The sequence below is a fragment of the Rousettus aegyptiacus genome, unplaced genomic scaffold (assembly GCF_014176215.1).
Source record: "Rousettus aegyptiacus isolate mRouAeg1 unplaced genomic scaffold, mRouAeg1.p scaffold_m13_p_6, whole genome shotgun sequence".
Classification (NCBI taxonomy): domain Eukaryota; kingdom Metazoa; phylum Chordata; class Mammalia; order Chiroptera; family Pteropodidae; genus Rousettus; species Rousettus aegyptiacus.
In genome coordinates this window covers 8840374-9414798 of record NW_023416309.1, presented here as the reverse complement: position 1 = coordinate 9414798, position 574425 = coordinate 8840374, and the positions used below count along the sequence as shown (strand labels likewise).

Here is a 574425-nt window from a genome sequence, read left to right as displayed (position 1 = left end):
TCTTGAACAAAGCCCTAAACCTATCTGTACCTCAGTTTCCTCAAGAAACTAGAGGAGTAGATGGTCTCTAGGTGGCCTCCCAGCTCCAATAATCTGCAAGTCAAATATATGTACCTTTAAAAAAATCATTAAGAGTTAGCAAGAAAGGCCATTTGTGAGATAGAAGAGCCATCCTAACAGGACTCAGAGAAGAAATAGCCCTGTGCAGAGGATGCAAAATGAAAGAACATGCCAGGCAGACCCAGAAGATATTTTTACTGATATGACCAATTTCTATCCTAAGGAGGATGTTTGTGATCCACTCAAATTACCAGGCCTTTAAATGAATAAAAAGCCCTGGGTTGATGAGCACAGCTCTCAGTGTGGAGGCTGTCAGGATGTCATGAGAAGGAACATGACTGCCATTGTGTCATGAAGCCAAGGACTGATGGCCTCTTAACTAAACACATGGTACTGATTGTGACCAACACTTCTGAACCCAGAGGCATAGAAAAGGAAACCTATTTGATCATTCAAAATGGCTTTTTGTCCAGTAAATTGTTGTTATTGAGTAATAATTCCAAATAAGTATTTTGTTATTCTAAATACTAAGAATCTGTCCTGAAATTTAGAAGTGGCTTAGATTCCAGGCCCTTCAAGGGCACAGGAGTGTCCCCGCTCTGCACTGCTCTCCAGGGAGGCCTCCAAAGCAGCCAGCTCCTTCCTGTCACTCCCTGCAGGCTGGACAGCGATGTGTAATTAAAACTTTGGTGGGTTTCCTGCAATATTTACTGCTAACTCATGGAGGGGTTTGTTGAGACAGATTCTTAGGGTTGTATTAGGAGAATCATGTGTTCCTATTTCTCTGTGGGGAAAAATAGAGGGAAAAAAAAAGAAAGAAATCCTAACAACAGCACAAGCTTCCAGAAAAAATGCCAGCTATTCCTGACATGAGTTGCCACATCCCTTAGACTCAGTTGCCTGGTGCCTGGCCACAGGCCAGGTGCTGTGGGTGGCAGAAAAGACAGGACAGCCACCAAGACCTGCTCAGGGAACACTGCAGGTTTCCCCCATACATTCTTGCCTGAGCCACGCTCGGATTGCTATTTCAGCAAAGAACAGCTGAAAGTTGATGGTACCAGGAAAGACACACATCCTGTAAAGGACCACACAATTCAAAGGTGTTAACTGCGTAGTGGCAAAACCTTGGGCAAAGTGTTTGATATCGCTGATCCTCTGCACATGGGTACAAGTTACACATTGTTTCAGGTCTGTCGATTACTCGACCAGTACCATAGAGGTCATAAACCCACTTTTGGTGGATAAATAATATATTGAGCACCCATTCTGTTCTAGGCACTGTTGTTGGAGTTAGGGACACGCCAGTAAATCAGTTAATACAACAGTCAGTAACTCTTGCCCTCATGGAGCTTTTCATTCTAACAGAGTGAGGGTGGAAAGTGACAAGGCCATCTGCAGAATTTATAGTATCGTTGTGAAGACGTTGCCTCCAATTTATAATGTGAGTTATAATGTCGTTGTCCTTCTTCTGGGCTTCAGTCGGTTTGTCTGTATATTGAGGCAAAGAGGTCAGCATTCTCTTGAGAAGACAGTGGTGCTTTCCCATCTAGGCTTCATTCTTCAACTACTTTTGTGACTTATGGCAAGTCATTTAACCTCTTGGTGTTAGGGAGACAGTGGAGTTAGTGACACTTAGCAAGTGTTATTATCATCCGAAGAACAGAGAACAAAGTGAGCATCACTCCTCCCTCCACTGTCTCATCCTAGAGACGCTTTCTTCTCCCCAGAGAGAAGAGGTGCTAAGGGTAAAGGCCAAGCCCTGGAGACCTCTCTCTCACTTCCCTTGGCTTGACCTCAGTTATTTGTCCCTCCACACAGCTCTTGATACTCCCTGCAGCAGGAAGCACCCAGCCTTGGGAATCGCCTTCTGGAGGAGGCACTATAAATATCTTGTTCTGGGGTCAATATAAACAGGCATGAATCCAGGCTCTGTCACCCAATAGATCTGTAACCTCAGGCCACTTACATAGCCATTCTATAAGGCTAATGTGAGAATTAAGTGAGAGAATGAGTTAGAGTGCTTAGGAGGGTGGCACAGAGGAAAAGACCAATCAGTGTTGGCAGTGGTAATAACATGCTCCTAAAAAGACCTTCAACACAGAAAAGATAGATGTGTTGTCTTCTGACATGACTGAGCTCTCTGTGCCACTCCAGGAAAGAGATAACCAACTCCTGGGAAGGCTTAAAGCAGCCTGGTGAGCATTTTCATTAACGGCCTGAATAAAGACATGGAAGGCCAGCCAGCTTATCAAATTTGAGTTTGACATGAATTTGAAAGGAAAGATAAATGAGTCATATGAAAGTCTGATCCAAAAATCTTTCAACAGGTAGAAATGGTAAGTGTTAGGCAACCATATGGAACTAAACAGAAGAATCTAAGTCCTTTGCTTTATCCCTCAAAAGCCGATGGCGCAGGTTTGATAAGGGACACAAGACTTAACAGCAGCAAATCTTTAAAAAGATGTGGCGTTTTAACCAAGAGTGAGTTTAGAAAAATCAGCAGTGTAGCAAGTCTGCAAAAGAGTTGTTGCTAACATTAATTAAGAGTTGTTGTCACATTAACAAATATATAGTGTCTACGGCAAGGGAGGTGAGAGTTTTCTACTCTACCCTGAAAAATCAGAGCTCTATTTCTGTCTTAGAAACCATTTGTCAGGAAGGAAACTGATATCCTAGAACATAACTGTAAAACAGACAACAAAAATCTCAAAAACATTCATTTGTAGAATAGGTTCATCAGAACACAAATGGAGATTTCTGTATAGGAAGATTATCAGGACCCATGTCTACGGAGGTGATGTCTGCAGTTTGTCTCACTAACCTTCCTCTTATAAGTTAAAAGAAGCAAGTTTGGGCAGAGAGAGAAGTAAAATTGTATTGCAGTTGCAATGAGGGCTTCAACAAGCTTATGGGAAGCTCTGATGCTGGGATGTCCCTTCAGAGTTGTCCTGAATTGAGGATGGACCTTAGTACCCCACTTAATACCCCCACATCAACCAAGTATTGGTTGTGGGCCACTCCCAGAGAGGAAACATGCCCCTGGGCATGGTAGCACCTTTTGGCCAAGGGCCAAATGGTTGGGCACAAGGTCCTGGCTGGAAACCATCAGTAAACAACACTCCTGGCAACTGTGGAAATGAGTACTCAGCCCTGGAAGAAGCTCTAGGCAGTCCAACTCAGAGTCCACTACAGTCCATTCCTTGCATTGCACACTGTTTAATGTAATAAGTTCTTGGAGCAGCTTATTCTGTCTCTAGGATTCTGGTTGTCTCTTTTCCTGGAGAAACTTATAAGAGGAAGGTTAGTGAGACAAACTGCAGACATCACTGCTGCGACTGATACTTGTAATCCCTTCCTCTACTGCCTATTCTGGATTTCCTTCACTAGCACTTAGCAGCTATGCTGGCCCCTGTGGCTCATCTGGTGTCACAACCCAGACCCTTCAGGGATTCCAAGTTGCCGTACTCTTCTCAGGCCCCTCAGTGTCACAGGTACTTACTTCACAGGTTACTGTGCTTCTCAATTTACCTTTGAAACTGGGCGGGAAAAAACCCAGAGACTCCCCAGGGTATCACTGTAGTACCACACATATTCTTCCCTGCTCTTTTTCATTTAGCAACATCTTTACTTTTTTCAAAAATCAAGGTCCATTAACTCTGCCAGGGTAGTGACTTTTCCCTTGTCTACTGGTCTCTCAACCTAAATAAGCAGCCCAAAGAGACTGGGTGACACCATAGCCTGAAGTTTAATGCAATTCTTCCTGAATGCCCTGTTGGAAACATGTTCTCTCTGGAAACCAGGATTTCTAGACCCGCAGCACCTAGCGGTGCAGAGACAGGAAGCACAGGTTCCCCAAGAAGGTCCCTGGAAATGATGATAAACAGAGATATTCCTACTTCTACTTCTCATGCCCCCACCCATTCATTTTATCTACTGGGGATATAACACCATAAAATGGTCACAGATTTAGAGTAAAAACTGCATCCTGGAGGATGATGTTCTATGCTCACAGATATCACCTCCAAACCGGTTCCAAAGGCTATTTCATCACTCTATCAGGTGGCAATGTCTGGATGGAGGGAAGTACATCATAGACCCAGTGGTCCTATGGTCTTATGCCCACTACCACACCTCCTTTGCTATAAAGTGACTCTCTTGAATCATGTGATTCAATGTTATATGGGATACTGTTTTAATGGATCACTAACTCCATAAGCCATCAGGCATGGTGCAGGCTGAGGCTCTGCAGAGGGGAAGTTGAACGTATACCCAGAATTTCTGTCAATTCCAATCAAAAGGATTCGATTCCTTTTTCAGAATGAAAGAGGTTCAATGTAAGGAACTTACCATCAAATGGTCAGTTGATCTCCTTGAAGGATGGTGCCATATTGGTGCATCAGCATTAGTCTCTGTAATTACCAGGGTAGACATTGGACAATGGTAATATCTAGTTTGGCTTTAGGGACCCATGTTGTTAGGACCATGTGTAGCTTCCATCCTTGTCCTATAACTTCCCTGTTCATAAGTCCATGAGGATGGCCAATGACAGAGGATGACTGACATCGTAACATCAGCTATCTGAGTCATCTGTCTGCTTGGTGCCCCTTCAATGGTGGATACTCTCTAATGGGTTGTAACATGTGATACAAAAATCTTCATACTCCATGATCACTACCATAGTTTAATACACATGCCTCTTCTCTGGACCTTCTTATCACTTTCCATCATTCTCTTTCCAGGACTGTGACCAAAAGTTCAGTTTTTCGTTGTTTCCCACAAATCCAGACATGTTCTACCTCAAAACATTTCTCTTTCTATGTAAAATCAATGACCAGGTGCACTGTCTAGGGCTCTGCCCAGTGGCAAATTTCCCCTCTCTGCTTGTTTTCAGGGCTGTCTGCAATTGGTTCTGTAGTGTAGCAGGAGTTCCTTTTCAGCTTGTATCTATATACCAAGGCAACATACCTATAAACAAGGCTTGAGTTTTTTTCTTTTTAATCATCTCCTGTTAAGAGACCTCACCTATGGAACACAGGTGGGAGCTGAGCAACAGTGGTGGATGACATGGGATAACTAGTGGGCAGCTTACTAGTGTCATCTGGTTCTGTCACGCCTGATCCCAGATGTACTATTTCGAAGTTACACCAGTTTATGACTTGGTGGCTTTGTATGAACCCACCTCATGCTTTATGGTCATCTGATGTCACACAGTTAGGGGCTCCACCTGTGCCAGTGCCCAGTAGCATGATAAGAGCTTTTCTTTTTTTCTTTCTTTTTTTTTTTTTTTGAGTAGTGTATAATTCTTCACTGTAGATAGAATGGTCTTTTTCCAGAACCCTAGAGGGCTAAACAGTAATTTTCCTTTTGAAGCTTACCATAAACTTCACATAGCTTCTTCTCCCATCACAGATACCTAAAATACCATAGAGTTTGCCCAGTCATGTGGCTCACGCAGTGGGGCTACTCACACAGCAAACTGGACCAGCTGTGGAGCTCTTTCTCACAAAGTTAAGAGTCTTCCATGTCTTTCAATAAATGGGTTGGAACAGTTTACCTAAGTGTAGGGTATACAGACTCCAGGAGTCAAAGGGACACACTAGGGACACACTAGGTGGTGTGCTTTCTTCTAAGTGGTAGAAGGTTTGAGATGTGATAATTTGTTCTTTACTTTAGAGGGTATGTGTTGGCATCCTCAGAACACCCGGCCCCTGAAAACTTCACTGACAAAGTGGTTCTCTAATCTCTGCAGGTTCACCTTCCACTTCCTGGAGCACATGTGTCTTATCAAGGCCTCCGACATACTTGCCACTTCTCACTCCTTCAGTCTTACCGAAATGATTTCATCAATTCCACAAACCAATACAATGCTCTACAAATTGTCTAGACAGTTCTAGACTTTGGGACTATCTTATGATAGGAGACAGGAACATTAACCAACCCTGATGAAAGATCTTAAATGTATATGATTTTCCACCCCAATGACAATGTTAACTGCTTGGCTCTCTTTCTGATAAGAGATCAGAGAGCATCATGTACTCAGAGCTGTCTTTATCTGCTCTAGCAAAATTCCATCAGCTACAATTGAGGCTGCTACTCGGTCAGATTGTGGTAGTCCACTCTCATCCATCTCATTTTTTTTTTATCCATCTCATTTTTATGGGTTCCAGCTGGTGAATTAAATGGTAAAATGATGGGATCACTATCCTTCCAGTCTTTAGGACTTTAGGACTTTAAAGAGGATTTCACTTGGCCTTTTCCACTAAAATACCTTGAACTCCACAGTCCGAGGAACCAATGCAGAGGGTCTGCCAACCATAGGGTATTTCCATTATATTTGACATTCAGAGATGGGGGAAATGTCCTGGGGTAGCTGTGTGGATGCTGTGGACTCACGTGAGTCAGATCTGAGCCAGGAATGTATTTGTAACCTAACTCCATATGCATCTTCTCTTCTCTAACAATGGCCATGGAGACTTCAGGTCTCTGTTTATCAATGTCAGCTCTAGGTATTTCCCATTCTTTGGTATATAAGCCCCAAAAGGACTGGGGTAGTCATCACTGAACCCTGTTGCCATGGTGATTCAGGCTCCTTCCTTATGGAGACCTAATGTCTCCTTTAGTCAGTGGGTCTGAGCCTGAAAATTGGCTCAGATCCAGAAACTAGACAAGGAATCGTGAATTTCTGTGTTTGGTTTTTGTTTTTTTGGTTTTCGTTTTTTGCTTTGATTAAACTGGGACAGATGTTTTTAGTTCCCTGGTCATCCATCTTTGATTTCTCTTGATTTTGTATATTGAACAATACCCTTGTTAGCTGCCCCTAGTCCAGGGTGAGCAACCCAACCCAATCTGAACAGGACTTTCTTGATTTTAGCACTGAGGGTCACCTGTCCCAGGAACCCCCTCAGTCTCAAATAAACAACACTGTTGATCATCCCACTTTAAGGATGTCATGTTCTCCAGTCTTACCCATAAACCTGAAGGTCAGGGCTGGTTGCCACTCTGACCTTACTTCTCATTGCAATCACTGTGCCTATGTTCCTCCTGACAGATAAGCACTGCCATCTGGCCTTTGTTCTTTCCTAAGAAACCAATTGTTAACAGGAAGCTCAAGTCTGTAAGGACATCTCTTATAGCCATGTTTGGCCTACAGACAACACCCCTGCTGAGCTCCTCCCTGATGCTGGTACTTCCTCACCGGCACATCTCTCATTGCCTTGCTAAATGGAGTGTTGTTGGGGCCCTTCTGTGGGATATAGTTAGTTGGTAGGTTTTCTAGCCTTACATAGATTATCTTCTCTAACATGCTCACTCCTCTGAGTGTTTTGATTCCTTCTCCTGCCATCTGCCATGGTAATTCTGGCATTTCTACTTCATATAACATGGGCCAAGCTTCCAAGAGCCACTTGAGCAGCATGCTAGCATCATCTCCCCAGGTGGCTTGCCAGGGTGTAAAATCCTATATCAAGGGAGAGTTTCCCATAATAATAAACTCACTCATTCAGCTTCAAATTCAATCCCTCTAATTCAGCACCCTCATTTTGTTACACATACACCCCTGGGTCCTGCCAGTACATGTGGTGGGTCCTACACCTCTTCTGGCGTCAACTTCCTTTTCTCTGCCTGGTTTTTGTGGTGACTTGGCCCCAGTTCCTGGCCTATAGTGGGATGCGTTAGCTCCTGATTAGAAAAGATGTTGCCTTCAAGCAAGAATTGGATACTGGGAATACCAAGGGCTCAGCAGATCTAGGGTTAAAAAGTTCTCAAGTTCACCGACCCAGATATCCTCATCCCAAATCTCACCATCCCACTCCTTCCTAACCAGGGCTGTGGCCTTGGCATAGCTGACTTACGCAGAGTGAGAATTCAAAATGCAGTCTTCTCCGAGCTCCACCCTTAGAATTAAGTCTGTGTCCTGCACCTCAGCTTTCTCTTCTCTCCAGCTGCTGGAGAAGTGAATCTCTTTATATGTGGCCAAGGAAGCCCAATGACTTTCACATGTTGCCTTAAAATGATAATTAATCACCTTCAGCCTTTTATAGTTTTTTTTTCAGATCCATCGATTGCACTCAGCAAGACCCATCCAATTCCATTGTCCTTATAATTACTAATTTCCTCAATCCTCTCAACCTCCTGAAATATGCAACCTGCCCTGCATTCCCTTCCAGTGGGATCCCATCCCAGTTTCTCCAGCAGGAAAAAGTCTTAACAATTGCACCATCATCACTGCAGGCCAGGAGATGTCAGTGCATCCACCACCAGTAATGACGCCTCATTGCTTGAGGACCAGCGGGAATCCAGTTCCACAATCTCACTTGGCGTCTGCTTTCTCAGCCAAGATACACTCCTAGCTCTGATCATCTTGGATCAGGTTTTCTGAGACTCTGCTATGAAGACTCACATGCGGAATGTTTATAGGGGTGTATCCTGAATCAGAGCCTACGGGGACCAATAAATGCAGGGTAGGGCAAAAGGGGAGGGTGAACTGCACTGCAATTGCAACAGAACCTCAGCACACCACATGAGGGTTCTAGAGAAAAACATGGCTTTTCAGAGGTGCATCTTCCAGTCATTGACTGAAGCTGCTCCCTGGGGAAGACAGAGCCTTGGGTGAGCCAGTCTGCAGCCCAGGGCAGTTCCTGATGGGGGACTCGGCCTAAATATATCAGCAGGGAACATTCTTGGCTATAAGAAAACCCACTCTTTTGTCCTGGGAAGAGTCTAGGCAGTACACCTCTGCATCCACCACACAAGCCAGGGGAGGAAAAGCCAAAGGAACAAAAGCCTGGAAAGAGAATATTCCAGGAACAGCATGATAGGCTCAGAGCTCTGAAGGATTCTCCCATGCTCCAGGAAGCAAATTTGTCTTGTGGAACCTCATGGGCCACCCAAGCAACAGTGGATGATAATGGTGAGAAGGCAAATTTCACCTCAATCAGGGAAAAAATAAGCAGTCTGACTCTTAGGAGGCAGTTTGAGGCAAACTCTTGAATTACTGAGCTCCCCATCTCTAAGGTATGCAAGCAGTTGTTGAGGAGATTTAAGCATTGGAGTGAGTCAAAATTCAACAATCTTTATAAATGCTTCATTCCAATCTTGACCTCTGGAGACTCAGGGACAATTTTTGCCTGAACAGTACAACAGATAACCTTTGAGTAGCTGTGCTCTTAAGCATCCATGGCAATGCCCCTACTCTGGGTCTTAATTTATTTTAGGGTTCCAAGTGAGTTGTTGGATGAGTCTGGAGAGGGAGAGGACAGGGTGGGTGGATTTAATGGCTGTGCAGCGAGCTGTGGAGTCCATGGTGACGTGGCTGTCCTCCAGAAGAAACCCTGTGCATTCTCTGCACCAAGCCTCCCTGCTGTCACTGCGTGCCCCTCCAGCTGGAACGTGCATCCACTGATTCTGTGCCCAAATGGGTGCGTGTCCCTCTGTGTGTACACAGACATGCACACAAGCTCTTCCCAACACAAATATATATTTAAGATTTACTGTTCTGGAAAACCTAGTGAATAATGTAAATGATGAAAGCCCACGTCTGGCAGAAAATATTGTTCGGGCTGCCTCATTGAAATTCAGCCTCTCATGCACACTTGGTAATACACACGCTGTATGAATTATGGATTCCGGGCTTTATCTCTCACACGACACATGAATGTTTGATAAAGATTGTTTCCAATATTATATTTTGTCAAAATGCTCATCTAAAATTCAGTCAAAAATGCTTTCCGGTAATTATGCACTGACTTCACAGGGAGCAAAGAAGGGGAGGTAGAAAGTGCCCCTCAGTGGGGTCATTGCTCTGTGTGTATGTGTGTGCAGCTTTTCTTTTCTTTTCTGTTTTTTTTTTTTTTTTTTTTTTTTTTTTTTTTGCTAACGGGGAGAGAGAGACTGACAGTGTTTGCACTGAAATTTTTATTCCTCCTGCACACTCTCATTACAGAAGCAGTTACAATAAGGTCTACCCTTCCCCTTGCAGACACTTGGTAGTTCATTTGTTCCTCAGATATTTTTAAACTCACTGCTGGCTCATTGGAAACTTGGCCTTAGTCTGGCCTCCCAGCAAATCATGCTCCCCAGAGCTTCCAGCTGATCTTCTTCACATACATTCTGAGCCCCTACTCTTCAGTCCTCACCTTCCTTCAATAGATCTTCATCTCTTACAGCAGAGATGGCAAATTCTTAGTGTCCAGTTTGTCAGCTCTACTCCTGCAGCCACAGCAGGTATCACTAGTGATCCTATCATTCTTCCCCACAACTCTACCTCAGAACCCTTCTTAACACATGTTCCAGGAAACTGCAATCAATCAGATGACAAAGACAGAGCAAAGGGGCCATATTTATACTACGAGGTAAAATGCAACCTCTGGAACATGGCCCTGTAGGCCCTTTATGAGCTTACCACATCCTCTCTTCCAGTTTCATCTCCAGCAATTCCCTTTCCACCCTCTCCAAGTTCTCTAGTTCCCACTCCATGCCTTTGTTTCTACTTTTCTATCTGGAATGCTCTTCATCCCCCTATCTCCTTGGCAAACTCCCACTCATACATGAAAACCTCTGTAAGCTTTCCTCCCCTCCCCCAGGCCTGGATACTCTGTGCCCTGTGATTTCGGAACACTCGCTCTCTGTAGAACTGTCCACGTATTACAGGGTGTGATATCCCCAGGGAAATTTACTAATGTGGTGAGTGAGAGTAACATTGCTGCACAACTCAGTCAGCTACTCAGGAGGTGCCTAGTAAGTCACAGTGCAAAGGACATTTAGGTTCTGTGCTCACAACTAGCCCTGGCCTTCATGGAAATACAGCATAGAAGAGGGGACATTTATAACACAGATATCGAAAATGTTTTCCTTTCACCTCCCTTGGTATTGAGGACAATCACGATGTGCTTGGTAGCTATGGCTTTAAGAAAAGCAAGGTAGGAAAGCATTAGTAGAGGTGACCAGATTTGACACCTTCATCTTCACCAAAGTGCTCCTTTCCTTCGTGGGGGCCAAGAACCCTCACCCCTACTCCAGTGTCAGCCTCGATGCCTCTCTCTCTCTCTCTCTCTCTCTCTCTCTCTCTCTCTCTCTCTCTCTGCATTCATTACCCACCAGGAATGGGAAATCCACATCCCAAATACTCTATGAGTCCATCCATTTCTCCCCTTCCCTGCAGCCCCACTGCGTTGCAGGCCACCAACATCTGTGCTCAAGAAGACTAGAACAGCCTCCCATGGCCTCTCTGCCTCCTTCACACCTCCTTCAACCCATTCTCTAACTGCAGCCTATATGATCTTTCTAAACCCAAATCAAATCATCACTTTAATGTTTCTCCATTTCTCATAGGCTAAAGACCAAATTTCTTCTGTGGCTTCAAGCAGAGTATTCATAACACTGAGTGATCAATAAGGCCTGGGCATCTGCCCATCAGAAGAGATGCGGGGAGTGGGGGGGGTGGAAATACAAGGTTCCAAGGGTTGAGGATTAGCTAAAGGTCAGCAGGAGTCATCAGCCTGGGATCGAGGTCCTGTCCTGACCACTTCCTGCAGCCACTTCTCCCTTTCTCCATCCACCCTTCTATTTTGTCCTCCAACCCACTCACTCTTTTACCTCAATGCCTGTGCTTTGCTGTCTAGTTTTCTGTTGTCCCCTCACCAGAGAGGACCCCATTTAACAGCAGAGAGCTGGGCACAAAATAGGTGTTTTAAAAACATGTATTGGATTTAACAGAAGGCCAAGAAATGCAGCAGCACCAGGGGTCCATCAGGAAAGGCTGTGGCAGCAGCAAGCCAGACTTCCCACGTATCAGCCAGGCATGTGAGCTGGGTCTGACAAATGCAGCACTAGAAATGTGGTAGCATGTGAGGAAGGGTGCTGACAGCAACTAAACCAAGTGCCGAACAAACGTTGTTCTACAGCCATTGAATATTTCAATATAACTCTGCTGTAAGAATTACAGCCCCAGATTTCAGCTATTCCCAGGAGGGCTGGGAGCGGAATATGCCAATAGGAAAAATCCCTGTGAGAACTCTGGGTATGTTTGTTGTGTAGTTTATGTGTATCTACAGCCTTCCTGTCTTTCTTCCACAAACGCTGCCTGCCTGCCAACTCTGTATCAGGCACCACGCTGAGAACTGGGGGTACAAGATGAAGACAACAGTCACAGCTTTCAAAGCTCTCTCATTCCAGTGGGTAAGTCAGTCTGTCTATCAGACAGGTGCTGAGGGGTCAGAAGAGGTTGGCCAGGCTGGGACAAGAACCTACACATAGATGAAGGACCCAGCCGAGGCGGCATTGTTAATTCAAGTTTCTAGGCGGGAAGCGGCATCAGGGCTAAGGCCTTAAGGATAAGAGTTTGCTGAGTGAGGGGGGAGGGAAAGGACAGAGAGGCATTTCAGGCATCAAAAGAAGTATATCCAAAGGTCCAGAGGCTGGAGTGAGCACTGAGGTGCTGAAAAATCTGCAGAGAGTTCAACAAGGCCAAAGCCAAGAGCCAGATGAAAGGCTCTATGTGTCGAGATCAGGAATTTGGACATTGCCCTGAGGTTTTAAGAGGGCAGTGTGCACACAGGTCAAAGCCAGAACTGGACCTTGAACTTACACTTCTCTTTCGCAACTATTTCTTGTCTTGTCTTCAACTCCTCCCTTCCCTATATGTGCATGTCATTCCCCTAAAGAGAGGTAGAAGTCCTCCACCTATTGAATCTAGGTGGCCTGTGGCTTCTCTGACCAATGGAATTAAGTGGAAGTGAAGCTATGCAAGGTCTAGTCCAAACCTTCAAGAGAACTGGAAGTTTTCACTTCCCTTCTGGGTACATTTGCTCAGAGGGACACTAACCACTAGGTAAAATGTCTGACTTCCCCTATGAGGATGCCCATGGTTGCCATGCAAAGAGGCCTCATGGAAGGAGAATAATGCCAGACAGAGCCACAGCTGTCCCAGCCTAAACACCAAACATGTAAGTGAAAGAACCATCTTGGACATTCCAACTCCAGCAAATCTCACAGAGATCAGAGACCCTAAACAGTTGTCTTTAGTTAATTTGTCACAGCCATCTCCAGGTGAAGCACCAGACATAGAGAAGAGACAAGGCATTCCTGCTGTGCTCAAGAAGAATTCTTATCCCAAAAGATCATGAGCATAATAAAATGGATGTGGTTTTATGCTCAGAGTTTTAGAGTGGTTTGTTATCTGCAGCAGATAACTGAATTATTAACCCATTTATAACAGTGAGAATGTGTTCGGCTGCATGTAACAGAAAACCTATCTGCAGTGGTTTAAATTTAAGGAAAAATAGGGAACATTTTCTTAGGGGGGGAAGGAAAAACAGATGAAGGTGGCTACTCAAAGTCTTTAGGAAGTCAAAGCTAGCATCTTTCAAATACTCTCAGCTTTTCCTGCAAGCTGACAAGATAGGTGCTACAGTCCAAGACATCATATTCTAATTCCAAGTAGGAGGAAGGTGGAGGGGGAAAGGGCTATACCAGTCAGCTCAGCTCCTTTTTATTAAGAGAACCAAAGCCTCCCCAGAACCACCACCAGCAAACTTCTTTGGACTTGGATCATGTGATCTTTCACAAATACAAAAGAGGCAGAGAGAGTGGGTAGTGAAATTATCATGAGTGGCTTAGGCTATGATTCATTTACACTGCCACCCCAAACAAAATCGGGGCTCCATTAAACTAAAGAAAGAACAAATATTGAATAGGCAGACAGCCAAGTTTGTCTTATAAGTGAAATCTTCTTTTTTAACTGTTTTATTGAGGTTTAATTGACACAAAATAAACTATATGCCATATTTAAAGTGTATGATTTGATCATCTTTGATATATGTTTAATCCATGAAACCATCACCACAATTAAGGTAGCAAACATATCTATCAACCCAAAGGTCTCTGGTGTCCCTTTTAATTCCTCCCTCCTGTCCCTCAATCCTGTCCAGGAAATCAATAATATGGTTTTTGGGTTTTGTTTTGTTTTTTTTTTTTTTTTTACTATAGATCAGCAGACACTTTCTACAGTTTACATAAATGGGTTACACAGCATGTACCTTTTTTCCTGGTTTCTTTTGCTTAGCATAATTATCTGGAGATTCAGCCATGTTCTCCTTTTCCTTCTGTGGCTTGGGCCCTCTCTGTCTGCAGAGATGACTTCCTTCTGGAAGGCAAAAAGAAGGTGGTTTTCAGTACATGGCAGTAGAAGGATTTGGGATAGGATGCTCTCACAATATAGACATTAAAATCAGACCAAGGTGGAGGTCAGTAATGACTTCCCAAAGGGGGTCTATCTTAAGCCAATTTTCCAAGAAGCAGGAAAAAAAGTGAGAAAACAAATCCAAGTAGAAACCACACAGCAAATCACCAGAGACAACATAGCATATTAAAAGAAACTCAGGTATTTTGGTGACTAGAGCAAAGGTATATGCAGGCTGGCCAAGAGAAGAAGCTTGAAGAGGCTGGCATGAGGGTCATGGGAAAAAGTCAGGATGGATGACCTTGATCCTAAAAGCTAGAAGAAATATTGAAGATGTTGAGCAGAGGAATGAAATGGCAGTCCTGTGATTTAGAACATTCCCTGGAGAGGATAGAGTGGAAGGGGCTCTCTTAGAGCAGGCGGGACAGGGAAGGGGTCATTTTAAACTTCAAAGGTTGAAGGGAGAATGATACAGTCCTGAACTAAGGTGTCTGTGGGACACCCAAGAGAACATGTCTATAAAGAGAGAATGGAGTTCTGATCTGAGGTGCAGGTCGAGTGAGGGGAGTCCTCTGCATATAAGTAGTTATTTAAGCCACGTGTGTAGATGAGGTCACCAAGAACCTTGTATAGAGTTGACTTAAGATGTCAGCAGAGGACGATGGGAAGAAACAGAGAAATAAGAGCCAACGTAGGAAAGAAGATGTCAAAGAAAGAGAGGGCAGAGTGAGTTTCAGGAAGGAAAGAATGGTCAACATTAGCCAAGGTCACAGGGAGTCCCATTGCCTTGGCTCTGAGGCAAATCGTAGAGTGACAGCAGTTTAAGTGGTATCTGAAGATGAAAGTCAGGTGTGGTCACTGAGGAGTAATTCTATGGTACAGACACCAGGAATGCACTCCCAGAAAGCCTTAGAAAATGAAGATATCAGTCATTTGCTAGAGGGAGATCTTAAGCAAAAAGACTTCAAGATGAAGAAACTAGAATATGTTTATAAGCTGTTAGGAAAAACACAAACAAGAGAAAGGGGCTGAACAATCAGGACACCAAGGAGATGTAGCATGGAACAAGTTTCTGGAGAAAAAGGAGGTGGCAAAACTCAAAGCAGAGGTTCTGGGATGAGCCATTAGAAGGGAAGAGAGATGAATGAAAGGAAGAAAGCAGAAAGCGGATTTTGATGGAAGTAAATTGGTATGAGGTGGGGCAAAAATTTAAGGAATAAAATAGACCAACCACTAGCTAAAGTAATCAATAAAAAAGCACAAATACACATAATTAGAAATGAGAATGGGAAAATAACCACATATGGAGGAAATCAAAAGAATTATAATGGAAATAACCACATACAGAGGAAATTAAAAGAATTGTTAATGCTTTGAAAATAAATTTGAACACATGGACAAATGGGTGCTTTCCTAGGAAACATAAATGATGAAAACTAACCCACAAAGATAAGAAATCTAAACAGTCCAATCGCCAGAGAAGAAATGGAGAGTGTTGTCAAAAGCCACTATCCAATTAAAGTACGAGACCTAGACAGTTTCACGGGTGAAATTTATCACAATTTCAATAAGGAGGTAACTGAAAAGCTATTTAAACCACTACTAAACATTGCAGAGAGGGGCAGAAGGGCTTTAAAATCCATCTAAGAATCCTGTGTAATGGTGAAAACAAAATCTTAAAAAGGACAAAAAAAAGTAATATAGTCCTATCTTTAAGATATTGTAAATTTAAAAAACTAAATAAAATATTAGCAAATAGAACACATGTATTTTAAAAGGATAATATGCCACCACTAAATGGAGATTATTCTAGCAATGCAAGGATGGTTTTCTATGAAAGAATCAGTTAATGTAATTCATAATATCAAAACATCAAGAAGGTAGTTGATAAAAATTCAGCTTTGATTCCTCATTAAACAAACACTCTTAATGAAATAATATGAAACTTCCTTGATATAAATATATATTCATATTCTTATAGCAAACCACTAGAAATTTTCCATTAGAGTCAGGAACAGGCAAAGAATGCCCACTGCTGTGAATTGCAATACTGTGCAAGTCTTCACCCCTCTCCATATCTAGTCATTAGCCATGTAATTTTGCAATTTTTCTAATAAAGACAGATCTTTCTCATCCCAATGTTGAGCTGGGCCACATGTCTTGTTTAGGCTTGTGAATAGAGGGCCAATCCCGAGCACTGATTTAAGAAGCATCACGTGTTTCTGCTCAACATTTTTTCCATCATCTCCACAGAACAGGAGGCCATAGTTTGTTACTTGGTCAGGGAGGATGAGAGACACATGAAGCAGACCTAGACCCAACCCGCAGCCTGCAGCCAAGCCAAGTCAAGCTCAGTCTGAATCAACTCACCATCAGTCCACCTGCAGACACATGAACAAGGATAAATGCTTGTTTTTAACCACTGAACTCTGAGTAGCTTGCTATACAGCTTTAGTTTGACAATATACCCACTGTATGAGACATTCACTGTCATGACTGTTATGAAACATTGTTTCTAACCTACTAGCCGATAAAACCAAATAAGAGAAAGAAATAGGAGATATAGCATTGAAAGGAGGATGCAAATTATTATATTTGTTGATCATCTGATTGTATACTTTTAAAATACAGGAGAAAACCCCAATTTAAAAACAAAAGTTGCTGAAAACACTGGAAGACTTTACTAAGAATTAATATATACAAAAATTAATTGCTTTTCTATATAAAACAACCAATGAGAAAATAAAATGGAGAAAATATCCCATACTTTCCCAAATACTCTGAAATATACTTAACACAAACAGGGCCTTATCTATAAAGGAAAAATTTCAAACTCTGCTGAAGGATATAAAATAAGACCAATAAATGCAAATGCACCCTGTTCTTGGATTAGAAGAATCATGTTGTAAAGGTTCCAATTCTCTCTAAATTAATCTATATTAGTGTGATCCAAAAATATCAAAAGCTAGCACAGGCATGTGACCGAGGCTCTGCCAACCAGATGCCTCTACGCGAGACCTGGATTAGGGGAAAGTAACAGGTGAAGAGGACACTGCACATGATCCGAGTTTAATGGGGGAGGTGGTAGAGGCACCACTCCCCAGTGCCATCGGAGAAGGCTTTGTATTTGTGCCTATGCTGCGGTGGCAGCAGCTGTGGCTTCTTCTCCAGAACAGCCCACCAGGGAGGTGAGTGCAGGCTTCCTGGATGCCCAGCCACCACGTCCACATCTCTGGCCTTCCTGGGGACACTGTGAACCATTCAACAGTCCTTAATAAATTATTTTTTTCCCCAACTGGCAGAGTAGTTTTCTTTATTTGTAACCTTAGAACCTGACTAAATGAATAGAATCTAAGGGCCAGAAATAGATTATACACATCTGGAAAAAATATTAATGACTATTAGCATTTATTGAGCACCTACTCTGGGCCAGGCACTGTTCTATATGCTTTAATTATTTCATCAGCCGTTACAAGCACCCTATGTTGTAATTCTCATTTTACATCTCTAGTACCCAAGGTACAGAGAAGTTTCTGCAACTCATATATAACAAAGTTGACATTTTGGTTCATTAGGAGAAAGAAGCATCACTCAATAAATAATCTGAGGCTAGCTACCCATCTGGAAAAATAATGTGGTTCTCTCCATTGCTCCTTTTATTAAAATTAATTCCACATAGATCAAATTGGAAAGGAAAAAATAAACAATAAACACAAACATGAGGATGTTTTTAAAATATTAGCGTAGAGGAGGCTTTTCTAAAATAAACGAAAAATTCAGAAGCCACTAGAATATTGACAAAGTCAATCACATTAACACGAAACAATTCATCAGGGCAAGGGAGAGGAGTAGAGACAAACCTACATTACAATAATTGCAACCTACATTACAATGGGTTAATACATGTAAAGAGATCTCGTCAATCAATAAGAAAACAAGAATCCAATGTAAAGAAAGGGCAAGGGCATTAACTAACAATTCACTGAAAATATACATACAAATGACTTATAATACTTCATACTTTTAGTAAAAAGTAAAATAAAGCAGCACCGTAGTATAGGTAATACTTGTTTCACCTACACCCAGAATGATAGGTGAAACTATCACACTGATAAAGACTGAAAAGCTTGATAATGTGTATTAGTGAAGAGGACATGAGGAAATAGGTGTGTTCCACTGTTAGGGAGTAATTATCATGTGAGGAAATCTCTCTAGTAAATATTTAAAAATTCACATACCTGCAATTCTAATTACTATCAATCTAAATTTAAATAGTCTACGGTGTTGGATAAGGCAGGCTAGAAAATGCTCACATGGTATTGGATAAGGCAAGCTAGAAAATGTTCACATTTGCACTTATGTACAAGCAGCATTTCTGAAAAACCTGTAGTAGCTGTCACTGCTCCTGCCAAGGTGAATTGGAATGTCAGGTGTCTGTGGGGAGAAGAAGAGTTAGTTATGTGTCCATTTATATTTTTAATATTTGAATTATTGACCATGAGTGTAATGACATATTCAATATTAAACTAAGTAATGAAAGCTCAAACAGGGAAGTAGAGGAAGTTCTTGAGTGAGCCTTAGTTTTTTCCCATGAAATAGAAGTCATAGTTGCCTGTGAGAGTACAGGGAAGGTTCATGGGCAATGGGATTCCTGGGGAGACTCAGTTGCTCGGGTCAGAGATCGAAGGGAAGAGAAGGGGCTGACTAATCACAAATGAAGGAATCCTAAGCTATGGGGAGCATCCTGTTGCAGTTGGAGGCTATCTTTCATGAGGGATAAAAGCCACAAGGTTAAATGATTTTTGACAGCAGCCCAAGTGTAGAAACTAAGTCAAACAATTGGATTATTTCCAAAGAGACATGTAAATAGAAAAATTGAAGAGAAAGTGATGGATTGGATTTGGAGAGACAAAAAAGTAAGAATCTATAGAATCTGACAGCCGATTTGATGTGGGGACTGAGTGACAGAAACCAGCTTAAGATGACTCTCAACTCTTGACCTGTATAAGTAAATTGATATTGGGGCTATTGGGAAATAAGGTTTATAGGAGGAGCAGATTTTAGAGGAAAAGATCATAAGTTCAGTGTTGGCATGTTGATGCAGGTGCAAATTCTAGAAGCCTCTAGATATAAAGCTCAGAAAAGGAAACTAAGCTAGAGCGATCCATCTGGGAGATAGCAGGAGATGGGCGATCACTGAAGCCAAGAAAATTGTCAGACTCACCCACAGAGGAAGTGTGGCCAGGGACAGAGACTCTGAGAGTACTAGTACTAAAGCAAAGTGCTGAGGAAGAGGAGCCAGGAAAAGACACTGCAAATGGGCATGGAGGAAACACGTCAGGAGGGAGAACTGGAGGAAATGGTCTACAAGGTGAGATGCCACAGAGACGTCAGGTAAGATGGGGCACTGAAAAGCCCATTGCACTTGGCAATTAGGAAGTCATTTGGTGACCTCAGTGAGAGAAATTTCAGGGAAGTCCTGAGAGGAAAGACATGATTTCAGCAGGTTGAAGGATTAATGGGAGATGAGAGACTGGAGAGCATGAGGGGAGGTTTTTGCTATGCCTGGACAACTGGCTATGAAAGGAAGGAGACAAAAGGAACAGAATCTAGAGGGCAGGCTGAATAGAAGGCTCTTACTTTTTTTGTTTGTTTTGTGGCTTTTCTGAGGGTTTAGTGGAGACTGGGGCCATCAACATAAAGGGGTCCAGGTGCCCTGGTAGAAGTCTAGCTTTCTCCAGCAGTCACAGCAGCATAGGACTACTACTGATTCTGAGTCTCATCTGGTAGGAAAAGCCAACCAGCAAGGGAGGGAGCAAGAGAGAGTGGCTAATGGTATGAGTTTGGAATCACAGACACATCCAGTCCACTCACTACTGTGCAAATTTGAACAAGTTATTCTACCTCTCTGAGCCTCATCAGCAAATGGTGTTAATCTTTACCACCTCATAGGTAAAGCACTTAACCTAGAGTTTGATACCCAGAATGTTTGCATTAAAGTTCAGCTATATTATAATTTATAAACAATATGGGCATAAAGATGCTAAAGAGCCTGGAGAGAAGGGTAGAAGTAATATTCCATGGAGTTTAGATGAGATAGCAAAGTGAAGGCAGAAGGAAGTGATGAATAAGCATTAGAAAACTATGGCCCGCGGCCAAATCCAATCTACTCCCTGCTATTGTAAATAAAGTTTTGTTAAGCTCAAGGATACCCATTTTTTACGCACTATCTTTGGAGGCCTTTGTGTTACAAGAGCAGAGTTGAGTACTTTCAACAAAGATTGTTTATCCCTCAAAGCCTAAAACCTTTACCATCCAACTCTTTAAGAAAAAGTTTGCAACTCCAGGCCAGAGGATAGGAGGGTTGGATGGATAAAAAACAGATAACAACCCAAAACAGAAGTAGATGCTGAAAAGATCTGGAAAGATAGAAGGTTGAAGTTAGAGAGAATAAGATTAGAAATGTGGGTGTCTGAGGTGAACCCCTGCTGAGTGATGGGCAAGGGGGAGTGTGTGCCTATAGCAAGGGCTGGATAAAAACTGTTGGAACTCAGGAGACTGATCCAGGAATTATTAGGTTCTCATGATAGAATTGATGACTCAATGGATCGGTAGATCAGTAGATAGAATTACCCACATGGATGTAGGTAAGAGCAAGAATAGAGAGACTTTCAGTCACATAACATGGTATCTAGGAAGTCACCATAAACACCTCCCCCAAAGCCATTCTTCTTTTTTGCCATCAAAACTTTGATTTTGTTCAGAGTGACAATGTGCACGCACTATTACTAGGGATAAGTCATGATTGGTCTAGGCCGATTGACTAATCATATTCCCTTTGGGCTGATGTTTACTGTCCCAGTCTGTCTTGCAGCTAGTAGTGGTCACATGATGAGTTCTGGCTAAAGAGACATCTTGGAAAGTGAGTTCGGGGCTTCTGGAAAAGATTTTGCTATTCTGATGAGAGATTTGTTGGTGCTGCCCTCCTCCCTTTCTTGCTTGGACAAAAGAGCTGAAGTTTGGGGCTGTGGCAGCTGTTTTGTGACCATGAAGCAACCCATCTGTGGACATGCATGCAGGGCAACATGCTGAGGCTGTTGGTGCAGAAAGAAAGACCCTAGACTTTGACAGCATTGTTGAACTCCTGCCTACCTCGAGACTTCTTAAGTGAGATAAAAAAATGACTTTATTGCTGAAAATATTTTTTTTTTATTTCATTCAAAGACACTCAGTTGAAAGAGGGAAGAAACAGAAGTTCAGAGGTGGTAGTTTGGAGCTGGGAGAATTGTATGCCATTGGGTGCAACAGGGAGGAAGCAGACAGAGAGGGCTTTTGTGAACAGAAGGATTCAAAGAGGAATTTGCGAGTACAGTTGGAAAATGGGTGGTTAAGAACAGACATGAAGAAGTTTTGGATGCTGGCTTATGGAGTTAGGGTTTATTTTGCAGGTGATAGGGAAAAGTTACTAAAGATTTTTTAAAATCATATAGATCATAAGTTTGATGTAATTGAATTTGCTAAGCTTTGTCTTTGAAACATTTGCTTTTCTTTGAAAGAAAAAAATGACAATGAATTAGTATGACTCTAATCGTTTTATCTTTTTGATAATTATAAAAGTGAAATATATGTAGATAATTTAGAAAGCACAGGTAAAACAAAAAGAAGAAAACATTTTGGGTGTTTGATCTGAGGGCTGGTATTTCAGAGAATTAAGCAGAAGCAGAATGGGTTGACAGAGATTGGGACAAGAAACAAGAAGACTCATTATAACTCACCTTCCCTAGGCCTCAGTTTTCTCATCTGTAAAATGAGCAGGTGGGACCGCAGCTAGGGAAGAAGTCTCCATCCAGCCTGATAGCTCAGAGGTACTCCAGGAGGGATGCCTCTCTGAGTTATTAACATGCACCCTACAAATGCCCTGGCTCAAGATGAGAGCCGTGGTTCACAAGCATAAAACTCCATCTTCTCAAGTTCATACAGGGTGCCCGTTGATTCCCCACTTTACAGATGTGAATAAAGGGCTTGGAGGAGATTGGAGGAGATAAAGTGATGACCACAGCCCTAGAGCTGTCATATCTCAGAGGTCAAAATCTACATCCAGTGCTCGCTTCTCCTCCCCACTCCTTGAAGCCAGCACCCTCTCTCCTCCTTCTGGCCCTCATTTCCTTCAACTGTTCAGCCATCTGTCCCCAGACTTGGAATGAGGGCTTGTCTGGAGGGCAGCACCACAGTCTCCAGGCTCAGTGCAGAGAATTCAAAGGTTCCTCCTCGGAAAGAGGTCTCCACATACTGGACAGTGGTGAGGTCATTACCACCTGTTTTGGTGGCGTGTATGTCTGAAAACTGAAAAGTCTGGCTTTCCCCACCATGCCACAGTGGGAAGCTAAGAATTCAGGGACTAGCTTAGAGTTTATGTGTCTGGTGTTAAAAATCAATGGTTTCCCTCCTCAGGAGACACCCTCAGGGGTAAAACAGAGCAAATTGCTGATTAGCTTCTGTGTGTGCCCTGGCAGTTGATGAAGCAGGCCAGAACGAGTCATACATAGTAATAAAGTGCCCGTCATCTGCTGTCCCTGCACCAGAGAGCTGCACCCTACCCCAGCAGGGCCAGACACCATTAACCCCCACGGTGCCGGGCTGTCACTCGCCCCAATCACTGAGAGGGACTTAGGCATGGAGACTGCCTCGAGTTCTGCTAAGAGGGAGGAATTTGGAGATATAAGATGGAGAAGTTGCTTAGGGGCTCTGTCTGGCTGAGGGGAGTCTGTTAATTAATGCTGAGTCAACAAACTACTGCAGATTACCCACCACTGTCCCACTCCCCTGGACACAGTGCCCCAGCTCATCAACTCCATGTCACTTTACTCCTCCTATAAAACGTTCCAACTCTACTCATAAAACCAGAGCATGTCACAAAGAAAAAAGTCAGTGTCAGGGACAAAATCGCTCAAATGTTTAGTACTCACTGCTGGAAATGTCCTCAGCACTTTTTATGAATTGACTCATTAGGTATTCACAGCGACCTCATGAGACAGGTGCTCTTACTGTGCCATTGTAAAGGTAAGGAAACTGAGGCACAGGGAGGCAGGAGGAGGAGGTTAAGTAATTTGCATATTTCGTAAGTGGCAACACTGAGATTTGAACTCAAGCCTTAGCTCAGATCTGGAGCTCTTAACTATGTTACTGCTCCCCCCAACCCCATGGTCCCCCTACCTTTGCCCCATTTTAGAGATGAGGACACTGAGAACAGAGAATCAGCAGAGACTATCCCGAGTTTACCTAGCTAGGAAGCCCTGCTGAGGCCCAGAGCTCAGGCACTCATTCAAGCTTCCTTTGATCACTCCGTGATTCACTCGCTCTCTTCTTAGAACAGCAAAACCATGCAAATTGAAGTTAAAAATCCAAGACTTCTCAGAGCTCTAGGACCTTTAAATCCCCAGGAGTCTGGTAGGAACTAACATCCTGGGACCTCCAACTCCACAAAATGTCAGTAACAACAGATGAGCAAGCACTTTCACAGTTTACAAGCCCTCTTATCATCGTGTAGCACCTGATTCTTGTGACAACATGGGAAAGTAAGTCCAGCCTTGGTTTCCACTTTACAGCCAAGGAAACAGAGATCTTCTCTGTAGGACAAGAACTAGCGTGTCCCCAGCACAACCCAAAGGCAGGCCATCTATTATCCCATGGACCTTCTGCTGAAAAAACTGTCCCTGATCCATCTGGAGGAATTGCCAATGTCTTCCTTACAAACTTACCAGGCCTTCTTATAGCTCAGGCACTCCACAGCTTCAAGCAAGTGGATGATAAGACACGAGCCATTGTTCTAAACCAGCAGAGCTTGCTCTGCTCACCGTTTTCAAATGCTAGGAGTCCTTTGATAACTCCCTGAACAGAGTTGAGGTCTCCTACATATTTGTATCCCCCAGAATATGCATCGTAGAGCTTTTTCATTAACATAAAGAGAAAGGAAGGAATGGAGGAAAAGAGGAAAAGGCCTTTCACTCAATATTCTCTGATTCAGACCAGCCACTCCAAAGTGGAATACACTGATGGAATTTCTATTTATAGCTGTAATACCGCTAAGCAGCTGTGTAACCTTCTGTAGGTGTGTGACCCTCTCTGGGCCCCAACGTCGCCAACCATAAAAGAAAGTGGTGAGATAGGATCTCAGATGGAAACTACATGGCATGTGTGTCCATCTCCCCATACAAGATTTCAGATACTGTGACTCAATCAATCCCAGAATGTTTCCCACATGTGAGGTGGGGGTGGGGGGGAACAGCATGTGTCTTAAGAATCTGGACTGGACAAATGTACTTTCTCTTTTTGATTCACAGCATCCAAACACGCTTTTTATTTGTGAGACTACCAAACTATGCAGGGTACAGGGTTTCAAATACCTCATATTGTCCAGAGGGTAGAAGTTTCTTTTTTCAGCTGCCAGGGCAGAACGGGATTTAGAATTGGCCAAAAGGATGTTCCCACTCAGGAGTCTGAGCATGAAGCAGGTGACACAGAGACACAGACAGAGTTGGAGTTTTCTCAAGGTGGCTACAGCAGAGCTGTACAGAAATAGTATGGTGACAAGTGTCTAGCAGTGGCCAGGCCGGTGGCAGCACTCCAAAGACACTTCCTGCAGTGTTAGCTGACTGCTTCAACCTGCCATCCTGGTTCCTGTCAATTTTGCAACAATCAAAGGGAGGCAGTGTAGCCTGATGGTTAAAACTATACCTTTGAAGTCAGATGGATGTGGGCCTGAATTCTATTTATGACCCTTAAGAGTAATGTCACTTTAGTAACTTATATACCCTCATGGAATACTATTCTCTCCTCCATAAAATACAATAAACCAGATACAACTTTGCAATAGTTGTTGCAGGGCTCAAAGAAGATAATGAGTAGAATTTCTAGCCTGGCTCAATGAATGGAGGAGGAAGAAAATTTGGGAGGAGGAGTTTCTGAAATGTTTGGCTGAACTCAAAGCTGATGCATCCAGCTGTAAACAGCCAGAACAGGTTTCCTGAAGCACAGCAGCTGAGGAGGGCCCATCATGATGGGTGCTCCATTAAAGGAACCAACCTTCTCAGAGAGAACCTATCTTTCTCTCTGCGACGCTACATCAGCATGAATCATGGAGTGTTTGCTCTTGTAGGAACTCAGAGAAGCTGTAGACTTATGCCTGCAAGAAAACAAGCCCCAAGAGGAGTCAGGTGTGTCTGCAGCCTTCAGTGAGTTAGACAACTGGCCTCAGCTTACACTTTTCCCAGACAGACCACAGCGCTAGCTTCTGGTCCCAGGATGTACCAGTCTGGAAGAGCAGCATGCCAAGAGTCTGCTCTTCTGAGGTGCGTGCCAGTGCCAGAGGCCAGATGCTCTCTCCCAGACCTTCCATCAGCAATGGCATCTGCTGTTCTCCCAGGCTGGTCCAGCTGCAAGGCAGGTGTGAGGCTCATTTCCAGCTCAGACCCTTCTTTCTGCCATCACCTCTACCCCCAAGTGTCTCCTTGGGGTCACAGATTGTTGTTCATCCTCCAGTCTGCATGGCTTTAGCTGCAGTGTCCACCTTCTGCCTGCCTCTGGTTCTGTGATTTAATTGGGAGCTTGAAAACCCTTGATTGTTTGATAATTATAAGGCAGAGAAATTAGCAGGGCATCAAAGTTGCTCTCGAGTGCTGTATTAATTATCCTTCGTTATCTCTCCATATAAAAGACCACTCAATAGAGGAAGAAAGCCAGCCAGCTTTTATTTCATGTCTCCCTGACAAGAGGATGAGGAGCCATCATTGGTTCCCATTCATTTCTTCCCAGATACAAACTTTTGTTGCTTCTTGCCCAGCACGGCCACAACAAGCCATACCCCAGCCCAAGACCAAGAGCGAGGCACAGCACCACCCAGGCATAACTGCCCAGATCTTGGTTGTCTCCTGACCCAGTGGCTCACAGAGGGAAAAAGCCCACATTCTTAGCTATGTGTTTAGATGTGCTTTTCCTTGATGCTGGTTTGTGAGTGTATATGGGGACACTGTGGGATGAACAGCCAGCATTTATTGAGGACTTTCTATGTGCCACGTGACATGTCAAGTGCTTTACATGCTTCTTCTCTTTGCAACAGTAATTATGCATGGTAGCGTTCTACCCATTTTGCAGGTGGGGCTCAAAAGGGTTAGGTAACCTGCCCAAGGTTACACAGCAATGATGGGCTAGAGCCATAACAGACCCAGGTGCTGAATGGAGCTTACTCACCTGCAGTACTGACCTCTGAGTATGTACACATGCAGGTATGTGTGTGAGTCAGGCTGCAAACATGTACATAAGTGTCCATGAGTTTGTTGGGGGGTACAGATAAAGACAGCAGTTCCTAAGAGCAGTGAGTCTAGTAGAAAAGAGAACTAAGCCGAAGGCATGAATGTGACAATGTCAAAGTGCATTCATACATGTTTTATTTATTTTTTATTAAAGTATAAGTGACATACAATATTGTATTAGTTTCGAGTGTACAATCTAGTGATTCTACATTTATGTACCTTACGATGTGACCACCACAATAAGTCTAGTAACCATCTGCCATCATGCAAATACAATATTATTGACTATATTCCCTGTGCCATATATTACGTCCCCATGACTTATTTATTTTATAACTGGAAATTTGTACCCTTTATTTCCCTTTACCTTTAAAGAACCCAGCCATGCCTTGATTAAAACCACTGAGGTCTAGCGGTTAATGAACTCATTCAACTCCCTTGAGCACCTACTTGTGCAAAGCCCTATGTCTCTGCTATGAGTGTCCTGGAGTGGCATGAACCACAGCATCTGCTTCATGGGCCCCCTGTCCAGTTTCATACAGGAAAAGGCTGAAGTCTCCAGTCATCCTCATAATCTCCCTGCATTTGAAATCTCTGCTCACCTGGCAGGACCTGGGAAGGCTGTCTAGAGCTTCCTTAAAGCCATTACTTTTTTAAAACCATTCCCCAGCATGCTTGAACATCACCCACCTGCCCAAGATCTAGACTTAATCAACAGTTGATTATCGCTGAAGCCAACAAGGCAGTATATCATTAATTCATAATTTGGCTGTTGTCCCGCAACCGTGACTATATTTATTAATAAGAAGAAAAACCATGTGTGGAGCCCTTCTATGGCCAGGTCTTCTGGGGCATTATCTTTGATTTCACAACAGCCCTTCAGAAAGAGATCTTGATCTCAAGTTGCAGATAAGGAAACTGTGGCCCAAGAAGCGAATGTCTTTTGCCTCAGATCACACAACTTGTAAAGGGCAAACCACAGTAGGAGTCAGGCTACTCCCAATGGTGACTCTAGAACTCCATCTGATGTACTGTCTTTACAACAACACACATGGATTATTTGCAAGTTGTGTGTTTCAAATGGTAAAATCCAAAGGGAGCCAGGGCCTAGAGCCAGGTTCAGTTCAGCAACTCAGAATGTTACCTGCCCCCTTGTCCTGACCAGGGCATTAACTGTAGAAGATAAAGCTGAGGGCAGCAGCTAACTAGCAGGTATTACAAAACTATAGGTAAAACTTCAGTTTATGACAAAGCCAGGAGTCACTGATTTCCCCCAAGCCTGAGTCCTATATCCATCTGCCAGGGTCTATTCTAAACCAGCCAGTGGCCAGGAATAATCAGGATGTCTCGGGGGTATCAGAATGATGAGGAAAATAAAGGACAGTGCATCCAAGCTTTCTGTGGTAAATGCCTTTCTAAGTTAGAGCTAGGAAAATGGCCTTCCTTATTGAGCTAGGTGATTCATACTACTAGGCAACCTATTGTGTTTTAACCCTGGCTTCCTGGAAACTAAAAAAGAAGAGCTACCTTCAGCTGTTATCATTCATCTCATATTTCACCATGTAGTTTTATACTTTTACTCTCCTCACTCATTATCCAGCCTGTGAAGCAAGTATTATTACCTTTGTTTCATAAATGAGAAAACTGAGGTTTAGAAAAGTAAGATGACTTGCCCTGGTTGTATCCAACCACGCTCTCTCACGTCACCAACCCTCCATGTATTTTCCTTCCCACTGGAATAAAATCTGAACCTCTCAGCCTGGTCCACAAGGCTCTGTGTGGTCTGCCTCCACCTACCCCTCTCTGGCATCTCCCATCTTGTCCTGTTCCCTCTCATTCATCATGCTCCAGCCACATGGACCCTCATTCTGATCCTCAAATCTACCATTCTTATCCTCTTCACTGCTGCCTTCTCTTCTTGGAATTCTCTCCTCTGTAGTGTTGCATGGTTGCCTCTTGCTCATCATTTAAGCCTCAGTTTAAATGTCACTTCCTCAAAGAATGTTTTGACAACTCCTCCTGTATGACCTCTAGTAGCTCCTTATCATATTTTTATCCTAGCTTTGATATTTCCTGTCCAGACATAAACATTGTTTGTTTATTTGTGTAACGTGGTATACCCTCCAATAAAGAATGAGCTTCATGAGGGAAGATGGGTAAGACTTGTTCATCACTGTATGCCCTAATGGGAGCTCAACGAAGGGTTGGTAAGTGAATGAGTCAATGAATACACAACTCACTAGGACCCAAATAACCCTGCTGTGGACCTCTCCACCCCTCAACCAAAGAGACTCAAAGGCAGGGAATATGTTCCTTTTAACTTCACAAGGAGAATGCAGGGATCTGAGACTCAGGGTTAGTAACTGAGGCCAAACCACTCAGCTCTGACCCAACAGCAGATAATGAAGGTGACCAGCATATCCACTAGGGGTCCCAGGACAGCTCATAGCCTCAAGCTCAGGCATGTCCACCTCTGAGGAGGCAGCACTCAGCACTCTGAAATTCTGCCAGTAGAAATAGTTCAGCCTGGTACAGAATTCCCCAGTGTTGGCTTGGTTAGGAGACCTTGTGAGCAGCTACGATGGCTGCATCAAAACATGCACAAAGGAAACTCACCCTTAGCAACTCTGAAAATACCATGGAAGGGAAATTTGCAAGGCCCTGAAATTCCCCAGGCAGCAAATGGACTCAGAGCAGGTGAGACACAGGTGCTTATGCTGGGTGAGAACCCTGCCTGAACACTAGGCCACTCAGAGTCAGGCCCTAGAGGAATGCTCCTGTGGACACATATGGATGGGGTTACCAGGAGCTGTCGGGTGGCCGAGATGGGAGTTCCAAAGCTCAAAGGGAGCCAAACCAGCTTGCGCAGTTACCAGAACCTGAAAGGGGACTCCAGGCCAGGCCAAAACCTGATGCCAGGTCCAAGTCAGAGGAAACAGCAAATCAACAGGAGAGCCAGCTCAGGAATCAGGGTCATAGGCAAATCTAAATGCATCAGAGAAAGAGGCCAAGGGCCTAAGGGCAAGCCAAGGCTGCCAGACAGTCGGGGCTGCTACTCGATGGTCAGAGCTTCTTCAGAAGCTCAGCCTCCGGGGGCCATGGCCTTCACCGGGCCTCCATGGCCGGCATCTGACAGGCCAATGGGGACAGCAGGCATGGGCGGAAGCCCATTTGAGGAGGGAATTAAACCATTCTGTTCTACTAGGGCGTTTCATTGACTTCTGGCAAAACACAATGTCCTGCTTCAAAGGAAAGGAAACACACAGGCTTAGGAGGCTGGTTGGACATCAAAGAGCTATTAGAGAACAGCATCCTGATGAGCTAATTGCAAATGCAGCCCAGGCAGACACTGCACATTTGCCCAGGAACATATGGGCTCACACATCCAGGGAGAGGGTGCTGGGGACAAAAAGTATATGAAGCTTTGGTGAACCCAACATGTTTGCAAAATAATTAAAGACGGCCTCAGCCTGGGCTGCTCTTCCTTTCCACATTCCACCAAGCCAGCGGGGGCAAAGAGCAGGATTCTTGGTGCCTCTGAAAAAGAAGTAGGAAAGAGAGTAGGAAAGAGCACTAGGCCCAAACCAGAACATTCCCCCTAGAGCCAGAGGTACATATGATGGAAAGAGCTTTCTCTCGACTCCCAGAGGCTCTTCCAGACTGTATGTCCCAGATTGACAGCAGTTTGCCAGTGGCAGTGGGCAGGCCATTCCCCTCTCTGGCCCTCCCTAACCTTCCCATCTAGTCTGGGGTGGAGCCTCATCATTTTCAGCCTTGAAACAATTACGGGAATCTCTTCCAGTACCAGCATTACAACACGCCTAGGAACCTGGAGACCATCCAGCCCAGGACACCTACCACAAAGCTCCCTGGGGCCAGACCAATAGAGTGGGCAATACTCCAGACCTTCACCCATCACAAAAAACGGAGTGAATCTAGATGAGAAATGCAAGACTAGGGGGTCGGGGGTGGGGGTGGCACCCAAGGTTCCCAGCAAGGCAGCGGCTGAGTCCTGCCCTGATTAAAGCAGTCCAAATGATTTGGGCACCTGGGATAAAACCTGAACTCTTCTGCATGGTCAAGTTGGTACAGCCTGGGTTTCCAGCCTCCTCTCTACCCCTTCCTCCTCATTCCCAGCTCTTAGTCACAGCACCCTGACCTCTCCCTGCACTGCTCTTATCACAGTCTTAAGTGATAAACTTATTTGTGTGATTCTTCCATTAATTCTTATCTCCCTCTGCCCCAAACCATAAGTTCTACAAGGGCAGGAGCTGGTATGCTTTGCTCATTGCTGAGTCCTCAGTGCTCGGTGGGTATTTGATGAATGAATAAATGAATGAGTATATCATGGCTCTTTCTAACCTCAAAACCTGCCATCAACCCTCCTGACCCCCATGATTTCACTGGTAAGCCCCTCAACTGGTATTGATGCCATTCGTCATCTGATCCACGTCCCCTCTGGTCTCATCCTCCACCATGATTCTCTCCATTCTCATCACTACCCTATACACTACAAGTGTTTTAAAGCCCATCAGTACTCCAGAAGACCCTGCTTTTACATGCCCTAATAGCTTGAGGCCTAAAATATTCACCTCCTTCCATAAATCTTTATCTAGATGATATCATCCTATTGATTCCTCTACACCCAGCTCAGATGTTCCTTCTTTCACCCTGGTGAGCCATCTCAGCCCAGACCCTAGACAGCATAGATGGCTTCTTCCTTGGTAGGCAGCCCTTGAATACTATGTGCCAAATTCTAATATACACAGGTAGTTTAGAATTTGTTCCCATGTCTAATTCTACCACGAGAGACTAGGACAGGAAGTATGGCTCACCTACTTCTGTGTCCCAAAACTTGGAGTTTAACCAATGGGAGGGCTCAGGATCAGTGCACTTTACACCATATGTGGATCAACTTCACATCATTCCAGTCCATTTCAATATCTCTCTCTCCCCCCCACCCCCCATTCCTCAGCAAGAATGGCCCAGGAAGAGAGCTCAGGGAATGCCCAAAGTGGCATGCTGGTGTCTCTGGGCTCGGGCCAGTTATTCTCAGAACCCCCTATGCCCAGTGGCCTGTTGGCTCTCACCTAGAGAAGCAGTCTCTAACTGGTGGCCCACAGCCTAGACCTACACGAAAACGTTAAAAGCACTGCACAATTCTATTTGGTGTGTGCAATGTTTTTGAAATTAGTATCTTTTATAAATGAATACAGATTGCCAGCTTTTCCTGAAAAAATAAAAAGATCAAGCCTTTCTTGAGGTACCTTCTCATAAAGCATCAATTGGGAGAAATTAGTGATAACTTTGTCTTTAGACAGAGCTCATGATTTCTAGTTTGCTACAGACCCCACTACTCTTTATTGCCCATCATAGCCTCCTGCTTCACTAATTGTTCAACCCTGCATGGCCCTTTTAGTCATTTGGGTTTGTGGCCTACAAAAATTCTTGGGAGACTTTCTTTGCTCCTAAATCAGATCACTACTCCAGCCTGTTTTCTTCCCTCTCATTTGCAACCCCCCAGACAACACACACACACACACACACACACACGCACGCACGCACGCACACACACACACACGCACACACACACAATGATTCTGAAGAAGGGTGCAATAGAGCCCATCAGCTGAGCCTGTGGACAAGTACCTCACCAGGGGATATGGGGGAGGGAAGACCCAGGAAAGGGAGAGAAAGCATAAATATGGGTGTGGAGACAGGAACATGCCTGTGCAAAGGAAGCCAAGAACGCAGTGGGAGATGAGGTTCATGTTCCAGCTGATCTTGAATGGCAAGCCAGTCCACTTGGACCCACCCTCCAAACCATCTTTGAAGACAAGGACTAAACAATTTCAGTCTTATAGTGCCAGGAACACAGTCATACTGACCATTCCTGGTGTGTTTTACCATCATGTAAAATGCTAACATGACCATTATTATGGTGATCATTGCTGCTATGACCACCATAGCAGAGGGTTTTCTATCTATCAGGTACTGAGTGAAATTTGGTTTGCAAACGTTATTCCATTTAATCCTCACTGCTATAACGGGGAACATCATTACAGGAGGAAAGTCACAGGTCAGATGAGCAAATCAGCCTGTCCAAGGTCCCACAGATGGTAAATGGCCAGACCTTAACTGCCTGGGTCCAGGTCTGTATCATTCCCCAGAAGTGGGCACATCAATGGTGTGTTCCCCTGAAGGGCGCTCAGCCTCACCAAGAAACAAAACCCTCTGACTTTCTCCCCCAAATAGATGGACTTGAAAACAAACTCTTCCCTGCCCACTCCAGCCTCTGAACTCACAAGACGGTCAGAACTGAGTTTCAAAAGTTTTAATAAAAATCCTAAATTTGTACAGCAGTTAAGAATGTGGAGTCTAGATCTGAACTCTGCCACTTTCTAGAAGACTAACCAACCATGGGCAAGTTGCATAACTATTCTGCCTCTCTATTTCCTATCCTATAAAATGAGAATAATAAAAATAATGAGAACAGCAGCAATCATAATAATACTTTTTTGGTGAGGTTAGAGCAGTGGGGGAGAGTGCTTAAAACACTGGCCGGCACATAGTAAGAGAGTTTCTTACCGAGTAGCTGTCCTGTCCTCCTTTCCACTCACCCATAACCTAGATTTTCATTCTCCTTTGAAACATGTGGGGGGCTGCCTTTCCATATCCCTTTCCCCATGTGTTACGTCTCTGTTACCTCTCTGCTCTGCTCCAAAAAGCCACAGCTGGCTACTCCAATGGCTTCACAACTGTATATCTTCTTGTGATGAGGCCTGACCCGGGGAGCTGGGCTAGCCTGGTCCTATGGCCAGAAAGAAACTGGTTGGCTCCCAAGCAGTGTTCTGCTCTGAGTATGCTCCTGGCCAAAATGGGGTAGAGCCCTCAGAAGGCCATGCAGTCACCAAGCTGGCTTCTCAAGCATGTGACCTGCATACTGTTCCCCAATCCCAGACCCCTCCAAAGCCCATGGAGACTGTCAGTTAGACGAAAGGGTTAGAAGAGGTAATAAAGGCCAGAGCTCTCAGATTCGAAGATCTTTTGAAGGTCAGGAATACAGGAGCTCTGAGTGATAGTTAAGTCCAAATCCCTCCCTGTACCTATGGGGAAACAGGGGTTCACAGAGGAGAAAGGTTCAAGGTTACATAGCAGATGAATAGCAGCAAGAAAGAGTATTCCTAAAAGGAAAGAAAGTGACATCCTATGGGTCTTTGGGAAAGAGGACCAAGAAGTGTCCTCTAAAAACCTCTGGTCCCAGGTTTATAAACTCAAATGCCAGTGAGGACCAGGCAGGTTAACTTAAATGGGTGAGAGCCAGATGGGAACTAAAGGAGACTCCACTCCTCAGTTCCAGACATTTTTTAAAAAATCACTTTGCTGAGGGATAATTCCATAGAACTCAATATAATTTCATAGCACTTCATAGAATTTACTCATTTTAAGTGTCCAAGTCAACATTTTTTTAGGATATTCACAGACTTGTGTAACAATCACCATGGTCAGTTTTTAGAACATTTTTTTTTTGTACCAAAAGGAAATCCCATGCCCATTAGCTGTCACTCTCCATTTCTTTCACCATTGCCACCAACCCTAGGTAAACACTAATCTATTTTATGTCTCTATAGATTTGCCCATTCTGGTCATTTTATATAAATGAAATTATGCAATATATAATGACTGGCTTTTTTGGCTTACTATGTTTTCAAGGTTCATCCTCGTAGTAGCATGTATCAGAACTTCATTTTTTTTTATTTTCAAATAATATTCTATTCTACATTTTATTCATTCATTCCTCAGTTGATGATCATCTGTATTGTTTCTCCTTTTGTGGCTATTGTGACTGACGCTGCTTTATCCATTTTTGCACAAGATTTTGTGTGGACATGTTTTCAATTCCCTTACATACGTACCTAGGAGTAAAATTGCTAGAATATATAGTAACTCTATATTTAGCATTTCGATAATTTGCCAAATATTTTCCAAAGCGGCTGCCCCATTTTATATTCCCACTAGCAATGTATGAAGTTTATAAGTTCTCCATATTCTCGGTACTTGTTCTTTTTTATTATAGTCATCCTAGTGATTGTGTAGTGGTATCTCATTATGACTTTGATTTGCACTTTTCTAATGACTAAAGACATTGAACACATTTTCATGTGTTCATTGGCCATTTATATATCTTCTTTAGAGAAATTTCCATTTAGATCTTTTGCCCATCATTAATTGTGTTATTTTTACTATTGAACTGTAAGATTTGTTCATATAGTCTGAATACAAGTCCTTTACTGGACATAAAATTTGCAAATATTTTCCCATTCTTTTCACTTTCTTGATGGTACCATTTGCAGCACAAAAGTTTTAAGTTTTAATGAAGTCCAGTTTACCTAATGGGGACACTTGTGCTTTTGGTGTCATATCTAAAGAAAAAACCATTGGCAAGTCCAAGATCATGAAGGTTTACACCCTTTCCCCACCTATCTTTTCTTCTAAGAGTTTTACAGTTTTAGCTCTTATATTTAGGTCTTTGATCTATTTGAACTAATTTTGGTGTATGATAGGGATCGAAATTCATTTTTTTGCATGTGGATACGCAGTTGTCCCCTCACCATTTGCTGAGTAAGCTATTCTTTTCCCCATTTTATTCTTTTGGCACCCTGGTTGAAAATGGCACCCTTGACTCTGAACATGAAGGTTTATTTCTGTACTCTCAGATTTATTCCACTGATCTATGCATCTATCCTTAGGCCAATACCACATTGTTTTGATTATTGCAGTTTCATAGTAACATTTGAAATCCAGAAGTGTGCATCCTGTGACTTTGTTCTCCTTCAAGATTGCTTTGGCTGTTTTGGGTCTCTAGACCCAGATGAATTTTCACATCAGCTTATCAATTTATTGGTCTGGTCACTTTTTGCCACATGAGAACATGAACTTTCTTTTTCTGTCTTCTGCTTTTATAAGAGAAGTTAAAATTTTGGATTTATTCTAAATACGAAATTTCCTAGTTTAAAAGGCCAATTCAGGCCAAACAAAACAATTTCTGCAGGCTAAATCAAATCCAAAGTCCCAATTGTACGAAGAAGGATCTGAGACCCAGAAAAGAAAGATAAATTTCTCCAGGCCATAGGACAAGTAAGTTGTGGGCTAGGATGTAGAAGTCTGGTTTCAAAGACCAGGGCTACCAGATGTACTCCTCTCTGCAGTTCTTCTCCAAGCAATGTCTCAGAAAGCATCCACCATACCCAGCACATGTGCCCAGTACTTCTCCATCTCTTCTAGTCCAAGGACGGTGGGCTCCCAAAATGCTCCTAAGATGTTCCCTTGGTCTCAAAGCTGAGGTCCAAATCCTGGTGTTGCCTATGATCCCCAAAGACTAAGACACCATTAAGTTTTTCACTAGCTCGTGGCACAGAAAGACAGGGTCCGATCTCCAACTGTCTCCTGCCACCTCAGGAGGACACTGAGGAAAATGAGTTGTCCTACTCCCTCCTTCCAATTCTTTGGGCTTCCACAACCCCATTTGAGGAAAGAATAAAAAAAGAAAAATTAATCAGGAGTAGCCAGGAAGCCTGCAGCCTGCACAAAGTAATTTGGAACAGGTACAGTGGGAGAAAAGAATCTGTCAGATTGAGAGCCAGGCACGTCATGTGGCCAGAGCACGGGGGGCTCAGGGGAGCCCGCTGGCTGCAGCCCTGCTCCTGCAATTAAGATGATAGCATCGAGACCGCCATAATCCTCAGGGTCGTAAACTGTGTCACAAGGCATCTCCTCGGCAGGGTGAATCCAGCAGGCAGCTAGTCATAATTTTTCTGAGGCTGCCTTTTTGCTTTTTCTTTACCTTCTCTCTCTCTCTCTCTCTCTCTCTCTCTCTCTCTCTCTCTCTCTCTCTCTCTCTCTCTCTCTCTCTCTCTCTTTTAGTACAGCAATGCCAGCTCTAATTTTACTGCAAGGTGGTAGATTTTCCTTTCATACTCTCTGCAAAGATTGATTCACTCGAGTGGGGAAAAAAAGAACACACACCCACCACCTTGAAGCATCCCGCATTCTCCATTCCTGATCATTTCTGAGAAATCTAATCTTATAGCATAGTGATTTTCAGGGGTCTTTCTTTAAATAGTCACTGGTATTAGGATTCATAGAATCAGAAAAAAAAGAAGAGTGAGAAGAGTCCTTGAAGCTTATTGCACCCAATCACCCACCCACCCACCCGCCGCAGACTTTAGAGTTGAGGACACTAAAAGCAAGAGAAGGGACTTTCCTGACATATCACAGTTGGTGGCTGAGCTGAGCTGAAAATGCAAATTTTACTGTGTGTGGAACGCATTAAACACATATACCAGTTTAGATATCAGCTACCACAGAACATTTCATTTTACAACATGGGGCTGAGGCCCAGAGAGGGGAGGAGACATGCCAGGTCCACAGGGGAGCAAGGTGGCAGCTCTCACTGTAACAGGGGTCAGATGCCTAATCCACAGATTGCCCCACTTAGACTGCAGGAGTCTAAGCCTTCAGGTGAGGAAGAGGGTGGATGGGACAAAGAGGAGGCCAGTTGGGGGTGTGCAGAAGGAATAGTGTGAGAAGCGGACAGACCAGAAGAGCCCGGGACTCTCCTTCTCTATGCTCTCCCTTTGTTCCCTCTCCCAGATGCACCCCTGGGAATGAGCCAGGGTATCTGTCCCAAGGCCAATATGTACCCAGTCTCCACAGAGGTGGGAGGCACATGTGATCATCTCCAGCGGAGCCCCACACTGGAACACATGGAAGGTAGGATGTGTCTCTGGGGGAGAAGAAAAAATAAACGGGACCAAAGATTTTCTGAAAGGCATGGTCATTTCCCCCACACTTTTTTCTAGAGAGGGTAGAAAGACATGCACTCTAGGGTCACATGGTTGGGCATAATCTATTATCTGATAACCTGCAAAACTCCTGAACTCTGCTGAACATGGGTTCATAGTGACCTAGAAGAAAGTACCTAGTGGAGTTCTATTCTCTACCCTTGGTTGCTGACAGCTTTTGTTAGGTTCATAAATGGGCTAATAGGTCTATGCTGATCCAATCAGATGAATAGGAAAGCAAATGTGAGGGATGGCAGCTTCAGGATTCCAAAAAGGATTTCAACAAACATTCATTAAATGCATACAATGTACAAAATTTTTCTGTCTGCTGGGCTCATGAAGACTCTTTTCCCTGAGGAGGCTGTGGAGAGAATGCAGTGGGACCACTGAGGCAAGGCCAGCCCCCAGGCACTGCAGCTGGAGTCCAAGAGATGACAGGATAGAGAAGCTTGATAGGACCCCTATGGCTCCACACTGCCTCCATGGCCCCTGGGGTGGGAGTCCAGTGCAGGAGAAGGGCGGCAAAAAGGCTGGGAGCAGCAGACTGTCAGCACTAAGCCAGGGACAGCATGCCATGCCTGTCTTGAGAGCACCCTGCTACCCCAGCCTGACAATGGAGCCACTTCAGGTGCCAGTTCCTAAGAGATAATCCTGGAATCAGAGCCAGCGCTGCCACCAGCCTAGAGGGTGAGAAGAAAGAGGTAAGGAGGAGCAGCTGCCCCTCACTTTGCAGAGTATGTGGGCCCTGTCACCCTATGGAACAAGGGCACTCGGATGATATCCTCATGGTGGCCAATTCCAGGCCCACTAGCTCCTATTTAACCTAGTCAGTGCCAAAACTCTCTCTCCAACTTACCAGTCTGTCCAGAATACCACTGTTCTCCCTCAGCATTCAGCTCAAAATGCATCATCCCGGAAGCCTTCGGGAACCCAACTCTCTCCTCTCCCTAGACTCAGGTGGCCCTGATTCATTCAGCATGGGTCTTTGCTGTGCCTGGCAACCATGCTCAGGAGTCCCGTACAAGCCTAGTGGTGTCTGCCTTATCTGAGTGCAATACTCATCACTCCCTTTCTTTAAGCCTCTGGGTTACACTGTCTCTGTCCACAGCCATAATATGAGCCATAATCTCTTTGCCAAGATTGGATGCTCTGTGATTTCTTTATTCCATGATAAGCTGTATGCCAGACCTTGAGCTAGGAACCGAGGGTGCCCCAATGAATAAGACACCATCCCTGACCTTAGAAACTTATTGTCTAATAGGGGATAGAGACCAGCAAATGAACAGTGACAATCTAGAGACCATGCAATGAAAAAGCAAACCTGGACCTGTGATAGCACCTGCGTTGTCAGGACTCTTGACTCACATCAGGGGCATCTGAGGGGGCTTCCTGGAGGGGGCAACATGAGACCTAAAGGATTAGCAGGAATTCGCTAAGGTGAAGAAAGCGATACATTATGCTTTGTCAATATGCAACACCTATTTTTTGAATGTCTACTTTGCACCACACACTAGGGATCAGTAGCAAAGAAGACAACACATAGTACTTGCCATGATGGAGCTTAGAGTTTTATGTGGAGACCAATGTGACATGCATGATCAAAACACACAATTAAAGCAATGGAAGAAGGAAATGTTCAGGATGTGTAGAATGTAGAACAGGAAAATTTAGGCTGGGCTGCAGATAGAGAGAGAAGCCCCTGAAAAGGTGAGTTTAGGCTGAAACTTGAAAGAAGAAGTGGGCAAATGGGGTTCAGGGAGAAGAAATAGAATTTCAGGCAGAACGACCCATGCAAACCCACTGAGGCAGCAAGAAATTCACTACTTTAATAAACCTGAATATAATCAGTGAGACAGAGGGTGCATTATTTTGTGCACAGCAACAATGCTTTACCCTTCTCTGTTATTAACATCCTACAAGGATTTTAAAGGTACTCAGGCTATCACTTTTCTTTCCAAACATAGTCATTACAGGTTATGGTGGAACATTCACCCCACTTTGTAGATGAGAAAATTGAGGCTTAGAGAGGTGAAGCATGTACCCAAGTTCATGGAAGTGGATATCTGGATTCAAATCTAGACCCAAGGGAGCCTCTTTGATTCCCATGGCCCCAATATGTGGCCAGCAACACTTCCTGGCTTGTAGGCATAGGGTTGTAGGTTGAGAACCAAGGCTTAGGCCTGCAGCCTCCCCCATCCCAGGAGGTGTCCTGGCCCCCCACAGCGCCAGCCATGCCCGGGAGCATTCTTGCTGTGCCTCAGACTTAAACACTAATTGCCCATGACGTTTTTCATTTCAACAGATACCAGCTGTGACTTGGAGGAAAGAGGGCTTAGGAGAGGAGGTTGTTAAAATGTGGAATTTGGAAATAGCCATCTCCTTCAAAAACAAAAGTGTGTTTTCACTGCAGGCATCTCAAGGGCCTCTTGTCTCCTTGGTCACTCACCAGAGTACGTGTTGCATGTCAAGTGATTCCATCTTAATCGACAATTCAATTGGCCCAAATTACATTATGTATGTAAATTTCCATCTGTAAATCAGCACAACTTAGCCATCACTCCCCTCAGTCTGCTGCTCTGTTCTCTGGCTTCTGGGGCCCACCCCCTTTCCATTGAGGGAGGGGCCTGAGGGACATAAAACAGAGGGCTGGATGTTGCATGCCACAAAGTAGAACTGTACACAGACAGAGGTTAAGGGGATAAGATGGGTTCTAGGTGCTCTAAGTGGGATTTCCACCATCAATTTCCAGCAAGAGCAAATTGAGAAAGCACCTGCAGTGCAGCCATGAGCCTCTGTCTGTAAACCCGGGCACAATCTGTTGACACCTGACAATGACATCATCTACCAGGGAGGCAGTTGTATAAAGTAAATAAGAACATGAACTCTAGAGCCAGACTTCCTGGGTTCAAATCCAAGCTCTGTGATCCATCTACTGTGTGATCTTGGGCAGGGTGCCTAACTTTTCTCAGCCTCACTCTTCTTTTCTGTAAAATGAAGATAAATGGCATCTTCCCTATAGGTTAGTCATGAGACACTAGGTAAATATTGGCTGTCATCATCATCATCATTATCATGACTAGTACTACCACTACTTTGCTGGTAGAGTCTTTACGTGCTAGAGTCTTTACACTTGTTAAGGGTCAAAGTGAATCCACTAAACTCAGTAGGGTGCAAGCTGGAAATGAGTATAATTTTCTTCTCCACCAGGACTGGGAGCAGAGTGAGGCAAGAGAGGCATTGGCCTTGGGAGCAAAATCTAAGAAGGTACCAAGAATCCCAGTAATCAACATAAATCATATTTTAATAAAATTTTTAAATTGAAATTAATGCAAAAAAAAGTCCATTATACACAAAATATTGAAATTTAAATACACTTGGTGAGTGTGATTCTTTCCCTGAGTTGAATGAAATCTCAACAGGTCAGTTCCATATCTTTTTCCTATTGCTCTTGGCTAATAAAATGTCATCTGGTCACTTGAGTAACCAAAGAGTCTTCATTTCACTAAGTATGCCAAGTCCAGTTAAGACCTTACTCTCATCCCATTACCAGACTGTTTCTTCTACCAGTTGGGACTGGAATGCCTCTGGTGTTGAGAGAGACAGGCAGCCTAACTCCTCTCTCCCCTGACCTCTGCCTTCCTCTTTCAATGTATGACCTTGGATTCTGATCCCTTGGTGAGGTGCAAGGGAGAAGGCTTCAAGGACAGGATGGCCAGCCTTCCACAATGAGGTAGCTGGGACCTGGCATTGACTCCACTGGGACTGGTGGACGAAATCTGGATCTTTCTCATGTGAGGTTGTCATGGGTTTTCAGATGAGTCCCTTGCTGGGAACTCCATCATCTTAGCTCCAGCTGATCACCTCCAGATACTTTCTTAGCCCCTGAGCATCTGTGGGTCTTGAGGCTACACTGCTCACCTGGGCCTGCTTCACAGGAAAAGCTCCGCAGCCAGCCCCTAGAATACAGGAGCTCACCCACACCCTTACAAGCAAGAGAAGGCCCCTCACCCTCCGTGTATGCCTCATTGTCCCTTCTACTGCTTCAGACTCTTTTAAACCCGGTTGCTTCTTTTCAGACTTCTTAGGGCATGGAGCAGATGCTTATGACTACGTTTTCCAAATTTTGGGGAACCCTAATCAAGTCCCCTGTGATGGTCAATTTTATATGACAACTTGACTGGGTTAAGGGACACCCCAATCTCTGGTAAAACATTATTTCTGCATGTGTCTGTGAAGGTGTTTCCAGAAAAGATTAGCATTTGAAATCAATAGATTGGGTAAAGATCCATCCTCACCAATGTGCGCAGGCATTCATCAATTCCTAGAGGGATGTAATAGAATGAAAAGGCAAAGGTAGGGTGAATTCTCTCTCTTCTTGAACTGGAACATTCATCTTCTCCTTCCCTTAGACATCAGAGCTACTGGTTCTTGGGCCTTCAGACTCCAGGACTTAACTAGCACCCTCTTACTCCAATTCTCAGGCCTTTGACCTCAGACTGAGAATTGCACATAGGTTCCCCTGGTTCTCAGGCCTTCAGATTCTAACTGAATTATACCACTGTTTTCCTGGTTCCTCAGTGTGCCAACAACATATCACAGTATATCACAACCCCCATAATCATGTAAGCCAATTTCCATAATAAATCTCCTTTCATATCTCTTTCTATATATAGGTAGATAGATGGTAGATTAGATAGATAGATGATGACGAAGAAGAAGAAGAAGAAGAAGAAGAAGAAGAAGAAGAAGAAGAAGAAGAAGAAGAAGAAGAAGAAGAAGAAGAAGAAGAAGAAGAAGAAGAAGAAGAAGAAGAAGAAAGATAGATAGATAGAGCTTTATATATCTCTTATTGGTGAAATTTCTCTGGAGAACCTTAACTAACTCACCCTGCCTGAAATCCTCTCACTAGGCCAAAGGTTATAGGGGGAAGACAAATGCCCCAGCACCCCCAGGCTTCCCTCTAAGGGAACCTCTGTTGGCCTCTTCTTTATTCCTTCTGGAAGTGAGTGTTGAACTAAGGTCACAACACCTGCTGTCATCATCTCCCTGGAAACCCAGTGGCTGGTCTAGAACCTCTTTTCAATCAAAGGTCCTTGGCATTACTCCCAGAGTTCCCAGCCTTGGGCAGCTTAGCCAAAACTGAGACAAAAAGTCACACTTACATTTCCTGGAGCCCTCACCATACCATGAAGGACACATCTGATTATTTCCATTCTTAGAGCTAGAGGCATCTGAGGACCCCAAGGCCAAGCCTTTTCGCCAGAGAGTGGCAGTGCTAAGACATAAGTCCTTCGCCTTTTGTCTTACCCACTGGCCAGGCCAACTTTAGGAAGGACACTGTTAGAATGGATAATGGGTAAACCATTAGCCTTAAAGAGGAAAATGTGTGTGGCTGTGTGTGGAGATTGACAACCTCCAAAAGGACATGACCAAGCCACATGACTTTAGTAAGCACATGCTGTGTGCTTAGGATCAATCTCTGAGCACAGATCAATCTCTGAGTGTAGGTTCGATGACCAAGATGAGCCACACACAGGCCAAGAGGGGAGAGCAGCATAAATCAGAGACTCCACCTTGACTCAGTCCTCAAGCACCAAAGAAGCTACAGCAGATGGAATGGCTAGGAAGGTCCCTGTGGGAGTTACACCAGGGCCCAGGGGACTCTTCTAGCATTTGGAATGTGATTTGGGAGACAGGGTCTTCTGTCTTCTTCAGCCAGGCACAGGTCCCTTCTTAACCAAATGCACAGCTAAACTGTTTATCTTAGGACAATGGCAGGGCTGAATGACCTTTGGCCCATATCTTGTCCTTTCTAAGCACTGAGCTTCCACTTTCACATGTTTGTATAGTAAGGATAATAATGGCACCTCCTATAGGGAGACTAAAGTGAGGCAATGCATACATGGGCTAAGCAGTGTCAGTTGCACATTCAAGAGTACTTTTGTTAGTGAAGCAGTGCTTCCTGCTGTGTACCAGGGCCATGTGCCATCAGAGGGCAGGGGTAGGGACCACTGAGCAGGGCCAAGTCTTTTATGTCCCATCCACAGTTTCCAGAAAGGAGAACAAAATGTAGTCCCAAGTGCTGACAGGTCAGACATTCACTCAACAAACATCTGCCCAAGCACATAGCCTTGGACCCTATAGATACTCCGTAAGTTCAGAGCCCCTCGTACAGTTGATAAGAACACAGCTGATCCAGGGGAGAGAGAGAGACCAATGGGAAAGCGGATAAAGCAGGATGCCCTAGAGAAGGTGCTGTTTGACCAGGCCATGGAGAGGGAATAGGAGCTGACAGGAAAACAAGGGGAAGAAGGAGCAACTTACCCAGGGTTGGGTTCAGAAAGCTCCCCAGCGAGCCCCAATGAGAGGTTCACTGCCAGGAACCAGGGCAGCTGCAGGCTCTCTGGTTACAAGGGAGCATAGGGGCTTGCCTCCCTTCTCTGTCCGCCACCCACATTGTACTGTGACACCCCAAGGCAGGACCAGATCCACCTGGGTCCTCAGGGTGGCCCTGGCCCCCAGCCTACTGCTGCCTCAGGTGCTCAGGAAGTATTTGTCTAATTACTCTTAGGCCTCTGGAGAACTGCGCATGGGCTCTCCCTGGGCTCAAAACCATCTCATTTGTTCAGCAGTATTTGTGGAGCACCTACTAGGTGCTGCAGGTGTTAAGATACAGTGAGCGGCAGGGCATGCACTAAGAGTCTCCAAAAGGCTAATTGTGGCCCTGGGAACTGGGGGGCGGGGAGCGGGGCGGGCGGGGTTGGTGGGGGTGCTGCTCTTCCCTCCCAAGCCCCCTCTAGTGGTCGGGGACACCTCAGGCTTGGTGGGGCCTGGCAGTGGGGAGTGTTAACCCTCAGAGAAGAGGAAAATCAGGTCTGCAGGAAAGAGCGGTAGGGGAACCTGAAGCACACTACCTCGACTTTGGGTGCCCTTCCAGTTCTGAGACCTTCTGAATTCTTGACCCCTGAACACTTGGGAATTAAAGAGAGTTCTAACACAATTAAGGCCTGCAAGATTCCAAGTCTAAGGACATGTGAGACCCTGAGCAAGTCCTTTTCTTTCTCTGGACCAGCAAAACGAAAGGCCTGGGAAACATAGTTGCCAGGACCCTCTCAGCAAAGACACCTCCCAGGATCCTTGGCTCTCCTTGGGGCATGGAACCTCTTTCTAATGATGCCCACTTCACAGTGTCCATAGTCAGTCCCCCTAAAGGCCCAAGTAAGAACCAGGCAGTCACCCAGATGGGGAAGAGGATAGCCCTGTATCCAGACCCAAGTGAGTGACAGGGCCTCTGTGTTTGGTTGTGAGTAGTGCTAAGGTGTTGATGAGAATTCCAACTTAACCCTTTGTCTCAGGCCCATGGAAGTCATCTTGAAGCTGCCTTCTATCCAGCCTTGTTTCAGATGCTATTTCTGCTCTAGCCAGGTCTCAGGTAATCAAGCTGCTGGGGAAATTTTGGGCCACTTCCCCACTGGGAGTGTCTACTCTCTGCTACTATTCTCTCTTAGAAGCTCTGGCTCTGGCTCTTCCAGAGTGGCCACCCCCATCACTCTAAGTGCCCTGGTCCCTCCAGCTGCATAAACACTTCTCCACTCAGTCAGGGGCATTACCTGCTTCATCAGATCCTTCTTCTGGTGAGACATTTCAGATCTCCTGTAAAACTGCCTGCTACAGTCTACCTCTTTCCACAGGGAGCTTAGCTTCATCCTTGGAACAAAAGCCCTCCTCATGGACCCAGGGCTTTAGTATTTACAGAGCCCTGAGCATCTATCAATTTCGACCAGCCTGACAGGCAGGAGAGCAGGTAAACAATCAGATGAGCAAAGCTAGGAGCAGAGAGAGGACAAGTTTTGACCAAGGCCTCATGGCATGCGAGGGACCAAGCCAGGAATTGCTCTTGCTTCTCCAGAAATCCAAGGCAGGACTTTTCCCACAGTTCCACATAACTCTCTGTATAGTACTTAGTGGGAATGAGGGTTTTGCAAACCTCTGACCCAAGAATTCAAAGATTTTGTTTGGCTAATAGCATATCTTTAATGTTGTATTTGAGTGCTGTTGGTAGGTCAGGTACTTCTCACTTCTTCATGGGTCACACTGCTCTCTCTGGTCTCCCTACTGCATCCTTCATTCATTTATCTTATTTGCCTTGCTCCTGAAGGCATCAGAGTTTGCCACCTCAAGTGCGACCCCTGGAAGCTGTTCTTCGTGTCTCTGCTCCTCCATTCCCCTGGTGCTCGCTATACTTCCTTCCAACTCTGCTCTCCCAGCTCTCGGCTCTAATATTAAACCTCAGCCCTGCATCCTTCCATCTATCCATACTGCATCTCCTGGCATGCCTTCTCCACCTTCCTTACCTGGAAAATGCTCGTTTGTTCATTTATCCAGTGAACATGTACTGAACATATTATTCCATGGGTGTGGCACTGATCTAAATGATGAGAGTGCGAGAGTAGCTAAAACAGGCTACTTTCTCCGAAGGTACCCCCAGCCTCCCTGGGAACATGAACATATATGAGAATAAACTTAGAACAACTTTTAAGTGCTCAAATATCACCTCCTCCAGGATGCTTTCCTAGTACCAGATGGTCAGGACCCACCCACTCTGTTTGTCCCCATGACACCTTAAATAGGCCTCTAGTAGGGCTCTTGTCACACTGTTTTATGGATATGTTTAAGCTGGGATTATAAACAAAGATAAACTTATTTCGATATCCCTAAAACTTAACACAAGTCCTAGTGCCTTTCAGGACTGGGCGAATGAATGAATGAATGAATGAATGCCATTATCAGCTTGTTTCCTGTGGATATGTCTATTTATACTTGCCCTAGTGTGTATGTGTTTCTGTTAAGCTAACCATCCTTATGGATACTTACTACCTGCCTGTTCAGTGTGGGGCCTCATGGAGAGTCATGAGGCCAGTGGATAAATGGGATGTGATTCCTGGCTGCAGACTACTCAGGCAGCAGGGCAGACAGATCCGTAAACACACAGCCATGGCCAGTGGTATGTGCTCCTAACCCTGTGTGGATATGTGCATTTTCACTTGAGCTGTGCCATTTCACTCTTATCCCCCGAATGATCATTGGAAACATGCCTGTGTCCATCAGACCTAGACAACTGGGAGTCATCTGGGAGTGATTTCAATGATATGACAACCTGGCCTTGAGCAAAAAAAAAAAAAAAGGAGAGAAAAAAGAGAACTTCTGTCTGTGGAGCTGGAAGCTTGAGTGTGGCTCAGGAAGTAGGGACAGTGGCTAGGAAAGGGGTAGGGACAGAAGAGAGAAAACAGAACAGCCCAAACCGTGCCCGGGACAGGGGAAGGGAGTGGATAGTGATTGTGAAATTAGAGGAATTTGGAAAATAAGAGGTGCCTAAGAAGGGTGAGAGAACCATCTAAGAGGCAGCGCCAGCAGTGGTCCTGAGCTCTGTGCCCATTCAGGCGGCTCTCCACATTCTCTTCCCTCCTCCTTCCTCCTCCACTTTGTGTCACCTCCCAGAGGTGCAGAGACTAAAGGTCTTGCTCACCCAGCAGGCAGCACGTGGATGGGAAGTGGCATTTGGTGGAGCCCTGATCAGGGGCAAGAACACCACCGCTTCCCCAAATTGGTTTTCCGACAGTAAATTATAATTGCTCTAAGTGTTCTAGAACTCGGGGACTGAGATTAATTACGGCTCCGTATCCTATGGCGCGTTGAACTTTAAGCACAGCGTGGTGTACAGGTTGTTAATAAGAAGGAGGATCTGGGAGGACTTTTCAGATGAGCAAATAAAAAAAGAAAAACAATTTGAATTGGCTTCTGCACCTGCCAAGGGGGCCCTTTGAGCCTGAAAGGATTTTTCCTGCCTTTCTAACCTTGCCACATAACTGTTTATGATGATCAGAAGCACAAAGTGGCTCCCAGGGCATGGGGACCTGTGTCAGGTCTCCATCAACCTGGCCCAGAATGAATTCAACCAGTAGTCAAAAACTCAGATGTCGGTAAAGTCAGGAAAGCAGAGTCAGCAAGTGGGGCTTGTAAGAAGGGGACACAATAGGGAATGGTGGAATCTGGGGAGCTGGGAAGCCCATTCTCTCAGGAGCAACCCCAGCCTTGGTCCATCCAATCATCATTGTACAGGAACGCAGCTCCGAGTGCTGGGTCTTCAGAGCAGAATTTCAGATTTCTATACAAAATCTGTTTTTACAGTTGGAAGCTTATTATTCCTTTAACATAATTTATGGGGCAAAATAAAATATATCCAGGCTGGAATCTGGTCCAGAGACCACCATTTTGAAATCTCTGCATTGAACCAGTGTCTTCCATCAGGTGAATGATAGGTTTGTACCTCTCACCTCCCAGGGAGAGGAGAGCTCTTTGACCATCTGCCTTCTGACTTCTTTCCTCCCACTACGTTTCTCTCTGCAACCCTTACCCCAGGCACTGTTCTTATTTGTTCATCTCTCTCCCTATAAAACTTTGAGCCCCTTGACAGGCGTGTATTACACACCTTTATACTCAGAGCAACTAACAATAGGCCCCACAAAGGAGAGGCTCGGTGTTTGTTGAAGGAATTAATGAAGATCGTGCACTTTTAAACCTCTCTGCTTTTTCTCATTCTCTTCCTTTTACCTGTAAGGTCCTAATTCAAAAAACCTGACGCATGCATCCAGTCCAAGCCAATGTATCCTCTGATTGTGGCAGCTGTGATTCAGATGAGGAAAGTGAAGTCTGGCAAGAAGAAATGATCTGCACAAAGCCACTTCATAACCTGGCAACCAAGCCATGTCTCAAGTAGCCATGTGTGAGGTGGGCCCCTGACATCCCCTCTCTGGGCCCTCTCTCCCTCTGTCTCAATCAGATAACTGCCTGTGCTCTGGGGGTCAATCCTCCTGCCCACCCCCATACTAGGAAAAGGGCTACAGTTTCACAAGTTCCCAAAAACCCACTTCCCCAGAGGAAGGCCCGGGAGCCACCATCACCCCCACATGCACTCCATTCAAAATGTAATGGGAAAGCCATTCATGAAATAGAAGACACAAATTGCTATTTAGAATGTAAAATTAATTTATTTTATTAAAATGTGCTATGGGGCCAGGCCCCATGGCTGCTCTATCTCTGCTGCTGCATTCTGAGGGTGAGGTCCACTCTGGGGGCATGGATCCTCATAGCCCAGTGCCTGGCTAAGGTTATGGCCATGACCCACACACCCCAGGGCAGCTGCTTGCCAAGACTGTGAACTCAGGCTGTTAAAAAAGAGATCGGAGGCAATAGCACCTTTGTGCAAGGGGGCTGCCTAGGTTCCTTTCCTTTCTCTTCTCCCAGGTGGAAACTCTGAGAAGGAACCAACCAGTGGGAAATGGAGGCAGGCGAGTGTACAGGTCAGGAATATGGTCTTAGGAGTAAGACAGACCTAGGTTTGAATTTAAGCTCCAGTGTTTACTAATGAGTGACTTTGTTCCAGCCCTTTTATCTCTTCTTCTGCTTCCATCTCTACAAAATGAAGATATTAAAAAGGCTGTAAACCACTGTATGTTTAGGTAGAAAAGAATGCTAAACACCTTATATACTTTAGATTGTTGAATTCTAACAATTCTATGAGATATATGTCATTATTATAGATTTCATTTTATAGATATGAAAACTGAGGCGCAGGGAGTCAAACTAGGTTGTACAAAGTAACACAGCCAGTAAATACTGGAACTTACTTAAACATAGCTACACATAACTCTAAAACCCATATTCATCTTTTCTTATTTTTAAGAAACTTAAGAAAACATAAACATGATTCAAAACCCAGATAGTATCAAAGATATCCAGCAAAAAGCCTCCTTCTCATCGTTATCCTGCATTTTCAACCACCCTTCTCTCAATAGCTATTTTTCTACATCTCTTATTTTAACGTCCAGTTTCTTTAGACATGTACAAGCAAATGCCAGCACAGATTTTATCCCCACCGTTTTACTTTTTTTAACTTTTTTTTATTGGTTTCAAGTATACAGTACATTGGTTAGACATTTATATAGTTTGTAAAATGATCCCCCTAATTGCTCCTCCTCTCCTCTGGTTCTCCACCTAGCCAAATACATCAATGCTGACTGCACTTCTTATGTCGTGCTCCCCATGCCTGTGACCCTCTATCAACTACTAATTTGTACTTCTTTAACCATCCACCCCGTTCTTCCAGCCCCTTAAATCCACATCCTTCTGTCTATCCCTAAATTGTCTTCGATATTTGTGAGTCAGTTTTTGATTAGTTTGTTCTTTTTGTTTTTTAGATTTTACATATAAGTGAAATCATATGGTATTTATCTTTCTCTGTCTGACTTATTTCTCTCAGCGTAATAGCCTCTAGGTCCATCCATGTCATTGCAAATGATAGGATTTCATGTTTTTTAACAGCTGAGTAATAGTCCATTGTATATATGAACCATAACTTCTTTATCCAGTCATCTGTTGATGTAAATTTATGTGGCTTCCATATCTTGGCTATTGTAAATTGTGCTGCCATGAATATTGGGGTGCATTGATCTATCCCTGCACTTTTGTATAAAAGGTAGGATATTGTAAATGTTGTTCTGCACCTTGTTTTTTTTAATTTTTAAATAATCGTAGAGTCACATAGAAGCTACAAAAATACCACAAAGAATTCCTCTTTATCCTTCAGCCAATGACATCTTAAATAACCACAGTACAACTAGAAAACCAGGAAATTAACTGTGGTTCAAAACAATTAAACTGCAAGTTTGCTGGGTTTGGCACACTAATTTATTAACTTTTTGGTAAAAAGCTCTATGAAGTTTTATCACATCTGTAGATTTGTGTAACCACCACCCCAATTAGGCTCCAAACTATTCCATCACCACAAAAAAAAAATTCCATGTTTTTCCCTTTTATAGTTACAATCTTCTCTCAAGCCTAACTGCTGGAAACCACTGGGCAATTCCCCATCACCATATTTTGTCACTTCGAGGATAATAAATAATAAATAAAATCACATAGTATGTAACCTTCGAGGTTGGCTTATTTTACTCAGCATAATGGCCATGAGATCTATTCAACATGTTGCATATATCAATAGGTCATTTCTCTTCCTTGTTGAGTAGTAAGTATTCCATTGTATGAATATAGCACAGTTTATCCATTCACTTGTTGGATGACTCTTGGGTTTTTCCCATTTTTCAGCCATTACAAATAAAACTATTATAAACACTAATGTACAGGTTTTTGTATGAACATAAGTTTCCAGTTTTCTTGGGTAAATACCCAAGAGTAGACTATCTGGGTCATATAGTTCATGAACATTTAACGACGTGAAAAACTGACAACCTGTTCCTAAGCAGCTATTCCATTTTGCCTTCCCACTGGCAAAGCATGATGGTTTCTGTTGTTCTGCATCCTCATCAGCACTTGATGTTGTCGGTAATTTTTTTAGCCATTCTCATAATTATGTAATGGTATCTCATCAAGCACCTCATTTTTTTGACTTAAAACAGCTTGGAGCTTTTTCTATATCAGAATAGAAAGCTACTCTTTTTTGTGCAGCTGCATCATATTTCCTTGTATAGATATACACCAAAATGTGTTTAACTGATCTCTTTTTGCTTGCCATTTGGGTATGTCCAATCTTTGCTATTTAGATATATGACCCAACTCTCAACCACCAGATTTAAATGCTTTTGCGAATATCAAAGAAGCTGAGCAGACTCCTTTTTCAGCAAAGGAGTCTATTAAAAATTTTTTCTTCTGAGTGAAAGAAACATAACTTGAACCAGCTTAATTAAAAGGAATGCGGTGATTGCGTCATAGATTGCAAAGCTGAACAATCAAACTACAGGAATGACGGGGTCAGGAGACTCAGAACTGGTGCCCCAGAGGGCATCAGGCCTTACTCCACCTCCCTCATCTCTCCTTTTTTGTATCTAGATCTTTACTCCTAAACTTGTCTCCACTGGACAACGAGTGTGACCACCAACAGCTCCCAAGTGTTACATCTGACAGCTCTGTGCATTGTGAGGGAATGGCCTCTCTTTGCCAGATCTAAGTCAAAGGTGTCAAAGAAGGGTTCCAGCCACATTGTGGGTGGGGAGAGGGGGCCATTCTAATGCAGTCCTGGACACCTCAGGTTAAGTAGTTCCTGAGATGACTGTGTGCAGAAGAGGGGTTAGAAAATGAACCCAAAGGCAAAGATTCCTCCTCTCTTGGAACTGACCACAGATTCATTCCCACATCTCCCAACACAAATAGCCATACTCAGCCCACATTAGATGCTAAAGGCATGCAGCTGGTCCTGAACAAGACATGTGTCAATCAAGCATTCTAGTAAATTGCCTCTTATTTCTTTACATGCTGGGAGAACCCACCGTTTAAAATAATGCCAGTTAAATTCCTCTGTAAAGCAGACTTTCTTCCCCTAAATGTTCACAGCAGGATTTGCTTAAAGTGGGGCATGCCTGTAGTCTCAGTTCCTGGGGGAAACCTTTGATTTCCCTGACAACCCACTGAGATAGGCGAGGATGTTACCAGGGCAAATGGTTAATGGATGTGAAAGCTTTCTGTGACCTATAAGTGGTACATGAATGTAGGACCTCACCATGACCATTATGATTATCCTTATTTCATCTCTTCTTTGAAGAGCTTTACACTGTAATTTTAGAAGTGGAATTGGAGACATCTCTCTAACAGTTCAACCTCATACTTCTCCTCCAAGGCACAGTCTTGGGTCTCAGAACATCATTTCCCACTGGCCTATTGCTTCTGCTAAATGCAACATAAAGAGATTTCCACAATCAGAAGCCTTCTTGGGTGGGAATAAAGGGAGGTACTGACTCAGGGGCTTCCCAAGGTACATTGAACCACTTCTAAACTTCTTTATGCCAGAACAACCCTTTACACCTCAAATTCAGGGATTCAATTTAACAGCCTTCCCAAAACACCTAATTCTATGTCCAGCCCTGTGATAGACGCTGGACTCTCAGGAGGCCTCCAGTGTCAGGAGGCAGTGCATCCAGCTACCTGTATTCCCAGGCAGTGAAGGGAGATCCAGACGTGCCAAGATCAGAGATTGAGAAGGTGAAATGAAAAGGGCCCCAGATCTGACCCTGACAGAGAGGTAATGTGCATTTGAATGGCATCGCTGACCCTAGCAACCTCAAGCCTTCTGCCACTGCCCCTCAAATCCTAAGACCCTCTTAGCTTTTCTTCAAAATTCTCTCTCTCCTTCTATATATTCTTCTTTTTTTTCTCCAGCTTTCTTCTCCTTATTTCCTTTCCCTCCCTTTCAAGTCCACCTCCATTCTCACCACTCTCCCATGCTTGATCCTGCAGAGAATTTCACCACCCTCCCCTTCCCTTACTTGCTCTGCTGGGCCACAATTAGATGTATTTAGCTCTTAGAGTCTTCGTCATAAATCAGTCTCTCTGGAGGCTTAATCATTTTTATTGCTCTTCTGTGAACATCCTGTCATTCTCTCCTTGTTTCAGATATTGGCAAGCTTGGAACTCACGGCACTTTTCCCAGCTATGTCTCATTAGAGACCTGCAATGGCTTTCTGCCTTTAAACTGTGAGGCCTCCCCAGCCAATTATCTTGATTCTATCATGACTTTTGGCAGATACCCCAAAAAAACAGTTAGGGTCAAATCTACATTACTAACTGGAGTCTCCTAGGACCTCATGAAGTCTGTTCTTCTTCATTCCCATGAGACGGCATATGTCTAGGAGTCCCAGGAACCATAGCTGAAACTGGACAATGATGCTGGTGACCACCCTCAGCCCTTCACCCAAGAAAGAGGCTAAGTGTCTCTAAAATGTTAGAGCAAACACTGAGCTAAGGTCAAGAGTATTTGTGTAGAATATTTATGGAATATAGAAATGTTGGTAAGTAGGCAATAGTTATCAAAAGAAAATGAATTATATTGAGGGTAGTATAGCGTAATAGTTAATAAACACAGGCTACCTGAAGTTAATGGAAAACATTCAAGTCACTAGGACCTCAGGGATGTATAGACAAAACCAGGAGGGGAATTGTTGCAAACGTTTTACATTCTTGCCACCTCAAGAGTAAGATGAGCTGAGAACTTGTTGGAGTTTGACCAAATGAAGGAAGGATTCTAATAGATGTTGGTCTGTGCATGAGCCCTCCTTATCTTATAATAGAATCCCAGAATGAGAAAAATGACACCTAAGTGCAGTTATTGAAACTTTAATGTGGACAAACACAGGGTCTAATTAGTTCTACCTAGGAGCTTGGGAAAGGTCTGTGCTATGGACAAAGAAGGAAACCAAAGATGGAACATTTAAGAGCCATGGTTTCTCCCACTGACTGGAGTTGAAATCAGCCTAGATGATGTCAGGTGGCCACACGTCCACATGGTCCTACCCATTCTATTCCTTGGCATAGCAGCCTGAAAGAACGTTGGTCCAGAAGACCCTTGTAAGTCGACTTAGTTGCAGAGCCCTTGTATCACTTTGACGCTTAGATATTCTACCTACCCTATTTCCCAAGAGAGTTGAACCCTCCTGGAAGAGGGTAGTTGGAATAAAACAGAAAGTCAGTAAGTATAATTTACTTATTTTTTCAAACCTTAATTATTGAAAATCTACCATGTGTCAGGTCCTGAACAACAACAATTCTTTGCCTTCCTTTTGTTTATATCCTAGTTGTCTGAATATTTTCTAAAAATTAGATGACTCGTGGGTAAAATTAAAAGTTCATTTCTTCTTAAATCTGTCCTCCTCCTCTTCCACTCCAAACTACAGAATGGTTAATACAATAAAATACATAAGCCTTAAAATGTAGTTCAGAGAGAAAGATAAATACGTTTCAGTTAAAGTAGGAACATTGTTAAGCAAATCCACTCACTATTTCATAGTCAAGAATTAAACAGCAGTCTCTATGTTGGTATAAACAAGATTAAAATAATCAGCATGGCAACCATGCAAACATTTTACTAGCAGTAAAAAAATAAAAAAGTGAGAACCAGATAAGGAACCTAGTCTGGAAAAAAATAATTCCAAATAACAGAAGAACATTTCTCCATTAAAATAACACAATTAAAAAAATAAATAAATGTGTCAAAATAAGAACCTAAAGAAAGAACATATGATAAAACAATAGAACAACTTCCACTTGCAGCCAAAATATATATATATAAAAACAGTCACCAGATTTATTCTATCACCTGAAACAACCAAGAAAACAGACAAAATATATGAAACACAGTTTCAAGACATAAGACAGGCAACAAATAACAGCAATCCCTGAAAAATAGGAAACAAATGAGATGAGTTTTACAATTGCCCCAGAGTACTGCCTGGAGAGTCCTCAGGCATCAACACATGCTTGTGCTCCTAGAGCACTGGGAATAGTTCCTATCCCCATCAGCCAGATTCCCCAGGCATTAAATAGAATACTTAAAAGGGTTTTGCTTCAGGTAGTGGGGTAAAATTGCAGCTCATAAATGTTGCTCTGGTCATGCCTAATAAAGCTTATAGACAAGACATAAAAGGATGGATTTTTTAAAAAACCTAACTGCATCCCAGAACAAGGCTTAATTTATATATATATATATATATATATATATATATATATATATATATAAATTAAGCCTTGTATATATATATATATCCATATATATATATGGATAGTTATATATATATGTATATAAATTAAGCCTTGTGTGTATATATATATATATATATATATATATATAACTATCCAGCACTCATAAGATAAAATTCTGAATGTTTGACATCTAATACAAAATTATCAAAGAAGCAGAAAAAGATAAGGAGAAAATTTGATCAAACTGACCTAGAAACAAATACAATTACTACATAGTAATTAGAACTGCAGTCCATATTTTTAAGAAACTGAAGGAAAATGATATGCAGACTGGTGATAGAAAGAACAAAATCAACATCCTAGAGATGAATACTATAACGTGTAAGATGAAAAGTATATTAAGTGGGATTAACAACAGATAAACCATCACAGAAAAATAATATTCATAAATTTTAAATACAGCAACAGAAGCTATCTAAAATTAAACCTGAAGAAATAAAATTTTTAAATAAATAAACAAAGCATGACTAAGCTGTGGGAAAACTCAAGTAATCTAATAGATGTATAATTGGAGTCTGATGAGGAAATAAGAGGAAGATTTTTGAAAAAATAAAAGTTAAAACTTTTCCGAATTTGATAAAAACTACAAATACAAAGATCCAAGAAGCTCAACACCCAAACATGAGAAACATGAGAAAAGTACACCAGCCACTAATAATAAAGTTGCTTAATATTAGTGACAAAGAGAAATAAGAGCAGCTAGAGGTAGACAAGAATGCATTATACAGCCATGCGCTGCATAAGGATGTTTTAGTCAATGACTGACCTCACGTACAACAATAGTATACCAAACAGCCTAGGTGTGTAACAGGCTATACCTCCTAGATTTGTGTAAGTGCATTTCATGATGTTCACACAATAACAAAATTGCCTAACAACACATTTCTCAGAAGTACCTTCATCTGTCATTAGCGGCACATAAATAAATGTATATAGATGAATAAGGATCACAACAAATTCCTTGGCAGAATCAGTGAGAGCTAGAAGACATGGAACAGCATCTTTAAAGTACAGAAAGAAAAGACCTGCCATCCTGCAATTCTACACCTGCAAAATTATTCTTCCAAAATGAAGGTAAAGACTTTGAATGAAAACATCACGACTAGGCCTATTATACAAGAAATGGGAAAGAAAACCAGAAAGAAATTGAGATCTACACAAAGAAATAGAGTACTGGAAATGATAACTATATGACTAAGCATGAAAGATATTATCTAATTATTTAAATCATTTAGATAATTGACTGTTTAAAACAAAAATAACCACAACATATTGTAGGGCTTTATAACATGTTTAGAAGTAAAATGTATTACAACAATAGCTCCAAAGTTGGGGAGGAGAAAGGAAGTACAATTTCATAAGGTTCTTGTACCATACATGAACTGACATAATATTAAGTGAAGGCAGATTGTGATAATTTAAAGATGTATACTACAAACCCTAATAGCAACACTAGATAATGAAATAGGTAAATAAAAAGATATAATTAGTAAGCCAATAAAGAGATAAAGAGATTACCAAGGGTACAAGGAAACATTTGGGGGTGCTGTATATGTTCATTATGTTGATTGTGTTATTGGTTTCATAGTATATTCGTATGTTAAAATGTAGCAAACTATCACTTTAAATATGTACAGCTCTTTGTATGTCACTATATCTCTGTAAAACTGTTTTGAAAAAGCAATAGAACAATATGAAAAGGGAGTTACAGAGCCAATGAAACACAATGAGAGCCATTAGAATAATATTATAGAACTAATAAACAAATCTTAAAAAATTGGGAACAGAAAAAAGGCAGATGACAAATTAATTTCTGCTATCAAGTAGAATAGAGAATGTCCAAGAGACAATGAAGAAATATATTCAAATTTCTAATGAAAAGAAAATGTAAGCCAAGATTATTATATTCAGCCAAAATATTGTTTAAGAATAAAGGACACAGGAAGACAGTTCTACCTAGGAAAGAATTGAAGAAATTATAGTACTCATGATCCCTTATTGAAAAGCTATTTGATGATAAGATATAGCTAGTAGTGTTAGAATCCAATGGTAGAGACTTATTCTTACCTTCCAATATCTACTTTTTCTCCTCCTTTTTGTCATAATAATCTTGATGTTTTCTTAGGCACATTGTTACGTACCTATAAGACTCTATTCCCTAGCCTGCCTTATAGCTAGTTATGGTCGAGGCAAGTTTTATACTAATCCAAAAAGATATATGCACCCCTATGCTCATTCCAGCATTTGTAATAGCCAAGATATGTAAGCAACCTAAGTTGCACGGATAAAGTAGATGTGATTCATATATAGAATGGAATATTGCTGAGCCATAAAGAAGAATGAAATCTCATCATTTGCAAAAAAACATGAATGAATCTAGAGGGTTTTATGCTAAGTAAAATAAGCCAGATGGAGAAAGACAAATGCCATATGATTTCACTTACATGTGGAATCTAAAAAGTAAAATAAACAAACAAAATAGAAACAAACTCATTGATACAGAGAACAAACTGATAGTCACCAGATGGGAGAAATTTGGGGAGGAAATGGGTGAAAGGGTTAAAGGGATTAAGAAGTACAAACTTCCAGTTATAAAAATACTTATAGGAATGTAAAGTACGGCAAAGGGAATATAGTCAATGATATTGTAATAATTATCTATGATGTCAGATGTGTCCTAGATTTATCAGGATGATCACTTCATAAATTATATAAATGCGTAACCACTATATTGTACACCTAAGACTAATATAATATTGTATGTCAACTGTAATTAGAAAATAAATTAATTTTAAACATAAATATTTCTTTTAAAAAGTCATCAAGTCTTAGCCAACAGTATATAAGAAGAAGTGATGTGTACGACTTCCCAGAAGTCTAATTAAAGGGAAGGAAGATACCCATCCTCGGCCATCATCCATTCTGCTCCCCAGAAGGTAAATGTGATGGATGGAATTCCAGCAGCCATTTTAAACCATGAGGACAAAGGCTAAACCTTAATGATGACAGAGAAGCTTGGCTACCTAATAAATTTGCGAATCTGTCAAAGCTTCTCCAGACTGCTGCTTCAGGTTTATTTTATATTAAAAACTTTTATTTTTTTAAGTTATTATTTTTTGTTGTTTTGTTTACATTGGAACAAAATTCTGACCTGTATATCAGTCAGCTAACAGATATATCTTAACAAAGAACTTAGGTACAGAGGAACTGTATACAAAAAAGAAACTTTGTATACACAAAGTTCATTAAATTTTTTTCTAAGACTTAAAAACTGACATGATTATGCTACAGAATAGAATAAAAATGTTATAAAGTTTAAAATGTAAAAATAATAATATAACTGACAACATCAGACAGTGAGAAGAGGGAGATGCGAGAAGTGGAAGAATGCTGATTGCCTCATCTTTCCCAGCAGGAAGTTAATCGATACCGCGTAAATTTAAAATATGTCATTTTATAACTGACTCCAACCCCCTAATGTTTTCTATAATCCCTTAGAGGGAATCTGTTAGAAAAGAATGCCTCTTGTGCTGAAGAAATATTTATCTAAATGGAGCAATTCTTTCCATTTCACTTAAGTTTCTCTTTCTTCTTTTAAACAAAAATAAAATTAAATTGAATACTTTTTTATTAAAAAGTAGCTTGTGTGACATGATCCTACCTTTACATTCCTGCCTATATGGGCTTCTCTTGAGATACCTACATGTTGATTTCTGGAATTTTTGTGGGGATTATTTACTTTTTTCTTGGTAGTTTTCTTAATTTCTTGAATGCTTTATAATAAGCAAGTATTGCTTATTTTTTAACATCAGTGAGTTCATAGTTTACAGTCTGCTATATTCACCAAATAATTACCAAGGGCATCTCTCCAAGCCACTGATTAATATTCCATAGCATGGATGTACTTTAACTTATTTAAACACTTTTTTATACCTGAATATACAGGTTTTTTAAAAAACATCTCACCTCATCTTCCTACATTATAATTTTTTTGTAGCCTAGATTTCCAAAATGGGATTTCTAATTAAAAAAAAAAAATGCACACTTTAAACCTTAATAGTTAAAAGATTGTGCCCTAATTATATGCCCACCCATTAGTATCAGAGTGTCCATTTTCCCTTTCCAGTAATGGATACTACAAACATTTTTAAATTATGCCAATTTATTTAACTGATATTTTATTGTTATTTTAACTTTCATTTCCTTGATTCTTTGTTAAGGCAAGACTTTTTTTCTGTTATTGATTATTTGTGGCTTTTCTCCATCCATTTATCTATCATGTTATTTGTCTTTTTCTTATCAATTTGTAAAAAGCTCCTTTTAGATAAAGGATATCAATTTTTTATAATACATGTTATAAATCTTCTTTTCTAATATTTATCATATATCTTTTGATTTTGTCTATGGCATCTATTTCAAGACATAAATGCTTAATTTTTATGTGACATATATTATTTTTTCTGTAACAGTGAGGTCATTTATTTTTTAAACTCTAAACAAACAACAGGAAAAGCAATGCTCCTGTCCCATTGCATCTCGCCCCACCTCCATATCAGTACAGCCTCCTTTGAAGTCTAAGCTCCCCAGTGCAGCTTACAAAGCCCTCCATGAGCCTGCTCCCTCCTCCTCTGCAGACTGGATTCTCTATAAGGGAAAATTACTTATAGTTACTGTCTCATACATGCCAAAGAGCCTGCTATCTGAGCTGTACCTTGGCTCTTCCCTTAGCCGAAGCCCACTTTCATCCAAGATTCTTTCCTCTAGGGAGGCTTTCTTGAGTCCCACCTTCCTTCATACCAGCTAAAGGGCTCTCTTCTGGGGACCCATCATGCCTTGAGCTCAGCTAGATTCCTTCCTTGTATCAACCATACTGATAGGGCCTGTGTGTTATGCTGTTTTCAATATTGCCCCTGACCTGAGCACCTCTCTACCGCCCTTACTAGAATATACCTTAATTATCTATTTATTATAATTAAATTGTGATAATTTCCAGCTTCCTGAAAGCAGAGTTATGTCTGCTCATCTTTGTGTCCCTGACTCCTGCATGGTAAGATAAATAAATGACTGGATAGAGGAGAGTTTCCCAGAGATTTGTCAACACAAGTGTCTGGATAGGCCCAACAGGCTAGGACAAGGTGGCTTCTAAAAATTAGTGACATGTACACCTGATATTAAATAAAAGCTTTACTTTCCCTCCTCAGCACTCCTTCTCTAAACATTCCATCACAAAAATAAATGAAATTGAACAAAATAAAACACACTCAGGCCATTGGTTTTCTTCTTTCTATTACCATGTATGTTCTCAGCTATTTCTATCTTTCAAATCACTCTCATATCCATCACATCCTTGGAGTCCCTGAGGACCACCATGAGAGAATAATATAACTATTTTACAGAAGACAAGACTGAGCCCAGGAGAGGCCAAATAAGTGGCTTGAATCTTGAGATCTGGGATAATCAATTATAGGCTTAAGCTATGGAAATGACTCTGAGATATTGTCTTGTCCAACACTATGCTTTCAGATAGATAAGGTACTATATCTCGAAGGACCATTCCGGGATAACTTACCCATTTTCTGGTTTAATATTTCAAGTACCTTGGGATATGAGATACCAGCAATCAGGTATGCTCAGGTAATCAGCAGGAAATAGTTCTATCTGTGAACTTTTAGCAGTTTGCCAAATGCCTCCTGCTCTGGTCACCTTAATTTAAATTACTCGAAAATATTATTTTATGAATATATGGTATCCAATAACAAATAATATCTTTTTGTGAAATTAATTTCAATTTAGCCTTAACTAATACTAAATTGCTATGGAATTACATATTACATACACATTACAACAGAAAGAAGTTCATCATGATTAATGTTATTACAGTGAACACCAAAGGAATTAATAATGATTTGCAGTTATTATAAAGTGGTGCTGGTGTAGGAAAAAAGGTTAAGTCTAATTAAATTCTGGCAACCACTTTAGGGCTCTGCCACAACGAGGACGCTGGGTTTTATGTTAATTAATTCTATATGAAAGGTTGCTGAAGTGTTTTAATATTGTTCAAAGAGCCACGTTTTTACTACCAGTGTGTGTTTTGATTTTCCCCCCACAGTGACCTGTTGGCGTAGGTGAGGTGTTAAATTCTAGTAATCACCAGGAGGCTGGGGGTCTCTTATTCTGATCTCAGTGTAGTCATGCTTGGTGGTGAGACCAGGGTCTCTAGCTCTCTGCAATGGCTCATGCTAGAAAATGGATCTTGGGTTTTCTGAGTTGCTTTCTGCTTAGACTCAGCTCCAAGATTGACCCTTTCACATGGGTAGAGTGGGCAGCTTGGACATCCCAGAAGGGCCTTATCTTGCCCAAAACAAGATTCGTATAACACAGTCGCTAATCTTCTGCTGTATTATGAATGGAGGTCAGCATGCGTGAGCTTAGGACTTCAGAGAATCTGAAGATTCAGGTTTTGTCATAGTTTTGAAGCTCATATCCTTTGTAACTTGGGGCAAGTCATTTAAATTCTGAGTCTGAATTTCCTCAGACTTCACAGTATTGTTGTCAGAATTAAATCAGAAAATTGATAAGAAGGAGAGGTGAGAAGCTCTGAGAGTTAAACAAATTAATGTGGTTATTCATGACCATCTCTTGAGTGAAGTTCCACTCTTACCACATCTAATTCCTACACTCGGCCTTACAAGCTCCTCAAAGACTGGACCAGACCTTTAATTTAATAATTGCTCCTGCTGCCTGCCATACAAATATGTAATCTAATATTTCAGATAGTGATGTTTGGTGGAAAGTTGTTTCAATTAAAGCAGTTTTCAATCCTTTGACTTTTTAAGTTAATCAAAGCACACACATTAGTATCTCTGCAAGCCAAGGACATAACTTAAGGCTGGCACAGAGTTAAGGCTCAATAGATTTTGGTTGAAAGAAGGTATGGATGGATAGATGGATAGATGGATAGAGATGGATGGATGGATGGATGAGCATCCTGATTTCTGTGACCCAATATAGACATAGCATTTGTAATAACCTAGTCAAGGTCAAATCTGAATTCTAACCCTGGCCTCAGTGGTTGCTCTTCTAGCCTGTGGGCATTGGTGGGAGCAGATCAGGCTTTGGTAGATCTGCCTTCAACATTTTCATTTCTGAGCACTGTTCCTGGCATCCAAATGCCTCCCAGCATCCAGCAACTGCTTGCTCTTCAATGTCCATTTCTAATGTTTTTAACCCTGGAAGTCTTCCTTGAGCACATATTCCCATCCAAGATGGTTTTTCACTCCTCTGGGCCCATAAAAATAGAATGTCTAGCCCAGAGGGTCTCAAACTGAGGGGGCATAAGAATTGCCTGGAGGCCTTGTTAAAATACAGATTGTTGGGCTCCACGTTCAGAATTTCTGATTCAATGGATGGAGGATGGGGTTGAGAACTTACATTTTAACAAGCGAGGACTGCATTTTGAGAAGCTCAGGTCTCAGTACATGTAAAATTTACTAGAAGTGGTAGCTTTTTCCTTAGAAGAGGGTTATTTTGAGTAAGGAGTTTGTTGAACACCAACCTGGCCCCTCCTTTCTACCTTCCAAAGATGGTCCATTCCCACCCTTAGCTTTCAGAAGAGGAAGCCGGTTTTCGGAGATGAGAAACAGTTAAGGTCCTGGGCATCCAGATCTTCTTCCATTACCCTGGGTTGACAGCCTGGCTAGAAAAACAATTGCCACATGAAAACAAGTAGCTGTTACAATGAAATACACCATCTGTGAGCTCCACAGTCTCTCATGAGTGATGGATAGGCAATGACAGCAGATTATTGATTAAAGGTCAAGTGTGGCAAGGACTCTGGAAAGAAGAGTCTAGCCCAGCTCACCTGACCAGTTATGTGACTTCTGGCAGGTCAATTAACCTCTCTTGGCATCCCAGGTTACCTTGCCTAAAGTTCTCACTCACCCTCTTTCCACTTCTGACTTTTCTGAATGTGTAGGTCTGTACCTGCAGTGCCAAGAGCATCTGAGAGCTGCGTGGAATGGACTTTCCTCTAGGACTTTGTGCCCTCCAAACCACCCAGAACAGCTGGGAGAGAGGCCAAGACCTCCTATTTAGGCCCTATTTCTCTCTCACCACCAGGGGCATCTAATTGATCCTCCTGTGGCATTTGTAGGGCCAGGGAGAAAGTTACTATAAGCTAGAAATGCAGACGACCAGTTCCTGCCTGATTAAAAGGAAACCTATTGTGTGGAAGTTATTAAAGGAAAAAAAGCACCATGGCTCCTCAGTGAACTCCACATTTCAGGGCCGTGTCATCAGCCCCGAATCCATTCTGAGTCCATTTGCAGCATGAGTGCTGGCGCTGAGGCCCCCAGACTCCTTGGAACCTTGAGAGTAAATCTCCAGGGAGCTGACTCAGCCCTTTGTCCTCTCAGAGGTAGAGAAATTGGATTCCAAGCCACAGAGGATGGCAGGTCTGCATCAGAAGGCTGGAGAGATAAAGGACTGCTGCCAAAGAGGGGAACAGCCCAAAGTCCCTATTTAGAGCAAAGGCGAAGCCAAGTACAGAAGGGAGGAAGGAGGATTGGTTTACTGCCCACAATTCCATGGCAGGTGCATGCCACCTCCTTAATCCCAACAACAACAAGCTTTTAAGAGATATTATTATCCCCACTGTAAATTATCATAACTGAGGCTCAGATCATGGAATGACTTATATAGCTCAGTGAATGTGGGCAAGTGATTCAGCATAAATTCAGCTTCAAATGTGTCTAATTTCAAAGGTCATGCACATTTAGTTGTCCCATGCAGTACCTCAGGCTTGGATGCCAAGGAAGCTCTATAACAAGACAGGAGAGAAGGGTGCCACGGTGAGTGGCCCTGGACTGTTACCTAGTCTCATCTGGGTGGTTCATTCAAGATACCAGGTAGGTCTTGCCAGATCCTGAAAAATGTAAACCATAGACCTTAAAAAAAAAGGCTTCTGTGGTTTCTGGGAGTGGGAAACAAATATGCTGTGTGTCCATTAGTGCTGACTGCTAATCCATAGGCAGTAATGTTCCCCTAAGCTCAGAGGTGAGGACTCCACAGCTCACGGGCACTGTGGGCCAGTCTCATCTGTAAAACAAGCACAAATGCGAACAGGTCCCTGCTCACTGGGAATCGTTGCTCACCATCTCCAGCTTGCCAGGCTGACTCACCAGGCTAAATCCCACCCTCCAGGCAGCTCCAGGTGTCTAGTACCTGGACCCATCTTCAACTAGCTATAACAGATGTGATGTCTCTCCCACCTGACTGTGAGCATCTCGGGCAGAGTTTTCTCTTGCTCAGCTCCACATTCTCCTCATTCCCATGCCAATTAACAGAGGATGTAACAGAAAGAGACTAGACCACTACTCTCCAATGGAACTTTCTGTGCTGTCCAAGATAGTAACCACCAGCCATGTGCATTCGCAGTGTGGCTAGTGCAAATGAGGAACTGACTTTTTTATTTATTTTACCACAATTAATTTAAATTTAAATAATTTCAGGACTAGTCTATAAATATCTGTTGGATAAAAGAGAAAAGAATAAGAAAAAGAAAAAGAAGGGGAAAAAAAGACAATGAGCATTTAAAAGATACATTTATAACAAAAAGGAAGGAAAGGAAAGAAGGCTGGAGGAGGGAAGAGGAAGTATCGATAATGGCTCCTATCATCATACAACATCGAGGAAAGCTGAAGGCTGGTGTCTGGCTGACTTTAAAGCACTTTGCTGTTTGCCTTAGAGTGATGGAGACAGCCCCACAGGCCAACTGGAGCCCACCCCAAGCCTGCTTAACCCTGAGTGAGCCTAAATTCAAGGACCTGAGCAAACTCCAAGTGCGTACTGCCCTCCAAACTCTCAAAATTTAGGACCAGAAACTCAAAGTGGCACACAGAAAGGGCCCTCCCAACTTGCCCACCCTCCTGTTGTGCAAACAGGAAGTGATCCCGAAGGTGTGAGATGGAGTTGAGCAGGTAAGGTGCCCTGCACACTCCTGCCCTACCCTCTCACCCCTCTCTCCCTTCTCCCTCCCTCCCTCTGCCTCCATCTCCACTTTAGCAATATATTTCCAGGACACTCTAATGAAGTACATCTTGAGTCTCCTTTTCACGGCTAATGAGGAGACAACAAGAATTTGACTAATACCAGTACAATTACTGGAGCAGTGAAGCGAGGGCCTCTGATTAGACGTGATAATTTGCGAGGCTGGGCTCTTCACATTACGTTTGCAAACAGTTTAAAAATCACTTCCTCTATTTATGCAGCTAATCCCTGTTTAATGACTCCAGACCTGAGGAAAGAAAGGGGAAATGTCTCTTTTAAAATTAATAAATAAATAAATTAAAATACTGATGACCGTAACCTTATTTGTCCAGACAGGAGAGATGGCAGAAGTGAAACCTGATTGTCATATTTTCAGGCAGGCTCGTTTACGATTGCAGAGCTCCGAAAGAGTTTGCCATCCCCAAACCGTGATCCTGCGTTTGTTCTGGCCGCTAACCCAGTCCAGCCGCTCCTTTCCCTAACAGAACTGCTTTTTCAGCATGGAAAGACAAGGTCACCTCCCTGTTGATGGGTCTAATGGTGTGATTCAGGAACAGCTGTAGGTGGTCACCGGTCTCCAAATGCTGTGGAAAGGACGGACACAGGTGAAATTCCATTCTAGCAGAGGGGTTTTTATAATCTCGCCTCTCAACGCGAGGTTCCGAACTGGCAGCACAGGTGTCACCTATCACCTGGCCCAGCAGTATGGGTGTCACCTGGGAGCTTGTTATAAATTCAGAACCTCAGGCCCCATCCAGACCTGCTGATTTGGAATCTGAATTTTCACAAGCTCCCAAGCGACATGCATGTGCTGACATATCAGGAACACTGCTTTATGACATATCATTTACCTCGCTCAGAGGGTGACCCCAAGACACATGGTTTTGCTGATTTCCATACTATTGATTCTGTGGATCTGTGCTTGTCTGACAGTACATTCCACAAAGATTGACAGTGGGCATTATATAAAATAAAAGTGCGCTTGGGAAATGCTGGGTTAAACCAAATTACAATTATTTGCTGCGGATTTTACAGAGTCTTTATAATATCAATAAACATTTTGTCATACATGATGGAGATATTGTCTAAGGTATTTCCCAAACTCACTTCAAGTAGGAACCCCTCTTATTGAGTGTGGAGTATTGCAGGTTCCCAGCCACCCACTGGCAACAGTTCAGGAAGAGCTATTACAGACAGTGGACAAATCTATAAGACATGTGCAGTTTTCTGCTCTCAGCAATGGTGCAGTCTCTTCTACAACAAAGATACATCTTGGAAAGGAAAGCTGGGAGCTCCGTGGGTCTATCCAAAAGCTTCCCTCACCCATCACCATCCTTCAGCCCTCTCCAGCAGAAAAGCCCAACTCAAGTATCAAGTACATAACTAAGACCATTAGATCCAGGCATTTGGAAAAGGAAAGGGATCAAGAGGTGGGAGGTGGGGGATACCCCCTTCTTCCTCATAATGTTTTGTCTCGGAAGTGGTGGCGCTCATGCTATTTCTCCTCCAGTTCTTGTTGAATTACGAACTGCTCATGTGTGATATGCGAGGTGCACACTGTGCCAGACGCTTTCTGGGCTTAATTCATCAAATCTCCATGTGAGCCTGGAGGTAGCCATTCTCATTGGCCCATTTTGTAGACGAAAAAAATAAGCCCACTGAGTCTATATGGGTTTTCAAGTTGACCCAGCTAAGCAAATCGTGACACTAGGACTCAAACGCAAGAAACTCACTAGGCCCTGCTCTGCTCCATGCAAGGTGTGAAGCCAAGTGATTATAATTTAATCCTAATTACCACACTTAAGTACCCACATGCTCAAATATATGACCCTAGTTTAAAACCACTCATACAGAATTTAATTCATGTTTGCATGCCTACATATACAGGGCAATATATAGTAACATTTCTTTTGCTTGCAAAACTTGAAAATCAAAAAATTGGGAAGAGTTTAGAACAATTTCCAAAGAATACAGCTTATTTCATCCTCAAAATGACGTTGAGGGTAAAACAAAATAATCATTCTTACCCTGCATTTTATGGGAAGGAAAACTGAGACTAGAGTGGGGAAGTGATTTGTTCAAGATCTCACACTCAACAAAGGGCCCAACATTAATTTTGTGTGGATTTTATGTCCCCTGGAACCTGAGCCCACAATCAGAATATCTACAAAGGTAGCTGCCCAACTCAGGTGTTCCCTGCCTTTATGCACCGAAGGCATCTAAAGGCCAGCCAGGACACACAGAACTTTAAGACTCTATCTCTGGGAGAACACTAAGAGATTATGGAGTGAAGGCTGTGGGTCTATGTGTTTAGGTCTCAACTACCACACACGTGCACATATACGCACATACATTCAATACACCCACACACGTACGCACACAATACATACATGCATGCATTCACTCACACACATGCGGTAGCACGCATGCGCGCGCGCACACACACACACACACACACACACACACACACATACAGACCTTGTAGTTTACGCTGACCATGGTGTTATTTTACCTGCTGACTTTGCCAGGATTTCACGCTTAAGCCACCCGCTCCCCCATGCTAGTGGAGGCCAGACTTAGCCAATGAATGCTAATGGAAATGGGGGTTCTGGCCCATTGGCAAGGGCTGAAAGAAGCCAAGAAAAGGTCATCTTGAAAGAAGACAGGAGGAAGCTCAGGAGGGAGGCACAAAATGAGGATGTGGGAAAAGACTGGGTACTGCCAGGGAAGGAGGGTGTTGGATGGGGGCGAACTGGGCCTGAACAGATGCTCAGACTCCAGACAGGGCCCTGGACTCCACCCCAGTTCTGCTACAGGAGCTACAGTGTGTGACCTTTCCTTTTCTTTTTCCTGCCTCGGTGTGTCCAATTATATAAAGAATCAATAAATTGTTTAGTGGTGAGCTTCTTCTGTGAGTCTAACTTTAAGTCTGACATGTGGGCAGGGGAGCCACCATGAGCTTGAAGCCCTCTGCTCAGTTCAGGAAAAGAGAATAGTCCTTCTGGAGAGTCTCTACTCACCTATGAGAGAGCTCAGGTATCTGGCCTGGTAGAGAAGTGAGGCTTACCTTCAGGGAGCCACTGTTGTACAGCTATGTGACCTTAACCAAGTCACTGTCCCTCTCTGGGCTCAGGAGTTCCTTCTGGCTCCTGAAGATGTAGGACTAGGTATTCTATAATCCCCAGTAGTGTGACATTGTGAAGAGGAAGGATTCTAGACTCAGCTTGATTTGGGTTCAAATCTCAGACTTCATCAATTATTAGTTATCCCGTTAGGTATGTTACTTGATTTCTCATTTCCTCCATTTCCTCCCCTGCAATATGTGACCAGGAATGATGCCCATGTGGGAGGAAGGGAGCGAGCATGGGAGGCCACGGAAAGCAATGGGCATTACCAGGGCTGTACAAAAGGAGGGAAGACTCTCACACTTTTGAGCGGGGCTCCTGGGAAACGAATACAAAGAAACCTGGCTGAAAATCAGCACAGTACTCAGAGGCATCTGGATTTAAAAACTCAAAAGCCTAAAATAACTATGGCATGACCCCTCCCGAAAGGCACCATGCAGACCTTGATGTTACCAGTTTGGAGTGATCTTCAGGTAATATTGTTCAATGGAAAAAAACAAGGTGCAAAGCAATGCATACAAAATGCTTCTTGTGAGGTAGGTAAGAAATTAGAGAGATCCAAATGTAGATATGTAGCTACTTATTTTTACAAAAAGAAATACTGGATGGATCAACAAAAAACATGGAAAAGATTTACTGACAGGGGCAAGGAAACATGGTGGAAGAAGCAGGGTGAGAGGTGAGTATATCTTTCCATTTAGTAATCACTTTTGAGTCATATTCAAAAAAAAAGATAAAACGAAGCTCCAGGTGCCTTATAATGGGCAGACAGTAGAGGGACTAGCGTTAGCCAGCCAATTTCTCTAGTCCAGATGAACAACCTTACAGACAGATAAACAGCCAAGAGGCTGAAGTCCCTGAGGGCTAAGGAATGGGCAGCCAGGAAGCCAGCACCACGCCCACCCCACCCTACCCCAGCAGGCAGCCTTTAGCCCTCTCACCCACACCCCTGCTGGCAAGGAGCATTCCACTCCTCAATTCTTCCCGGAATGAATGCTTTCTCTAAGCTCATTGCAAAACATCCTGGCTGGAGCTGCAAATGGGAATCCAGAAGCACCCCCTGGAGAGAGGTAGCCCGCTTCCTCAGGACATTCCGGCCCAGTTCGAGGGCCTGTAGCAGGAGAGGGCAGAACAGGCCAGGCTGACATTTCCAGCAGGGCCCAGAAACCCTAAGGGCAGCCATGCACCGACTTAGTGCCACATCTGGGCAGTACCAGCCACCCAGGTTCAGACAATGTTGAGCATTGAGTGAGTTCCCCATACCCTACTCCAAACTCACTCCTTGGGGCTTGGCCACCTGAGACCCCACTCCAAACAGTCTCGAGGGCTGTGCAGAGCTTGCTGAGGGAGAGGAGAGAAGGAGCCCCTGTGGTAAGCTCTGTCAGCCGCCACTCATATATCCACTGAAGAGTATGGGGAGTAGCATGTCACATGGCAGAGCATTGTGCTGATGTCAGGGGGCCTGAATCTGCCACCACAATGGATCACTTAGGTATGTCCCTTCTCTCTGGACCTCAGTTTTCCTGTCAGTATCGGGAAGGAATTTTTTAACATAGAACTCTATTTTTAAATGTCATCTTACTTAAAACCTGGCATGTAGACAGATTTCTGCTGATTCTTCTGGGGGGTGGGGAGCTGAAGCCTCACCTCAGCATCCAAACCCAGCCCCTGAGCAACATTTGGCACCTCCTTGGATCCCCAGCTTTCTTTTCAATTCCAATCCCCAGTTTTGCCTCTTCTGCACACCTCTCAAACGCCAGGTAGTATTAAGCACCCTGACTCTTGTACTTGTTCCTCTGTACACTCTCTTAGGGAGCTCATGCATGCCCTTACAGCACACAGACCCACTCTTTGCCAATGACTTTCAAACAATTGTCTTGCTGAGCTTCACACTTGAGTGCTCACTGCCCACTAGACACCATCCCTAGAGGCCCCAGGCATCTCACACATGACTTGCCCAAGAGGAAAGCCATCTTCTCTCCCAGGTGGGAATCCAACTCCTACTTGGATTCCCATCTCAGGATAACAGTCTCTAGCATCCAGCCCAGAAACTCTGGCCATCTCTCTCTCTCATACCTACCCTATTTAAATCTATCCCATCATCAAATACTCTTAAATCAAGTCTTTCTCTTCACCACTACCATTATCATCTGCCAATCATCATAATCACCATTGTCATCGCCATCACTGCCACTATCACCATCATCATCTCACCGTTATCACCATCACTCTCATTATTCACCACTATTACCACCATCACCATCATCATAATCACCACCATCATCAACATCACCTCACCATCACCATCATTATCACCATCATTACCACCATCTCATCATAGCCACCATTATTATCATTATCACCACCACCATCATAATAATTATCACCACTCTCACCACCTCAACATCATCATAATCACCACCACCCACCATTTTCACCACTATCATCATTATTATCATCAATATCATCATTATCCTCACCCCTTCCCAGGTCTCCCATCCTCTGGATATGCCTTTGCTGACCAACACTACCTGGCACATATATTCTTTCTGAATCACGGATATGATTGTGACCATCATGGTTTATAACTTCCCACTTTGTCCCTCAGAACAAAGTTCAAATGCCTCAGTGTTTGACTATTCACAATGGGACTCCAACCTAGTGTTTCATCCCTATCTCCCACCAAGCCCGACCTGTGCCCCAACAACACAACACTCAGTCCCACCACTTTTGTGAGCAAATCACTTCTTTCCACCTGTATATGCTGTTTCCTCAACCTGACATTCCCATCCCCTTCTCTGTCTCCTGAATCCTACTAATCCTTCAAGGTCCAGATGCAATTTCCTGCCTCTGGAAAAGAAGGATCAGTTTTTCCACCTGGGTTCTGAGCCCTCACTCTAACTCCCATCCAAGTATCCAGCCATGTCGACAGCACCTGACGACTCTATTATTGTGGTCACTCCCGACAACCCAGTAAGCTCCTGTGACCCATGGACTGCATTCCTCTCCTTGGTATCAGCCTTGCCACCATTCAATCCCAGCACTTGTCTGGCACAGGACAGGGGCCTGAAGAAAGTTTAATAAGGAGGGAATGGGTAAGAAAGTTGGAAAGTATTGAGGCAGAAGAAATAAGGAAGGAATTCTTCCCTAACTGTGCCTATAACAAACCCAATATCCTTTATCCAGAGCTCAGCCTAGGTTTGAATCAGCTGCTTTCTTAGTGCTAAACTCCAGAGGATAGGAGAGTCCGTGGAGGCTACTCCATGGAAAAAAGAAGGTTTTTTACATCCCTGGTTCCTCCTCAAACACAGCTATCCTTCCGTCCTCCCAAGTCATGCCTGGGTAGGAGGCTACAGAAGGTAACAGAGAGTTCACAGCACCCAGAAGCCTAAGCCATGGTGCTGGCTCCATCTTGTTTAAAAGACCCTTGGAACAGGCTACCGTCCCCAACATTCTCAAGTTCGAAGACCAGCATTTCCGCCCTTGTTCTAGAAAAGACCACTTATTAGCATGAGCTTGGGCAGGAGATGTGACCTCTGTGCCTTCTGTTAGAAAGGATGTCCTCCTTCCCCCAAAACCAATGGGTAGCTTGACTCCTAACTCCAGGAGGTCCCAGTCACTTCTGGGAAACCAGGAGCCTGAACAGAGATAGGTGAGAAAGAGCGGCACATCTCTCCAGCCCTGCCCACAGGAATCCAGCCACAACCCTGGGCAGAGGGAAGCTCCAGCTGAGGAAAGAGAGGGAACTGTGATCTTCACCCCACTCTATTGACCTTTGCATAGAGCCGTAGCCCAGTGTGGATTCTTGAGGTGGATTCCTCACTAAGCAGGGACCTCCACTTTAAAAGCAAAGGCTGTGTGTATGTCTCCTGGCTCCCCGAGTTCTTCTCTCAGGAGTCTTGTGGCCCAGACAACAGCTATTTGACAGTCTTCGAGCCTGGTCCAGCTCTTTACAGCATGATACTGCCCCTTGGAGATCACCAAAGCTCCTAGCCTTTCCTGGGCCAAATATGAAGAGGAGACACCAAGTCAAGGGGTTGGAGAGACTGGTGGACAAAGACCCTAAACACAGTAAACAGGGACTAGAAAGACAGGTAAACTCAGCTTTCAAATAATCATCACAAAGTGCATGAAGGTCATGACTGGCCTCATTCAAGGGGACAGAGCATAAAACCAGGCTGCCTGCATCTCTGAACTCACTGTCAGAGCTGTTGAACTCACTGAAATGGCACCCATTTTGTAGAGGGAAAACTGAGGCCTACAAAGGAGAACTTCACTTAAGGCCGCTGAACAGACATGGATGCAGGGCCAAGCCAAAGCCCAGACACTTGCTGTCACACTCACTCCTAAGAAGAGTCCACAAATGCTGGGCAGCCTGTCGCTTCACTTCAAAACTCAAGGCTCCTTATTGGGCCTCTCTGGGGGGGCAGGATTTGGGTGTGTCCACTGGCTATGGCAGCTTTAGGGGCATGGCAAGACTTCCTCACCTGTAGATAGCCTTTGGACACCCAGCTCTGTGTTCTGATCAGGCCAATCAGGAGAGAATTCAGGTTCAGAAGCTGCAGCACCTCACTCAGAAGCAAGGGCTAGCCATGCTTTAGGTCCAAATCCCTTTTCTACCTCCTGCCCCTTCTATGTATTCCCATCAGCCCTTCTGCCCTTCTGTCCCCAGCCCCTATCTTTCTCCACCACTTTTTCTGCTCACTCACTTACTCTTCTGCCCTCTTGTTCATCACCTCTTGGTTTCCACAGTTCTCCTTGCCTCTTTCTTCCTTGTCCAAAATCTCCTCTCTCTCTCTCTCTCTCTCTCTCTCTCTCTCTCTCTCTCTCTCTCTCTCCCCTCCCTCCCCACCACGTGTGTGTGTGTGTGTGTGTGTGTGTGTGTGTACACACACATGCACGTGCTCACATGCTCACAGGGGACAGGTTTGTTTATGTCTCACACAGCATTGCGCTACAGTTGAGAACACATTTTCACCATTATTACTTCATTTGCTCTTGACAATGACTCTGTGAAGAAGGTGGGGCGGGGGGGGGGGGGAAGCAGGAGAGATGACTGCTTCTCGCTGTGACCAGGAGGAAGGCAGAGGTTCAGAGAGCTTGAGAGACTGTCTAAGGTCACATAGCTGTTGGGGTGACCTCCCAAAAGAGCATCAGCCAATATTGATCACAGCGTCTGTGTGTGATGCGTTCTTGCCTCACAAGGCACCTAGCACTGCTCAGCCCCCTCCTACACAACTACAATAAGCTGTCTGAGCCCTGAACTTCTTTGGGCTTGTTCTGACCCAGATTTTTCCAGATCAGCCAGCCTGACTCAGAAGGTCAGCTCCGTGTTCCCAGATGTCCCAGATGTGTCGGTAACTGGCAGAGCAGTGATTCCTGGAAAAGAGTCTCTGGGGACTGTGGCCTGGCCCTGTGGAGTGGTGAGAGGCAGCTGGCCCCAGGTGGGGGCCAGCAGCCCCTGGGCTGTGCTGGCAAGCAACCCCGCACAGAGCAGCTCTGAGCCAGAATGGACGGGTGCTTTGTCCTGGGCCTGGAGTGAAGCCAGCTGCAGAGTGGCCCAGGAGGGACCTGCACTCAGAGTCACTGGGGAGGCAGGAATGACAGTGGTGTTCCCCAGCACAGAGCAGCTGCCTGCTGGGCCACTCCACGAGGGTTCCACAGGCAACCCCCATACCTCCTGTCATATACAGACTCAACATCTCCTTCTTCCACCACTTCTGACCCACTCCCCCTGGACACCCCTTCAGGGAACAAAGAATATTCCTTATCCATAGTACCCCAGCCAGCAACCTGGGGTCATCGATGGCTCCTCAAAACCCCTCACTCCCAAGCCACACCCCACGACAGCCACCTCTAGTCAGACCTTCTCCCAGGCTCTCCCTCTCCTTGCTCTGGCCACGTGGCTCTGTTTTGTATTTCTGCACTTGCCTCCTGCCTGAGCTCCCACCCCTCATCCTGCCCCTCCCTGTCCATCGCCACACAGGAACAAGACGGGAGCAAGGGCTTGGGCTTGGTTCTGCAGCCAGAAAAACCTATTATTGAGTTCTTGTGCCACTTTGATTAGTGAATGACTTTGGGAAAATTACTTACTTTCTGAGCATCTTGACATCAGTGACTTAACTCCCTGGAATTTGTTCTCATGCTTACCAGGTGACCTTCTAATTATAATTTCACTTTCTCCTAGAATCATCTACCAGAAGAGAGTGTGCTGAGTAAGGTGATGAGGCTATTCTACTCAATACAAAAGGTATAGCTCTCTTTGTAAACTCATTATTTGGTATTCTTGTTTGCCAAAACATAAAATAAAATAGAATAGAATAAGATGTACAAATCAGATGGAGAAATCTGAGGACATTCACATAGCAATAAAAAATGATAAAGACAGAAAAAAGGAGAGTTCATGTGACTATACTGACTTCAAACACCGGAAGATTATTATAGAACAGACTCATTTTAATTTTTGCAGCCTTAATATCCACATGTAGATAGATTTAAACTGAAGTAATTAAGTAAGTGCTACCTTGCTAAATAACTAGGTAATGAACTGCCTGTTACTGGAAGTATACAAGTAGAAGCTATACAAAGTTTGGAAGGAATGTTGTAGAGAGCTGCCATTCTTGAGCTTTCCCTCTTCCTTTCAGTTGCTAACACATTCACTCAATCACAAAGCACTAAATGACTGTTCTGTCCCCTTTCTTCCCCATGGCCACTACCCTGGGCCAAGCCACCATCCCCTCCTGCCTGGATAACAACAGCAGCTCTGGTATGCTCACCTGCATCCAAGATTGCCTCTTCCCCTTCATCATTTCCCACACAGAAGCCAGAGCCATCTTCCTCAAGCAGAAATAAGCTATTCTTTTCGCCTACAACAACCCTTCCCCCTGCCCAAAAGCCTTCTTTGCCTTCAGTGTAAAGTTTAAACTCCATGGTGTTGTTACCAAGGCCTCTTCTTACCTGGTCCAAACTTCCTCTCCAGTGTACTCACACCCCACATAGGATGCCCAGCCAGACAGAACTGCCGCCTCCTCCTCTCCTCCTCCTCCTCCTCTTTCTCCCCTCCCCTCCTTCTCTCTCTCTCTCTCTCTCTCTCTCTCTCTCTCTCTCTCTCTCTCTCTCTCTCTCTCTCTCTCTCTCTCTCTCTCTCAACACTTCCTATTTTGCTCCTCCCCGCCGGATTGATTCCTATCTGTCCATCATGTCTTAGCCTCCACCTCTCTCCAATAAAGTCCCCTTAGGTTCCCCATATATATACCCAGCCTGGGCTAGCTCCTATAGAAGCCTGTATTTCCTGCCAACAGCCCATATCACTCTGTATCCTACATGGTTAGTGCTTTCTTCCAAAGAGCGAATGTGCTGGCTTCACCACAGTGGCCCTACCTGTGCCTGTCGTGCTTCATAGTTTCAGGAATGGCTGGTTAAAGGCAAGCAGGGAGGGGAGCACAGCAGGCTCATGGAGGAGGTGAGGCAAGCCAGGCAGAAGGCTGCCCCTGAGGTCCTCCTCAACCTGCTTTCCTAGAGTTCAGTTTTGCCACTTGGACCACTGATTGCCCAGGAGTATAATGTCACCTCCTGCTATGCAAGAGGAGGGAAGAGAGCTCTGTGGGCCTCCACCCATTTCCTGGATGTCTCAGGTCATGTTTCACATTGACTTGAGCAACAGTCCCCAGGCCCCAGGCAGGGCCATAGATGCTCCTTCTCCTCCTAAACATTGAAGCCTCTGTGCACCATTTGGAATCCATGACAGCTGGGGCTGTATTGAGCACCAGATCTGGCTAACATTACCTTGGAATTTCAGGGCCTCCCTGAATTTCCCAGCTGGTTCTTGGGAACCAATGATACAGAAATGGTCCTACTCACTTTCCATGTACCCACCAGGGCAACTAGCTATGCAGAGCCAAGAGATAGGAAAGGATGAAAAAGGCAGAATATCCAGGCCACAGCTCCCCATTCTGGGCCTCAGGCCCTGGGCCTTGTAGCAAGAAAACACACACACACACACACACACACACACACACACACCCAGAGTAATCGTCCATTCCCCTCCTCAGACCCAAAGCACTCCGTTACTACTAGTACTGCCATTAATAAATGTTTACAGTGTACCAGCACCAGTTCTATACATTTTATACATATAAATGTATTTAATCCTCACAAGAACCCCATAGAGTAGGTGCTGTTATTAACCTTGTCAGACAGATAGGGAAACTGAGGCGCAGAGAGTATAACTTGCCCAGTCCCACAGTTATGCGTGAAGGGCCAGGATTTAAATTCAAATAGGCAAGCAGGCTAGACTCAGGCTGTACTGTTACCAGAATATTCTGTGAGCACTAAAGCCAGAATTAAAGGCCACAACCAATGTCTGGATCTTCAAACTCAGGCACTGATTAGCACTTGTGTTGTACCAATGAACACTGTTTTTAGTAATTTCTCTATGGCATCAACACGTTCCTAGGTGTTAAGAACTAAGAAGACATACTTCAGACACAAAGGTTGAAAAGAAGTTTATAGTCCACCAGACACCAGTGGAAGCCATGTTGAGGCCCTCTGTTTTTAGCATGGTAAAATTGAACAAAAGTGTTATGAGAAAATTATAAGAATAACAAGGAAAGAAGGCAGCAGATCTGGTCCCAGACTCAGCTCCGTCTCACAGCAGTTCACAGCCCCAAGCTGTTCATTTCATCACACTGAACTTCAGCATCTGCCCTTATAAAGTGTGACTATGAAACCAACCTCATGGTGAAAAGAGAGGGAGAGAGATTTTTAAAAAGAGAGAGAGGGAAAGTGTAAGGAGGGCTTGGCCCAGGTCCTGGCGCATAGTAGGTGCTTGATAACTATGCCTAAGTCTGGGAGTGAAAGCAAAGTGAACACAGCCTGAGCCCTTCGGCCCCAGGAGAGCTGGTGGCTAAGAAGAAATGAAGAGAGCTAACTGGACGTCCATGGGGAAGGAGAGCAGTGAGGCTCTTGGAAAACGTGTAAGCCGTGAAAGAGGAGGGGGCACCGCTCGAGGGATAAAAGCCCACAGGTCCCCTCTTGGCGTTAGGCCACCTTTGAAGAGTCGTCGTCCGAGAGCTCATTCAGCTGGGTGATTTTATCCTTTGACAGCAGAGGGAAGGGAGCTCAAGCTCCATTATCCTCCAACCCACTCTTGATTCACAAAGAAAATACAGTTATCTGGATTGTAAATCAGGGGCTGGTGACTGGGGAAGGGGAACACCTGAATCGCGACTCCCAAGGAAACTTTCACAAAGCCCACAGAGAAGTCATGCAGCCATGGATGGACAGCACACAGGAAGAGGTGACCAGAGCTGAAAGTGACTGTTGAAAATTTAGAGCAGCTCCACCACCAACATTGAGCACATGGGAAAACTGGGACCACAAGAGGGAGAAGGAGATGCCCAGGGTCCCCAGGTGATATGGTCACAGAGCTGGGCCTAGTTCTGGACTGCCTAGTCCAAAGTTATCTCCTCTCGCCGAGGCCAGGTAGAAATAAACCCTACGGGGATCCCACAGTGGAGCTTCAGAAGCAAATGTGTGAGCTGAGGGGATTCCAGGACTCCCCTTCTGAAAGCTAGGAGCTGTGCGGACAGACAAGAAGCAGACTGTGCTCAGACTGTGCTTAGACTGTGCTCAGGGAGTCAGGCTGCCTAATTCAAACCCTGCTTCCTCCCTACACTGGGAGGGAAACACCAGAGCGTAATGCCTTTGCCCTCGGCTTCTTCATCTGGCAAAGGGGAGGAAGGTACCTTATTTCTGAAAGTTGCTGGGAAGATTCACTGGGTTAACCTACACCAAAGTGTATCCCATGCTGGCACCCAGTGGGTTCTCAGCTGTACCTATAAAGTAGAATCGATCCTGAGTGCATGGTTCCTAAATGCATCCTACTGAGTGCTCGCCAGTCGGGGATCTGGGCAGGGTGTCTACAGAGGCATCATGGGACCCTTTCTCCTGATGGTCAGAAGCCCAAGCCTGCCAACGATCTCAGCCATCCTGGAGAAAGGGACAGTGCAGTGGAATAGGCACTGAACCAGGAGTCAGGACACAGTTTCTATCATGTGAGCCTGAGAAAGTGGCTTCCCATCTGTTTAACTCTGTTCCCCCATCTGCAAAAGTAAATCTTTGTCTTTCACCTTCTTAAAATGTCATTGCTATTCTGATATCACGGTATATAAATCAGGAAACATCACTACTCCTTCCTGAGCCTCAGTTTCCTCCTCTGTGAAGTGAGGGCAGAATCACCTCCCTCTCCGGGCGGTTCTGTTCCTAGCCTGCTGTTGATGCACTGGGGCGGAGGGGAGTGGCGCTGGCAGCATGAGTGTTGTGAGGGACCCCTTTTCTTCTACACGCTGCTCTCAGACATCTCCTCAAAGATACAGGCGGAGAGACGTGGGTCACACAGATGAGGCTACAAAGGCATCAAGGCCTCTGCAAGCCAATAGATCCCAGTAATCCAAAAACCGGGGCTTTCCACTTGTGCTTCCCTGGTGCTCCTCTTACCAGTAGCGCTAGCCGAGCAAGACACAGCATGCTCAGGGCTATGAGGCGGGAGAGGATGGGAACCCAAATACAGAGCAGACACTGCTATGATGCATGTCTGGGAGAACAGGAGAGTCTGCCCAAGATCCCACTGCCACCCCAGTACTTGAATCCAGCAGTCACTCTCAGCCCAGTCCCTCCCTAAAGACCAGGCCCCTCATCCAGCTCCCAGTGGGCATCCCTTTCTGCCTGTGCCTCAATGCAAACAGTTCAGCCAAAACCCAACTCACCATCTCCACAACTGATCCCCAGCCTGCCTCTCTCTCTCCACTCTCCTCCTCAGGGGTAATTCTACCATCCACGCCTCTGGAAAAGACGCGGTGTCTCCTAGTTTGTCCCCTCCTTTATATCCTTCCTAAGTGAACTGCAGATAGTCCCAATTTATAATGGTTTTACATAACAATTTTTCAACTTTACAATGGTGTGAAAATGATAGTCATAGATAGATTATATGAGATATTCGACTCTTTATTATAAAATAGGCTTGTGCAAGATGATTTTGCCCAACTGTAGGCTAATGGAAGTGTTCTGAGTATGTGAAAGGTAGGCTAGCCTAAGCTGTGGTGTTTGGTAGATTAGGTGTATCAAGCACATTTTCAGTTTAGGATTGTTTCAATTTACTGTGGGTTTTTTGGGACATGATCTCCTTGTAAGTCGAGGAGCATTTGTAGTCACCGATTAGGTTCCACTTAAATTTCTGTAGCCCTCCTTCCCTCATCCCGTAGTGATCCGTTTCTTCCACTAGACTGAGAATTCTATGAGAGGTGGGCAATTTTTCACTCAATGCCTGACCTCCAAAGTCCAGAACATTGGAATCCAGTAGATACTTAATAACTGTTTCTTTAATAGAAGACTAGATTAGGAAGCCCTCCCAATGGGGGAAACATTTGAGGAGAGTTTGTAGGCATGAGTAGAAGTTCATCCGATGTGCCCAAAAGGAAAGAGCCTTAAAATGCTCTCGTGCCCCAGACAGAGGGACTCACCTGGCAGAGCCTTGGAGAGGTGACAGAATGACAAAGTGGTGAGGCAGAACAGGAGCAGGCTGGAGAGGCAGTGGGGCCAGATCCTAAAGGGCCTTGAATGCCACAGTAAGGAACGTGGCTTGAGAAGAGCCGACTTTATTTACTTTTCTTTTAGATTTGTCTTTTAGGCAAAGAGCACTCTGACAGCACTTGAGGAAGACAAATTGCGAGGCTAGACCAACACTTGGCACTGAAAACCTTGCCCTGGCCTCTCATGAGATCAGATTTCCCTGCTTTGGGCCAAACTCTTTAAAGCACTTTGGCATCGGGTGAAAAATTGTCAAGGCCAAAGGGTTGGTGGGGGGCAGCTTGGATGGTGCCCAGGGTCATGCTGGTGCTTTGCCCTTCTCCTGCTTTATTCTCTATCCTGGTGGCTCTTCTGAAGCAAGGAAATAGGCTAGAAGTGACCAGGCTGGGCACAGGGGTGGGATGAGGACCAAGGGTTCTACCCGACCACAGACATCTGCTACTGCAGCTGCAGGCTGGTGGCCCCACAGTGGTTGGAAAGCTCCCTTTCTGACTCCTTTACAAAGTGCCCCCAGCTGGAGCAGCTTCACCTGCTCTGACACCCATCTCACCCATCACCACCCACACCACCTCCTGGAATATGGGCTTCCTCCTAGACACAAGTAGCTGTTAACCATATGGAATGAGAGCTCCTGGAAACAGTAACAACTATGCCACTCGAGTGACCTCAACATCACTTCTCCTCCTCACTCCATCGCCACCCCAGCTGGACCATGCCTACAGCACAGCACATATAGCAGGAGCCTTCCCTGACGTCTTGGACAGCTCTCCTTCCTCACCCCTCCACTACCACCACTGATCTCTACCAAAAACGCTAGCACACTCCTTTGAAATAACTGAATGACACACTGTGCCCTCACCAGACTGAGTTTCTGAATGGTGTGCTTCATGCATTAGGGTGCTCTGAGCCTGGAACCAGGCAGGTGCTCAGTAATGTTCCCTAAGCCCAACAGCAGGAGTCTAGAAGGAAAGGTGGGAATCTTGGTCCAGAGAGGAGGGGCCAAGCTGAGGGAGAGGAAACAGTGTGAAGCCAAGCCCGGATAGAGAGGGAGTGGAAATAATGGTCTGGCTCTGTGGTCCCCAGACTTGCCCATGCACTAGAACACCTGGAGGCTTGATAAAATACAGGCCCACCCCAGAGCTTCTGTTTTAGCAGGTTTGGGCTGTAGCCCAGGGACTGGTATTTCTAACAGGTTCCAGGTGATGTTGATGCCGGTATCATACATACTCTGAGAACCCGTCTGGGAGAGTGAAGGTGAAGCCAAGGGTATAGAATAGAATGAAGAAATCAAAAAGAGGAGGTGAGCTGGAGTCATGCTGTGCAGGGCTCTCCATGGTGGGCCAGGATGCCACAGCCCTGAGCAAGGACAGGTAGGCAAGAGGAAGTAGACCAGTGAAGCTTCATGCCCAAAGGCCAGGAGGCAGACACTGACAGCCCTGGGGCTGAGTTCCTATGCCCCCTGACTCTTGGTGCAGCATCAGCCAGCTCCCCGCATGGACCTATGTCCTTTCCTGTGTGAAGTACACACAAGCCCCCTGCCCTGCCCACCTCTTCAAGGGGCAGGTGTGCCTTGCAGGGAGAACGGCCATGGGAGGGTTTTGCACACTGGAAGGCCCTCAGCAGATGTGAGAGTGATTATTATAATCCCCCCTGCCCCAGATGGCATGGTTGCCCCCTCCTCCGCCTGCCAGGAGGCCCCTCTCAGCAGTCCTCGGAGACACGAAGGGCCCCTTGGGCCCCTGGCTGCCTCTGGGGCCTCCAGCCTGAGCACAGCATGGGCCAGCTTGCAGCTCACAGGGTCTTTCTTCAGGTGCAAGGACCCAAGTAGCTGTCAGCAGTAGACTCCTCAGCGGGGCACCTCAGGCCTGGGGGGGAGGGGCTGGGGGAGGTGGCTCAGCGCATCCAGGGAACAAAGGCCGGCTGGGAGCTGGCAGGGCGCCATCAGGGTTCAATGCACAATGGCCCTGGGGGCTGGCGGCTTCGCTCCTGGCCAGCATTTGCATAATGTCTGGGGCAGGAACAGGTGCCCGGTCAATAGGCAATTGTGAGGCTGTTCTGTCAAAAGAGAAGAAGCCTGTATTGAAGGCTAGGCTCGCCTATTGCAATGCAAATAGCATTCAAAGCAGACCAGCCCTGCTCAGGCTCCCGGGAGCTCCTGCTTCTTGAAAGCCACCGAGTCTGCCTGGCTGCTGCCGCTGCTGGTGCCCGCTTTGTCTGAGGCTAAAGGGTGGCATCGGCAGCGGGGGCTGGGAGCCCACAGCAGGGAGCAAGAGCAGACCAGCCGGCCCATCCGGGAGAGCTTCCTGGAGGAGGAGCTGATGTCCCTGAACTTTGGCCAAATATTAGCTCTATGGCTTCTTTGAAGAGCACCCCAGCGTATCCAAGCTGGGTTTGCCATGGTAAGACTTGCAAGGGTCCCTAGCCAAGTCACCCCTCTCTTCCTTCTGCACACATCCAAACCCTTAGAATCTGAGTGCTTTCTGTCATACCTAACACTTTACTGAGTGCTTATTGTGGGGGTGTAAAAAAATAATTTTCATCCCACCTTCTAAATTCTTCTAGCTTGGCCAATGATCTAACAGAGACAGATTAACAGGAGAAAATCAAATTTTAATACGTGTCCATACGGAATTCACATAAGCATAAAAATCCCAAAGACAGTGAGGCAAAATGAGGTATATGTGTCATTTTGGAAAAAGGAGAAAAGGAGGGAAGGGATCTGGGAAAATAGACAATTCACAGGTAGCCAAGAATGTGGCAAACAAATTCTTGCTAAGCAACTCAAAAACAAAGAAAGGGCCAGAGGGAATCTAGTGAACAGATTTTTGCATGGGTCCTTCCTAGCTACCATACTTAATATGCTAAGGTCATCATGCTGAAGTTCTCTTCCTGAAGCTGGTTTTTCTATATGAATCACTTTAAGAAGGAAAGAGGGTGGGAAAACAAACAAACAAACAAAAACAAAAACAAACAAATAAACAAAAAACACTCTTCCTGAGTTTGTTGGGCTTTGATTTCAGCTGGAAATAATCTGCATGCCAGGGGAGCACATTCTGCGAAGATTGCTCCAAAAGCACATACTACTCTAGACCGGCATTGTTATAGTTGCCTCATGTGGATTAACTCATTCGATGCTTAGAGCAGCACTCTGAGGTAGGGGATATTATTCTCATTTAACAGATAAGAAAACTGAGGCATAGAGGTTTACGGTTGCACAGCTAATACGTGGCAAAACAGAGGAATCGAATCCAGGCAGGCTGGCTCCAGGAGCATACCCTTAACTGCTATGCTAGGGCTGCCAGTAGGGTCCCCTTACTGTTTTGTTTGACAAAGGGACTTAAGTGCAGAGGGGAGCAGGAATCTACTTTTCTGGCTCCTTGAACTGCCTGGTTCTTCTTGCTCTACAGCTTCAAGCATGTCAGAAAGGGAAAGGGCTTTCGGCAACGAATGCTTACATGGTTGGTGGTAGTGGAGGATAAAGCCAAGATGGTATTGCTCCCAACTCTGACAATAAAGAAACACTTCCCTTTTACTTCACAGAAATATTCTAAATTGTGGATGCTTTCGTTTAGCAGGTTGTGTGGTTTCCCTGGCAAAGTGGAGGCCTCGGAAGCTGGGTTCAGTTCCCTGCTTTACAAACCAGATGACCTTGAACAACTTTCTTTTCTGTTCTCTAGGTCTCAGTTTCCTCGTTTGTAAAAATGAGGGAGTATGATAATTCACATTCCAGGTATGTGAGAAATAGATGATAATGCCTGCACAGAGGAGATCACTACCAGTGTCAGTTCCTGTCCCTACACTGTCTGTTCTTTGGAAAATAGAGCTTCAGAAATATTCCACCCCACCCAGTTTCGTGTTGAGATGAAGAAGGAGCACAAGCATTTGTGTGGGTGTGAAGTTATTAAGTCACTCGCTTGCATTCCATTGACTTTGCAAGGTTTATTCCTTTTTTTTTTTTTTTTTTTTAATTTCTTGAAAATCTTCAGGGAACTCCCCCCACTGGAAGCCTAAAGTATCTTCTGCACAATACTTGAGATGCTTGGGCCAGATAAAAGGAAACTCCCTATTGCACTGGGACAGACTGAGGGACTCTCCAAGTTCCCCTCCAGGACCCGACCTCTGGGCCTCTCTCCTCCAAGATGTCAGGGAACATCACAGCTCAGCTGGTCATCGATAGGCAATAGATTTCTTCTCCCAGCCTCTCTGATAGATTAGAGGCTGTGTTGAGAAGGATTCTGAAGCAGCATCCAGGTACAGCAGGAAAGAATGCTGTGATCCACTAGTGAGGCCTGCCACAAGCACTTGGATGGAAGAGGGGCAGTGTCCATTTTATATGTATGCATTTCTCATCTTTGGTGTAGCGACTATGTGGGGAAACCAAACCCAGAGAAAATAAATGGCATCCCAAAAATCATATGGTGATAATGCAAGGGTGGAAATCTTGATTTAAAAAAATATATATTTTCTGAATATTTTACAGTGAACCTGTACTACTTTTAGATTTAGAAAAATAATAAAGTATTGTCAATTGAAAACTTAAATCAAATCAAGAAGATCCTATAATTACCATAAAAAAGGAAAGCATTTGGTGGTCAGGCTAAAGCCGAGGTATGGAAGATAGTATTGATGACAGGGATGGTTATCTTATCATCGGTATTGTTAAATACACTTGTATAGCACTTTACGATTTCCAAACTGCATCTCATCCACTTAACTAGTTGTTCCTCCCCCGAAACGTTGTGGAGGTAGGAAAGCAAGCACAATTTACTCCCATTCTGCATATGAAAAAAATTAGGTCTCAGACACTGGATGGGACTTACCCAAGGTCACAGAGTGAGCTTGTGGTAGAACTGTGATGTGAACCCTGGGGTTGGGCTCTGGGAAAAGCCAGGAGGAAGCCCCAGTGACCTTTGAGGGAGCCTGGAGACCTTCCATTCCTGCCAGGGAGGGTCACAGTACCAGAGGAGGCAACAGACCTAGAAGCTCATTCACTAGAACACGGTGCCACCAGCATCCTGCACAAACAGGCTTGTGCTGGGAATCTGGGCCTTCCCCAGAGGTGGACTGAGCATCCTCTAGTTCCCAGGCCCCTCCCAGCCTCCCCGGCTGACCTCACCAGCTCCCTGGACACAATGCACCCTTCTTCTCCTCGGTGAACCCCTCCCCCAGCTCTTAATTAAACTAGTCAGTGGTAGTCTTCCCAGCAGAGGCCTAGGCAGAGCCTTGTTCCTGAGCTCCTCATTGTCTGGGTCCAGCCTCCAGCAGGCACCCATTTCGCCCCAGGGCCCAGAGTCAATAGGCCTGACACCTGGACAAACAGTGACAATACCAGCATCACAGCAAGGAAAACCTGGATTTCTCTTTATTGAAGATCTGTGAAAGAAATCACAAGCCATTCATGGGTTTGTTTCAGGAAAAATCAAACTCACATTAATAGCAAGGAAAGGAAGCATACTGAGGTAGAAAGATCTGGACTCCAAAGGCAAAGGTCGAAACCTGATTCTACCATTGACAAACCAGGTGACCTTAGGTGAATTGTTGCCTTTATGAGTCTCAGTTTTCACATTTATAAAATGGGAGTCATAGAAAAATGCATGCAAAGAAATGACGGGAAAATGCAAACCAAATGACCAGGAAATTTAGAAAGCTCAGCTTAATTAGAGCCAAATGCATCTCTCCCAATCCCCATATGGGCAAAACTTCCTTCTAACCTCTCCTGTTACAGTCTGTGGGATGTCTGCCTCTGACCTTTGCTGTGTCCTTAGAAGAGAAAAACAGGTCATAAAGAAACTTGCTGCTTCTCTTCCAATGGATAAGATCAAGAACTTACGCAGTCTATGACCATAGCTGGGTGGGAGATAGACCAGTGAGGTGGTGGAAGCTCAATGAGATACTGCTGTTGCATCCAATGACCTAATTAGCCAAATACGTAAAGGGACCTGATGTTGGGCCGCTGGACTCATGACTCTCATAGACGTTAGGCACACACAAAGCACACAGAGCTCTATTCAGAACTCAGGCTCCAGAGACACACAGACCTGAGTTTGAATGCTGACTCTAAGCTGTAAAAACAAACCAGTTACTCAACTGTCCTGAGCCTCATTTTTCCCATGTATAATAGCGTTAATACACCTACCTTTGGTCATTGAAAGAGTAATGAGATAAGATCAGAGAGGCAGGGCAGAAAATCAGGCCATTCACTCTGATCAGACCACTGTCCCCAGGAGATTTTTCCTAAAATATGAGGTATGTCCTGCCCCTGCTTAAAACTCTAAAATAGCCCCACGTCACAATAAAATCCAAATTGTTAACATGACACATAAATCTATTTCATACATTTCTTGTGTTTCTCACCAGCCATGGTTTTACCAAAACTATACTATCACCACACCCAACTGCATGGTCCCGAGATTCTGGACCATGAAACTGGATGCGGTTAGACTATAGTATGTGCCATGATTTTTCTGGGTACTGGCAGACCTCTCTTCCATTCCTCACTTGACCTGTTCCCTGACCTCAGCCTCAGCTAAGATTCAAGGACAACTTCTTCACGTCTGTCTTTTTTAACATGTTAGTAATAGTTATTTTGTTCGAATATATAATTCATTCACAAGAGTCAAAATCCAAAAGGCACAATGACCCCATTGTGAAAAGTCTTCCTCCTCCCATGCCCCACAGCCCCCCAGAAGTAGCGTTCATTATTCACAAGTCTTTGTCCTCCCTTAGGTAAACGTATAGAAGCATATATACATATATGTACATATGAATATATAATACACATGCTACATATTTTGTATTGCACATAATACAAATCACGTTACTATTTGTATAAAAATAAAGAAAATAAATGTACATATATATTACTTTTCTTCATTTTTATATGAATAGTAGTATAATTTGCATTTAATGCCATTGCACATCTTGTCCTTTTCACTTAAAAATGTATCTTGGAGCTCTATGTATGTCGTGTATGTCGAGTGCATACAGGTGCATACTGGCACTCCCTATTACCTTTTTTTTTTTCTTTTTTATGAATGCATAGTGTTTAATCATACAAATCCACCATAAATTATTTAGCCAGTCCCCTAATGATGGATATTAAAACTATTTCTAATCCTTGGTGATACAGAAAACGTTTCAGTGAACAAACTTATACGTGCAGAATAATTTTGTGCATGCTCAGGTGGGATAAACTTCTAGAGGCAGATTTGCTGAGTAGAGGTAGTGCTGAGACACTGCCAAATTATCCTCCAGAGGAGCTGCATCAGATTGATCCCCATGGTTCTTATACCACTGCACACTCTGCCCCCGCATCTCATGTATGTGCCTGTCCCACACCTTTACCAACACGGGCTTGAGCAGTCTGGGGTGGGGAGGTGGATGGCATCTCAGTGAAATTTCCATGGATGCTTCTGTCTTCGTGAGTGGAGAGTCAGCCTTTTTTACCTGTCCTTGGTCTTAGAGCACTTTGTACTCTTTTTGTGAGCTGTTTGTTCATATCTTTTGCCCAGATTCTTATTAGGTTGTTTATTTTTATTAACGATTTGTAAGAGCTCTTTATTTACCAGGGAAATCAATCCTTTGCTATGACTTGAATTGCAGGTATTTTTGGTCCTTCATGAGAAGGCTTCTTAAAGAAGGTGATAATGCTCCAGGGGAAATAGATACCTCTCATCCATGCTAAGGGACTACTGAATAAATGAATGAACTGGAGAATAAATGAGTGAATTAAATGAGGCTTGTTCTGCCCAACTTAGCCAAACTTGTCAGTTAGCCAAGTAGACAAACCAGAAGACCTGCCTTAGCCATGAGCAAATTGATATATGACAGAGATCTCACCTGGGCTGAGTAGCTGCTCACCTGAACTAAGTCTCCTAAGCTGAGCTCCAGAGCCTCCTGGAGCTTCCTTTCCTTTATCCTCCCACATAGTCCTCTCTTCCCAGGACAGATCTTAACATCAGCCAAAATGCCACAGAGCAGGAGATCAGGGCTGCATCTCCCATTATATAATTTATCTCTCTTGTTGGCCTGTCAGAAACAGAGAATTTATTGCCTCATTCACTTTGAACAAAACCTGTTTCTGGAGATTTTTATGATGGAGGAGTAAAAAAAAGGAGTAAAGTGAGCAAAGAAGTGTCGATGGGAGGGATGTGGCCCAGAATATATAATCTCACAGAGAAAAGCCTTTCGGCAAGAGGTCAGATGTGGACTCTGGGCACCTCCAGTTCCTTTAGCTGCCTTGCTCTCAGATGGGCAGAGAGTCACTTGTCAACATTTGCAAGGGAAAGAATGGTCTTCATCGCATAGAAAACAAGGGGGGCTTGGTCTCTCCCCCACCACTCAAGCTCCAGTGCTCTGGATCTTCCCTCTGACCCTGTCACACTGGTCTCCTCTCCTTTCAACTTAGCTCCAGTCAGCCCAGTTTCCTCCCTTCTAGCAGCATTCACTCATCAGCCACTACGGGGCTCCTCCATGTATATGTCAGGCAGAAACAAGGCCTAGAAGGCCCTTTGCCTCATAGAAGGCCACCCTAGAGGGAAAACAACAACATGACCATGAGCGCTTACTATGTGCCCGGCTCTGGGTTGACATTCTGTATGTGTTGGTTACTGAAGCTTTACCAATTAACCACGACATCAGGGCAAAGATTACCCCAAACTTACAGAGGAATGACAGAGAAATGACAGATAAAACAACCAACTTGCCCAAGGTCACGGCTAGGATTCAAACATGGGCAGTCTGATCCAAAATCATCAAGTCAGCCACCGTTCCCTATTTCTCACCAGACATCAGAGCTGTAAGAAGAATTACAGGAAGAAGAGCTGGGCCCTTTGAGCATGTGTCCAGGACAAGCTACCCAAACCAGGCTACTGGGAGAGGCCTCCCTGAAGACGCCTAGCTCTAAGAAGATGAGGAAAGAGAGGCAAGGACAAGAGCCTTCAAGGCAGTAGGAAAAGCAAGTCCAGTGTGATTAGAGGACAAGAAGTAGTACAAGATGGTAACATGAGAGGTGGCAGGCGTGGGCAGGCAGGTGCAGGTATGAACAGGTTTGGGCACATGTGGGCACATGTGGGAAAGTATGGGCAGGTATAGGAAGTTATAGGCAGGCGCAGACAGGTGTAGACTGGCTGGGTAGGAGGCTCCCGTCTCTCCCTTAGGTGATCTCCCCCATCCTCAAGATTTGCTTCCATTGACCCTCTCCATAAAGTCCCCACCTTTTCTGATTCTCCACTCCCTGAAGCTTCTGTTCAGCATTTCTTACTTCCTTCATTCACTCATCAAGCCTGTCATGAATCTTGCTACATACCAGGCCCTGCACCAGCCACTGGGAATAGGACTGTTAATAAGACATATGAATAAATCACGTCTTCTAAAGAGAATAGCAGTTCTAAGTGCTATAATAAAGTGGTGTGTGAGTGCAGAGGTGGGAGCAATTAAAACTGTCTGGGAGAAGGAGGGCAAGTTTCAGGAAGGCACTCTGAGGTGCTGACACTCCAGCTGGACCTGGGGGCTTGCAGACAAAGGCATGAGGGCAGTTTCATTAAGGGCCCTGGCAAACAGAGCAGGCTGTGCTCTGGGAGCCATGGGCCTGACAGAGGACAGAGGTGGAAAGATAGAGGTGGCGGAGACAGAGTGGAACATGAAAGACCTTGAGTACCCAGGAAGGAGCTGGGGTTCTTCCTTATGACTGGGAGTTTCGATGCAAAAGAAGGTGTGTATGGCCAAACAAGCATGCTAGAAAGCCACCTTTCACAGCAATAGAGAAAAAGCAACACCTTCTAACCCTGGACTCCCTAACCCACCCCTGCGGCTTTATCTTTCTCCGTAGTACTTACCACCAGCTATATATTTTATTTATTAGTTTAAATTGTATGAAATGGCCATTTTTATAGGTCAAAAGGGTAGAATATTAGCAAGCTTAGATAATTCAACGTATCATTTTATTTATTGTTCATTCCTCTACCTCCATCCCTAGCCCCCATTAAAATTTGAGTTCCATGAAGAGAAGGATTTTGATCATTCTTTAGTTCATTGTTATATACTCAGTGCCTAGAACCATGTCTGGCATAGAGTAGTTGCTCATCAAGTATTTACAGGATGAATGAATAAGTGAATGAATGAACAAACAAACAAATGAACAGAGAAATTAGGGAGCGAGGAGTCCTGTTTAATCTCCCATTTTAACCATGGAAGTTTCCATCGCGCAGAGGAAGCAATAGAACTTGTTCTGTTCTTCTTACTTTCTGAGGAACTGTGGGCAAGTAACTGACCTTTTTTAAGTTTTGGTTTCTTCATCAGTACAAAGGAACAAGAACAGATGTCTCAAGTGATTATTATTAAGATCATATCAGAAATCATGAGAAATGCCCCCATATAGTCCCAGAAATGTATTGGTCACATCGCAAATGCTATTTCCCTTTCCTCCTTTATACGCTGAGCTCTGTTTTGCCCTGTTCATATATAAAGACCCACAGAAACAAGGTTTTTTTAAATGCGAAAATTGATATATTTTGAGTTTGGCAAGAGAGAAAACTCTCCCCGCAGCTAGTGGGAGTGTACTGCGGTGCGAAACAGTGGACACCAAGCCAGGAGAGCTGGGTTCCATCTGCCTCAACTTCTCACTGGCTCTGTGGCTCTGAGGAGGTCACTCAGCCTCTCTCTTAGAAAACCATTGCCAACCTCTTGCATCCTTCTCTTTTCTGAAGCCTTCAGCCCCACTCTTAGGGTGAGGACCATCTAGCAAAGGTGAGAGAAGTGGGGATAAGATAAGAAAAATAAGGAAGGGTCAGGGATGCTCAAGAACCAAAGAGGGGTCAAGAAAGTCTATTGGGCACATTACTTGGAAATAAACAGTGACGACTTTCATTGTGACATGGGGACTTTGATACAGCCAAATCAAAACCTTCCTCTTATCATCACACCTTTCTTTGTGCCTTCTGGGAGATTCACCCTCTAAATTTCAGACAAAGCTTCAGCCTAGTAGCTCAAGCAGGAAGATAACAGGCAGTGGCCAGGCCTGGTTGAGGGAAACAGAACAAGCCAGCCCCAATATTGCTAAGCAAAAGCTCTTAGAAAGCCCTCCTCAAAGTATGAATCACAAAACACCCACACACCACCCATTTCTGTTGGTCTCCATCAAAGATGGAGAAACTTATACCAAAAAGGAAAGCAACAAAAGTGAAAATAAACAAGTGATACTACACTAGACTAAAAAGTTTCTGCACAGCAAAGACAATCATCAATGAAATGAAAAGGCAACCTTTCGAATGGGAAAAAATATTTGCAAATTATATATCTGATAAGGGGTTAATATCCAAAATATATAAAGAACTCATATATCTCAATAGCAAAAAAAAAAAAAAAAAAAAAGATCAATTCAATTTAAAAATGAGCCAACAATCCAAGTAGACATTTTTCCAAAGAAGATATACAGATACCTAACAGGTGCATGAAAAGGTGCTTAACAACATTAATTATCAGGGAAATGTAAATTAAAACTACGATGAGATATCACCTCACATCCGTTGAAATGGCTGCTATCAAGAAGATGAGAAACAACGAGTGCTGGAGAGGATGTGGAGAAAAGGGAACCATTGCGGACTTCTGGGAATGTGAATTGGTGCAGCCACTATAGAAAACAATATGGAGTTTCCTCAAAAGTTAAAAATAGAACTACACTATGACCCAGCAATGCCACTTCTGGGCATTTACCAAAACAAAAACAAAAACAAAAACAAAACGAAAACACTAACTGAAAGAGACATCTTCACCCTCATGTTCATTGAAGTATTATTCATATTTATAATAGCTAAGATATGGAAACAACCTGAGTGTCCATTGATGGATGAATAGATAAAGAAATTGTGATACATGTACATGTATACACACACACACACACATGCACGCACCACACACGCACAAAGTGGAATATTATTCAGCCATAAAATAAAATGAACTCTTGCCATTTTCAACAACATGGGTGGAGCTTGAGGGTATTATGCTAATGAAATAAGTCAGACAGAAAAAGACAAATACCATATGATCTCACTTATATAGGAAATCTAAAAAACAGAAAACGAAAACAAGCCCATAGGTACAGAGACCATAATGTTAATTGCCAGAGGCAGAGGGGTAAGAAAGAGATTTCAGTAATGAGTAAACTGGATATTTTTTTAGTTTAGTTTAAATAAATTGAAAAAAATAATTGTTTTAAAGATAGAGAAAGTGAGGCTAGGAGAACATTCCCAGTATCCCTGAACTAAGCCATATCCTAAATTCTTTTGATCCTCTTGAAATCTTGATAATTCTAGAAGGTAGGTTATTCTAGTGTTACTCCATTTTTACAGTTTAGAAAATTGAGGCTCAGAGAATAGACAAAATCAGCTCAAGGTGGATGGGCCACTTTGCTGGCGGTGGCAGAGATCCGATCCTGAGTCTTTGGATGCCTGGTCCAGGACACTAGAAGATGTTCTTGTCTGGTGTCCTGGACCAGAGGTGGTGGTGGTATGCGGGAAATGCTGAGGAGTAGACATAGGTGGTAACAAAGAATGCAGAGAGCCAGGGAGAGTGAAGGAGGCAATCTCTGATGCACTCAAAGACTGCTGGGTAATGTGCCAGATCACCTCCCCCAGCAGGCAGAGCCTTTAGTGAAAGTGGACAGCCCCCATCTGATCAAGTCAGCATGTACTGGTGACAGCAGAGGCTACTGTGGAATCCCAAATACACCCAAAACTATGCATTAAACCACCAGCCCATCTAATCGTCCATCCGCCCAGGTACTCGTGTTCCTTCTGCCCAACAGACAGATTTATTAGGAGCAGCAGGGGGGCCCGTGGGAGCCCAGTCGCAGCACCACCACTACCCCATCAATCCCAGCACGGGGGCAGGCAAGAGACAGAATATATGTAAGGTCATTTGGAGATGGAAAAAATCATTCACTCCCGAAATAGCCGATCTCCGCTTTGCAGCGATTGCCACCTTCTTGGCCCTAAATCAAATTCTGCTGCGAGAAGCAAACTCAATCTTCTCTCTCCCAAGTTTTGCTTTTTATGAGATCGGCAATAAATTGGGGCGCAGACAGAGAAAAGGCACCGAAGGTCACAGGAATCAGGACATGCCTATGTGGCCTAAAGGAGATAGAGAAACGAGAAGAGGTTAGAGGACAACGTCAGGGTTGAAAGGGCAGGTCAGGGTGGCCCAGTGGTCTGTACGCTGAGTCAGAACACAAAGAATGAATGAAAGGAGGCATACTTCCTGATGTGGTGAGTCTTTTATTCCGGTTAAACAGAAAGTGTCTGTGGCTGCCTTGTTAAAATACAAACAGTAAGAGCTGTAATACCAGCTTGTGGGGTTGCAATTATCACAGCCTGGGGGGCAACTAACTCCTCCAGGGTATTAGAGAAGCTCCCTGAAATGAAGAGACATTCATGCTCCCTGCGCCCCATAGATGTGGGTATTTCTCTGGCTTCCATTTTTGGCGCCCTTCCCTTTTCATTCCACATCAGAACCTGGGCACTACTGACATTGGGGACTGGATCAGTGTTGTGAGAGCTGCCCTGTATACTGTAGGATGTTTATTTTAGCAGCATCCCTGGCCCCTACCTGCTAGATGCCAGAAGCACCCACCACTCATAATAATCAGCAACGTCGCTAGACATTGTTAAATGTCCCCCAAGAAGCAAAATTCCTCCCAGTTGAGACTGCATACATGCTCTCCTGGGATCTAAAATACCAGAGGATGGCCCATCTCTCTCTCCAGCCCCAGGCCTTTCTGTTAAGTTCCCTCCTCATCCATGGGGCCATCTACCTGCCGGATATTGATCCCTGGATGGCTGCTCAAACATGTAACTGGGGGCACGGTCCTCCCCCAGGCCACCTCACCAACCCCCTAACGCCCCAGATACCCACCCACCCACCAAAATGCTCATCCTCCTCCTCCATGAGTGGACAGCCCCCAGGTCCGAGACACTGTTGTTCTAATAGAAAGCAGGTGGCCTGTACTCATCTCTGCTCACATTCTGCATCCGATCAGAGGTCAAGACCAGTGAGCTATACCCCGGGGCTACTCCCAAAACTAGTCCACCTCCCCAGTCTCCCTGCCCCAGGCTTGGTGAGGACCCACCTCCCACTGTCTTCTCACCTGTAGACGTGCCCCCTTCAGGCCCACCACCCAGAACTTCAACACAGGGAACTTTCTAAAGCACAACATGATTGGGTCTATCCCTTGCTGATGAAGAGTCCATGGCCTCTCAATGTCTCGGAATTAAATCCAAACTGTAGGGGTCCATAGGGACAGGCCTCACCTTCCACCATGAGTATGTACACAAGCACACATGCGCACACATGTGAGCGCATACATATACTTGCATTCTCGTGCACACAAACACACATGCACATGTCACGCACATATCATGTGACCTGACTTCCAGCCTTGTTGATAATAAGACTCATAACACTTAACATTTGTTAAGACCCTTTGGTACCCTGGGCACTTTTCCCATACTTTTAGATAGTCCTTTGTTTAAACCTCACAACTACTCTATCAGCAGATACTCCTATTATCTTCATTTTACCATAAAAAACTGAGGCACAAAGAGGCTGAGTCAGAAAGTGAGAGGGAGATCAGCCACTATGCAACACTGTTTCTCAAGCTTCAATGTGTAAGGGCCTCAGTCTACCTGGAAAGTCCTCCCCAACCAGTACCCTTCCCCTGGAATATCCCGCCTCCTTTCAGATTCACCTTAGTTCAAGCTTCCCCTGTCAGAGAAGGCTTCACACAAGGCTAGGGCCTATTCTTCAGAGGGTGAGGTCTCCCACTGACCGAGCCCCGGGTACTGGGCCTAACTGTCCCAAAACAGGACTTGATCCAGAGAGTGCTCAGGCAATGCGATCAGATCTGGTCTACCATGTACACAGGCAGGACCCAGAGTTGGTGGTCCCACTCCAGAGCCCAGGCTCTCTGCCGCTGCTCCACCAACACCAGCCCTTCTCGGTCCAGGACACCTCCTCCTGGACTGTGACCTGGCCAGTCCCACGTAAGACGTTCAATATGGGCTATTCAATGAGCCAGTGAGCCTAGCTTCTGCGCCTGGACTCTCCACCAAAGTCACGTTCTGTTGTTTGCAACAAAGAGCCATGACAGACACTCTTCTTGCCTGTGTTTGCAAGTCTCCCTTCTCTCCCTTCTGGAAGGCTCCATCCTCTTTTCTCTACTTTTCCAGATCCTACCAGGTCCAATTCAAAAGCTACTCACCTTCAAGACACCTTCTCTGACCACACAACACGGTGTCTTTCACAGTGAGTTGTATCTCTGTCATTTCTTGCCTGTGTAACCTGAAGCCAAATACATGCAGGTATCTTATCTGAAAAATGGCAATTAGGATTATAACCATCTCCTATGGCTGTGGTTAGAACAAAATGATATTATATAGGAAAAAGTACCTATGGGATAATTTGTTTGCTATATGACAGTTTAATAGATTTGTAAATAAAAATCTTAAAATAATTAAGCAATACATATAAACATTATAAAGTATGGCCCTTATGACATAAGCAAATAAAACAGTGCATTTCACTGTAAGAGATATCACTGTTTGATAAATTAGTAGCTTGGTAAAATAATTAATAAATGGATAAATGAATGATAAGAGTCATTCCTGGATTTCCAGGGAATTATGACATTTGTCAGTGAGTGCCTACAGTGTGCTGAGCCCATGCTGTCCTCCTTGGCATTCCTTCTGTTGTCGACCCAGGCGAGCTTGTACACGGCAGGTGTTCGGTGAGTCTTGTTGGTTAAACACCAACGGAGTATGATAATTCCTCCCAACGTCTATCTGAGAAGGAAGAAGGAGAAAGAAGGGCTGTTTTGAGGGGTTAAATGGGAACAGACCTCCAAAAGAACCAAACTCCAGGGAATCACAGTCGTCTACCTGGCAAGGGTGTTAAACCAGAAGAGACCCTGGACATGGAGACACAGTAGTACGGGGCAGTTGTAATCCATGTATTTTGCCAACCCCAAGTAATTAGATGGGTGGAATAGAATCCAGCCTATCTAAAAACCGATTTTATGGATGTGCCTAGCTCCTTCTATGAAACAAAAATTCTGGTATAGCCAAAGATGTCTAAAGTGGATTTTCTTGGCTAAGATTAGGATCTTACAGAAAACAGCACAGTCCTTTAGAGGTCATGACCTGGAAGAAACATATTGCTGTGAGGTAATCTTCTGGTTGTATGCACCTTAGAATAAAATTAGCCATTGTGAGTTCAAGTCCCCTGATGGCCTGTCCTTTGCTGAGTAATTGTAGGCAAGTCCTTTCTCCATTCCGGGCTACCATTAGTGTCCTTGTCTATAACGTGAGAGGTTACCTTAATTTATTTCAAAATCCTTTCCAGCAATAAAATCCTGGAGGTCAAATCATTAGTGTGATGTTTAGTTCTGAGCAGTGAAGTACAGACGTGTGTGCACATGTATGCAGTATGGATGAATGCATGCATGTGTGAACATGTGTGTGCCTGTGTGCATGCTCAGGGAACATGGTACATGTTTTCAGTGTCCTTTCACTTGATTGATAATACCTCACATCAAATGCCAATAAACACAGACTGTAGAGACTTCACTTCTAGCATCCACTGCCTTTGAAATAAATAAGGGTTCTGGGAAAAGCCTGACACCTCTAACATGCATAAATATGCCTGGCAAGGTTTTGAGCCTCTAAGGTCTTTTTTTTCCTAAAAGGTATGCTAAACGTGTCCGCGTAATTGTGTGACAAATAATGTATATAACTTTGCTTAACAAAAATCAGGTGTCTCATTTGCCCAGGACAGCTGATGTGCCATCTGATAAACAAGACTAGGAAACTAACGTTTTGCTTTGTTTTGTTTTTCTGAATAATTATATTCTGATGGCTGCATGGACAAACCACAAGAAAATCAAATTATTTTTATACAGCAAAAAGAAAAGTTGAATTAAATACACACAAGTATTGCCACTAGAATTACAAGTGAGTCCTTCTGGGAAAGTAGCCTCTTTGATTCTATGTAAATAACAGAATAATTTGAAAATCCATTTTCTCCCCATCACAACGTATTTTTAGGTTAGCTAGTCCCTTATCGCTACTTGGAACTTCATTAAATGTATATTTTAAAAGAGACTATCACAAGAGCTTTCTAAATATTCTTTATTCTTTCCCCCTTGGGTTCACATTCTATCTACACCCACAGTAACTGACCTCAAAAATAAATAAATAAAATGGTGTTATTTCCTTTCTCAAAAATCGTCACTGACCTCTATCAGGCTGAAGTCCAGATCCCTGAGGGTCCTGCAAGACTCACTCACCTCCTTCTTCCTTTACTGTCAGGCTCCAGCGGCTTTGCCACCAAGATGTGCTCTTCCCACCTTTGGACACATGGAACCCTCATCATGCCCCCAGTACCCAAGCTCTTTCTCTCACATGCCCAAACCTTCGTTCATGCCGTACCCTTGACCAGAAGGGCCTTTCCAGTCCTTTAGTCACCTGGGAACCTCCTACCCCTCTTTATGGCCCTCCTCAAATGTTCCTTCTTTAAGGGAGCCTTTCCCACATGTCCTCATTCATTGGTTAACAAATATTTGTGGTAGATCCTGAGTCACAGGTGTTAATGATACAGAAACCAATAGTGACGGTGACACTCAGAGACACACAGAAAGGTCATTTGGAAACCAGAAATCGTTACCAAGGAAGCAAAGCTGAAGTCCCTGACATAGCTGCCCCTGAATGCAGTACCCAGCCATTCCTAAGTGCTGATAGAGTGAAGGACTGCCCAGGACTGAGTGAGTAATTCACTGGGGACAGAGAGGCTGTGGAGCCCTCCTGGGAGCTAGTGAAAGCAGTCACGGGCGGATCTCATGTGGTGCCACTAGGAATGTTACCCCAACCTGGGTAACTGGTCTAGTTGCTGACGCTGCCAAGGCCCAGGGAAACATGGGGCCCTGGACTGAAACTAAACCAGGTCAGGAGCTGACCAAGCAGGTAGAGGCAAAAAGAGCGAGTGCCCGTGAATGCCTGAAGGAGGCCTACTGAGCCTGACCCTCAGGAGATAAGAGAGGACCCCAGCAGAGTCACAGGAAGGGTGGCCAGTCTCCTCAATAATCAGGGAACAAATGGAGGACTTGAAGGCCCACATGGTCAGAGACTCCTCTGCCTGGTCCGCCATGGGTCTGCAGTAGCTCCAGGATGCTGCCTGGCAAAGAGTGAGCACTCAGCACATACCTGCTGAATAAGTGAGTTCATGAGTAAGTGAGCAAATAAACAATGAAGGGACACTGTGCAAGAACTCCTGGGGTGTGAAGATATCTGCCTTTAATACCTTTAAAAAAGAAGTCTTCCTCGGCTTACTGCTAACGACAGTGAGACAGGGGACAAATGAGAAGGGGAAATGGAACCACTCGAAGAAGCAAACCAGGAGTTGTTTCCTTTGTGTCCTCTTAGACCAACAAAGAAAAAGAACGGGACTCTCAAGATGCGTCTTAGGACCTCAGAAGGCACTTAGTAAAGAATGTGCTCAGTGGAGGCCTTCACCTCTTCGGTTGTTTTAAGAGTATGACCTCCTCCCCAACCACACCCCGCCCTGCCACAGGTCACACTGCATTTATCTGATCGTGACTCCACTAAAAAGCTTCTGGCTGAGGAAGTTACCTTGGTTTATGAGTGTTTCTCCTGATAGGAAAATGACATTTTTAGGGAGATGGAAATTGGTAAGATATAGTCAGGAGCTAAGGTCCTGCTTAGACTCTCTGAGGAAGCCCAGAGAGCTCCATCTCCCAGGGTTGGGCAACCCCATTCCTCTTTCTCATCCAAGCATCTTAGGAAAGGCCTGCAGGGCTGTCAAGGAAAGAATGGGTCCCGGACTCCAACAAAGGTTCAAGCAGAGATCAGGGAGACGTAAAGACCAGCCCAGACCCCAGGCCCTGGAAAGATTCAGGTCCATCAGCCCCACTGAGCAGAGAGAGACCCACGCAGTCACACAACATGCAGGGCATCCAGGCCACAGGAGGAAGGAGTGGGAGACAGGATGGGGAAGGCCACATGGTAAGTTTAGGAGAACTGGGACACTGTGTCGAGGACTCCAGCTGAAGTCAAAAGGCACTAGGGAGCTATGGAAGCCTCTGGAACAGAGGAAGTGCCAACCCAAGGTCAGCCAGAATTCAAGGAAGAAATGGGAGCAGAAAATCAGTGGGATGCCTTGGGACCACCCAGAGTTTAGACTGCACTGGAGACAAGAGGGTCAGGACCTTCCCTAGCTGAGTGTCCAGTATTCTGGCAGGACCATCGAGAGACATGGGACTTCATCATATATTCAGAATGGAATCAGGAAGCAGCCCTCTTAGGTCTTTGCCTCATCTCAGGGAAAGCTTGTCCAAAAGAGCAAGCAAACAATGAAAGAGTGGGGATAGACATTTAGTTTGGTTGCAGAGTCTGAGGTTGGAGCATCATTGGTGTACCATCATGACTACCATCCTGTGTAGGTGAGGGTGGGGTTGGTCCAAAACCCCACTCACTGTCAATCAAACATAACTAAATGCCCATGGCAGAGGCTTTACAAATGTTTGTTAAATGGAGAGTCTCTGAGCCTTGTCCCTACTTCCATAAGATCCCTCACTTTGGATGTTTGTAATGTACTTGGAATATGATAGAAGTTCCACAAATGGTTTCATTATTAACTATCCTTTATGGGTAAAGAAACAATCAGTAGAACTCAAATTATGAGTAGGAATTACCACCTGGCTGAATGTCTGAATCACAGAGTTCTGTAATTTTTATAGCACTTTACTTTCCAAAATGTGTTTGATAACTTCTGGTGGATCCCGACCACCTGTGATCAGTGTTGAGACTGCCCCCAGTAGAGGATTTATTTGCCTAGAGTCACATGGAAGGTCAGTGATGGGCCAAACTAAGGACCAGATGTTCTGCCTCCCAACCCAGGACCTATCCAGGTCTTTATCCTGCTGCCCTTAAGAGCTCAGAAACAGCAGAATAACATGGGCTAGAGGCTGTCTTCTCAGCAGGCCATTCCTCTGTGGAGCACTGGAGCTGGAGGAGGGCAAGTTCGGGAGAGTGGTAAGCAGGTGAGTCCCAAGGGAAATTCATGCAGAATGCATTCATCTTCATCTTGGTTGAGATTAGTTCCCATTCCTAAGACGGCCAGGTGGCCCCTGGTGACTCTAGGACCCTCCAGGCAATGATGCTGCACTTTTGGTATTCTCTGGAGCATGTCTGGGATTTGGAATGGGGGCAGGGGACCAGGAATGTCCCTCCAAAGTGTGACTTGTATAAGAGACAGAAGGTGGCACAGCTCAACCAGGCAAGTTGGGGGCCAGCCTCAGCTAGAACCTGGAGTGCTAAGAAGGGAAACTGAGGCAGGATTTCTATCATGCAGTTTGAGTCAACAAAACTCACCCCAGCACTGCAGATTCTGAGCCAAAAGCTACCCAACTAGTCGCAGGCCTGCTTACTGACGGCCAGACTCTCTCAAGGTTTATTGTCCTGTCTGACTTGTCTAGACCCTCCATCTCCAGGGAAGAAACACCATGCCTAGAGCAGGCCAGTGCTTCAGAGACAACACCATTCATACTACGTGAGCCCAAACACCCACAAGCTCTCCAGGCAGGGGATGAATAGGCTTGAAGGTCGAACAGCATTGGTCACTTTTGATATCATATTATAATTCTGCAAGATGTAACCACTGGGGCAGGCTGGGTGAAGACACCACTCTGAACTATTTTGCAACTTTCTGTGGATCCAAAATTATTTCAAAATAGAAAGATAAAAAAACAGGAAATCATGACTTTAGTCTTCAGCACCTGATGCCATAAATCTGATGATCCTTTGATAATTCCACCCAGCATCTAAGCAAAGACCTTCATTCAGTCAGGACCTTTTCAAAAGTAAACGGTCCCTGGACTCTGCTCCACCTCCTCAGACTTTCATTTCCTTTCACCTTGTTTCTAGTCCCTTCCTACTAGGCCCTTATCACCACTCTCTCCCTGTACTGCCCATCCCCTGCACTACCACCAGAAAGGCATCTCTAAATCTCTACTCTCCTTCTAACCCTCTGGGGGCCCCAGATCCTCTAGGGATAAAATCAAGCTCCTTAGCAAATCCTTCAAACCCCATCATAACGTGGTCTCAATCACATATTTTCCAGCCTCATCTCCCCTTCCATCAAACTCCAATCCCTATGCGCCAGCCACAACAGACTACCATACAGTCCTCAAAAACACTATCAACTTGTCCAGCCTCTTCTCCTTTGCCCAAGCTATTCCATCCACCTGGTAAGCCCCTCCTTAATTATTTTAATCTATCAATTCTCCTCCTCAATAATTAGCTCAAAATCTCCCACTACCTTGGCCCCAACAAATGGAAGCACGCTTCCATCATGGTCCCCATGGCTCCAAGGGGATGGCGCCTAATACAGGCACAAACAGCCCCCTTGTCCTCCATCAGGCAGTTGGGTTCTTACTAGTAATCCGGGAGCAAGGCTCAAGCCTGGTTCATCTTTGACCCTCTTGGCTATCTTGCCCAGAGATACTGGATGGATATTTCTGGAATGTATTTGTTGTTGAAAGAGACCCATTCCTCAGTGCAGAGAATCAACATTTGGGTCCCAGAAGAACTATGTAGTTGTTTTGAAAAGAAGTGGAAATAACTGACCTTCAAAGCAAATTTGAGCTGAGGGTGTGCCTGAAACAAAACACAAAAGGGAGGTGGAAGCAGGGAGGGGACCCAAAGCCCTTCCAGCTTTGGTGGTGCACCCAGGAGAACATTTTCCAGAGCCAAGAGGAGGTGGATTTCAGGAGAGGTGTGGGCAAAAACTCTTTCCCTCCTCCTGGTGGTCTTCAGGATGTTTCTGGGTGTTTAATTACGTTTTTCTTGGGATGAGGATAGAAACTGGCTTCCTCTAAGTAGGTTCTCCGGCAAAGGGGGCTCTGGGTCCCTGGAGAAGGCAGAATGTGAGCAGGCCTCGATCAAGCTAGGCCAGCAAAATGGTGCACGGCTGGACAGCAGTATCGATTCACAGTGGGTGGGAGGAGGGCTAGCAGGGCTGGGCCTGCTGTGCTCAGCAGGTATCTCATCTGCTCTCTCCTCGGCCACAAAGCCTTAAGAGTCTGTTTGCAATTACAGCCTGTTTTGATTATTAGATCAAAATATTCATCTCCATGGGCTTATGATAAAAAGCCAGAGCAAGATAGCATTTCTCATTTCGGATTAGGTCTCCCTTTCTGTGTGTGTGTGTCAAAGTGTGTGTGTGCGTGTGCATGTGTGTGTAGTTTTTGCCTTTTCCTTGTTTAACCAATTTATTCAGTTCTTGACTCTAGGAGGGTGGTAGCTGTAAGAGGCCCCCCAGAGGCAGTGAATTCAGTGGCCCTGTACAGCAAGAGTGGGAGGCTTTGGCGGCTCCCAGGGAGCCCCACCCAGCGAGGAGGCCAGAGCTGGGCAGGCTTTTGACTCATCCAGAATGCAGCTGGCTGCCGAAAGCAGAGGTTAGTGTTGGGAGAGTCCTAGAAGGCCAGGCCTGAGAGGGACCTTGAAAGTCAACTAACTGTTTTACCCTCAGCACATGCTTTGTTGCTTTTGCACATCTCCACCAAGTAGTTAGGCAAACTCTGTTCCCATTCCTTCAGGGATGGGGAACTCACTACCTCCTTGGGTCACCTGGCTCATTGGATATCAACTCCAGAAAGAAAAACGTATCCTTTCTTAAAAGAGCAGTGAGTCCTTGGCTTCTAAATCTTCTCTAGGCCAAATATCCCTGTTTCTTCAACACACTGAATTTGATATGGATTTGAGTCTCGTTACCATCGCAAGTGAATGCAACATCCCCCACATGGTCTGAATACTCAGAGCAAACAAGACTTTCATGTCCTTTATTCCAGGCATTCTACTTCTCTGTTTATGGAGCCTATCCTGCTTCTTGATAGACCTAGTTTTAGACCTTCTTCTAGACCTGAAGGAGGAAATGCTCTCACAGGACACAAATGCTCTCACAGGACACCCTTCATCTGTCCTCATAGCTCAGGCCACTTAAAATGAGTTTGTGTCCCGTTTATCTTCACTCTGTGGCTCTTGAGAGCCTCGGGAATCTTCAGGACAAAGGGGAAAGGGGGCAGAAGAGAGAAAGAGAAGTCCCTATGCTCTCTCTTGGTCCCAGAGTAGTCAGCACACTTTCCCTGCCTCAAAGATGTGGTGGCCTGATTTCTGGAGGGAAGAGGTGGGAGCAAAACTTCTTTCCCTCCTTGTGGTCTTCAGGTTGTTGCTGAGTGTTTAATCATGTTTTTCTTAGGATGGGGGTAGGAGCTGTCTTCCTCTGAGCAGGGAACAGAGACAGAGAGACACGTAGACAGAGATAGAAACAGAGACAGAGGTCATGTTCTCCTGCAGAGCTGTTGAGAGCTTACAACAATTTTCCTCCTCCATGTCAGTGTCACAACCACTCTGGGAAACAGAAACTTGTGTTGTTTACATGAAGACCATTTTGCAAAACTGAGGTTCATAAAGGCAGAGGTCATCAAGCTAATAAAGACTGGCACTAGGAGAAGAGACAGAGAGGTTCTCTGAGTCAAGTCTTGGTTGCCAGTCAGATGGGCAGGCCCACAGAGAGCTGAACTTGTTTAGATGGTGTGATGATATAAAAAATATCATTTATCATCCAAACTGGGTCCTTGGGGCTGAAAGGGAGCACTATTAATGTTTACACAGGACACAGACAAAAACCAGGACCATCCTTGGAAAACCAGGGTGTGCGGTCCTCCTGTCACAGAGGTCGTCAGTGTCAGATCCCCCGAGCCAACCTCTCTGCACTACCATGCCCACCTCAGAGAACAACCCAGAGGCACCACTTATGCACAGGCATCTCTGAAGATGATTCAAATTTCCTTCTCATGAGCTCAGATCTTCCTAGGATGCAGGTTGCTCCATCCAGTTACTCCCTGGACACCTCCTCCTGAATGACCCACAGACCTCATGGATGAGCCTCCTCAAATGTAGTTCTGTGTGGGTCCCAGTTGTTTATGGGCATCTGGTCTGCCCCACAACATGCACAAAGAGCCATGGTAAAGGCCAGCTCTCAGCATAAACTCACAGCCTTGAGCTCAACCTCACTCCTTGACGCAGATCACCCAATGATTCTGGCTACTCTCATCATCACCCCTGCCAGAACCTTTGGGTTTATTCTCCAATTGAAGATGGACTCTCGTCTCCCATTTTCTTCTCATCTTTAGCCTGATTCTGGCTTTAGGTCTCAGTTTTCCTGCCCCTGACTTCTCTGAGGAACCAAACCCCTACCCACTTCCTGTCTGACTCATGTCTCAGTTTACCTTATGCTAGTTCCCACATTCACTCTCACATTCACAGCAAGCCAAACATAAACATGCCCAAGTGGATCCACAACCTCTCCCCAAAACTCAATCCTCTTCCTGTATTCCTGATGTTAGTGAAAGATACCACCAAGGACTCAGTCCCCGAGGGGAGCCCTGTTGATCCCTAGAACAACAGCCATGTTACTGTGATTCACAACCCTGTCCTCCTATTCCCTATGAGAATGATCATACCAGGTGTCGCCCACCTCATGCCTTAGCGTCTCTCCTTCCCCACACACAGTGCCTAACACAGGGCTGGACTGTAGTCAGTGCTCAGCCATCATCTGCTGAAACAAAAGGTTGACTGAATAAATGACAATCCTGAAGCCAATAGAGGCCCAATAAGGAAATGTGGCTTCATTTTATTCCAGTTGTTCCGAAAGATTGGATTGATTTAATAGGAATGCTTCCTAACGCGTGAACAATTATTATTGTTTTAAATTAGCAAGAATAAAATTCCACCATCTTTCTCCCCGAAGCTACTTGCTGAGATGCCGAGCTGTAAATTCACAGCGCCCATGAGGAGCTAGACAAACAGCCATTGGAGCTGCAAGGAAATGCTGCAACTAAAAACATCTCCAATCCATATTTTTCCCTTAAGGGAAGGGGAAAGAACTAGAGAGCAGAGAGGAATTTTTTTCTTTTTATTTTAAAAGAGAATCTTATAACTCTTTCCTGCCCTTCTTTCTAGCTTCACAAGAGATGCCTGAGGTTGAGCATGTTTAGCTGACTGAAAGAGGAAAACACGAAATAAATTTAACTAAGTGAAGTAGTTAGTGGCTTCCACTGCAAAAGCAGACAGCATTATGTGGCCTCGCAGCCACTTCACCCCCATTCCTTTCCCAACTGCATGGCATCAACACACTCATTCTTCTGACTTTGATTCTACCTATAATATTGGGCTTAGGGTCCAGGTGACAAGTAATCTGAGGTTGAGGCTGAGGCATAGTCCCAGCCTTGTCCACTGTACAAACCTGTTCCCTCTCTGGATCTCAGTTTCCTCCATCTTCCCATCAGTCCTAACTGTGAGGGTCTTGGCCAATAGTAGCATTGATTGATTTTTCTTTGTCTCTTGTAAATCCAAATCATATAGAAACTCCTCTCACTCCTTGGGAAAGGCAGAACATGGCACGGGTAGTGGTCCCCAAGCCGGGCTGGGGTCATAAGCACCTAGGGGGCTCATTTGCATGAGCATTCCAGGTCCCATGGCAGGCCCAGCAAGTGGGAATACGCAGGCGATTCTGATGGGCAGCCCAGTTAGGAACGGTGAAGCATGCTGCGATCAGGTTGTGCTCCAATTTAACCATCTGGTCACTGCAGCAAGTCCCATCCCGACAGAGCACCCTCTTCTGCTCTGGGGGTGACTGGACATGGTCAATCTCTTACTTATCCACCAGACTTTATTGACTCTTTCCCACATTTCAGCACCCCTGAGTATGAGGAGCCAGGGCAGACATGAGAACATGGCCAGGCCCCTCGAAGGCAGTATGATAAATACTACATTGAGGCAGGCTGAGGTGTGAGCACAGAGAAAGAATCACCATTTGAATCTGGACAAAAAGCTCCCGGATGTGGAGCCATTTTACCTGAGGCTTAGAAGGGGGTCTCTGAGCTCCCAAATGGAGAAGGAACACCCAGCAAGAATGAAGGGTCGGAAAGTATAATGAGCTTTCCCTACCATGATAAGAAAGGAGCCCTATTCTATAGGTCTCAGAACCACAAAAGGGTGTTAAGTAGAGAGATGTCCAGCAGTGGCATATTGGGCAAGGTAATTAATCTCTGATGCCTCACTTTCTTCATCTACAAAATAGGAATAAAAAGAGTATGCAACTCTCAGAGTGACTGAGGAAAAGGTCCCTTGAACAAAGGATGTAAATGTGCCTGGCACGGTCTCTGGTACATGACTGTCTTGGGAACACAGGTATTGAATCTAAATGTGTTCACTTACTCCACTATCCAAAACTCACTGAGCATGCTTGTACGCATGCGTGCACACGCACACACACAAACACACACACACACACACACCCCTCTTCGCCACAGTTCCAGCTTCACCAGGGTCACTCCTGATAAAGACTTTCCTCTGCAAATGCTCTCAGCTCATTGACCTTTCTCAGCGCTGTTCTCCTGGCCCCAGCCCCCACCACACCCTTCCTCCCTGGCGGTCCTCTTGGAAAGTCTTGCTCGGCCTGGGGTGTCGGCCACATGTGCATATGGGTTTAAATAAGCAGGCCAGTGTTGTTTGTGGTTTCATAATTGAGTTTCCTCAGGAATGGAGAGATGTAGGAGCTGAGCTCCCAGAGCTAAGGGGAGAGAAAAGGGTGGGAGCAGGGAAAGGGGGATCGCCGAGGGGAGAAGGGTCCTGAGGACTAGCCAGTTCAAGGGTGTGCCCCAGGCCTCTGTCGAACTCATGTATGGGAAGTGGGGAGAGGTACAGTCTTTCCTGAAGCAAGGGAGAATCCTTCCAGGGGCTGCAAAAGCATTCTGCAGGTGGGAGAGAGGTGGGACCCCGCCTCCAGTGGCCTCCACCGATTCCCCTCCTGCCCTGAATGCCCAGGAGCAGACCTCAAATGCCCTTTCCTGCTGGCATGGTCCCCGTCCAACTGTGGGACTGACTGAATCCTGCTGTCCTGTTACCTGGCTCCAAAACCCCCTGCAGCCACAGCTGCTTCCATCCTCTTGCCTGGTCAGGCTCACCATCTTCCATGGCTCCAAAAGCCACAAACAGCAAATTATTGTGTATAATAGAATTTTTCTGAACATTGGGAAGTTATGGGGAGCATTTACAGCACAGAGTACAATGGGAAACAACTTCAAATAGATGATTTAACAGGTAGCGGAAGACTGACTCCTTGCTCCTCCCTCAGGTCTCTCCTACAGCTGGGTTTCTTCATGCCAAGAGATGCTCTCTCCATCCTCCCTTTTCTCTGAATTCCTGCAGCCCCCATCCCTCTTTCTACTTGAGCTTCCAGGGGAAAACTCTTAACTACTACAGAGAAGAAAGAAGGAGGAAAGGAGGGAAGAAGGGAGGGAAGGGGAGTATTCTGATAGTCCATCATCTGTGTCTTTTACTTCACCAAAACTTCCCCCAGAAATAGGGGGAGTAAATATTATCTCTGCTTTATAGGTGATTAGCATGAGGATCAGAGAGGTAAAAGGAATTGTCCAAATGTCCAGATTTAGGAAATGAAGTCTACTCTTTTTCCATCCAACTATTCATTCACTCATTCATTTGACAAACATTATTGTTATCCTGCTCAAAAGCAAGGGCTCCTGGACTCCTGGCTCTGAGTCATTTTACAGCCAAGCTGGGGAAGCCTGGGAGTAGGAGAGCCTCTGAAAGCAGCCAGCAGGGGCCTGAGCCCTGTGTCTTTACCTTCCCAGCTGGTACTGACTGGCCGAGACATCTTGTGGAGCAGCGAGCCATGGGCACAGTAAGCTCAGGGAGTTTAACAAATGTTTAGAAAACCTTTTCATACACAGTTAATGATCCTTATTAAGACCTAAAAAAGCAGTCACTCATGCCACGTCCCAGCTTTAAGGAGCGTTTTATTATTACACGCCACTCCACAAATTAATGAGAGAAGTCGTGGCCCATTTGTCAGTGGGGCTGACACTCGGGGATGCTGGCAGAGAGGCCTTTGTCTTGGAGCTGACTGGGCCAGATTTGCTGCTCCACCTGCCTTGCCCGCGCCCCCAGACACCCACTCTCGAGCTGCCAGCCCACCAGCTGCCACCCCAAAAGGGCCCACCTTCAGGCTTCTGGGCCCCAGATCCTTGTGCCTCAGGCCTGAGCCAGATCAGCTCCCACCCGTCTCTTCCCTGAGGCTCTGGGGTGAGGTATTCCCATATCCTAAAGGTGGGGGTGGGGGGAGTTATGTGAAACACAGATGCCTAAGCCCCAGCCCCGAATCTGAATTCTTAACCAGCTGCCCAGCTGGTCTAAAGACTAACATTTGGGAAGCATCAGGGCCTGAGACATGAGCCTCAGATGCTTAAATGCCAGTCCTGGCTCTGCCCCAGGCTATGCGACCTCGGGCAAGTTTCTTCAGTTTCCCTCAGTGTCCCCATTTGTAAAATGGGGATGTCATGTCTACCTGTGAATGGTTTTTGTAAATATGACATTCTGTGTGACCAAAATGCGTTTTGTCATGAAACTGCCAAGCCTGACTCTGCTGTTTGAATGATGGAATCACAGCATTTGGAGCAAGAAACCACCAAGGTCAGTGTGAAAACGGCTGATGGAACTAGACAGAGGAGATAGTTGCATAACATTGTAGATGTATCAAATGCCGCTGAATTGGTTAATTTTCTGTTATATGATTTTTCACTTCAAAACAAATGGTTAATTTATGTAATGGGAATTCTACCTCAATAAAAAACCAGTCAAGTTCTTTTCCATCTCAAATGCGACATGCTTACCAGCCTCTGAGCCCTCACCCAGGCTGTTCTCTCCGATTGGTTAGCTCCTACTCACAGCTTAAGCTTTTTCTTGGAAATCCTTTCCTCTAGGGTTCCTCTGCTAAGCCCCAAGGAGGTGCCCAAAATGCTGTGTCTGCCTGCCCCCCTGAGGGGACATTATCACAGACCGTTCAGTGTCCGCTTATCAGCATGGCACTAAAAAATGGGCTTTGGGGTGGGAGAAGAGCAGGTTCCAGTTACAGCAGCCCCTCATCTGGCACGTAGTAGGAGCTCAGCATTTACTTGTTGGATGCAAGATCTGACTCTAACCCAGCTCTGGTTGTAGAGAAAGCTGGTACGGCCCAAAGGAGAGCCAGACCCTGGCCGGGTCACACAGTCACTTAGTCCATGGAGGAGCTCCAGGCCAGGTCCACCCCATCCCTGGAAGAGGCCTTTTGCTGTCCTTTCCCTGTCAGCAGCATCCCTGGGGTGGAAAGCACAGCCCACATGCATCACCATCTTTTTCTCGGTCCTCAGTTAATCTGGACATGCCAAGAGTGCCAGGTCTTTCTGTTTGACCTCCCTGTGTTCCCAGTCACAGCTCTTAATGTTGTCAAGGACTTATAGAAAATAAGCATTCAGAGATCGGTGTCCTAGGGAATCTCGTCCCCATAACTGCCTACAACACAGGGCCTTGGCCACTGGAATCGTCAGCTTTTGTGCTCCTGCTGGAAATTGCCCACGCACAGGGCCTCAGTTTCCCCACCTCTAATATAACAGATGAACAACCACTGACTAATTTAACACTACTGTCAAGCAAGTGGCTAAGGGCTGGGCCTCACAATCTGACAATGCGAGTCTGAATTCCAGTTCTGCTCCTTCTCCAGGACAGTGATGATGGCACAAAGGCATGTTTTGTTCCCTTTCTATAAAATGGGTATCATTCTAGGACTCACTTTCCAGGTGCATAATACTCTGTAGTACTTAGAACCATGCCTTGAGCACTGTAAACACTTATGAGTGCGAGCTATGATTTTTGTAAGTCCTCTCCCTGCTCTCCATGAGCTTAGACCTAGGTTGCCCTTCCTCACAAAGTGGAGGGTAGTAGCATGTCATGGTGCTCGCTATTGGGTGATCAGCAGCCCCTGGCCGGCATTAGTCACCGGGACAGCCAGAATACACAGAGCACACACAGGGAAGGCCTGGTGTGAGCCTTCTCTCTCTCTGGCATCTTTTTAGCCACTTCGACTTTGGGTGCATCATGAAAACAAAAGAGGGAGTTTACAGAGGAAGAACCAGAGATCCAGAAAAGGCTGAAGCTGCCCTCAGTCACTCAGCTATGCAAAGGTGGCCTTCAGGACACAATGGGAAGAATACAGGCTTGGGGCGAGAGGATGGGGTCCTGGCTTTGCCTGGGTAGTCTGACCAATCACTGTCCTCACTGGGCCTCCGCCTCTTCAGATATAAAATGGGTACATTAATCCCTACCCTGCCCAACCCTCAGAAAAAAAACACAGTGAAAGTGAGGCAGAGATTGTAAGCTGTACCTTCTGACAGGTGGGCAGAACAAGGTACCTACCAGTTACCAGATGACATCCCTACTTGAAGGACGGATCCCCAAAGTGTGATATCTCCAGCGCTGGCCTCTCCCTGGGCTCCAGTATGAATCGCCTGATTGGCAGCTCCACCAGGCTGTCTCAAAGGCATTTCAAAGTCAATGGGGACAAAGCAGAACTCTTCATTCTTGCCTCAACCTCCAAATCTGCTCCAAATCTGCTATTCTCACCACTTACCCAGAGACTCAAGGTCACAAATTTGCCCTTGCCCTCTTCTCTTACATCCATCCTTTCAGCATAGCCTAACAACCCTGACTTGAAAACAACCCCAAAGCCTCTTCTCTCTATCTTGGCCACCAACAACCAGGGCCAAGCTGCAGCCATCTTAACCAGAAAAGTACAAGGGCCTCCTGACTTACCTTCTGACTCCAGTTCTCAAGTCCAACCTTTAATTCATTTTATAAGTAATCAGATCCCATCATTTCTCTGTTTAAACCCCTCTTAAGTCTCCTTGTCTGGTTAGAATAAAACACAAGCCCCTTACCTGCCCCATACACAATCTGACAACTGCCTATGATCCTATTGCTCTCTCTCTCTGGTCCTGTCCCGGACACACAGGCCTTTCTCCCTCCCTTGAACAAGTTCAGTTCTCTCCCTTCTGTGTGCTTTCCCCTGCTCTTCCCATTGCTGCCTCCTTCTTATTATTGAGATCTCAAGATAAAGTGTCCCTTCCTCATAGAGGCCATCCTCACTTCCCAGTAAATACCTTATCTGTGACTCAAAAATCCTTAAAACGTTTTAAGAACTCTGCACAGAGAATACTCACCATCTAACGTCTTTTTTATTTGTTTGCTTCATTGTCCAGCAAGATCAAGGGCGAAGACCACCCCTATGGATCACTGTTGTGCTCTACCATGAGCACAGGGCCTGACACATAGTAGGTGCTATTTCTGTTCTACTCCCTCCTCACCTGACTGTGATATTTGTATTTATCTTTCACTGCCTCACTCCTTTCACCCTGTAACAAGCTTTCCCTGACCCCCTCCTTCAGCCCATTAAATCTGTGCTTTGTGTTTCTACAGATACCTCCTCATTCCTCTAACCTGTTTTTCATCTGTACTGTCTTTTAGGATATAGAGCTGAGGCTGAGCCACATCTGGGTGGCTTCAGAGCACAGTGCTTGGTATAGCATTGGAATTCAGTAAAGGTTTGCCCATTATCCATGCAGTCAACCAATAAGACTATGTCAGGCTCTAAGAAAATGGTGACATAAAGATGAGCCCTCTGCCTCCAGGAGCTTGCTTACAACCCACATGGAGAGAGACAAAGTTGATCATATGACAAGCTGTTTTAATGGAGGTAGACATAAAGAGTGCAATGGGATCATAAGAATAAACAAAAATAAATTAAATTATAAAATGATACATACAGTGGAACATAATTTAGTAAAACTTTTAAAACCTGGAAAACTAACCTATGCATTGTTTATGAACTCATAAATACATAGTAAAAAAATAATTAAAACATGGGTGAGAATGAGAAATGACATCTCTGCGGAGGAAAGAAGAAGGGTATAATTGTGAAGGTTCACATATGGTGCTTCAACCATATCTATAGTGTTTTGATTCTTAAAATGAAAAATCTGAAGTACATATGGCATAATACTAAGATAAGAGAAAGTTGGGCGGGTGGTCCATGGTTGTTCATTATAATATGCTAGTAGAGTCTAAGAGTTTGAAAAATTCCAAAGTCATTTTATAATAAATGAAATATGATTAAAAAGAAAACATTCACTCTGTTGAATGAGTGCCCAATGGGTGGTGGGTGAATGGACGTATACATAAATGGGTAGTGGGTAGTTGGATAGGAAAAGCGATAAGTGGATTAATGGGTGGATGGATTGAATGAATGGATGGCAAAAATAGTGCTAGAGATTCTCAAAGTTTATCCTGTTCTCCACATTTGTTGAGTACTTGGCCACATGTCAAGCCCCACATTAGTCTCTGACTGTGTTGTGTACAGGATTTTGACAAGTCACTTCTCCACAGGAGCTCAAAGCTGGGGCCCAGATTCAGGCCCCATGAGGAGATGACAGGCAGTGTTGCAGACAGTGTGGTCACAGATGTGAAGGGCCACTCCCATAGGGGCTTCTCCACAGGGAAAGCAGAATTTCTGCTGTGTTTTTGAGAGATGTATTTTCCTCCTGGAGAAGAAAAAGCCTGAGTCCTAGGCAGAGGGACGGGACCAAGTGAAGAGGAATGGAGCCATAGAGAATATGGAAGGGCTATTAGCAAAGGACATGTGGTGGACAGAGAAGAAAGATAAAACCAGCAAGGGGAGTTGAGACCTACTGTGAGGGGTCTGGATTATCATACCGGGAGATGGGACTTCACCCATAAGCCGGAGAAGCCCAAATCTGGCCAATTGTCAGAATCATCTGACTAAATGAGGGGTTAAGGCCAGAACTCTGTGTGGATCAAAAATCTGCCCTCACCATTAGCCAAGTCTTTTCACTCTATTCCACTCTGGTTCATGGAAGAGACCGGCAGTAAATGGCTCAGCCATTGCCTGGTTCTTAAGTGCAGGACTGGAGGGAATGGTAGGAGGCCCCTCCAGGATCCCTGAAGGTGTCCATTTCACACTGGGTTTGGTGGCCCCAGTACCTGAGTGTGGGTTCACCAGGGCCCAGTAGGGGAGAAGGGTGGGGAGTCCATGTGGATGTCTGCATATTGACCCTGATGTAGCCTCTTTTTATCTCACCAAACAGTTCTGCAACGAGAATCTTTATTGCTCGGCACAATCTCCCAGCTAACTGGGAGAGCATTTTTCTAATTACATTTCCCTTGAAATACACCCGGGTTTGAGTTAACACCTCTTCAGTCTGCCAAAACCTAAGTCATTTTAAAATTAGTTCTGGAGGTTTTGCAAAAACCCCACCGGGATACAGCGTTCCTTTCCCACCAAGTTGTGTGCTGAAAACTCTCCCCAGACGCCAAGGGCGATTTTCCTCAGAGAGGACGAGGAGATCACCCAGGGAAAGGCCCACATCCTGGCCTTCCAGCCTCTCCCCTCACTCAGATCTGTTGAACAACCCTCACAATGCTGCAAGATCGATAGAATCATAAGTGCATTTTGCCCTAAGCAGTCTCACTGATACTTTTAAAAAACCATACGGATGGGAGGGAAATGTGATCCATATGGTTTTGAATCATTAACACTTAAATCGTCAAAACAGAGATTTTTTTTTTTCCTGGAGAAATTGCATAGCCAAGGTGCCTTTAGCGGCTCTTTAATAAATTGTTTAAAACTCTGTTGTTCCTCCTAAAACACGCAAGCTTATCCCCACATATGCAGCACATGTACACACACCTCACTAAGTCTGAGGGGGCATTATTAAGAGACACAGCCCATTAGACACCATCCATCCCCCAAACAGAGTGGGTTAAAAGGCCCTTGAGATACCTTTTGAGCACTGATGGTCAATGAAATCTACTTCGTTTAATTATTCGGGCTGAAGAGTTCTATAGAGCTTTGGAGCTCATCTGGACAAGCACCTTAATGGTATAGATGAGAGAAATAAGACCCAAAGAAGGCTCAGATTCTTTAAGAGCTGGTAGAAGTTACAGAGGAGTATTTCAGAGTGAGGAAACTTCATAACCAAAGTGCCTCCTGCTGTTGCCCCATGTGACTAAATGGTAGGGTGTGAGGTAGGAATACGGATGGGTGGGAGAGACTAGGGACTGACTAAAGAGCCCATTTAATGGCTCCCCACAGTCTGAATACAGTGGCCTCCTCCTCTCGCCTGTAAGTCAAGGTCGTGGGAAAGGGAAACATCTTCATAAAATGCATGCCAGAGTCTAACTCTTGAAGCAATGAAAGGGGTGGCTTAGAAAGATAGAGTGATCAGTTAAGAGATCATTGCAGGAACTCTTGGGAGAAATGATGATGGCATGAGCCTAACAACAAAAAAGAGGAAGGAAACCTGAAAGATATTTTGGAGAGAAATTTGATAGGATTTGGGACCTAATGAATGTCGCCGGTGATAGGGAAGCAGCATTAGGATTCTATCAGTTTCCCCTAGCATGTAGCCACAAACTCACTTGCTTAAAATATAAAAATATATTCAAATTCACAGTTTTGGAGGCCAGACGTCCAAAATGGGACTTACAGAGCTAAAATCAAGGTGTCAGCAGGGTTATTTCTTCTGGGGTCTCTAGAGGAGAAACTAGTCGTTGCCTCCACCAGCTTCTAGTGACCGTCAGTAATCCTTGATCTGTGGCTGCATCACTCCAACCTCTTGCATCCATTTTCACATCTCCTACCAATCACTCGGACCCTCCAATCCCTCTTAAGGACCTCATCTTAACTCTTGAGCTTAATCACATCTGCAAAGGGATTAAAATGTCAATATCTTGGGGTGAAGAGAGGCACTGTTGAGACTATCGCAAGAATAAAATCCAGATTTCTTACTTTGGCAAGTAAGTGACGCTTACAACCAAGAATGGAGTAGACTGGTGGAAAAGATGATATGCTTGAGGTAGGAAATGCTGATTCTAATTGAATCTTGGGAGATGTCCAGGAGGGGGGTCTCAAAAGGCAATTGTCCAAGGGGGTTCAGAGCAGAGGTCGGAGGAGTGCTCAGAGAGTGCCAATTTCAGGTCTTCAGCAATATAGACATAGCTGTATCAATAAGAAAAAAAAATTCCCTTTTTTCACACTCATTTCCTAGGCAAAAGGGGTCAAGACTTGAAAACAGGAGAAGAACCAGTTTTGGACATCAGTCAGAGGAGCATGCATTGATGGAGACTGAGGAAGGATCAGACAGTTGATCTAAAAAGGAGAGTGTGACAGATGGCAAGGCAGGACTGGGTGGGGGTCACAGTGAGTGTCAGTTACAGGACAGAGATCAAACGGGACAGAGTAATGTTTGACAACTCAGTGATGACCTCAAAGCCATTGGAGCACAGTGGAAACAAGGACGGGATTTGCAGAGGTTTGAAGCATGGCTTGCCACAAATTTCTTGGAGATGTGGAAACAGAGAGAGAGAAAGCAGAGGTGGCAGCCTCAGTATTAAGCTGGTCTGTATGCAGAGCACCGGTGTGGGGAGAGGTTGGTGTTGAAGAAGAAAGAGATACAAATGTCTGGAGCCAGTGTCAGAGGGGTCAGGACGGCACGGGAGGAAGGAAAGGAGAATGCTGTCCCTCCTTCTTTGCCATCATGAGAGAGAAGGGAAAGAAGAGGGTGGACACCGATGATGAGAAGCTTGAAGATGGAAAGAAGAGAAGCTGGTCTCAACTTTGTACAGGGACAGGAGGCAAGGGCATCAGATAAGAATTTGACCAGGAGAGGCTAGAGGCATCTGTGGGGCTGTGGGAGAGAAAAGTGCCCAGGTGACTCCTTGTAGAACCCGGGCCATTTCAGGCTTCTAGTCTCTCATTCCTTCATACCTTTCAAGGTGTAAGGCTGAGAAACTGGAGCTTCTGTAGGTCAGCTCAGAGGCCTAGTTTCCTCTGCCTTCACTTCTTTGTTTGTCCAGTGACCGTGACTTCGGATTAAAAACCAGCAGCTGATTAAACATGAGGAGAGAAGGGGACAGAGGCTAAGAGCAGCCACTGATGAACCTGAATGAGCCCCCACCTCTTCTCCAACCAGGAACCTCTCAGCCTTGGCCTCCCTTCTGTGTTCCCCGAACCAGATCTCAGAATTCTGCACACGCTTAGCCAACTTGCTCCCTGTCTCTGGGCCTCATGATGAAATGAGAGACTTGGAGGCAGTGACCGCCAAGGGCCTTTCAGCCCTCGCTGCCTCCCAAGCGCAGCCTTGGACGTGGAAGGGCTGTCTGAGTTGCCCCTGGAGCCCCAGCCTCTTTGGACCTGGGCCCAGGCCTCTGTCATTGCGTAAACATGATGCAGGCCTGTTTGGTGCCGCATAGCTGTGGTTTTCTGTTTTCCCCACCAGTAGCTACAATGCTGGGGCTGCAGTCGAGATGGCCCAGCAGAAAGGAAGAGGCCGGGAAGGAGGGCAGGGGCGAGAGTGCTTCTCTGTGCTGCCTCCTCTGCTTGGCTCGGAAAGTCTGCAAAAGGAAAAAAAACATGCATGCCTCTTAGACCCTTACTCCTCCTTCCCCCGTCAATCCCATAGAAACTGGGTACTTTCTAGCTCCTTTTAAACAGAAAACACTCTCTCCAGGTTGTCCTGCCTCCACTGTGGAACAGACACCTTCGCAGAGGGCAGCCATGATGGTCTTGGCCCTGGGCAGGTCTTGGAGCAAAGAAGCACCACTGAGGGATCAGACATGCGTGACTGTGGAAGCCCTTGGCAGAAGCAACAGCAGATCCTGCCAGACAAGCCTGTTATTTGTGGACACTTCAGCAAGCCTAGAGCCTCACCGGGCATAGCACACTATAGATCCAGATAATTTGGTGTTTATTAAGCCAGGCAGAATTGAATCTAGGAAGAACCCAAGATCATCCTTGAAGAGAAGGGCCATGGCGGGTGTGGCAGACTGGTGCCCCACTCAGATCCCCTTACCAATGGATCCATCTCCCAGCTGCTGAGAGGGTGCATTGCTAACCACATACATAGCACCCTTCTCCCCAGAATTGCCCTTGGCTGATGGGAGCTCCCAGAGGATTCCAGAGAATTAGCCCATCCATCCAAGGGACAGCCCTCTACCCATAACATACAGATGCTCAGGTTTAAATCTCAGTCCCCTTGCTTTAAGATGACATAAATCTTTGGTGTAATTCATACTCCAGAACTCCCCATGGGATCAGGCTAAGTGAATATCTTATCCCTGCTTAGGTTCTTCCTCTCCCCTCCCCTGCCTCCCTCACTGCCTTACCATTTCTCCTGAGAACTCCCTCGACACTTGTCCAGGAATTCCTGTTTCAGCCTCTATTTCTACTGAACCAAGCCTGAGACAACGGGAACAGCTTTCCAGATGGGACCTAGCTTGGGAGCAACCTTTCCTATCTAAAGCCAAGGCAGTTGTCAAGCTGCAACAGGAGAGAGCAGAGGGCGTTGGACAGCTGGCATTTTGCAGGGTCAGAGCTTATTAATGCATCTTTGCATGCCCAGGGGGGCTGACGTGCAGTAACAGGTAGAACCAAAGCACAGCCCACCTGGTAGAAGCCCCAGAGGTCACCCAATGCTGACTCGTTTGGCTTGGTCAACTGAGGACCAGCACAGACAGAAAATGGGGGCCTGCAAACAACCCAGATGAGAGCATCACAAAGCAAAGCAGCTGGGGTCCAGAGCAAGGCCAGAGGAGCTGAGCCCCTCCTGGCCAAGGACTTCACTAATACTACAAAGCCCTGACTTGGGCGGCACCTGAGCTACCAAACTGTGCATATGCTCACAACAAAGGCAAGAGCAATATAATACTAACTACAATATATATAATGTAACAGGTAACAACAATATATATAATGTATATATATATATAATACATAATGTATCGATATATATAATGTATCAAGTGGGCAAGCCCACCGCTGGTCTGTTGCATAGAATTATTTCATGTCGTCCTCCCACCATTTTAGGTGGTATTATAATGTCTATTTTAGATTAAATGGTGTACATGTGCACTGGTGTTGCGCATGTAATCAAGAAAATGTATAGGTACACACAACATACTGTCCCACATGTCACTGTTTTTGATTAGCTGTTGAAGAATGAAAGTGCGCAGAACAGTTTATTAAGGCTGCTGCATTTAAGACAGCAGCAGGAACTCCTCACTGCTCTTACAGTTCTGGCTCACAGGCCCATGCCCTCCCCCAGCACTCCAACAGCCACTGCCCTGCAGCTCAGAGCGGGCAGAGCCTGCAACCAGAACACAGCTACCTCCTGCCCAGCTCCCTCAGGGTTCCAAAGCTGGGGGTTCCCCCTTTTCCCAGGAGGGCGCTGAGCAGGATTCTAGAGCCCTGTCAGGGAAAGTGGGATGACAGAGGGTTGTGTCAATTAACTGCCTCAGCCACAAGGGCACATCCAGGTTTTGTGGGCCTGAAATTTATACAATTAGAAGCTCTCCCTAAGAAAAGTTATATAAAATTATACATGTAAAATGCCCACAGCTGCTCCAATGCCACTGTACACAGGAATTACAAAAACAAAATACTCATGGCTCCTCAGAGAGAGGGGCCAGGGCAAGTGACAGCCCTGGAGCCCACAGTCCGTTAGCTTCTGGATAAATTGGCATTTGCCGGGCTTGGAAGTGACACATCCCTATTGCTCATAGTTCATTGGCCGGAACAACTACCTGGGCCTGGTCTCAGCTCAAGAGGCCAGGAAGCATGCTCCTGGCCCTTTGTGAGAACTAACCATCTCTAACAGCATGCTGTGCTCAGAGCAGCTGGGTGATAGAAGGTCAGAGTCGGAGAGCAGGAGAGTGGAGGTGGAAGCCATATGCAACACGGAGTCCCAGAATATTCCATGTTTCTGCCAACTTGCCTCCTAAGGATGGCATAACAGAAGGTGGAGCTCTGCCCAACCCAGAGTCAGAGGGCTGGGCTCTAGTCCCAGAGCTGTCTTCAATGGTGAGAACCCAAGTGACTCATTCAACCCTGTGGAGCCTTGCTGGCCCCGTTGTCCAGGTACGTAAATTGACCCTGACCTCTCAAAACAGTTGTGAAGAGAAAACAAAAATGCTCTGCAAACAGCCCCGTGTTGTGTAAAAATGAGCCACACTACAATTCTCTTTAACAGGACAGCTCTGTCATTCTTCTTTTCCATCACCCAAAACCTAGCGATTCCTTGTCCCAACAGCTCTGCTTACAGGCCCTTGGGGCCACCTCAGTTATGGAGGCAAAACTAGGCTCCCCATTCTCCTTTTCTCCAGGCTGTCCTGCCTCGCCCCATCTGCGTCCCCACCCCGGGGTAGGCAGGCCAGGGCAAGCAGAGCATAATCAGCTGCTGCATGCGCTTACTGGATTGTCCAAGAGGATTCTAGAATATTAGAGCTTAGACAGCTCTCTAGAGGTTAACTTATCCATTTATAGGTGTTGGAAATGCTCAACTTCTGGAGGAGGTCGCAAGCAGGCATCGGCAAGACAGTCAGAAAGTCGCAGCCCAGCTATTATGGGCAGCACCCCCACCCCACAGCACCCCAACAGAGCTGTTTTTAAGTTTTCATAAGCACCCTCCTGCAATCCTCTCTCACTCTGGAATGTCATACCACATCAGAATAAACACATCAGAATGCATCTACATCCCACTTCAAATATCATTTACAGGTAACTTCATACGAGCTGAGATGAGTTGAATTTAACACGTTGGCATGATGTTACGTTTTGCACATGTTCAATTAAACAATTAATTTTGATTTTGCAGTCGTTTTCTGAAGTCAATAGTTTTTTTCGGGTATCTTAAGTATTTTTGGAAAGATCATAATCTGTAGGCACCGGACTTGGGGTGCCCATGGATAATCCAGTCTTTGGATACCACTCTTCCTAGTGTGGACAGCCAGGCTTTTCTGCCTTTCAGAGGACGCAGCTGTCAAGGGGCCTGCCCACCCATGTCATTCCCAGCACAGGCTGTTTGTACCTCCCAAGTCAGGAGCTTTGCCTCTGCTCTGCCCCAGGTGAGGCGAAGAGAAGCCAGTGGTAGTGGTAGAGTAGGTGACTCTGGGGGCTGCCAGATCCTGTGGCCAGAGCAGAAAAGGGAGGAGGAGAGTCACGGCTGCCAGGGGTCTGTCTACGACCGCAATGAGAACCCTGTCTTGGCCAAGATCACAGAGCTAGCTAGCTGTGGCATGGCCCCTGCCCCTCTGCTTCCTAGTTTCTGGTTCCCCAGGACTCTTTCTTTCCTTCTGGAAAGTGTCCTCACTGCAGCCATCAATCTCGCCTGTCTATGTTCCCAAGTAGGGCATTATTGTTCTTGAGAACAAGGCCAAGAACTCGGTGACTCTGCCCTTGGGCACCAAATGCATGTGAGTTACTTAACAAAGATCCTTCCTTCCCCTGTTTTTTCTTGACCCCCAGATGAGTTAACTAAGGCTCTCCCAGAGGCCAAGTGATGTGTGAGAGAAGACTTGGATACAAGATCTTCCCACTCCACCTTCCTAGTCCCCAGAGAAGGGCAGGCAGGGTGGGCCCTATGGGCATGGCTCTTCCCTTAGACACATCTTTCTCTGACTTCTTCCTTGGGCCATCACGATGCAGGGTCAGGCAGGAGCTAAGGCCAGTGTGGAGTACCGAGCAGCCCCAGCCCTAAAGCTGGGGGGTGACACAGAGCCACAGTGCTAGGTAAACCAGGCTGCCAAGCACCACAGACATGTCAGGTCTCGCCTCAGCCTGCTGCTCCCTGGGATTAGCAGCTGCAGTCATGGAGCCAGGGAGCCATCTCCACAGAGCAGCTGGGCAGGGCAGGACAGGGCAGTGAGGAGGGAGCTACTCTTGGGTGGGAAGTTTTGGGTGGCCCTGTGCCAGAGCACTTGAGGTCACTGATCCAGTCCCCAAATCCCAAGCTGAAGCACCGCTAGTCCTCTGAGTCTGATTTCTGCACTGTGCCTGCAGCCCAGATGGCTTGCCAGGCACACTCAACACTTGTCCACCCTCATGTGAATCCTACAAGGAGGCTATTGGATTTGTGCCCATTATATGGATTAAAAAAACTGGGGCCCATGGAAATTAAGTGACTGGCTCAAACACATACACCATGAGTTAAAATCAGTAACAGAAGACGCAAGCTCCCAGCCAGGTGTCAGCAGAGCCCAGAATAAGGTGACCATTGCACATCTACTATATGTCAGGAACTGTGGAAGGCACTTCTCAGATAAGATCTCACTTATACCTCACAGCAACTCAGGTAGAGTGCACCATGTCCATTTTGGAGAAGAGGAAACAGACACAGAGTGGTTAATTTGCCTGTCCAAGGTCACAAAATTAGAAGGGAGCAGAGTTGGATCCAAATCCAAATATGGCTGACTGAAAAACACCTAAGACGGCCTGGATGTTCTTCCTAAAACACGTCTGACCAGGCCTAGCCTCCACTTGCCACTGCTCCCTGGTGCTTCAACAACCACTAGGAAAGTCCAAGAGCCTTAATCCAGCATTCAAGGCCCTCCACAACCTAGCCCTGAGCACTGCTCCTCTCCTCTAGCCCAGCCCCACCCTGCAGCCACAGGGCTTCATTTCCATGAACATGCTATATATTTGCAGAGATCTGGCCCTAGCATAGCCTCGTCCATCTGCCAAAAATATTTTTCACCCTTTCTGTCTACCTGTCAAATTCCCATGCTACGTGGTAAATTAAAGGACGTGTCTTAAGGACGTATCATTTGAGTTTGGATCAGTTAATCCTCTGGATTCATGGAACAACTTTCACATTAATTGTAACATGATATTGCTGAAGAGTCACTAGTGTTTATTTGAATATCTGGTCACTAGATTGAAAACACTTTCAGGGCTTTCAGGACAGAGATGGTAAACTCTTTATCTCTGTGTCCTAGCAACTGGCACAGGGCCTGGTCCAGTGCAAATTCTCAACTAGTTTGTAGATGGATAGATGGATGGATGGATGGATGGATGGATGGATGGATGGATGGATGGATGGAAGAATAGACAGATGGATGTTTGGATGGAGAGATAGGTGAGAAATAATATAATGAATGGGTAGATGGATGAATAGATAGATGATCTGATTGGAAGGTGGATAAATTAATGGAGTAACGGATGGAGCTTGGAAGGATGGAAGAAGGAATGGGTGGATTTCTCACATCAACAAGCTCAAAACTATTCAACACGAGGAGTATACTGAGTGCCCTTTCTACTCTCTACACATACTGCACTCAGCCAATAACTCGAGAAGGCTCTTCTGCTTACATCCTTTACAGTCTTTGTTACAAGTTGAAAAAGACCTGGCAGGCCCCACTGAGCAAAGAACAGGAAAGTGTCTGAGATGAGGTGGGAAAAGGACTCCCACCCTTTTAGTTGAGCTCACATCCTGGAAACCTATGGCTGCACTCTAGGAAGAGGCAGGGCCTGCCCTGTCCCCTGAGATGAGCTAAGCAGGGAGTATTCCACAGTTCCATCTTTCCATTAGCTAAGAACTCGTCCAAGCCTGGCCTCTCCCAGCTCCAAATTCCACTGCCCAGGATAATTGGAGCTGGGGCCTGAGCCTAATATTACTTTAATTCCAAAACCAAAACCACACTGGCCAGAGGAAGAGGGGCCTTAGGGTCAGTATTCAGGAGGCACAGGGACAGGAAGAAACTGGACCAACATCTGGAGACAGCTGGAGGCAGCAAAGCCACCCTCAGGGGCCTGATTCTGAAAGCAACAAAATAGTTCTGAACACAGGGTAATGGGCAGGAGTCCTCTCTGGGAGCAGTGGGGCCAAAGCATTGGCTCCTCCTAAAGAGGGGCAATGGCGCTGGCTTCTCTCTGGGTTCCACCCCACTCTTTAGCCTCCCCACCCACCCCGGCAGTCTCACATCTGCAGGCAAGGCCCCGCCAAGTAAACAGCTGCAGCCCACGCTCCAAGGCTCCCCAAACCCCAGTTCTACCCACAACGGCCAAAGCCACATCCCATCCGTCCCCCAGCTTGGGCCCTAGGGAGGGGAAGTGCTCGTTAATCACAGGGAGACGGCTTCCGGGCAGCCTTGAAGACAGGCTGAGGAGACCAGAGCTGAAAGGGAGCTCCCCACAAGGCCCAAGGGAAGTCAAGGCTCCCGTTCTGACCCAGCACAGACTCCATCAGCCAGTGGCTTGCCATCCATGATGCCTGGGCAATCCTTGAGAGCTAGCCAGCTGTGGTTGTGGCTTGGAAATCAGGAAAGAAGGGCTGGTGTGTCCCTCTGCCATCACACCTTCCTGCCTCCATCCAGTAAAGCATCGGGGAAAGCCTCTGTGGTCAGAAGGTTGAAGTCTTAGTTCTTTTCCTGGCCTTTGGCTGGTTATGTGACCTTGAGCCAGTGATTTTTCCTCTTAGGGCCTTAGTTTCTACAAACTTGGGAAAGAACTCTGGTCCTACCTGTGTGCATATCTTAGAATTCATCTCCACACTATAGAAGGGTCCTCTACTGATGCCCATACCCTCCATCCCTAGAGCCATAGGAGAGAGTCTGCTGTGGCCTTTGGCCTGATCTGAGTCACTGGCAGATAGGCATGATTGGGCCAACTTGGTGTTTTCAAAAACTATGCATTTGAAAGTCTTTGGGTAGAACATGCAGTTTACAGTCAGACACACTGCACATTGCCTGAAACCTACGCCTTTTCATACTTAACTTGCCTATATGGCCCCTGGACTTCATCAGGATGGGCTAGGTTTTGCTGCAGGAACAGCCAGCCCCCAAATCTCAGTGGCTGAATAAAACAAAGTCAATTTTTCACTCCTGGTACATGTAGGACCTGGGATGTCAGAGTCTCTGTATCACACACGCTGACAGAGGCTCCATCTTGCCACATACTTCCATAGTCATCGAGTCAAAAGAAGGAAAGTATGGCAAGTGACACTCCTGCCTTCTGTGGCTTCCACTCAGAACAGCATACTTTGATTCTGCTTCTATCCCATTGACCAAAGCAAGTCACATGGTTTCACCTTCTCTCAGAGGAAGATGAGGAGGGCAGTCTTACTACGTGGCCAGAAGGAGGAGAGAACCAACTGAAACGTCACAGCAGACCTAATGACGACCATACCCAGGAGGCAATGACTTGCAGCCTCTGGTAGACTGAGTGAAGCCCTGTCCTGCAAAGTACAAAAGCACAAAAAGGGCATCAGATCCAGCGCAGCTCTTGACCCTCATGAAAACACCCTTGAGCAGCTGCCCCCAGGCCCAGCACTGCACCCCTGGGATACTGGGATGCCAGGTACCAGGAGGATGCAGTGAGAAGAGTCTCTGCCCGAGAACACACAGTCTAGTTGGGATGTGCATCACAACATATGATACTTGGTTGAGTTCTGAGTGGCTATCACATGATGGGACAGGGAAAGCAATAATCTCAGCCATGCTTTCCTTGGTCTCCCCAGGCAGAGGCAATGGAATTTAGGATGAGTTTTGAAGGAAATGTAGGTGTCTGTCAAGTGAGCGAATCAGAGAACAGCAGCAATAAAGGCACCAGGAGTCAGAGAAGGATTCATGATTGGGAGTAGCCAGAGTGGAGTAGACAATGGGGAAACAGAGAGAGATGAGCTGAAAGGGAAGGCTGGGCCTTGAACATCATGCTAAGGAGCCAGCTCTTCTTGGGATGTGTCCTGGGGAAATCTTATGAGCATCTCGAGTGGGAATTCCAAACTTTAGAGAGAGAAGAAGGAACTTTGGCACACTTTGACCTTCCCCAGCACTTATTCTGTGCTGGATCCACACGCAGAAGAATATATTGGGCATCATATTGAACTCCTACAACAGCCTTATGGCATAGGGCTTATTATTGCCCTATTTTCAGTGGGGAAGCTGAGGCACATAGGGTTGACAACTGCCCAAAATTACAATGATGGAAAGTGGCAAAACCAGGATTGCAACCTGGGTCTGACTGACCTGTGAGGACATGCACCAGAACTGAGGCACTGGATGCCTCACAGGTTCTTCATCATATTTTCACCCATACCACCCATGGCATATATTACCATCCCTATGTTACAGATAAAAACACTAAAACCTAGAGAGGTCACCCAAGACCAAGTGGTTAACAAGCTGGCAAAGCTTGGCAAGCTGGGATTGGGACCACGGTCTGCCTGTCTGCAGAGCAGGCTTGGCAGTGAGTCAGCTTATGCAGCCTCAAGGGGAAGGGCTCTTTGAGAAGCCATGGCAGAGAACAGGAAGCCAGAGCAGTGGTAGGAGTAAAAACAGACATCTGCCAGTAGCTGATTTTCATTCACTCTGCTCACACCAAGCCCATCTCCCCATCCTTCCCCTGTCTTTGGTGTCAAAGTCTGTGGCCTCCCCTTGGAGCACATGAGCTTCCATGTCCCACGGGAATGCACCTCGGTGTGAAAACCAGAAACTTGTAAGCCAATGAAGTTGAAGATAGGCCAGTTGACTCCTAACCTCACCATGTGACAAATTTCTGATCCCTTCTGAAACCTATGAGGACACCTGGGGAAGGAGAACCTAGAGATTTTCAGTGCTTCTTCCCCAAGTTCATTAGCATTCCTGATTTGGCCAGCTGTGAGGTGGGCTGGGCTGAGCTAGCCATCTGGGGACCCAGCAAGAGGCAACAAGAGGCAGGCAGCCCAAGATAATTGGGCAGGGCTGGTGGGCAGAGCATAGGGCACTTGGGGGTTGCAACAGGAGTCAGACCCCTCCACGGGCAAGGGGGAGGGGATAGAGCAAGTGATTTTTCAAACAAATCTGTACTGTGCACTTCCCGTGTATGGGGCATCACACTGAGCCAACTGGCAACATCTTTACTGTACCATGAGGAACCAGGTATCACCATGTCTACTCCACTGGGGAGGGCACTGAGGGTCAGAGGGGATAGGAGGCATGTTCAAGGTCACAAAACTTAAGTGGATGTGCTAGGTCTAGAATCCAAATTTCTATTTCCCTAGGGGTCAGGGGCAGGACCCTAAGGACAGGCAGGTAATAGAATGGGACCCAAGCATACAGGATAATCCCATCTCCTGACTCTGGAATTAGAGAGCAAGGCAGGGACTTTGACTCTTGGATCAAGGCTGGCCACATCTCCAAGTTCCACCCAGGCCTGGGACTCCTTAAATTCCTCATCCTGTGGTCAGCTCAGGGCACAAAGGATAGCCAATCGGGGCTCACTCTCAAAGAGAATTCCCCAATCTTTGGGGAGCTACATCTTCAGAGAGCCCTCCCATGCTGCCTGCACACTGTGAGTGATGGAGAACTCATGTCCTCTGAGCAGATTCCACTTCTATTCTTGATTTTGAGAGAAATGCACCAGGGATGAGGTGGAGGAATTATGCTCCCAGGGGAAGTTGGGCGACATGGTGTCCAAAGCTACTTTCCTCTCCAGCTCTCTCCCCTCAGCCTCCAGATTACCAAGCAGAGCTCACAGGCTGAAAACCATGACTTACTAAGGATATAGGCTCCTAGCAAGTGCTAGATCCCAGGGCTGTCTTTTGATTCCTTGCTCATGTTGAAAAATCTTCTGACTTCTCGGCCCTCACTTCCCCCAGCATGGGCTATTGTAGGGTTCCATTCTAATTTTCCCCAAGAAGTTTGACACAGCCTGTGACCTTGGACAATCCCCTCCCACCTCCAGGCCTCAGCGTCCACATCTATCACGTGGAGGCATGAACTCCAAATATGTTACCTTCTAACTGGCAAAAATTCCTGGACTATCATCTTCCAGATGGGTGGAGGGATGTGGTCAAGGCCAGCTGTGCCCCTGGCTGAGGCAGGGAAGGGAAGACCAGATCCTGGGCTCACCTTGGTGCCCATTTCATCAATGCCTGCTTTTGTCTGAAGTACTCAGCAAGCAGCTGAGTTCATTTTCCATTAAGGACAATTATCTCTTCATTTGCATATGCTAAATGTGACATTTAAGGGAGCAGTTCCTCCCTACCCCAAACAGGATAAAAGTCCAATGACAGCCAGGCAACCTGCAGTTTGGGGCAGAGGTGTAATTGGCTCTTATTAAGGGAAGATGTGGGGAGATACAGGTTTTGAAATGCAAATAACAGCATCACTCCTACTGGGGCTGAATGGGGAATGATGAGGGCCAGGCTGGGTGCTTCCCAGTACCCATCTGTCCACATCTGGGCAGGACAGGCCTCCTGACCCACAGAATTAAGAAAGTTGGAAGCCTGGCATAGAGGGAAGGCCCATTCTATTGGGAGGAGCAGAACAGACCAGGCCACCACCCTCCCAGGAGCCCCTCCCAGCCCCATCAGAGTCAAGCAGATTTTGCAGCCTAAAGTTGGGTCTGTTAGCATGTTGGGCCTTGGCTCAAAGTCATCTGTGATGAAATTCATGAAATTTTGGCTATAACAATACCTCACACACCACTGGGCCTTGGTCAGTCCCTGCCCAACTCCCTGCAAACTCTCACTTTTATCTCAAACTAGCTCAAAGGGCACCTCCTCTATGAAATCTGCCCCAGTGGCCTAGGTTCCACCCATAACTCTGGCTTCCCCTCTGGGGCTGAGAACCCCAGGAAGCATGTATAATTCTGACTCATCTCTGTGTAAATATCTGCTCAGAGCTAGCTCCCCAAAGGAGCTCATGAGATTTGGTGGATGCATTGAAAGAAGCACAGAAGAATGAAGGCTTTTGTGTACTCTCATTATAAGGCTTTACCCTGCACCTGCCCTAACAATATGTATGACATTTCTCATTGTACAGATGAGGAAAAGTGAGGCTGAGTAAGATAGAGACTCTACCCTCAACTCAGTTAGGGAAGTTGGATAAGCAGAGCCTAGAGCACCATTCCTGACTTCACACTCAAGTAGGCTTATGGTAGTTTGACATTGAAGACCTCTACCATGGTGGAAGTTTTCCATCTGACCTTATGTGGTACTCACTGGTTCTGACATGGCCCTGACCTCCTGGGCCCCTTCAGATCCAGCCACTGAGAATGAAGCTGATCTTGAGAATGTCATACCCTCTCTCACAGATCCCTATCTCCTGTCTGATTACTCCATTAGTGAGGAAAGTAAACTCGGTGGCCTTTCTCCAGCCTGGCACTGCAGGATGAAAACTACAGACCCTAGAAGAGTAAATACCTCTTCACAACCCTTCTGTGCCGCACACATCCAGAGCTGTCCTCCACTTTGGGGAAATTAGGAGGGGGTGAATGGGGAGGAGCAGAGAGAGAGCAATGGGTACCCTGGACCCACTCTGTACCTCAAACCCTGACCCTAACTCTGCCTGACTCTACTGAATTGCAGCTCCCTGCCATCACCATTTGCCTTCTCCCTGCCACAGCATGGGCTTAGCAGACAGACTCAGGGCTTAACTCCCAGTTTGCTGTCTGTGATCCGTGAGACTTTGGGCAAGTTTGGAATCTGTCAGAGCCTTGGCTTGCTCTTCTCTCAGTGGGGATGCCAAGGCCTTTCCCACAGAATGATCTATGTGAGGGTGCATGGTAGGTGCTCAGTGATGCTCTTTTCCTCCCCTTCACCTATAATGAGCCCTAAGTGGGAGTATGAAGGGCAGGCTCCAAGCCCAAGCCCAAGCCCAAACCCAAGCCCAAGCTCAAATGTCTTCTCTGTAGTTCCCAACACAGAGTCAACATATAGGAGATCAGCAAAAATCATGGGCCCTTCTCCTCCCCGGACATCTGTCAGAAGTGCATTCCATAAAAAGCAGGTATTTAGAAATCAGAACTTTCAGTGGGAGACATTAGGACAGATCTAGAGCAGGGGTCTCCAAGCCCTGGGCCATGGAACAGTACCAGTCCATGGCCTGTTAGGAACCAGGCTGCACAGCAGGAAGTGAGCAGCAGCCAAGCGAGCAAAGCTTTGGCTATATTTGCAGCCACTCCCCAGTGCTAAGCATCACTGCCTCGGCTCCACCTCAGATCATCAGGCATTAGATTCTCATAGAAGCATCCATCCCTGGTGCCTAAAAGGTTGGGGATCACTGATCTAGAGAACAGAACAAGCACCCCAGAGAAAAATCCAGGGCTCCTATTGACTCTGAGTTCCCTTGTTGCAGGACAGCCAGTGAGATGGCCAGGCTTCCTGGCAGTTTCCTCTATTGGCCACACATTCAAATTACCTGGGAGCTCTTACATCTCCCAGAACTCAGTGGCATCCCAGACCAACTACATCAGCATGCCTGCAGAGAGAGCCAGGCATTGGTATGTTTTAAGATCCCTACATGACTCCAGCATGACTTAAACCTTGGAAACCACTGGGCTAGACGACAGGTAGTAATTGTGGGCAGCTGGCCAGACTTGACCCTGTTCAAAGTGCTTTCTTATCTATCGCCCCATCTGTTTGTCATCTGCCGGCTGAGGAGCCACATTATTATACCCATTATACAGAGGAGGAAAGGGAAGTCGAGGATATTGCCATGTCTCCTGAGACAGTCATTGTTAGGACTGGGCTCTTCCTACATCAACACAGCTACAGTGTGCCCTCAGGGATAGTCACGAAGAGACAGGACCCTAATTTCTAAGGGCTCTCAGGTTCTGAGAGGATATCCTAATTCTTCCTGAAAGGACTTTGTGATGGTGGTGGGCAGAGGCAAAGCAGGAGGATCCCTGAGGCAGACAGGCAGGGCTTTGCATGCTGGATGCAGGCCAGAACGTAGAGTCGACTCACGCCTTGGCCCCAAGTAGGTCCTGGCCCCAACCCAAGAACTTCTCCCATCAGACTTCATCCTGTGGTGTGTGGGGATCTGTTCTGGGATGATGGGGCCCAGACATCGCCTCTTTATTTGAATCTTTCCTGACACCCCTCTGATAACAAAGAAGGCAGCTTAACAGGGAGCGGAAGGTTTACTGGGGATTTCAGCCTCTTCCTCTAGGTCTGTGTTGGAAACACGGCTGTTCACGCAAAGCCAAAGGCACCATTGGCAGAGAAATCAGACAGGCCCATGGCCACTCTGGAGCTGTCTTAGCTCCCGCCACCCTCCCTGTCTTCGAAAACTGTCAACAGCCACCTGTCCAGCCCACCAACCCACCAACCCCTCCATTTCAGGGTACCAGGAATGGGGAGAAGACAAGAAGACCAGCTGATAGGCATAGCACAAGACGATACACTGCCTCAAATCCCTTCTCTGCTGTATCCTCTTGAGTGTGCCGGGCATAGTGATGCGCACCTGTAGTCTCAGCTACTCGGGAGGCTGAGTAGGAGGATCTCTTGAGCCTAGGAGCTCTGAGCTATAAGTGTGCTATGCTGATCGGGTGTCCACACTAAGTTCGGCATCAATATGGTGACCTCTGGGGAGCAAGGGACCACCAGGTTGCCTAACGAAGGGGTGAACAGGCCCAGGTTGGAAACGGAGCAGGTCTTGCTGAGTGATCTTGGACAAGTTGCTTAACTGCTCCAATCCTTGGTGCTCTCATCTATAAAATGGTGGAGATAATAATCCTCACATCCAGGTGAGACTGAGATTAAAGGCCATTCATTCTGGCTGTAAAATCCTAAATATGTTATTTTACCTCTCTTGGCCTCAGCTAACCCATCTTTAAAATGGGAACAGTAATGCCTACTCGTAGAGATTGACTGAGGATTAAATCCATTCAATGAGTTAATCCACATAAAGTACTTAGAACAATATCTGACCTATCCCAAGCATGCAATAATTGTTCCCTATTACAAGACCCTTAGCAGGCCACACAGTAGTTCCTAAAGAAACATCTGCTTCCTTCCTCCCCTTCCATGCACTTTTGGGATGTGGCCGAGTATAGTCAGCTGCCTTCCTCTGATGCCTAGTGACTGGCTCTGAGCCAGCTCCTTAAAAAATTGGAAACGGTGCCCACTTTCTCTTCTCCCTTTTCATAAAGCGATTGCAGAACAGAGGCACTGACCTTGGGCAACCTTGCGCTGCAATGTTTTCCAAAAGGCAAAACACTATAAATCACTGCGGGAGAGCTTGGCGCACCACCCACACCCCACCTCCCTCCCTCGGCCAGGGCCCTCTCCAGCAGGGATGGTTTGTTGGTCTCTGTTTTTTTCTCATGTAGGAGATACCCCTCAGGGCAGAGGGGACAATGAGGCCCTAGATGCTCTGGAGTAGTGAAGAATCAGGAGATTTTTTTCTAAACTTGAACAACACTTATTAAGCACCAGCCCTGTGCCAGGCACCAGGCTGGGCATGCTGGCAGCATTTCCTCTGGGGGACCCGATTTCCAACAGTTCAGGAGGGGATACCAGGGGTCAGAGACTTCAGGGATTTCCTACTAGGACGAAACTCAAACCCACGACCTGTATGCTGTGTCCCTCATTCTGTCCTCATCATGCCACACTCTTCAAATACCTAATAGAAGTTCCTATAGAAGATAGCTCTGGCTGGGTTCTGGGGCACAGGATGGGCAAGATGGCAAATGGCCTTGCATTTTGGAGCCTACTTTCTAGTTGGGGCAGTGAGGAAGACAACAAAACAAGTAAGACTCCCTAAAAAACATGATAATGTGATGGGATAGAGAGTGTGGGGGATGGGAGGGCAATATCAGACCTCGTGGTCAGGGAGGGCCTCTTTGAGAAATGCTGCTTGAGCCTAGGTGAAAAGGATAAGCCACACAGAGACTTGGGAAGAGAATTCCAGGCAGCAGGAACACTATACAAAGGCCAGCAGGTAAGACAAGCCAGAAAGTCAGCGAGGAGAGAGAGCAGGCGAGGCGAGACTCAGTGGGCCAGGAGAGTGTGGGAGGTGAGCAGAGCCAGGTCACACAGGACACACGTGTTAGGTCCACAGTGCAGGTCCCACAGGGGATGCCATGCTCTGAGTTTGCTCATAAATCTTCTGGCAACTGTGTGTAGAAGTGAGCAAAGGGCACAGGAACAGACTCACGAAGCCCAATTAGGAAGCCAGCCTAGTCATCTGGTGGACAGAAAATGAGGTTATGGACAGGAATGGTGACAACGGAAGTGGCGAGATGTGGAGAGATTTGGGCTCTAGGTAGAGTCAATAGAATTTGTTGTCATGAGGAAAAAAAAGGGAGTGATCAAGAGTGACTCCAAGTGAAGTATGGATATTCAGAGACCAGCATAGAGAGAAATCAAGAGTCTAGTTTAAGCCATGATCATTTTGGATGGGTTACCACTGAGAGTCTGCCCAGCCATCTGAGTTAGTAAATGTCCTCCCTCAGTTCAGGAGATGTAGGGCCTAAAGCCAGCTCCCCACAGCAAAGAGCTAGAGGAGGGAGCCCCCAACCCTATTTTCTGAGCTTTCTCAGAGCAGATAGGTTTGACCAGAACTGTCTGTGGGGGCGGGACCAGCGTTTTGCCCAACCCCTCCTAGTGAATCTATCCCAGAGGAAGAAACCAAGGAGCCAAGTTGACAATGCCCAATGGCTGAGCCCAGTGGGGTGGATGTCCCCAGTAAACCAGGACTGAAACTCCTGGCTCCCAGCTGGCTATGTCACCTCCCCCACCCCAGGCAGCCAAGGTGTGACTACTGTTCTCAGACAGAGATGCAGAGTCCTGCCTGGCTCTATCCTAAACTCTTTCATAAGTTAGAGGCATAGGCCAACCAGTGACCTTGGACAGTGAGAGGAAAGAAAGGACATCCAAGATATCTGTCCTCCACCATCCACTCCCCAACTTTAGTCAGAGGAGGCGGTACCCTCCTGCTCAGGACATCTACCCCAGGGGTCCCCAACTTCTTGGCCAAGGAACCAGTACTGTTTCCTGTTAGGAATCAGGCTGCACAGCAGGAGGTGAGCAGTGAGAGAGCGAGCATCTGTATTTGTAGCCACTCCTCAGCGCTAGCATCACTGTCCCAGCTCCGCCTCACATCATCAGGCATTAGATTCTCAGAGGAGCACTGGTCCCCGGTACTAAAAAGTTTGAGGGCCACTGATCTACCCAACTCCAGCCTCACCAGAGAGGGCACACGGCTAGCAGGAACCCGGAGAATGTAGAAGACTGGTGGAATTTGGAGTCAGACAGACAGGGATTCAAATGCTAGCTCTGCCACTTACTTGCAGTGTGACCACAGAAAAGCTGCTCATGTGCTTTGTTGCTGAGCATTACTTTCCTCATCTGTAAAGTGGGGGGAATAGCCAACTATATCATAAGGTTCCTATGGAGAGTAAACACCCTGGCTCACTTGAACTTGTCTTTCAGTCCTTGTGTCTCAGAAGTTTTCCTGGCTTCCTGAACTGTAGTGAATTCCCTGCTAAGTTGTCCCATTCTAGAGTTTGTCACACTGTATGTTAACTGACAGGTCACAACGTATCTCCTACTCCATTGTGTACACCATCATACCCCAGAGCCTGACACAGTGTCCAATATGATGTAATGTTCAATAAACTGCCAGCAGATGGATAAATGGATGGATGGATGGATGGATGGATGGATGGATGGATGGATAGATGGATAGATGGATGAATAAGTAAATGAATTGATAAATGAAAGAGTGGGTGAATGAGTGAGTAAGGGTATGAAAAGCTTCCTCCTCAGGTCTAGCCAGCCTCCAACTCTCTGAAGAAATATCTCACAGGGTCTTGTCACCCCACACACACCATGTAAGGCACTGGGGCTGGGCTGGGGCTGAGTAAGAACCCCAGGTTAAACCTGACCTGCACCTAATCATTTAGGACTTGATGTAATTCCTCAGTGGCAAGGAAGTGGATCCCCCAGGGTCTGAGCTGGGAGAAAAGGTCACAGCTGGGAAAACTTCCCTTGCCCCAAGTTTTTCCCCCAGTCAGACCTTGGGCCTCGAGTCAGCATTAATTGGACAAAAGTCTGGGGCACCAGAGCCCAGCCTGCCCATTGTAGATGGAAACCCTGAAACCAAGGAGGTGGAGGCTTCCCCGAGGTCACACAGCAGTTCTGGTGGTAGCTAGTCCTACTGACAAGCTTAGTTTCCTTTCTCCTGGGCCTTGTGTAGTATGTGCAGGGAGAATTAGGGCAGGAAGCTGTGGGGACCCAGACTCCCCATAGCAGCTTGGGGCCTGAAAGCCTGCCCAAGCCAAAGAACCGCCTCTAACGACTCCTCCAGCAGCCCCAGCTCCCACAGGCGCCCCACTGCCTTTCGGAAGCAGCCAGCTCCAAGCAGGCAGATGGCTGGCGGGGCCCTCACCCAACCCTCAGGCCCAGATGGCAGTCCCGGGTACTAGGTGAGATGTCGCAACAGTAGCAACAGGAAGCCTGCTGCTTGCCAAAGCCACCAGAGGCCCATCAGAGAGGAAGGAGCACCAACTCCAGCCTCATGGCCACCCTGCCATGCCTCCTGGGGCCTGGCGATGTTCAGAGGCCCAGGATGACACCACGTAAACAGTCAAGGGTCAGCTGCACTATGGGGACCTTATGTGGCGCTATCTTTCAGGGTGGCTCCACTCAGTGGGGCACAGCCAGAAATGGGCACCTCCTCCCCACCCCCTCACTGCCTGTTTATCTATGACCAAAGGAACTGGGCCTCTCACACTGCCCAGAAGCTGAGGGGTCCCCTTCAGGCCTTTGCATCTCTAACAGGAACTCTTGGGGTCAAGGAGAATAGCTATAGCAGTAACAATAATTACTAATATTTCTTGAAGGCTTAATATTTCTTGAGGGCTTACTACACATTGCATACTATTCTAAGAGCTTTTCAAGTACAAACTCAATCCCTGCAACAACTCTGTGAGGCGAGGCTATTACTATCCTATTTTATAGATGAGAAAATGGAAGTTCAGAGAAGAGAGGTAATTTGCCCAAGTCACACAGCTAGGAAATGGCAAAGCCAGGATTCAAACCCAGACAGCCTGGCTTTGGGGCTCATGTTCCTAAGTGTTCCATAGTCTGGCTGGGCCCATACTTATGAGTCCTACACAGCACAGTGCAGGGGACAGAGGGACCCCTACCTCAGGTTCGAGGTGGGAGGCTAAGTTCCAGGTAATGAGCTATCTACCACAGATGCTCACCCACCATGGCTAGAATTCTTTAAGGAGGGGCTTCATGTGAGGAGGACCAGGACAAGCCCAGGAAAGCCCTACGAGGCAGTTGGAAAGGGCAGTACTGTTGAGGACAGACCGCAAGTGTCACTGGGAGAAGGCGCAGAGAGGACCCTAAAACAGCCATACATTGACACACTGACACACAAAGTTATACTCCAATGGTGGCACCCTGGAATACTCATGAGCACGAACTCACAGACATATGTGATCATGTGTGAACATGCACATGAGCACACAGACACACTCAGGCCATTCTGGAGAGAAGTGGAATACTATGATGATCACATGACAAGCCTAAGTGCCCATGGACTGATGTTGGGGGTGCCTTGTCTTAATGGTTATCCCCAGGAAAGCATGAGGCAGCCTCTTCCAATCTCTGAGCCTCAGTTTCCCCACAAGAACAAGGAAGGTGTTACCTGAGGTTATCTCCAAGGTCTTGGGCTCTGTGTTGCCTGGCCAATCACCTGCGACTCTCTGTCCCCAGAGCCTGTCAGGAAGCTGTGACTCAGCAGCAAGAAGTAGTACAGAAGCCCCCTCCCCCACTCAGCACACACAAAGGGCATCTTGTTACCACAGCCTGCCAGAGAGGGCTGGGGAGGTGAGAGACCAGGAGGAGCCTGTGTCAGCAGGACTAGGGGGAGAGTCAGGGAGGACTGTCTAGGCAGGGCTGCTGGTCCGCTGCATACTGGCCCACAGTGCGACAAGGTCCTCTGGGTGGGCAGCCCTGAGTGGGTGGTCGCTGGGAGAGGCTATTCCCAGGACATGTGCACGACACTCTGCTTATTAAGTTCCCTTTTTTATTTTTAAGTTACAGTCTGAATGAGCTTTACTCGTCAAGCAGCGGCTGCAGACCTGGAATTTCCCAGAGGTATGGGCAAACCCCACACCCAGGGCTTCATCTCAGAGCCTATAAGTCTCCATTCTGCACCATCTGGAGTATGAGGACCCTTTGAAGGAGAACACAGCTGACTCAGTTTCCCCTGTCTGTAAAATGAGATGCTGAGCTGGGGAGAGTTGGCTGTCATCACACTCCCTGCAGGGGAGCTTTCACCTCACTAGGAAGCCCCAACACAGATATAAACTCAGTCCCTAAGCCGTGTAACCCCTGAGTGATAGCTCCTGCCCTTGGCTTTGCCATTACCCTACTGTGGACCCTGGGCAAACTACTTGTCCTCTCTGGCTTTGGTGTCCCAGTTTGTAAAATAGTGAGATCGAGAGATGCAAGAGGGAAGCGGATGGAATAGTTTGCCTAGAAGTTACTTAAGAATCATTTTCCCACATGTCCTGCATAGAAAAAGACCAGAGACACTCAAGTGAATGTCTATGCAAGTGAGGGGGTTCAGTTTGGAGCACTGTGTACCTGTGCATGCACATGTATGTGCACACCTGTGTGTGTGCATGTGTGAAACATGGACAGGCAGGTGTGTTCCCACCAAGAGCGTGTCCATCCTTCAAGGCCTCCAAGCTATGGCCCAGGCAGAGCAGAGTCCAGGGCAAGAGATTCCCAAGGCCGCTATCCTTGGTGCTCAGGAACCCTCTGAACACTAGTGACTGATTTGAGAAGTTCAGGTAAGCCGTGGCCTTGCAGAGCAGACTGGCCGCTCCAGACACGTCTCCTCTAAGCACTGGGCAGAATCCCCTATCAGTTGTCTGTCTGCCCCAGGCCACAGCATGGACACCTCACTCTACTGTCAGGGGCTCGTACATTGTATCCACATGAATGGTGCCCCCAGAGTTGCACCCACATCATGGTGCCCTGAACCTTCACGTGTGGGTATCTCATCTCCCCAGCATTCATTCATCTCCGCTGTCCCCAGAGAAAGGACTCTGCAATCTGTCGAGACTTACATGAGAAACAATTACAAACTGTACGGTGCTGTGCTGGTTATTCCATTGGATCCTCAAAATGCCACACATCTCATTAGGTTCTTGTTCCCATTTGACAGATGAGAAAACTGAGGCCAAGAGAAGTGAAAAAGAAGATCCAGGACCTGGCGGCTAGCTAAGGAGACTTTAGCACCAGGCTTGTTGTCAGAGTGAATTCAAGAGCCAGTCACAGTTTGGAAAGGTATGTACAGTGGCTCCAGAAGTTCAGGCTGAGTGCATGAGCACACAGCCTCCCTCTTAGCTGTGGGCAGATGCCATCTGTGCCCAGTATAGATCCTGGGAGGCCCTGGCACACTGGGTTTTCTTTCAGGCAACGACCGACAGTGGAGTCTCAGGCCTCAGGTACACCTCACATGGCGCTCCCCTGCCCTCACTGACTGCATCAGGGCCTGGGAGGACAGCAACCCCCCGATGCGCAGGTGGTTCCCCAGGGAAGGGAGGCTGGTCCAGAGCTTTCTGCCAGTAGAACATCCCGCAGGCCGCCTAAAGTGAGGAGCAGTTACATGGCCTCTTGAGACAACATAAGAAAAGCTGCAATTTTTGGGTTCTTACTATGTACAAGGCACTTCAAATTTGTTATTTACTTAGCAAATATTCACTGAGTGGCTTTGAAGTGTCAGGCCCTGGCTGGGCACCAGGCATACAAGCTCCTGCCCTCATGGAGCTCACAGTCTAATGGAGAAGGCCAACCTTAAACAGAGACTCACACAAAAAAGAGCCACAGGATTCCACAGTAGGGGAACATGACAGAAATCAGTGACCAGGGAGGGCTTCCTGGAGGAGGTGATATCGAGCCCCAACCTCCTGAAGGATGTAGGAACTAGCCAGGCAAAGAGGAATGTAAAAACACTTCAGGCAGAGACAACCTGAGGCAGGAGAGAGCGGGCATATTGGCACCTATAATTTCCATAATAACTTTATGGTATGGGAACCAGTGCCCCATTTTATAATTGAGGAAACTGAAACTTCAAGAGACTGAGTCACCACAGACCCCACACTTCCAGCCGGGGCACATGACCCAGACACTACACCCCATGCCATGCATTTCTGATCCTCAAGGCCTAGTACCTTAGCCCAGAAGTTAATAAGCAAAGGTTGTGGAGGGAGAGGCCCATATGCACAGAGGTGTGTTAGGGTTCACTCTCTTTGCAAGAATAACATCCAGATGTATTTTCTTGCCAAAGCAGGGTGGGGGCCTGAGCGACAGGGCCAGGTGTCTCCCCAGACAGCTTTGGAGCTGCTCACAAGGTCTGGCGAAGCCTTGTCCCAGAGCCACTGGTGGCCCACCACCACCCTCACAGCCCACATAAAGCACAGTGGCCTCAGTTTCTCATAGACACCATTATGAGGATGGCAGATCCTATGAGGACAACAGTGGGGAGAGCCCAGGAAGAGGTCTTCTCCACACAAGACTTCTTGGAGGAGGTAGCCCTGGAGTTGAGCCTTAAGGACTGAACTGAAAGGATTTCAAAAGAGTTCAAGTGAAACAGAGAAGGGAACTCTAGTCATGGAAAATGGGAAACAGAAGCATGGCTATGGAATGGTCAGTAGCAACTGGGGAGCAGTGGCCAATACCCGAAGTGTCCAGTACCCTAGTACGACCACTGGGGCCCCAGCTCCAGAACTGCCCAAGGCCCCTTGTGTCCCACACCTAGACTCGGCCGAGCCCAAAGGGCATGGTGGGAAAATGTGGACCTTCCTCTACTTCCTGTAATTCCACTATCTGCAGGGCCCTGGTGCGGGGCTTTCCAGCTTCAGCCCCTGCCCTCGTGAAGCCTACAGTGGTGCAGCAGAGACAACGGATGTTACACAGGCATAAAAGCATGACCACCTTACAGGAACAGAAATGTCATTCCTTCCACCCGTCAGTCATTCCATCATTCAGGGACTAGGCACCAGCCATAGAATGGTGAATAAGCAGATGATGTGGTGGGGGCCATCCTCATGGAACTCAGAGTCTACAGAGTAGCATACACACTCTGCCCCATCCCGGAGGTGGGGGACTGGGCCATAAGAAGAGAATAGGCAAGCGAAGGGTCATGGGAGCTTTGAACAAATATCAGCATCTCTGTGCGTTCTCCTTATGATCACAGCCCTGTTAAATATATTAATGATCCTGGACAGCAACATCCATACTTAATTTCTATAAAAAGTTCTTTTGCTTACAAAGGTACCCTCACTGCCTCTGCTTGTAACTTGGAGAAGAAGAAGTTGTCCTCATCCTTTCGGGAGGGTGACACTTCAGCCTGGGTGGGACAGGAGGGGAGGTCTCAGGTGGCTCTTCTCCCTCATGCCCTCACTCTCAAGAAGGCCAAGAAGCCCTGTGAGAGCCTTCGGGGATCCCCATCAGGACCCATTGACCCTTCTTTATTCCCGGAACCCAGCTGTATCTGGGTCCTCCCTTCTACCCCATTGCCTCACACCCTGTGCTCCCTTCTTCAGTGGACACCCAGCAAGAATCTGAGCTAACTTGAGTCCAACTCCACCTCAGCCCACTGTCTATCAGCTTCCTATGGCTTTTTTCAATAGCTAACAGATCAGTCCAGCCCCTACCTCCATACCCAGCTCAGGTGCCTAAAATTCTAAGTCCACGTCCCACATTTCTCCTTATTTGGGAGGCCACATGAGACCCATGTGATATTAGACTTGTTCCTAAAACAGGAGTGGTTAATAAATATCATCCCACAAGCCAACTCCAATTCACTGGCCTCGATTTCTTGGAGGACTGTGTTGAGAAGGATTCTGATCCCATGTGTGGACTCAATGGGAAATAGTGTCATAATTGATTAGTGATGTGTGCTGTGAGCACAATATAGGAAGAATGTGCCACTGGTTTGCAATACCAAGCAAGATTCTTAACCTATTTAAAGAGATGTAAATGTGGGACTTATCAATTCCCAGTTTTGTGCCCTAGCATATATGGAACCCTTGCTCTGTGCTCACCCTTGGGTGGGACACTGTGAAGAAAGCCAAGAGAAAGGGAAAGTTCTGCCCTTTGACACAAGTTATTGATAGAGTGACTGGGAGGTGAGGGTTGGCACTCAAAGCACTGGACTGGGTGCTCTTGAAGCACTCAAAAGTGGTCTTGAAGGTTCCGAGGTCCAGAGAGACAAAGTAACTTGCCAGGGAGAAGTACAACCTCCTGAACACTGTGGAGCTTCGTGAAGCTGCTAAGTAACAACCCAAGGCTCTGTGTGCGTAGACACCTGGGAGGAAGGCGGCAGCAGTCACAGCTTCTGTCAGGGGACTGAAGCACACAGAGCAAGGGCTGAAAAGTCAGGAATTCTCCCTGGATCTGCTGGAAGGGGGCTGGGCTTTGAAGAGGATTAAAGTGATAGAAGTAGGGGAGCGTAAGAGGAGGGACTCAGGGCCGGGAATAGAGTCCTGATCTCCTGCCCTACAGTCTGGGCTCCTGTCTTTCAGGGCAGAGATTCAGGCTGACTTAGTCCAGAATCCCATTTGCACCCTAACCTTCTCTCCCTAGACACATAGGATGGGGACCTCAGAGATGCTTCTCCAACCACTCAGACTAAAGGAGGTCCCTATATACCCTATTATTCTCCATCCCAGCACCCTATTGTTATTATAATTTGTAATTCCTTCTTTCAAGTATTTGTTCAGTTTGTTTTGTCTGTCTGTCCCAGTGTCATTCTGTCAACAACTTTGGTCAAAGGGCAGAACTTTCCCTTGCTCTTGGTTTGCCTCACAGAGTCCAGCCCAAGGCTGAGCATAGAGCAAGGGTTCCATTCTAGGGCATAAAACTGAGAATTGATAAGTCCCAATTTGTATCTCCTTAAATGGCTAAAAAATCTTGTGTTTATTTGACACATATATCCAAAATTGTTTACATGTAAACACAAGGGAATAGTCTTTGTGTGCCCAAAGACATATGTGCTTCTCCATTTTGCTAGAAGAGAAATGATAATCTCTGTTCTCAATTTTCCTATTTTTTCTGGAGTTGTGAGTACAGAGAAATATTTCCCTTTCATGAGAAATGATAGGCCAAGTGTGATGATATATGGTAACTGACACTTGGCCTCAATATCAGGCAAGGCAAGAGTACTTAAAATGGGTCCCAGACTAGCAGCATTAGCATCATCTGGGAACTTGTCAGAAATGCAAATTCTCAGGCCCACCCTCAACCCATTGAAACAGAAACTCTGGGGTGGGGCCCATCAATCTGTATTTTAACAAGCAGGTGATCCTCTTGCACACTTAAGTCTGAGAACCAGAGCAATAGGGAGTGGTGGGGACTGCAGTAAACTAGGGAGCACATGTCCTGCCTGAAGGGACCCCCACTTCTTATCTCCAGCCCACGGTTGCTACATAGATGTGAGCACAGTGTGGCCAAATCTCCCAATTATTCAAGGAAGTTGAAGAGCCACATTTTCATGTGAAATGTCTTCATTCCTAAAAATTGACTGTTTCTTGTTTTTTTTTTTTTAAATCCCATGTAGACCAAACAACTTTTCTACAAGTTAAGGTCGGACGGCAACAGACAAAGTATGCCCTGAGGGGTGGAGACTTCTCCCCACAGGGAGAGCCCCAGACAGATGCTGTGGGTCCCAGCTGTCCTTCCTAGATGGTCCTGGCTTAGGCGGCCAGGCCCAGACTCTGTACCAGGCATCTCCAACCCCTTTGGCACCAGGTACTCAGTGCCCCTATGAGATTCTAATGCCTGATGATCTGAGGTGGATCCAAGGTAGTGATGCTAGGGGTGTTAGTGCTGAGGAGGGACTGCAAAATACAGCTGAAGCTTTGCTCGCTTGGCCACAGCTCACCTTCTGCTGTGAGGCCCCATTCCTAACAGGGATTGGGGTCCCTGCACTACATTGCTCCCAACAACTGTGTGGGACTGTTTCTGAGTCCTCAAACTCCAGACAAGGTCCACAGGGCCCAGCATGTCTCTGGGTCAGAGGATGAACCAGATTAAACAGGTAAAATTCACACCCCTGATGATCTAGGTTCAAGGAAAGACTGGGAGTGGACAAAGAGCGAACTCTCCTTTTCTGAGGTGCTATTACATGCCAAGTCCAGTGTTCAGGGATCATAGGCTTTTTCTCCTTAATATTTGCAACACCTCATGATAATAGGGCTCAGCATGTACCTTTTAAAAATGAGCGAAGAGAGGTTCAGAGAGGTTAAGTGACTTGCCCTAGATCACACAGAAAGTGAAGAAAGCCAGGCTATGAACCTACCTCCCAACTTATGTTGATCCAAACTGCCTGCCAGCGGAAGGAAGGGAAGGAGGCTGGAAAATGACCCGGGTAGGCCTGGTGCTACCTTCCCTGTCAGGGCCACAGCCAACCCACAATTCTAGTGCCAGGAAACCAAATCTAGCAAGTAGATACTGGCAGTGGGACCGCACGAGAGGATGATAATGGGAGGAGGGCAGCAAACCCAAACCCTGCTTCAGCTTCAGGGGGATCTGTCCCTGCATGCACATCTCTAACCTGGAGCTAGAGAACTTTCAGAAATGGAGCTACCCCATGAAGAGCTAACAGGGTTCTGACCTCAGCAAAGCAATAGGAGCCTCGGCTGTAGCTTGAGCCATAGCCTTGCCTCTGTCTCACCAACCTTCTTCTTGAAGGTCTGTCATCATTGACCCTGAAGTGGACCTCTGTGAAGGTGCGTGGTTGCCAAAGAAGCCAGAAGAAATGTCCAACTCCCGCCCCTGCCTCTGACCCCATGGGGCAGGCCCCACTCTGTGCCAGAAGCCCTCAGAATGTCTAGGCTAGCCCAGGCCCTCTCCCCAAGCTCAAGAGCCCAAAGGTCTCATATAGACTAGGCCCAAAATGCCGTCCCTATAGCAGGGCTCACCCAGCCTAGGCCTTAGTCAGACTCAGCCCTGCTCTCGCCAGGCATGAGTCAGCGCTGAGTCTGCGTGTGGCCACAGCTGGCTGGACGCTGGGGCCAGCCAGGCCAGGCCCTGGAGGTCTGCTGGGGCCCTGGGGCCTCACTAATGGGGAGAGATGGCCCCAAATGACCCACAGGATCACACAAGGGAAAGGAAAAAGAACCAAGTACAGAACTAAGCACAGAGCAAGAACCTCAAAACTTAAAGTGGCAGAAGCAAATTCAGAGTCAGAAAAATGGTCACATACAACATACACACACACACACACACACACAAACACACAGGCCACCTGCTCTGATGTGGACACAACTCTTGTGTATTCCACACTACAGATATACACCATGTGCACACACATACCATATAAACATGTCCTCCCAGTGTCCCTGAGTCTGCAGTACAAACCAGACACATATATGTAGAAGAAACCACACCAACAAAACTCAACACATACAAATGCACATTCCCAGGGGGTGAGCCCACGCAGGGAAAGCAACCCCACACAGCAGATACTCGCATACATTGCCTAGCTGTGGTATATGGCTTTTGTCAAACCTAGGAAATCAGACACAACCTTCAGCAACCGTGTAGATAGGTTTGGTGACATCAGGTCACGCTCAGTAGCTTTAATGACATGATACTTGTGAGGGTTGTGGTCCAGTCCTGGTAATTAGGGTCCTGGGCAACTCCTCCCCACCTCCTGCCACCGCACTGGCCGCCCAGACTCCCCGTGCCCACCCCAGCCAGCCTGGCTTCCGTGCCCCGCCAGGAGGTCGCGGAGCTGAGCACGGCCAGGAAGTCAGCTCGGAGTGACAGCTCCCCCACGCTGTTTGTTTATTCATGACTCATTCGTCTCCACAGACTGGCTCTTCTTTTCTTTCAGGAGGAGGGGAGAAAGGAGCGGGAGGGAGGGCGGGAGCGAGGGAGGGGACGGGAAGGGGGAGCGCAGACTCCACAATAAACAATGGGGCAGCTGAGCCGGCGGGGCGGAGGAGCTTGCGTGGAGCGCAGAGCCGCGGCGCGGAGCCGGGGCCGCCCGAGGGACAGACGCCCCCCGACCGAGCGGCCGGCCCGGACTTCTGCACACACGATCCCCGCTCCGACCGCCCCGCCCGGCGCGGCCGGCCCGGCCCGCCCGCCGCCACCTCCCGGCGACCGGGCTGGAGCAGCCGTAATTGGATCCGCGCCGCCTCCTCCGCGCTCCCCGCCCCCAATCGGGAAGCCGGATAAATGCCGGGTACCTTGGCACAACAGTCAGATCCAAACCTATTATTTGGCTAATGGGCTTCCCTCGGGCGGCTCGGCTACACCCTGTAGACTCCCCCAACCCCCACTGCCGGAGCTGGTCCCTGCGCCCTCCGAGCCTGTCCAGGAGGGGCTCGGCGAGGGCTCCGGATAACTGGAGGGAGCGCGGTTCCGAGGCTTCAAGGGCCTCATTGTTCTGCCTCGAGGGGCACATTGAAAATGCTCCAGGATTTGCTTCCTGTGAAAACAGCCCGAGAGGGAGGGGGCGATTCACGGTAGAAAGACATTATCCTCCTGGAAGCTGCCCAGATTACACAGGGAGAAAAGGGCTGTTTTGATTGTTGCTGCCTATTTCTTTCTTTCTTCCTTTTTCTTTCTTTTTCCTTCCCCGCCCCCCCCTTCCCCTCCTTTGCTGCTCTCTCCGGGCCAAAGATGAATCTTTACGGCTGTTGAGCAAGTTGGAAATGAGGGGCTGTTTTCTGCATAAATAAGGCTGGTGAATGGCAGAGCCAGATATAAAGTCTGATTCAGAGAAATTCAAAAGAACGCAGGGGCGATGAGGTGGGCAAATCCAAGAAACTCATTTCCCCAGCATGGCCCTCTGAGTCACATCTTGCACCATGAGGGGAAAACACATCACGCCACAATATGTCACATGCCTGCAGCAAAGGAACAGGCCTGGTGCCGGATGTACAGCTCCTTCCTCAGCCTAGGTCAGAACATCCAGTCCCACTCAGAACCAAGGTCAGCTGGGAGGAGGCAGGGGTCAGTCCTGCCCAAGTTCAGTCCAAAACCGTGTTCTTACCCTTCCTACCTGAATGACCTTGACCAATAATACAGTAACAGTGAACACTCACTCACAAATAGTAATGTAGAACCTACTACGTGCTGTGCCCTGGTCTGTGTGTTTTACATATATTGTCTCATTTAATCCTCATCACACCCTTATAAGGCAATGCTTTTTATTATCCCTATTTTCAGATGAGGAAGCTAAGGCCAGAAAGGTTAGGGCACTGCCCCGCCAGCTGGCTTTAGAGTCCATGATCTTGGCCACAGTGCTGACACTTCTGAACCTTACACTCCTCATCAGGAAATGGAGATAATGACACTGACCTCATTAGGGGATGGGAGGATACATTAAGAAAATCCAGGCAGTGTTCAGGGCAGCACAGAGCATTAGCTCCTTTTGCTACTGCCATTGTTTTCATGTAAACCAGCCACAAATAAGGATAGTTCCTTACTAACTTGGACGCTTGTTTTTGGAGCTAGCAGAGACTGACTAAAGGGGCTGTCCCTAGCATAGTGCCTGGCCCTTAACAGGTGCCAATGGATATTTGTTTTCTTCTCCTTCCTGGTCCCATCACTTCTCACCCAACCTGGAAGATTCTTCTTGTCTAAAAATCCTCCTGTGTACCATCCATCAGGGTAACCATACAGGTGTCTCTCCCCATATCCTCACCCCTCCCGCCCATTCATGACAAACTCTGTAGAATTTTCTGCAGACCCAGAGCACTGGCCTAACCTGGGTCTTACTCTGACCACTGTACTTTCAGCTTCAACTCACGCCCCTCAGTCCCTTGCCCTGGTCCATCTGCACGACTCCTGAAACATCTTATACTGCTCTGCTGCTTCTTTTTTCCATAGCCTCGGAACCCTCTTGCATACTCTAAAATTTAATTCTTATCATGTTTTTTCTGCCCCCCACCTTTATTCACCTACTTATCCTGCAAGTCCCTGCCTCTCTGAAACCTTGCACCCTGCTTCTTACCCCCGCATCTTTGGCAATGTCTCACAGTGCCTTCTCCTTTGGTCCTCTTCCCCTTCACTGCTCTGTGCTTCACCATGCCTGACCCACCTTCCTTCCCAGACTTCTGCACTGGCCCTTCTGGAACCCACTTCTTTTAAGAAATGGGTGCACTTCTTCTTACAAACACTTCCCTCTGTCTTTGGCCTCATTGTAGAAACCTTGCAACTCGCAGCCTCTCAGTCCTCCCTAGGGAGGCTGTTCTAATCCCCACATCTCACTTCCTTGAGTGGCTCCCAAAGTCCCCAAACCCCCTTCACATTCCTGGAGGTCTTCTCAAGCCACATGATGGGGGCTTGCTCCTTTGTGGTTCATGTTATCCAACGCCATTCTTCTCCCTCTAATCATGCCTCTCAGACCCCACTTTCCCAGTCACCCTCTCATCACTCCTTAATACCAGGCCCCAGATAATTGTCTCTCCTTCCCCCCTCCAAGGCCTGCCATCAGCCTAATGGTCTTCAGCATCTATGAGGGTGCCATCCAACACCTGGACTCTCCTGAGCTTCAGCTCCTCGGCTTTAGTGACCTTCTTCCCTACTCAGGCCCAGCCCCCAATCCCTTGACACCCCCACACATAAGGCCATCACTCAGAACTGTTCCTCTTCTTCCATTTTAACTCCAACACTTTCCCTGCGACCACATTCTCCAACTGCTCCAATGGTTTGGTCATCTGAATGACCCTATCGCCAGCACCACTGATTCCTTTGTACACCACCCCTCCCTTCACTGGTCCAGCCTAACTACATCTGGAGCCAACACAACCACCATCTTTACACTATATGCTCAAGCTGGCAAGAATCCAAAGAAGAAAGATTTGGGACCAATGTCACGTGGGGTCTCCAGCCTCAGATGGACCCTCAACATGACACCAAAGTTCCCTGGCCTACCTGGGCCGGCTTCCCAGTCCCATTTCCCTCACCTATTCTTTGCCTCAGTGACCTTCATCCTTCTCCTCATGACCTCCCTCTTCTCATGACCTCTGACCATTCTGCCCTTCGGAATTCCTAGAGATGTGTCTGATTTTATCAAAAACATTAAGGCCTACAGGTGTAACCTGTTTCCCCTGCCCCACCTCCAACCACAACCCCACACCCATCTATCTGATTACCCTCTGTCCAGAAATAGGGGGAAAGAAAAGTCCCCCTTCTACCTGACAGGCAGCCCTTCCAATTGTGTGCTGGGCCTACTGGCTCTGGAACCTCTGTCAATGACCCCCGTCTCTCCTGGGCCTACAGAATCACAGAATCCATGTCTATCAACACTTCCTCCTTCTGCCAAGCCTCCAAACATGCTCAGGGCCCTCCCATCCTACAAAAACCTCCCCCTGAGCCTCGTTCTCCTGGTGTGCCTTTGCAGTCCTCTTCTCACCAGAGGCAACGCAGTCAGCATACTCCAGCTCTTACAGCCATTCCTCTCTGGCCCTGCATGACATCACTCCTTCTGTCTGTGTAGCTTCCTACCTATCATCCTTTAATCTCCTGTGGGCCCTCCCTTTCTCCACCCGCCCCCTAAAAGACTGGGTCCCCTGGAAGGGATTTCCTCCCCGCTCTATACCAGCTTCTGGCGCCGTCTCACCACTTCTGTGGTTCCCACCACTGCCATGGGCTCATCATTTCCAAACCTACATTTTAGCTCAGACCTCTCTCCTGACCTCCAGAACCTGAGTTTCCAGCTGCCTCCTGGGATTCTCTCACCACCTTAACATCTCACCAGCACCTCAGACTCCCCATGTCTCAACCTGAGGTCAGCCTTGAGTCTCCCAGTTTGCCCCACCCCCTGAATTCCTGGTGGCTGGGGTTGCAACACTGCTCAGCCCTGACAGGGCCTGCCTTGACTCCACCCCCATTACCACAGCCCAAGGTCAAGCCCTCATCTTCTCCTGGGTTATTGCAATAGTCTCCTGCCTCCTGCCTTTGCTCCCTCTGAGTCAGCTGTCAAACTACTGCCAAGGCCTGCATTTAAAACACAAATTCAAACAAGCCACTCTCTAGCTAAAAAACCTTTAGGATGAACTCAAACTGATAAGGTGACTGACTGGTCAGGCTGCAGACCTGGTTCATCCCCCACCCCCGCACCAGGCCTCCACTGTCCTCTTCCTCCACCCTTGAGCTGGGGCGTGTCTTATCACAGCATAAAGCAGTAATAATCATTTACACAACTTCATGCCTCCCTGATTTTGTTCACACTGTTTCATCAGCTGACAGTACGCTACCCTGCTTTCAATCTGCTTAATTCTCTCTCAGCTTTCATGATTTACTTCAAGTGTCTCCTCTTCCAGGTAGCCTTTGCTGACTACCCCTCCTCCCATCACAGGTTAGACACTCTGCTCTAAGTGAAGGATTATTCTTTTACAAGTGCTTGTTTATCAAGTGCTTGTCTCTATCAGTTATAAGAGTCTTTCTGATACCTGTATCCTCAGCTCCCATAACCTATTAAGTGCTCACAGAGGTTAGATGGAGGGGAGAAGGGTGTTGGGCACATATTCAGGGGCCAGCTAATGCCCAGCTCTCCTCCTCAAGCCCTGCCCCAGGCAGAGACTAAGAGCCGCTCCTCCATCCACCCTTTGAAAATACTAAAAATGTTATTTTTTCTTCTTAGATTGGCTACCTTTTACAGTATGCGTGTGTGGAGGGGGCGGTGAATTTGGGGATATCATGACAACTTTTGAATCATGAGTAATGTACAATATTTGGGTAAATATAAGTCAGATCTTCCACCAACACTCAGTCTCAGCTTTCCACTGATGTCTCTCTGATTCTCCCCCTTTTTCCGGCTCCATCCTTAGTGCCAACATCTCCCCTCCAAGGCATGGGGCCAGGAAAAACGTCCCACCAGGGAACAGGAAGCACGGTTTTACTCCTAGTTCTGCCATTGACCCCACTATGATCTTAGCTGGGGCCTCCCCTACCTGGGCCTCAGTTTCTCCCTCATAGAGTGAAGAATAGAACCAGAAGACCCCTTAGGCTTTTAAACTCTGCATGCGGAATTCCTAGAGGCTGTAAATGAAAGTGGAACCTGGAGGTCACCAAGGGACTCATGAGATATCTGTATCCCCAACCACAGGGACCCTTAGACATGCCACCTCTCCGCCCTCCTCTTTATATATCATGCACTTCACTTCTGGACACAAGACATCTCTAGTGGTTAAAAATAAAACCAGCCAGAGCCACCAGATCCAGCTCCAACTCTTCTAATGTGAGAGAGAAGGGGGGCTATTTTTGTTGCCGTTACTAAGCTTGAGTCTAATCCAGGACAATCAAATAGAGACCTGACTTGGCCCATTTGAGCTGGTCTGACTCAAGAGATGTAGGTCAATCCTTATTGTGGCATTCGAGTGGTTCATGCAAACATCACAGAGACAGAGCATGGTTTATGCATGTTTGGGTGATCAGTGCCTTTGGTAGAAGATACAAGGTGCACAGCCCATGCAGTGGGAAAAAAAGAGGACTGTCACCACACTGGGGAGGCAGCCGCACCTGCGTCCTGCTGCCATTGCTGTCCTGAGTCGGGAGACTTGGAATATTTGGGAAAAGCTCCACAGAGGAGGCAAGATTCAAAGATGGGGTGAGGAGCAGTGTCAAGAAGAGCCAAGGCACACTTTTGATCATGACACTCTCCTGAGAGCCTTCCTTGGCTTCCTGCTGTCAAGTGGATAAAGTCCAGACTCCTGGGGCTGGTGTGCAAAGGCCTTCCCACACTGACCCCGGGGTGACCCGTCCACTCCAGCGTCCCTGGGCTGCTATCCCTCCTGTCCCGCCTGATCTCACACAACTCCACCAATGTGCCAGGTTCTCTTGCTCCCTGGTGGCTTTGCACATGCCATTCCCAGTGCCTGAGACACCCTGCCCGCTGCTTCCCAGCCCCACCTTTATCTCATCTCTGTGGAAAACGTCTTCTTGTTCTTTCAGGCCCACTTCCAAGGTTCTCTTTTCCATGGCTCTTACCTCGAGTCTCCTAGCTGGGACTGAACAATTTGTCCTCCAATTCCTCAGAGCAGCACTTTATATTCAAAATAAACAAACAAATAAACAAAGCTGTGCTCTAACTGAGACAAAAATAATCTGTCAGCTATGAGACGTGTTGCCATCCTGCTTTCACAATTGCTCTCACCTGATTCTCACAGTCTACAGAGTAGAAAGGAACAAGTGACCTGACCTCTGTCGATGAGGAAGCACCTGAGGCTGAGAAGCCTCAGGGGACTTGTCAATGGCCACTTGGTCACTCACTAGGCACATCACATGCAAGCTTAGTTATAGGTTCTAGACTCTGGAGGCAGACTCCGATTCCGAATCCATTTGCCCATCTTTCTACCACTGCTTCCTGTCTCCTCGGGTGATCCCCTCACTCTCTGAGAGTAGGGGCCTGTCCAGATCATGTGGTGTCCCCTAGAGCAGGCCTCCTGGTCCGTGGCCTGTTAGGAGCTGGGCCACACAGCAGGAAGTAAGTGGCAGGCAAGCCAGTGGAGCTTCATCTGTATTCACAGCCGCTTCCCAATGCTAGCCTCACCTCAGATCATCAGGCATTAGTTTCTCATAAGAGCAGTCCCCAATATTTTTGGGACCGCTGCCCTAGAGCTCATATCTCTCTGATGATTTTTGACAAAGGAGAAGAGTTTGAACAGTACAGGGACAGCAAAGAGACAGGATCCTCAGAGCAGTGTGTCTGGGACAAAGGGGAGAAAGGGCTGTGGACAGACTGGGGCAGGCAGGGTGAGGCTAGCCAGGCTGTTTGTGATGACACATGGGCAATGAGGAGCCACTGGCGGATGTGGAGAAAGGGCTCCTTGCCAGAGTCCCACTGGAGGAGCTGGCACTATAAGAGGGATTTTCCAACTCAGGCCAGAACCCCATGCTTCCCCCAAATCAGCTTCAGCTCTCTGTGTGGACTCAGGAGGGGCTGCTTCCTCCCCAGATGAGAGACCTTAGAGATGGCTGTTGTAAGGGTCCAGGATCTGCACATGGACCCTGGGGTCCACTCTCCTGAAAGGAAACTGGGCAGAAGTGGTAGACCCCAGAGTGGTATCCTAAATGCACCCCTCCCAGGGACTTCCTGCAGCCCAGGGTTGGAAAGGCATGGCTTCCTGGGAGACTAGGACTATAAGGCCCTCCCGTTCCCTGGCCCTGTGAGTCCCCCATCCCACCAGGCCCCATAGGAGGGAGGAGAAGCTCTCTCTGTGCCTTGGCTAAGACACACATAGGCAGACAGCTCCCTAGACTGAGCCAGCATGTCAGTATTTCAGAAAACATGGAGGCGAATTCTGGATTTACCTAGATAGCAGTCTGCGAGGATAGCCAATAGGGTGGGGAAGGAGATGCCTATGAGGGGCCTACTGGGGCAGAAGCCTGGCACTCATCCACACAGAGAGCTTGTCTTAGCAGGCTGCATTCTTCACATGCTACAGGGATGCATGCTGTCAGGGACAGATGGACCCTGCCTACACTTGCTCTTCCCTGGTCACTGGCACCACACATAATATGACTGGGGCTCCAGCAGGGGCCCCAGGTCCAGCTGATGCCAAGATACCTGCCAAGAGAATATACACCATTTCCATTGTGTATCCAACACATGCCCTCCACAACCAGCTTACTGGCCAGGCCCCCAGCAGACCCTGCATTTTAGACCCTAGGGCCCTTCTCCCCATAATCTCTCAGGCTGATGCCTTCCTGGATCCCCACCTCCAGGAACTTGCACAGTTCATCTCCCCAACTTGGATTAGGGTGGCAGGTTAAATATAGGATGCCCAGTTAAATGTGAATTTCAGATCAACAATGAGTGAGTGTTTTAGTATAATAGGTCCTATACAATACTTAGGACATACTTATACTAAAAGCTTATTTAGTGTTTATCTGAAAATTGACTGGACATCCTATATTTTTATTTGCTAAATCTGGCAATCCTTACTTGGATGCCTCAATCCCTCAATCCCACCTGCAGTGACAGGTACTCTTCTTCACAGCCACTGGGTGGGGCCTGCTGGCTTTGCCTCCTAAGGGTTTCTGTCTTTCTTCCTGTTCCAGTTTATCTGTTGCTATGTAGTAAACTACTGCAAAACTTAGTGGCTTAAAGCAAAAACTATTTTACTACACCCCACAGTTGTATTGGTCAGAAATTTGGGCAGGGCTCACCTGGATAACTCTTCTAGCCAATGTGGAGGGTTCTCAGTGGTACTCAGCTGGTGGATTGGCCTGTCTGAGGGTTCCATGTTGGCTTTATTCACATGTCTGGTGCCTTGACCGAGATGCCTGGAAGGCTGAGCTCAGCTGGGACGTCCCCTAAGGACATCTGCATGTGGCCTCTGCAGCATGGAGGTCTTGGGGCAGTCAGACTTCTTCCATAGCAGCTCAAGGCTCCCACATATACTCTCCTAGGGAGCCCAGGCAAGCTTTACGTTTTCTTATGACTCAGCTTTAAAAGCTCCACCATCACTTCTGTCACATTCTACTGGTCAAACAAGTCAGTAAGGCCAGCTTCAATTCAAGGGTCAAAAAGTAGACTGCACCTCTTGATGAGAATATTAGCAAAGAATGAAGGGTTTTGTCCTACAAGACCTTAGGGCTCTGACACAGAAGAGAATAATACTAATTAATAATAGTATTAGCTATCCTATACTGATCAAATGCTATGTGCCAAGTAGCTTACCTATAGTCACTCCTCCCAACCATGCTTTGAGACTGGTAGTGAGATGATCACTCCCTATTTCCATAAGAGGTTGCTAAGTCTAAAGTTACTCTACACTTCACGGGAGGATACACACCTGATAAGAGCCAGAGACAGAATTTCAACCCAGGCCGCCTGATCCCAGGGCCTATACCCCCAGCTGCATGTTACTGACAGAGCGAGCTCACCAGATGGGAAAACAGTTCCCTTAGCACATTCATGGCCTTTCTTCTAGGCAGGACACAGCACCCCATCATTAAGGCTCTGAGAAACTCTTAAGTTCTTGCTGTGCTGCCTCAGTTCTCCCAGCTATTAGAAAAGGAGTTTGGACAACTAGAGCTTATGCGAGGGTGAGGCCCTTTTCCAGTCCTCCCTCCGCTTTAGCCTGCCAGCCCCCAAAGGGCCATGCCAAGACTTGCCTTTCCCTTGGGCTCCTCTAGGACACCCAGGAGAGGGCCAGGCCCCTGCAGGGCCTCAAAGATACTAGCCTAATCCTACTTCATCAGAGAAAGCTCAAAGAACCTATCCTCCATTTCTTATCAGGCACCTCTTAGAAAGCAGATGCCCTCACTCAACAGTACCCTGCTGGGGTTTGGGCAGGGAGGAGGGACGGGGTTACCCAGCGAACACCACCATGCTGTCGCCCAGAATAGCCCACCAGCTGGGCATTATGATGGCTCACACAGCACACCCAGGTCACCTTGCCTGACCTCCTCCAGAAAGAGGCAGAGTTTCAAGAGGGGATGATCTGGCACATAGCATATAGCTGGTTAGCGGCAGGTAGAGTCTGTGGGCAGGCAGCCCCTGCCCCAGTGACTGGCAATTGCCTCTGTTTTAACATCATCACTGCACCAACTGAGAGGCTGCCTGTGGTCATCTCATCGCCAGTCATCATCCAAAGCACTGCCATTTCCACCCTGGTCATTTAGAGAGAGGAAGCAAGCAGCCCGTGTGTCTTGGTATCCACAGGGCCCTCTGTCAAGGGCCTCAGGCTGCCCTTGATAAAAGCAGGCAACTTTGGCCATAACTAAAAGCCTTCAAAACAGTGAAACTGGGGAGAAGAAAGGAGGGCATGCAGCCATCTTGGTCTGCGTTCAAAACCTGCTCTGCATTCATACTGGGACCTGGGGCAAGGGGTGTAACCTCTGCGGGTTGGTTCCCACATTTCAGAATGGGAGTTTTTGCTTACTTCAGTAGTTGTGATAATGGTCTGGTGGGTTATGAAAGACAGTGTCCCTGTTTCAGAGATGCCTGTTGAAGTGCATGAAGATGACATGCCACGCGTGCTGTCTGGGTTTTGCTTTGTCCCGGAGCTGCTCAAACACTACCTCGAACGCCTATCCCCTGGGGTTCTACTTAAAAGGCAGGTTCTGATTCAATAGGTCTGGGGTGGAACCTGAGATTCTGTATTTCTAATTCCCAGGCGGCACCCATGCTGCAGATCAGTGAACTACACTTGGAGTAGCAGAGGTTTAGTGCTTCAGCATCAACAAAAAAGAAAGAAACAGGATGAAACTTGGTATCAATGGAGGCTGGGTGGTGGGGTAGAAGGGATTGATTATGCCCCCTCTACTTTTTTTGCTATTTGTGGGGGAGGGAGAAGGAATGGGGAGTGACTGCTAGCGGGCACAAAGTTTTCTAGCGGGATGAGGAAATGTCCTAAAATTAGATTATTGTGATGCTTGCACAACTCTGAAAATATACTAAAAACCATTGAATCGTACACTTTAAATGGGTGAACTTTAAACAATAAAGCTGTTTGAAAAACATAAAAGAGCAGTAACTCCTTCACGGATTCTCGTGTGAAAGAAATGAATATATATAAATGCCTAGCTCCCTGGGAGGGTTCAATAAATGAAATTCCCTTCCTCTAGAAGTTTGGATTTTCACAGACTAGAAGTCTTTGAAATTGGACCCACACGTGACTAAAGCTAAAACCAGCAAGTCCTTGGAGTTCACTGCCAAGTCCTTAGGAGGAAAATGCTGGACACTAAGATTCTGGGGCATGAAGAGACCAGAGGAATGACCCTCCTGTTCTAATCCTGGCTGTTTTGAGTCTCTTACAAGGATAGGTAGACCTCCACCTCACCCCACCCCCCACGGCTGGAGCCCTTCCTCTGTCCTGCCCTTCCCTCCAGCCCAGTGATTGAATCCATGGTTCCGATGGCCCTGCTAGGTCTCCTACCTCTTGGCTCAAGAAGCACATCTCCCCCCAACCTTGCATGCCCAGTTCCAAGGCTACCTCCTCTAAGAAGCCTTTCCTGATCTCCCATATCCCTGGATTTGACTCTTCCTTAGAGTAGGAACCATTCTTCCTATCCTGAACTTTTAGGTGACATCGGTTTATTCTGGAGGACTCGGTGGGCAGCTGGCACTTACAGAACCCCTGCAGATGCCTGCTCTGGTACCAGGCCTCCACTGTGGGACATATATCCAAGAATCATTCACTCATTTATGCCTTCATTCATCCTTGGCTAAACTATCATCTCAAAATCATCTGCCATGCAGTTTGGTTTCATATTGCTCAACTACAATGCACCAGCTTCCCTGACTTCTTACCCTGATTCTGGGGCAAGTGAGCGTGGAGAGGCCCCCCAGGAACCTCTGCCACCTGGTATCATGGGTACCCTGAATGGAGCTCAGGGATGGAAACCAGGAAATCTGGGTCTACTTCGGCCAGGTAACCACAGGCAATAAGCTTCACCTCCCTGGGGCTCAGCTTTTCTATCAGTAGAGGTATAAAAGCCATGTTTGCTGCCCTCCTAGAGCTGGTGGTAAATAAGAAATAAGAGCTCCATGTACCCAGACTTTGGAAATGCTCTCCCACCTCTGAGGTCAAGCAGCTAAAGGACAGAGAAAAGGGCCCTGGCCTGGAAGAAAGGCAGCCCCAGTTTCCTTCCCTGCAGAGCCTTAGTTTCCTCTTTTTCATACGAGGATGAGAAGTCTTCCTCACAGGCAAGAAGCCTTCCAACACCTGTCAAGACCAGTGAAGTCAGAGCTGTCAGCTAGAAGAGAAGAAGGGAGTTTCTTGCATATGTCATCTGGGGAGAGTAATGGATCCTGGTGTCCATGAACCCCACAAAGCAGGGTCAAGGCCAGGAGGCAAGTAGGTATCAGTCCTTCAGGAGCTTGAGAGCATCGACTCTGGTGCTAGACTCCCTGGGTTCTAATCCCAACCTTACTACTTACTAGCTGTGAGGCACTTAGATTCTGTCCCTGGTTCCTCATCTGTAAAATAAGGAGAATAATAGCACCACCTTATAGCTTGTCAAGAGGAATTATTCAGTTAATATAGGTACTTTAGAATAGGGCCTAGTGTCTATAAATACTATGCAAGTGTTAGCTATTACTTTTCATTTATTCATCGGGCACCTGCTGCACTAGGCACTGGGAACACAGCCAAGAGCAAGGCCAAAGTGGCCCCACCTGCACAGAGCTGACAGCCCAGCAGGACAGACAGACCTGACTAAGAACTCATGAACCAAAAGATGATGGTGGACTTTGATAGTGCCAGAAAGGAAACAAGCAGGAGGAGGATGAGCAGTCAAGGAAGAAAGAGGGAGTGTATTTTGTGGCCGTCAGGAAGGGCCTTTCTGAGGAGGTATCCTTTCAGCTAAGGACAGACAGGTATGGAAGAGCCAGGCATGAAAAGAGCAAAAGGAAATGGGGTCCAGGCCTTGAGGAGGAGTGCAAAGATCAGCACACCAAGAAAGCAGCTGAGGCAGAGGGCCCAGGCTGCCCCGTTTCATGTGCAAGCAGAACCAAGCTGCCACCTGTCAGTCCTGCCTACCCTGCCTCCACCTCACCCCCTCTCACTAGGGGCTTTGCTCTCCAGACAACTCCAAACAAACAGGTCTGACCTTGGGCCTCAGGATCACTGATTGGTCCTTGGAGGACAGGGCAGCACAGCAGCCCTGAACTCTGTGGGACAGGCCAGGACAGAGAAAAGCTGTGCCAAGAGGGAAAGCTGGGGGCAGGGGTCACCCAGAGTAGCCCAGCTAGGCCAGCTGCATCCCTTGAGGCAGAGCCTGGAAAATTCTGATCTGGCATCAACGACCCCATAACAACCTCTCCGGGCTCGGAAGGAGTTCCAGGAATCATCTAGTCCAGCCTTCATCAGGCACCCATGTTCCACCACGGGGGACCCATCAGGGGCTGTCCAGTTCCCCCAACATATCTGCAGTGATGAACACTCATGTAGGCTTATCCTGAGCTTGGAATCAGCCTCCTCCAGTTCTGCCCTCCAAGCCAAAGAGACCCCATTTCCTCCCTCTGTCCTAGAACAGCCCCGCAGAGGCGTAGCCCCACCCCTCTCTGACAGGGCCATCTCTTTTTTTTTTTTTTTTAATTTATTTATTTAAATTAGTTTCAAATATAAGGGTCATCTCTTCTGAGAGAGAACAGCCAGGCTCAGCCAGTTCCTCTCTTCTCACTCAGGAGACACTGGCTTTGCCAGGGCTCTGCCTTGCCTCCTCCTTCACACGGCCAGTCCCCAGCAAGATGGGTGCTCAGGAGCCATCATTCCTCTCCATGTCATCCCTCTCCACCTCTTCCTCCTTCAGGCACATGGGTTTTCACAGATGCGGATAGACCTGTAAAATGACTAACGGTTACAGGTGCCCCACAAGGGCAGCCCCTTTAAATTCAGCCTAGGGGACCTCACCTGGTTCACAATTTCTTTTGGGTTATGGCAGACAGAATTAAGTGACCCTATTGCTCAAATAGGGAGATTGAGGCCCGGAGGAAAGAATAGACCTTCCTGAGGTCAGGCACACTAAGTGTGTTTGTGGCAGGGCTCTTTCTGAGCTGGTCCAACTCTATGGTCAAGACACATGTCTAACACAGGGGGAGCCATCAAATCATCACACAGTTTAGTCTTCTCCTCCCTTCTTCTTCTTTCTGTCATCGTTTCCTTCCTGCTGCCTTTCTCCTTTTCTTCTTTCCTTCCCACCTGAGTACTTTATCAGACTCAGAAGGCGAATATTCTGATTCTCTAGTTCTGGAAAACAAGCCACCTCCAAAACTTAATGGTTCAAAACAGCAATGGTGATTTATTTTGCTCACAAATCTGCATTTAAGGCAAGACCTAGCAGGGCAGGCTCATCCCTGCTCCGTGAAACACTAGCTAAAGCAACTCACAGGGAGGCTGGAGAATTCACTTCCAAGACTGCTCCCTCCCATGGCTGGCAAATTGGTGCTGCTGAGGGCTGGAGCCCTTAGCTCCTCTCCACACAGACCTCCATGTGAGCCCCTCCACTGGTTTCCTAGATTTTCTCAAAGCACGGTGGCTGAGTTCCAGGAGCAAGTATCCCAAGAGGTCTAAAATGGAAGCTGCTTATTTCTAAAGGCCTGGAAACTGGCACAGCAGTACTTCTGTCATAGTTTATAGGTCAAAAACTTCCAGAAACATATTCAGGGGTAGGAACATAGATCCCACCTCTCATGGGAGGAATATTAAGACACTTTGGTTTTCAAACCTCTACCACATATAAAATGACTATACAAAAATCAATTGTATTTCTATTACCAATGGACAATTTAAAAGTAAAATTAAGAAAACCATTCATTCACAATAGCATCAAAAAGAAAAACATATTTTTGAATAAATTTAACAAAAGAAATAAAGAATTGCATGTAGAAAACTATAAAATACTGTTAAAAGAAATTAAAGATCTAAATTAAAGGACATCTAAGTAACTGTTCATGAATTGGAAGATTCACAATTGTTAAGATGGCAAGTTTCCCTAAATTGCCATTGAAATTTTTATCAAATCTCTATCACAATCTCAGCAAGCTCTCTCCCTCTCTCTCTCTCTCTCTCTCTCTCTCTCTCTCTCTCTCTCTCTCTCTCTCTCTCTCCCCGCCCCCCCCCCGGCAGAAATTGATAAACTGATCATAAAATGTATATGAAAATGAAAATAGCCTAGAATAGCCAAAACAATTTTGTAAAACAACAAAGTTGGAGGACTCACGCTACTAGATTTCAAATTTTACTATAAAGCCACAGTAATCAAGACAGCATTGTACTAGTATAAAGACAGACATATAGATCAATGCAACAGAATAGAAAATCCAGAAACAAAACCACATATGTATGATCAATTGATTTGAAGCAAGATACCAAGACAATATTATGAGGAAGGGCTAGTCTCAGCAAATAATGCTGACAATTGGATATATCTGTCTTTTTAAAAAATTAGATTCTTACCTTACACCATATACAAAATTAACTCAAAACAGATCCTAGATCTAAATAAAGAGCTAAAACTATACTACTTCTAGGAAAAAAAAGAGAGAAAATCTGTGAGACTTTGGGTTAGACAAAGATTTTTTAGATATAATACCAACACGTGATCTGTAATAGAAAAAAATTGATAAGTTGGATTTCATTTAAATTTAAAACTTTTGTACTTCAAAAGACTATTAAGAAAATGAGAAGACATGCCACAGGCTAGTAGAAAATGCTTATAAATTATATATCAGATAAAGGACTTGTCTTGAGAATATATAAAGAACTTTTATAACTCAATAATAAAACCAACAACCCAATTAAGAGAAAAAGATCTAAATAAACACTAAATCAAAGATATATAAATGACTTACAGGCCCATAGAAGAAATTCAGTATCATTAGTCATTAGGGAAATGCAAATTGGAGACACTCCTACATATCCAGTTGAATGGCACTAATAAAAATGATAGACAATAACAAGTGTTGGAGAGGAAGGGGAGAAACCAAACTTTTACCCATTGCTGCTGAGACTATAAAATGGTACAGTCACTTTGGAAAACAGTTTGGAAGTTTCTTAAAAAGTTAAGCACATACACTTAGCATATTACTCCTTGGTATCTACCCAAGAGAAAAAAAAAACAAAACAAAACATAGATCCACATAAAGACTTATATGCATATGTTTATAGCAGTATTATTTGAAACTGCTCAGACTTGGAAGTAACCTTAAGGAGCATGATCTAGTAGATGGATAAATAAAATGTGGGAAAGCCGTACATGAGAATACTACTTGGCAATAAAAAGGAAAGAAGTACTGACATCTGAAACAATGTGGATATACCTAAAAAACATTATGTTGAGTTGCAGAAGATTGACACAAAAGATTACTCATTCATGATTTCATTTGCATGAAATTTCTAGAAAAAGCAAAACTGGAGAAAGCGAGTGGATCAGTTGTCTCCTGGGGCCAACAGTGGGAACAGGGCTAGACTGAAAACAGGCATGAGGGAACTTTTTGGAATGATGGAAATGTTCTAAAACTGGGTTGTGGTGGTGGCGCCACACTGTATTAATTTACTAAAACTCATCTCACTGTGCCCTTCCAATGAATGACTTTTACAGTGTGTAAATTATACTTCAATGCAACTGGTTTTTCTTTAAAAGCCACAGTAAGGTACCAGCATGCAGAAGAGGCAGTGGGAGACCCTGAGGGGTAAGTCCGGCTATGGAGAGGCAGAGCACTGGACTCAGACTCCTGGGAACAGTCAGACCCGCAGAAAAAAATTGACTTCAGCCCCAGAAGGCCCCTTAATGAGACCTGGCCCCTAGATCCAACAGTTGCCCAAGGCCATGAACAACTCGAGGTCTGTTTACCAGGCTCCCATCATTCCCTTTTGGACATCTGCCATTATTCACTCAGTTGTGCAGGGTCATGCTGGCCTCTCATGCTGCCTGTCATCTTTACCACCAGCACTATGGAACTAGCTCCCACCCCCCAGAGAGACCCTGAGGAAGTGTGGTGGGTCCCTGGACAAGTCATTTAATCTCCCTGGGCCTCGGTTTCCTCATTTGCCAGTGTAGTAACAGCTACCTGCCTCTCATGGGGAGGTGGGGGTAGTGATAAGATCACTTGGGGGAGTGGTGAGATAATGCATGAAGAACTAGCTGATCATAAAGTAACTGTGGTGGGAAACTAAACCACTGAGCCACAGGGCATCCTGGGTCATGAGAGAGAGACCTCTGAACCTAAGGCCCACCCAAGCTCTGTGTCCCCAAATCCCCAGTTCATGATGTCTGAGTGAGGGAGGAAAACCTTTTGAGACCCCCATCTAACCTATACCTCATTCTCGGACCATTCTAGCACAGCCCAGAGGGCCGGTAGCCTAAATTTGGCTCGGACCCCTCTAGCCCGAGGAATTTATTACTTTCCTAGGCAGCCTTGCCTCTCTGAACAACTCCAAGTGTTCATAAAGCACTTCCTACCCTAAAGTGAAACATATCATCTCTTGAGACCTCCTCCAGCAACTTGGAGCCAGGAGTCCTGGGATGTATCTGATGTCTCAGCACCCAGCAATGGTCTGAAAATGTGTATTCTAGGTTTGGGCTGATGTCCTAGCACATGTATTTGACAAAGCCACCCAGATATATGTAGTATACACAAACACACACACACACACACACACATACACACACACACACACACACACACACACACACACACACACGGAAGCACTTTCTAGGACAATAGATTTCACAGTATGGCCTGTGGACCAGCACCACCAGCCTCACCAAGAACTTGTTAGATATGCAGATGTGGTCCCCCCACAAACACCCACTGAATGGAAACTTTGGCACCTGAGACCCACAAGCTCTATCCCTGTTCCCACTGTTGGCCCCAGGAGACAAGTGATCCATTCGCTTTCTCCACAGTTTTGTTTTTTCCAGATGATTCTGATGCATGCTAAAGTTTGAGAATCACTGTTTTCATAGAAAGCCTGTCTGAAAAATAGATTTAACCTGAGCATTGGATGGGAGGTCCCAGTTATTACCACTGAGCCTCCCAGTTCCCCTCAGCAACTCTTAATTTGAAAACCACCAATCACGTTGCTTTGGGGGGCCATTTCAGTTTTCTCACAAGCAAAAAACCATTTGATTAAACAAAAACCTGACTTGAAACTTTCTCTCCCTAACAGAGGTGATGGCAGGTAATGGCAGCCTGTCAGTCCAGGGAGACAAGCATGGTGACAAAACACCAAGGTATACCAGGCAGGTCAAATGTTTGCCCTGACACCTGTCAGGCCCTGGCAAGCAAGCCAGCGTTGCCCAGGGCCAGGCCACCAAAGCGTTCGGAGGTCACAGGTGGCCACTGTTTTTGTCCAGCCTCCAGCAGACCCAGAAGTCCTGAGTAATGACACAGGTCTGAAAGCCTCCGAGGAAACTTTTTGTCTCGCAGCCATGGCCAGTGCCCATAATTGATATGGATCGAGGAGCTGCCATCCTCAGCCTGGCTGGCAATTAGCGCTAGAGTTGCCTGCTGTCAAGAACTCCTGACATTTGAGGGCAGTGAAGGCTTGTCAAGTTGCCAGGCGCATGTGACTCGTTATGCCAGGGGCACAGACTCCCCCGCCCCAAGACCCCTTTGATCCTGTGGGGTTGAGAGGGCAGGTGAGCTGTCTTGTCATTTCCACTCACGTTTCAGGAAGGTAGACCAAGGCCACTGGTGACAGCTTCCCCATTCCTTTCCCCTCTGGTGTCCCTGAGTTCTGCACATAGTGACCAATGGTGAGGTCTCTGGCAGGGCTCAGGTTGAGCCAGAAAGGAGTGGCGGTGAGGGCAGATGGCCTTGGAAGTTGTGGCTTTGGACCCTCCCAGCCTAGGGAAGGTGGGGCTGGTTAGTCCTCTGTGGCCTTTGGCAAGTCCCTTGTCAGAAAACTAAGGAGGTGGACTAGATATGAATTATCCAAGCTACTGATCACACTCATTGGTGGATCACGAAACTAATTTAGTGGATCAAGACAGAATTTTTACAACTGAGAAAACAATGGAATGGAATGGGATGAAATGGAATGGAATAAAAGAATAGAATAGAATAGAATAGAATAGAATAGAATAGAATAGAATAGAATAGAATAGAATCTCAAACATGCATTAAGGTTATTATTTCCTAAAAATTTTATGAATGTATAACATGTATATGTATTGTGGAATGCAATGTAAGAAGTTTCTTTATTATGGGTAAATAAAGTTTGCTACATTGGATGAGCTTGTCGTCTCTGAAATGTGAGTGAACACTACATCTTTTTCAGAATGCCTTTGTGGGAGAAGAACCTGGAGAAGACGAAGAAAGGAGAAGGCCCAGATGTGGCTTCAGGTAACTTCAAGTCCTTTGGGGTAAAAGGCAAATGAACAAGAGAAGAGGTCACACGAGACCCCAAGAGCCAGACAGAGTCTCATTCATTGCTTGTGACTCCCACCTGTCCGCTCTTCTTGCTTGTGGCTCCTACCTGCCCGCCCTTGCCCGGTGTCTGGCACAGAGGGCCCTTGAACATGTCTATAAGTGTCTGACATGCAGGACTAACATGGGGGAGGAACAGCCTTCATTGGCTCTTTTTTGTGTGCTAGACTCTCTGCTGCTTCCTCCTGAGACCATCCGGCCTATGCATTTGAGGAGGAACATGCCCAAATGGAATACACAACATCATGTATGATGTAGTTCATGTACACAGAACTTTACAGTACACCCTACTAAAATCATGTGGTTTGTGCAGTAAGAATTGCAGGATCCTTTATCAGCTGGGGCCATGTTCAAGAATGATCAATAATTGACCATTCCCTTGTACTTTATGGTTTGCAAAGCTCTTTCTTGTGCATTACTCCTGGGAGATCAGCATCCCCATCTTACCTACAGATGAGGAAATAGAAGCTCAGAGAAGTACAAAAAACACCCAAGATCACACTGCCAGTAAGCAGACAAGCTGGGAGGCTGCCCAGCCTCTCTGGGCCCCTGGTCTGTCCCCTCTCCCTCACCCCATTCACCAAACCCTCTTACTCCCTGGTCAGTGTGTAGTCTGACAACCTGTGCCATCCCTCCCCTTTCAGGCAAGTGCAGCTTTTTTGGAAAATCCTTATTGAGCAAAGTCAGGCTCAACTGGGTCCAATAAAGGCTTTATATTTTCCTCTTTGCTATTAAATCATATTTTATTCAAAAGGCTAAAGTCCTACAAATCACCACTAAAGCAGTCTGCCCCATGCTGCTAGGCCTGTATCCACCAGCCTTCTTCCACTGAAATATACAGATGGCCCCGCCTCACTTCCCCTCCCCCTGCTTTACATAGTGAGAATATATCTGAGCTTATGACTATTATATTGTATCTGTCTTAAAAGCCAGCCCCTCTTTGCAGACACAGATACTCCCCAACTCACATTTATCAGTTTTATTCCTTTAATGATTCAAACTTGTGCTGTGATGTGCTACTCGAAACGGAGGTTTTTATGGATTTAACAGTTTTATTAATTTAAGAGGTTTCCACTGAGCACCAGAATGGCTCAGTGTGACAAAGAAGGTATCATAAATGAATTGATTTGTCACGTATCAGAATGCGATCCAGCAGTGATTTCATTATTGGAGTTATTTTCCTCCAATTATCTGCAAACTTAAAATGCTAAAGAGCAGCCCCCTCACCCCCACCCCCAGCAGCAGCCAGCCTGGTTCAGTCGAGCAGGAAATAAATGCAAATCGATGGCCCAAATTTGCCACCATGTGTGGAGGCCGCCCATGCCTCCCTCCTCCTCTCAGCCCTGCCACCCTGAGAAAACAAAGCAGTGGGATGGAGTTGTCAGTGTGAGGCCTACAGGCAGAGGTCATCTGCAACCCTGCATGCTGTGTCCAGGGAACTAGAGCTCCTCAGCAGAGGGCCCCAGATCTGGCCACGGCCTCTCTCCTGTCCAGGCTTTTAGTCTTGGGTAGGATGCACAGTGGAGTGAGCACTGGATAGAAGCCTAGCTGGATGGGATTCTAGTCCTGGCTCTGTCCATGCCTCACTCTGTAGCCCTAGGAAGCTCCAGACCGTAATAAACTTTACACGGCGTCCCACGTATGCACTGTCACATCAGGACTGCTATACGTTCTTTCTTCTCAGCCTAGAAGATTTCTGTCCTACCCTGCCCCACTCCGTCTCTTATCCTCCCACCCCTCAGCCCAGCTACCTGGTGCTCATCATCTTGCCCTCCACCCTTAGACCCGGGACTTACTTTCACAGGCCTCTGAGCTCGCAGTTCTAGTCCCTTCCCCAAACTGCCTTACTCCAGCCCACTGAGTCCTCTGCCTCCCTGGGGACTTCTGTTCCCAAGCCTCAGTTTCCTCATCAGTAAGATGAAAGTTTTAAAGCACTCTAAGTTCCCAGCGAGGACTAACACCCCTGACTCTGCAAGGTCCCTGAGACCCTCTCTCGCTGTGGAATTTGTTTTTTTCCACAAACATGTGTCAGGTGCCCCTCAGGGGCTGAGGAAAGAAGGTGATGAATTGAATGGCCCCTCATTCAGACAGGGACATATGGCATGGGGTCCCAAACAAAAAGTGCTGCATGCCCTCACACGGACCACTCAAGTCCCGGAGAAATTCAGACAGTTTGGGTTTGGGGAGCTCTGATTCTCCCTGCTTGTTCACTGCACTAACTCTGTGCTCCTCCCACCTCGGTCTCTTTCTGATCAATATGGAACCATCTGGGCTTGCCATGAGGCCCAGACAGGAAGGAACAGTGGGCTCAAGGTGACAGAGTGGGGGGTGCGGAGGGTACTATGCCAGAATTCTCCCAAGAAAACTGGCTCTTGCTTTCTTCCTTGGCAAAGACCCAACCTATTCCAATTTACTCAGTTTTAAGGGGAAGGAAAAGAAGCAAGAACCACCGTATGTGACAGGCCTACTGAGCTCTAGGAAGGTTCCAGGCCCTTCTCATGTTTTTCCGACAAGATTTTATGAGCAAAGAAAGAATGGCCCACAAAGATGTAGTGACCTGCTCAAGATCACCCAGTTGACCCAACTCAGGTCTAGAGAGGCCACCTGCCCCTCCACACTGTCCACAAGCTCGCAGCCCCTCAGCCTATGCCCGGCAAAGCATCCAGAGGCTGCAGGAAAAGCAGAGAGAGGAATGGTGGGGTGCATGTCCCCCTTGAGGGGGCACAAGGGCTCCAGACCAAACTGAGCTCAGTCCTACGCTTGCTCCTTGCCTGCTCCTGAGTGTGTCCGCCCTTTCTTCATCTGTCCAATGGGCCGAGGCTGCTATTAGGAATAGGAGGTTCTTGAGTAAGTGGAGGACAAAGTCCCTGCTAGACTGTAAAATGTTGTGTTCATGAGAGCCAGGGTAACTGAGGGGGCATCAGCCTGGGAGGTCACAAGGAGTTCTGGGGGCTTTCTCCATGTCACTAGAGTGTACCCCAGGAGCTCACTTGCCTCCCCCCCACCCTTTGGTGAGTTACGGACACAAGGCCTTTTGGAGTCCTTATGAGAGAGTCAGTGACTTAATATCTCCTCATTTATCAGAAAAGCTGTGATCCTCACAACTTCAATGTCTCTCCCAAAAGCCAAGAGGAAATCAGAGAATGGCAGCCTAGGGGGAAGGGGTGTCCCAAAGGGCACTATGTGGGCATTACCAGTTGAAGCCTATAGCCCCAAGGGAGAGGAGCAGAGATCCTAGAGCAGGTCTGATAGCTCTGCCTGAGGTAGCAGGGGTCCCAGAGCTAGCTGAGAGCCTATCAGCCCACACAAGCCCTACAAAGAGGGCCTGAATGGAAATGCCAAGGTTTCCTGGGAAGCAGCTAGAGGTCTCCATTCTAAAGCTCCCTTGCAGTGGGGGCTGAGGCCCAGAGCAGGCAAAGGAATCATCCCAGCCACTTGGCAATGCTGGAGCCATGAGCAGGAACCAGGCCTCCTGGATCCCAGTGCAGAGATCCAGAATCTGGAATCTTGAGGCTGAGTCTATCCACCACCCCTGCACTGTGCATCTTCTCTTTCGAGAGTTCCTCCAAAGAGGCCAGCTCCCAGGGTCTTAATGAGCACGTCAAATGACAGGGAACTCATTATTCCACAAGCAGCCCATTCCATTTTCCTCCAGCTCAATTAGAAAGTTATCTATACATTTATCTATTCATGGAAACCCACTTACTCTTCATACACATGTACACATTCACTCCCAGACACACAAACACATGCACCCACACAGGTTTTGCACATACAGATAAACCTGCACTACACATACATGTATACACACACACTTTAATGACACATTCCTACATGTGTCTACACACCAGTCTGGCCCCAGTGTGTACCCAGATCGGATCACTCATGCAGACCCTCCTTCTGCCCGCCCACCTGTTCTGGAATGCCTGAGACTCCATCAGGACGTGGGCAGTACCTGACAGATGAGCTGACACTGATGAAGCACAATGGAAATGACCAGACTCAAGGTGAAGCGGGATTTCTCCCTTCTGCCTCAAGTACTTCATTACCTCCCTGACCTCTGATGGCTAATAAAGGTGTCTAATTCGCACGGCACTAAAATAGCCTCCTAATGTGCACCAGGACTATCTCCTCAAATTAACACTATGACAAGTAATGAGGGTCTCCATTAGCTGATATCTGCATGTGGAAATTCTCATTTTCCCAAAGTGGGCTAATGTCTCTGAAAGTCTCCCTTCGGGGAGCCTGCTTTCCCAGGCTGCAAACATGGAGCTGATTGGAAAGTACTAGCACTTGTCACCAGGTTACCACAGACAAACAGCCACCCATCACTCAGGATAATGACTTGGACCAAGAACCACTGGCAACTCTGCCCCAGGAATGGCAGGACAGGTAAGAGGGCCCAAGGTGCCCCTGAGCTAACCTGGGTGAGAGCATACAAGTGTATCCGCAGTGGGGATCATGTTGGGGAGCCATGGATGTTCCCAGAAGGTTGTAACTCACTTATCCTAGGGAAAGTCCATGAAGGCTTCTCGAAAGAGGTGGTAGGTCACAGTCATTCCTATTCCATTTAGTGTTTGCATGAACAAAATTGGTAAATTGAATGGGGATATAATGTAGGCCTCTATCTTTTCATTCTTCGATAGAGGTACTAATTTCTGGCATTCCTCCTAAGATTCATTATTGCATCTGATTTACAATCTGGGGCACAGCCAAACCCTCCAGGCCGGAGCATCTTTCCTCTCCACCATGCACAGACACACAGCACTTGTTAAGCTCTGACTCTCACCAACTCCTACGAGACTTCCAACAGGAAATGTCTGAAAGATGCTAAACTAGTCAAAGCCATTCAAGTGACCTCCATTCCCTCCTCCATGACCTTCACCCTGGACATTCTTCCTTTCCACTTGCACCTTCCTTCCTTCTTTCCTTCAGGAAGCCTTCCCTGGTTGAGGAGCTCCTACATTGTGCTCCCACAGAGGAACTTCCTCATGAAATTTTCCAGTCTGCCTCCCTACCAGAAAGCGAGCTATGTGAGGGCAGGGGCCAAGCCTTCCTGGCATCTCCCACAGTCACAACTATGCCTGTACATAGCTTAACAACCACCTGTATAATTTTATCTCCCTTTTCTTATTTGATCCTCCACTGTCTTAGGAGACAGAAAGGTTATTACTAAGATTCCCATTTCATGGATGGAAAGATTGAGATTCTCAGAAGAGGAAGCAGCTGCCCACCATCACATCTTGTTAACAGCTGGCAAACAGAGGGCTACAGCAGAGGAGTATTTATCAATGTCAAGTCCTGTTCTTTCCTGGGACCCCTGGCATCCCTGGAGTCGAGGGCTGAGTTTGAGAAAAAAATTGCTGTGCAAAGGGATTGTTCATCTCAAATCATTACACTGCATCCGACCTGCTTTCTGAACAAATGCTAGATTAGGTGCCCAGCTTCCCAGACATGGTGTCTTCCGTGCTCAGCCCTGCCTTTGCAGATGGTTTTAAAAATAGTGCAGACCCTTCATCTCTCAGCTGCGAACTCATCAGGGATCTCCCTGGGCCACTGAAGAGACAATCGTGGTCCCTTCTCCACCCTACAGGATCCTCGCTTGCTTCCCAAAAGCCAGCCCTCCAGTGGCCATTTTATCTCCTGTCTGTGTGTGCCAGTTTCTGTCAATACCTGCTTATTACAAACACAGCTATCTCCAGTGCACACGCAGCTCCTGCGCATGGGGGCTTCCTCTCTAGGGCATCCTGGGGTTGCTTATCTAGGCTCAGCAATTCCAGCCCTGCATCCCCTTTCCTGTGTGGATGCCAGCCCGCTCACCAGTGGTATTTCCCAGAATGTCCACACTACACAACCGGTGGAATGGCCCCACAGTTCTGCTTCCTCTCAGAAATCCCAAGGCACAGGGGGATGGAGGGTGTGGGGGCCACCTCAGAGAAGGTCCTCTGCTGCTATTGTTTCTGAGCACCTTTCCTATGTGGTCTGTGACACGGACTCTCAATCACCCGTTAGCCCCCAGCCTGTTGTCATTTCCTCCAGGAAGCCTTCTTTGATTACCACCACAGCTCCCAGTCATAGGAGTTTTCTAGTTCAATGACATGACTTAGGATTTATGTCCAGGGTGGCCAGGCACAAAAGACTCCATTAGACATGCTCAGAGATTTGGACTTGATCTTGAGGTGCATGGAAGCCATGGAGGAACTGGAAGCTAGGGAGGAGGATTAGCTCAATTGTGCCTTAGGAAGATTCCTCAGTCTAAAAGGTAGAGAAGCCTTCGGAGGGAAGATCGATGGGTAGCAGAGAAGCAGCCGGGAGACGATGGCAGTGACCAGACAGGACAGCGGTGGTGCTGGCAGTAGGGTAAGGGGCAGCAGGACGAGAAGGAAGCAGGCACAAGGAGCAAGGGGCACAAGGAGGAAGAAACTCTCAGTGGCTGATGAGATGAGGGGACTGGGGTGACAAGAAGAATCCAGTGGGCTCCCTAGGATCTGGTCTGGAGGAGTTAAGTGGGTGGTAGTGTGTCACTAAGCTGGCACACCCAGGGCGAGGTAAGAATTCCCTGAGATGGCTGTGAAAGCTATATGTAAACTATACAGTTCTGCTCAAATAGTATTTTCTTGGCATTTTGTTAAAGTTTTCCACTGTGTGCAGTTTAGCTAGCAATTTCCAGGTCAGCTCCCAAAGCCCCTGTGCCCACAGGTCCCTCTAACAACCCCTCGTAACCCTGCCTCACTCCGAGTCCTGGCTTCTCCTCTCCTCCTCCAGTGAGGAGCCTGACTTCCAACTTCTCAGGGGCTTCCTCTGCCCGCCTCCCACCAGACCCCCTGTGAGTACAGAGCTGCAGAGGTCACCAAGTCCTTTCTCGTTTATGGGTCCTGCACACCCAGTCAACTGCGAGGAACACCACACCCACTTCACCCACCTAGACTGGAGAGGCCTGGCTTAAGGGCATGGGCCAGGGCTGACACCCAGGTCTCCAGAAAGCTGGTGCAGGGCTCTCCTTGTATCTTCATCCCTGTGGCAGGGTACCTTAGTGGCTAAGATGGAGGCTCAGGTCCAGGCCACAGATACTCAAACATGGCTTTGTAACTTACTAGCTGATGCCGTGAGTGATTCGCTTATTCTCTCTGTGCCTGTTTCATCATCTTTAAGAAAAGAGATAACAATAGTAGCTACCCCACTGGTGGGTTGGAGGATCAAGTGAGTGGCTACAGGAAACTGGTTAGCCTGGTACCTGCCCTGTGGTTACTGTTAAAATTTCTACATTGCCTGGGGGCCCTCCCTGGCCCGGGTGAGGGGAAACAACCAGTCAATAAGTCTGGCTCACATTCAGGGGGAGGGGAATTAGGCTGTACTTTTAAAGGGAGGGGTGTCAAAGAATAATGGGCACATTTTAAAAGCCTCACTTTTGGCACCTATATGGGATGAAATACGACCTAATTGTTATTAGCCGTGGTGACAGCTGGGTTTAGCACACAAGCTGGCCTCACCCCAAAGTCCTTGCTCTTAAGTACTATCTCACAGTACACACTAGGCCATGTGGGTGAGATCATACACCCTCTCTCCAAGGCCAGCAGCAGGAACCTCTGTTATTCTAACACCCCTGTGCCTGGACCTCTAGGGAACCAAATCCGCCTCCTCCAGGGCCTGCTGGAGGCTGCCCCTCCTGTCTGCTCCCCAAGTGCCTCACTCTGAGCCTTAGAGGTGGCTTGCCTACCCAGCTGCCCAGTTAAATGCAGTGAACACTGAGGAAGGCTCCTGCACATGCCCCATGCAAGCCAGGCTCTGGCAGGGTTTTGAGATGTGCCCTGCAAGTCCAGGTCCCATGGGCTCCCAGCTTGAGTGTGAAGGTAGAAGACTCAGAAATGCTTCTGGTTCAAAGAAAATGGAGGGACAGCTAAGTGGAAGTCCCCCAGCATGTGGAGGCTTCTGAGTCTTCCACTTAGCAGGTAGGAGGTGAGCAGATGGGGATGTGACAGTGAAGGATGACACACTCCAGTTCAAGGGTGCAGACTGGCCCTTATTGCGGGAGAGTGATGTCCGCGGCTCTGAGCCACAGATCCTGCTTGCCTGATCAGCACTCTGAGGCAGGCAGGGTGGCAACAAGAGACAGACACTGCACTTGACAAACTCTTCATGTGTCTGGGCGGCCAGGCAGGAGCAGAATGATGAAATCAGAAGGGGAGAGGAGGGAGGTGAGCCCAGTGTCCTGGCCAGGTGCTAAAGGGGACACACCAGGCTTCAGGAGAGAGAATCTAAGAGGGAGAAAATTGGTTTCCTTGGTCATAAAGGGGATTGATTGACCAGGGACCCGTCTTGCCTGCTGGGGTCAGTGGAGTGGCCTTGGCAGGTCCTCCTTCTAGGTACCCTCAGAGACTTCGTTTCACCAAGATTCAATTAGCTAATAAGTTGTGCTGAGATTGGAGGAAGCAGGCAGAGGTTTTCCAATTATGAATGCCAGAAGAGAAGGCTTTAGGGACCCAAAGAGGCCTGAATTCGACCCTTCTCCATGGGAAGGAGAGCCTCTAGAGAAGAATATGCCTTGGCTTTGAACTCAGATACAGCTAAGTTTAAATAATCTCCTTGGGCAAGTCCCTTCACCTCACCAAGTCTGCTTCCCCATCTACCAAGCATAACGGACAATCCCATTTATTGAGAGCCTGCTACATGCCACCTATCTTCCAGGTGTCAACTCATTTAATCAGAGCCATCATCCCAGGAAGCGGCTACTAATATTAGCATGTTACAGATGAGGAAACTCATGCCCAGAGAATTAAATAATTCTCTCTACTGTGGGTTGCATATCAGGAATCAAATACAAGTAGCCAGTTTGTATCTAAACCCTCGCCACTCTGCCACTCCACTTTCCTGCCTCTTCTCACTCCATTTGTGTCCATCAATCAGGGTTCGTAGGGATTAGATGAAATACACTAACAACAGGAAACTAGCAGCACAGTACTTTCAACATGCTAACTCATTTAATCCTCACAATAAACCTAAGAGGTAGGCACTATTGTGATCTCCATTTACAGATGAGGAAACTAAGAGAGAGTGAAGGTGGGTTACTTGCCGAAGTGACCAAGCTTATGAGCAACAGACAGGAGTTGAGCCCAGACAGTCTGCTTCCAGAATCCTGACCTTGACCCTGTGCCAAGGCATGAAAGGGTTCACTGAGGGGCCTTTCTCCCTAAAAGAAAGTTAAATGCAGTGAACACTGAGGAAGGCTCCTGCACATGCCCCATGCAAGCCAGGCTCTGGCAGGGTTTTGAGATGTGCCCTGCAAGTCCAGGTCCCATGGGCTCTCAGCTTGAGTGTGAAGGTAGAAGACTCAGAAATGCTTCTGGTTCAAAGAAAATGGAGGGACAGCTAAGTGGAAGTCCCCCAGCATGTGGAGGCTTCTGAGTCTTCCACTTAGCAGGTAGGAGGTGAGCAGATGGGGATGTGTCAGAGAAAGGGAGAACCTATCCCTGGTGAGCAACTAGGCTTGAATAAGAGCTAAGAGGTGGGACGCTAGCAGACACACAGGGCTAAAGGAACAGACCGACAAAAAGGATCTCCCACTCCAAAAAGTCCTCCCATGCCTGGCCAGGATCGTGGTCACAGGGAGCAGCCACCACGTACACAGTTTCAGAGAGTGATGAAAGAAGCAGGCAGCTCCACGTGGCCTGGCACGCAGGCTCAGGCCAGCCCTGTCCCTGCCCAGGCAGGAGCTCTGAGCCTTACACCTGAGGGGTGCCACCCTCCTCCCAGTAGCTTTTGCTCCCATCCTCCAGCCACCTGAGACCCCACCCCTTAAATCATTACTCCAGATCATTAAACTGGAAGTCTGTAATGCTGACACTCCCTCGGAGAGCATTTATCTGGAAAGTCATAAAATCACACCATGGACGGTAATTAACAATTAGAGATGTTTATTCCTCAGCCGTCTCTGGCCTGTGGAAGTCTGTCATGGGGACAGAGGCCAGCTTCTCTCTCCAGAGTGAAAATGGGTGGCTGCCACAGCTGAATTCTCACCATCAGGACTTTGCCAATAAGGAATTAAAGGTCACCCCTGTAGCCCCTCACTGGGATCCTGGGTGGCTCTCCAAGCCACCTTCCCAAAAAGCCACCCAGGCTAGCTCCTAACGCCTAACCATTCCTACCTCCATGTTTTTGTATGAGCTGTGCCCCTCACCCCAAAAGCCTTGCCACCTCCAGGGAGCCCCGCCCTGACCACTCATATTATAGATCTCCCTCTCAGCCCCTTGGGACTCCCGCCTCTGCTGACATTCAGTGTACATCCCGTGGTTGCACTTTAATCACTCAGCCAGACCGAATGCTCCCATAGTGTACAAACTCGCTCGTCTCCCATCCTCTGCCCCTCCATCCTCCCATTCCTAGCACAGAACCCTGCATCATGGTTCAAAAATGAACCATGATGCAGAGTGTTAGATCTGCAAGAGGACCCCCCTCCCAATTTTTACACAACACTCTGCGTGCATGGACATTTGTATGCAGCTCTGAGGAATTGACCCAGGTTCTTTCTCAAAAGGGAAGGTGACTTAGACAAGGCCAAGGACCAATGAAACCCAACTTGGAAGGTGGAGACCTGGATTAGAAGTTAGGAGCTTTCATATGATCTAACAGTGCTTGGGGTGCTAGAGCCAGAACTTGAACCAGTGTCTTCAGGCACCTAGGTCTGACTCTCCAGAAAACATGATGGCCCACCTGAAGTCACCTGGAGAAGGATAGACAAAATGCTTGGCTCTAGGATATGGGCTGGCTCTACCATCAACTCTCTATGTCACTCCAGGCATGACCCTGAACCCTTGTGCCTCAGAGGGAAGAGATGAGTAGAGTACAAATCCCCTGGTGCACAGGCAAGGTCTGAGTAGAGTAGCCAGGCCAAAGCATCCATCTAACATAGAACCAGATTTGGGTTGGGAGAGAGTTCTGGGGGCTGAGCAGACCTCTCATTCCTTCTTGGACACAGGTACCAACACATGTGCTGCCCCTTCTCATCCAGTCTGCCTGGCTCCCTACAGGCTGTGGCTGCTCATGGCACTCTCAGGGAGGAAGTGAAGGTCAAGCCAGCTCACCAGAACCCTAGTCCCCTAGGACTAGCATTCACCTACTAACTGCCAGGGCAGACTGAGCCAACTGCCAGGGCAGCCCCCAGTTTGACTCATGAATGTTCTTATCTATTCCGAGCAGCCAGCACCAACCCACCCACATACCACATATGACATCCCCTCTGACCTGTGAGTCACTAAGGCCCAAGTGTTAGATCATCTAGTCTAGCCTTGCCTAGAGATTGGCCCCAACAACACTCTGTGGGAATGAAGAGGGCCCAGCGCTCTGAAAAGCTGTGCATCGGAACTTGCCTTGGAGACCAACAGCCCATGGCATGTTAAAGGCTCAGACAAGGCTTCTAGGAGAAAACAAGACAAGGTTCAGATGCGTGTTTGCATATGTGTTTTATGAGCATGGAGAGAGATGGGTAAAGACACAGCCCAGGCCACTAGCATCACTTGCTGTGCAAAGTGAGAATTATGGAGGGTGGTGACTATTGGCATCTGCTTTCTTCAACCTACATTCCTCATTGGTTACAGTAAGGATGCATTTCTTTTGAAATTAAATCAATTATTTAAGTAAGGAAGTATTAGGAAAAGAAAACTGTTAAACTGGGTTTGTTTAACCCAGAATTTCCCAAACTTATTTGATGATTAATTGTTCTGTGTACTGCCTAAAAGCATTCACTGGAACTGGGGATGTATATGAAATATACTTTGGAGAATTATAAACTTGTCTAGTTTTTAATAGATAAAACCACGGTTCCTTCTGATTCTGAAAGCCAGAAAGGAGAAGGGGCTTGCAGAATCTGGACGTCCCATTAGTATCAGAGTTAAACTGAAACCATAGCTCCCTCAGCCCTGAACCACGCCCTGCTGCTCTGCCCTGTTCCCTCTTTGAGTTGGGGTAAACTGTGGGCAGGGGTGATATAGTAGTAACAGGAGAAACATGTGGTAGAAGACAGTGACAGGACCACAGAAGAATGGGGTCCTGTCACAGAACCATTGCCAGGCGGGCGCAGAGGGAGGGGCACAGAGGGCACAAGTCCTCTTGGGAAGGAGAACTGAAAGTCAGGTGGGGCTGGATAGCCTCTGACATCCTGTAGTCAAGTATAGCATCCCCACTCCAGCCCCTTCCAGCTCTATAAACCCAGGCAGGTTGTTTAATTCTTCTGAGCATGAAAAGATGAAAGAGCCACATTTTTATACATGGAGGCATGAGTTGGGGGCCAGATAGGATGACTTTTAAGACTCCTCCAGGCCGAAATTCCAGGACTCTGGGCTTCACAATGATCACTGTTGGTACAATCCTGTGAATTATCACCTCCACTTTACAGGTAATATAACTGAGACCCAGAAAGGGTAATTGACTTCTTCGAGATCAACAGAGAAAATACGGAGTCCAAGACCGCCATCCTGCCACTGGCCTTGCCATGAGAAGTGCTCTGCTTCGTGGCCTCAGGAACTGCTGCTTACATCTGAGCCAGCCCCAGTCAGACCACCTGGATTTCAAGTACTGGCTTCACCTCTTACCAGCTGTAAGGCTGTTGATTAACCACTCTGAGCTTCAGTCACTCCTCTGCAATTGGGAATACCACCTCATTGGTTGCATGGCATAGCCCATTCTAATTCAGCGTGGAGCCCAGCACACTTGGGCCTCAGAAAACAAGAACTGTTATTGTTACTCTAACTCTAAATTATCCCATAGTTGAGAGAAAAAAGAGAAGTGGGGACTGAACCTAAATATACTGGCTTGGGGTACAGAAACCTGTGTGCCCTAGACAGAAGCCAAGACTGTCTTCCACAGACTGAGCCAACTCCCGGGGATGCAGTTAGTGTGCTGCCTGAGGCTCCAATTTGGAACCTCAGTTTCCCTACCTGTAAAAGAGAGGATGGACTGATGACCTCTGGGAGCCCGCAGGTCTATCATCTGGATGAAATCGGGTCTCCATGAGTTGCTTTTTTCCCACCGTGGGCTGGAGAAGTGTGCCCTCCAGGAGCCTGTTATCTTTTCTGTGAGGTGTATACATGGATGATGACCTAAGGAAAGAAAGGGCAGAATAGGGACAGAAGCAAAGAGAACATGAATGGGACATTTCCTGTATGCCAGGCACTGTTCTAGGAGCTTTCTACATATTAACTCATTCAGTCCTCAGAAGGAGCCTATGAGGCCTAAATTGTTAACACATTTTACAGACAAGAAAATTGATATCCAAAGAGATTAGGTAACATGTTCAAGGTCACAGGATGGCCTAGGTACACTTCCAAGGAGGTAAGTGGGAATCCCATCGCGGAACCAAGTTTGCCTCCATTCAGGGTCTATTGAGTTTCAGGGTCATTGTACCCATGTCAGGAAATGCAGAACCTTTTCCCTGTGGGGCTGTGGAGGGTCCTGCTGCCTTCATATCACCAGGAAGGAGACCCCTGCTAGCCTGAGAGAAAAGCTAGACCTAAACTGCTTTGTGTAGTGGCCACTGGGACAGGTTGCTGCTCTACCCACTGCTACCTGGGTCACTTCAGCCCAGCAGCCTATACTACAGCCACACACTCCAAAGCATTTTGTTCCCTGATGCCGTGTGTGGAATATTTGTCAGTTCTTGACGCTAATATTATTTAAGGCCCAAAGTCTAATGTAAGGCTTCCTTTTAGCAAGATTGTCTCATTTAATAAAACTCCCTGTCTCTGTTCCCCCAAGGTAATCACGTTGATGATAAGGCATTCCCCGTGCTCTGATTTGATCTGGGAATAGAATTATCACGCAGTTTTGCTTTGTTGTCAGCTCTGTGTTTTTATTTTTTTCTCTATAATAAATAAACAGGAAGCCATCCAGGTGAAAGGCAGTCTTCTGCTCAACTGGGACTTCAGTCACTGGCCTATTTACTGGGTCACACCCAATTCTCAGGAGTCATTCGCTCACTCATTCATTCATTCACTCGCTCATTCGTTCATTTGCTCTTTCATTGACTCAATTGACAAATATTTTCCCAGTGTCAGTACCCTAGGCTGTACCCAGGCTCTGCGCTGGGACTTGGGGTGGACTAAGACAGAAAAGCCCTATCCTTGAGGAACAGATGGCTTAGTAGAATGGCCCTGCTCCCTCATCTTCCTGCGAGTGCTCCCCACTCTGAGGTGGCACAAATAGAGTAGCTAGGAGAAAACTTGGACACTCTCACTCATGAAAGCAATGCTGAGAGGAGATCCGAGCCCAAGGGGGCCCCGTCCCTGTGTCTCTGTGGCCTGGAGCAAGTCACCGATCCATTTGAATCTGTCGATTCACAGGAGGGAAAGACGTAATGAGTGCAGGAGCTCAGGGGCAGACAGAGCTGGGCTTAAATCCCAGCTCTGCCTCCTGCCCACTGTGTGACCAAGAGAAAGTCATTTCACCCTGCGGCATAGTGCCACCATCTGAGACATGACCTACTTCATAGAGATGTTGTGGATAGGGCCAGGATGAGAGGTGCAACCGTTAGAGTAGCTCACTGCAGGAGGAGCCACCCTGCGCCAGCCTCCAGAAATTTTGAGTGCTCATAAAAGGGAGGAAGATTAAATGAGATGATGTAGAACAAGTGCTCGGCTCATGGTAAGTGTCCAATAAACTCTTGCTGTCATCATCGTGGTTATCGTCATCATCATCATCATCATCATCATATTACTCATCAAGTGAGTAACAAAGCTGTTTAAGACTCTAGGGGCCTAGACTGGTGGGTGTGCAGAACTAATGGTGGGCTGGGAATTCTCATCTCACATGCTGTGTAATGAAGGCAAGTCCTAGGTGTCCAGCTGTTACCTATCAACCCCATGCCTGTGAGCAGGTGGAAGGGAATGTCACTTGGCCCTCTGTGTCATCTGTTACTGAGATGGTTGACCTAGGAAAGGCCGGGGGCCTGGTGGGCCTCAGAGAGTCCCTTAGCCTGGACATGCACGAGCAAGGTCACAAGGCTGGTAGCTGAGCCCAGCAGGCAGGGGAGGGGGTTGTTTGAGCGCTCCAGCAGAACTAGGCTCTGCAGCTTGGCAGGCCCTGCTGTGTGATGAGCTCCTCCTGACTACACATCATTAGTGATGCCCTGGAAAAGGAGACAAGACACAGAGCATGTAATTCTGGATTCAGATCTTGCCTCCTCCAGATACTCATTATGGGATTTTGGGCACTCCGAGCCTCAGGTTCCTCCCATGACCTATAGAGAATATCAGTGATGGTTCTGGCAGGAAATGGTCACTCCATTTCCTAAGAGAATTTAATGAAAGGACTTCTAAAAAGCATAGGAGCTGCTACCATCCCTAGGGCTAAAAAAAGAGCGGGGGGCGGAGAGAATGACTCCAGAGCCCCACCGTGGGGAAAAAGAAGATGACAAACCAATAGGAGCTGTGGCATTTGGTAAAGGAATACAGTCATTACTGACCCACGATCCAGCAGGGAGAAAGCCACGAAATGTTTGTTGATTGAACCAGTGAGCAAGTGAATGAATGAGTCTGACCAACTTATTCATCCTGTGGCAGATCTCATCTTCCAAATGACTGCTTCAATTCTCCCAACCCACACACTCTACCTACAATGAGACTTGGACACTCCTCGAATCTGAGCACAGTTGCGATTACAGCAGAAGTGACACTGTGTGACATCTGTTAGATTATAAAAAGCGATATGGCTTCCACCTGGCTCTCTTTGGAGTGCTCACTCTTGGAAGCCAGCCGCCATGTCATGAGGAAGCCCAAGCAGCCACAGAGAGAGGTCACATCCAGGTGTTCCAGTGACTGCTATGCTGAGGTCCCAGCCCATAGTCAGCATCACTTGTCACACCCTGTGAGTGAGTGAGCCCTCAGCTTCGAGGCTTCCAGCCTGGGGTCCCAGACACCGTGGCGCTGAGACAAGTTGTCCCTACTGTGTACTTTCTGAATTCCTGACCCATGGAATTGATAACCATAATAAAATGATGGGTTTTTAAGCCACGGTGTTTCAAGTAGTTAGTTATAAAATTTTTTTTTGCTTCAGTCCCTAGGGACCTAGGGACCACCTTTTCAGAGCACAGAGCTAGCTGGAGAAGGGTGGAGAATGCATATAAGGGGGAAATAAAGAAAATTTAGCACACAGATGGAATATATAGGACAAAGGTTTTAGGACTCTGAATCTGATGGGTGCTCCATCTAGCATGGCAGAATCTAAAAACCCACTCTTACATAAAAGTTAGTAACCTGCTAACCTGCACTATTGTCCCAGCTGCCTAAATAGACTTTTGCATCTGCTGCCTGTCTTCTCCACACCCCAGCCCAACTCAGCCCTGCCCACACTACCAGAAAACCAGCACACCCCTCTTACGTGGTCACTCCTTGACTTCTAAGCTGGTGCTTCCCCCATCCCCAGGGCACCCCAACACAAACTCCTTGGCCAGTGGAAGCTCTGGTGACAGGGGTTGCCTGGAGGGACTGGCCTTCTGGTTTACATGCACCAGGCATATGCATACCCTTTGCCCTCCCCCTCACCTGAAATTCCCTCCTCACCACACATCTAATGCTACTTCTGTTATGACACCTTCAAACAATTGCCTCACTGCTAATGGACTGCATGTTTGTGTCGCCTTAAAACTCATATGTTGGGCTCTAATCCCCAGTGTGATGGTATTTGGAGGTAGGGTCTTCGGAAGGTAATTAGGTCATGAGTGTGGGTCCTTCATGATAGAATTAGGTGCCTTTATAAGAGGAAACAGGGACAGATGACCTCTCTCTCCGCCATGTGATGATATAACAAGAAGGCAGCCATCTGCGAACCAGTAAATGGGCCCTCACCAGACACTGAATCGGCCAGCTTCCTGATCTTGGACTCCCAGAGCTGTCAGAAATAAAGGTTCGTTGCTTAAGCTCCAGTCTGTGGTATTTATTATAGCTGCCCGGACTGACTGAGACACCCACCACCTCTACCACCCTCCTTCTTCCCGGAACCCTGTCCATAGATACACATAATTGTAATTTTTCTTAAAATGCCAACAGGAGACTTTGAGGGCAGCATCTGGGGAGGAGAGCTAGCGTATGCAAGATTTGTCCCCCCAGAAACCTAGAAGGGTCTGCTCTCTATCCCACATGTGCCTCTGTCCGCAGTCCTGGGCAGGGCTCACAGCTGTGTGCTAGGAAGTCATCGCCAATGCCAGGAAGCCCTCCTGCCTCACCTGTGTACCCACAGCATCCACGAATGCGCTCCCAGCCCAAACTCCCCGTATCACAACTAATAGCTCCCTGAACCATAACTGCCACATGAGCAGCCTTCCTAAGATTCCTAATAAATAGTATCCACATTTAGTATTTCAGTCACTATTAACAAAAACATTGCACTTTCTCATTTGATCCTCACAACACTGAGAAAGTTTCTAGCATGTGGAACAGGCTCAGAGAGGGGAGGTGACTTGCCCAAGGTAACCAAAACAGTGAGCGCCAGAGACAGGACTCAGAGGCAGTCTGGCTGACTCCGAGGCTGCTGCTTTCCCCCCTCTTAATGGTTCCTCACCCTCTCCAGCTCCACTGAGTATGGGGTTGAGCACAAAGCAGGCACTCGATAAATATTTGTGGAACTGAACAAAACCTCAACAAATTCTCATTGCATGAATAAAGCTCTGATAGCAAATGGAAACCAACCACCTCAGTGATTTCCAATTCAAACACCACCATCCGCTCTGTGCATTCTGATGTACTGATGTCTTTTGTTTTTTTGGAAGGGTTTTGTTTCCTTCAGCATTAAGTCAGCATGAAGAGGTACACGGAGTCCCCTGAGGAATCGTTTCTGCTCAGCATTTCAGATGTGAGATAGGGAAACATTCTAGAACAAATAGGTTCTGGTTATCATACACCACTGAGAAGGACTCTGGTCCCATTTAACAAATGGCAAATTCAGGCCCCAGAGTTAAGGGACATGTTTGAGGTCACTCAGAGAGGGAGGGCCCACACCAGCTGTCTTGATGCCCAGGAAGGGATTTGCAATTCCCCAGGCTCACACCACTTCCAAAGTGACCAGCTCTGAACCCCGTGGCCTCAGAAGATGAATAGAGGGAGCAGCTCTAGGGAAAAGTGTGGCATTCTCGCTTGATTAGAGGACTGGTCTCTGAATCTGGCAGAGACCTGAAAAAAGCTTCTCCAAGGTAGAGGCCTCATTATCTCCACACACCCTCTTCTGCCTCCCCTTACCCATCTCTGCATCCAGCAGGCAGATCATCAGTGTATATAGACCGAATCTCCTAAAACAAGCTTTGCAGAGGAAAGGGAGAGAACTTTGTTCTCAGAGGACTGTGGCAATGAGAGGGCTCTCCTTGCCAGGGGGTAAATGACTGGAGACCCTCTCACCCCGGTCTCCACTGGAATGCCATGCCCCTACCTCTGGGATAGGAGGAAGTATGATAGAGTGGACCTAGCCTTAGGTTGGAAGGCAAAAGCCCCCTGGTCCTTTGACTTCCTATGTGACAGTGGGCAAATCACATCTTTCTGAACCTGTTTCCCACTTATAACTACCTCTAGGGCTAAATGTTCATCTCCAGAGGTGAAATGATAACACTTAACATTATGCTCCCCAACCCCTGGTCCTAATTCAAGCTGTCCAGGGCTAGTATTTGGGGCTCGGGGGTCAGTCACCCTGGCCTGGGCCAGCAAAAGGCCAGCCCGGATGGCCAAGTATGGCTGCTCATGGCAACTGGACTCAGACTACATCCAAGGGTCAAGGTCAAGTCTAATCTGAGCAGAGAGCCACAGCAGTTTCTCAGCAGCAGTGTTAAACATCAACACGAAAGGAAGACAAGGCAGAGGGTCAAGAAGCCAGCAAGAGGCCAACAGTTCAGGAATAGGCTGTGAACAACACCCATTCTTGCCAAGGAATGGTCACCTAGTACAGGGCCTAGCAGGCTATAGCCCATAGAACACAGACCAGACTGCCAGGGATCTGTATGGCTGGAGCTGGAGGGAGACAGGTCTGGGGGCCCAGAGCAAACCCAGCACTAGCACTCTTTAGCCTGTAATCAAATCCTGGGTCAACCTGGGAATAATGTGCTCAGAAATATTGTGTATACATATAGTTATATCTTGCCTTGTTCCAAGAAAAATCATTTAAAACATATACAAATCCATCCAGGATTTAGAAAGACATTTAAAGGACAGAAATAAAACATAAATTTGAAATCGATAGGAAAATAAGAAGCAAAACAGAGGAAAGAGGTAAGAATGTTGAATAAACCAGAAATCTGGCTAATTCAAATATGAAGACTACAAAGTCCTAAATGTTATTTCAAAGGATCAAAATTTAGATCTGAGCTTCCTGGTAGCAAATGCAAAAGGGAAAACCTGGTCAGTTGCACAAAATCCATAAAATAAAAGTAATTATATAAAGCCCAATATTTAAGAAAATTGTAACTACCTCGGGTTATACAGCAGTAATTTTTCCTAGCAGTCCTCATTATAAAATTCTCAGAATAGACACAAAGACAGATCTCATGGAGACATTTTCTGAAGTGTGACATCACACAGACAGTTCAATAAAAGCAGTCCTACAAGGACCAAAATAACATGCTATGGGAGTCATCCTCTCCTGGCTTAGCTTAAGGAACAGGAAAATGAGGCTGGCGTATTTTCAGCAAGGAGTATTATTGATATTACTGCTGATAGCATTTGCTATTTGTTTATCTAAAATTCATTTGTGCACCCTGTATTTACTGAGCACCTGATTAATGCCAGCATTATATGGGACATTGAAGAAGCAGTGGTGAGCAGGACGAACATGCACCCCAGCCTCCTGGGTCTTAAGGTCTTGGAGGGAACCTGTAAGCAGTCTGTCAGTTACAGACCACACTATAACAAGGGTCCTGACAGGGAGCTCAGAGCTCTATGGGAGAGCTGAGGGAAGTGCTCGAGGGAGGGCTGACACTGCACATCAGGGAAGGCTGCCTGGAGGAAGTAAGACCTGATGTGAGCCTATAGGATAAGCAAAATTGGCCAGGGAAAGACCTGGCAGGAGACATGGCAGTGCCTGGACCACCAGAAGTCAAGACACTGAAGAATCCATCACTGCCTAGAGCTGCCACTGGGAACTGCCTTGGGAGGGGCCCCAGAGGGTGGGCCTGAATGGGTTGGGCTCATTACCTGGCCAAACAGTCAGGACCAATCTCAGGGAAAATTGTGAGTGTGGACCAGCAAGGAGCAAATGCCCCAACACCCTCTCTGAGTCCTTTCAACTCCTGGGTGATATCCCTTCTCCACTTCTCAGGGCTTGGCCTTGTTGCCCCAAACTCAGAGATGTAGAGCCTTCTTGGGTTGTTCACAGCCAGGACAGACCCAACTTGGAAAGGAGAAGTAGGTAGTGTTGTAAGCCAGCCACCCCAGATATGGAAACCAACTTGATTGTTTTAGAGCCAAAAAAGGCCCTTTGACATCAGCCAGCCCAACTCCATCATCTCACAGAGGGGGAAAGAGAGACCAAAAAATGGGAAGGGAGTTGTTCAGAGCCACACAGAGGAAGACTCCAGAAGTCCCGAGGCATAAGATAGCAGACATAAGAAGGAGACCATGCAAGTCAGCCAGGGTCCCTAGGAGGAAACACAGAAGAAAACTCCAGAAGAGGCTAAACAAAAATGGAATAAAGAGTCCATATCTAAGACCGTGGGATGGGCCACACCCCTCAGTTTCCTAATCTAGTCAATGGCGATTATACTTACCTGCCCCACAGGATTACTGGAGGGACTGGAGAGCACATCGGAAACTGTAAAGTCCTGTGCACATGGAGATGGCACAAGAGGCCAGAAAGAGGGTGACTTCAGGGATAATAATAATGAGCCACACTGATCAGAGTATTGTGTGCGAGGCATTGCTCTGACAATAAAACTCTGAGGTGGGTATTTAATAGCCTCATCTCACAGACTAAAAAAACTGAGTACCCCTCCTTATCCACAGAGATACCTTCCAAGATCCCCAGTGGATGCCTGAAATTGTGGACAGTACCTAATCTACATATACTATGCTTTTTCCTATACCTACATACTTATGATAAAGTTGAATTTTATAAATAAGGCACAATAGTAAGAGTTGAACAACAATAATAATAAAATAGGACAAGTATAACAATACACTGTAATAAAAGTTATGTGAATGGCTTTGGGACCTTTATTAAATAAAATAAGGGTTACTTGAACACCAGCTCTGCAAGAGCACAACAGTCACTCTGGTAACTGAGACGGCTGCTAAGTGACTAACAGACGGGGAACATACACAGTGTGGACATGCTGGACAAAGGGACAATTCACGACGTCCCAGGTGGGATGGTGCAGGACAGCATGAGATTTCATCACGCTGTTCAGAAAGAAGCACAATTTAAAACTCACAAATTTTCCATTTAATATTTTTGGATTGCAGTTGACCACAGGTATCTGGAACCTCAGAAAGGAAAACCATGGATAAGAGGAGACTACTGTAACTTGCCAAGATTTCACAGTTGACAAAAGGTGGAGCGGGGATCAGGACTCCTAATCACACACCAGAAGGCCTTAGGCAGATGCAGATTTGGGAAGATCAGCTCTGGAAAGGAGTAGGCAGAGGAAGCTGAGCAGATAGAACTCCCCAGAGATGCAGAGTCTCATTTTGGAGCAATGCTTTGCACTGAGGGTGTGAGTCCAGCCAGCCTCCTAGGGACAGTAAGGGAAAAAATGGTCGGGGTGGGACCCCTGAGATGATCACATGATACATCTCAGTTGACACAGCTGTCCTGGTTATCTATTGCTGCATAACAAAACACCCCTAAATGTTACTCTGCTCCCAGATTCTGTGAGTTAGGGGTTCAGACAGAGCATAGGATGGATCATTTGTCTCTGCTCTATGACCTTGGGGGCTTCAGCTAGGGAGGCTGGATGGCTGGGTTCTCTTGGGACTATTGACCAGAGTGCCTACACATGGCCTCTCCATGTTGCTTGGGCTTCTGTACAACACAGCAGCCACAGACTAGTGAGTCTTCTTACTTCTTACATGGTGGCTTGGGGCTCCAAGAACAAGTGTTCCAGAGAACAAAGTGGAAGTTTGCATAGTCTTTACTGACCTGGCGTTACTTCCGTCATTCTCTGTGGAGTGAAGCCACCACAAATCTGTCCAGATTCAAAGAGAGGGGACATAGTCTTCACCTCTCAATGGGAAGAGTGTCAAAAAATTCATGGCCACCTTTTTAAACAACCATAGTTGCCATGGGTGTCCCAGCAGCCTGGTCGGGGAGCACAGCAGGGGTCCATCCCTCCATGGTAGATTGACAGAGGCTGAAAGAAGTCGTGGTCAGTAAGGACAGACCCAGGCCCCCGCCAGGACCACCTGGGCCTCCTCTACCTTTGCTCCTGGCCTCTTGAAGCCTACCTTTGACTCAAACATCTTTCCCTAGAAGGACCAAGAGGTTAGACCAGGCACTTACAAAGATAGGGCCTCAGATTTCACCTCTGTCACAGTAGGATGACCTCAAGAGAGTCATGTGACATTCCAGTGCCTCAGAGTCCTCACTGCATAATGGTGGATGTTCCGCCCTCCCCGCCAACCCAAGGTTTTGGGGAGGAACGAAAGAGAGAATACACATGAGACCTAGACACCCAGTAGGATCCCAGCAAATGCTGGTTTCCTTCCAGGGAGAATGGAGTGGGACAGGGTGCCACATGCAGGAAGAAAATCTAAGGACCTGACTCACCAGGTTCTCTCCCAGGGACTTAACCAGAGCAGCGTGTCTGCACTTGAAGCTGCAGCAGACACCTCTCTGGCCTGTGGCTCCCCAGCTCTAATTACAGCTTTCTGGACACATTTCCTGTTTGGGAGCTGGCAAGGTCCCCTCAGAGGAGCCACAAATAATGAGCAGCTGACTACAGAGCCTCCATCCATGGGGCACTGACCCTGGAGCAGGCTCAAGCAGGCCCACCTCGGAGGGCAGAAGGCCCTCAAAGTCTCAGTCCTGCCACACATAGACACGCACACATGACCACCACCATAGCCACAGGACTTCCCAGTCTCTCCTTGCACAACTCCAGTGTCAGGGAGCTCACCATCGCACAGGCAGCCTCCCAACCTCTGGACAGGACAGGTGGTTAGAAGCCCATCCTAAGTCAGCCTGACCTTCAGATTCTAACTATCAATCCCTAGGTCCACCAAGAACAAGGCAACATGGGGACAGAAGAAAGGGCACTGCCCTGGAATCAAGAGGAACTGAGTTCAAATTCTGACTCTACCGTTTTCAGGTTCTGCAGCCTTAGTCAAGTGCCTACATTTCTTTGAGCCTCAGTTTCCCCATCTGTAAAATGAGAATAATATTACCCAGTGTGAAGGAAGGCTTGAGGGTGAAATGCCACAGCACATGTGAAAATGCCTGGCACATAGTAGATGCCAAATAAATGTTTCCTTCCCCTTCCCTCTCAGACACTTTACATTAGGGTGGTTTTTTCAGGCTTAGAAACCAGATGCATATTCAGATTAAAGCAAGTGACTGTCTTGCAGAACCACTGATATTCCTGGAGAATCAAAGAGGTAGGAGGCCATCTCCTCAGATACACGGCAGAGACTCATAGCAAGCTGAAGAAGGAGGCACAAGCTTTCTCGTTTCAGTTTTTAGGCTCATTGAATGTCTAGCAAATGAAGAATGTTTGGATGGATGGATGGATGGATGGATGGATGGATGGATGGATGGACAACTGACTAGATAATTTAAACAAGTTTCTAAGTCTAAGAAAGTACCCACTCCCTTTTAATTCCAGCCCTAGATATCATATTTTTTTTGATAAAGTGTAAAGCAGTGATTTTTTAAATCTTTTATAATCATCAGAAGAGGGCTTATAAAACAGATTCCTGGGTCCACCTCTGGAGGTGTTGACCGTGCAGGACTGGGGCGGAGCCTAGAGTCTGCATTTCTAACCAGCTCTCCATGCTGCTGCTGCTGCTCCACACATCACATTTGGAGAAATTCTGAGTAAAGCAAAACAGCCGACTTACCATACCATTAGACAACAGGGCTGTGGCCAAGATTAGGTCACCTGACCTTGGAGACTTTAGCAGTGGGGAGAAGAAAGGTGTCTCTCCTAGCACTGGGATGTGAAGGTTGATATCACACCACCTCCATCTCCTACCTCTTCAAATTTCCTGCTCCTCATCTTGCTCCCACACTTGGAGCAACCAGCATGGGTTCTCTTAGAAGCCAAGATGGCTTCCTTAGTTCCAAAGATAGCACCTCCCTACAGGAGTTTCAGGCTGCACAGAAATCCCAATAAATAGGTGAGGCGTGCAGGAGCCCTGGAAAGAATGGAATCTAGTCTCCTGGCTTTCCAAATACACACATGCCTGCCTGCATGCACATACAATGGAATAAGACCCAGTCCCTTCCCCCAGACACCTGTCCTTGCTGGGGTTCCCCTGGTTGATGGAGCAGAGCCTCCATTTAGGATTCAGCTCAGGCACTAACTTGCTGCATGGCCTTAAACAAGTCCCTTCCCCTTCCCCTCTCTAGGTCTTAGTCTCCTGCCTGAGGTGGCTGGACTAGGCCTTGCCTAGGGAAGGAGCTAGCAGTACCTGAGCCACTGATGTGTTCATTTAATTCTTTCGTTCAACAGATATTATTGAGCAATTCCTGTGAACCTGGATCTGATCTTATATCACTGAACAAAAGTGAAATGAAGCTTGTGCCTCATGGAGCTGGCCTGATTGTTTATGCCAGAGGCTTTATCCCTTTCATCTCATTTCACATTCACCTTCTCACATCACCTTCATACAATCATGCAAGCTGGGCATCCTTCTCCCTTCTTTACAGACAAGGAAACTGAAGAACAGAGTTGGTGGCAAAGCTGGGGTTCAGACATGTAATGGGCCCCTAGATCATCACACAGCCCTGAGACCTCTGCCCCAACCAAGCCACACGTCCTCCAGCAGTCTGCTGCATGGGGGTCATTCCTGGAGCACTCCCCTCACTGCCCTCCAAGATTCCCCACCCCACAAGGAAGTATAAAGACCAGAGGCCATAGTAGACTGTTCCCACCCCACCCCAGGTGTAGGGATTCCAGGCTGGGCCATGGCTTTTCTTCCTTCCTACCTCTCCATCCCCAGGCAGGGTAATTCCAGACCCATCCTCAGCAGTGGTGCCCTGAATCATCCAGTCCTCTACGAGGTAGGTCCTTCTCAGTCCCAATCCCCACCCACCCTGGTCATCACTTACACCGAGTGTCTGTATATAACCCCAGAGGCAGAGTAAGCCCATACCCAGGCACCAACCCAACATGACATAAAAAAACAAAAGAGAGAGAGAGAGAGACAAGTTCAACTTCTGCACACTTATCTATAGTTTTGCAATCCAGAAACTAGGAAGAGGTCATTTCAACTCCAACATTCGAGGAAGCTTAGTGTCATTAAGGAAAAAAAAAAATATTTATTCTAAGTTATTCTGCACCAAGATATTCTCAGTGCTTGGGGCCCTAAAGGTCTCAGCCAGCTATGGTCCCATGCCTCACCTTCCCACTTTGAAGATATATGCAGTCATTTCTCATGGCCAAGGAAACTCTCCCTCTCCCCTCTGCCTCTTCAAATATACCCGTCTGCCATGGCTTCCTTCCCAGCATGCTTCCTCAGGAAGCTGCCTGCGTTCAGCCTTACTCGCTCTCCAGTTCCACCAAGCCAGCACCCAGATCCGAGGGAAGCTGCACTCTGGACCCAATGTCCTGTCTTCAGGTGACTGTTGGTTCCTACAGCATTTGTTGGGTCAAGGAGGGGCTCTAACCTAGAGCCCCTGCACGAGCCACATCAAGGACAATCTAAGACACAGCTTCTTTCAGAGGCTCTGTGAGGCTAGGTGTTATTTGCCTTATATATACTTTTTCCTCTGCAAGAGAACAGAGGGGTTTTCCAGAAACTTTAACAGAATACAGAAGCAGACAAGACAACCCAACTGTCTTCTTTTAAGTGAACCATTAAAAGACTAGCAAAAACATAAAGCGATGCCATTTCTAGTTTTTTTAATTTTAGAAAATAGTTATTTTTCATGAAAAATGTGTTAATATGTAATGGTTTATTCCTGTTTTTTGAGAATGAATATTTTATGACTTCTCAGTTTTAATTTCTAATATGGTAAACATCAGTAGCTATAACCACATAAACAAAAGCTCTTTGGGGTCCTCAATAGTTTTTAAGAGTGTGACCAGGCCCTGAGGCCAAGGTTGAAAACTCCCAGGTGAAGAGAAAGTGCTCCATCCACCACAGCTGACCTAAATAGGGGTGTGGCCTGAAAAACAGGGAGCCCATTCTGGAAGCAGACAGGGGCAGGGGACCTGGGTGGGGGCGGGAAGATGGCCTGGGCTGTGGACATTGAATTGGGAAATAAGAAGCGAGTTGGGCAAGCAGCCCAGGGAGAGGCTCTGAAAGGAGACCAGGGTAGAGGCAGAGGGGAGAGTTGGGGTGGTAGGACAGCTACATCCATGAAGAGCAGAGACTGTGGTGCCATAGCATATACACGGAGGAAGAAGGGCATATGCGAGTTGACATGGGACAGAAAGAAGCAGAGAGGCAAGGAGATGGAGGCCCACTTGGGAAGATGCTGGCACTGAAGCCCCAGGTGCTGCACAAGGGAATCCCTTGCTCCTGCCACTGCACACGGCAGTCCAGCCCTGGCGCAGCCCAGAGAGTTGGCTCACCCCAGGTTCCCACGATGTCGTCCTTTACATTCAGCCTTCCCTTACTTGAGGTCAGCTGAGTACCTCTATTCTTTGCCATCTTCAGAGCCCACCTAAAATAGCCTTGAATTCTATCCTAGCTCTGGGTTCCTGGGCAAGTACGGAGCATCTGTCTCCTTGTTGTCAGCATGAAGATAGTGAGTCCAGCTCATGGAGCAGAGGAGGACTCATGAGGACTGACATCATAACATATATAAAAGGCCTGGCACGTGCTGTGCCCTCAACAGGTGCAGCTAATATTAGTATGCTTGCTCCTGCCTCGACGGCTACTGTTATTATTAGTGCTGGTATTAATATCCCAGCAGGAAATGGTCTTCAAGGTCACAGAGCTCCTGATGTGACTAAGGGACAAACAGAAAGGCCAGGAGTGGTCAGAAGCAGATCCAGAGTCAGAATCTGCTCTCCTGTCCCACCCAACGTGTTCCAGTGAGACTATAAGCTCCCTGGCAGCTGGGAACATGCCAGCAACATCTGCACTCCCAACACCATTCATTCCTTCTCTCAGCAGTTATTCTTTCAGACACATCTCATGGGTCAGGCACTGTCTGCCCACAACAGGGCTAGGCCCAAAATTGGTTTATTCAATATTTGTAGATCAATCCTTGGCCTCTCCCACCTGGCTGGCCACTGGGAATCTAAGCCAGCAGTGAGATTTGGAAAGGGTTCCCTGAGCCATTCCTCTGACCACCAGTAACAAAAACACACCTGTGACTCTGAGCAACAATCATACCTGCCACCTTATCTGCGTTCCTCTGGGGTATGCAAGGCTTGGATCCCCATCCCCTTAGCAGGGAAGGATTTGAGGCCCAGAGAGGTTTAGTACCTGTCTCCAGACACATAGCCAGGGCTGGGAAAGCCTCTCAATTCAGGTTCCAGAATCCAGAGAATGGCTGGAGAAGGCCACTGAGGGCTCAGGCAAGTAGACATGGGTCAGTAGATGCCTGAGGATGGGATGCAGAGAGCAGGGTCTCACTGGTCTTTGAGGGCAAGGGGGAAACTCCAGGAGGGGAGTCTTTTGGTGCAAACATCCCAGAAACCATGCCCTTGAAGTAGCCACTTCTCCTACCCTCAACTCCAGCCTCAACTACTTCACACTCAAATAGTGGGGCATCCATGCTGGACAAAGCTCACTGTGCTGAAGAGCCACCCATCCTAGCTAGGGTCCAAGTGTGGAGAAGAGGTGGTGACCTGAGGGAATTCTTGCTGGGGAGGAGCCAGATGGGCAAGTGAACGATTGGAGGAATGGGGGTGGGAACACTGTGGCAGAGGAATCAAGCTGAGAGCCCGCAGGTCCCTAGGAAAGAGGGTGGAGTCGAGGAAGTCAGGGTCAGTGTCAGGGTCAGGACCAGGAAGAGGTGGGTTTGGTGTGGCATCTTTCCCTTCCTTTCTTCCTACCCTAGACTCTTGGTCTCTGCTAGAGTCAAGGTGTATCTTTCTAGCTAGACACAAGGCTCCTGGAGGCAGGCCCAGGTCATCGTGTTCACTTCTAAATCTAAGGGGCCTAACGTGGAACAATGCTCAATAGCTGTCCTAATCAAGTGCCTTCAGAGGCTAGCTATTAGAGTCAGGGCACGTTCGGAGAACAGAGCACCGAGTCCAGAGCAGTCACAGCTTTTGATGAGCTTTGCTCTGTTTTCCTAATTTGTTTTGAGTGTTGAGACCCAGTGGAAAAGGGGTTATAGAGAGGAGAGCCTGAAGTGGAAGCCAACCCACAGTCGAGGTGTCAGCAAGACAGAGACAGCGTGTCGGGGCCCTAACCTGCAGCAGCAGTTCTGCTTACAGCTGAGGCAGGGCTCCCAGGCCCGGAGACCCTGGACGCCTGACTATGTATCTGAGGCCAAGAGGCTGATCTGTGGTTCCCACTCGAGTCTGAAGCTGATCTGGGCTGCCCTGAGCAGGGCCAGTTTGGCAGAGAATGGTATCTAGGGACAGACCCTCCTCACTAGGTGACAGGAGGGCGATGCTACTGGGCCCTGGGCCTGGCGTGTACACCGGAGGGAGGAGGTGGGACCAGCGCTGCCCAGGGACATCCACTGAACAGATCAAGAAGGGAAGAAACGGGAGCTTTGCTCAAAGAGCCCTGGGGTGGGGGTGGCAGCAGGCGGATGGTGGGGCATGGCAAAGATCTGCCTTTGGTCAGGCCCAGGAGGCCTGAGCTCTGGTCCAGTGCTACCTCCAGCTTCTGGGTGTCCGTGGCCAAGACGGCGATCCACTGTCTCTGAAGTGCCTAAGGGGCCTCTGCCATCAGGTGAGACACACGCACACGCACACACGCACGCGCGCGCGCGCGCACACACACACACACACACACACACACACACACACACACCACGTGCCCTGGCCTGCAGGGGAAGGGATGCAGCAGTCCAGGCAGCAGGCCACAGCAGGGCCCCAAACAAAGGCTGTGTGAGTGTTGGGTGTGGGGGGGATGTTGGCAGCTAGATGAGTGGGGGAGGGTGGCTCAGGCTGGGGAGGGATGTGGCTCCAAGCCTAACAGGCCACCAGCAGTCACAGCATCTGCTTTTTCTCACCTCTAAAGGGAATCGATTTGTCTATGACTGATTTCCCTGACGTCTAGTTTTCTTCTCCGCCCGGCTGTCAGCCCAGCCACTGTGTGCAGGGGAAGCACCCTGGCTGCCTGCCTGCCTGCCTGCCACTCTCCCCCCCTCATCTCATACCACCCCCACATGCTCACACCACACGCTACACTCACACTGACATGCCCAACAAAGAAACCCACACCCACCCCACAGCCACCCCCCAGACAGCCACTCCCACACACAGACACACAAACACACAACACAAGCACGCACACACACACCTCTGGACCGAGATACCCATACACAACACAAACGCATGCACACACCACACATGTACACCCCTACACTCATATCCTCAGTACCACAAAAACACCAGCACAACTCACACACACCATGTACTCACAAGGTCATGCTCACTCATCCATACACACATATCTAGTACACTGCCACTCTCAGACACCAAATGGACATCTACACATACACACAGCACACTCACCCACAGTCTCGCATTCCCAGACAGCATAGACACGCCCACACGCCGCATAGTCACACAGCCTACATCCCCCATCACATAGACCAGCACCTCCCCCACATGCACTCATACTCCCTGACACCTACCAGCGCTCCCACGCTTCACACAGACACCCCACAGGCACACACATCTACACGCACCCACACCACACAGGCTCCCTCATCACTGTCTCCCACCTTGGCCCCAATGCCTGCCACCCTGCCGAGCTGCTATGAACTTCAGTTCTACAGAGCTCTCCTGGAACCCTGAGTGAGATGATGTCACCCTCCTGCAGCTGGCACTTGTGTTCAGCAAGGGAATCTGGTGAGGCTGTCTTGGATGGACACTGGTACCCAAAACCTTGGATGCAAGGAGGCATGCTGTGGATGGAGGAGCCGGTGAGGAGGTGGCTGTGGGCAGGCTGTGTTCTCTGGCCTAGACAAGCTTGTTACAGAGCACCCTGGGTAAGAAGCTGGACCCTGGAGAGGTTCCAGTGATTTGGAGTGGGGAGTCAGGGGTGGGGGTGTCAAACCGTCAAGGTTACCAGGATCAGGCCAGGTTTTCCCAGTCACAGGCACATCAGCAGAGATTCTCAGGACTCCAAAGGACCCTGGCTAATAAACAACATCAACATTGCAGAAAAAAGAGCAATAATAATACAAACGGACCTTCTCTGTGTTCACATAATTTTCGCTTCCTTGATAGCATTTGATCGAATTCTGGAAACACCCACTAAGGTTGGCATTATTCCCATCTCACAAATGAGGAAACGGATCTGGATTGGGACAGAGATTCATCCAGGATCCACATGGCTAGTGCATTTAGATCTTGAACTCGAATCCAGGTCTCCTGATTCCATAGCCTCAAATTCAAACCAAACCAACCAGCTCCAAATAATGATCTATCTGCCCTCTGAAACCCCATAAGGCCAGTCCATGCTGGCACCACTCATGGCCTTGGGGAACATGGGAGAGCCTCTTAGCATGGGCGCTGGCAAGGTGTGTGTGTTGAGGATATGTACGGGCACATGCGCATTCTGGATATACACAGAGGAGTGTGTTGTTGACAAGGCATGGGATGAGTGTATGGAGGTGGGCAGAGATTGTGGAAGCAAGCAGGCTCTGTGGGCAGATGTTAGGAGAGAGTGTGTTTACACAAGATGCATGTGACTGTGTGAGTGTGGGCAACCGTGTGTGTAAGGGACGTGCTGCAGGCGAGATCCAGGCGTGACTGTGGGTTCATGTGCATGAGAGGTGCACACAGGAAGACTATGAGAGTGTATGGAGCTGTGCGTATATGTGATAGAGGTGAGGGGTGTGCCCAGAGACGTATGCATGGATGTGTGTGAGAGCGCGCGGGTGCATAGCCATCACAGTCTGTGCCCATCTGTCGAGGAGGTGGGCTCAGCTCACTCGCCCTGTCTGTCTCCCGGTCCTGTGCCCCTCCCTTGGGATGTTATCTGGCTAGGCAGCCCTGCTCTCAGTGCAGGCAGCAGATAATTGATTGATAGGTCTGGTTCTCGGCACTTCAAGGTCTGGCCAGAGATAAGAGGAGATGCGAACACTAGCACAGAGTGGGTGCTGAGGATTCGAGGACCACAGATGGTCCTGACCCAAGCCTTTGCCCTCTTCCCTCTGCTGTGAGTGATCTGCACACCCACGGCTGTTGCGCACAAAAGTCAAAGCCACGCAGTGAGCATCTGGAGGGCAGAGGCTGATGCAAGGGCCCACTTCCCACCAGTCCTGGTGCAGATGGTGCTGAGTGATGCTTGCTGAGTGAGTTAACACCCAGCTGAGTATCTACTCACTCATGGCTTCCTTCACACATCCATTCATTCCAACACCTACTAAATACCTAGTTAAGGGGGCTCCTCGTGCCAGAAGGTCAATCAGACACAGGCCCTACTTCACAGTTTGTGTGGCCTGAGGGCCCACTCAAGGCCAGCAAGACAGACAAGGAGACAATAACATAACTCCAAAGGCCCATTCACATAAGGAGAAGCCACAGAGCTCAGCCCTGCAGTTTATTCAGGCCAGGGTCCCTGGCAGATGTCAGGAGGATGGCATACTTGAGAATGATGTGTATGGCCTGCCAGAGACAGCACTGATAACAATGCCACCACCCTCCACTTATTTTCTGTCATGTACCAGAAGTTGTGCCACCAAGCAGTTTAGAGTGATTGTCACTCTACCTTGTCCAAAGCCATATGAGGTAAGTACTGTTGCTATCCAAGCTAAGAACCTTATCTGCAGGATTTGAGAGAAATGAAGGAGGTGGACAGATGAGGTTTTTAGAAAGACCCAGCCCCTGCCCTTAGCATATAAGAGAAAAACGATTGTCAGCCTCTTGCACGGCTCCTGCCAGGCAGCCACAAAAATCTCCCAGGACCAGATCCACAGGATGGTTAGGGCTTCAAAAATGTGGGCAAGATGCCAGTTGAGGGTGGGGAGACAGGATGCCTGCCCCTAACTCCAGTGGAGGAGGGCAAACTCACAGGCCTTGAAGTTGGGGCATGGCCATGCATCTGGAGCTTCCAGGGGCTAGGACCGTTTGACTCCACAATCTTCCCTTGGATATTGGGGAAGGGTGCTGCCTCCACCCTGCCAGGCAGCCCTTCTGGGACATCGCCACCATATTGGCCTGGCCTCAACAGAGCCTCCCCTGTGGCCCATTACAGATGATTAATTTGGAGAACTATTCCAAGCCAGGTCCAGAGGAACCTCATCTCACCACTGAGAAATTGGAGGTCACAAAGCAGGATTAGAATCTTGGTTCAAGTCTCCTAATGCTTGGCCCACCTCACAGTGAGTGTAGGAGCTAAGGACATCTGATGTGGGATGAAAGCAATTTTCCATCTTCTTCCTGTTTTTCCTTCTGCTACATCTCCTCCTCTCTTTCTGTCCTGCCTCTTCTTTCTCTTTCTCCTTCCCGACTCATCCTCCTTCTTCTTCCTTGTACCTCATGTTGCTTAATTGAAGCAATAAAATGTCCTCTTGTTCTCGACTAGAAAATCTCTCTGTATGAGGGAGACCTCAGATGCCTTACACACCCTCCAATGTGGTTGGAAGAACAATAGCCCACCAGAGATGTCCATATGCTAGTCCCTGGAACCTAGGAAGGTGTTAGATTACATGGAAAGGGGAATTAAGGTTGCAGATGGAATTAAAGCTGCTAATCAGCTGACCTGAGATGGGAAGATGTTCCTGGACTATCTTGTGGGCCCGATGTCATCACAGGGTACAAAAAGTGAAAGAGCAAAACAGTGGGAGAATCAGAGAGATGGCAGCATGGGATGGATATAGCCAGCACTGGTGGCTCTGAAGATGGAGGAAGGGGCCTGAGTCAAGGAAAGCAGGCAGCCTTTAGAAGTTGGAAAGGCAAAACACTGGATTCTCCCCTAGAGTCTCCAGAACAGCCCTCCAACACCTTTATTTTAGCAAAGTGAGACCCATTTTGGAGTTCCGACCTCCATAATTGTAAGATAATTGTTTTAAGCCACAACTTTCATGGTCATTTATTACAGCAGTACTAGGAAACTCATACACCACTCCGTGTTCCCTGTGCCCTCTAGTTGTATCCTTCCAGTGACAGAGAACTCCCTCCATCCCTAGCTGGCTCTCATCATTACCAAATCTCTCCTTAGAGGATCCAAATTGTTCTCTTGGGACTGCTTTCCAACATGCCAGTTCTATCCTCCTGGGCACCTCCCCCCCCAAAAAAAAAACACTCTGCCCTTCTGGTGTGTAAAGGCAATAATCATAAGATTAATTCCCTTCCATCCTTTCCTTCTGTTTTCCCAGCATCCAGAGAATTTTTTCCTTATTGCTCCCCCAGAAATTTTTTCAAAGAAATCTTATCCCCTGTTCCTAGCTTTCTTCTGAGTTCTGGGGGGTCAGTCATGCACAGACCAAAGTTTTTAGGAGCACAGACTCCACCTGCCTACCAAGGAGGCACTGAGATAGAATGGAGGTCATTGTTTCTGCTGGCTATATGGCCTCAGACAAATCCTTGCCCTCTCTGAACCTCTGATGTCCCTTCTGTACAATGGGATGAAACCTCCTGAGCTCCAAAGATTGCCATGCGGCAAAGTGGGTCTTACCTGATTCCTTTACCAACACAACTCTGAAACACCTGCCTTCTCTCCATGTTGCTCGTCATTAATAGGAGAAGGGTGGAAAGGGGAGGGAAGAGCGGAGGGAAGTGGAGGGGAGGGGAGGGAAGGGGAAGGAAGGGGAAGGAAGGGGAAGAAGATAAGAGAGTCAAGTAGAGGAGAGGGGAGGATAAGAAGGAGAGGGAGAGCTGTGTCCCTACAGAAATTGTATTTGAATGTTTTATTATGTGCTCTGGCTCAGGCAGCACCTTAGTTAATGGTGTGTCAGATGATGGTACAAATTTATAGCTCAAGGTTTACATCACAGACAGCTGGAATGAATGACAATAAATTAATTTAAAGTGCTACCAAAGTGTTCCCCAAAGTATATGTGCTTATGAGCTCTGGGCTAATAATTTATAAATGCATGCCTTTTATAATCCCAGTCTTAAGTCTTGAAAGCAGCTAGTTAAAAAGCAGTCACATGATATAAATTATTTTTATTAATATCACAAGTGCATGATTAGGATGATAGGAATGGTGGTCACCAGCCCATGGTTTCTGCAGCCAAGCATCTCCTTCCTCCCTGTCCTCTCATCCCGAGGGGCTTGGATCTCACAGTCTTAGGCTCCATTCCAACCTAATAGTTCCTTGGGCTGCCAGAGCCTGAGCTAGTGCCCCACTCCCTACTTACCTCTCCTGGGATGAGAATTTCACTCTATGTCCATTATGGGTTCCCTCTTCTAAGGAGCTGTTATGACAACTACATTTTCCTCAGGAGAAAGCAAATATCTTTTATGTGCTATCAACATATTCGGGGGTGGGGGGGGGGAGAGAGAGAGAGAGAGGGATTTGCTGAGCCTTAGTTGCTTTATCTGTAAAATGGACATTATAATATTGACCTCAATTGACCTCAGAGAGCTATTGAGAAAATTGATTAAGGGCACATATTAGCACCCAATGTATTGTCTTTAGTGCCTCTCTCAACTTACTACTTATTCTACAAACGGAGGGAAAACTTCATACAATCCAGAACGTTATGGTTGGTTAATATGCTCAGATCTTCTTGATAAAATATAAGATGACCCTATCTTCCTGCAGCCCCAATCCAAAGTCTTCTTCTCTCTCTCAAGCCAAACGTACTATATGTGCCCTGGGCCCCAAGTCTTACCATTTTCTCCATGGCTTCATCAATTATCATCTTATGATTTCTCCCATGTTTCATTAAAGATTGCTCAAATTCTTAGCAACTCCTCCCATCAAGGGATGGAGCCTTTTCCCCCACTGTTGAATGGGGGTGGACTGTAACTTACCTTAACTTATAAAGTGTGGTGGAAGCAACACTGTATACCTTGAAAGACTGAATCTTAAGATATCTGCAGCTTCTGCTTTGGAGTGGGTATTTGAAATACTCTCTCTTGGAATGCAGCTGTTGTGCTGTGAGAAGCCCAATCAAGATGGAAAAGATACATGGAGACAAACAGAGAAGTTCTGGTCAACAGCCCCAGCTGATGGGCAGCCCTAGCTGCCAGCCATGCGATGGATCATCCTGATGTTCTTGTCAAACCTACAGGTCATGCAACCACATGTGAACCAGCTGAGCCAGTCAATCTAAGAATTGTGAGAGACAATGAATGGTTGCTTTAAAGAATTAAATTTTGGGTGGTTCATTACACAACAACAGATTACCAGGACACCCCTCTCTATGGCTGATTTGCATCAGCACTTAAACACATCCAAGCTTCTCTCATCAGAAATCCTCCCTTGATGCCATGTCCCCTCTAGCTCCAGCCATAGCTCACTCTCCCCATTCACAACCAAATTGCAAGGCAGGAAACTGGGCCCCAGCCATCGTCCCTTTTGTCCCCACCACCCACTCCTCATCAGCCAGCACTATGGCTCTCACTCGTCCTACCTTTCCAAAGGAGTCATCTCATGGCCACCAGGTGCTGGCTGTTCTTGAGCCCTGTAGTTCATCTGTCTTGACCCTTGCTCAGGTAGCATGCCTCCTGGTGCCTACTACCTCTCCTTTCAACATGCTCCCCCTCAGCCTCACACACTCGTTGGTCTGCAACTCTATTGTCCCTGCCATCCTTCAGTCTCACGTGTACACCTCTTTTCCATCTTTTTAAATCCTGATGTTGCTCAGGTATCTGTCTTGAGATGTTGGCCCTCCATACTCTTCACTCATTTCCAGGCAAGCCCATCCACTGCCTTGTCTGTGCCAATGCCCCCTAAATCTATATGTCCTCCCAAGATTCCCTCTGCAGTCCAAGATATCCAAATGCCTCCTGGACTTCCCATTTGGACATCCTGAAGATACTTTAACCTCAACAATTCCCACATTTATTCACTGTCTCTATACCTCTTTTCCCCTTCTTACATGCTCCTTTTCCAGGAATTGGCACTACCATCTATTCAGATGCCAAAGTCCCAAATCTGGGATCTAGTCTTATTTCATTCTGCCCCCGCCCCACATAAAATCGGTCACCAGATCCTGGCAAGTCAACATTTTTTAGGTCTACAATCATTTCCCTTGTCTCCACCATCCCTTACTTGGGATACTTATAACATCCTCCACTGGTCTTCCTATCTGTATTTACACATCTTCCCTCCACTCCGAAGTAGAGAGACCATAATTATATCACTTTGCAAATTAAAGTCTTTCAGTGGATCCCCACTGTCTTTAGAATAAAAGCCAAACTCATCAATGCGACACACGAGCCCTCCTCATCTGTCCTAGAATGATCTTGCCAACCACAAATCTGACCAATCCCCATAGTCACACCAGCTTGTTCCTCCAACCTGCTGTGTGCTCACACATGTTTTTGCTGCCAGGCACACCTTCCCTCTTCCCGGGTCCAGCAAATACCATTTCAGGCCTCAGCTTCCCTGGGGAAGTCTTGTCTGCCCCACCCACCCATGCTTGCCCTCCCCTCCCCATCTCCTACTCTTGACATACCCGCCCCCTTTTCCCACCTTGTCCTGCTTTTCTTTGCTCTCAGCACTTATCTCCTTTGATCTTAACAGCTTGGTGAATTACTTCTCTTCTCAGCTCAACAGTCAACTCTAGAGGGGGCAGGAATTATTGATTATTACTTAATACAATAGTTGTCACAAAGTAGATACTCAATAAATATTTGTGAATTAATGAATGACAAATGAGTCTTAAGAAAACATCATCACCTTGCCTCTTCCAACACCTGTCAAAGTGTGGCTTTAACAGATTTGCAGAAGAGTCTCCAGTTCCACCCTCCATTCACCAGCTTAGCTGCTCAACACACACTTATTGAGCATCCTTTGCACACCCAGACCTGGGACAGACAAATGAATATCAAATGTGTGGACTAACAAAACACCTCAGAAATAAAAAGGACCAAACTACAGATACACACAGCAACAGGAATGAATCTCCAAAGCAATATGCTAAGTTAAAGAAGCCAGACAACAGACTACACACTGGATGATTCCATTTATATGACATTCTAAAAAATGCAAAACTATAGAGACAGAAAATAGATCAAGACTCCCAAAGCACATGTCACAAGAGAATGAGTCTAGTAGAAGAGTTGTCTTTTTAACACTAGCACCAAAAGTCACTCAGCGTCATTTCTGCCACATTCTATTCATTAGAAGTGAGTCACTAAAGCTGGCTCATATTGAAGGGGGAGGAAATTATAGTCCACCTTTTAATGGGAAGAGTGTCAAAGAATTTGAGGATATGATTTTAAACCATCGTAGGTACCACTTGATTGCCAGGCAATGCCATATCCACCGGTCCTGGTGACACATGCACTAACTTTCATAGTGTCTACAGGTAACGGATGGCCCAAATGCAGCTCTTTTTCACCGTAAGAATATTATTATAATAATGTTAAAAGAATATTCTGGAAAAAAAGAAAATCACCCCTAATTGCTACTTGTCCTGTGTGTAACCATAAGTCATTTACCCTCTCTTTGCCTCAGTTCCCTGATCTGTAGAATAGGCATATAAACCCTACCACATAGTGTTATTGTGAAGATTAAATGAGCTCATCATGTAAAGTGCTTAGATAAACACATGGCACATGGCAATTCCTAACAACATTGGAGTTTTTCATGAGCTGGCTGGAGGAGCTCATGAGCTCCATAAATGAGATGTTCCATAGAAAGAGCTTAGAGTCATGCCTGCCTGACACATGAAAATAAATTAGTTACATATTATTATAATTATAATAATTACTAGTTTTAGCCTCCTCAAGACCTTTAGGATAATGTGCAAACTCCTAGACTGTCATTCAAGGTCCTTTGCAAATATATTCCTGCCTATTCTTCTGCTCACCTCTAACCCTCCCCTCACACACACCACATACACCATCCCCAAACTTGTCTCAGACTCACAACTTTCCCCTATGCAGCCCCTTCTTTTAAGAAACTCTCCTCTATACATCTTCCTGGTGAACTTCTAGTCATCATGAACATTAGACTGAGAGCCAATGATGTTCTCTTCTAGCCATGACAGAGTAACTGGAAATCAAACTAGTCCTATCACAGAAAGAGGAAGAAAGAAAGAAAGAAAGAAAGAAAGAAAGAAAGAAAGAAAGAAAAATAAAGAAAAAGAAAGGTTGAGGGAGGGACGTGAGGAAGTGTCAGGAATTGAATGCAGTACAGATCACGTCATTCTCACTCCCTACTCATATCCCTCCGCCATCATCAGACAACTCCCTCTCTCGCGCACTCAACCCTCACTCCTCTTGTCCCCAAGCTCCACCCACTTCCCCACCCTACCCCCCCTATTTTAACATAGAAGCACAGGTCGATGATTCTTGAGAGAAAGGAAACAGATGAGGTAAGCATATGATTGTCTCAGTTTTCTTATGGGAGACATATTCCAGGCCACTGAACAAAGAGAGAGAATCCACGTGGAGCACAGTAGCCTCACTGAGCTAATGAGACAGAGATTGGAGCACAAGGAGGCTGAGGCTGCTGGAAGTTGTGGGCAGAATACCAGAGAGGAGGGAGATAGGCAGCGAAAGCTCCAGAAATCTGCATAAGGGTCCTCTTGGGCCTTAGAATTATAAACTGTCTGTGTCTAGGATGAGACTTGATGGGGCCAGCCAAAGGCCAACTATCAGAGAAAAAAATTGCTACCAGGGAGCTATGAGTTTAACAACTACCAGAGCTCACACAGAGAGGAGAGACTTTGAGTTTCAAACAGTCAGAGTAGAGGGGCCTCATTCATCAACTTAATAAAGCTTGAAAATGAGCCTCAAAAGGAGCGACTTCATCCACAGGCTAACTATTTGCCCATCAAAGCGATATATTTAATACTCTTTAAAGAAAACAACAAAATACAAACACTCAGCAGTGGAACATCACAATGTCCAGAATCCGAACAAAAACTCCTAGATAAGCAGAAAAATGGATCCCACAACTAGAAGAAAAATAATTCAATAGAAACAGATCTAGATGATAGAAATTATGGCATTAGAAGACAAAGAAATCGAAACAGTTATTATAAAAAATTCAAGAATTTAAAAGAAAATATAGTGAAGAGATAAACGAAAACCATAAAAAAGAAACAAACAGAACTTCTAAAGCTAAAAAATACAATACAGGAAGGAATTAATAGCAGCTTAGACACTGCAGATAAAGGTATCTGTAAAGTTGAAAATGAGACAACAGAAATCACAGTGGAAATTAGAAAATATTTTAAACTGAATGCAAAAATAAAAACACAATATGTTGATATGTGTAGGATGCAGCTAAAAGAGTGGTTGGAGGGAAATATATAGCTTTAAATGCTTATATTAGACAAAATGAAAGATTTAAACATCTGTGTAGAAAACAGTTAACAGAGTTAGCCTGAGACTTATCCTTAGAAAGACCTGCTTACAAGGTTGACCCTTAACTGACATCTGGGAATGTACATTTCAGAAGATTTCCCATAATTTCTTGATAAAAGTGGCTTACGATACCTAAACTGTTTATGTAAATAATATGGTTTATGCTGAACACCACTTTCTTTCTGGTAGCCTGAATGTTGGTATGTGCCAGGCAGAAGGTGCCTATGACAAGCCCCCCCGCCCCAGTGAAAACCCTGGGCACTGAGTTTCTAATGAACATTTCACATGTGTTGTCACAATTTCTAGCTGGGGGAACTGAGTGCATCCTGTGTAGCTCCACTGTGATCAGACTCTTGGGAGCTTGTGCCTGGTTTCCTTCATAATTCACGTCATGTGCCTTTTCCCTATGCAAGTTTGCTGTGTATCTCTTGTACTGTGAAATATTTTATAATAACTATTTCAATCTCCTTGTCTTCTAATTCTATACTCTTAGCCATGAGCGTGACTATATCTGAAAGTCTCTCTAGAAAATCGCTGCACCTGGGAATGGTCTTGAGGACTCTCAATACACCATGGATTCACCTAAGGAAGTTTGAGGGGAAAAGACGAAATTAAAACCAAAGTAAATAAAAGAAAAGAAATAATAAAGAGCAAAAATCAGTGAACTAGAAAATTAATATACACTAAAGAAACTCAATAAAACAAATAGCTTATGCTTTTGAAAAGATCAATAAAAATCAACAAAACTTTAGCTAAATTGACTGAGAAAAAGAAATAAATAAAACATAAATGATTGATACCAGAAATCGGCAGGGGTTTATCACTACAGATCTTACAGATGTTAAAAAGATAATAAAAGAATATTATAAACAACTTTGAGACAATAACTTTGGCAACTTAAATGAAATAACTAAATTTCTTGAAAATTACCAAAATTAACAAAAGAAGAAACAGAAATCATGAATAGTTTGATATTTATTACAGAAATGTACTTCATAAAATCTTCCCATAAAGGAATTCTAGGCCCATATAACTTCATAGAGACTTTTATCAAACATTTAAATAAAAATAAGACCAATCAAACACAAGCTCTTTCAAAATATAGAAGAGGATAGAACACTTCACAACCTTTTCATAAGGTCAGCATTACCCTGATACCAACACCAGACAAAAATTTTACAAGAAAACTACAAACCAGTGAAAAATTAGAACAGATTTTTTTAAAAAATAGAAATTGACAGGCTGGTTCTAAAAATTATTTGAAAATGAAGAGGACCTATAATACCCAAAACAAATTTGAAAAAGAAGAACAAATTTAGAAGACTTACATTACTTGCTTTTAAGACTTACTATACAGTTACAATGATTAATAGAGTGTGGTATTGGTATAAGACAAAACATATGGATAAATGGAACATAATAAAATTTAAAAATAGTCCCACTCACCTGTGATCAATTGATGTTTTTACAATGGTGACAAGGTTATTCAGTGGACAAAGGATTATATTTGTAAGAAAATGTGTTCAAACGAAAATATATTAGACTTCCAGTTTCTAGCCTGGCATTACTCTCATCCTTATAAGAAGGAAATAAGCTAAACCAACTGAAAACAAACAACTCTTCTTAGACCTGTCAGAGAATTGAGGTCATGGGGCAAACCACTGACTCTAAAATTGGAGAGACAGACAGACAAATAAGACATATACAGAGAATCGCAACTTACTGCAGCCGAAATGCATGAACAGAAACCTCTGTGGGAACCAGTCCTATGTTCCTTTTATCTAGTACATCAAGCCTGGCTTTCAATGGAAAAAAAATTACAAGTCATAAAAACAAGGGTGTGCTATTGGGGTGGGTGTAGGGGGCAGGGGGAAGTTTGAAGAGACAAAGCAATGATTAGAACCAGACTCAAATATGGCAGAAATATTGGAATTATCAGATCAGAAATTTAAAACAACTATGATTAAATATGCTAAGGGCTCTAATAGAAAAAGTGATTGACATGCAAGAACAGATAAGTAAAATAAGCAGAGAAATGGAAATTCTAAAAAAGAAATCAGAAGCACTATGACAGAAATGAAGAATATCTCTAGTGGATTCATTAGCAGACTGGAACCAGCTGAATAAAGAATCTCTAATCTTGGGGATATCGCAATAGAAACCTCCAAAACTGAAAAGTAAAAAGAAAAAGGCTTTTAAAAACCCCAGAATATCCAAGAACTATAAGACAACTACAAAAAAAAGTATAATATACATTCAATGGGAATGCCAAAATAAGAAGAAAAAAAGAAAGGAACAGAAGAAACAGTGACTGAAAATTTTCAAAAATTTGAAGCAATAATGACTGAAATTTTCCAAAAATCAGGCATCAAACCACATATTTCAGGAAGCTCAGAGAATACCAAAGTAGGATAAATGCCAAAAAGCTACACCTGGCACATCATGTTCAAAGGGCAAAACGTCAGAGATACAAAGTATTGAAAGAAGTTATGGTAAGGGTGGGGAACAACCCTTACACATGGAGAGTAAGAATAAAAATTACACTAGACGTCTCAGAAAACATTCAAGCAAGAAGATAGTGAAGTAAAATGTTTAAAGTGTTGAAAGAGAAAAAAATCACCAACCTAGAATTCTGTGTCCTGCCAAATTATCCTTTAAAAGCAAAGGAGAATAAAGACTTTCCGAGACAAACAAAAATTGAAGGAGTTTGTTGCCAGTAGACCCGCCTTGCAAGGAATAGTAAAAGAAGTTCTTCAAAAAGAAGAAAAATTATATAGATCAGAAACTCAGATCTACATAAAGAAATGGATAAGTTGTAAACGTATATTGCAAACTCTAGGACAACCACTAAAATTGGTTTTTAAAAAGTATAATTGATATGCTAAGAAAGGAGAAAAAATGGAATCATATGAAATGCTTGATTAAAACCACAAAAGGTGGGGGAAAGAATGGAAAACAAAAATTAGAACAAAGAACAAGGGAAACAATAGAAAACAGTAACAATTGTGGTAAATAAAATAAAAGGATACCATTGTGGACCTTAACTCCACACTATTCACAAAAATATACTCAACATGGGCCATACATCTAAACATAAAAATCTAAAATTATAAAATATCTAAAAGAAAACATGAGAAAATCTTTGTAACTTCGTTGATCCTCAAAAACAAGTCAAAAAAAGCACTAACTTATCAATTGGACTTTTCTCTTCAAAAGATGTCATGAAGAAAGTGAAAAGGGAAGCCACAGACTATAGGAAAATGTTTTCAAAACAGATATTTGAGAAATAATCTGTATTCAGATTTGAAAAATTCTTATAATTTAATAAGAAGACAAGCGACTCAGTAAAATTGGGCAAAAGCTTCAAATAGATGTTTTAACAAAGATGATATATGCCCATAAAAAGATATACAACACCTTCAACATTATTAGTCACCATGGAATTACAATTTAAAACAACAAAGAGATACCATTACATACTCACCAGAATAGCTAAAAAAAAAAAAAAAGACTGACAATACCAAATGTTGTCATGAATACAGAACAAGTAGAATTTTCATGCACTACTAGGGGCCAAAATGGTGCAACAACTTTGGGAAAGAGTTTGGCAGCTTCTTTTAAAGTAAAATATATACCTACCATACAGCCCAACAATTTCACTTTCAAGCACTGACCCAAGAGAAATGAAAACATGTTTATCCAGATTTGCATATGTGTGTTCATAGCAGCTTCAATCAGAAAAATCTTAACACTGGAAACAACCCAAATGAATATCAACTGGTGAACAGAAAAATAGTGATATGCCTGTTCACTGGAATACTACTCAGCAAGGAAAAGGGCCAAACTACCAATATAAGGTGCAGTATGAATGGATATACACAAAATAATACATATGCTGAATCCTATTTATAGGAAGTTCTAGAACACACAAAACTAATCGATAGCAATAGAAATCAAATCAATGGTTATTCTGAATGGGAGCAGGGAGAGAGATTGACTGGGAATGGGCAAAAAAGAAATTTTGCAGAACAGTGGAAATGTGCTATATCTTAAGTGCAGCAATATTTATACCATTGTCTACATCTGTCCAAACTCATTGAGCTATACGGTTAAATCATAAAAAGAAGTGTGCATTTTGTAAATTATTCCTCAATAAAATTGACCTTCTCAAAAAAGGAATGATTGAAAGGAAAAAAGAAATGGAGTGTTGGGAGGAGAAAATGGTAGGATCTGGCTGGAGGCTACAGGGGACCCCCTGAAGGGTTTGAGCGCCATTCCAAGCTGTTCTCAGGAGGTCGCTAGGGCTGCTTTTTCTTTCTGCCTTAACAGAGGCAGCCTGTGAAGCTGGCAAGGCTGGAACCACAGGACCTAAAAAAAACTGATTCTTTTATGTTTTTTTTTTTCATTTTTGTTCAATTTAGCAATTATTTATTGAGCACCAATTGTATACCATCTTCCATGTGCCAAAAGATTTACTCATATTAATCTCTTACATACTTTAAAGTCAGACTGCCTAGATTCCAACCCTGGCTCATGATCTTGACCAAATTCTTCAACTTGTCTCAGTTTCTTTCTCTGCAGAGATTAAAATCTTGCCTCCTTGTAAGTTTGTTGTAGGGAGTAAATGAGGTGGTTCTTGTACAGCGCTTGCCCAGAATACACTACAAATGTTAGCAATTGTTGTAGCTGTCGTGTTAATAGTTTCAGTAGTCCCACCCAGCTCCAGGACTTCAGTCAGACAGCCAAGCTGCAAACCATGTCTTCACCTCATGCTGGCTGTGAGGTCTGGAGATGGTTACTCCGTGTCTCCCTTTCCCATGAGGTAGACATCACATTGAGCCTCTCTCACTAGGCGGTTGAGGATTGAATGAACTAAAAGAAGTAAAGTGCTCAGCTCGGTGTGCTAAGTGCTTAAGAAATGTCGACTATTCTTACTCTTTATATAACATTGCATTTTAATAAATAAAACTGAAGTACCCCTCTCCCCAAACACTGAGTTGCCTGAGGAAGGCTCAGAACACCAGGAGTCTGGTTACTGATCATGGTGGCCTGCCTAAGTGGAGCTGAAACTCCTGCCTGTGGGCGTCCCAGGAAAACTGAAATGGAGCAGATGCTCCCAGAAACTGAGATACTGACACTTCCTGCCTACAGACAAGGGCTGTCGCCCTATCCTTCCAGGCTCAGACCAGGTGCCATCTCTTCCATTGTGAAGCCATTTGTGACTGCACCCTTAGAGTCCCAGGCCAGAAAGGGCTACAAAGAGATACCATGTGAAAGACTAAAAATAAAACATTTTATTCTCAGCTCAGGGGGCCATGGAAGAAAATGCTTCAGGAAGCATCTAACACAGGGTCAGCCCTAGAGGTGTTCGGCAAATGTTAGTTTCCTTAAGAGCTGAAGGAACAGGCTTCATTATTCTCATTTCATTCAGAGAGAAACTGAGGAGCTCAAGCCTGAGGTCACATGGCTTGTAAGTAGAAGAACAGAGGTTTCTCCTTGTTCCATGCCTGCCCACCTGCTAGGATCATAATGACTGCAGGATGAGAGAACTGAGGCCCAGTTGACTATCCAAGGCCATATAATTACTTACATAACCCATACTTAACCCTAGATCTCCTGACACCAAACTTGAGCTCACCCACTGGGTCTCACACAGCTGTTGGGGTCACTCCCCAGGCCCAGACCCCATGGGAAGAGAAACCCATAGCAGGGCCTGGGCTGGGCCAGGGCTATGCCTGCTGCCACCTCAGGGATTAAAACATGGCTTCAGTAGGTTCAGGGCAGGCTCTGCAGCTGGGCGGAGGGCTATAGGAAGCTGATGAGGAGGTCAGAACTTCTCTACACTGAGCAGGGGGCCTGAAGGACTGGCATGGGTGGCCCTGATGAAGAAGGAGGAAAGGTGGATGGGCCATGGACAGCTTGGACCAAGAGGAGGTCAAACTGGTGTCTCAGAGCACAGATGTGGAGTCTTCTCTCACTTTGCGTGTCACTTGCCCAGCTGGGCCTTAGTTGTTCCATCTCTCCCCCAAGTGAGGTTGTCTTGCTGGACAAGGAGGCATAGATAAGGCAAAAAGCTACAGACGCTTCGATATCAATAAACCAAGGTTCTGGTCTCTGACCTACAAGTTCTAATAAAAATGTCTTTGGATAATCATAAACTCTCTGAGCCTCAGTTTTCTCATCTGTCCAATGGAGCTAACAGTACTATTACTAGGGCATGATGCTATATCAAACTTTATAGCTGCAAGAAATACCACATTCTGAACTTTTCTTTCAAGAGACTAAATTCTGACCATTCCATCTCTGTCATCATCCAGCTGTCTCTCCTAAGTCTCAGAAATGGGGAGGTTCCACGGTATCCAGGAATTAGGGCAGGAAGCATCCTCCACTCTGTCTTGGCCACTGCAGAGGCCCTCATGCTTAGAGACTGTGTGCCCCCTGAAATTCTGAGGTCCCCCGCTCTGCTGGGCATGAGGCTAGAGCAGGTGTGAACTGGCCTCCCAGACATGCTGAAGCCCAGTTACACACCCAGGCCAGGGCCTCTTTTATCTGCCTCCCTTCCCAGTCTGCTCCTCCCTCCTCCACTCCCAGCCTTGAGAGTCCTCCCTGTCCCCCTGCCTCCTGCCCAGTCCTCACCCCTCCATCTTATCTGAGATTATGAGAGAGAGCCCTAGACTCGGAGCAGTTTCTGCTCCCCTCAGAAAAATAGAACACAAAGGCCTGGTCGACAGGGGAATAACTGGCATAATATCTGTAGACACCTTCTGCATAGAACCCCCTCAGACAGTGGGTGGATTGTCAGTGGGACTGTGAAGCCACTCTGCTTCTGATGACTGGGCTGCTGTGAAGACAAAATGACAGCATACAGAAGGTGCTGCCTGGTGCTGGTCCATAGAAAGGGCTTCTAGTCCCCTGTATCCATATCCATTGATCCCTGCAGTACCACAAAGCAGGCAGTGCAGGTGATATAGGAGAGGATCAGAGAGGGTAAGGAAAGGTCACACAGCAAAGCACAGTGACAAGGCATCCAGTGAGCATGCCCTCCCTGCCTCCACCACCAGGAGAGAGGGCAAGGCGGGAGCATTCCTGGGTGTCTGTTTGCCAGCCTCATAGGTGATGTGGGTCCTGGTGAAAGTTAAAATTAGAACTAATTGGGAGCAGTGGGGCAGGACTGCGTTTGAAGCTGGCAGAGAAAGACTTTTACTCTTGATCAAAAGCCCAGGGAGTCAGCCTCTAAATACGAGCAAGGAAGCTGGGCATTCACCCCAGCCTTAGTTTGCCTATCTGGGAAATGGGTACAATGGCCACAGAGGGGCTATGAGCCTCAGGACCTAAGGGTCCTGCCATTAAAGAACATTTGGGAGAGCAAGGTTGCTGTAGTCTGAATGTTTATGTCTTTCCAAAATTCATGTTAAATCCTAACCCTTAATGTGATGGTATTAGGAGGTGGAGCTTCTGGGAGCTAATTAGATCATGAGGGTGGAGGCTTCATGAATGGGATTAGAGCTCTTATAAACGAGACCACGGAGAGTTCCCATATTCCTTCCATTATGTCAGGACATAGCAAGAAGATGGCTGTCCTCACCAGACACTGAATCTGCTAGAGTCTTAATCTTGGATTTCCAGCCTCCAGAACTGTGAAAAATCAATGTTTGTTGTTAGAAGCATTCAATCTGTGATACTCTGTTATAGCAGCTGGATCGGACTGCAACAAAGGTGGTCTCACTCTCCATACCCTCCACCCGACAAATTTCAAGAGAAAGGGAGCAATTGTTTCCTCAGGTGTCCTGTTCTCCACTGATTCTCTAAATTGTGGATTATCCCCAGGGAAACCCAACACAGATGGCAGAGGATTATTCATCTGTAAGAATGTCTGTGATACTCACGGAGAGACACATCAGGGGAATTATTCGCTTTACAAAAAAAGGTGCTTCCTTCACAGAAGGAGATGCCCCATGAGCTTCCCGCTCCGGTCCCAGATGTGGGAGAGGCTAGAGGTGGGGGTGGGGGAAATGCAGACAGCCCCGCTTTCTCACCCATCAGGTGAGTGGTTGGAGGACTGATTTCAAGAGCTGGGTGGTGTTGGAAGGCTTGAAACAAGAGTGTTAGGAAACCCAGTGGATGGGGGTCAGTGAGAAATGGAAGCCACAGTTCTCAGATGGGCCTGGGTTAGCAACACCTCTCAGGGACAGTGGGACTGCCATGAAGAGGAGGACACCCTCTGTCTCTCCCCTGGCTCCTGGGGTGGGCTGCGGTTCAGGACCCCTTAAAACCTCAATCCCTCATCTCATGGGGCATGATAGCTGAAGCTGGGAGGAGGCCAAGAGCAGGGAGCCTTTCCTGGGTAGGATCCTGGTGTTCCATGATGGTCTGGCTTTCATGAGTCTTGCTCCTGGTGTGGGGTGGAACACCTTATTTTTCTGAAAAGTAAATCAAAGCCCCCTTCAACAGCCTCCCAGCTTTCACCTCTCCCTTGTAGTCCTCCTCCATTCTGCTGCCTACATGATCCTTCTGGAACCTGATTTTGCATGGCTTTCCCTTGCTCACTCACCTTCGTCAGCTCCCCGTCAATTCAGTCGGTTTCCTAGCTGACAATTGAAACTTCCCAAGGCCCTCGTTAACCAGACAGAGGCTCTAGACACTGCCTGGCAGCCTTTAGAGTCCACTAGCTCTCTCTAGGACTTCTCCAAATCCCCCATTTGACAACTTAGCCATCTGATGCTCTAAGAGGCTAAGTGACTTGCCAGAGGTCACATAGTAGGACTTGAAATTCGAATCCAATGTTGGTGACTTGGATAGAGTCCACACCTATCCACAGAGGGGTCAAGAGCCTAGGACAGAAACTTCAGGAACCTGTGTCCCTTGGCTGGGGAGAGCCTGGCCCTCTATGGGTAAAAAAATGGCAGGTAAGGAAGAAGGAGATTGAATGAGAAACTCTGAAGGCAGCACAATGCCATGAACAGAGCCCAGACCATGAATCCAGCCACCTTCGCTGAGCCTCTGTGCCTCTTGGGGGAAATGGATAATAAACCCCCTGACCTCACAGTTCCCAGGGCAGAGTGCATGGACAGTGGGTGCTGCCAAGCACAGCCCAGAGCCGGGCACACAGCAGGTGTTTATCCATACTCCTCAACTTGGCAAAGGATCCAGAGGTTCAGAGGTGTGGGTGCAGTCCCTGCCAGCCCCAAATCCACACCCCACCCCCAACTGCAGCCCACAGTGGGGCTGTGCAGGCCCAGTAAACAACCTCTCACAAAACCCCTCACCAAAAGGAAACTTTTTTTAAAGCAACAGCAACAGAAACCAACATTTCTGCATGCTGCCTGTGCTGGTGACGGGAAAAGCCTTCAGAGAGGAAAGGGCTACTGGGGAGGAGGCAGAGGCGGAGGCCAAGCAGATGCTGCAGAGAGGAGGGGAGAAACGGAGATCTGATAAGGGAGCTCTGATGTCTGTGAGGCTGGGGTGTGGGGCACCAGGGATGCTCATCCTCTCTGCGGCGAGACCCCTGCCACCCCCGAGCTCGGGGGCTGGTCTCAGGTGGCCGTGGGGGGTGGCACCCAGCCCTGCCAGGAACTCGGGCCACAGTGTTCTACTGCTCAGCGAGGCTCCCCACCTTGGTCAGGCCATTTCCATGAATTTGGAAACCAGCCAGAGGCTCACAGGTTATTGGTCCCTTTGTCTATCTCTGCAGCCCACTTACCCATGGCCTTGATCCAGTCTCTGAGCCAGTTAGCCTTAGTGTCCCCCTCCCCCAAAAGAAAGTGCTGACTGTCTGTGGCAATGGCATCAGGACATGGTGCTGGCCTGGGAATTGGCAAGTTCAGAATCCAAGCTTGCTGTGGACCACTGGGTAAGTGGCTTTAGCTAGAGTGATCCAGACGGTCCCAATTTGACACTGAAAGTCTGTACCCCAGGAAACTCTTCACTCCTGGGGAAACTGCCAGGTCACCCTTTACCCCTCTGGGCTGGAATTTCCTCTGATGAGACTCCAGAGGCCTTACTTGGCTCCCTGCAGGCCCTCTCCATGATTAAGGACAGGGCCTGTCCTCCTGGATAGACTTACAGCCTGACTAAAAAGACACGAACCTGCCCCAAGAACCCAGGTAACCCCTGAGACAGACAGGCAGAGTGGGCAGGTACCAGGAACCAGAGTGGGAGCAGATGCGGGGAGGCTTGGCGTGGCATGGGCCTCACGGGAGGAGTCTTACAAGCAGAGAAGAGCAGTGTGGGGTATTCCAGTGGGGTAATAGCATAAGCAAAGCCTGGGAGGCCTAACAGTGGAGTAAGCAGTGCGCCCAGCCTCAAACTGAGCATACAGCCACATGGCGGGAACCGGACTGGCCCTCAAGAGCCCCACAGTTGAATCTAAATCTACTGCCTCCAATGTCTGAATTCCCGCAGCTGCATCCACTGCCAAATGATTTGCATCAAAACAAACATAAAAAAGAAAACCACAACAAAGGTTTGTCTGTTTTTTCTAAAGTGAAGATGGGCTTTTCACAGAAATCGAAAGCCCCCAAGGGGGCTCTGAAAGTGAATGGCCACGCCCCACACCCCACTGTATTTCCCATGTTCTCAGACTTCCTGTGCAGCCTACCCCAGCAAGGCAGACCGCCCTAGAGAGACCAGCTAGAGACCAGCTGGAGACTGGCTAGAGGATGGTAGAGAGGGCCTGCTCTGACATCCACGGGCCCCCACCCAAACCCCAGGGCACAGGGCAGCTCTTCCTGGCACTGGCCACCTGCCAAACCCCATCCCTTCAAAGCATCTCATCAACAGCTTCAGGTGTGGTACAGGGTCACCAGCCCATCCTAATTTCTTATGCCCAAGAGACCTCACACAGCCTAGTTGGACTGCCCTGAATAAGTCACTCACCCTCTCTGAACCTCAGTTTCCTTGTCTGCGAAAAGAGAACAATAAAACATGCCTCGATGGGTCTGGAGCATGTGGCATGCTTAGGAGGGTGAGGGCTTCCAGAAAGCCTAGCAAATGTATTTCTGACCTTCCTCTGAAAACCAACATCTCCCCCAGCCCCACCAGAAGGACAGTGAGAAGCAAGTAAAACTCTCAGCCTCGTTCTTAGCTGCTGGCCTGAAAGTTCAGGTTCAGTCCCGCCCAGAAAACTCTGCTGGAAGAAGAGGAGGGGGCTGCAGGGGCTGTCACTGTTACTGTGGCCACCTCAATGGAGGCTAGAGCTGGGTTTGCTCTTCCTCTCTCCCCAGGCATTTGCTGAGTCCCTCCCGGTTCTCACTTAGGCTGAGTCACATGATTTCATGTACACATATACATGCCAAATGGGTCACACATACCTGTAATTGCCTGTTCACTCTATATTCTCAATGACCCTGCCCAGAAGGTCTTGGTGTTCCATTGCCCTGATCAATAAACTGAGACACAGAGAGGCAGTGACTTGCCTAGCATCCCACTGCATAAAGCATAAAAAGGATTAGAACCAGGTCTGACAAGGGGTCTGGGGACCTTTCTACTGTATGCAAAGGTACCAAAGGAAAGGGATCTTTGAGAGCCACCAAGGTTTCTGAGCAGGACAATGGCATGGTTAGGTGGGCGGTGGGAAGTTGGACTGCGTCCCCTGAACCTGGAGACAGCAAGACCTGCAAGGAGGCCACAATCAAGGTGCAGGCAACTGGGGGAGTAGAGGGAAGGGTGTTTCGAGGAAAATTAGGAGGACAGACTACCATGCTCTCAGCCTCTGAGGATACAGAGGTAGGAAAAGAGGCACAGAGGAGGAGCAGGCTGGGGTGGGGAGGACCTCTAGAGCACGTTCACAGCATCCACTCAGTGCCACGTTCCTCCAGCAGCGTCATTCCCCCGCCATCACACATGGGAGCAGTTGGGTCTGCGGCTCCCCCAGCACAACTCGGCCAGTGCAGGGCCCAGCCCACCGCCCAGTCCGTACTGGACTCTTGCTCCCACTGCCTTTTCCAGGCTGATTCCCCATGCCAGATTGATGAACAATGTAATAAAGGGGGCAATCACATTATTCCTGAATGCATTTTAATAAAAATCAAATAAAAGCAATTATGTGAATTTTCAAGAGGATCACCTCTCCTCCTTTCCCCGAGGTAGGAAATGGAATGAATTCAGGAAATCATTAAAATCAGAACGCTCAGCTATGTGCCACTGCCGCGCTGGCGGCTGCCACACAAAGCAGCAGGGAAACCCAGACCTGCGGCATCGCGGAGCCTTTCTTCAGCTCTTTGAGTGAAAATTCCACCTATGGGTGAAGAAGGGTAATTAAGGGCCAGGAGAGATGCTTTGAATCCAGGCTGCCTTTGCCCCTCCAGTAGGAACTTCCCAGCTTCAAAGGGGCCTTAGACTCCCTGAGGGAGAGCTCTCCAACCTGGCATCCCAGGGCTTGTGGCAGGCAGAGGCAGGGCTTACAGAGGATCCCTAAGTGAACCCTGCTGTCCCCTCTGTGGAGGGCATGCAGCTCTCAGCCCAGCTAGAGGCCAGAACACTAGGTCTGGGTGCAGAAGGATGGGGTCCCACTGAGCGGCGATGATCACGCATTCTCCCTCCAGCATCCCCAAAGAAAACACACCATGTAGTCTACAAGGCCTTTCCTGTCTGATTGGGCATTCTAGCCCCATGCGACCCCCAAACTGGGATGCTTCGGGGCTGAGGATGCTGAAGCCAGAGGGGGGCCAGTGACACACCCAAGGTCACCTAGCTGGTTAAGGCAGGGCCAGGACTGGAGCTCGGCTCTGCTGGGACCCCAAGGCAGGCCCAAGTTCTATGAATAAGGTGGTCTAGACACAATTTGGCTTGGTTTTCCATGGGCACTTACAAGAAAAAGCCATGACCACCCCAACTGCCATCTTCTGGGCACCGGCCTGGGCCACTGTCTTTGAACACTGCACAGTGAGTGTTTTCATCCTGTCAGTACAGGTTCTGGACTGAGCTGCAGCAAGGTGAAGCAACCTGCCCATAACCCCACAGCTAGAAGTGATGAATCCTGGATTTCCCCAGGGTCATCGGAGTCCGGGCCAAAGACTGATTTCCAAATCACAGTGCCACCCTCTTCACAGGAGATAAGCCTGAGTCAAGGTTTTCTAGGTTGCATTTGGGTGTTGGGGACAGAACGACAGGGATTTTCACTTCCCCTGTCCCCCATATGCACGCTAGCAAACCTACATCACCCTTCCACCTGAAGAGTAGGCTAGTGGTACTCCAGAAGGAGCAGCCAATTACTGCTAAGACCATCTCCATCAGCCTCCATCAGTCTCAGATGGAGGCAAGCAGGAAAGCTGGAAGCCATACGGCCCCTTTTAGGGCAGCCTAAGTTAAGGAAACAAACCAGGGCTGGAAGGCAGAGGGCCAGCATTGGCTGTGTGTGACCTTAGGCAACTTCTACCAACTCTCAAGATGTGCAAACATGGATATATATATGTGTGTACTTATTTGTGCACGTGCATGTGTGTGTGTGTGTGTGTGTGTGTGCGTGCGTGCGTGCGTAAGAGAGTGTTAGAATGAGGGGTGGCCAGTCACCAGTCCACAGATTTGATACTATCCTACATTGTCCTGTCTGACTCAGCTTGGAACTACCTTTAATCCCCGCTGCTGCTAACAGCTATGGCACCCTCCTACACGGATGCTCAGGAAAATGTCACCAAAAATGAGATTTCCATCAGGAGAAAGGAGAGTGAGAAGGAAGATTTTCGGTGGCCTCTCCTAAGGCCAGGCTTCCCTCCGAAGTAGGGGTTTCTGGCAGACCCTGCACCATCTGGCACCTGGAACCAAAAACTGAGCACTGGTGACAGAACTTCTGGTCTCATCCTCCTGTCTCCACTGGTGCCCCTCTCTGGCCCCTGGACCCCAGAGGCCTTGTAAGAGAAGCACAGCTTCTCTGGCTTTCTCTGGCTTTCAGGGCTAGCGCATGGGGGAGAGTAGCCCAGAAAGACGGTATATGAACCTTCTGTTACTCCTGTCCCTTCAGAGGTCAGTTGCCCTTGACACTGCTCTAGCCAGCCTCTCAGGTTTTGCACACAGCAGGCACTCCATAAATGTGTACTGTGTCGGGGTCAGAGAGGAGACAGGCTTGTGCAGGAGGGGGAGTTGAAAGCAGGAGAAGGAAGTGCCCCTGCATGCTCTTCAGGGCCTGTGGACTTGGGACCACATGTGTGCACATGCATGTGTAAGCACATGCATAAACGTGTGCACTCTTGTGACCATACCTACCTGCTGGCAAAGCCACTGACCTATACACACGTCTTGCACACACGCATCAACATAGCAGATGAGTAAGCAGCAGCCCCAAACCCCAGGCAGTATAATCCCAGCCTTGCTCCCAAACCCCATCTAGACAGGCCTTGGAGCAAACTGGCTAAGACCATGGGGTTCCACAGGGCTGTCCTTCTGCTATTACCTTCACCCAGATTCTGCCTTGGTCACTCTGGAAGCATCTGCCAGAGTCTAACTCCCAGCTATGCCTGGGATCTGGAAATAAAGGCTGCTTTTGGTGGCTTCTAGAACAGAGAAGGACACATCTAACTCTGCTTGGGGTGAGGGGAAGAGGTCACAGGGAAAGCCTCCCCCAAAATGAAAGCTTGGAGCTTGACCTAGAAAAAGGGGCTGAGTTTCCCGACTAGACTAGATGGGAAGGGCATTCTGGATGGAGGGAACAGCTTACGCAAAAGCAGAGGGGCATGCCATGTTCAGGGAATGCTGAGCTGCTGGGACTCCCATCCTGCTTTTGCTGGATGCACTGGGAAGAAGTGTCCTTTGCAAAGCACTGTCTGGAGTGAGAAGGCAAAACAGGACACCACACTCACTGCAAAGAACCCCAGAGCATTGTTACTCGCACAAAAGACAGCCCCTGGAGGAAAGGGAGCGCAAATTACTCCTCAAAGCACCCCTCTGGGAATGCAGCAGATAATTCATATCTCGGAAGTGCACTTAGCCCAGGGATCCCACATGTGAGCTAAACCTATTCGTTAAAAAAAGGAAGGGAGTAATGAACAAACTCTGGGTAGTGGTTCCCTCTGGGAAGCAGGGGGCCAGGAGAGGCACAGTGTCCTGGTGCCTATAATACTCTAGTTCTGAAGTACAGTGAGCATGAACGTTCATTTTAATGTTTCATAGCTTACAAACAGTCTTTTATATGTATAAAATACAATGTAATAAAAGTTTTAATTGTGTTTATGCCCAAGTTTACAGGGCTGTCCTGAGGCTGGGTTGGCAGAGATGCCTCTACATGGTTACCCGAGCTTGGTGTCTTCACAGGTGTCCCATTCCCATGCTTTGGGGCAGTGTAGGGGCTGTACTCGTCCCAGCTTCACTGAGTTCACAGAAGATTCCAGTCATTTCCAGACACGCCCAGGTGTAGCTAGGAAAGTAGAGATGAATACTCAGCCAACTTCCTGTATAGGCTGTGAGGGACTCTGGTTGGCTTGTGTCCTGAGTTTGACCACTAGTAGCACAAGTTAAATGGAGCAGTTTCCCTGCCTGTAAAGTGGGACCATAACAGAACTGCTGTGAGGACTGAATGAAATGACACCCTTTTAGACACAGTCCCTGGCATGCAGTGATTACCCTGTAAATAGTTTTTAAAAATCACTGGAACAAAGATGCTCAGAGGAAACAGGGTGGGACCGAAGGATAGAAGGTTTTGCTCCAGTCTCTACCCCATCACTCACTGGCCCTGAAGCCTCTGGAATCCTTTAACCCCTGGGCCTCACGCTGCTCCTGTATAAAATGGGAACCCTAGGGCCCCCTTGGAGAGAAAGCCCTGGCAAAGGACAGCACGTTGCAAATGCCAGGGCCAGTAACCAGAGCTCTAATCCTCAAGACCCCTCCCTAGGGAAGAAACCCCAACCTGACCCATGGGGGGATGTGCTGGCCTCACCCCAGGCAGCCCTAATCTCGAGAGCAGGCCCAGTGCCTGCTCCAGCTCAGAGTTTGGGGCCTGGACTAGGTGAGCATGGATCAAAGGCAGAGAAAATTAGCATCACAGAGAGCCTGGAGGAGGGGAGGCCAGGATTAATTCACTCTCCTCTTCCTGCTGTTCCTTCCTCAGCCCAGGGAGTTGGGGGAAGAGTAAACATCCACCCCCCCCCCCCCCAAGGCTTTACCACACTCCTGAGGCCCAGTTCCTACAGGAGGCAGAGCAGGGGCAATGATTTGGGTGGGACTTGCAGTAAAAAGCAGATGCACTGTGCACACATTCTGGAGCCTTTGGCTTGACGGGACAAGAATGAAGATGCCTTGGCCAGAGAAATGTTTACAGAGTCTGGAGTCTGGACATGGGGCAAAGGGCATGCAATGTGAGTTCACAGATCTTACAGTGTCATTTCAAGGACACAGGAGCTTGTGTGTGTCTGTGTGTGTGTGTGCGCGCACACACGCACACGTGCACGCATAGGGAGATCTACAAGAGTATGAGGGATGGGGGACACTCACATGTGTATCTTTCAGTCTGGCTGTGGGCCACGTGGGTGCCTGGTTTATGAGTGTGTGTATCTGAGGCCCACGTATGCATGCAGCAGGTCAGAAACAGTGTCTGCACACATACGTGTATGTGTCTGTGAATCTATGGTTGTCAGCCTCATGCATGAGTGTCTGTGTGACAGTGGTGTGAAGTGTACAGACATTTGGGTCCAAGTGCGGACATTTGAGCACATGTGCAGACAGGGGAGCTGCCTGAGAACTATGAAATAGAGAAAAGTGTGAGAGGGCTCAGAATTGTAATATTTCCCACAGGAAAACAGATGACCATCTTGCAGGCCCTGCTTCCAGGCTCCACGGGCTTCACCTTTCCCACCATGGAATTGCCAGTAGGGTTACCTGGCTTAATTGTTTTGTGCCTCAGTTTCCTTATTTGAGACAAGGTTAACCACAGTGTAGTTGTGAAGATTAAATTAGTTAATATAAGGGATCACTTAAAACAAGGCTTGGCACACAATGAATGTTCTCAAAGGATTCCTTAGTACAATTAGTGCTACCTGGAGGGGGCATGGCAGGGCTGAACCGGGTTGGCTGGCTGAGCAGGGTGAACTTAGAGCCTGCCAGGAGCTGTCCTTGCAGAAGCCTGAGAGAAAGATTGCTTTTAAGCCAGCAGAGCTGGGCAGCCTTTGGCAGTGCCAGGAAAATGGAGCATGTGGTGTCCGGAGAATCACAAGACACATCCTGAGCCAACTTGGGCAGGCTTGGCGCTCACTGGCCTCTATGTGGGGCTCCTCCCACCCCTCCCTTTCCAGCTTCCCATTCCCCTTCCACATGTACCTCTCACCCACCTCCTGCCCCAGGAGTGTCAGGCACATTCCCTCACCAGCCCTGTTTCATCCTTCAACTGGCTGGCAAGGTCCATTCTTCATGCCCATTCTGTAGATGGGGAAACTGCAGAGACATGGAGGTATGTGACCAAGAGACAGAGCTGGATTCAGGCACCCAAGATGTTGTAGTCTCAGAGTAATTTGTAGAGAAGCAAAATGCCAGTCTGGCCCCTAGGGCAGCCCAACTGGCTCTCAGCTCTTCAGAGTCAGCATTGGCTTTCAAAGTCCCTCAAACAGTTTCCTTAGCCGGTCCTGAATCACAGGTTTCGGCAACAAACACACCCCTCCACACAGTCACTGTCTCTGCTCCACACACCCGCCAGAACTCAAAAATGTCTAGCCTGACACCTAAATGAACCCCTAATGTACCTCTCCCACATCTACACTTTTGTTTCTGGTGTTCTCTAGCTTGTCCATCCTTGTCTAAATCCTCTTTATCTATTAAGGCCTATTGCAAATGGCACCTCTTCTACGAAGCCTTCTTTGATTGCTTTGTCCATTAGCAATCTCATTCCCAAGGGACCTAAAGACACACTCTCTCTTCAGAACTATTTACTTTTGGAAAGTCCTAGGGGTCAGACCAGGAGCTTGTCTGTATATCCCCACCCCACCCCACAAGTCTGGGCAAGGATGTCCACAGGCTGGGGTGCAACTTGGGCACTCACATACCCACACTGCTTCATAAACCCCTGTATTGTGGCCGGATAACATAGTGTTCAACAGCTAAGGCTCTGGAGCAGATTTTTCTGGATTCAATTCTCAGCTTTCCCACTCACTTGAGCTTGTTATCTAACCTCTTTTTGCCTCAGATGGTTCATCTATCAACGAGAATAATCATAGGTCCATTGCCACAAGGTTGTTGTTAGAATGAATTAATATACATAAGTTCTTAGATCAATAACCTGCACATAGTAATTGCTGTAAGAGTGTTTGCCATTGTTAACATTTATAGTTATTGTTATCACCAGGAGAATGTAAAAAGGCACTGGACACAATCTTTGTCCCCAAACAGATGGGAGTCAAGACAGGAACAGGAAAGGGGTTTACATTTATAATCTAATTTCATGGTCAAACCACCATAAAGGTAGTTATCACCAGCCCCACTTTACAGATAAGAAAACTGAGGCTCCAAAAGGTGGTGTGAGTCCCCTGAGGGCCCACAGTTCTAAATGGCAAGGCTGGATTTGGGGCCAAGTTGTGTGGCTCCAAAGTCCACGCTCTTTCAACAAGCCCGTGCAGCCTCTCAGTCTGGCAGTGAGATAAGCTTTGTACACAAATAGCTGTGATCCAAGGTAGAAAGTGATAAGTGCCAAGCAGGGATGATAAAGGCTCTGGGAGGGCGGGGCTTTGTCTGTTTCCAGAGGGGAGGGTTTAGAGGTCAGGACAGGCTTCTGAGAGTGGGTGACGATTGAGTGCTGCCTCAAAGGTAGACAGGCCAAGTGGGGAGACTTTCCAGTTGGAGGGGCCAGTGAGAGCAAAGACGGGGTTCACTGTGTCCACAGTACCTAGCCAGCACAGTCTCTGATGTGTCATAGAGGACCTAGAAATACATGTGAAAAAGAAGTAGGTTGAGGAGGGAAGAAGGAAGAGTGGACATACCTTCTCCCCACCTGGCCCAGGAACTTCCTCTCTCACAGGAAGACAGGGTCGATTTCTCCAATTCTCTGAAGGGCTTCATGGGGCCGAGGGTCCCCCTTGTTCAATAACAACCCAGAGAAGTAGGTAAGTCTTTCAGGCTGGAGGTACTGAAAATTAGATGTTTTGCTCAATACCAGGAAGAAATTACCAAGTAAAGCTGGACGGGACTTCTCCAGGGTTGGGGCAGTGGAATGTTAGAGTCTCCTCGCACTGGCTCACAGAGCTGATTGTTAAATTTTCAGGAATTGTGTGAGCAGTTGATGTTAGGATGACAGCTGGAAATTTACACCGTGGAACCAGGCAAATGCTACAAATCAGGTTTTCCTTCACTCTGGAGAGCCAGATGTTAAACATTTACTGGCACACCACGGGGCAGTATCTACTCTATGAGGGAGCAAGCACCCATTTCCAAGTAGACACACTCACCTCTTGGGAAGAATGAGGCCCAGGAGTTCTACTTTAGTGAGGGGCTCAGATTAGATGACTTCAGGAGCCCCTTTCTGGCTCTGAGAGCCTATGAAATGTCAGGCTTAAGAAAAAAATTAACCAGGGTAATCATTCAGGAAATCATTAACCACTTGACTCACAGGCTGGGAGTAGGGCAGAGACCTGAGAAAACGTGTGAGGACCACATGCTTGCAAATTTCACAGGTGGAAAACCTCTATCGACATCACACACAGCATTAGGAGCAACATTAGAACTGGAACCTGTCTCCAGCCTCCCAGCCAGGGCTCCTTCTGGTGCACATTTGAGCTGGGCTGGTGTGGATAGGGCAATTTTCCTGCACAGTTTGGTATCTGTCTCTTCCACCAGAATATAAGTTCTGTGACAGCATGAACCACATCTGTTTTCTTCACTTTTGGATCCCAAGTGCCTAGTTTCGTGCCTGGCACATTACAGGTATTCAATAAACATTTGTTGAAGGAATCAATGTGTCTGGGATTCTGTCTCCTGGCAGCAGCTGGAGAGCTGGAAATGCCATCCTCTGAGACCATTACCACTTGGGTCCCCCACTCCACGTAGTGACACAAAATCAAGAGACCACGGTTCAAATACCAACTCTGCATTTTTCTGTATGACCTTGGCCAAACCACTGGAATTCTCAGTTTATTCCTCTGTAAAGTGGGTTGTGTAATCTCTGTCTGCCTCTTGAGGCTGCTGTGGCACTCAGGTGAGACACAAAGTTCTTTTTATAAGCTCTAAAGGGCTGTATCCATAGGAGGAGGTGGGGAGCTCAGAAAGCTGGCTTTGATGGCAGGGACAAGCCCAGGTGTTCTAGTGGACACCGGATGGTGGTCAGGCTGTTGCTCTCTTAGGGCTGTTGTTTGGGGGTAATCTGGGCCTGACTAGCAGGGGGTGCAAAGATTCTAAAGGGACAGGGAGGGGAGGATGAAATAAAGATAGCCAGGGAGAGTTTGGGGAACGCTTTTCCTCCGAAGACTAAGTCCTTGGATCAGAAAGAGCAGGTGAACCAGTGATTTTAAGTCATTCCTCTGTCTCTGCAGAACTGTTCATTGCCCGTCCCTGATCTCCAGGGTTCATCATCACAAACTACCTTAATGGGTGAGCTTGGACTGGTACCTGCCAAGTCAGGTGAGGGTGGAGTGGAAATTCCTGATATGTCCTGAAATCAAACTAGTGTTCCAAATGATTCCATGGAGTCAGGATTTCTGCCACTCTCACAGGCATCCGAAGGCCCCTCCTGGGATGGTGAGGGGCAGGCGGCAGGGAAGGAGGCCTAGTTCATCGCAGGCTGTGTGGGTCAATGAGAAAGGAAAGCAGCGGGGAGTGGTACTCCTATAGCCTTCCAAAGGGGTGTCTGATTTTTGCAGAGGGGGTGAGGGCAGTGGGAGGCTCATAACTGGGGCCTGGGAGGCAGGTGGAGAGGGTACCCATGAAGGGGCTACAGTGTCAGCCTGGGCCCCCAGTGGAAAGCAAAATAGAAAGGCCCTGTGTCAGCAGCCAGGCCCCTGGGCGGCCCGGCTCTCGGCTCCATTCTGTTAGGCGGGATTCTAGTTGGCACCAGCTGCAGTCAGGAACAATGCCTGGATTTCTTTCTTTCTTTCTTCTTTTTTTTTTTTTTTTTTAAAAAAAGTTAATAGAGAGGAGAGGACCAGAGCCACTCATTTAACAGCTCAGTATCGTGGAGGCATCTGAGACCATGTGTCCTTAAAAAAAAGCACAGATGCAGGAGCCCCACAGCTGACTGCAAGGCGCAAGATGACATGTTACTCTGGGATCTTGGGGTCTCAACCCTGCTGCTGCCCCATACTTGCTGTGTGACCTTGGGCAGGTCCATTCTGTTCCCCCATAGCCTCCACCAGAGCTTGCCATCCAGAACCCACTCAATGCAGACTCCTCTCCTTCCCCGCAACTCTTAATGTGGTATTTGGCGTGAATAGTCCTTCCTGACTGCCTATGAGCTCCTGGAGGGCTGGGTCTGGTTCGTCCTTGTATGAATCCTGAATCTCCCACTGCACTTGACCATCTGTCAGTCATTCAGGTGCTATGCTGAATGATGGAACAGAGCATTGAGTTATCTTACTCCTGCAGTCTTGGGGTGGGAGGGGAGGCGGCGGGGGGGGGGGGGGGGGGATGGGAGCACATCAAAATAACTTTCCCGACTGGTGACTCTGGGAAAATAAAACTCCTGCCTCAGTTTTCTCATCTTAAAATGAAGTTACTACTACTATTGAAGATTAAAGGAGTTCATGTGTAGGAGATACTCATAAATGGCACATACTAAGAGCTTAAGTAAATGCTATGATGACAATGATGCTGGAGGCTGAGACAGCAGCATATGGAGGTTGAGACCAGGTAGATAACACGTCTGCTAGAGTTATCAGGGTAGACTTCCAAGCAGGTGGCTGTAGATGTGGCTTTAAAGCCTGGGAGGGGTGTGTCCCAGGAGGCAGGAAGAACATGAGGAGGTAAGAACATATATATCTATAAGGCTGGCAATCTGGAAGCCACCCAGAATAGCTACACACCAGGGTCAGGGCAAGAGGACTTGAGCCTTGAGGCTAGAAGACTGCTGTCCAGGTGAGGAGGAGAGATGCTGAGACTATGAGAGCTTCTCTCACCCCCACTCCAGTGCCAGAGAGGAGGGACCCACCCTCAGGGCGTAGGATCTGTCAGGACAGAGGAACAAAGTTTGAACCTCCTCTGGCTAACGTGTCTCAGACTTCCCCCAGCAGTGTTGGACAAACTGGGTCCCAGATCGCTCTTCTGGCATCCCTGGTTCAGGGGAGAGGGTGCTGGATGAGGAAACCTGGTTCTTATTCCAACTCTGGCACTTCCCAGCTGTGTGGCCATGGAAAAGCCACCATCACCAATCAGAGCTCAGTTTAGTCACCCATAAAAGGGCCACTGTGAGGCTCAGAGGGTGCAAGGTACCCCACGAAGCAAGGCATTAAGGTCATTTCCTAGTCACAGTCCTAGACAACTTCTGTGTTTTCCTGTTCCCACCTGGTCAGGGGCTCTCTGAGAGCCTTCCCCAAAGTAGGGCTCCTCTTAAATCCTGAAGTACACTATAGTTCAGTCCAAGGATTGAAGGTTCGGACCTATAGAACCATAGTATAATCAAAAGCAAAAGTGCCATTGGACATCTCCTGTGTGTCCCATATTCTCTCACTTGGCAGATGGAGAAATAGAAGCACAGAGTGAATCCATGATGTGCTCAAGCTACACAGCAAGTCAGGCAGTGGTGGGCTGGGACCAACAGTGTCCTAGGTCCCAAGGCATGCTCTCAGTCTACTCTCTGGGACTCCCCTTTGGAAGAAAGGGGTGATGGCTGAGCTGGGTCTGGGACCACAGGGCAGAGTGCCATGATGGAAAAAGAATATAGCAAGTTTGGTGCAAGGGCCTGGGAAAGTTGAGGCCAGGAGGCTGGGGAAGTGTGGCCTTAAAGAATGGAGGGGCAATGTGATTGGGATACAGAGAGCAAGCGGACCAGGGCACCCTGATATGCTGAAGGGAACATCTGCTCTTGGCTAAACCTGACCACCCACCCTGAGTGGCACAGGCCTCTGAACTGGGCAGCAACCAAATGTATGTCTCCTGGATTCACGAAGTTAACCTCACTGCCACAGGAGTCCCCAGTCATTCCCTGGCAAGTGAGAGAGGGCTTTTACTCCATCTCAGAGTACTCAGGTCACCTTGTCTGTACCATAGCTGGTGCTGAGGTGAAGGCAAGTCCCCACTGTCAACCCTAAGACCCAGCCCAGACCTGGCTCCACCCACTGAATAGCTGTGAGATCCTGGGCAGGTCACTTAACCTCTCTGAACTTCTTTCCTCAGGAGGGAATTACACTGTCTGGCTCTTGGAGAGGACGAACAAGAGAGTATTTCCACAGTGCCTGGTATACAGCAACCATTCAATAAATGTGACTTTCCTTCTGCCTCTTAGTCCCCTGGCTCCCTTTTGGGGAGTGAGGGATAGAGAGTGGAAACAGAGAGGCAGTCCTGGAGAGGTAGCAATCCACCCCCACTTGTGCCAATCCTCTGCTGCCAGCCCACTGAGGGCCCCCAGGCCGAGGAGGTTGCACTCACCACACACTGCACAGGTCCTCCGCTTTGCCTCAGGACCTAAAGCTTCCTATTGCTGCCAACTTCCTGACTACTTGCTCCCAGGGACCAGGCCTAATCAATGGCCAGATTCCCCTCTGATGGCTCCCAGAACACAAGGAAGTTAATAGCACTTGAGTCTGCTCTCTGAAGGTGGGTGTGGGCTAAGCCCTGCATTGGTGCCTACAGGCGGGCTCCATGTAGCATGTCCCCTCCTGATGGGTACTGAATTTGCCTCTAGTGTCAGGTGATTTATGGGCCTATACTGGCTGAGTGGGACTCATCTTCCAGCTTTCAGTTGGCTGGGAAGTGAAAGCACTTTCCTTTCTGCTCCACCCTGCCTTTCAGGCCCACAGAGGTCAAGGCTGAGAGGATAGAGGCTCAGGACACACAGTCCCCAAAGAAGCCTGACCATAGACCTTTCCATAGACCTTGCCCTTGGTTTACAGAAGGGCAAGAAGCCTAGAGAGGGCTAGCAACTTGCCTAGGGCCACACAGAGAGTCTATGAATGAGGATGCAGAGCTGGGGCTAAGAGGCCAGCAGGAAATTTAATGAAAGCTTGAGTTCTAATCCTGATTGACCTTGGGCAAGTTACTCACAGTGTGGTTTTCTCTGAAGTGGGATGGTATTAGCATCTAACTCCAGGCACTGTGAAAATTCAATAAGCTAATGCTAAGAGGCCCTAACCACAGTTCCCAGCACATAGTAAGTACTAAATAAGTCATAGCTTCTTTCAAGACCCCACAAGAATCCAACCTGCCTTGTTATTCCCCTGAAAGATGAGTAGAGACAGAAACGGCCTGAGTACCAAGGACTGGAGCCCAGGGTCTCCAGGAAGCCTGGACCCAGGTGAGGTTTCTCTGACTAGCTGCCATCAAGTGGTAATTTTGTCCAGCTGGAAAGAGCTGAAATTCCCCCAGACTCCATGCTACAGAGAGTTGGGCATGCTTTGTGTACTGGGCTTGGCTCCTCTATCCTCTCCAGTGGCTTCCTAGTTTTCAGCGGTAAGGGGAACTGGGTGGGGGTGGGGGTCCTCTTGACAGGAGCTTTTGAACATGAGTGGTCACCCCCAAGGTCACGTGTATCCTCTACTTCCTGGCAGTGGTGAGCCCTGTTACTCACTGAGAAATGTTCAGAGGACTGAGCATTCTGACCTAGGTGGTCCTCAAGGCAGCAGGAACTGGTCTAGTTCTTGGTGGAAGCTGGATTCTTGTCCTCCAGGTCCTTAAACATCAGAAACTCTACTCTGAGGTGGGTGGGTGGGTGGCGGGTGGCTTTGTAGCTGTTGCAATGCTATGGATTGCTGGGGGGAGGGACAGCTGTGGCTCCAGCCACCATTCAGCAAGCTGAATTTCAACCTGACTTCCTCCCAGCCTTGGGTCAGGCTATTAAGGGTTTCTCAGGTTGCCCCTTCTGACCACTTAGGAACCTGGGCCATCCAGAGGCTGAGGGGGAAAGGCTCCCTCCCACAGGAATGTGCTGGGCCCATTCCTTCCTGGTGTCCCTTGAGATCTGGAAATGCTTTCATACCATCTCCCCTCCCAAAGGATGTTTATCTGCCACCTGTGGGGAGCAGTGTGATAACAGTCCATGTGACAGGTCAGAAGACTGAGGCTCAGAAAGGAGTGATTTCCCGCGCACTTAATGGCACACGGAGGCAGAATTTGCCCAGGGAAAATCAAGCAGGCGCCCAGCATCCCCACGCCAACCTCCTCCCCCCTCACGCCACCCCCCATGCCTTCGTGGACCTGAGCCGCAGTCCTCTGAGCCCTCAGGAATCCAGGCTGAGTTCGCTGGCTGTCAGACTAGTATAGCTCTGAGAATGAATTCAAGGCTGGCAAATTCATTTTGCCTCTTCGCCCTCGATGGTGGAAGGAGTGATCTTGCTGGCCCTAAAGGAGTTCAAGACGAGGTCAGAGAAGCCCTCTGAAAGATATTCTAAAATGGGGGTGGCAAGGGTAGTCCGGCCTGCTCCCCGCGTTGGCCCAAGCGTCCGCGCTGATCACTGCCCAAGAGGCCGGTGACGATCCGCGAATCTGCGTGGCTTGTCCGCACTCCCAAGCGTGCCTCGTCAATCAGGCAGCGGCCATGGACGAGCCAGGATGTCTTCCGCGAGTCTCAGGCCCCGGGGAGACCCCCGCCCCTGCTGCCTCCTGGTGTCCGCCCCTGGCGGTGTCATTGTTCTCTGACGTCACGCCTCGGGCCCGCCCCTCGACCCCCCTCCTTCCCCCCTCACCCCCCTCCTCCGGCTCCTGGCGCCCGAGACCCTGCTGCCTCCAAAGCCCCGGCCGAGCAGGACTCCCCCCGCGTCCCGGCCGGGGCTGCGCCCCCTTGCGCTCTCCCCAACTTGCCTTTGTTATTCCAGCTCCCTTCCTCGCCTCGCCTCTGACACCGCGGCGGACTGCAAAACACGGAGCTCGGAGCGACCGCCACACCTGGGATCCGCAGCGGGCGCTCGGCTGAAGCCTCCCCTCGCCCATGTGGGGAGGGGAGCGCGTACTGGAGCGCGCGCGCGCGCGCGCGTGTGTGCTGCGGGAGCGCTGATTATGATTTGGGACTGAGGGTGCCGCACATCATGAGCGGTGGTGGGCTTGAGGAAGGGGTGTGGAAGAGGAAGGGAGGAGGACATGTGTTTATATGTGTACGTGAACGTGAGAATTTAGTGCACAGGGTAATGTTTCGTGTTTTGTTTTTGAGTGAATGTGGGGTTGTACAATGATGTGTGTGCGTGTGCAATTGCATGCCTCTTTGAGTTTGCCTCCTATGGCCGTGTACACGCATATCTGAGGCAAGTATACGCGTTTGTGTGCGTGCGCGCGTGTGGAAGCGTGTTTGTAATACTGAGTGTAGGAGCAAATGTGTATGCTGTCTGTGTAGGAGTTTCCGTGTTAGTGGCAGTGGATGTGAGCCAAGGTGGGCGCGCACTTGGATACTCTCGGGGATGGGTCTGAGAGGGGAATGCAGCGAGTGGGAGCACCCAACTGCGTCCTGTGTCTTCGCTCTCTGCAGCCCCTGGGGCAAGTGCCCCGCTCTGGACTAAAGGGTCCGGACGCACCCACCCCGCCCGCGCGCTTTGGGCCCAGGGCAGTCCCCGCCGGGCCTTAGGGAATCCACGCACCTCTGGACGCGATGGGTGTCAGGGACAGACAATGCGCGCACGGCTCCTTCCCAGCCGTCGGGGTACCGCGCTCCAGCCTCCCCCAACAACGCCCTTGGTGGTGGTGGTGGTGGTGATGGGGTTTCTGCTTGCTCCACCCTCCAGTCCTCAGACTTTGGGAAGAATCCCAAAGCCCTCTACAAGGAGAAGGCTTGGCGATCTTGTTAGCAACTCGCTCACCCCCAGTTCGGGTACCTGACCGCGTTCGCAACGCGGAATGCACTGCCGTCGGGGGCATGCGAGCGAGGAGGGGGGCACTCCAGTGATTTGGGTGATTTTTAGACCCTCCCCACTGTGGTACCCCTTCCTAGGCTCAGCATTTCTCTCCTACTCCAAACTTGATGGGTCGAAAGCGGAGAGAGGGGGGCGGAGGTCAGAGAGTAGTGGAGGGAGAGGGGCAGAAGAAGCAAGTGGGGGGGGCGGGGTGACGCGCGAAACCCACTAGAGCCAGAAGGGGAAAGCTTGGAGAGGGCCCAGACAGAGAAGCGGAGAAAAAAGAGAGCAAAAGAAAGGAAAGGAAAGGCGAGGGAGAGAAACAGGAGAAAAAGAAGGGGAGAGAGAGAGGTGAGAGCGCAGAGAGCGCGCGAGCAGAGTGGATAAGACCGCTGGCGGCGGCGGCGGCGGCGGCGCTGCGCTCCGCTCCGCCCGCGGTTCCGCACCGGCTTTTGCGGCCGGCCGGCGGCGCGGGGCCCTTTGGAAATAGAATAGCCAATGTAATCTGACACTTCAACTTGCTCGGCTCCGGGCGAGTTGATTCACTTACTCACCCCCTAACGCCGAGTTCCTTTTCACTGTCTGTGGACATTAAAAAAGCGAGCGGCGGCGGGCACCCGGGAGAGCAAGCGGCCGGGCAGCGGGCGGGCGAGCAGCGATCCGGCGGCTGAGCGAGCGAGCAGCGCCGGCGCAGCGCGGTGACCCCAGCCCGGATTTGCGAGGAGCAGGAGCAGGGCAGAGTCGATCTCGGCGCCCTCGCAGCGCTCCTCCCGGCCCCAGCCGGCCCTGCCCGGTCGCGGCGGCGGCGGCAGCGGCGCGTCCTCCAGCGGCGGCAGCGGCGCTCGCAGCGCCTGGTAAGTTTGGGGCCAGACCTGGGAGCCCACTCGCCCCGGGCCTTCCTCCAGCTCCCCGTGGACTCTTGGGGTGCGAGCATGGGGCGCTGGGTGCTGGGGCGCTTCCCTTTAAGGGTGCGCCAGGGCCAGGAGAGTCGGGAGAGCGGCCGGCGACCGGGCTCCGCTGCGCTCCCCGTGGCGGCCAGGGGCCGAGGCCCAAGCAACTGGCGAACGCCGGGCTGCGCGAAGCGGTCTTGGGCTGCACGCGGGTGCCGGGTCTTGTTGGGTGTGCGGGGCGTGAGTGCAGTGTTGCGCGCGTGGACCTGGTGCCCTCCTCTTGCCGGTGCGCCTCTAGCCTCGTTTTGTACGCCGGGGGCCCGGCAGGACCGAGATTCGGGGAGGGAGGGTGGGAAGGACCGGGCTAGGACCACCTTGGTCTCCTTCGCTTCCTTCGGGGAGACGCGAAGTTGTGCGCCTGTGTGTACGAGAACCGCCGCGACGTTGGATTTCGGGGTGGCAAGGGGTGGTGGTGTTAAGTTGTGCATCTGAATTTTCAGGAAAACACACACTTTTGTAAAGGGGAGGTGGGGGCGCGGTTAAGTTGTTTGTGTGTGAATTGCCCGGGGATAAGCGGCGCTTGGTGTGAGCGGGGAACGCCAAGGTGTGTGTGTAGGGGCTTCCTGTAGGTCTTTAGAAGCCGAAGGGGCTTTAAGGGCAATGCCTGGACGGGGCTGCCCCGGCCAAGAGGGGAGCCCAGAGGGAAGATGTGCGTGTGTGTGCGCGCGCGTTGCAAATACGAAAGTAATTTCCCCGTGTTCTTTCTTCCTCTTCATCTCCGGCGGCGGCGGCCCCGGGGGAGTGGGAGGCCGGCAGGGGCGGAGGTTGGGGGGCCGGGCTGGGGCTGGGGCTGGAGCTGGGGTGGGGGTGGGCTCTGGGAGCTTGTTTCACATTCCTGGTGTCTAGGCTGGGGAGAAAACAGTGGGGAGCGCGGCTTCGACGTCTGGGGCACAAGCAGCGGGCGCACGTCGCCCCCTCGCCAGGGACATCTGTCCAGGAAGCCATCCCGGCAGGGAGAGGGCGCGGCGCGGAGGGCAGGCTCCCCGCCCGGGAGCAGCGGGGGCGCGGGCGAGGGGCTGCGGCTTTCCTGGCTATTGTGCGCCAGCAGATTTTCACGGGAGACTGCCCCGGAGCCGCTGGAGAAGGCCGGGAGCCGGCCTCAGCCCCGGGTTTAAAAGACACTCCAGGAATGTAAACAACCCGGGCGGGAGCGCGCCAGGGCAGCCGGCCATGCCCCCCACCCCTTCCCAGGGGACAGCCCGACGGCGGGGCCGCCTGACCCTGCCCCTCTACCTGCAGCAAACTTTTTCTTCCTCTGCTTCCCTTCCCATCTCGCCCCTCTGGCGGGGCACAGAGCGAGTGCCTCTCTCCGGGCGCGGACCGAGGGTGTCTCGCACCCGGTGTGGGACCCCAGAGGCCTGGCGGCCTGGCCACAGCTTGGGTGTCCGGAGTCCCGGCTGCGTCTGCCTGGGAGCCGCCAGCTTCCTGGGCAGGCAGTGCTGGAGTAACCGGGGCCCGAGAGCCCACTCGCCTCCCTCACTCCCTCCTTTCCTCCCTCCCTCTGCTCCTCCGCCCCACTCCCTCCCGCTCTCCCCCTTCTCCTCTCCCCTGACTGCTTTTCCAATGCCCTGACATGAGGGAGGAAGATTTAACTTGGCAGCCCAAACAAATGTTCTCTCAGAGGTCCTCCGAGAAGCTGGCGGCTGGGCTGGCAGGGTGAGGGCATTGCTCCGCCAGCATTTCCCCCCCTTCCTGCTCTGCCATGGTCATTTGGAGCCCCCTGGGTAGATAGCCCAGGGCTTGGAAGAGTAGGGCTCAACTCCACTGATTTAAAAGGGCAATGGGAAGCCACCTATGGAAGCCCCCGGCTTGGCACCGGGCATGAGCCACCTGGAGCTACCTTCTGGTGCCAAGGGTTTTCTGGAGCACTTTTCTTGAGCAACAGTTTGTCTCCCTGCAACCGGGGAAAGGACCTGGTGGACCAGAAGGCTAACCAGTGCAGTCTCCTCCTCCCTGTGGGTGTGAAGACAGGCTGGTTACACAGGACAGGGCAGGAGGCCAGAGGCCGTTCCCAGAGGTGCCTGGGTTTGCTTATTTTTGTTTTATTTGAAGGTAGAGATAAAGAAGCAGGCGCTGTGGGTGCAGAACGGGCAGCTTGGCTGGTGATGAACTCCAACTTGCCCTTCCCTGGCATTTGTATGCTCCCAGGAGTTTAGAAGAGAGAGCAAGCCCCTAACTTTCTTGGTCCTGGCTGCTTTTTGAGGGGGTCCAGATTGGGGGGAGTTCCTTGCCCCTCACTTGCCCGCTTCTTGGCCCTGGTTTGTGAATGCCCCAAGCCTTGTGCTGATCTTTCTCTTTTCAAGTTGAGGATGTTGAAACACCAGCATCAAACAAAAGACACATTGAAAGCAATGTCTGCCACAGAGCACGTGTGACTTTGGGGCCAAGGGAATGCATTTGGAAGGAGATGGTGTTTTCTTCTGGCTTTTATGGTTTTGGTTGGGTTTTATTTTTCCCAAAAGGACAGAAGCGTCTCCTTGTCCCAAGTCATGAGGTTATGAAATGCTGTATTCACATGTAAATCTCCACACTTTAGACTTCTGTAAGTTGGTGGCAGTGACTGGGGGTGTGTGTGGGGGGGGCGCAGTAGGGAGATTTCATAACTTTTAAATGGTTTTTGGATTGAGTTTTGAGGCATTCAGGGTATATGGCTCACAGAGAAGAGTTGGGAATAAGAAATTGCTGGACTTTATGGGAAACTTTGATAACTAGCCCTGCCTATGCAGAAGGGGATTGCTGGCTTCTTTGTGGAGACAAAATGTCCCTTTTTCCTCCTAGGGAAAGAAGGAAGGCAGATCTTCCTTCGTTTCACAGCCAGGAACAAAATAAAGAAAGGTCCAGAGACTGTGGGCACATAACCACGGTTTCTCTCTTTCTATTTCTCTCTCTCTCTCTCTCTCCTTCCTCTCTCTCTCTCTCTCTCTCTCTCTCTCTCTCTCTCTCTCTCTCTCTCTCTCTCTCTCTCTCTCTCATACACCCATGTACACACACATGCACTCCCCTGGTGACAGTCACTCAATAATATCTCCATTTCTGGCCCTCAGAGATGTGCCCCAACTGGACAGGTGTCCACTGTCAACTCATCCTGGAAAATTGCTCAGGGAAGGACTCAACTGAGAAGAGCTGCAGACTTCACTTTTTTCCAATTGACAGAGATGGGAGGTGGATAAAGAAGGAAGACACTTTGAGGCCTGCTGCGTCCTGAGAGTTTTGTCACAAGAGTACCCATGTGTGAAGGCATCAATACTGAGTTATATGGCTGTGGCCAGGGTCCAACAGGCAGCTGTGACCCCAGCCTCAAGGAGAGACATTGCTGTAAGAAATTAGGGCACCAACAAGTTAATTTCTAGAAGCTTTTCTGGGCACTCTGTCATGGAACCAGGAAGCAGGGCCTGCCAGGCGGTGACTGAGTTCCATACGTTTTCATTCATAACTTTGCCCCCGAGGGCCCTTGCCTGGCTCCTATCACTGCCTCATCTTTATGAGGTTCCTTAGGTTTTGTGTGGACAACAAAGGCCGGACTGCTGTAATTACTTTGGACACTGCTGCAGCCTTCTCTGGTGACTACTCTGACCTCTCAGCAGGACACAGTGGCCCCTGCCTAGGGGGAGGGGTCTCTTTGTCCCTAGAGCCCCTGAGGGTGGAGGGATGCAGAGCCAGATTGGGCTGTGAGCTCCAGAGGTGATTCTGAGGTTTGGCCTTGCCCTCAGGGAGGATGAAGGGAGATTCAGAAAACCAGGCACAGGCACAGGCTTTGGGAGAAGAGTCCAGAAATCCATCGTGATTATGTGGGTGTTCTCATTACCTGAGGATATGGGGGAGAAGTGTCAGGAGGCTGTAGCTGGCTGACTGCTTTCGGTCAGTAGCTTCACTCTGCTAGGCTTCAGTCTCCTCATCTGTAAAAAGGGTTCCACCTACCCGCTTGGTCGCTGTGAGGATGAGGCAGATTGTTGTCATGAGAGCCCTGTCCTTTAAAGGCTTGGCAGGCTATGGGCACAAAATGTATTGAACACAAAGGGGTTAAATTGGAGGTGCTAGAAGCATTTTCCAAAAGCTGCTCTCTCATCTAAGCCTATATCCTAACAGCTCATTGTCCTGTCTTGGTTTGCACGCCTACCCCCATGACAGGGTGCTCACCACCTATGGGCAGCCTCTGCCTTCAGTGGACATCTCTGGCTATTAGCATGTTCTACTGCATGGCATACCTTCTGAAAATCAAGCCCTGACCCTCATTATGATCTTGAGGTACTGGGGGTCCTCTAGACCATAGACTCGTGCTTTCCTGAATGATCATAGGTTCACAACCAGTGCCCACGTGGTCCATACTGACGTGGGATGGGGGGATGCCCTTCTAGTGGCTTCTTCCAGCACTTATTGGGAGTGACCTATGGGGAGTGGGCAAGGGTCTACTTGAGGGGCTCACTGTTGTCTGTCTTTGTGTGCCGGGTTTGCCTTTTGGCTCTTTCTCTCGTTCGATTGTATATGAGGAGAAGGAAGGAGACACATAACAGGTGGTGAGTTTGGGTCCAGGGCCCAGCATTGACTCCGCAGATATTTCCTGAGAGTCCACAGTATGAGGCCTGTGGCCTGTGAGAGACCCAGAAGTGTGTAAGACAGTTCTGTTCCTTAGGAGTTTACAGGCCAGTCAGGATAGGAAGATCAGTTTAAATCAATAATTAACCACCAACAGCTGTCTGCCTGCCATGGGGCACACGATAACCACTGCCCCTCACCTTTGCTTGGTACTTGATGGATTTGGAAGCACTTTCCAACTTTTTTTTTTTAACTCCAATAATAACACTGTAAGCCAGTTACCATTTGGAATTACCCCCATTTAACAGAGAAGAAAACTGAGGTTCACAGATGTGTAATGACTGTGGCTAAGCCAGGACTGAACCTCAATTCTTAGAGATGCCAACACTCTTGTGCCGCCCTCCAAGTCTATCATCCAGATAGGGACACGGGTGCAGAAGTTGTTGTGGACCTCAAGAATGGGGATGAAGGATAGAAGCTGGTGAGGAGCTATGCTCAGGAAGGGTCACAGATGGTCCTCACGTGTCTGGTCCCACCTTCCACTTTTGGCAGCACATGTCCCACACCTTCCAGCAGCTGTGTCCCTGAGTTTGCTCTGATCCCCAAGTCTTGCCATGACTTCCTGGGCACACATGTTTGTGCATGGGCCTTCGCCCCCATCCCTGGCGCTAGAGCAAGAAGCAGAGATGTTTCTAGGCCCCAGGTTCCTGTGCTGCCCAAGGCTCTTCCCTGGGCTGTGATGGTTTCTATAGATACAGACATTGACTCAGCCTGCCCCTCCTCTGGCTGAGTCAGTCCTCAGGCTGTGTGGGGTGGCGTCTCTGTGCAGGCTCTTGGGTTCTTTCCGCCTCCTGACACAGCCTGCCTGCTGCCCACAACCTGCGCCTGGTTTTCTGAAGCTCATCTGAGCACCACCCCAGGACAAGGCTGCAACTGGTAGGGTCCAGAGCAGGGAGCAGCTGGGTAGGCTGAGCTGGCACCTCCCCAGGAAGCCTGGCCCAGCCTTGGCACACCTGCACAGGTAATGACTGTAGCCTGGGAGGGCCTCAAACCCCGCCTGTCAGGCCCAGCTGCCAGGGTTACTGCAGGATCGTGCTGGGGAGGCCAGGGTGTCTGAGCTAATTAGATTTCTTAGATTTCAATGCGCCCCTAATCCTGTTAGCCTAGCTGTAATTGTAACCACTTGAAGGTTTCAGCCATGGCAGGCTGTTAAGGACAGACGGTGTGGGGACTCCATTCTGCCCCAGCCCCAGCTTAGACAGCCGGCTGGGGACTGGGGACTCCCTTCCTAGGTCTCCAGGGTTGGGGCCTGAGTGATGATGGTAGGTGGCGTGCTTTTCTGTAGAATCTTAGCATCACGACTGTCAGAGCAGGCATTTGCCTTAGATACCATCATCTCCAGCCCTTCACTGGACATATGGGGAAACTGAAGCCTACGGAAGGAGGGGCAGGGCCTCGATGACTGGTAGTGACAGGATGTCAGGGACTTGCTATGGTCTGACTTTATGATCTTTGTCCCTGGAGATCTCAGGGCATTTCTGAAATTGCCCAAGGCTAGTGAACCATCCAGACATGTATTCTCTCAGAAATAGAGGCTGGGGGCTTCATTTGTACTTAAGCCTGCTCTCCATTTGGCATTACCTATCCTCTCTCTCAGTCGCATGCTCGCTCTTCCTCTCTCTCTCTCATGCACACGCACGCACACCCTCAAATTCTGGACCCCACAGGATGCCAACCTCTGCTGGCCAGGGTTTCAGTTGAGGACAGATGCCTGCCTCTTCCAGGGGTCCTACACATGGGGGCTTTCTCCCTCCTTCCCTACCAGTCTTTCCTAAATTCTTGATCTCTTGAAGGGTCCAATTCAGTGCAGATGATCGCTCTGCTGGAAAATGGTAAAAACTATTCTGATTTGGGGGGGGGGGGGCACTGTTAAAATACAATCTCTTTGTACTTTAAGTGGCTCCTCCAGAATTATGTTTTGGTGTCTGACTTAAATGGAAACTGTACCCACTCTCATCCTTTCTACCCCAGTCTCATTTCCCAGCAACTCCACAGAGGCTGGCACTTGTGGGGCAGGGGGAGGATGGCTTTTAGGACCCCTGCCCAGAAGGGTCCCACCCAGCAGTCTCATGCTGTTCTCCTCTCTGCTCTGAGCAGCAGAGTGACATGTTTGAAGCCTTCCACTCCATCCCTGGCTCTGTGTTTTGCATCCCTATGTACCGTAGAATTGGGGGACCACAGGGGTTACCTAGTCTGACCAATCTTTTCTTAGCCCAAGAAACCCAACTATGGAAAGAAACAATTGGCCATATTCAAGGGCAACAGTGAATTAGTGACAGAGCCAGGCCTGGAACCCCATCTCTCCAGTCCTTTAGTTCATTAAATATTTATTGAGCATGTACTTAAGGCCAGGAGCAGCCCCATTGGCCACCCTTCGGAGCTCATAAATAAATGCTGTTCCGTCTGGTTTGGGAAGTTCCCGCTGAACCTGGTGGGGAGGGGGACAGGGCTTATTTCTGAGCTCTCGGGGTAAGGAATAAGAAGGGGACATTTTCAGCAGTACCCCCAGTTCTATGCAGCATTAGAGCTCCAACCCAGCAGGGTATTTCTTGAAAGGTAATATAGTAGGTCGGTTGCCTTGCAGATTTGAGGGAAGTAAAACTGAAACCCTCTAGGGAGGGTGCAGTTTCTCATCTGCATAGGCCTGTTTAGTCCAAAAGGTGGGTGGCTTCTTCCGCCTGACCCCACCCCCACCCAGCCCTCCACATGCTGTCTTTTGTCATTTGCAGGGCTAATGGCCCCTGCTGCCTTGTTCCTGCTATCACTTGTTCTGTGGATAGAGAAGCTGGGAGCAAGCCCTCCTTCTCCACCCTTGGAACAAGTCGCCTGCATCAGGCCTAGGTGACAGCATGTGAAGAAGAGCCAGCAGGCTCAGGACAGGACAAGGGAGAAAATGCCAGGTGCTTGGACCTTGCCTGGTCTGCTGGCTCTTGCCCAGATTCCCACCCTACTCCCTGCTGTATTTGACTGAGGTTGGGAAATATGGGCATATGGCTTAGACCAGCCAGCAACCTGGCTAAGGGACAAATAGGGCACAGAGAGCTATGGGAAAGGGTCCTGAAACCCTTACTTGGCATTTGCAAGTGGGGAGGGCCCTTTAAAGCTCTCTGTCCAAACTTCTCATTTTGCTGGTGGGGAAAGCCAAAGTTTAGAGAGGCGAAGGAACTGGCTGCAGGTCACCCAGGTGCCTCACCAAGGGGGGCTGAGTGGTCTGGGTGAGGAGGGGTGGAGTTTATTGATGTTGTGCTTTGGGACTCCTACTTTTGTTGACATCTTTAGAACAACTTGCCAAAGTTTACCATGATATCACAATAGCCAGAATTTCCTGGGCACCTAATTTGTTTTAGGCTCTTAGACTGCCTAGTTTCAACCCTAAGGTCCATCCTTTGTGATCTCTGTGACTTTGGGTAAGTTATGTTTAAGTTCTCCAACTTTGGTCTCTACATCTGCAAAACAGGCTTACTAATAATAAAAAAATAACATACTGCCTTCCCCATAGGTTGAGAAGATAGAGCACAGACACAATGCCTGGCACATAGTAGGAACTCAAAAAACAGTAGCCTCAGTCATTGTTATGACCATTGCTCACACAATGTCTGGTGCAGCTAGTTGTTAGTATTACTTTACCTCCAGCTTACAGATGAGGAAGCTCAGGTCAGGCGGACTGCCCAAGACCACCTTGATACCTCGGAACCAACCAAAGCCAGGCCTGGGATCCAGGCTTCCTGAGCCCCAGCCCCTGCCATTATCCAGAGTTTCCCTTTTGTAGTAGGAAAGGCTGGTGGGTCATCTCTGAGAGCTTTCCCTGTATTTGCCCTGTGATAACCCAAGTTCATTTTAGTTGAACCTACCCTTAAATCCTATTTCTCTTAAAGAGATATTCAAAAGGTGAAGATTTGCATCTGGTTTCCTGCCTCAGAACCTCACTTTCCTCACCTGTAAGCTGAGGCTAGTGATGATAATACCTCCTTCTCAGGCTCTTCCTTTATGAAGCAGAAGAGAGCATGGAAGGGACCGGGCCTTGTCACCGTAAACTATTGTACAGAATTTCTGTGAGCGGTAACTGATTATGGGCCCTTAGGCTGGCTGCACACCTCTCTGGGCATCAGTTTCCTCTTATGAAAATCATGAGCTGATACCACATCAAAGTTTCCTAAAGTGGGTTCTCAGCAACAAAGGTCCACAAAAGATAGCAGATCACACCTTCCCTCTCCTAGGCAATTGCCAACCCTTTATCTCACTCAGCATTTCCCAAATTATAGGACACGCCTCCCACCTCCTTTTTTTAATGCAAAATAACTATTGAAGATACATCTGTAACATCTTGGGAAATACCAGGCTAGATGGTCCCTTTCAGCTCTGGCATCCATAGTGTTGTCCAGTGAATGGTTTCCCTGCTTAAGAACCACCTTCCCAAGGGGGACCACTCATGCTAGGGAGGACAAGGACAACTTCCATGTGGACAGAAATATTCCCTAGCCTGCTTTTTGGCAGTTCTACCTGGCTTCTACTCCCCTCCAGCCTGCAGGTCTCTGTCACTTTCTTTCGCTTCTTTTTCTTTTACTGTTACCAGACCACAAATCTTTTAGTGTTTGGGCAGTCCTGAAAGCAAAGCCAGCTTGACAGAGGGCTGGGACCTCTGCCATGTCCCTAGAGATGGGTCTCAAAGACTTGCCGGCTGTTAGAGCAAGAAGGGCCTTGAACCTGGCCTGCAGAGGCCATGAGCCCCTGAACCTGCGTGCACACCTTTGCAAGCATGTATTTTTCTGGAGATGGTCCATGGCTCTATTCAGATCCTTCAATCGATTTGGATGCCTGAAAGCAGTGTAAGAACCTTGGCCTTCATTCAAGGGTCTAAAATTACTCTGGCCCTTGAGTGGAAGAGGACTGTTGAGTTTTTTCCCCCACCTCCTGCCCACAAACCCTTCCATTCCAACTCATTTGTGTCACCTCCTGAGCCATGGAGGCGCTGTGTTTATAACTCCTGCTTCTAATCCAGATGTGTACTAGTGAGGAAACCGAGGCCAAGGGAGGGGAAAGGACCTGACCAAGTCACTAACAGTGGTAGGCCTCTGGGACATAAGACCTGGCACAGGGGCTAGGGTAGCTCCAGGGGATGGCTTCCTGTGCTGGTGACCTCACAGGTGAAACCATTTGGTCTCGCCCTCCATGAGATATACCAGAGCATCAGGATAAAGCCTCCCCAGAAAGAGCTAGGTAACAATTAGGGTGAAGGGAGGAAGTTCCCATCCACTCCCTGTTCTAGGAAGTCAGGACAGGATTGGTTTAGGGATGATCTCTGGGTCAGGAGGCCAATTTCAAACCTGTTTATCCCACTCTCATTAATGTTTTTTCCTCATGGGCCATGGGGCCTGCTGGCGTTTGCACACAGAGGAGCACTCGATAGTGGTGGTACGAATCAGTTGTGAGCCCTGAGCTGGGGGTGTCATGCCGTTATAGTGGGGAGAGGCAGGCTGGGGCCCTGGGGAGAGCAGTGGACCGAGCTGGGTTTCCATGCTGACAGGCCCACTGTGTGACTGTGGATGAGTCACACTTTGCTTCCCTGGCTCTCAGTCCTCATGAACCTGACTTTCTGGCATTCTGAGAAAGTGGGCTTTGTGGCTCACAGGGAGTAGGTCCGGAGACTCCTTGGCCATCAGCCTCCCTGCCTGGTTTGCTCAGCTCCCCTGAGCTCCAGGATCCCCTTTTTCTTGTGATACTAGAAAAACAGAGGAAATCTCAGGTGTGATTTCTTGCCTGGTGTTTGGTGTTGGGGCTGTGGCTGTGAAAGGAGCTTCCTTGAAGCTGTGAGTTCAGCATTGATTTATTTCCTGCAAAAGGACAGTGATTCCTCCCACCTGAGCCTAGTCGACACCTTCATTTTTGCTTGTGCTTTGTCTGTAGGGATGATTCCTTTAGACAGAAGGAGCGGAACTGCTTTGGGGGTTAAAATCTTTGTGGGCCCCAGAATTCTCGGGAGTTTTCTGCGTCGTGGATGGCTGCCCTCTTAGCCAGCCCCCTAGAGGTGGCTGGGCCATTATGATACCAACCTCTCCTACCCTTGCCCCCCACCTAGAGCTCCAGATACTACTATTTCTACTATTTTCATGGGACCTTTGATTCTCAAGACCACAAGGGAGCTTGGTGGGAGCTTGGTGGCCACCTTATCGGATACCTGTTACATAGCATCCCCGCAGAGCACCTTTCAGTGTGGGCCTGTGGGCCTGCATGCCTGCAGGGACAGGCTGCTCCCTGCCTCCCAGCAACCCCCTCCACCTAGGAAGTTCTATCTTCTTTGGAGCCTAGAACGATGCCTCTCCCTAGTTCTCATCTGAGGACCACGTGGAATATGGTGATCTCGGATCTTGGGAATTCCCTTCCTTACTCTGCATCAGAGATGTATCCCTGGAGGCCTCTCCTCTCTAGGCTGAGTTCAAGGCTGGAGTGGGCAGAGTAGGCTACCTTGAAAAAGTGGCCTTCTTCTATTACCTTCTTGTCTCTGCCTCTAAGAACCTGGGCAGCTTGGAGACCTCAGGCCTGACCTAGAAACAGTTTAACCCAGGTGCTGAGAAATGGAAATAGGCTAGAAAGATCCCAACAGTTGCCGTTAGGATCCAAGGGAAAGAAAATGGCCTGGCATCTGCTCTTCAAGTAGGGTCTGACATGCCAGAGGGTTCGAAAAAGCCTGTCTTTATCTTCTTAGCCTCTCTCAGCATTCTCACCTACCACTGGAACTGGGGCCCCTAGCGGGGAGGGGAGCTAGGGGCTGTGATTAGTGCTCCCTCCCTGTCTGCCTCCACTCACCTCCTTACTGAGCCCCTCTCTGTCTGGCTCTGCTCCCTGCCACTCTGTCAGGGAGCATTCTGCCTCAGTGTCCTGAGGCCCCAAAGACCTGGGGTGTCTGTAATGAGCACTGGATTTGGAGTCAGAACTGGTGGCACTGCCTCCCACCGACAGTGTCCCCCGCGGCTGTTGCAGGAGTCGGTGGGGAGGGCCAGCGCTTTGCATGCTACGCAGTGTCCTGGTGGCAAGGAGTGTGATGTTTTATTACCGTGTGTAATGATGATAATGTCAGCACAGAAAGGCCTTGGAAACCATCCAAGCCAACCCTCTCATTTAGCTTCTGAGTCTGACCCCAGAGGAGGCAGAGGCCTCTCCAAGGTCACAGGGCAAATCTGTGGCAGAGCTGGAGCTAGAACCCAGGCATCCTGACCATTAGCCAGGGCCCAGCCCCTGCCCTGTCATTTGACAGAAACTCTTTGTTGGAGTGAGACACAGGGAAGTAAGTAACTCTATGGTGTGGCAATGGTCGTGGCTGGCCTGAAACTTACCATCTGCATCTCAACAAAACTTTTTGGACCTTATGCCTCTGGCTGTGCTCACTGTAAGCGCTGGGCCCCGGGGTATTCCCTAAGGTCTGCATGAGACAGCTGGCTCCCGCTGCCTGGGGCCCCCGGCCCTCTGACAGGGCACTCCCCTTTACCTCCCGGCCCAGACTAGGCTTCCCTGCACTCTGCCAGCTATCACCTTAGATGAAAACAGGGTCTCCAGGAGCCCACCTGAGACCTCTAGCCCAAGTGCCTGGCTGCAGGATGTTACCCTGGCCTGGGACTGTAGCTTGAATTTGTGGCCCTAGTTTCAACCTGGTGTGACCCCTTCCAGGGCACTAAAGACCCAAAGGTGCCCGGGAAGGACCCGGGCAACCAGTTTTTCTCTTCCTTTTCACATCCCCAGTTCCCTGATTAGGGAACTGAGGCCCAGAGGGGGAAGGTATCTGCTGCAGAGCCACCATGACACCAACTCCTCCTGCCCTACCAAGCCTAGCTTTCTTTCCATCCTTTGATCCCTGAGGTTGATTCCTTGGGCTACCCAGACCTAGCGTGTGTGGAAGAGGGATACTGTGCAGAATAGTACCTGCTGCTTTCCCTTCACCAATCCTCCGGGGCCTCAGGGCAGACCCTGCTTCGCTTCCAGTCATTGGGGGCTGGTTCCCAGCGAGGGTAGTACATGTTTCCTGTAGGTAGGTCCTTGCGCTAGTCTGAGAACAAAGTTTTATGTCTGTCCTGAAGCCCCCAGTGTTCTGCCACTGGGATCCTTCTGGGCTTCCTATAGATCAGCTACCCAAGAACGATGGATTACTTATTCATTCAAGTTTTTTGAGCACCTATTGTGTGCCAGGTACTATTCCAGGCCCTGGGGATACAGTGGTGAACTTGACAGAGGCCCTTTGTAGGTGAGATAGGCAATAAGTTCACAACTTAATGTATGATGTCATGCTGAGTTATGAGAAGTGTTTCAAAGAAAAATAAATCAGGATAAAGTGATACAGGGAAATGGGTAAGGCAATTGATCTTTAGATGGATTTATCAGGGCAGGCTTCTCTGAAGAGGCTACATTTGAGCAGATAGATACTTCAGGGAGGCAAGGGGGCGAACCTATGAACATATGGGAGAAGAGCACTCCAGGCAGAGGGCACAGCAAGTGCAAAGTCCTTGTGGCAGGAGCATACTTTTCATGCTCTAAGAAAGGCAGGGAGGCTAGTGTGGCTGGCTGGCTGGAGGGACAGAGGGAGGAAGATGGAAGAGGACGTGAGCGACGTAGTCAAGGACCAGGTCACAGAGGGCCTTATGGAGCATGGAAAGAGCTTCTGACTTCATTCTTAGTTCTCTGGGAGCCACCAGAGGGTTTTAATTAAAGGACCGAGACTATCCGATATACCCTCTAAGAAGGTCCTTCTGGCCTGTGAACTGAGAATAGACTGTAGAGGACAAGGATGGAAACGAGCAACCAGCTTGGCAGTGTTTATAGTAACCCAAATGAGGGTGCTGGGGGCTTAGACCAGAGTGGTCAGATCCTGGATATATTTTGAAGGTTGACCAAGGTTATGCCCAGAAGCCCACTGGGAGTGCAGGTCTACCTCTGCAAAGCAGACTGAGGAGTTGGGGTTTGGAGAGCTGGTCCAGGTCTACAAGTTCTGTGCGTCAGAGCACTTTTCCTTTTATGCCTGTTACCTCCCATGTAGCCATGGCTACTCTGTCATAAGGTGTCCATTTAACAGTTGGAAAAATAGGAGCATAGTGAGGTTTTCCTCGCACCCTAATCTGTGCTTGCAGTTTTGCTTTTTTGCATTTGGTCTCTATCGTGCATCTCTCCCATTCATCTCCTACACTTTAATATCCTCTATTCAATGCACTATTGTTTTCTAACAAGCTGCCACTCTCAAGCCCTGGGGCCTTTGCCTACAGTTCCTCCACTCCCATACTCTACCTGGTTAACTCCTATGCATCCCTAAGAGCCCAGCTGCCACCACTTGTACTCCCTTCCATGACACTCTCAGACATTGGGGATTTCTTCCTCCACTGAAAAGTCCCTGGTTTCTCTCTCTCCTGCCCTCCAGTGCCTGGGATCAACCAGAACAGAGTCTCGGTCTGGGCCTCCTTTCATACTCCCTCTTTCTTTCCGCTCTGTGTCCTCACAGCCTGGCCCAGGGCCAGCACAGAGGAGGGAACAAAAACATGTAATGTATTCCTGGAGCAGTAACTAGTTACTATGGAAACAAGGAAGTGTTGCAACCTCCCTAACTTTTGAGGTTGGGGTCACAGAGGGCAGCTCTATCTTGTCCCCAGAGGATCAACCCAGGGTTCTTATTAATTCAAAGTCCCCTTAAGCAGGTCCTTTGCCATCTCTAGTCCTCGATTTACTCGTTATAACATGGGGGGCTTTGGGATTGCTTGGATCTCTAAGGTAGTTTCCTTTTGTTTCTAATCCTTCTACATCACCACAGGCAGGCCCTCTGTCCCCTTTGGGCCTCCATTTCCCCATTTTGTTCATCCCTCTTCTCCAACAAGGTACCTGCCTGAGTCAGGCAACTTCGGAGCTCCAGAGTTTCAGTAGCCAGGTGGCCTTTGATAACTAAACTGGCATTCTTGTGACTTGCAAAGGCATAAGGAGGGAAGTCCAACTTCCCAGGGTGGCAGCAGGGTACCGAGAAGGAAGATGGGTTGGTGGGAAGAAGCCAGGCTAGCTCGCTTTGGTCTGAACCCGCACAGGCCCTTGGGTTTCTCCTTCTCACACCTTGAAGGTGGCCAGAGCCAGTGTTTGTCAGGTGGGCCTTGTCTCTGCTGGACGCTGCCCGCTCAGCATTCTGGTGCTGAGTGGTGGCCTGGGGCTGGCAGTCCTGGGGTGGCCCCGAAGGCTGCCTACAGTGGCGAAGCTGAGTGGGTGGGGACCGCCTTCTCACTGTTTCTCTTCTCTCTCCACTTAATTGCTCAGAAGCCAAGAATTAGCCTAGCACAGAACTGCAGCCTGGCTGCTGGCACCCTCCACAGCCCGGTAGTGCCCTGGCAAGGCAGTTCTGGGGACTCCACACCAGCCATACAGGGCTCAGACTAGTGAGGCCAAGGGTTCGAGATGCCCAGCACAGGGCCAGACCCTCAGCCAAATCCCCGTCTGCCATTTGTAGCTGTCATTGGGCTCAGTGGGCAGAAGCCTCAGCCTGGTAACACCTGAATTCCACCTGGTGCTTAGAATTTGTTAACCTTTCCCATCAAGCCCAGAAAGAGAGTAACCTAGGATGAATATGCCTCTGGAGCTCTCAGGGCCTGCTTGCTCATCTGTAAAATGGGTGGGGTGTGCCTGCCCCCCCAGGACGATAGCATGTGCCCAATAAAAATACTTGTTAGGGTTGCCAGCTGGATGCAAGCACTGACCTCAGCCAGAGAGATGCCCCTGCGAACATCTTTTTTTGGGGGGAAATGAAAGCCCAAACCTTTTAAGAATGAGAATCTAGCTCCATGTGTGAGAAGTACCTCCCACTCTGTTTCTGAGTGGTTCCCAGTAGCCAGGGACCAGCATAGCCATCCAGATGTGACTTCCCTGCCTATGTATCTGATGTAGGGCTGAATAACATCCCCATGGCAGCCCTGGGCACTGGAAGGGGCCCTGCCTGGGCTTAGGAGACCCACTTTCCACCTGGAACATAGATCACCTTCCTGACCTAGTCAAGCCCCTGGCTCTTTCTGCCCTCAGTTTGCCTGTGTACGCAGAGGCCCCTTCTCATGGAAGCCTTTTTGAGCAGTTTTAGCTCTAGGCTAGGCGGGGCTCCCTACTTCAAGCCCCCAAGATCGAATGTTATTTATCTCACCTCTGCTCACAAAATTCTCTTTTGTTACATAGGGCACTGCCAGCTGTTGTCAGGGCTTTGGCCTTTACCATATGGACAGTGGCCTGAGTCTCCTAGCCACTCCTTACCAACATGCCTCAGTTTTGTCATTGCCTGCTCGTGGGGGCACTCTCCCAGGCCTCTGCAGTCTCCCCCACTAGACTGTCCCCTCCATGAGGGTACCAGCTGAGTCTTATTCCTGTATCCAGATGGCAGAGCAGAGAAGGTTGTTTTAATAAAGTTCTAGTCGCTGAATGGTGGAATGGAAACTCCGCTATCCACATAGTTCCAATTTTCTCAGCACATGGGTTTCTCTTTGCTGTGTTCACTTGCTGAAGTTTTGATTAGTACATAGGGTCTCTTTTTAAAAATCAATCTTTTAGTAAGCTCTAAGGCCAGAACTGGGTTTCTGTACTGTGTTGGCAAATCCCCATCTTTTGAAACAGGTTCTTTCTGACTTGTGTTTTTTTATTTCCTTTCTTTACCTGGTTTGCGCAGCTACTTTTTCCTTTTTGGATTTCATATAGTAAATAATGCTACCTCTCATTTTAGTCAGATTTTTTATGCCCAAAAGACGGGGGTGGGGGTTAGTAAACATTCCGCTCTGCTTGTTCCGTTTCTTCCTTTGAGTATAAGAGTTTGTCTTCCTTTTTTTCCTGCCTGAACTGAAGGGCTCTGACACTCCATCTTTCCAGTGCTTGCGCAGTGGCATTGTGTCTGCGAGGACTTCCAAGTGTGATCGTGCAGGTTTTGCACTGTACAATTTGGGAGGCACTGACACTATAGTCCCCATAGATTATACGTATATTGAATAGGTTCCTGGTGGATGGCGGCAAGCGTTTTGAGGAAGGGGAGCCTAATAAAGCTACCCTAAGGACCACGAGCAGGACTACCCTTGGCCCACTGCCTTGACTGAAACTTGGGAGTCACCCTTGACTCTTCCCTAGGACTGCAGCCTGTGACATTTGGTTTCTATGTGCCCACTGCCCTGCCCAGAGCCTGGCCTGTGAGAATACATAGTCAGGGAACTGATGCCTCTAGACTCCACCTTCTGAATGTTTCTGAAGCCACCCCTCCGCTTCCCCCCCTTGCAACAGCATTCTCCCTGGGGTGTCTGCCTCCAGCCTCCCCTCTCCTAGCCTCCCTCCATTTGACCACCAGTGCGACCTTAATAAAAGGCACCTCTGATCTTGTTACCTCCTCTGCTCTACTTAAAACTCCTTCATGGCTCCCCTACCACCTACAGCCTGGCACTCAGGACCCTTCATTCTCTGGCTCAAGCTGAACTTTCACTTGTGTGTGCTATGCACATTCTGATCTCTGCTCTTTCTTCCTGGCGAACTTCTAGGCAGCCTGTGAAGCCCTGCTCAAGCTTTGACTGGCTCTTGTGCACCAGTCAGATCAAGTGGGTTCGTTCCTATCTTTGCCCTAGTTCCCCCAGCACTGTATTCTGACGACTCTTGCAGCGTTTATCTGGCAGAATCTCAGCTACCTTCAAGGTGCCCCAGCCACAGGCAGGTTCTGACCCCCCAATACCTAGCACTATGCTTGGCACCTAGCAAACATTCCAAAATTCTTGCAGAATAGGTGAATGAATAAATGACAGCTATACTTTACACAGAGGTGGTAGGTTTTGTGGTTTGAAAATTTATATATTTGTACTCTAGGTGAGTGCCTTGTAAGTGACTTGCATACTTTGCTTGAGAAAGAATTGAATAACTTCAGTCCTGAGGTCATAGGTCCCTTGGCCATTGGCCCCTTCTTTTGTCTTCCTCCTATCCAGTTAAAGTCTGAGGGGTGTCTGGGCCACGCCCCATTCCTAAGAGCACCTCCTGCCTCCGGTTTTGCTCAAAGCTGCTGGGGTCTGAAGCCGCCTTGGCATCCACTGTGCCTGCGTTGCCACCCTTTTCAGCTTGGCTTCCTGGGAGAATCGGCTCAGCAGCAGGAGTCTGGCCAGGCTTCAGGGCCTCTTGGGCAAGACTCCCTGGGCAGGGCCAAGGTCTGGAGCCTCGTACACATGGCCTACGCACCAGGCGAGTCTTTAGGCAAATGGGCTCCAGCTTGCCACGGTGCTGGGAGAGGACGGGAGGGAGGGTCACCCTTTTGCTGGGTAAACACGGGTGTTCAGGCCTGTCTAGGCACATCCCTGTACTATGTCGGTTAGAGGTGCAGGATGGCATTTCACCAAGCTGGGAGTTGCCAGGTGTCAGCCAGAGGGTAAGTGTCAGGGAGAAGTGCTTGAGAGTGTCCACAGACTTGGTCTGGGAATAGGCCCTTCCAGTCTTTGCTAGAAGCAGAGCAAAGGCTGCAAGAGGTTTAGGGGGTAGTCTCAAAGCCAGCCTGACTGCTATCGCTCCCATCCCTGACCACCTTTCCTCCACCTCAAAGTGAGTAGCTCCCTAGGACTGGGGGAAGGTGGGTGGACCATGAGTGGGTGATTTTGCTAAGCCAGGACTGAGATCAGAGCTTCTATCTAGCTGTCCCCACTGTAAGTATATTTTGATCCATGTCACCTAAGGCAAAGCTCACATTCTTGGAAACACCCATTGTGCATGAGGTAGGGTTCCCTGGGGTCTTATGGTTGTCCCGACAGACCTCAAAAGTGGGTGGTATTACCCCATTTGAACCAGGAGGAAACTTGAGCTCAGAGGGGTGAAGTTGCTTCAGGCCCCACAGCTACTAAGGGGAATCTGGTCTGTTTCTTCTATGGTCCCTTCTCAATTTTTGTTTTTAAAACGATGCCCGTTGGTACACACGAGTAACCCTATGGGCACAGTTACCAGCCCTGCAGTGACTGAAGAGCCTGAGAAGATACGTGGGCCATTGCTGCACTGGAGGCACTGGATGGCAGTTGTGGAACCCAGAGCAGCTTGAGGAGTTCATTGCTGCCAGGAAGAGCATCTTTGTGGTCCATGGCTAAAACAGCGGCACTTTGGGTCATTCTTCCCTCCACAGAGCTAGAGCCAATGGGCCCACTTCAGATGGGAATCAGGTAGCAATTAGGGATACTGGGCCCCTTGAGCACTTGGGGTACCTACTTCATGCTCCCCAAAGGTGGAATCTCATGCAGGACATGTCAGCCAGATGTGTCTTTATCTGTAAATGCGGATAACCCTGGCTTTGGAGGGCTGCCTGGAGCGTCACCTCTGTGGGCTGTACCTGGAACAGAGAACCTACTGGCCCTTCTCAGAACAGGGCCAGACCTGCCTCCTCCTTGGTCCCTCTCCCACTTCTCATCCCCTGCCCCACCTGGCCATCTCTCCCTTTTGCCCACGTACAGAGTCCTTGGTTTTCGGAAGGGAGGAGACAGGTTGTAGAGAGACAGGATGAGCCCCAGTGTAATTTTATTTCTGTGGTTCTCCTTTCAAGCTGTCATGGTAAATCTATTTTACTTGTCACTCTGTAAATCATTATGCAGGATTAAGCCTTTTACCAGCTTTTAAGCTTCTGCAGCCATTGACAACCCCACCTCTCTTCCCTATCCTGCCTTCTGAACATCCCTCACTGCTCTGGGCACTGGCCCTACCTCCGTCTCTTCAAGCATGATTAGTTAGAACAAAAGTGGGGACGTGGGAGACAGCTTGCCTATCGGCTCACCCATTTCCCATTTTACTCATAGAGGAACAAGCTCAGGAAGGACAGGGACTCCCAGGCCCAGGCCCAGGCCCAGGCCCGAGATACTTGATTTTTCTGGGATGCTCCCGAAGCAGTAGGGAGGGAAGCTCCCCTTTCCTAGCCTCCCTCCATTTGGCCACCAGTGCGACCTTAATATGGGACACTGCAGTTGGAGGGTTTTTCCTTGTCACCCATGGGATCCTGGACCTCCTACCCACCCTTGGCTGTGGCCAGATTGCTCAAGGCCCACAGAGAGCTCCAGCATAGAAGAGGTTTTGACAGGCAGGGTCAGGGTGGGCTGTCCACTTGTGCTTGGAGCCAGAAAAGGAGCTTCTGCCTCCTCCCAGGAGGCAGAGCTGAGGATGCAAGCTGGGATGACAGGGAGCTGGAGGTAGAGGTGTGGTTGGAGGCTACAGTGACATGTGCGATCCCATTATTTATTTCTCTAGAAACCCATACCCTTCTCCAGAGAAGGCTTCAGGATGCGAGAACAATGAAACCATTCGCTGAGATGTTCAGAGTTGCAGACAGTGACCAAGGCCTGCTAGGCCAAGAGCCAGCAGTGTGCACTGGTGCATTTCCCATAGCCGGCCCATCTGGAGAGGCATGCTCAGAAAAATAAAACAAAAAGGCGCCCACCCTCAAGGCTGACACATATTTCAGGAGCTGAGGCTTGAGGGATGCTGGCTCTGAGGGGGTAGGGATGGATGTGCCCCTGAGCTCTGCCAGGTAGGGCTCAGCCCTCTTTCTCATGGCATTTCCATCAGGGTAGAATGGCCTCCCCCCAGTCCAGGGGATTCCTTCTTGTCATACTGGTTCTAACACTTCCTCCTGCCTGTCTGCTGGTAGAGGCACCGGCCTTGGAAGCCAACTCTTGCCCAAGCTACTTTCACCACTCTCCACCCAGACCTCCTTTGTCTTGAAACCTGACAACCATTCACTTGTAATTTCAGTCTACCTGGAGACCCACTGGAGTGGCTCCTTAGGGTGGGGCCCTGTGCTTGACCAGTGAGGGCACCCTATGGAGAACAAGAACCTGACTGGGTAACATACCCATAGCCTCTTGCTTTTCCTGTCACAGCCCCAACCTTTCCCTGTTTCTAGACTTGAGCTCCCAGAAGGCCAGAGCCTTGCCTCTTGTATCCCCTATATACAAGGGGTGGAGGCATAGGGGCACAGGCTAAGACAAAATTTCTTGTGTGGAAGGATAGATAGCTAAACAAATATCCTGAGACCCAGACTTAAAAGAGTTACACAGCATAAATTGGAAACAAATCCTTGGCTACTTGGCAGAATAGGAGTGGTATACACTGAAAGTGCCAGATAAATTGGCTAAGAAGTTCCAAGGAGAACTTGGAACAAGTGAGAGTTGAGAATGGGCTAGAGTGGTCAGGGAGGGCCTCCTGGAGGAAGGGACATTTAAGGGTAGATGGTGTTGAAGATGGAGAGGCCTTAGCCAGCACAAGGCAAGGAGGAGATAGAGGAAAGGCACTACTGGGAGGTGGAAAAGCCTGAACAAAGAAAGGAAAGTGCCCACCAGGGAGTCTGGGGGAGCTTAGCTTGTGCCTGCCTATATCGTCAGGGGAGTAACCTGGCTCAGGGATGGCTGGGATCCAGAGGGAAGGCAGGTTTAGGAGGGGACCCTCATACTAGATAAGAGAAAGGCAGTGTTTTGGAGATTAATGAGGCAGCAGGGGCTTCTCATACAGGTGACTAGAACCCCTCAGGTACATTTCAGGACCAACCAACCTGTGGTTGGGTGGGAAGACTGGTAGAGTGGTACTTAGGAGGCTGGCCACTCCTCCAATCCAACCCCTCCATGCTGAGGGGGCGAAGAGGAAGTGGAAGCAGCAGAGGGTTCTAAAGGTCTGGGTGCAGGCTTGGCATGGCTACTCCCTTACAGGGCCACGTGGCCTCAACCTGCAAAATGGGGAGATTTAACAACCCCCACCCAGCCTGTCTGCCTGGCTGCCATGAGGAATAAGTGAGGCACAGGGAGGAGAATGTCTTTGTGAGCTGACACTTGGGATTCATTCTGTTCCGGAAAATTGGTGGCCACAGTAGCATGGCCATTTCATGGCTGCTGAACTCCCTAGGTTCTCCAGATTGCAGGGAGCCTGGGGACCTGAGTTTCATTAACAACAAGCCCTGTGACCTTGGGCCAGTCACTTTCATCCTTCAGGCCTCAGCTTCCCATAAATGGGTCCATCATGGTAATCCCTGCCTCCCTGGGTGCTAAGAGTTGTGGTGAAAGCATGCTGAGTATACCATGGCTGGTGCTCGCTGCTAGGAGATCAAGGCTTGGACGGGCCTCTGTGGGCAGGCCTCCAAACTGCCTGGCAAGCTCAGTTGTCACGACGGCATCATGAATCCTTCTTGTGAGCCTTGGAACCTCCACCAAGAGTTTCTGGTGCGTGTGTCTTGGTTTCCCACAGCTTCTAGGTCCATTTTGTGTTTCCTTGCACTTCTGCCCACTCCATGGAAGCCCCTTATTAGTCTAGTGGACAATGAGCCCTTTTCAGATCCCCCTACCTCCCTTAACTCCTCTCTCCTTCCCCAAAAGCCTTGCACAAGGCTCGTGCCTTTAAGTGATGCTCGCGGCTGTTTAGAAATCCTGACACCAGCTGGCAGAGGGGCGGGCGGGCGGTCAGGTAGCTTGTTTTTCTGTATGGGGGTGGATTTTTTTTTTTTTTTTAAGAACAGATTTTGTTTTCTGATAAGAGAGACAGGGTACCGGAAGCGGCACCTCCAAAGTTGTTTGAATACGATGGAGGCAGTCAAGGGCTGAGATATCAGCTAATGAGACAAAGGCTCCTGGGGGCTTTATAGTGGGAGAGACCAAAGCTCAGAGAGCTAAAGGAGGGACCATTCTGAAGCCACCCTGCAGGAGTGACTGGGTGGCAGGTCCAGACTTCAGATAACAATAATGACAGTCATCTTATTATTCTTCGCCGTCACCACGTTCTTGAGACTTACTAGGGTTTCAGCCCTGTGCCAAGTAGTCAGTATGCATTATCTCATTTAATTCTCCAAAGAACCCTCTAGAGGAAGAGACCATTTTTATCCCTATTTAACACATGTACAAATGGAGTGGTGCTCAGAGAGATTAAGGCCACAGAGCTAGAACGTGTCAGAGCAGGATTTGAACACAAGTCTCAGAGCCTAGAACCTTCTCGCCCACTGCCCTCTGCAGACCCCCTCACATGTCCCTGGATGCCTACAGGAGGGCCTCTCCCTGGGCCAGCCCCTGCGAAGCGCTGTGAGGACGGCTTCCTCTTTCTAGGAGGTGTGGGTGCAGAGGGCTTTCTGTATTGGGGAGATAAAAGAGCCCGTTTGGGATGATTTTATCAGCTTGAACAAGCTGGTTTGACTTACAGGAAGAAGCCTATTTGCATTTTGGGAAAGAGCTGAGTGTAAAGGCCACGGTGAACACTGGGCGGATTTATAAATAAATAGTCTACTGAGGGCATTGTGTGTCCTCAGCTGTACAATGCTGGGCTCATATTGACACCACAGACCCGTTCTGCACGTCACAGCTGCCCTTTGGACAGAAAAGACCTAATTGACTAAGAGCACGCTGCCAGAAATGCCAAAGAACTGTCCTCTGACCTGGCTTCCCTGGGTATAGGCAAGCCGGGTGAGTCCGGCTGCGGCCGAGACTGTATACGGTGGTTATTGGCATTGCATGCCAGGTGCAGAGCCCAGCAGTGGTGCATGGGGACGCAGAAGGCTGCGAGCGCTGGGGCCGGGCAGCCTCTGCTCTCCCCACAGCTTGGAGGGAGGCAGTAGAGCCAGGCTCCAAAAATTTGGGCTGGTTGCACAGTGGTGGCCAGACAGCCTTCAGAACTGGGTCCAAATCCTCACTCTGCCACCAGCCGTCCTTTTGGTTTCTTGAGACTAGATTCTTTGGCCATAAAATGGGTTGTATTTACTTCCCAGGTTATTTTGAGAATTAAGTGAAGTGAAGTCAATAGTAGACTTATCAGTTAGTTGTCCTTGCCCTGCCCTGGAATAACTCAGTGAATTGGGACAAGTCCAAGGTTTCCATGGGCCTCATTTTCCTGTTGGGAAAGCAGTGGGGCTGGCTGCTGGTCAGAGGCCTGGGCCACTCAGGCTAGAGGGGGCTGCTCCCGCTCCATGGGGTCCAGGAGCTTCGGTTCCTGGATCAGCATGATTCACACCCTGCATCTTCTACCTTAGGGACCTCAGGCATTCCACTTCCTCCTGAGCACCTCAGTTTTCATGAGTGTGAAGTGGGAGATAATGGAGCTTGTTAGGAGAATGAAATGTGATAATGTGTAGTCAGTGCTTAGCACAGAGCTAGGCACATAGTAAATGCTCATTAGTAAATTATAGTGGAAGTACCTACTTCAGGGGAAAAAAATCATTTTTAAATCAGAATACTATTAAGTCAGACATTCTGATTTGATTCCATATAATAACTATGATAATCTTAATACCAACAGTCAGAACATCACCCCTATAAGGCCCATCTGTTCATCCTGCATGCTTCCAGAATCTACACAGTAACCCTTATTTACTGCTGATCCCACTCTTGGAACTTAACCAGTTCTCACCTGGCCTTTCAGCTTTTCTGGCGTCCAGCTCACCTCTCTGCTGAAATAAGGATCTTCACGCCTTTTTTACCTGACTGCTCTGAGGGCAGATGTGTTGCTTCTGTCCTCTCCCCGCACCTGTCTGTTGCCTTGGTAATGGAACACATCTGACAAATTCCACTGCATGAACTAGGGCCCTTGGGACCTGTGCACCCAGAGACACCGGCTTCTTGTCCCCATTTTGTAGAGAGGTAATTGAGCAGAACTTGGTGCAGTTAGTTCAGTACTCTACTCAAGTAGCAAGATGGGGATCTGAACCCGGCTCCTGACCTGACCTCAAGCCTGCAGCTTCCTGCTGGCCCTGTTGCCTCCGAGGGTTTCTGGAGGATAGGTTGGGAGAGGAGAGGCAGGAGATGAGTCCTGACAGACAAATGATTGCACAAGGAGCTAGAAGAGAGAGGACTTCCCTAAACCTTTAGCGTGGAGGTCAAGGATGGGACAGAGGAAAATCAGCCCTGAAACAAGCAGGCCATGTTCTTGAGAACTTCTTGACCCAAATGCTGCCTTCAGGGATTGACAGACACTGGCTCTTTCAGTCCCTGCCTACTCTTAGATTTATACATTCATTCTACATGTGGGTAAGGGGGCCTGCAGAGGGGACTCTGGGACCAGGAAGGTGACTAGAACAGATAAGCTCCCTGTCTGCAGGGAGCCAAAGGAGGAAAATGGGTCATCAAGCTAACCAGCACCCCCTTTATAAATTATGATAAGTGCTAAGAAAGAAATAAGTAGGGTGCTGGATAAGGGAAGACCAAGGGGTGGGCATGGGAGGCCTTTAGGCAGGAAGCCTTTCCAAGGAGGGCCATGAGATGATGGGATTGGGGAGGAAAGAACCTGCAGGCAGAGGGAGCAGCCTGTGCAAAGGCAGGCAGGCCCTGAGCTCGGCATGTTCTGGAAACTAAAAGGAATCTCGTGTGGCAAGAGGCCAAGTGGGCTGAGATGAGGTGGGCACTACCCACATCTTCCATCTCATCTTGGGTCTCCCACTTGCCCCCAGCTAGCCAGCAGAGCAGGCTTGTGTGGGCATGGGCCCATATCTGCTCTTGGATTCCATATGGGACTGGTCCCTTGTCCCAGCCAAGGGGGCAGGTTACAGATGACATCAATAGCTATTTCTGCCTCTCGCCAGCCGTCTCCATCTTGCAGCATGAATGGGAGGCCTGGCCTCAGTTCTTGATCTGTCCCCGGCTCGTCTCTCCACAGGGATGCCATGCTTGTCACTCTCCACCACCTGGTATTTCAGTGACCCTCCTGCTGTCATGGAGAGGAGAGAAAGCAGAGAGGGGGAAAGACTGTCACCGAAGGTCCCAGAACAAGCCCAGGTTCTCCCACCTGAGGTCAGCCGTAGCACTGCAACCTTTATTTACTTTGGTCCTTGTTCAAAAATTCTGGTAGCAAGCTGCCTAGAATGAAATGTGAAGAACTCAGGATAATAATAAAATCAATTGGACTGTTTCCCCAGTAATTCTAGAGACTGATGCATCATTAATGTTGGTAATACAGTGCCTGTCAGATCACAAACTTCTCAATAAATGTGCAGCTGGCAAGCTCTGATAGAAATTGGAGGCAAGCAGAGAATGAGATTTGGGGCCTTTGATATATGGGGTGTCAGTGGTGCGGTGAAGTTTTTATCAATTTCTGTCACTTTGGGCTTTTGTGTTCACTACATATGTGGTCTTCATGGCACCTCTCTGCGGGCTTCCTGGATGCTAACTGCCCCCTCAGTAATGTAAAGAAAGATTGCTGCTGGAAGGACCTCAACATCTGACCTTGAACCTTCCATGGGGCCTCGTTACCAAGGACATTCCAGGCAGCGTGGCTGGCTGGATGGGCAAAGCCAGAGGCCTTGAGACCTGACCCTATTGGTCAGTCAGCCACTCTACAACATTTATTGAGTCCCTGCTGGGCTCAGGACACCACTGGGCCTGCGCTCGTGTGTCCTGTGGGCTTCAATGGAAACCTAGGATGTGGGGAGCGGGGAATAGCCAAGGGCCCATTTCTACCTAAAGGTCAAGGATCAGACAGAGGAAAGTGGAAGATGTGCCTGAGCAAATGTGGCAGTCAGCGTCTGCCAGGTAGACCAGGGAGGAGGGCCTGCTAGTCGGGGGTGCTAACAGGACCCGAAGCGTGATGTACCCTAGAGTTTTGGGGGGAGTGGGGCATTTGGCAGGGCTAGGCTTCAGCAGCAGTGGGAAGAAGGTAGACGGCCCTTGGAGGCAGCAGAGTGTGGTGGTTAGTGCATGGGCTCTGGAGCCAGACTGCTGAGGCTGAACCCGAGCTCCCATGCTTTCTGGCTGGGCAACCTTGGATATGCGACTTAGCCACACTGTCTCAATTTCTTTATCTTTCAGGGAGGTATCATAACAAAAGCACCCACCTCAGGGGGATCTTGTGAGCCTAAATGAATTAATGCTGGTACAGAACCTAGAACAGGACCTGGTCCATTGTGAACACCTAACCAATACTCGCATTTATTTCGTACAGTTATCTCACGTAACCTTACAGTGACTTGAGAGCCATACAGATAGGATTCAAAGAGGTGAAGTAGGATGTCCAAACTCACACTGCTGGTAGAGAGCAGAGCTAGGATTTAAGCCCAGTTGCTGCTGAGGCTGGAGTTGGGCACAGTGGGCTTCAGGGAAAGGTGGTAGTATGGGGACGGGGTGACACCCTATGAGGTCACATCATTAGGAGGGGGATTAATTAGCAGGGTGGGTAATGGGTGGGCTCAGGCTTTGTTTATTGGTAGCTTCTGGGGGCTGGAGAAATTCTGAGACTCAAGACTTGAATGTGGAGAGTCAGAGGTAGCTTCTGGGTCTGGCAGGAGGTGGGCTCCACCTGGCAGATGAGCCAAATGGGAATCACTCTGTTAGCAAATTCAAGCTGTGGCCTGGGGTTCAAATGCTCCAGCTGCACCCTGCTAGGGAGCAGGCCCTGAGAGCCAGCAAGACCCACAACCTCCTTGACACCCACCCAGAGCCATTGACTTGGAAACCAGAGTGAGAAGAGCCCTAAGCCCTAGGGAGAGTGGTGCATTCTGATGTAGCTGTGACTGTGCAGGACCTGCTGGGGGTCTGCCCTGAGGGCCTGGGAGGTGAGTGTACCATGCTGGGAGGTCAGTGCTCTGAGATCAGTGCTCCTTGGCACAGGGTCCCCTGCCCCACTGGACAGAGTCACCCTCAGTTTGCCTTTAATGTGTTCCTCCCTCCCATGGCTCACAGGAACTCAGGATTTACTTACTGGTTCTTTATCTGTGTTTGCTTTGAAAAAAAAGCCAGGTCGTGAGGCCCCTGGGGCCTCAGGAAAGAGGAAGCAATCTTGTTAGACTGGGGTGTGGGTAAGATAGAGGGGCCTGCACTGGGAGCAGGGATAGGTGGTATCTGGGCCCAGATCTGTGCACCTCTCAAAGCCTCTGTGATCCCTATGGGCTCTCCAGGTGCTGAGCCTGGGACACTAGTACTTGGTCTAGGTTAGGGAGGAAGGCTGGTTCTGCATTTTGCAGGTGACTTGCCTGGGAGGGATTTCTCTCCATATCCCCGCCTCCCGCCGCCAGCATGCTTGGGCTTAGAGGAAGTGTCCCCTTCCACCCAGAGAAAGCTCAGCCCCCTGTGGGAGTGGGGGCTAGGTGAGATGGTGAGAGAGAAGCTGCAAGGCACAGTAGCTGCAGGTACATTAGAAGGAGATAGCGGGCAGCCTTCTTTTAACTACCTGAAGGGCCTGGTCCTGGAGGCAGGTAGGAGCATAGGTGCTAGCTGGTTGTACTGAGTGGATCTCTGTTGTACGACCTGAACACAAACCTCAGCCCCTCTGAACATCACTTTCCTTATCACCAAAGTGGGAGTCCTCATGCCCACCTGATTGGGAGTATGGTGGGCCACAGCCCACAATGCCTGGAACACATCTGCTGTTGAGTGCCAACCTGGTACCAGGGTCTTAGCGACTAGTCCTGGTTTGACTCAAGAGCTCAAAGCCTCACTAATAAGACAGGCTGGCAACTTCTACAGCAGGAGAGCCTTGTGGTCATGGTGAGAGCTCTGCCAAGCAGAGCATTTCTGGTCAGCCTGCTGGGGAAGGACATTCAGGGAGGGTTTCCCGGAGGAGGTGACCTTCAAACTGTACCCCCAAAGGATGAATCAGGGAATGCTCAGCAGAAAGGAGGCAGCAGAGGGCATCAGACCTGGATAGGTAGGAGGCAAGGCCAGGGGATTCAATGAGGGCCTGATTACACCTCAAAAATCCTTTAAACACCATTCGTGCATTAGAGTTCATCCTTAATACAGGGTCAACAAGAAAAGATTTGGGGGTAAGGAGTAACATAGCTGGATTGGATTTGTAGAATGATCATTGTGGTGTCTACTCGGAGGATGTTCTCACAGAGGCCCTGAGGAGCCCTGCCATTGTCCCGGAGAGAGAGTATGAGGCCCAGTGCTGTTAGGGGTCTAGGCATGGGAGCAGGGACGCAGCAGTGCTGTGTGGGGTAGGGGTGGTCAGTGGGGCATGGGGTGATGTGGTATCCAAGGGGAGTGAGTTCCAAGTGCCATGGGGTGCCTTTGGCCCTGGGCTCTTGTTTAATCACGCAGATGTTGGGCTTCACCCCAGCATATGTGGGGTAGTGTATTTAGAAACTTGGTTTAAAAGTGCATGTCTGAAGAGGAGCACAGAGGCTGGGGCACTGAGGGTCCTGTCCAGGTGCCTCTGAAGGAAAGGAGTAGAACTGATTACAGATTGCAGAATCTTGAATGGATGTATGGGCATGCTTCAGGGAATGGACTTGGCCAGGGAGAGGAGAGGACCGAGCTCTTACCTTGAGAGTTAATTCAGCAGAGTTACACAGCACCCTTCCTGTGCCAGCCCTGTGGGTGATCACAGCAAAGTCCTTGCCCTGGGGGAGCTACTATCTAGCAGAGGGGAATATATAGCCCTGTCAAAGTGCTGAGCTCACTCTGCTGGAGAGGGACGCAGTAGAGTCCGTCCTCTGGGATGAGTGGGAAATCCCTAGGCCAAGAGGTGAGGTAAGGGTATCTGAGGCAGAGGGAATAGCACCTACAAAGGCTCGGAGTAACAGGACTGTTGTCAGAAGGGCCCAGTCCTTAAAGTCAGGCCAGTGGGCATAGACTTTATTCCTGTCTAGGGACAGTAAGTCAGTCAGGCCTCTCAAGTTAGAGAAGAAAAGCCAGGGGTTGCTGAATCCTGGGGAGCCTGAGGTCCTCACCCCAGTGGCCATTTGAGGGTAAAGGGGAAGTCAGTGCTTGCCAGGCACTGCCTGGCCAAGAAGGGTCACAGACCGATGTGCCAGCCCTCTGACAGCCTGCGTGTTTCTTCTTGGCACAGCCACATTCACGGGAGCTGTGAGGTCAGAGAAGGGCCTGTTTGTCCAGGAGGAGGAGCCGTCTCCAGGCAGGCAACTGGCACCTGCCCCTCAGTGTTAAAGTCCATCTGGGTGAACCAGGGCAGGGAAGGAGGGAGGGAAGAGGGTGACCAGGTGACTGCCATCCTGGCAGGTGTGCTAGTCATCCCACATGAAGATAAGTCGTGGGGCCCCAAGAGGCAGTGTTATTTCTTGCACTGCCCCTGCCCCCTTCCAAACACACACACACACACACACCATATTGAGGATGTACCATCAGCCCTCCACACTGTGGGGACACGACATAAAGAATGAGGTGTCAGTTACTGACCACCAGTTGCCACAACAGAGAGGTAACTGAGGACCAGAGAGGGGAAGTGGCTTGCTTCGGGTCCCCTATGTAGGGAGCTGGACCACTAACTGGCTCCCAGTCTCCCCCACTGGCACCACGGCCCCCAAAGCTTTGGGATGAACTGACTGGGCCCCCACATGGCTTTAAATCTGGCCACCTCCTTTGTAGCTCCTGCCTTACTCCTGCTTCCCCCCGGGAGGAGGAGCTGTCTGCTAGTGGGGAGCTTTCTCTTCGTGGAGCCACAGCACAGGCAGCTTTCTTCATCTCCCTCCACCTTAAACCACCCAAGGAAACAAACCCAGAAAGCCCTGGTCCTCCCCTGTGTTGGCTTAGGCATTAGGCATCTACCCAGCCAAGTAGAAGATGTGTGGTAGGAACGTGGACATAGTGCAGACTGAATCCCTCCTGACAGGGAGGCAGAAACCCCAGCTCTGGAAGTGTGTAAACACGGTTATTTTTAGCCCTTGGAGGGCTGTGGGCACAGCAGCATGACCCGCATTTGGCTCAGCCTAGTCCTCCTGCCCCACCCAGGAGAGAAGACCTCCTTTGCCCCCCTTCCTTACATCCCCATCAGCCTAGGGCCTGGGCCAGTGAATTATAGGACCCTCTAAGAGAAGGAGCCCAGTGGGCCATGGGGAGCAAGGCTGCCCATGGCCAGGAGCCAAGGCCAAGACCAGCTCACAGGGACAGGATGTGGTTTTCAGAGAAGCGACATTGCAAGCTGCAAGAGAAATATTGGAGCCACACAATTTCATGTGCTTTCAATGGGCTCTTAGTCCCTTAATTCTTGTACCCTCCCTGGTCCAGCATCAGAAGGCCTGGTCCCCAATGAATATGCTGCCACTTTCACATTGTGTGCCCCAGGTGTGTAGAGTACCTCTCGGCATCTCATCCATGCCTCACCCATGACATGGGATAATTCTCACCCTTTCATTTGGGGGCAGGGAGTGAGCTAATGAGATCATGGATGTTTACTCACTTCTTCATTCAACATATATTGAATGTTGGTTTTGTGCTAGCCACTGGATATAAAGCAGGGAGCCAGCCTGACAAGGAGCTGACCTGCCTGACCCTAACATCATCAAGGTGAGGGCAAGAGACAGATAATAAGTAAGTACACACATAAATGGTAATCATCTTGCAGCTGGAATAATATGGAGTGATATGGGGTGCCTGGAGTGGGAAGCGAGCATGTATTTTAGACAAGGACAATCAGGAAGGACCCCATGAGAGACTAAAAGCAGCCGGCCATGGGGTGGGGAAGCGGGGATGGTGGGAGGGAAGCAGGTGCAAAGGCCCTGGGGCTGGGAAACCTCTGGGGCAATAGGGGAGCAATGATGGTGGAACAAGCGGTGTACTGGGTGAGGTGAGCAGGGGCAAGATGCACAGAGCATGTGGATCATGGAGGATTCCTTGGGGAGGGCTATAAACAGGAAAAGATGTACTTTACAGCTACAAGGAAGAGCAGGAGAGAAGTGAGAGTCAGAGGCCAGTGAGGGGCTGTTGCCATCGCCCAGGCAAAGGAGCTGGCAAGGTGTGGGCAAATTAGAACACAAGAAGGGTGAACCGTGGAAGCAGCAGATGTCTTGGCTGAGAGGAAGCATCAGAATCAAGGATGGCTCCTTGACTTTTAGACTTGATGCCTGAGTTGGGGAATGAGGGGAGAACAATTGATTCAAAGGGGCCAGTCAAGGGTGGAAGGAGACCAGGATCTAGGTGATGGAGGCTATTCTGGACACATGCATTTTCGCTATCCGTCAACGTTTTAGTTGATAGGGTTGCTTAGGAGAGTGGCTACATGGGGAGCACCAGGCCCCATTTTGGTGCAGCTCTCCTCTGGGGCCTCTCTGCTAGACAAAAGCCAGGCTGTGTGGGCTGGTGCTCCCTCAGGACCTGGCTTGGGGTTTGTCCCAGTGCATCATGGATGAGGGCCTTCTAGTCCCCTGGTTTGTAGGTGGGCATGGGTGAGTGGGGGTGTGTGGGCATGAGTAGGGGTGGGCAGTACCTGCAGCCTACTAAAAGGCTGGGATGCTCTGCAGAGGGACATCAGCGTACCATTTGCCATTGGTTGTACCCAAACCCTGGGTGTCACTACCAAACCTTCTCATCTAAATTGACTACTTATTGTGAAGTAGCAATGATGGCTCCCCATGCATCTGGACCAGGGTGCCAAGAACAGAGGGAATAGCAACATACTTGGGATTTTTAACAGCAAACCTGTTCCCCTTCATTTTCTTATCAGCCAGCTTTGTGACCCCAAATATATCCCCTCCCCTCTCTGGGCTTTGTCATTCCCACTTGAGATGGAGCAGAAGGTCCTCAGGATGCTACAGCAACTCCACCTCCAGCTCGAGACACTGCATTCTGATGACAGAGGTTTAGTATTGAGGGTCAGGGTATGAGAAAAGGCCTGGAGACTGGACTGTGAAAGTGCCTTGCGGGGCCCTGGGGAGCAGATGGCATAGAGGCCACTTGAAGGATGGTCACAGGAGATGAGGGGAGAATGCCAGGCTGCCTGTGGAAGGTCAGAGGGACCAGCTTACCACGCAAGCAGTGGTGCCCCAGGGGGAAATCTTGCCTTGTTAAAGCCTCGGTTTTGCCATCTACAAAGTGGGAGTAAGAAGCATCACTGGCCTTGGGGATGAATAACTACTGAGGTATTGTGAGAATAACCAGCTCAGATCCTGCTCATAGTGTGGCTTCAGCTTCCATTTCTGAAGGTGTCCCTCTCCCTTTTGCAGCTGGAATCTAAATTTCAGAGGAGGGCTCATTTGTTGTTGGGGCTTCCTATGAGAGCTACAATCCTGGGCCTAGGAGTCCTGCCAAACCCAACTCTGGAGGCAGTGAACCTCGCCATGGCCTTGGGGACAGGCCTACTGGCCTTGGTTTTCTGAACCTCAGCCTCAGGTATAGCTAGCAGAGGCAGTGATGGCAGGTCTTTCTGAAATCACGCCAGTTTTGTGCTTTATTTCTCAAATGAAGAGCTGGGCTTTGACTTCCTATCAGCATTGATATGGTTATTATTGTTGTGTTGTTGTGTTGTTGTTGTTGGTGGTGGTGGTGGTGGTGATGGGGTGTGTGTGTGTGTGTGTGTGTGTGTGTGTGTGTGTTAACTGCTCTGGGCTTTAGAGCTGTGGTGGAAAGTGAGGAAAATAGCAGATGCTGTATCCATTTGCCACCAAACTGTCTTGAAATGCTATAAATATTTTCTAAAAAGACTCACTTCCCCAGCCCGATGTGTTAGTTACCTCCTCCCTGAGAAACTGATTCCCGAAAATTAAGACAAATAACCTCTTAAATCACAGTTGTTAACCTCAAGTGTAAAAACCGTTACCACGCCAGCCGCAGGTCAGAGTGACTCCGCTCTACCTAAGTGCCTCCGTGTGGCATTGAGACGGCAGTGGAGGCAGCAGCAAGGAAGGAACCTGTGCTCGGACAGGAGGCCCAAGTCCGAAGCCTGGCTTGGCCACTCACTGCTGTGTGACCATGGGGTGGTGGGCTCATCTCTCTGAGCCTCTTGTTTCCTCATCTGTGTAACAGAAACACGTTACCTGCCACCTCTCAGAGCCAGCGATCATCACTGAGCTGCATTTGTGTTCCTCAAAGGTACACAGAGGCGACTGTCAGAGGTTCGAGCACTGCACAACTGAGCCATCCTCTCTGCTCAGTCCCCTCTGCCCGCTGTCTGCGTGGAAGATAGCGTCCGGTGCCTGAGACACTTGCTCATCTCCCTTTCGGTAGAGAGAGCTGGTGAAGCCCGGAGCCTCCAGCACACATGCGGCAGAGAAATGCCATTGTTTACTCCCCCGCACTTGTTTTCTTATCTAACTTATATTCGTGATGAGCGAGGCTAATTTTGTATTTAAGGTTATACGATAATTTTTTTTTAATCTATTTTAGCAAAAACTGTGAATTGATTTTAAGAAAATTATTAAACAAATGGCGGTCTAGATGGCAGGAGGAAATCACAAAATCAGGAAGCTGGTTAGGGAACATGAGGGGCTCTGCAAACTGTCCAGTGACCCTTTTCTTTCTTGTTCCTCTCTGGAAACTTTTTATTTCCTTTACCTTTTACCTCTTTGTAGAGAAATAGACAGGGAGGGGCTCCTGGAAGGACATTTTGGTCAGTTGTCTTTCAATAGCACAATACTCAGAGGTGATCACTACACCCCATAACGTGGAGGGCCCTCAGGAGTCCCTCCGTCAGCGTCCAGGCCCAGTGTAACTGACCCCTGGCAGAGTGTAGTAGTTGCTCTCCTAACAAGGATGTCAAATACACTATAGGTTTTGGATTGACAATCTGGAGTGCTGTTCAGAAAAGTAATTCTGAGGTCACGTGTGAACTCTGAGAGAATGGAAATTGATTGAAAATGCCTGCCATGGGTGTGGAGAGGAAGCTTGGTGACACACCTGCCTTTCTTTCACTTGCGAGCTCCCCCAAGCCTACAGCCGAGTCCTGTTCGCTTAACACTGGGCATGATGGTCAGCCAGTGATGAAGCCAAAGCTCCTGTTGGAATGAAGCACATGCTCCTTCGGGGGCCCTTGCCCATTATGCAGGGGGTATCCCCAAACAAATCATAGGTCCAGGAGGGTCAGTACTCTGCCCTGAGCTCATGAAGCCCATGAGCCTCCCATGCCCCCTTCACCATGCCTAGCCCAGGGCTGCACGTGGGATAGCTGCCCAGGAGTGTGCTGACCAGACCCAAGAACAGTGGATGTGCCACAAAAGTTTCAGATCCCTCATCCATTGTTCCTGGGGTCCCCACCAGAGCAGGCATGAAGGTGTCTGGTTTGGAAATCTTGGCTGCTGGATATAGAGACTTCATGATTGTGCTGTCATCAACCTCAGAGTGCTCACTCTACCATTGCCTTCACATCTGGCCAGCAGACCAGGCAGCCCTATTTGCCTCCACTTTATAGGTGAGGCAGCTAAGGCTCAGGGTTGGCAAGTGACTTACTTGAGGTCACACAGCCAGTTATTACGAAGACCTGGTCTGAACCTATGACACTCACCTCCTGGCCACTTTACCTTCTACTCAAAGGACTTTATGCATCCTGGTGTTTAACTTCATCCATTCATTTATTCATTTGGAATCTTCATAGCCTAGTAGAGAGCTCTTGAGCCAAAGAACCTGTTTTGCATGTCAACCACTTCCTGCCCATGTGAACTTTGACAAGTTTCTCTCTCTCTCTCTCTCTCTCTCTGCCTCAGTTTCCTCATCTGCGAAATGGACATAAATACCACATGGGGCCATTGTGATGATGATTAACAGTGCCTGGCTAAGGGGTTCTTGAGGGCCTGCTGGGAGTGTTCACTCCTTCATTGGCAGTGCAGGGGCTCCCACTCCATGCCAGGCACTGAGGAATCAGAAGTGGACCAACAGGAGCAGCTCACGATCTGAGAGGCAGGTGTATACACCAAAAGAGCATTTTGGGTGGATAGGCCAAGTCAGAGGTGTGCTGGTCGCCACGGGGCAGTGGGAGGAGGGTCAGCATGCATCAGTCCCACTGCATGAGAGGGTGTTGAGAAAGGCTTACGCCTCAGAGGGAGGCCATTGGAGCAGGGGTTGCAGAGGGCAGGGAGGGCCTGCCAGGCAGAGGGACCTCAGTGTACAAAGGCACAAAGTCATGAAGTGGGGTGGTCCCGGGGTCCCAGACCTAGGGCACTGGTGCAGGGGGGCCTGGCTTGGTCCTGGCAGATGACAGCATCCCAGACTTCTTTGGACAGAGGATAGTCCCCATCCCTACCCCCTTTGCATCTTTTGCAGCTGAGGCCTCTGGGCGCCACTGTGGGGTGGAGTGAGGGTTGCAGAAAAGTGGAAAGGCCAAGTTGGTTTGCCCCAATGGTAGGCAGCAAGAATCCTGCCCAAGAGCCTTGGCACAGGGTGATTGTCTATTGTTCATTGGGTGACGAGCTCCCCACCATCTGTCTGTCTGCCTGTGTCAGTCTCTCCTGTATGCATGTCTGTGAAGTGCAACATAAGCAGCCCCTCCCAAACACACAGCCGCCGCAGATCCACTTGCGGTCCTGGGGTTGACACCCCAGCCCACTCAGAGACCCATTTGTTCTGCCTCTGGGGCATGGGGCTCACTTGTAAGCCTCCTCGCTCCACTGTGAGATACAGATGGTTGTATTATTAATAGCCGTAATTAATCAGCATCCACGGAGGATCTTTCCCCTGGGCGGCAGATCTGCAGGACAAGCAGCCCCGAAAGTCCCTTTCCAGCCCCCACTTATAGACAGGGAATGGGAGGCCAAGAGAACAGAGGTAGTAACTCAGGAGGCACAGCTGGGGGTGGCCCCAGACCCAGATCCCAGATCTCGTGACAGCACCTCAGTGTTCCTGCCCAGAAGTGGACTCTCCCCCACCACCACCCTCAGCCCCAGCACGCCTTGGTCCTAGAGTGCTGGTCACTGGGAGGAGCCTTCAGCACTGTGGTAGGAGGGCAGCGCTCAACTTGGGGGCGAACTCAGTGTTCTTGGGTGAGAGTAGAGGAAGAAGGTAGAATAGGAAGTCCAGAGGGAGGCAGGGTCTTAGTGGGCAAGCAGGAGAGCGACCTGATTGGGGGCTGAGGATATGGAGGTAGGTAAAAGGGGTGCCAAATACCAGGTACCCCTCTCCCCCCACCAAGATGGTAGGCCGGGGCCTGACGCTGGCTACTTCTCCATCTAAGTGCCACATCCTAGGGATGATGATTTAATGCTCGCAGCAGGCGGCTTGATTGATGGGCCTGTTCTGGACAGGCCTGACTCCATGAGCACAGCAGCAGCAAGGGTCTCCTCGTGCAGTTCTGCAGATGGCTGCCTGCCCACCTGTTCCCCTCACCTGCTCTCCCAGGCCCTCAGCACACATGTGCCTCAGAGCTGTCCATGTCCCTGCTCGGCAGTCTCCAAGTACCCCAAATGCAAGTGTGTGCTGTTCTGGGTGTGAGCATGTGTACAGATGAGCATATGTGTTCCTGGTGTACCCAAGTGTGCCTGCATCCACTGGTGAGGGGAGTGAACACATCTGTGTGAGTGTGTGTGACACTAAGTTTGAAACACAGGTGAATGAATACTGCATGCTGTGTTGACATCACATTACAAAATTATGTTTCTAGACTTTTTATCTATCCATCAATTCCTACCCAAGAAGAATCTTTAGGGCAGCTTAGAGGGGCTGTGGTTAAATTGCGCCTCCGCCTGCAGGATGGTGCTCTGGGGACGGAGGTGGTCAGCGCTGACCTCTGCTAGCACCTGGGAATCAGGGTGCCAGGCCCCCCTCCGCCACAGCCACCTGGCTCTCCAGTAAGAGGCCAGTGGTCATTTCTGCCCCTGTCTCAAGTGCATCTCAACTGGCCTGAGGCCTGATAGGAGGCCCAGAGAGGAATGTGATGTCTCACCTGAGCCAGGTGAGGGCTATATACCCCAGACCCCACTGCCAGCCCAAGTGCTTCTTCCTGCTGGCTACAGACTGAGCCCAACAACCCCATCATGTGTGGGCTCCATGGTCTGTGTCCTTGCTTGTGCTAGCTGCTGGGCTCCAGATGAGGTGCAAAGTCCCCATCCCAGCAAGGACTTTGCTGAAGAAATGAGCCCCTGGTGCCCAGACCTGGGTTCGCAGACACAGCCAGGGTTGCACGGTGTGGGGACCAAGGTGGGCTCAGATGGACAAGGAAGAAAAGCAAGTCAGAGTGGAGTCAGATCCTGAAGGACAGGGGATTTAGCTCACTGGAAGGGACAGCATTCCAGAAGAACAGAAGTGCATGGGCAAAGGTTTGGAGTCGTTCCTAGGAAAAAGCATGCCCTCTCCCATAAGACGTCTGGGCTGTTCTGGCCCAGACAACCTCAGCTCTCCATGACCAGTGGCTATAGGGTGAGGCAGATGGATTGTGGGGGGCAGGGCCACCCTCAAGCCTGAGTCAACTGAGGCCAAGTGGCCCACATAGGCTGGAGCCTGAGACCTTGGCACCAGCCACTCAGAGCTCTCAACTTGAGAGTTAATGATTCATTTGTGGCCAATTTCTGCTGGCCTTTGCCTGGAAATTCACAAGCCTGCCCTTCCTTCTGCTCCAGGAGCTCCAAGAGCACAGTCTCACTTACACTTGGCTGAGAACATCTCACCCACTCTCCAGGGAATAGTTTTTAGAATTATAGCAGGAGCAATGCAGGTTAGCCATTAAGAAGAACTGATTCTGGGCTGCAGGCCAGGGACTGGGGAGGTTGATTTGATTGTAGTAAAGTTAGAGGACCCTCTCTAACCCTATGTACCAAGTGCTGAGGGAAGGAACCATGTTGGTGTTTGAGGTGCCCCCGCCCCCGCCATTTAGTTCAGAGCAGATGTGAACAGAACCCAGTCTAGTGTAGTGTAAAATGCGTTGCAACAGTTACAAAGGGGGAAATAGAGCTTGACATAGAGGAGGATTTGGCTGAGTAGAGAAAGCAATAACACATGTAGAAACCCTGGTGCATGAAAGTCCAGGGGAGGTTGCTCAGGGAGGTTGAGTCATTGTGCTGGGGCTGGAATCTAGAGGGTGTGAACAACTTTTACAAGTATGGACACAACTCATAGGTGAAGGGCTTAGAGGACTTAGAAATTTGGCAGTGGGAGGCGCTGGCAGTGGGGAGCCAGGGCTGGTACCTAAGCAGGTACGAGTGTGTTTGATTTGGGTTTTTGGGTCATTTGTCCATTTGTATCTTGATTTCGTGGGTCAGCACACCTTCCTTGACAGCCTGTTTTGTGCCAGCTCAGGCCTAAGCTATGCACAGGTCCCTGTACCTATGTGGAGGTGAACTAGAGGGAAGGGGTCATATGTAGCAATTCAAGTAAGGCATGACAGGGACTCAGGAGAGCCAGATGCCTTTGGTGTGAGCAAAGGGCTGTGCAGAGGCAGCAGGGTAGCTGATGACTTTCAGACTCATCTAGGCCCGTTGCCTCAAGTCCTTGGGTGACTTGGGGGTATGAAGCAGCCTTGAGGAACTGCATGTTCCTGGGACACCGTGGATAGACCTCTTACAGGTTATCCCTGCCCCGTAAGATCAACCTGGTCTTATCAAGTCCACCTGTGCAGATGAGCAGACTGAGGCCCAGGGAGGAACAGCTCAGGGCCCCTGTCTCCCAGCCTAGGCTGGTGCTACACATACCAACCCCCGCCCCCCGCCCCCGGCAAACTTAAGAATATTTCCCCAAACTAGGCAAAATAGAGCAGCCTGATCCTCCAGGTCTAAATGTACAGAGGCTTGGGGAGGGGGCTTCCATTTTATCTTTTCAAATTTGCAAATTTAATTTCTTCCGATCATCACTTAACAGTCCCAAGCGTTGGTGGTAAACAACTGCTCTCCCCAGAATGTTTCCCTGTGACAGCAGCTTTCTCTGGCGAGGGTGCTATCAACACTTGGCAGGGCCTCTTCCAGGCTCCCTGCTCCTAAGAAGCTAGAGCTTCTGAAAGGCTTTCAAGAATATGGTGCCCTCCCGGTATGCTGGGGCAGCAGGGCTGGGGAGGCAGGGGCTGGGGCAGGCATAGGCTTAGCCTCTGTGTTCCCTGAAGTAGTCGTCAGCCCTGCCTGGCCTTGGAGCCTCAGATGGTCCCTGGTTGTGGAGGGCAGAGCAGGATTGAGTGTCCCCTGGCTCCTGCGGTCCTGGTGCCTGGGTCCTTGGCACAGCTTAGTGGCAGGAGGGAGCCTGTCTCCCTAGGGCAGCTCTGCCACGCCTGTCTGTGGCCTGGAGACCAGCGGTATTCCAGCCCGACAGCCTCCATGGTCTGTGTCACGCTGGCTTAGGTGTCCTGAATCAGAGCCAGGAAATGGGTCTGCTGTGCCGGGGTGGAGGCGCTTCTGCCCTGGGAAGCTGGGGTGAATCCCAACCTTCAGCAAGGCCATACTGTGGGAAGTGGGGAGCTGGCCGTATGCATTCCTCTCTGGCCTGGCCTGGTTTTGACCAGTGCCTAGAGGCCAGGCTGAGGTGACTGCTCCCTGCTCCGTTCTCTATGTCCAAGCCCCTAACCCCACATGGCCAGTAACCGCCACTGACAAGGAGGAGCCCTGGGACACAGGCAGAGGTAGGCTGCTGTGCCTTTGCTAGGGCTGGACTGCTTTCCTGCAATGCCCTTCCAGACTTGTCCTCTGGGCAAGAATTTACCCAAGAATTACTTCTTTGGTGAAGCCTTCCTGGGCAGCCCCTCCTCCAGCGACAGCTGTACGTACCCTTTTCCTCTGAGCCACCCTCCATGGATCTCCATTATGGTTCCTGTCACAATGTGCGTAATCACGTTTTCCTGCAAAGAGTTCCCATGTTTACTTGTGTGAGTGCTTTGAGGCTGATGTGCCTGTGCATCCCACATGCTTGATACGTAGTAGATGCTCACTAAAAGCTGCTGTATTTAGTTATGGGGGTTCCCCAAGGCAGTGTTGGAGTGCCCCTTTGTTAACAATTCAGTGAAGAGGGGAGGTGGGAGTTTGCAGAGAGGCTGACCGGTGGCCTGGGTAATTGCTGGGGGCTGCAGCAGCCTCCTCTGCAGCTCCATCCAGTTAGTGCCTTCCTTGCTGGCAAGAGCCAGCTCCCCGGGTTGCCCACGTGATCACTCTCCAGAAAACACCCCAGTGGAAACTGCATGAATGATTGATAAGAGCTGAGAGCTGTTTAATTTTTTCCCCCTGTTTAATGGCTATCAATAATTTAATACATTCTCTGTATGTTTTTAAGAAATAGCACCCATTTTGCCATCTCCGGTTTAGCGGGCTAAATGATTTAAGTTTTGGAAATGTGCTCTGAGAATGGAGGTTGAGCCAGTCAGAGGAATCTGAAGGCTGGGGGCAGGGGAGAGGTGGGTTCAGAGCCAGCCAGCAGCATCTTGGCCTTGGGCTGTGTGTGTGTGTGTGTGTGTGTGTGTGTGTGTGTGTGTGTGTGAAGGTGGGAGGGAGACAGGGAGGAGGGGAGGGGGCGGGTAAAAGCCAGTGCCTCTTTGCTAAGAGCAAGATAATTGCTTTTCCGGGTCTCACTGAGCAGCAGCTGAACAGCTGTCAGCTCACTCCCCCCACGAATGCTGAGCTTTTCTGGATGACTCTGGGGAGCCTTAGGGGGTGGTGCTGAGAAGGAACTGCTGCTGGTACTACCATGGACTGAGAACTCCTGTCCCCCTGACATCTTTGCCCCCTTCTGAAGCTTTTAAATCATTTTTATTTTAATTATGCAGTTAGTCTGCTACTGGCTGCGTCTTCCAGATGGGGTAGGGATGGTATGGAATGGGGTCTCAGAATCACTAATCTCTGGCCTCAAAGGGATTTGGAAGGTCATCTGCCACTGCTCCCCTAAACTTTCCAGATGCAAAGGATCACCTGGGAGGACTTATTAAAAATTTAAATTTCTGGGCTGGATTCCAAGCCCACAGACTTCCATTCTCAGGGGAGAGGCCTGGGAAACTGTGGGTTTAACAAGCAGCCCAGGTGATTCTTATCATCAGAGGAGTTTGGGAAATACAGAGGTCAGCTTCAGTTCTGATGCTTACAGCACCCACGGCACACCCATGGCTGCTCCGCGTTTGCACGTCCCTGGAGATGGGGCACTCATTACCTGTGAGACAGTACACCCACCTATGGAAAGTGTGTTTCAGTCCAGAGTTTCTTCTGAGTTTGGCTAGGACCCATCCAGCTTTCCTTACGTGCATGGAGTTACCTCTTCTGCAAGAGAGACTGCCTCTCCTGGGTTATCTGTGCCTCTCTGTTGGGCAAGGAGCTTCCTCTCATAGTAAAGGGCTCTGGGTACCATAAAAAATGCCCCAGGGAGAGCCAGGCATGAAGGTGAGAAGGGACTCTCCCCTCCAAGCCTGGGCACCCCTTCCCAGAGGCAGGCAGGTAACATGGTGATGTGACCTGCTCTTGGTGCACTGTAGTGGGCACATCAGCCTACTGCTGACAGTTACCACTGGCAGCACAGTGGGAACCTTGAGGGAGGCAGAAAGAGTGCTGGGCCGCAGAATTGTTCTGGCCTGTGGGGCCAGTCCTCCAACAGGAGAGAAAAATGTGTCTCCTCAGAGATTGTTGACTAAACAAGATCTCTCAGATAACAGTGGGGGAACTGAGAGCACAGAGGGCTACCCCAGGGTCACACATCCAAGGAGGACAGATCTGGAACTACAAAGATGGGGCAGGGGTCCAGAGAGAGACATCTGAAACTGAGGCCCTGGGACTGGGAGTCGGCTGAGGCCCCATCCCAGGTCACGTGAGGACTGTGGGTGGGCTTCTACCTTCTGGCTGGGTGTTGATGGAGATGAGTACATAGAAAGGTTTCAGGCGGAGCTGATGCCTGTCTAGCATCATAGCTCTGCTTTGCTTTGCCTGGCCGTCTGCATTGTTTTGGCAGAGATGCAGCACTCACTGCCAGTCACCTTGCTGTTTTATTTTAATAGATAATTAAGAGAGGAGTGGTACACATTTCACAGGTGTCTTGTCTACTGCAAAACAGGAGACCTCTGAAGTCCTCCCCAACTCTGTAGACCCTTTCGCATCCCAAATTCATCCCCGCCTTTGATCTATGTAGGAGAAGCCCGGGTCACATGAGGTGCTGGCCTATACACTGGACCTGTGATAGCCAGTCCTCCCTACCCCTTTATACCCTAAAGCCTGCTATGATCATCACAGCATCACCTTTACTCTGGGGGGCAAAGAACAGTGCCGCCTATCCCTGACAGGATAGTGTTAAGAACTGGGGAGACAGAAGAGGAAGACTTAAAACCTCACACTCAGGAAGACCCAGTCCCAGAGAGAGAATTATGTGAATATGGACACCTGAGGAAGGCCTGGAGAGGTCAGGGAAGGCTTCCAGGAGGAGGTGCTACAATAGGAAGGGGAAGGGCATCCCAGGTACAAAGATGTGAGGTGGCCCTGTGAGTGTGCATAGAAGAGTGAGCTGAAGTGGGCAGGGCAGGGTGGAGCTGGATCTGGTACACTGGGCAGGCGGAGAACCAGGTTTGTTTGTTTTTAGCCTCTGTTGAAGTATCACATCCATGCAGAAAAACGTGTATATCTTAAGTATAGCTTGACAGATTGTCACAAAATGAACACACTCATGTCACCACCACACAGATCAAGAAACAGAACATTCCAGACTCCCTAGATATGCCCCTCACCATGTGCGCCCTTCCAGTCACTGCTCCCCTTCAAGGATAACGACCATCTTGACTTCCAGCAGCCTGCTATCAGTTTTCCGTTGCTACCTGGAAACCACCCTAAAGCTTAGTGGCCTAAAACAAAGAACCATCATTTACTATGTCTCATAATTCTGTGGTTAGCTTGGGCAGTCCCTCTGCCAGTATCCCTTGGGCTCATGTGACTCCAGTTACCTGAAGGGCCGGCTGGACCATAAGGTCGAAGAAGGCCTTAGTCGTGTCTGCCAGTTGGTGCTGGCTGTTGGCTGGGCAGCCACAGTTCTTCATTCTCCAGTTAGGCAAACAGGCTTCGTTCCATGGCCAGGCAGCAGTCCAAGAGGGCCAAGGCCAGAAAGGGCAGCACCTCTTGAGGCCTGCTCTCTATAAGCCACAAAATGGCAGTTTTACCAAATCCTATTGGTCAAAACAAGTCTCAAGGCCAGCCTAGATTCAGAGGTGACAAATAGACTCCACCCCTTGATTAGAAGAGCTGCAAAGATTCTGTGGCCATATTTAGTTCTCATGGCACAGAGTAGCTTTGCCTCTTCTTGACCTTTATCCAAACAGACCCCTTAAGCATGTTCTGCATTGTGTCTGGGTTTTCTGGTCTCTAGTGTTGGATACAGTTGCAAATCATTTGTTCTAGTTGCTGTGTGGTATTCCATTGCATGCATATCAATTTATCCATCCCATAGTTGATGGCTATTTGTGAAGTTTTCATTTTTCAGCCATGATGAATGTCACTGCTGTGAATGTTCTAGTACCTATCTTTGGGTGACCACATGCCCATGTTTCTGTGGAAGTGGAAATACTGGGTCATTGATAGACCATGGGATAGGAGACACTTCCAGCTGTCCTCCAAGGCGGAGAGCAGGGTATGCCTCACTAGCAATGTTCGGGAGGCACAGGAAGGCTTCGTGGAGGGGAGTGAGGTGGTCAGTGGGGGGTTTTAGAAAGCCCCCCTCCAGGAGAAGATACCTAGAGGGTTATCTCTACCCTGGGGCTCCCTGTAATGTTTCCTCTTTGCCTCAGGCCTCCACGCTGGAAGTAGGGCTGTCAGATAAGATAGCCCTGTTTTGAGTGTGATCTCTGTACTTTTCCTTACCCCAGGGTCCTCCCACTGCCCTCTCTGCTTTATCCATAGCTACCTTCCATGGCTGGGCTGATCCCCCAATAGTCTGGGAAACTGGGTGCCTGCAGGAGCTGACACATGAGGACGCAGGAGCTGGGGGGACTGCCATGGCAGCCTCCATCCATGACAGCTCCGAGCGGTGGGCAAAGCCAGGAGTCTTGGGTTTGACTTTTGGCCTTGTAGCTCTCTTGCTGCAGGACCATCAGAGGAAACTCGTCCCCTGTCATGGCCTTAGTGCCATCATTTGTAAAGGACAGAGGGAAGTATCAATGTCACCCAAGTCTCTTTCCTCTCACCATCCTGAACCCTGTATTCTAGAATACAACAGAGGGAAGGGCACGAGGAAGCCCTTGGAGAGCTCAGGCAGCTTCCTGATTTCAAGGTACATATCAGTTGGTCAATTCTGTTCAGCTCGTTCACTAAATACCTTTACAGCACCATTCATCAGTCACTCATTCATTCATTTATCCATTCGTCAAGCAGTCTCTGTAGTCTTGCTCGCCTCAGAGAATAGATTGATAAACTAGACCTCATTCCTGATGTCTAGGAGTTCCGCCCAGAGAGGAGACCTGCCTATAGAAAGCCGGAGGAGACATAGTCAGCTAGGCCCAAAGCCACTGGGGAATGAACAAGGAAAGAAGGGCCAGATCAGAGAGGGCTCCAGGGGTGCATCTTGAGAGGAATCTTGAAGTCCAGTGGGGCTTTGAAAGATAGAGAAATGGAGGAAAAGGGCTCCAGGCAGAGTACCTGGCTTGTTCCAAGGCCGGAACCTGGGGGGCTGGGCCGACTGCAGCACTGTGGTGGGTTGTGTCTGTGTGGCTGCTGCTGCGGTTCAGCATGCGGAGGGGCGGACCTCACTGCTGGGCTGGCTCCTGGCTTCTACTGCAGACTTCATGAGGTGGGCCTTTAGAAGGCAGCATCAGTTTCTAGGGTGGCTCTACTTCTGTGGGCCAACTCCACCTTCTAGGAGATGGTGAGAGGATCCTAGGCAGGCAGGACCTAGAGGTTGGTGAAGGGAGGTGGGGGCCGCCCGCAAGGTCAGGCGTGGACTCACTGTGCCTTCTCCTTTCTTCACAGGACTTGCAGCAGCTGTGCTTGGACTGCCAGGGTAACGCCTCCTGACCCTCGCCGCCTTTTCCTGAAAATCTCAGCAGCCTCAAGTCCTGGTCGTGGGCAGAGACCTCAGCAGGTAAACAGCAGGGCCGGCCTGTGTGGCACTGTGTATCTGATGGTGATTGTTCCGGCCTCGTGGCTAGTGCTGTTTTGGGGCCCAGAGAGCCAGGAGGTGGCTACCATCACTGAGGAATCAGGGAAAGGGGCTTATTTCTCAGTTCTTACTTCTTTCTTGGCCTCCTCCTCTCAGAGGGAGCCAGACAGTGGAGGGTCTGTGCCCTGGCCTGGGACTTGGACATTTGTTTTCATTCTGCTGCCAACCCCTTTGATAACCATGTCCCTCCATAGTTGGGACCCTCAGTTCTCCCATGTTGCATATGAGGCTAATAATCATGACATCTTCTAGCATTCTTAGTATTTAATTCTTTGTCAAGCCCTGTGCTAAGTACTATGTAGTTATTAACTTTTTCATCTTCATAGAAACCCTATGAGGCAGGTGCTGTTATCATTGACATTGTATAGTCAAGAAAACCAAGGCTGGTGTTTGGGAAGTGCCTAAGGTCACACACCTGGCCGAGCCCCCATGGGGTTCAATTCCATGTCTGTGTGGCTCCAGTGCACTAATCCCTGGACGATTCTGCCCCTGGCTTTGCCCCGCTCTCCTGGCCTTTTCTGGGAAGCGGGGACAAGGCGATCTTGAAGTGATGGGTCCTGTCTCAGCTCAAGGCAAAGGGAGGAGGCTTTTACAAGGTGACAGTGGCTGATTATTGCCTGGTGTCAGGACTCATTTGTAGATGTGACGTGACATGAACCAGACCTGTCCTCCAGGGCCTCCGAGGTGGCACCAGGGCCCTTTCTGAAGGAGGGTTGTATTGGCTAGCTCTCTCCTTCTGCTTCCCAAGCTCAGTTTCCCAGGCTTGTATTAAGCACTTCCTGTATGCCAGGCCTGATGTCAGACCCTGAGGTGCAGAGGAAAGGGTATCTCATTCTGTGCTCTGGGGAAGAGGCAGGGAGATCACAACAGTTGTGCAAGCTCCATAACAGTGGGGTGGACAGGGTTCATAGTTCAGATGGGGGCATTCTGGCACAGGTGACTCAGACATGAGTAGCATTGTGAGAGACAGGAGCAGAGATGGGTGGAAGAGCCTGGAGGGAAGGAAGATGAGGTTGTCAAGGGTATGGGAAGATCACAAAGGGCCACAAATGCTAGGCTAGAGTATTAGATCCCAAGGGTGGTAGGAGCCTTGGAGGTTTCTGTGGCAGATAGTGGCCTATTGAAGGTGGCTGCAATGGAGAGGCCATTGGAGAGGCCCTAGCTAGAAGCAGGGAGACTAGTGGGACTGTCCCCACGGTCCAGTAAGAGATCAGAGGCCTCAGCTGGGGCTGGAGCAATGGACATAAAAAGAGAGTGAAAAATCCTAAGAGATGGAGGAAGGGGAATTGGCAGGATTTGCAATTGGCTGAGGCTGGGGGTGAATGTGAGGGTTGGAAAGCTGCCATGATGTCCTAGGTGAATGTGGGGAGTTTGGAATCAGGAAGGCTTCTTGGAGAAGGTATGCCAGGTTGTGGTCTAGAATGTCTCTGAGTAGGTTGAGATTTCCATGAGGAAGAAGACGATTTGGGTGGCATAATAGCTACATGTGGATGCAATGTTAACATCTAGAAGTACAGATTCATATACAAGTCCCAGAGGATTCTCCAAACCCACAGTTATACCTGTGTCCATAAACACATGTACACTGTATACTTGTACACATAGACACACATGTGCTTGTAAACCCATCCATGCGTGCTAAGGATAGAGAGATGTGTATGCACACACATACATGAAAGGTCATGTGTGTACAGATACATGCAGGAATGTGCAGAGGCATGCTCCTTCATTTGCATGTGTACACAGACATCACTCAGGCGTGTTACAAACATACACTTGTGCACACAAATAGACTCGCATGCACATACACACTCACAGACATACATGTTCACAAACTTTCATGTTGGCACTCCACACAGATACACAGGCACAAGTTCTCACAACACGTGGCTGTCCCCACACACAAGGACATACTCATAAGGCACATACAAGGAAGGGTGCGTTACAAGAAGGGGCTGTTCAGAGGTCACTGGCTTCTCACTTGGAAAAGCTTTCAGCACCTCCCTCAGTCGCTGGGCAGCTCTGGGCCCAGGCTGAGCCATGACCTCTGCATGTATGTCAGGAAAGGGTTTGAAGGGCACTGTATGACCTTGGTGGACAAGCTCTTGTCCTCTCTGGGCCTCACTTTCCTCATCTGGAAACGGAAGTGGTCATTATCCACTCCTCACCTCCTGTACAGAGTGGTCGTGAGGATTAACAACCACCAATGTGTGGTGCCAAGAACAGTTTCCGGACTCTTTTAGGGCTTCAACAGATTGGAACTATTAGTCTTACAAGAAGAAAGCTGGTATGGGTGGTGTAGGGGTGCTGTAGGTGTTGCCAGGGAATGTCTGTGGGGCCTTATCCCTGTTCCTCATCCCCTGGGGACTCCATCTAGCTCTTGGGAGCCTGGGCGCCATCTGAGTCTTGCGCACAGCCAGCTGGTTGGGTCTGTGTCATCTCTGCTCCGTCTGCCCTTCCCCTGAGGGCTCCTAGGGAGTTGGGGTCTGTGGTGCCAGTTTTGTTACACTAGCCACACTAGAGTCCCTGCACAAGAGACTGGCACATTACCTGCCTGAGCTCACTAAACCTCCCCCCACCAAGAGCCTTGAGAGGGTGGCCTTAAATGAGGAAACTGAGGCACAGCAAAGGTTGGTTAAGTCCTCAAGGACAGTTGCTCACTCGTGTTACAGAATTTATACTCTTTTCTCCAACTGAGTTCCCTTTAGGGATAGGTCATTCCATGCCTGCTTTATAGATGAGGAAACTGAGGCTCAGAGTTGGTGGGTCTGACAGCCAAGAAGCGGCAGCTTCACCTTAGATTCAAGACTTGCTCTTCTCTTCCCTCCCTCCCTCTCCCCAGCAGGGCTCCTGCAAGTTGGAGGAGGTTTACAGGCGTGCTCCTTGGATTTATCTGTGTTTTAGCCTGGCCCAGTGTTCCCAGGCAAAAAAAAGGGGGGGGGGTCCATTTTCTTACATGTAAAAAGGTGGGTTGTTCTCTGGGGCCCACTGTTAGAGCATGATCTAGTAACTTCACCTCTAAGACCCCTTTGTAAAATGTCCTTAGCTTATTTTTTTTTTTTTTTTGGAAACTTGGCCAACAGGAAACTCTGGGCTGCCCTAGTCCTAGGGGATGTAGACACCACTTTCACACTCATTAGCAATTTCAGAGTATGGGGCCATGGCACAGGGAGCCATGGGTTCTCCTTCAAGTCAGTCCATGTGTAGGGAGGAAATCTGAGAAGGATCTTCAGGAGGTGACAGGTGTGTTGGGTACTGGAAGGTAAGGAGAAATGTGCTAGGTTGATATGGATGGAAAAGGAAAATGCAGCAGAGGGCCTGGCTCTTGTAAAGTCCTGGAGATGTGAAAGTTCATTCACTGGCCCTTCCCCCTCCCACCGACAGTGGCCCTCAGAAGCTCCTAGAATCAGGACCGGCTTTGTAATTTGTGGAGCCCAGTGTAAAACAAATGCAGGGCCCGATGTTCACAAATTATTAAGGATTTCAAGATGATAGCAATAAAGCATTAAACCAAGTGTGGGTCCTTCTAAACTTGGGGCCTCTGCAGTTGCCCACGAAGACAATCCTGTCTAGAGTACGTGTAGTACTCGTGGGATTAGGTGCAAAGAACTGAGTCTGTGTGCAAGCACCACCAGTTACTCACCGACCCAGCAACCTTGGGTAAGCTCCCTGACACCTCTGTGAGTCTCATCTGTCAAGGGGAAAGGTGTTGTCCTCCTTAGCAGCAAGAAGCTGAGTGGTGACAGCATCTAGCTTGTCCCCAGCAGCCTGGGGCAGGGGCTTCATTTAGGATAGGATTGCAGCCCCTTTGTTAGGCAGCGGTGTTTGAGGATTCCTGACCTGTGGTGACTTGGTTCTGTCTGTGCGTGTGTGCGTGCGCGCATACGCTCATGCTTTTCCAAATTACCGGGGCAGAGGGGGTGGGGGTAGAGGATCTGCTCTGTGTTTTTTTGCAGTCTTCTGCCTGATTGTATGCCTGTTTCTGCTTGGCAAACTCACTCCTGCAAGTCAGATGCCAGAGAGCCTTCTCCGACTCCAGCCCCTCCCTCCAACCTTTGCCCTGTGACCCCTCCAGTAGCTACAATGACCTCTTGCACCGTAGAATTTATACAGCGTACAAAGCTCTTTCACACCCTAATTGGACCATTGAGCAAGCACTCAAAAGGTCCCATTCCCATTCGCCAGTGGGAATACGGAGGCTCAGAGGTGTACTCCTACCTTTGCTCCTGGGCTGCGGTCCAGGCGCACATCAGGAAGGGGTGCAGATGGTGGCAACAAAGGGTGGCACTAGGCTCTGCTCTGGGGCGGCTTCACATGTAAGCATTTTGGAAGACTGGCTTTACTCCTTGGTAAAGAGCTTCAGCTACTGGCCCAGAAGGGGCCCTAGAGGTGCCTGGGGGGCTGAAGAGGGCCTGGTGGAGCCAGCCAGTGGTCTGGCTAGCTGGAGTAGACAAGCCTCTGTCCCTCCTCCTTCCTACAGGTGACTTGGCCCAGTTCCCTAAGACAGGCAGACTGGAGCCAAGTGTGTGTGGTTCTTAGGCTCAGGCAAGTCCCACGTCAGACAGAGGTGAGAAGGCTTCAGCTGGTTTGGGCTATAACATCCAGCAAAGGCTAGACGCAGTGACAGGGTATCTCGTTGAGGGCATGACGACTGTCCCATATGTCTGCCACTTTATAAAAAGCACGCAAAACCCCTTTGGTGGGTAAATGCAGAGCACACTGACATGACTCAGGGTACAGACTCTGGGCCTAGGCTTTGGGGTTTTCCAACTCTACCACTCCTCTCTCTGTGCCTCATTTCCTCATCTGTAAAGTAGAAATAATAATAGAACCTACCTCATTGAGTAATGAGGAATTCAACTCAACGAAGTAAACCATATAAATCCTCACAACAGAGCCTAGAACATGGTTAGCACTCCGTGGCATATGGATTGATGGTGGGTTGGTAGACAGTGGTGAGTGATGGAGCTGGCCCCTCAGGGCCACCACGCAGGGGAGTAACGTGGTTGGATTGTCATTTAAGAAAGGCTGTAGGGGACAGCAGGGATTGGGGTTTGGCCAGATTTGGGTTTCATCCAAGGCAACCCCAAACAGCTGTTGATTAGAGCTCTGTGGGCAGGGACCTAGAATGACGATCACACTCTCTGGCTAACCCTTCCAGCCCCGGTATGTGGCTTGGTGTTGCCAGCATGTGCCATCAGCTGTCAGTCAGCAGACTTCCAGGGTTACACAGAGCAAGGCAGGTTTGAGGCTGGCTGAAAAGACCTTGAATGCCAAGCCCATCTCACAGCAGGCCTGGCCGTGGCCATGCAGAGCTGGGATTCCAGGGTCTCCATGTGGCATGCCTATCAGTCTTCAGTGCCAGCTGAGAATGCACACCCCTCTCTCCCTGCCTGGAATTTGTTGCCTGTAGCCCAAACCCCTCTAAAGCCTGCCCTGACCCTGTAACCCTTACTCCAGCCTAAACCTGAGATTAGTCTACAGCCTACTGATCATTACTGCCCAAGGTGGGACACTCCCTCTGTCAGCAGGGTGGGACTGCTGTCCTGGCAGACCCTCAGAGTGGCACTTTTCTTTCAAGCCTCAGTCCTGCTGCAGACCACCCTTTGTGACCTTGGACAAGTCACTGTCTCTCTGAGCAGTTGTTCATTGGCCTATAAAACCAGAAGGCTGAGACAGATCAGGGCACAAACTGTAAGGATCTCAAGAGCCTCAACAACTCAGTGAAGCTAGGAGTATCCCACTGTGCAGATGAGGAAACTCAAAGCACAAAGAGGTTAGGAAATGTATGCAAAGTCACAGTACTATCAGTACAGCTAGGATTAAGCCCAGTTTTATCTGACACCATAATATGTTTCCTCACTACGTTGAACTTTCTCTGATAGCTACATTTTTGCTGGGTGAGCCATTCACTTCATCAGCCAATGCATGTTGAACACTAACGAGGCTCCAGTACCATGCTATGCACTGGCATCCAAAAGAATTTGCATTTGAAGAGCTGGGTGAGCACAGCCTCAGGTTGGGGTAGAGGTCACAGAATCTCCAGTGTAGAGTATGCTAGGTGGATGCCATCAATGGGTGAAAGTAGGAGCTGGGAGGAGCAGTTCTTCCCTAATGCTGGAGGAGGCAGGCAGGGAAGACTGCCTGGAGGAGGGGTCTGGATCCCTACATAGAAGAGTGGAGGTGTAGGGTCTTCCTGGGGTCACTGCATAACTCGGTGGGTCGGGGGTCCCGTTGGAGAGGAAGTTTCTTTCAGCAAAAGCCGGAAGCAGGTGCTTAGGCAACTCCTTAGTGCCTCAAAGGCTGGGCTGCACAGTTTGACCTTGATCCTGCAGAGCAGGGTGCCAAAAGGCACTATGGAGCAATGGCAGCTCTTCTGCGAAGGCTGAGTAGGGAGAGCTGGCCTCAGCCCTCAAGTTGGAGCTCAGTTCACCCAGAGACTGTGGCAGCAGGGAAGAGCTGTGTTGGGGGCTTGACTACCTTCAGGTTTACCAGGCCCTCTTCAACCCCCCAGATACCTCTGGGGCCTCTCCTGGGTCAGGGGCTAGAGCTCTTTACCAGGAAAAAGCCAGTCTTCCAAAATGCAGAAATCTGAAGCTGCCCAGGGTAGAACCATCTAGACCCCTGCCTGATGTGGACCTGATCTCAGCCCAGGGGTGAGGTTGGAAGGAAGATGTGGATGAACCTGTTCAGTGAAGAGTGGGAACAAAGAGGCCCAGAGACCAGCCCAGGGTCACTCAGCATCATCATAGCAGATGCAGACCAGCAGGCAAGGCAGGAGGCATCCTTCCGGGAGGTAGCAGGGCAGGCCTTGGTCCTCCTCTGCTCTCCCAGAGTCCAAGGGGATCCTTGCCCCTGTGTGATCACCAGTGTAGATGTTTAGGGCTGCTAGTGCACTCCAGGGATCCCTGACCTCAGCCACCAGTCGGGCTCTCCAAGGACAAACTGGGATTGGTAAACTATGCTCTGAAGGGTTCCTTGAGTGTTACTCACCAAGGGTGCTTCTCCCTCCCACCGGTGTTTGCTCATCAAAAGCCCTCACTGAACTCCAGTTTGAGATAGCCACGCCCATGCTCTGTGTCCTGTCTAAAGCCTCCGTGACCTTGCAGGGAGGGAGCAGACACTGAGTGGGGCTAGAAGGGCAGCATTTTTATTTGAATCATAGTATGTTGGCCACCTATGGGTGGAATGATCTTTAGAAATTATCTGGCTCAACCCCTCAGAGATGAGGAGTAGATGGCATAGATGGGGGAAACTGAGGCTCAGAGATAGGAGAGTAGACCCCAGTGCGGCCCATCATGGCGCTCCAGGCTTTCATCTGAGCCCACTGCGCCTCTAAACTGCTTTGGATAAGTGGCAGGTATAAACGCTGACAGGGCCCAAGACCTGCAGGGATGATGGAGACTCAGGGGGCATGGTATTTGCAAAAAGGCAAAACCGACTCCTGAGGGGTAAGGGACACAGAGAGTAGGGCCAGGGAAGTTCTGGGAGCCTTTGGCAATCCGCCCAGAACCAGGACTGAGAAGTATGTACGGTGCCCTCAGACCTGGCTTTGGTAAGCCTTGTTTGTATTCCACCACCTGCCCAGCCTGCTACTATTAGGGCTTTTCCTCTCATCTGTTTACCCTGAGAGCCCTGTGAGGCCTGGAGATTGTAGGCCCGAGGTCACAGCAGAGAGAATGCTCTGGAGTCAGGACCCAGTCTGAAAGCTAACAGATGCAAGGGGGTGAGGAAGGAAAGTGGACTCCAGAAACCAAGGGCTTATTCATGTCCCTTGCCAGTCTCATTTACCAAGCCACAGCAGGATGCCCAGCTGTGACGCTGCCGATATGTGGTACCTAGGACAAGTGTCTGGGTGCTGCAAGTAGAGGACAAGGAGGGCTTCCTGGAGGAGGTGGAGCTCCTGCTGGGCACTGAAGAATGAACATGACTTTGAACTGAACATTCCAAGCAAAGGGACGATCTGTACCAACGCCCAGAGGCAGGGATATACTTGGGGCAGATCAGTGGGGCAGTGAAGGAAAGGAGGTTGGAGATGCCCCCTAGAGGCCAGATGGCAGAAGGTGGACAGATATACTTCGCTTCTAACTTGCTAGATGTCCCTGGGCAGATCACTGCCCCATTTCTGTGCCAGTTTTCCTCAGTTCTCCCTGGAGTTTCAGGCACCTGGAAGCCTCAGCAGGGCAGTGCCTCTGTGGAAGGTCTGCCTTTGGAAAGGGTGTGCGCAGGTTCCAAGATCCTGGCTCTCTCCCAAAGTTGAGCAGTCGGTCCAGAACACTGCTGTTGGACCCAGGGTTTCTCTCCAGCTGGAGAGACTTGACTTCAAACTCTAGAGGTCTGCCAGGAGGAGGAGGCGAAATCAGGCCCCCTGGGGCAGACGCACCTATGGGCTAAGGGTCCAGCTCCCCAAGAGAACTCCAGAGCTGAGAGTTTGAGGTGGGCTTCCCCTCCTTCCTGTTTCTGGGAGGTAGGGGAGTAAGTGGCCCACCCTAAGGCTGCGGGGTAGGCTCAGAGCTCAAAATAGAGGAGGTGACCCTTTGAGCCCTGCATGTGGTGCCAGGCCTGTGATCTGCTTCAGGCCCTGAGGGTGCCTGGTGCCCCTCTGGGTGCAGGCTTTCCAGTGGCCGTGGGCTTAGCCAGGTTGTGTTTGCTGCACCTCCAGTGACCCACAGTAGCTTCTCTGTCACCCTCTCCTATCAGCAGAGTGGCAGCCACAGGCCCTTGGACTCCTAGTACCCAGGATTGCGCAAATCCCCGCCCCCAGTTTGCACAGCAGCCAGCTCAGGCCCGTCAGCTCGGGGCTGGCCTGGGTTCCCTCTCAGGAAGCCCAGACTTCTTTTCTGGAATAATACAGCAACCTTCTCGCAGCAGGAAGGGCAAGCTGCCCTCATGCAAGGCCTCTTCATGGCCCTGGTTTCTGTCACCATCATAATAACAGGCAGGCTTAGTAGGGGCTCCTTTTCTAGAGGAGGAAACTAGAGTCAGAGAAGAGAGACATGAGACTTGGCCAGGGTCAGGCAGCCAAGCCAGGACTCAAGCCTAGGATTCCAAGTCTCTGGTCAAACTCCTTTTGAGACCAAGCCAGTGTTTCCAGCTCAGGGCCCCAAGGCAGATGGATAGGGCCAGGGCTTGGGAAGAGAAGGTAGAGGAAGAGAGCCCTAGGGGGTGAGGAGCCTAAGGGCAGAGGCCCCCATCCCTATCTCTTTTCCTCAGCTACTTTAATTAGCTGAGTCTGCCAGTGACACTGACATTTACCTGGTGGGGAGGAGGGCTTCCTCCCTCCTGAATCAAGATGCTAAAAATAACTGGGCCCAGCTTCCCAGGGGCCCTTGCCCAGCCAGTGCCTGCCTGCCTGCCTTGGCGACCTTTTTCCTAGGTGCTGGAAGCTAATTGTTTTGTGAATAGTTCCTTGTGCTGAGGACTTCCTAGGGGCTGGGGCAGCAATGATATTGTATGCTCAACTTTTAAGACTGAAGAGTGGTTCTTACAAGGCCTGATCGCCCCCCAGGTATTGGCATGATTGGCCCCTACCTGAATCCTGGCACCCACGCTCTTTTCTCCATGGGTTCAGTACTCTACTCGGTTGACTGCCCTACCCCTGGGTGCTTGGGCCCACCCCTTGAGTTACTGGAGTTTTTCCTGGGCTACCTGAACTCTAAGGGGTTAAGGGAGACTGTGCCTCTCATCCTCAGAGTTATCTAGTGCTCACCTTGAATCCTGTACCATGCCTAACACAAACGTTAAAAAAAAAAAGGAAAAATAAGCCCTCGTGCCGCCTGTTCATCCTGTCATGTAGCAGCCAGGAAGAGCCCAGAGTTTGGAGCTGGATATCTTTAGGTCCAGCTGTGTGACCTGAGCACATTTTTGAGTCTTTACGTTTTCATATCTGAAATGGGCAACTTAACTGACCTTGTAGTGTCGTTGCAGGAATGAAATAAGGTCATGTGTAGAAAGTACAGGATCCAGAGAGCTGGGCCCCTGGGGCAGTGGGAGGCATGAGCATCTCTGGGGGCTCTCCTTTCTCTTGCTGTGTAAACAGACCCTGGAAACCTAATTTGCTTGATGTGTTCGGACCCGGAGAGGAAGGTTTTGAAGACCCAGGCTGAGGGCTAGGGACTCGGTCTCCCAGAAAACAGGGCCCCACCCCCTTATTCCTGTGCACCTCCACAGTGGCTTGAACTCCTGCTCCCCTGTGTGTTTGTCCAGCTCTTGCCCTGGGTCAGTGTGACCAGAATTGTGTTGACATTGGTCTGCATGCCCCTGGCTGTGGTGTCAGCCAGTGGAAATAAAAGTAGTGTTTGAACTTGCCCTCTTAGAGAACCAGGGCCAGCAGCTCAGTCCGTCCACACCTCATTTTCCCCATCTGAAAAAGGGGATAGTTATGGTTCCTACCCCTTAAACATCATGAGATTAAATTAGCAACATACTTACAGTGCTTAGAACAGGGCTTGACACAGGGCAAGTGCTCGGGATGTGTTAGCTGGTCCTCATAGCAGTAACAGTAGCAGTCAGTGGCAGTAACAGCGGCCACCTGTCATTTGTTGAACGATTAGTATCAGATGCTGTGTCAGATGCTAAGCACTTTACATACATCATTTAATCTTCATGAAAACAATACACAAAGTACTCCTATAAGCTCTATGGTCCAGATGGGGAAACTGAGGCACACAGAAGTCATACAGTTTGAAAGTAGTAAAACTAAAAACCAGAACTCAGAGTCAGTTCTGCCAGTGTGACTAGCCATTTGGGATTGTTCCAGTTTTAGCACCGAAAGTTCCACATCCTGGAAACTTCTTAGTTCCAGGACAATTGACACTCGAGCCCCATCTTAGTCCTTTGCCCCACTCCTAAGCCCACTGTCCCCCTTTAACCACTCCTTGGCTCCAGGACTAGCTGGTACACTCTGAGCTGGGCCCTCTCCCACACCTTATAGATCCCTCTTCCAGCCCCAACATTCTTGCCCACTGCCAAAGCCTGGCTTAAGTCTGTCTGCCCATCCAACTTCTCTTCACCCTCCCCTCTGCCAGCTGGAGGGGCAGAGTCATGCCCAGTGGATCCTGGGCTGCTCTTCACCAGTCCTCGGTCTCCCCAGTCACACCGAAGGCTTTGGCACCTCTGCTCCTGGCTTTCTAAAGATGCTCTGAAAAACTCTTCCTTAAAAGAGGGAAAGGGAGGTGAGACCCTGCCCCCAGCCCTGGCCCAGGCAGCCGGAGAGATTGTACTGGCCCTTCCGGTGCATCGATGGAGAGCACTGCTGACAAAGGAGAAAGGTTAGCGGGGGGACATAGCAGACTTGATGGCGGCCTGCTAGTCATCGGTGCTCTCCCCCCGGTCAGGGCTTCCTGGGGGGAGGGTCCCAGTGCTTCCTGGGGTCCTAGTCAATTTATATTGACTCGGACAGCTGCTGAGTCAGTGAAGTGGCTGGGGAGATGCCTAGGTCACCCTTGACACCTCTGTCTCTCTCACCCCCACATTGTACAGTCAGTTCGGCCTCCTTAACCATCTTTGGCTCTATGTCCCCCTAAGTACCCACACCCTCTGCTGGCATTCAGGCCTCACCGACTTTTTGCCTTGCCTCTCAATGACTGAACCCTTCCCAGCCCTCTGCTGCCCTCCCTGGCTTCCCACTGTCACCAGGAATAAAGTTCAAGTTCTGAGGCTGTCATCAAGGCCCTCTTGAGCTTAGTGAGGCTGCTCAAAGCTCCCGGTCCTTCCCCAGGATTCCAGTCTGCATCCCCACCCTCAGGCGAGGGCTGAGCCTCTTCTGGCCCTCTCTCCCTGCCTGAACACCTCTTCCCCACGGATATGCCTTTCCAGGATCTGGCCCACCAGTTTCTTCCCCAGGTCCTCCATCCTCGGTGAGGCAGGGGGATTGAGAGAGGTTGTGTGTGAGGTTGCAGCACACTGTGAGTGCCCAGCAGCTCTGCCCTGTCTGCCAGCCTCACCCAGGCTGCAATACCATACCCACTGTGACCAGCCTGCCAGCCTGGGCACTGACCGCACTCGTGCCATTCCTCAGACTCCTCCTTGAACTGCCTGGTGCATCTCATGATCCAGCTCCTGGAGGGGAGGGCAAGAGCCATCTGTCTTCCCAGTTTACAGGGAGGCCAAGCCCCTATGAGGGCAGAATGTGCAGTGGTTAGTGTACAGGCTCTGATGTTTGACCCTGACTTCAACACTTACTAGCTACGTGACATCAAGTGATCACTTAACTGCTCTGAGCTTCAGTGGTGCCATCTGTGAAATGTGGGTAATAGTCCCTTCTTCACAGGATGGTGAGATTCAATGAAATGACACATGTTAAGTATTCCTAGGGTCCTGGAACATTTTAAGGATCCAATAAAGTCAGCTGTCATCATCATCATCATCATCATCAGGGCAGGGCAGGTACCATATGCATGAAATGAGGGTCCTCTCCTCCACATGGATACATCCTGGTTATTTGGACCCCACTCCAGTTCTACCCTCTCACTGTCCCCTTTTCGTCCTTTTTCCCCAGCACTCCTCTCCCTCACTGCCTAAAACTCCTGGAAGTCCAGGCCTCCCTGACCTGCTGTTATCATCTGCATACCTGCCTTATCCACCCCCTCCCCCCGGAATGCCTTTGGATCAGGGGCCAGGATTTATGATCTGTTTACCGCATGGCCCCTCCTGGAAGACAGTATTTGCTTAATAATAGTTTGTTGGGTTGAACCGATGTTCATCTAGCCAAAGTCACCTCCAAGAACAACACAGCAATGACTAGCTGGGCCTGTGGGCCCCTCTGCAGTCTGTCAAGGGGCATTTCTGAGACTAGACCTGAGCCACCTCACACTGGGTCATAGCATATGCTCTCTCTGGCCTCCTTAGTGCTAGGGTTTGGGGGTGCTGGGGAGGGGTGGAGGCAATGCTGAACCTCCCTGTAGTAAGGTTTTTCAAGGCTGGTTCCTCTCCTGTCCTCTGAGCTGTGGAGCCCTGCTTTGCTTGCCTGGGTTCTTTCCCCACCCCCTCAGTTCTCTGTTAAATTGTGTTATTATATTTAAACAAATCAATTCCATTGCAGAGTTTTCCTGTCCTAATGATGAGTTTGCAGCACAAATGCCATTGATTTCTCACAGCCCTGAAAACCAGTTGATGAATAGCACCGGCTTGTCTTTGGAGAGGCACTTAGAGCAGCTCTGCACAGCTCCCTGTGCCCTGCCCCCTGCACTGTCTCCCTTCACCACCCACCCCACACATCAGTGCTGCCTGCAGTGGGGCTGAGGCTGTGTATAAAGGGAGACCCTCAATGCCAGCCAAGGGTCGAATGTCATCACAAGGGGTCTGGGCCCCTTGTGCTGGTGAAACAATCATAGTGGAGATTTTTATTGATTTTGGCCAATGGCAAGAGCACAACTTACAGGGCAGGGAAGTAGTTCAGTGTGATCTTTGTCTTCCTTACAAGTTCAGAACACAGTCCTGAGAGTGACAGCAGATAACAGCTCAGATTTCTAGACCTTGATGGGTCTGCCTGTCACTGCTCTTTTAAAGGGGTGGCTCCAGAGCTTAGAGAGCTGACCATGCTGGGGAGTGGGAAACTTCCCTTTATGAAATCCTTAGGAACCTCGTTCAAAGTCAGGGCTAAACCACTAGGCAGAGCTTAGCCTTCCAGCTTACTGTGGGGAGCAAGGGCTTGTCCGAGCTTTTTAATGACCCCAGGGATTGGGTGGGCAGGTATCACTGCTCCTAATTTGGAGATGGGCAGCCTGAGCCTAGGGCGGTCACTGAAGGAAGGCGGGGAGGGCGGCTGGTCCTCCGAAGCCAGAGGCCCTGCAGGCCCTGAGTGCCGCTGTGTTCTCATCTCTCTCCTGCCAGGTTACTGACTGGGAAGCTGCTCCCATTGCCAGCCTTTTTGTCGCCCCTTCATCCGCCCCTGAGCTTTCTGTCTCCTGAGCCCAGGTTGTACTGCGGAAGGACTTAGTAGTCATCATTCAGGGGTCTCAGCTCGGCTACCTGCAGCTTGCCACATAAGCCTGTGAATTGGACTGGGCTGTAAGGCAAAAGGGTGTAGCAGCGACTGCGGCAGATTGGAGAGTGCCTGCTTCACCTAACTCCTTACACAGATGGGACTGTGGGCTGAATTGGCCACTGCCTCTCATCCATTTTAATTCAAGCTTTTGTTTTGGAGACCAGAACAAGAACCTGTGGCTTGGAGTTGGGAGTGGCTCTTCAAGGTCACAGCATAGGGCAATGGTGGAGCTGGCGGTTCAGCCCGGGAGGCTGGTGGAGCCTCTCAGGCAGTGCTGCCTCCCCTTCCCCCAGGCTTGGTGAGGCCTCCCCAGTGGTCAGGGTTGGGGGCAGAGCAGGGGGCTCTGTTCAAGGGGAGACAGGCCTCTCACTCAGGAGACCCAAGAGTGGCCCAGCATGTCCCCCCTTCCCTTCGCCCTCAGAGCAGTCACCATCCCTCCCTCCCCCACAGACAAACCTTCTGTCTCTTCTAATCAGGTTAGCCTTCTGCTCCATGGTTGCTCTGTTGAGCTGGACCAGCTGCCTCTAATGGCCTGTCGACCTGGCCCTCTCTCTGGCTCTGGGGGTGGGTGGGGGAAGGGAAGCTACAAGAAGACCTGTGAGTAGGTAAGGTGCCCCACTCCTTCAATCCAGACCTTGCCACGGCTTCTAGGATCAAGTCTAAACCCTTAGCCTGGCATCCAGTACCCATCACAATGAGGCCCTGCTTATTTCTCCTGCCTCGACATCTCCGATGCACTCTTTTCTGCAGTCACAGGATGCTATTGGCTACCTCCTTGCCTTTGCACATACAAGCCCTTTTGCTTCCTCCCACCTTCTCAGAAAACTCCTCCAGATCCTCTTAAACCCAACTCTTGTCTCTTCCTCTGGGCTGCCTCCACTCAGGACTCCTGCCTCCATACTGCCATTGGGTGTTGCACTGGTCTGGAACCTAATCCCACTGTGTTTGGGTGCATCCACCCAAACCAGTTCCTAGACCTGGTTCCCCTTGAGTTCTTAGAGGAAAGGGAGGATTTTCTAGAAGAATATGCCTCAGTGTGCGGCACAGAGAAGTGCTCAGTGAAGAGATAGGGCCAGCAAAGAAGAGAGAAGTAGGGACCACGGAGGGAAAGAGAAAGACAGGAGTGCACGAAACAGCTGCTCCCAGCCCCTCCACACCACCCCAGCCTACTTCCTGCCAGAGAGGTCATTCTCAGCAACACATGGGGAGCCTGAAATAGACACACGGAGGCCTCGATGGTGCACTGTCATAGCCCAAAGCTAAGCAACCCCCTCTTCCCATTCCTAGAGCACTGAAGCTCCCTCTCCTAGGACCCTGACCCTGTGTCTAAGACCCCTCCCCCAGCATGCCCAGGCCTCACCCCTTTGTTCCTGCTAACTTTGTTTTATAAATAAACTATATAAATAGGCTCCTCTGATTCCTCCGGAGCTCTCAGCATTTAAGGACTGGGGCACTGCTGCAGGCATAATTGTACTACTGAATCCATCAGCTGCCTAATTACCATTCATTTTGCATTTATTTCTGCTAATTAAAAAGAGAGAAACTCCTAACAACTTTTACGTAAATACTATATTTGTTCTATGTTAAGATGGGATGCTAATTTGCTAGTGATTAGCTGATTATCTAATTTTATAGCTGACACACAGGATGGCCTTGTCTCCCCTTTGCACCCCAGACGGCACTCAAGGTCCCCGATCAGGTGTTGGAGGAAAGAGTCAAAGGAGGTCCCCGTGGGTAGTTAGAGGGTCTGGCTGAGGCCCAGGGGTCACCCAATACGTCATTGGGGTTTAGGAGTCCAGGCTGACTTACAGAGATTTACTGTTTCTATACAGATGGAGAAACTGAGTTCTAGCATTTCCCAACAAGACAGTGATAGAGATGGACCCCTGACCCCGGTGTTTGTACTCCCCTCCAGTGCTCGCCCCACTGCGTGGAGCTATTGTCAAGAAGAATTTGCAGGGCAATGGCTTAAGCTGCAGCTGGAGAATATCTGGACCAAACTCTAGCACAAGGAGTAGAGGAAAGAAGTAGCCTGGCCTGAGCCCATCGCATAAACCAAACCCTCTGTACCCTTCTGGAACCTCTGCCTCCTCCCACTTCCCCATCTAACGGAGCGCTCTGCTCCCACAGCTGCCTGGCCACACTTGCCGAGGCTCGCTCTCTCAGCCTGGGCCAGCTTCTGGAGGACCAACCTGAACCCACCCCAGCACCTTGCACACTGTGGGCCATTAAGACATGTGCAAGGGTCTGAATTTCAGATCTTAATACTATGTATTATTTTCATGTGAATTAGAAAAATATAATTAATACATCAAAACTTTGATTTCAAAGACGATACTACTTTGGTTAAGTAAAAGGAAAGTGATTGGGTTAAAGTGATTTAAATAACAATATGTAAATAATTTAGATGGAACAGGGATATGACTTAAAGTATGTAGTAACTGAAGTTGGGGAGACATTTGGGGAGGGTCTGAGAACACCAGGTCAGGAGACCAAGTGGGTGAGGCCAGGGTCATCAGCAGCAGGGACCTGAGGGCAGGGTTGGCCAGTCCCTGGCCTTTAGGCCACCACTGCCCCATCTGAGGTCCAGGCTGACAGGGCCCCTGGGTCATGCCCTTCTCTCCCCAGCCCTGTAGTCAGTAGGAATTAGCCCACCACAGAGGAATCTTTTGCCTTCCTAGATGGTTTAAATGGGACTCTGTTTTAGGGAAGCCAGGAAGTCAGACTTTGCTCCATCTTAGCCCAAGTCACCAGGTGTAGATGAGTGACTTCACAGGGACACCTTGGCTGGCCTGGCTTCCCAGACATTGGTAGTCAAAACCCTGAATGACTCTTTGCTCTCTTTCTTCCTAGATAGTCAGGAAATGGCCAGTTCTAGACTTAAAGGGAGAATGGCTTTGACTAGGCCAGGTTCATCTGGGTGGCCAGGGAAATCAGGGCTAGGATCCGCATGGCCTGTTGGAAATCCCAGGCCAGGATTCCAGTCCTGGCTGCACTTTCTGGAGTCTCCTCCTCCATAAAGAAGGACTGTCGTGCTTTCTTCCCAGGGTTGCTGGAAGGAGTCTGAGAGCCATATGCAAAGCGCCCCTCAGAGAAGTGCTTAGTGCAGCTTGTAGTGAGCCCAATTACCCGCCCAGAGCCCCCCTGGGCCAGCCACCCGCCGCCACCATGTCTCTGCGATGTGACCCTGCTGCCGCCGGAGATCTCCGGCTCATCTGCCCTTTTATCACCCTGCACACAATCAGGGGAAGCCTGGAAGGCCGCTGGGGCCCGGCAGATGGAAAACAAAGAGAGAAAACAAAGGCACTTCTCCGAGGAGGCCAAAAGGCAGGGTGCCTCCTCCCTCCTCCCCTCGCCAGCCTGTGCCACCAGCTCCAGGCCTTGGCCACCCCCAGGCTGCCGGCAATCTGCCTCACTGCTGTAGAGACTAACTTCAGACCTCACATAGCATCACCTGTCACTGGGTGACCCTTGGCAAGTCACTTTTCCAAGCCACCCTTTTCTTATCTGTAAAATGAGGGAATTGAACAGCAAGCTACTTGACCTTAGGCAAACTCTGTCCCCTTATCTCTGCCAGGGGTCCTTTTTGGGGCCAGCTTAACCCATCTCTGGGACTCCCCCCAACCCCAGAAAGACAAGTTGGGTGCCCACTTCTGCCCATAAAGAGGACTTCAGCATGCCCTGGGCAGTGAGTCAAGCAGGAGGCCATTTTCTGCAGAGATCTTGGTGCCGGGTGTGTAAGTGTTTGCGCAGAGTGAATGGTGTAATCAGAAGGGTGCTTAACTCAGTGTCAGCTCTTGGTGGCTGCTGCTGTTGGAGCCTCTGAGGGAGGGAAAACTCTCCTGGTTCCCCCTAAAGCAATTGCAAGGAACAGTGGTTGAGGATTCATAACTTCGCCAAGGCCAGGCTATCTGGGTTCTATCCCAGCTGTGTGTGACCTTTGGGCTGCTTTCTTAACCTTTCTGTGTTTGTGTTCTCATCTGCCAAAATGGGTATAGTACCAACCTCATAGGCTGTGGTGAGATTAAATGAGTTAATCCACATAATGTACCTCAAACAGTATAAAGGTCCATTAATGTTAGGTACTATTATCGTTAGTTTTCATCACTATTATTAAGCAGAGGTGGACATACTAAAAGACTCATGGAGCTTCAGCCCCCAAGTCCCTCCCCTGAACCACGAGGGTGAAAGTGGGTGCTTTGGCGGCAGCTGTGGAGGGTTCTAGGTGGGGAGGGCACCAGGTTGCTTTTAGGAACATTTCTACGTAAGCATTTCCCACCCTGTAAGGCCACTCCCCACCCTGACTCCACATTCTCCTTCGCCTCCTGATACCCACATCCTGTTCTCGGAGAGGGGTTGGGGGTGGTGGGCGGGCAGGCAGCTAGAACATGGGGCCTGAATTCCTAAGCCTCCAGGAATTTGTTGTCATTTCTTTTCTCATTCTAAATATATATTTGTAATTTTATGTATATGTTTGAAGAAAACCTCCAAAATAGTGTAAGCTCCAGGCCCCAGACCACCACCAGCTTACTTCTATTCCCATTATTGTATTTCCAGGGCCAGCCCTGTCCTGCCCGTTTTACAGCCCCAACAAGAGGATGGCCTGGGCCATGGAGCTGGAAGGACCTAACTTCTCTCCTTGTAGACAGCTGTGTGTGTGCAGGCCTGCTTCTGAGCACCCAAGACTGTAATTCACACCCCACAGCCCAGGTTGAAGGAGCCCCAAGGAAGGCAGACAGGAGAGTGGGACCCTGAGGGAAATTCTCCCGAAGGAGACCCCAGATGTGCAGGGGTTCCTGTCCCTGTGCTATAGGCTGGCCTCCTCCCCACTCCCCACCCTTGTGCGCCCCAGTGGGCAGGCACAAGGAGCCGTTGGGGCCGTGGGAAGCAGGTTGCTGAGTTGGAACAGTTGCCCCTGAGGCTGTCACCAGGGCTGCTGGCTGTGTGCCAAGCCCCTGGCTGAGTGTTGAATGGAGGCCCAGGACGGCCTCTGCTCTTAGAGCTCTCAAAGTAGCTGGAACCACAAGATTCGCACCTGGAAAGGCAAAGAGTGGGCAGGGGTTGGTGGTATTAGGCCCCTTTGCCTCAGTATATCAGAGAGAGGAGTCAAGAAACCCCATAGGTCATGAGGGCTGGAAACTCAGAGAAGGCCTCCTGGAGGACGGGCCCTTGGCTATGGAGGCTGCCACAAGAGTGGACGCCTTGGTACCTGGCACCTCCACTGGCAGCAGGGCCTTTTACCCCAGGCCCTGACAGGGACATTTATAACTCACAGCTGTGCTGTCCTGAGCCCAACTGACTGTGGTAAACCGATCTGGCTTCAGGAAGTCGCGTCCTGAGGCCACTCCCCATCCTGACCCCACACTCTCCTTCACCTCCTGACACCCACATCCTGTTCTCTGCAGGAGGGGCAGGCAGCTAGGGCATGGGGCTAGGGGCCCAGCCAGGGTCTATAACCTGTGGGCAGAGCAAAAGAGGTCAGAGAGACTCAGTGAGGCCTGAGAGCTGCAAGGTGAGGCTTCAAGGATCACCAAGGTCTACCCCTCAAGGCACACCAAGGGAGACCCGGGCATACAAAGAGCCAAAGACCAGCATAAAAACCCACAAGAGCAGAAGACTTAAGAGCTCAGATTTTAGAGTTCAGGGGTGTGTTCTGTGCTTCAAATTTAACCAAGAGAGAATTGTATCTCTAGCCCCTGCTAATAACCAACTCCAGCCTAGAGGATCCTAACGGAAAGGGCAGAGGGGAACCAGAGCCTCAGAGAATGCTGGGAAAAGACATCATCTTGGACCCTGGGCCTCTGCATAGCCTGCAGCCCTACGTTGGAACACTTCATTCTGGGACCAAATTCCTCACAAGGCCTTGTGCCCATTTGCCTAGCTAGACTCTCACAGACAAGTTCACATTTGGAAAAAAGAATGGTCTCACTCAGTGCTGGAAAGATAAGACAGTATTAAAAGCATCCGGTACTCCATAACTCTGACCCCCTTACCTCCCTTGGCCTCATTTATTAACTGATTCTTGCGTCCCATCAACCAACCAGCCCTCCTCGTAGAATTGACTTTCTCCTTCCATACAAAAAGAGGGTTGATAAACAAATAGCAAGTTTGCCAAAGCTTGGCTTACATAACTTGGTAACTTGTGACAAGATTCAAGAATTAGTATCTGAAAGAACATGTATTTTTATTTCCATAGTTATATATGTATTAAGCTGTACTAGGAATAGAACTAGCATATCAAACCAATTATTTTGTGGATATGGTTGCTTTGGACAAGACCAGATTTATTGGGGCTAAATAGAGTGATTTGCAATAAAGATAAATGTTAATTAAGTCATCATACAGATAGGACTCAGCTAGGACCAAGAGTCATGAAGGGCACAGGAGAAGACTGAAAATTTGGGGAACACAAAATAAAAAATTACCAGGGCTCTTCTCTGCCTTAAACTCTGTTCCTGGGCCTACTCTATCAGTTTTAAGCAAAACCTCAGTCCTACACCCAGGAAGGGGACAAGGGGGGATGAAACCTGGTTTTCCTGGGGAGATGCACATACATAAAATGGCTTCAAGTGTTGGTCAGAGGTCTAGTGAGCAATTCATAATGAGGAAAGAATTCAGTCAGGGGTCAAAGAGTGGCTTTGGAAGTGGCTGCCGGCCTGCTGTGTTAGATAATTCCCCGGAGCCAGGCAGGGCACAGAGAGAACACTGCAGGGGCTCATAGGCTCTGCTAAAAATACCCCCAACAGCTTCTCCCTGTCCCCCTACCCGGGCACCACACAGGAAGGCCATGGCTTTTTGCTTTTCTCACCAGGAAGAAAAAGACAGCGCAGCTCCTGAGCCCGAGAAGAAACAAAACTTACATATATTTAAATTTTTTTTTTAAGAATTCTACTAGGAGTTGGCTTGCTTGTTGAAGTGCAGCAGGCTGGAGAGACAGTCAGTTCTAACGCATCAGGCATCCCGAGGCATGCTTAAGTGGCCAAAGAGGACACAGAGATTAGCCTGGCAGTAAGAGACAGAAGTGGGAGAAAGTGGACTGCTGACCACTCACACATGTTCATCTCTCTTCCTGTGTACCCAGGACGAGGAGGCTGTTGGCGTCAGACCAATGCTGCGAGGGGTGTGAGAAAAAAGAGCTACCATCCATCACTCAGCTGCGAGACTCAGAAAGGTAACACCAGATCCCCCCGATGCTCTGATGCCTAGGCCACACTGCCACCTGCACCTGAGACCTGACCAGGGGCAAGGGTGGTCAGCCTTTTTTCCCAGCCCTTGACATAGACCGCAGGACTACTCTGGAACTCCTTGTGCTTCCGGGCTTCAGTTTGTCCATCTCTAAAGTGGGGCCCCCACTTATCCAATTCTCGAGAATTCTATGAATCATTTTGGCCTGTTATTTGAAGTTAAACCATCTTAGCAGCCTGGACCAGTTTGAACTCTGGGGGCATAGCCAGGGGTCCTAGCCCTTGTGGATGTAGCATTAAGGCTACAAAGTCAGCAGGACCAGTTGTGGCTTGAGAAGAGAGAATTTTCTAAGGCAGGCTTGGCCAAAGAGGTGTCTCACTGGGGATGTGGCTGTGGCAATATTTGAAACTCCAAAGTCTCAAATCTCCCTGACAGTTCTGCATGGGAATTATTATGTGCTTTTTTAGACCACAAGACTGTGGCACAGGGAAGTTAATGGGCTTGCCAGGGGCCCACAGCAAGCTCTGGCTGCATCAAAGCAGCGTGACTGTATCCTATTTGCCATATCAGCTTCTCCATTTTACCACACTGCTCTGGTTTGGCCGATCTTCCCCAGAACTCCAACTACTGATCCCAAGCAATAACCTATCTTTATTGTGTGCCTGTGGAAGGACCCATCCATCCATCCATCTACCCATCATTCATCTGCTCACCTATCCATCTATCCATCTGTCCATTCTCCCATCCAACCATTTTCTTATTCAGCCGTCCTTTCATCTATCTCTGCCCTCTCATTTCATCTACCCTCTCTCTCAACCATCCTTCCATTCATTCATCCATCCATCTACTCATCTACTTATCCACCCGTTCTTCCAACCATCTATGTACTTATTAATTTACACATCAAACACTCACTGTTCTCACACCAGGTCAGGCCTGCACTAAAGGATGGGTTTTGAAGATGGATCAGATCCAGTCCTTCCTTGAGGTAGTACTATCTACAGTGGAGACAGACACATGATCCCAGAGTCAGGCCCAATTCCATAAGCTCAAGGCTTGTGTAGTGTCTGTGACTGCATGGGAAGAGTAGAGGGGCCGTGTGCTAGCTCTGCAGGCAGGCATTTGGGGAAGACTTACCAAGGGAGTGGTATTGTTCATTTATTCATGCTTCAAATTTTTTTGAGAAAATACTTGATGTTTTGGAGACACAACAGAGAATAAAACTGACAAAACTCCCTATCTTCATGGCGCTTACATTTTCACGAAGAGACATGGACAATAAATTCCCAAAATGTGATATATGTCAGGTGATGCTAAGTTTTAAGAAGAGAAGTTAACCAAGTAAAGGAACAGAATCTACAGGGTGGGGTAAAATGTTCTTTGACAAAGGATGTTCAAGAAAAGCCTCTGACAAGGAGAAGGCAGATAGATCCTGAAGGACCCATACATGTAGATGAGCAAGAGTGAGCTAGGAGACAGCTGGGAAGCTTTGGCCCACATCCAGGTAGCTGTGCTGGTGGATTGGACTAGGAGCAGTAGGGGAAGAGATGGGAAGCCATCAAAGTCTGCATATATCTTAAAGACCTTGCAGACAAATTTGTGGATGGTTTAGAGGTGGAGGACGGGAGAAGAGGGAGTCAAAGAAGACTCTTGGATTTAGGACAGGAGCCACTATAGAACAGAAGTAGTCATTTACTCAGCAGGGATGATGGCAAGGGAGGGATGAAGAAGCCAGTGAATTGTATTTAGACAACTTAAGTTTGAGGTGGAAAGGTCGAGCAGGCAGTTGAATAGATGAGTCTGGGAGGCAGAGTGCATCCCAACTGGAGATATCTATGTGGTAGTTGTCATGTATAGATGGTATTGCAAGCCATGAGGTCACCTCTGAAGTGTGTGGAGATAAAGGAGATCAGTAGCTTGAGTCTGAGTCACTGGGCATCCAGCCCTTAGACTGTGGGAAGATGGGGTGGGGGCAGTAAGTAAATGGAGAAGATGCAGCCAAAGAGGGAGGAGAATAGAGATAGTGGGCCCTTCATGGAAGAGGAAGGTTTTGCTGACCAAGAAGGGAAAGGACACATCAGGTTGAGAGAATAGCATGACAAAGGCTCAGAAGCCTCAATAAATGCGCCATGTATGGACAGAGATGGAAGATAAGGAGGGAGGACCAGAGCAGCTTCCCCTTCCACACCTGGCCACACAGGGGCCAAGGCCCACGGGCATCTGGCTGGCCTGGAGATTAGCCCATATCCAGGACCCTCCCTGTCACCCTAGCTGGCACTCCCTGGTCTTGGCTGAGCCTCTTGTCCTAATGTCTGCATACTTTGCACTTTCTTTTAAGAAGCTTCACCTACCTCTTCTCACCTCCCACCTCCCCTCTGGGACTCTTGGGCCCCTGAGACCTCCCCTTACCTAGAGCAGAGATCATGAGGGTAGCTGCCTGCAGTGGGAAGAACATCAGCAGTGTCCTATTATATCTGTAAGCACTGCCTGGATACTTTATCTTAAAAGGAACTGTAGAAACTGCCAAGACTATATATGCATGTCAGAGCTGCCTGCTAGCACTCACCAGTTAGAGCAGACTCACCAGTTACAACAGCTGAGCATGGCATGTGCATGTTTGGGGGGTGGGAGGGAAAGCGTCTACCCCTGTGCATCTGGTGTTTTGACTCAGCACTCAGCTCTCAGTGGAGAGAATGGCCTTAGCTCAGTCAGGAGAGGCTGCAGAGAGGAGCCATTCTCCCCCAAGAAGCCCCAATGCTGAGCAGGTGCTCAACATGGTACTGGAGGTGGGAAAAGAACATGCGGCCAGCCAGAGGTCTACAGAGGTACAATCCAGCTCCACTGCCCAAGAGAATGCAGCTTGATGTGACTTTGCTATACCCTGAGAATAGGATGGCATCCAGCAACAACACTTTGACACCCTAGGCCCTTGGGGAGATGCGCCTCTGACTTTGCATCAGGGGCTGGGAGAGCTGTGGGAAGCCTCTCTGATGCTACGTGCCTCCATGGCAGGTTGGTGACAGGAGGCTTCAGGCAATCTAATTAGTGTGCCAGGCGAATGGGACAAGCAATCCTGTGCCTTAGACTCACTTGTCCTTAAGCCTGTCCCCGCCAAATCTCTCCCTAAATCCTCCCACTGTCTGGGTGACATCAGGCAGGAGTGGACTTATATCCCCTATTGAACAATTGGGTAAATCAGGAGAGGGGAAAGGAAGAAGCTGGCATAATGCTACAGCTAATAAATGGCAGGGTGGAGCTGTGAACCAGGTCAGTCTGAGCCCCGAGCACGCTTGGCGCTGCCCTCTGCCATCTCGTGGGCTCTTCTGCAGTATTCAGACTTGCAGGCACTTTCACGTAAACCACCTTTCCAACTTCCTCATTTTGTAGATGAGGCAACAGAAAAGATAAGACACTCGCTTATGGCCACACAGCAAGTCAAGGGCAGAACCTATACCAGGATCTGATCTAGCCCACCATGTCCACCCACCTCCATCCCCTAGTAGCAGATACAGGTATCCTGTTCAGGACCCTGCCCACTTCCATAGAGGGCACCCACTGCCTTCTATGCTCCCTTAGCCTTTGGCACTTGCTCAGGTTGAAGGCACCAAGTTCCTCATCAGAAGGCTCCATTGTGCCTATTGTTTAAATATAGATTACTAATGAAATGCTTTTTCATTGCCTTCCCAGTGAATAGTTTTCGGGTAAAGTTAATTTGCAGTGTTATGTAAATTCTGTTTAACTTCAATCAAGTTTCTAATTATGTTTTTACCGCAGTAATTCCCATTTGATTTGTCATCTCCTGTTAGGTATTTAATGTTCGGCGGGCGGGTGTGCTTTCCCTGTCTCCGTTTTCTAAGGCCCCCTCCTCCCTGACCCCCGTTGCATTTCCATCTTTCTCCTTCGCTCCTGCCTGCTTCCTTCATCCCCTGCCCCTTCCCTGTGAATCATTTCCCACCTCCTCTCCTTTCTTTCTTCCTGTCCTTCCTCCTCTTGCCCAGATACTCCTTCTTCACCTCCTATTTATTTGCCTCTGCTCTTTCTGACTTGGTTTTTGCTCTCTCCACCCTCTCCCACCCCTACCCTAGCCCTCTCTCTTTCTATACTTGTTTGTACCCCATGTTCTCCCCTTCCCCGCATTTTCTTCTTCCTCATTTTTCTACCTCTTCCTCTTCCACCCTAGAGACCTCAGAAACCACGTGCAGGGGCCGCCCTATGTGCCTGGTACAGACAGAGGATAAGAGATTGGGCCGGCTGGGTGTGCATCCCTGCAGAACTTGGGGCCTGGCCCTCAGAACCTGGTCAAGCGCTCTGTAGAGGACGGACCTAGCTCCGTGCTGGGGACCTTCAGGTTGCCGACCCCTCATCTGTAAAATGGGTGATGATATTACCCACCTCATAGGGTCATGGTGAGGATTTAATGAGATAACATGTAAAGAAGGGCTTAGTAAGAGGCTTGGGTAAAATTGGTTTTTATTTGAGAACTCTTGGCTTTGCCCTTAATATCTTTGTGTACTTCCTGAGGTGCTTCTGCAGTGGATTGCTATACTGCTGGGGTCCTGGGGGTCAGGCCTGAAGCCAGGGCAGGATGGAAGCTGCCTGCAGACCCTTATAGAGCAGCTGGTGACAGTGGACCCTCTGAAGCCTGGTCTCAGCCCTTGCTTATCCAGAGATGTGGCTTCCTTCTTCCTTAGTAAGCCAATCTCAGGGCTGTGGTGACAAGCCTGCCATTCTGGGGAGTGTCTGAAGCACAGACCCCCAAAACTAAGAGTCCTTAAGGCCCTGGCCCACAGACCTTTCCCAAATAACAGATCAAAGGCAGAGCTCCTCCTGCCAAGTTGGACTAGACACCCCTTTCTCTACCCTTTCTCATGCCCTGGACACTCCCAAGGCTGGGCCATGGATTCCAGCCGCAAAACTACTGCTCTGGGTACAACGCCTTGACAGGTCTGTCTCTGCCTCTCTGGGAGACTTCTCCCTGAGCCTCTGCTCCCCTCCTGCCTCATGTCCAAGCTCTGGGATTCTTACTGCTGGCAGAGTGGCTGGTCAGAGCAGCTGGTTGGCCACGATTTCCTAGCAGGCATCTGCCCTCTGGATGGGGAGGGCAGAAGGAAAACACCAGACAGCCAGGAGGCGAGGGTTCCTCCCTCTCCTCCCTTCTTTTCCCCCTATTCCACTTGCTTTCCATCCACTATGTCCTTCATGCATCCAGGAAGCAGAAAACAAGTGTTTGGAAAAGGCATTCTTATGGGTGTGGAAAGGAAGGCCAGTCACTTGTCCTTCAGAGATACGAAACCTGAGCTGGCTCAGTCCCTGCCCCGCTGAGCCACATGACCACCTGACCTGCTGAGAGTGGCTGTGCGTGTGTGTGCGTGCATGTGTGTGTATCTGTGTGTCCCTAGTTTAGGAAACCTTAGCCAGTCACGTGGCCACTTTCCCTGTTTGTATAAGTAAGCACTTCAGGCTGGCTGCAGCCAGGCAGCTGAGACATGGAGCCAGGGGAAGGGGCCACCCTGGCGTTTGTGGTAGACAGACCACTGGGGACAGAGGGCAGCCCTGAGCCAGGTCCTGCAGTTCTTGGGTCTCTGAATTTGGTGTGGGGAGGCCTGGCCTGGGAATGGCCCTGCTCTGACCCCCTGCCCTTACTGAACCTCCCCCACCTCCATCTGTCAAGAAAAGGTATTGTGCTTGCTGACTACAGAGAGCCCTCCCAGCCCTGAACAGGTATCCTCTGTCAGGAGGAGCTTGAAGAGACAGAGCCCTGGCCAGAGAGAGGGCAGGTATCCTCTGTCAGGAGGAGCTTGAAGAGACAGAGCCCTGGCCAGAGAGAGGGGCACACGTGGACACGGCTACTGTCTGTCATGTCCCCTGGAGTGGCTGCTGAGTCCTGGCCCCTCAGCAGGAGAGCCCAAGCCAGGAATTCTGATGCGCATCTGGCAGGTCACTGATTAATTCAACAGGTTTAGCACCTGTTCCAGGACCTGAGCTGGGCAGAGGAGCAGAGTTGTCAGAAATCGAATCATCTTCCAGAACTTCTGTGGAACCCCCATACCTGTGACACACTTCTTGCATGTTGGATGGGCAGGACGATTTTTTATGGAGCAAAGACCTTGTATTGTTGTCATGAGGCAGCCATGTCCCACACCACTGGTATTCCAGTGAAACCTCAGACCTAGGCAGGGATCAACAGGCAAGATGAGTCCCTTGTGAACTGAGCAGCTGGGCAAGGGTCCCCTTTCTCCAGAGAGGTGGGAGCTAGAGCTGGTCACTTGACCTTCCAAAGTAGATATGGGCAAAGTGCAAAGGTCCTGAGCCCTGGACAACTAGGGGCCTTCTCCAAACCCATCTGGGCAGCAGAGCCCCAGGGGAAGTGGTTCAGGGGAGTCCCCCTGAGCAGGGTCTCCTTTGGCCTTCCTCCAGGTTTTCCTGGCCTGCGTGGTATGGCTTAGCTATAGAGGGCACAGGGCTCCTGGGGCTTGGAGGAGGAGAACTATAGTGGCCTTTGGGGGCCATGTTTCTGAGAGCCCACCTGTGTTTATGTGTCTGTTTGTCCCCTTTTCTCTCCACTTCTTCCCTGTCTCAGTCTTTGACAAACATTTCCTGGAAGCCAAGTCTGTACCAGGCCTATGCTTAGTAAAAGACACATCCCTGGCCCTGGAGATGCTCACCATCAAGCTGGCATCAAGTAACATCTCAAGGTGGGCCAAGGGTCCAGGCTAAGGTGAAGCCCAGGAAAGAGGCAGCCATTGAGTGGGAATCAGGGTATGGCAGACCCCACAGGCTGCCCTGGGTTTTGGGGAAGCTTAGGCATACTTTTCCCAAGATGAGCTGATGGCTGAGTGCATGGGGTGCCCAGGATGAGGAGCCACAGAGAGCTGGTATCAGGGCCACACAGAACATTGAAAGGCCTTGTCTCTCTTGTGATTAGACTTGGAGGTGTTCAACCTGGAAGGGGGGGGTCCCATGGGCTCGTTAGCTAAAGGCTGTTACAGCTGGGAATTTCTAGGGAAACTGCAAAAAAGTGTTGGAGGTGGGGTGGTCGGTGGCTGAGCTGGTGATATAGACCAACCATCTTACCTCCCATTGCTAAATATGAATTCTGGGCCTGGATGTCTATAAAGCTACTAGGCTAGAGTCTCAGAATGCCACCTAGGTCTTTGTGTTCCCGGACTTGGCTTGCATGCCCGCATGGTCAGGAAGCTCACTACTGTACATGGCTGTCTTAGAAACTCTTCTTGGTACCTTGTACCCTGGCTACCCAACAGGGCTGAAGTCTGGCTTCTGCCTCCTACTCCATTCACCTCAGGCCCATAGACCTTATTAGGCCTTTAGCCTCCCTGACCAAGTTCCACCCAAGATCTCCTCCCTCCAGGCAGAGCATCAGGGCTTCTTTGATTGGAGCAGTATGGATGGGTATCCTACGTTGGGCAACCCCACCTTCCCAGGCCCCCTGGGCCATGGGGACTGTTGTGGATTTGGCTGACATCCTTCATGGGGGAGGTCTCTGAGCTGCCCATGGTCCAGGCAGGAGACTGGATCCCAGCTTTATTATCCCTGTCTCTGTGGTGATCTCAGGCAAGACCAGCCTATTCAGCTCCAAACCACCCCGCATCTGCGCTTTTCCCCAGCACTGAGCTATGCGAGGCTTTTTTCCATGGTGGGGCCACAGGTATCTGAAAGGATCCCTCTTTCTGGCCTGTTTGCTTTCTGAGGCTCCTGTTTGCCAAACAGCCTTGGGAGAGACCTGGGCTGCCACGGCCTCCCATAGCCTATGTCCTGGGAAACCATGGGAGCCGAGGGCTCCTGTTCAAACTTCTCCCCTTCACTTGGCCAGTCCACCAACCTCCCCACTCCTAGTGTATACCTGCTGATGGACTGGTGAGCCCCCAGCTCCTGAGGCGCAGACACTGGATTGGGTTCACTTAAAGACCATAGGTGGTCCCTTAGCCCTTGGGCCAGTCTCCCATCTCACTTAGACTCTGGCACTTTTAAGGGTCCAGGTGTACAAAGCTGGAGTGGGGTGAAGGGGTCTTGTCCTGGGTACCGCATCTATGGTTTTATATCCCCGGCGTGGGGGCTGCACTGCCTACTTAGGATGCCACACTTCTGCGAGAGGTGCCACACTGCTCATTTTTGACTAGTAAAAAGTCTGCCTTTGAGGCCTGAAATTTATCTCACTTCAGTGTCCCCCCTTGTCCTGGTCTCTTTTGCATAGCTCAGAAAGGATACTGCCCCTCTATCCAGAGTGAGGGCAGGCAGTGATCCGATCCCCAGGGAGGGGCCGATCTCTGCTCAGCTGTGTCTAAAGTTGTGAATGCCTAGGAAAAAATCCCAGTGATACTTTTGTCAAGGCCTGTTACTGGAAAACAAATAGCTGAAGCTCTAGCGGTCAAGAGGCCAAAGGCGGCCACTGAGCAGGTCGGGGCAGCCTGCCCACTCCTGCTCCAGAAAACTGGTGCTTCTGAGGAGGCGTCTGCAGAGCCCTCCCTCTCTTCTGGGCTGGGTGGGGCCTGTGGGACAGGAAGCCAGGGCGGGCCTGGAGGATGGGACTCAGGGTGGCCTGGGTCTGAGCCAAGGATGAGGCGAAACCTAACGTTGGCCTGGCCCCAGGGCCACAGCCAACACAGGTCACTTGGCCTCAGTGAGTGGCCACCACCCCCACAACAGGAAACCCTGCCCAGGCACCCCCTGTCCCACCCCGTGTTCCCGAGGGTGGTGCTTCTACTATTTCCCGTGGGAGCTGCTGCCAGGAATCATGCCCTCTTGAGAGAGGAAGCTGGACCTCAGCTCTGGGGCTGCCCTGCCTCTGACCTGTTCTGACCCCCTCCAGTCAGTAGAAGCTCTGGGCCCACGCCCATCCCTCATCCCACACTTGCGGATGACTTATCTTCTCTCAGACAGTCAGTCACCTTTAGGAGTCTGGAAAGGGAAACCTCACAGTGGGGCTAGGCCTGGGAGCCCAGAGACTGGGGCTTTTGGTCTAGAATCCCCTACCAGCTTGCTGGTGTCTTCGGGTGAGTCACTCAACCACTTTGGGCCTCATCTGTAGAAAGAAAGGGGAGAGGAAGATGCTCTGATCAGCCGTGAGCATCCCATGGGATAAAGGGTTTGAGGGCAGGATGAATTTATACCCTATAAGGATAGCCAGGTTTGGGATTAACTGCCCAGACCGCCCCCCTACCCCATTATCCCAGACATCTTTGTCTCCAACCCATCCAAGGGCACTTTGTTTATGACGACCCTCAAGCAGGGAGAGAGACATGGGTGCTGCCATTGTCCCCTTGGGTGATAGGGTGATGCTGGCATAGCCCCTCTCTGGGTCATCCCATCTCTGACACCATAGGGGCAAAGCCGGGTATCTCTGCGCCTGAAGGAACCCTCCCTTCTCCCTTCTCCCTCCACCCAGGTGCCGGGAGGTGGAACATTTGAGACCCCTCTGCTCTGCTTAGGTGAATGGGCCAGGTTAGTGGGCCTGTGGGCCTGAAGCCGGGAAGGGGCAGTGCTGCAGGGCAGGCTCTCCCGCCGCTCACACATCCTCCTCTCCGCTCCTGGTAGGTGCTCTGAGGCCTTGGATTTTCCTTTGGTTCTGATGTTGAGCCTAAGGTGCAGGAACAAATAGGGTAATGATACTAAGAGCTCCAAATGCTTCGATAGCACCCTGTGGAGGTGCTGCTCTAAAACTTTGCCTACTGAAATTTATAGTCACTGTTGCAGCAACTCTGTAAGGTCACTACTCTTGCTGTCCCCCTTTCCAGAAGAGGAAACTGAGGCACAAAGAGGCGAATCCACACCTGCCCATGATACTTACGCCGGGCTTTGCACTGGGTAGCTGGCCCTAGAGTCAGTTTTCTTGGCTACTGCGCTGCCTGCTTCTCTGATCCGTGACACTTTCCCCAGCCCAAACCCAGCTCAGTATCAGCAGGGGTCGAAGCCCGGGGTATCAGCTGTTTCTCATAAAGGGCCGAAGGGAGGGTCAAGATGCAGAGGTGAGCAGGCCCAAGTTGCCATGACATTGGGTGAGTTAACACAGACTCAGGACCAATCTGAGCTATTGGACCCGCTGAAAGCTTGTCAGCAACAGGGAAGACCATAGTTCCCAGCAGCCCAAGCTCCTCCCCATGGTTTAGTGACAGCTCAGTCTCCAGTAGCCTTGAACACATCACCCCTCTGAGCTTCGGCTTCTGTATCTGTCATATGGGCCTTTCAAAGCCAGTATCATAAAGACCTGTGAGGAGCCCTTGAGATTCTGGAAACACACTGTCTGATCTCTTGTGGCCCCTTGGTGAGTGTTAATTTCCTTCTTAGTGTGTCAGGCCACAGGGACCAGGGCCTTCCTGGCAGGAGTACAGAGGCCGAAGCCCAGACATGTATAGGGAAAGATTATAGGTCAGAGTCAAGCTGGGGCCTTGAATATGGGGCTAAAGAGTTAGAACTGGACATCGTAGACAGTGGGAGACGTTGAAAATTCTTGGACGGAGGAGGAATACATTCTCAGGGAGAAGAACTGGCAGCAGGGAAGCCTGGCATGCTCATCCAGGTGTGGAGCCCAGTTTCAAGAGGAGTCACGTGGCTGAGAAAGTTGGCCCAGGTGGGTGTCAGTGCTAGCTGGGCTCGGCAGGCCTCAGTTTTCTTCCTGCAGCCTGGTGGTCTGTAGGGTGGCTAGCTAGCACAGGCCAAGAGTATTCAGGCACTGCAGGGCGGGGCAGGGGTCAGCACTAACGCTGCTTCCTCTGCGTGCCCCAGAGTACGCCCCTCCTCCCTCAACTACCCCCATCCCTGGCTTGGGGTTGTCTGAGTTTCCCACCCAGCCCTGGGTGGGGCCCCACTGCTCCTTCCTCCCTCTGTGGCTTTCTGGCACTAAATGGGAGGGGACTCCAGTGGCTACAGTGGGCTGTGGGGTGTGAGCCAGGGTGGGGACATTGGCAGTAGGTGGAGTCACGGGATGGGTGGACATGAGTCAGGAATTGCTGGGCCTGTGTGTCATCTGGCTGCATGCTGTTCTGGCTTCCCTGCGCTTGTCTGCCTTGGCTCTCCCACCCACATCTGCGCCTGTGGGCTGCTGGGTTGGAGTGACAGCGCGTACTTTCCAAGAGCTTAAAGCCCACGACGGAGAAGTCAGGGGACTGGACTCCAGGTCCCAGGCTTCTCCAACATGCAGGGAGAACTTGGGCATGTCTCCTCCTTCCCTGAGCTACAGTTTTCCCACTGAAGAATGAGGGTGGGGTTGGCCAGGGGTCCTCAGCCCTTGCTCCAAGTGGAAGCCAGGGCAGCTTTGAAAGGGATCTCACCCAGACCTGTTAAATCAGGTCCTGGGAGCGGGGCCTGGGTGGGAAACCTGGTCTGGATGTCCTCTGAGGAAATGCTCTCTCCACCCCCTCCCCCCAACCAGGAGGTACCACTGTGGACCAGGGCATGGGTTCTGGAGCCCAGAACCTGCACTCAGTCCAGCTTTGCCACTTTCTAACACTGCGCAAGTGACTTTGCATCTCTGAGCTCAGTTTTCTCATCTGTGAAATGGGGATAGCATTGCTACTTTATAGAACTACGGTGGAGACTAAATGGGTTAACTATATAAACGGTGTCTGTTAGAGCCAGGCCTGGTGTGGATGTGGTAAGCCCCATGCAAGTGTTAGCTGCTGTGTTCTCTGATCTAAATTTTTTCACACTGTCCCTCCCATCATTGCTCATTCATTCACCAGCAAGCGTTCTGGCGACTCATACCTGCAAGCCCTGTGAGATGCTATTGGCAACACACGGATACCCATCAGGGGCCTGGCCTTGGCCCCTCCTTTTTGGCTGTCAGGGGTTTAGCCCCAGCAGACAGGCTCTCAGTCTCTGGGAGTGATGGGGTGGTAGGGAGCTGTCCTGAGAATCTCACCGAGTTGCTAGGCTGAGGGAGGCCCTCTTTCTGAGAGAACACAGGGAAAGTCCAGTCTTATGGGAGAAAGCACCTTGGCTGGTCCTGATTGCCTTCGCTGGGAAGCACCTGGGAAGGTCCCCAGTGCCTCCTGGCGGGGACCCTGAGGGTGCCTAGGAAGGCAGGAGCAGCCAAGGCCAGTGGTGTATGGAACTGAACAGGGAACTTCCTCGCAGCCCATTGGCCCTGGCCACGTCTTCTATCTCTCAGAGTCCTTTCAGCAACCTGGGTATTAGGCAGGCATCATTCCTCCAGTTTACAGAGAGAGTCATGGAGACTTCAGGGGATAGGGAGGCACTTGCCCCAGAGTGGGTGAAGGGCAAAGACAGGACTGGAACCCTCCATGTAAGTAAGATCTGGTGGGGACAGTCACGTCTTCCCTGGGCAGTTACGTTGGTGGAGCATGTTGGGACAGGTGGCAGAGTGTAGTATGAGGATTAACACACCCCGCAACCCCCTTCCTCCCAGCTTTCCCACCAGCTTTCCTGCAGCCACCACTGGGCTGCCCTTGGGGGAAGATTCGGTTTTCCTACAAACAACCAGAACTCCTGTGACCTGGTTCCTCTGAGGGTCAGAGGTTGGTCCATGTATTTACCCCAGTTAGACCTCTCCCTCCCCATTGCACCATTGAGTAAACTGAGGCTGGGGGAGGCACAGGGACTTGGCTAAAGCCATGTGACTTGTAAGCAGCAAAACCAGGATTACATCCAGGCCTGGGTGACGTTAGTGCCGCGCTCAGACCCACCACCTCCCACTTTCAAGGACAGTGCTTTCCTTTGTCCAGCATTTGTAAATCTGGGCCTTGGCCGTCACCGAAGACTGGCCTGGCCCACATGTGGCCAGAACCCCAGAGGGATGTCTGTTTGGAGAGGATGACCACCAGGGAGCTGGTCCTTGGCCCAGGAAAGGGGTCACTGAGAACATTTATTCAAAGTGCTAGGCAGTTTTAATGTGCCATTGGGAGTGCTCGTACCTTTTAGCCTTTCTGCCATCCCACTTGCCTCCTCAAGAACCAAAGGAAACCAAGGAAAATCCGAGGCCTCAGAGCATCTCCCAGGATGGTGTGCAGGACCTGGAGTCCAGTCTGCCCCATGGAGCTAACAGCCAACAGTGCTCATGCTCAGCCCTGTACCAGTCATGGGTGTGACATCAGTTCAGCTAATCCTCCAGCCGTTGAAGCCCCAGATGAGGAAACAGACCTGGAGGCACAGGTGTCTTGCTCCTCCGTCCAACCTCCAACACCAGAGCTGACCTGGGTTCTTGTCCTGGCCTTGGGCCCACCCTTGTCCTTCTTTGGACTTATGTTCCCTCCTCTGTAAGGCGGCAGCTTGGACTCATGACCTCCAAAGACTTTTCTGAAAGCCTCTGCTGGGCTCCATTAATGCTGCAGTGATTTAGAATCGGGGCATCCCAGGTATAGGAATAAGTGGTACTTCTCCAGGGCAGTGCATGGCCAAGTGATAGGTGCCAGGCCACCATAAACAGAGTGGGCAGAGGCAAGAGACAAAGCCCCTAAGATGGGATCATTGGCAGAACATTCATTTTTGATCATTAGCAGCAGGAGTGGTAATTGTCCAGGTAGGTACCAGAGGCCCTGGTTTGGGCATCCCCAGCTGGGTGTCCTTCTGGACAAGACCTGACCCTGGGCAAGAAGGAGGCTATGCCCACCCTACAGGGCCTGATGATATGGGTAGGGAAGGAAGCACCCGGTACAGAGCTTGTACCTGAAGGGTGTTCAGCATTTTGGCCATTCTGTGGGAAGGGATTGGGGGCCCCTCTTCTGGGAGCAGATGGCCCTCATGAAGCCCATCTCTGGGAAGCAGATCTGCTGGGCCCACTCGAGTCAGCTCCAGAAGGGGCCTGAAGCCAGATCTTCCCAGAGTCCTAGGTCTTTCTCCCTCTCTTCGAATAAGCGGGCCAGTACCTCTACCCCAGGCAAACCTCAAGTCTGCACTTGGCAGCAAACCGGAGCCAGTGTTAATAATGACAGTCCCTATTTATTGAGCATTTCCTGTGCAAATGCAGTATAGCATAATCTTGTTAAGACCTTACAGTTCTGTGAGAGCAGGGACTCTTGTTATCCCCATTTTACAGATGAGGAAACTGAGGCCCAGAGAAGCTAAGTTTATTGCCCAAAGTAACACACCTTTGTAAGTGGCAGAGCTGAAGGACATCATCTCTGGAATGTAAGAACCTGGAGCCACACTACACGCCATCAATCCATGTTGTACCCTTGCCCTTGATCAGGAGAAATTGTTCATTTGATGACTTGAGGAGAGGGGAGACCCTTTCCTCTTCCTCTAGTGTGAGGGGGCTATAAGCCCAAGCCAAAGTCCTCTGGTTGTTAGGAGGTGAGCCTCCTGCTACCTCCCTCTTTCCCTGGTGAAAATCTGAGACCCACGGGAAAGGAGAGTCAGTCCCTAAATGGGGCCTGAGTTCAATTCCTGATGCCACTACTTATTGCTGTGTGAGCTTGGGTGGGTCCTTTTCTCTGTCTGGTCTCATTTGCCTGTTTTCACAAGCCTAGTACCAAGGGACTGAGGTGACTTGGGGACAAGGCACACACATGTGCAGCATGAGCCAGAGCACCTCTAAGAGGCAGGATGGGCAGACATCATCCCTTGGGCCTGGGCGATGCCCACTGAATGAGCAAGGATTTTCAGGTCTGCCAGGGTCTTTGGAGCAGGTGCCATTCCAACAAGATCTTGAAAATACAGCAAATTAGGATCAGACAGGGGGCGAAGCCTTGGAGGGGCCTGTCCTGTGAATGCAGCTATCCCGGCTCACTGATGCCATCTATAATTCTCTCTTCAGCCCAGAGCTTTTCTCCTGCCAAGCCTCTGGACCTCTGCCCAGGAGGAATACCCTCCTCCCTATGAGACTCTGCCCAAGAAGACGATACCCCTGACCCCCATTTTGCTTCCAGGCTGAGCTGGACACACCCTCCAGCATGCTATCCTAGAATTACCCATCTCCTAGGTTTCACCGACCTTGCATTAGACAGTGAGCCAATACCCTTATGAAGTCCACAGGCTAGGAAAGCATTTAGGTTGGCTTTTGGCCCTGCCTTCCCTCTACCTACCCACCCCCAACTCCTTTCTTTCTTTTCCTCCTCTGATAGATTATAGGCACTGTCATTAGTGTTGAAAGAAGGAAATGATTGGATGGATGGATGGATGGATGGATGGATGGATGGATGGAAGGAACGAATGAAGAACAACCCCATAGAAGTTGGTTTTTAGCCCCCATTTTCAAAATGAGCAAACTAGTTATCAGAGATGATAGGCGGGTGGAGAGGACAGTCTAGGAGCCCCTACTCTTCTTCAAGATCTGCTTTCTGGATTCCCCGAGGGCCAAGGTGTGGCCTGAGTTTGCAGTGGCCTTTTCCTGTCCGCTGGAGCTTTCTCTACTGAGGCATTCCTGAAGGGCCAGCAGCAGTCTTGCCCCGCCTACCCTTCCCCGCCTGACATTCCTGCATCCCCAGCAGGTTGGCCGAACCCTGCTGATCTGCCCTTTCACAGCTGCTTTCAAGGATTCAAGAGGAAAGAGGGAGATGGGAAGCCAAGGGGCATGTAGCAGGGTCCTGGGCCCAGAAGCACTGGGCTTCCCTAGGCATGGGTGTGGGTAGGCCATCAGAACAGCTCAAAATATTCTCACAGGAAGTGAAGATGAACAGGATTATTGAACCAAGGGCACCTCTCGATTCTCAGGCAGCCCCACCCAGGAGGTTCCCTCAACCCCAAACAGCCAACACACTGAGGCTGCTTTCTTATCTGTTCTTTGAGGCCAATGCAGCTACTACTCTTTGATGGAAAGACTCAGGGTTTTAGTCCTACCCTGAGCAGTCAGGACCACCCGAGCCCCTGGACTCAATTCCACTGTGCCTGGAGTGAGTATGATAAGGGTCTCACAGCCAAAGACATACCAAGCACTCAATTTCGATTATGCAAAGAGAAAGAAAGGAACACCATGAAATATTCTAGACCTTCAGAAAAGGGAAGGATCCCTTGGATGAGGTGGGAGGTGGTTATCATGGAAGGCAGCCTAAAGGAGTTGGTCCTTTGGACAGGGTTCTGATGGGCAGAGTATGTACAGCAGATCTGTTGAAAGTGCAGTTTGGGATGAGACAGCGTATGGCCCACCACTTCCAGCTTCGTGACCTCTGGTCTCTGTTGGGCAGTTTCTTCATCTGTAAAGTGGACATTACAGCTCCTTGGTGACAGGGTTGTGCTGAGGGTGCTGAGGGTGCTGAGGGTGCTGAGGGTGCTGAGGGTGGAGTGAGGAAACAAGCTGCCGGGTTGAAGAGGAAGAGCCGTGACAGGTGGCAGATTCTGGTATGTGTGTGCATATGTGGCAGGCTGAGTGGCTCATTCTCTGGGTACAGGCATGCGTGCGTGCGTGTGTGTGTGTGTATGTGTGTGTGTGTGGAGCGGGGGGCAGGCTAGCTGCAGGTGTGAGGAGCTGAGGCCTGATGGAGCCCTGAACGCAGGCTAATCGGCAGCATTGTGTAGCCCTTGCCCTGCCCCACCACACCAGGGCAGTCCAGCCCCCTCCCCCAGTGGCCCAAGGGTAGTCAGTACTCTGGCTGCTGTCCTATAAGATCAGCCTGGGGCCTCCCCCAGTGGGTGAGTAGCTAGAGGGAGAATTTGAAGGTGCCCTTTTTCCTTCTGGCCACCAGGCCCAGGACCCTTGGTCTGGCTCTTCTCTCCACCCTCCAGGTCTCCCCTACAACCCCCCAGCTTGGTGAGGTCAGGGAAAATGTATTCCAGGAATGTGGGAGGCGGGACAGCCAGCCTGGTCTGGATAACCATCGGGGTAAATATTTGCCTTGCTCTTGGAGCCAGTACTGGCCGCCAGGGGAGGACTGGGCCTGTTCCCAGGGTCATGTAAGGGGAGGTTTCCCCGGGTGGGCCTTTAGTGGGGGAACCTGTTTTACCCCAGAGAGCCTAGGAGCTAGGTCTGAGCCCACCTTTCCTGTACAAGGCCAGAGACAGGGTCCCTGGCTGTTTGACCCATCTGCAAAATGCGGGTAGGGTCAGCTGCTGGTCCATTTCAGCAAGGAAGGTCAGTGTAGCAAGAGCTGGTTCGGGTCAGTTCAGCCAGTAGAGCGGCAGGTTAGGCCCAATTTGGGTGAGTACTCACGTGACCATAGTTCTGGCCCCCACTTGCCACTTATGACCTTGAGCAGTTACCCCGCCGCCCAACTTTAACACTTAGCATTCACTGATCTGTTCCTTTCTCCTTAGTGCCTGCATCTCCACACCCATGTCTTGTTAAGCCTTCACAGCCACCATGGCATGAGGGGCACAAGTGTGTGAGTTAGCAGCAGGTGACAGGAGTCCTGAACTTCGGCTCAGAAGTGCCATCAGTGTAGCCCCTGCCGTATAGAACACATTGGGGCAATCCGACCTCCTCCCTCAGTGGCCTGTCGGTAGGCCAGTGCTTTGGCCAACATCAAATCCCACAGGGCAACCTGGAGCCTCCCCCAGTGGGTAAGTAACTGGCAGAGAAATTAGTCCCTGTTTAGATCAGAGATGGGGGCTCAGACATGTCAATAACTTGCTCAAAGTCACTCAGCAATACAGGGCAAGCAGGGATTCAAACTCAGCTCTACCCAGCCCTTCCCTTGACCTCACCACTGAGGACAGGGTCAGGGTTCCAGCCTGGAATGTGGGTTTCCAACCCTTGGCAGCTGTAGAGAAGAACTAGTCGCTTAGCCACAGGCTAGAGTCACAGGCACAGAGCCTTCATGGTGCCCCCATCCTGGACGCCCTGTGGCACAGGCATCCCTGTCCTCCAGGAATCTGGGATCAGCCCTGCATCTCTTTGGGCCAGCCTCAGTCCAAATCAGCTTGGCCTGGTGCCTTCACCCATTCCCACACCCCAGTCTTCCTAGGGAATCCTGGAAGGAGAAGGGGATGGGAAGTTTGGTGTGGTTAAGAGAACCTATCTGGGACAGTCCCCACCCCAAGTGACCTCTGCCATGTCCCAGCCTTGCCTTTCTCCAGCTGCAACACCTCCATCAACCCTATTTGCTTTCAGAGCTCAGTGTCCTGATCTGCAAAGTGGGCAACCATTACTGCCCTGCCATGCCCTGGGAGCAGTAGACACACAGTGAGAGTGAAAGCACATTTCATCATGCAGTCTGCACACCCCCCTTCCTGCCCTAGCAGTCAGGGTCTCTTGTCTCCACCCACCCCCAGAGTGATAGTCCTGAGCTGAGGATGCCCACAAGAGTCCTCTGGGCAGAGGGGCACCTTCCCATGGGAAGACCAGGTAGGCCCTACCACTCAGCAGCAGCCGTCTCACTCAGCCCTTGAGGCTCAGGCTGCACCCTATGCCATGGCACTGAGTGCCTTTTAAGCAGAGAACACTTCCCTTCAAGTGAATCTGCATTATTTATGGCTGTGGTCTGGTCAGGCTGGGAATAGGCATGGTGACACCTGGTTCACCCACCTTCTCTTCTCCTTGGTTCCACTAGGTGGCCAAACCCACACACACTGTGAGCCTCACTGAAGGGCATCGATGGATGGGAGTGGTTAATATAGCCCCTTTTTCACAGCCCTACTCAAGCCTGAGCTGCCCACCCCCACTGCCCAGCACTGTCTGGTTCTGAGCAGGACTGTTGAGCAGCTCCAGGGCCTAACAGGGTGTGGGCTCCCTGACTGGTTGCCTGGAACTGGTTAGAGTCTGAGTGGGGACAGACCATCAGCTCATGTCCCAGCTTTGTTCTACTTTCTAGCTCCTTATTACCTGCATGACCTTAGGAAGTTAATGGGACCTTTCTGGGCCTTGTGGGTAAGTTGGGGATGCTAGCTTAGTTTCCACCTCACAGCATTTCACTGATGGTGATAGAAATATCCCAGGCAGAACCCGGTACACAACTCAGTAAAAGGCAAGCCACCTACTCCTTCCTTTGTCTTTCCCAGGTGGGGGGGTCCAGTGCAGGCCCATAGGAAAGGAGGTCAGTCCATCACCAGGGCCCTAGCTCATAGCCAGGTGCCTCTGGTGTGGTGCCCTCACTATGTGATTTTGGCAAGTCTCTTCCCCTCTCTTGTCTGCTTGTCCCCTTGCATAAGCCCACACCAAAGAACTGGGGTGGCTGGGGTGAGGGAGCAACGAGGTGCACGTGTGAACCGTGAGCTGGAGCACCTCTGGGAGGCAGGATGAATGGGCATCGTTCCTTGGGGCCTGGATGATGCTCAAGGAGTGAGCAAGTACTTTCCGGCCCTGGCTTCTGTCTCAGCTGCCAAAATAATTATTTTCTCTTTGTCAGCGGGTCTGTGGGCCAGCTCGCCTTTTGGAGAGGCCTGAGCTGGGGGCCTGTTCCACTTCTCCAGCCACTGACTTGTTGCATAACTATGGGTTGGGGACAGTTGCTGCCTCTCTCTAAGCCTCAGTTTCCTCCACTATGAAATGGGAGAATCAGAGTCAGTGAACCCAAGGGCTGTGTTGTGTTCCCATTATGAGCAGAGTTTGGGGGCTGCCAGGGCCAAAGGGTCAGGACATGGAGTCTTCTTCTTTCCAGTGTAAGGGCAGGGACTGCAGCTGGCTTTGGGAGCTTGGAGCTTAGGGGTTTCAGTGCATCACAGAGCTTAGTGCCGGCCCCTCACAGGTAATTTATGCTTTAGCTGACATGCCCGGGAAGCTGCCTGCATGTCCCGCACTCATATACCTTATATAGTCTGTACAACTCTGAGGGAGGTTCCGTGGCCATCCCTACATCCCCTTCCACACGTGAGGAAAGTAAGGCACAGAGAAGTTTAAGAAACTTGCCCAAAGCCACACACTCGGTAAGAGAATGAAACCAGGACTTGAATGAGATTATTTTTGTTACTGAGCCCACATCTCCAGTGCCAGGTTGTGTGTGGTACCTCTTATTGAAGGGTCACCCACTTCTCTCCCTGGGAGCCCCAGGCACAGCGAGGTAGGGCCTAGGTCTGAGGCCTTCGCCAGTCCCCCGGCACATGTGGGAGACCACATTTAACATGGCATGTGCACTCCCCCCCCATCCCCCCTCCACCGTTAGCCACGGGTCTCATTCCAAGCTGCGCTCAGCCCTGCAGTCAGGTTTCCCATTTCTAGAGGAGAGCACACAGGCACAGGGAATATGGCAATTGCCCGGAACCTCCCAGCAGGGCTCAAACCTGGTGCTTTGCAGCTCCCACCCTCAAGCAGGCCTTTGGGTCTTCTCCTCCTGTATTTCCAGGGGACGCCGTGGACAGTAGGCAGGTGGGTACTGGTGGCCCGTTGAGAAGATGGGCCAGCCGGACCCCACCCAGCAATAATAATCATCCCCCAACCACCCCGCCACTTCCCCAAAGCCCAAGGCACTGGCAGGACGAGCGGGCATCCATGCCTCCTTCTTCCCTCTCTCCTCCCCACATACCCAGTGCTCCAGCAGGTCCTGGAACAGCTTCCCCACTGGTTTTCCTGCCTCCTCCTGTCTCTCCCAAGCTCTTCTTCCCTAGCAGCCATGGAGATCTTCTCAAATGAGAACTAGGGTCATGTCCCTCAGCTGCTCAGACCCTCAAGTGGCTCCCATCCACCTTCTCAACAACTGGCCCTGCCTCCTGGCCCCCACTTACCTCATTCTGTCTCTCCCTCACTGTGCCACTACACCATTCTCTGTGCCTGAAATACTGTCCCATGCATCTTGGCTGGCCTCTTTCTGGCTCATTCTTTAACTTTACTTCCCCAAAGTGGCCCCTCTGAAGCCTAAGTCTGCCGCATAGCCCCTGTACTCATTATTTTTGGCAAACACCACTTTTAATTATGTATTGTTTGATTCTTTGCTCATTATCAGAGTTTTCACAAGGGCAGTGGAAGCTATTCTGTGATCGAGGTATTTGTTAAATGTTTTTGAATGAATGAATGAATGAATGAATGTCGCATGCCTCTGTCACCATATATCCACAGATCCTCCCACAAACCCAGAGAAAGAGATCACGATCCCATTTGACGGGTGAGGAAACCGAAACCCAGAGAGGCCAGGAGCATATTCACAGTCGCATAATCGGTGACTGGGACGTGGGGGCCTCAGGGGCCTGTTTGCATCCCAGCACTCTGTCATTGTACTCCTTTACTTCTTGGTCCTTCAGATGCCCCAATGTTGCCATCAGTAAACCTTATAGGAAGTGGGCAGGTGGGTGGTGGCAGGATGGTCAGTTCTAGGGCCCCTGCCCAGAGTGGACCTATTGACCACCCCTCTCATTGTAACAGGATGGAGCTGGAGTGAGGCGGAGGTGCTGCAAGCTGCCAACCAGCACGTGGGACGCTGGTGAATCTCGGGTCACTGAGGTAGGTGTGCAGCTGGGCTGGAGGGGTGTGGGTTGTCCTGGATGCTTGGGCAATTGTGTCCTGAGTTGGGGCAGATGCTGGTCCCAGCACAATGTGCCTTTGACTGGGACTTCGACCCTCATGGGTGGGATTAAGGGCAGCCACGCCTGCTGAGATCTCGTCTGCCTGGCCTCTTGGGCCTGGCCTTTCTCTGGAGTGCATAGAGGATGTGCCCAGGGAGAGGGGCAGGTTTGGTGTCCTTAGCCTTGGCAGAGCAGCCCTATCGGTGCCACTCTGAACCCCATGACATGTGGGCCCCACGCGCTAAGCAACATGGCAGCCACACAGTAAGAAGCCTGGGTGAGCAGAGAGGCCTGTCTGCTGAAATGAGTGCTGTGGCTGCCCCACCCTCTTCTCCCCCACACATACACCGAAGTGCGCACGTGAGCGCTCGCATGTCTCTGGGCTCTGAGGCCAGAGTCCCTGCATTCACACCCTGGTTCTACCAGTTGTCTGCCATGATCCTGTGTGGTTTCTCTGTGCCTCCATTTACGTGTCTATAAAAGAAGTGATTGAGACCAAAACACTGCCCCCTTGGGTGCGTTGGCACACCTGGCATCCAGTAAATGCTCAGGATATGTTAGCATTTTCCTCAAGGATGCAGAGACCCTTCTTTCTTCCTGCACACCTCAGTTTCTGACATTCTCTTCTCCCCGAGGACCCACCAATGCCAAGATGGTCACAAACTGGTTGTCCAGCCTGAGGGCGGGGGCTTGGGCCCTTTGGGGAATTCATGAATGCGGCTGGAGCCAGGAGGTCCTGAGGCTGAGCTTCCCAGGCAGGTCTCTGGCCTAGACACCAGCGTGTCTTTTCACTGAGCAGCATTTCAGGGTTGATCACTCTTGTTTCTGTGCTAGAGAGCGACATATTTGATCTCTCTCTGAGAGGACTTCACGAAAATATTGACTTAAGCCGGGGCCCTTTGCCCCAAGGCTCTGGAGAGCCAGAGTCTTGGCTATGGCATGAGGCCTTACCAATTTGTCTCCCCACTGCCCTCAGCTTCTCTCTGCTTGCCCCACTGCTCCCAGGTGCCCAGAGACAAGTATAGGTAAGCCCTGTGGATTCTCCTTGCTTCAGTCTTGCTCTCGAACCAGGGAGTAGGACTTGGTTTTCCTTCTTGCTATTAACAGTGTGAACTTAGATTAGTCCTTTTCCTTCCAAGACAGTCAGTTTTCACCTGAGAATGAGGATAGTTATACCAACATTGCTGAGAGGGCTGTTATGAGGATGCTTAGAAGCATGAACATTTTTAATGTTACAGCTTTGTGACAGTCTACTCTGTACCAGGCACTGTGCGCCTTAAATACATATTTCTCCCCTGAGGAAGTGTGATTAATGCCTCATTTTCCAGAGACCCAAAGTGGTTAAGAAACCCATAGAGCCATTAAGGGTAGAGTGGGGATTTGAACCGTGGTTCCTTGGAATTAAGCACCACATGATGCCTTAGAGGCCAGGGGCCGAGCCACAGGTCAGGTTCACGGTGGGTGAGCAGGAAACAACCGCCACTACTGTCTTATAGCATTTGCCTTGCCCTCAGAGCCGGAGGATGGCCCTAGAAAGCTGGCTGCCTGCCCCTCCCCAGAGGGCTTGCCAGCGACTCAGTAAGGCTGGGGGAACCCACTGCTAATTGTGAGGTAACCTTTGAAATTCTCCTTCACGGTGGGTTCTCTTTTCGGATGTTTTTCAAGGTAATTCATTCCCTTTTCAGAAATTGCCAGTGGCAGAGCATTAGGCAGCTGGTAATTAATCATAGGAGCGGCTTGGAGTGTATTCTTAAAAAAAGGAGGGGGAGGGGTGGAGAGCAGAAAGCCTTGGTGGAAAAAGAAACCCACTCCAAGGTGAGGGTGTTAGTCAATACCTAGGTGTCCTAGAAACGCTGGGGGCAGGGATGGTGGGCATGCGGCCTTCTCCCTTTCTTCCCTCCTCTGGCGTATGGTCACTGCCTAAAACAGCGTATATGAGCCTCTGCTTGGGACCACCAGCTCCTTTGTGACTTTGAGCAAGTCGCTGCCTTTCCCTGGACTCAGCTTTGCCACCTGTAAAATGGGTAAAGAGCAGGTGTCAGACTAGAACAGAATATTAAATGACTGTACTTGTTCACAACCACATCCTAGCGCCTGGCTTGGTTAGGTGCCCAGTTGGTATTTTATTAAATGAGTGAGTCAGAGAATGAAAGATTATCATGGGTCCTAGTTAGCTTTCATCTTTCAAGGAGATGGTATTGGCTGGAGGGCACTGTTTCTCTAGTTCTATTACAATTCAGAGTGGCAGCCAGGGTGATGGGCCAGCTCTGTCACTTTTTAAAACTTTTAATGAAAGGACAGTCTTGCCTGTCATACTCTGGCCAGCAGCTCAAGCCGCTCAGTGGCAACCACACTGTCTCCCTCATATTCTCAAGTTTAACTTTTAAGAAGCTGAGCTGTCTGGAGCTTTTTTTTTAAGCTGCTTTCTGGATAGGTTGTGAGTTCCTTGTCACTAAAAAGTATTCAAGCCGAGGCTGCACAGGGCACTCAGGCAGCAGTCTTGGGGGCTCAGAGCATTCCTCAGTCTGGGAGAGAGCATGAGGCTCTCCGGGGACACTGGAGAGGCTGGACTGGCAGAGAGGGAAGCCTCTCCCCACCAGAGCCCCACCCCAGAGGTCCCCTGAATAGGGATGGAGAAGGCTGCTGAGAAGGGGGGTTGCCATGCAGGACTGTATGTGGGTGTGTGGGTGTGTGTGTGCCAGTATGTGTCATGAACAGGGGTGAGGATATATGTGTGGTTGCCTAGGCCGGTGTATGAGGCTATAATGTGTCAGAGTGCCCACCCACGTGTGAGCACCATCCTGCCCAGCTCCATCCCCCATGTGCAGCTCCTGTCAAGGACATAGCACCTCAAGCCATCTCTACACGAACCTTAGCTCCGGCCTCACATTCAGACTGGCCCGAGGGTCCCCATCACCCCACTGACCATGGCAACACTGACTATAAGGCAATGTAGGAGAACAGGATAGGCTCCTACAGAACCCTGGAGGGGACGTATGCCTAAGCCAACTGCTGACCTCCTGTGCCCCTGCCGACAGCTCCCTACCATCATGGAATGAGACAGCTCTTGGAGGCCCATGCCTCCTGCTCTGGACTCACCAGCCCTCAGTGTCTTCTCTGAAGTGTCCAGGTGGGCCCAGTTTCCCCTTGGGGGAAGGGCGGCGTGTCTACTCAGGTATCCTCTGAACAGCGCGGCATCCTTAGCCCTAGTCGTTTCTTCTTCTCTCCTTGGCCTCCAAACCCCAGCTCAGAGGTGAGAGAAAGAGAGAGAGAGAGAAACGCATGTGTGCCCTTCCATGGAACTGTTGGTGTCTTTCTGTTTGGTTCTCTCTGCGTGAGCCCCTCTCTCCTGCCCAGCTCCCCTTCTCACACCGGCCAGCCCCGCATTGCCTCCTCTCAGCTCAACCACTTTCTCCCTATCCTGTCATGTCTGAGGCTCCCCTTCAACCCCCCTCTCTGGAATTTCTCCCTGAGTCCCAAGACCTTCTCACCTCCTCTCTCCTTTTCCTCAGAGACGCTCCTTGCCAGGTGTCCCAGCAGCACATCTGTTCTGTGTCATCACCTCCGTCATCGCCAGGACTCAGCAGAACTGAGACCTGCTGGGCTCCCAATCTGCCACCCTTCGCCTTGTTTATCCAGCTCTGGCCAACACACAGCTCCCTCCTGCCCAGGTCTTTGGAGGTGTCTGAGGCATCGCCCTATACTCCCAGCTGCTTGGAGGCTATGTGTTGTGTGTGGCCAAATGCCGGAGGCGAGCACTGTCCCATCCCCGTGGACCGGCCACACTGACTGCTCAGGATGGGGCCGTCTTCCAGCTCAGAGACATCTGCCCCTGTGGCTACCCTGTGCTGTCCTGGGCACAAGGGCCACTGGCCATCACCTAGAACAGGGGAGCAAGAAGGGGCCTCATCCACTAATGGATGGTTGGAAACCCCGTTTCCCTCCAGCACTAATGAAATTCCTGGTACAATTAGAAGTGAGGTGTCCAGGAGCTGGCTGCCTGGCAGGAGCAGGTGTATGCTCATGAAGAAATAAATTGTCCTCCCGAGGGGAGAAGGAGCTACTGGGTGGTGGGCTCCTGGGGAACTGCTGGCTTGGAAGTCTCAGTGGTCTGTGAGGCGGGCCAGTGGACTCTGGGGGCCAGACTCACCTCCACTCACCTGGATGCCATCTGGGGAGCTCCCTTGGTCCCAGTCCCTGGCCAGTCAGTCCTCCTGAAGTGCCTGCTGTGTGCCCAGCCTACTCAGTCTGACATTTGGAGCCTCTACCATCTGGCCCCAGCCTCTTGTCACAACCACATCACACACTAGTTAGTGCCTGGGCTACAGCTTCGCTGCGTCTCCCGCCTATCTTTATCACATGTCCCCACTGCTGCACCTTTGCTCCTGCACTTTCTCCTGTCTTGAAAGCCCTCCAGCTTAGTTGCTGTATGGCTAGGACCTCTTGGAGTCTTCCTCAAGCCATGCTTTCTTCACAAGGTCAGACATGGCCTCCATCCCACCAGCCCCCAAGGCCTCCACCTCTCGGGGGCCTTGGGTGTTTCTTCCTTGGACTCTCTTAAACTCAAAACCCTTCCCTTCATGCTCTTATGCCCTTCAAAATGCTCATCAGACTGTCTGCCACATCATCTTTTATTTTGTATCGATTATGTATTGGAAGATAATACATTATTTTACCTTCTTTTCTTCTACTACGTCTTTGAAACTTGGTGTGTATTTAACACTTTCACCACATTGCAGACACTGGTGTTCCGTCACCGTGACCTGTGGTTCCTGGGTGCTGTATTGGAGGGTACGGCCTTCACAGGCCCAGTTTCCTCCTTTGCAGGTGGGGAAACTGAGGCTGGGGAAGGCAGTCTTGCAGATGAGAGTTTGTAGAGCAAGTGCACTCTCTGTAGGAAAGGCTGTCGCTGTCCTGCAGTTCAAAATAATGAACTGGGGCATGCCACACTGGTCAAAAAGGTAAATCAAGGTCGGCAGGCTTGTAGATAGTACCCAAGATACCAAATCTCGATAGGAATAGAGGAAAGATGATGAGAAGGATTCCGTTCCTCCCATGGTGGGTTCCGGCACTCTGGAGCTTCTCCGCCTAATCCCCACACAGCACAGACTGATGTGGCTATGCCACACGAGGTCATTTTCGCCCTGCTCACTAACAGCAAGCACGCAGCCTAGAGCACAGGGGCTCTGCAGGTGATAGCGCCTGGCCCTTCCCAAGAAGGGAGGGCCTTCCCGTTCTCCATACTCCCTTGTATCACTCAGGATGCAGTATGAATTGCAGAGGTGCCCAAACTGTCCCTGGGAACCCGGAGGTTTCCCACAGGGTGGGGGCTGCCTGGGGCAGGGAGAGCTCCAGAAACAGGACAGAGAGAAAGGAATTGTCTTCCTAGAGCATGGCTCTGCCCGTGTCAGCCTGGAGGAGCTCTCCGGAGTTGAGGTGTTTCTCAGGAGCCGTACTGGCAGTGAAACAGCCCCTCCAGAGCCCCTTGCTCTCTGGAGCTGATTTCCCCTTTGTTTGCCTCAGCCCCTCTGGCTGCACTTGGCTGCCTGTCTGTTGACAGGCAGACTCTTGTTTGCCTCTCTTCTCTTGCAGAGTGACAGGAAGTCATAGAAAGTGCTGGTGCTGGGCTTGCCTTCGATCCATGGGCGCCCCGCCACAGGCAGGGCTGGGGCCACAGCCCCAGGAGAAGCCTCCTCCAAGAGACTGCTTCCTTCCACCAGCCCGGGACTACAGAGCTTGTGTGCATGAGCTAGCCCAGTGAGACACAGCCATCCCCTCCTTCAGCCTTTTCAAGAAGCCAGTAGGCACCCAGCCCATGCGCCCTCAGCTTTCTCTGCGGATGGCAAGGAGGCTTTATTTGGCATGCCAGTTCTTAATGTGCTGAGTGGCTATGTTAAGAAGGGTTCCGAGGCCGTGCACAGGTTCTGTGAGAAACAGTGTTGTGCACTGCATGGCACACATTTGACCTCTCAGCCCCAGCTCCCTGGGTATCAGGTCTACTTGTCAGGTGTCTCAGTTCTGGGCCGTGACCAGTTTGGGCATAGGGAAGAGGCAGTGACCTCAGCGTGGTCTCACAAGGGTCATTCCATTCCAGCTATTGAGTGAACTGTGCCCCAGAGAACCTTCCAGAGCCCCTGGGTTATAGAGAATGCATATGCACCCCACCCCCTGCCCCTTAGAACTAGTTAATGGAAATCTGTGGAAGCTTTTCCCTCACATCTGTCTTTACTGGTAAGTGCTTCTCAGCCTCCTTTTGTTCCGGTTTGAAAAGCTGCACATCTTGCCTCCCAGCTGTTTGGGACCCTCCACCACTTCCCTGAGGCATCTTTGGGGGCCTCTTTGGAGCCTGTGGGAGAATCTTTGCTCCATAGCCTCTGTGGAGTGCTCCCGTGGTGCCCCCTCTGTCTGGCCCGCACTCCAGTGGGACAGTCTAATGGGTGACAGCTCTTACTGGGTGGCCTGGTAAGCTCTCTCAGCCCTACTCCCACCCAGACTTCCCACAATAGACACCCCCCCTACTGCACCCCCAGGCTCTTGTTACCACCTGGGGAGCCAGCCCTCTTAGCTGACAGGCCCAGCCATCCTCTGGCCCACAACTCCACAGTGGCCAAAGATTGAGCCAGGAAAACTTTAATGAAATAATCTGTAGATAATCTGGAACACTTTTCTCAGTGTATGGAAGATACACAAAGAACACCTTTGCATCCTATAGCCAGCTCATCCTATCCCCAGTCACAGCTCCAGGAGGGCTGATCAAGGTCACCTCATGCTTGCCAAGGCTCTTCTAGCTGCTCTTTGCATACCTCCACTCTCAAGTCCATTCGGATTTGAGATCACTTCTGCAAGTGCTGGAGGGCTAACCACCACATGTTCACTCCATGTTCACATGTGTAAATTTCAGTGTGGTAAAGGATGCAGTGTTACATGTGATTAAAGCGTGGATTTTAGGGACAGACGGTTTGGGGTTTAAATCCCTGCTCTGCAACCTATCAACTGGGTGAGTCTGGACAAGCGACTTTGTCTTTGATACCCTCGCTTTCCTCATCTGTGAAGTGAGGAAAAGCCCGCTCACCTGCAAGGGGTGTTGTAGGGATGGAGTGCAGCACTAGCTATGCCAGTCTTCTCTCTTTAACAGTAGACCGATGCCCTCAGGGAGCCACCTGCCACCCCTCAGCACTGGGGCATCTGCTTAAGATTGGCATCCACACCTCTGGTACCCAGAGATACTGGTCCCCTGGATCTTCTCTATAGCTCTTGATTGGGAACTTTCAGGATGATACTTCAAGATGTAGGCACAACACTTCCCCCAAAGTGCCAACACACATAGGCTGCCTGGGCTCTTATTTAAATGCAGATTCTCAGGTCTCTCTCTTAGAGTCTGATTCTCTGGGTCTGGAGTTGGGCCCAGGGCTCTAAATTTTTAACCAATGCCCCACATAATACCTGCAATTGGCCCAGCCTAGGACACACTGATGCCTACAACGGGAAGCTGGCCCAAGGTAGAGCCCTGGACTATGTCACAGCCTTGCTGAGTGAACTTGGTAAAGCCTGTCCTTCTCTGTGACTCAGTTTTCTCATTAATAAACCAGGAGTGTAGATGATCTGTAAGGGCTCTTCCTGCTCTTAAAACCCTATTACATTTCTCTTCATTCCCATGGAGTTCAATTAATGCTATAACAATAATGGAATATAAAAGTGATAAAAATTATTTGAAAAAACCCATGGTAATCAGAAGGACATCCCCTGGTGTTCCCTCAGCCGGGCTCCTTGAGGCAGATCTGTGGCCCCTTCTCCTGGGCCATAGCATTCAGGTCAGCAGCCACCTGCCAACCCCAGTGCTCCAGGGACAGAGAAACAGTTTCTTGGGTATGACACACCATTTAGTGGTGGTTCCCCTGGAGGCCTGAGATTAGCAGGCATCTGCCGGGTCCATTCGGATTTGAGATCACTTCTGCAAACTGAGCTGGATTACTAACCTGGAGCTGGCTGAGGGAAACAGAGTGGAGTGGGGCTTCTGGCTCCTTGGAGCCTTATTAGTTTAACACATGGGAAACCTGAAGGGTCAGAACTGGTGGGTGCCCCTGTGGACCCCCTCTTTTTTCTAGATGAGGAAGCTGAGGCCCGGAGCAGAACATGCCTTGCCAGGTCATCCATGGGAATAGCAGGGAACAGGCCTGGAATTCAGGCCTCTCGGCTTGCAGTCTGACCTCTGGGCTGTGCCTTGTCACCTGCCACTCCTTTCCTTGGGTAGTTGATCTGGAATGGCAGCCCTGTGAGGCCTGAGTCCTAAACCAGCCTCTGCAGCCCCTGGGAAGAGATAGAGCCATCTCAGGACAGGAACCAAGGAGCCACCCACTCCTGAACACTGGGTTCTCTTTGACCCAAACTGTCAGCCTAAATCAACAGCCAACACTCGGCTCCTAGGTTTTCCCGCCCCAGCCGGGGCAGCCCCCATGGAAGTTTTCCAGGAATATCCACACAGAGGGCAATGTGCTCCCGAAATGAAAAGGCTCTCACTTCCTGGCTCCCTCCCATTTTCCACTCACTGGTACTTAGGAGAGTTAATAATTAAAGCAGAGGTGAAAAAGCGGCGCTGTCCTAATGAGACCTCACTTGAGGTGGCAGGGCCCTGGCAGGTGACAGAGGAGGAATTATTCACTGCTAGGGCCATCACCCCTGGCCTGGGATGATTATCAGGGCCTAGGGCTTGGTCTGGGCTACAGTGTCACTCCCACGAGGGACCAGAGCTCCTCTCACCACTGGCATCCTGCTCACACAGCCAGCCTAGGCGGTGGGCCAGGCAGGCAGCTCTGTCTCCTCTCTGGGTGGGGAGCCCAGCTGGGCCCTCTGTTCATCCTTGGTGCCTGGTATAGGGTCCAGGCCTTTGCACAAGCCAATCCCCCCCTCCTCACACTCTCTGTCTGCAGTCAGTAGGGCAGCATTGGTTAGTAAGCACATAGTTCGTGTGAGTCTGTGCTTAACTCTTGGGGAGACAGGAAGTAGCAGTTTCTCTGCCAGCCCTCAGGTAGCACACAGTCCAGGCCAAGGCTCACATTTCAGGGAAGTGAGTTACCGATACCAGGGCCAGAGAGGTGTTGAGATCCAGGAGAGGTCCTTGGGGAGTAAGGGTTATGGAAGGCTTCCTGGAGGAGGCTTAATGGAGCAGATGAACACTCAAAGGATTTCAAGAATTTTGGGTGGGGCTGAGGGTGAGATAGGAAAAGCCTCACAGCCTTAGAGCAAGGTATGGCCCAAACCAGGGCCCTGGATACATGCCTGGCTTAATGTACTTCATATGCATTTAATCTTCATGGAGCCTATTTTGCAAATAAGTGAACTGTGGAACAGAGAAGCAGGCCCATAGTCACACAGCCATGGGGAGCTGGGGCCAGAATTTGAACCCAGCCTCATCTGACTTTCTAGCCTGTGCCCTCAGGCAGACGCAAGGCACCCATTTCGCCTGTTACAGGGGAGAGCCTCCTATCATTCAGGAAGACCAGAGGAGGCTTTCTGGAGATACGTTAGTTTTGTTTCCCACACACCTGGTCTGTAATCTTCAGGTCTCAAGCTGCATACGGCCAGATTAGCTGGGTAAAAGCCAGGTGACCTGACTTCCCAGAGGTTCTTCCTCTTCATCCAAAAATGAAAAGAATAGCACCTCCTCACTGAGGCCTGAGAAGATTAGGTGTGTAGCAAGTGCAAGTGCATTCCCCAGAGTACACTGGGGTTGCTAGAGTGGCCAGCATAGCCATGGGACAGGCCTGTCCATATCAGGATGCGTCCCAGAGCTCTTCCTAGCATTGACACAACAGTTCTCGCAGCCATGGTGGGCTTGGCAGAAGGGATGTCTGCGACTCATGGCTCCCACTGGGAGGGGCAGGGACAGGCAAGGGCAAAGCGGATGGAACAACATGAATGAAAACAGGGCGCTGCCTATTCCCAGTCAACACTCAGTTGCTGACTCCAGAGGGGCAGGTAAGAGGAGGGGCTTGTGCTGAGACCTTATGGTGGATCTCACCTCTCTCTATCCCATGGACGGCAAGGAGCCAGTGAAGGCTTTGATCTCTAGAAAGACACAGATTGGTCATTTTTCACTGAGCTTTTGTGGAAATCCAGCACATTGCAGCAGAAACTGAATGTGGGCAGGTAGGGAGTTTGCTCCCCTTGGTGCTGGCAGGGAAGGGGTCCTCATCCTGGGAGCCCTTTGCAGCTAAGATGACCTTTTATAAGTCTGGGCTTTCAAATGCTAGCCCAGTGAGCTTGGGGTGTTGGGAGAGTTCAGAGTCCATTCAGAAATGGGGGTGGGGTGGGAGGGAGAACACAGAAAACATGGAGCACACACAAGATACCGACTACTTATGAAATCTGAAGGATGTTAGGAGCTGAAGTTGCTGAGGAGCCAACAGATCCCACCTCCTCTGGATGGGGTAAACTGAGGTCCAGAGACAGGATGCACTTGTCCGAAGGGGCCTGGGTCATCAAAGAGGTGCATACGGTAGCTTCCATGCGCCTTCCCAGCCTGTTCTGTCTGACTGCCTCCCCGGGCCTCTTCCTGAACTTGAGCTGGAGGTGAGGGAAGGAGCTCTATGGTGGGGAGGGTCACTTTGGTCTCCTTGGGAGACCTCATGAGGCCTTGGAGGGCAAAGGGGTCCTTGTGGACCACGATGGGGCCTCATGGGACTCAGCAGCCCATCTTTCTCCTTATGCGCAAACCTCGAAGCAACCTGACAGGGAAAGAGACTGCTGGTGGCAGGAAATCTTCCCAGAAAATGCACCAGGGCTTGGGGGTGCGCATCTGCAGACAGTGCTCTGTCTGCCCTGCTGCTACCTGTTCACCTCCTGGTTGCTATGTCTGCCTGTCTGCCTCTCACTTGTCTGCCTGTCGCTGTGGCTCTCCTTCTTCTGCTCATTCTTTCACTCTCTAGGTCTCTTTCTTGCACCTGTTTTTTCTGTCGCCTTCTGAGAATCTCTTGTATTTGTCCTGCCTCAGGCAGCTGTGCTGCACAATTCCAAGGGGGCGTCCTTTCCACAGATGCTTTTTGTGTCTAGGCCTTTTTCTGACTTCATCTCAATGCCAGTTTGTCTCTTATGCCTCCCTAACTTGTGCCCACTTTTTCACTTTTTTTCTCAATCTCTCATTTTCCCTCTCTGGGTGTGTGCGTGACTGTGTGCATACCTGTATATATGTGTCCCTCCCCTCATCCCTATCCCCTGCATGTACATGCACGCGCACACACACACACACACACACACACACACACACACAGTCTCTGCCCCTCTGTGGATTGCACACAGGCTCCTCTGACTTTAGAGGCACAGTTTGGTGCCCTGCAGGCCTGCCAACCGGAGGGCAGCCTGAGTGCCCACCTTCTTGTCACCCCTGGTTTTCTCCATGTCAAGAAGGCTGTGTCCTTGTCTACAGTGGGCCTCCCTGGCCCAGCTTGCAGGACTCCAGGAAGCCAGTGTGGCCATCACCTGCCTGGAAAGTGGCTCTTGTTTGAGAACAGGAATGTCTTGGACCCTGGATGGGAAGAAGCAGGGAGGGGACAGTTTGTGGAAAAAAAAAAAAAAGCAAGCCAGGGATTATTGATCCCTGAACATGTGCCTTTTCTTTAGTCCTCAGCGAGTCCTAGAAAGTGAGAAGGAGGGCATGGTGAAGGCTTTGTATGGATGGAGCCTGGGCTGGAAGCTATGCTGAAGCCGTAGGTGGGACCGCTGCACAACCTGGAGCGCCCGTGGGTCAGGGAAGTGTCTCCTCTTCCCCTAGAAACATCATAAATACATGGCTAGTGGGAAGAGCTTCCAGGCTCTGTGTGAAGAGAGCCCCTCACCCAGCCACCACCCCTCAGTCATTCTGCAGATGTTTAGCACCTACCATTTACCAACACACCTCCAAGTGTTTGGGATACCTCAGTGAGCAAGAGATCAGGCGACTGCCCTCATGAAGCTGACATTATAGCAGGGGGAGAAGCAGCATAGGTCATCAGAATCCCACAGCCTTGCCGTTTGTGCATCAGGGAGGTGGGGCATCAGCCCAAAGTTGTCCTGTGTGCCAGGGCACAGCCCAAGGTCTTCGGTGCACATTGGCTGAGTGAATGCCCTGCTGCAGATATCACTCAGTTTACCGGGAATTTCCAGAATCACCCAAAGATGAGAGTTGCTGGCAGGGCCTGCACGGTAGTAAGGCTCTCTGCCAACCTGGATGAGGGCAGCTCCAAACACCGAGGAACAGAGCCAAGAGCAGCACCAGAAAGGGGTGGAGAGGCCAGCGTTGTGGTGAAGTCCCCAACTCCCACCTCTATGGTCACCAGCTACATGACTCTAGAGAATTTCTTAAACCTGTGGGCCTCAGTTTCTTTATCTGTAAGATATGAAGGTCCTACAGCTTATGGGCTTGTTCTGTGGCTTAAATGCAATGATGGTGCCTGGCCCATTGGTGTGTGATAGAGGTCAGCTGGCATCACGATCATGGGGGAGGCAGAGCACTTTGCCAGGGGGCTCAGTTGGGGATCTGCCAATCTGCTTTGAACTTGTTCATTCTTTGCTGATAATCTGGTGGCACTGGAAGCTTCTCTCTGTGGGCTTCAGTTTCCCTTCTGTCCAGCAAGGGAATAGGACACGCTGATGTGGGAGTCAGGAGGCCCAGGATTGGAGTTAGGAGTAGACTTGCCAGGTGCATCAGTTAACAAAACCATATAGAGCTGTCCTAGAGCAAGGCCCCTAGGGGATTCCATGGGGTCCCTCTGGGGTCCTGGAGTTCCATCGGGCCTGCTATACGCTCCCAGCTGCGGCAAGTCCTGGAATTACTCTCCCAGCACAGCAGGGCCGGTGGAGCGTGGGCTGCTCGCAGCGCCTGGCAGGGACCTGTAAATTGAAAACATGGTGTTTCCTGTCGGAGGCCAGTGCAGGGCTGGACTTGGTGCGGCCTTGGAAAACTGGCCTCGCTCTCAGGAAGCCCTGCTCCCCGCAGCACCGCCACAAAAACAGTGCAAAAGTGAAACCTTTTCAAGTCTGTGTTTCCACTGTAAACAGGGGATGAAAGCTGGCCCCTCGCCTCCTGGCGCTGCTTGGCCCTCTCCTCTGCTCCTCACTACTGGACTTTGGAGGCACCTCAGCTGCCCCTTCTGCCCCAGACAGTGCCCCTCCGATCAGAGAAGCCCTGTGCTCCTGATTCATGTAGTCTTCTAAGTGTAGTTCAAGCATGTTCAGGCCCTTGAGTCCTTGGTACCCACCCTGTGAAGTGAGAAGGTCAATGGGAGAACCCCAGTGCACAGAGAGTAGAGCACTCACCTAAAATCACACAGCAAAGTGAGGGCAGCTCTGGTCCCCTTCTTTCCTCCTAGAGTGACCTCACAGAGCCTGCAGGCCACAGAGGGAGGCTCTTGTGGGTGGGCATTTATGCCAAAGCGAAGCTGCTGCCTAATCCAGCAAGAGTGTGTGTTCTGTGAGTGGAGAATCTAACACCAGTAGCATTTAGTGGGAGTGACTTATTTATTTTAAACTCTGACAATGTTCATTTTTTCTTTGTTGTGAAAATGTGCTTGTTGTAGAAAGTCTGGAAGTCACAATGGCTGAAAGAAGAAACATAAAATCTGCCCTAAATCCTCCTGCCAAGAGGTCATCCTGGGAAACATTCTGGTGTATTTCTTTCTGATCACTTTATAATTTTCTTCTCTTTTGGACTTCAGTTATGAGTAGGTTTCAGGGCCATTCAATGTTTCCAGAAATCGTGATTCTTAATGGCTGTGTGGAAGGGCCTGGAGGAGGGCCTGGTCCCCCTTCATAGGTCTGCTTGGCCTGGACTGGGTGTGATGTGGCACTGTTAGGGACATGATGGGGAGAGGCCCTCAACTCTGTAGTTCATGGTGAGGGTGGCCTTTCCTGGACCCTGGACTGGAAAACCCGAGCGGCTGTGATTTGCCCTGTGACTTAAGGCGTGTCTGGCCTGTCTTCAATGCTGGGAAATGGGCAAGTGAGTGAATGAGCTCTATCTGAGTTCTCGGGTCTGGTCAGCCTGCTACAAAGGCCCTGCTCAGTGAGTTCCTACTGTTTGCAGGTACCTGTGAGTCAACTGGACAAAAGGCCTCTGTTCTCATCCTTCTTCTCCCCTTAGTTGCACTTTCCACAGTGTTGCCCTTTTTAACCCACAAGCCTTCCCCGGCCCCCTCCTCCTGGACCTCTCACCAGGTGGGCACTGGAGCCCAGCTGGGTGGGGGCAGTTGGGGTCCCAGGAGGAGCCATCCCTTGCCTCCTCTGTCTGCCAACGTCCTTGGTGGCGCTGAGACAGCTTTATGGAGGACGGATCCAGGCCGCCTCCCTCCTGGCAGGTTTATTTCTTCATTTTTCAAGCCCTTCTCTGGTTTTTCCATGTCAGCGTCTCTGGTCTCCCACCCCCTCCCCTTGTATGCCTCCCCTCACTCCCTTTCTCATCTGTCAGCCCAGCCAGGAGAGAGGGCCACTTGCCTCCAAGGTGATTGAATTATTGGGAGGGGGAGACAGGCCTGAGTTTTCTGTGTGAGTGCTTTTGGCTTCCTGCCCTTGGAGAGTGGCTGGGGGAAGGGTGTGTGATGGCGGTGACTGTGGACCATAGGTTTCCCAGACAACCCTGCTCTCCCCCTGTCTGGGCCACAGTTGAGCCCTGCCACTGATGGTGTGGGCTGGCCAAAGGCCATTGCTCTATCACCCTGCCTTCTGCCCACCCTAACCCTCCTCAGGCCTTAATTTCACCTCCAGCTGAATGGTCAGGTATCTATTCAGACCCAGGGAGGAAGGCGAGACTTTACTTTTAAAACATTTGCTATCTCTATGCTGCAGTCCAGGGACCCAAGATGAAGAACCAGAAGGCTTGTGCTTATAAAGCCCCTACTGTGTGCACCAGATACTTCCACATTCATAACCACATGCAAAATTCCTAACTGTAACTCGAAGATAGGCAGTAACAGGTAAGAGTTACTGACCTCATTTTTACAGCTTAGAAATATACCAAGTACAAGCTCCTTCTCCTTCTAACCTGTGGGCTTCTGGAGGACAGGGGCTCTTTTTGGATCTCTCTGGATTTCTGGAGATAGCAAAAGCCCAGATACTCAGAAGGAACCCAATAAATGCTTGGTGAACTTGGTCAAACTGATATGAGACCAGAGGGGTGAAGCCAGTAACTTCAAGTCACACAGCTAGTAATGGAGCCCCACAGTGGCTGACAAGCCACCTCTCCTGGTCCGGGTGTTGGCAGGGAGGCCTGCAATTCCAGCTGGTGTTATTCAGCCATATGACTGTTGTGGTGGGCTGAGGAGTTTGGTGGTGCCAGGTCTCACCCCCTTTCCGCTGGTGTGTGTGCCTCTGCTGATCAGGCCCCACACCCTCTCTCTTTCCAGTCTGCCTCTTGACCCAGAGGAGGGGCTAAGAGGGGAAACCCCCCCTCCCCCGCTTCCCTCATACTCTAGCTCATGGAAATGAAAAACACATTGGCTTCATTATCCTGGACTGAATGAGCAGAGTTGCCATGGCGACAGCCATCTCAGGCCTGTGAGGGGGCAGGGAAGGGGCTGGTGAGGCCGTGGCAAGTGGGGACCCGGCAGCGTGTGAGCAGACATACTGAGCGGACAGGCCACTGGAACAATTGCCATTCGTGTTACTTGCCCTCACACTGGGCCCACTGGCTTTAGATCACCATCCTTGGGCAGAGAAAAGTAGGCAGGCCCCATCTTCCACTGACCAGCTCTTGTTCACCTGTCCTACCACAAGTCCCTCTGTCTCTTCCTAGAGGGGCACCAAGAGTAAAGGTGGGCCTGTGCCTTGCACCATACTGGAGATCAAGAGGGAGGGGGAGGGCAGAAGGTGGGTACAGGAGAGGGCAGTGGGCCTGTTCCCCAGCAGAGACCAGCCCTGGGCCACCACTAGCACAACTAAGGAAATGCCTGAGGGTGTACACAGCCCAGCACTCCTGTGTGACCAAGGCTATCCTGGTGCTCCTGTCCTCAAGTATAACCCTGTTAAAAGAGGTTGGGTCTCCGAATATCAAACAGAACAGCAGGCGTGACACTGGCTGTGAAGATGTCAGCAGGGAGTCCTGGCCCAGCACAGCCTGTGCCTGTGAACACCCCAGCCAGGTGTCCTTGGCTCCAGACTAGAGCTGGGCCATCCCCATGGCCAGAGCCAAGGGCCCTAATGCCCAGGTGGGCCCTTCTCTCCCCAGGGCCTGGCACCGTCTGCCCTATCACCTGTCATGTTACCACAGGGCTTGAGTCTGAGAGTAACCACCCCCAGGCAGTCCCAGGTGCTGTCACCCCTGTTCCCAAGCTGTCCCTCTGGAGTGACTACAAACACTTCCTCCTCCTGCAGAGCAGACAGCCCCGGCCAGTCTCTCCATGTGATCCAGAGACATTGGGGCAGCTGCCAAGGGCCCCTACTCAGGGATATTGAGTGCCCATAGCAGACTTTCCTTTCAGACAGTGCCAGTCAGAGAAACCCAACACTGTCCCCAACTATAATTTCAACCATGACCCTGACCCTAACACCTGACCTCACCTCAACCCCAGCCCTCCTGGCCCAGCCCACCTGAGCATGTGTGTAGCTGCTTTCTCATGCCAGCTTCTGTTGAAGCCATTCCATCAAATCCACTCCATCCACCCTGAATGCTTTTCCCTTACTGCCTACATATCACCACATCCAGTCTCCTCCGGCTTCCCGTTTCAGATGAGGAAACCTGGGCCAAGAGAGGGCATGTGTCTTGTCCAAGGCCACAGAGAGTCAGTGCAGCAGGCCCTAGGGTGGGATGTCCATTTGCCAGCAGGCCAAGCCTTCGATTCCCTACTGACATGGGCTAAGAGTCCATGATGTGGCCCTGGGTGGAGAGCCTAGCAAGTCTAGGAGCTGGATTTAGCTCCTCATCAGACTGTAAATGAGAGAGAAGAGGAGAAGGGGCAGGCACAAGGCCCCTGGGCTGGTCAGAGGCTGGCCCTCTCTCTGCAGGACCAGGCCCAGAAAGGGTCAGCAACCTGGAACCAGAAACACAGGGCCTGGGACCCTGAGACAGGCTGGCCTGGCTCCTTGCTGACCCAGCCTTGGCAAACAAGGACAGTCTTGCAGCCCAGCCCACAAATGGGCCATGTGCCTCTGCGGAGACAGGTGGTGAGCAGCGAAGCTTGACAGTTATAGTCAGGGTGTCCATGGCACTGCTTTGGCCTTGCCCTCCTGCCAAGTGGAGATGGGTGCTGAGGGGATGGCAGCATAGGCAGGAGAAACCCCAGCACCTCCCTGGGACAGAGGAAATCCAGGGTCCCCAATCAGCCACCTGCCATTCCGGGGCTCATTCTGAAATGCAGTGTCCCAGACCCTCCCAGGGAGGCTAGGGCAGAGCTCAGCTTACCTAACCCCAAACCGAGGGCTGTACTTGCCTTACTTCCTCCAAGAGCCAGGCCAGCCTGCCTCAGGGTTCCAGGCCCTGTGCTTCTGATTCCAGGGTCACGACCCCTTGCTGACCCTTCCTGGGCCTTGTCCTGCAGAAGGCCAGCCTCAGACCAGCCCGGGAGCCTTGTGTCCGCCCCTCCCCCTCTTCCTTCTCATCCATCATCCGCCCACCCCAAAGCCCACAGCCATGGCATTTGTCCCCCACCACTGATCACCCCTGGCTCGGCAGCTCTTCATCGCAAGCCCGCCTCCCAGCCACCACCATGACCACCGCCCGGCTCCCCGCCCATCAGCTGAGGACAGCCTCTGGACAAGGCTGTCATTTTCTCTGTTGGGGATTATAGGTTTGGGGCTGAGGGAGTCTGAGCTGGAGGAGGAGGAGCCAGGACTCTCATCCTGGTGCCAGGCCCGAGAGACACCTCGCTGGAGGGGCAGCCTGATGTGGTGTGCTCTTTGGGCCACGATGGAGATTTCTGTAACCCGACGTCACCACAGCTCTGTGTATACATGTGTGCATGTGTGTGCATACCTCTCAAAAGGGTCAGGGAATCTCTTGTGCTCCTTTAATTTAATCCTCCCAGTAATCCTACAGGCAAGCCCAATCTATTTTCTAGATAGAAAAGACAAAACTCAGAAAAGACAATGGACTGGCCAGGTCACACAGCAAGTTAGGACAGAGCCAAGGCTGGGGCCTACTGCTGCCTCGTTGGCTGCCCAGTGTGTCAGCCTCTTTCCTGCCCTGCCCTCGCCCATCCTTCCACCTAAGGGGCTGGGACAGCAGGGGAATTGAGTAGGCTGTAACAGACCTCCGAGAGGGCCCCGGTGCTGGGTCCCACCATCCAGAGGGGTGTGAAGCAGCCACCACACCAACTGCTGGGGAAGGTTCTAGGGGTGAGGTTTGAGGGAGAGAACATGCGTCCTTTTTCTGCTCTGCCATAACAGTGGCCCCTAAGGCTGGGTTTGGGGGGGACAGTGTGAGCTAGACTCGGGAGTGTGGCAGCACTGGTTCGTGGTCTGCAGAAGCTGGAAACAGCTCCCAGGTTCACAAGTGTGGGTATTGGGTTGGCGTTGAACAGTGATGAGGTGGTACTAACCAGACTCAAACCTGGGCCCTCTTGTTGTCCCATCTGAGGGAAGTGGAGTTAGCATATGTGTCGGGAACAGGGCCGCAGGACCCTTATTAAGGTTTGAGGATTTGAGGAAGCATGTGGAGTGGATCCTGCTCAGGCTCTGGAATCAGGGTACCCACGTTCAGTTCCGGGACCCAAGCTTCATAACCTCTCTGAGCCTTGCCTCTGAGGGTTGGTGTGCTGATCACATGAGAGGCAAATTGAAACACTGAGTGTAGATCAGGTACACCATACTAGTTTAATAGATGTTCACTAGTGTCCTCCTGCTCAGTTCCGTAAGTGCCAACAGACCATGCTCCCCACTATCTGAGCACTGAGGGCCAGAGTGTGAGGGCCAACAGTGGGACCTGCCGGGGAGGGATGGGTAACATGTGCCTCATGGGGCTTTTCCAGGACCAGGTCACTCAGGAGCCAGCATTTCTAATGAGCAGGACTGGATCCCCTAGGTTGGTGAGCACTCCCAGCTGGCCATACACCTGGCCACCAGAGAAACCTCAGCAGAGTCCACCCATGGGTGGCCTGGTCCCCAGGGTCTGGGCCAGGAGCTGGGAGCATGAGGGACCCAAGGCTGGGAGAGGCCTGCCTGTTCTTGGGAATTCACAACATGTCTACGTGTCACAATACCTCGATAGGGGAGATTCGTGGGTGATATTTGCAATTCTGTTTTCTCTTGAGGATTATAAATCAGCTGCACGCACACACTGGATGCAGTGTAGGCCTGAGACATGCCCACGTGCATGGTCACACACATGCACGGAAATGCAGTCCAAGGCCTGCCTCATGTTGCTCAGGGAGGGAGAAGAAGTTCTTCAGGGCTGAGCTCTAGTAAGGGAAGAACCTGGGCCCACAACTGCTGCTTGGTCTCACGGGATCTCAGAACCATCCAGAATCAAGGACTCAAGTCTGGGAGGCAGAATGTCCCAATGATTAGAGAAATAGCTCATCGAATACAGGTTATAAGTACGAGCTCAGGTGTCTGCCTGGCAGGGTCCAAACCTTGGCCTTATAGCTTACTAGCATTGTACCCTTGGCCATGTTGCTTATAGAGCTCCATGTCTCAGTTTCCTGATCTGTGAAATGGAGCTAATTATAGCATGTACTTCATAAGATGGTTGAGAGAATAAGGTAAGTTAATATACATAGAGTGCTTAAAACAGCACAGGCCTCTAGTAAGAGCCCAGAAGGTTTGGCTGTCATCCTCACATCGTCATTCTCACATCATCATTAGTTAAGACTCTACCTGGATTTTGGCATCAGACCATGGCTTGAAACCCAGCTGTGCCTCTTGCCAGCTGCGTGAACTTGGACATGCTACTGAGACCCCTGTCATTCATCTATAAAATAGGCTATCGCTATTTATTTTGTAGAGCAGTTCTGGGCTTTAAAGGAGATAAAACTTATAAAGAATACAATATCAAGCTTTTAGGACACACCGGTGCTTCATCTGCCTCAATGCAGGGTATAGGGACGGGGGCTTCCAGTTAGGAGCCTCTAGATGGCAGGTGGCTCTGCTCCAAGGCCTGTCTTCCTAGGGAACATTTAGATGAGGGAGGGGAACTCTGCAGAGGGGAGAATTCTGGGAACCTCTGTCTTTCTTTCACTACCAGGGGAGGGAACCTTTTCCAGACCTACTCTCTTCTTCCTGCCTCTGTTACTCCTTCTACCCCTCTCCTGAGAACAGGGCTCTGAGACTGGCATGTGTGACTCACAGCTCTGCCACTCACTTCCTGGGTGGCCTTGGGCAGGTCACTTAACCCCTGAGTTTCCTCTAGCAAGGGATAACTGTGCATTCTCCAGAAAGTGAGTTAAATGGACAATGTATGTGGAGCACTTAGCATAGTGCCCAGTGGCCAGATAACTGCTCTGCGAATGCCGTCACTGTCCCCCCCCTCTGCCTCCTCTCCTCTTTCTCCCATTCCCTCCCATAGCTGATGCACAAAAGGCATCTTCCCAGGCCAGAAATTGAAATATTTCTCTCTGGGAAGATTGGCTCTAAAATCCATGAGGCACCACTAGAGTCGCAGGGTTGAGCTTGGATGGAGGGAAATGACTTCAGAAATTCAGACCTGCTCTCTTCTAATACAGTTCCCCTGTGCCAGCCACACAGGGCTGAAGCATGCTGGACATGAGGCCCAGCTTTGCTGGTCCATCGGCTGCCCAACCCAGAGCCTTTCCTGCTTTCTCAGGGTCCTCAGGTGCTGTCAAATGCAGGCTTGCTTCCAAGCTGTTTCTGGCGTTTTTACCTGCTCAGCCATAAAGCCCTGGAAAGCAGTGATCTAGGGATGAGTAGCTGCTTGCATAAGTACAGGGACCGGGGGAAAGACAGGAACCGGTGCCCACATTTTTGCAGAGCTGACACTTTTGCACCTCTCCCACCCAGCTCACTGCCCGCACGAGCAGAATGGTGAAGCCTTGGCCTTGGGTAATTGTTGAGAGCGTTCGAGGCCAGGCCATGGTCTCCATGCAGAACTTTAGAGGCTGGACTTCTCCGTTGCCGGGGAAACCAATGTGTTCCCCGGAAAGGAAACCACAGCGCTTTGACTGTTAAAACCGCCCCCCTCCCGCCCCCCCCAAAATGAGTTCCCTTCAAAAGTGATTCCCCCTGAAACTGTTGAGTCGGCAGCATCCTGCCTCCTCTCTGAGCCTGCTGAAATTATAGAAAACGAAATCTGCCCCCGACCTTGTGCTTTTCACCTCTTTTTTAACATTCCACTGTAGCACAAGGACGTGTTTTGTTTTTTCTTATTTATCTTCCTCCTATGCCAGCTGGGGCCCTGAGTCCTTCTCTCCTCTTGTTGACTGGAGCCAGAAGAGGGAGGACTTCCACGTTTTTGTTTTTGTTTTTTTCTTCCATTCAGCTGTCAGCAGAAATAAAACAAACAAGTTTAAATTTGGAAAGTAGAGGGTCTCGGCCACCAGATCGCTATGTTCAGGATAGGTCACAGCCTTTGTATCCCCTCACGCAAAAAAGGCTTGAAATTTGATCCGCAGATTTTCAGAGAGAGGAGGGTGATGGCAGCGGGCCCATCTTTACTCGCGTTGACTTTTAAATGCCATTGGAGGAGCATGGGAGATTCTTCGGTGGCTGACAACATGGGACCTAGGAAGAGGCGGTGCTAGAAAAGAGTCCCCTGAGCGGTCAAGGCGTGGGTAGGGTCTGGAGGGCCTGCATTTTCTTCTGATCTATCTTCTGACCCTGTGCAAGGAGGCAAGTTTTCACAGACCAGGCATCTGGGCTTCAGTGGCATTTTGAGATTATCTAAGGAGTGAAGTCAGGACACACAGCCAGGTCCCAATGATCCCATGGGTTATTTCGTTAGGAGACAAAACAAAACAGGAAAAAGGGGAGAGAAATATGGCCAGTGCTCACTTTAAGGTCCCTGGATGCTTTTGGGGACACAGTCAAGGACGAAAAAGATATAAAGAAACCTTGATCCAAATCCCAGATACACCCCTCTCCCGCTTAGGCCTGGGTCTCCCCATCTCAACAACTGCCTCAGACCTGCATCCTCTCGAGGCTCCTCCCAGGTAACCCCACGGTCAGTTCCCAGGGCCACTTTGTTTTGGTGATCTGAGTAGTTAATTTTTCACCTAGAACTGACTCTCTGTTCCGTAAGTAATTTTAAACAAATTCTGTTCCTGTCCTTGCACTTCCGTGGGGGAAAAAACAAGACCCAGCTGGGTTTTCCACTGTCCTCAGCAGATGAAGGTTTGCAGGCAGCATGAGTCCAGCACCCTGACAGACTCTAGGGGCACAAAGACCTGGCCTCCGGTCAAGCAAATGGGTTGTGAAGAAGTACCTTAATGGGGTCTCAAGTCTTTTTTCAGCCTCATTCTAGGTTTTCTGTGGAAATTTCTTGGTGATTCCTGAAACCCTCTGTCAGATCTTGCTATTAGCATGAGGCTCTCAGAGTGTAGAGTAAACTAATGAATTACAGCATGATTACACAGCACATAATTAACTTTGTAATTAATATGCAACTGCCACTTAAGCTAAAACACTGCTTATAGAGACGTACGGCAATAGTAAATCACAGGTCAGAAATAGCACTTTGGAATTTTCAAAAGAATGAGTGTAAGCAGGGAATCACTTAAGGCAGCAGGGTGAGTTAATTAAAAAGCAGATGAATTGTGAACATCCTCCTTCATTGCAATACCTTCTCTTTAAGAAAGACCCCGATGCCACCCTGCCAGGCTGACTGGCCTGGTCTGGCCAAAAGGGCACTCACTGCGCATGTGGTTTTATTTCTGAAATAAGACAGGCCTTCCCTGCCCCATCCCAGCCCACTCCCACATCTTGACCCTCTGCCTGGCCACACTATCTCTGCTGGGGATCAAACTTCCTGGCCTTCGGGGCCTGGCTCCACCCCTCATTCAGAAAGCCTGTGGGGATGCCCCTAGTCCAGCCCTGGTCTGGCCCCTGCTGTGGGCACTGCCAGCAGGTAGGTGAGTATGAGTTTGCCTTCACCTAGATTTTAGGCTCTTGGAAGTCAGGGATGTCATCTTACTTTTTTTGTTGTGTAATCCTTTCTTCCCCCATCCGCCTACCAGAACATTAAAGCTAGAAAGTGCCTTAGGAATCATCTCGCCCAGCCCCCATTTCACCAAGACCAGAGCAGAGAGTCGAGGGACTGAGTGCCACAATCACGGTGACCTCCCCTGCACCCTCTTCTAGCCCTGCACTGGGCTGGGTGAGCCTTTGAAGTGATCCAAACCTAGGTTTCATTCCAACCAACCCCACTGCCATACTGTGTGACATTAGGTAAGTTACATAACCTCTCTGGACCTCAGTTTTCTCATGTAAAGTCTGAGCACTGAAGCCCACCTCTCTGGGTTGGGGTGAGAATTAGGTGAGATAAAGTATGTGAAAGGGCCTTGTGCAGAGTGAGTGCTCATGGAATGCCTAGTACCCTATGCCATTATTTATAGGTTTAGTGAGTGTGGGGAGATGGATATTATATCTCAATCAGCCCTGTCCTTTAGGAGCTAAGAAGACAGGACCAGAGAAGTCAATTGTGTGTCCCCAGCACTGTGCGTGTGCCGGCATGTTTGGGACCCTCCCACCCAGACTAGGAACCCCCTGACGATCGATGTCTCATCCATGTGTCCCACTTGGCTGGGCACAGCTGGTTCAGAGCTGGCATAGAGCATGACGAGTGATAGCTGAGATGAAGGGCCTTCTTCAGACAGCCTGGAGCCCACCTGTCTGTGGCACCATTTTCTAAACGCCAGGATGGTACCAAGGTGGCTTGGTTTGGGTGGCAGATGCTAGGTTTTGAAGTTTGACAGTCGTGGGTTTGAATCCTAGCTTTGCCATTTTTTGATCTTGGCAAGTTTCTTAATCCTTTCAGTGTTAGTTTTCCCATTTGTAGATGGTGCTGATCACTCTACATTTGGCTATATTGTTATAAAGATAATTCACATAAAATGCCAAAGGTGCCACCTGACACACTGTATACTTATTGTTATTTAATTACGAATGGAGATTTCTGAGGACTACCCACCATGAGGGCCTCAGGGAGACAACTCTGGCTATCTGGACAACCTTGGCTTGTGCCCATGGGTCCCATGGCTGGGGCAACCCTCCCTTTAGCTCACAGCTTGGATGAAGCAAGGGAGGGGCCATTCTCCCCAGCCGACTTAGTCTGTGCCTCAGGCAGCTCATGGGACCTCCCAGCTCTTTGCCCTTCCAGGAAGTACTATGAGTCAGCCTTGCTGAAGACGTGAAGCTGAGGGGGCCCTCGGGCAGGCTCCTGGCTGGTTAGATATGTCTCAGTGGTGGTGGCTTCATAAAGCTGGCCGTGAAATTTGATTCAAAATCCAGGGCCCCCGTCCTTGGGGTGGGGGAAGGGTTTCTGATGTTGGTGAGGGCCCTGGGTTTCTCTTCCTGTGGACACTTCAGTTTCTGGCCCCCTACCCTGATGGGCACCCCTCCTTCAGCCCGCCAGCCTGCCCATCTTCCTCTGCATTCTGTCTCCCTGCGGTCCAGCCTCTCCACCCTGTAGCCGCTACCCTAAGGTCTGAATTTTTCAAAGTGAGTTCCAGGAAAACTAGTTCTTTGGAATTCTAAAATGCATTTAGTGAGAAAAAAAAAAAATGTTTAGTGTTTTATGATCCAGTACCTTTGGGAAAAGCCAGATTCTTTAAGTCCCTTCACAGGTGATTGTGCTTTAGTTAGTAATCTCTAGAAGAAGGGTAGAATCTGCAGCTTTCCCCCAACTGATCTGACCAGAGAATCTTTTGTTCAGGGAGGAGCTGAACTCAAGCAGCCTTGTCTGGGGTCCCCTGGCCACCGCCCTCCTTTACCCAGAAGAGGCAGTGGTTCCTCTCTGATCTCTCTGTCTTTGTCAGTGACACTGCCCATCTGGACAGATATCACCGGGCGTTCAGGCTGCTGCTCTGAAGGAGCGGTGCTCAGCTCACATATTCATTCCCGTTTCTCCTTCCTTCTGGAACTTCCCACAACTGGGCTTTGCCACCAGGACAAATACCTCCAGCTCCTCAACCTGGCATTCTGGCCGGTGGGCATGGAGCCCCTGCCTTAGCCACCCATGTCCTCCGAGGCTCAGCACTGAGCCCATGAGGTGGTTCCCAGAGACGCCTGTGTGAGGGTAAGTGGAGCAGGCAGCCTCACTCCCACCCCTCCATCCTGAGTAAAGCCCCTTTCATTGTGGCATAAATGTAGCTTCTGCCTAAGAAGTTGTTGCACTGTTTTTTTTTAAGTTTTACAATAGTTTGTTGTTTTGTTTTTTTAAAGGTTGAAGATTACATAGTATCTAGAGTGGTGGCTTTTAACTCCCCTCCCCTCCCCTCCCCTCAGCAAGCGCCGGCTCCTCTTTGCCCAGTTTCCTCCTGCCTGTGATGGAAATGATAAGGCCCACCTGGGCCCTGTGTAGAGCCAATGAGCGCTTCCTATTCATTACCTCACTTAACGGGCACAGCAGCCTGTGAAGTAGGCACCATTATTGTTTCCAGTTTATAGATGGGAAACCTGAGGTGCTCAGAGGACAGCATTTCGTCCTAGGTCACAGAAAAGAGCAAATGGCAGAGTCAGGACTTGAACACAGGCAATCTGGTATCTGTAACCGCTAAGCCATACTACCTATGTAAAATGAGCTGATAAATGGTCAAATGAGATTATGACACCAGTGCTTTGTAAACTGTAGCGTGCCTTGCATAATTAGAGCATCAAGTCAGCGCACAACTTTGGTGCACCTAGCTTGAATTTTTGTCTCAGCAGATATCAGGAAGTATGTTTTCAGGTTGCCCGTGGGGTGCCCATCTAGTCCCTTGAGAGTACCAGGGATGAGGCCCCCATGCCCAGCCAGTGACGGGGAGGCCCAGATCGCGAGTAGCCTTATATCCAGAGAATCCCCCAGTGCAGACCAGATGACAGGCAGAGTAATGGACACCAGATCCAGATGATTCCCTTCCCCCCTCCTCCACCCTGTGTCATGGGCCGGTGGCTTATGGGGTCAGTATGCCCACCTCAGCCTAATTGGGATGGTGAAAATCTCCACACAGAGCCATGGGGACCTTCTAGGGCTTTTTCAGGAGAAAACCACAAAGGTTTCCCAATAGGAGCAGAGCCTTGCTCTCTTCAGCCTTGGCATAGCCTTCCGCAGTCACCCTATCCTACCCCACCCCTACCTCCAGGCTGCTAGGAGCTCCACAGGGCAAGCCCTGCATATTTGAGCTGTCTATGGCCACAGGCCTGGCCTGGGCAGGCATCTACAGGGGGTGCCTAGACTCTGGGTTAGGGGCAGAGAGAGCCAAGAAGTTCAGGGAAGCCTGGACATAGGCCTTGGTCCCACCTCTGACCTTCCGTGGGGCCATCAAGGCTCTGGTCTCCCTCTGAGGCCTGTCCTGGGCCTCGGTTTCTTCATCTGTAAATAAGCCTGAGCAGATCCCCAGATCCCCTTCAGCTCTAAGCCATGAGGACTATTTTTTTTTTCATATTTCACTTTTAGCTCAAATAACTGTCTGCATTCTGATTTTTTTTTTGTTTCCCTAATTTTTTATTTTTTGAGAAATTAAAACAAAATCTGATCGTTTATAGCAGTTAACTAAAAGGAAAGACATAATAAAAATAAAAGCCCAGGCTTGGGAGGAACAGCTGGTATCCTAGGTCAGCCATACTTCTGTATGCGACTGGGTAGAAAATACCCACCCCCACCCCCCGAGCCTCTGTTTTTTCAACTGCAAAATGGGATAGTACTTGTCTACAAGCTGCCATGAGGCTGTAATGTAAGGCTGTTGAAGCATAGCTGGCTCACCTGAGTGGTCCACATGTGGGCTCTCAACTCTAGAGGAACCCGACTCTGACCCTCAGTTTAGGACAAAGTTAGGAATCAGGAAATCTGCATGTGGAATTCTGTTCATGCCTTGACTGGCTGGTGACCTCAGGCTAAGCCCTCTCCTGTCTGGGCTTCTGTTTACTCTCCTTTCAAAGATGGGCCGCCCAGAAGTTTTGTTCTCATGTGTCCATAATAGGTGGTTAATAAAGACTGGGCAGAAGGACATGTGTAGGATGGGCTAGGCATGTCCAGACACAGAGGGAAGAGTGTGGTGACTGCTTAGCCATGCCTGCCATGGGCGCAAGAGGTTAGGGTGGTGTCCAGTTGGCCCTTAAGGGCTCACCTAGCTCTCTCTGGCTTTCCCAGGAGCATGTCGTTGGCCCTGGACTTTCTGCCAAATGCCAGGTGGGTGGATTTGGAGGCTTGAAGAGCTGGAGGTTGGGAGGAGACATTTGGAACACCTCTTTGTCCCTAGAGCCAGAGCTGTAAGATTATCTGCAGGGTATTTACAACCTTCTAGAGGGTGCCAGCTGGTGATTAGGAGGCCTGGCTCCCTTTCTAGCCTCATCCCACCTCAGGTCCTGCAATGGCTCTCAAGGAACTGTTCCTGCCCTCTCTCTTCCCCACCACATGGCAGGTGGACAATGTGTGTTTGGATTCAGAGACAAGAGCCTCAGGACAAAGCCAGGTCAAAGCCACTGCTTGAGCACTAGTGTCCTGAGGAAGGCTTGCGGCCCAGGCTCAGCACCTAACAGCAGCATCAGGCAGGACTGTAGTTCCTCACCTCTGCACCACCCTCAGCACTTCACAGCAATGACAGTCATTGTCATTGCTGTCATCCTCAGAACCTCACATGCAAGGCCATTGGGGCCCTGGAAGAAAGTATCTAATTGAGGTAGGTCTACTACATTCCCATAGAGAAGGAGAGTGTGATGCAGGAAAACATCATGGGCTTTGTAATCAGACCGGAGTTCAAGTTCTGGCACTGCCACTTCTCAGTAGCGTGACTTCGAGCAAGTCATTTGACCTCTGAGCCTCAGTTTCTTCACTGTAGTATGTTAATAGCAGTTTGACATTACAGTAGAATTCTGAGGCTTAAAGTGAGGTGATATCAATAGAGAACCTAGTGGCTGACACATATAGGTTCAGTAGTTGTTTGGTTTCTCTTTCCAACCTGAGTAAACAAAAAGCAGCGCATAGCCTTAAGAAAGACTATCCACGGCTGAAGCTGGCACCTTGTCCAGGCCTGCCATGGGCGTTGGGACCCTGTCCAGGGCTGAATCTAGCCCTCCTTCGCCTTTTAGAGAGAGAAACTGCCAGAGGAAGTTTACTCTGAGGTCGGGGATTTGGAGTGCCACTAGGAGGTGACAGGAGGGTTTGGCCTCAAGGGCATGGCCTGTGCCTGCTAAGGCATCACATGCTCCAGAGGAATGAGGCACACCCAGGCATAGCTGGGATTCCCAGTGCAGTGTGTGTCAGGCCAGTAGGCTAGTGCTGTTGTCAGTGCACGCAGACCCACAAGTAAGTTGTCCTACCTCTGAATTAACTTTTGTGTCCTGGAACAGGTTGTCAGACATGGCAGGGTGGGACCAGCCCTCAGGAAACACCCACTCTGGAACACCGGCAGCACATTGTGTTATCTCATTGACCACCATTGATGATGGGTATTCCTGTAGATGAGGGTGGGTCCTGGGAGATTGGGTCATGAGAAAAAAGTGGGTCCACCCTTCCAGGAGCCCCAAGCGCCAAGCCAAGGTGTCTGAACTCTGGCAAGGACGTGTGGAGCCTTGTCAGGTCTTAGTATGGGTCACTGCCTGAGTTGAGAAGGGAGAAAATGGATTTGGAAGATCTGGTGCTTAAATCAGAATTTCCCTTTTCAGAACACTGTCCCCTAAGTGACTTCACTTAGTCACCTCCTCAGCCCAGTGAGGCAGTGAAGGGAGGCACCTTCCTGTTTGACAGTTGTGGACACACATTCAGGGAGATAAAGTGGCCTCTTAGAACCTTAAACTGCCTGGAAGATCTGACTCTCAGGGGCCTCACCCTGCTCAAGGCCTCGAGCTGGCCCAAGGGCCTGCTCCAGCTGCCTGGCCAAGAGTGGGAAACAGCTATTTCTTGGCAGCCACCTGGAGCTGCCTCTTGCCTCCCTCTCCCCTTTTCATCTGTGTCCTCTGCCCTTCCCTGACTTCCCTGGGATAGGGCACAAAGTCACTCTCCTCTGCCAATCATTGCTTCACTACCACCTTCTTCATCTGACTCGAGGCAGCAGGCCTAGTACAGGCTACCACAGATTGGGAGTGGAAGAGTCACGCTGTGTGACCAGCAGAAGCTCCTGTACCTCTCTGAGCTTTTGCTCCACCTTGAAGACGAGGGAAGCGTTGGACTATATCAGTGCTTCCCTAACCTTAGTCACTTTCATCCCATTTATATTATGTTTTAAGTGGTTTTTTAATCCACTTAGATCTGCCATTGCTCCTTAATTTAATCTTATCCTAGATAACAATATCCACGAACTCAGCAGTGATAATTATTGTAGTCCATACATTTCACTCTGAATATGTAAAAGGTTTGCCCATGGACCACCTAAAAATCATTCTTATTGCACCAGTGGTACATGTATCTCTTTTTTGGGAATCTTGGACTGGGATACTGGAGTTTCTCTGAGTCCCAAGACCCTCTGCTTAGAGCTGGGTCATTGAGTTTTCAGCTCTTGCTACTCAGGATAATGATGGCCATCCATCCACCCATCTGTCCATCTATTTAATGAGCATTACCGAGCACCTGCTGGATACACCACAGTCTACCACTGCCAAGATGGGGTTCATGACAGAGACACCGGGGACATAGGAATAGAAATGAGTGGTTTTGCTTGGGTAAACCAACAAAGAGGGTAATTGTTGAACCAGGCTTTGAAAGATGAAGGAGCCAGGCATTTTGGGCTGAGGGGCAGAGGCAAAGACAGGGAAATGTGACCTTCAGAACACAGTCCAGGAGACAGTGAACAACCCCATGTAGAGGACACAGGGTATGGCTGGAAGTATTAGAAGGTAGAAGCCAGGCTGAGGAAGACCTAGACTGAGTCTGTCACGTTCAGGGTTGGTGGGTCGCTGCTGAATCCAGGGCCCATGATACCTGCCCTCTCAAGAGTCTGAGAGCTGGTAAAGGGGCTGGCCGGGATAGGTCCCCTGGACCCTAAGTGTCTCCCATTACACTGAGCAATGGGCAGGTCCTAAGCTCGCTGGCCCTGGTAATGTCTTGGAACGCAGCCTCTGCTCTACGAGCTGTGGGTACAGGCCTTCCACCCCACTGCCAGCACTGCTCACCCCAGGGGACCTGAGCTGCAGATATGCATGGTGATTGAATCATTGCTGCACACCACTGCTCACACAGCTCCCCTGGGGATCCCGCCACTTGCCTGTGCAAGCTGTCATGAGATGTGTGTGCTCAAGTGCATCTGTGCCAGCACTTGAGTATGTGCATGTACCTAGTCTTAAGTATGCGAAGGGGTACATATGTGTGTGAGTGTGCATGCACATAAGCGAAACCTCTGCCCCAGGTGCATGTGTGTTAAGTGGACTGGTTAACTTGTTGGTCTCAAAGCGAAAAATAAAACACACTGGTGTTAGTACAGCTGATGTTGGCCTGCCACCCCAAGAGGTGCCTCAAGGGCTACATCCACATTTCCATGGGCAGCTAAAAGCACCCTGTTCCCCAGGTGCAGAGCAGAGCTTATGCAAGAGCCATGTGCCTCCTCCAACCTTTCAGAACAAGAGGCGTGCTTCCAGGCAGCCCTGAGACAACCTGGGGCCCAACTTCGAGCAGCCAAATAGGTTCCAGTCCCACTCGGCTCTTGTCTCCATCTGTATCCTTCCCCTCTCTCAGCTCCTGCCTCGTATCCTGCCTCATGAGGGCACAGGACCAGGTGGTCCCCAGGCACCCTTTCAGCTCTCAGCATTCCGCTCCTAGCAGCCCTGTGTGCATAATAGCAGCTAACGTTTCAGGTGAGTGTCTTCTGTGCTAGGTACTGTTCAGGTAAACTCAGTGCTATACTAGGTACTAAGAAGTATAATGGAAGCTAGGCCCTTCAAGAGCTCAACTAGGAGTTGGGAAGACCAGCCAACCCAGATGGCACCATCAATCAGAAAACTTAAACACGTGCAGTTAAGCCAAGCAAGGACAAGGGTGTAGCTAAGAAAGGGGCAGCATCTGCAGTCTTAGGCTTCCCTGGAACAGCAGTTCTCCAGGAGTTTCCTGGGCCAGACTTGGGAGAGGCTTGCTTTGCCTTTTGAAAGCCTTCTACACTTGTCAAGATGAAATTTTCCAAACAGTTGGAGCTCCTGACACAGAAATCATGACATGTTGGATTTTGAAGAGCTACCAGAGGCTGCCTAGCCTTCATTTTACATATGGGGAAACGGAGGTCTAGAGAAGGGTGTCAGAGCAGGGTTCCCTCCAGGGACCCCTAAGCTTTGCATCACCTCAGGCTGAGTCTGCTCAGACCAGCGGGGAGGGCCAGGAGCCAAAGCCGGTAGGGGCTTGACTGCTTGGGCCCACTCCCATTTAGAGGCAGACAGGCAGCTGGAAGGGCTGGGGCCATGGGTGCACCCGGAGCAGGGGGCCAGGCTGACAGCGATCTCCAGTTGGGAAGGAGCGCTGTGGTGGGCATTGGAGCTGCAGCCATGGAGGATTTATAGTGACTTGTAAAGGCTTATAGGAATCCAGTCTTTCAGGAGGGCGGCAGAGATGGCCAAGCAACACTCCCACGGCAGAGGGCGACCTCTGCTGGCCACTGAACACCGCCACTTTGCCATGCTAGCAAGCGTGCAGGGAGCCCAGTGGTACTGGGATGGCCTGAGAGCAAGTAGGTAGATTTGGGCAGTTGGAATGGAACCAGTGAAATATCTCTTTGGGCCCAGTCACAGCCTGAGTTTGGAACTTTCAGGAGGCTCTGAACTTCAGTCCTGATGGAGTGGAAAGAACATCATAGAAACAGGCAAAAATGTTGAATCTCAGCCCAACACCTACCCTGTTATGTGACCCTGGGCAAGTCACACCAACTCTATGAACCTTGTAGGACTAAGTAAATTAGCAATGCACAGGATCTGGGCTGGTGTCTGCACAGAGCAGGTTCAGAACAGATGGAAGATCCCAGACTGTTCCTCAGTGAGCTACCTCTCTCATTCTTCCTTCAGCCTCTCCCCCTTCTTTCTCTATGCCAGGGACTCTCAGCCTTCCAGGCCCTGCCCCCTCTTATGTGAAGTCTGGAGCTGCCAGCCCCATTTATTCCTGATGTTAATAACCCCAGTTTTCCATTGATCTCAGCAGTTTAAAAATGTTACCTCACCTATGAGTGCCTCCTTGATCAGCCAGACATTTTGTTCTTTTATTATAGATTAAGACCCACACAATGCACAATCGCGATCTATGATGTCTCTCCTGCTAGTTGCCACTCACCTTCTAGATCTCACAGGTGTCCCAGGCCCAGCCATTCATTTCTTGGTTTCTATAACATGGAGCCCTAACCTGGGAGAAAAACCTTCTGGGACCTGTACCCAGCCCAGACGTGCTGTGTGGCCTTGGGACGAATCACTGTGGGTCTTGGGCTCCCCCAAATAAAACCACTGAACTATGAGGTTGGTGCAAGACCTCAAGGCACCTTTGACTATTATTATTTGAGAATCTTTGAATCCAAAAGCCAAATCAGTCCAGCCACTGGCTTCAAGGCAGAATTGCCATGAGCCAACATGGAGACTGTCCTGAACTTGAAGTGAGATCTGTGGCCCTCCTTCCTCTGGACCCAAAGGTGACTGCTTGGGTGGGTCTGGATGCCTAGTGCCTGCTTGGGGCTTCCCTGGGTGGGCCGAGTGCCCCCTGGCCTCCAGAAATGATCTATCAGTCATTCAGCAAGTATTTTCTCAAGGCCCTACTAGGTCTTTGACCCTAGACAAAAACACCAGGCCCATCTTGGAAAAAGTTCCTGCTCAGAGACAGAGCCTCATGAGACCATCTAATCCCCTCTCTTCATCCTGCTCTACAAATGGAGAAACAAAGGCCTAGAAAGCCAGAGAAGTCTTCTCAAAGCCCCTCTGGTTGGAGGCACACAGATGCTCACTACAATAAAGGAGGACCTGGTGAGAGTCCCAAAACTCCAGTGTAGCTTTCTAGCCCTATGGGCACATAAGTTTGTCAACAGTGCCCCCTGCTGGCCACATGGGCCACCACAGGCCCTTTTTCCTGGTTGTCTGCTGCCTGAGGACAGGGGATGGAGGCCTGTATGGGCCTGGGAGTCCTTTGTACTTCCCTTCAGGCTCCTCCCAAGCTGACCCAGGCCTTTGTTCAATGGGTCCCTTCAGCTGGCTATGGAAACTGCACTCTTTAGTTGGGACCCTATAGCCAGCATTCACCCATGCCCAGGGTGCAGGCTGTGTACCATGTGGTGCCCAGGAGACCACCAGGGTCACTTCAGTTCAAATGGGATCTGACACTGGACACCAAGGTGGCCTCACTGAAGGTGACACTTGCTTGCTCCCACTCTTGGCTCTCCCATGTTCCTGCTAAGCCACCATGATTTGTGTTGGCTAAGGCTCTGTGCAGATAAACTGAGCCCCAGCAAGGGGAGCTATACCCTCATTTCTTCCTTTTCCACAACACACATGCCTACAACACCACAGCAACCTCCTTGAGCAGCCCCTGGCAGCAGTACTTATACTAAAGTTTAGGCTATAATGGGAACACCAGGATTCTAGAGCTGCTGCTACTCTAACCTCTGAGCCTCAGTTTTCCCATCTGTAAAGTAGGGATATACTAACAGTGTTTTTATCCGTGCTCAGTACCTGGACCAGCACCTGACTTATAGGTGGAGCATAACAAATAGACACCTGAAAGGTGACCTGAAGTGAATACAGGCTTAGACCAAGAGTTCCTTGAATACAAGAAAATTGTTTCATTTCAATTTCTGCATGCCCTTTAGATCTAGCATAGGATCGACACAGTATAGAAATTGAAAATATCTAAATATCTCCCAGGTGAGTTGGAGCATGTTTGGATGGGCAAGTGAAGACTAACGATGTTTAGATGGATGGGTAGATGAATGGACCTGTGGATGGACAAGCTTTTAGATGGATAAATGTTGGATGGAAAAGTTGGATATCAGAGTGTATAAATGTGTGATAGGTGGGGTGAATAGAAGGATAGTTGGCAGGGTGAAGTTGGAAGAAATAAATATGGGGTACTACCCCATTTTTACCTTTTTGCTGGAGATCTCCAAGATGAAATGAACCTGGAAAGTGCTTATTAAAAGTACAAGTGCCCAAGTGACCCAGTAACTCCACTTCTAAGAGTATATTCTCTAGGTTAATTCACACATGGATGATGTGGCCAATGTAAAAGGTGATCCTGCAACACACTTTCCAATAATGAAATTAGGAGCCAACTTCAGGCTTCATTACTCAGGTTGGAGTGTGAGCTCCTTGAGCAGGAAGGTCATGTCTAGGGCCTCAGGCCTACCTGGTGGGGGTAGACATTCAAATGCTAGTTGTATAAATGATTCATCTATACCTTGGAATACTGTGCAGCCATAAAAAAAAAAAAGTGAAAAGGTTCTTTATGTCTTGATATGGAATAAAGTTTGAGATATCATTAAGAGGAAAAAAGCAAGATCCAAATAGTGTATATACAATGTTTTCATTTTTTTTAAGGGATGGCCAGGAGAGAATGCACATAGATATTTGCTTCTCTAAGATGAGCGCGTGGAAGGAGACTGGGGACAGGTTCTCCTAGGAAAGGCACCTGGGACCTGGGGACAGGGCCAGCACTTCACTGAATACCCTTGTAGACTTTCTCATTTTGAACCATGCAAATAAGTTACCTTTTCAAGCACAAATGGAACGATAAGAAGTGCTTTAAAAGAGCTGTGTAGTGAAGAGCTCCTTGGAGGAGGAACACAGCTTTCTTCCTAAGGCTGAGCCAGGCATGCTGTTGGTTCCCTCGGTGAGGGTGTGCGTGCTGGGGCAGAGGCTAGGACATGTAAGCAGACGTGCATGTGGACACAGTCCAAGCTCCTACTGGCTGCGTAGTCTTGGCAGGTCTCTGGACCTCGGTTTCCTCATCTGTAAAAAAGGTAGTTTTCACCTTATAGAGTGAACATGAGGAGTAAAGAAGAGAATTCAGGGGCCCAGTATATAGAAAGTATGCAGTATAAGGCCTTGGGTGACATGGCCAGAGATGGGGTACCTTCAGGGGGGCAGTATCAAGATAGCAGAGAAAGCTAAGGGCCATAAGCCTCTGTTCAGCACCTTGCATCTGGTCCATGTGTCTGCAGTCTGAAATGCCCACTGGGTTGTAGGAGGGCAGCCCCAGCCAGTAGTGGGCAGATTTTCGCTTTGGTCCAAAAACCTGTTCCCCTGAGCAGTGGGCATCTTAGAGCAAAAAACACTCTCTCCTCTCTCCATCTCTGTCTCTCTATCTCCATCTCTGCCTTTACCATCGTGGCTTACCTGGAGAGGCCTGGAGTCTCCAAGGTCTTTCTGGAGCTGAGGCATTCCCTCAACTTAGCTTCAACACGTGGAAGGAAGTGATACTCACGTTAGCGTTCCTGAGCCCACCGCCCATTCAGAAAGAGTGAGCCTGGTGGCCAGGACATCCATGTAACCGGACAACTCAGCCGTGGGCTGGCCATCAGTCCCATTTCCTGGCTGGGTTCTGACACTGTATCACTGTGCCAACTTGGGTAACTCCCTTCCTCTCTGTAAGCCTCGGTTTCCTTATCTGGAAAATGAGGGTGATGCCAATATCTTCCCTCCTTCTTTCCCAGGAGGGCAAAGGGGAAAAATGGAATTGTGAGTGGTTTGTAAAGTGTCAAGAACTCTCAAGCATAGAAGGCACACAGCACCCGCAACAAGATTGCTGCACTTATACCAGTCATGCAATGAAAGTTGTCACATAGGAAGACCGCCCCCAACACCACCACTACCACATGCACACAGAACCACATTGAGTAGACTCAGCCTGAACCAGGAATCTGAAGATGAGGTTTTCTTACCACCACAACCACCTAACACACACATGTGTGTGTAGAAATGCATGTATCTGAGTGTGCAGTTCCATGCCCTGTGGTGGACATGCCTGACTGGTTCTCACATTAGCTACCATGAAGAACACTCAGGAGTACCTCCTGCCCTCAAAAGATGGAGCTCCCCAGGGCTAAGTGTGGGGAGGAGTGGCTGGGGCCACAGTTCCTCCCTCCAGCGCAGAGCTGCCTGGGGCAGAGGCCACCATGGCTCGCAAAGGGCTCTAGAACCTGGCGGGAGCCACTGGGGCCAGCACGTTGGTGTTGGGCCTAGAGAGCGGCTATGAGGCTGGTAAGCCTGGCACAACCCCACTGATTCCCACTCTCCTCTCTTTACAGGCTGGACAACGTTCATGGCTCTCGGATAGAACCCAGTGAAACGGTCAGAATGAATTCTATGGACAGGCACATCCAGCAGACCAATGACCGATTGCAGTGCATCAAGCAGGTGGGTGTGTGGCCTGGGCTCCTTCCTTCTCCCCTGCCCACAACTGGTTGAGAACAGTGCAGTAGGGGTGCTGGCCTACATGTAGCTACACACCTTAGGCTCTGGGTGGGGGTTAATGGTGGGCATGGGCCAACTGCCTGAGGACCCCTGACCACCCACCTGGGGAGAAAGTTGCTGGCATGGACCATCCTAATACTGGAATCACACACACCTGGTTTTAAATGCCATCTACGTCCTGTCCTTTCTCAGCTGTGTGACTTTGGGTGAGTGTCATGCCCTCTCTAGGCTCTGCTGTGTGTTCTGGGCTGTCGTGAGGATGCAGTGAAATGCTTAGTCTCCCTTCCAGACCTAAGCTCCTACCCCTCTGCTCCAGAGATTCTCTGTAAAGAAACAGAAGAGAAAAGGTCTTGGGAAATTAGATCATTACAGAAAAAGAAATCAAGGCACAGAGAGGGGAATAGAGTCGCCTGAAGTCACACAGACCAGCCCCACTGGTGCTGGTAGGTCCTCCTCCCTGAAGGTGCGAGTTCCCCCTCCTGCTGATGCTTACATCAAGCTCAAGAGGTGATTCACTTGTCAGCAACCCCTCTGGGTTGTTCAGAGGGGAGGAATGTTCCCTGAGGGTTCCGAGGCCCCCACTTTAAGGAGTGGGCGCTCCCAGTGGTGGTCAGGAGGAATGCACCCTCCCTCTAGGAGCAGCCTGCCCACAGCCCCAGGTGGCAGCGATCCTGCACAGACCCTACAGCAGGGGTTCCAACCTCCACGACTGGTCTATGACCTGTTAGGAACCAAGCTGCAGAGCAGGAGGTCAGTGGTGGGCAAGCTAGCAAAGCTTTATCTGTATTTGCAGCCACTCCCCATCACGAGCATCACCGCCTCAGCTCCACCTCAGATATCAGGCATTATATTCTTATAGCAATTCCAACCAGTCCCTGGTGCCAAAAAGGTCGGGGACCGCTGCTTTAAAGTATTATTTTACTCCAGGAAAGAGCAGATATGGTTGAAGGGCCGTGGGTTTTAACACCAAACAGAACTAGGCCCAAATCCTCACTCCTCCATGTGCCCACAGTGTAATGTCCTTTTGTTTTTCTGAGTCTCAGGCTCCCCCACCCCGCCCCTGTCAGATGGGGCCAGTAAGGCCAACCTCGTAGGATGCTGGGAGGACACTGTGGGTGAGGCACATAGCGAGTCCTGGCACATGGCGAGTGATCAGCTAATGGTGGCAGGGCTGTCTTCGGTGTCTCCGCAGTGGAGAGGGGAGTGCTGGGGTGAGGCCTCTGGCTTAGGTGGGTTTAGCAAGAAGCTCAGGTAACCACCGTGGGCCACTGGCATCAAGACCCCAGCTCACAGCCCCACCCCCACACAGCTTGTCCTCCCCGAGTGCCAGGGCCCAGTGGAACTGACGCTAGTCCTTGGGAATGAGGGATGTGTGTCCTCTCATTAGCATCAAGCAGAGCAATCTCGGAAGCCTGTGTGGAGTCTGCGGAGAGGAAATTGAAGAAGACTTGTTACAGATTGAACTCAGCCTGAACAGCTCTCCCAAACGCCAATTACGCCTCTGTTCACGGTCACAGAATAGAAACCAGACGTGCGCTCCCTCCTCCCCTGCTTTCCCTCCTCCTCTGCAGGGCTTTCTCCCGGCTCTGCCTTTGACCCAATTTCTCCCGCCCATGAGGGATTCGCTGTCAGTGGCCTCCACCCCCCGACAACATAGTCATGCCCCCTCTGCATGAGCCTCTCTGTGTGACAGGCACACAGCTGCTCCTGCGACCTGCTCACAACTTAACTTTCCTCCCGCCGCCTGGCTCTCCATCACCAGGAGTAAGGGTGCCCTTTACTCCCAGGGTTCTAGCCCTCTCAAAGCATGACACACAGAACTCAGATATACTAGTCAGTGAACCCAGTCCAGCCCTCACTAGCTACCTGACCTTGATTAGGTTGCCACTTTAGCTTCATCTGTGAAATGGGCATGGTAATTCCTGCCTAGCCAGTGAGTGTTAAGTGGCTGGAAGGCCAGGGATCACCTCAGCTGCTCTCCTCCAGCCTGCCCCACACACCATATGCATGCACACACACACAGAGCTCTCCATTTGGGTCAGACAGTGGCGCATTTGTGAGGGTAAGCAGGCTGTCCAGATGCCCCCCTGGGCCATCCAGAACTCCCTGCATTCTCCACACCCTCTCTTGCACCTCCAATCAGACACAGCTCAGCACTGACGTCTGTCTGCTTCCCAGCTGCCCCAGAGGGTGGCCGCGGCTGGCTGATGACTGTTGATTCTCAGACATCTTGTATCCTAATTAGAGGAGAAAAGCGAGTAGGTCTGCATGCTCTGAGGGTGATGGATGTGTTAGCTGTGGCTGCTTCTGGCTGGTGGGGTTGTGGCTCCCATCAGGGGCCTCATAGCCTTTGACTCTCTTGGCCCTGCCTCACTTCAACAGTATGGTCTTCCCTCCCCCACCACCCGCCCTGATTCTAGCCAGTGCTGCACTTGCCATCCCCCAGCAATCTGCTGCTGTCTTCCCTGTAGGCCTCTTGCTCAGCTGCCTTTCCCCCTTCCCAGCCTCAGGTACCAGGAGAACCAGTGCCCTCTACAATGTACCCCACTCAGAGGTCACAGACACATCTGCTGTCTACATGCAAAGCCATGCAAATCAGCTAATTTCTGCACAGCAGCCTCCCCAAACTCCAGATGCCCTTCCGAGCATCTAATAACCCCCATCTCTGAGCTCCAGTGCTTCCTGGGCACCCAGCTACCTCACCCGGTCTGCTCTTTTTTTCTTTGAGCTGTAGGTCCTGCAGGGCATATGTCAGGCCTCCCACCATACTAAGTTCCTTGGGGACAGAGGATGTGCCATATTCATCTCTAAGTCAGCAGAGTCTAGCATAGTGCCCAGACCAGGGCGAGGCCCAAGTATGCTCTGGGCAGGGGACAGGGTGAACTGATAGATGGATAGCTAAGGGAATGAATAAATGGGTGGATGGATAGATAAATGAATGGGCAGTTAGGCAGGTGGATATGGATGATGGATGAATGAATGGATGAGTGGGTGGTTGGATAGGTTCTGGATAAATAGGTAGATATATAGGTAAATGAATGGATGAATGAATAATAAAGTAGTGAATGGATGAATGGGTTATGAACTGATTCACTGAGGGGTGGATGGGTGGATGGATTATTTGATTCACAGATGGATTGACAGGAAGATATATTCATCACCTAGTCTGAGTAGCCAATCCCTGGTTTGGGCATTGTTTCCCCTACTCCTGCCCCAGACTCAGTGGCCAGTGGGTATAGCTCCAATTTTATGAGGAATTGCAGAGATGGGCAGGCTTTATGGTGAGGGACAGGGTATTAGTATCTAGTAACAGCCACAGCCAGGGATGTCTCTGCCTATGATTTAAATCTGTGCTCCCATCCCTAGACCATCAATAGCTGGCCAAGCTCACCCATCCAGCCTCAGTCTCTCCATGTGCCACTGGGAACCTATTCTGAAGTAGTAAGCTTGGACCATCCTTTGGACAATTAACTGTTCACTGACCATTTCTGCTTGGACCTGGCCTTATGCCATCTAGGATTCCAGAGCGGAACAGGGGACTATTTCTATGCTCTAGAAACTCGTAGGAGAAACAAGAAATAGTACAGAGGTCCCAGCAATAATAGTGTTTACCTGGCACCTCTCTTTTAATAGGGATGTCATCAGGTATATTGTTTCTAAAGCTTGCCGCATCCCATTTTACAGATGAAGGATCTGAAGCTTGAGAACACACCCAAGGCTGTGTGGCTCAGTGGCTGACATGAGGTTTGGTCCAGGTCTCTCCTGCTCATTTCACTACATCTCTGTGCACTACAAAAGCACAGAGAATGGAGGGGGCTTGGCTAAGGCCACAGAACCTCTGAGCAACAGCCACTGAATGGGATGTCTGATAGTCTTTTTACCAATGAGTTGCACTCACAGATGACCACCCAGAGCCCAAATGATGGCCAGTGAACTGGCCCATGTGAGCATGGAGAAGCTCAGAGTGGGCTGACCAGATATGGAAGGCTGGGTACTCGGGGGCCAGAACAAAACTGGGCTCCTGAGCCTGGCCTCAGAGGCCACTTGCGAGCCCAGAGCCTCAAAGAGGGGGTTGCTACAGGTGGGGGTGCTGTGTGCAGGCAGGTCTGAGAGCAGCCCGCAGTGGCTGCTGACACTGCTAATTGAGTGTGACATCATGTAAATAAACGGAATAACTCGGTTAGCAGAGGGAGGCTGCTGGGCAGGGAATTAGCTGCTTTGCTTGACTTTCCACGTGGAGCCCAGGTGCAGTGTGTGGCTTCAGAGGGGGCCTGATTTAGAGAGGGGGCACTGGGGGCAAAGGGCATGTTTCTATCTGTGAAAGTTCCTCCTGTCTTCTGCAAATCAAATGCAGGAGCTCTGCCTTTACAAAAAGAGCACTGAGTGGAGCTGCCAGCTGCCGAGTACAGCTATGCTTCCAAGGGAGCCTCTGGGAAACAGAGTCAGGGCCAAGGGCAGCCCCGCATGGGAGTACCCCACACGCCAGGCGCTTTGCCAGGGGCTGTGTAGGCCTCAACTTGTTTAATCCTGACCACGGCCCCCTGATGGAGGGCTGTGTTGCTGCACACTTGCCCTCTTTCTTTCCTTCATCTCCCCCTCTCCTTATTCTCCCATGGAAGGAGGATATTCTAATCCATTCCACTTTTTTCCATTCATTTTTAAATCTTACCTTGCACAAACCATGTCATAACAACAGGCATGAAACCCTAAGCAAAGGAAACAAACATTCCCACTGCCATCCCATGGTCTGCCATCCCCATTTTACAGATGGGGTGACTAAGGCTTAGAGAGGTGGGGGAGACTGCTCTAGGTTAGCAGCCAGAAAGAGGTGGAGGTGGAGTGTGACCCTAGGGTCCCTGCCCCACAGGGGCAACCACAGCACATCCACTTTCTTCCCAGTTTGGGAACTTGACAGCTCCTAAGACCCTTCTCTGCCTTGGCTCTGAGGCTGACTCATACTGCAGGTAGGGATGCTACATTCCCCGGGGCCAGCTACTGTTCCTTGTCTCTCCCAGCGCCAAAGCCACAGGAACCTCAAAAGGTACCACATTCCCCTTTGCAGCTGCTTATATTCCAACCGTTGCGGACACCTTCTAGATGTCCCATTGGAGGACCCCGAGGCAGTAACTCCCAGCACTGGAATCCCAGCTTCACCCCAACCTGCTTCATGACCCTGGGCTGAGTGCCTAACTCAGTGTGGCCTAGAAAGAAATGAATACGTGTTAAAAAACGGATGGGTGACTATGGAAGCCATCCCCACCCATCCCATCAGCCCTGTGGCCTGGGTCTGAAGCAGGATCTAGAGGCCTTCGCAGAAGAATTCAGTCTCAGTTGACTCAGCTCCCTGACTGAGAAAGGCCTGAGCTCAGGCCAGGACCCCTCCCAACAATGCCAGCAGCCCCCAAGCCGAGCCAGACTGGGCCCAGGAAATCAGGAGTCACTAAGCCACATACCCCAGACTACAGTGTGACAGTAACCTGGGCACAGTGTGCTTTAGTCCACCTTCCTAGCTGTGGGGCCTGGAGACCTTTTTCTGACCCCACCTGCTCTTGCCCTATTTGGCTATGGCAGAGTTTGTCTGAAGCCAGAGTTGGGGTGGGTGGGTGGTTAAGTGTGTGTGTGTGTGTGTGTGTGTGTGTGTTGAGTATCATCAAAAAGAAATCTCCAGGACCAGCCTATCCTGGCTCAGGGAGAGCCATCCCCCAAAGACAGTAGCCAGATGCCACCCTCCTGAACTCTGCAGGGTTCGCCTCCCCTACTGCCAGCATCTAAAAAACACTTTAATATCTACTATCATTACCTTCTTTTAGACCTTAATTTTCTTATATTTACAATGGAGCTGCTAATCCCCTCCTCCCAGGGGTTAGGCTGGAGGCAGAGATCCAAAGGGGAGGTACATAAGAGGGAGTTGGAGAAAGCTTGTTAATCAGGTCTGCCCCTTTCCGCAAATCTCCTGTGAGGCCTGGGGTCTTTCCCACCCCAGACCCCATGACTATTTGTGCTGCCCTCGTTTCTGTGGCCTCATGATTTCTCCTTTTCCCTCTCCCACAGCACTTACAGAATCCTGCCAACTTCCACAATGCCGCCACAGAGCTGTTGGACTGGTGCGGAGACCCTAGAGCCTTCCAACGGCCCTTCGAGCAAAGCCTGATGGGCTGTTTGACGGTGAGTTCACACCTTTCCCCACCTGTGCACACCCAGAGAGGACGACTGCATGCCTTGCCAGTCACAGGAGTGGCCACAGATGATAGGGGATGAGAGATAGGAAGACATTGGTGCTGGAGGGGTTGGCCCTTCTTTGTGCACCCTTGACGTACAGACACCATAGGAAACTGGTCTGATGAGGAGACAGAGTCCCCACGGATTACATGTGTTCCCCGCCCTTGATGAGAAAGACAGGGCCTACTTTGGAGAGTTCCAAGTCTGACACATCATAAGGAAAGCTGAGACTCTTGAAGGATTTGTAGCCATCTTAGAAAACAGGGAGACTCTGGAATCATTTGCGGTCATTCATTTATTCACTTAGATAAACATCTAGTGAGCTCTTTTTATGGTCATCCATCCACTCATCCATTCATATAACCACATATCGAGCTACTATTACATCCATCCATCTATCTATTCAAATAAATACAGATTGATCTCTCATTTATCACGTACAATCCCCACTGCTAAGTCCTGCAAAACCAACGACAGATGAGACTTTGCCAAACCCAATTTCCCCTTTAGTAGGGAAGACAGATGTGGAGATAGGTGACTGAGAAAATTATGTACCAGGTGGAGGTTGCACAGAGAAAGGAAGCATTAGCCACATGGGAGGTGGGGCTGGTTGTGGAAAATTGACATAGGAGCCACTTATACATCTTTAGGAGTTTGTTTCATCCACACAGGCAGCTGAGGATAGTGAGAGCATTCTAAGCACATGAAATGGCACTTGCAGTTGTACACCAGAACCCAGAGAACTGAGATTAACTCAGCTTGGTAAGGGTCTAGGATACAAGCTCAGCAGAGGCCAGGCCCACAGCTGGTGGCATGATTTGCCAAGCCGAGGAGCTTGCCAGCTAACAGCCATGTAGAAAGAGCTGAAAGCTTGTGAATGTGCCCAGCCACATAACCTGTATCCATAAGTGGGAGGACACCTTGGCAGCCAGTGTGGGCAGCTGCTCAGAGGGTCCTGAGTCAGTTTCGAAGGAAATGTGGATCAATGGATTGCTAGGGAGGCCAGCTATCCCAAATCTTGGATAGGAGGGGCCAAGATGGATGCCTGGCCAGGCAGGAACAATGGGTAAAGTCCAAGGGCACTTTCTTGTAAAGCTGTAAACAGGAGGGAGGAGAAAGGCCCAGCGTAGCCATGGCCTTGAGTGAAAGGAATAGCAACAATAATGTGGACCATCATTATCAAACACCTCTTCTGTGCCTGACACTGATCTTGGCCCACCGGACATGCCTTCTCACTGAATCCTTACACACACTCTATGCAATTGGTGCCATCTTCTCCATTTAATGGAGGAGGAAAGCGAGACTTGTGACTAACTTCCCAAGGTTACACAGCCCATAAGAAGTGGACCTAAGATTCAAGCCAAGACCCGTCTGCCTCTAGAGTGGATGCTCCTGCCCATTAGGGATGCCAGGCAGAGATGCAGCCAAGACTTTCCCAGGTTCCTCCATTTGTCCAAACCCAATACCATCTGGCCCCCACTGGGGACACTGGGCCAGATCAGACGGCCACCTGCATGGCCCAGCCCTCCTTATCCTTCAGCCCGTTGGCCTCTCCCTCCCTCCCCAGCTTTCTTAATCCTCTTTGTGGGGATCCTGGTTCAGGCTAAGCCGCATGGGCAGGGACAGATGTTATCAGAGGGCCCCTCACTCCCACCCCAGCTGCAGGCAGCCAGAAGTGAACGAGGAGGCAGAGTTCAGGCATAACACATAGTCAGACAGGCTGCCATGTTCCCCCAGCAGCCCGCCCCAAGCCTGGCTCTGCCTAGGACATGGAGACTTTAAGCTGAATGAGACAATGGCCCTGGCCAGGGTAGATGGGAAGGTGAGCATGAGATGACTAGTAACTGGCTCTGTCCTGGCCTTGTTATTCATCCATTTATTCAACGAACATTCAAGTCTCTGTAGTGGGCCAGGCCTTGTGCTGGGCACCAGAGGGAGTGCAATGAGCACAGCAGACCTCTCTCAAGCAGCTTACTTTCTGGTGTCGAGGGGGAGGAGAAGCTGACACTAAACACGCAAAGGAGTATATAAGGACATAGACTCCATGAGAGTGGTCAGGATGGTGGTCAGGAAAAGTCTCCTGAGGACTCGCTGAGATCTGAATGGCAAAGAGCTATGGGAGTATGAGAGGGAAGGTTTCTTCAGGCAGAGGGAACTGCTCTTGCAAAGGCCCTAAAGCTTAATTTGTTCAAGGAACTGAGTGCAGGTAAGGGTGGGGGATATGAGATAAGATTGAAGAGGGGGACAGATACCAGCCAACACAAGGCCTACAGACCAAGCTACAAGAGTTTGGATATTGAAGAGCAAGGAGGAGCCCTTGAAGGGTCTCAAGCAGGTGAGTGATAGTTATGGTTTATGTGAGGATAGGAGCTCTGAAAGGGAGTATCCTTGAAGGGTAGGATGGAGGGATTGTGGAGGGCTTCTTGGAGGAGGAAGTCCAGGGAGGATCCTGTAGGACCTGACCGGACAGGGAGTAGGCTCTGGCTTCCCAGGCAGGGGAAACTCTGCACAAAGGCCTCTTCTCACTACACCCCAGCTTAGGTTATACACTCAGTTGAATGGCTGGCTTTGTCCCCCACCTCTCCACCTAGCTGTTTAGCCAGAAAGGAGCCCTTGATCCACCAGCCACAGTTGCAGAGACCTGGGTCTGACTGTTCCTTGGAACTCTGAGGAACCAGCAGCAGGAAAGGTGGGGTCATAGAAGACACTCTCGATGTCCAAGGCACTTTCTTAGATGTTGTCCCCTTGCATCCTTATGAAAACCCTACAAGGTGGGCAGGGAAGGGATCATCACTTCTATTTTACAAATAAGGCAACTGAGAAAGGGGGAGCAGCTTGCTATAGTCCTGGGCTGGTACCACTGACTGAATGCAGCCCCAGGGCCCCGTTGCCAGTCTTCCCCTCCCCCAGGCATCCTTACTCCCTACTCTGCCCTGTGGGGAAGGATAGATTGAGGGAATTTAGAGATCCCAAGGGGCCTAGCAGGCAAAGCTGCCTCGCCCCCACCACACACACATACCCCTCCCCATCCAGGTGGCAGTCTGATCACTCCAGGTTGTCTCAATCCCCTGGGTGACCTCGGGGAGCAAATTCCTCTGGATCCGGCTTACTTGGAGGATATAAATTAAAAACCACTTAGCCTTAGACAGAAAATGGACACATTTGTGCCATGCTGGCTTCTAAGCAGCTCAGGCACAATTCAAGTGAGAGACTCTGGATCCCCAAGCCAGGATCTGGGGCAAAGAGCTCTTTGGACCACTGGGAGACCCCTGTCCCATGGTCTCCTTCATGGCTCCTGACCCCAGGATGCAGAAGTGCAAGAGCCCAAGGCACCACTTCCTCCTCAGGACCAGGTTTTTCTTGATGGAGGTGGCGGCTCACTCTCCTGGCCCCTTCCCTTTGCAGCAGAGCTGAGATCCCTCTGTGGGTGCCCCCGCCCCCCAGTTAGGCCTTTCTGCACTTGCTCCCTCCTCCTCCTGTAGGAAGGCTCAGGTGGCCTGGGCACAGAAGAGGGGAGATGGGTAGGAGGTGGAAGAGGGAAACAGACCAGTTAGCACATCCACAGAGGCCTTGTTTCTCCGGTGAGGGGTTCCCCAGAGCCTCAAAGCCTTCCCTGCTGAAGCCCTGGGCATACATTCACATACAGTATTCATTGAGCTGTGTGCCCAGTCCTGGCTGTCATCCTTGCAAGGAGGGCATTTTGTACCCATTTCATTTATGAGGATACTGAGGCCTAGAGAGATTAAGTTGCTTGGGTGAGATAAGACAGCTAGCAAGTGGCAGGGCCAGAACCCAGCCTCATTACTGACTCCAAAGCAACAAGTAGCAGCAACAGAAATACCAGCCCAACCCTGTGTTAAGAAATGGTAGCAAAGTGAGAAATGAGGGCCTGCCCTGAGTGGTTAGGGTATAACCATGAGATGGAACTATGACGTATGGAACAGTCAGAGCCAATTACACACAACCCTAGAAATAGAGGACATCCTCAAACCTTTACAGACAAGGAGCCTGAGGTTCAGAGAGGTTAAGTAATTTGGCCTTAGGTTGCACAGTATAGGATGGAGTAGGATTAGAGCACAAGCCCAGCTAGTTTTCAGCTCCCCTGACTGTCAGTCAGAAAGGGCTGTGGGTCTAGACCCCTGCCGGGAGCAGAAACGCCTTCTCTAGTATCTCCCAGACAGCCTATCATGCTTCCTGGCCAGAAGGCTCATCGCTTTTCAAGGCAAAACAGTCACTTAACATATTTGCCACGTGACCTTGAGCATGCCTCCTCTCTCACATGTGGGCCTCAGGTTCCCTTTCTGTGGCATGAGTAGCTGGACTCGCTGACCTGTAGATCTCCCTGGGTTTCAGGGTCTAGGTCTCAAACAGCCAGCCCTGAAGGACAGCCTGAACAGCAAACACCTTGTGGGCTTGACTTAGCTGGCTGGACCTGGGCAGCCAGCAGAGGGCACTCACCACCAGCCTTTGTGGAGGAGGGGTTTTCCTACTCTTCCCCACCTCCCCCCACCCCCCCCCAGGTCCCCTCACTGAGTGTTTCATGCCCATCGAGGTGGGAGCGGGCTCTCCAAAACGGAACAGACTGCTGAGCCGAGCCCATCCTTCCCACCACTGTCACTTAAGACCCCATCCCACACAATTTTCCTGGGTGTCCTCAGGCTGGGCCAGAGGAAACTAGGAGTATACACAAGGCACTGTAGTGTCACAGGGTCTAGCTTAGCCCATTCTGCCACACCCATGCTGTGTGACCTTGTGCAAGACCCTTACCTCTCTGGGCTTCAGCTTCCTTGTCATTGAAGAGGGGCTGTTGGAGCCAATGACCCTTCTAAATGCTGGGGCTCAAGGGACTTGTAACAAACAGACACTCCCTGCTCCTCTGAAGAACCAGGCCCAGGCCCGTAGGACAGCCTTTATACCAGTACCAGGCCCCTCTTGCTCAATTTAGCTTGTTACTTTTTGTTGTTATTGTTATTGTTGTGTTGTTGCTGTTGTTTTTCAAACCAGAGCAGCAGGATTAGCTAGTATTGGCCAAACAGAGGGATCTTTGCCTTCCTGCTCTCAACCTAGGGCCTGACAGTTCTCCAGGCAGGTTGGGAGTTATGGCCTTAACCCTTCATGGGCTAAAAAAGTCATCTTCTCATGGAAAGAGCCCAGACCTTGTGGCCTGGCTGCCTGGGATCATATCCTGGCCCTCTCACGACCAGACCGTGTAACCTTGAGCTGTTCTTCATCTTTGGTTTCCTCATCTGTAAAACAGATGACAACACTCCCTCGTGAAGCTGTTGTAAGAATTTGGTGCTTTGTTGCTTATAAAACATTAACTTAGCCCTCAAGACCTGGGAGCCAGCTGCCCCACTGCAGTACCCGCCTGTGCTGACGTTCCCACAAGCAGTGGCCTCACTGGCAAGCCAGTCCAAATGAACCGTGGAGCTCACGCGAGTCCACCCCAAGACTCTCCTGCCAAAAAGGAAGGGCACCATAGTAAACATCCGGGTTGGAAAGACCCTTCCGGAACCCTTCTTCCTGCTCTGGGAGTGTGTTTGCAGAATTTTTTGTCTGCATAAAAAGTTAGGGGCTTTGGTTTTCCTACTTGGACAGGGAGACTAACAGTGAGGACATCCCTGCCCTGGATAGTCCAGAGACTTTGGAATATGGGGGTTGGGGGACATAAGAAACATAGTACAGGGGCAAATAGAGCCCGTGGGAAAGAATCTGGAGAGAACGGAAAGTGTCTGCATCAGGGGCTTCTGTTTGTAGTAGAGAAGCTGAGCAAACATTCTAACCTGAGAAAGTCCTTTTTCCTCCCTGCATAGGGGGTTCCCAGGACATGGGGGGCAGGGAAGCAGGGGCCTATCCCAAGAGGCTCTGGCGGTTCTGGGAAGGGGGAGCCACTGGCTCCTTCCTGGTTCACCATGGACACTTCAGGCCCCAAGTGTCCATATTTTTAAACAAGAGGGTTGACCTAGATTATGGTTTCCCCACTGTTTTAGCCCCAGAGCCCTTTTAATGAACCCCTAAATACAAAGAAGATGATGGGGAACTATTCTGATGTCTACAGGGGCCAGGCCCAACCCCATAGCACCCTGAGGCTCTCTGAGGACCTCAGGTGCCTCTGGAGTAGGCGTCTCTAGGGACTTGATGACAGCGTCTTCCCTTTCTCAAAAGATGAGCCCTACATCTGGGAGCACTCCTTTCCCAGTCAGCCATAGCCGCCCCAGCTGCTTTCTGAAACGACTCCATCTTCCAAGGTCCTTCCCTCTTAATAAGGAAACTTAATTTGCCTGCTGTTAATGAGGAAGGCAGGCAGGAGTGGGCAGGGACACCTAGGAATGGGCAGAGAGGGAGTGAAGTCTTACAAGCGGACGTGAGCCAGCGGAATCACTCCATCCAACACTGTCCCCTGCCCCGGGACTGCCCCAGGCTCTTGCCTCTCCCCCTTTGAGCCCATACTACCGAGGTTCACAAGGAGTTGGGTGGGACCTGCAGTCTCCAGATACACAGCTATTGGCGAACTCCACCACCACTCTTATGGAAGGCTCCTATGTGCTAAGCTGGTGCTTGATGCTGAAGACAGACCCCAGGTTGAGCAGGAGAGCCCTGCAGTTTCTGGGCTTGAGTCTGAGAAGCTGCAAGAGCGGTTGGCCCAGAGTTAAGTACTGAGGAGCGTTAGGCGTGTCCATCTGGGGAAGCATCAGCTGTCCATTGGGCAGCTCCAAGCTGAGGCTCCATGGAGTTTGCGTGTCCTAAGTCAGTGGTTCTCCTTACACACAGATTCAGACTCAGGAGAGGTCAATGCTCTGGGTGGGGACGTTGGTTAGAGTAGCGAGGGATAGCGAGTGCTCCACGTTGGCAGGTGCAGGAGGCTCTGTAGGGAACGGGGGAGAAGTGGTAAGCACACAGGAGACTTCCTGGGAGCTGGGGACTTGGAAAGGAGTTTGAAGAACTACAGTGGAGGGAAAGAGACCCCAGCCTGGGGTGTCCAAAACACATGGTACAGCATCCCCAGCCAACTGCTAGAATGTGGCCAAATTTGAGCCCTTAAAAGTGGCAAAGCCTGGGCTTTGGGATCAGGCCCACCACTAGACTAGAAACCCTGGAGGGTAGAGACTAGGATCTCAAGGCCTGGTGTGGAAGAGGGGTTTGTCAATTTTGCTGAGTGACTGAACAAGGCAGTTAGAGTCCTGACTCTGCCATATCTTGGGGACCTGTCTTAGCCTGCCTACCTCACCTATAAAATAGATACATCCGCCACTCTGGGCTTAGAGGCCAGGTGTGGGCAGTGACTCACCCCTGCCCTTTCTTTCCCTGTTGCTGGCAGGTGGTCAGTCGGGTGGCAGCTCAGCAAGGGTTCGACCTGGACCTCGGCTATAGACTGTTGGCTGTGTGTGCTGCAAACCGAGATAAATTCACTCCGAAGTCTGCCGGTAGGTGACCACTGGGGGCTCCACGGATGTGATCGGGAGGAGGGAGGAGAACTGGACTCTAACCCAGGGCTGTCTGCTACCACTGTTGGCTGGTACCTCAGTTTGTCCATGTGTGGTGTGAGCCTCCAGAGCCAACAGGTGGGGATTCTCCCTCACCTCAGAAAGTATCCTTATCTGTGGGGGGGAGGGGGCTAGGGATACTTCAGGGGCAGTGAGGGGCCCAAGGCACACCACACCCCAACAATTGGCTAACAGGAACCATGCATCATCTCATTTCATCACCACAGTGACCCTTGAGCATAAGCATTGCAATCATCCCAATTTTATGGACAAGTAAACTGAGGCTCAGAGAAACTAAGGAGATTTCCCCAAGTCACACAGTTGGAAAGTTGCAGAGTTGGGATTTATGCCCAGGCCCATACTCCAGAGTAGGTATTCTTAACCATGACACTCCATTGTATTCATTCAAAAACAAATTATTTAAAATAAAACACAAATTAAAATAAAAACAAATCCGTACATTCAGGGTTCTAACAGCCTGCTCTGCATTCTCCATTGCAACTTTTGTCACCGAATGTGACCTCATGACTCCATATTAAACAGAGGTCAGGGAAGGTGCCAGGCTACATTCTGTCCGTGAGGGCTTTATGCTCACTAAAGATACTGCTATACATTCCCCACCATCCTCATTGCTGAAGCAGAGAGTGTGATGTAAGCTTTAACTCCGACAGACCTGTCTCAAGCCAGGCCTGTTACTTGCCGAGCATGTGGTCTCTGAACCTCAGTTTATCTCCCCTGGAAGGCAGGAATGACAATGCGACCTACTTTGCAAGAATCACTATAAGTTCTAGAAATATGTACAGTGCCCAGCATAGTGTCTACATGTTTTTAACATTCTTTATCTGTCAGAACAATTCATTGAAAAAGAAAAAAATCAATTATTTCCTCCACATAACAATAAAACAGACGTTTTCTTTGAATTCATCAATCATTTCTTTGGAGTATGTATAGAAACAGCCTTAATGAAAATATTTAAAGGACATCTCACGATATGTTTTCATTAAGTCTGCTCAATCCCTACTCTCTTGAATGCTGGTGTGGGCTCCCTTCCATGTATGCTGACAGTCCATGCACTGGGATTGCAGGGTGCTTATAAAGGGTGTGTGAGGTCTTACCAGCCAGTAGCTACTGTGGGATCCTGGATGCACCTGCCTAGGCTGGGATATTGTTACTATATTGAACTGCTTGCCAAAACAGGGTCTTGGAATCTTGTAAGTGATGTCTATTCTGATGGAATCTGCAATTTTAACAATCACTTAAGTCAGTACAATTTTGACAAGGTAAAAATTGTTAATTATCAAAAAAACATGCATCCGTGTCTCCGTTAAGCACCTGCTCTGTGCAGGCACCTGGCCAGGGGTGGATTACAATGAAGAATAAAACAAACATGGCCCCACCTTGAGAAACTACAGTCTGGAGCAGGGTTTGGCAAAATTTTTCTGTAAAGGGCCAGATAGTAAATAGTTTAAGCCTTGCAGGCCATACAAAACAACTGTAGACATACATAAACAAATAAGTGTGGCTAGTTCCAATAAACCTTTCTTTATGAAATCAGGTGATATGCTATAGTTTCCTGACCCCTGGTCTAAAGGGATAGAAAAACATTGATCAAATAATCACAGGTGTGTGTGTGTGTGTGTGTGTGTGTGTGTGTGTAAATTCAAGCGGCGATAAGTGTTATGAAGGAAAACTCAAGGACACCATAAGACCACTTGGGTGCGGGGGAAGGCTTCCCTGAGACACAAAGGTTGGGTAAGAGTTGAGTAGGTGAAGAAAAGAAGTAAGAGCTTCTTCCTAGGCAACGGGAACAGCCTGTGCAAAGGCCCTGAGGTAGGAGGAAGCTTGGCTTTTGGCAGAGCTAAAAGAAGGGCAGTAGTTCCAGAGCCTAGAAGCACAAGTCAGCAGCAGTTAGACACATGGGGCCTATCTTGAGGGTTGTGTCTTTGTCCTAAGAGTAACGAGAATTTAGCTAAATTCTTATTTGGCAAGGATCAGTACAACTACAAAAGAACAGATTGAGCGGGGGCAGGGGGCGGGGCAGTGTGGATGCAAGGACCAGTTAGCGGATTGCTGGAAACATCAGGACAAGGATGCTGGTGGCTTGACCAGGAAGGCTCCACTTCCTGTGGAATGGAGTAGAGACAAAGGCATGAATTTAAGAGCTAGATATGAGGCAAAACCAAGACAGGAAAGTTTGGCCAGAGGGAAAAACAGGACAGCCAGTTGTCTCAGAAGCCCTATCTGCTCACCAGTGAGGGAGGAGAGGCTTACGGCCCCATTCGGTCCCTCCCTCAGGTGTCTCTCATGCCCCTGCTGGTACATGCTGGGTGCTCTTCTGTATCTTGTTTCATGCCCAGCTTCATGAGACACAGGGTATTATCTCCAGTCATGAATGAGGAAATTGAAGCTCAGAGAGGTCTTGTGACTTGCCTATTGTCACACAGCTCATAAATGATAGAGTTGAGACTTGAACTCATGTCCTCCTGATTCTAGGTCTAAAGCTCTGCTCTTTCCATCAAACTGACATTGGGGCTGGTCAGGAACCTAGATTTAGGAGGCTTCTATTCTCCTGGATCAGGATCTGGGAAGCTGCTCCACTTGGGAGAGCTTTTCCCTTCATGCGAGTCTCTCCAACATGGTCCTGCCCTCCTCTAAGTGGTATTTCCAGTATCACTTCTCCTAAAACAAGCAATTTGTTCTTTCCTCCATCTGTACCTTTGTTGTACACAGCTCTTTACAGTTTATAAAGCCCTTTTTCCTACATTGTGTCTATTAAGTTATAGGATATGCCCTGGGCCCCTGAAGTGAGTTCTCAGGATACCCATTCTGCAGCTGAGAACACTGAGGCCCAGCAACGCCTGTGGCTTAGCTGTCGCCTGAGTGTCTCTTATTAGGAGTCAAACCCTCATCAGCGCTGACAGCCATGACTCACCACCTTACACTGGCCACCCTCACCCCTTGAGAAGATGGTCCTGGCAGCTTTCAGGATACCAGTCATCCCTGTACTTGGCCTGTGTTCTGGGAAGGCAGAGTGCCAATCTGAAGAGAGAGGCTTCAGCTGATGGTTTATTGGCTGGATAAAGGGTCTGCTGGGGTCAGGCTAGACCATCAGAGGGGTGGAGGCCAAGGGGAGCAGAGCGGTGACCCCAAGTTCTAGAGGCAGCTCTAGCATGACACCTGTCTGCCATGTTGCCTACCTCCTGGTGCTGTAGCCTCATCTGTAAAGAGGGATTATATGCCTATCTCACAGGCTGCCTGTGAGGATTAAATATGATTTCCTAATCAGGGAAGCAAGAGGCTCAGCTAATACCTGACACACAGTGGGTGCTGAGTAAATATTACTTTCCAGCCTTCCTCCTCTGCTTCTGTCTGTCTTTTCCCCCAACATGGTTCTCAACCCCCAAGGCCCTTTCTGCCCCAGCAAAACTGTTTTACCTCTGCTCTCTTTCCCGAAGCTCTGTGGGTATATGACCTGCTGTAACCCCACTTCCGGCTACAGCCGTGAGGTTCCCTGTGGCCTCAGAGTGTGTGTGTGTGTGTGCGCGCGCGCGCGTGCGTGTGCGTGTGTGCGTGCGTGCGTGTGTGTGTGTGTGGTGGCCACATTGACCACAGCTGGCCTCCCAGCCAGGCCTCTATAGTTCTAGGACATGCTCTGTCTTCAGAGCTCCTGCAGGCAGCTTGTGCCTCCTCTCCGCCCTGCTATTTTTCTGTCTCTGTCTGGGCTCCCACTCTGTCTGACTGGCTTATCCAATTTTTACCCTTCCAATCTCTCCCTCTTCTTTTTCTCTGACAGTCTCTGATATCGTATGTCTGTCTCTGTCCTTCCCTTCCCTGCCGCCTCTTAGACATGCTCCTTGTGGTGTATGTGTGTGTGTTTGCACTCATGTGTCGTGTGTGTGTGTGGTGGTGAGCATGTCTATGTGTGTCGGGGTGTGCTGTGTGCATGTCTGTTTGTTAATCTGTATGTATTTCTCCCTTTCTCTGCCTGCCTGCCTCCCCATTCCCTTCTCCTGCTTCATCTCCCTGTCTGTCTCTTGTCAGGAGGCCAATCTGGGGCCAAATGAGGGCCGGTGGGATGAGATCATGCAGCGAAGAGCGGTGCTTTGTCAGGAGAGATGGCGGTGAGGTGGGCTGGGCTATGTGCGCCAGCATTGGTGGGCTCTGGAGCAGGAGCTCAGACCTGGGGGTAGTGCTGTTCGGGTGTGTGTGTGTGTGTGTGTGTGTGTGTGAGAGAGAGAGAGAGAGAGAGAGAGGGAGAGAGAGAGAGAGAGAGAGAGAGGGCGAGCGCGTGAGCACAGAGCAGACTGCAGCAAACCGCCAAGTCAGGCGTCTCCACGTGGGCCCTTCAGATACCCAGCCCCCAGCTCTTTGTTCTGGTGCAGCCTTTAGCCTGATGCTTGCACATGGGAGCACAAGCACACACACACACTCAAACAGGCAGGAACCTCCTCATCAGGAAGGTCCTTGGGGGCTAAGCTGTTCCCTCCTTGGCTTTGGTACAGAAGGTCACCTGTCTCATCCCCCAAGATCGTGGCATGCCCACCCACCCCACCCCCCACGCCCCTACTGCTACTGCGTGCCAGCCCACAGCAACTTGGCAGGCAGCACTGAAATGTCAGCCTCCTCGGCACCAAGCAGGCCCGTGCCTGCTGGCTACGTGGGCGCCAAGTACCAGGCAATCTCCATGTCCAAGGTCCCCAAGAGCCCTCTGCCTTAGCTGCTGTCCATGCTTGAGTGCCTCTGTGTCCCCTCAGCTGACCTCTGTAAGCAGCCCAGCAATATGTTAAAATAGTAGAATAAGGAATGCCAAAACTCAAGGGGCAGGGAGCTCAGGATCGAGAAGCAGGGACCCGCCCCAGCTCCCAAGGCATGGCAGAGCCTAGACTAGAGCTTGGAATGCCTGGTACTTGTCCTTGCACCCCTCTTGTCTCCCTTAGGCAGGTCAGTGATGGCTCTGGATTCTCGTCTGGGAGAAGCACGGAGCTGTTGGCAGAGTAGAAAATGTGGCAAGAGCAGCAGGTATGGGAGGTGCCAGGGTGTCCCGGGAGCATCTGGAGAAGGGACCAGAAAACTCAGGAGAGAGGTCAAGGCTGAAGAGGCGGCCCCTGAAACCTCCAAGGAAGAGGAGACCAGCCTTCCTTAGTGATGAGAGAAGGGTGGTTGTTAATCACCCACCCATGGGCTGGACATGACCCACAGGCATCTGAGTCTGAGTACTTGCTGGTTTTTAAAAATGCAGATTAGTTGCCAACAGTTGCTCTTTGGGAGATTGCACTGTCAATTCAGATACTTCCTTTCAGTGGGAACCTTGGACCCATGACTGACTGGGGGGTGGCTGACCCCACCACGTTGTCTCACACCCAAACATTTCCCATGGCTGGAAACCCCCAGGCCTCGTGGACATGTATGTTTCTGACCTCTGCTCTAAGCACACCCTCACATCCCAACAAAGCAACCTGAGTCCCAGGACCAGGAGGGGAAGCTCAGGCGAAATGGATCGCTTGCTTTGTGTTGACCAACATCTGCTTGGTCTGGCTTCTCTGATGTGCTCCCAGAGGAGCTGACAGTACACCCTGGGAAGAGAACCAAGCCAGCCAGGGAGATGAAGCATCAGGAATGTGATAGGGCCCCTGCCTTGCCCCTTGTGGTCTGGGATCCACGCAGGAGGGGCTCAGGAAGGGCTCAGTCCTGCCTTGGAACCTCAGTCCCAGGGGGCTTCAACAGCAACTTGTGCTCAGAGACAGACCCCAAACCCAGGGGGTGCTGTGGCAAGTGTCCCACCTCCATCAGAAGTTTGGGTTGGGACACAGGCATCGGAGTCCATACAAGTCATTTCACTACCTCTACCCAGGACTCCTTAAGCAGGAGAAGGTGGGTCACAACCATTCCCTCCGTCTTTGAAAACAGTCCTTGGTCCCACCTGGCTGAATGAGGGCTCTCAGACCCCCGCGGTGGTTGGGACATTCCTGGCCTTTCTTGGAAGCCTGGCTCCTGTCCATGCCTTCACACCTCCCCCATGGCATTTCTCTGCTCCCCTCTGCCTCTGCTCACCCCAGAGCTCACAGGCGCTTTCCCATCACCGTCACTGGGGAGGACAAATGGCCTCATTCAGGGACACCCTGCCAGATCTGTCTCTCTAAGACAAAGCTGTGCGCAGCTCTGCGTGAAAAACGGCTTGCGGCTGCCCAGTGAGCAGGCAGGATTGGTGGGTGCAAATTGCTGGGGATTTGTTAATGCCTGCCAGCTCCCCCAGAGACAGTGGACGGGCGGGCCCTCGCCCTTGAAATGCCAGGCTGCCTGGCTGGGTGCCTTGTCAAGGCCAGGACAGACTTCCTCCTGCACACCAGTCCCCGCCCCCTCATCTGAGCTCAGCAGAGCTGAGATGTGGGGGAGGGACTTGCCTTCCTTCCTCCTACTCTGGCCTCTGCACTCCAGGTCAGGTCCTGCTCTGGAAAGGGCTCTGAATTTCATCACCAGGCCCCTGGGAACCAACTTTCGGTCAGCCCTGTTTAATGGACAAACCTGTTCACACACTTACCTCCCGCTGACTCATTACTGCTAAGAGGGCACTGGAGCCCTTAACAGCATGCCCATTTTATGGAGGAGGAAACAGGTGCCAATAGGGAAGAAACAGATCAGGTCCCATGGCTTCAGCAGGGTTTTGACCTCTATGGTAAGATGGTAAAATCTGGAACACAGGGAACTGTACCCCTTCTCAGTGACCCTGAGCGAGCTGGTGGGGTAGGTTGTCCTGGGCCAATGGTCCCCAGCTTGTCTCTCCTCCCCCAGCTCTCTGAGAGCCGAGGCCTGGAATCCAGTGCCCTCACTTTGCTCTTGGAGAAAAAGAACAGTGGGGAGGAGCCCACGTGACGAAGGGTTTGTGGACACGGCGTTCCCAGGCTAAGGAATTGGGGGGAGGGGTGGCTGCGATGGTCCCTGGGGTGTCCAGAGTGAACAGTGAGGAGGGCGCAGTGCCATGGAAGAATGAGACAGGGCAGATTTAGAAACAGCTTCAAGGCCCTGGAAAAGGGAGTTGAGTATTTCAGTGGCCACTCTACAACTATTGAAAACTAAGTCTCCCAAGAATTACCACTATGTAGAAATGCTTATGACGTAATATTAATTTGTTTAGATGGGCAACAAAACGGTATGTTCAGTATGACCTCAACCAGGTGCAAAACAAAACATACATTTACTTAGTCACAGGAAACAGAAAACAAGGTGTATACCCAAATGTCAACTTATCAGTAACAAATCTGTCTGGGGCGGGGTGCGGTGTCACTATTTCCCACATTTTCTTCAGGGAGCATGAGTTCTGTTTTAAGCAGAAGCAGCAAAGGTCGTTGTGAGTTCTTTTGGAGTGTGGCTGGAGTCGGCAGGAGTGGGGTGAGACAAGAGCACCGTTGTCTCCAGGCTGGCTCAGCGGTTTTCCCAGTGCAGCCCTCTCTGATTCCCTGAGAGCCCCTAGGGGTAGGCCTCTGCTGGTAGGGAGGCTGCTCTTCCTGTCTCCCTGTCTCTGCAGGATTAGCTCATCACTGGCTCCCCCACAGAGCCGGGCTATGCAAGGACATTGCTTCCTGAGGCCCAGCTGGTGGATACCTGCTTTCCAGGCCTGTCCAAAATAAAAGGGGATGGAAGGTTGAGGGCACAACCCATGGCAGGGGAACCTGGGGCCCGGGACCCCGACGAGTGGTGCAGAACCCTCAAGGTGGGGCCACTTTCTTACCTGGATCCCGGGACTTCTTGGCCTGGCCACATGATTGTGAGAGGTAGGGAGGGAGGGATCAATGAGGCACACGGTAGGGAAAGGCAAGGCTGCTGGAATGAACTGATGTGTCTGCATTTGGGTTCTCCCAGACGCAAACCCTGCAACGGAGATTCTAGTGCAACAGGAGCCCAGAAAACACTGGTGGGGAAGCAGGGAAATGAGACAGGGAAGGGAAGGAGGTCAATGATAAGTGTGTTGTCGAGCAGGTTACCGGCTGTGGGCACCTGCATGGAGCTCTGGAAGACTGCATAGAATATGTCCCCAGTCAGCCTGAGAGGCAAGGATGAGGAGGTATTTATCCAGCGTCTGGTATCCAGTATTGGTTGAGGGATTCTTGGGGGTCGGGGCACAGATACATACACCCCGTAACAGTCCCCTTGGCGAAGATGCAAGCAAAGTCACAATGCACACGATAAACAGAGACGTGGAATGAAGCATCTGCAGTGCCTGCAACAAGGCACTCTCCCAATTTCACTTATTTGCCTCCCATCCTCATCATCCCTGCCATTTTCCAGTCCCACTCATATTATGATCTGTATTTTTCGTATTGTTACTTGTTCATTATGACTTCGAGGTGGGAATTTTAAAAGGAAACTTATATCTTACATTGCTACCATAACTGGCAAATCAGTCTGCCTTGCCACATATAGAAACTAACTGTCAAAATAAAGACTGTAGAGACTGCCTTGTGTCTGAGTTTAGCTATAGGTGCCTGTTCTATGGCTAGGGCCTGGGCCAGCTCTCCACCAGTTACAAAGGGTAATGGGACATTAGGAAACTGAGACTCCTCTCCTTGAAATAGCAGCATCCCAAATATGGGAAGAGAGCTGATGTGGCATTGGTTTTCTCGCTGGATCCTAGGACCACCCAAGCCATCTCATGGGCCACATCCCCTAGCCTATACTTGAGAGTGCTTAAGTCAAAGAGGACAGACTGATGAGGCCACGAGAGCTAGGCTACCACCCTTCACTTTCTCTCTTCTGGGCAGGCCGTGCCCTGCCCAGCATCACTTTCTTTCACAGTCCAATGCATCTACATCATTGCTCTACTTTCACAGCTACAGGAAGAATGATAAGGTCTCGGCCATGAGAATGCCTCTCAAAATAAGAAATACCCAAAAGGAATTTTCAGGGTGAGGAATGATTAGCATCTTTTACCAGGCCCACTCCGCACCAAGCACAGGGGCTACAAATGCTTGTAAATGCACCACACACAGTTCCTGTTCTTGGAGTGTGAAATAAATGAATGCCTCATTCTGTAGGGGAGAAATGACAGTAATCCTACACACAAACACAGCCATTTACACGGCCTTCCTCATCCAGTCGCATGAGATTTCCAAGGCAGGCTGATTCTCATTTAAAGAGGAGGAAACTGAGGCTCTAAGGGGTAGGGAGGTGGCCCCGGTAAGAGTAGAAGTGAGACCAGAGTTCTGGCTCTTCCTACTCCTCTGCAGGTGCCCCTACGGAGCTGACAGCCTCTGGGGAGATGCAGGGCCACAGGGTTATCACCCCATAGGCACCCAGGTTGTCACCCTGCAGCCATAGTGCACCCGGGACAGAGGTCCTGCCAAAACTGTCCCCACCAGCCCAGGGTGCCCTGAAGATGCCAAGGCAGCCCCGAGAAGTTAATAAAGCCATCTGCATCAATTAATTCTGCAGAGCAAAGAACCAGGTAAGAGGATTAAGGAAGCCAGAGCTTTGGTTTTAAGATGGAGCTTAGCATTCTCACCCCCAGAGGAGGATTTCAGGGGATTCGTGGGTGTGAGAGTGAAATGGAGCAGGGACTTGGCAGAAAGTGGCAAGGTGGTTCTGGAACTTTTGCAACCCACAGCCTTGTAAATACCTTCTTGGTTAGACAAACAGACAGGAATTAACGATAGTGCAGGTTATCATCTGCCTTCCCTATTTAGACTTACAGGGCCAGGGCAGGGCAGGGCAGGGCAGGACACTTGGATTAGGAAAAATTCTGATGATGCTAGAAAATGTTTGGTCAGTATTTCCTCAGTACTGGGCACTGTGAACTCACTTAGCCCACATAATGATCCTAGACCCATGTTTCCCCTTTTCACAAATGAGGAAATCAGGGTTTAGAAAGACTGATAAATTTGATCAAGGCCACTTGGCTACAAAGAGCCAAGTGGCCTTGATCAAATTGTGATTTAAATAAGAATATGTGACCCTGAAGCTGTAAGTGGCCCCTTACTCTCTATGAGCAGGTTGAAATGAGGTCCTGGGAAAGGCATGTTAACGGCTCAAGAGCTTGTTGGGATCGATCACCTGAATTGCTTGTAGGTGGAGGTATTAAGCACAGTATTTGACAATGATTTGTCCTTGTTGGTAGGTTAAACATCCCCACCCATCTTCAAGCTCATTCAACACTCACAGTCCCATGGATGGTGAGCAGCAGAGCCTGGCACAAAGTAAGCATTCAGTATACATGTCAGCTGTTATTGCCAAAATTTCCTGGTTGGCCTCAATTTCAAATATATTTTCCAGAAACTATTCAGCTAATTCATAGAGAGTAGTAGTTGAAAGCATGGACTCTGGAACAGCTTGCCTCTATGTGAATCCACCCAGTCCTACACTTGCCAGCTGTGTGACCTTGGAAAAGTCACTTAACTTCCCTGTGCCACAGTCGCCTCATTTGATAAAAGGGGATGGTGGTGATAATACCGACATCGTAGGCATAAATGAGTTAACATATATACAGGCTTAGAATAAGGCCTGGTGTATTGGAAGTACTATATATGTATTAGCAATCTTATTCCCACATACTGGCATTCGCACTTCCGTAGGATGCCTCTCATACCTGTAGTAGCTGAAAACTCTACGCCTGACCCTGTGTGGTAGTTTGGGGTCTGGAAAACATGGAACCTGTGTGTGTAGTATAGCTAGGCCCAAGGTAAATGCCAGCCACATTCACTTCCAAGTGAATAGAAGATGAGTGGGACCCTATTAACTCAGGTGGGGGAATGGTTTCCTTCCTGAAGCTCCAGGGCCAGAAGCCCACAGCTGTCTCCAAGACAGCAGAAGCTCACTTGGGGTTAAGACTGCATTTCCTTCCCCTCAAGAAAAGGAGGCTAGGCCCCGGTGGGGTAATGGAGAGGAGAGAGCTGAGGGAGGTTGGACTGAGCTAGCAACACCCATCTGTGCCTCGGGCTGGGAAAGTTTGAGGCCTCTGTCTCACCAAGCCTCCCAGCATCCCTTCCCAAAAATCTTTTAAGAAAGAAACTTTTAACATGCCATCTGTTGAGCTCCTGCTTTGTGCCAGGCATAGTGCTGGGTATGTTATGAACACCAGCAATGATCCTCACAACAGCCTAACCCATTTTATAGATTGGAAAACTGACTACCAAAGAGATTTATTAACCTGCCCAGAGTAACTCAAATCCTTTGTGTAATGAGGTAAGGGATGAGTAGATAGATGGCTCTTAATGAATGGCTATCAGCACACCTGAGACTGAAGAAGAAAAGGAAAGAAGCAAGAGAATGAGGGAAGTAGGGTGTGGGCCAGGATGGAAGGCCCTGCCTCAACTCCAAGTACTTGTTCCTTCTTCTGGAAACTGTGGCTTTCAGCCTGCAGGCCCCCAGCCCTCCTGGACTCTCTACTCTCGCAGTGTCCCTGGAGTCAGGTCCAGCCAGCCGCTGCTATAGGGCTGGTCTCAGGACATGCACAACCAATATCTGAACTCCAGCATGGGACAGGATTTCTAGCTTGGCCTCAGAAACAGGCAGACCTAGGCTGAGCTCCATCACTTCCATGCCATCTGTGACCCTGGCCACACACCCTCCAGCCTCTAATGAAAGTACTTAACACAAGCTGGCATCTCAAAAGGACTCTGTATATATTGTTCTAATTATTAAGTCCTGCCTTGCAGTATAGGCTCTGAAACCCACTTGCTATGTGACTTCATGCAAATCACTTCACTTCTCTAAGCTCGGGGTCCAGTGGATCTAGAATCCAAGCCTCCCTGCTGGAGAGGCAGCATTTCCATTTCCGTGACAACCCAACTGCCTCTCAGGGGACCATCTGGATCATGTCACCCTGGCAAGGCGCCGCCCAGGCAACCAGGTGTTTGTGTTTGGCAGTGGAAGCTCTGCAGGGTTGTAATTCCCCTCACTGAGGACAGGGTGGTGGCCAGGCAGGTGGCTGGAAAGAAGCATGGCCACCTTGGTCATGCCTGCCCTTGCTAGTCCTGGGCCTAGAGAGAAACAGACCTCAGAGCTTAGAAACTCTGGCCAATGACTTTCCTCGAGGAGCTATTAAGAGTTACTTCTTTATATTGCTAGGTATATCTCCTGGCTTGTTGAAGCTGGCCAGATGGGAAATAGTGCCTGGGGCTGGACTCCTATATGGAATTCTGAAGGACCCAGTCTCACCTGTTTGGGATGAAGAGCCGCTATTATCTCTAGCAGGAAACAGAAATGATTAGGGTTTGGAGTCTGCCTTTCAAACAGGCAGATCATTAGAATGACAGCAAAGACTTGCTGCAAAGGATAAACTAATTCACCCCTTCCACAATGGTGCATGGGTACCTTTTTATGTGCGGACATGGTGATTGGCATTTAGGTAACCCTAAAGATTGCCTGTACCCTCAAGGAGCTCACAGACATGGTTGTGCTTAGGAGAAACACAATGTTTTCAGACCCACATAAGCAAAGGGGAGAGCTGAATAAGAGGGGAACCCCTTGGGGCCACCCACTTCCAATGGAAAGTACCCAACCCAGATAGGGTTGGAAAAATTCAGATAGCCCATGTTCTGCCATCCCTTCAAAGGGGAGCCCCTTGACTCTTAAAGCAGCTCATGAGAAAGAGTTCTGTCCCCTTTTTCAGAGAGAAAAACTGGGGCTCAGAAAAGTGAAGTCCATGCCCAGGATCCCAGCTGGGCTGAGAAAAACTGGGTCCCTCTGCCTCCACAGTGCACCCGGGGAAGCTCTATACTGGTGGGCCGCCAGGGGAGGCTCCATTTTCTGGAAGCCTGAAGCCTCTCTAAGCCAAGTGAAATAGTCCTCTGCCTCTCTGTCCTATCTTTTTCCCTCTCTTCCCTTCTCTCCCTCTCTCTATGTCTCTTCTCCCTACCCTTTCTCTCTCACTCTCCCTCTCTCCTAATCCCCCTTCTCCTTCTTTCTCTCTCTACACCTCCCTCTCTTTTCTTTTTTCTCCCTCTCTCTCCTTTCTCCCTCATTCTCTTTGTCTCCCCTGTCCCCGTGGGACCACAGCTCCACACATCACTGATCCCTCTGGCAGCAGCTCGGCTCTGCCCTGGAGTCACCTGCAGACTCTTGCCCTGGGCTCTCAGGCTCACTCTCCATGGGTGCCCTGATCCTGCCCCAGCCCAGGCCTGGTCTGTGCCCCTGAAATGCCTGCTGCTGTTTCGTACTACCCCGTCAGCCAAGGAAGTGACATAATTGCATGTATTGCCGTTTCCTCCAGGCTCTGTGTGGTCTTGAGCCCATTCTCAGATGTGCGCACCAGATGTTTAGAATCACTTCCTCCCAATTAAGCATCTACTGGGAGGCCAGGAGTCAAGGGGGGGGCCCTGTGTGTGAAGGGCTCAAGTCTGTACAGATGGGGCTTAGGAGAGAAATGGGAAATTCCACCTCCCCATGCACAGACAGCGGAAAATGGGTGTGCTGTTGTGCTCTGTGGGGAAGCCGAGCAACTGAGAAATGCAGTCAGACATCCCTGTCCCCTTGGCCGTGAGCTGTGGTGGACGTGAGGCTCCTGAGTGGACTCCAGGGAAATACTGATGTGCCCATCCCCTGGGACAGGGCTTTTGCATCTGGTTTTTCTCCTTCCACCCCCAAATGGGGAGAAAGCTGGGGGAGGAGAAAGGTGCTGCCCCTCTAAAGAGAGGACAGGGAGTACAGAGGTGGCCCCACAGATCAGCGTCTCTTTCCTCTGAGGCTCTGGTGTCTTGGTGTAACCAAGGCCAGGTGTTGGGGTCCCAGGGACCCTCCTGTACAGAAAAGGCTGCCCCAGCCCCATATCACAGATTCCCACCTGCACACAGCCAGATGATACAAAGAGCGGTGGCATCTAGGTAGAAGATACAGGGTGAGAGTCTAGGGGATCAGAGGGCCCAGAGCCCCCAACAGGGCAGCCACTGCACAGAAGACCACCTAAGGCAATGAGAGACACGTGCCCAGAACAGCCAGGGCTGCCAGTACTACAAGAGATCTCATGAAGTTTGTAATGTTGTTGACCACCTCTCATTTAAGACCCAGCACTGGCCAGTCCAGCCATGACTGAAGGCAGGCTCTCAGGTGGCCAGTGGAGGCATGTGACTGAAATCATTGAGGACCAAGGTGAAGGCAGATGGACCCATGACTGATGGGAGGAGGAAGGGTCAGTCTGTAGAGTAAATGGGACTGTGTCATCTTCACTGAATACAGAAAGATGCCACATGCCCTGTCAGCAGGGGAGGATTGGTATTGAGGAGCATGTGAATGGGGCTGTAGTGGGGAGACACGGCCTTTTGAGGTGTAGCAATAACCTGTATGGTGAGTGTCCAACTGTGCAGGTAGGCCACGCTGGGCTTGCATCCTGCTCCCCTGCTTCCAAGCTGTGTGACTTTAGGTAACTGACATCACCTCTCTGAGCTTTAACAATGGCATCAGGAAATGGGGCTAACCACACCTCCCTCCCAGGGTTGTTTGTGTAGAGGTATTGAAGACTAGAAGAGATGACGTAGGGGAAGCTGTGCCCTACATGTCATGAAAACTCATGTAGTGAAAACTTGTTATCCATTTGCCACATCCTAGTCACTTAGGCAAAACTGGTAGGCAGAGAGTAACCTCCCCTCAAAAACATCAGGTGTGAGAGGAAAAAGGCTGGGTAGGGGAGGATGCCCTGTGCTGGAAAGGAAAGGGGAAGCAGGAAGACAATGCACTTTTGGAAAACACAAGACATATAATAAATATAAATAGTAAGTATCTATAGGATTGTTTTTATTGTTACTGTTATTCTCTAACATGGATGTCAAAGTGCAGAGGACCTTTCGAGATCACCTGGCCCAACCCCCTATTTTTATTTGAGAGACTGGCACAGAGAAGGGATCAGGCTTCCCAGCATCCGTCATCATACTAGGAGTGGGGCTGAAATGACATGATACCACTAATACCCTTCCCATTGCTACTACTAGTACTGGTACTCCCGAGACGACTACTATTACTGCTAATATTACTGTTATTAATACTACCATGCCAAGTGCTACTTCTAATACTGCCATTATTCTATTATTATACCTAATCAATTAAGGAGTTTACTTGTATTGAGTCCTTACCATGTCCAGACACTAGTATTCCCAGAATACTGCATGTACATCCTTTCCTTTCATCTTAATAAAAATGTTAAGAAAAAACTGAGACCCAGAGAGGTTAAATACTTTTGCTCAAGGCCACACAGCTAGCAAGTGGCAGGGCTAGAATTAGACGCAGGCAGTCAGTCAGTCCTTCTCCAGACCTACACACTTGGGTGCTAGGTCAAGTGTGATACCTCCCAAAAGGAGGCAGGAGGCTTGACAAGCCCCAAGTCCTGGATAAATGGCCTGATGCATCCTGGGGGCAGGGCTGCCTTTGTGTTTAGCCCAATGGGCAGCTGCCTTTGTGAAGGGATCTAATCATCTCTGTCCTGCCTTGTCTCATGAGCCCTGAAATTCCACTATTCACTTGACTTTCTTTGGATTAAGGTACTCGTCTCTTTGTAAATTAGCCTTGTTCATTCGCTCTGTCATTTGAGGACAGCATGGTAAGGGGCGGTGAGGTCAGGTCCCAGACTTGGGCAGGCCTGGCTTTCAGTTTTGGCTCTTTGCAAGCTGGTTGACTCTGGGCCTGTCCCTTCACCTCCCAACATTGCAATCTCATACGAAGCTCCAGCTCAGTACCTCACATAGTGGACCTCCATTTTGGATGCCAGTATGTTCAAAGGGTGTGCCTACCCCAGCATCGCTCTAGCTCTCCTGTGACATTGAGGGACTCCTAGCATAGCCCCAGGTGCAATACTCCTTGCAGATGAGAACCCCATCCCCAAGGCTCAGGCCAGTGATGGCAGGAAACCAACAAACTGTGTCTGGGAAGACGCAGGATTTAGAGACTATGCAGCCACTGATTTAGGAAACATGTATTGAACACCACAGTGTCTCTGGCCTATGTTGAATACTTGACACCATGTGAATGAGGCAGATGTGGCCCTTGCCCTTCAGGAGCTCCAGGCTTGGCAGAGGGGTAGACTTGGAATAAACACCCTGCCCCCAATGATGTCATCATTGTAATGGGTTCTACAAAGGACAGGTGGTGGGAGACACAAACTTAAGAGCTCAGATAAGGTTTTCTTGAGAAAATGACCTTAGCAGGATGGCTCCAAGGAGAAAATCTACCCAGAGAAGAGGGTGGAGAAAGGCATTCCAGGCAGAGGAATAGCATGTGCAAAGGCCCCAAGTACAGAAGGAATATGGGTTCGAATTTCCTCCCTACTTCTTCTGACTTGGAGTCCTGGTGCAAGATGCTTCTCTTTTAGCCTCAGTTTCCTCACCTGTGGAATGGGAACCATGCCACCTGCCTCTCAAGGTTCCAAGCAACCTGGAGGTTAAGGAATATGAAGGTGCTGGTGCCCGGTACTACTTCCCTGAATGCCAAGGGAATCTGGAGGCTGTCTCTTGGCTCCTGGCTTTCTACCACCCCCAACACCAGAGGCCTTGTTCCTTAGTGCAATTAGGTAATTAGGCCAAATTCAATTAAACACCACACTCCCAGGTCTGCCTGGGGCCCGAGGGGGGCGTGGGCTCCCCTTGCTAAAGGGGAGAAGCAGGAGTGCTGGATTGGTTCCCAGGGCTGTACCTTCTACTATGCATCCCAGAATACTGCCTGCATCCAAGATGAGGAAACTGAGGCAGGGAAGAGGCAGTGCTGCTTGGCCCTAAACCATAGCATCCTCAGGGCTGATTTTTTTCCCCTTCTTAAGATCCTCAACTCAGGCCGCTGCTCCATGGCTTGTCCCGCCTTTCAAATTCATCAGGGATATTTGGCTCCTCATCCCCTGCAGATTGGTGAGATGGTGGGGTTCAGCTTCCCTGCCACCCTTGGATTTGTGGCAGTTTCCCCTCCTAGCTACAAGCTGGTACCCAACCACTGTTTAACTCTTTGATTGGCATGTGGGTTTAGGGGGAGAGCATGCCTCCAATAAAGCTGGGCAAACCAAGGATTATAAATGAATGCCTTTAAGGAACTTGCTGGAGGCATCCAGACAGGAGCAATCCAGGTTGGGGCTAGCAGAGGGGGCCCTTCCAGAGACCATAGATGAGACTTCCAGAGCCTTGAGTGCCAAGCTAAGAAATTCGAACTTGAATTTGATTCTGATAGAACTTGAGGCTAAGCCATGGAATGTTTTAGACAAGGGATGACATGGTCAGATTTGCCTTTTAGAAAGCCTCAGTACATAGAGGAGGGACCTAGGGGCCAGAGGCAGAGAAAAAGAAAAGTTTGGAGGTGACAAGAGACTGCTGGGGTGGAATTATGCCATTTGTAGAGGGAAAGGACGGATGTATATTGAGAAAGTGACCCAGTGATGTCCGTTGCCCAAGTCCTGCCCAGGCTGCCACAGGCTGGGCCTCAGAAGCTCATGACATGGGGTTGTTTTATGCTTGACTCTCAAGTTATTGGTTCTGAAGATGGTGCACAGCACCTTGCTAGGGGAAAAAGTCTTAACTTTGGATTCATTTAATTTTAGTTGTTTTATGGGGTTTTATATCTAATCAGAAAATAATACATACTCCTTATAAACAATTAAGGCATACAGAAAATTATGAAGAAAGTAAAGAGTAGCTGAAATCTCACTGCTACAGGATCACAGCTTGGTAAATAACCATTATTCAACAATGTTGAGCAGCCATTATGGGCCAGGTACAGAGCCACCAGGTTTGTTGCAGTGATTAAAAGAGACAAAATCTCTGCCTTTATGGAGCTCACAGTGTTCCAAAAATGCCATGCCTATAGATATGTTGCCAAAAATTTACAAAAATGGGACCATGATGGGCCCACTACTTTGCAGCTGGCTTCTTTATCTTAAGGGGATTATGTATGCTGAAGGCATCTTGCCTGGCCTGCTCTGGCATCTATAGGGAATCAGTGAGGGTCAGCTCAGTAGTGATGCTTCTTCTTGGGGCCTTCTTAGCCAGACTAGTGCCCCCAGCAGCAAAGAGAATTCCAGCATCCGTACTAGGTGTCTTCACTAGGTGGAGAAGCTGTGGCCCCGAGAGAGACAGTGACCTCCTCTTGGTCACACAGCAAGCCTCCAAGTCCCAGGCAACATCTATCTCAGTTGAGACTTGGCCTCTGGGTGGAGGAGTGTCCTGTTCCCACCTGCCAACTTCAGCTCTGCTGATCCCAATTTCAACATCAGGCCTCCCACTCCTTGCCCTGCCCTGGCGGCCACTTTGAATTTTCCCCCAACAGACATTCCTACCTGGCCTGTCTGCTCATGTTCAGGGCCCCAGGCAGTAAGGGATACCTGGGACCACAATGGGGAGCAAAGGAAGCCACTGGATCCATGAGCCGCCATGGGCTGGGAGCAAGGGACTGGAAGGGAGCAGGTATCAGGGAAAATGTTGCCTCATAGACCGTCAGGAGGGAGGGGAATGTACCAGGTGATGACGGATTCCCAGTGAACTTTACTGGGCTTAGAAAGTTCATAAAACTGCTATACTACAGCTCGGAATGCACTGAGATTCTTGGGTCTGCTTCTCAACCAACCTTCTTCTCTTATCATAGCACCCCAAAGGAGAAAGGGCCTGAAAAGCCATAAGCCTACCAGTGTGGGATTACCTCTGCAACTCTCAATCCTCAGCTTACATGCCCTGGGTGTGTATAAGGTACTCACTACCACCCCTGGGTGACCCTGACTGTCAGAAGCTCCTTCCTTCTTCTGAGCCCAAATCAGGTGCCCCCACCTATCCTCCTGATATATGTGACTGCCACTGTGGATCAGGGAAGAAGCTGAAAGGTCCAGGGTCTGACCCCCAACCTCCCTGTGAAGAGGAGAAACAGAGTGGGGCAGATCCTCCCCATCTGAATCCCACCAGCTCATAGAAAGAAGCAGTTGATGAACATGAGCCCTTTAGAATAGTAAGCCTTCGTGTCTGTCTAGCACTTTACCATTTAGCACTTTACCTTTGACACTGCAGTAGGTGGGAAGACAGCACTGGAAGAGATGGCTTGAAGCTCTGGAATAAGGAATCTGGGTCTAGTCCTGGCTCTACTGCTAATTTGTCTGTGACTGGAGGAAGCCCTGGGCCCTCTCTGACCTTCACTTGCTTCACTTGAAAAATAAGACCAGGGCCTCATTACTGCAATGCTAAATGAGTTAATGGTTCCAAATGGGCACGCAGAGGCTTTGTAGGAAAAAAGGGCTGGACATAATAGGTGATACAGGGTTGGGGGCACACTGCAGTTGGATGGTTCCTCGTGTAGCCTATATCCAGCCCTGCCAGGCCCCCCATCCTTGAGTGAGAGTGTGTGTGTGTGGCCTTCAAGCCTTCTCCTAACTGAGCGCCACTGCTTCTTCTGCAAAGTGGACAGCATCCATCCTGGGGCCTGTGTGAGCCTTTGTCTGGGGAGCATCAAAAGTGGAATTCAGCTACCCTGGCCCAGACTGGGGCGGGGGTGGGGAGGAGGGGCGGTAGTGTGTGCCACACAGCCAGGCAGGCAGACAGACAGCTTCAGCAGGAACGGAAATGCCTTTCCAACTGCAGGGAGCTTATGTCAGTCCAACCCAGGGGCCGTCCGGAAGCCCCCTGTCAAAGCTGTGTCCTGGGAGAAGCAATAAAACCCCAGGACTGCTGAGGCATGGACATTCGAGCTGCCTTGGCCATCCCTTCCCTTCAAAGGCAACTCCAGAAATCGATAGGAAAAGATTCATTAGAGGCCTGGGTGGTGAGCTCCCTACCACCTCTAGCAGCCCCTTTGTTAGCCAGCCTGAGCTTCCTGTCTGAGCAGGCTGCTTCCACTGAGAAACAACCCATGTTCTTCCAGACAGCAGGTTGGGGACCTCGTCTCTGGGTGGGCAGGCAGGAGGAGCAGGGCAGCACAGACCCTTCTATTCACTCATTCATTCCTTGACTCCCTTAATTCATTCAGGCAGTTGGTCCTTGTTTCATTCATACACCAAATATCATGCATCTGCCTGGCATATTTTAGGTACTGTCGATAAAACATGTACAAAATAGAAAACAGTCGCTGTTAACATAGAGCTTGCCTTCTAGGAAGGAAGACAGTAATAATTGAAATACATCAGTCATAAATGCGAAGCGGAAAGCTAGGTCAGGAAAGAGTTGTAGGAAGTGTCGGGAGGGGCTGCAGTTTGGGGCAGTGTGCCTGTGGAAGGCTTCCCTAGAATATGTCACCTGAATGAAAGCCTGCAAGAGGTGGGAAGTGAGCTGGCTTCCTGGAGAAGAGTGCCTGGCAAACCGGTGAGGGTGCTTCTGGGGCATTAGCAGCCAGAAGGGGCAGCAAGGCTAGAACAGAGAAAACAAGGGGGAGACTAGAAGGAAATGGGGTCATGGAGGTGACAGGCTAGGTCAGGCAGGTCTTGTGGGTCATAACAAGGACTTGGGTTTTTATACTGACAGAGCCACTGGAGGAAGGGATTTAAGCAGAGATGTGCTGTGACTTCATTTTTAGCAGGATCACCATGTGTATTAATTTGCTAGGGCCGTCATAACAAAAAACTATAGACCGGGTAGCTTAAACCACAGAAATACATTGTCTCACAGTTCTGAGGGCCGGAAGTCTAAAATGAAGGTGACATATTGGCACGTCCATGCCCCTTCTGAAGGCTCTAGGAAAGGGTCTGTTCCAGGCTCCTCTCCTAGCTTTTGGTAGTTCCCTGACATGTGGCTGCATGACTCTAGTCTTCACGTGACATTCTCCCTGTGTACATGTCTGTCTCTGTGTCCAAATTTCAGCTTTTTATAAGTACACCAGTCATATGGGATTAGGGCCCACCCTAATGACCTCATCTTGATCATCTGCAAAGGCCTATTTCCAAATAATGTCATATTCACAGGCACTGGGTATTGACTTCAACATCTTTTGGGGGACACAGTTCAACCCACAATACCACGCCCTCCTAAACTCTGTATCATCACTGTTATCTTGTTTGGTCCTCCCTAGGACCTGGTGTCAGATGTCCTTACTCCCATGTTACAAAGGAGGAAACAGAGGCCCAGGAAGCTGAGAGTGACTTGTCCAGGGCCATCAGCTAGTTAGTACATGTTTCCTGAGCCTTAGCCTCTTCCCACAGCTCTTCAGCTTCAAGGGACGTGGACAGTTCCTTCCTGTCTCCACTCTAGCCCCTGCCTGCTAGTTTCTCTGTCAATAAGACATCCTGGTGGCTGAGTGGCCACGGGCATCCCAGTGGCATGGGCAGATAGCAGATAGCTCACCTTCCATGTAGAGGGGCAGGCCGCTTTAGAAGACTAAAGCCACTTGAGTTTCCATTTTGTGCCTGATTCCTGGGTTTCCTCCCCCATCCTCTTTCCTCCTTCAGACTGGCAAGAGGCTTTCCTGGATCCCCTATAACCTTGCCATTGTAGTGCTTCTCGAAGGTGCTAAGTGGAGATGTGGGGCAGCAGTGGTGGGTTTTGTTTTCTTAATGAAATAAAATTTGGGCAGAAGCCAAATTCAGACTTCTGAGAATGCAGTCTGAGTTTGAGATGAGGGCCCTGCTGGTAGATAAATCCAGGAAAGGGAGGGGTACAGTGACAGGAGGAAGATCCAGGGAGGTCTCCTCTGTCATTTCTCAAGCCCCCCTCAGGTAGAGCCCCAAGCCAACCCAAAATGTCAAGTGAATACCATACATGGAAAAGAAACACTAAGAAATTATTTTATATGTAATGTGGTATGCTGGAAAGAATATAAAACAAGAGTCAGGTGAGCACAGCTCTCATCACAGCTCTAACTCGCTTTGTGACTTTGACAGTCATTCTCCTCTGGACCTTGGAAATATAGTATGATGGTTAGCGATATGCTTTGCAGCCAGATTGCTGGATAGTTTAAATCCTTCAGTAAGTTGTCTAAACTTCTCTGTGCTTTGATGTTTTCTACTGTAGAGAAGAAATAATAATCACACCTTATTAGAGAGGGCTGTTGGTGAGGATGGCATGTTGATACTTGGAAAGTGCCTGGAACCGTGGCTGGCAACTAGCAAGCACTCTGTCACCATGAGCTCTTTATTATGGACAATGGACAGGCCTGGATCCAGCTTGGGGCCCCAGCTCTGTGTCCCAAGTGGGAATGTGCCCTCCTGCTGTCCTGGTGTGTGGGTAGAGTTCTGAGGCCTGGCAGGGAGGGATACCTGCATTAGCCAGGAGCTGAACCTCATCTGTGCCTTCCTTCTTCAAGACTGTATGTGTAGAATTGAGGAGGATGACCAGGGAAGAAGGGAAATGGGCAGAGGGAACAGTGTTATCCAAAGACACAGAGTTTATGCCCGGACCCCTCAGAAGTGAGAGGGCAGAAGGCCCAGAAGGTCCCTGGAGGCAGAGCCCCTGAGTCAACACATACCCAATGCAGCTGCTTGAGCTTTTCTGGGATAGCTGACCTGGCAGTGAGACAGGCACTCCAGGGCCAGTTACCCTCAGTGTGTACGTGCATTCCTTTATTGACACAGTCCTGCCCTACACTCCCTTCCAGGTGGCCTGAGAAGGACCAGCTATGTGAAGGTGGATGGCCCAGGTCCTGAGCTCATGTCTCCACTCTAGCCCCTACCTGCTAGTTTCTCTGTCAATAAGACATCCTGGTGGCTGAGTGGCCGCGGGCATCCCAGTGGCATGGGCAGATAGCAGATAGCTCACCTTCCTAGCTGAGCACCCAGAGGGGCAGGCTGCTTTAGAAGACTAAAGCCACTTGAGTTTCCATTTTGTGCCGTCACACTCATCCACAGGCCTCCCTGTATACTTCATTCTCCCTTTGCTTGAGCCTGCACGGGTGACATCTCTTAGTCCTTGCGACCCTTGTTGAGTCCTGCTGAATCAGCAAGGCTTACTGGAGGAAGATGAATGCCAGAAGAGCCACCGCAGGGGTTCATTGTTCTGCCTCTCCTCAGTCTCAGGGGAGGGAGCTTGGCTTTTGTATGCCCCCAGGCCTCCAACCATGCCACTTTGACCCCTACGTGACCTACATCCTAGGTGGCTTTGCTTTTTCCCTCCTTATTGGCTTGGTCTGGTTCAGGGTCTGGTTCAGGGTCTGGGAGGCCCATCGCGCTGTAGGTAAGCTGGAGATCATAGAGAAGGCTTTTCAGGCACCCCAGACTCAACTCTAACAGTCTCCGCCCCCCATGACCCGATTGGTCCTGCCACCGTGACGGGCTCCCCCAGCTGGAGGGAAGCATCCTCCCTCCCGCGCCCTTCTGCCTTCCCGGCCGCAGTGCTGTGATTTACTGGTGGCCCCTCCTCGCGAGTGCCCGCAGCAGGAGGAGTTCAAACACCCGCAAGAAAAACCACCCGCTATTGATCCTGATCCCCGCGTCAGGCTTCCTGAGCGCTCGCGGGCATTCATCAAGGAGCACAGGCGCCGGGGCCGCAGCTCTCCCTTTTTTCTTCCTTTCTTCTGCCTCCCAAGTCATTCCCCCGGGCTGGGCCCCCCGCGCCGAGGTCACTCGGAGAACTCGCAGAGTGACTGAGCACAGAGGTGGAGAGCGCCTTTGTCTGCCGCCCCTTTCCTGTAGATCTTTATCAAGGCAGGGCTCAGGGGGTGGAGCGGGCCAATTTAGGCCCCAGGCTTTTGAGCAAATCTTTGGAAGTTGGAGAAGTGGAGTTGGAATGTAGAGTTGGTAGGGAGAAGCCCTTCTGAAGCAGGAACTGGTCGGAGTACCCGGATTTCCGTAGACTCGGTAGTGTAGTAGTAGTAAGAGCTTGCTACCAATTGGGCCGGATGGGGCCTTGAATAGGACCGCGCAGGCTTTTAAATTAGCATGTGAAAACCCTAGCTTTGACCAGGAGGCCTTCTGTGGTGGCTGGTGAATGCATGCTTGAAAGCAATTTGTTTTCCTAATTACTTAAATCTGCTGGTGGAGAGTATTTACTTTTTTTTTCTTTTCTTTTCTGGCTTACCTGGGGAAAGTCAAAAACAGTAGATCCCAGGCCTGAGAAGCTTAAATATTAGCATGTCAATGCTCTTCTACCCCACCCTGGGGCTCCTCTCAGTGTGAGTCCCCTCGAGGTGGGGGAGGGGGACCGCTGGGGCTGTCTTATTGGTTTCCCAGGCAGTGCAGCCTGGTCTGTGCCCCTCTGGTGTAAATTCTGCCCATTTCAGTACAAATTCTGGCTCAACCTATAAGACTGGTTTTTCTGAATTCAGTGCCTGGGGCTGGCCACATGGCACCAACATGGACAGGGTATTTCAAGAATGAACCTGGGAGTTCCAAACATTTGGGTCTTTGGCTCAGCAGGCACTAAGAATAAGGTTACCGTTGTGAACTGTCATTGCACAGAACTTCTGGGAGGGGAGGATCCAGGAGAAAGGTGATCTTGTTATTTAGTATAGAAGGATGGAGATTTAGGATTTTGTGTAATCGAGGTTTGCGCCCTGACATGATGTTAAAACAAGACTAATGCTAGAACCCGGTCTGAGGGACATCCATCTCAGTTTTTTCTTTCTGAAAAGTGGGCCAAATTATCATGCCCATCTGTTTCTGGGTGCCACTGGCCGAACAATGGGCTTTGAACATTTTGTCGTGGGGATCTGCAATGGAGACTGGGCCACCCAAAGAGAGATGAGAGAGGCTTCCTTGGGCCACAGGTTTCTTCCCTCTTGGGACCCCAAACCCTGTGGGAGAGCAGGGCCCCCAGTGAACATCTCAGTGAATAAATGACAGTCCTCAAGGAAGCCATTCTAACCCAAGATGTGGGAAGGCTCCTTCAAGAAGGTGAAATGAGCAGAGCAGAATTCATGCGGAGCAGAGAAGTCCTTCTCCTGGCTGCCCCAGGCTTGACCCACCAAGGGACACCAATTAATGTCTTGCAGGAAGCTAGTTCTTGTCCAAAAGGCAGTAAGTTATGAAGTCTGAACTAATCCATTTAACCAGATCCTCAGAGAGAAAGCCCCATAACTGTATTGCCAAACGCCATCCCCAAAAGTGGTCTTTCAAGTGGCAGTGGGTGGGATTAGAGACTGCTAACCGTTTATGTCAAACAAGGAGCAAGAACATAATTTCTAGATAAGTGATTTGTCTCAGCCACTTCTAGGGTGGGCAGTAGGACAGACAGGAAGGTTTAGGGGCCAGCCTGAGGCTCAGACTGAAAAGGGTGGGGTGCGGTGGGGTAATCCAAGAATGAAGTCAAAATTATCAAAGTCAAAGGCTAGTGGGCCTGGTCAATTCCCCATGAGAGGAAAGAGAGCAAAAGCAAGCTAGTCCAAAATAGAGATTTTAAAGACAGTTCTGGCCACCGTTATTTAGGGTGAATGATGGGGCCCCACTTACCTTCCTAATCATTTAGGACAGTTAGGTCACCATTGGAGAAACTTTCACTGTCAGGTGGGCAGGGCTGGAGGGGTCTATAAAATATAGTTTCTTGCACCAGGGTGATGGTGATGGGCAGTGCTCACAAAGGAGGGAGGGGCGCAGAGCCCCTCTGCGTAGGGCTGCGAGTGGGCTTCCAAGGATGCTGGCCTGGCGGAGAGGTATACCAGGGGGCAAGCTCGGCTCAGCACCAGAAGCCCATGAGACAGGCTGGAAGGAAGAGGCCGCGGTCACCACAGGATGCAGTATCAGGAAGGCAGCAGCTCCCGGGGCGGGGCGCGGCCGCGCTCAGAAGCCGCCCCCGGCTTCCCTACGGCTTCTGGCTCGGGGGCACAGGAACTCCCCGAAGTCGAGGAGTTCAAGCGTACGTGCGCCCGCTCACCCTTCCCTCGGCTACACGCTCGGGAAATCCCAGGGTGGCAGAGGCCCCTGTGCCTGGGAAGATGCCATGCCGCCTGCCTTCTCCGCCCCTAACCCGTTCTGAAAATCCTTTAAATAGAGGTCACAATCCGGATGCCCCGGTCGAGCCCCGCCCCCTTCCCTCCCCCGGGCCGAAGCCGTCTCCAGGCCAGCTCCCTTCTCCGCCCCTTTCCCGCGGGGGACCCTCTTTAGCGTGACCACTAGGGAAGATTCGGTGGGGGGCGAGAGATACCCTAAGTCATCCACTGCCAGCGCCTTCCCGGCGGCCCCCTGGGGCGACAGCGCTCTGGGAGCCCCACTCCCACAAGTGTTGCTTCCAATTAATTGCCTAGGCGGGGGAGGGAAGAGGGCCTGGTCGCCGCCCCCGCCCGGAGGCTGGAGCGCCGCTGGTCGGGCGGTACGTTCTCTCCGCGGCAGCGTGCACCAGCACCACCCCTACGTGCAAGTTTGAAATGTGAGCTGCCTCCGATTCATACTCGCTTGAGCTCCTTCGCAGCAAAGTGGCTGGGTCGGCGGTCTGTGCGCGAGTAAGTGCAGGCGGCGGGCTTGGGGCGGGGGTGCGGGTGGCGAGGCTCACGGGGCTGGGAGGGCGCGCGAGAGCCAGGGCTCCCTGGAGACGCTGAAGCAGGTCTGCTAGCCTTTCATCTTCCTCCCGCGCTCCTCCTCCGTCCCCTCCCCCCGCCGCGCGGCGCGCCCGGCCTTCCCCGAGCCCCCAGCCCCACGCGGGCACACGCAGGGTGGGTGGTCGCGCCGGCGAAGTCCGGGAGCGTGGCACAGAGCGCGGGCCGTGGGAAGTTTCGCTAGCGCGCCCAGTGCGCCCCCGCCCCCCGCGCGCCCCCGGCCCATCCCCGTCCCCGGAGGGCTGTCGCTTGCGCCCGGGCGCGCGGCTGGCTGCCTACTCGGCGGCGGCGGCGGCCCCATTAGCGGAGCCTCCGCCTGTGATTGGCTTCGCCCGAGAAGCTGGAGACGGGCGATGAATAATTGATGTGTGCGGTGCGGTAGCCGGACGGCGGCGGCGGTGGCGGGCAGCAGCGAGCGGGAGCGCGGGAGCCAGAGCGCCCTCAGAGCGGGCAGCGCGGAGCGAGCGGGCGCCGCAGCCGCCCGGGGCCCCGCGCCGCCGCCGCCACCGCCGCCGCCCGGGCGCGGAGCGGGGATGCAGGCGGCGCCCACTGCCTGCGCGCAGCCTTTGTTCGGCGCAGGCTGAACCCTGCCCGGAGTCGCTCGCCGCGGCCGCCCCCGGCCGGGCCCCAGTCCTCGCGGGCGCCAGGGCGGGACCGCGGCCGGTGCAACTTCCAGGTAAGTGCGTGGCTGGAGGGGTCGGCGCCGGGTCGCCCGCGGGCCGGGCCGGGGCTCCCTCCGGGCGCGGGGGTGAGTGTGCGTGCCTGTGTGTGACAGAGGAGGGCCGGTGCATTGTGGGTAGCGCCGTGTGCTGCATGGTGTCAGCCCGAGGCTTGGCCGCGAGAGTGGCACCGGCGTGCACCGAGCCCGTTTTGTGCGCCCACAGAATGGGACCTCATATCTCCTCAGAGCCTGGAGTCAGGGTGCTCCCCACACCCCTTCGCCGAAGGTGAAGTGTTGGCTGTCCAGCAGACATTTTACAAGGCTCCCTTCTCGATGGGCTCCTATTGCAAAAATAAGAATGGCCAGGAAGGTTTCTGTGGAGGCAGCGGCTGAGGGTCCTTAACTTCAAGCTGCTCCTTTGTCAGGATGCAACCCTAGTGCTAAAAGCGCCCAGAGACCCCCCACGGGGATTGGTGATGCCACCATTGCTGCAGGGAGCTGGGAGTGGTGGTGGGTGCAGAACAGACTTCTTAGAAGTGTTTGCTGGGAAGCCAGATGGAGGAGGAGAGAGACCGGTTTGACTGGAGGGCAAGAAGGGGCCCTTCTGGGATGCTGTAAAGACCTTCTTTAAGACCTCAGAGAATGGAATTCTTAGAGCACTGCCCTGGGGCTAAAAGGTGGTTTGGGATGGTAGTTTTGGTGTTAGGATCTTATAAGCCTTGGTGCCCAGGGCACTAGATAGGTCCCAATTCCTGGGTCCAACTGGAAAGGAGCTTGGGGGAGACTAGGAGAGGTCAGAGATGTGACTTTCTCTGCCCTAACCCTTTGTACCAGCAGAAGGAGGTGGCCCCTCTTTAGATGGGCTTCGGGAGCCCTTGATTCTCAGAGTGGAGGCCGGGGTCCCGTGTCTTTGAACATCGGGCTGGACTGCCAGATGGGCACTGGGCATGACTGGTGGCTTATTCCAAAAGGAAGGTTTTGTGAGGCAGCTGGCAAGGAGTTGGTGCCAGAGTGCTTCTTAATGGCCCGCTTTGAGAGCGGGCTGCAGAATGTGCCAGAAATCTCACCAGGGAATGAGTTGGAGTGGGCAAGGTGATGCCATCCTGAAATCAGGGTGACCCCAGATGGTGTATAGGGACTCAGGCCACTCCAGTTCTGGAGCTCTAGTCATGAAGCCTCTCTCTTATCCAATACAGAGCAAAAGACCCTGTCCCACAGTGTGTGTGGGGTTGGAGGGCAGGCAGGGGGTGGTGAGTCTAGGGTCCACATGGCTACTAATAAGCTTGTTCCCTTTTTTGTGTGTTAGCCAGGCAGTGACTATCCCCCCACTAGCTGGAATCAAGTCCCCTCCTGAGCTATTTTTACCCTGAACTTCCTTAGTGAGAAACCACCAAACAGCGATGCTTTGGTGAGAATCTGGGTCTCTACCGGAAGCAGCAGCCTGCACAGAGTTTGAGACTTGCTTCATAATGCTGTCCCTGCTCCCCTGCGCAGCCTCCCCGTCTACCAGAGCCCCTTCACCTGCCTCTTAATTCTCACTATAGCATCTGTATGCAGGACTTGGGAGCCCCAGTTTCAGATAGAAGAACTGATGGGCCTGAGACTGACCACTCAGTAGGGGATGGAGGAAGCCAGTCATCACTCCGACTGGAGCAAGGCCTTGACTGTGAGCTCCGTGAAGGCAGGGCAGTGTTACTCATCACTGTTTTTGCCAGCCATGCCAACCACAGTGCTGGGTTGGTGGTAAACGCTCAGTGACTGCTGAGTGACTGTGGAGCAGAAAACTGGTCAGGTACTGCTTTCTCTACTGGAATAGGGAGGTGATGCAGGGATTAAAAGTACACTTCTGGATTTAAGTCCGTGTTGGCTGAACATTCAGAACCCAGACCATGCTCAGTCCCTGGGAACTCTTAAGATGAGCCTCTAGTCTGGTGTTAGCCAGTCAGACTGAAAGAGTCGCTCCCACAGATGTTCAACCAGAGTCCTGCCTGGCAGCTTCCTGATGGCTCTTTCTGGGTCACACCTCAGAGAGTAAGGATGGTGGAGCTGTGTCTAGAACTGCAGTCCAGTCTGGTAGCCACATGTGGCTATTTATAAACTTAAATTAATTAAAAGTAAAAGTTCAGTTTCCCATTTGCACTAGCCACATTTCAAATGCTAAACAGCCACACGTGGCTGGTGGCTACCAGTCTGGGCAGCTCAGATTATAGAACATTCCCAGTGTGGCAGCAAGTTCCACTGGACAGCTTTCGTATAGAAGGATGGAGATTTAGGGACAGAAGTGAGCTAAGGACACTAGACCAGGAGCCCCGAGTGTGACAGTGCAGGGTGAGTCCGTTCAATAAAGGCACCTTCCATTTTCTTAGCACTTTATTTTCTGACAGTCTTGCAGTGAGGGGAGTATAGACAAGCCAAGTGCTCCTACTTACTTTAGCACAGGAGAAAGATGAGGTTTAGTTTTGCCCAAGGTCACCCAGGGAGCAGCATGAGCCCCAGGTCTCCAACTCCTCTGCCAGTGCTTTGCCATCTAGCAGAGGTCAGCCAGGCAGTAAGGGTGGGCAGCAGTCCCGGGAGCAGCCTCAGGCCTCCCTAAGGACCGTCTTGGTGCCCAGTAGGCGTCAGTCTTTGTGAAATCATCCATCGATCGGGCGGGAGAGCCAGCTCAGCCCCAGATCCCCGGGAACAGAGAGTTCTGTGCTGGCAGAGCTGGAAGGAGAGGGAGAGAGGCTCTCTGGGCAAGGGAGGTGTTTACCTTGATCAATGCAGCTTAGGTCCTGAGGGAGAAACTGGCTCCTCTTCACCGGGGGAGAACCTTGTCAGTGGGCCTATGGCCAGGTTTGTCAATACCACCCCTGAAAGAGGTGTGCAGTCCCCAGCCCAAGAGGGAGAAGAATTTGGGGACATTTGGCAGCACTGAATGCCCTTTGCTCCCACCCTGCCAGAGCCTGCTGCCCCTCATGTTACAGGCCTTTGCCGTACTTTCCCCAGAAGCCTCAGCTGCAGGAAGAAGCTCTCTCAGGGCCTGGCAGAGAAGCAGCCTCACAGGGGAGCCTCACAAGGGAGCCTGCTCAGGGAAAAACAAGGCCCCTACCCTTGAAACACTTGTAGCTTCTCTGGGAGCTCCCAGGTCACTAACCACAGTCAGGAAAGGACAGCCAGCCCACTGCCTGATGAATGGAGGGACTTCCTGTCCCAATGTCACACGGCAGTGCAGGCCTGAGTGGAGTTAATGCCCTCTCATGGTCCACTGCAAATCAGTCTGCCATTTTGAACTTGAGGTTTATATAAGATTTAATTGTGCCTTGCTTCAGTTTCTCGCTCTAGCCCTGAGGCGAGGTCACTTTGTCTCTGGCCTTGTCCCTGTGTCCTTAGGTACCCACCTCCCCCCAGCATTAGGCTTCACTGCAGCTTCTAGCACTGCCTGGCCCTGAGCTATCTGAAGGGAAAGGTCTAAATAGGGGGTAGCACTCTGCCAGGGACCCCAGCACACCTGAAAGTGGGTGTTTAAGGCCCATCCAAGGGAGCTTGAGAGGACCCTTGGTGACACTCCCAGATTCCCAGTCCCATTTGAGTGAGGTAAGGATGGTGTTCAAGGCCCCTGCACTATGCCTCTCCTTGGAGTCAAGGTGGGCTGCCCTGGGGATGCCCAAAGCACTCTTGGTCCCCAAAGTCTAATGAACTATGTGCCCTTCGGAACGACTGACAGAGCTGGGCCCTGACCCCCTTGCCCCACCCCCATCCCTACTGCCCAGAGCATTAGGCTAGGCCTGCCAGGCAGTCTGCTGCCCTTCCGCCCGAGCAGGTTCAGGAAGCCGGCTCTTACTTTTCTTCCTAGTAGCCCTAGCTGTGGCACTGACTCTTGCTTGGAGCCAGTTAAGGGGCTTCTCTGAGCCTCCATGACCTTGTTGGGTTCTCCCATTGCAAGGCTAGGCCTGTCAGTGCCTGGCCTGGGGCATTAGTGGATGCTTCATGCATATGTGGTGAATTAGGGGCTTTAGCTAGGACACCCACATTCTAGGAAGCCAAGGCTCCACCATCACCGTGGGGATTCAGTAGTTCTGGGATAAGGCTTTGGCTTTGATTTTGTAAAGCTCCCCCAGATAATTCTGACAGTCTTCGTGAAAACATGGCTCTCATGGCCTAGCCCTCACGTGATCGTATCTGTGATCTGGTGCCAAATTAATGTGTGACCTTTGGCAAGTCATTTCCCCTCTGGGGGCCTCTGTTGTCATCTCTACTGAGAAATTGCTGTGTTCTCATATGTAAAAGGGAGACTGTACTCCAAGAGTTCAACTACTTGTTCTGTGCTAGAGGGTATGTGTGGTGGGGGGAGGCAAAAGACAGAAAGAGGCTTGGCCCTACTTTGGGGTGCTACCACCAGCATCTGAGAATACAATATTAAGATGCAGCAGGGCAAGGAGAATCGAATGAGCAGAGGCCCACACTCTATACCTTAAGAGCTATAGAAGAGGGAGAAATGGTGACTCTAGGGCTAGAGTAGTCTGCAACTCTTCCATGGTGGAACTTGATTTTGGAAATGGGATTTGGGTCTTATGCCAGAAGGGGAATAAATATCAGTGGAAGGAATAGTAGCTGCAAAGCTGGGAAATCAGGAGAGGTGTGGCACGTTAGGAGACGGGAGTATGTCCCTCCAAATGGAGCTGTGGAGGTGAGCACAGGAAGGGGAGCCATTGCTGAAAGCCCACAGGGGAGCACAGATTTTATCCCAGGGGCAATGGGGAGCCAATCAAAGGCTTTGGAGCCAAAGAGGCCACTGTGCCTCCTAATGCTACCAGGAGTGGGATGCTGCTGAATTGCAGACAGGAATCCATGCAAGAAAGTGGAGGAGCCATGCAAGGTCGGAATTCTGCTGCGGGAATGTCCCTGCCTCTGCTGACGCAATGGAAAGCCTGTCTTGTTGCAGGGTTCCTGTTTTGCGGTTACCCGTGGTGGGGGGCGAGGGCAGACAGCTCTTCTTCTGAGGAGCTCCGGGAACTTGGTGGAACTTGTCCAGACCTCCCCTTGGCACCCTCTGCTCCCTCCTGGATAAAAGGGCCATATTTGTGGAGTCTGGCCCCAATCTCTCAGGGGTTACAGCTAGGCAGTTCCCTGGGGCTAGGATTGGAGGGGACAGGTGACAGGGGACAGCCTCTGGGCTTGTAGAGTTTGGCCTCCTGCCCTTGCCCTCTCAATGCTTCCTCAGTCAGTGCCTGAGGCAGCTGGAGATTTATAGGCACCCTCTCCACCTCCTGAGGGTGTAATCTGGTTGGCGGATTCAGTGTGCACAGATTTAACAGGGTCTGGTTCAGTCCCTATGTGTGGGAGGGAGGGCTATGAAAATGGGGTGGGGATACGTTTCAGGGGGGAGGGGGGAAAAAGGACCCAATGAGACCTTCTTTCTGTCTTTTCATCCTGCTGCTTCTAGGCCCTGCTCTCCTGTCACCATCTAGGAGCCTTTCCCAGTCCCCTGCCCCCAGCACCCAGCACACAGACATTGGACCCTGTCTCCCAGCATTCTTTTTCATTCCTTTCTACATCCAGGACCCGAAACTTTATGTCAGTTCACTTTATGTGGTAACTGGCCCTCCCGAGTACCGGCCCCTCTAGGTTGTGAATAGCAGGACAGGACATCCACGTCTTGTCTCAGTGCTGGGTGCTCAGTGTCTCTTAAATGACCAGCCCATGGCATAGATGGGGTCACAACAAAGGCTTACCCAGGAAGAAATGGAGGGGGCTGAGTTCTCGGCCCAGCTCTAGCCTCCCAAGATGACCATGTGATGTGTGGAAGCCCTCACTGGGACTCCACCTGTAGGAAGAAGCACTGGATTTACTGTGCTAGCCTACAGAATGGCCACTAGACACATGTGGCTATTTGAATGTATATTAGTAAAAACTAAGTGAAATTAAAATTTCACTTCTTCATTATCACACTGGCCGCATGTCAAGTTCTCAGCAGCCCCATCAGACATCGCAGTGGTTGAACATTTCAATCATCATAGAAAGTTCTGTTGGAACAGTGCTGTGCCTAAGGGTCTGTTGGGGCCCTTGTAGCTCTGTCATTGTGGTTCTATAGGGAGGCAGGGTCCCAGGGCCTGAAGATGGAACAGTCTGCCTGCCTCCTTGTTAGCAGCTCCAGCGGCTGCTCCTACCCCCACCCCCACCCAGATGCACAGCGCCTGGACTTGCCCCTGGTCCATTCTGTGAAGCACAGGGTTCTAAAGGACCTCCCTGCCCTATCCCCTGGGGCTCTCAAAATGGGGCCACCCGTTGTCCTTCCCAAGACAGTGTCGAAGAGTAATTATGAAACTCACATCTGTCGTTTACTGAGTAACTTTGGTAAGTCACTTAACTTGTCTAACTCTCTGTCTTCTAATCAGTAAAGTTAGAGCTGCCTGTACCTGCCTCTGCCTGACATGGTTGCAATGAGATGTAAGTAAGATGAGACTGAGAGTGCTTAGCTCAGTGTCTGGCACATAGTAATTGCGCAGTAAGTGGTAGCTCACATTACTATCGTGTTGAACTTGATTTTGCACAGCAGACATTTAGCTCCCAAACCAGCTGGGCTTTTGGCTTATCTTGAGTTTCCAAGTCCAAGAGACTTGGTTCTTCCTTGTCCCACCTTCATCTCAAGCCTGTTTCCTTGTCTCCAATATGTTCGTCTCACTGTGCGTTGTGACCAGAGACAACTTGCTCTGTAGTGCAAAGTGTGAGCCACCCAGGGGCTTGTCTCTCCTCCTGTGTGACTGTGACTACTGCAACAGGAGAACCTGAAAAGGCTGGTGGGGGAGAAAAGGGTGCGAGTGCATTTTTCCCTTGTTTTGTCCTGATAAGAAACTGTAGTTCTGACCCCCAGTGACAGCCATCTAAGAGGTCCCAGTGTGTGTCTTAGCCCTGAAGGAAGTACGCATGGGCCAGCACACACCTACTTTCATTTCCCTCTTGGGGAAGGAGCTGTAAGTCTGCACCTTGGACTCCTGAAACCCTCTGGGTGACTTGCTCATGAACTTCTTCCCTCTGAGATCCACAGAGAGTTTGTTGGGGTCTTTGAGCCCCCAGATTATATGGGATGCTTTCTGGGTAGAGCATTCATGAGCTATGCCATATTAAGGTGGTTCTTGGGGTAAGGCCCATGGGGCCAGGCCTGGCTTCCAGCTGTCCAGAGGGCTTCAGAAAAGGCACTCAGTGACAGGAAATTCTAGGAATTGGAGGGAGGTCCCAGGAGCCTATGCTGCTTCCTCTCTCACCCTTGGCTTTGATACCCTCTGTGTGCTTGGTGCTGCTGGGCTTGGTACTGAACTCTGGGAGGTGGAGCAGCACTCAGCCCTGGCCTTGGGAAGGGATACAGCAATAGTCTCAGGTAACACACCGCGCACAGAGAGAGTGCAAGGGCAGCTAGGTGGGGGGCTGGGCATTCCCAGAGAGGGTTCCCCTCAAGTGAGTATGGGGGGTTTCCAGGTCACGAGGGCATGGCCCTCCTGTGACTCCCCTTAAATGGGGGCTGGAGGCCCTGACCCCTCAAAGTTTTTCCCTCTCGCGCCTTGCTCACCATCTCATCTGTCCCTCTCCTTTCTTGTTCACACACTGGGACCACTAACTCTCTGCAAGTCTCAGTTTCCTCATTTGTAAAATGGAATAGTACCTATCTCACAGGGTTTGGGAGCATTGAACAGTGCTAGGACCTAGTCAGCCCTGAGGAAGTACTAGTCATCTTTGCTGCTTTGCCATAGATCTCCTTGTATTTGTGCGAGGCCCATTCTCTGGGGACATGTCCTCCTGCTTCCCTACCTCATAGTCCTCCATTGCAGCTTGAACTTGTCCAAACACTCCTCCACCACCACCTGTCCATGTACCTGCTTGGGGTGCCTTTACTCCAGTACGACACTGGAATACCTGTCTCCCCCACCCCCAAGTCTGAGAAATCCTGGAGGCAACAGCTCCCCTGCCTCTGGGGCCCTAAGAGCTCTTGGCCTGAGGCTCAGGGCTCCCTCAGTGTTTGCTGAGAGAAGCTTGTGGCTTCTCTGCAGGGTATGAGGACAACTTATGTAATTCTCAGGTATGTTTGCGTCTCATTTGCCAATGACAGACCCCCAAAAGCTTCCAGGCAGCTCTGGGGGTGCCCTGGGGATGCCCTGGATGGAGCATATACCCCACTGTCCTGTGGGCTTGAGGCAGCGGCACCCAAAGCAGCAAAAAAAAAAAAAAAAAAAAACCTACACACACCTAACTGGGTCCAGGGCACCCTTAACCACTGGGTCTCTAGTGACTTCTGGGTGTCTCCTCCCCACCCCGGGGTGGCAGCCCAGGCCAGGAAAAGTAGTAAGAGCCAAGTATTTGTTTCCCTTTGAGCGCACAGGCTCCAGGTCCTTCTGTCCAGGCCAGTCTCACCCTTGAAACTGGGATGGGTTCTCCCACCCTATGTGTCCCTGCCTGAAGGCACCAATGAGCACCAGGCAGCTTTGGTGGGCAGGCTTGTGCTGGTAAAGAGGGGACATCACCAGCTAGCTACTCTCCTGACCCTGTACCCCCAACCCACCTCACCCAGAATTAATCTCCCCAGCATCAGGCCCATCAGAGGCCGATAATCCTCTCAGAGATTTGCATGGTGGTGTGCTTTCTCCAAGAAATACATTCAGTGGCCTGGATAAGATGTTTGTGCTCCACAATGGAGATCTCTTCCCATGTTATAGCTCCCTGATTGCCCCCTCTCATGCAGGAGTGTAGGGTGCCCCCATGGAGCCCTGTGGGCTCTTGCCCAGACAAGAACCCAGCCTCAGAACAGGCATGGCCCGGTTCGGCTTCTCTGGATGCCTCTATGGTCTTAGACATCTGTTACCTACAGCCTTGCTGGCACCCCACCCAGGTGATCTGGAGTTTGGGACTTCCCTCTGCCATTTGAGTTGCCTCTTCTATAAAATGGGGGCTCCCTCACCTCAGAGCCCTGTTATAACAACAGGAGCTACTGAGTGTGTGCAGGTGTCCTGCTGAGGGCTCTGCATGCACACCCTCCATGCCCACGAATACCTCACCTGTGCCCCTCTCGGTTCACTGTGTAGTAATTACAGCACTCAGTACAGCCCTCTATTGTGCAGGAACATTGCATTTCAAGTTCATGGCTATAACTCATTCAAGTTTGTATGTTCCACATCCAAATCAGCTATAGTACACACCATAGAATACACTAATATGTTTTAAGTGAGTAAGTAAACAAATGAAGAGCTGGCTTTGGGTGGGGCCCTGTGGAGAATGTGAAAAAAGACAGGATTCCTGCCCTCTGGGAGTTTAAAGTCTTCGAATGTAAATGTCATAGCTAGAAGGAAGGCACTGGATATGCAGAGGCGTACATGTGCCTGGGAGTGAAGTGGGGTGAGCCTGTTACAGGATGTGTGCGTTGGAGAATAGAAGTAGAAGGTGGAACATTCGAAAGTGTTAAGTGGAGTCGAGTGTATTATGTTGGATGAGTGTACATGGCAGTGTTCTTGTGGGTACGTGCAGATTTGTGAACACAGGGAATATTGGAGGTGTGTCTGGCGTGGGAGCTGGGTGGCATATGTATGTAAGAAGTGAACACGTCCTGGTTCCTCTGGGGCATGCAGGCTCCCGCACCTTCCTTCCCCACCGTGTAAAAGAAAGGCAGGGCCAGGCTGTATGCAGCCAGCCTCTTACTCACCAGTAGTATGGCCTTGGGCATGTCTGCGATATCTCAGCCTCCACATCCAGAAACAGGGATAACAGTAGCAGTGACCTCGAGGTTGCTGGGAGAACCCAAGTCCATGTACCTGGCACAAAAGAGGCATTTCATAAACGTTAGCTGTTAGCATCATGCTAGGGTAGGAGGGGTGGTACCTTATCCTGTGCCTTCCCCAGTGCACGCAGGTTCTTAGCCCACTCAAACTGGAGGACAGAGCTGGAGGTCTGAGAGGGGGCTCACCCTGAGGCCTGCATATTACTAGGAATATTCTCCAGCCCTCCCCCAGAGAGAGGGCCAAGGGCATCTGGCCCAGTGTCCCTGCTTGCTATACCACTCCAGAGACTGGAGGAGGGGCCTAGGAAGGCTCTCTAGAGCTGACCCCGAAAGGCTCAGCCCATCCTCAGGAAGATGACTGGACCCTCTCAGACCTCCAGGAAAGGTCGTTCCATGGCTTCCCAGGGAAATCAACCCAAGCTAGCCACAGCTTCCTTTCTCCTTGTCTCAGGGACGGCAGAACAATTTTGTGAATATTCTCAGAGCTGCCTTCAGAGAGAGATTTTTTAAGACAGTATGTCAGAGCACTGAATCAGAGAACCACTTGCGTTCCACTCCTCACGAGAAGTCACTCTTCTCTCAGGGCCCCAAATGGGGTTGTTGATTCCACTTTTACTTAGCACTAGGATAGAGGACCTGGGATAGGCTAGGACTCGGAGCCCTTGCAGCCCTGTCTCTTAGACAGAGCCACCTGAGCAAGGAGCAGCTCCCCTGGTAGCCCGGCTCCCTCTCCAGCAAGCCCTGGCCTCTTCCCACAGAGCCTCGGCATCCTGCCACCAGCCCTGCTAGCTCACTTGGGCTGCTCTTCCCCTTTGCGAGATGGGTGCGGGGGCAGAGAATACCCTGGCCAGGAGGCCTTACCCTAAACAGTTCAACCAGGGACCTGACTTCAGGGTGCTAAGTAAACAGAAGTCAGGGTTCGTTGGCTGTCCCCAAACCCAAGGTTACACATTGGAGCAGAAAGTACCCTGGGAGGGGAGATACTGTCATTACCAATATTTGGCAAATAGGGGAACTGAGGGGTGGCATTGGGGGGTTTCGGGGTGGAGTTGAGGCTCCGATTCTGGCCTTCACCTTCAGAATGTGAGTCTTCGGTGCCTACTAGGCAGCTTCCTCCCACCTCCATGACAGTGCCTGAGCTGGTGTGGGGCCAGACCACAGACAGGATCCGGAACTTGATTAGGGACCCCTGAGCAAAGCAAGGATGAGACTGTGGTCCTAAAAGAGTTCCACTTACTGAGCACCCACAGGTCTGCACACAATGCATGGCCACTGTCGCAAACACACGCACCTGTGTACTCTCCACCCTAGGGTGTCCCTCTCCCTTTAGACAGCTTTGTTGTGCATGTTGAACGATTATCTCTTTTTTGTATATATTTCAGAAGCAAAGTCCTAGGGTGGGGTTTGGGGTAGGGAGTGGGTCGTCTCTTTTCTTAAGCTGAATCCTGGAAGTCTAATTAGGAATGGTTTTTCCACTTCCGAGGTTTTCCAGCAGCTGCCTGGCATGCCCTACTGAACCCCTAATTACGCATCTGGGTCACCCCAGTTCGGGGCCCAGCTCAGTGGGGGATAGTCTGTTGGAGAGTCTGGGCAAGTTTAGGGCCTGAACCCAGGCTGAGGAAGGCCTTTGGGGGATGGCCCTCTATTCCATTCGAGTGCTAAGTAAGAGTGGAATCAGCAACCTCACTGCCTGCCATCCCAGGGCCCTGGCCGCCTTGGAGTTGACATGCAGGGCCTGACATTGGAGTCGGGGTGCTATGGGTTGAAGGAAAGCTATGTCATCAGGTCAGGGTGGCCTTCATGCCCATGCCGAAGCTGGTAAGTAGGCTATTGAATGCTGTTTGCACTCTAGTCATTGGGTGGTCACCCATGATAAGATGTAGTCGGCACTTCACTGTTGAAAAAAAAAGGCTCAGAAAGCTGAAGCAAGCTGCCAATCACTGAGCCGTGTCTGCGGGCCACCAAAGTACTGCATCGCAGTCAGCATGACATTCAGTACCATGGAACCCAGGAGAAGAGGGTCCAGTTGGGTGGGGAAAGGCTTCCCTGGAGAGGTGAGGCAGAACCATGAAATCTGGAGGGTGGTTTTGACTGATAGAGAGAGGCAGGTCATGCAAGGAGAGCTAGCAGGAGTGAAGCGCATCGGGCCTGCAGATTTTGGAAACCAAATACCTAATATCTTTTGCCATATTCGTGTTTTCAATACTTGCTCAGTAATCTCCATGCACTTTTGCTGGGGAAGAAGGATGTACACTTAGAAAATTGTAGCCAAGCTTAGCCTGCAGGCTAGAGGTCTGTCTGAGCTGCACATAACAACTGGTACCTGCTCACTCCCCGTGGGGCCTTGGCCTCCAGCCTGGGCTGGCTGAGTCCTGTGGTGCCAAGGAGTGCCCATGGCTACCCTGAGAGACACTGCCCCTTGCCCAGCTCAGGCCTGTCCGCTACAGCCTCTGGGAGGTTCAAGTTTCTGCCTGCCAGGTGGGCAGCTCCCCCTCTTCCCTGCATTACCAGCTCCGCTCAGAACACTGTCCTGCTTCTGCCATCTGAGCCCCCCAGGTGCCATCTGCCACCCTGTTGTCAGGCAGTCTTGGGGCAGGGGTGAGGAGAAGGCAAACAGATCCCAGATGGAGCAGGTAGGGAACTCTCGCCCTGAGAGGCAAGTAGTGCCTGGTCTGCCAGCTGGCATCTGGGTTGTACCCACCTCTCTAGGAATGGGTGTGAACAGGTCTGGTAAAGTGTGGGTGTGGGGGGGGGGGTACCCTACTCTCTCTCTTGGCCTCTCCATGTATGAGCAGTGGGGTCTGTCTGGGTGTATCTCTGTGTGGATCTGCGTATCTGGCTATTTCTGCCCCAAGCCTGGCCTTTCCTTAGGCATTCCTGCCCACCTCCCTGTGTCTCTACTCACTGTGTCTCTGTGTCTCTCTACCTGTCTGTACCTTCCATGTCTCTCTCACAGTCTCTGCATCCTTGTCTGGCTCTGTCTCTCAGTTCTGAACTGATGAAAATGCCTTTGCCATCAGAACCACCACCCCCACATTGGGTTGTTCTACTTAATTTCATTTTCCCGGGGCTTCAACTCACAAAAATAAACCCTCCCTCCCCACCCCTGCACTTTTTTGATTTAACAAGGCTGCTGGAAAACAATAGTGATTTCCGCATCGATCATAAACAGAAGTGATTACCATACAATTACAGCCTGAACCATCAGACTCGATGCAATCACTGAGCCGCATTGTAAATCGGAAGACAATTGCCTGCAGAATTACCCCCAAATTGGTTTAAGTGGCAACAAAAGAGTGTTGGCATTTGGTGAGGGATAGGGGAATGTTGGTAATCCTGGCAGCAGAGGGTCCCCATTGGGGAGCTCTCAGGGGTCTTGCCTTCGAAGAGGTGCCTTGCTAGGGAGAGCTCCTGCCACCTTCCCCCACCCAATCTTTTTCTTTCAATTACTGTTCCTCATGTGTCTTGGCATATTTGTTATAAACCCATTTATACTAATGTATAAGTGGCTAGGTATACCTTCACCTGGGATGGTGGAAAGAGTGCATCTGGGGGGAGGGGGTATTCCAGGGAGGCCTCCTCAGCTCCCCTAGTATACTTTTTTCTACAACTCCCATCGCGTCTCTGGCTCTTCCAGGCCACCTCATCTTTCTATCTAGGCTCTTCCGATCTGGCTACCACACTGAGGCCTTCCCTCCCCATCTTCCAGCCTGGTGGTAATCTCCCACCAGGAACCTCCTACATTCCATCCAGGGCAGCCTGCACCTCCCTGCAGCTGCATCCAGCTGCATGCAACAGTGCGCAGCCCAAAGTGCCATGTCAGTCCACCCTTGGGAGCCTGCTAGCCACCGCTACAGTAAGTTTCGAGAGGGCCTCACAAGGCGTGCTGCTGGTGACCTGCGCCTGCCCCTTTCCAGCCTCTGGTTTTATGAGGAGTCCACTGCCAGTAGGACATCTCTCAAGTGTCTGAAGACTGGACTCCTAAGCTCCAGCTGTTTCTGTGGGGGGCTTGTCTTCACATGGGGAGGCAATTTCTCTCTAGGGTCAGGCCGCTCTGAAGTTACTGGGAAGCCTGCCCACTGGCACACTTAGATTCTGTCATATTTGCTCAAATCCAGGTTATAAATGCTTTTGTGTGTCCCATTTGATCCTCACCAAAGGATTTGCATATACTTGTGGTTTTGTGCTTGTTTTTGGATAAAGAAAGGAGACCCCCCAAGGGTGACTAGGCTTGTGGCAGGTCACATAGCTGATCCCTAAGTGGTGGGGTCTCAGTCCCTTACTGGAATGCTGTTTCTTGCTGCCTTTTCAGGCCCTCAGGACTCAGGCTGAGGCTAGGGGCAGTGAGGGTGTGTCTCACCTGGTCTCTGACCTGCCTTAAGACCTCAGACAATACCAATAATTTGAACAGACACTTGTGGGGTGCCGCAATCTGTTCACACATCCACCAGCGCCTCATCCCCACTGCAGCCCTGTAGGGGGACTTGACCCAGCCACAGTGCTCAGGTTCCTGGTTCCAGAAGCTGGTTTGAACCTACATTTGCCATGCAAGCCTGTGCTCACTGGCATCCTATAAAACAGGAGGAACCCTGAGCTTTCACTGGTCCAAGTATCCCTGAGGCTCTCTGTCTGGTTGCCTTGGCCACTGCAGAAGCCTCAGGACGGGGCCCATATAGATGATGGTATATTTAGAACCCAAAATTCTGTCAGTTGCCCCAGCTCTGCCCTGTTCTGAGAGAGGCTCAGGGCAGGGCCTGTCTTGGGGGTAATTCTGGGGTACCCCTGTGCTTGTCACCTACCTCCTTCCTTGGTGCTGGCATTGAGAGGAGACCAGTCCAGTGGAGAAGCCAGTCAATGCAATTGCCATAGACTGTGGTGGTCAGGGAGAGGCTGCTGCCCTGCACCTGCCCAGCAGACCTGCCCTCTCTTGCTGTACCCTGAGCCTTGCTCCTACTTTGTGTCTCCCAGGGTAGCCAGGTAGCCAGTGGAACAACATGGGGTTCAAAGCCACAGATTTGAGTTCTGTCTCTGCCACTTTCTGGTTTGTGACATCTTTACCTCTGAGCCTCTCTGCTTTTTCTTTCAAATTGACGCCTGCTGTCCTGCTGGACCATGAGACAACAAAAGTGACCGTGTTATCTGTTCAGGGTTTTCAGATAACAGCTGCTATTATCCTTGGCCTCAGAACCGAGCCCTCCCTTCGAGAAGTGGCCTAGCCTTCAGTGAGCATTTGTCATGTGCAGAGCTTTGCGCTGGGCATTTTAAGGCTGCCTAGTGGATTCTTCACTACAACTTCAAAAAGGCAGCAACCACTGTATCTTACCATGTTCAGCAGCTGAGTTAGAGCCCCATGTGGTCATTTACACTTAAATGTAATGAAGTAAACTTAAACAAAATTTAAAACTCAGCTCTTCAGTCATGCTAGTCACATTCAGGTGCTCAGTGGCCGCACATGGCCAGCGGCTCTCGCTTTGAGCAGTGCAGATAGTGCACATCTCCACTACTGCATAAGCTCTGTTGGATAGCAATGCCCTGTGTTACCATCCCATTTCCCAGGCATGAAGCTGAGGATTAGGCAGGTCAGTGCCACATCCCACTTGGGTCCCAGCTGGAGGAGAGGGAGCTGGGACAAAAACCTGGACCATCAGCTGTATGACACATTGAGCACTCCTTTACTACCAGCTCCAATACTTCCCTTTCACATACCCTCTGTGGGCTCCTCAAAGGCAAAGACTATGTTTGTTCTGTTCCCCATTGCCCAGCCCACGGCCCACCCCAGGCTGGGCATTTGGGTCAGCATTCGTTGAGTGGATGATGAATGATGAGTGAGCGCTGCCTGCTGAAACTTGGGGGCACACCTAACTCCCCTCCTGCAAGAGGAGGCACAGAGCCAGCTGCTGAGGAGTGATGGATGGTTCTTCTCCTGAGATAAATGTGGCAGTCAAGGTAATCGGATTGTGTGTGACGGTCTAATTTGTAGGTGAGGGTAGGAAGCGCCCAGCCATACTTTGCCCCAGCCACCCATATTAGTTTAATCAAATGCCCAGTATCTAAATGACCGGGCCCCAATGATGGATGATGTGAGCTTTGTTAAATGTTCTTGCCCTGTCAAGCCAAACTTTCCAAGACCCTGCCAGGCTTTTGGGCTCTTTAATTTGTTTTTTCTTGCTTGGTTATCTCTCTGTGGGACAGGGGAGGCAGGCAGGTACTAGGGCTCTTCTGTCTGTCTTAAGTCTGATTTTTCAGGGAGGAGGAGGAAGAGGCCAGGGCTAGGGGACAAGTGAGATGGGTTCACCTTCCACCTCTTTTGAGAAGCCTTTCTGAGTGAATGAAGACAGTCTTGGAGAGCCCAACAACCTCGAACCCTTCACCTGAGCCTTACCATACCCTTTGTGGCTTCTGTGTCTTTCAGACTCTCCCACCTCCTTGGGCAAGCCTTTTTATTCTCTTAATGGGGTATTTTGGTACACTAGAGTTTTTTGCTTTAATGTTGGAAAATTTATCAGCTTTTTCTTATGATTAGTGCTTATTATGTCCTCTTTGAGAATCTTCCCCAATCCCAAGGTCATGGAGATAAATCTCCTGTATCATCTTCTACACAATATATTGTTTTGCTCTTTTTTTCCTTTCTTTTTCTGTGTGTGTGTTGGGGGTGGGGGATGGTCTAAGGTAGGGGACAAGCCTCCAGTCTAGTTATTCTGAGCATCTGCTGTGTGCCCCAGATCAGGCCGGGTCCTTGGGAGAGACGAGATAGAAAAGGCACAGTCCTGTCCTCCAGGAGTAACAATCTCTTTGTGCCGACAAACGTGTTCTTAAAAGGAGTTTGAGAACAGCATGTGTAACATGCCACCCTTTATGTCAGGGTGGAATCTGCCTGTCCGTGCCGTGCCCATGCCCAGCCCTTTCATTGATGCTGTCGCCCGAGTGTCAGGCATTGTTCTAGTCACTGGAGATGTGGCCACAAATGCAGCACTCTGCACTGAAGAGCTGTGGCCCCAGTGCAAGGAGTGGGGTGTCAAATGATAAATTAGATAAAAAGTTGAAGGTCATAAGTGCTACGGAGAACGATTAAGCAGGGAAAGGAAATAGAGAGAATCGGGTGGCAGGGGTGGTGTTGCAATCTATAAACTGGAAAGGTCAGGGAAGCCCTCACTGAGTCAGGAGTAAGGAAAAGCCAGTGAGGGGTGCACCACATGGATATTCAGAGCAAGAACCTTCCAGGCAGACTTTGAAAAGGCCGTGATATACGTAAATGACAGAACAACTCTCGAACCAAAAGCCAAAGCCACTAGCACTGGGGAGAGGAACTGGGCAACAAGCCTGGGGTCAGGGAGACTGTGTTTTTCAGTACATACCTATTTTCCTACTTCTGTATATTTTTTAATCACATTCACACATTACTTATGCAAAATAACATGTTAAAGTTAAGAAGGGAGGGCAGTGAGATGCACAGTGAGGCGGAACCATCAGCTGTAATGGAAAAATGTAGGCCCTAATTCCTCTTCTGGTCTCTATCTGAAATGTTTTTTTGTTTGTTTGTTTGTTTTGTAAACTTTCTAAGGAGAATGAATTTGTGTATTACTTATGTAAATAGAGTAATTTTATTAATTAAAAATAAATAGATCCCACTCCGCCAGTTATTTTGGCTGGTTGCCCTTGAGCAGGTAGGTTCCTTAACCTCTCTGAGCACCAGTTTCTTTTGTGAAAAGGGGGTAGTGATCTCCACTTCACTAGTGTGTCAGGAAAAGGAATGGAGAAGAGATATGTGTCAAGTTTCTGCCTAGCCTGCAGCTGACCTTCCCAGGGCCACGTCCCTGCATGACCTAGCTCTCAGGGCAGAGACAGAGAAAGGATTCCTGGCCTCAGATTTTCTAAGGGCTCTACAGACCAGGGAGGCCCAGGCTCTGCATTCCAGCTTCCTCAGAGGCCGTCAGATTTGCTCTGGACCCCCACGCTGACAGCTATCCAAAACTCTGTGGCCCTGATGGGTGGCCAGTTGTATAACCAACAGGTCCTTTAGAACTCCCTCAGGGTCCAGGTTGCCCAAGCGGTGTCCGTTGGGCTGGGGCCTGCTGTTTTTCTGGCTCCGATAGCCCTCCCTGCGTGGTGTTTCCTTCTCTCTGGGTGCTGTGTTAATTTTTCATGGCCTCCATCAGAGGCAGAAAGCAGAGAGCTGTTTCCTGCAGGAAGAGAGCAGGCGCTGGAGGGGGGAGGAGGGCGGGAGAGCTTCGTGGTGATTAAACACTGCAGAGGCCTAAACAAATGGCACTCCCTCCCCCAGCTGCTCTGGAAGAGAAACAGGGAGCTGGCCTGAACTGCAGATGGCCCAGGCTGCTGTCTGTCCCTGGCCTGTGAGCACAGCTGCCCTGGGGCTGCTTCCTGTGAGCCTCAACATGTTGAATGAGACCTGCAAGACCTAACTCAGCCTTTACAGCACTCCGTGAAGCCAGCCCAAAGGCAGAGAGGGTACAGGGCCAAACAGCTGACAACACTAGCTAGTGGTAGAGCAGAGACTGTCATGGGGAGACAATAGTTACCTCATAGAACATGGGCTTGAATGAGACAGTGCATGCAAAGTGCTCAGAACAGTGCCTAACCTGAATCATGTTCTCCATCCACGGTAGCCACTGTCAAGGTTGCCCCATTACACCTTTAGAGCAACTAGGTGAGATAGGTGTACATGCAGGTGAAGAAACTGAGGTGTACACACCTGTCAGAGTCTTGCCCAAGACCCACACAGTTCACAGCCAGTAGATAAAAGCTGGGCACACCCACTTCTGACTCCCTACCCAGTGTTTTTTCTCCTGTGCCAAGGCGAGGAAGAGAATTTAGAGTCAAACCTCTAGGGCCTTGAATGCAGAGATCAGGGGAAGTCAGCAGCAGTGTCGGATACCATCTGCCAAGCACATGGTTCTCCTGGCTTGAGAGCTTGTGTGCATTCTGTGTGCACCCAGAAGGGGAGAAGGAAGAATGGGTTCCCTCCTACTCCGTTCATACAGCAAATGACCACTGAGCTCAGCCATCATTGTAGAGCAGTGGTTTTTAAAGGTGGGGTCCCCAGACGAACAGGATGAGTATCACTTGGGAAGTGGATAGAAAGGTAAATTTTTAGGTTCCACACCAGACCCTAAATCAGACACTCCACTGGGAGTGGGGCCCGGCACTCTGTATTTTAACAAGCCCAGGGGGTTCAGTCCTGCCCTAGGACCTTACCATTCAGGACACAGATTCGCCCAGACGTCACCCAGGTGTGTTACACTCTGAGTAACAGGTGTAGCCAGGAAACACTAGATGTAAATGGAATTCTTATAAATGATTCTTATTTTCATTGCAACCAGGCAGCTGGATATTTAAAAAAACAACAACAAAAAACCTCTCAGAATCATTTCATCACGCAAAGGGGCTGCAAAGAGAAAGCTCTGCTCTCGTTTCCTGCCCCACCCCCTAAGTGCTCTATAAATTCCATGTCTGTGTCAGGTTTTCTTCACATGGTGTCTACCTCTACATGACTAAAATGAGTAGATAATGTGCTAAAAGAATGCAGGTCATTCAAAATGCACAGGCATCCCTGCATTTTAGGAAAGCCCAGTGGGGTGAATGGAGGCCAGTCTGGTATTTGAGACAGCTAGGTCATTCACTGCCAACCCCTGCTGGGCACCTGGAGAGGTTGTAACGGCCAAGCCCGGGTGGTTTCCAGGTATCCTTCAGACATCCACACTCAGGGTTTCTTGGGAAATGAGTGGAGTGACCAATTAGGAAGCCAAGACATGGAAACATGAAATGTGTAGGTGATCCTGCTGCCCTTACTGGATAAATGGACAAGAGAGGAAACCTTGCTGTTCAGTTTTGGGTGGAGACCCACTGGAAATTGTCATCTCCCCTAGTGTGTGGTCAGGAAGGAGTGTCTGAATCTGCTACTGAATGCGCCCATGGGGCCAGGTCGTGTGCCCCTGATTAAAACCACCCGCCTGGTATCCAGAGTGACTGCAGCTAGGCTGGGAGCCCTACCTGTGGCTCAGGCCTCACCCTCGCTAGCCTGCAGGAGACGAAGGAATCACCCTCTGTGTTTCTTGCATCAGGAACCTGAAATTCTCAGAGGTTAACCAGGTCACTCAGCCAGGAGAAGGAAGCAGAGAAGGAGGGGGGAGGTGCAGATGGTGGGAGGTAGGAGAGCTGGGGGTCCAGTCAGCAGGTTTTTCATGAATCTGCTCTTTCTCGGAGAGCAGTGACCTGAACCCAAATCTCAGTAGTCAAGGATCACCTGGCAAAGTGCTTCCTGCCCTAAATGTCTCTCCTGCCCCTGTCACCGCAACACACGTCCCCTTAGTCACTCTTTAGAGGTGAGAAGTTTTCCAGGTAGTTACTTTATAGAAACAGGTGCCTGGGGTCAGCACCTCTCCAAGGCTTAGTCTCAGGACCAGAACCCAGAGAAGGTCTTTGTGCTGGCTTCCTGAACCCAGGTTGGGTGGAAGGTAACCACCATTTGAAGGCCCTGGGGTGTGTCACTGGCTCCTCGCTCCCACAGAAAGAACCAAGGACCTGGAGTTGGACATGGGGGCCAGAGCAAATGGAGGGAGCACACAGCAAGGCTTCTCACAATCAGGCTCTGAGCTTATCTTGCCTTCCAAGAAGAAGGACGGCTGTGATGTTTAGACTTGGGGGTCTTGTTAACCCTGGGGAGGGCCCAACCTCACTCCGACCTCCTCTTTTGCTGGGAGCAGGGGTCCCAGCCAAATTGCAGGCACCCGGCTGGGAAGACTCAGAAAAGTCAATTACCCAGGGAAGATATTGGTTCCCACAATCTCTCTTTACTCCTTTAGATCCCTAAGAGGGAGCAACTGGCAGTGGGGTTTAGCTACCAGGAGAAACTACATACAGAATAGAAAATAGGCTCTCCAGGAGACACCTGCAGAATGAGGGGCATGGGGCTCAGAGGTTCCTGAGGGCATGGTTCCAGGGCAGGTGTGGCTTGGGTTTTGTCTTGCAAATGCACTGTGAGCATACCCCCAGGGCCAGCACTGGGGTGGAGAGAACATCATTACTGCCCTAAGCCTCTGGCCTCTCCTCCATCCTGCTCAGGTGCTGCCTTGGAGCAAGATGGAGGTAGGGAGGTTCTTGGCTCTGGGCACTACCACCCATCCCCCCCCATGGATATTCTAGTGAGTCCTTGGGTAGCCCAAAGGATCTGCCCTGTTGGACCCCTTGTCCTCTTGGAATATGGAGGCAGGTGCGCAGAGGACACCTGGCCTCAGTCTGTTGTAGAGATGGCTCAGGGCTCCTCCCTTCTTCAGTATACTTGCTTTGCTATTAATGCGTGTAATTTTCAACGGAAGTGGTCTAGATCCCCGCACCCTAGCCCCACTGCCAGCAGATATCTCAAGATAAACGAAAAAGATCCTGCTGCGGTCCTGACCTGCTGCAAGCTCAGGTGTGCCTTGAGCCAAGTTACGCAGCTTCTCTGTTCTTACCCCTCATCTCTAAAATGGAGGCTGTGATACCTTCACCATTGGGTGGCTTGTCAGAGTCCAGGGGCAAGAGGTGTCTCAGCCAGCCCCTCAACAGGGGCACAAGTAGCTACACAGTGGCTGCTCCCTACCAGCAGGTCTCCTTGGATGGCAGCACTTTGGCCAATAGTCTTATCCAGGCCCATTTCTCAGGCCGAGGGGAACCAACAAGAGAAAAGGAGCATTCTCTTTCTGATAAAAATGCTCCCTTTGAGCTTGTTTTGGGTGGGTTTATTTGTTTGTTTGTTTGTTTTTTCATTTGAATCTGAGTTATCCAGTAAGGCCCAGACAGTGGTGTGAGATAGGCAGGGAATTTTCCAGGCTGGGATTTTCCTAAAGCCTACAGACAGGCTCAACCCGTCTGGCATCTCCTCCTGGGTCCGAGCATCCTGCCTGGCAGGCCCAGCCTCTGTTGAGTGAGGGATAGCCAAACCGGTTTGGGAATCAGCCTTGCGGCTCTGAGGTCCCCAGAGTTCAGTTCCCAGGGTGAGTTCACACGCCTTGAGACTCCTGGGTCCTGCCAACCCAGGCAGCCCTTGGGGAGAGGGGTGTGGGAGTGTAAGAGGAGTGTTCCAGAAGGGAGGGAATGGCCCAGAGGCCCTCTTAGGCTGGGCCGCGGACCTCAAGACCTGAGATGGCAGGACTGCCAACCACTGGGAAACAGGTAGGTCCCAGTGGGGTGGGGCGGGGCAAGCCATGAGCCTTTAGATGCATCCTGGGACTGCCACAGCATCAAACTGGTCAGTCCTCACTGCACATGGGGCCTGAGTATGTGCACCTAGGGGAGCAGGCAGGAGAGGGACAAGGTCACTCACAGCCAAAGGGCCAATAGATGATTCCTCCTTGTTTTGACTTTCTTACCCACACAGTGATGAGAGGTAACAGAGCAGACAGCAGTGTGGCAATGATCTAGAAAAACCAGAAGCAGTTGAACCTTAGGACAGAGTGCTGCTGCTGGTGCTGATGGTAGTACAATGATCTAGCTGTTCTTGCAAAAGGACAAGATTTTCCCCAGGGAAAACATCTCTGGTTTTATGTTCCAGGGTTCAGCTGTCAGGGCCCCCAAGTCCAACCTACTCCCTCCAGAAATGATGTTCCCTATAACCAGGGGAAAACTCTAACCCCTCAATGGCCACCACAGCTGAGGCTTCATCCTCTACCCCTCTCAGCCCCCCGTCACCCCTGGGCCCTAAACATACCAGCTGTCAGACCTCAGCAGATCCACTCCCCATTCCAGGCTTTTGGCCTTAGTAAAAGGAATTCCTGGGCCAGGGGAGATCTCTGGAGCCCCTTCCATCTATAACCCATGCCTGGTGGTGGGAGTTTCCAGGCCAGGTATGAGGATGGGCAGCTTATTCCACAGCACCCACAGGATTGAGGAGTCAAGGCTGACCTCAGTCCTGAGAGACATGACCCTGCTGTGAGGTCAGGGCTGATTCATGGGCCCTCAAACTTCCGAGAGCCTGGCACCCACTCACTCTTTGACATATGGTCCAGGGAGAGAAAGAAGTTACCCAAGGTCTCACAGGAAGTTGGTAACAACCTGGAACAAGAAGCTAGGATGGAGCCAAATCATGGGAGTGAAAGGTGGGCAGGAGGTACTGAGCCATCTTTTGGAGATGTGCCTCTCAGATATGTGACATCACACTTATGGGGGTAAAGGGAAACCATTCTGGACCAACAGAAGAGCCTCTCTCCTGTGGTGTGATTGGGCGAGTCACCCCCTCTTGGGCCTTGATTTCCGCTTCATAAAACACAGACAATCTCATTCTTGGCTCGCCCCTCTCTGGAGATTTGTGAGGCTCCAGTGAGGCAGAGGGTGCCAGGCAGTTGGGAAAACTAAAGGGCTGTCTGCGCACCCTCATGATGCCAGTAGATCCTCACTATTCATAGTGGGAGGTGTCACCCCATTTCATAGTCACGCACAGGGGGCCCCAGGCTGCCCCACTGGGTCAGTGGCCATGATAGGGTGGACACACCTGGTTTCCTGAGGCCCAACAGCCACTGTCCCTGGCCCGAGGTCTTCGAGTGACTGCCCCTGGCTCCCGCCTCTCTTTGGTTGTGTGCATGTGTGCTATTTCCTCCTGGGAAAAGATGCTCTGAGAGAACTGACAGGGAAGGGGCCCTTTTTCCATTTCTGGGTCACCCAGGAGAGCTGGGCCCACAGAGGAGGTAAGCTGAGTAAGGATTCCGTGGATAAGTCAAGTCCCTGGGGTCATGGGTCAGACCACCCATTTCTGCTGGGAGCATAGGGGTGAGAGCAGGAATTCTGACATTGGGTCTTATCACCATCTTATTTTCTGGACACACAGGAGATGGGGGCTAAGGAAAGGCCAGACCTCCCAGTGACCTGTCCCTTTTTTGTGGCCACTCTGTTGGACCAGTACGGAGAGCACAGCTGCAAAGTCCACCCAGGTGCTGCTAAAGAGGAGTCAGCCCAGACTGGCTACCTGCACTGCGTGGCCTGAGAGCTGAGTCAGAAGTAAGCAGCTATCGAGGCTCAGTTTTACAAGGGCCTAAGGTCCACCCAGTGCAGAGTGTCTGGCAGGGAAAACATTGGGTAAGGATACAGCTGGGTGCTGGGGAGCAGTACTGCCTGCCCAGATAGTACCCAGTGTGAAGGAGGTGTTGCCCAAAGCATGGAAGCATTGTGATCTTCTTGGAGAGGGGTGAAAGAAATTGTATTTTCTTTGAGCAATAGCGTGTAGATAGGAGACAGAGAAGCCTCTTAATCCTGAAACTACAGCCAAATAATTTATTCTGACATAATCTTTCCTATGTGGCAGGCATTATACTAGCATTTTATTTGTATTAACTTGTTTAATCATTATGACAGTTTAGGAGATAGGTAATATTTATTATCCCCATTTTACCAAAGGGAAAACCAAAGCAGAGAGGTTAAGTAACTTACCCAAGGTTACACAACTGCTAAGTGACTGAGCTGGGATTTGAACCCAGACCGCCTGGCTCTAGAGTCTGTGATCTTGGCCACTCTTTCTTCGAAGGCAGGAGGTAAGTCAGCACTTTATAGCTTCGGAGTCTGCAGTTGAGACTCCTTAGTACTCAACCCACCATCTCTTACATGTGGTTTAGAGCTTAGGCCCTTCCTTCAACTTGGGACTCCTCACACCAGGCCTGGGAGCAGAGGTTCCTCCTGTTTGCTTCACACTTTGTAGACAAGATGGAAAGACTAGCCCAGTTCTGTATCGTCTCAAACCCCCATGTGCTCTCCTCTTCTGCCCTCCCCTCCTGGACTTTCACCTCTCTTCTGCACGGGTCTGAAGTCTAGAACCCTGGTCCCCAGGCATAGGCAGGAGTCCCCACCATCTCTGACCCACAGGCTTCCCTGGGCAGTGGTCCCAGGATGCCATGTTTGGGAGATGAAATGGGAGGTCAGAGGGTAGGAGGGTGTGCCCTGGACTGTGAAGGCAGGAGGAGCAGCAGCAGTGACTCCAGGGAGCCCTGGTCGATGCTATGGGACAGATACCATCAACCTGAAAACCGATGCCAGCCCATGAACAAAGTAAACCCAGGGTTGTAGCTGGCTTCCCAAGTTATACAAACTGATGCTGTTTCTGTCAACTAGCTTACCTTTCATTCCCCATTTTGGCGTGACCCACCAATGGCCATACCTGTCACAAAACAAGTGTCACCTGACTCATTTACAGATTTGATTTGATGACAGCGCCAATCTCTGGACACATTTATGATAGGATTCCTTTCAGGGTTGATGCTCTTGAGGCAAGATCCCTGCCCCCAAGGAACAAGGAGCTGCTAGCAGGTGTAAAGGCCACAGGTTATGGGTATTACCCAGAGAGTCTGGGTCTCAGACATAACGTGCCCAGTGTCTATTTGGGTCTGTATATTGGGTTATCTAGTTGTGATTCATTTCAGTCCCTTAGTCATGTGTTGGCTTCATAGCCTGTGGCGGGTGTCGGGGTAGCATAAGTAAACCATGGCCCTCAGGGCTCCTGCTCTTGCTATAGAACACCACAGCTTTCCCCCAGGGAAGCGGGGTTGCTCACTCATTCCGCATCCATTGAGCCTACCATCCACCAGGCCCTGAGCAGCTTCTAGGAACACAGTTGGAAAGAGGTGATCAGAATGCATTAGTAGAAGAATTTCTCTGGCCACCTTGTGGTGTGTGGGTTGGCAGGAGACAGGTTGGGAGACTGAGATAAATGACGTACTTATCATAATTTAGGGGAGAACAGACATGGCTGCAGAAGGTGATTGGAATAGGCAAGAAGCATAGGCAACAGACTGCAAAGGCAGTCAGGCCTCCATGAACCGCTGGTAGGGCAGGGTGTTGGTGGGGCGCATATTCCTGAGGTGGCTTGAGGTGCTCTTGGGGAATTGAGTAGATGTGGGCACAAGAATGTGTCAGGGAGGAGAGGGGAGGAGCCCAAACTGGATGCCTGGTTCTTCCACCCTGACTCCCAGGAGAGGCCTTCCAGCTACCCAGGCCAGGCTTCCCTATTGGGAAATGGGACTGCCATGCTCTGCTGCCACTTTAGAGGGTCTTGTATGGTATGGAAGCATTTGAAAATGTAGCCACAGTATTTTTCGCTGACAGTGAATCTCATTTGTCTGCTCCCAGGACCTCTTTCCACCTCCCTCTTCCCAGCTCTCCTCCCTCCTCCCCAAGGGCATGGCTTGAGAAGCCAATGTCTACAGGCCACCTCCTGGGCACCCCTGAGTCCTGTCCATCCTTGGGTCTCAGAAGCGCCCTCCCGCCCACCCACTCATCCACAGAGTTCCTCTGTTCTCCAGCCTTTTAGCCACTGAGATGCTCTTTGATACTTAATACACCTTTGTTTCATTTGAGTGAGGCATCCCCAGACTGCAGCACATTTGATAATTCCCCTGATTGGCCCTTATATCCAGGTCTCTGTATCCTCTTCTCCGTGGCCTTTTATCCTCCCCTTCCCCCACTGTTGCTCCCATCCTTTCCTGATGCCCAGACCTTACGAGGAATGAGCATTCCAGGCCACTCATTGTCTAAACATCCCCCTGCTCATATCCATAGAGAACAAACTGCCTTTTATTTTTTATGGCCACAATGACTGCCTCTGGTTCCTGGCCCCTTTTCAAGCCTGAGTCCAGTGTAACGAAGGACAGCCTCTCACACATGCCCAGCAAGCTTGTCTGCTCCTTTGATGCTCCAAACCTTCAGACCCCAATCTCTGCCTTCCCTCCTCCCCCACCTGGCTCATTGTCTGCTAAGCTATAGGCTGGTCTGGAAAATGCAGTTCCACCCTCCCTACCTGGAGACTAGGCCATTCCCTCAACGAGAGAGTGCAGCCTCTTCCTTCGGCTGCCACTCCTGTAAGACCAGCACCCAAGTGCTAGTTCATTAGCCCTTACTGGGCATTGGCTCTGCCAAGAACTGCAGGTGCAAATGCCGGGCAGGTCCGTGTCCCCAAGTGGGTGCATCTGGGACAGGCCGGATCTAAAACTCCTCAGAGTTCTACTTCAGACCTGCCTTCACTCTTAATCTGATTTCCATTTGTTTGTTTGTTTGTTTTTGGTCCCTGAAGGATGCTGGTGGCTCCTGGCTGCAGGGGAAGTAGCCAGGAAGGTCTTGGGGAGCAAATGTCTGTCGCATCTTGGCTCTCCCTTGGTGCTGTCCCTCAGACCTATGTCCTGCACCCTTCTGATTCTCAGACCCAGAATGCATTTCCACTTCTTTCTCTTGAGTTCATGCTGACCTAGCTGTGTCATCCGTTGGTGCCGGGGCACAGAGACATATCCACTGGATCCCATTACTAAACGATGCCTCCCGTTGTCACACACTATTTTATGTACCACTAGGAAGGAAAAACATGCCACCAATCAAACCATGCTGCTAACAAATGACCTTAGTTGTTTAAGTCTGTGGCAGGCTTGGAATGGAAAACCTGGTTATCCCTTGAGGTTTCCTAGGTAAGTCAGCTCCAGGGAAAAGTACAGGCAATAGGAAGTTGAGAGGTCAACCCATCATGTCTTCTCCCTGATTGGAATCTCTCAGGATTATTGCTTCCCCTATGGATGTAGGGAACTTGGCTGCTAAAGGCCTGGGCTCTAGACTGTGCCAAGTGAGATATCTGGGCCTGGGTCATGAGCTGTTCTGGATCCTAAGGGACCTGCCCACCCCACCCCCATTCATGATGTGCCGTTAGCTTGGGAAGCTGAGCTCTACCCTGTCTCTAGGATGTCTCTCCGGGGAACTCAGGGAAGCCAGAATATGTCCCCTCTAGGGTCACAGACACCTTTCCACTGGCTGAATTAGAGGCAGAGCTGCTTCTGAAAGGGGAATTGATTTTTACTTCCTGTGTCTCAGGCAAAGCAGACACAGTATGGTCCTCATTCTGCCCCCTAGGCACCTACCTTGGGGCTGCTCTGCAGCGCCTGTAGCTGAGGGCAACAAATGCTTCCAGTTGTCTACTCAGGGTCCTATGAACTTCTGAGCTGCATACCTGCCCAGTTGATTTGTTTCTATGTTCTGTGGTCAGAGGTGGACAGATGCCAAGGCCCCGTGACCATCCTGGTGGTCACTCATCTACCAACCAAGGTCAATAACACTAATTGTCATTTTAACAAACACATGTGTAGCACCTACTATGTTGTCTGGTGCTGTTCCTGCACTTCATCATAGTAACTTGGCTCATCGTAACAATAGGGGGCAGAATTACCCCCCAGCTCATTTCAGAAGTAAGGAAATTGAGGCATAGGAAGGTTAGATGAGTTACTGGAGGTGTCACACAGGTGGTAGACACAGAGCTGGGATCAGGTCTTGCAGATTAGTTCCAGAGTTGGTGCCTTTCCAGCTTCCCCAGTGTTAAGCGAGGCAGTGCTGGGTGTGGGATTGAGGGGCTGCTTCTCTGGGGCTGTGTGGGTTACAGGGTCCCTTGGTCTCCACACATTCTCCCTCCCTTTCTGGCTTGTGCATGGATACCCCTGCAGTTGATTGACAATACTCACTTACAGCTCACATCTACTCTCTGAGGCGGGCAGCTTCTTTACAGATGGGGACATTAGAACTCGACATGGTGAAGTAGCCTGTGTGAAATCTCAGAGCTAGAGAGTGGCACGACACAGTTCAAGCCCCGTCTATGGGACTCCAGAGCCAGGACACTTAGCCCATGCTTCCCATGCCTGCTGGCTTTTGTCCCCTCCTCTCCCCTCTCTTGAGACACTGGTACTCAACAGGGCTTCCTTGACACCTTCTGGAGGGGTCTGGGATGGCTTCCTCCCATTCATGAGGTGCTTTCCTGTCTGTGGGGAACAGAGCACATTTGCAGATGTCTCCTCTGCTCTCCAAAGACCACACACAATGCTTTCAGGGACTCCATGCTTACTATACGCCATACTGCTTTACATACTTCACAGGTGATGTCATTCGAACATCACAGTAATCTTAAGGAGTGAGCATTAGTATTAACAGATAAAGAAGCTGAGGCCCAGAGAGCTTCTGTAATTTCCCTGAGGTCACATAGCTCTAAATGGTAGGAACCCAGACTGTTAGAGTGAGTGGTGCTCATCGGAGGAGGCGAAGGGTAGCCTCAAAGAGTGCGCAGGCTGTAGGAGAGGCACTTCTGACCCTTCCTGCTCAGCTTAGGATGGCTAGTGTCCCTCTAAAATTCTTCCCATGGTTGGATGTGCACTGCGCACATCACACCAGACCTTTCCATCCCTCCCACCCCATTCTGGGACTCATCATGCCTGATGCTCCTTCCTAGTCCCAGAGCCTGTGCTCAGTGATCCCTTTTCATGCTCTGCCCCAATGAGTTCCCAGAGTGGACACATGCAGGACAAAAGAGAAATATGGGCAGGACACGCCTCATCAGAGAGGCAAGCTCAGCTCAGCCGTGTATAAACGGTCAGATTGGGGCACACACGCAGACACACCCAGACAACCGAACACCCCCCCCACTGTGCAGTCTCTGTGCTTGTGTCACCCCCTAACCTACCTCCTGCCTGTTCGTTCTTCTAGTTCTGACAATGCCCAGACTCCCTTTTTGACTGCAAATTCCCATGTGTTGTCATTAACTGGTGTTTGCCTCAGAACAGCCTGTGTTGGTTTGCGCCATGATGAGAGCACGCACTGGGTCTGTCCACAGTGCATCCTCCCACCGTGTGTCTGCCACTGTGCCACTGTGATTACTGGCCACTCAGGCCAAGGAGGTGAGGAGGGGTGGTGCTTCCTCGCTCCCCATGCTTTCCCTCTTGGTTGTGGAAACGTGGCTGTCCTGGGTTCTGTCTGTGTTGTGCCGTGGCTGCCTCATACGCTCATCCCTTCACGGCATCTCAGGCCCTGCTACGCCACCAGCCTCCCTTTATTTTATTCCCTTTAAGGAAAATCACTCCAATAATGATAAGAAGATGAGAGCTGTCCTTGACCAAGTAGGGGGTTCGCCCGTGACATTGAAGGAAAGCTCTGAATGCCTCCATGGTGCCTCCCATCCGTCCTACGTGGTGTGGTGGCCCCCGAAGGAGTGAGAGCTAGGAGGGGCGGCTCAGGCAGGGCGGGCAGCGGGCGTACCATCTGTGGCCGTCCTTTGTGCTGGCAGCCGAGCAGTCAGTCCCTCCATCTCTGCGATCCAGTGCCTCGTGCTTGGCGTACTAATGAGTTTCCAGATGCCCAGTGCCCCCCACACAAGAAGCAGTAACTAGGGGCCTGGGAGAAGAATGGAGCAATCTGGAAATTCATTCATTTTTTTCCAGCCTGTCTGAATAGGCTGTTTCCCCCTCCAGCTGCTGCAGATGTGTACTGGGCACCGCTCTAGGCACTTTTTGTCATGGTTTCTGGGCAGACACATGCCAGGCTGGGGGCTTCTACTCTCTAGTACCTTCTTTGCTGTGCAGTGGTGGCAGGTGAGCCCCACAAGAAAGGGACAGGATGCATCTTTTGAGAAACAGGTGCCCTTTTGGGAGGGAGCACAGGCTGGATTTTGGCCCCCACATGCTTCCTTGATCAGATGTCTTTGCACACCACACAAGCTGAACAGATGTACCCAGCAACCCCAGTGGGACCCCTCGCCACCCCCCCACCCCATCCCATGCAAGAACCACTGACCTTCCCTTGCCCTTGGGCCCCCAGCTGGCCCCTGGGAATGTGGGCACCTCCCTTCCAGCCAGCTCACAGCAGAACTGGATGGACAAGGTTCTTCTGCTCATCCTAAAAGCTGCCTCCTGGCCCCTGCCTACTCAGTAAGGGGCAGGAAAAGACCCGCGTTTCTGGGCCCCATTTGCTCCCCATTCCTGAAAGCTTGCCTAGGCAGGGGTAGAGCCTGGCAGGGCCTCAAAGGGTCCCCAGCCCTGCCTCTCAGGGCCTTGGGCTGATAGGGAACCCTGTCTAGGATCTGGGTGGTTAGAAGTGGCAGCCCTGCCCAGCCACTCTAGGGCATTGTGTATATGGGCGTCTTCCCTAGTGCTGGCTAAATGAGGCATGAAGAGTTCCTCTTAGAATCGAGGGGCTGGGACCATGCCACTTGGCTTTTACCTTCTGAAGGGTTTCATATCTCCTCAACATTCTGGTCCAGCCTCGGGCTGCACCACCAAGGCATGGGGCAGGGACACCATCTCTGTCTCTGCTCATCACTGGCTGTGTTAGTGTGAGCAAGTGAAAACACCTGCCTAAGCCTCAGTCTGCTCATCTGTAAAGTGGGGCTAATAGCCGATATCCTGGTTCATACTGGGCAGATCCTAGGAAAGGATGCAGAAGCATCTTGGACAGCTTCCAGATGGAAGACCTTGAAAATGAGGGAGTGGGCTGTACATCTGGCCAAGTGGCTGAACAATTCCAGATTCAAAAGGCTCCTGACCACCTGACCAGGTTGGCTACTTCCAGAACTCTCAGATCAGCCTGGATGAAGTACTCATGGCAGGACTGGGGCATTGACTAGGGTGTGGTCACCCCTTTTTGCTTCTGCATAGTCTTAGCAGTTCCCCCATCTGCCCCTCGCCACAGCCCTGGGAGGAAGGCAGGGCAAGAGTCATTACTCCTCTTCCCCTGCAAGCAAACTGAGGCCCAGAGAGGGTCTGTGAGCTCCTTAGAGTCACACAGCCTTTCGGGCTCTGCACTCCCTCCACAATTTCACTCCCTGATGCATTCTGGAAGGACTGGCCAGGGTGTGTTTGACCTCTGGTGGCCACATTGGAACAGCGAAGAATAGAAGAAAGTTGTACTTTGTCCCAGCACCCAAATAACGTTAGCCGCTTTTCTCTTGGTTTTTAAGACCTCGCCAAGCCTGGATATGGATGGAGGGTTCTCATGTGCCTCTGGTGCTTCTGGGGACTCTAACTTGGACCCCACCCCACCCCTGAGCCACCCTCTGCCCTGGAAATCCTTTGTCCTCCCTAACCTTCTGCCCACCAGTGCAGCAGACCAGAAGGTGTGCACATACATGCTCTGCAGGGCCCTTTGTGGGGAGGAGTTTCAGGGAGGACCTGCAGGCACTCCTGGGATTGTCAACGGGCACCAGAAAGGGTCCGGTTTTTGTTTAAACCTTGTGTTTTGGCCCCACCCATGGGCAGAAGTCATGTTGAGCAGCTTGTCTAGAAATCAGGGGGCAGGCTTCACTTAGAAGTCTGGGGGCAGCCGGCAGTTCCTGAACTCGTGCCACACAAGGTCTTTGTTTGGCTCCGTCTGGCTCCGCCATGGGCATCATCTCTGCTGTCCTGTACGTCGTCTTGACTCTCCTCTTTGCCGTTAAAATCAGCCCTTCTCTGATCTATAGCAACAGAAGCTTTTCAGGCCTCCTGAGCAGGCTTAGTGACTCTTCTGGTGTCACACAAAGGTGGGACCAAAGCCAATGTCGACAGCAACCACTCTGGGAGGGTGAGATGGGGGCGGGAGTGTCAGGGTGTGGCGGCTGAGGTGCCCACTGACCATCCTGTCCTTCCTTGCAGCCTTGCTGTCCTCCTGGTGCGAGGAGCTTGGCCGCCTGCTGCTGCTCCGACATCAGAAAAGCCGCCAGAGCGACCCCCCCGGGAAACTCCCCATGCAGCCCCCCCTCAACTCCATGAGCTCCATGAAACCCACTCTGTCACACAGGTGAGTGGGCGCGTGCCCCCAAGGCTGGGCAGGGGCTGCTTGGGTGGGTGTTGGGCAGCCACCTCTCAGGCTCCAGATCTTGGAATCGGCCTCCGAGTACCTGTTGGGGATGTTATGTTTTCTAAAATGCAGTTGTTGTTTAAGTCCCCTCGTGTACGTGCTGTTTCTTCCCCATGAAAACAGAGGTTGAAAGCGCTGGTCCTGCCCAGCCTGACTGCTTTGTCCCTTCGGGGCGGGGATGAGCCATCCCTTCTTTGGGTTCCAGACTTCTGGTGGAAGGTTAGCAGTCCTGAACCCTGTGCTTTCCTGCTTTTCTGAGCAGGATCTCGGGTTAACCCAGAGTACTTAGGGCTGGAAAGGGCTTAAGAAGGGCACAGGGCTGCTGGTCCCACCCCTAGATGGAGACAGAGCCAGCCCAGGCCAACCAAGCAGGAGCCAAATGAGGCTGGGCTGGGCTGGGCTGGTCAACACAGGGGCCGGGCTTGCCAGAAGCCTCCAGGTGCTGAGAAACTGGCCAGTCCACCCTGCACCAGCCTCAGGAGGAGCACGTCAGGACCGGCAAGTTCCCCAGTTAATTATCTCCCCAGTCCCTTGCTGTGCTGGGGATGCTCTCTCCTAGCGCTCTGTGGGCTGACCCTGGAACAACAAGGCCTGTCATGCTGTCTGCTCTCACCGTGCAGGTCCCCTCTGATGACCAGGAGGGGCATTTGCAGTCAGAGCTTGGCTCATTACCCATCCTGACTGAGGCACCTGCAGCCCAGAGCTCTCTGCAGGAGATCTGAGTCGCACCATTGAGGCGCCACCCAGAAGTGGGGCGTTGGCCATGCTTCATAAATCGAATTAGAGGCTATTGACTCTCAAAGCCAAAAGAGACTTCAGAGCCCCTGCCTGGCAGGGTGGCCCTTGACACAGGGCTACCTGCCTTAGTCAGAAGCACTGTGCATGATAGCAAGCCCACCACCCCCGCACCTCACACAGGATTACTGCCTCATCCCACCCTCAGCTGGGCCTAGGACTGCTCCAGCTTGTAGAACAACTCCGCTCCTGTGAATGTTTCTTGGGATACTACTGGCCTTTGGGCAGGGTAATTTTTCATGGTGCAGGACTTTACAGGGCCTTTAATGTCTTGGCCCCTGCCCACTTGATCATTCCAGTGCAGCCCAGGCATTGTTAAAGTGCTCTCACGTATTTGGGGCTATGGGGGTATCACCTGTGGTTAAGAATCTCTATTTTAGAGAAGCAAAACCCACCTCCGTGCCCCTTCCACCCCTTGCTCCTGGCTGGAGTCTTCTCCATCTCAACTGCTGCCGGGTCACTGAGCGTAGGTTGTGGCTGAATGCAACCCAAGGTACATGCTTGGTGTTTAGCTTTGTTACATTTTAGTTCCACAACACTCCCATCCCTTCAGAATCATCCTGCCTTTCATTATCCCACCTCTCAGGTCCTTCCCAGCCTTCTCTCTTCCAAGTCATTTCAGTAAAGCTGTTGCTGATGGCAGGCCAAGGCCCCATGGCCCCCACTGTAGAGAGACCTGCCTCAGACCTGCTTGGCCATGACCACTCGGGCCGCAGAGTGCCACACATCTGGACCACAGCCAGCCCTTTGCTGAGTTGATCTAAACACATGAGACAGTTCAGTCCTGCGGTTAAACAGACAAAGGGTGTCTATGCAGCCGGAGCTGAATCCCATTCGTCGTGGAAATAGGACTCAGTGAGGCAAAATTGGAAGCTGGCGGATGGAGGCAGGGTTAGGGTTCAGTGACAAGAAAGCTTGGTCTAAGGGTTCAGATGGAGAAAGATGGCCGGGCTAACTGCCAGGAGGCAGCTCAGAGGACAGCTTGAATAACGCAGGTTTGAACCACACAGATCAATTGAAAACCTGCTTTAAAGTGGACCCAAGCAGTTCCAACTTGCGTTGTTCAAGGGCCAGCTATACTTTCATAGACAGGAAGCTATTCTGACCATCATACTCCACAACCGTGTTGAATGACTTGGAGGAAGCAGTTCTTGCCTTTTCATTAAGGAGACATTGAGCCAGGGTGAGCTTGGGGACCCTGGGGTGTTCAGGACTTGGTGCTCAGAGGTACCCAATTGTTTGACTACTCAGGTCCTTGTCTGAAGGCTCTGAGGACAAGCAAACTGGAAAGGGTGAGGGAGCTCTAGACTGTTGGATTTTTGTAGCTTGGGCATTACTGTCCCGTTTGTTACAGGCCGTGGAGGTCAGCGCCACAGTACCAGGTCTGAGTTGGGGCCTGTGCTTCTAAGCAAGGCCCATGACCCCTCGAGCCACTGGGCATATGGTGGTGCTCAGCACCTTAAGGAGATGTCAACTATAGCCCTACAGTGTCCCTGAGAGTGACGGTGGTCGGGAGGAGTCCTGAGTAGCCATGTCTTGAATAGAGCTTTGGGGTTCGTGGAGCAGTGTTTAGACTGGCTCCCTGTTCAGTCCTGCCACGGAGATGTAGGTGGATGCTGTCCTCTCCACCACACAGGTGCACAGAGCACTGCACAGAAGGCCAGGAGAGGCCAGCCCAGGGCAGGAAGGGGCTCTGGCCTATGGCCAAGCCGCAGGACCCCTTCCTGGTCCCTGCAGTGACCCGGACCTGCTGCCAACGATCATTTCTGCCTTCCACTCCCACATTTTTAATGAGTGGTTAAAAAAGCCATTTGTGATGAGCACATTGTCTGTATGCAAATCAGTTCTTCAAAGGTAATTAAAAGCCTAATAAATCTTGTTTACACTCTTAATTTGATTACAATCAAAGTGCACAATTGCTGGGGAAGATTCTGAGACCAAGGGGTGCCATCCTTCCTTTTTCTCTTTGAGGGGTTTGCGGCCCACAGACGAGAGAGGCTCCTGGGCAGGGCCCTTGTGCTCCCCTTGTAGCAGATTGGGGCACAGGCCCTAGAGCCAGGCTGCCAGATGTCAAGTTTCAGCTCCACCATATTCTAGCTGGATGACTCTGGGACAGTTTCATAACCTCTCTGCCTCAGTTTCCTCTTCTGCAGAAGTGGAAAACAGCAGTGCAGGACTTATAACATGCTCATCACCAGGCCTGGCATGCAGGGAGCCCCATAGACTAGTCTTTATTCTCTCAAACTCAGCCTGGTGCTGTCCAACTCTGATGTGGTCATGTGTAGTCAGGCAGTCTTCTCCTTCCCTTGGTCACGTCACACTACCTTCACCGCTTTCATTTATAGCTGTTTTTTTGCAGTTTATAATTGATACTTCTTGCACCCCGACAAATTTTTTTTAAAAAAACAAGAAAACAATGAAAGAAGGGTTGAAGGACCTAAAAATCCTGCTCCATCAGTTCCAGATTACCGAGATGCACGGATCTTTCCCTTCCTTCTTACTGAAAACATTTAAAAACTCTCCAAAATGCAGTTAGCTACACAAGTTCCTCTCTAAGCTTTACCACAGGGAGGAAAGGAAGCAGGCTCTAGTCTTTGTGATGATGGAGATCACTGTTAAATGGGTCCCCTAAATTAAAGAGGGTGGGGGCTGCTGCTCCTCACTGGCTTGTTTCATTAGTGGTAACACTACAGGCTTGCACTGATGAACTGGGACCAATATAGCCGGATCAGGGAAATTCATTAGGGTCTGACAATACCCTTAATCGGAATTCGTTCTTCCTCTCAAATAAAGTGGCTGTTAGAAGTGCAATGAATGTCTGTAGACACTGACACAGGAGGTGGCTGGGAACCAAGAATCACCCCGCCGTATTTCTGGGCTTTATTCATTTTCTCACATTTAGCAAACATCGGTCACTGCCCATGGGTCTTGCACACAAACATGTCTACTCTAAATGCAATGTAAAGAGCTCTTTATAAAATATATGAAAAATGTGCTGAGAGAACCGAGGGAAATGCCTTAGGAGAGTCACAAAAGGGAGTATCCATACTAGGTTTTGAAGTATAGGTAGGAGTTCACTAGCTCAAGAAGGGTGGACAAAGGAACACTGAGCAAAGCCTCAAAGGCTTAGAAGATATGTTCAGTAGGCACAGATGATAACAACACCTTGTCCCACTGATGTCATATTCGCAAAACTTCTCTCTCCCTGGAGGACAGGACCTCCCACTCCCTGGGTGCCAGTGCCCGTGTAGTCACAAGCACACTGAATTAATGCATGGACACATTCATTCATTCTCAGACAGCCCTCTGAGGGTGAGCACATAGAGGTGCTATTTCTCTCTGGCACTTTGGTTAGCAAAGGTTCCTGAGCCCTGAAGGTGAAGGCACAAGGAGCCGAAGAATTTGGGGCTCCTAGGGCAGGAAAGAGGCAGGAAGGCTCATTCAGACCCCAGGAACATGAGGAACAAGTGGACCTCAGGCCAGTGGACATGGCAAGGCCTTCCTGGAGGAAGTAGCCTTGAGAGGAGGAGCCTGGAAAGGATGACTGGCATGTTTCAGGGTGGGGATGAAGCATCCCGGGTTGAGAAGAGGTGCAGAGGTGGGAAAGCAGCTGCCTCCGTGGGAGATTGGCAGGAGAACACCAAGGAGATTCCAAGCAGCTTCTGGCACAGGTGCCTCTGTAGGTGGAACAGGGCTCTTGGGGTCAGTTCTGGCTGGACAGGACTGTGGCTAGGGGCAGCTTATGGCCTGAGGCCAGGTTATGCTAGATAGAGGGTGTACAGAGCTGGGCAGGATTACTAAGAGTGGGATTCTCAGATCCCAGGGGCTCTGGCCTCCCTCTGCACTGCAGCCAGGTATGATGGACAAGAGAAGGGAAGTAGTTCCCAGTGGGCAGCTCTGAAATGCCAGGGACCTCTGACCTGTGCTGAGCCTATCTGGTGGTTAAACAGTACTTGCCAGAGGAGGGAAGGGGCCTCAGGACAACTCCACAGGGCCCTAGGTCTTCTCTTCATCACCCTGGGTCCCCTCCCACCTTGGTGGAGCCCAGGAGCCTAGCTTGTTCCTCCTTAATCCTTGGGCATGGGGAACCGGGCAAGCCCCCAGTGATGATGTCTGAGTCTGGGCAGAGGCATTAGCAAGGCTGACTGCCACGCCTGCGGGGGCGAGAGCCTTCACTGCTACAGCAGGAGCTGTCTCCCCAGGAGATGAGTCACAGCCCTGTCAGTGCGGCTGCCACTTCTGCTTCTGCAGCAGGTGCGAATGGAGGCGAGCAAGTCCCGAGACCGCCCCTATGTGTGTGTGCCCATCTCTTCCCCCACATGTGCATAGCAGCATGCCAACAGGCCCATGTCCGTGCACACATAGGTGTCCCACATCCCACACCAGTGCGCACCTGGTCTCTAGGGTGAGCCTTCCAGCCAGACAGTGGGTTGCCCAGTTTGGGAACATTGGTTAAGTTTGCTTCTCACTGAGTCTGAGGTGGAGGGGGCAAAACAGGAAAGAGCTGGTTTCCGCCCACAGGCCCACCCACGGAGCGGCAGGCAGTTGGAGCTTGTGGGCCTGTGAAGTATCCTGGTGAGCCGGGGCCTCCCCTCCTGAGGTGGTGAGGCAACAGCTGCTGGCCCCCTGGACTCAGGAGGGGCCCTGCTGGTCTCTGGGGGCTACCAGGGGACTTTACTTACTGAGTCTGCCAGGCATCAGAAGCGGTCATCAGCCTGCAGGATCAATGGGAGCTTGTGGGGCAGTTCTGAGAAGAGAGGACCGGCTTCAGTTGCCGAGAGTCCTGGCTTCAGTCCACCTGCACATAGCACAAGAGGGGCCCTACAGGACAGCAGTTGTTGAGGGGTCTCCTCCTCCTTTTTGTTTAGAACCGTAGTCTGCAGGGCCTCCCTTCCAGGCCCTGGCATGCCAGCCCCAGGTCCCTGGTGACTGACCCCCTGGGAGAGTGGAGGTTCTTCCAGCCCAGCTGCACTGAGCTGCAGGCTCATTTCTTATTTTCCTGTGCTCCTCTGCCCCCACCCACACTCTCTGGGCTCCCAGGTCCCCAGTCAGTCTCCCCAAATGCAGAATGTCAGTTGTCTGTCACCTTTGGCCTCTGCCTCTGGGCCACGTCCCCTTTCCGACGGCCCATGATCTTGTCTGGCTGGCAGGGGCCTGGCAGGAGGGCTGGGTTCCCTGAGGACAGCTCCTCTCCCCCCAATGCTATGCCTGCTGTTTTCCCCCAGAAGTCATGAGTAATGCTAAAGTCTGTGTCGCTTTCCAGTTGAGAAAGCTTTTTTGTCTGCGTTCTCCTCTTGGAGCCACATCAGGCTTATGCTGCCAGGGCCTCTGTTGTTCAAACCTACCTGACCCACAGTAAATACATATGTTAAACCATGACCCAGGGCTCACATATTTGTGTATATAGAAATCAAGACGTAAGCTCAAGGATAATATCCTCACTATGTGATCACACTTGATTGCTTTTTTTCCCTACCTCCCCGCCCCCGCCCGCCCACCCTCCGTCATGCTGGTTTGATGCCATGACCTCATACTTCATGACCAGCATCTTGAAAACACTGAGAGTAGAGGGTAAGGTACAATTCTTACGCCCGTTTTTGCAGATGAGGGGACTCAGTACAGCCAGGCTTGGAAACTTGCACCAGGGCACCAAACCAGGAAGGGGTAGGTCTAGGACTAGTATCCAGGGTATCAAAAAAAGCCAGGGTAAGAGGTAAAGAGAGTGGAGTGGGGTTGCTCTGACACCAGGGGGTTGGGGCAGGCCTTTCCAGTGACTTCTGAGCAGAGACAGGAAGGAAGCCAGGGGCTAGCCAGGCACAGAGGATATGCAGGCAAAGGGAGAACCAGTATGACCACACAGTGACATGGTTCTGCCCTTCGGTCTGACCACTTCTTCAGGGCACCTACCAGACTCGACCCACATTGCCAAGGGCACTGCCCAGCAAGGAGCAAGCACAAGATTCAGGCCCCCCAGCTTCCCTCTGTGTCTGTGGTGCAGGACCAGCCTCCCTCCTAGAAGTCCTGATCTGAGCTGGTTCCCAGCACCCCCACTCCCAGTCTCCCCAGCCTCTAGGGCTTGCACTGGCTTCTCGGCTGGGGTACAAGGTCTCTAGACATGAATGGAGATCTGTGCCTTCTGTTAACTTCTTGCGATGAAGACACAAGCTTGACAGAGGCACGAGATGCTCCCCTACTATGCCTCCCTCTTCCAGAGTGCCTCTCTCCCCACCACCACCTTGGCCCTCTGGTACCCAGCAGTGCTACCTTGCAGGCCTCACCCCCAGTGGGATGCCATGGGCCAAGGTGGGACCACAGTTGTGGGCACTCTGTTTTTCTGCCCTTTCTAAGGCCATGTCTGGGATTTTCTCTCAGCACTAGGTGCTATAGAATCTGCAGGGGCAAGGCAGCCCCAACCCAGCTCACCCAGGAACCAGGACCCTGCCAGCCCCTTTTGGAGCTATGCTCTGGTCCTCCGCCTGGGGTCTGCTGGACCTCATTCTCCACCTTCACCTCAGCAACTGATAGGAAGCCATTATTAAGCATTTATTGTGTGCAGGGTAGGGTAAGTCCTGGCTTCTTATGTTTGGGGATTCCTCAGGAGATATCACCAAACAAGGTGGGTACTGCTGGGCTAGCAAGGTGACTGGGAAGACATGAGAACAACTAGGGGAGCCCCGGGAGAGTTGGGAGCTGAGGCGGGAAACAGAGTGGGGTGGGATCAAGGTAAATCATTTTGCGGTGTGAGTTTGGACTCTGCCTTGTGAACGGTGGTGCCATTGATGATCTCTGATTGTGCCCAGTGTTTTAGGTACTGGAGGCACCTTAGCTTGGCAAGGATGCACACAAGAGACTGGGGCGGGAGCAGGGAGGCAGTACAGCAGGCAGGCAGGCCTGTACCTGTGATCTGGAGTTGGGAAGAAAGGGTAACAGAAGGAAGCTCCTTCCAAAGGCCAAATCAGCTGGGCTGGGTGGCCAACCTGCCATGAGGGTTGGGAGGAAGTGGGAAGAGCCAACAATCAGACTGGGGCCCTTCCAACCTTTTCTGAGAAGTTTGGAGGGGAAGCTGGTGCTGGGGAACAAGAGCTCTTTCTGGAGAGCCACTTTGAGTCAGAGCGTGGTTAAAAGAGAAGCTTAGAGGGGCCTGCAGGTCTCTGTTCTTCCACCTTGGTAGCATGGCCTGTGGACTGTGGGCTAAGGTGAGAGGACAGCTATGGGGGTGGCACCTCTGCAGTGACAGGGGGAGAGGTGGTCACTCTTGAACAGTATGTCACCATGCGAGCCACACCTGCTCTGGGCGCTATGCTGGGCCCAGGGGATCCAGAACTGCCTCGGCTTGGCTGGGAGCTGCAGAGCATTGTGGGGTGATGGGGCATGTCCCATCTGAGTTGTCTGCAGACCCTGAGGACTGCCTTCTGTTTCCCTCTGCAGTGATGGGTCTTTCCCCTATGACCCTGTCCCTTGGCAGCAGAACACCAACCAGCCTCCCGGCTCCCTCTCCGTGGTCACTACAGTTTGGGGAGTGACCAATACATCCCAGAGCCAGGTAAGAGCCTGTACTTCTCCCAGGCACAGCCCCTCCCAAGTGGGACCATCCTCAAGCCCTGGGGCCTTCAGGTCACCATGCCATGCCAGCCCTCCTTGTCCTCCCAGGCTCTGCCCAGCCGAAAGGACCAACACTCAGGGCATACCCAACTGTGGACATGCCTCCCCCTAGGATGGGTCCGAACCTGCCTCCAGAGGGCAGCAGCTGGCCTCTGGGCACGGCCCCATCCTAGTGCCTTTTTGGGGGAATAGTTTTCATCTGACAGACAGCAGGAGGTTCTTCCACGACCCACCTTTACTTTAGTTGGATAAACAGAAGAACCTTCTGCGTGTTAATGGCCTCAGGTTTTCAACATAAGGAGTCTTTGACCCTGGATGACCTGGGTCAGATTTCAGCAAAATATTGAGCCTAAACTTGTGACAAGCCCATGGTCAACCCTCCGTCCCACTTTTGTGCCTTTCTCTTTCCTCCACTCCTTCCCCACCCCCACAATTCCACCAGGCCTCTGCCACGGCCACGAGGAAGGCTCAGGGCTAGTTGCTACCCAGGAGGGAATCATTGGGTTTACTTGTGGTCTCATGCCACAGACACCCCTTAGCCAGGATCCTGCCACCCTCCATTGCTGGCAAGTCTGCTTCTCTTTGCCTTCACAGAGCAGCTGCACAGGGCCTCTGTGTGGCTGACCCTGTGGGTGTCCAGGCCCCTTGAAGGAATGGAGGGTTCAGAGGTCCAGTGCCTTCCTGCCTGCTGCTTGGTGCAGGCTCAGCCTCACCTCATTCTGGCACAGGCCGAGGTTCTCCTATCTATGCTGCTTCCAGGCTGGGTTTCCCCCTCCGATCATTTGTATGCTCTAGGAACAGTAAATATGCCCCCCTTATTTTCCTTTTCCTCTGTTGTCTTCTTTTGTTTTCACTCCACTACCCCCCCCCCACACACACACACTTCTTTTTCTACTCCATGTCATTTGGGGTACCTGCTTGGTTGACAACCACTCTCTCTGCCAACAGGTCCTTGGGAATCCTATGGCCAATGCCAACAACCCCATGAATCCAGGCGGTAACCCCATGGCATCAGGCATGACCACCAGCAACCCCGGTCTCAACTCCCCCCAGTTTGCCGGGCAGCAGCAGCAGTTCTCAGCCAAGGCTGGCCCTGCGCAGCCCTACATCCAGCAGAGCATGTACGGCCGGCCCAACTACCCCGGCAGCGGGGGCTTCGGGGCCAGGTGAGCAGCGCCCTTCAGAAGCAGTGGACAGCCCGGCTCCTCTCCCCAGTCCAGGCAGAAGAGTAATTTAAATCCCAGCGCCATGCTTCCTGGCCTGCAAAGTATGGGCAATCCCTGGCACTTCTGTCATCCTCAGTTGTCCCATTAGTTGAAGGGAAACAGTCATCCCCCGTTCTTGGAGCCCGTGCTCCCCAGCACAAAGCAGCTGGGTGGTGTTTGACAGCTGTCAGGCCCGTGGTGATAGAAGGATACCATTTCTCAAAATGACCCTTCTCCTCGTCTCTTTATAAGTCAGAAGACACTGAGAGAGCTGAATCAGGGGAGTTCAAGAAAAGCTCTAGATGGGGGAAGATCAGCCCTGCCATGCTTGGTTATGGAGGCATAGCTATGCAGAGGCTGAGAATGCCCTGGTTCAAGAAGAAGGGAGGAAGGGCAGGGGACTGCAGTAAGGCACTCTGGAGATATGGGTGGGGCAGAGATGCCCATGCCTCTTGCCACCCTGCTCTGTCCAAGACCACTTCCTGGGCCTCACCCCTCCCCAGGGCTGACCAAAGACCTGCCAGGTGGCAAAGTAGGGCTTGGCTTGGTGGTTAAACGCAGTTGCCAGGCACATCTGGAGCTGCATCCCCAGCCTGCCATTCACCTCTGGAGACATGGGTATGTTACTCAGGTTCTCTAAAACTCGGGGTCCTCCTCCAGAAGATGGGCTGAGTAGGGCAGCCGAGGTGCGGTGATTTAGTGCACATGAGAGTGAGCACTGGCCAGCACCCAGCCAGGTCTCCAGGAACACAGCGGCTTAGTGATCACCAGGCAGCATGAAATGGCCGCCAACCCAGAAGAGGCCGCTGTCCCCTCTGGGCTCTGAGTCTAGACACCTCCCTCATCTGTGAGCTGGGGGCAGGAAGGCCTAGAATGGCCTCATCCTCTTTCTCCCAGCCCAAGGCTTGCTATGGGTTCATCTTTAGATTCAGGCCAGTCTAACTCTTTCCTTCTCTCCCTCGCAGTTACCCTGGGGGTCCTAATGCTCCTGCAGGCATGGGCATCCCTCCGCACACCAGGCCGCCTGCTGACTTCACTCAGCCGGCAGCCGCCGCCGCAGCAGCTGCAGTGGCAGCAGCGGCAGCCACAGCCACGGCCACAGCCACGGCCACTGTGGCAGCCTTGCAGGAGACGCAGAATAAGGATATAAACCAGTATGGACCGGTAAGGGCCCCGCTAGTCCTGGTCCAGCCTCACCCATCAGCCAGGCAGACAGCCCCTGAGAAATCAGAGTTGGGGTGTTGGTGCCTGTGGGGCCATGTGTATTGAGGGAACTTATGGGGTCAGTACTTTTGGAGTTTTTTGGAAGCACATGGAGGTTGTTTGTTAGGATATGGGTGCGTCTCGTCTGTGGTTGGGTGTGACGTCGTGGGGGTGTTTGGGTGCCTGTGTGTGTTCTGTGTGGGTCAGAGGCTCCTGTGTGTCTGCATATGGGAAGAGATTCCATATCACTCTCTGGGCCCCTATTCTGGGACCCAATGTCTAAAATAGCCTTGTCACCAGTCTGTCCCCTGGGTGATCTCTGAAGGCCAATGTTCTAGTCAGCCTGTCTGTGAATTCTGCCCAGGTCCTAGCTTCAGGGGGCAGAGGTGGAAGCTGGGGCCACATCAGACTTTGTGGGTAGAGGGTGTCTCTCCATTGGCCAAGGACCAAAGGGGCCAGGGCTACCAGAAAAGGGGCTCCTGCCTCCATCCTCATCCACCTCCATCCTCCCATGCCCCTCCCCGCTCCTGCACCCTCTTCCCCCCACCCCTTTCCTGCCTGCCTCCCTGGAAATGCTGCCTGTGCATTGGAGTGACTGCTCCCCACCTCCTAACACTTCTTGGGCTGCATCTTTCCTGTGCGGCCTGCAGAGGGCAGCACTGAGCCCTGGAATCTGGCAGCCCCTGGGGGCCTGGGCACCAGTGCATCCACACAGGAAAGTGCCCCCCACCACCACCCTGAGCCTCCCACCTCCCCACCCTTCCCTCCCTGCACTTTCAATGCATGTGGCATTTTATTCTTTTTTTTTTTTTTCTTCTCCCGTTGAAGGTCTGTTCCTCTTTCCAGATGGGTCCCACCCAGGCGTATAACAGCCAATTCATGAACCAGCCCGGGCCTCGGGGGCCTGCCTCCATGGGGGGCAGCATGAACCCTGCAAGCATGGCGGCTGGCATGACACCCTCGGGGATGAGCGGCCCTCCCATGGGCATGAACCAGCCCCGGCCACCTGGCATCAGCCCCTTTGGCACACATGGGCAGCGGATGCCCCAGCAGACCTACCCGGGCCCCCGGCCCCAGTCCCTTCCTATTCAGAGCATAAAGAGGCCATACCCAGGAGAGGTGAGTGTGACAACAGGCAGGTGGTGGGTAGGGTGGGAGGAGGGAAGATCCTGGGACTCAAAGGCAAGGGGATGTGGGCAGTAACTTGAAAAGGGCATGGATCAATCTTTGGAAAACCTGGGTCAAAAGCTAGAATCTAAGGAGCCAGGTGCTCCTGGGTTAGGACCAGCTCTGCCATTTCCCAGCTGGAAGACCTAGAGTAAGTCACATCACCTCCCTGATGCTCAGCTTTTTATTTATGATAGGCAGTGACACTCTAATTTACCTCCTAGGGCTGCTTGGGGACTTCAGTAAGGAAACATACATGAAGCTCTTCACCCTGGGCTAGTATGGGTGGGCACTTAGCAAGTGTAGCCTCTATTAGTGTTATCTTTTGTCTCAGCACAAACACTAACTGGGTCACTTTGGTCACCCACACAAGGGCTTCTCCACTTCTCTCCAAGAGTGAGAGATGAGACAAAAAATCCTGTGAATATCTAAATGCTAGGCACATCAGAGAAGCATGTTTCTTGGGGCTTGTCTCTGTCAGTAATCAACTGCTCTGTCAGGAGGAATGCTGCCTCTCAGGCTGCCCAGCCAGCTCAGCCAAGGTATCAGTGAAGATTTAGGGAAATAAAATCCACACTTCCTGCCCTCCAGGAACCAAGACTTCAGCAGGAAAGATAAGGTCTAAGCAGCAACCCACAATAGAATGCACAGCAGATGTATAGAATTCCACATGAGGTCAGAGGAGGACTTCTTGGAGGGGTTGTCACAGGGCCTTCAGTGAGTACTCTGGAAATGAGTTGGCAGCAAGTGGCCTGCCTGGGACAGCTGCAGAAGACACAGGGACCCTAGGATTCTGACCTGGTACACACTACTCTCAGGAAGCCTGCCTTGATTTCTCACTTGGACAAAGCCCCTTTCAGAGCATTCATCCCAGTGCTCTGCATACACGCCTGTTCTCAGGTGGGTTTCACCCCCTTTGTCTCAGAACTGTGGCCTTCAGCTTGGGCTCACAGAAGCTTTAAAGCTCAAAGACCTTAAGATCCTTGAAGATCCGAGATTCTCCTCAGCATCCACCCTAGCTCAGGTTAGAAGGTGGCTTGGCCACTGGGGAAGATGTCCTGAATCCGGGAGGGGCAAGATCAGAGACCTCCACAATCGCTAAGGAAGCTGGATCAAGGCCTGATAGTCCTTCATGTTGGCACCAGTTCAGGGAAGGGCCAGAGAATAAAATTGGCTCTTGAGAGCCTAGCTGTTCTCAGAGGACCTCGAGCTGTTGACTTCACTTCCGTGTGCAGCCCCCATGTGAGTTCTGCACCCTCTCTCAGCCCCCTCTGTGTTCAGACTCCTGTCGTCCCCATTGGTTGGGCTATAGATGCATCCGTAGTCCAGTCAGCAGGGCTGGAACATTCACAGAAAAGGCAGTGGGATTCCTGGTCATTAGCCTGATGTCACCCTGCACCAACGGCAGTGTCATTTTCCCTGGCTTGCCACACACAGCAGGGCACACCAGAGGCTCTCGATTACTTTTACTAAACCATCTACCCAGCTACAAAATGCCTGACTCGGGGCTGTGATGTTGGGTGGTCACAGCCTGTGAGGCCTGACCCTGTCTAGGAAGACTAGCCTCCTCTCGTAATGGCATGCTCATAGAATCTTTCACTTGCTGGACCCTTAGGATGAGGTCTCGAGTCAGGTCACCTGGTCCTTCACAGGACCTCCTTCTCTAGTCTGGTGGGCAGGCCCCAGCCTCCACTTCCACTCCTCCAGAGATGTGGCGGGGACCTCACTGTCACACAGAGCAGCCATCGTGTCACAATGCTGTGAGCTGGACAAAGTCCTTCAGCACTGACACACAAATCTCCCATCCTCAGGTTCTTTTATTCATTGAACAAGTATTTTGCCCTCAGGACCTTCCTTCATTCCTTGAGCAAGTATTTATTGAAGGCCTGTTCTGTTCAGACACTGGTCCATCTTCTGGACCTCTGAGACCAGATGGCAAGAAGACAGCTAGTAGATGATAAGTTTCAACAGACAGGGAACTAAAAACCACTGACCTCTCAGGACATAATGGCCTGGGGTGTTTGGGAGGCAGGTAGCCCTGATGGCCTCTTATCTTACACATGGTACCTAGAAGGTAGAGACCAGCATGAGCAGAAGTGGCATTGTCACCTTGTAGATCTCCAAGGACAGTGACCCTACCCTTCCCTTCCTAGAGCTGTCGCCTCTTCTCTCAAGTGCCTCTTCCGAGAGGGGTTGTCTTGGCCCCTCAGCAGCCTGGTTCTCCTGACATCTGCATGGAGGGTCCAGAACTGAACATTGGTGTGTCCTGCACAGTAGAGTACAGGAACTGTACCTTCCAGAGTTGGCTTCAGAATTCGGGTTGGGGCAGGGAGCGGGGGGTCATCTTTCTGGAGCCACATCCTGTTTTCGTTCCCTGTCACTTACCAAGCACTAGAAGAGGACTTTAGAATCGGGTCTCCCTCATAATGGCATGAGCAAGAGGCTCTGAAAGTACCTCCCGGGATTCATGGGGTGTGGTGCTTTGAGAAAGACAACTTTGAACAAGATGGGCAGAATATAATGTGTCTGGATGTCTGGGCAAGAAAGAGCTTCTAGCATCATCTGCTTTAGCCTCTCCTCTCCAGGTGGGGAGGGCATTTCATGGGTAGAAATCAGTGGGGACAAAGAGGAGGTGAGGCAGTCCTGACATTCCAGTGAGTGGCTTGGTTGAATGACTTGGTTCTGAAACACTGATGAACTTTCCTCCCTCCTTTCTCTGCCACCACAGCCCAACTATGGAAACCAGCAATATGGACCAAACAGCCAGTTCCCCACCCAGCCAGGCCAGTACCCCACTCCCAACCCCCCACGGCCTCTCACCTCGCCCAACTACCCCGGGCAAAGGATGCCCAGCCAGCCGAGCACCGGGCAGTACCCGCCCCCCACAGTCAACATGGGGCAGTATTACAAGGTGAGCCCCATCACCCCACATCCCCATCCCCACCTGTGCCATCTAGGCCTTGAGTGTCCCCTGAAGTCTCCAGGAGGCAGGCAGAGATTTCTGCATGTGTCCTGTGCTCAGAGCTATGCGTACAGTGACTGAGATGTCAGACTGGCTTTTCTACGTTCCTATTCTCATGGGTTCAAATGACAAGTTTTCCTTCTCCTTATACTGTTACAGTACATAAAGATAATAACAATAAAGGAAATCCTTTTTTTAAAGAAAAAGCACCCTGAATTTGTTAACATTTTATTCCAAACTTTGTTTCCTCTACATGCATGTGGACATCAACATGTTATATAGTTATTACGGTTATAATTTTGACATGAAATCGTAGCATGTTATTTATTGTGACAGTGTCTCCGTGGTTCTCACATCCAATAGCTGCCTAACATTCCACTGAGATAATGGTGCCATATTTTATCTTTCTCTTTCTATTGGACATTGTCTTTTTTCTGATTTTACACTTTTGAAATAATACTGTGATAAATATCTTCAGGTATATAGCTTTTTCCTTCTTCGGGATTATGATAAAGTACATTCCCCTGAGTGAATAAGATTCCGGAAATATTTTACATTTACTTGCCAAGGAATCATGCCAACTTACAGAACCATCGCCATGTGGGGTTACTAGTTTTGCTCCAAGTTCACACTAAGTGTTTCTATTTTTGTAAACTCTTTTGCTAAATTAATAGTTATAGACCAAGCATGTTGAAATGCTGTCCCCAGAGGGTAACCTGCTCTACCCTTACCCTGATCCCCACCCCAGCACTGGGTGAGGGTCGGGGGCACTCCTCCCAGCAGATTTTCATTACAGGAGGCAGAGCAGGTTTCTGGTCGCTTTTCTGCCTTTTACTCACAGCACTGTTTATCTTGCTTTAACAGCCAGAGCAGTTTAATGGACAAAATAACACCTTCTCGGGAAGCAGCTACAGTAACTACAGCCAAGGGAATGTCAGTAGGGTAAGTTCCAGTGTTCGTTTTAGGACTATAACCCACGTGCCATTCCTGCCCCATCCTCTGGATGTTAGCAGGGCCTGTGGATGGGGGTGCACTCTAGAGTCGCCTGCTCTGGGGCACAGAGATACCTGGACAGAGAATCTGCAGCTCTGGGTGGGTGGCCCAAGGATAGGTGTGGGCCTGGCCAGTCCTGGAAACAAGTAAGGGCGGGGACAAAGAGAAAGGAAGAGGAGCTCCTGGGGAACCAACTACCCCATGATGCTACAGACTCAACTCCATCTGGGGACCCCAGTGGGCTAGGGTAGGGGAGGAAAGTGTGGCCTAGAGTCATGATGCGGGCAGCAGAAACCCTGAGCTTAATCCAGCTCTCCTCTCATTCCACGGTTATATTTAACAAGTCCTCCAGCACCCTGAGCCTGGGTCCCCATTTGTCAAATGGGCTAGGGTATCTTGCATCCCCCAGGTAGAGGATAGGGAGACCCTTCCCAGGCCTGCTTGTCTTTCAGTGAGAGCGGAGGCCTGAGTGCGACCAGGAGGAAGGTGTTTGCTAGGGGGTTCTCCTCCCTCAGCAGAGCAGGGCCATAGCCCTAGGACTCTGGGGTGGTTGGGGTATATGTCACAGCCATGGCCCCTCCTATTGCTATGACCCCATAACTTATGTGTGGTTTCTCTTTCCCTCCAGCCTCCCAGGCCAGTTCCTGTGGCAAATTACCCCCACTCACCTGTTCCAGGGAACCCCACACCCCCCATGACTCCTGGGAGCAGCATCCCCCCTTACCTGTCCCCCAGCCAAGATGTTAAACCACCCTTCCCACCTGACATCAAGCCAAATATGAGCGCTCTGCCGCCACCCCCAGGTTAGTGCCCCATTCTCCCTCCCTGTCTCTGGCCAAGAGCCAGGGGCCTTGGAAGTTGGTCTGCTTGTGGGGGCTGGGCATGTGGAAAGGGGAGGGTTTGAGAGCAGGTAAGCCCCACCCAGAAGGGAAACTGAGCTGGGGCTGAGCTGCCAACAGCCCTCTTCATTTCCTGCCTGAGTGCTGGGAGGAAAAGCAGCTGTGAAAGGGCTGGGAAGGGGAGCCTGGGGCTTCCAGAGCAGGGAGCCTGTGGGTGAGAGGGGATGCAGAGCCCAGATAAGTGAGATGTGGGATACGGGGGTGGTCAAAATGGGGTCAAGTGGACTAGAAGAAGTGATGGGCTCCCTGGTGTGCACTTGAGCACATAGCCCAGCTTCTGTGGCCCTGTCTGCACCCACATCTGAGTGTTCCTCTGAGCGGGCAGCCAAGGGTGCGTGTCATGTGGGTGAATGAGTCCCACTCATGGTCCCAGAGCCCATGGGTCTATGTGCCCGTGGTGGCCAGGGGCATGTGGCTCACTGACTCCTCCCCCATTCAGCCACCCACAACGATGAGTTGCGGCTCACGTTCCCTGTGCGGGATGGCGTGGTGCTGGAGCCCTTCCGCCTCGAGCACAACCTGGCTGTCAGCAACCACGTCTTTCACCTGCGGCCCACAGTCCACCAGACACTGATGTGGAGGTGAGTGTCAGGGTGGGAGCACAGGCCCCAGCTGGGCGGAGGAGAACCCACTGGTGACATCCCTGAGCCCTGGCATTGCCCTGGACCACTGGTAACAGCATCTACCTGCCACCTTAAACTATTCAGCATCATTGACTGGACCCTCTATGTGCAAGGCTCAAGGGATGTCATGGTTTAGGGGAGACAGACAAGCACCCTTGGCGTAGTGGCCCAAGGGCAAGGGAGCAGCTGTCACTCCCCCCAGTTCTGAGAGAATGGTCAGGGACAATATCCCAGAGGAAAATGTGGCTAGCTCAGACCTGAAGGCTGAGCACAAGGATGTTCGATCAGAGGCCGTGAGCTGGCAAGAGGAACTTGAGAGTGGCACATTGTGGCTAGAGCCAGGAATGTAGAAAGATGAGGCTAGAGTAGAAACAGGGTTAGGTTGGGGAGGACCGCAATCCCTGCAGATTGCAAGGGGCTGGGCACCAGGTGGGGCTGCTGCTCAAACACCAAAACATGCCGAACTGCATTGGCTGAAAGTCCCCTGCTGGACCAGGCCCTGTGCTCCATGCCTTCTACACCTGATCTTTAATCTTTTGCATGGGCAATGCAAAAGACCAGAGAAGTTGAAAGTGGGATGTTGGGATGGATTTCAGCTAGCTTGTTCCCTCAACCACTCCGAGCAGGCTGCAGAGAGGGTCAGAGACAGCTGGGGTAGGTGTAAGGGTACAGGGCCTCAGGCAGGAAGGCGGAGAGCCCCCTGTAAAAGGGTCCTGCTCACCCGTCCCTCTTTACGCATGAGTGCCCTCACCTGAGAGGCTTCCTGTGGGCCTGGCCACAGGCCCTGCTTAGTTTTCATACATATGTGGTCACTGTTGGATTCAGTCTTCGGGGCCCACCTTTGGAGGACTGAACTAGACATGATCCTGGCCTGGGGTGCATCTACCGACAGGAGCCTTGGGGATGAACATAATCAGCCTTTTGGCTGGTCTTTTTTTTGTCCTTCTGTCCCTATCCTGGGGGAACAGGCATCATCATGGCCTGGAGGGCCTGGGGAGATTTTGGTCACAGCTGTGGGGTGGTTAGGATGAATGGTATGTGGGAGTTATGGTGTAAGTGGGTTATTGGGATGGATTTCAATCAGAGACAGGGGTGGGAGGAATATCCAGGGTGAGAGGGGAGAGCATGCCGAGGCTGGGAGAGTAGTTGCAGCCAAGGATGGGGTCCTGAGGAACTCATGCGGCTGTGGCAGATTAGTGGTGTGTGGCCCAGCCAGGCATCATCAGGGCTATATGCAGCCCACTGGCAGAGCCACCCTGAGCCCCACCCTGTCCCCAGGTCTGACTTAGAGCTGCAGTTCAAGTGCTACCACCATGAGGACCGGCAGATGAACACCAATTGGCCGGCCTCAGTGCAGGTCAGCGTGAACGCCACACCCCTCACCATCGAGCGTGGTGACAACAAGACCTCCCACAAGCCCCTGCACCTCAAGCACGTGTGCCAGCCGGGCCGCAACACCATCCAGATCACTGTCACAGCCTGCTGCTGCGTGAGTGTCTGGGCGGGGCTGAGAGCTCATCGTGGGGAGCCTGAGGTCCTCTCCTCCCTGGTTCTCAGCTTTGTGCTTGGGTCTTCGTCCCTGATCTCACAGCCACTGAAATGGTTTTTCAGAAACACTCCAGAAGTGTGCAGTCGTCCACTAGGGCTATGGAATAAAATCCAAACTGGGGTGGGACTCGAAAGCCACCATGCTCTGGCCCTTTCCCTTATCCTACAGCCTCCTCCTGTTCTGCACTTTCACCTCCACTTATTCCGGTGGACCCCTCTTTTTGGACTCCTTCCCCATGTCTACCACCTTCTTCCATCTTCCTCTTGCGAAATTCTGTGTCCCTCAAAGCCTCATTTGCAAGAGTTTTTATATTCTTATCACCTTTTTCCCAGACCCGACTCTACCAAGTCTGGAGTTATTAACTCTCTCTCTTCACTCAACCCACTCTCTTGGAATCACGTATGTGTGTGTGTCCCTCCAACCTGTGACTCATTGCTCTAGGACCATATCTAAGCCACGCCTCTTTCCCCAAGAGATAAGGCCTGGCTCACAGAGCTTGCTTGGGGACCTTCATGAAAGTAGGTTGCCTGCCCTGCTCTGCTCTGGGGGACACAAGAGAGAGGAGCTCTGATCCTTCACTGTGAGCATCAGGGCTCTGAGGCCCCTTAGAGATAGGAGTCACAGGACTAGGGATGCTGTCAGAAAGAGGAGCCTGAGAGGGCTTGTTGAGGTGTGCAGTCCTGGAAGGTTTCCTGAGGAGTAAATACAGGGATGCCGCCCTCTGGGAGAAAAGGTAGAGGGCAGATGGTGGGGCACAATGGTTGGCAAGGTTAGGAAATGAAGCAGGCTCCAGTTCTGATGCCCAGTGTCTCATAACCAATCCCGGGGTGTTTCAGTGTCATAGCTTTGTTAGCCTACAATAGCGACAGCTATTCCTAGGTGGCGAACCCAGCCTGGGTCACCTGGCTCACAGGTCCCAGGGCACATCTTTGTCCTTGAAGTTCTCTCTCGCTCGTCCTGGGGGTCCCACTCCTAGAGTACATCAGTGTGGACATGGCCTCTAGGGGCTTTAGGGTATGGGGCATCCTAGGCCTGCAGAGTCTGCAGGTGGGGAGGGCTGTGGGGACCCTGGGGCAGGGCTGAGCATCCACTCTTCCCCGCAGTCCCACCTCTTCGTGCTGCAGCTGGTCCACCGGCCATCCGTGCGCTCTGTGCTGCAAGGCCTCCTCAAGAAGCGCCTCCTGCCCGCTGAGCACTGCATCACCAAAAGTGAGTGTGAGAAGCAGGCCCCAGCCCACTGTGAGCACCTTCCACTGGGACTGACCTTTGGCTCTGTACACAACACCCCAGGGCCCTGAGTTCCTTGGCACCGACTCCCACTCCTTCTCTGGGACCAGGGGAATAATCAGACAAGTGCTATACTTTAAGAGCTGGTGGGAATCTTGACCCATCTAGCTCATAGCACAGTATATGTGAGGTGGATTAAAACAAAACACCATGGTATAGACAGTCCCAGCAGGCTTTCTGAAGGTGATCACCTAGAAAGATGGGAGGAACTGGGGAAGGGCCTCTTCCCTGGGAGGGAGGCATGGGGTAGATTCCAGGCTGGCCTCCCAGCCCCAACAGCGCATGTCTACCTCTAGAAGAAAGGACTTGGCTCAGATCCATTCCTTTGGAGGAGGCCCCCGGTGACCACTCTGAGGTGCCACGCAGGGAGGTGCACTGCTGCTCCTCTCTTTCGTTGTGCTCCTTCACTTACCCCCTGTGCCCTAGAATCCTGCCAGGCAGTTGTCCATTCCCATTTCCGCACCTGCACAATAAGTGCAAAAGTGCCTGAGGGGGATGCACTGACCCAGAAAATCAGTGAAGTGCGAGACAGGGTTTCTACAAGTTTTTCAGAAAGTCCCCTTCCTGCTGAAGACGGACCTCTTCTGCAGAGACTGGGAAACTGACGTGGCCACCTCCAGGGGCACATGCAGTCCACACGTGTTGAATGTGGGGACTGCCATTCCAGAGTGCTAGGTGGCCTGGGGCATTCAGCAGTCCAGGCTCCCTTTTGACTACGTCAGGATGTGCCGCAGTCATTCGTGTGACCTCCCAGTTTTGGAGAGGTGGAGAACCAGGGCATGTTTCAGCCACATGAGAGCATAGGGGGCGTGTGCAACACTGCCCTGCCCTCCTCATCTGCCTACCTGTGCCTCCTGCCCTGCAGTCAAGCGGAATTTCAGCAGCGTGGCAGCCTCATCAGGCAACACGACTCTCAATGGGGAGGACGGCGTGGAGCAGACGGCCATCAAGGTGTCCCTGAAGTGCCCCATCACATTCCGGCGCATCCAGCTGCCTGCTCGAGGCCATGATTGCAAGCACGTCCAGGTGAGCCATCCCATAGGCGCCACCTGGAATCTGGCTATGATGGGAAGGCGTAGGCAGAGGGGTAGCAGAGCCTATCTCTGATCCCCCCCGCCCCCGTGACATCTTGATCATCAGCAGCTGATTTCACTCACTCACTTTAGCCATCATTTATCCTTTGAGCATCTTCTCTGCATGCTCAGGGCTAGAGCCCAGGGGGCTACAGAACTAGATTTAGATAGTTCCTGCCCGGTCAGATGTCAGATGCCAGCTGGAAATCCCGCACATATGGCCAGGGCTGGTTCAGGACCTGAAAGCAGAGATGCCTCTGCCTGATTTCTGCTGTGTTCCAGGTCCTTGCCCCGAGCAGATACTCAAGAAATGGGTGGAATGAGTGACAGTCACGGTTTGGGTGGCTACAACAGAGCATTGTGCAAATGCAGTCAGCCCAGGGTGGCGAGATTCACTGGGCTGGGGCTGCTCAGGGAAGGAATCCCAGAAGAGAGGTGTGAGAGGCCATCCCCAAAGAGCCTGGGTTTGAGCCTGCAGAGTGGGCAGGAGGGAGAGGCTCTGGGACTTCATCCCCATCCTTTAACACAGCCTCCTGAGGACTTCCTAAGGAGGCAAGAATCTCCCTCCTTCCCTCCAGGAGAATATGGTGGGCACAGTGGACATCTACTTGCTTTATTTGACACACACACTGATGAACTGGATCGCACGTGTCCTCAGTACCTGGGCTGGGCTGGTGGGAAAGCCAGAGTCCACACTGTCCCCAGCCTCAGTGAGAGGGGCTATCATAGGCAAGATCAGTTAGGGGCGGCTACAGGGGAACCATGGAGGCTTCTTGGAGGATATAGGCATGGGAATGGTGTGAGGAGGGTTTGGCAGAGGCGTGAACAAACTTGGCATGGCAGGTGTGCTATATGAGCAGCAGAAAAACGACATGATCATCACACTACCCAACAGCCAGCCCTGGATGTCTCCCACCATGTCTCCCTCCCTGGTGAGAGGTCTTCATAAGGGTCTCAGGGGCAATTGCACTTGCATTGAGTCTGTTTCTAAGTCCTGATCTGATCTGTCTGTCCATCTGTCTGTCTGTCGGCCTCCACAGTGCTTTGACCTGGAATCATACCTGCAGCTGAATTGCGAGAGAGGGACCTGGAGGTGTCCTGTGTGCAAGTGAGTGACAGCCACCTCAGCAGAGCTCCATTGACCTCCTCTTGGCCCTGCTCTTTGAGGTCCAGCCACCTTCATTTTGAGGTCCAGCCACCCTCATCTGACCTAAAAGCTAAAGAACCCAAATACAGCAGAGAGGCTCAGATGGTGGAAACTGTACATAATCCCTTTGTGTCAAGCTGTCACAAGGCCACCCTCTCAAGTTAGTGCCTATAATAGTGACCAGCAGCAGGGATGGTGTCATTATAGTGACTAGCGGCAGGGATAGTGCCATTAACACACAGGGGAGGGGTAGCTGTTCCCTCGCCCGCCAGGGTCCAGGCGCAAAGACCAAGCTCTTTCCTCTCCTTTTCCAGTAAAACTGCTCTGCTCGAGGGCCTGGAGGTGGATCAGTACATGTGGGGCATCCTGAATGCCATCCAGCAGTAAGTGGGCCTCCCCGGCTAGGGGCACATGGGGCAGGGTGGGGAATGCCAGCCTGGATTGAATAAGGTGAGCACTGAACACCCCTGATACCCCCAACCCCTTCCCCACAGGCTGGCAGACCACTTTCCTACATTTCTCACCTTTCTGGGAATTTGCCCCTGGGGCTTCTGTACATGCGGGCAAGTAAACTTTCCAGAACGAACCAAACTAGGCCAATGCTCATTGCCCTTGGCAGCCACATCCTGGGTGGAAGGCTCCAGGGCCAGCAGCCACTTACTTTTCCTAGCATTAGTCTCTCCATCTCTCAAAAGTAGTAAAAATTCCCTACACCTTTATCGTAGGCAGAGCCTGGAGAGAATGGGGGCAGGGGGCCTGGGCAAGGACACCTCAGTGTCTATTTGCCAAGCTGGAGGCTCTTATGTCCAAAGCTCAGCTCCCTGAAGCCTCAGTTCTGTCCCCTTGCTCCTCGCAGCTCCGAGTTTGAAGAGGTCACCATCGACCCCACGTGCAGCTGGCGGCCAGTGCCCATCAAGTCAGACCTACACATTAAGGATGACCCTGATGGCATCCCCTCCAAGCGATTCAAGACCATGAGTCCCAGCCAGATGATCTTGCCCAATGTCATGGAGATGATCGCAGCCCTGGGCCCTGGTCCATCACCCTATCCACTCCCACCTCCACCTGGGGCCACCAGCTCCAATGACTACAGCAACCAAGGTAGGTGATGCCAGACAAGGAGGACAGCTCCAAGTCCCACAGAAAACAGGACTTCTGTGCTGGTGGTGGCAGGTGTTGGGTGGAGGGTGTGGTGTGAAGACACAGAGGGAACATATACCCCCCAAAACAGCCCTATGTCACTGGACTTAGCGGTACAGTGGTCTGTGTACCGCCATCGTCTCATCTCTATCCAGCTTCCTGGTTCCATCTGGCCCTGTGGGTTGGTGTCCAGCTGGGAAGCATGACTGAAGAGCTGCCCTGTGGCCCAGCCTCCTGCCTTTCCCACCCCACCCTGATCAGCCTCCTCTCCTGACTCCTGAAACTCCCAGGGACGGCTTCTTGACTCTGGGCAGACAGGTGCCAATCCCAAGCCTTCAGAGCCTGCTTTGCTGGGGGCACAGCTGCCACCTCTTCCCCAGTCTGAGTCCTCACTAGAACCAACAGAACACTCTCACCTGGAGTTCTCGTCCCTCCCCCAGCCCTTCCCTGTCTCTCTGTGACATCTATATTGCCCCTATCCCTGCAACTCTCACACCCTCCCAGGGACAGACTCCAAGGGCTTGGAGCTCCAGCCTTTGGCTACTGAGGTCACCATCACTACCCTCTTATTCTCTGCTGCCCAGACCAAGCTTCACCTGTACTGCCCTTGGTTCTCAGAAAGTACCTATCCCCTCAAGCACAGAGGGTGACAGCTCCCCGACAGGATCCTGCTGTTAGGTCTCCAGCACTCCTGGATGATTACAGACCTAGAGCGGTTAGCCCACGCAGCCAGAGTCCACAGCATGCTGAGGGCCCCGGCTTCCCAATGTGCTAGTCTTTTGACCTCTGGTCACGGCCACATGCTGGATGGAGCAGTGGCCAGGAAGACCTGACAGCTGGCTTCTAAGGGCATCATCTTGAGTCTGAAGCTTTCTTCATGAACTTGGCAGATGTCGACCTCCCCTTCTGGACCTGGGTTATCTCAGTGATGAGGTGCAGCCATGTGAGAAGAAGAGGTCTGAAGAGCTAGCTCAGAATATCCTGTGGAAGGCTGAGACTGGGGTCTCATTCCACGTCCCCCCCACCCACCCAAAGGAGCCAGGCCCACCCCTTTCTCCCACCCTGCCTCTCCTCACAGCTGTAGAACAGCACATGCCCTGGGGGCTAAGGCCCCCTGGAGAAGGCTGCATCACTGCCCCATTGCACAACCCAGAGGCTAAAGCTGCAGGAGCCTACTCTGGCCTCGCAGGAGGACAGGACTTGGTTCTTTAATTCACATACTGCCCGTCCCCCTGGGTTGGCTGTCTACCCTCTAGGTGACCCTCCGACCCCCACCATCTTGTTCTCTCCCAGGCAACAGCTACCAGGGCCATGGCAACTTTGACTTCCCACATGGAAACCCTGGCGGGACGTCCATGAATGACTTCATGCATGGACCTCCCCAGCTCTCCCACCCCCCGGACATGCCCAACAACATGGCCGCCCTCGACAAGCCCCTCAGCCACCCCATGCAGGAAACTGTGAGTACCTCTTCTTCACCCTACCTCCCCACGCCCCCAGCGCCTGTGTTGGGCTGACGGGCAGAGGGCTTTTATGGGACCTTTCTAATGTTTGCCTAGTTCCCTCCTAGACAAAGGGATGGACTGAGAATTGGGTCTAGGGGCTCAGAAGGAAGTGAGAGGCCCAACTGAGGCTGGATCATGGCCCATCAACGTCCTTGGACTTACCCATTTGACCCAGGATATCAGATTCTCAGGAGATGGGGAAAGCTTCAGTCTCTCCCCACATGCACACGTGTATGCATGCACACCCCCATGTACAACTCCACCCCACCACCACGTGCAAGTCCCTCATTTACACACAGTCTCACACCGACTTACTATAACCCCAGCCATCTAGAATTTTGTTCCAAGTCCAGGCTCTTAGTCCCCAGAGGTCCGAATCCTTGGTACTACTGACTCTTACAAAAAGAAATGGCTGGGAAGTCTACTTACCCTGAGACTGTTTACTTCTATGTTTTACATATTAACATATACTCTGCATTGCTGAGAAGGCCTCTTGCAGGTAAAGGTTTCTTGTGCCGGCCAAAGGCCTCCTTTTCCTGTGGTTGCGGCAACAATGGTAGGAAGCCTGGCCACCTCTTGAGACCTCAGCTAGTGAGCACTGGATGATTTCGTTTGATTTAAGATTCCTAATCCTGTGCTCTGGGCCAGACCTTGTACCAGCTGTAAGCAAGACGGACACAGGCCTTGTGCGAATGGAGCAAAAGGTCCAGCAGGGCCTGGATGGGAAAAGAAGTTGGGGTTTTGGGAAAACTGAGGCCTGAAGGCTGAAGTCTGAGGCCTTGGTGATTCTGTCTATTTCTGATCCCTCACCCTAGGGAAGAGGAAGAGTGGGAAGAGGGTGGTCACTGAGGGCCTAGCAGTGGATCCTGGGCCATACCAACTAGAGAGGAGGGTCCAGGGCTTCCAGAGAAGGGTCCTGTTTGGTAGCAGGGTTAGATGGTCCTACACCAGAAGGTGCCACTCAGGTCCTCTCACCCGCCATCATGTGGCTGGAAGGAAGGGGTCTCTGGATTATACTTGTTCCATATTCATGACATGGAGTTGGCTCTGCCACTGGGCCAGGGCTGTCTGGCCTGTGGGCCACAGCCACCTGATTTTTAGTGACAATGGCAGCTAACCAGGAACCCAGGTGATGGGGCACTGTAGCAATTTTCCCTCACAACCCCAGAATGCCAGATTGGAAATAGCTGCTTTCGTGGGGGCTTCGGCCACATTTTTACAAGTTACTTTCTCTGCCTCTTGGGGCTTCTAACTTCTGGGTGCCTCTCTCCTGCCCGCCTTCCCCCACTCTGCTCCCCAGAACCTCAGCATTCCACACACAGCATTTCACACCCACACGCAATTACATCCTGAACCTTCACAATTCCAAATACTGGAAAATGGCAGCAGGATGCCATATACTTCCTGTGTCCAACAAAGCTTTCTCCTGCCTTGTTAGCTCTGAATCTGTGTTCTTCAGAGGGACCTGCACCTACGAGTTGACTTCACAGCTTCCCCCCCACCAGTATGCACTGTCTTTCCGCATTTCTGGGCTCTCTCTAGATGGCAGCTGGACCCAGAAGTACAGATGTACAAAGTTGGGTGGTACAGTCACAGATAAACTCCGCTCACACCTCCCCCAGCGGAGCACAAAGCTGGGAAGAATTCCCGTGCGCGCAAGGACTTAGGAGAGAGCTCTGACAGGTGCTGGTTTGCCCAAGGACTCTCGCATGCCAGGTGACAGGTTGACAGGCCTATCAGCAGGTCCCCGAGAGCACCTGCCGTTCAGGTCCTGAGACAATCCAGAAGATGTCAAAGTCAAAGAGGATGGCTGTGTGCAGCGACTGTCCTGGGGTAGGCTACCCCAGAACAGACATGGTGGGGCATCCATACGTGTGGTCGGGGGTCAAAAGCTGGCCTTATTGACAGCAGTGGTGGCCGTCCCTCCAGCCTTTCTTGGTCCTTCTTACCTCACGTGCACCCCACACATGGTGCCTAGGGGTTACCAACCCCATGGTGTGTGGTCATTCTCTATTCTCAGGACCCAAGCTGGAGGGTCACTGTGCTATAAGGGGCCACCTGGACCACGGGCAGAGGTCAGCCCACAGCCTCTGTGGAAACAGCTTTCAGGAGAAACAGGAAGAAGAACTAGGGTCTAGAGAAAATCAGGAAGGGTGCAGCTGCCATTTTCAGATTCGTAAAGGAAAAAGTAGTGTTTCTGTGGGGCCCAGAAGATGGGGAAGGGAGGGACATACTAAAAACCAAGGAGTCATTTGGTCACCGGGCTGGCTACCGTTTGAAGCGAACGGCTTAGCAAGTTAGTGAGCTCCCCTTCACCAGTAGAGTGGAGGTGGGGGGATGGGATACCTGCCTCTTAGAGATGCTGGGAGTGGGGTGAGGGCTTGGGTTCAGGCTATTTCTCCAAGATCTGAACTCTAAAGGAAGGGTGCTTGGAAAAGCAAACAGACTAACAGGGGAAGTTGAAATCCCACCCACCACATGCTCCCCACCCATAGGCTATAATCATTGCATATGTGCAGGGGAGGGCCTGGGTCCTCTAGTTCATCTGTCGGAGAAGCACGATCTGCCCCTGCCTGAGCAAGGCACACCCATGGTGAGCTCTGGTATCCTAAGAGATGTGGAGGTGCCTGCCTTCCTCAGCACCCTAGTGGTTCAGCCTATAGCTTCCTGGGTGGGTGGCCAAAGAGTCTGGCAGTGCCAAAAGGCCCCTACTCTGTTCCTTTGACATCAACTCAGTTTCATCCTCCAGGGCAAGCAGGCAGGGCTTCTATCAAGGCTGTTGGAAGGAACCTGCGTGCCCAGTACTGCCCCGGCCTGGGGCCCACTTGGGAGGCGCAGACCCACTCCTGAGCTGCACGCCTGCCCCATGCTGTCTGTCCATGTCTGCTCTCCACTGCCCAGGCCCTTGGGGGCCTGCACCACGCTGCCAGCAGCACCCCTCTTACCTCCCTACTCCCTGGAAACATGCCCATTTTGCTTCTTCATCCCGCCCTCGCTGTTATTCATTGTGGTGGTGGTGTCCTGACTCTGGAGGTGGAGGGGCTGGAAGGGCCTGGGCCCCACTCTCAGCATCTGTGCTTGTCCAGAGCCCCTGGCCGCCTCCCTTCCGGCCCCACGTGGCCTGAGAGGTCCCTTCCTCCACCTTCCTCTGCACAGCCTCCCTGACTGGCAGTTTTGGGGGAGGACTTTGTTTGTTTCTCTGCCAAAAAAAAAAAAAAGAAACATTCAGCTTTGTAAAGGGGTGGCTTTGTTTTGGGGGTTTGTTATTTTCCTGGTTTTGTTTGGTTTTCATTTCTCCAGGCATCTCGTTGCTGTACCTCGTCACCTCACCTTTCTTTTCTCCTGCTCTCTCCTCCTCCACAGATGCCACACGCTGGCAGTTCTGACCAGCCCCATCCCTCCATACAACAAGGTTTGCACGTCCCACACCCCAGCAGCCAGTCAGGGCCTCCATTACATCACAGTGGGGCTCCTCCTCCTCCTTCCCAGCCTCCCCGGCAACCGCCACAGGCCGCTCCCAGCAACCATCCACACAGCGACCTGACCTTTAACCCCTCCTCAGCCTTAGAGGGTCAGGCCGGAGCGCAGGGAGCATCCGACATGCCGGAGCCTTCGCTGGATGTAAGTTGGGGTCTCCACTTGCCTTGGCCTGGGACTAGGCCTGGCGCCTGGGACCTGCCCGAAGAGCAGGGGTGGGTGTTGAGGGCTCAAGGCCCGGGTGGAGGAGGTGTAGCTGTGAGGGGGCGCGTGGGTGGTGGATGGGCCCAGCCAGCCTGCCTCCCCTGGCTCTAGAACCAGGGAACCCCACAACGGGGGAGCCTCACCAAGGGTCCGAGCATTCCCTGCCCCACCCTGCCAGCCCCTGCCCCCGTCCCTTTGGCCAAAGTCCTACAGTCCAGCCCTGACCCGCCTTCTCCCCAGGCCCTCCTAGAGTCCCTCTGGGCCTGGATCTGGAAGCAACACAGGAAGCTCCCTGCCCTTCTCCCTGCCCCCCTCCTCCTATCCCTCTCCTCCCACATTGAGCTTGCCATCTCCGTGTCTGCCACACTCTCTGGCCCGAGGCAGGGGAGGGGCTGGAGTGACAGGGCCCCTCTGTCTCGCTGGTGTATGTCTGTCTCCAGTTTCTTGTCCATGTGTTATCCATGCCCTGTGCTTCTGCTTGCTCCATCACTCACTCTGAGAGAGACTCCTGTATGGGGTGATAGTAAAATCAGCCTTGGGTCATGGGGGTTACTGAGGCGGAAGTGGGTGGCTGAGATGCAGGGGTCTCCAACCTTGAGACCCCGATGACCTGGAAGGTGGGAAGGGGCACTGTGAATGTAGGGGCGGGGCAGCTGGCCAGGGCTGGACAGGAAGGAATACAGAAATTGCCCCTCCCATTCCAACATCTAGGCTCTAGATTTTCAGAAAAGAGGTCTGCCCTCTCCTCAGCCACTCCCGTTCTTCACGTCACAGTCCCACTGTCACCGTTGGCCCCAACAGTGTCAGTCTTTGTAGTGAATGGGTTTCACTCAGTTGTGCGGCCATCTTGAATTCTCACCCAACTCTCCTCCCCAAACCAGGCCAAGGGTGGGGTGCTTTTAGATTTATGAGGATCTCCCATGTGACAGGAAGACTCCAAGGACCTCACAGTAGAGGGCAGGAACAGACAGTCCACAGCCTCTGCCCAGGGGCCACAGGAAAGGAAGGCATTGTCAGTTAGCCATAGGCTCGCCAAGGAGCTGCGAGCTCTTGGGATCCTGAGGTCCAGGGTGATAGGAACTGCAGGGACCACCCAACCTACATGCAAAGTAGTTTCTGCTGGGAGGCCCACTCGCCCTATAGCTCCTCAGGGAAGTGTGTTAGGGGGCCTGAGGAACATTCTGATTATGAGGAAGCCTCTTGACCCACCATGGGCCTTCCCAGCTGGTTGGCTTGAAATAAGGACGGGTGTGCCCCAGACCAGCACAGTGGCCTGGAGGCATCTGGGGACAGCCAGCACTGTTAGTTTCCCTGTTTGGGCCAGGACCCTGGGAGGCAGATAAAGGGCAAGTGAACAGACGTGGGGGTGCCGCTGCATTCCTTAACTAGCCCCTCAGCCAACACCTCATCTGGGCTTCTGTACTTTTTTTCCAGCTCCTTCCTGAACTCACAAATCCCGATGAGCTCCTCTCGTACCTGGACCCCCCCGACCTGCCGAGCAATAGTAACGATGATCTCCTGTCTCTCTTTGAAAACAACTGAAGCCCACCCTCTGTTGGGGCCATCCCTCCCCACTCTGCTCCTTCCCTATCTGTCCCCCACAAACTTTCCTGCTGGGAGCCCATGTCCTCAGACCGCCCCTGCTGCAGCCTTCTCAGAGCAGAGGGACGGGAGGGTGCACTCTGAAGGCTGTGTGGGTCTGGAGCCCATGCCCAGAACAGGCCCCGAAGATGACCCTCGCGATGGGGAGCCAGCCGGTGAGAGGGCACACACTGACGATGACTTGCTGGTCCCTCTGTGTGTGCTGATTCCAAATGACCAGTGGCCCCCAGGTTCTTCCAGTTTCTAAACTGTAACCCTGCCTCCCTGCTTCTTGGCCCAGAGCCTCCTTCAAGTGACTGAGCCTGAAAGAAGGCCTCCCCGAGACCCAAGCAGCCCCGAACCTTGGAAAAGCAGTGACAGTTGGCTGCATTGAGAACAGCCCACCCACCACCACCAACAACCACCACCACCCACCCATCACAGAAAAGCACAAACCTCTGGGAAAGAAAACTCTAGGGGCCGAGGTCATCATTTTGACCCTGATCTCTAAGCCAAGATATTGTATAAACACACTCTCTCAAAGCAGAAAAAGAGGACAAGATTCTGTTTTTGAGAGAGGGTGAACCATTCCTGCTTGGGGACTGGTGGGGAAAGGGATCAGGGCCTCTTCAGAGCAAAGACAACGAACGCGGCAGGTGGCTCCATGGCCTTTGGACTCCAGCCTGGGCCCAGCCTTGGGGGGCAGAGAGAGTGTGTACCCAGCCGTAATTATTGTGCCCTTAGTTGAGGGGCAGGGGAATGCCGCCAGGTGGAGTCAGATAGGAACAACAACTTAAAACTGCTCCAAGCCACTCCCTGTTTTTAAACAATAATGTAAAGCTACAAAGTCTTCTGGAGAAAAGGAACATTGGACTTGAACAGCAAGCAAACCATTTCTCTACATGCGTTCTGTTTCCTCCCTCCTGCTTCTCGCCCAGACTGTTACATGGGACACCCACTTCCCTCTGTACTGGTTCCCCTTTGTCTCCCCAGATGGCAGGGTGGGATGGTGGAAAGGCATGGGAAACGCGGGCTTGGGCGCACGTGCGGGCTTAGCAGTGGGAACCCCAGCATCGGTATCTCTCCGGCTCGTCTGTCCGCCTGTCCCCGTGCTCAAGGCTGCCCATGTTAGTTGGGATGTATCCACGAGCATCGAGGGGTGTTTCTGTGGCTGCCCCACTTCGCTGCCAGCCTCTCATTCCCTCTGTGCCCCTCCCCTCAAAAGCTTACTCCATACTCCTCACTTGAAGAGAAGCAGCCTCTGGTTTTCCCTCACCACTTTGCCCCACCCAGCTTACTGCTCTCCAAGTCTCCCAGGTATCTTGTACGTCCGTTCCGTTTCAGGCTCCTCTGTGCTCCCCTAAGCCACATGGCCTGGGATGCTGCTGGGCTGTCGGGTCACTTGGGTCACATCTGTAAATTTGTTGCTCCCCTCCCCTCTGCTTCCTGGGGCCCTTTCCTGCTCTCCTGTCCACCATGTGTGTGCTCAGTCTCCATCTCCCTCTCAGTGGCGGGTGGTCCCCAGCACTCCTCTGGACTTGACCGGATGGGCAGCTCCAGCTGTTGATTTCCAGTCACTTTGCCAGACGCCAGCACAAGGTTTTCTGTAGGAAAGCTGCCATTGTCCGTCCCCTTGCCTTTTTTCCTTTGTCCCGTTGTCGAGGTTTTTTCAAACAGTGTGGTGTTCAGTATGCAAATCAATTATTTTATGAATTGCTTTTGTAAATATCTTTGTGAATATTTTAGTATTGTCTTTGATAATATTCAACATTTTCATGACCTGGTAATAGCCTTTGCTGGTGTTTTTAAAATACCTTGACTCAATGACAAAGACCGAGTCCTTTTTTAAAAAAAAAAACAACAACAAACAAAAACAAAAAAGCAACCAGGGCTATTTGTACAGATGAAGGGACGAAGAGCATGGGTGGCTAAACCGTGTGTTAGACGACCAGGCCCCCCACCGTTTAGAGCCATCCCTAGTTGTCTGGTGGGGACAAGGTGGCTCTAGGTAGCATATGGCCATCCTTGCCCAGTGGCTGATAGCCCTGGCAGGTAGCCACACTGTGTTGGGCCATGTCGGAGAATTCCGCCCCAGACAGACTTACAGATGCCTTCCTTAGAAGTTCCTGCTTCCTGCCGTGCTACTTTTTCCCAGAAAGTCCTGGGGTTCATTCTCGTTTTTATCGGGCTGTCCCCACTCTGTTCACCGACCTGTCCACCGCTTCCTAGTGCAGAGGGTCGATATGCTCCCCACAGCCCCGGCCCCAGGCACCTCCCTTAGCCATCTCTGTGGAAGCCGTGGCTCAGCACCCGAGGCAGGTTTCCCGGGTCCCCTTTTAAGCGAGCCTCCACCAGCAAGTTCGGCAAAGAACTTTCCTGAACCATGGTGCCTGAAGCCTGTGCTCAGGGGATGTACTTATGGAGTGATTTTGGAGCCAGGCCAGGGAGCAAGGGGAGGCACAAAGGCATTGGGGGCTGGGAAAGCCCCAGTGGGTGACGGACTCAGATGACGACAGCCTCCCCAAGCAGGAGTGGTTCTAAACTCGGGAGATGCTTCCCTGATCCTTTTGGACAACTACTTGGAGCCATAAGTAACCTCAGCAAAAAAGAGGCCTCAGCAAGCCACTTCTCCATGACAGGCATCCAACCCAGGCCATAGGCACGTTTTTGCTGCCACTCCACAAGATGGACAGGGCGCCGGCTGGCAGGCGGGAAGGCCCAAGTACAGGCAATCACCCCATCTTCTTGGTTTGAAGCTTTACCCATGTGTCATGTTCCCTGTAGCCATTTTATTTTTTAAGAGACTTCTAATACTGTCTCCCTAATGGAAACCCTAACCCTCCCTCTTCCCCCCAGAGAGCTACACGTCTGCTCCCTCAGCCTGACCCATCCAGATAGGGCGATGTCAGCAGCAACGACTCAAAGGACGTGTGTACATATGTAAATGAGAAATAGAGACATGTTAACAGATGCATTCATTTCCCTTGGAATGTGTATTGTTTTTATTTTACGAAACAAAAAAGGCTTGGAACTCCATCTTAACGTGAAAAAACTAGATCCTGTTTGTTAGCGTTTGTGAGGTCTCCGCATCTGTCTCACTCATGTAATATACTCGGACCCTGTGTGAAAAAGGAATTTTTGTTCTGTTTTGTTTTTATTTTACCTACATGTACTATTTAGCTTCAGTGTGCTAGTCCTGCCACCTGTGTATTTTTAGGGTGCTATGGAAATGATGAAAATAAATGGGGATTTCAGAAGAAAATTGTAACCAGATTCATACTTTGTATAATTTTTGATATCATGATCGCAGGTGATCCACACATACACACATAAACATACCCACAGTGCAGCCCGAAGTGACCCACAGGAATCGTCATCGTCTTTGTACATCTATGTACAATGCAACCATTTCATACTTTAAACTGGTCAGAAAAGTAATTGTGATTTCTAGTCTTGCAAAGCTGTATGTAGTTAGATGATGTGACAACCTCTAATATTTATCTAATAAATATGTATTCAGATGAAACCTGTATATTAGGTGTTCATGTGGTTATTTTGTATTTAAAGATCAAATTATTTGACTATTGCTAGACATTTCTATACTCTGTTGTAACACTGAGGTATCTCATTTGCCCATGTTAATTTTTTTCTAAATAAATTGACAAAAACGAAGGTTTGGCGAATTAGCTATTTTGTGAATGTTAAGGAGTGGTTTGGGTGTTTTCGTTTTTGCTTTTAAACCACTACCCCTGCCTGACCACCCTGAAAAAAAAAAAAAGAAGAGGCAGAGAGAAGGGGAGAAAGAAAAAGAAAGGAGAGAGAGAGGAAGGAAAGAAAAAAGGAAGGAAAAGGAAGAGAGAAAGGGAGGAAGGAAACAAGGAAGGAAGGTGGTTCAGTTGTAGATTTGGAAGAGCCCCTGCCGTAGGTGTCCCTGGAAGAGGCCCCGAAACCTAGGGTGGGAGTGTTCATAGCCCAGTGCCCTCACCTCTGGTGGGACCCTGGTCTCTAGCCCCTGAGGGTGAAATAGGCAGGGAGAAGGCCCTGGCGGGGTGCTGGCCCATCTTGTAGCAACCAACCTGGTGGATTTTCTCCATTTAAGGAACAGGAACCTATTTCTCCTGTCAAGTCCAGAGGGCGCTGTCCAAAACATTCAGAAATGAAGAACTAGAAGCACAGGCATAACAGCCCCCGGAGTGTTGACTCAGCCGCTCTCCCTGCTGGCTGTGTCTCTCTGGGTACCCCACTCCTCAGCACTCCTGCCCCCATCTCCTCTAAGGGGACCTTGGATTTCCTCATTTCTGTGACTGCACTTTAACATGGGGTTCTGCTTCGGCCCCTACCTAGGTCACCGTTCTTACTGTCCTTACAGCCTCAGTATCTGACACAACTGACTGTTGTTCCTGTGTCTCACTGAAGTTTGGGGAAGTGAATCTCAGAGTCCAGCAGCCAATCAACGCCCCTCTTCCACTTAGCTGGGCAATGGGGAAAAAATGGCTGCTGCGGCTTTCCCTCCACAGGGACCAGGTGAGGGCAGGTGCAAAGAAGGATGGGGGGTCTGGCAGGCACCTCAAAATATATCTCCTGGAGTATGTGTGGGAATGTGTCTGGAGGGTGTGAGATCTAAGTGTGATGGTGTGTGTGTGTGTGTGTGTGTGTGTGTGTGTGTGTGTGTGCAGGAACAAGCCAGTATGAGGGGTGCATGGTCCAGGATGGGTGCATGGTCACATCAGTGAAAGAACTACCTGTGACAATTGGGTGCCTGGATTTTTCCACCTCTGGGGCTTCTCCAAGATGACCAGTTTCTCTTTTTGGTGAGAGGTGGAAGGTGAGGAGAGAAGGAGAATTTACATCAAAAGTGGAATCCTGGTCGCTAAACTACAGGCACTGCCTTCTGGCAGCATCACTAGGGTAGGAAGCATGATGCTGTCTCTCGGTGTCTTCAAGAACAGACACTCGGAGAGGAGGAGTGGGGGGCATCAGGGAGAGCTTTGAAAAAGGGACTACTACCCCCACACCCCATTGCCTTAGAGCAGTGCTTCTCTACCATCTGTCCTTGAGTGACCTGTGAAATCAGTTTGGTGGATTGTGATCAACACTTTTAAATGAAATAAACGAGGATAAGGAAAAAATATCAAGAGCACTCTACAAAATAAGGGTGAGGATTCCATTGTGAAACTTGTTGCAGTTGTGTGTATCTGCTGAATCATGATGTAAAATTAATTCTCACTTGTGGGCTGTGGTTAAAAAAAGTTTGAATGCCATTGCCTTAAAGGCAGGAAGTGGGCAGGGGGTTGGGGAAGGAGAGGCAGGGCAGTATGCTCCCTTAACTTCACAATAAACAAATCTTCCTAGCATTCTACTTTAGAGCCTGAAACCATCGATGCAGCTAAATGCAGTTCTGTGACTTCCTTGCACAGCTACACTGAGACCCTGCTGTCTACTCCACTAATGCTTCCTGAGATCAGATACTTTCTCCTGTGGGCCGGGAATGAGAAAAGTCCTGTCCAGGGCAGCTTGGAGTTCAGTACCCCTCACTGCTTCCCTTCCCCCCAACCTGGGGCCACTCATCACATCCTCCAGCTCACGGGTCATCTTGGGTTTTTGTTCTCCCTCCCTAATCCACCCTGCAAAGCTTCTACCCTGAATCCAATGACTGCCCCTCCACATAAGGCCATGGGTGTTGGGGAAAGTCATTTGCCCCCACAAGAGGGTGCTAGGACAATCAGGGGCTCCTCAGGGCATGGTCTCCCTGCCCACTCACCCATTTCCCTTTTCCTCTGCTCCAGCCTCCTGCTCAATCATGCCCACCTCGCTCTAAGCAGGTTACCCAACCATTGTACAAACACACCACTAACTCCCCCTATCTCCCGCAAACCTACCTCCCTTGACCTTATCTTCTCCCACCCAGGCCCACAGGATGTGGTATTCCTTCCACAGTCAAAGCTAGCCCTTCTCCAGCCTCTGACATTATCACCTCCTCTCCTGCAAGGGACTTCACTCCATCAGCCAGCCCCTTTCCTGTACCCAGCTCTGGAGCTTTGGGCCCTGATATTGAGACATCTAACAGCCTGCATCCCCTTTTCTGTCCAGTCTTCCTACTACTTCTCAGGCAGACTTCTCCATGAGGAAACTGCCCATGCTCATTGTCACCCATCATCCTTGATTCCCAGAGTGGCCTATGTCTCCGAAGTCCCCTGAGACTTCTCTTACAAGCTCACCTATGACCTCTGGTTACTAATGTTCTTGCTGCTTTTAGAGACTGAACCTCGCATCTGCATTTGACTAATGCCATTTCTTTCTTGAAATTCTCTTCTCTTAAGTTCCATGACAATCCCCTCCTTTGGGTCTTTGGTTCTCCTTGAGTCCCTCTGACTGTGCCTTCTTGGTCACTTTCACGGGTTCCTGTAGAAACTAGGTACTGTGGTGCTCCTTTGAGCTCTTCTTTACTGGCTGGCACACATCCACCCACAGCTATGGGTATTGGCTGCCAGCTTCTCTTCACCAGAGAATTGCCCTTAGCAGACAGGCACATGCACACATGCACCCCCGTCAGGAGGCCCACAGCCTAAAGGTCATCAAAGAACAGCTCTTTGCTGGACTGCGGTCAATATTCCGTAGTCTTCTCTGCTGGGGCTGAGGACACGTGCCCCCTTGACTCTTTCGCCTTCCCTGTTCTGTCTCACTGCCTCCCCTAATATCAGGTTTCCTGAGAGCACTGTCTAATAAGTCACAGGATTCTGAAGGCCTGCCTCAGACTGTACTCCTGGGAACCAGATGAATACAGAGGGTACCAGGCATGGGCCTGCGTGGCAGCCTCTTAAAATAATATGCTGGAGGCGGATCACTGACCGGGTTGGAAGAGTCGTGGGCATGGGGTAGCCATGCATCTGCTATGACTTTCCTTTGCAGGGAACTGGGATGACGCACAGGTGACAGGGCTGTACCATCTGGTACAGAGTCCCCAGCATTTGAGAGGTAGAATAACAGACTATTAAGAATATGGAATTGAGTGCTGTTGCTCAGTGTCACTGATTCATTAAAGAAAGAAAATTACAGTCTCATATCTCAATCAGTGATTTAAAACAGAGTGTGAAAGTTCATGAAAACCTCTTGGCAGGGACCATTGAAACACACTTATCTCCTACAGCCAGAGGGCAGAGTGAAGACCACCGAGGACTTCATCGTAGGAGTGGCAGAATCTCAGAAAAGGCTGAATGCTCTGCAGGTCTCCTAAACCAAAATCAGTCCCCTGCTAGGGAAGGAGTGAGCCCCCAAGACCTGAGATGAGGTCAGCTGCACCAATACCACTTCACTGACAAATATCTATTGTCACATGGCAAACATCTATTACAACCAGCTGACAGAGGGAGAATTCTCAAGCTTGGTTCACAGCTGAGGCAACTTTGTTATGTGGATGCAAGCCACAAGTGGACTGAGCCTGCACTACAGCTCCACTCCAGCGTGTCCCTGAAAGACCGTGGTGAGAAGGACTCCTCCAGTGAGCAGAGATGGAGGCAGTGCACCTCATCATCTACTTGGCATGGAGACAGAAGTGACCTGAGAAAAGGACATACTTGCACTCAGGTCAGGGGCAGTGGCAAATGGCTTAGTAGATCAGAGGCCTGGAAAGAGCAGGACTAGACTCAGGGACAGGACGACTGGGAAGGAGATATGTGGATAGATTGCCCCCCATTCTCGGATGCAACACTAGACTTCTGGGGGTGCGTACCCATCTTTACCTGCCTACCCTGGAAACTGCCACCTGTCTCTGCTGAAAAGCAGCCATGTTCAGCCGCCACAACCAAACTCCCCCCAGCCAGCTAGACCAGGATGGACACGTGACCCAAAGGATTAGGTAGCCAGTGACTAATCATATTATCTCCCTCACTTAAGAATTTGGTCTGAGACACAAAGACTGCAAGATGGCCGTCTGTGGCCCCAGCTAGGCCAGAAGCCTGGCCTCCTATCTGACCTCTTCCTGCTCCTAAAGGCTGTTGTTCAGCTCCATTTTTGCCTGGGACTCTTTTCCTCCCCTCCAGACTACATGTCTGCTTACTCTTAATGAATTTTCTAATATCAAAAGTCAAGTCTTCTGACCCCTGTTACTAGACCCAAAGGAGATGTCTCACTTTTAATCAGAAAGATGCCTATTACAATTGGAATACATATCAAAGATATGGCCCCAGCTGCAGTGGGCTTGAGAAATTCTGAGGTCCCACCAGTTACCCTCTCTCCCTATTACTACTGCTCACTGTCCAGGACCTGGTGTCATTCCTTAGAGGCAAGAAAGACTACCCCGGCCAGAGTACCACTGGTGAAGAAACACCCAGACTCACAGCCCCTGCCCAGCAAGCAGCTCCCCAGGCTCTGTCTTTAGGTTGGTTTTATAGTCGTATACTCGATGTAGCTCCTGGCTCCTGGAGTGGACGTTTTATGTCTTGCCTGCCCAGAACCCTCCCCTATTCTCTACACAGTACTAGTTTCTTTTATTTATTTATTTTTTTTTTTGGTGGGGGGTGGGGGGACGGAATCACTTTGCTCCTCTTTCTGCCCTTCTCTGATATCTAAGCTGAGCTATGCTGCTGAAAGAGACAAACACTGAATTATCGGTAGCTTAATACAATGCCTATGTCTCAGCTTAATGTGCGTGTTCTCGGTTGGGCACCACCTATGTGGTCACTCATGAACTCAGGTTCTTCTCACCTTATATCTCTGCCCTCCTCTAGGTCCTAGAGTTCTCTATATTTGGCTGGCAGATGGGGAAAAGCAAAGGGGCCCCTTAGGGAGTGAGTTTGCGGGCCAGGCCCATATTCTATAGACTGGAGCTCAATCACATGGCTACACCTAAGTGCAAAGGTAGCAGAGAAGAAGTTCAGACAGAAGGGAAATGTAGTCTAACTACATTAGGCCTAAAGAGAGACTCCTAGGGAAAGATTCTGATTGGTCTAGCTGGGTACTGGGCCCACTTCCCGGACTAGTCATTGTGGACCGAAAGCATGGTTGTGTCAGTTCGCATGGATTTGATAAATACCTTGCCAGTTACCTTTTGCTGCATGACAAACAGCTATTTGTTAATAGTGGCTTAAAACAACTATTTATTTTTGCCTGTGTGTCTGTGGGTTGGGTGAGCAGTTCTGTTGATCTGGATCAGTCTCATTCAATCTCATTTGGCTTACTCGTGTGCCGCTGTCAGCGGGCAGGTTGGTTTAGGATGGCCTTACGCACATGTTTGGTAGTTGGCTTGCAGTCAACTGGGGAGATGGGGTAACTGGACCATATGTGTCTTATCATCCATCATGCTAGCCTGGGCTTCAAATAGCGATGGCAGATTTTGAGAGATGAAAAGGAGGTGCACAAGGCTTCTTAAAGCTCAGAACTAACATTTCATTTGTCAAAACAAGTCATCGGACCAGCCCAGATTCAAGGCATGGAGAAACAGACTTCACTTCTTGATGAGGAGAGATTCAATGTCATATTGCAAAGAGGTATGAGTAAAGGGAGGAAATTGCAGAGTAGGCAATTGCAACCTACCATAGCCAGTTTCTGCTACATGGTTCCATAGAAGCTGACACAACCCTACTTCCCAGTTTACTATTACTGGTTTGGGGGTGAGTCCAGAACCCACCTGGACCGATCAGAAGCTTTTCCTAGGATTTTTCACTCTGGTGTTAGGATGGAGAAACTCTTTTCCTCTGGTCATGAAGCTATGAGGATGTGAGCTGGGAAAGTAGGTGGCTGTCATGTCTCAGACCACACGGAGGAGGCTTGCAGTTAGAGGCCATGAAACTGCCATGCAAAGAGTAGCAGAAAAGAGTGACAGAAGGAAAAAGGTAAGTAGCACAGAGACCCTAATTCTAGTATCTCCCATTCACACCCTGTCTTCCTCAGTTATATAAGCCAGTAATTCCTCTTTTCTCTAAGCTAATTTGAATTGGCTCTCTGCCAGGCACTGCTTTAGCCACTAGAGAAACAATCTGAAAAAAATGCAGCCTCTTACTTTTTGTTGGCCTAAGCCAACAATTGCTGCACTGATGGGAAGAGGATAAATTCATGATAGGGCTATGAGAGAGATATGGACTTGGGCGGGGATGGCGCCAGCCATCCCTTCTCCTAACTGTGCCATCCTCCCCTCAAGAAGAAGGGTGAGTTTTCTGAAGCCCATAGGAGAAGGGACTTGGGGACTTGGAGGCTCTAGGGTCCAACTGGGGAGTCTCAGGGCCTGGGATCATAGCAACCACTTCAGGACTGAGGATCATGAGGTCTAGCATCCTGGGCTTTTTCAGGTTCTTACACACAGAGTTCATGCTCAGAAAATTTCATGGCTTCACAAAGTAAGTCTATCAGTGTATATGTCAGCCAGGGAGCATTGGGTGCCAGCAACAGAAACCAACTCTGATTACTATAAGGGAAGGAAAAAGGCATTTGTTGGTTGGTAGGATATGGATGAGTTGAGAGGCTGGGGGTGGGGGGGAGGGAGGATGGAAAATGAACTTATAATACACAGGAGTACTGTTCCAGACTAGCCTGGGAGCAAAAATTAGTAACTCTAACAGGCACAACTGTAGGGAAAAAAAATGAATGAATTCCAACTGTTTTTCCTGTCCTGATATCATATCTTGCTAGAGAGCATCTGATTGGTCAAGCTGAGGTTCCAGGCAATATTGTCCTTGACCCTACCTCATCCCACAGACCTCTGAGGAAGAATCTGGTGGAAAGTGCCTTGGGGACTCCTTTGCTTTTTACAAGGGGCCTACGACCAACAAGTCCAGGGCCAAATCCAATCAGGCTCCTGTTTTTAGACACTATAAACTAAGAATGGTTTTCATATTTTTAAGTGATTACATTGTAAATGACTTTGTAAGTGCTTACATCATAGCCTTTATTTTGCCTCTTGGCCTACAAAATCAAAAGTATCTGGCCTTTTAAGAAAAAGTTTACAGACTCCTGGATAACACAGTAGGGCTCAGACAACTGGATAAATTGATCCACAAAGACAGACATAAAGGGGGAAAGATTTCTTCCAAAGGAATTTTCCATAGTGATGTTAAGAAGGGGGAGAATTGTGGAAGACTAGACATAACGAAAGTCTAAGGGGAGTGTGTGTGTGTGTGTGTGTGTGTGTGTGTGTATGTGTGTGTGTGTGTGTGTGTCTGTCTGTCTGTCTATCTGTCAGTCTGTCTATCTGTCTTTTGGTCTGTCTTCACACTGAGATGTCTCTCTACCAATTCTGTAGTCTAGGAAGAAATCCAGGAATTAAAGAGAAATGATTTGGACAGGATGCTCTTTACTGTCATTGTTAACAGAGGTGTGTTGCAATGTAATTTAGAGCAGAGAGGAGTGGGAACTCTCTAAATATCAAGTAACATCAAGGTCACTGTCAGGAAAAAGGTCAAGTTTATGTAAGGTGCACAAAAATGGATGTTCCTTGTGGATCTGGGATCTGTCAGCCACTATGTATAAAGTCCAGCTATCTGAAGCTGCCACATGGAGAGACCACATATAAAATGAGAGATGCCCTTGGAGCCCCAGCTGCTAAAGCTCCACCTGTTTGAGTCTTTTCAGCTTAAGTACCAGACATGGGAGTGAGAAAACCTTCAAGATGATCCCAGCTCAGCCACCATCTGGCTAAGTAAGGCCAGGAGACCCTGAGAGAGAAGTGTATAGCTGGATCCAGTCAACCCCAAGATCCATGAGCAGAATCGGTGATTTTTATTGATTTTTATTGATTGAAACTGCTGTTCTGGGCTGTTTTATCATGCAGCCACAGGATACCAGACCATCAGAATAAACAGAATTCACCTTTGCCATGCAGGATGTGCTGGATTTGTTGTTACTTTAGAAGAGTGCAAGCTTGGGAAATGGAGGGATGGGGGTAAACGCTCACCATCCTCCCCACACATCACCTCTAAGACCAGTCCAGACAGGACCACTGGGCTCCACAGTAGTGCAAGAACTCATGAAGGGCCCAGGTTTCACTGTGGCTTCAGAGAAAGATGGGATGTCCCAGGGGATGGAGAGAAAGAGAATGGTGGGAAGAGAGGAAGAAAGTGGCAGAAAGTGCCTGTGGACAGCTTTTCGGAGGCCTGAAGAGGGTCTCTCCTCCTGTCTGTGAGAACAGCACTCTGGTGCTAGGATGGGCACAGTGCCTGATTCCTTGTCCTACCCCCAAGGTCTCTGAGACTTCGAAACATTCACCCAATTCCCTTTAGCACCTTCTCAGGGCCCCATACGTAAGGAAAAGGCTAGTGAGGGGCTGTAGCTACATGCCTGAGAGAGGTATCTTCTAGGTCCAGAGGGGTGGCAGCTTTTGCCTCGCTGTGGCCTCTGAGCTGAGCAGGGCCTCCACCTGCCTCCCAGTGGTGTGCAGATGGAGAAACAGGAATATGTCCTGTAATCCTCCTTTCTCCAGGCACAGGAGAGGGTTGGAAGGAGACACTCTGTCCCAGGGTTCAATCTGGAGGGCCCAAGGCTTGGTGCCCACTGGAGGAAGGAAGAGCTCCAGAAACAACTGAGTCCATTGGTGTAATGGGAGCTTCCTGCCCTCCTGCCACGACAGGAGAAATGGGGATAGTTTACAAGACTACAAACATATGATCCCACCAGCCCTCAGGGGCCTGACCCCAGGCAACCAAAGAAATGGGCTGGAGAGACCCAAGGTTGCAGGTTACAGGGAGGTCTCGGATATACCACACTGCTTCCTAAAGACCCAACCCCACTCCTGCTGCTGCCAGAATAGACCAAAAGAAACATGTACATAGGAGCCAAGTGTCTGCAAGGCCTTGGAGATATCACTGTGAACAGTGCTTTGAACCACTGTTACCACCTGAGCATTAATCACACCATTGAGGAGGCTACAGCAAGTTCCTCCCTGTGGCTTCCCTTGCAAACTGCATACCTCCTGGGAGAGGAATCTCAGAGGATGACTTCATGCTCAGGTGTTTGCGGCTCACCTGAACCAGGCTGAGAGCAAGGAAAGAGGCTCAGGAGACACTGTGGCTCCTTGACAATCCTGCCACGTGCTGCCCCAGCCTAAGTAAAGGAAATGCCCACAGATAATGACACAGAGCACCAGCACCTGGGCCATAGTCCTGGCTAGGCCTGGAATGACTTCCTGGTTTGCGGACACTGATCCTTGGCCTTCGGAGCTGGCCAGGCCACAAAGGACCTGCCGAGGACAGAGAGAGAGACCAAGCTTCCTGTCGAAGCTCTACAGACAGCTGTGTGACCTCATGCAATCCAGTTATTCTCTCGACGTTCAGTTGCCCCATCTGGGTGGGCATCCTTCCTTCTTATCTCGTCTTCACAACTCCTCACTTACTGAACAGGGGAAATGAACAGGGAGATGAGATCAGGGCTATGTAAGGGATGTGCACATGAAGGAGTCATCGTACTTGATCTAAAACCTAGAAGAGCTAGTTCTGGGTCCCCACCCCATGGAGCGCCCAGCATTGTAGGGGAGGCACACCCACCATTGACTTGTGAAAGTCCAAAGGGATTAGTGTTGAAACAGACCATAGAGGAGCCCAGCAGGGCAAGGCTGGAGACACAGGTTTTACATTTGCCGAGTGCTTGATCAGCATTTGTTCATGCAGGCAGTCACGTACACTCTATTTTTTGTGCTCTGGTTTTTTGCTGCTGTACCACCAACACCTAGAACAGAACCTGGCATACAGCAGATGCCTAATAATGACTCGACATTTGAATGAATAAATGTATGAACAGAGGAGGGGTCAGAGAAGGCTGTCGGGTGAGCTGGACCACAAAGAATGAGTCAAAATGAGGTGAAACAATTGGGAAGATAAAACAGTATTTGTACACACTCAGAGGCACGCCAGTGTACAGTGCATCTGGAAAGGGCTGAGTTTCCACTGTTCCTGTAGTGAAAGGCAATGGTGTGGGTGAATCTCGGTCTAAGAACTTGGATCTTTACCTTGAAGACATAAGAGAGCTATAGGGCTAATTAAACAGGGTAGAGTTGTTAGAAGAGCTTTATGGAGATACAATCCACAGACTATATAATTCACCCATTTAAAGTGCATGATTCAATAGCTTTTAGTATATTCACAGAGTTGTGAATCACCATAATCAATTTTAGAACATTTTCAGTACCCCAAAAAGAAATCCCATGCCCATTAGCTATCATTCCTTAACCTTCCCATCCCCTTAGCCCTAGGTAGGCACTAATATACTTTCTGTCTTTACAGATTTGCCTATTCTGGACATTTTACATAAATGGAATTATATAATATGTAGTCATCTGTGACTGACTACTTTTTTTCCTTTTGTTCCTTTTTGTTTGTTTGTTTGCTTGTTTTTAAAGTTCTGGTAGGCTTTATTAAGGATTCATAAATCAGGCAGCATCCCATTTAGCAACCAGAAAGGTGCTCCAAGGGGTTATTAGAAAATGGAAAAGTTTGTTTGTTTGTTGTTTTAATGTTTCGAAATTAATTTTTCAATTACAGTTGAGATACAGTATTATGTTAGTTTCAGATGTACAACATAGCATTTAGACATTTATAAATCTAATGAAGTGATCACTCTAATAAGACTAGTACCCATCCGTGACTAGGTTATTTCACTTAGCATGTTTCTAAGGTTCATCTGTGTTATAGCATGTCTTGGCATGTGCTTGTTTTTATTGCTGAATAATATCCCATTGTATGGATTTATTGCATTTTGTTTATAGACATCAATTATTTAGATGTAATTTTTGAAAAGGTCCTTTGATGGCTAAAATAAAGAAGACTGACAGCATTGAATGTCTGCATGGATGTGGAGCAACCGAAACTCTCGTATATTCCTGGTGGGAGTTTGTAATGTTATGACCACTTGGAAAGTTTAAGAATTTCTTATAAAGATAAACACATATCTACTACATATCCTAGCAATTCAACTTGTAGATATTTTCTCAAGAGAAATAAAAGTATCTGTCCACACAAACATTTGTAGCATGTTTTATAATAGTAAAAACTGGAAACCTGTCCATCAACAGGAGAATGAACAAATTGAATTAAGTTCATAAAAAGGAATTTTATTCAATAACTCACAAGAGATGGATGAGGTTGAAAAATATTATGTCAATGAGAGAAGCCAGACATAAATAAAGTATAATTACTTGAAATTCCATTTTATCTGATTCAAGAATCTACAAAACTCATCTGTGGGGACAGAAGACATAACAGAGGTTATTTTTATGTAGGGTAGGTAATTGAAAGGGGATGATGAGAATGTTCTTGATTACGGTGTTGGTTGAACAGGAATATACATTTGTCAAAACTCTTCAAACTCTACTCTTAAGATCTATATATTTCATTGAGTGTAAATTATACTTGAAGAAGTGGCTCTTCCTGGGAGTGTTGAGGAAATTGGACTGAGGGACTCAGGCTAGAGCACATGGAGGGGACTCTTGCAGTCTCTAAGGCAAGAGGCTGTGGCCTGGACCTAGGGCAGGGGCTGAAGAATAGGGGGAGGGAGGGCGGGTGAGAGGGATGCTAAGGAGGTGGAGAAGACAGGATAGAAAGGGAACCCCTGACTGGCAAGAGTGGGGATAGTGGGGAGAAGGAGGAGGTGAGCGTGACTCTTTCTCTACATCTGTCATGGCTTAGCTCTCAGTCTGTTCCTGCTTTATCCCATGAGCTTCCTGCCTAGAACCTTCCTATGTTCAGTGCTTCCTGTGCTCTACTTCTGGTTGTACGGAGTGCCCTGACCTGACTAGAGGCCTTACCAGATCTCACCTGCGTCAGCATCTTGTGATGCTTCCTGACTCATGGGAGAAGCATAGATGACTTCAGTTCTGTAAGGTCAGCAGAGTTGAGCCCTTGGGCTTTCCAAATGTGCTTGCTGTGCTGTGGGGATGAAGGCACGGGCTTACCATCCACCTCAGCTCATGGGTAGTTTGGGGTTCCTAGGGAACCATCAGAAGCTCCAGTAAGAACCACCTGGGAGGTATAGCTCAACCTCCCCATGTAACAGAGGAGAAGACCAAGGTCTGATAGGGCAGGTGAGTAGTTCAAATCCCTCTGTTCTCCCACTTCCTTTCATGCACCTCTGATTTTAGTTGAGTGGGCAGCTGCCGGTACAGACCCTTTTCTCCTGGATACCCATGGGCAGGAAGCTCACACAAGGCGGAGTTACCCTGCCTTTCAGAATACAGCTTGATAGGGCAAGGAGGCACAGAAGCCCGCTCACTCTGTGTGTCTCAGCAGGCGAGGTGTGTGGTGGCCTGGGGCGGAGCTGGTGGGAAAGTCCCAGTTGAGTGTCACCCTACTGACATCCACCTTGACCTGTGGACTTCCCTTAGGAGCATCATCTAATCCAGCCCCTCACCTCAGCAAGGACTCAATGTCTTCTCAGACAATTCCTCTAAGATGTTTTATCCTGAGTTCCCAAAAACTGTGCCTCTTTGAGGGCGTCAAGGAGGGAAAATATTCCTCTACCTTTCAAGGTTCTTCTGGCTGGTCTAGTAATCAAATTGACATGGGACAGATTATCAGGACAAAACAAATTCAAGTTTAATAATACGTATACCTCCTGGAGAGATCCAGGAAAACTGAGTAACTTGCCAAAATGGTAGAAGCCATCACTATAGGTACCACCTTCATGTAAAGACAAAAGATGTTGCTGGGGGTGGGGAGCTGGGAAATGGGGGTGGGAGAGCAGTTACAGGAGGTTACCAGGAAAAGCACAGTCAACAAAAGAGTGTTATGCAGATTTAAGTCCTTGCTTTCTAGCAGACAGAAGACCCTAGCACAGTGAGTGAAACACCCTTGCATATGACACTGTCCCTTATAAGTGTAAGTGTCCTTTACAAAGGGTAACTCTATTTGGTTTTCAGAGCTTCCCTCATGTATGCTGTTTTGAAAATTAACAAGCCTAAAATAATTAATACCCCCAAAGGGAACATTTTAGGTGGCAAACTCTGCTCCCCCTCAAGGGTCACAGTAGTGCTTCCTTTGGGCTCCTCCCTTTACCCCACTTCCATGATGGGGCATTGAATTCTTCCAGAATAAAATAAACTTGGATGTATTTTTAAAATGTGTTGTTGAGGTATACCATAAAAATATAATGACTGCACATATCGTCAATGCAATCTAATGAATTTTACACACATACCAACCACCCAGATCAAGATGTAGAGCATTTCCAGAACTCTAGAAGGCTACTTGTACCCCTTTCCTCACCCCCACCCACTTCACTCCACCAGAAGGAATCACTCTTCTGACTTCTCTCACTACAGATTAATGTTATCTACACTTGCACTTCTATAGATAGAACCATATAATATATACTGTGGCTTTTTTCTTTCTTTCTTTTTTTCTTTTTTTTTCTTTTTTTGCTCAATATAACGTCTATTAGACTTACCCATGTTACATCAGCAATTTGCCCTTTTCTATGGCTGAGTGGCATTCCATTGTATGGATATATCACAGTGAATGTATCTGTTTTACTGTTAATGGACATAGGATTGTTTCCAGTTTGGGCTTTTGTGGACATTTATATAAAGTATTTATGTAGATGTCCATATTCATTTCTTTTGAATATATGTGTAAGGAGTAGAATTTCTGAGTCATAGGTAAGCATATTTTTAGCTTTACTAAATAAGTGCTAAACAATTTTCTAAAATGATTGTACCAATTTATACTCCTACTCACAACATATGAAAGCTCCAGCTATGTCACATCCTCGCCAGCTCTTTTTTACTTCTAGCTGTTCTAGGGGCTGTATAATGGCATCTCCCTGGGGCTTTAACTGGTTTTCCCCAGATGACTAACGATGCTGTTGGATTTTTTGTGTTGGTTTAGAGGAGTTCTTTATATGTACTGGATATGAACTTTTGTCAGATGTATGTACTGTGAATATCTTCTCCCAGTTTGTGGCTTCACTTCTTTATTTCATTTTCCTAATGATGCATTTTGATGACCAGAAGTTACTAGTGTTAGTGAAGTCTAAGTTAACCATCTTTTCTCTTATGTTTAGCACCTTGAACGTGCTCTGTATGAAATCTTTGAGAAGCTGGGTTTTGTGCTGGCAAAGGATCGTGCTGGCTTCCATTCTGGCCTTTTTCCAGTGCCAGGTTCAGCCAGGTGTTTACTCACCGAGCCCTGACTGTGAAGTCAGCTGTTTATCAGTTTGCCCACCCACCTATCCCTCCATCTACCCACTCACTACCCCCATCCATCCTCTGCCACCAGATTCATCTGTTCGTCTATCTACCCATTGATGTACACAGTATTTATTGCCATCACCATGAGCTTAGTGATGACAGGTAGTAATAAAATGACATGCCGATGGAGTTACTGAGATAACAAACCCCCAAGGAGCTTATGATCCATGGGAATAGTGCAACATACACAAAATCCTTGGAAGATTTCTATCTATCCTCATGCTGTCCTGAAATCTGTAGTTTTCATTCATAAAACACCTACAGGGCTTACAGGAGCTCTAGTCTCCACAGACAAAGCTCCTTGTTCTGTGATACTTATTCCATTATTTGTAGATAGTCTCACTGCCACAAGGCTGAGCTGCAAATAGCAAAGGTGATTCTCACTTCTCTCAAAAAGGCTCACTATCTAAAAGATCATTTTAGATAGTTGGCCTTTATTGATGCAGCCCGAGATGGTCAGCAGCCCTGGTCCTCCATTGGGTTAAATACCACTTGTGACCAGCCTGTACTCAGAGAAGTATTCCCTAATGTGGGGGCACCTCCCCCAGGGCTGATTGGCCATCAGTGTATGTTGAAGGCTGGGCTTGTGGAATCAGCAGGTAGCCCAATCTGGAAGCAGAGAGGGAGGCTGTGTGCCTGGGAAAGTTTCAACAGTCTAGCAGCACTGGCCAAGAGGGAAATAGGGGTTGTGTTGGGGGTTGCGGCACAAGCTGCCATGCAGAAGGGTGGTTTCCTTCCAGGCTAAAGGGAGTGGACTCTTGTTCTCTGTTACTATGCCTTAGGTCAAGCTGTGGTCTAGGGCTTTAGGTGATGCCTAGGGCTAGCAGTGCAGAGGGTAGAGAGCCTGTACCCCTTTTGGGAGGCCCTCATTTAGCCTCTAGCTACTGACTTGACAAATGTACCTCAGTTCTCAGGCTGAGCCTCTGCCTGCCTCCCACCCCTGACCTCTTCTTAGGGACATTGGCTCAAAACCAACAAAAACAAATGTTGAGCCTGCCAGCCCTGACCCTGATCAGCCAGGCCCTAGTCTCCTCTCTGTGATCTGAGTGCTCAGAACCCCTGGCAGGCCTGGCTGCTATCCTGCTTACACAGCACCTGCCCTCCCAAGGACACTGGCTCTTTGTTGGAGGAGATGGCTGCGGGGATAGCCCTGAGGAGGGGCTCTGCTGAGCAAACCAGGCTGGCGCCAGGCAGGACAAGGGGCCTCCACAGACAAAGCCTCCTATACAGAGGGCTACAAGATGGGGGCAGGGCATTGAGCAGCAGCCTCACCACAGGGCCCGATGGGACTGGAGCAGAGATGGAGGATGGGAAAATGGCAGACCCCTAGGCCCCAGCCACAGGACCTTCACCAGACCAGCACTGTCAGTCACACAGATGTTTCCCTCTTCTTTACCCCACCTCTCTGCCCAAGTTTGGCCTGTCACACAGTGGCCCTGCTAGGTCTGGCTCAGTTCTGGCCCTTCACATGGTGACTCTGCCAAGTCTGGATCAGGAAACCACATCAATTCCTACATGGGTGACTGGACCTGCCTCTCTGGTCCCTCAATAGGCAGAAAGAGCCTGAGAACCCCTTTGTCCACTCTTCTCCCAGAGCTTAGGAATAACGAAGATTCCCTGACCTGAAGCCAGTGCCTCATGGGTTTCATGGCTGTGCTGAGAGGCAGGTCTGGGCTAAAAAGATCATTTCCACCCTTTCTCTGTGCCAGGCACGGCAACTCATTGTACCTCACAATAACCTTCGGAGGAGGTGCTGATAAGAACAACATAAAATAACTCCCCAGGTTGAGGTCCAAGCGGACTCCAGAGCCTGTGTCCCTGCCAGTGATTGGTGCAGTGGTGGAGGGGGTCAGGTAGGAGGGTGGAGTCCTTAATGGTCAACTCAGTAATCTGCTCCTTATCTCACAGGACATAGGAATTATAAGGGGATTTCACAGGGGAGAGATGTATGTTTTAGAATGATTGTTCCAAACACCATTTGGGCAGAGAGACCTGAGAGGAGTTGTCTTGATAATCTAGGTGACAGCCATGAAGGGGCACCCTGGGTTCTCTCTTAGGGAAAGTATCCCAATTTAGTGGCAAGGAGTGGAGCGAGCTGCTAGACTACCTTCTCTGGGCAGCCCCAGCAACGGCATACAGTAGGGATAGGAAGTCCTGGACATTTGTGTCCGGGGGGGCTCCTCTAATAGTCACCTGTGGTTGGGAGCTCCCACTTGGCGGGCCCGGGCTTGGGCAGATCTACATGGAAGTCTATCTCTGCCTAGTCCTGCTTCTCTCCTCTGTCTCTTGGAGGCACGTCTTCTCCAGGAAATCTCTGTCTCAAGCTCTGCTTCCCAGAGGACCTATGGGACCTCAGCAGTAGTAGAAGGGAGGTGGATTGGAAAGAAAGTGCATCTCAGTGTTCCACTTACTGATGTGTGACCTCAGGGATCTCATTCAGCCTCTGATGTCCCAGTTTCCTCATCTGAAAAATGGAGCTAATAATCTCCAGAGGTGATAATCTCTTCCTCATGGGGTTATTATTGAGATTTAATGATTGAATGAATGTGAAGCATTCAGCCCTGTGCCTAGATTAATAAATTCACACAGGTATTATGATTTTAGCATTTGGTCCACTTGTAATGAATAATTTGCTTTACCATAAGCTTCCTAAGGACAGGGACCAGGTCATTCTTGCTCTCCAGCATATGCGCAAATCTAGCACAAAGCTCGACACAGAGTGGGTGCTCCATGAAAGTTTGTTAATGAATGGATGAATGGGAACAAATGAGATGGGACAGGTCAGAGAGAGGGAAGACTCGAACTTGACACCTAGTTTGACCACCGTCCAGGGCGAATGATGGTGCTATCATCTAATATCTGGAAGGAAGATGGTTGGGGTTAGAGGGCATAAAGGACCTCACTTGGCCATAGTGCCTGAAAATTCTAGGCCTATGAGGGAGGGGCCAGACTAGGATTCCTGTCAGCCCTGTAGGTGTCTACCAGATCCTTCCAACAGGAATGCTGTTGAACTCTAGCTGCATAGCTAACTAACCACCCCAAAGCTAGCAGTGTGAAACAATAGCAATCACTTATTATTATCATCTCTCATGGTTCTTAGGGTTGGCTAAGCTCAGCTGGGCAGTTCTTACTCATGGCTATAAAGGGCTTTCAGACAGATGGTGGCTGGTGCTGAAGTCCTCTCAGAGGCTTCCTCATGCAAAAGTCTGGTATTTGGGACCTTAGCAGCGGCTGTCAGCTGGAGTGCCTTCTAGGGCTTTCCATATGCTCTGGGCTTCTGCATAGCATGACAGCTGGGTATCGAGAGCAAGAGTTAGGAGAAGCCATGTTGCCTTTACGGCCTAGCACAGGACAACATGCCATCTTACTTCTGCCGCATTCTGTTGGTTAGAAGTGAGTCACCGAGGCCATCCTAGATCCAAGAGAAAAGGAATAAGACTCCACCTCTTGATGTCAAGAATGACAATTAAATTGTGGACATGTTTTAAAACCATCACAGCATGGAATCACTAAGGAGTTCAGCTCTACAAATTCTAGGATAAGTTCTGTTTCTTTAATTCTTTCTTTCTTTCTTTCTTTTTTCTTTTCTTTTCTCTTTTCTTTTCTTTTCTTTTCTTTTGTCCCATTTCTAATAGGGACATTTCAGAAGCTCAAGTAACAATTGGCCTGACCAAAGAGCTCAGCATCGGTGGCATGTAGTTGAGTCTTAATAGTAGCTGCTTAATGAAGAAGAGAACAAATGCATGAGTAAGGAAGAGAAGAAGGGAGAATGACCCAGGGCCTGGGCAGCCTGAGACCCAAACCTGCCTAATCTTACACTCAGTTCTCGCATTTGGATCATGTCTGGTCCCTCAGCCTTCCGTGGGTTCTAACTCTATGTCCTAACTATGCTAGGCCCTTTGGGCTGCTAAGCTGGAGATTTGCTTCACTCTCCCTGGTATTTGGCACTGGCCCTGGCCCCAGGTATGAGGTCCTGCTGTCAGAAACCCTGTAATGGATGATCATCACCTGCCAGTGAAGATTCCAATTAAGTCTTCTGCAAGATTCTACCATGCATTGGGCAGGAACTCTATCCCTGCAAGCCTTCTCAGATGCCAGCTGGTGGTTTAGACTCTCATGTATCTGCCCATCCAGAGATACTCAGCCCCACTAGATTTTTCCTCCATCATTGTCTTATCCCAAAGCCCCTTCCATACTCCCTCTGTGTGCCTGAAAGAATTGGGAGTCCCGAGCTTGAGAAGTTGAGAAGAGTTCAGAAGTCCTGGGACAGAGTGAGAGCATGGACAGAGAAGGAACAGGACGAAAGATAAAGCCCTAGGAAATCCACACCAAAGGGCTGGGCAAGGGGTCGGTAGGACTGAGAAGGCAGTGAGATGGGGTGGCTGGATAGGCCGGTGAGGAAACAGGGCAGCCTTGGGTCCAAGAGACCAGCCTTTGATGAGGTTGTGTTGAAGGGCACCAGCAGCTGCAAGGATGGCCTGAGGAGCCTATCATGGAGAAGAGTATGAGTGGGGTAAGGAGTGTGAAAGCCAGAGGGCAGTGAGCTGAGGGTGAGTGCGGAAGGTGCGTGCTAATAAGTCAATTGCCGTCTTAGAGCCTACCTATAAACCTGGAAATCTTGAACTTACAAAGTAAGATCCCCCCAGGAAACTTCTCCATTTGGTGAAATGACAGCCCAGAACATTCCAGCTTGTGTGGGTGTTTCTTCAGAGCAGGCACCAACAGAGGCCCAATTCCCTCTGTGATCCTCTAATAACAACCTAGGTCCCCAAGTCAGAAAAGCATGTGACGTCTCCAAGTCCTGAGAGGCCCCTTCACCATGCTTATCATTGCTCAGTGAGACCCTGGATGCTCTGAGAGTTTCTAGACTAGAAGTCTTCAAGTCGTGCAGGTGAGCATCCACATGTGCCATGCACAATGAGAGTAGAGAAGCAAAGGAGACCTGGTACCTATCACTGAGGAACGCACCAAATAATAAGAGTACTGGAAATAAGGATGATGATAACAACTATGCATTGAGTACTCAGTGTGCCAGGTAAAGTGCCTTGGGACATCATCTCGTAACAGCTTCTGAGACTGGAAGCAGAGGTCCATATGCACTCTACATCTAGGTGTACATGTGTAAGGTTAATCTATGAATCAGGTTCCCACCTGGAATCTACATGGAATTTGATCATATCTGGGGCTGTCGAACTGGTAGGCCTGGTGTACTGAAGGCCTCTTTGGAGGAGGCTGGGGAATCTCCTGGGTTGGAACTAGAGCCAACTTGTCCAGTAAGAAACCTCTGTCATCAGAGAGAAGGACAATTCTGAATTTATTCTCCATTTGTAAACAGGACTGGTTCTCCAGTCCTGCCTCTACTGGGCTCATGACTGAGTCTTCTAGAGGTTTAGGGGTCTGCAAGTACAATGGGAGAAAAAGGAGAGAGCTACTTCACTCAAACCTTTGTAAGATGCCAAGGCCCAAGTAACCCTGCTGTGGGGCCCTGTTATGGGTTAAATTGTGTCTGCTCAGAGTTCAGATGTTGATGTCAAACTCCAGTCCCTCAGCAGGTGACCTTATTTTGAAATATGATCATTACTATTGTAATTAGTTGTATGATGAGGTCATTGGGGTAGACCTTAATCCAGTATGACTAGTGTCTTTATATAAGGGAAATTTGGATAGAGACAGACAGGCACGGAGGGAAGACGATATGAAGAGACACAGGAAAAATATAGCCATCTACAAGCTGAGGTGAGGCGCCCGGATCAAATCCTCTCACAGCTTAAGAAGGACTAACCCTGCCGACATCTCGATTCTTCTGGCCTTCAGAACTGTGGGACAAATTTCTGTCATCAAAGGTCCTCAGTTTGTGGTACTTTGTAATGGCAGTTATGGTGGATCTAGCAAACTAATGCAAGACCCCAAACAAGTTTAGAGAGGTCTCCCTGACCCACTGATGGGGGCACCAGAAGAGTAGGAATAGCCCTGAGCAGGAGCAGATCTGCTTGGGGGTACATATGAAACCTCCCTAGGGGCAAGGGCAGGAGAGCTTCTGGAGAATGTGGTTGTGTGGGTCTCAGTATCTGGTTACCAGGTGGAGTAGAATCTGAGGTATTATCAATAGTATAATCTTCTTTGTATGGCCACTTGGCAAGGTCTGAGTAGACATTCTCCTGTAAAAGCACAGTGACACCATTGCTGTTCAGGGATGGAGGAGACTACTTCTGGAGGCAGCAGACCCACAAGGTCAAGAGCCTAGTATGTGGGAGGAGCCGTGGTCAGATATTAGTTAGCTGTCTGCAGGAAGCAGATGCTAAAACAGGATTAGACATGAAAGACATGTTATTAAGGAAAAGATCTGTGAGAGGACATGGGATGGGAGAAGGGGAAGCCTGGGAGAACTGTCAGACTGTCAGTCAAATCTAGCCTTGACTGAAGGAGAAAGAGAAGGAAAGAGGATTGGTTGGATGGAAGCCTCTTACACAGCCCTTTGGGGAGTCCTTTAGGAATCAGCCATCAGAGGGGTCTGCCTCTCCCCAGAATGGGACTACATTAACACTCCACACACTCAGTCATTGGCTGGGGGTGTGGTGCAGAGGCAAATGTGATGATTGATGTTAGTCTAGGAGCCTTGCAGGCAGAGATCCAAGTGATGCTTTCTCACTGGGACAGTCAGGAAAGGAGGTATGAACAACAGTGGAGCAGTATGGAAAAGCTTGAGGCATTTAGGGGTAATTGATGGACCAATGCGCAAAGCTGATGGTGCTAAAATGATACTCCATACCTTTTATGGACATTTCTTCCATCATTTCCAGTGAATTTGAACATTCTTTTTCTTACGATTATTGGATATTTATATTTTGCATTTTGTGAACTGCCTAATTATTTCCTCTATGTGTTTTCTATTGAGGTGTTAACATTGTTCTTGTCAGGATTCATGGACAATTTTAATACTAAAGCTACACATATATTGCAGATATTTTCCCTGGTTGGTCGAAAGCTCTTAATCATGGAATGGATATGAATTCTGGTTCACAAATACAAGTGGGCAAGAAGCACAACCACATTTACTTTTCTATAACTGAAAAATTTTTTTTCAAGCTCCTATTTGGGCCAAATGGTGGGAAAATTTTTGAGTAATTTTGGGGAAGACTCTTCTGTCTTTTCTCCCAGCATTGACTCTAAGGTCCTAGGGGTACAGAGTGCCAAGATAGTGGAGTTGGGGCATCTGTCAGAGCTGTCCTGGCTGATTCCCTGGTGTTTACTGTGGTCCTCATCTCCATTTGGCTTTTGGCCATGCCACACCATTATCTTGTTCACCTACAAGGCCTCCAGGTCTTTGAGCTCTTTGGGTCACTCTGGGCCCTCTTGCCCCAGAGTGACCCAAAGAGCCTGAAGACCTGGAACATGAAATCTGTCCATTGCTGCCTATCCTGCACCATGGCTGGGGAAGGGCTGGGAGGCCCACTTGCCTAGACTCTCCATGCACTGGATTCTCACTCCTTTCCTGGACCCTGCTCAGAAACACAGCTCAGGATTCCCCTGCTTTCAGATTTTTCAACTCATCCACAATTTCTCATATTCCTCTGTCTAACTTACTTGCGTCCCCTCCACAACTTTCTTCCTCAAACCCTGAGAGTCCCAAGCTGGTTGGGGTGGATGAAGGTATAGCCTGGGTGGGAAGACTGGCTGAGCAAACATGCATATTTTCCAAACCAAATGGCTGTGTCCTGAGGGTTTTCTGGAAACCTCTAAGCCAGGTATTGACTTCTTTGTCATTATTTCTGAAGCCCACCTGTCCCAAAGCATGGATGTGTGTGTGGGGGGTGGGGGAGAGCGGGGTGGGGTGGAGGGTAGAGGGTAAAGACAGTGAAGACTACCTGGGAAATAAAAACAGGTCACTCTGCTGCAATTTTGTCCTTGGTGACCTTTAAAGTCCACATGTTTAAAATATGCACACCATCAAAGAGTTCTATATTTTTCTTAACAGTTCCTTCCATTTGCTTCTATACTTCAAACACTAATTTTTTTTTTTTTTTGGTTTAGTGACTTAAATTTCTTTTTATTATCTCTCAATTTCTATGGGACAGAAGTTCAAGAGCAGCTTAGTGGGATGGTCCTGGCTAAGAGTCTCTCATTATGCTTTAGTCAAGACTTCATTCAGGGCAGCCAAAGCTTGATCGGGGCTGGAAAATCCTCTTCCATGCTCTCTCACATGGCTGGATGTTGACTGGGGACCTCATTTTCTTGTCACGTGGGCCTCTCCATAACGCTTCTCTTGACATCGCAGCTGGCATCCCCCTGAGTGAGTGATCCTAGAGAGATAGAAAGTAAGCAAGACAGAAGCAACAGTATCTTTTATAACCTAATCTCAGAAGTGATATGCCATCACTCTTATTTTGTTGTTTATAGTGTGGGTACAATATGGGAAGAGACTACTCAGCAGCATGAATTCTAGGAGATGGGTATCATTGGGACCCATGTTGGAAGCTGGCTACCACACACTTCCAAGTCACCTACTCCACCATCTTGACTGGAACTCCTATACTTCAAACACTTTTGACCCTTTTGAAACAAGTGACCATATACCAGTATTCTCTTCTGGCTGTTATGGTTGTGTGTTGCATTTCATCCACCAATATGCCAATAAAAGACTTTGAGGTTGTGCTCTGCTCTTTCTGCAACTCTGAGCTTCCCGGACCTAAGGGCACTAAATCAGTCTCAGAACTGGAAGGAACCTCATGGGTCATTTGGTCCAATGACCCAGCCATGGCATCTCTGTTTGGTGTTTCTTATACACATCTAGTCATGGGGAGCTTACTACTTCAAAGCATCATTATGTGAGGTCACTGATTGATAGAAATTTCTTGTCTAAATAAGCCCAAATCTGGCTCCTGCTGGTCCTGCTTTAGGCCTATGGAGCCCCACTGTTCTCTCTGCCATAACGGGTCCCTATTGCCCTGGAGATGGCATACTGTCCGCCCCTCCCTCCACCTCTAGGGAATAGAATTGTTAGAACTGCTCCACACACCTTTGAATCACAGGGGCTCCTGCTCCCCTTCTGGCTGTACCTTCTACTACATTTGCTGGGCTTGTCCATGAGCAGCTGAGCCCTACGCCATGATCTCCTGATGCGCTCAGACTAACCCAGCGCCGAGGCCTGTGACATAGACACGCTGTCTTGGGAATGCAGTCTGTGAAGAGATCAATTTTCTGGCCACTGCTCACCTAAAATCTGAGATCTTTGTTACATAAACTGAGGCCTCTCTCAGCCTGACCTGTACCTGCTGGCCTTTTGTACTAAAAGTCAGCAACAGTAGTGACAGAGGAGCCAAGTTCTGGGATTAGAAAGAGTTGAGCCAATTACAAGCTACTTAGCCACTTAATGCAAGGGAAGGCATGTATAACTTTAGACAGTCTATGTACCTTCTGTCAGCTTTGGAGACCTCATTTATAAAGAGCAGTCAACAGTAGTACTTGTTCTTAAGGGCCATGTGAGGATTAAACAATAAGGTTGTAAATTCTTACCATGTGCAGTTTATGAGTGTGCAATGAATGACAGCTATTTTTCTTATTATCAAGCATCTAAGACTCTAGCACTTATTTTAATTGGAATAAAACACAAACACTTGCCATCAGTGGTGGGCAATATCAATTAGACGTTAGACAATGTCAATTAGAAAGGGATTTGTTCTAATAAATGAGGGAGAAGCATCAATATTGGTAAGTAGATATTAAGAAGGTCAAGCCAATAGATTCAAGAAAATTACACAGGTCAACAGGAGAAACATAGCAAAAAAGGGAAAGGAGACTGCAGAATAGGAGGCTGTCTTCTTCCTGCAGCCATAGGGCAGAGAGCCCAGAGCTCAGAAAAGGTCTGTCCAGGTAGCATTTTAGTCTTGGCAAAGGCTCAAGCCTCACTCCCAGGGAACCTGGTAGTGCGGGCCTCTCCTTAGGATAATGACACTAATCCATACTGGTTAACAGAGTAGCAGATGGGACACGTACGGAGTCTAGCTCAAGCTGTGCTTAAGAATCTCTTGAGTCCTGCCCACCGGATCCTTTTCCTATTGACTCTGGGCAGGAACTGTGTAAATAAATTCAGTTTTTATATGTTGCTCACCTGTACTAGTGAGTGCCATTCCTGCAGGGCTAGAAGCCAATGGTAGATTCTCTATGGCAAAAAGGCCCAGCCAGGGGGAACAGTACAGGCTTTGGAGTCAGCCAGACCTGGGTTCAAATCCAGCTCAGCCACCTGGTATCTGTGTGGACTTTGGGCAAGTTGTGGGCTCCCTCTCAGCCTCAGAGCCATCAACCATTACAGGCGGGTCCACAGTCTCTACCTTACAGAGTTATCACAGGACTAGATGGGACTGAAGATCTAAGTCATCAAGCACTGTGTCAGGCTAGCTGGAAAAAAGGCCGCATGGAGGGGACGATATCTGGCATAGCTCAGACAAAAAGCTTCACTTGGAGACCACTGATTCCTGAAGAAAGACACACAGCCAAGGGGAACTAGAAAGAATTCAGTCTCCACTTCACACTAGAGTAACCCTGGGCAAATTGCATATCCTCTCTGGGCCTCCATTCCTTCATTTGTAAGACAGCGATAACAGTCTCCACTTGGCAGGGTCCTCCTGAGTATTGACTGGGGTGACATCTCCAAAAGTGCTTAGTGCAGAGCCTGGCATGGAGTCATAACATGAGGTACTATCCCTTCCCAGGGGACACTGAGATGCCATGGCCGAACCCCAGCTACCCCAACTCAGGCCCTCCTGCAGAGCACTTCCTCCCAGATGCTTCTCTCTCTCAGGGTCCATACATTCACCTTCAGAGGAATGAGACAAAAAGAGCCCATTCCATATCTTCACCAAGACTGATCGGCCCCATCTCTCAGGGCCAGTTCTCTGTGACTGTGCTCAAGAGGGCTTTACCAACAGTGGCTGGTGACACAAGCCAGCCGAGATGGCAGATCATTGACAGGCTGCATGTACAGCAATGGGATGGGAGTTGGCCTTTAGAGGGTCTTAGCCGAGGGCAGGATGTACTCGCGTCAGTTATCTATTGTAACAGTGCGAATGACCCCAACAGTAAAGGGCTTAAAACAACAAATATTTATTATCTCACAGTTTCTATGGATCAGGTATCTGGGTGTCGTTTAGCTGGTAGCTCTGGCTCAAGGTCTCTGAAGAAGGTACAGTCAAGCCATCAGCTTGACTGACTTCGCAGGCTGTGTGTGGTTCAACAGACGTTGGTGGCTGTGAAGATACCTCAGGAAGCCTCCAAATAGTATGCGCCAGTAGGCATAAGGATGGCATTATTATACTATTAAGAGAAGTCTTGCGTGAACAATAGTAAAAACCACCCATAAAATTCCCACAGGGGTGTACCTTAAGGCTCATGTCCACGGGGCACAATATCAATTACTCGAAATCACTTTTTCCATGCTGATTCTGACTCCTTAACAGGCCTCAGCTCGGTGACATTCATTCATTCATTCATTCATTCATTCACTAAGGCCCTAGGATGTTCAAAGCCCTTCACCATGCCATTCTCCTTAATATGAACAATTCTGAGACATAAGCATCATTAACCTCTCTTTACAGATAGGAAAACTGAGGCTCAGAGAAGCCCAAAACAAGGTATCTGAGCTCACACCTACATGTCATTTGGACCAAGTGTTTCCTCCTTGGGTCAGGATGCATGGACCCTGCTCATAAAGTGGCCCCCTCACCCTAGTACTTTAGAGCTCACCACCTGGCTTCACTTGTATGAAGCACATACAAGTATCTGAATCATTTTTCTTTCTCTCTTTTCTCTCTCTCTCTTTTTTCTGTTCTGTTCTCTCTCTTTCCCATGAGACTATAAGTTAACTTTTTTGTCTAATGACCACCATATTTCCAATGTCTAGAAATGTATCAGGCACACTACAGGGATGTAGATAATAACTATGGAGTAAATGAACAAATGAGTAAATGAATGAAATGGGAACCCAGGTCTCCAGCTGAGTTCTTCCTGACTCCAAAACCCATACTTCCAAGAACTGGTGCTTTCCCCAGGGACTACCGCCACAGTCTTTTCGAACTCTCCTGTTTGTGGCACCTTCTCAGGAAGCTTTCTTCATCCCCCAGTACCGTCTAGATCACAGTGGACAGCAGATACACCCAGAGGCAAGCTTCTTCCACTCCCCTCTCTGATCGGGTGGGCTGTACAAGAGCCAAGTGGCTGAGGGGTGAGCCCTACCCGGCCCTGGTAGCTGTCTCACCCAGGGGCCCATGCAAGTGACTGTTAAAGCCCAGCTGGACTCTGGGAGTTTCCCCAGACCTTCCTCTAGCCACTGTGCTCACCACCACCCTGGGCCTTGAGGGAAATCTTCCCCGCCTGCCTCTCCCCGCCTCCCACTGTGCTCTCTCTTCAGAGCATGCTCAGGACTGTGGTTCCTGGAAGTTACAAAGGAAGCCGATGCATTCACTCTGACTTCATGAAAGCTAGGAATTCCATGGGGGACACCCCTGAGCGTGCAGCAATCACATTGACTTGTTTGCAGACTCTGGCTGATTTCTGAGCTCTTTCGAGTTCCGTCATATGCCCATGAAAGATGCTCTCCTGGACCCCTAAATTCCCTCAAATAGAACCAAGAGAAATGAAGCCCGAGAATTCTTTCTACCTAAGGCACAGTGTCCCAGTGACTGATGCTGGCAATGATCATTCATGAAAACCCCAATCCATGCCTGCCCCTGGTTCTTCCTAAAAGGCTCTCCAGGGCACCCAGAACTTCAAACCCAAGACAAACACAACATTCACCCCTGCAGAGCACATGGGCTGCCTGGAGGAGGTATATTTAGCAGCACTTATAATCATGCTACATTATAACTGCCTGTCCCCATCCTTGTCCTTCTGTATCCCTAGGGTAAAGCTCAAGCCTGGCGCATAGTAGGTACTTTGAAAACATGTCTGCTGAGTGAATCTTGTGGAAAGGGCCCTAGCGAGAGTGAAGAGGGAAGTCTGACCACAGTCCCAGTTCTTTCCAGCTGTGTGACCATGGGCAAGTCCCTATCCCCTGAGCTTCAGTTCTTTCATGTGTACAGTGGAGATCAGAAAGTGCAAACCACTAGGTCAGAAGCCCCATCTAGGTTGTGAATATGTTGTTTCTGGCTCTTTCAGTGTTTAACTTTATTTTAAAATTCATTCCCAGCACTTAAAAATTGAGAGATTTCCATAAAACCTAAAGTTTTCAACTTTTATTGAAAAATTAGGAGACTTGGCTATAGTAGACTCATAGTCTCACATACAATAATTGGCTGGTCTGGGCAGTAGCTGCTCCTTTACTTGGGGTGCTTAGACACAGTGGCACTTCCCCTTACTCACTAGAGACATACTCAGAATGTTCCATCTAGGTATGTCACCTACAGACCCCCATAGGCACCTGAGTTTGCCATTCCTATATGCCATCTCTGAGCCCAGCATGACCTGATGGTTCTTTGGCTATGTGAGGTCTAAAGACTGGTGTTACAGGATCCCCAGGTGATGAAAACTATTAACACTGTGAATAAGAAGCCACTTGGGATGAGTGATACAGTAACTGTTGTTCCTGAGGATGACACAGAGTCTATAAATAGCCTCGGAACCAGGTGAGTGCTGACACCTGCCTGGTCTCACCTGGGCCAGATGTCCTCAAGGGCTGGACATGTTTCAGTTCATAGCTCAGCTGTCTTTATCCCTGATGCCACGGATGACAGCACAGGTAGAGGTGACTTCATACTGACTCTGTAAGGGAAGTGGAACTTTCCTCGGGTTAGGCAGGAAGGTAGTGATGATGCTTGATTTTCTAAACAGGGTAGAAGGAGTACCATGAGTAAAGGAGGCTGGTTCTCAGACCAAGGTCCTAGGGATGAAGACATTGTACCATTAATGGATCCCCAGTTCTATCCAATAATGTTAGACCTCAGCCTAGCCTTCAGGGCCTTCTGCAATTGCCAACACCCTCCCCCACCCACCCAAAGCCTTTCAGCTCATGGTCAATATGGCAGCTTTTCCTTGAAGGTTCCCTGACCTCTCTCAGATCTGGGCTGGCTTTGGCTCACTCCCCTTCTGGAATCTCCTCTCCACATCTTTGTGTCTCTGCCCCTCAAACGCAGCTGTCTCCAGGCTCACCCCCCTAGGAAGACATCTCCCCAGTCCCCATCCTCCACAGCCTCCAGCCTAACTCCTCAGTTTCTATATTGCTGTTGTCTTTTCAAGGCTTGTCTCTCTTACTCTTTCTACCCTGTCTCAATAATCAGCTCTTTGATGATGCTGAGAGGGCTGGATATATGTGATGATCCCTGATCTTGGAGTCAGACAGACCCCTCCCAGCTCCAATACTCCCCCAACTCTTGGGACCTTGCTTCCCCTTCTGTAAAATGAAACTGCCTCAGCTGTAGTAGAGAGCAGACGGGCTAAGGGCTGGGGAAGGGCTTTGAAGGGCTTTGAGAACTAAAGTGGTTAAGTGAATGAAGGCAGCTTTTCTTGGGTAGGGCTGTTCAGGAAGTAAGCTTGCTCCCCACTCAGGACTGTTCTACTTCAAGGCACAATTATGAGAAAGGAGGAGCCATTCTTCAGGACAGAGTGAGGCCCCATCCTGAGCTGGACCTGAGGAGAAAATGGGCTCCAGGATGCAGCTGGGGCTTCACTGAGTGACAAGGCCCTCCTAGGCCAGAAATATAGAAAAGGAAATCGTGAACTTGCAGAAAAGGGCCAAACCAGCATTCTCATGAAGTTAACACACTCTGCTCTGCTCTGACCTCACGAATTTTCTTGGGCCAGCATTTTGCTGCCTGATTCCTTCCTAGGAACTGATTCAATCTGGGCAGAAAAGCTCAGAGGTGGTCCTACTTTAAGTCCACCTGACTCCAAGGCCCAGCCACCACCTTCTTTTCTGGCCCCTGAGATCTCTGAGCCCCTGCAGCTGAGACCCACTGCTGTCTGAGCCCCAAAACCTGAGCAAAGACTGTTCAGACTCTGTCCATCACTGATGCTCATGGCATAGTACTTAACAGTTGAAAAATTCCTCTCTCGTTCATTTTATCCTTGGAAAATACCTGGGTAAAAAGCATGGAAAGGATTATCATCACACTCTTATTCTCCAGAGGGGAAACTGAGGCCCAGAGGAGAAACTGAGGTCCAGAGAGGCCTGGCACAGGGACTCCAGTGCCTTTCTCTCTCTGGGTCACAATTTCCCATCTGAAGGGTGCAGGTGTTGGTCTACATGCTCTCTCAGGACCCCTGATTGTTATTCACTTACTTTGGGCCTCCCATACCTCACACTTCTGTGAAGCGCACCTCAGCATGTGGGGTAAATCCCCTTTCCTGTGGATCCTACTCAGTTCCCTTTCTATTCCTGTCTTGCTTTTTCACTTTTCCTTGCACTCCCTATGGAAGTGCAAGGACTCTGTGCTGTGTTACCTGCAGATTCCGTGCAGTCTGTGGGAGGTCTGTTTCAGGTGAGTGGGGGTGGGAGGGGAGCCCCTAGCGGCTGCCCTGGTTGCAAACAGGCCTAAGCTAGGACAAACATGTGGTCATCAGGAGAGGTGTCTCTGCCTATCTCCTCCTGCCTCCTCTCACTCTAATCCCACCTCTCATCTCCAACTTTCTTTGACTCAGTGCCACCTTCTCTCCTGGTCTCTGTCTGCGGGTCCTATGTGGGGGAGGGGTGGTCTATACAAAGGACTCAAACAAAGACTTTTGTTATATTCCAATAAAAACATACAGATGCTCATATTTTGGAATTAAACACGTTTTAACATTTGTTCCCCTTTTTAAAAATTTCATCTGGAACCGGCCTTCTTTTGCGAGGTCGTGCCTGTCGCTCAGATCTCTGGCACTGAAATCAAAGGACTTCACGCTTCAAGGCCCTGCCGACAGAGGTCGCCCGAGGACAGGTCCGAAGAGGGCGGGGCGAGGGCGGGGCCACGAGGCCTGCCAGGCCAATAAAAGCGGCGGCGCGCGGCTGCAGAGGACTCGACCCTCTGGGCGCGCGTAACCTCCGCTTATTTTATTTTCCCGCTCGCACCACTGGTCTCGTGCCCCGACCCGACCCGACCCGCACCGTGATGCTAGCGCTGCGCTGCTGCCCCCGCCTGCTCGGACTGCTTCCGGTCCCGCGCTCCTTGCCGCTGCGCTTCCCCGCAGCCCGCGCCTGCAGCGGCAGCAGCGCCCGGGACCCGTCTTCTTCTGCTGGGAACCCGCTAGTGTACCTGGACGTGGGCGCCGACGGGCAGCCGCTAGGCCGCGTGGTGCTAGAGGTGAGACCGCTGGATTGCACCGCGCTGAACTGGGCGTGAGGGCGACCCCAGGAAAGCCCTGGACCTCGTTCCGGCGCTGTGCCTGGCTCTCTGAGTGACCTTGCCTCTCGCTTCTGGGCCCTGGGCCTCAGTTTCCCTGTCTCTATAAAGAGGCGTCGGATTGGTTGCTTCCGGTATCCCTCCGAATTTTGGAGCAATGGAGGCGGGGAGGCACGTGGGGAGGAGAAAACCCAAGGTCAGATCGAACACGGTGCGGGCATGGCCCGCTGGCCGGCTCAAGGTCGGCGAGAGGCTCCGTGACCTCATAGTGTCGTAGACCCGAGCTCCGAGGTGGAGGTCGGGGTCCGAATCCGGGCAGTCAGGCGGGGCTGGTCGCTCACGTGGCCGCCTTTGCGTGAGGCGGAGCCGGACGGCACCCCTCCCCTCGCCCCGCCTTTCGCCTTTGGGCTTACCTTCGGGGCGCAAAGGTGTTTTGGGACCCCCTGCCTCTCCGCAGTGCGAGCTGGGCAGGCAGCTGGCTCCAGCCACCAGATTGACCCCAGGATCGCCCTCCTTGGAGTCTGGGCAGTGTGCCTGGAGCCCTTCACTCCAGCTCAAAACCCAGCCACCCTCCCAGGGGCACGCTCAATTTTTGCCCCTGACTCTTTGGGCCATTTTTTTAAAACACAGAGCAAGAAGCAAATAGTCCAGAAAATAAAAGAGAGAGGAAACTCTGTGTAGCCTTCAAACTCGGCACTCTTTTGAATGAAGGGGCCTCAGTTAAGCCTGTTTCCTCTTCTGGAACATGGAGAGCCCCTCCCTGCTCCTGTCTGTTTTAATGGTTTGGTGCTAAGGTGGCTTTTGAAGTTGGAAGGCAAAAGGCCAGTTCGGATGCGGCTCTAGCCTCCCCTTACTCCTACTCATACTGCCTGTCTCTGATCTTCAGTTTCTCTGCACATTGAGGAGCTTGGACTGGCTCCTTCCCAGGCCCTCTCCAGGCCCTGAGTCTGATGCTTTGGACCCAGCCATGCTAGCTTTGACAATTCTGCCTAGGGAAGTAGGCCAGGATGACATTGTGAACTCTTCTGACAGGTTAGGAAACCAAGGCTGTCTCCTCCTAGTCTTGGGTTCATTTGGAAGCAGCTGGCAGAAATGATAGCTGCTTAGGCTGCCTCCTACGTAGCACTGGGAGTAACAGGAATGGAATGGCGCCTGGGGTTTTCTCCAAGTCTCCTTGGCCACTGTGGAGGTTGAGTGGTGAGAAATTTCCTTCACCTGCTTCTGGACTGACCATCTTCTCATCCCTCTTCTCTCCCCACAGCTGAAGGCCGATGTTGTCCCAAAGACAGCAGGTAAGACAGTGCCTGGGGCCTCCTGAATCTGGCCTAGGTAGAAGAGAAAGGGGCAAGACAAGGTGGGTGGGCTGACAAGAGGAGTCTGGGCAAGGAGACCTGAGACCAAATGGGAGTTCTGTGTATGGCTCAGCCACTGGCTGCACTGGGGCAATTTTCTGTCACTCTCTGGGCCTGAGTGTTGGCCCTGCCTACCAGTCTGGTGGCAACTCCAGTATCAGTAGAAGGCACATGTAAATTTCCCTGGGACAACTTCCTCCCTCCTGCTTCCTTATGTGGCAGGATGCTGGTGTGCAGCCTTTCAGCTTCCTGTCCACTAACTTGGTAGTGGAACAGACAGGAGTGTATGTTCTGCCACTGATGTCAGAGAATGTGACTTGTCCCAGGTTACACAGGCAGAGCAGACCCAGGGGACAGACCTAGGGTCTTCCACGGCCTGCTTACCTGAGGGATTAGAAGGGATTCTGGCTGGAACAAGGTGTGGCTCCTGGAGTTGAGGCCTGGCTCTTTTGACCTCCTTCTTTCTACCCTCAGAGAACTTCCGAGCCCTGTGTACCGGGGAGAAGGGCTTTGGCTACAAAGGTTCCACATTTCACAGAGTGATTCCATCCTTCATGTGCCAGGTACTGTGGCCCTCTCTGTGCTTGCGTTCTCCTCTGTAGGTGAGGATAATAAATGGGACCACTTTGCAGGGGTGTGATGAGGTTTAATGAGTGAGCATGTGCCTGGTCCTGGAAAGTACTGACTTATAATTACTCTGTTGGTCTGTCCTCTTGCCCTGAAAGGCTAGAGCTTGTCTAGGCTGTCATAACTTTTCCCTGCCCTGGAAGTTAAGCAACAGGGCAAGCGGCAGGACGGCCCTGCCCAGCTGGGTTGGGAAAGTTGAACCTGTGGAAAGAGCACTGGCATTGGGTATGGTTGTGCATGGGGCATAGGTCTTAAGGCTTTGGAGGATCAGTATATTCAGACTATGTCTCTGACTGTGTCCCTTTTGTCACACTGAACACTTGACATTGGAGAAGGAGAAGAAGAAGTGAAGGGAGAGAGATTGGGTATAGACAAGAACACACGGGTCTGGACTAGAGCTTCTTTTTCCAGAGAGGAGCATCTCTTTTGGTTCAATGAATATGTTATTTAGTCATATGTCTTGTCTCTTTGTTAGAAGCATTAATATTGCTGTGTCAAATGTTTGGGGTAGGTGATGACAGCAAGAACTTCCCAGGGGTCAGGACCTGAGCTACATTGGGGGTTGTCCTCTGTTAGGTCAGCCCCTGCTGGGTCAAGGGTTCATGCCCTGAGGCCTACAGATGTAGAGGCAGGGGTAGTCCTTTTAGCCTGAATTCTCACCCCCATCCCCTTTACCCTGCCCTGGTGACTGTCATCATATTGTGGTAAGTGGCAGTGGGTTGTGCTTGCGGACATGTCAAATGTGGCGAGTGCCTGGAGGGACAAAGAGTCTATGGCGTGGGACAAGCTTGGCCAAGCCCTGTGGCTTTCTGCTGCAGAGGCTCCCAGCCCTGCCTGAGGCTGTAAATGTAGCAGGAACTGAAGCAGGTGTCCTGAGCTGGGCTAGGGCCTTCTTTTGAACAGCAGTAGGCAAGGGTGGGAGCTTTCAAAGCTGGAGGGCTCTGAGGCATGAGGTGGCGGCACCATGGGCCCTGTGTCAGTGTTTTGAATTGTCCCTCTTTGCAGACAACTTATTAGCATTTGTGGATGTTTCAGCCAGGCTGGTCAGGTGACCCGAGGATCCTGTCTCAGGAAAACTGCAATATCGCCATGGCTGGGCCTGGCAACCACTGGGCTCTTCTGGCCATGGAAGCATCAGATGAGCCCTGAGGAAGGATGCCGGCCCTGGGTGGATTCTGTCTTGGAAATGCAAGGCAGAGAGAAGCCACTGAGCCTGGCCAGGGGAAGATGTCAGAATAGAGAAGGGGCTCAGCACAGGAAACTGGCTCCATGCCAGCTGTTGCTGCTTCCCACAGAGCAGATGTGGAAATGGGAGCCCCTAGACACTTTATCTTCTCAGAGTCGTGGGTAGAAAACTCTGGGTCACTAAGAATTATGTTGTTGGCCATTAGATCTTTGAGGATCATTTAAAAACTTTCTCAGATAAAAAGTGAATGATTAGGAAACCAGGCAGAAAATATTTAAACTTTATTTTACCTTTGTTTATTTTCCTTATTATTTGAGTAGTTCATATGTTACTGGATGTTTTTTGATCACTTTGCTTGAAGGGCTTCTGGCAGGGTGGGCCTTGGGTGGATTGAGGGACCCCAGCAGCAGCACCCTCCTGCCAGCCCTGGGTGGCGCCCACTAAGAAAGTACTCTGCGCTTGCAGGCTGGCGACTTCACCAACCACAATGGCGCAGGGGGGAAGTCCATCTACGGAAGCCGCTTTCCAGATGAGAACTTCACACTGAAGCACGTGGGGCCAGGTGAGTGAGGGGTTGCCACACCATGGTCTGAGTTCCCTGAGTTTTGACCCCGCTTCTACCATGCCTAGCAGGCCAGGGTAGCTGCAATCTGGTCATTAATTACTGCAGGGGTCCTCAACCCCAGGGCCAGGACTGTTTGGAACCAGGCTACACAGCAAGTGGTTAATAGTGAGGCAAGTGAGCAAAGCTTCATCTGTATTTGCAGCTGCTCCCAGCACTAGCATCACCATCTCAGCTCCACCTTAGATCATCAAGCATTAGATTCTCATGTGAGCACCGGTCCCAGGTGCTGAAAACATTGGGGACTGCTGAAATATTCAATGTACAATGGTGTGGCTGCCCTCCTTAAGCACTCCGGTTGATTTGTTGGGTTTTCCTAGAGGTTTTTCATTCTGAGCTCTCAGTTTTAAAACAAGCTATTCTTTGGGAACTAGGTGGGAGTGAGGGCCTTTAAGCAACCCCCCAGCATTGTGTCCATTTAAGACCTAAGGTACAATGTGAAAAAGTCTAGAGTTAGTGCTCAGGTCCCCACTCCGGCTCTACTGCAAGAGCTTCCACAAGACCCTTTCCTCCTGGGAAACTGCTTGTCTGCTGGGCCCTGGTTCTCTCCTGAGCTCTAGGATCTTCAGATTCGAATGTCCTTGATGCAGTTTGAGCCATCTGCTCTTTTGAGTGAGATGCCTTCTGGGTCAGCGTGGCTCACTCCTGCTTGTCTTTGTAGGTGTCCTGTCCATGGCAAATGCAGGCCCAAACACCAATGGCTCCCAGTTCTTCATTTGCACCATAAAGACAGACTGGTGAGTTCCCTGCTTCTGGATCCCGGGCCTCCATGCGTTTAGTTGGAGGAGGGTTTTTGTGCTTTCAGGCAAAGGTAGTTTGGGGTTAGACTATCTGCTCTAGAACAGTAGCCCTACCAGGCCTGCGTGTCTATGTGAGAGAAAGTTCCTAAAAGGACTGAGAGAACTATGGGTTGTTCTTGCTGCTCTGTCTAATTAGGCTTCCTGTTATTACTGTTGGCTGGAATTTTCTCAGTGTGTTCTGTGTGCACTCATGCACACACTCATTCACTACATTTGGGAAATGCTGCCGGACATATAAGGCCTCAGGATGGCCTGTAGTAGAATCCTGTTTGCCTGGTTTAACCTGTAATTTCCTAGGCTTATCTCAACCACAGAATGCACCTTGGGAAACACTGTGGTAGACATTTGGATGTCGCACCAGAGTTTTCATCAGGCATTAGCATAGGCCTGGTTAGCCACCAGCCCTTAGAGACCTCTTTCCCACATGCCCATGGATTTTAGGGATGTCTTCCCTGATAAATATTCCACTAAGGGATAAGTTTCTCTGCCCAAAGTCCCTCGTGTCCCATCCCTGAAACATCTGGGGTTGAGGGGACAACAGCTGGCTAGGAGCTAAGACTTAATAGGCCCATTTCTGAGGACTTTAAGGAGACCTGGGTGGTAGGTGGATACTAGCCATCTTTAGCCTCCAAGCCAGAAGGAACATGGATGTCGGGGTTGGGCAGGTCATTGCTGGCTCTGCCCGCTCTTTACACCTAGTGGATCCTGCAGTTTTTCCCTTGGCTATAACCAGTCTTGGCCTTGCTGGCACTGTGCTAAGCTGCCCTTTAGATTCTTGGAACTCGAGTTGAGAACTGATCCAGACTTAACATAGTTTCACCACCCTCGTTATCTTGGCTCTTACCTCATAATTCATGACTGTTAAAATAGTTCCATTTACACAGACCTTTTTTTATTTCAGTGTAGTTTTAATATCCTATTATCAACCTGAGCAGAACAAGAATAACTCACTTTTGTAGATGAGGTTACTAGGCAAAGTCACACAGTGAGGGAGAAGGCAGAACATGCCTCAAGGGAGGCATCCTCCTGTGTATTTTGGGGACCTCAGCAAGGCTTGATATCGGGAGCTTCGGAGAGTAGATCAAGCTTTTCAGTGTGAGTTCCTTTCAGAATTGCTGTTTTTGGTGGGTAGTTCCATGAGCAAGTGACTATGACATTAGTTGACATTGCACTACTCTTGTTTCTGTTCACCTGGCTTGCCTGTTCTCACAGGTTGGATGGCAAGCATGTGGTGTTTGGCCATGTCAAAGAAGGCATGGATGTTGTGAAGAAAATAGAATCTTTTGGCTCCAAGAATGGGAAGACATCTAAGAAGATTGTCATCACAGACTGCGGCCAGTTGAACTAACCCCCTGCGGCCGGGATACTTGGCTGGCAGCAGCTGCACATGTGTTGACTCACCTAGGTGGCTGCTTTGGGCTCCCAGCAGGTCGCCCCGTTGAGTTGCCCGTGCTTGCTCCACCGCGGCCATGGGCTCAAGAAAGCCCTCTCAGGAATGTCAGACCTCCTCAGTACCCACCAACCTGTTCCGCAGGCCCGCCCTTCTCATGACCCTGTTTCTGGACCCCTGTCGTAGACATCATGTCACCACTCCTCATGAGGCATCAGCTGTGGTCATCCAGCCCCTGTTCACCTGTGCCTTGGACATTGGGGGGTGGTGATTGGTTAGCTTCCAGTGCAGGTTCCTGCCTTGTCCTTGACTGACTAGAAAAGCTGGTTGCTGCAAAAAGTGCTATTTTGTGTCTGCTTAATGGTGTCGTTCTAATTGGAATAATTTAATTAACAAGACTACCTGGAGATGAAGCTGTGACACTATCCAATGCTGTGGTATGACCTAAGTTGGTGGCCCAGGCCACAGAACTCCAGAGCTTGGCCTCTGGAAACATGATCAAGGCTTTGTGAAGGGTCTCAGGGCTGAGGCCTTTTATCCCAGCTACTGTGAATCCCGTCGGTTTGCTGCTGTTGTTTTCTGAGGAGAATCTGTGGGGCAGAAGCAGGTGTGCCTGGGAACAAAGCCACTGTGAGCTGTACCTAGTCAGTGTGAATTCCTGTGCGGAAAAAGGAAATGGCCTGTGAGTGCTGTGGGCTCAAGAGAAAATAAACGTATTTCCTGGTAGGCTTTGATTTTTCTGTGATAATTTAAATCTACTTTTTATGTATGTAATATACTTTAGGAACATTTGTTGGTGTTCACCTTAAATAAATCCTATTTTTCTATACTGACTGGTGTCATGGTTTTAGGAAGCAGTGTCTGTAATACAGCCTTTATTAAGTTACCCTCTGTCTGGTACTGTGCTGAGGGCATTTCCATGCATTGTTTTATTTAATCACTCCAGCCGCCCATGAGGGTATTATTATTGTCATCCTGTTTTACAGGTGAGGAAATGTGCTCAAACTGTCTCAGCACCCACAGCCTATCCGTGAGCACTGGCTCCGCCTTGAATCCCAGCTCTCCTTGGTGACTCTGAGCCCCAGTTTTCCTCAGCTGCACTATGGGGAAATGGTAATGCTCACCTCCCAGGGTGGCGAGAGTCAGATGTGATGTATGTAAAGAGCATAGCTAAGCCCTCTGGAGTGACAAGGATGATGACATTTTCTATGTGTCAGGGTTTTAGAGAAGGATCCATGAGCATCTCAGGTTAGGCGTGGACTTTACGATCCTGCATGTACCATTTAAATTTGGAATGAACTTTTAGGTGTTTCTGAATTCACAGGGAAGGCAGAATAGGGGATAAGAAGAAGATTAAGAGCTTCCTTATAAACAGCCAGATAAGGCACAGTTTGAATAATAGTTAATTGCATTCTGTTCAATGGGATTAGAATGGTTTCACATTAGGGTCCCTGAATTAGATTACGTGTGGTCACAGGGCCTTGTAGTCATTCTGAGTCAGTGGCTGGAGTTGGGTTATTTGGAGTATGGGGTTCCAAGTCAGGTTTTGTGAAGTCACAGGTTGATTCAGTCACTGAGTCATGGCTGGATTGGGTCACTTGGAGTCATGGAGAGTTTCTGTGGAGTCAGTTCACCTGCATGGATTGGGAGCTCAACTGGTCTAGCAGCTTATAAACAATTCTCAAGAGCCTTAGGTGTCCTCAGAGTAGAACAAGAGGGAGACAAGGTGCGTGAGCCTCTGAACCCCATTTTCGATAAGGTATACTCCATTTTTTATCATTGGGGCTCTTTAAAGAATTTCATTTGAATAATGAGATCTTGAGCCAAATAATTGGTAACTGCTCACCCAGTCCAGCATTTTACAGATGAGTAAACTGAGGACCCAAGAGGGTCTATGATTGCCCAAGGTGAACTTGTGAGTCAACTGGCAGAGCAAAGGCTGGAACCCGGACTTACCGGTCCAGAGGTTTTCTGATGGAGCCCTTCCAGACCAGTCTGAGGTCATACTTCAGTCCCTGTGGAGTTTCCTCTTGACCTCCAGGGACTCTAGGGAGGCAGCAATGCTATTGACAAGTTTGAGGAATAGCCCCTTGAGACGTGATCTTTTGGTCCTGTGGTGATTTCTATGGGGTCTCGGGGTCACATAGCCTGTGGCTTTTGTGTTTAGTTCACAGAGCTTTTCCTTTTTAATGAGTGAGTTTGTACGTGTGTTGTGTGTCACTCCATCTAGCAGGGTCTGATATGTGGGGTTTCCTATGATGATGCAGGAATCTCCTAAAAACTGAATTTGCTTTAGATGGGCCTGTTTACTGCAGTTCTCTTTCCAGCACTCTGCACAGGGCCTGAGCCTAATCTTATTTCTTATATAAAGCATGAGCCTAAGTAATATGCAAACAAGATATTGACCTGTTGCTGGCACATGGTACCTAATGCATGAGTGAGGCAGCAAGTCATACACATGCTCTCAGAAATATGTGATGCCACGTAAATGCCATGTATTTATCTGAAATATTTTTTCCTCAGACTTGTGATAGCTTTTCAAAATGACTTCATTACAAGGTCTCTCCCCCAGGCCTGCACTAGATGCTGAGGAGAAGGACTGGGTACAAGTAGAGGACCCAAGAGAGCCTGCGGTGATCCTTGCCTCCTGGAGAAAGACATGAAGCCATGCTCACTTTCTCAGATTTTTCTTTCCTAATCCACTGAGAGAAGGGAAATACTCTCTTTACCCCCAAGGTGAAATAAAAGCTCACTGGCTGGAGAAAAGGTAGAGGAAAAAATTCTATAACCCTCAGGGATGGACAAGGAACCATCCAGGGCCCAAGATCCGATATTGATACCAGCCGGAAATCAGTTACCACTGCAGAAAGGGGCAAACTCGCACCCAAGACATACCTAAAACTGAGGCTGGACCACAACAACAGAGAGCCCTACTGCCCCCACATCAAGCCTAGTCTACAGCTGTAGCAGAAGGGAAAGTGTGGAGGGACATACTTTCTACATTTCAGAAAGCCAAGAGTGGAGTACAAACACTGAGAAAACCCTTCAGCATCCCAGCTCCATCTCAAGCACAAGGCGTCATGACAGGAATTTGCACCTGTGAGGCTCTGAAGGCAAGGACAGCAAAAACAAAACCCAAACCTAGCTGAACTGAATGGATCAACTCAATTCCTTACAATAAAAGACCTGAAACAAGAAGCAGCACTTCCATTTTCAGTGTGCATACCATACCGCTGTCTCTTCTATTGTAGAGCAATGTTCAGCATTCAATGAAAAAAATGAAAACACAAAAGAGAATGAAAACAACCCACTGTTAATAAGTAAGGTAATTGACAGAATCAGACTTAAATATAACCCTATTAGATAGAGACATTAAAATAACTGTGATTAATATATTTAAAGGATCTAATAGGAAAGGTAGATAGCATGCATGAACAGATGAGTAATAATTTTTAGCAGAGAGAAATGATAAGAAAGAATCTAATGGAGATGCTACAAAAAAAAAAGTTAGGATACCAAAAATGAAGAATTCCTTTGATGAATTCAGCAGTAAATCTAGCATGGCTGAGGGATATGTCAATGATTTGTCAAAAGATTATAGGTATGATACCAAAGTATAATCAACAACAAAAAAATTAATAAATTGGAATTTACCAATGTTAAATTTTTAAATGTTTGTGCTTCAGAGGATACCATCAAGAAAGTGAAAATGACTCACACATGGGAGGAAATAATTGCTACTGGGGTAATATAAAATGGTTCAACTTCTTTGAAAAACAGTCTGGCAGTTCCTCCGATGATTAAACGTAAAGTTAACACATGACCCAGCAATATCACTCCTTGATATATATCCAAGAGAAATGAAAACATATCCACACAGAAACTTTGTATACAAATGTTTATTGGAGCATTATTGATAATAATCAAAAGATGGAAACAACCCGAATGGTCTTCATGGGAAAATGAATCAACAAAAGGTGGTGTATCCATCCAGTGGAATATTACTTGGCTATGAAAAGGAATGAAGTACTAATACATGCTACAACCCAGATGAACCTTAAAAACATTATGCTAAGTGAAAGAATCAAATCATAAAGACTATATAATATATGATTCCATACATATGAAATGTCTAGAACAGGTAAATCTGTGGATACAGGAAGTAGATTTGTGGTCACTCAGGGCTGAAGGGATAAGGGGAGGGGGAAGATCAGTGGGTAACAGCTAATGTTTATGAGGTTTCCTTATGGGATGATAAAAATATTCTAAAATTGACTGTTGTGATGGTTGTAGATATCTGTGAATATACTGAAAGACACTGTATTCTTCATTTTAAATAGGTGAGTTGTATGCTGTGAACTATATCTTAATAAATCTGTTTAAAAATCTGTATTAGTAATTGTGGGGATATGTGAGCTGTTTTCTTGGGAGTCTTCCTGTTCCTTTAGAAAATAGTTAGGTTTAACCTCGTTATGGGAGTGGTAGTGGTGGATCTTAGGCATCACCTTTGAAAGCATCTGTCCCAGGTGATGTTATCACAGTGTTTTTAAGCAAAGAAGCCTATTCTCAGTAGGGCAAGCTACTTCTCCTGGCAAGAGAGGAACAGGGTGACTTTGAGGGTTCAAGTTGTTAGTTTTATCTGGATCCAATGAGATGTCCCCATTATCGATGTCAAAATCCCACTCTTTCGCAACAATGCCGTTCACCTGAAAACTTGGTGAGACTGTGAATTTAAATGATGTAATTTGTCAACCCACACAATTAAATTTTTGTTTTAAGTGGATCAGTCCAGTGCCTATAAGAAATGAGAAAATCATTTTAGTGTAATGGAAGCTTTCTGGTTCTCAGCCCATAACTTAAGCTGAGAATTAAAGGACATGCATGAGTTTGTGATTTTCTTTTGGTAAACAATCAAGCATGCTCTGAGTAATTAGTTCCATACCGTAGTCCTTATGGTCATCATTACTGCCATGAATAGCCAAGTGCTTCAGCCACCTGGCCTCCTAAGGCACGTGCTTCTCTCATCACTTAATCATAGGTGATAGCATGATAAATTGTGATGTCACTACATGCCATGCATTGCCAGAATCTCATTTCCTGTTGGCAGGTAGTTTGTCCCTGCCTTCAAGTCCAAGAGTACAGCCAAACAAATCTCTAAATCCTATCTTTGTGAGGTTATCTCCCAGGACCATTCCCAGTGTAAATTCTATGTTGGCTATGTCTAAACAGAGTATAAAAACAACACAGTAATTATAACAGGAGAAAATTAATATTAAAAAAATAAACCATAACATGGGTTTACCTACTAAGGGGAAAAGAGAACTCTGAAGAATAAAGTGCTTCGCCTGTGCTCTCTATTGAAAAGCTTAATATAATTCCAGGTGGCAATTACAGTATCGCAAACGGCGATAAAGGGAGAAAGATTTAGGGTTAAGAGACAATGGACCCATAAGTGGTGCATTGAGCATGGCTTTCTTATCCAACCTGAAAATCTCTGCCCTTCAATGAAATGTCTAGACCATTTATATTTAATTTAATTATCAATATAGTTAGATTTAAATTTGCCATCTTGCTATTTATTTTATCTTTGTCCCATCTGCTTTTTGTTCCCTTCTTATTTTTTTTGGATTGAGGTTTTTTCCTCCCAAATAATTCCATTTATCTTTACTATTGACTTATTAGATTTAATTTTTCATTTTATATTTTTATTGGTTTCTCTGGAGTTTACAATATGTAGTTTAACTTGTCACAGATTTCCTGCAAATAATAGCATACCACTTTATACATAGTGTAAGAATTGGATCAAATGGCAACTCTATGTTTCACAACTTGAGGAACTCCCACAGTTTTCCCAAAGTAGCTGTAACGGTTTACATTCCCACCAGCAATGTATGGAGATTTCAACATTTCCACAACTTCACCAACACTGTTGTTATCTATCTTGATTCTAGCCATCCTAGCATGTGTGAAGTGATATCTCTTTGCAGTTTCGATATGCATTCCCCCAGTGACTAACAATGTTGAGCATCTTCTCATGTGCTTATTGGCCATTTGTATATCTCTTTGAAGAAATGTCTATTCAAATTCTTTGTTCATTTTCAAAACTGGTTTGTCTTTGTTGTTGAGTTGTAAGAGCTCTTTATATATTCTAGATACAAGTCCCTTATCAGATATATGATTTGCAGATATTTTTCCCACTATATGAGTTATCTTTTCACCTTCTTAATGGTATCCTTTGAAGCACAGGCAAAGGCCAATTTATCTACTGTTTTCAAGATGACCATAGGCTTTATGTCCCCACACTCTGTTTCAAACAATAAAATAAAATCGCTTCCTTTGCATAGAACTTTGGCACTCTCTTCCTTTATGGATTGCTTCCCTTGCTGGGCAAAATCTCTGACCACTACTCTGGGAGCTGGGCAGTGTGGTAGCCTCTGATATTCTTAGCTTGCTTCTCCTGGCATGGAACCTGTGCCCTAGAAGTGAGCTGGTACAGGGGTCATTAGGGCCTCAGTATTTTTGGCCTGTTCCACTGGAAACAGTCTCTATCCTATGTATGAGAGCTGGATATAAGGAGGAGCCCCCAATATCTCAGCCATACTCATGCAGAATTTAGCCTCTTTGATTTGAAGTTGGAAGAATTGAGAAATTCTATTGGCCTGCCTTTCCCACTCAGATATGGAAATCTTTGACTGAGAGCTGAAGGGAGAGAAAGCTTCATCTGGTGTTTTGTTTTGAATAATTTTTATAACTATGTTTTCAAGTTCATTACTCTTTTCTTCTTTTAATTTGCTGTTAATCCTATTCAGTGTATTTTTCGTTACAGAAAATAATGTTTTCGCCACCAGAAGTTTGATTTAGGTCTTCTAAAAATAAATATTTTCCATGTTTCTTTTTAACATGCTCCTGCTTCCCTCTACCTTATTGAACATATGGAATAGAAAGTTATAATAACTGTTTTAATATCCTTGTCTACTAAACTTATCATCTGCTTCATATCTGTGTCTGTTTTTAATAATTTTTCCTCCTCATTATGGATCAAATATTTCTGCTTCTCTATATACCTAACTTTTATTGGATGCCAGGCATTTTGACTTAAGTATTGAATATTTTTAGTGTTTTTATAAATATTCTTTTGTTCTGGAATGCAGATAAGTTATTTGGAAACAGTTTTATTCTTTTGTGGCTTGCTTTTGAGCTTGGTTATAAGAGACCAGAGCATCATTTAGTTGAGGACTAATTTAGTTTCACCACTAAGGTCAGATCATTCTAAGTACTCTGCCCTGTTTATAATGAGGTATTGCATGCAGTCTGGCTGGTGGGAACTCAGACTGTTTATGGCCCCAAAAGGAACAAGTTTTTCTTGTTCCTTTTGGGAGTCCTTTCACCAGGTTTAGGTAATTTCCTTGCACATGCGTGCTCATCAGTTTCCAGCTGAAGACTTAAGGGAACAATGCACATGTTGGGAGCCCTCTCTCTGGATCCTCGTCTCTAGGACATTCTCTATTCGAAGTTCAGCTCTTTTTTTTTCCAGTACTCTGATCAGAAAATCTTCCCGACATTTGCCTTCCGAAATTCCCAATTCTGTCTGCAACCATGGGAGCTCCCTGAGCTCTATGTGGCTTCCCCTCCCCTTCACAGTGATCTGGAAACTCTGTCTATGCAGTAAGCTTTGCAACAGTAGGGCTCACCTCATTTGCTTTCCTTTTCTCTGAACTCTCTGTCTTGGGCTGCTTTGTCCAATGTCTGAAAACCATCATCATATATTTTGTCTGTTGATTTACTTGTTTAAAGTAGGAATATAAATCCAGTCTCTTTTCTCTATCTTGGCCAGTAGCTGAAACCATCTCTTGCATTGTTTGAATTGTTTACAAGGAGAATACATTCTCTTATTACTTGTAACATACCACATCAGCATGAGGGCGAGGAATCTAGATATAGATGCCCATATTCCCCTCCAGGAGAAAGCAGCCTGCCCGGGGGCCTTCAGGGAGCACCAGAAGAAGAAGGTGGGTCAGACTTCAGCCTTTTCAGCCGCATCCACAGGGCAGCAGTTCTTCTCAGTTCTAAGTAGGTAGCACCTCTTCACAATTGTCAAAGTACTTCCTGGGCCCTAGACCTCAGAGAGGATTGGGGCTCACAGGCCCCTTTCCTGCATTAGCCCCAAAACTGTATAGATGTCCCCCGGGGAAGGTTATAAGTTTTGCCAACCCAATGTGGAATCACAGATCATAGGAATAGTCAGAGCGAAGGAATCTAGAGGGAGCTCAATATCCTCAGCATGTGGATGGGGAAACTGAGGCCTGGAGGGGCACAAGGATGTGATCAAAGACAGTGGCCTGAGACCCTGGCTTTCCTGACTTCGGATCTTCCTACTTCACCAAACAGAAAGATGATTAAGAAAAAAAAGATTGATTTTTTAAAAACAATAATGCTTCAATAGGGAATTGATAAAGATGTGACCAAACAAAGGAACACAATCAGCTGTTAAACAAATGAGGCAGATCCCAGCGCTAGCAGGGAAAGATGATGTTAAAGAATACAGGTCTCCAAACAGCATATCAAGTGTAATCCCATTAACATGTGTGTGTGTGTGTGTGTGTGTGTGTGTGTGTGTGTGTACACCACAACCAAAGAGGCAAGGAAGGATATGGCCAGATTCTGGGCAATGGGGAAGTTGGGCTGCTGGGAATTTTTATATCCTACTTCCTATTTCTGTGTTATTTTCACTTTATGTTGTGTCTGTATTATTTATATAATCAAGAGGGGAACTCAGATATTACCTCTTGACAGTTTACCCAAAATAGGCACATGAGGCTTGGGTAGCCCTGTGCTGGGGAGGTAAGGACTCACCTAAAATTGGGGAGGAAAAAAAATTATCTTTTGCTCCCTACCTGGCTTTGCCACCAGAGAGAAGTTGCAGTTCTTAGCTTCCGCCACCAGGAGGCAGCAGGGGACCAGCCTATCTCTGCTGTGGATATCTCAGCTAGCAAGGATGGTGGGGTAGGGTTGAGCAGGCCAGCACTGTTTAAAGCAGTCCCTACTGTGAGGTGTGGCTGGAGTCAGGTTCCCAGGAAGAGGAGGCCTAGTTTCATGCTAGATGAGGGGTTTTTTTTTTTTTGGCCTCAGCACAAGAAGGAAACTGAGGCAGAAGCCAGTCAGAGTTGAACGGGATGTGAGTACCTGGGAAAGGAAGAGGAATGACCTACAGGCCAAGGACCAGACAGATCCAAGTCCCACGGTAGGGGGCAGCAGGCTCCTAATCTCCTGCCATCTAAATCAAGGTGAAGTTTTCAGAACACATAGCTCAAGGGCTAAGAGGTAAGAGAGGCAGAGGCAGAGGTGGACCCATGGGGACCCCATTTCAGAGGCAGCACAGGCCCAGATGACTATCACCATCTCTGAGACCAGTGCAGTAAGTAGCAGTTCTTGAGCACATCCCAGGTGCCAAGCACTTTGCTTCCATATCTTGTTTAACTGCGACAACAACCCTCAGGTAGATAGGCAAGCATCACCATTACTATGTTACACAGGAAGGAACTGAGGCTCAGAGAGGAGAGGTGACTACCTTAGGATGATAGGTGACAAGCAGTGAAGCTGCAGTTCAGTGTCCAGAGCATCTGACTCCAGAGTTCTTGCCAGGGTGAGAGCAGGGAGGCAGAGATGGAGGTCGAGGCAGGTACCATGGTCCCGGACACATGAGGCAGAACTTGGACCCCAAATTGTCCCTCAGGCTGCAGGAGCTGGGTGTGGAGGAGCTGTGGGGGCCAGCCTCAACCTCAGGGAGTGACCAGAGGTGGGAGTGGGGAGATATTGAGAAGGTGGTTGAAGAGAATGCTTCTCAGATCTCAGCTTTCAGTGCTTGGGGTAGGGAGAAATACCTGCTTTTTTTCCTGGTCCAAGAGAGAAGGGTGACTGGCCTTTGTCCAGGGCTCCATGAGGCTGTGGGCCAGGCAGGGAGGGCAACGATGAACAAGTGTCAGGATGGAAGGCATAAAAGCCTGGCCTGGCTTGACCTGGAGAAATGGAAGTAGGAGCAGGGTTCCCCCTGTGACTGGGAAAAGGGCCCCTCTGGGAAGTTTTTAAGGACAGAGGTGGAAGTAAGATTGGGGGCTGTGTTGGGGAGCTTGGCCTGAGTTCTGGTTTCTATCCAAGCCTGCAATAACTATCTTGGGGACTGCATTAATTGGTTAATGGCTCTGAGCTACTGCAGAAGGCTGGCAGGCCGGGCTGGGCAGCATCGAGGGGCCCAGGGCAGAGTGGAGGGGCTGATGGCAGGCCAGCCTGGCTGCCTGGCAGTCGGAGAGTGGCACAGCTGCAGGATGCAGGGATCAGGTTCTGGACCTGACTTCCCCTGGGGATGAAGAGTAGGAAGTGGCTCTGGGAGGGGAACCAAGGAGGGGCTCTTGTTTTGTTAGCTATATGGCCTTGGACAAGTCACTTTACTTGTTTGAATCTTAGCTCCCTATCTGTACAATAGTACTCATCCTAGCCCCCACCTCACAGGGTAGTTGCAAAGATCGAAAATGATGATGCATGTTAATCACATAGCACAATGTCTGGCACTCAGAGGGCTTGATTTGACCCTACTGTGTGCCGAGCCACAGTGGCACTGGAGATGCATAGGTAAAGGCCACGCAGTACCCTAGAGGACTGTGGAGGGCGCTGGGTGTGTTTGAGGGCATATCTGGGGGTCCCAGACTGCCTGGTGTACCTCCTTGGCCTAGCTCACCTCTGAGCTCATCTCCTGCCCAGGAAAAGAGCACATGCAGAAGTAAAGATACAACTGGTCCCCAGGTCCCATCTCTCACTTCAGGTATTGTCATCATTTTGCCAGTCTCGTTTTGAAAGCCATCCAACCCATATTCTGGATTATTTGGAAACAAAGTGCAGGCATAGTCTCAATTCCTCCACAGATATACTAGTGCTTAATAGATGGGGACATTTTCACACGACCCCAGTGCTCTCATCACACCTGGCAAAAAAGCATGGTTCTCCCCACTGAGACACGAGGACAGACTTTGCTCACTGCATTGAGCCAAGGGGTGGGCTTGGCTTCTCTTACCCACTGGAGGATTCCAGGGCCCCAGCTCATGGTCTGTGGGGAAGGGTGGGGACAGATTTACAGGAAGTCCATTACCCTCTGGGCCGGAGCTTCCTCCTCCCTAACAATGACCCTCAACTAAGAGGGGTTAGGGAGAGGGGCTGCACTGGGGGGTGTGGGCTTGTGGACACTGCACTGTTCTAGCCAGAGAGGGCACTCCAGGGCCCCCCACCCCACGGGACTCCCAAAAGGTGTTTGTGGGTATGGGCACGTGTGTGATGTGTACACTTGTGTATGTGTGTGAATGTATATGGTAGGGGCGGGGTAAGCACAGGACCCCTAACATCTCTAGATAAATGGGGAGAAATGTTTAGAGGGGCCTTTGCCCTGAAGATAGGCTGTTCCTGGCTCTGGCCAGAGCTCTGGGGAAAGCCTGACTCCAGAGGCGGCAAGCCCTCCCCTAGTCCGAAGCCCCCTTTATCTCGGCTCCTCCTGTCTCTTCTCCACTGCCCCCCCCCCCCACCCCTGCTCAAACACCACTGAGAAGCTGGGCCCAGGCAGCACTGGCTGGGAAAGCAGCTAGGGGGTGGTATTTGATGCCTGACGCTGGGTTCCCAGACTGGGAAACTGGGGTCAGGGCGTTTGGGGACGGGCAGAGGCCTGGCTTCCCAGCTCATCGTGGGGCCCAGCCCTGACAGAATGCTGGGCTGGCTCTGAGGAAACACCAAAGTGGTTTGCTGAAGGCCTGAACAGGTACCTGGAAACCCACTTGGAGTCTGGTCAGGATCAGAAACAGCAGAGTTCAAGGCCAGAGGGTGCAGCGAGGGCCGTGTTTGTCAGTCTTGGGCATCGGGGCCTGCCCAGGCCTCAATTTTTCCACGTGCCATATCGACATACTGTTCCCCGCCCTGGCTCCTGTCAGGACTGTTAGGAGGACACAAGAGAGACAGACCTGTGACTGGGACTCAGTACAGAAGCCCAACAGACACCTGGGCCTAACCTCAGGGTGTGAGGAACTGCAGCAGGGCGGGCGAGAAGGGAAGCGGCTGGGACACAGAGCCTCCACATTACACATTCCGAGAGGGGATGGTGCTGGGAGCCTTGCCTGGGTCACAGGAGAAGCCCTGAGCAACCAGTGTTTCTGGTGCCGAGGTGGGAGAGGAGAAGTGTTTGAGCACTGTCCCCCTCTCCCCTCGAGGCCTAGGGCGCTGGCCTGATCTCCCTTCCATGTCTAGACCAGGCACTGAGGGGGCTTCTTACCAAGGCCTTCATGAGCAGGAGCTACCTGTCCCTTGGACCATCTCAGCCCCTGGGACTTCACTCACTGCCTCTCCTTTGCAACTCTGGGTACAGGTTGGTGCCTGGGGCTCAGCCTCAAGTCTTCCTCTGAAACACCGCACTGGGAGTGAAAACTTGAGGTTCAAATCCTGGCTCTGCCACCTGCCTTCTGAGTGACCTCAAGTGAACCTTTCCTCACTGGGGGCCTCGACTTCAGCCCAGATGGAAATAGGGGGGTGAGGTGGGTGTCCGTTTAGAAGGGAGGCAGGGGTGGGCCCAGAGCTGAGCCATCCTCTCTGGGTCCACTGCCACCACTTTCTGCGGCAGACTCTGCTCTCCTGGCCCTCAGAAGCTGGCAGCCTCTGGACACAAACATTAAGTCCAACCGGAAACCCTTCCTGTCCAGGGGAATTCCTGGCTTCCACAGCTCTGGGAGATGTTGAAACACAGGCAGTGTTTGCCTTGGGTTTGTTTTCTTTCCACAGAAAACAAAACAAAACAAATACACGGGCACATGCACACTGACACGCAAGGGCAGAAAACTGAGTACGAACCTGGGGCCTCAGCCCCAGCACACAGTGGTTGCTCAGCAAATGCCTGCTGGGGGAGCAAATGAACCTAGAGCTGGAGGCAGGCACCCCCTCTGACACCCTGTGTGATCTCTGGCAAGAAATTTCTGCCTGAGCTACAAACAGTGGGAGCAAGAGGTCCATATCCCTGGGTCCCCAGGGTGCCAAGGCGTGTGACGTTTACTGAACCGTCTCATCTGCACATTGTCCCTGTGGAAGCTGGGGCTCGGAGAGGCATGGAACTGCTCAACTTCATATAGCCAGGGGAGGCAGGACTTGGGGACAGAGGTGCAGGACTGAGACAGACCCACGCTCTGTGTCCTCAGATCTTTCCCAGGGGGACAGCCTCCTTGCTGGGTTGCTGGCGGAGTGTCTGCACTCACTGATGATTATTCCTTGTTCCTCTCACTCTATTTGGGGCTGAGTCCTGTCCCCACTCACCTGCTTGGCTGGCAGACTCCCATTTGTGACACCCACCTGTGTTCAGGCTGACTCTGGCCCTGCTGCCATTTCACATGCACTGCAGGCAGGCACTGGAGGTGAATGCTCCCTTTATACCAATAACCAATACACCAGAAAAGGGCTTGGTGGCCTTCAGGATTTGCTGTGCACCCCAATAAGACAAGGAGTCATGGGCCTCTATTCCTGCTTGTCCCTCACCCCTCCCCTATCCATGGATCATGATTCCAGGGACTCACACTTGTTTTCTCTGCTACATCTCAGAGGCTGCAGTCTGGAGCTGGCCCACAGATATATGGTTTGACCTGTATGCTATTTAAACATTTAGTGAACTAGTCGCCAACATTTAAAAATTGGAAAATTTGACATAACAACCTGGATTTCTAGTCCCCTGCCCCTCACCCCACCCCAGGCGATATGTCCTTATCAGCAATTGGCTGGAGCCAGGATGGGATGCATCTCCAGTGGGACTGGAGCCCCGCTGCACCCCCCCTTACTGGTCTCCTCACAATGTCACCATTGCCCCACCGTTGCCCCCCCCCCCATTGCAAAGCTTGGTGCTTTTCAGTTGGACTGATCTGAGGGCTTTATTACACTCAAGCCCGTATCTCAAGCATCTCAGGTGATTCTGGCAAGCAGTGAGATTGAGAATGACCAGAGCACTGACCCTGGGCCCTTGGACTCGGTATGCAGGTGGCTTTGCCGTGGCTCCCCAGCCCTGTGAGCTGTGGCTTCCTGTCTGTGGCCCTCAGCAAGAGCCCACCTTATGACAGCCCAGCCTCATCCTGGCCACTTCACTTTGTTCACTGTGTGACGCCCAGCATCTGAGGCCTGATCCCTGGCCTTGGCAAGAAGGCCGAGTGTGAGCAGAAGCAGCAAGGCTGCCTGCTCCAAGGAAGATTCACTCCTATATATGGTCACCCGGGAGTCCCATCGCTGGGCTAAAGTGTGACCTAATGTGCTGACAATCTCGCCATCTGAGGCCCAACTTTGGGAGGGCCCTCGCCCTGGAAAGTGTCTACTTGGGGCAGAGAGGCTGGGAGGAGGCAAATGAATGGCATGGAGGCAGGGCAAGGACAAGATGACTCAGACACAGGAGAGCAGAAGGGTCACCCCAAGTTCTTCCCTCCCCACAGGGCCCCGTGCATCTATGAAAGCATCTGGTTCCCCACTCATGCTCTGTGTAAACAAGGAAATCCATGAGCCTCTCTCGCTTTTAATAAAGTCCTTTTAATACAGCATGAAAAAGCTATATTTCTATAGGCAAGCCATATACAGATTCTCCAGGAATAAGGCACACGACGGAATGCCATCCCGAGGAAAGCCCTTCAGAGGGTCAGGAGGCTTTCCATGCACCCCCTGAGCTGGGCCCACGGGTTCTGTTTGTCTTTTTAGCTGGACACACACATATTAACAGATACAGACACAGACAGCGTTACCCCACAGGAGTAGAGGAGGTCAAATGGTGAGGCTGGCAGCAGAGAGCAATGAGTCTGCTGCCACCAGCCCTCAGGTGATGGCTTGGCCAACTCCCTGAAGGCCAGACACCTCCCACACTTCAGGGTTAGTTGTTCCACTGGGCTACGATGTAGTGATGTTGGGTTAAATATTCTTTTAGTGTAGATTCAAGTCTTTTAGATGTTGGAGGGCAGGTGAGGGCCCTGGCTGACAAATCCAAGTTCAAAGAGCCTGGGGCCCCGGGGAGTGGCTCAGATGGCAAAGATCCAGGGGGCATAGAGAAGTCCGCCTCTTGCTTTCTCTTCCCTTCTTGGGCCCTACCAACTGGCGGGCCCTTCACCAGGCCAAGGAGGCCATCCTTGGAGCTGGCTGACTCTGGAGGGGCTAGTTAGTCACATGCCCATTCTTCCCCTGGCCCACTCCCTGCCCCCCTACAAAATTAATAACCATAATAACAAGATAATAAGAAGGTGCAAGAGAATGAATTACAATGCTGTGTTTGTTATTCTTGACTGAAGAGTTTCAAAGGGGTCACTGTTCCCTTTTTTGCTATGTAACTAATAATAGCTTCCTTTAAAGAAGGCAGTACTTTCCAAAATACACACATGTTTAAATACAGGACAGAAACATATTAATAAGTCTAAGCACTTGAATAATATGCTGGCTAATTAATACTGATATTTTCATCCAAGGAAAACAACACAGAATAACAATATGGCTTAAAGAATTGCAGTTTTTTTTCCTCGTCAGAATTATGTACCAACTTCATATAATATTCTATGTAGACAATATTTCCTTCTTAATGTAGTTCAGTTGCATACTTTTTACAGAACGAAGTATAGTAAAAAAAATCAAACCAAAAAAAAAAAAGTTCTCACCATAAATATTTTCTTATAGCTCAACAAGAAGGTTTGCAAAATACTTCCAGAAATCTTCATTTGATATTCTATTGCCCTCCTGTAAGCGCCGAAGTTTTGAAAATGCCTCTTTTTTGTCTCAAAAATTATACAATTATATTTTTCTTTTTCTTTTCTTTCTTTCTTTCTTTCTTTCTTTTTTTTTTTTTTTTTAAAAAGGCCCTCAAATATATACAGACAAAAATCACTGTGAAGATTTTTCGGGAGAAGGTAACAAATTCAGTGTTGTGAGAAAAACTGGTAACCATGCAGAAATTTTAACATCTATGAATTTTTTTCAAAATACACAAATAGTATTTTTCTTAAAAAAAAAAAAGAGGAATTCTGTGTCAAGTATAACGTAAAATAAATACAAATTCACAAGTAGAACTATTGAATACTTCATATGGGGTAAACACTGTTATCTCCCAGCTAGATCACTAGATCTCTAAACTGCAAGCGATTGTCCCTTTTGAACATGCTAAAATCACACACTTTCTTGTCGCCTGGGCTCCCAGGTCCTCTGAGCACTTAATTCTCATAGCACCCAGCCTGCACAGCAGTGGCTTCTGCTGACCCCAGAGAGCTCTCAGATTTAGCCAAAACAGTGCAGGGGTGAGGAGTGCCGAGGGGCTGGCACTGGCAGAGGGCTCAGCCCCTAGAGTGGCCAGCTCTGCACAGATGACAGGGGCGATTGCTGCCAGCTGGGTAAGCCCACTGAAAAGGTCACTTTGGGGTGATAGCCCATCTTCTGTTGGCCCATAGAAGGCTCTGGCCTCCAGCAGTCTGGAGTCTTAGTTCTTTTTAGGGTGTGGGCTTCCCGCACCATTGCAGCATAGTTGGCAGGCCCCAGGCATCCTGAGGCCAACATCTCCTGTAGGGCCAGGTCACTGGAAGGGTTGGGGCCTGGTCCTGGCAGCGGAGACAAGCACACTGCCCACCTCTGCGAACATTATCTTCAGCAGTGCACTAGGATGACTGACAGTAGCAGCTTCTCCTTGGGGTCAGAAAGCCTTGAGCTGGGGCAACTCCAGCTCACCTTGACACCATGGAGAAGGCAGGCAATAGCTGGGCAGGGACTCCCCAGGGGCATTCCCAGGGGGTGGGGAGGGTGTCCACAGTCATTTGCCAGGCATTACCCCTGTGGGCAGGAGGGAGGCAGCTTTCAGGCACAGGCTGGAACAAATACCCTCTTATTAAGTGCTCAGAGGGGCTGGCCCCCCGAAACCTACCTGCAGCCCACTGGCCGCAAATACACTCACTCCGTGTCTTCAACTCACTCCCTGGACCTCTGGTTAACACTTTACTGTAATTCCTCAGTTGTACAAAGCATTTTCATTTGAAAACAAAAGGCAACGGGGCACCAGTTGGTGTCCTTGAGCCGTGGTAAACACTGAATTTCTGGCCCATTTTGTGGTCTGATTTATTTTTTTCCACAGAGGCATAATGCCGGGGCAAAATCAAGTGACGCAGTTCTGACAGTCAGTTTTCCCCCTGTTCCTGGGAGAAATGAAAGATGGTTATGACAATGAAAATCAGGCTTCTCACTGGGGACAGGGGAGAGGAGCATGACCCCTCCACCTGCCAGGACAGTGTATCCCTGACCAATGTGACAAGCCAAGAGGACTCCCTGCTCCTTCGGGAGGTAGGAAATAATTGTCCCCGGTTTACAAAAGAAAGGATCTGCAGCTTGTCTCCAGGTTGCCCCATGTGAGACGGAAGGGGATCCTAATCCTTCATTTTTGCTGGGGTGGGGGACAACAGACAGGCTTGGGGCTGTAGGGGGTGACAGGGGATAACTGGCATCCTTCAGCTTGACTTAAGTGACCAGGTAATGGTGCAGAGTATGGGACCTGGAGAAACTCTCCGCATAAAGCCCTCTGCTCTAGGAGATGGCACTCAGCCAGGCTGAATTCCAAATCATCAGAACTGAAACAAACTTCTCTGCTTCTAGTGTTGCTCTCTCACGTAACTTGTGGGGAAACTGAGGCTCAGAGATGAGACGTCCTCCCCAAGTTCCGCAGTGCACCAGCAGCAGGGCTAGCATTTGAACCTAGGTCTCCAGACCACCAGGCCTGTGTCCTTCCTGCCAGCGTGGCTTCCACACTGGGCCCTACCTCTTCGATTGGGGATGGACCCCCAGCGTGGGTGGGAAGCAAAGGAGAAGGGAAAGGAATGGGGCTGACAACATCCAAGTGGGAAAAGTGTGTGGTGGCGAGCGCAGGGGATGCTTGATGTGCCCCAGGTCACACCTTGGGACACTGTCCAACATTACTGCTTCTCTGTTCCCGACCTCTGGGTCTACGGGGGATGGTGTGGCACCCAGGTGCAATGCCAATGATGTCAGAGGGGGTCAGGTTTGGGGCTCAAACTGGGTTGGGGCCAGAGATGCCCACTCCCCAGAAGTTGCTAGGACAGGTGTCAGCTCACCATGACTGCTGACTTAAATGGGACAGGAAAAAGACACATATACTTTCTGAGAGTGGCTTTGCACACGGGGCAAACCGGAAGGTTCTGGGTAGGAGAAGGCGGCCTGGCTGGTCTTGGAGAGACGGTCCCTGCCCGGCTTTGGGATTCACAGTAAATTTAGTGCACTTGTGGCCAATACAAGGCTGCTCACCCCAAGGGGAGTCTCAGAGGAGGAGAGCCTGTGGGGAATCCCAAGGGCTTTGTGGGATCCTGTGCATTGACATCCGCTTGCCCCTGTCTCCTCCACACAGACCCTAGGCCCACCTGTAGAGAGTCCTAGAGACCTGGCTTCTATGGGGCAGCTGCGTCAGTAACACTGTTTCAACACACGTGAGACAAGAACCTAAGACCCCCCTGACCAGACCCACAGGCCTCCGAGGATGCTCCCACACATGTGGGGACACCAGCAACAAACACCAAGGAACACCGGGGAGGTGGCGTCTTCTCCGGCTGGCAGGAGGGTGGCAGGCATGGCAGTCAGGGCCGGTCATTGCACTCGGCGGCAGTAGTAACCCAGCACTTTGCACTTCTCGCACAGGTGCTGGGGGTGCTCCTTGCTCTGGTCGGACACATCCAGGCCATCAGGCTTCTCCAAGGGTCTCTGCAGAGAGGAAGGAGAATGAAGGCCCAAGAGGGGGAGAGGAAAGGGCAGAGAGAAAGATCAAAACACAGAGCAAAGCAGGGAGAGTGAAACAGATGCACAGAGAGGCAGAAATGGAATGGGAGAGGGAGGGGTGGAGGAGGGGGAGGGGAGTGGAGGGGGAGGGGGAGAGGAAGGAGAGGGGAGAAGAGGGAAGGGGAGAGAGGGAAGGGGGAGGGGTGGAGGAGGGAGGGGGGACGGGGAGAGGGAGAGGGGGAGGAGAAGACAGATACACAGAGAGGACCCAGAGAGAGTGCTCTGTGGTCACAGAGGTTGTTTTCCAAAGCACCAGAGCCCTTCCTGCCTCTCGCTGTCTTCTGTCTTCAGAGGCACAGGCTGAGGCCTTGGGATGGGGCCAGGACCGTGGCGGGGGGATGGGGGGTTCTGTACCCAGAGCCTCCCTCTGAAAGCCACTTTGCCCTCCCCCAGTTCTCTCTGAGCAGCCACCGCCTGAAGCTCACAAAAGCCCAGGGTTGAGGTAGGACAAGTGCACAGACATTATCTAGATAAGAAAACCAAGGCCCAGGGTAAGGGAGACCCAAGCCTACACCTCCTGACTCCGCACACCCAGTGCTTCTTCTCTGGCTACTGTCACCCCCGTGCCTGCTGGTACAGCCTCAGGATTCAGGGACGTGGTCACAGAGCTTCAGGCTTGGGGGGAGCAAAGCCTTTAGTTCTGCGAGGGGTCAGCAGCTGGTGTTCTGATTCCCCCTCAGCCCAGGTCCAGGTGTAGCACCTGCTCATTTGAGTTACATGAGCTCACTGTTTCCTAGCAGGGAAACCGAGGCCCAGAGCAGGAAGGGGACTTGCCAGACCTATGATGCTGCTTGCCCACTGTGTGACCTCAGGGAGCCTCAATTTCCACATCTGTAAAGTGGGCCATCATCACACCTCCTTCGCTGGGCATTGGGAGGATTCAGATGTCTAGATATTTGTAAATTGAGCAGTGTCAGGCACATACGAGCACATTTCTGTCACAAGGGGAGCTTCCTTGCTCCCCTTTTCCCTCCCTCTCTGGCTCTCAAAAGTCAGCAATGACTTGTCTCCCTGCAAAATTTATGGATGCTATTAAGTACACCTCCTGAGGAAGTTTCTTGGCACAGCCCCAGTCCCAGCCTAGAACCCTGCCTACAGAAGGGTCCCCTGCACGGACTAATGGGGGACTTGGAGGAAGCTTGTCAGAGCCAGCTGGGAGCCACATGCTGAGGAGAGGGAGCAAGAACTGCAGGCTGGTGTGGGGCGGGTGCCAGTGACCATGACCCAGGATGGTCCTGGAAAAAGCTGAGGGTGAGCACTGCCCCACCGGCTAGAGTGAAGGTACTCAAAAGTAACACACTGGCTTTTCCGCCCAATTACATGGTGTCTGGTCCCCAAGGTGACATTCAGAGAATTCTGAGGAATGGAAGAGGCAGAAGGCTTTAGGAGATGAGTGTAGAGACCGCGGGTGGGCAGGATTTGATTCAGGGGACATAAAGCCCATCCCTGTACCTGTAGGCCTAAAGCCACATTAGGATGGACTGGAAAAAGGACAGGGGCCCTGGCTTTGCCTCAAGGGGTTTGAAGATGACTGGCTTTCCTGGCCAGGGGAGAGGCGACAGAGTTTGGCTCCATGTCAGATCTGGGCCGGAATACCAGCGCAGCTACCTATGAGCTGAGTGAGTGACCTTGGGCAAGCCACCTGACCTCCAACCCTCTGTTTCTCCATCTGTAAAAGGGGATGTTGATAACATTTTTCTCATGAGATTGCTGTTCCAACTTGATGAAGATCAGAGATAGAAAGAACATATCATACAGAAGCTATTAATGTTGCCTATTATTATTAATGGGAGGGGGACACCAACTGGTAGAGGGTCACTAAAAGTTGAAGCCAGGATTTCAAGCTGGAAAGCCTGGGGAAGTCACATGCCCTGCTCTCTCAGACATCTTGACGGACACCTACGTCCCCAGGCATGGCCTGCGAGGCCCCAGGGCCGGGGAGCTCCCTGCAGGCCAGCTGAGCTGACTGGCTCAGCTCACTGCCTGGGCTATAAGAAAGGCTTCCTGATCTCGAGCTGACATCTGGGTCCCTGTACCCACATCCCAGTGATCCCACCCACATAGGGGCCACCAGACTCTCCACTCAGCTTCTGCAGGTTGATGTGGGTAGTTCTGAAGTCTCCCTTCCTCTGACCAAACCCAGCCTGGTTTCCATTTCCCTCCCCCACTCTTCGTGTTGGTCAGGGCGCCTTCCCTGAACCAGTCTTCCAGGTGGAGCCAGAGAAGCCAGAGCGAGCAGGCCCTACAACCCTCGCTCCTCATGGTTTATACTTTGCGAAGTGCTGCCACATAAATGATACTACCTAACCTCAGGCCCTTCCTGTGAGTGACATATGATTATTTGCCTTACTGATGAGGAGACTGAGACTCCAAGACCTCAGGGGTCTTGTCCAAGGGCCTGAAGCTTCACCTATCTGCTGAGGGCTAATGGGCAAGAACTTTCTCTCTAGAACCACAGCTGGCCCTTCTGTAACCTGGGCGAGAGGTTAATAACATTTGCTCTGTGTGATAGTTACAGCAGTCAATAAGATGATTGTCTTAAAGCACATTATAACCATAAAGAGCTTTGCAAGACTTATCGTTGCTGTGTGGTCTTCAGCAAGTCGCTTAACCTCTCTGTGCCTCCATTTTCTCCTCTGTAAAACCAGACTAATAAACCTTACTTGATAGGGTCCTTGTGAAAAGTAAATAAGTTAATACATGCAAAGCTGTTAGGGCAGTGCCTGGTACATAAAGAGCAAAGTGTTGGCAAGTACTAATATTGTATATTATTACTATTAGTATTCTGTAGGGCTGGAGGCAGGCTCGGAGCAGGGGAACCAGCTGAGTCCCTGTGGAAATGCTCCTGCAATATCCTCTCCCTCCCCCTCCTTGGCTGTGACCCAATTAGTGCCTCCTTCCCGCAGGGGTCCTGGCTCAACCCTGCCCACCACTGGGTGGAGGAGCTGGGGGAAGCTGTCAAGATGACTCCACTCCACCAAGAGAAAACAAGCAGCAGCTGGGATTGATCACCCCTGGGCCATCCCCACCCCTACAGTGAGGCAAAGCCCATTAGTGTTTTCTTCTGTGGGGGGCAGGGAAGGGGGGGGCTCAGCTGGTGCCTGACGGGAAACAGATGTGGTCGGGGAGGGAGGGGAAGGGAAGTGGAGGTTCTCAGGAGATGGCTGCCACAGAGGTCAGAGCTCAGGGAGAAGAAGAAATAAAGCAGCCTCTCTCTACCACAGGGGCTGGGGTTGGGGAGGGCTTTGGGGGGACTCCAAGCCCCTCCTCTCAGCTCTTCAAAAGCTCCTGACACCACTCCCTCACCTCTCTGCCCAGTTTGCAGCCTTTCTGAGGGAGGACTCCAGTGGGAGGAGACTGGGGGGCTGGGTAGTAGGAGCCCTGGGTCCTGGGCCCCTTAACAGTGGCTGGCTGAGTGACCTTGCTCAACTTCCATATCCTTTCTGGGCCTCAGTCTCCCTGCTGCACACAGTAAATGCTCAACAAACAAGGGCTGACTGACGGGGTGGGCTGGGGGAAGGAGAGACACATGCTTTTGGAAGATCCTTCCAGACTGGGCCCAAAAGACTGATCCCAAGTATGGAGATGGGGGAAAGTGGTCAGGGAGGCTGCACTTGGACTGAGCTCGACAGGATAGAGACAAGGAAGCAAGTGAGGCCACGGTGCTACAAGCCAGGAATGGGCCTGGCATTGTGGAAGGGTGCTAGGGCAGGGGCCTGGGCAGGGGCCTAGGAGGCTGGGGCCACTGTGGGGAGCGGGGTCTCACCAGCCTCAGGTGCACAGGCAGTGACTCTTTGCTTAGGTCACATGGGGTATAATAGTCATAAGAGCTGAGCCTCCCAGTCTCCCAGCACAGACCCAAGCACCCACTCATCTGAGCCCCTGCAGGAAAGGCCCATTCCAGACTTACCATTGCAGCCACTGTGACCTGCCCTCCCTGCTCTCCTCCTCCCTACTCTGGCCACTCATCTGCCCCCTCAGGCTCCACATTCCTTCCAGCCCCAAACTTGATCCCTATTCATGAGTCCCAGCTTCTCTGCTGACCTTGGGTAAGTCACTTATGCCCCTTGCCTCAGTTTCTTCCTCTGTAAAATGGGGAAACAATAGAGCTGACCTCACGGTGTGGCTGAGAGGACAAAGGCATAAAGTACCCAGAGGGCTGCCTGGCCACTGCTTACTTCTGTCATCATTTTCCCCATTCCTGCCTTCTCTAGTCACTGAGATCTGTCTACCTGTGGCCCTGCCTCTTCTCTCCTGTGCTGGCAGCAAGGTGCTTTGGTCCAGCAAGACCAGTTCATGACTGGCTGAGCTGGGACACAAACTAAGGGTGATCGCCTCAGGGCCAGGACCCTGACAGTTGAACAGATCGTCTTGTCTCTAAACAGGTGAAGTTTCAACTCTAAGGCACCACTTTCTCCTGTGGAAGCTGGGAAGGCCACAGTCTTCTCAGGATGATGCTTTCCCTCCCTATGAAATGGGGATGAATAGATCACCTGGCTGGAGGGCAGAGCACACAAGAAGGCACACAAGCAGGGACTCGGCATGCCTGTGACTCAGGCCAGGATTTCTCTGAATGCCAGTTACTGGCATTGCCTGCTTGAATCTTGTCTCTTCGATTGGAGAGGAAGCATCTGGAAGGCCTGGTGGCTCCCTGACCCTCATCTTCCTTTGGTGCCTGAACAGACCTGGCAAGACCCCTCAATGAACTGTGTCCAGTGATGGGAAGAATGAGCCCTCTGAACAGCACTGGCCATGCCCAAGGGCCCCTGGGAGAGCAAGAGTTGCAGTGTGCTGACTGTCAGACATGGAGGTATATTTGGAGCCAGGTCCCAGGCCTTCTCAGGAATCACCAGGAAGACTTCAGGAACCAAGACACGGTCTCCTTCAGACTGCCCACCCCAGTCCCCCTATGTGCATGTCATGTGTCCATCCACTCATTGGGTCATCAGGCCTGTTTCGACACTCCAGGGCCTTGGCTTCTCCCTCAGTGCCATTAGGTTGTAGGCCTGACCCTCATCCACTGGGCCGCCATGGCCAGTTTCAAGTCTGTCTGCCTGCGTGCAAGTGTGTGGGTGATGGAAACTTTGAAAACCTTTGGGGCAGGGGAATGGAGAGTCTACAGAGGGAATGGAGGCCAGCACGAGGACCGTAAAAATCACAGAATGTTTCAACCACGAGAATCTTCTCCCCGTAGAGTATTCCTGGTCACTACTAGTGGGATAGAGACCAAATTCTCTGCCGTGACCTGGAACCAGTCCAATGCAGCCGGGCCCTCCCTCTGCACTCTGCTTCACTCCTCAGCTCCTCCCATGCTCTGCGCCTGGTCCTGCCCCCTACTTCGCACGCACGTGCCGTTCCCTCACCAGCAGTGCCCCCACTCTCCCTGCCACTCCTATCCAGCCCCCTTTGTCTAAGACCCTCCTGACCCTCCTCCGCTTCCCTTCAGAGCTCACCCTCACATCGGTGTCTCAGGGGAGCCTTCCCCAGGTGCACCCAAAGCCCACCTCCTCACCTCCCCACCGTTCTGCCTCCCTTTCCCTCAGGTCTCCTACGCCCCCTGCTGCTGCCATTCTTTCTGGTGACTCAGTTTATACAGGCAAGACTCAGTACCCCAACTACCTCATCAACAGTGACCTTCTCTCCTACCACTCTCTGGCCCATCCCTTGGACCTGGTCCTCTTCAGAAGCTCCTTTCAGTCCAGCTACCTGGCTCCCAACTTCCAGCCTGTCCTGGTCCCTCTTTGTTAAGGCCTTTCTGGCTTCCCTTCTTGCCATCTAGGCTGACACCCCAGGATCGTGCATTATCACACTTCCCCAAATGTGCCCAACTCTTTGACCTTCTCTCTGAAACACACCCTGGGTAAAACCTTTGCCTGCCTAGGCCCATTCACCATCTCCTGCCCACACTGCCCAGTGACCCCACTGGAGTGAGTCACAGAACTGGGCTGATGGCTTTGGTTACAGTTATGATTCGAACCTCCCCTGGGAGGGGGATGCTGTTTGGCAGTCCAGCAGGTTTCTCAGTAGGCCTGCTTCCTCCCTCGCTTGCTCGCTAGTCCTTCCTCAAGCCCACCACACCCCTTCACACCCTGGCTCATGTCTGAAAACCTCATGTCCCATTTCACTGAGAAAACAGAAGCCCTGGAAGTGAAGTTCTTCTTCTCTGCACCATCATACCCACTTCCCTCCCTCCTGTGCTAATGATAAGGGATCCCTCTGCTTCCTGTATCATCAGCCTTTTGCTTTCTTCTGGGTCATTCTCATTTGCCTGTAACATGCTCCAGGCTCTTCCACCTCTAACACCCATCCCAATGTCACCCACCCAACTCCAGCTACCATCCCATTTCTCTCCACAATCAAACCCCCTCGAGAGAGTGTGGACAAAGAAGGGAGTCCCTCTGCAGGCCGACCCAAGAAGCCGCCTCCATCATGGCTCCAGGCACACCAGCCCTGCCAACGGGTCTGCTGTGAACTGATACCTCCACTCAGCCTCCTCCTGAACTTCAGAGCGCTGGCTTCAGTGGTTCTCAAACCTTGGCCGTAGTTCAAGTTCTCACATAAAAGAGATGGGATGGCCCACGAAGCTCTACCTCCTCATGGCCAAATCCAAGGGCACTTTTTCATGGTCGTCATACCTGACATCTTAGCACTGACCACCACCCTGTCCTCAGACAGGACTCCTCGTGACCTCCAGGACTCTATGCTCCCTGGTTCTCTTCCCTGTTGGATCCTTCTCCTCCATCCGACCCCAAATTCTGGGACCATGACGTGGCCTGGGGAACCCCTTCTCTACTCTGCTGTCATTCTGCAGGAAATCTCACCCAGTTCCTAAATACTTTCAGGTCAGTGATGCCCAGTTATGTAGGCGCCACCTCGACTGCTCACCTTGAGCTTTAGAACAACACACCAATGGCCTTCTTGACATCTTGACTTGGGTTTTCAGAAAAACCTCAAATGTGACATGTGTGTCAGAGAACTCTTGCTTTTAGCTTGGACATCTATGTCCCCTCCTCCCCTGCCACCAGCCCAGGCTGCCCACCTCAGTAATGATCACCTCTTCTCACTGAGACGCTCAAATCTGAAGTGTGATTGTTCTGGATTCCTGCCTCTCCTGCACCTTCCACATCCAATCTGGTGACACCTTGTGTGGAACTCAGGTCCAGAGCAGCCTCCTTAGTTCAGACCCCTTCCAGCTCACCTGGGACCATGGCCGCGGCTTTCCCACTTTCAATCTCCCAGCACCCCCCTTCCCTTCCCAAACTAATCTCTATACACAACCAGAGTAATTGTCTCAAGATGAAGAAGAAAGCCCTGTTGCTCAGGGATTTCCTCTTTGGCCCCCAAGGCTCTGGTGAGCTCCCGTTCCGCTCTCTGCCCCTTTCCTCTTGCCCTACTTTCCTCCTCCTTCACTGAGCTTTGGGCCCTGAGCAGTCTAAGTCCTTATGGCAGGGCATTTGCACCTGCCATATCCTCCCTCTTCCTAGGATGGCTGTCCCCTACTTGTGACAGGTCTAGCTTCCTCCCCTCCTTCAGGAGTATATGTCACCTTCTCCTTGCAGTCTTCAGTAAGCAGGTCCTCCCCGAGATAAGAGGCCTTAACCCCTGCCCACCAGGGCAGGCCCATGGGTGTCTTGGCTACCAGCCCCATACACAGTGTTTGGCACACAGCAGCTGCCCTGTTTATACAGGAGTCGGTCAGTGAATAAATAAATGAAACACACCTTTTCTATAGCATCTTAGTGCCCTCACATCCCTATTTGTCTCATACCACCACCCAAGTTCATTAGTTTCAAAATTCACCTGTGGTCTGAAGTCTCAGGTCTAGGTACAGTTGCCCCTTTATCTTCCTTGCCTTCCTGGTGCACTGGGCACTCTCTCACCCCCATTTCAGATGAGACAAGGAAAGAAAGGGTCAATTTGGAGGGATCTTGCCTCATCCTTGTCCTAGAAAGGAGTAAACTGAAGCCTAACAAGGGACAAAGTCAGTCTCCCACACCCCTTCGGAGAACACCCACCCCGCACTGCCCCCTGCCCAGCCTGCCCAGCCCCGCCAGCTCACCTGCTTGTGTGGGTACACGTTGATGTGGCACTTGATGCACTCCTGCCCCATGTTGGCCCAGGAGTTCCCGCTCATCCATTTTCTCTTGCACTTGGGACACTTGTATTCACCGAAGCAGCGCTTTTTGCCCTGGTATGGGGTCAGACCCTCTCCTTTGGGGCGTGCCTAGAGGACAGGAAGCAAACAGAGGGAACTGGGTTCTACAAAGCCAAAATGCTACCCTCAGAGAGTCCCCACAATTTCCCCCTTCAGGCTTCATCACCTTTGACCCTGTGTGCAGGCGCCTTCTGTCCCTAATCCAGGGTCACCCCAGAGCACACACAGGAATCCAAAGCTGGAAGACCCACACGGGGGACAGAGAACAGAGGAGGTGGAAGGGGTGCACATGTCTTTTTCAGATTTAAAGGAGTAGAGTACTCGATGGTGGCTAGGAACTACTTCTTTAACTCAGAGATCATAAGGAGGCAGCTTGTGGTCGCATGGCCCTGCACACAGGTGTTCTTTGGCCTACACAGTGGTGTGGATTAAATGGTTAACGAAGAGGGAACACAGGCACTGTAAACCTGCTATGTATTCAGTGAAAGTGAGCCTCCCCTCACCCCTGCTCCCAGCCACCCACTCCCCTACTGGAGGCAATCTTAACTTCCTTTATGTGCATTCTCCCGAAGACAGGTTCTGCATTGACAAACATACGCAACGTAGACATATGTACTCATATTCTTTCTTTTCCCTCACTCATATGGAAACAGATTATGCATTTGGTTCTGCATCTTTTTTTTTTTTACCTAATAATATATCTTGGACATATTATTATTATTAAATTTATATAAAATTATATATATATATATAAAAAATATCCTTTCCCACATCAGTTCAAACTGAGCTATTGCGTTCTGTTTAACAGTTGCACAGCACTCACATCTATGCAAGTTCCAGAGTTTGCCAGTCACTGTTACAGAACCTCTTGTGGTTTCCACTCTTCCACTGTTACAAACAATGTCCTGATTAATAACTGTGTATATGTGTGTGCTTGTATACATGAGAGTACATTTGTGGGACAAATTCCTAGAAATAAAATTGGTATGTGCACTTTTAATTTTTAAAGGTAATGACAAATTGTTACTGCCCCACCCCACTTTCCACTGCAGGTGTACCAACTTAATAGCCCACACCATCGCAAACAGAGTTTTCATCATTGCCAATCTAAGAGAGAGAAAATCTCAGAGTAGCTTTGACTTGTATATATTTTATTATGAGTGAGAAAGAAGTTTCCCATGCATTTAAGAATCATTTTTGTTTCCTTTATGAACTGTTAGTTCAAATCCTTCGCGATTTTTTTTTTTCCTGCTGGGGTTTGGTATTTTTCTTGTTGATTTGTAAATGTACTTTATATATTAAAGAAAATAGGTTTCTCCTACATGGTGTTTTTTTTTAAACAGCTTTTTGAGAGATGACTCTACATTTCACCCATTTAAGGTTACAGTTCAATGGTTTTAATATATTCACAGTTACACAATTATCACTACAATATAATTTTAGAACATTGTGTCAGCCTCCCCCAAAGGAAACCTTGTACCTATTAATGGTCATTCCCCATTCTACCCCCATCTCCTCAACCACTTAGGCCTAGCCAACCCCTAATCTATTCCCTGTCTCTACAGATTGTCCTGTTCTAGGCATATAAAATGAGTGGAGTCATGCAATATTGTCCTCTTGTGTCTGACTTCTTTCACTTAGGGTGACGTTTCTAAGGTTCATCCACATCGTAAGCTTGTATCAGTACTTCATTTTTGTTGCTGAAAAACATTCCAGTCCTGTTGGTATGGACATGCCATGTTTTATGTAAATTCATTCATCAGATGATAGACATTTGAGTTGTTTCTAATTTTCAGCTGTTAGTAATGTTGCTATGAACATTCATATACAAGCTGCATAGTGTTTTATAAAGTTGAATTAGTTTCCCCAACATTTAAATATGGAAGTTGTCACATAAAAATATGACCACACTGGTCCAAAATTCTTATGGCGTCAATCAGCTGAGGTTGCAAAGTAGCCGCCCCAACGGACCGCCCATACATGCATCCTGCACACCACCTCTGTTCCAACCGGTTGCTCCCTGCATTTGTGTCACCTACATGGCACGTGCAGGCTTTGACTTTGAGACAGGCTTAAACATAGGTTCTGCACTATGATTATTCAATTGTAGTTCCTAGACTGGCCTCAGCAACTTTCCCTAGGAGCTCGTTAGAAATGCAGAATTGCAGGCCCTCTCCCCTTAGATCTACTAACTCAGAATCGGCATTTTAACAAGAGGCCAGGGGATTCATATGCCATTAAATTTAAGAAGCACTGGGTTATGATATGATCTGGTTCCATAGTACTGTTTCCCAGGGTAATTGCCTAATTATGAAGTAGAACATAAAGGTTAAGAGCACAGACTATGGATCCAAATCCTAACTCTGTGATCCTGACCAATTACTTCACAAGGATAATGACAGGAACTCCCATTTAAGACTGTTTTGAGGATTATATGAGATAATACATGTGAAACACTTAGAACAGTGCCTGGTACATAAAAGTAAAACAGGAATATTTGTTATTATTTACTAATATTGAACGATAGTGGTATATCAACAATGTCTTTTTTCCCAGGAACTATGACCATCTCTTGGTGACAGCTTACGAGAATTTCAGGCAAAACACTAAAAAGGGACATAGATGCTGAGTTTGTAAATCTAAACTTAGAAAGTGACAATAACACTGCCCTGATCTTTTGGGCCGGCTGCCTAATGCCTTTTGGATCCTATTGGCCTTCCTGGCAGCCATGATGTCCCAGGAAGGCTCAGTCTGGGCTCCAGGGCCGGGCTGCCTCTTAGCACTGGTCAGGTCTGTGAGAGAGGCTATTTATGCCAAGGGGAGCACTCAGGGTGCGGTCAGAGCCCAAAGTCCAGTCAATTTGCAGTAGAGGGGTCAACTTATGCCTCTGAAGGCACTTTGAGCTCAGTTGCTGTCAAGTTAGTGGTGTGCAGTCAGTAATCCCTTCAGGTGCCACCTCTTCTACCTGGTGCCTGGTACCCACAGCTTCCAAGCAACCGCAGCTCCCATGGCCTTCGTTCTCTAGCAATCCTGAAATTACAAGATGAACTCATTTCCATGTCTCCCCATTCTTAAAGGCCTCTACCTTTTAAAGGGGGATGAGGAACAGGTGGGGTGCCTCACAAATGGTAGAACTTGGGACTCTTTGAAGGGAGAAGTTGAGGGCTACCACCAACTAGGTCCACTCTGGGACCTGGTTCTGCAGGCTTCTTGTTTCAGAGACTGACAGGACCTGGCACCTGGCCGCACACAGCTGGGGCAAAGGGCAGGGATCAAGGCATTCCAGGGGCACTTCGCAGAGTGAAGACTCGCAATTCAGCTCCCAAATTATCTCTGCTTCAGAAGTGAGCAGGAATGAAACCTCCACAAATACAGAAGATTCAAAGTACGCAGCACAGGGAGAAGCAGGAAGATGCGAGGGGAGCAAGGGCATGAGGCGGGAGGCATCGCCACATCATGTAATTAAAAAACCAGCTTTTACGGAGCCATCCATCGGGGACTGCGAGCTGCTGGGCAGGGCGCAGGGACAGGGGTTCTGGTCTCCTGCAGGACTGATGCTCTTAATGCACCGTTCCCACACTGTTGTCAGGCCAGGACTGGGAGGGCTCAGCTTTCTGACACCCACTGCTCAGGATGTGGCTCAGATTGTGGACGCAGGGCCAGATGCATGTAGTTGCATTCTGCCTCTGCCTGTGACTATGTGGGAGAACCTCAGCAAGTCACTCAACCTCTCTGCCTCAGTTTCCTCATATGAACCAGGATGATGATGAAGGGCCTGCCTCCCGGGGCTGTGGGAAAGATGTGATGCATCCGCGCACTGAAGGTCTCAGCTCAGTGGCTGAACATTGCAAGTGCTCGGTCACCATTAGCGATGTCAGTGATTCTCTCTCCTGGGCCTTTACAGGGGAAGGGAGCACATGTGTTCTACGAGACGTGGAGGCTGGGGCTGAGACCAATGGGTGTGACTGGTAAGAGGAAAGTTCCAAAGATGGGAGGGAGCCCTGGAAGAGGTGGGCCTACTATCCCTAGGCTGTGGGGGAGGTGACAAGCGACAAAAGAACAGCATTTGGTGTCTTCCCTTTCTGGAATTCTCAGGGAGGGACCAAGATAGGGGGAGGCCGTGGAAGCTCTGCAGATGCTGCTGGCAGAGGACAATGGGAAGAGCGAAGAGAACAGACACTTGGGAAGCACTCTTTGTGTGCTGGCTTTGTGCTCAGACTGCCACGTACTGTTAGGCCCCCATTCGCCTCTTTTTATAATCAAGCCTTCATGGCAGGGAACATCATCAACCCAGTCACCAGATGGTGAAACTGAGGCACAAGGAAAGGGCAGGACTTGCCAAAGAATTTCCAGTGTATGAGGAACAGGAGGCTAGGCCCAGTGGGCTTTTCCACAAGGTTACCCTTGGCTCACCTTTTCCATCATCCCCCACCCGCACCCCAAGTGTGTCTCCATCATGGGGCTGAGGCCTGTGCTCAAGAACAAAAATCCCGCAGATCCCAGGGCATCCAGCTCAGCCTAACCCAGTGGCTTTGCTCTCCTGCAGGTCAAAAGGGAGACATGGCCTGAAGTGCAGAGAAAAGAGGCAGTGGATGAGGGCAAGGAGCCACTTCTTGGAAGGGCTTAGTCCCAACATTGTTTATGCTTACATGAGGGCAGGGCCAAAGGGAGCAGGAATTTTTTGATGGAACAAAGGCTTCTCTACCCCCCACACTTTCCCCCTGCCTCCTCCCGAAAAGGCACAGCCTCTTCTCATAAACTTAGCATGAAACAGACAGTGACTGCCAATGGCTCTGCAGGGGCCTCCACCCATCTCAGCTGGGAAGGGTGCCAGGCCCGACCAGGCTCTCCTGACCCAGGCCCCTGCCACGTACCCCTCTGGGGAATCACATCTGCCAGGAGTCCAGGGAAAGCTCACTGGGGCTCAGAAACCACTTCTGGTAGCAGAGACAGGCCCTCTGGGGACCAGAGAAGCAAGGGGCTTGCTCAGGGACACATAGCAAATCAGAGACTGAGCTGGAAGAGGGGTCGGGTCCTCTGCCTGACCTCCAGAACAGGGCTAGAATTGCCATGGAGAGCAGCCTGGGAAGTGGGGAGTGGTGGCCGGTATGGAGGTGAGACGGAGGCCCTGTGCCAAGGAACAGTGAGGGCAGAACTGGGTGGGGAGTGGGAGGGGTCAGTCAGGCAAGCCAGCAGTTTGGGAAGAGATGTAGATGATGTTGACACTATCTGGGCACTTCTTCAGAGTGGCTCACTGTTTTCTTCCCACTTACTCATGAGATTTCTGGTGGTTGACCTTGAGGTGGTGAGCTCCCTGTCACTGGGGGTATGTAAGCAGAGGGTGGGCGAACAACTACCAGGGAGGTTGTGGGAGGGACTTTTGCCCTGGTCAGGCAGTTCAACCAGGTAACTCTGAGGGCGCTTTCAACTCTAGTCTCCCCACTTGCTGTCGCTGGTGAAAAAGGCCAACCAGATGGGTGTGGAGAAAGGGCCCTCTCAGACGCTGCTGGGGGTAACGGCTAAACAGGTATATTTCCTACTGCATTCCTGTTGTGCAACTTGGAAATACGCCTTTAAACTTAAAAAAAATTTCTTCCCCCCACCAAACCTATTTCTGAGCGACCGCCCTACAAGTGATTGGAGTGGTGTCCCAAAGGGCTGTTCAAGGATATTCATCACAGCATCGTTGAACAGTGAAAAACTGAAGCAAGCTAAACATTCAACACTGATGCTCTGGTTCCCTAAATGATGTTACACCTATTGGTGGAACCATTAAAGTATGAGGACTTTTTTAAGGGTTTGGGAAAATGTTTATAAAGAAAGCAGGATAAGTAATTGATGTACACTGCTCCCGGAGTAAAACCGTAAAAAGGAAAAATGCACAAGAAAAGGGCTGGCAGGAAATCAGCCAGAAGGATTTAGAAATGGCCTCTAGGAAACCGAATGCTCTATTCTAATTAATGAACTGTCTTTAATGAGTAAGTATGATTTTGATGAAGAAAGTAATGATGGTTCATTCCCCAATGGACTGGACTCCCTGGCCTGCAGGCCCCGACTGCCCACGAGGGGGCGCCCTGCACCTTCCCAACAGAGACGGCGGCTCTGTCCATACTTGCCCCTACCTTCATCCCTGTGAGTTTGGACACTGGGGTATGGGGGTCTGGCACTGGTGACCTCTGGCTGCTGGTTCTCTTGGACCATGTTCGGGTCCAAAGAGCTGCCCTGCCCCCAGCCATGGAGTGGACTTCTCACCTCCTGGATCCCATCTGCTCCCTCTATTTGAGGACAGCCAGAAGTATCCACACCTGTCACAGGACACAAGAGCTCTGGCTGGTCACTCGGCCCATCAATTTTCCTGTCTTGGCCAACTAAAGTCCCAACAGGAGCGAGTCAGCCTTTAGGGTGAAGCATGCTTTCCTCTTGGCCCCTTTTAGAGTGAATCCCTTTTGCAGGGAGATGACATTGTCACCTTCGGTAGCTTGAAGCAGAGCTCCCAGAGACTCTGGACTCAGAAGGCAGACGCACAGTGGGGTTGCTGAGGGCCGTGTCCATGCCCTGCACATGATGACTCCATGCCGGTTCTGCCCCAGGACACACAGCCTCTGCTTTCAGTGTCCTGGGTTCTGGCTGTGGGCCCTAGCAGCGGGCTTCGCCCCGAGCCCCGGCCATACCACCTCAGCCTCCCCAGGAAGGCAGCCTGTGCCTGGCCAAGCTCTGGGACAGACTAATAGGCACACTCATTAGTTGTCTAATCAGGGCCAGGTCCTCTTTGAGCCACTTTATGAGCTACATAGTGTTAGTCCCAGGTTGCAGATGAGAACACTGAGGCAAGGAGAGGTTAAGTAACTTCCCCGAGGCTATGCTGCCAGCAAGTGGTTGAACCTGGATTTGAAACCAGGCTGTCTGACTCAAGCCCACTCTCTCAATTTCCCTGACATATGCCAGGATCACACAAAAGTGAGGAACCCACCCAGCCAGGATGGTGAGAAATAGGAAAGGGTTGCTACTGTCATGGGTCCTGGCATGCTGGCTGGCTTTGGGGGCATTCCTTCTCCTCCCTGGGCCTCGGTTTTCCCATCTCCAGAATAAGGGTGGCACTGACTGCTAGGCAGGGTCGCCTTCCTCCTGAGGCCCAGAGTAGGCATGTGCCCAGCAGCCCCTCTCCCACTTTCCCTCTCCGCCAGGGAGCTCTAGGCCAGCCCTACAGTGCATCCAGCTGAGAGGCTACGGCTGGAGCCAGAGGAGCAGGGGGAGGAAATAAAGAACAGATGGGCTCCTCTCCGGCTCGCTGTCCCGCCCAGTCTGCATGCTCTCCCTCAGCTGGGCCACTGAGGTGGTCCTGGCCACAGCATGAGAGAAGGGCCCCAGGTCTCAGGATTTTGCAATGCCCTTCTCACAATGGAGGCACAAAGGCCGAGGAGCAGGAGTGTCTGGCCCATGAGACCAGGACTCTTTGTGCGGCCTCGTTGGCCCTTCCTTGATGGTCCAAGAGGGTTCTGGAAACCCTTTCTGGAGGCTAGGGGCCTTCCTCGGGAGAGGTAGTGCCCTGCTCCCAGAACCACGTCCTTTGAGACCCCTTTTCTTGGCTCTCATGTGGCCCTCTACTCTCCCTGCTCTGTGTCTCCTCAAACCTGTCCCAGTGAGGAAAAAATGGGCTGCGGCCAGAGACCCAGGTTTTGGCTCTGGCTATCCCATGCCTATCTTAGGGCTCGGTTTCTTCATCTGCCATGTGAGGAGGCTGCTCTGGAGAAGCTGGGACACTGACATTTAATGGGCACCCCCTATGTGCCAGCCACTTCCCAACAAGTCACTCTGCGGCCCCTCCATTTGACAGGAGAGCAAACCGAGGCCCAGAGAGGCCAAGAATCCTGTGCAGTGCCCCACGGCCACGGAGCCAAGACTTGAACCCTGTCCACTGACTCCAAAGGGACACTTTCTACCTCACGCATGGCCTCTCCACGAAATGGCTGTAAGAAATTAGAGAACAAGCCTACTCCTAGGAACGTGACTCCACTTCTGACCTCAAACCCCTGGCCATCTCTTCAATTATTCATTTGTTCAACTAACATTTATTGAGCACCCACTCTGCACAAGGCTCTGTGAAACATTTCAGGAATATGGAAATAAACAAGACAGATGAGGAATGCTCGCAGAGTCTGAGGCCTTCCAAAGGGGCCAGACCTGTGACCCTCTCACCAACCAGGGACTACGCCAGTCACAAATGCCCTTTGGCCACACAGTTCCAGACCCAGGCCCGAGTCAGACTCACACCTGCAGAAACACTCTTGGACTCACATCCTTAGGCAGAGGCTACTCTTCACCCGGTCCTCCTGCGTGACAGGCATGGGGCCAATGTATGACACATGAAATTAGCTCTAATTTATGCAACAGCCCCATGAAATCATCACTCTTAACCTAAAGGCAGATGAGGAAACTGAGGCTTGGGAAAGGGGAACAATTTGTCTGAAGTCACATAATTAGCAAGCAGTGGGGCCAGTTTCTGAACTCAAGTATGTCCAGTTCCAAAACCCATGCTTTTCCCTCTCCTGTGCTCTGTGACACTGCTTTAGGGACCCTCTAAAGATCCCCACACTCCAGCGTCTGAAGACATGGCCTCAGGAGGCAGGTGGGAAGGCTGCCTCAGCCTCTGCAGCCGGGTCCAGGCAGCTGCAGCCTCCACCGAGGCCCCAGAGGAAGCAGGCAATCAGAAGGACAGGTGGGCTGGGCCGTGCTGCCTGCAGGCTGCTGGGAGGGAGGAAGGACGCTGCAAGAGGCCTCCTTGGGCTTCCTCCAGAGCCTCAAGGGCCCCCTTGTCTGAGCACAGGCGCCTCTGCCACCTCCCACAGACCCCCTCCCCTTTTCTGGGTTCCTGTCACAGCCCAGCATGGGCCCAGAAGGCCCAGCCTCATCGTCACCCCTCCCACCCGGTTCCCAGGCCAAAGCCACCACAGAAATGCCATCCTGATTCCACAACACTAGGGTTTGTCAAAGTGCAGGGGAACAATGGAAGCTTTCACAGTGCCAGGAAAAGGTCTCAGGAAAACCCTGGGGAGGGGGCATGGAGAGGGGGTGTGGAAAGGAAGGAGAGAGCCAGAAAAAGAGGAGAAAACGGGGAGACAGAGAGGTAGGGAAGAGCAGCAGAGGATGTCAGGAGTAAGGGACAGGGAGGGCGGGGTGGGGTGAGAGACGAGGGCATGAGCAAGACAGAAGACAGTGTGCGGAGACAGACACCAGACATGAGAGGGACAGGGTGAAGTGAGGGAGAAGATGGGAAATGAACCACAGGGAAAGAGGAAACAGGCATAGAGAAGGACAAGAGAGGCCAAGAAACCCCTCCGGAACCCAAAGGGGTGCGAGGTCCCAGCACCTCCGCATGCCTCCCAGCACGGTGCGGTGCCCACGGCCCTAGGGAGCCCTGGCCCAGAAGGCAGCAGAAACTCTGTCTCCAAACCCTGCCCCAACACCAGGCAATCTGAAGTTCTCTCGGCCAAACTTTTTGGAAAGCAAAGACTTTTTAATCACATGAACAGCCACTCCCTAAGTTATCTGTTTCCTGCTTCTGGCTTTCCTCCATTAGCAAACCACACAGATCAGAGCTAAGAGGCGGGAGGGGAAGAGGGGCCAGTCCAAGGGGTGGAAAACATCCGAATCATAGCGATTGCAAAAGTCCTGGATTTTCCTCCCCTCCTGTGACTACAGAGACAGCGACTGCTGTCTGCTGCTGCCCTAGTGGGTGGATGTAAGATTTGAAACCATCCTGTGGCTGGCAAATAGCTAGATGTGCTACTCAGAGAGTCTGAACACCATTTGTTGCCCTGAGTGGGTTTCCAGGTCCCTGTGCATTCTCGTTTGGGGAGTCCGTTTGCTCAGCAAGCCCTTTCTTCTGACTGTGCCCCGTCTTCTGCTATAGCCACAACCCCTGTTCAGCCCGGCAATCTCCCCCAGGTACTTTCATGACCACTCCAGGCTTAGGGGCCCCGCCACCCATAGGACCGAGGCAAACACTCGAGGCTATGGGGCCCCTTCCCCACCAGGCCCAACTGACCTTCTAACCTTGGCCGTTGCTACTCCCTCCTACACCTATACTCAAACAACGATTTCCTACAAGTGATGTATTCTCCTCCCACACACCTTCGCTTTTGCCATCCCCTATGCACAAAACATTTCTCCACCTAGTGAATGGCCATGTAGCCTTCAAGGCCAAGCTCAAAGGGCACGCACCTGGCCTCCCCTATTGCAGAAAGGATTAACTGTCCTCTTCTGGGTGCTCACCCTACCCTCTGAGTCCCAGCCTCCTGCACTAGCTGAGAACTTTCCTGCCGCCTCCCCAGAGAAGGCCTTGGTTCCCCAAACTCCCAGGGAACTTTGTGGTCTGCACCACTCATTTGGCTGTGGGTCATGTCCTGCCCTGACCCGGCCTCCAGCATGCCAGGGAATTCATCCGAACTCTAAAGACTCACAGACTGCTGTTGCTGCTGTCTTGTTTCCCACTGGTCTCTGAGCGCACTGTGGCAACACTGGCCCTCCCTACTCCTGCTTCCCTTGGAGCACCCTGGGGTGGGGCTCAGAGCACATCAGTGGCTGGAGGGGACACCGGTGTGCCAGTAGCCATGATGGGTGTGGTATGTGGGTCAGGACCAAAGCCACTCAGGTGAGATGTCAGCGCTGGAACTGCTCCTTGGCTTGGTCTCTGTTCACTCCTAGGAGGCCCTTCCTAGGCTGTGCCGACCGCTCTGGAGGGCCACCTCAGGCCAGCAGCGCTGTTTTCACAGGTGGGCTGGTCCCTGACGCTGCATGTGAGTCTGGCCTTGGTGAGGCCTGGAGAGACATGACCTGGTTAAACAGGGCCATGAGCAGCCCAGCCCTACCTGGCTGGAGGGAGGCTCTGCACAAATCCTGGGGGTGCGACTGGTGGGGCAGGTTAAGAGGAGGAAAGGCCTCAACCTGGAGTGAGGCTTTGGGTGTGAGAGCCGCCACAGGAGGAGGGGACAGGGGAACTCAGCTCAAAATAGCGATGGGGGGAGGGTATGGAGAGTGGCTAAGTGCCAGAAAAGAAATCTGATCTACTCTGGCGGTGAAATGCTGAAGTCAGCAGTTTGGGGCCACTCTGGCAGGAGCCAGGGGCTGGGGCTGAGAGGCTGCAGGCCCAACTTCCATCTTGGGCTCTGGTCTCACATCGATCTGTCTTCTCTCGGGGCCTCAATCTCCTCCTCGTCTGGCCACTCAGGGAGAGGAAGAAGCCAGCTATCCACCTTGGAGAACTTTCAGCAGGTGAGTGTTGGAGACCATGACAGCTATAGCCACACTATGTGCCAGCAGTGACATGCACCTGACTTATAAGTAACTTCCTTGTGACCCCACTTCCAGATGAGAAAATAGAGCTCCAGAGATGTTGTCACCTATCCAAGGTCACAAAGCAAGTAGGAGGCAGGGCTTGAACCCTGGACTTTCTGGCTGTTGTCTGATACCTTCATTGCCAAATGAGGTCCAAAAGGCTGTGGAATGGTTTCAAGGTCACCTGTGGCAACTGTAATGGGGCAGGAGTTAAGAGGTTCCTGGGAGCCAGCCCAGGCATTTGCCAGCTTTCACCGTGTTTCATAGTGTCGCTGGTATTAGAAATCTGAGCATGAGTTCTGGGGAGGAGGGTACATGTGTGTGAACAAGCACGTGCATTTATTACATGCGTGCTTCTCATGGTCACTGCAGGATGTCAGATGGCAACACAAATCTCCCCATGTTCTACCCCTCGTGGGGTGGTGGTGGTGGAGTATCTGTCCAGCAGAGGAAGAAATGCTCTGATGTGACTTTCCAGGAGGTCGTAGGAAGGAAGCAAACCTGACATTTCTCATCCCCACAGGCCAGGCTGCAGCTGACCTTGCTTCTTTACCCAAGGACTGGAAAAGTCTGCAAAACCAACCCTTCCACATTATCGCCAAGGGCAAGGGTGTCCAGTATGGCTCTGCAGGAGGCAGGATGATGGAGCCATGCTAGGTGCCCCCAGATGTTCTGTTTCCTTCCCTTGGCCCCGGGTTCCCCAGATGTAAAACTCTCACAGCTCCCACTATGACAGTTTTACATCTACCAGACATTCCATTCTCACTATAACTCCTACAGATGAGGAATCCAAGACACAGAGAGGTGGGGAGATTTGCCTGAGGTCACACAGCCAAGCAGCAACAGAGCTGGGATCCAAACCCAGGCCTGGCTGACTTCCACAGCACCACACGGTCTGTGACTCTGATCTTCTGGGGTGTCCTCGCCCTTATCTGCGGGATGCCCCACGTGACAATAAACCTGCTGGTGCCCTGAAAAGGGAGGAGAGGAGGTGTGTACCCATTGCAGGAGAGGGGGCTGGTTGGTGGTCCTCATTCTCACACCAACCTCTACACATGCTAGTCCCACTATCTGGCAGACTCTCATCTCCCGAACAAATACAGTGGAAACCACACTTCCTCCTAGAAGCTTTCCTTGACTGCTCCTGCCTGCAGAGACCCCTCTAGTCTGTTCCCCATGGGGCTCATCTTGTCACTCTCTGTACTACAGGCCCCTTGGGTGGCACGAGGGCCCACTACACACCTAATGAGGGAAAGCAGTGTACATGCGCCCTGCAACCTGTGCACACGGCCGCTCTGCCTGGGTTCTGAGCCAGCTCCTTCAAAGTGCTGATGCTGTGGCCTGAGCCAGACAGACGTGGGACCTGCCCTCATAGAGTGTCTATCCCAGAAGAGCTCTGGTGTGGGAGCTGAGCTGACCAGGCTGTGTGCTGTCTCATTAACTCAGCATAGTGACCATACCACACATGGTGGCAGGAATAGCAATCCATTTTTCCTTAGGAGAAAACGAAGGTTTACTTTCAAAACCACACATATGCTAAGTCTGCATTCCATGTTTCTGACTCCGGATGCCCAGGCTTTTAGTTCTAGAGCCCAGGCTGTTTCTCACCCTTGAGTAAGCATCAGAACCATCTGAGGGCCCCTTATAACACAGGCTGCTGGGGCCAGCCCGAAAGTTTCAGAATCCCTAGGTCTGGAGTGAGCCTGAGAATCTGCATTCTAACGATTCCTGGGTGATGCTAATTCTACTGGTCCAAGGACCTACTTGGGAACCAATGATCTAGATGATACTATTAAAGCAGGAATGTCAGAAACTGTCTTCTCCATGCTGCCCCCTCCCCACACACCCATTCTACAGCCCAGGAAACAGGCACAGCAAAGGCAAGGGCCCAGCCCAAGCCATAGAGGAAGTTAGGGTCTGAACGAGGAATGGAGCTCAGGGCTACTCACCCCAGGAGCTGGGCTGGAGGCAGGACAGTGAGACTGCTGGGCTTGGGTGGGGCAACAGCCTGCCGTGGGAAGAAGGGCCATCTCTTTAAAAGCAGGACTGGTAGTGGTGGAGGTGGGGGGGGAGGGGATGTTAGGGGAGGCCTGGCCTGGCTCTCCTGGCCCAGCCCCAAACCTGTGACTCCTCGGCATCTGGAAACTATCACAGGGAACAATGAAGGGAGCAGGGGGCCTGGCTGCTCAGGCTCTGGCCTTGTTTGTTCAGGGAGCCTGTGGGCATCTCCTGCCCCCACCTCTACCACCTTTATTTGCCTTGGTACTGGACACACAGCCCCAGGCGGCCATCTGTCAGGAAAAGTCAGCCCCTGAGTGACAGTGGGGGTTAGTGGCCAGGTTGGGTGCCCAGAAGCTTGGCCAGAAGTCAGGAGATCCCAGGTGGCTCAGCCTCCTGCTTGTTGTACCTCCCTGGGCCTCAGTTTCCCCACAGGAAGCTCAGAGACCACACCACTTAGGCTGGCTGTTTACCATTACTAGCAGTATATCGACCCAGCTTAGTGTCTGGGCCCATGTTGCTCCCAGGGGTCCTACTGTCATCTGAAGGCCAGTGGAGGCCAAACAACCATCTGTGGAGCAAGGAAGGGACTGAGGAACTGTCACTGTGTGCACCTGCCACCAGGTGCTCCACTCATGCCCTCAACACCCAAGTATTGAGTGCTCACTGCCTACAAAGCACTGGAGCAGGTGATTAACAAGACAGATGGAACCCCAGCCCCCAAGAACATAGTCAGGTGGAAAAGAAAAAAACAAGTATCTTATCCAAATAATCACAGTTGTGATGAGGGCTATGAAGGAATGGACAAGAGACACTACCAGGGATAGCTTCTTCAGACAAGGCGGCCACACTGCAGCGTCCGTCCTAGCCTCTGGAATTTCACAAGTTAAACTGTTTTACCGTGTGTGTTTCTTACCTATCTCTGTCCTTACCTCAGCTCCAACTGAACCTGAGACAAGTCCCTTTCCTGCCTGGGTCTCAGTTTCCCCATGTGTCAATAAAAGGAGGGAACGGAACCAGGACAGGCAAATACTTCATCTTGTGCATCCATGCCAATTACTTGCTACCAGAGCAGTACTGAGAAGGATTCTGCAGCTGTATCCTAGATCAGTTGGCCAGACTGGCACTGTTTTGGTGATGTCCAACTCCCCATGGCCATGGGCTGGGGGTGACAGGCATACCTGACCTGTGTTAGCATTCCCGGCCTAGGTGATTCCTAAAGATTTCTCCAGTGCAAATGTTCCCCAAGCAGACAGTCTGGAGATGCAGACAGAGTTCAAATTTTGAACAGGCCTGGCTTACAGTGAGAAAGAGGCCGTTTCCTCCATCTCTGGGCCTGTCACAGACACTAGTCTTGCCCTGCCTGTGCCACCTTCCTGTTGTGCCTTTAAAACATGACCCTGGCTGTAAAAGTATGTTAGAAAACTGACTCTTGCTTCAGGAAGTCTTCCCTCCTAGTCCTCCCAGCTGATATCCCCCCGCCCCCTGCAAGTCTCTTTGCTTTGTACATCTCTGTAGGAAGCACATAGGATGCCCCACTAAGTTGGTGTGTATGTGTTGCTTCCTCTTTAGGCCCTTCCTCAGGGACAGAGATCACGTAGGACTCCTCTCTAATCCTCAGGCCCCGAATGGGTCTGGCACAAGCAGGGAGCCTCTGGGGAGGAGGTGAAGGACAAAGTGACCATTTTGTACATTACTATCAGCCTGAAATAAGTAGCTAGAGGAGAAAGTCAGGAGGATTTGGGGAGGCAGGGGAAGGGGGGCCGGCAGCAGCCTGGCGACTTCCTGGACAAGCATGCTGGCCGATGCTCCTGGTCCTCAGTGTGGCTATTGTCCCTGCTAGTCCAGAGAGCAGGCTCAATGGGGCCTCTGTCTCTCTTTGGGCAGGCTGACCCAGCTCGGTGGCATCCCACCCGGGCAGCTGGGAAGCGAGGGCCCACACTTCCTGTCCCCACTGCGAGTGTTCGAGTGTTCGGGGCAGCAGGGGTAGGGGAGGGGGGCTCTCAAGACAAGCACCCATCTATGTCCCCCAGAGGAGGGCTGCCCAGCTGGGGGAGGAGGCGGGAGAAGGGACAGCAGTGCCGAAGACGTGCTCGCCTCTGTGCCTCAGCCCTTCTCCAAAGCGTTTCTCCCCCTGAGATGGAGTTGTCAGGACAGTCGACTCTTGCTCTCTTGCTCTTCTTCAAAAAGGCCAAGCATATTCTTGCCTCATCTCTGGGCCTTTGCTCTTGCTGTTCTCTTGGCCAAGAACATCCTTTCCCAAGATCTCCACATCATTTGCTCCTTGCTTCATTTGTCTCTATTCAAGCTGTCATCTCCTCAGAGAGGTTGTCCCTGACAACTCTGTCCGAACATGACCTAACACCATAGCATATCTGTTTGTATCTATTTATTTATTGTCTGACATCCCATAGAACGTGGGCTATATTCTCCCCTTCACTTTCGCATTAACTATGGAATGCCCCAAGTGCTTAGAACTATACCTGGCACACAGTAGGTGCTCAGTAAATACATGCTGCATGAACAGATAAAGTAACACACTCGAACACTGATCTACACACTGAGAGATGTGCTCTAAGAGCACAGCCTTCTGTTTTAGGGAGCGTAAGACCAGGTCGGCTGGGGAGGAGGCCAAAGGAAGTGCAGAAAGAGCAAAGTGAAGATAAAGTGGAGAGGGATCCATGTGGACAGAGCAGCTTGTGCAAGGAGCTGGGATGGCAGGCAGCACACAGGGCCAGGGGAGGCCGTACCATGCCGGGCCCTGGGACTACACTGCAGAGTTGTATTTTAGCCCAGGAGTCATGGGAACCATGGAAGCGTTTAAAATTGGGGGTGGCAAGGTTAGCCTGCTATTTCTAGAAGGTTTCTGCACATGGAGAAGGAACTGAATGGGAGACGGGGTCAGATGTAAGGACACTGGTGAGGGGGTTGCTGCCACTTGGCTGGCGAGAGGCAGTGGGGGTGTGATCTGGGGAGGGGTGGCAGACAAGAGAAAAATGGAAGGACTCCAGAGACAGACAGGAGGTATAGTTAACAGGACTTGAGTTAGCCTAGGGAAGCGAGAGCAGGGGCTCAAGAATGACTCCAAGATGTCCGCCTTCGACCATCCCGTGTCGCTGCAGGGGTTGGGCCAGGGGCTCCCTCTGGGCTGGTGACAGCCCTGGGTCTGCAAGGCTGTTGGCGGGAAGGCTGAGGTGAGGTAAGGGGAAGGTGATGGCAGAGTCCTGCAGGTGGTAGTGATGAATGGAAGGAGGACTGGCCGTCCCTGGCCTGTGGGCAACAGTGACAGATAGGACAGTCTCATGATAACTATCCATCCTGGTTCCTTCCTAGAGGTCTGTCCTTGAGAATTACCTATAAATGCTCACCTGAGCCTATGGAAGGTTCCCCTGGGGACGGGGTCCACCCCAGAGTTGATGTGGAGGTGGTGCTATAATTACGCACACACTACCATGCAGATGAGCAAACAGGCTTAGTGCAGGAAGAGCCCTGCTAGAAGCAGCCGGGCCATGTGAACTCAGGCCCAAGGCATTCCCACTGTTCCAAGTTGCCCGTTAGGGCTCAGAACAATTCTTTAGAGACAAGAAGGAGGAATTGATGGAAAAGGCGTTGAGTTTAAAAAGAGAGAAAACCCAGAAGGAAGGAGAAGAAGCTAGAGTCCAGAAAGAGAGGAACCCTGCCCACGCCCATCCCACCCCCATTGTTCAGTTTGAGGTTCGCAGGGCAGAAGATCACCAGTGGCTCCGGGGTGACCTCCAGTATCACACATTCCGTGCAGGGCAGACTCAGACCTCTGGAATACAAGTCCAGTGCTAGGCGACAGTATGAAGCAGGTGCACAGAGGAAAGAAGGGTGGCCCACTTCCAGACAAGTCTTCCCGTACCTTCTAGAGCCACTTGCTCAGCCCAGGAACCCCACCATGCCCGATGATCTGAGGTGGAGCCGAGGCAGGGACGCTAGTGCTGGGGAGCGGCTGCAAATACAGATGAGGCTTTGCTCACTCACCTGCTGCACACCCCCTGCTGCACACCTCCTGCTGTGCTACCCAGTTCCTAACTGTCCAGTCCGTGAGGGGTGGGGTGGCGGTTGGGGATCCCTGCCTTAGGTGACACACCAGCTCCATTTCAAGTCAACCGATAGGGAAGAAAATAGCCAGGAGGGCAGCAGCGGCTCCCTAAATCTGCTCTAGAACCCTAGGAGAGGCAGGTTGGCTGAACTTCCCATTCACCTTGAGGCTCCCTGAGGCCTGGCAGTGGTGTGTAGTAGCACGAGCCTCTGTGTGAGTGTGTGCAGTGGCATGTCGGCGAGGGGTGTGCATGTCAGCGTGTATGCCTGGAGCTCTGTGTCAATGTGCTTTGTGTGTGGCTGCACAGAGTTCCCTGCTCTACACCATCTCCACAAGCTTCACTGGTTTGGAAATAGGTCCAGAGCTGGTCAGCTACAGGCAGCTCTGGATTTCTCAAAAAAATAACTGCATGAAAAATTAGGACTATCATGCCGAAGGAAGAAGAAATGCAACCATTCTTATCTTCGGGATGTTTTTCTACTCCCCGGCTGCATGAGGAGGTGGCCACTGTATCTCATGACCCTGTATTCTCTCAGACAGCTGAGGGCAAAGTGGAAGAGAGCTGTGGCTATGCAGTTCCAAGACCTGGGTTTGAATCCTGGCTCTGCTATTACTGGCAACAAGAGCTTGGGAAAATTTCTTATAGCCTCTCTGAGCCTCGGTTTCCCATCACTCAAGTGGGGATAATAAAGTCTATTGAGAGTGGACTTGAGAAGACTTAATGAACCTACAAATGTAAAGTGTTGAGCACTCAGCACATGGTTGTAACTCAGTAAATAGCAGACCTGAACCCTCATTGTCGGTATGTGGACACTTGCCTAAAATCTCAAATGTCCAAGGCCTTTATATTTTCTTCCCTATCTTGCCAATCTGAAAACCCAGGAAAGTCTCCGAAATCCAAATTCCACTCTCTCAGCAAATATAAATGAGCTCATTCTGTCTTCCTCAACAAATATGAGCTGCCAGTCAGAGCTGGGCTCAGAGCTGAGTGTGAGAAGCAGGTGGGGGAGAAGGTGCCTCTGCTTCCCCTCAGCTTGTCAGGTTTTCCCATATAGGATCTCATTAAATCCTCACCATAACTGGGAGTTACAATCTACCAGCTTCCAGCATGGAAAGGCCCAGAGAGGAGAGGGGACTTCCTCAAGGTCACACAGTGAGTGAGTGGCAAAGCCTCACTCCATGCCTGACTGCTCCTAGCCCACCCTCTGCCTCCTTATGAACCTGATGTGCACTGGTGCAGGTGGGCACCAGTCCTGGGGGAGTGAAATGGAAGACTGTGTGGTCTGGCAGGCAGGAAATGGCGAGGGGAAGTCACATGGGGCAGGGAGAGCCCCTCCTAGGCCTAGTGAAGTCCACCAGCCTACAGGCTGTAAACCTGTAATCCTGAGGCTTAGGGCTGGTCCCTCTTACCTCAAAGAGACCCAGAAGTTGACTGGGTCCTAATAGAGGTCGATGGTTCTGTGCAAAAAGCAAAGCCTGAGAAGGACTGGCTGGAAGATACTGTGCAGTAGCTGGACACTGAGTTAGAAGTTGTGGGTTCAAGCACCAGCTCTTTTGGACAAGTCACCTCTTCCTTCTAGGCCTCAGTGTTCTCGCTGGGAACTGGGTATATGTATTTAGGGGAGATACTTTGGATGCACTAGACTCTAATGCATAAGCAAAAGCTGACACTCCGGGAACTGACAGCTCTGCTGTGAGATGGGGCCAATGAACTGAATGAATGAGAGAGGCTGCTACACACATAACCCACCGCCCTCCTGCTACGTGGGCAAACACGCCCCTCATACTCGTTCCACCTTCTACTCCTCTGTCAGTAGTGACGGAGCAAGTCAGAGCAGAGAAAATTCTGGGGGGTCTCTGCTCTCCCCGCCCCCACCCTGTCCCCCAAGAGAGGCTGTCCAGGCTAAGCTGGGGAAGGGGCACGCATCCAAGCTTACACAATTGCCACCTTGTCTGGGGGAGACAAAGGACAGGCTCCGGGCGTTGGTGGCCAACTGCCTAGATGAAATGACAGATCACAGAGTTGCTGAATTTAAAATTTTTTTAAATGTTAGTACCATAATAGCTTAGATTCTTGGAGTCTCTAAAATGTAGAATAATAATGTTAGAATCATAGATATGGAGAATCTTCATTTCAAAGAACAATAACAGCAGGTTGAAACAAAAACATAGAAGAGTTTAGAATCTTACAATTGAAGTAAGAAATGATTATAGAACCTCAGACTCAAAAAATTCAGAACCAAGTATTAGGATTGTCCAGTATGAGAAGCCTAGTTTTCCAAAATAATAAAACTTTGTCATCACACGAAGAAATCTGGGATGGAACATCAGTATCAGAAGTGGGACTCCAGAATGTTCATTTCTAAGTTGCATGGAAGCTATAATATTGTCTTCCCAGGACCTCAGAAGGACAATGATGGTTTTGCTGAGCTCCACACCACTTCAGACCTGGGCAAAGGTGTATCAGAATCACCTGGAGAGCTGAAGAAGTGCCCATGGCGAGGACTGCCTTGGATCTCCTGAATCAGAATTTCTCATGTGAAGCTCTGGCTGAGACTCATTGATCTAGTAAAGCTCTCTTCCGTATTATAGATGGGGAAACGGAGAATGCATGGAACTGGCCCAATGACACACGGTGGTGGTCCCAAGCCTCTAGACCACGGTCAGGCCCCTTAGACCTCTACTTGCTTCCTCTGCCTGGACAACTTTGTCTCCTGGGGCCCTGTCCCCAGCTCATTGCATTTGCCTTTGAGTCCCCTTGCTCCAAAGGTGTTCCTGGTGGTCTTAGGGACCATGTGGGCCAGGACAGAGTGAGGCTGCTAGGACGCCTGGAGGCTGCTAGGCTCACAAAGCTAGCTCCTCAGATTGTTTCAAAGGGGGCCTGGAGAGGAACTGTGACGGTCATCAACGTCAATCCCCAGCCTCCAGGGGGCCCTGCAATGAAGAAAGGCCCCAGGAACGAGGAGTCTTAAGCCAGGGGATCCTCTCGTCACCAGCTCACTGTGTGGCCATAGAAAAGTCACTTGGTCTCTCTAAAACTGAATGGTCTCAAGGCAGAGGCTGGAAGAGAACCTCTGGGAACCTTCCAGCTCGGCCACACATTTAAGGCAATAGGAGCGCTCAGCATCCTTCGCTGGCTTGTTCCTGATCAATTAGGAAGTTCTTTCTTATGTCTAATCTGAACCATTCCAGCTGCAGTTCCAGCCCTTTGCCCTCCTGCATGGAGATAGAGACTATCTGGGCACAAACACTCTTTACTTGCTGAGAGGAAAGTGCCACCTCCTGCTCCCTGGCTGAGGGTGCCCCCCTCCCCTGCTCCTATTGCAGGTCTGGCTGGCCTTGCTGATTCTGGTAGGAACTGCATTCCCAAACAAATGGGGGCAGGCCTCACCAGGGACTTCCAGAGCAGCAGAGGCTGTCAGAGTTGAGGCCTGATCCCAGTTTTAATCTGATGCACTCATTTCTTTGGGCTATGGAAAGAAAGCCCAAGAGGCAGCCTCAGGAATGGAGAAGTGGGAGCCCAGATAGTCTTTGGACCAGTGTTTCCCAAATTTTAACGTGCCCATCAGTCATCTGGGAGCTTATGAAAGTGCTGACTCTGATTCAGTAGGTCTGGAGTGGGGCTCAAGGTTCTGCATTTCTGTTAAGCTCCTGTTGATATGGCTGCTGGTCCATAGACTACACTTTCAGAAGCAAGCCTTTAGATGCTCATAAATGACAATCTATTCATTCCTAAGAATCCTTCATTTTTGTTCGGCTTGGCTTGCAAGTCATTTCCAGCTCTGTTAGCTCATGAGATCCACATAGCAGGACCCAAGGGGCAGATGGGATGCACGTCGTTGGGTCCACTGCATGGAGGGAGAAACTGAGGTGAAGCAAGGGCAAGGGCTTATTCGGTCACCCACCTGGCTGTGCTCCCTCCTCTAAACTCCTCCTCCGTGGCTGGAGAGAACCTTGGCAATGAGTGGCCTCGCCCAGTGATTCCCTGTCCTGCCTTCCACTCAACCGTGCAGGCCTGGTGGTAGAGGCCAGCTCCACTGCCCTGAGGCCTCCTTGGTGTCTCCACAGGACCCTTGCTAACTGCAGTGGCTACTGATTTGGCTCCCAGTGGGGTGAGTTGGTGGAACAGAGGGTCAGGAATCAGCCAGACTCACTGGGCTCAAATCCCACCCATGCCCTTGGCTCCTGTGTGACCCTGGGGGAATTTCTTGACATCTTTGAGGACATGAACAATGTGCCAGGATTCAGCATGGTCCCTGGCACACAGAAGGTTCTCAGCCAGTGTTAGTTCTCTGCCTTCCTTTCCTTTCCCGCATCCCAGGTGAGTCTTGTTCACTTCTTCCTTCTTCCCTTATATATTTATGACAGCATGGCCTCTGAAGCAAGATTGCCTGGGACTGCATCTGAGCTGTGTGACCCTGGGCAAGTCTCTTACCCACTCTCAGCCTCAGTTTCCTCCTCCGTGCAATGAGGATAATTAGATGAGTCAATATGTGAAAGTGCTTAAAGTAGCGCCAGGGACATGGTGAACACTCGCTGCAAGTGTCAATATCTGCCCCACATGCCAGCTCCAGCTCTGCGGCAGGTGCCATGGCAGACACTGCGGCCACAGTATCAAATCAGCAGCAATAGCTCACATATGCTGAGCACTTACTATGTGCCAGGTACTGTGCTAGTGATTTCATGGATTTCCTGGCCCTGCCCCGACCTTGCTCCAAGACCATGGTCGAAAGAGAATACCAGATACTAAGCTGGTTGTGCAAGGATTTTTTTGGGAACACAGAGTGACTAATGGATGAGGAGAGCTCAGAAAGCCTATGGAAAGGGGGGATGAGCAGTCTTGTTTGAGCTTCATGCTCCCCAGCAAAAAGCAGAGGAGCTTAGGCTTCTTTCAGCTTTTACCTCTTGTCATCATGCTCACAGGCATAGGAACAGCCCCTTCCTCACCATCACCATGATCTGTGGGTGAGAGACAGTCCGCTCCCACACAAAGTCTCCCTCCCTAGCCAAAGCCTGGGAAGAACCAGGATGCAAGGCAGAGAGAAAGCAGGGGACAAACTTTCTGCCTCAACCTGACTTGTGCATGAGCCCCAAGCACAGCAAGTGTGCAGTGTGTCCTAGTGGCTGGATTTGTCCTCACTGGCAAAGAGGGGCCCTAGGAAAGGTTGAACCCTAGGGTCAGACAGATTTGGCCTGCTACTAACCAGCCATGTAGTCACAGGTAAGTTATTTAACTTCTCTGTGCTACTTTGTTATAAAATAAAAGTAGGAAGAGAGGAAGGGAGGGAGAAACGAATAGAGAGAAGGTGGGCAGATAGTCTCCAGACTTGGGCCTGGCTAGAGTAACAATCCAATGAGATCATGAGATAGAGGCCAGGCACAGGGAATCATTTCTCAGGCCTCCCCACCCCACTCCATGGGTGTTCCTTCCCCACATCTGTGGCCTGGTTTCTCTGTAGCCTAAACCTTAGAATGAGGGAACCTGAGGGGATGGGAGCCTAACTCTTAAAGGCCAGGTCTTCAAACTTAGAGGCTGGGGCACCTCTCGCCCAAGACAAAGCTGTAGGGAGCAGGAGGAACCCAATTCAGGCTCCATCCCCATCCCGGAGGGCCACCCCAGTCATAATGGGAAGGGAGACCACCGCCATCACAAATATGCCTGCAAGACCTCCTCACCCCCCACCCTGGGAAACAAGGGCAGGGGCCGTGGCAGCCCCTGGCTCACACCCACCCCAGAAACCCATAAATCCTCACTTGCTCCCCGCAATCATTTAAACAAACATTTTGTGAGCACCTGCTGTATTCAGGGCCTGAGTGTCTCTGCTCACTGTGCACTGGGAGGCACAGGACAACTTTACGGTTTTCAGAGCGCATTTGCCTGCCCAATAGCCTCTGGATCTCACAGAGGCCCTGAGGGATGGGCTTCATGGCTGACCCTTTCTCATGCACTTGGGGGCATGGGGGCTCCAGAGTAGGGTCAACTTGGCCAAGTTGAACAGCTGCTGAGGAGCAGGACTGAGATTAGAGCTTGGGTCTTCTGACCCCAAAACCCGTGTCCCCTTTTCCAGCCAAGCGAACAGACACACTACCTAGGACAGGCCGCAGGAAGTAGGAGAGAGTATTGTACCAGGATTAGCCCCAGGCTAGGTAGGCTCTGCAAGACAGTGTAGGAGCAAGGCCAGAACACAGAGAAGCACAAGGGATGCTCTGAGGAAGAAGGTGCACTTGGGCTGGGCTTGGAGGAGATGGGGAAAATGAGAGTGAATTTCTGGCCAAGGGCACAGCATGGCAAAGTCCTGAAGGGTGACAAGGCTCAGCAAAACTTACATGGCAAATAGCTGGGACCAGCTCCTGGGGCCCAGGTTGTGGCCACACTCTAGGACCAAGGCAGTGCAGAGTGGAGCCCACACAAGGAGGGGACATTTCCTGTCCTCCAGGGACTAGATGGAGAGGCAAGAGAGATGAGAAGCCATTGAAGGCCTTAGAACTAAGTCCTGGGTGGGGGTGCTACTCATGAACAGTAGGGTTCAGAGAGGAGAGCCCATGGGCCTGAGATGCCTGGGGAAGGTGCCCTAAGGGAGAAGGGTTGGTCTTGAAGGGGGGTAGGGAGGGAAGAGGTTAGGGAAAGGCACTGAAGCCTGGGAGGATGGCTGGAGAGCCCCAGATGTGCGAGTGTACATGCAGGTATGTGTGTGCACCTGTATGAGTAGGTAAGTGGCCTGGCTGGGGTAGGACAGAGAAAAGGAAAGAGGAGGCTTCAGGGTCCATGGCATCCTGTCTACCTCACATTAACCCTGCAAAGCCAAGGTCCCAAGCCTCTCTTTACAAATGAGGGCAGATAAGGCTTGGGGAGGCCTACCAACCTGACATAGTAATAAGAGCTGCTATTTACTGAACGCTGTGGAACATCAAGCACTGCATCAGCTCCTTTGCCCACACATTTCCCACAAACACCCTGCAAGGTGGGCGAGCCCATCTCACAGATGCCTGGGTGAAACTACAGTGTGCATGCGGCACAGCCGGGACAGGGCTGAAGTGAGGTCTGAGTCCAGCTCAGCGAGGCCTGGCTGTCTTGCCCTCTCATGTCCTCAATGATGTTGAGGGAAGCAAGGGATGACCCAACCAGAACATTCCACAGGGCCCAAAGAACGGCCTTGAGATACTCCAAGAGAAGAACAAGCAGTGTGAGAGGTTCAAGTCGAAAGAGTGGGGCCCACAGGAGTTCTTGGGCAGGGGGTTGTTAATGAGTGATTGCATGAATGAGTGAGTGAATGGCATCCTTCAGGTGTTCAGAGAAGGGCAGTCATTTTGAGCTTGGAGGAAAGGTGAAATCAGAGAAGGCTGCCAGGAGGAGGTGACACCAAGCAGCTATTCAGCCCAAGGATGCAACTGCTCTGCTCCAGCTCTCCATCCACTAAGCATTGCAGGTGGTTCAAGGCCCAGGGATTAGTTCTGGCTCCCAGGCTTTGTCAACATCCCTGTCCCTCAGAGCTCAGGGGCAGAGGATTGAGAAGGTTAGGTCGACTGATAGGGCGAGATTCCTTGGGGTTCCAATAAGTATAGGAACACAAGGGCCCTGAATTATCATCTGTGGTCCATTTAAAAGGAGAACTGGCAGCTGAGGATGTGAAACTTGCTCGCTGGGACTCTTTCCTGCCAGCCTGGGGCAGCAGGAAGGACGTAAGAGTGACTGCCCCATGAGCCCCCATGCCCTGTGCCCCACCCTTCCATCCCCCGTAGAGCTGCTACCACTTGTCTGTGCCAGGGTGAGCACTCGGCGGTTCAGCCCTCTGCCTGGCCATAGGGGAGCTGACAGCTCACAGCTGGTACTGGGTCCTTTCCAGCCATGGCCCATCACCCCTCCCCCACTGGGGCACCCTTCCTGGGCTGAGCGGAGCCTCTGGACCCAGTTCCTTCCTTCTCACCCCTCAAGCCAACCTGGGTAACCAAAGTCTCCAGAGCCTGCCCCCGCCCCCATCCCAAGGCACGGAGAAAGCACAGCCTTGTCACGGCCTCCCTGCAGTCCATCCCTGAGGCAGCCTCCGTCTGTGGGATGAGAGTGGGATGATAGCATCAGAGCCCACACTGATGACCCCCACAGCCTTGAAGCACTTAGATCTCTGGAACGTCTCAAACCAGCCAAACTAAGGCACAATAATAATGACGATCGTTAACACGGCCACAACAGCTAACACTTAGAGTATAGAGCGTGTATGAGGTGCCTGGCTCTCTGTTCAGCACTTCAGATAAAATAACTCATTTAGCCTCGCAATATCCTATGAGGTAGGTATTTATTATCTTCATCTTACAGAGGAGGAAACTGAGGCCTAGAGACACTTAATTCTCCCAAAGGCCGCCAGCTAGTCCAAGGCAGAGCTGGGGGTTGAACCCTTCAGGGGATGTGCTTGGAACCACCATGCACAAGGAGAGGGCCTCGGATGAGGCCACCCACTTGGTTTGGGGGGTTTCCCCAATGTCAGCAGTTGCCACACCATCCCCAGCAACGCCCATCCCAGCTAACATTTTCTGAGCACTCACGACATTCTAGGTTCTGTGCCAAGTGCTAGAACATCACAGCCTGTGCCCCATGGCCAGTGAGCCAGCCCCAGGCTCCTGAGGAAGCCCTTGCAATGATGCCTGTCATGTACATACACAGGCCACTGGCCCTGGGCCCAGTCCTTCTTTCATGGGATCCAGTCATGACACTGTTCGTCTTCCCTCTCTTCCTTCTTCCCCTCCTTCCATCCCTTCCTTCCTTCTTCTCTCCTCCATTTCACTATTCCTTCCTTCCTTCCTTCCTTCCTTCCTTCCTTCCTTCCTTCCTTCCTTCCTTCCTTCCTTCCTTCCTTCCTTCCCTCCTTCCCTCCCCCACAACTTTCCCTTCCTCCCTCTATTGATCTTTCATAAAATGTAGTCCTGGCCTTGTACTATGAGAAAAGCTGTTTTCCTCCTTTCCGCTGAACTAGTCAGCAGTCCTGGGCCCAAAATTCTGCAAGGAAAATCCTGCATACCCAGTCCCCCTCAGGCTGACCCCTCTGCCCTAGAGGGAACCCAGGCCTACAGTGAAGTCAGTACCAAAATGGGGGTTAGAAACCCCCAGCAGGGGTCAGAAAAGGACTGGTGGTGTCAGCCCTTCCTGCCTCCCTTAGGATACCCTACAGAGACCACCCTGCTTGACCTGGGGAGACGTACAAGGACTGAGGTCCAGGGTGCAGCAGAGACGGGGAGACGTACAAGGACTGAGGTCCAGGGTGCAGCGGAGATGGGAAACAGGGAGAAGGGGGCCTACATGGCTCTGCTTTCCCCTTTCCTCCTGCCCCTCCTCCCAGCAGGATCCTGAAACTATTTACATCCCACCTCTAAGGTTTCAGCTGTTCTAGGATTCAATTCTCTCCCTGCTCTATTTTTCCCCTTCTTTTGCAATCTCCAAGAAACCCGAGCTGCCAGATGGGTGGGGGTGATGATTGTTTTCTGTCTGACATCTGGATTTCATTAGCAGCCCTGGGCATGCTGACTTAGGAATGGCAGCTCCCCTGGGCTCAGGCCCTCCCCGACCCCTCACAGTGCCCCCGTCTTCAGCTGGACATGGAAGATGCAGTTGACAACACCCCTCAGACCTCTCTCAAAGGAGAAACCAGCTGCCCAAGAACATCTTGGGAGTGGTGGACACTGAGGGCTTATAGCACTCTGCTATGAACTCAGCGCCTGATGTGAAGCTGCCAGGCTGGGTGTAGCTGGGCCTGACCGCCATGGGGTGGACAGAGGGCTTAGGGAAAGGGTACCACGTCCTGGGTGTACTGCCCCCAACCTCACCCCAGTCTCCATTCCTACAGAGGTGCTGAGTGTGCCTTGAGGGCAGGGAGCCCTGCACTGACCCCAACTCGCAGACACATTTTGGAGGTGAGGAAAGGTAACCCTGAGAGGTTAAATGACTTGGCCAAGGTTTTACAGACAGTAAATAGTAGAGCCAGAACTTGAACTCTGGTCTTTGGGTTACAAATTTGAAGCTGTTTCCTTTGACTTCAAAAAGATGTCCCTTCACTAACATCAGGGTTCTTATCGTCACATATGGACCCTGAACCTTTATAGGAAGGGTATTATCTAGAGTTTCCACATCCTATCATCAGAGAGGCCCATGGTGGCCACCCAATATAAAGCAGCCCCCAGATATTCTTCAGGGCTACAGTATGACACCTGTGGACCCCTTCCTGCATAAAAAGTTGTTAAAAGTGATATTTTACAACTGTGTTGGTATAAAGACAAATATTATCCAGGCTGGATTCATTACTATATATTCATTATTATTATATTCATTTTTTCCTTCTGGCTTTAAAATAAGTAAAAATGAAAATATTTTTGTGGGCCCCTAAAAGAACCATGGACGTGCTGTTTCCCCTGGAGAAGCCGGCTGGCGTTCTCTATCAAAGCGCTAATATCCTGCAGAGCACTCCTTGCCATCTCACCTTTCTGTATTTTTATTGATTTGTGCATATTGTCTGACTTCGCCAACTAGAAGGTGAACTCCAAGAGAGTGGAAATCTTTCCTGGTTTCCACTGTGGCATCCTCAAATGCCTACAATGTGCTTGGCACATAGTAGGTGTTCGATAAATATTTGCCGAACAAATAAATGAAGGGGAGCCTATCTTTTCAAGCAGGTATTTATGTCCGAGTTAGTGGTACCCCACTTGCCCAGGTGAACACCTCAGAAAGCTGGTAGCTCTCCTTGACACCTCATCCTTCTCCCACTCACTCATCTGGTCACCATGCCTCGCAGATGCTACATTCTCACAGTGTCCAGAATTTGTCCTCTTGCCTCCATCCTTTGCTCACCCTTGCCTTATATCTGGTCTTATCATCCATCCATGTTTCTGGATTGGTTTCATCTACAATCTTGCCTCCTTCAGCCCAGCCTCCAACCTGCCACCAGCGTGATCTTTTAAAATGCCAATCCAAACATGTCACCTAAAACCCTTGGATGGCTTCTCCCTGCCCTCCAGATAAAGTCCAAGTTTGTGCAGACTGGCACACAGGCCCTTCACCACCTGCTGCAGCCACACCTCCTGCTCCTCCCCTCAGGCACCCAGAGTGCCAGCTGTCACCAAGGGCCCACAATTCTCGGAAAGCATACTCCTGTTACATACACACTTGCTTGGAAGCCTTCCCTACTCAAGGCCCAGACTCCTACTCTCTGAGGCCTCCCATGAAGCCCAGGAAGAGCTGGTCCCTCACTGCAAACCTTGCTATAGCCCTGATCACCCTGAACAGTCAATACTGTTTCCTTCTGTCCCAGTGAGGACAGGGGTAGAACCTTATCTAGCATAGTCCTGGCACATGGTAGGAGCTCTGGCAGTGCTGAGTGATTATAATGAGTCCTGGGCCTGGTTCTGTCCTATACACACTGTGCGTCCAGAGCACAGATATGACACTGAGCCAAGCTCCCACTACAAACACACATACCCATGCAGACAAGTACAGTTGGCTCAGAGCAAGACACTGACTCAGGTCTTCACAGTCCTGCCACATTGGTATGCAAAGGCTAACATAAGATGCTTAGATGACCTACAGGGTAGGCCCAACCGATAACAACCATGACTCTTCTATAGCCACCTGGAATTTCTGCAGCCACCAGAGCTGGAAGCCCCAACCCACCTGTGGCCTCCTTGACTGCCTTAGAACAGCAGACACTCTGGGGCTGGACCAGTAGTGGAATCTACCAGACATATGGACTTGGTCAGATCGGGCCTCTTATAACCTCTTCCCATATGGTCTTTGTTCCTATTTCCAGCAACCCATCTTTAAAAAATAATCAAACAAACCGACCTTCTCATAGTAAAGTCTGGATGCTAAGGCCAGTAGTAGAATTTAATTTGAAAAGCATGGGCTCTGGAATCAGAAAGACCCAAGTTTTAATTCCAGCTTTGTGTTCACTATCTCTGTGACATTAGTCAAGTGACTTAACTTCTCTGGGCCTCAATTTTATCATCTAGAAATTGACTGATAGAGTTTTTGAGAGAATTAAATGAGCCCATGAATATCACATGCTAAGCTCAGTGGTAAACTCAATGTTTAGAAACAATTATTGTTGTTGTTCATGTTATTACCTTTGAACAAGAGGCCTGACATACTCTGAGGAGACAGCAGGAAAGGCAGAGTTTTAAACAACTGAATGGTAGATATTCTTGTCTAGCCCCCTTGGGCCAGTACTGACATTGGGTGGAAATAGACTCTGGACCAGGCACAGCTTCACTCCACAAAATTCCCTTTGGCAACATTGGAAATTGGTCTCCAGAACCTTCCTGAAGAGCCCAAGTCTCCTCACACTGTCCCAGGGACCTGTGAGAAGCCCCAATGATCTGATGAGCTGAGCCCTGAACACCTCTATCCTACCCTTAAGTTTGGAAAAGAACAGGTTTCTATCCCCTGGTTCCTGTGTCCTATCACCTGGGGGCACTGGCAGCGAATGCCCAAACAACATTTTCACTTTTTCCTTCCTCAGAGCCCTGGAGCTGCATGGGCAGCTTCAGGAGATAGGCAGGGCTGGCTTAGAGTTCTGTGCATTCCATTCCCAGTTAGAACATTTAACATTTTAAAAGCATTTAGACCATTAAAAAAAAAAATCATTCCACAAGAGAAGAGAAAGGAGCAGAAAAAAATATTCAAAGAAATAATGACTGAAAACTTCCCAAATCTGATGAAAAATTTTAATCAACAAACACATCCAAGCAGCTCATGAGACTCTAAGTAGGATAAATATGAAGAGACGCACAATTAGACACATAATAATAAAACTGCTGAAAGCTAAAACAAGGAGAAAATCTTGAAAGAAGCAAGAGAAAAATGACACAATGTTTATAATGGAATTCCAATAATATTTACAACTGGCTTCTCGTCAGAAACAATGGAGGCCAAAGGGTAGTGGGATAACATATTCAATGTGTGCTCAAAGAAAACAAGACTATCAGCGGTAATTCTATACCCAGCAAAGTTATCTTTAAAAATGAAAGTGAGATAAAGACTTTCCCAGAAACAAAAACAGAGAATTCATTGCTAGCATATCAACCTTTCAAGAAATACGAAAGGAAATTCTTCAGGCTGAAAGCAAGTGACCCCCAACTGTAATGCAAGTACACATGAAACAGCAAGGAGCAATGATAAGGTGATTATGTAATTGTAAAAGACAGTATAAAGGAATATTTCTTCTCCTTTGTTAGGTGATTTTAAAAGCAATTGTATACAACAGTATGCATATAGTTATACTATTTGTCCTATAACACATAGAAATGTAAACATATTTGCCAATAACAGTACAAAGGAGGCAGGTGGGAGCAAATCTATCTTCAGCTAAGGAAATGACTTTAGGCAGTAACCTGAATTCAGAGCAACAAATGAAGAAAACCAGAAATGGGAAATAAGAAGGCTAATCAGACAAAAGCAATAGACATACAATTGTTTTTCTCTCTTCTTTCAGCTTCTTTAAAACACATAAAATTATATAAAGTAATAGTTATAACTACTATTGTTAACTTTGTAACATAGATAGATATAATATGTATAACAATGATGCTACAAAAACAGGAAAAAAAGAATAGAACTATATAAGAGTAATATTCCTATTTCTCATTGGAGTTAAGTTAGCATAAATCTAAAGCAGATTCTGATAAGTTGAGATGTATAAGACAAGCCCTGGCGCAATCACTAAGGAAATAGCTTTTAAAAATAGTGGAAAAACCATTAAAGAAATTAAAATGTTACATTAAAAAATTATCATTTATGCAAAAGGAAGCATTAAAGAAAGAAGAACAATAAAACATGAATAATTTAGAAAACAAATATTAAAATGGCGTATGTAAATCCAACTGTTATCAATAACAGCATATAGCAAAATAGCATTAACAACAGCATTATCAATGATGTGAATGGATTAAACAATCCAAACACAAGGCAGGAATTATCAGATTGGAAAAAAAATGGCAAACCAAGATCCAACTGTACTTTAGACATACTTTAGCTTAAAAGATTTGTTTTGAATAGATTGAAAGTAAAAGGATGGAATAGATTCATCATGTAAACCAGTGGTCCCCAACTTTTTGGCACCAGGAACCGGTGCTCCTATGGGAGTCTCATGCCTGATGATCTGAGGTAGAGGGGAGGTGGTGATGCTAGCGCTGGGGAGCGGCTGCACATACAGATGAAGCTTCACTTGCTCACCCACTGCTCACTTCCTGTTGTGTGGCCCAGTTTCTAATAGGGCATGGACCAGTAACGGTCTGTGGCTCGAGGGTTGGGGACCCCTGATGTAAACAGCAACAATAAAAAAGCTGGCTACACTAATATCAGACAAAATAGACTGTAAAACAAAAAAATGTTACTAGAGATAAAAGGGACATTTCATAATGATAAAAGGATCAATCAATCAAGAAAAAACAATTATAAACACAGATGTACCTAATAACAGAGCACTAAAATACATGCAGCAAAAACTGACAGAATTGAAGAAAAAATAGTCAATTAAACAATAATAGAAATTTTAATACCCTTACTTACAATAATGGATAGAAGAACTAGGCATAACATCAACAAGGAAACATGATGTGAATAACGCTATGAACCAACTAAATAAACCTCACACACTCCATCACACAACAGCAGATTACATTCTCCAGTACACATGAAACATTATCCAGGATAGCCCAAATGCTAAGCTATGAAATAGACCACAATAAAGTTAGAAGCACTGAAATAATACAAAATGTATTCTGTGACCTCAATAGAACAAAATCAGAAATCATTCGAGAAAGATATTTGGGAGACTCACAAACATGTGGATATTAAACAACACACTCCTAAATAACCAGTGAGTCAAAGAAGAAATTAGAAAGGAAATCAGAAAATACCCCGTGATAATGAAAACGAAGATACAACATATATACCAAAATTTATGGACTGTAGCTCAGAGAAAAATATATAGTTGTAAACATTTGCACTAAGTCCTCACTTAATGTTGCTAATAGGTTCTACAACTTTAAGCAAAACAGCATATAATGAAACCAGTTTTATCTCAGGCTAAAAGATATAAACAAGAGTTAAGCTCTGACAGCATGTCATCAGTTATAATGAAGCAACGTGAATGAAAGGACATTATTCCAGGATGTGCTGTACATTTAAAAAGGAAGAAAGATGTCAAATTAGTAATCTAATTTTCCACCTCAAGAAACTAGAAAGAGGAAATTAAACTTGAAGCAAACTGAAGGAAAGAAATAATAAAGATTAGAATGAAGAATTGAAATATTTGCACATCCATGTTCATTGCAGCATTATTCACAATAGCCAAAAGGTGGAAGTAATCCAGTTGTCCACTAATGGATAAATGGATGAAAAAATGTGGTTCTCTCTCTCTCTCTCTCTCTCTCTCTCTCACACACACACACACACACACACACACATGAATAGTAGTTAGCCTTAAAAAAGGAAAAAGGAAAGAAATCCTGTCACATGCTACAACATGAATGAACCATAGGAACATTATGATAAGTGAAATAAGGCAGTTACAAAAGGACAAATGCTATATGATTCCATTTATAATAAGTTCCTAGAGTAGTGAAATTCATAGAGACACAAAGTAGAATGGTGGTTGCCAGGGGCTCCAGGAGAGAAAGAGAGGAAGTTATTGCTTAATAGGTACAGAGTTTCAGTTTTGCAAGATAAAAAGAGTTAAGTGGATGGATGGTGGTGATGCTGGCACAACAATGTGAATGCGCTTAATGCCACTGAACTGTACCCTTAAAAATTGTTAGGATGGTAAATTTTATGTTATATGTATTTTGCCACAAAAAGATTAGAGTGGGAAGTAATGAAATAGAGAATAAAAATAATAGAGGAAATGAACTAAACAAAAAGTTGATTCTTTGAAAAGTTCAATAAAATTGACAAACCTTTAGCTAGATTGACTAAGGAAAAAAGAGAGAAGGCTCAAATTATAAGAATTAGAAATAAAAGAGGGGGACATCATGCTAACCTTATAAAGATAAAAAGGATTATCTCTATAAAAAGGAACAACTGTATGCCAATAAATTAGATAACGCAAATGAAATGGACAAATTCCTAGAAAGACACAAACTACATAAACTGACTCAAGAAGAAATAAAAAATCTGAATAGACCTATAATAAGAGATTGAATTAGTAATAATAAAATAAAAAATCTACTCACAAAAGGAAACCCAAGCTCAGATGGCTTCCCACGTGAATTCTACCAAATATCTAAAGAAGAATTAATATTAATTCTTCACAAACTTGTCCAGAAAATAGAACAGGACACAACACTTCTCAAATAATGAAACTGATAAATGTTACTACATGGACGAACCTTAAATACAATATTCTAAGTGAAAGAACCTAGGCACAAAGAACCACACATTATATGATTCTATTTACATGAAATGTCCAGAAAGGCAAATCTATAGAGACAGAAAGTAGGTTCGTGGTTGCTAGGGGTTGGGGGATCAGGAGGCGACAGCTAAAGAATATAAGGTTTCTTTTTGAGGTAAAGAAAATGTCCTATAACTGGTTGTGGTGATAGTTACACAGCTCTGTGAATATACTAAAAAATCATTGAATTGTACACTTTAAATGAGTAAATTATATGGTATGTAAATTATATCTCATTAAAGCTGTTACCAAAACAAGCATTTCACTTTTAAATGTTATATATGCTGAGCTCTTTATAATATTTTATTTCCATGGCTTATAAAAGTCTTTGGGTTGACAATGCAGGTCAGGCATCGAGGGATACTGAGATGACTCTAGCCCAGCACTGCTTCTGAGCTTGCGGGCAGATCAGGGGTGGGGAACAACCAACTAAATGCCAACCTGCCAAAATACCTAGTACCTTGCCAAGTGGGTTGTATTCTCTATTAAGAATCAAGAGAGAAAAAACAAAGCTAGCCAACATTTATTGAGCACCCACTGTATGCCAGGCACTGTGCTAAGTACTTTCCATGCATTATTTCATTGAACCCTCACAACAATCCTATGAGTTAGTGTCCTCATTAGCCTCATTTTACAAATGATGAAACTGATACTTCAAGGTTCTGCTCTCCCACATCTCCTGACAAGTAGAGGGAGATGCTTGGGTGTGCAGGAGCCCCAGACAGAATCAGGTTTAAGATGGGGCCAGAAGAGGGCCTCTACCAGTTCAAGGGGGAAACTGAGGCTCCACGGGCCATGAAGGTCTCACTTGGAGTGGCATGGATGTTCAGGGAGGCAAAGGACACTGATGTCCAAGACCAGGGTCCTCACACACATGGCGCTCTCCCCTCAGCACTTCACCTCTCTGAGACTCTGTTTCTTCAACTGTAAAATGGGGCTGTTATTCCTATTTTTGTCAAAGAGTTAAGAGCTCTGCACAAGATAAATGAACACTTTGTATAAACCACATAAGGGAAGAAACAGGACTAGCCCTGTGCTAGAAAGCGAGAAGCACTGAGGGCAGGGGCCTTCTGTCCTACATTTAGAATTGCTGTGGCCCTGTCTGGAGAGAGGGCAGCACGTGCACACATAGTCGCAAATACACACTCACACACCTTCACTATCCCTTTGCCTCTGGCTCACCATCCATCACCTTCGGGTACTAGTCACGCTGTGGGAGACACTGCCACCCTTCTCCCATCGACCGGCCAGTCCCACTCAAGCCCTCTTTCTCCTGGAAGCTTTCCCAGGCTGCCGGCTCAGCAGGGGCACACTTGCTCACCTCCTCTGAGCCCCAAGAGGCCCTGCTGATGTTTGAAAGTCACCTGTCTGCAGGGGTTAAAATCCCAGCTCATCCACTGATCAGCTTGATGACCCTGTGTGAGTTCTTGACTCACACAAAACATTACGTAACATGAGGTTAAAAAGAGCACTCTATATATTGGGTGGTTGTGAGCACTGAATGAAATAATGCTTGGAGAGCACTTAGCACGACAGTGTCTCCTCCTTCAGTGGGGCTAAGTCCTGCTCTGCCCGCCTCCCAGGCTGTAGGCAGGAGAGGAAGGAGGAAATGTTCTGAGGATTGCTGTGAATGACTGAAAGCAGAGAGTGCCTGTGCTGGGTACTCAGCTGGCGAGGGCACAGGTGCTGCTGACTGGGTGGGCACATCCCTGAGGACCAATCAGATCCTCGGCTACCCGTTTGCTCCTTATCCTATTCAGAGAAGCCCTGGTGGGTAGGGCCTCACCTTCTGCTGACATCTCTTCCTGCCTAGGGCCCCAGCTTACAGCATAACGAGAAGCAGACAGGGCCCACTAGAAAACAGCCACCAGTGAGTCAGCTCCCACTAATCAGGGTTTGGGGGCCTCTCTTGTCCAGGGTTGGGGAGAGGCTGAGATCACTGGTATACATGAATCATGGCAGGGGGGCTGTCTTACTAAAATGTAGTTTGGGGATGGACCTAGGATTCTGTTTCTGATAAGCTCTGAAATGACACCATTGTGGCTGTGCCTGGCTGTACCTTAAGTAGCGGGGACCTAAAGCATGAGGAGCAGTGGGCAAGAAGCACATCTCGGCCTCCTGCTCGTCCTGGAGGGACCCAGACCCACCCAGCCACACCCTTGGCTTCCAACATCTGGAGGGTGAGACTACATGGATTTTCTAAGTTTCCAGGCTTCCATTTCCATTACATATATAAAATAAAAGCAGTACCACATCATAAAAACACAGGAAAATATGAAAAAAATAGGGAAAAATCACTGATAATTTCATACCATATTTAAAACAACTGTTAACCTCTCTCCCCAGGATTCCAAAGCCATGCCTGTCAGAGAGCCAGGGGTCATCTCCTGAGTGGGGTCTGCCCCCGTAGCCCTGCCACCGTGGCAAAGCATTGGGTGAGAAATAGGGGCTGCTCCCTACACCGACCATCTCCTGGTGTCCTCCCTCACAGGCAGCAGGCTGGGGAAGCCTGCTGCAGAGGAGGCAGAGGTAGTGTCTGGGGGAAGGGCGAACATCTGGATTCCTGGCCCAGAGCCTGCATTCCTTCCCTGTGAGTGTGAGGGGATGGGGTCTCAGGAGAGCTGTGAGGAGGCTGCTGGCCCCCATCCCACCCCACCATAACAGGACCCACCCTGGCAGGGAGACTAGTGGAGACTTGAAAGCTCAGAACCTCACTTTGGGGTCCCCCGTGCAGGTTGATGGCTAACCAATGCAGACCCAAGCTGAGCCTCTGTCCCATCCACACCAGCCAGCCTTGCCTCAGAAATACCAGAAGGGACAAAAAGGTGGAGACCAGGGAGCCACAGGGCCACTTGCTTGTGTAAGGGGTCCTAAGGGGCTGCTCCACCTGTCCTACCCACAGAAGCCTGACCCACGAGCCTGGCCTGGGCTGAGCTGATTTACCTGGGGGCAGTCCTTGATGTAGTGTCCTTTGTTGAAGCACAGGTGGCACAGGTAGTTGGGCGGGGGCCTCTTGCTGGGCTTGCGCGTCTCAGAGGTGAGAGTCAGGTCAGAGAAGTGTTCGGTGAGGGAGCTGAGGCCGTCAGCAATGTTGTTGAGGGAGCCGTAGGGCGAGGCGCTCTTGTACACACCGCTGCTCAGCGCCTGCGGGGGACAGAGGCTCTGAGCGCTCCAGAAAGCCTGGACACACTCTTTTGCAGCCATGACCTTGAGGAAATTTCCATGGGCGCACGCACATACACACACACACACACACACACACACACACACACACACACACACACACGTGATCCTTCAGCTGCCCATGGGTTCTGGCCTCCTGGAGCTTGAGTCCAAATCCTAACTCCAGTTGTGTGTCCATGAGCAAGCCAATTAACCACTCTGGGCCTCAGTGGCCGCATCTGGAAAACAGGAATAATAATATCTACCTCCTGGGGTTTCTATAAAACTAACACAAGGCCAGAAAGGTATAGCACTTATCTCCTGCCTGGCAATTATAAACTATTCAGTAAATGGTGGTGATTATTATGATGATGATGATGATGATGATGATGATGACGACGACGACGATAATGATAATTATTATTATCATTAGTTCTTCTTTACACACTGCTAGGAGTTATGAAGGTATAGCAGAAAGCAACCTGGGCTCTGCCACCTACTAGTGGAGTGACTTTAGACAAGTCACTTATCTCTGAGCTGACTCAGTTTCTCCAAGTTGTAAGGAAGAGGTACATCAGATAGCAGCATGGCTTCCATTGTACAGAAGAGTAGGCTGAAATTCAGCACTTTGCCTGCTCTTCTGCAGCACAAGGTCTGTGCATACTGTCCAAGGAGCCCTCGGCCCAGCCCAGCCAGCTCTCTGGGAGCCCAGGGAGGAAGTGGGCCACCTCACCCACCTCGCTTACCTCTCCCACCTCCAGTTGACAGGAACCAGATGTATTGCCTGGCTTCAAAGCCGACGTGGCCCAGGCCCCCTCCTGGTGTATATAGTCTCTATTTATAGGAGTCACGGGCTCCAGGCAGCCAGGCACACTGGAATTTAGTGAAGGTGGGGCCTGTGGTGAGGCCATGGGCCCCCTTTCCTGGGGCAAAGCCAAGGTTTGAAAGAGGCAGCTTCCACAGGAGGGTCAATGACAAACCTGGGAATAGGGCTTGGGTACCTCTAGGCCCCAGCTCAGATACCCAAGAACTCCAGGAATGAAGTATGGAGACACGTGGTTTAATGTTTGCAGCTAATGGAGAAGCATGGCCTTGTTCTTGGGAGTCCCTAGGCTGAGGGGGGGAGAAGAGCCTCTGAGAGGAAGCTGTCTCAGGCTCCCTTACAAAGATGGGGCAGATAGGGACCATAAATAGGAGAAGTCCTTTCTGTGTCCCCTCAGTGAGAGAAGGGGATGGAGGTGAGCTAAGCTGGCCCCAGGGGATCAAACACCCACCACCCCGCATGCTGGACAGATTCCCACTCCTCACACGTGTATAACTTGGCCTCCCTACCTGTTTCACCTCTGAGGATCTGGCACTCCGCTTCTAGAGGACACAACCCTCACTTATCTGGGTGTTACCCCTCTTCTTGGCTCTCTGAACACCCTGCTATGTGACTCTGGGCCAGCCCTTTCCCTCTCTGGGCCCTGTTCCCTCTCATGTAGGTTTGGACTGGAGCCTGGGATCTGGAAGGAAAGACACAGACAGTACGTCTGGGGCAGCCCAGGCCCAACCCACGGTCAGCCTCCAGACACTGGGCATGGAACTCGGAGGCTCCTAATGACCATCTCTGCTCTACTGCTGTCCAGTGCTACCATGACACCCAAGACCAGAAAAAGACACCACACAAACCCACATTCAGTCTGAAGATGACTCTCCAGTTCCGCTGGCCCAAGATGGGGTGGTCCATCCTGCGAGGCAGAGGTACCCCCATCCCTGGAGGTGTGCAAGCCAATACTGGACAACCTTAAGGGGTGTGGGAAGGCTCCAACGGAAATGGGATTAGATGGTAACTGAGCACTTACCAGGCCCTGGAAAGTTTATATGTTTTAAGGTAGCTGATGCTCATAACCCTATGAGTCATTGTCCCTATTGTACAGATTAGACGAGTACATTCCAACTTGTGGTGAATAATCAGGGAAAGATTTAACAAACACACTTTTCTGGGTCCCACCTCAGACTGACCAAAGCAGCTGTCAGGGACTGAAGACCCAGAACCTGCACTTTTCATTGTAGTAAAATAAACATTACATAAAACCTACCATGTTAACGATTTTTAAGTGTACAGTTCAGTGGCATTGAGTACACGCACCTTGTTATGCAACCATTACCATCATCTATCTCCAGAACATCTTTGTCATCTCAAACTGAAGCTCTGTCCCCATTAAACACTAAATCTCCCTCCCTGACTCCCAGCCCCAATCTGCATTTTTAAAGCTCCCCCAGGCAATTTAGGTACAACCAGCCCAGCCCCACCAGGCCTTGGGTGCACCTGGACTTTCCAATGGTCAAGGTTTCTCCATAGATGGATTCTAGACTTCTCCTCACCCCAACTGGCCTGAGCGAGGGCAGCATGGCCCCAGCCTCTCAGAGAAAAGTTCATCCAAACACGAAACTTGAAGCTCCAAATGCTTTAAGTGACTCACCCTCATGGCTGGGAAATGCAATTTCACAAATAACAACCCTCTTTTTTCCCCCTCTTTTCTTTCCTTTTTCTTTTCTGGATAAGATTTAAGCAAGTCCACAGGAATCAGAACTGTTTGGCAGCAAATTGTCAAGAGGAAGGGGAAGTTTGGTGGATGCCAGAGATTGCACTAATTATATCCTGAAAAACCTCCCCCCACCCCCACCATCTTGCGGCCACTCTCCCGTGCCCATGGGTGGCCCTGTGGGTGTCCCTGAGCAGCCAGAGGCTGCCCTCTCCCTGGCAGCTCGACACCTCACAAGGGTCACAGCTTTGCCTGTTACACAGGCAGCTTCTGGTCAGAGAGGCGAGGCCAGAGCTCCCCTTCCACGGCCTCTTCCACCTCTAGAGTATTTTGGCCTGTCCCTCATGGCTGCTCCAGCCCCAATGCAACATGATGCTACCTTAGAGCTGAAGAGACAGAGAGTGGTCAGCTGACACAACCTCACTCTCACAGATGGAGAAACTGAGACCCAGAGAGGCCCAGTGGCACAGACCAGGGCACTCTGCCAGGCCTGAGGGCCAGGAGTTCTGCTTGCCCCTGCGAAAAGGGCGGGTGGGGCAGCAAGCTGCTTCCTCTCTGAAGTCTGAGGAGCTCCGGCCCTGGAGGTGAAAGGTGAGTTGGCCTCTCAGCCATTTCCACGGCCTGTGAGGACTGAATGGATTGGAGACCAGGACACAAGGAGCTTCCGCCGCTCTGGCTCCAGAGCTGGGGCCTGACCTCTTGGATTTCCCATGTGTAAAATGTAAAATGGGGCAAGGAAGGAGGACAAACTTGATGATCTCTGCAGTCCTACTTTCTTAAGGTCCAACACCCAGGCATTGAAAGACACCCCCAGAGCCCAGCATGCAGATGGCGCTTACTCGACAAGGGCGCCATCTGTTCCGGGTCCTGCCATCTGCAGCCAGAGGGCAAGGCCAGAAAGGAGTTCCCTTCTTCAGTCAGCCCCTAACTCTGCGACATTCGAGCTGTTCCTCTCCATGTTCCAAAGAACTGCTTCTCTCTCCTCAGTTCTGTATTTGCTATCGACCCCTAGGAGGCTCTGCCTGTGTCCATCCATCCAAACCTCCTCCAAAACTTGTTCCAGATCTGGTTCTAAAAATAGTGGTGAGCTTTGAACGCACCCCTTCCTCTTACTCAGGCCTCAAATTCCACAGGAACGTATGAAAAGCATGGATCCAGGTGCTTCTGAGGCCCTGCTGACCCCAGAGGCCCCGGCCTCCTCCAGGGGCCTCCTGGACCTCCCTACCACAGCCCTGTCCCTCAGTGCTATAGGTGGGGGTAGGGACTACCCCATGATCCCTTGCCCTTGCCTGAAGGAGCGCTGACACCTTTCTAAACTCTTTGCTTGGTTATGTCTCCTCATCTCTCCACAAGGCTAGATATCCCCGAAGGCAAAGATTCTGCAACAATTGTCACCCCAAAGCCCAGACTGTTCTGCTGCTCCTACACTCATGACTCTCCTGGGTGCAGAAAATCACAGGCAGGGAGGGCCTGGGAGCCCCGCTCAACAGCAGAGGGAGTGGATGCCCTCACACCTTGAAGGGCAGCACTGGGTGGACGCCTCTGGGCCATTAAGGCCCAAATCACCAGCCTAGGCGAAGAGACCACGTGTCCTTCCTCCCTGGATGATTCTAGCTTGGTCATTGGGGAAAGTTAGATTGGAAAACACTAAAGTTTATTCTGATCCTACTTATGTCATATAGTTGACTGGATCCTTTCCCTTTTTTAGTCCTCTTATACCTGGCAAGAACACTATTTGGATGGGCATTACTGGTCCTATTTCATAGAACTGAAAACTGAGGCTAGGAGAGGCTGAGTAACTTGCCCAAGGTAACAAAGCTAGCATGTGGCTGAGAGGAGATTCACACTCACCCAGATCTGTTGACCTGTTATATTTCAGCCACTCCATGGCCTCCAAGATTTGGCTTCCCCTCTAGGAAGGGGAGCCAGAGAAAAATGCCAGGTGTGAACCACTCTTCTTGGTACAGAGGCCTGTGACATTATATTACCAAGCCCCTCAGTGCTGACAAGATGAGGCAACAGCTTCTCTGAACTACATGAGGGGTTCGAGCCCTGGGTTTGGTGCTTCTGCTGAGGGATTTGGGATATAGAGGTAAAGCTAACTCAACCTGCCAAACTGTGCTCCTCTTCTTCCTCCCTCATCCCTGCTCCAGGACAGTAAGAGGGCATAGTGGGAGGGAGACAGACTAAAATTGGGGCCGGTGGGCAGAAGCTCCCGAGAACAGCCTAGAGGGAGAGGAGACCAGTGCAGACCACAGCGGCAGGACAGCAGACAGACAAAGGAGCAGCATTCACAGGGAAGGACATGGAAGCAAGTGAGGCAACAAGAAAGGCAGCACCTGAGGAGGCCTGGCAGAAGCCAATGATGAGTCCTACCCCCCAGGCCTGAGATGGACCTGGACGGGGAGTTCTCCGATCCTAGTACCCAGCTCTGTGGGGGTTCTTTCACCAGCTGAACAACTGTTTTCTCATCCCCAAAAGCCACCCTTCTATCCCCCTCTATCTCCAAGGGGGTCTGCACTTCTTCTACCTGAGTCTTTCTGGGGCTCCAGCCTTGGACTCAAACACACACACATACACCCTGTACACACAAGCAGAGGTGACGTGGGCTGGGCTTGGGGAGAGCAGGAGACAATCAGATGTCAATGCAAGGATTTGGACAATGGGAAGATGAAGCCACATCTGGATATAGGGTTTCCCTAGCAGCGGTTAGACCCCAGCTCTGTAGGTCAGGAAGGTGACAGGGCTGGCACCTTCACCCAGGTAACCCTTCACCCAGGACCCTCAAGGGCACCACTGCCTGCCTGCTGGAGGCCCATTCACCCGGGACAAGCAAAACACAATTACCCAAACACAGCCAGTGCTCAATGAGAGATTCTAAGTTAAATAAGCAGTCCATGTTCTTTTTGGTAGGGGGAGCAGGGAGAGAGAAATAGGGAAAGGACAAGGAGATGGAGGAGCAGTGGCAGCAGGACAAGGCAGAGAGACAAAGGGGAGACCCCCCTTTCCACTCAGTTCTTCCTGCCCCACCCAGGTCACCACTCATCTGACAGGTGCTCATGTTTCACAGCCATGTGCCCTCTGCCCAGCTAGAGCATAAGCACTGGGGACCAGGTTACCTCTCACTTCTAGAATGTATTCATTGAATTAAAGCAGAAAGTATGAATCGAAATCAGAGGACTGGAAGAGATTTTATTCATTCATTCATTCATTCATTCATTCATTTTGGAAGGGACCTTAATATTTCATCAGTCTAGGGTGCCACTGAGCCTTGCAGCCTCTGTAGCAGGAGGCCTTGATTGAGGATTCACTGTTGACATGAGGGTACCATAATCCCCTTGAAATCATGCATGTGTGTCTGCATGTGCGTGTATGCTGTGTTTCTATGCATTGTGGTGAGGAGAGGAACTCTAGCTGTCTTCAGATTCTCAAAGAGGTCCATAACCAAAGAAGGTCAAGAAGCAATAGCACACCTCAGTTTCTGCTGGGACTCCTCTAGGTTTGACTATCTCCCAAGTTACCTCTTTTCAATTAATCAAGCAATCAATAAACAGTCCTTCTGTGAGATAAAACAAGGGGCTAAGAGACTGAAGAGAGTGCCCACATAAGCACATGTCCAAGGGAGGAAGAGAGAACAGGGTTCAATTAGAGTCCTCTTTCCATCCATGTACCTGAGCACCTAGTTCATCCCAGGCACTGACCAAACATTGAATGCTAGGATTGCAAGTGGAAAAAAGACAAGAACCCTATTCTCCAAGTGCTGACAACAATGCTCTAGAGAGAGACACATACATATAGCGCATATTTCATGGCAAGACCAATTGTTAAGACATGCTTTGCCAGAAGCATGTACAATTCTCCTTTCATTTACAGAAGTTGGTGGGACAAGGAAGCTGGAGGGAAGTGTGCACCCCATGGCAGCCAGGTAAAGAAAGGGTATCTACTTGTGCCATAAAGAAGTAATTTGGAGTCTGTCCGTTGTACAAGGGTAGGGAATAGCATTTTAGGTAGGAGCAATAGCAAGTGCCAAAGCTTTGAGGAGTGGGGCTGCCTGGTGTTTTCATCAACTCAAGTAGACCACTATGGCCAGAGGAGGACAGAATCAAAGATTATACACCACCACCACCACCACCACCACCACCACTACACACACACACACACACACACACCCCAAGCATCCTGAGACCTAGGCTGGAACCTTGGTTCTACCACTGATTCCCTGACTGTTTGATCCTCCTGAAGAGCCTAAGTTTCCCCATCCAGACAATACGGATGCTGCACGCAGGCTATGATATGAGACAAACGTACTAGGAAGTGCTCAGTGTCCATCTCCTCTGACTCTCCCCAAGCCAGGCCACTCTTGGACTCAGGTCTCATGGAGCCCCATGCTGGGTTTCTAGGGAGTGACTGGAGCAGGGACATGGCAAGAAAGCTGGCACCCAGAAGCAGTGCTACCACTCCTCAAAAGGTGGGGATCAGGGGCGAAGAGTCAGAGGCACTGGGGCTTGACAGAGTGTCCGTGGACACAGCCTGCCCGGCACTGGGGCTCACAGAATGATCCAGCAAGACCACCCATAGAGACAACTGCAGTTAGAATATGGAAGAGTGCTAGATCTAGCTCTGCCACTTGCTTGCTGGGTGACTTGTCAGGCCTTCTGTTTTCTCTTCTGTAAAATGGAAGCTATGAAGAAAGAGATGCCAAGATTAAAGCACCACCCAAGAGTAAGAGATCATTACTCAAGGGCCATCTTCTGTGCAGGACCCTCCTCTTGGTGCTGACAGCACCTGGTTGTCTGCCACTGCTAATTAGTAATTACTAATGCTGCTTGCTTTCCACGCCCCCCTACCTGACTCAGAAGGTTCCTGAGGTGTGGTCCCCGCTCTGAGGCTAGGCCTACTCAGTTAACTTATTTGATGGAGGGAGGGTCAGGCCACATCAGCCAACAGGCTATCAAACGACGGTCCTCCTTACCTGAGTCAGAGTTCAGCTTCCTGGGGGTGGCCAAAGGGAGCCAGGCATTCTCCCAAGCTTCTGGCTTGTCCGGAACAACCATTCCCCCCAAAACTTGTGGCTGTCCCACCACTACCCCACACAGACTGCAAAGGCTCCTGGGAACAAACTTCAGCTTTTGAAGCTCACTCTTAGCCCCAGTGAGGTAAACTCCCATTCTTATACAGGTATGTGGCATTGTCCTATACATCCACACTGGTGAGGTGGTCTTGCAGCTCTTCTATACCTGTGAAGGGCATAGGAGGCACATTGAAACCTTCAGTCTTAAAGACTCTCAAGACCTGGGGCCTTTTAAAAGCAGGATCCCACAGTCACTCCTCAAGGGGTTCTAAGAACTCTGTCTATGCAGAATTGCTGAAGGCCTGTCTGTTAAGCCTTGTGACACCTTTGCTGTGGTTCTCAAATCTCCATGGGCAAACCAAAGTGATAAAGAGGAGGGGATCTTCAGTGTGGCAAAAGACAGTGCTAAGACCTGGGGAGGGTGCCTGGGTTCACAGTTTCAGGAATAGCCTCCTAAGGGTTGAAACTATCCAATAAGGGAGAGATCTGCCTCAATGGAGTATTCCCTGGGCTGGAGATGTTTAGAAGTACACTGGCAGATGTCCTGTGCCAAAAATGTGCTTTGGTCAAATATGCATGGAAAATGTTGGGTTGAAGAAAGGTTACAGATTTTGTGCTACAAGACTTCTCAGAGCCTTTACTGTGCTAGAGGGCATCATGTGTCTCCAAAGGAAGGATGCTATACTATGCTTTCCAAACGCATCTAACCCCAAAGCCCTCCTCTCAACCTCCACAAAGCATCACTTGACTGCAAGGCCACATCTTCAAGCCACGTCTGTCCCTTGAGGAAGAGGGAAAGAAAATGGCTGCCCTGAGCATCTGACCTGGAGTGAGACAGCCACATGTCCCCTTGGGGAGAGGTTCTGAGCATCCCTCTGAGGGGCGTAAGAGCTAATGCTCAACAAAGTAGTAACTCCACTTTTCTGGAAGAGGAGTCCCATAGTACGCATACTACTGTGAATCTAAATTCCAAACAAAACTTGGTAGAGAAGACCCCATACCTCCCAGCCCCAATTCCCTCTAACAGCTGCCTTCCTTGAGTACCTTGGCTGAGATGGTACTCAGCCAAGAGCCTCAGGAGTCTCTCTCCAAAGACATATTGTTGTTGCCACAGATCAGGGGTTGAAACAGGGTTCACAAGGTCCAGTTTCTAGGCCCAGAGGTCTTTAAAAAAAAACTGCACAAAGTGCCTGTGCCTGCTTTAGCCTGGCACCTGTACCAGAAGCTGAGGAGCCCCCACAAGCATCCAAGTTACCTCCTGATGCTTTCTCCTGCACTTGCACATGAACTCTGCCATCTCTCCTCTCCTCTCCTCTTCTCTCTCTCTCTCTCTCTCTCTCTCTCTCTCTCTCTCTCTCTCTCTCTCTCTCTCTCTGCTGCCAGGAGCAGTGTTCAACTCAGAACTCTTGGCTTATCTTCAGCTTGAGAGCTGAGGTTCCAGTGGCACAATGGGCTTCTGTGCCCCCATGTCCTCAATACCTCCCCCTCGCCCAAATCCCAGCTGCATTCATGGTGTTTTGCTATTGTGGTGGGAGCAGCCTGGGGTTGGTGCAGGAGGGGGTGGGCTCTTGGCACAGGGGCTGGTGCAGACAGGCCGCGGTCAGCGGTCAGCATGCAAGTCACATCCGCAGGCACTACCACCAGGCCTGCCAGGCCTCGCACAGAATGGCGACATGCCTGAGTCCCTGGGTCCGTTCGTAGAGTCTCCTCTGGCCCACACACGACTTGCTTCCATTCCAAACAGCCCCCTGGTGACATTCAGGTAAGGGGTATTTTTTTTTTCCTTGCCTTTTCAGCCAGTTGCTATTTGGGAGCCACATTAGGTCACTGGCTAAGTCCTAGATGCATGAAAGGCCTGTCCCCAGAAGCACAGCTGGGGCTCTAAAAGGGTTTAAGAGGAGAAGTGGGTGGGTGGAGAGTGAGAGTGAGTGAGCCTGCAGCCAAGAAAGCCTTCCAGAAGTCAGCAGGCACAGCCCTCCAACCCCTCCAAGGAAGCCACTGGCCTAACAGCAGAGGAGAAGTCCATTACCTCCCCTAACCCAGCCCGTCTGTAGGCACATCCTCTCCTGCAGAGACTACATTTAACAGATGGGTAAACGGAGGCCCAGAGACAGAGGATTCCCTCAAAGTCAGATCATGAGAGACTTTTTTCCACCATTGCTGTAGATAACCTTGATCAGCTCCTTCTACACTGGCTGCAGTAAAGGAATGTGCCTCTTCATGGAGAAACTAAGGCAATCAAAAGTGAAGAGACAGGAAGCAGTTTCACTGAAACACAGCTGGAATACTGGATGCTGGAAATTTCCAAGACAAGGCACGATTTTCTCCTCCCACAGGGGACTCCTGATGGCATAAAACTCTAAGGCCCTCTTAGCAGAGACCCACATGTTGTGAACAAGGCCACCGTAGGTTGGGGACAGAGGGAGGCTAGGAGGGGCTGATTAGGGACCCCCACATGACCTGTGGATCACAGTCACCCTCCTCCCTTAAGAATTCCACAGGACCCCAATGAAATCACCCTCCATTCACACGGTAGCATCCTGTCTGTGTTCTAATCTGGGCCCCCACGAGCCAGTGACTGAACTTCCAGGGGCCCACGCAGAGCTCAACAAATGTTTGGTAAGAGAACAAACAACTGAAAAGACTGTGAACTGAAGCAACACCCCACAAACTGTCCCCCAAAGTCACTGGTAAAGCCAGTTCCCGAAGAAGCAGCAAAGTCTCTTAAAAGAAAGAAAAATCCCCAGCCAAAAACAATTCCTCATGTGAAGAGAGTCCTTTACAGTTTACAAAGAGCTTCGGCATACAAATTCTGTCGCCTGGCACCAAAGGCTGCCTCTCCGCACGCCTCTCCTTCAACTATGCCTAACCAGATCAATACAGGTCAACCAGTCCTTCTGCTCGCCTAGCGCTGGCCCACCTCTAACCCTGAGGCCAGCATTTCCTATGTCTGTGTCTCTTCAATAACGGCAGTTGAACACATGATGGGGCCAGAAAAGGCGACCCTCTGTCTCCCACTTCATGCCTTACACAAGCTTTTCCCCCAAACCTGTGACTCTCCTAAAACTAACTGATGGCCCAGGTCTAGAAGGAAAATGACCCTCATGTGTGTCCTCTCCCCCACCCCTTCTCCCTGAACTTTTGCAGAGAGCTGCCCGAGGGGAGTGAGTGAAGGCCACAGAAGGGTGTGTGCAGTTCACAAATGAGGCAGGAGTAAGTGGGAGTAGGGGAGGAGGAGGGGTCCAGCTGAAGGGAGAAAGCAGTGGTATCTAGGAAGGCTCTGAAGACCCCTCCAAAGGGGCTGGGAGGTCCTGGCAACCTGTGTGTTTATCTAGCTGGGGAAGATGCACTGCCCTTCCACTTTGTAACTGAATCTACCCAACGGCAGACTTTGCAAGCAGCCGGCCCAGGTTTCTGGAGAAGGCACTGGGCAGCTGGAACCTCTCTCCCGACTAGCCCCCCTCGCAAGAGCTCAAGAGGATTTCCCTTTCATTTCCTTCCAGGCTAGGAGGGCGGGGGACAGCGCAGTCTGTGGGGTCAAGCCCTCAAAAACCACTTCCTATGTGGCTAGGGGAGGGCGAGCAGCTGGAGGATGGATCTGGGGGTCCCTGTGTGCGAACAGCAGGAAAAGAACTCTGGGCGCCACAGCTCTCTAGGGTGCCCTTCGCGTCGGAAACCACCGAGGTCGGAGGAGAAAATATTTTAGGGACCTCCAGAGGAGCTCCGGGTAGAATCTGCACTGTGGGTCCCGGCAAACGGTAGCCAAGAGGGGGATGGGATTGAGAGTGGGAAGGACATTTGGAAGCGGGTCCCTGTCCTGGTTGCACCCGGGCTGTCTAGAGAGAATCCGAGCCCGGGCCCAGTCGGGCTCCCCAATCCCCTTGGAGCAGGACGCTCCAGGCTGGGAGAGGGGGCGGGAGGGCCCCGCCCGCGCCTGAGCTGCTCCCGGCTGGGCTCTGCCGGGAGGTGACGCGCTCCCGGCGCCCCGGGGACTTCGGGCGGCGAGTTTGGCAGAGTAGAGGGAAGCCAAGCCAAGCAGGGCAGGGCAATACGGAGCTGGGCCAGGCCAGGAAGAGCGGGATAGATAGGAAAAGGCCCAGCGCGGTCGACGGAGGGCGGGGGCGCGCGGGGGCACCCACCTCTCCGCGCTGCAGCTGGAAGAAGCTGTTGAGATAGCTGGAGTGCAGGGGCGAGCCCAGCTGTTCCGGCCGGCCCTTGCCGAAGGCGAGCTCCGGAGGCGCAGCGCCGGCGGGAGGCTCAGGCCGGAAGGCATCGAAGGCGCTCGCCTGGTGAGTGTCCTGCAGCGACAGGTAGACCCAGTTGAGAAGCTGGGCTGGCTGGTACACCGAGGCTGCGCTCGTGTCGATGGCCGACAGCAGGCTCATTTTGCGGTGGCAGTGCCGGTCCCTCCCCGGCAGCCCGCTCGCGTCCCCCCCTCCAGCGGAGGGGCGGGCACCGGGGAGCCTGCGCCCACTGCCCGCGGCCCGTGCCCCGACAGCAATCACCCCGCGCCCTGCGCGCTGCCCGCAGCCGCCGCCGCTGCCGCCGCTGCCTCCCCCCAACTGCAGCCGCAGCGCGCGCGGGCGGAGGAAGGAGGCAGCGAAAGTTGGGCAGGAAACTTTTGGGTCCGCCCCTTTCGCACCGCCCGCCCGGCCCCGCGATCCGCTATCTGCCTCAGTGCTGACCCCTCTGGTGGCCGCTCCCGGGGTGGGGCCCACGGAATCCGCGCCCCTTCTGGCACTGTCCTTGCCCTCCATTGGCTGTCTCATTGAATATGAAGTGGTGGGAACGGGGCGAGCGGGGAAATGAGGGCTATCTACAAATGTAGTTCTCTGCTGGCCCGCCCCTGGGCGGCCCCCTTCCAGGCCCCACCCCGCCCCCAGCGCCGCCAGCCCTGCTCGCAGAGCCTGCGAGTGGTCAGTACAGCCTGCCCTGAATCAAGTCATCTACCTCTGCTCTCCGTTCTCTTCTCTCCTTCTTTCCAAATCCTCTCCAATTATTTCGTTTTCACTCGTTTTTATCCTACTTTCCCACTTTTCTCATACTCTGTCTTCTCTCTCAGACTAGTTATCTCCCGTGTCCCTCGCCTTTCTCCTTGGCTCACTCGCGCGCTCTCTTTCTCGTCTTTTTCATTTCCTTCTAGTCTGATATGTTTCTGTCTCTCCCTCTCCCCAC

The 574425-nt window shown here is 49.7% G+C and overlaps 4 protein-coding genes across 18 annotated transcripts; 2 read left to right on the top strand and 2 right to left on the bottom strand.

Annotated features, from left to right (window-relative positions):
- Window positions 1–113465: 113465 nt before the first annotated feature.
- Window positions 113466–223394, bottom strand: LOC107520811. 7 transcript variants are annotated; one of them, XR_001599420.2, is made up of 5 exons: window positions 220973–223394; window positions 220786–220880; window positions 175125–175286; window positions 115550–116175; window positions 113466–114781 (listed from the first exon to the last, which is right to left on the bottom strand). XR_001599420.2 is itself a non-coding variant. In XM_016164998.2 (4 exons), exons 1-4 carry the CDS (start codon window positions 221176–221178, stop codon window positions 115673–115675), a joined length of 966 nt encoding a protein of 321 aa, XP_016020484.2. In that variant the 5' UTR covers window positions 221179–223394; the 3' UTR covers window positions 113466–115672. The 7 variants fall into 7 exon arrangements, 1 of the variants encoding a protein (XP_016020484.2); XM_016164998.2 differs by having other exon boundaries at window positions 113466–116175; XR_001599424.2 differs by lacking the exons at window positions 113466–114781; window positions 115550–116175; window positions 175125–175286 and adding exons at window positions 216961–217241; window positions 219148–219250 and having other exon boundaries at window positions 220786–220931; window positions 221251–223394.
- A 5878-nt stretch (window positions 223395–229272) lies between these two features.
- ZMIZ1 (zinc finger MIZ-type containing 1) lies at window positions 229273–460885 on the top strand. Of its 9 annotated transcripts, none has more exons than XM_036222297.1 (24): window positions 229273–229616; window positions 274729–274840; window positions 295987–296076; window positions 317227–317304; window positions 353606–353714; window positions 359823–359936; window positions 367309–367414; window positions 426597–426741; window positions 435025–435139; window positions 436147–436364; window positions 437369–437567; window positions 438435–438725; window positions 441502–441684; window positions 442600–442677; window positions 443357–443531; window positions 444067–444208; window positions 445529–445739; window positions 446903–447008; window positions 447952–448112; window positions 449200–449267; window positions 449621–449689; window positions 450163–450407; window positions 451740–451906; window positions 455315–455886. In XM_036222297.1, exons 5-24 carry the CDS (start codon window positions 353655–353657, stop codon window positions 455741–455743), a joined length of 3282 nt encoding a protein of 1093 aa, XP_036078190.1. In that variant the 5' UTR covers window positions 229273–229616; window positions 274729–274840; window positions 295987–296076; window positions 317227–317304; window positions 353606–353654; the 3' UTR covers window positions 455744–455886. The 9 variants fall into 9 exon arrangements, with proteins under 9 accessions (XP_036078190.1, XP_016020466.1, XP_016020471.1 ...); XM_016164984.2 differs by lacking the exon at window positions 229273–229616 and adding an exon at window positions 457067–460885 and having other exon boundaries at window positions 270367–274840; window positions 438453–438725; window positions 455315–455572; XM_016164983.2 differs by lacking the exon at window positions 229273–229616 and adding an exon at window positions 457067–460885 and having other exon boundaries at window positions 270367–274840; window positions 455315–455572.
- Window positions 460886–491349: 30464 nt separating this feature from the next.
- On the top strand, window positions 491350–498489 carry PPIF (peptidylprolyl isomerase F). The gene is made up of 6 exons (XM_016164997.2): window positions 491350–491644; window positions 492945–492975; window positions 493510–493598; window positions 495314–495410; window positions 496132–496207; window positions 497483–498489. The coding sequence occupies exons 1-6, from the start codon at window positions 491453–491455 to the stop codon at window positions 497616–497618; spliced, it is 621 nt and encodes a 206-aa protein (XP_016020483.2). The 5' UTR covers window positions 491350–491452; the 3' UTR covers window positions 497619–498489.
- Window positions 498490–512220: 13731 nt separating this feature from the next.
- ZCCHC24 (zinc finger CCHC-type containing 24) lies at window positions 512221–573823 on the bottom strand. Its single transcript, XM_016164992.2, has 4 exons — window positions 573390–573823; window positions 561433–561633; window positions 524569–524733; window positions 512221–516434 (listed from the first exon to the last, which is right to left on the bottom strand). Exons 1-4 carry the CDS (start codon window positions 573633–573635, stop codon window positions 516321–516323), a joined length of 726 nt encoding a protein of 241 aa, XP_016020478.1. The 5' UTR covers window positions 573636–573823; the 3' UTR covers window positions 512221–516320.
- Window positions 573824–574425: the final 602 nt, after the last annotated feature.

Bases quoted from the DNA above. Each gene is read 5' to 3' on its own strand.
- LOC107520811 (XM_016164998.2), bottom strand. From the start codon at position 221,178: ATGTTTAACATCTGGCTCTCCAGAGTGAAGGAAAACCTGATTTGTAGC. The intron at 175,287-220,785 runs GTATGTCCACTC...TTCTTTCCTTAG, and splicing joins CTGGGCCAGGTGGGGAGAAG to GTCATCATCCATGTATACAC. The intron at 116,176-175,124 runs GTAGGGAAACTG...TTCCTTTTGCAG, and splicing joins GTCCATCCTCTCTTTTACAG to ACTTTCCGAGCCAAGCAGAG.
- ZMIZ1 (XM_036222297.1), top strand. From the start codon at position 353,655: ATGAATTCTATGGACAGGCACATCCAGCAGACCAATGACCGATTGCAG. The intron at 437,568-438,434 runs GTAAGGGCCCCG...CTCCCGTTGAAG, and splicing joins ATATAAACCAGTATGGACCG to GTCTGTTCCTCTTTCCAGAT. The intron at 443,532-444,066 runs GTTAGTGCCCCA...TCCCCCATTCAG, and splicing joins CGCTCTGCCGCCACCCCCAG to CCACCCACAACGATGAGTTG.
- PPIF (XM_016164997.2), top strand. From the start codon at position 491,453: ATGCTAGCGCTGCGCTGCTGCCCCCGCCTGCTCGGACTGCTTCCGGTC. The intron at 493,599-495,313 runs GTACTGTGGCCC...CTGCGCTTGCAG, and splicing joins TTCCATCCTTCATGTGCCAG to GCTGGCGACTTCACCAACCA. The intron at 495,411-496,131 runs GTGAGTGAGGGG...TTGTCTTTGTAG, and splicing joins ACTGAAGCACGTGGGGCCAG to GTGTCCTGTCCATGGCAAAT.
- ZCCHC24 (XM_016164992.2), bottom strand. From the start codon at position 573,635: ATGAGCCTGCTGTCGGCCATCGACACGAGCGCAGCCTCGGTGTACCAG. The intron at 561,634-573,389 runs GTGGGTGCCCCC...TGTCCCCCGCAG, and splicing joins TCCAGCTGCAGCGCGGAGAG to GCGCTGAGCAGCGGTGTGTA. The intron at 524,734-561,432 runs GTAAATCAGCTC...CCTGTCCTCTAG, and splicing joins ACATCAAGGACTGCCCCCAG to GCACGCCCCAAAGGAGAGGG.